Source organism: Macaca nemestrina, chromosome 6 (assembly GCF_043159975.1).
Source record: "Macaca nemestrina isolate mMacNem1 chromosome 6, mMacNem.hap1, whole genome shotgun sequence".
NCBI classification, from domain to species: domain Eukaryota; kingdom Metazoa; phylum Chordata; class Mammalia; order Primates; family Cercopithecidae; genus Macaca; species Macaca nemestrina.
Window position 1 is genome coordinate 49,174,446 of NC_092130.1, and position 576,716 is coordinate 49,751,161.

At 38.3% G+C, this 576,716-nt stretch overlaps 2 protein-coding genes, 5 long non-coding RNA genes and 3 pseudogenes across 16 annotated transcripts; 3 read left to right on the top strand and 7 right to left on the bottom strand.

Annotated features, from left to right (window-relative positions):
* Window positions 1-2,978: 2,978 nt before the first annotated feature.
* Window positions 2,979-13,092, bottom strand: LOC139363547 (uncharacterized). Its single transcript, XR_011624177.1, has 3 exons — window positions 11,496-13,092; window positions 6,240-6,389; window positions 2,979-4,525 (listed from the first exon to the last, which is right to left on the bottom strand). It is a non-coding gene; the product is annotated as an uncharacterized lncRNA (long non-coding RNA).
* Window positions 13,093-33,035: 19,943 nt separating this feature from the next.
* LOC105467205 (uncharacterized) lies at window positions 33,036-82,948 on the top strand. 3 transcript variants are annotated; one of them, XR_978699.3, is made up of 4 exons: window positions 33,036-33,153; window positions 34,693-34,917; window positions 82,425-82,552; window positions 82,760-82,948. It is a non-coding gene; the product is annotated as an uncharacterized lncRNA (long non-coding RNA). The 3 variants fall into 3 exon arrangements; XR_011624696.1 differs by having other exon boundaries at window positions 82,791-82,948; XR_011624697.1 differs by lacking the exons at window positions 82,425-82,552; window positions 82,760-82,948 and adding an exon at window positions 47,640-48,509.
* Window positions 52,384-83,247, bottom strand: LOC105467204 (LYR motif containing 7). Of its 5 annotated transcripts, none has more exons than XM_011716693.3 (6): window positions 83,110-83,247; window positions 74,008-74,080; window positions 72,001-72,071; window positions 71,715-71,837; window positions 68,397-68,478; window positions 52,384-58,234 (listed from the first exon to the last, which is right to left on the bottom strand). In XM_011716693.3, exons 1-6 carry the CDS (start codon window positions 83,125-83,127, stop codon window positions 58,164-58,166), a joined length of 438 nt encoding a protein of 145 aa, XP_011714995.2. In that variant the 5' UTR covers window positions 83,128-83,247; the 3' UTR covers window positions 52,384-58,163. The 5 variants fall into 5 exon arrangements, 4 of the variants coding, with proteins under 4 accessions (XP_011714995.2, XP_011714994.2, XP_011714998.2 ...); XM_011716692.3 differs by lacking the exon at window positions 83,110-83,247 and adding an exon at window positions 82,889-82,996; XR_011624692.1 differs by lacking the exon at window positions 83,110-83,247 and adding an exon at window positions 82,889-82,996 and having other exon boundaries at window positions 58,178-58,234; window positions 71,663-71,837.
* Window positions 83,248-89,426: 6,179 nt separating this feature from the next.
* Window positions 89,427-95,419, top strand: LOC105467203 (histidine triad nucleotide binding protein 1). Its single transcript, XM_011716691.3, has 3 exons — window positions 89,427-89,640; window positions 92,063-92,167; window positions 95,100-95,419. The coding sequence occupies exons 1-3, from the start codon at window positions 89,530-89,532 to the stop codon at window positions 95,262-95,264; spliced, it is 381 nt and encodes a 126-aa protein (XP_011714993.2). The 5' UTR covers window positions 89,427-89,529; the 3' UTR covers window positions 95,265-95,419.
* A 56,208-nt stretch (window positions 95,420-151,627) lies between these two features.
* Window positions 151,628-233,824, bottom strand: LOC105467202 (uncharacterized). Of its 2 annotated transcripts, none has more exons than XR_011624694.1 (6): window positions 233,612-233,824; window positions 231,408-231,594; window positions 227,968-228,118; window positions 226,126-226,201; window positions 156,091-156,362; window positions 151,628-152,270 (listed from the first exon to the last, which is right to left on the bottom strand). It is a non-coding gene; the product is annotated as an uncharacterized lncRNA (long non-coding RNA). The 2 variants fall into 2 exon arrangements; XR_011624693.1 differs by lacking the exon at window positions 151,628-152,270 and adding an exon at window positions 154,384-154,661 and having other exon boundaries at window positions 233,612-233,823.
* Window positions 233,825-234,242: 418 nt separating this feature from the next.
* LOC139363771 (uncharacterized) lies at window positions 234,243-237,628 on the bottom strand. The gene is made up of 3 exons (XR_011624695.1): window positions 237,152-237,628; window positions 235,490-235,608; window positions 234,243-234,392 (listed from the first exon to the last, which is right to left on the bottom strand). It is a non-coding gene; the product is annotated as an uncharacterized lncRNA (long non-coding RNA).
* Window positions 237,629-253,003: 15,375 nt separating this feature from the next.
* On the bottom strand, window positions 253,004-262,269 carry LOC105467261 (SURP and G-patch domain-containing protein 1-like; annotated as a pseudogene).
* LOC139363773 (uncharacterized) lies at window positions 261,667-423,957 on the top strand. 3 transcript variants are annotated; one of them, XR_011624698.1, is made up of 5 exons: window positions 261,667-261,906; window positions 321,592-321,685; window positions 376,426-376,560; window positions 379,092-379,241; window positions 423,504-423,957. It is a non-coding gene; the product is annotated as an uncharacterized lncRNA (long non-coding RNA). The 3 variants fall into 3 exon arrangements; XR_011624700.1 differs by lacking the exon at window positions 261,667-261,906 and adding an exon at window positions 295,800-295,814; XR_011624699.1 differs by lacking the exon at window positions 261,667-261,906 and adding an exon at window positions 319,995-320,101.
* LOC105467262 (large ribosomal subunit protein uL5 pseudogene) lies at window positions 266,137-266,671 on the bottom strand (annotated as a pseudogene).
* Window positions 381,554-385,730, bottom strand: LOC139363772 (rRNA-processing protein FCF1 homolog pseudogene; annotated as a pseudogene).
* Window positions 423,958-576,716: the final 152,759 nt, after the last annotated feature.

Genomic DNA, 576,716 nt, shown 5'->3' on the forward strand with positions numbered 1-576,716 from the left:
TGCGTGACAGAGCGAGACTCTGTCTCAAAAAAAAAAATTACCAAGTGGAACAGAAATCTTGCCACTTCCTCCTAGCGCAAAGATACACATTGCTTGCATAAAGAAAGTTCATGATGAGTCCAGGCACAGTGGCTCATACCTCTAATCCTAGCACTTTGGGAGGCCGAGGCAGGCAGATCACTTGAGGTCAGGAGTTTGAGACCAACATGGCCAACATGGTGAAAACCCATCTCTACTAAAATAATAATAATTTTTTTTAAAAAAAAGAAAGTTCATGGTGAGTAAAAATTGGAAGTAAAGTTCGAAGATGGCAAACCAGGATTCTTCACACCCATCTACACGCCTCTCCCAGAAGGTGTTACTCCCTCATAGTGATTCAGCTCTTGCTTTTGACCCCACCACTAGCTGGTCTGGGTAGTTGGGAGTGTTCTGATGGCTTTGTTCCCTGCCACTGTCACTGTGGTGGTGTACATGCCCTACCTAATCCCCAGGACTGTGATGGGCAGATTGTAAAAATGCACCACCCCTTTCCCCCAGTAGTCTGGGTCCTAATCTCCAGAACCTATGAATAGGATAAGATAGCATTCCTATGATTATATTAGGCTGTGTGTCATAGTTGACCTTAATGGAAGGAGATTATCTGAGTGGGCCTGGTCTAATTACATGAGCCTTTGAAAGTGAAGAGTTTTCTCTGGCTGGTGGCAGAAAGAGAAGTCAGAAAGATTCAAAGCATGAAAAGAACGTGATGCTTTGTTGCTGACTTGAAGATGGGGTGGGGCCATATGGCAAAGAATGCAAGTAGCCTCTAGGAGCAGAAAGTGGCCCTTGGCTGACAGCTAGTAAGGAAACAGGACCTCAGTCCTATACCCTCAAGGAACTGAATTCTACCAACAACAGAAAGAGCTTGGGAGCAGATTTCCCCCCAGGCCTCCAGATGAGAACTCAGACTTGCAAACACCTTGATTTCAGCCTGATACCTTGAGCACAGAACCTGGCCATGCCGTGCTGAACTTCTGACCTACAGAGAGTATGAACTAATAAACAGATGTTGTTTCAGCCCACTAAGTTTGTATTAATTTGTCACACAGCAATAGAAAACACAGCCACTGTCACAGACCCTACTCTTCTGTAGACTAGCTTTGAGGTGACCCTCCAGCCTCAAGAGTGTATCTGAGTTTCCACTCCATTGTCAAGCCATAAAGACAAAGGCATCAATTCTCAGGCACTAGTAAACGAGCCTGGGGTTTTTGTTTATGATTATACAGGAGAGGGGAAACCATGGGAAAAGAATGGAATTCCTGATAATTTGGCAAATGGGGACTTATTGTGTTATTTTCACTTGGGCAAAAAAGCAAATGTGACATTATTTTGGAGTAACAAGCTGGTAGTCCTCTCATTTGTGGGTGGTAATAGAATTTCTGGTAGCATATGGTGCCAGTCTCTGAAGACGAAAGACAGAGGAAAGACAAAGTCCCTTAATAAAAAGGGAATGGTCTCTAGTGTCAGGCGGATATGGGTTTGTTTTGCAGATTATCTGATCTTGGGCTTATGGGCAATTTTCTTAACATCTTTGAGTCCCAGTCTACTCATCATAAAATATAATAATGCCTACATAATTACCTAATAAGATGTGGCAATAATTAAATTTAATAATTCATATAAAATCTCAATGCCTGCAGCACAGTAGACTATCAATAAATTGCCTCTATTATTACAGTGGAATTTTTTTCACAACTTCCTTGCAATCTTTTATTTTTTTCTGAGATGGAGTCTTGTGCTGTCACCCAGGCTGGAGTGCAGTGGCATGATCTCAGCTCACTGCAGCCTCCGCCTCCTGGGTTCAAGCAATTCTCCTGCCTCAGCCTCCTGAGTAGCTGGGATTACAGGCACACGCCACCATGCCCTGCTAATTTTTGTATTCTTAGTAGAGACAGGGTCTTACCATGTTGGCTAGGCTGCTCTTGAATTCTTAACCTTGTGAACCAGCCTTGGCCTCCCAAAGTACTGGGATTACAGGCATGAGCCACTGCGCCCGGCTCTCTTGCAATCTTTTAATAGTAAAAGTAACTAAATTATGGCATACAATAGACCAATGCTATCCTACAGAAATATAACTCAAGGCACATATGTAATTTTAAATTTTCAAGTAGCTGCATGAAAAAAATGTAAAGGTAATTTTAATAATATAATTTATTTAAAATATTGTCATTTCAACACGCAATTAATCTAAAATGTATTAATGATATATTTTACATTTTTAAAAGTAAGACTTCAAATTCAGAATTTTTTATACTTATAGCACATCTCAATTCAGAATAGCCACGTTTCAGGTGCTCAGAAGGAATGTGTAGCTAGTGACTATGGTACCCGACAGCTTAGCACTAGACTTTAAATAAATATTTCACCAAATTCTCCTTTACTCTTTGTTAATTCTAAAATAAACATAAATAATTGATAAGTGATAATTATAGATATATGAGCACACACATACACGTATTTCCCACTCTGGCACATAGCAAACTTACAGGATTTTTTTTTTCAACCATCAGTTCTTAGTTATAATGAGTCACACTTCAATCAGAGGATCAGGGTATAAGTGGTACACAGATTTCTAATTTCATTTCCAAAACATACCACAAATCGAAGCTACATAGTTAAAGTAATACTTGGCAACCATGATAACTAGGTTAAAACAAAAATCTATCTTGCACTGTAGAAAACATGTTGACTTCATTGCTTTTTAAAGTAACTTCAGTAGATGATTATATATTCATGTCATTTGCTTTTCCTTTAAAAACATTGGACTAGACTTTTGGTTCTACATAAGCTTGTTTTTTCTTTCTAAGTTAACCTACCTATTATGCAAGAATGAAGACTAAAGCAAATCAGAAATGGTGGGTAATAGGAGCAACGCACAACAGCCACCTAAAGACTTATTATTTCTTTTCTTTTCTTTCTTTCTTTTTCTCTCTTTTTTTTTTTTTTTTTTTTGAGATGGAGTCTCACTCTGTTGCCTAGGCTGGAGTGCAGTGGCACCATCTCAGCTCACTGCAACCTCTGCCTCCTGGGATCATGCAATTCTCCTGCCTCAGCCTCCCAAGTGGCTGGGATTACAGGCACCGGTCACCAGGGCCAGCTATTTTTTTTATTTTTAGTAGAGACAGAGTTTCGCCATGTTGGCCAGGCTGGTCTCAAACTCCTGACCTCAAGTGATCCACCCGCCTCGGGCTCCCAAAGTGCTGGGTTACAGGAGTGAGCCACTGTGCCCAGCCAAGACTTATTATTTCTATACACATGTGAAAAAAAATCTGTAAAATCTGTGGTGTGTCCCGGGGCCTGTCGAGGTGGTGTGGGGCTGGGGAAATGACAAGTGGTTGGATGCAGCAAACCAACCTGGCACATGTATACCTATGTAACAAACCTGCACGTTGTACACATGTACCCTAGAACTTAAAGTATAATAAAACTTTTTAAAAAAGAAAAAACAAAATCTGTGGTGTGTCCACCGGATAGAAAGCCTTGTGGAATCTTCAGAGATGATTCAGACAGTGGTCTTTCTCCTAAAGTGGACTCGGAAAATGCAGAACACATCCAAACATGTATAATGCAAGATAGAACACTGAAAGTGACTATGAGAGATTTCCAAAAAAACATAATGCAAGTATTTGTCAAAAGACAATCCTTCATAGTGAGGATGAGAGGTTTCCTAGAAAAGTATCCTTTGTAAGAAGTTCTTTTTTTTTTTATTTTTAGACAGAGTTTCGCTCTTGTTGCCCAGGCTGGAGTGAAATGGTGCAATCTCAGCTCACTACAACCTCCACCTCCTGGGTTCAAGCGATTCTCCTGCCTCAGCCTCCTGAGTAGTTGGGATTACAGGCATGTGCAACTACACCCAGCTAATTTTTGTATTTTTAATAGAAATGGGGTTTCACCAAGTTGGTTAGGCTGGTCTCAAACTCCTGACCTCAGGTGATCAACCCACCTCGGCCTCCCAAAGGGCCGGGATTACAGGCATCAGCCACTGTGCCAGGCCTGTCTAAAGAATGGTCTTTAAGGGAGAGTTAATAGATCAATTCAATGCAACAGATTTTTGCTGTCTACCTATTGTGTGGCTATGGTAGTAGGGAGTTCGTGTTGGAAATCTGTATCCTTAAGCTGTTGGGATGGTGATGAAGAATGGTGGAAGACAATCCAGCAACTCAGCACTGTTACGTATTCCAACAGCTCTTTTTACCTCATACTACCTCTGACATCCCTTAGCCGCTGAGGTATTCCCAAGCTCATCTCCCATACACCCAAACAGCTTTATGCTGCTTCTCTTTTTTTAACCCTCTATTTAGGATATGGCTTTCAGTCTTGACCTTGCTTTCATACCAGCCTTACCATGAGATGAGTGCTTCATTCTCTGACAGAGGTCCTACAGCCACATGCAGACTCTGCCCATCCCCTGCTCTGGCTCTATCTCTAGGCAGGAAGCTGCTGAATCAAGAAACTGTCACCACAGCTTCCGGCTCCAGCATTACCCCTGTGCGAAGAGGAAGTTGGGCAGTTGAGAAGTATTATCATAGAGATAGATCTAGTGGAGGACATTTGACTTAACCTGTGGGGGTCCAGAAAGGATTCCTAAAAGAGCAGATGCTTGAGAGGAATTACCCAAGAAAGAAGGGAAAGGTGAAATTCTCTGTGTGTAGAAGAACAACATGTATAAAATCAGAAAGATACGGGAGTTTGATGCCTTTAGGGAACTAGAGAATGAGTTCAAGGGTAGAGGAAGGGTGCATGTGAGCCCAGATGATGCTGGACCTGCAGAAAGAGGCACTAGATCATGATAAGGAGTTTTGTTGTTGTTGTTGTTGTTGTTGTTGTTTTTGAGACGAAGTCTCACTCTGTCACCCAGGCTGGAGTGCAGATCTCAGCTCACTGCAACCTCTACCTCCCTGATTCAAGCAATTCCCCTGCCTCAGCCTCCTGAGTAGCTGGGATTATAGGCGCACGCCACTATGCCTGGCTAATTTTTTTTGTATTTTTAGTAGAGACGGGGGTTTCACCATGTTGGCCAGCCTGGTCTCGAACTCCTGACCTCAGGCAATCCACTCGCCTCGGTCTCCCAAAGTGCTGAGATTAGAGACGTGAGCCACGGCAACTGGCTGATAAGAAGTTTGACCTTATTTAGAATGTGATAATGAGTCAGGCAGGAGGACAAAATGTACTAATGATGTTGCTTTAAGAGTCAAGTTCAAATATATGAACATATGCTTAATATATCATACAAAACCTTTGAACTTTAAAATAGTCTTGCTTTAATTACTTTAATTAATTATCCTCGATAAGCTGCTTGTAAACTTCATTCATAAAAGATAGTATGTGAGAACTTGAAATGAAATTATAGTACTTCCGTGATTCTTTCCTTCCTTCCCTCCCTTCCTCCCTCCCCCTCCTTCCCTCCCTCCCTCCCTCCCTCCCTCCCTTTCTTCCTTCCTTCCTTCCTTCCTTCCTTCCTTCCTTCCTTCCTTCCTTCCTTCCTTCCTTCCTTCCTTCCTTCCTCTCATTCTCTCTCTCTTTGTTTTTTACTTCTTTCTTTTTTGAGACCCCTTCTGTTGCCCAGGCTGTAGTGTAGTGGCACAATCATGGCTTACTTCAGCCTTGACCTCCTAGGCTCAAGTGATCCTCCTTCCAACTCAGCCTCCCAAGTAGCTAGGACCAGAGGCGTGTGCCACCATGCCCAGTTAATTTTTATTTTTTTGTAGAGACAAGGTCTCACTATGCGTCTAGGCTGGTCTTGAATTCCTGGGCTCAAGTGATCCACCCTCCTCAGAATTCCAAAATGCTGGAATTACAGGCACGAGCCACCACACCCAGCCCCTGGTTTATTTTTTATTAATTGGAACAGTTTTATATTACCTGGAGTGATCTCCTTAGAAGAGTAATTGCACACATATGGGATTCAACCTGGGCAATGTTATTTCCATGTGGTAGTCTGCTATTCATGTACTGTCTCCCAGACAATTTTTTTTTCTTTTTTTAGTTTTGCTTTCTCTCACAATATAAAATTGCATATTCTATCCTACTAAAGAGCATGTTAAATGCAAAGATAAAAATATAAGAACCTGTTAGAAGAGGCTGATGGCTTAAAAGAGAAAGGAAATTAACTTCCTTGATGTTAACATTTTGGCTGTTTGACAAGCTGATGGAAATTTTCTAAATGGGGAAAAGATGAAAGTTTTCTTGAAAATGATTACCTTTAGTAAGAAGAATGATCTCCACAGTGATTTCTTGGTGTAGAAAAGAAGGAACTCCAAGAGGATTATTATGGCCTTCTACTCCAGTCAAGACCTGCCCAACATATTCTTTTGCACAGTACAAAAGAATTTCAGTTCGAGTTTCACATTCTGTTAACAGATATATTGTAATTGAATAAAACCGATGCACAAAATGTTAAAATAAGTCATTTATTTGTTAAGAATTCTGATAAGTAGCTATGTTATTGCTCATCATTTCTTAGCTTTGTTTTTATATAGTTTTATTGTATCTATATATTCTTTAAAAACGCATTTAAAAAGTTTAAAATTAATGAAATTTTTAAAAGCAGTTTTAGGTTGACAGAGTAGAAAGTACAGAGGGTTCTCATATAACCCTACTTCCCTCTCTGTCCCTCCCTCCAGTTCCCCCTTTTGTTGACATGCTGGATTCATGTGGTATCTTTATTGTAACTGCTGAGCCAATATTACCATAGGATTTCTTAAGAGACCCTGGGGTCTTGCTATGCTTACCAGGCTGGTTTCTAACTCCTGAGCTCAAGCAATCCTCCTACCTCAACCTCCCAAAGTGCTGGGATTACAGATCAATATAATCGTGTCAATATAAGTTCATATTGTTGCTGTCATTGTAAATTACTTATTTTGATTGTTGTGTAACACTTTCTGTTGAAATATACCACAGATTATTTATCCACCCTCCTGTAGATGGGCATGTGTATGAGTTGTTTCCAAGTTTTTGCTTTTGTAAAAAGTGGAGTTTTGATTGTTCTTGTACCTGGTGCCTGCTGTATATGTGCAAGAGTTTCTCTTGATGTATACCTAACAGTAGAATTGTTGGCTCATAGGGTATAGGAATATTCAATTTGGAGTGATAATGACACAATTTGCCAATTTGCATTTTCTTTTTTTGTTGTTGTTTAATACCCATTATGCCCCAGAACCAACTTTCATTAGATCCACAGCCTTCCCAACACTTAGCACAGACTCCTTAAGTTGTTGCCTTTTGAATAAATGTAAAATGATGTCTCCCTATGCTCTTTTTTTAGAGACAGCATCTCACTCTGTTGCCCAGACTGGAGTGCAGTGGTGCAATCATAGCTCACTGCAACCTTGAACTCCTGGGCTCAAGTGATCCTCCCACCTCAGCCTCCTGAGTACCTAGGGATACAGGCATGCACCACCATACCCAGCTAATCTCTGTAGTCCTTATTTGCATTTTTCTGATCAATAAAGCTGTTGAACAAAAGTTCTCAATTTTAATATTGCTTAGTAGATGTTAATTACAAAGAGTTTTTAACTTTTGTTTTTGACAGTAAAGTCATCAAATCAAATGGAGGAGATTTTTTTATATAGTGCCAGGTAGGAATCCAGTTTCTTCCTGCTATATTTATTAAACAGATTCTCCTTTCCTCACTTTTCTGACATGGCATCTTTGTCATATATCAAACATTTATGTGTGGGTCTGTTTCTAAGATATCCATTCTATTTCATTGGTTAATTTTAATGCTGCACCAATCACACACCATCTTATTAATTTTAGTTTCATAATAAATATTGATAGTTACTAGGACAAATCCTCTCTCTCTGATACTTCTTTAGAAATAACCTGGCCGGTCGTGGTGGCTCATGACTGTAATCCCAACACTTGGGAAGGCCAAGGTGGGCGGATTGCCTAAGGTCAGGAGTTCGTGACCAGCCTGGCTAACATGGTGAAACCCCATCTCTACTAAAAATACAAAAAATAGCCAGGCGTGGTGGTGTATGCCTGTAGTCCCAGCTACTCAGGAGGCTGAGGCAGGAGAATCACCTGAACCCAAGAGGTGAAGGTTGCAGTGAGCCGAGATTGCACCACTGCACTCCAGCCTGGGCGACACAGCAAGACTCTGTATCAAAAAAAAAGTAACCTGGCTATTCATGGACACTTATTATTATTCAATATATATTTTAGAGTAATCTTATCAAGTTCCATTAAAGCTCTTGTAGGAATTTTAATTGGAATTACATTGGATATTTTGATAAATTTGGGAACAATTGACACATTCATAATAATACGTCTTCCCACACATTAACACAGGTATAGCTCTCCATTTATTCAGAACTTTTTCATATTTCTTAACAATGTTTTATAATAATTTCCCCTAAAGAGGTCTTGGCTAACTTCCGTTAGCTTTATTCCTAGATAGTTGATATTCTGTGATATTACTGTAAACAGTTTATTCTCTTTATGTTTTCTAGTTGTTTGCTGCTAGTATGTAGTAATGCAATTGACTTTTGTTTTACATCAGACATCTTGTTAATTTGAAAATTATTTGGGATTTTCTATGTAAACAATCATATCAACCACAAATACAGTTTTATTTCCTCCTTGACAATCCTTATGCCTCTGCACTGGTTAGGACCACCAATGAAGATTAAATAGAAAAAATGATAGGGGAATCTTCATCTCATTTCTGTTTTAAAGGGGAATGCTTCTGCCAGGCGTGGAGGCTCATGCCTGTAATCCCAGCACTTTGGGAGGCCAGATGGGCAGATCACAAGGTCAGGAGTTTGAGATCAGCCTGACCAACACGGTGAAACCCTGTCTCTATTAAAAATACAAAAATTAGCCAAGCGTGGTGGCATGCGCCTGTAGTCCCAGCTCCTCAGGAGGCTGAGGCAGGAGAATCGCTTGAACCTGGGAGGCAGAGGTTGTAGTGAACCAGGATCGCACCACTGTATTCCAGCCTGGGCAACAGAGTGAGACTCCGTGTCAAAAAAAAAAAAAACGAATGCTTTTAATATTTTCCCATTTAGAATGATGTTTCTTTAGATTTTCTAGTATAGATACTCTAATCAAGTTAAGGAAGTTTCCATCTACTACTAATGTACTAAAATTTTTTAATTATTTTAAAAAATTGTAAGTAATTTTTAAAATTATGAATAGCTGTCAAATTTTGTAAAATACTTGTTTTATGGCTGGGCATGGTGGCTTATGGCTGTAATCCCCAGACTTTGGGAGGCCAAGGCAGGAGGATCACTTGGAGCCTAGATTTCATGACCAGGCTGGGAAACAAAGTAAGGACCTGTCTCTATAAAAAGAAAATTAAAAATTAGCTGGGCTTGGTGTGCTTATAATCCCAGCTACTTATGAGGCTGAGGTGAGAGTATTGCTTGAGCCCAGGAGTTCCAGGTTACAATGAGTTATGATCCCACCACTGCACTCCAGCCTGAGTAAGAGTGAAACTCTATCTATAAAAATAAATAAATAAATAATTGTTTTACTTTTTTTTTCCCCAGACAGAGACTCACTGTGTCTCCCAGGGTGGAGTGCAGCGGCACATTCTCAGCTCACTGCAACTTCCACCTCCCAGGTTCAAGTGATTCTCCTGCCTCAGCCTCCTGAGTAGCTGGGACCACAGGCATCTGCCACCATGCCTGGCTAAGTTTTTTGTATTTTTAGCAGAGACAGGGTTTCCCCATGTTGGCCAGACCAGTCTTGAACTTCTAACCTCGTGATCCACTCGCCTTGGCCTTCCAAAGTGCTAGGATTACAGGCATGAGTCACCTCACCTGGCTGTTTTACATTTTTAATATGATCATACAGCATTTCTATTTTAATCTGTTGATGTGACAAATTATATACATAGATTTTCTAATATTAAACCATTGGTTGTAGGATATTCCCTTTTTAAATACATTGCTGGATTTGATTTGCTAATATTTTGTTCAGTATTTTTGCAAAAATACTAAATACTATTTGTCTCAATAAAAGGTATTACTAAAAACCTAGCAAGAGACATAGAGCAAAATATTGAGGAAAATCTACAAAATAAAATGGAATTAAAGCAAGCATTTAAAAGGATTGGAGTGCTGGGCGCAGGGGCGCATGCCTGTAATCCCAGCATTTTGGTAGACTGAGGCGGGCAGCTCACCTGAGGTTGGGAGTTTGAGAACAGCCTGACCAACATGGAGAAACCCTATTTGTACTAAAAATACAAAAATTAGCACGGCATGGTGGCATATGCCTGTAGTCCCAGCTACTCAGGAGGCTGAGATAGGAGAATCTCTTGAACCCGGGAGGCGGAGGTTGCAGTGAGCTGAGGTTGCGTCATTGCACTCCAAACTCCGTCTCAAAAAAAAAAAAAAAAAAAAAGGATTTGAGTGAAAAATATAGGTAAGGAAGATAAGAAAAGAATCCAACATATGCATAATTGGTGTCCTCACAAACATGGACCCTCACCCACCCTGAAAAAGAACCATCATGTGTATTTAAAGACATAAATCAAGAAAAATTATTTCTACAGATAAAACGTAACTTAACTCTATTATGGACCAACCTACATGAAATATATCCTAGCAAAAAAGTTACTGAATGTCAAAGACCAAAAAAACGCAACAAAACATTTCATTCTTGTCACCCAAGCCAGAGTGCAATGGTGATCTCGGCTCACTGCAACCCCTGCCTTCTGGGTTCAAGCAATTCTCTTGCCTCAGCCTCCCGAGTAGCTGGGATTACAGACGCCCACCACCACTCCCAGCTAATTTTTATATTTTTAGTAGAGACGGGGTTTCACAATGTTGGCCAAGCTGGTCTTGAACTCCTGACCTCAGGTAATCTGCCTGCCACAGCCTCCCAAAGTGCTGGGATTGCAGGCATGAACCACCACACCCAGCCTGATTTTTTCATAGCCCTGACTCGAACTCAGTAGAATAATGTCCTCAAGGAACCCAAAGTCCTCAGGGAAGGGAAGCATGACTCAACAATTTTATGTCCAGTTAAATTGTCTTTCAGTTATAAAAGTAATAGAAGTACAATTCTGAATATGAAAGAATTCAGGCAATATAACCCCTGTGAGTTCTTCTTGAACAAACTGCTTGAGGATTTACTTTCAGCCAGGTAAGAGATGGAGAAACTGCAGCAAAAGGACAAAATGTGAAGTACTGAATTCATTTAGCTGACATAGACTGTAAAATAGACTATATAGACTAAAACAATAGACTAAAATAAAAGTCAAGTTTATGGTTAAAGATAAAACATAAATGTCATAAATTCTGATGTTCAAGGAATGTTACTTTTAATAAAGTTACCTTGTTATTAATGAAGTTACTTTTAATAAAGTTACTTTTAATAAAGTAGAAACAGGAAGAAAAAAGAAGGTAAAGGCTCAAGTAACCTCAAGTAATATGATTAAGAAAATCCATCTGACGTTGGGATTTTTTAAAAAGTTCGCCATTATGAGAATAACATTAATTACTCACCTGTTTAAGTCCCAATGGACCATGGTAAGCCACCAAACACTGTTAACTTCTATCAGCCTTCAGAACCCTTTAACTAGACCAGGGAACAGCAGTGTGTAACAACTGGTATGTTAAACATTATGTGAGAAGACTAAGTACGTTTTTTTTTTCTTCTTGGTATGACACATTGTTTCAATGTACAATCTTGGTAAGAACAGGTTGTTCTTGACTATGAATCTGGTCAATTGTTATAGAAATCATCAATAAGGGTCACATTGAATAAATCCAATCAGTATGTCAATACCCAGAACAGTATCAATTATGGTGATTGACGAAAGAACAGTAGGCACAGTACAGACCAAAAATAAATAAATTAGAAAGCAAACACACCAAAACCCGAAAATAACCACTTAAAAGATCTGGTATCGAGAAAATTCAATAATGTTTGCTGCCTCCTCCTTGGGAGAGGTTGGGGACCAGCTCCCAGACATTATCTTTGTCTTTTCTTTTTTCCTGTTTTCATAATTATTTTCTGATTCCATTCTGGGTTTTCCCACCAGTCTATTTGTTGGTTTGGATTTGCTCCCGTAAGGCTAGCTGCAATTCTGAGCAGCCACTGGTAACCACTATCTTAGCTTTGTCATTACATTTTCTTTGAATACTTTACGAACAGCTCCTGCTGTCCCTTATCACGGTTCCCCCCAGTAATTCTGAGTCCCCCAACTTTAGCCATAAAATTACACATTTTCATGTTTGTTTGCTTTTGCGGTGAATCCACCTCCCTTCAGAGTGATCTGCATATTTTTAATTTTTGAGGGCTGGTAGGCCTTGTTGCTGTGACATAACCCAACAGGGCTTGGAGCATATTACTCAGCAGCCCCTCTTTTTTAATTTTGAGATAGGGTCTCACTCTGTTGCCCAGGCTGCAGTACTGTGGCACGATCTCAGCTCACTGCAACCTCTGCCTCCCGGTTGAAGCGATTCTCTCGCCTCAACCTCCTGAGTTGCTGGGAGTACAGGCGTGTGCCACCACGCCCAGCTAATTTTTCTGCGTATCGTACACACAGGGTTTCACCCTGTTGGCTAGGCTGATCTCGAACTCCTGGACTCAAGTGATCCACCTGCCTTGGCTTCCCAAAGCACTGGGATTACAGGTGTGAGCCACTGAGCCCGGCCCGAAGATGTTTTTTGTGTGCTTAAAATTGAACGTGTTTTCTGCAGTTGAGGTTACAGTGTTCTCCATATGTCCATTAAGTCAAGTTTGCTAACCATATTGTTCAAATCTTCTGTATCTTTTCTGATATTTTGGGTCTTCTTATTCTATCAGTATTGAAAAAGGTAGATTCATATTACCCACTATGATTATAATTTTGTCTAATCGTATTTGTAGTCACATTAATTTTTGCTTTTTAGATGTTGGGGCCACTTTATGAAGTTCATACAAATTTAGAATTATTCTGTCTTCCTGGTGAATTGGACCTGGATATTTTATCATTGTGGAATGGTTTTCTATCTCTACTTTTTGTTTTAAAGTCTGATATTATTAAAGCTACATCAGTTTTCTTATGGTTAGTATTTGCATGGTCAAAATTTTTCCATTCTTTTGCTTTCAACTTCAGGATCTGTACCGAAAAAAGTGAGAGTTTATTGAATTCTAGTTTGACAGCTACTTTCTTTCAGCACATTGAAGCTACCATTCTTTTTTTTTTTTTTTTTATTATACTTTAAGTTCTAGGGTACATGTGCATAACGTGCAGGTTTGTTACATATGTATACTTGTGCCATGTTGCTGTGCTGCACCCATCAACTCGTCAGCACCCATCAACTCGTCATTTACATCAGGTATAACTCCCAATGCAATCCCTCCCCCCTCCCCCCTCCCCATGATAGGCCCCGGTGTGTGATGTTCCCCTTACCATTCTATTGTCTTCTGCATTCCATTGCTGTTGTTAGGATCTAACTATGGCTCCCTTAAAGGTATAAACTGCAGATATGAGCCTGGGCAGCAGGAACTTAAACTCAGACAATTCATCCTCTTTCTCATGGACTGAGATTATGAGCCTGCTGGCCTAAATTAGAAGCTAAATTTACAAGCAACTTTAAATTTGTATTGATATCAGAACTTCTCTATTTTCACCAAGAATCATTGTTTTAGGAATGACCAAATTCTGAGACCAGGATTGGCTGCATAATTTGTAGGACCCTGTGCAAAACGAAAGATGCAGGGCTGATGTTTAAAAATTATTAAGAACATTAACTTGGCAATAGCAAAACATGAAGCCTAGTGCAGGTCCTTCTGATCATGGAGCCCTGTGCAATTGCACATATTGCACACCCATGAGGCTGCCTGTGTGAGGGGGCTATGCTTGCAGAACTCATCTGCACAAATGGACTTATTTATTCCATTAGGACTGCAGTGAAATTCAAAGGGCAAGAAAGATGCTCACAAAAAAATGAGTCATAAGATCATTCAAAGATTTCATTTTAGAAGTGCACAGTCTCTAAAAGGACTAAGGCGCAATAAGTGCTTATTGCTCCAGGAAGTTCTCAACAGTTCTGGGATCCTTTACTAGTAATTTGCATGATTGTAAGAACTAGGCTTAGATAACTTTCTAACCAAAAATCAGTGCCCTGTGCCCTTTGTTCACAATGTTGACATGACCAGTATGACTGATACACCACCTCCCTCGAACCTACTGGGAGGCTTTTCTCGGTGAATAGTTCAGGCACCATTTACCCTAGAAAAATGAAGACTACTACAACTAGAAAGAATCTTGGTATGTTGGCCACCATCCAGTAAGAGGTTCTTAGACCAACATAACCACCTAACCTTTGAATCCTGGCTGCCCGAAATTTTTGGTTACATTTAAAAATGGTCAAACAAGAGCATACATATAAACTAGCTCCTGTTGTGTACGCAGTGCCTGCTAGAACTTGTGGACAGATGTGATAGAAATCAATTCTGTTAATTATATAATTTTGAACTATTTAATTCAGCTAAAATGACACCAGACCCATTTGATGAATAAAAAGATTGCATGAATAAAAGGAGTCATAAAATTTTAGAAAGAATTGGATAACCTTCTTGCGAACACAAAAACTTTTTCTAGAGAGAATAAACAAATTACTTTTTATAATTCTCAGCTATTGACTTCAGAAGGCCACTTATTCGGATTATAATAAGCAAGCAGAATGTCAAAGAGGTGAAAGGACTCGCTTTCGTTCAATTTACTACAAACATCACCACTTATAAGAAGGTAGTACTGAAGCAGAAGGAAAAAAGAATTCAGAGTTCAGTTCTGCTTTCTGAACATTTTCCCATGTTTTGGTTTTGTAAAGGACAACTACCACCCGTCCTTTAGACTTCACTGTGGAAATAATAACTTAGATGAAACAAATGCATACCAGCAAGTAAATAATAGTTGTGTGTGATGTGTGCCTGGAAGAGTATCAGGCCAAATTAAAATTCAGATATCTGATAAGATACCAGGCTTTCATTAGGTGGGGCAAATGAAAAACAATACTATTATTCATTCATTCAACAAATGCTTATTGAATGTTTACCATATGTCAAGTGGTAAGATAGTGAAAAATAAAAGATTTATATATATATAATCTTGCATATATGTAATCAATTATATATAAGATTATATAATATATATAGTACCAGAGATTAATATAAAGAGGAAAAAGGCAGGCAAAAGGACTAGGAAGTGGAGAGGAGTTAAAATTTTACATAAAGTGGTGGTCAAGGTAGACTTCACTGAGAAGATAACATATGAAGAAACACTTGAAGAAGATGCAGGAATTATGAGAGTTTGAGTGTTTGTGGATATGAAGAGATTGAAGATAAAAGAGAAGAAATCAATAATGGAAGAAAGTCTGGGAGGTGAGAAGGGGGTGAATCAAGGGGTGTAGGCAAAGAGGGTGGGCTCAGTAAAGGGGAAAGACAATTCATTTTCAGAGATCAGAGAAAATGACCTAAATATGAGTTAAGAGTAAAAGGGCAATTGTAACTTGTTGACTTTTATACAAAGTTAAGGTCATATTAGCAATCTTAAATCCTGTGGGATGTGATGACATCTAAAGAAATAGTGATGATCATTAGTAGAAAAAAGAAAGGTAAAAATATATAACTTTGAGGCCTGAGGTATAGCATAAGGAAAAACAAGCTTATCTTAGAATAATGCATGGATAGGTTCAGTGTTTAATAAATTATTAGGACAGCTTATAAAGAAAGCACCAAGCAAAATAAGGCCATGACTTTATAACCATGAAAAAAACATAAAACTGCCGGGCGCAGTGGCTTATGCCTGTAATCCCAGCACTTTGGGAGGCCAAGGTCAGGAGATCGAGATCGTCCTGGCCAACACAGTGAAACCCCATCTCTACTAAAAATACGAAAACAAAAAATTAGCCGGGCGTGGTGGCGGGCGCCTGTAGTCCTAGCTACTCGGGAGGCTGAGGCAGGAGAATGGTGAACCTGGGAGGCGGAGCTTGCAGTGAGTAGATCGCGTCACTGCACTCCAGCCTGGGTGACAGAGCAAGACTCTATCTCAAAAAAAAAAACAACAAAAAATAAAAAATATGTAAATAAAACCATCTGAAGGAAATTCAGGAAACTAAAGTTATCCAGCATACACCAGAAATGTATCATCGATAAACACTGGTTTGGATTCCATGGTCCCCAGCAAAGAAAGTAAAAATCAATTCAACTCTGGCATATATTTTTCATTTTCTGACAAAAGAGTGTTTCCAAAATCACTGATATAACCACATTTTTTTCCAGAACTAAGTTTTAGGACAAATTCACCATAAGCCCTTTTATGTTTAAAAGGAATTGGAAATATCACAGATATTTTATCATGATTTTACTAAAACTGAGGAATTGCTACTCAAAATTTTATAAAACAGAGGCTGCACCATCCAATTATGGTGAACAAAGGTGTAGGTCACTTATTCTGTGATGATCTCGCAGTACAAGGATGTTTACTCTTTCAGAAACTTGCTTAACCGACGCCTTAGTGTTTTGTTTGTTTGTTTGTTTTTTAACAAAGAAACTTGCTTAAGTTCTGAATAAAATCTGCCTGAAGTTCATAGCACAAGGCTAAGAGTTATGTTTGGTTGCATTTCAATATTATAAGTGCACTTTTCTGATATCTTTTATAAGGTTCTAAAATAAATGGACAGTAGATATTTGATGTAGTTTGACAGGTAACCAAACAAAAATAAACATACAAAGAAATGTTAGGAAAGAAACCCATTACTGTTATATTTGTGAATGAATGACTCTAGAATGGAAAAGTAGTTTAAACTCTGAGCGAAGACAAAGCATAACAAAAATTCATGAATTTTTAAATTTAGAAAACTGCTGCATAAAACATGGAGAAATATTTAAAGTCTGTAACTGAGCCTACAAGAAAAAGAGAAAATTCCCTGGTGCCAGAAATTGCAGATAACTCATTTCTAGAGTGGAAAGTGTATTAACTGATACTAAGATAGATTACTGGATACAAATGTTGACCCCAGTAACCAGGGGGTGGGTTTTAACAATCAAGGAGAACATAAAATATAGTCTGGACCCTTCTAAAGCAGGGATATAAAACTGATATTTCCTTAAGAAAGCAATGATCTAATGAAGGAGTTCCCCTGTGGGTAAGACGAATAGAAAAACTGTCAAATCAGAGTCAAGGAAGTTTGCTCTGCGCTGGACTCTGTTTGGGATAGAGATCCCCTTCCCCAAATGAGAAACCAAAACTTAAAGTTAAGCTTCTTCCAGATGAGGAATCTGAATTTATTCTACCCCTATGGTGAGGGAAGTCCAAGCTGAGACATTAATATTAAAACTGATGCAGGACCCCAGTGAAAAATACCTAGGGTGCCTGGCAGAAGCAAATACAAAACTGCTCTATAAGGTTGTTCTTTTTTTTTTTTTTTTTTTTGTTGAGACAGAGTCTCGCTTTGTCGCCCAGACTGGAGTGCAGTGGCCGGATCTCAGCTCACTGCAAGCTCCGCCTCCCGGGTTCACGCCATTCTCCTGCCTCAGCCTCCCGAGTAGCTGGAACTACAGGCGTCCGCCACCTCGCCCGGCTAGTTTTTGTATTTTTTAGTAGAGACGGGGTTTCACCGTGTTAGCCAGGATGGTCTCTATCTCCTGACCTTGTGATCCGCCCGTCTCGGCCTCCCAAAGTGCTGGGATTACAGGCTTGAACCACCGCGTAAGGTTGTTCTTTCATCAATGGTCCATGAATTTTACACTCTAGCTAGGTTCACAATAAAAAATGGCAAAGTCACTCAAAATACACAATAAAAACCCAACAAAACATATAAAATTAGATTACAGTCCCTCCCAACACAATAAACAGGAGAATAAGCAACCTCAAGGCCTTGAGTTATAGAAAAACATTTCGGCCGGGCGCGGTGGCTCAAGCCTGTAGTCCCAGCACTTTGGGAGGGCAAGACGGGCGCATCACGAGGTTAGGAGATCGAGACCATCCTGACTAACACGGTGAAACCCCGTCTCTACTAAAAAATACAAAAAACTAGCTGGGCGAGGTGGCGGGCGCCTGTAGTCCCAGCTACTCCGGAGGCTGAGGCAGGAGAATGGCGTGAACCCGGGAGGCGGAGCTTGCAGTGAGCTGAGATCCGGCCACTGCACTCCAGCCTAGGCGACAGAGCGAGACTCCATCTCCGTCTTTTTTTTTCTTTTTTGAGACAGGATCTCGTTCTGTTGCCCAGGCTGGAGTACAGTGGTGTGATCACTCCTGGGCTCAAGTGATTCTCCCATCTTAGCCTCCTGAGTAGTCGGGATTACATGCATAAGCCACCATGCCCAGTCAGAAAATGTTTCTGAAAAATAATTATCTTTCAAGTTATTAAAAAGATTTAAAAAACTAATTTTGAAAAAAAAATTATATATATATATATATATATATATATATATATATATATATTTTTTTTTTTTGAGACGGACTTTTACTCTGTCACCCAGGCTAGTGCAGTGGCGCGTTCTCGGCTCACTTCAACCTCCCGGGTGGAAGCAGTTCTCCTGCCTCAGCCTCCTGAGTAGCTGGGATTACAGGCGAGTGCCACCACGCCCAGCTAATTTTTGCATTTTTAGTAGAGACGGGGTTTCACCATATTGGTCAGGCTGGTCTCAAACTCCTGACCTCATGATCCGCCCACCTCGGCCTCCCAAAGTGCTGGGATTACAGGGGTGAGCCACCGCGCCCGGTGTAATAGTAATTTTTAAAGATAAAAAGATTAAAGAAAAGACAAGAATCAAAATTACAGGATAATGCATAGGAAAGAAAACAGGCAATTTTGATTTTGAAAAACATAAAATTCTAGAAATTAAAAAGTTATTCGAATTGAAAAATTCAATGAACTAGTTATTAGAGTACAAATTATACACACCTGAAGAAAAATAATAATAAAATGGAAGATAGAGAAGAAAAAAAATTTTTTTAAGGTTTATTTATTTATTTTTTCTTTTTTTTAAGTTCCGGGACACATGTGCAGAATGTGCAAGTTTGTTACATATGTATATATGTGCCATGGTGGTTTGCTGCACCTAACAACCCGTCATCTAGGTGTTTTGTTTGTTTGTTTGTTATTTTGAGACGGAGTCTGGCTTTGTCAGCCAGGCTGGAGTGCAGTGGCGCGATCTTGGCTCACTGCAAGCTCCGCCTCCTGGGTTCAGGCCATTCTCCTGAGTAGCTGAGACTATAGGCGTCCGCCACCACGCCCGGCTAATTTTTTGTTTTCGTATTTTTAGTAGAGACGGGGTTTCACCATGTTGGCCATGATGGTCTCGATTCCTGACCTTGCGATCCGCCCGCCTCGGTGTCCCAAAGTTCTGGGATTACAGGTGTGAGCCACCACGCTCTGCCCCCGTCATCTAGGTTTTAAGCCCCACATGGATTAGGTATTTGTCCTAATATTCTCCCTCCCCTTGCCCCCCACCCCCGAGAAAATTATTTAGAATGCATCATGCAGTGGTAAAAGGATGAAAAATACGATTGAGAGGTTCTGAGACATGAAGAATAAACTGATAGGCCTAATATATGTCTGATAGTGGGTTCAAAAAGAATAGTAAGAATGCAAGAGAGCCTATATATAAAACATAATGGCTGATAATTTTCCAAAGATTATGAAAGAGGTAAATTCCCAAATAGAGGAGCACATTGAGAATGGAAAAGAATAAATACAAATAAAATAAGGCAATGTGCAATGGCTCACACCTATAATTCCAGTGCTTTGGGATGCCAAGACAGAAGGATCATTGCTTGAGACCAGGAGTTTGGACAAAGCCTGGGCAATATAGCAAGACTCTGTGTCTACAAAAAAGAAAAATATTAGCTGGGCCATGGTGGTGTGCACCTATAGACCTATATAGTCCTAGCTATTCAGCAGGCTGAGCAGGAGGATTGCCTGAGCCCAGGAATTTGAGGCTGCAGTAAGCCATGCTCATGCCACTGCACTCCAACCTGGTGACAGAGTGAGAGACCCTGTCTCAAAAAATAAATAAATAAATAAATAAATAAATAAAAATAAAATGAAAGCAAAGTAAATGTGATGTCTGTATGTCCAAACACATTACAGTGATACTACAAAATTCCTACAAAGCCACTGCCCTCCAGCCTGGGCTACTGAGACTCCGTCTCAAAAAAAAAAAAAAAAAAAAAAAAAAAAAAATTCCTAAAAAAGAAAGGAACTCTTAAGGAAACCCTGAGAAAATGTGGACATTGCAAAATACCTCAGATATAAAGAAAAATCAGAAAGGCAACCCAGAAGAACAATTTCATTGATAACAGGTACATCAGTAGCAACTATAGAAATCAGAAAACAAAGAATAATTATTTCAAGGTGCCAAAGAGGAAAAAAAAAAAACATCAGCATAGAATTCTACATCAGGTGAATCTATCATTCAAGAATGAAAGAGAAGTAAAAACGTTTCAGACAAGCTGACTGAGGCAGTCTGCATCTTAGACTTTTTCAGAAAGAACTTTCTTAATAGAAAGATAAATGAATTAGGGAAGAGTGGGATGCAAAAAACAATGATGATCAAAGGATTTTTAAATATTGACCTAATAAAACAACAATAAAATGACTAAATTTGGTTTAAAATGAGGTGATCCCTGCTGTCTCCCACAAACAATTTTATTTTTTGAGAATTAGATGAGCTTATTTTAAAGTTTATGTGGAAAAATAAACCAGAATAGTTGGGAAAAAATATGAAATAGAGTAATGAATGGCAACTCTGTCTATAAGCTATTAAATCATTTTATAAAGATAATTAGGGTAATGTGGTATGGGCAGGTAGAAAAACAGACACGTGAAATAATAGAAAGTACAGAAATTGTTGTAACATATATTGAAATTTAGTATATAATAAAGGTCAGACTTAAGTCTTGAAAAAGATTAAGCAATTAGTACATTAGAACAACTGGTAGCTATTAGGGAAAGAAGCAAATGTAATCAGCTGGGTGTGGTGGCTCACGCCTGTAATAGCAGCACTTTGAGAGGCCGAAGTAGGTAGATCACTTGAGGTCAGGAGTTCAAGACCAGCCTGGGCAACATGGTGAAACCCCATCTCTACTAAAAATACAAACTTAGCTGGCCATGGTGGTACATGCCTGTAGTTCCAGCTACTCGGGAGGCTGAGGCATGAGAATCGCTTGAACCCAGGAGGCGGAGACTGCAGTGAGCCAAGATCATGCCACTGCACTCCAGCCTGGGCGACACAGCGAGACTCTGTTACAGAAAAAAAAAAAAAATGAAGTAAACTTAATCTCTATCTACCTCAAACCCCACACTAAAATAAAACATAAGCAGATCAAAGATTTAAATGTAAAAAATTAAACTATGAAAATACTTCAAGAAAATACGGAAGAATATTTATTAAAAATCATGAAGTGATGAAGGCCTTTCTAAATCTGACAAAAAAAAATGCAGAAACTATAAAAGAAGCTGTTGCTAAACTTATTACACATAAAATTACGCAAAAATTCCTGCAGGGAAAAAAGCCAAACAGAACCATACACAAAGTTAAAAGACAAATGACAATCTGAGAAAAAAATACTTGCAATTCATATGATAAACCTAAGAAAAAAGCTAACAATTCTATAAAGGAAAGGACATAAGATGTGAAGTGACAGTTCACAAAGAAGGAAATACCAATGGTTCTTAATATATGAACACATAAAAAAAGGTTTTTAACTTAAGTCATAATAAGTGTGAGGGTTAGTTATATGTGTTAACATGACTGACCTAAGGGATGCCAGATAGCTGGTAAAATTATTTCTGGATGGGGCCGAGTGCGGTGGCTCACACCTGTAATCCCAGCAGTTTGGGAGGCTGAGGCTGGCGGATCCACCAGGTCAGGAGTTCAAGAGCAGCCTGGCCAACATAGTGAAACCCCATCTCTATTAAACATACAAAAATTAGCCAGATGTGGTGGTGTGTGCTTGTAGTCCCAGCTACTCGGGAAGTTGAGGCGGGAGAATCGCTGGAACTCGGGAGGGGGAGGTTGCAGTGAGCCGAGACCACGCCATGGCACTCCAGCCTGGGTGACAGAGTGAGACTCTGTCTGAAAAAAACAAAAACCAAAAACAAACAAACAAACAAAAATAGGCCAGGCTTAGTGACTCATGCCTGTAATCCCAGTACTTTGGGAGGCTGAGGCAGGCAGATCACGAGGTCAAGAGATCGAGACCATCCTGGCCAACATGGTGAAACCTCGTCTCTACTAAAAATACAAAAATTAGCTGGGCGTGGTGGTGCACATCTATAGTTCCAGCTACTTGGGAGGCTGAGGCAGGAGAATCACTTGAACCCAGAAGGCAGAGGTTGCAGTGAGCCAAGATCATGCCACTGCACTCCAGCCCCGGTGACAGAGCAAGACTCTATCTCAAAAAAAAAAAAAAAAAAAAAAAAAGGAATATCCCAGAAGTGTCTGTGAGAGTATTTCTGGAAGAGATTAACATTTGAATCAGTAAACTGAGTAAAGAATAATTGCCCCCATCGGCCGGGCGCGGTGGCTCACGCCTGTAATCCCAGCACTTTGGGACGCTGAGGCGGGCGGATCACGAGGTCAGGAGTTTGAGAGCAGCGTGGCCAACAAGGTGAAACCGTGCCTCTACTAAAACTACAAAAAATTTAGCCGGACGCGGTGGGGGGTGTCTGTAATCCCAGCTACTAGGGAGGCTGAGGCAGGAGAATCACTTGAATCCAGGCAGCAGAAGTTGCAGTGAACTGAGATCGCGCCACTGCACTACAGCCTGGGTGACAGAGTGAGGCTCTGTCTCAATAATAATAATAATAATAATTTGCCCTCACCAAGTATGCAGTCTGCTGAGGACCCTATTGGAATGAAAAGGTAGAGGAAAGACAAATTATTTCTTCTGAACTAGAATATCCATCTTCTGTTGCCCTTGGACATTGGACCACCAACTTTTCTGGTTCTTTAGCTTCTAGATGGCAAGAACTTCTTGGCCTCCATAATTATTGCATGAGCCAATTCCCATAACAAATCTTCTCTTCATCTATCTAGCTATCTTTTTTTTTTTTTTTTTTTTTTTTTTTTGGTCTCTGTCACCCAGGCTGGAGTGCAGTGGCATGATCTTGGCTCACTGCAACCTCTGCCGCCTGGGTTCAAGTGATTCTCCTGCCTCAGCCTCCCGAGGAGCTGGGATTACAGACGCCTGCCACTGCACCTGGCTAATTTTTGTATTTTTAGTAGAGACAGGGTTTCACCATCTTGGCCAGGCTGATCTTGAACTCCTGACCTCGTGATCCCCCTGCCTCAGCCTCCCAAAGTGCTGGGATTACAGGCATGAGCCACGGTGCCTGGCCTATCTATCTATCTATCTATCTATCTCCTATTGATTCTGTTTATCCAGAAAACCCTAATACGATAAGAGAAATGCAACTTAAAACTTCAATAAGTTGAATTCTTTACCTATCTGATTTGCAAACAACGAATGTTTCTAATCATTGGCAAGGATATAGAGAAATCTTTTTTAAAGCAATTTCTTGCAAAAATGTATTCAGTGAGTTTGTAGAGTGACTAGATAGGGAAATGCTAGTTGTTGCGTCAAATAAATTTCATCATTTCATTTACTTAATACAACAGAATTCTTTTTTCTTGCACATACAATAATCCATGCAGGATTTCCTAGTGGTGAGAGCAGATAAGGAAAGAGGAAAAGGTAGGGATGGAGGTCTGATCCAGGAAGTCATTCAGGGACCTATAGGTTGATGGTGACTCTGTCCTCTTCAACATGTGACTTTCAAGGTTGCCCTGAGTATCAACATCCACCAATAAAAGCAGAAAAAGTATGGAGAGGGGCACATGGGAAGTTTTAATGAGGCAGACTATAAGAAGATAATGAAATAAATTTGGAGAATTGGTTGAAATTGAAACATACATGCCCTTTGATGCAGGCCCTTTAAGGAATTTATGCTACAAATATACATATAATGTGCAGAATGAGGTGTATACAAATGTATTCACTAAAATATTGGTTTTAGGCTGAATACTGTGGCTCACACTTGTAATCCCAGCGCTTTGGGAAGCCAGGGGCAGGGGGGATCCCCTGAGGTCAGGAGTTCGAGGCCAGCCTGGCCAACATGGTGAAACCCTGTCTCTACTAAAAATACAAAAATTAGCTGGATGTGGTGGCACATGCCTATAATCCCAGTTACTTGGGAGGCTGAGGTGGGAGAATCGCTTGAACCCGGGAGGTGGAGGTTGCGGTGAGCCGAGATCAGGTCACTGCCCTCCAGCTTGGGTGACAGAGTGAGACTCTGTCCCCAAAAAAAAAAATTGTTTTTAATAGCAAAGACATTAAACAACATAAATATCTGTAGTAGGTGATTGATTAAATATATTATGCTGCATGCATACAATGGCCATTTTAAGAATTTTAAAACCATTGTATTACGATAAATGTTTATATAAATTATAAAGAATTATAGCTATATATGTACTGATAGGAAATAATCTCCAAGAAATATTTTTAGATGAAAAAGCATGTAGAACAGTGTGGGTCTTATGCTGCTATACCTTATATGAGAAAGGAAAAAATACATACAGACACCTGTATGTGTTTGTATATGCATATATTGCCTTTGGTGGGATATTCAAGAAGCTGGTACTAATGGTTGCCTCTGAGAAGGTGATCTTGGAAACAAGGGACAGAGATGGGAAGAAGCCTTTCCATTGTATACCTTTTTGTAGCTTTCAAAAATTTTTTTCTTTTTTTTTACTGTGTGCAGCCTAGTCAAAACATAAAATATTTTAAAATAAATTAAAATATCAGAGAACAATAATATGGAAGATGATGGGAATTAGGCAGAAAAAGCATGATGAGAATTAGTCAAAAAGAGGGTAAACACATTTTAAACGAGCTATTTTAAAGACAGGATAACATTTTACGTTTTTATTTTATTTTATTTTATTTTATTTTGAGACCGAGTTTTGCTTTTGTTTCCCAGCCTGGAGTGCAGTGGCATGATCTCAGCTCACTGCAACCTCTGCCTCCTGTGTTCAAGCAATTCTCCTGCCTCAGCCTCCCAAGTATCTGGGATTACAGGTGCCCGCCACCACACCCGGCTAATGTTTGGTATTTTTAGTAGAGACAGAGTTTCTTCATGTTGGTCAGGCTGGTCTCAAATCCCTGACCTTAGGTGATCCACCCGCCTCGGCCTCCCACAAGTGCTGGGATTACAGGCATGAGTCACTGCTCCCAGGACAACATTTTAAGGTAATCACTAAAAGAATAGGTATAGACAGGGTGTGGTGGTTCAAGCCTGTAATCCTAGCACTTTGGGGTGGCGACACAGGCAGATCACTTGAGCTCAGGAGTTCAAGACCAACCTGGGCAACATGGCAAAACCTCGTCTCCACAAAAAATACAAAAATTAGCAGGACACGGTGGTGAATCCCTGTAGTCCCAGCTACTAGGGAGGTTGAGGTGGGAGGATCACCTGAGCTCGGGAAGTCAAGGCTGCAGTAAGCCGAGATCAAGCCACTGCACTCCAGCCTGGGCTACTGGAGTGAGACCCTGTCTCAGAAGAAAAAAAAAAAAGGTAACAAATGTATAGTAATTTTAGGGTGGGTGCGGTGGCTCATGCCTGCAATCCCAGCACTTTGGGAGGCCAAGGCGGGCAGATCACTTGAGGTCAGGAGTTTGAGACAAGCCTGGCCAACATGGTGAAACCCCGTCTCTACTAAAAATACAAAAGTTAGCCAGGGGTCATGGTGCGCACCTGTAATCCCAGCTGCTTGGGAGGCTGAGGCTGGAGAAGCACTTGAACCTGGGAGTAGGAGGTTGCAGTGAGTGGAGATTATGCCACTGCACTCCAGCCTGGGTGACAGAGCGAGACCCCATCTCCAAAAAAAAAAAGTATAAAAATTCTAAAATAGAGGAAGGGTAAAGAAAAGTTAATGATTTCAACAGAAGGCAAAAAGGAAGAAACAAAAAGCAAAGGTAAGACTGGTAGTAATAAATTCAAATACATCAGAAATCACAATGAATGTGAACTTATTAAACTCACAAGTAAAAGACAGGATAATTTCAGATAGGCCTCTTTAGATTAACCAACCAGCCAACCACCAAAGATATGAGAAAGGTCATGTTAGATTAGACCATTCGGTCCCAACCAAACTGGCCCAGAAGAAACCATTCAGCCAACTCACAGAATCATAACAAACAATACATGGTTTTTTTTGTTGTTTTTGCATGGTTTGTTATGCAACAAAAATGAACTGATAGAGTTGGGAAATTAAAAATTATTTTAAAATACTTTTAATAGTTTTATGCCACTAAATTTGAAAATCTTTAAAAAAAGATAATGTTCTAGAAAAATATTAATTCCAGAAACAGATTCAAAAAGAAAAATATGAATGAAAATACAATCATTAATCTAAAACAAATCCTCATTTAAAGTACTAGGTTTAGTGTTTTATAGGAGATTTTTAAAAAGCCAAACTTCAAATAACAATTAATCTTCCAGAGAATTAAAAAGGAGGGAGAAGACACAAACTGGTATAACTGGTATAACTTTGATACAAAATTACACAAAGACAGCCTGGAGAAAGAAAAACTAAAGGTCAATACTGCTGATAAACATTTATGTAAAATCTCTAAACAAAATGTTAGGAAATAAAATTAAGCAGGTAAATACATCTATAGAAAACATACATACGTGTGTGTGTGTATATATGTGTTTATAGATGTATCATGATCAAGTAGGCTTTATAGTAGAAATGCAAAACAGGTTTAACAATGAGAAAATCCTTAATATAACTCATTATTCTCGTTAAGAGATTTAAAAACCAAAGCTATATTAACGTCTCAATAGGTGCAGAAAACGTAAACAGACGATAAACCCCTTGGAAGACTAGAAATAGATAGAAACTCCCTAATGTGAAGGAGAATATTGTGAAATTTATTTGATTTTTAGCTTTCGGTTTCCTTCCTGCATTTGCATTTTCTCTTCTCTATCACTGGAGGGCTGGAGGGCTGACAACCACATTTCCCATGTTCTCTTGCTGTGGTTTGGTTCAATTCTGCCAGTAGGAGACAATGGTGGGGATTTAAAAGGTGGCAAAGGGAGAGAACCCATTTGTTTTCTTCTGCAGCAGCCTCCAGCAGCAGAAATAGCTGTACTGCAGCTGCTCAGAAGCACAGCCTTCCTGGGTTTGGAGTAACACCATTTTTCACTTTTTTGCCCCTCTGCCTTTTCAATAATTTTGTAATTAGTTCCCTGAGCTAACTTTCCTGTTTGAAATACTTAAGTGGTTTCCATTTTCAAAAATTGATTAATAATTGAAATAGGTATCCAGTAAACTGCAACAAACATCATCATGAGTGGTGAAACAGTAGAAAAATTTCCCTTGAAGACAAGTACAGAACAAAGATGCCTGCCCTTAATGCTTTCCAGTGAACATTGTACTGGAAGCCTTAGATTCGGCAATAGGATAAGTCCAAAGGAAATTACACGAAGTTAAAAGGAGGCGACAGAATTGTCATTAGAAAAAATAGGATGTTCAGCAACTTTCTAGTGCTTCTGGGTACTAGATCATTAAATAAAATCAATAGCATGCTTATAAATGATATTGGAAAGATTTTATTTCTTAAATGAAAAGAAAGGATATTCAAAGAAAACATGGTAAAATGATAGTGTTAAACCTTGGCTCTGTGTACATAGATAGATACCTGTTACAGTTTTCTTTCTTCTTTTTTTGAGGCAAGATCTTGCTCTGTCACCCAGGCTGGAGTGCAGTGGCGTGATCTTGACTCACTGCAACCTCTATCTCCCAGGCTCAAGTGATCTTCCTACCTCAGCTACTTGAGTAGCTAGGGCTACAGGCTCGTGCCACCATGCCTGGCTAAATTTTATATTCTTAATAGAGAAGAGGTTTCCCCATGTTGCCTAGGCTGGTCTCAAACTCCGGGGCTCAAGAGATCCACCCACCTTGGCCTCCCAAAGTGCTGGGATTATAGGCATGAACCACCATGCCCGGCCTTTCTCTCTTCTTTATTTAAAAACAAACAAACAAACAAACAAACAACTTTAGGTCAGAGCTCCAAGTTTTCTTAAATTGCTAAAAAAACAATTACAGAGTGAATTAGCCAGGTGCAGTGGCACGCGCCCATAGTCTCAACTACTTAGGAGACAGGAGAATTGCTTGAGCCCAGGAGTTCAAGACCATCTCAGGCAACACAGTGAGACTCCCCTCTCAATTAAAATAATAATAATAATAACAACAAAAATAAAATTACATAGTAAATTAAATTACAGGCTACAGGAAGAAATTGTATAGGGTTAATTAATGTTCAGTTTATATGGACTGGGTACAGCAGCCTATAATCCTAGGACTTTGGGAGGCCAGGGTGGGAGGATCGCTCAAGTCCATGAGTTTGAGACCAGTTCTGGACAACAGAACCCTGTCTCTACAAACACACACACACACACACACACACACACACACGCACACACACCCCAAAAGGTAATTATAATTCCATGTAGTTTTTTACATTTCTAGGAATGAGAGCCTGGTTCTCTCCATGAGAATGAGTTGATTTTGCTCCACATAGACAGTAGCATTCTGGGACTTCAGAAACTTCAGGACATACTTCTGAAAGAACCTCAGGATTGTATTAGTCTGCTCCAGCTGCCACAACAAAATACCACACACTGGATGGCTTAAATAGCAGAAATTAATTTTCTCAGAGCTCTAGAAGCTAGAAGTCCAAGATTAAGGTTCTAGCCAATATAGTTTCTGGTGAGAGCTGTCTTCCTGGCTTGCAGACTGCTGCCTTCCTGCTGTGTCCTCACATGGCCTTGCTTGGTGCATGTGCTCAAGCGAGCAAGTTAGCAAACTCTCTGTTGTCTCTTCTTATAAAGTCATCCTTATGGTCACATAACCTCAATCACTTCCTCAGCAGCCCCTTACCAAATACAGCCACACTGGGAATTAGAGCCTCAATGTGTGAATTTGAGGGGGACACAAACATTCTGTCCATGATGAGGATATACACCCTAAAAGAGGGTAAGGAGCTAAGGCTGCTGGTATTTGCACTATAGGAAAAATTGATGTATTCTTAACTACTTTTAGAGTCATATGTCTTATATTGCAGGGAACAGAGCCTTGAGTAACTCACATAAAGGATATAAATCTCACAGAAGTCAAAGACTGAAGCCAGTATTCCAATGGACTTCACAGGAAATGGAAAACTATCAGGACCAGAGTTCCTCTGTGTTTAATCTTCATTCTCTCTCTCACTCTGTCTCTCTTTCTTTCTTGAGACAAGGTCTCGCTCTGTTGTTCAGGCTGGAGTGCAATGGTGCAATCTCAGCTTACTGCAACCTGCACCTCCCAGGTTCAAGCAATTCTCATGTCTCAGCCTCCCAAGTAGCTGGGATTACAGGTGCGCACCACCACGCCTGGCAATTTTTTGTATTTTTAGTAGAGACAGAGTTTCACCATGGTCACTACTAACCATGGACACTGGTCTCTAACTCCTGACCTCAAGTGATCCACCTGCCTTGGCCTCCCAAAGTGCTGGAATTACAGGCATGAGCCACTACGCCCAGTCCCCGGATGATTTTTGTATTTTTTTGTAGATATAGGATTTTGCCATGTTGCCCAGGCAAGTCTCAAACTCCTGAACTCAAGTGTTCTGCCCACGTTGGCCTCCCAAAGTGCTCGGATTACAGGCGTGAGCCACTGCAGCCAGCCACATTTCCTTTTTCAAACTTCTTTGTATCACCTCCAATTCTAGAATTCTGGAAATTATTTAACTATCCCATATTTGAAAGCCACTGGATTTCAGTAACGCAAATAAACAGAACTTTTCACTTTTATACTTGGTAAGAAATGTTGCCAAAGGATACTTAAATATAAGTCAAAAATAAAATAAAATTCTATAAATTAATGTTCAATTTTAGTTTTATAAAACAAATCCACTCATTCTGACATTGAATCATGATCTACCGAATACAGAATTTATTTATTTATTAGTTTGTATTTTAGTAGAGATGGGGTTTCACCATGTTGGCCAGGGCAGTCTAGAACTCCTGACCTCAAGTGATCCACCCGCCTCAGCCTCCCAAAGTGCTGAGATTACAGGCGTGAGCCACTGCACCCGGCCAACAATATACATAATTGAGATTTAAGAGATGTAAAGTCTTTCTTCTTTATAAGACTGCATCTTGTAATTATTATTATTATTATTTTAGAGACAGGGCTTCATACTCTGTCTCCTAGGCTGCTGGCGTGCATGGGCATGATCATGGCTTACTGTAAACTTGAACTCCTGGGTTCAAGTGATCCTCCCACTTTGGCCTCCCAAAGTGCTAAGATTACAGGCGTGAGTCATCACCCAGCCTTGTAATTTCTTTTAAAATGTCATGAATATTAACAATGCGATGGTGTTCCCTCTGGACTGGCCAGCTGCTAAACTGAGCAAGTCGTCAGTCTTCTTTATTTTATATTTATGCCTAACTATATATAGCTAGAATCATGTTAGTAACTCAGATAAGCTCTAAAATAGTCTTACTTAGTAATTGCATGAGTTAGGGTTTGATCAGGGAAGCAAACCAGTAAGAGCATTTATTTGGTAAGTAGAGGCAGTTGTGGTAGCTTTCATTTGGCCTTTCTACTATAATAACCTTCACTCCAAGAGTAAGGAAACCAATGCAGGGGTACTGCTAGCTTCTGAGTAAGTATATTCCAACTACACGTGCCAGAATTGGAAAAATCACCACAGGGTGAGTTCAACAACCTACTCTACTTGCTTTGAAGCCGATCATAGCCAAAACTTCAATAACCACCTGACCTTCATTCATATGCCCCTATTCTGGCTGGTGGACCATAGCAGTGATTTGGCCTTCTAGGAATTAGTGCCAGTTTAAAGCCAGTGTTCTGTAATCTCTACAAAGTTTGGCTATTCCACCTTCCCCAGTGCATATCACCCTGGTAAATGAATGACTGCAGGCCCCTTTAGGGAAGGTGAGGAGGGAGATTTATGACATAAACTTTTGGCTGTGTATCAGGATTGTTCCTTCAGGAACTTGGCCTCCTCTTTATTCAGGGGTCTCCAAATTTGTGAATTGGTTCAAGTGTAGAAATTGGTTAAAGGGCCAAGACTGTTGTGTAATTAAAGTCAGACTTCTGCTTATCAAACCTAGAGCTTTCCTGCTTATTCAAATCATACTACATATAAATGATACTAAATTGCTATACTAAAGTGAGATTTCAGTAGACTGTCCACCTAATTCAGACTTGAGACAACCATGAGCAATTAGCTAACAACAAAAATTTCTGCAAGTCAATCCTTTCTGGCTACTACTTCACTTCGCCACCAATTGTGTCAACCATACCCATCTTATCTTTGGCAATTAAACAGGGCCAGTTGATCCTTGCTACCCCAGGACCTATTATCCTTTGGTTCCAGGTTTCAGTGAACAGTCAAGGAAATGGTTAAAGCCACTTTCAGTTTCTTGAGCTAACACATCAAATCAAGAATCTCTGCTTCATGTACCCATATCAATAAATTTGACCTGATCCTATTTTAAATTCCTTCCACCCTGATCCAACACTCTTGGGAGACCAAACATGCTCCACACATTTTTATCTATCACAGTTGGTAAGATCTTACTTTTTTTTTTTTTTTTTTTTTGGTGTGTTTAGCTCCTTCTCATAGGTGACACTTGGTAACTGACCTCCTGAGGCCCTCTGGTATTTAAATCTGGTTGTAGGTCTAGAAACAATGAGAGATGGCAGGGATAGGTCCTGAAGAGGATTTGTCTCTTACAAAGTCACTCTCTCAGGTTCTTCATCCAAGGGGAGACTGACTTTCTCAGGCAGGGAAGAAGGGCAAGCAAAGGAGCCTTGGCAGAACATAGAGGTCAATGACCAAGCTTCATTCAAATCTTTCTATAGACTCCTCATACCACTTTCCAAAGTCCCACTTCTTCCCAATCAATGTTGTACTTGAACAAAAGTGATCCTGTGGGGTTGTAAATTCAAATTGCCTTGTAATTCAATCACCCACAAGATTAGCCTCTGTGTTTGTTTTGCAGAAACCTTGACCTTGCTACTGCATGAGACAGTTTCTTTTAGGACAGTCATAAACAAATATGTAGTTCTGAATGTCCCTATAACTTGCTGGCTTGTGGGTACACATAAAGTCACCTTAATATTTAGGCCTGAAATTCTATTAGTTTGAAAGCTCTCACACAAATAACTGTAAAACTCTAGACCTCTTTCAAGGTTCTCTCCTATGCACACCTCTTCAGGGTTTTTAGAGGTTGTTACATAGTGTCATCAATCAAGAGAAGCCACAGTGTGTGATATTCTTTTGCTTTGCCCTGGGCTTCCCCTGGCTCTGTGCCACCACTTCAATTTCAACCAGGCTGCTGCTCTCCTCTGAGCTTGGCTCAGGGCTCCACCTAAGCCAGTGTTCACACAGCGGCCACTGCTTACCCTCTCTGCCTGCCATAGTTGCTTCATGTGGTCCCCCATTCCCTGTCCTCCAGTCTGCTGCTTCTGCCTCTAGGTCCCCTGCTAGGCACCCCCACATGGGCTGCTGCTGGCCCGATGCCTTCACTCTACCCAGATCTGGTTCTGCTTGTCCTGCTCCCTTGTCCTACTCCCTTGCCTGACCTTCCGCTTTGGCTCCTGCATCTGCTGTGGTCACCCTTTTCTCTGGGGTCATTCAGCACACTTAGTCTTAAAAGAGGCAATGTTGAGCCTCTTGTAAGAATTTTGGCTTTCTTTCTGAGTAAAATGAGAAGTTATTGCAGGACTTTGAACAGACGAATGATAGCAGCTGTCTTACATTTATAAAGCTCACTGGCTGCTGTTTTGAGAATGGACTATGGAGTTTAAGTTAGAGGAAGAGAGATAGGGAGGAAGTTATTGGGTTAGGCCAGGTGAGAGAGGATGGTGGTTCAAAACAGGGCAGTAACCATGGAAGTGGTGGGTGGTCAGATACTGCATATATTTGAAGGGAGAACCCAATAGGAACTCCTGGCAGACTGGATGTGAGATGTGTGTGTGTGTGTGTGTGTGAGAGAGAGAGAGAGAGGATTCATAGCTAACTCTAAGACTTTCGACCTGAGCAGATGAAAGGATGCAGTTGCCATGAAAGCTGCAGATGAGGTAGGTTAGAAAAGTAAGATCTGGAATTCTGTATGAGATCTATTCAGTTTGAGATATCCAGTAGATATTCAAGTGGAGATGTTGACTAGATAGTTAGATATGTGAGTCAGGAGTTCAAGAGAGAGGCTTGAGTTGGAGAAACACATTTATGAGTTGTCAGATTAGAGGTGGCATTTACAGCCCAGGAAACAGATGAGATTTTTAAGAAAGTGAGTGTGGAGAGAGAAGAAAAAAAGGCTCAAGACAGAGCCTGGGCATTCCAACACTGAGAGGTTAGACAGTAAAGGCCAAATCAGCCAGATACTGAGAAGAAACAGAAGAAAACCAAGAGGGTGTGCTATCCTGGCAGCCAAGTGTAGAGGGTGCAACAAGGAGGAGGGAATGATCAGTGTCATAAAATGCTGCTGGTCAGATAAGATGAGGACTAAGGATTGACCATTGGAATGATCAACATGGAGGACACTTGGTGTGGCATTGATAATAGTTTTGGTGGAGTCATCTGGGCAAAAGCCTTATTGGTGTCAGTTCAAGACAGTGTAAGGGAAAAGTTGAGGACAGAATTTACAGATGGCTATTAAGAAGTTCAGCTATCAAAAATTGGGCAGTAGATAGAGGGGGAAGTAGTAAAAAAAAGAGTTTTTTGTTCATTTTATTACAGATGCTACAAATAATGGCATTGTAGTAGGCTGATGGAAATGATTTAGTGAAGGGTGAAAAATTGGGCTAGGAAGCAGGAACTATTGGAGCAATGTCCTTTACTGGGTGAGAGGAATTAGGATCTAGTACATAAACAAAACATAAATGGGCTTTAAAACAGAACAGAAATAGTTCATATATGGTAACAAGCAATTTGGGGAGAGTTTTTATTTATGTAGAAAATTGCATTTTTTGATCTGAGTTGTGATATTGATCACAAGAATGCAACAGTGTTTGTTGAATCAGTGAAAAGACAGCTTCAAAGTTGGCAGTTGTCCCCACCTAAGACATCCTCCCAGTACTCATCCTGCAGAAACATGCCTTATCCCAAAAGCAAAGGTCAAGGACCAGATGACCGAAAACATGCTTCAGGTATTTTTAGGGGAAAGCCAGAGAAGGGGCATTCCTGATGGTCTGAAGATGCTCCATATTAGATTAAAATCTCTGGTGGGACTAGAGGAAAGAAAGAAACAATTATGTTTTATAATCACTTGAGTTCATATAGGATTGGAAAGGAAGTGAAAAAAGGGTAGAAAACAATTTTCTATTTTTAAGTAAATGGATAGGATGATGACAAGTCAAATTAGCTAAGAAACAGTGCTTGGAAGTAGGAGAGAAAGTAATCTACTATTTTAAGAAAATGGATGGGGTGCCAATGATTTAATTACATTAGCTAAGAAGCCAGTTAGCATTTATTACACTTTTCAGGGTTAGAGGGCTGGAGTCCTGAATCTAGGACAAAGCTGAAAGCTTGGCAGCAGGGACAGAGTCAGAAGCAAAGGCTGGAGTAAGTGGCAGGATGAAGGTAGAAAATGATATTGTCATTGTCTCTGTCTTTCTGAGGGAATCACTGGGAATGGTATTGAGAAGTGAAGGGTGCCATGGCCCCCGACTCGCATCCTCTTCTGTGTCCACACCAATGCATATCTCACTGTTAAAGAAGACGCCGAGATAAAACAACTGGACAAGGAGCAGCTAGTGTGCCATATGAGGCCAAAACAAGATTGCAGGGTACTCAGCTGACAACATACATGCAGTAGAAATACAAAAGCAAGTGCAGCAACATGGGTGAGTCTCCACCTCCATTCATTTTATGTTTGTTTAAAATTTCATTTACCAAAGTCTTAGTTTCTTTGGTTCAATGTCATTCTCAAATAATGCAAAGAATAACTAACATGTTCAGTGCTTATAATGTGCCAGGTACTGTTCTAACTAGTTCAAATATATTAATTAATTTCAGGTAGGACTATTATTCATTCTGCCTTTACAGATGTGGAAACTGAGGGACAGAGGAAGCTGGGGGCCAGCCCAGGCCATCTTGTAGCAAAAGCCTATGCTTTTAACCAGTATATAAAAATCTGTCTCAGGACTTAGAGACTTTTGGATGGCCAAGAACTCCTTACTGACTTCCTGTGTGCTTGCGAAAAATCCATTTCATCTTTGTATTATGAGATTCCATCCCAAATTAGTAAAATTTGATTGAGTGAAAATTTCTTGTCATCACAGACATATTAAAGTAGAAACACTCAGCTACTCTTTCTTATAAATTCAAACAATTTCTCAAACACTCATCCATGTGAGCATTATGTAATGATGAGTCAGAGCTGTCTGAAAGGTTTGGGAGTGATTTCTTATTCACACTGCTAATTGTTTAATCATGCTAAAATTATATTGACTAAATATTCTTCATATATTATCGAAATGATTTCTGACTTCAGGTATACATATGAATCAATGGTAACTTGCTATATTCTTCTCATTATCAACAATTAACAATTAATAAAATATTAAATTTATGGAATTCACCTATGGAAAAGAGCTAATGGGAAGTGGGAAAAGGGAGAGGAAAAACTGCTGTAAATGAAGGTGAAAAAATGAGAAAGAAGAATTCAATTTTGTAAGTAAGCGTTAGAAACTGTTTGTTGAGGAGAAAAAAATGAAACAAATAAGTCAGATGCTCCGTTAGGCATTAAGTTTCTCCATCCTGAAATAGAAGTAGTGTGAGAAGCTTAACTTTTTGGGAAAAAAAATGGGTATTCTAGAGCCACTTATTTTGTTTTTTGTTTTTTTTCACTAATAATGTGCTCACACAAGAGAATATTACATTGTGAATTCTGAGAGTGAGGTCACATTTCTCACTTTTTTTGGTATTTTGTATAGTAGCTAATGCTGTGCTTTGCATACAGGAAGGTGTTGATGAATATTGATTTGACTGGAAGACAGAATAGATGAGCAGAACATTTAAAGCAGGGGTGCCCAACCTTTTGGCTTCCCTGGGCCACATTGGAAGAATAAGAATTGTCTTGGGCCACATGTAAAATACACTAACACTAATGAAAGATGATGAGCTAAAAATAAAATAAAATAAAAATAAAAAAATAAAAAAACTCATAATGTTTTATGAAAGTTTACGAATTTGTGTTGGGTGGTATTCAAAGTCATCCTGTGCTCCATGTGGCTGTGGGCTGTGGGTTGCTCAAGCTTGATTTAAAGTCTCTGGTGAGGCTAGGCGTCTGTAATCTCAGCACTCTGGGAGGCCAAGACAGGTGGGTCATCTGAGGTCAGGAGTTTGAGACCAGCCTGGTCAACATGGTGAAACCCCATCTCTATTAATAATACAAAATATTAGCCGGGTGTGGTGGCGGGCGCCTGTAGTCCCAGCTACTCGAGATGCTGAGGCAGGAGAATCGCTTGAACCCAGGAGGTGGAGGCTGCAGTAAGCCGAGATTGCGCCACCACACTTCAGCCTAGGCGGCAGAGTGAAACTCCGTCTCAAAAAAAAAAAAAAGTTTCTGGGAGGTACTCCTATAGACATTTCGGTTTGGCAGACACACAGATGAGTATGTAGGACTTGGAAATGTGGTCAAATGTGCATAGAGACATGCACGTTCTACTGAACTGTGCTCTAGTAATCAGGCCATAGCATCATTGCATACGTGTCAGGAAAATAATAACTGGTGAATGGCTCATCCTGAGTACAATTCCAGTAACAGTTCTGCCTTGATTTATTTTGTGATCGCAAATAATGTATTATCTTCTGTCATTCTAGCTTGTTTTCTACATCTATAATGGAATATTGTATCAAGGTACCCTAAAGTCACTTAGCTAACTATGATGCTGCAGATGAAAATAAGTGTTATTTGCTGCTTGCTTAGAAATATTTTCTGGCCGGGTCCAGTGGCTCACGCCTGTAATCCTAGCACTTTGGGAAGCTGAGGTGGGCGGATCACGAGGTCAGGAGATCCAGACCATCCTGGCTAATACGGTGAAACACTGTCTCTACTAAAAATACAAAAAATTAGCCAGGCATGGTGGTGGATGCCTGTAGTCCCTGTTACTCAGGAGGCTGAGGCAGGAGAATTGCTTGAACCGTGAGGAGGAGGTTGCAGTGAGTGGAGATTGCACCACTGCACTCTAGCCTGCGTGACAGAGCCTCTGTCTCAAAAAAAAAAAAAAAAAAAAATTTCTGAGATAAAGGTCAAAAGTATTTTTAAAACAGGGTTATTCTTAAAACAATGGCATAATTAAATGTAAGCATATGACCACAACATTATGCGCTGACAACTTACATGTATAAAAATTCAATATTTCTCAGTAATCCCTGATCAAACATACTGGCATGAAATATAGAGGAATTAGAGTGATTACAAGCAGAAGTAATCAAAATGTTATTCCATATTACAGTTGCTGTGGCAACCCACAACTTTTTTTGTTTGTTTGAGACAGTTTCTTGCTCTGTTGCCCAGGCTGGAGTGCAGTGGTGCAATCACGGCTCACTGCAACCTCTGCCCCCCAGGCTCAAGTGATTCTCCCACCTCAGTCTCCTAAGTAGCCAGGACTACAGGCACATTCCACCACACCCAGCTAATTGTTAAATTTGTAGTAAAGATGGGGTTTTGTCATGTTTCCCAGGCTGGTCTTGAACTCCTGAGCTCAAGCGATTTGGCTGCCTCTTCCTCCCAAAGTGTTAGGATTATAGGAGTCAGCCACCATGCCTTGCCTCTTTCTGCATTGTGTATCAAAGCCACAACATGATGTTTTTAAAGTGATGTTATAGCAGCCCAAGTTCTGAGTACAAGAGTTAATGACTCATCTCATTGAATTGTGTTAATCTTACTTGTTCACTGTCATGGAGGGAAGTATTAAAGCCTTACAATACCTAGAAAAAATGGCCAGACTGGCCGGGCGCGGTGGCTCAAGCCTGTAATCCCAGCACTTTGGGAGGCCGAGACGGGCGGATCACGAGGTCAGGAGATCGAGACCATCCTGGCTAACACGGTGAAACCCCGTCTCTACTAAAAAATACAAAAAACTAGCCGGGCGAGGCGGCGGGCGCCTGTAGTCCCAACTACTCGGGAGGCTGAGGCAGGAGAATGGCATAAACCCGGGGGGCGGAGCTTGCAGTGAGCTGAGATCCGGCCACTGCACTCCAGCCCGGGCGACAGAGCCAGACTCCGTCTCAAAAAAAAAAAAAAAAAAAAAAAAAAAAAAGAAAAAATGGCCAGACTTTATTTTGAGTTTAAAGGGTCAGAATTTTATTCTTCTGAAAGGATATTGAGATACATTGAGAATAAGCAACAAATGTGGGCTTATATATGAGCTGCCATGAGGTGACTTCCCAGTGCCAGACTTAAATGGTTACTGATGATTTTTAAATCTTGAAATATTACAGGATTGTAGGCTTATCGCTTACTTGTGTAGTCTACACCATTATCAATAACAAAAATGCTTTTTCCCCAACTATGTAATATGTTGAAGTCACTATGTCAAGATCACAAGCTATAACAACCTAACATAAATTACATTTTATTTTAAAATAAAAATTTTTCTCATAGCATAACATTTTTAGTACAACATTTTCTTATAACAATTAAAAGCAGACAAATCACAAGTGTATGAGCTCAATGAATTCTCACAATTGCATAACCTCCACTTAGATCAAAATATAGAATATTGCTAGCATCCTAGTAGTTCCTTGTTCTTTTTCTTAATCATTATCCGTCTTTTTTCAAAAGTTATCCACTATCTTGACTTCTAAGACATAGATTGGCTTTAGCCTTTTACAAATATAAACATTTTAATTAAAGTATAACAAATATACAAAATCACGCAAATCATAAGCACACAACCAACAAATTTTCATAACTGAACATCTATATCTAACCAGCACCCAGATGAAAAACCAGAACATTGTCAGCATCCCAGAAGGGGATCCCCCTCCTGTCCCCATCAGGTGATTTCCTCCCCCACAACAAGGATAACCATTATCTTGATTTGACATTATATTCAATTTTACCTGTTTTCAAACTTTCATTCTCATTGCTGTATAGTATCTCATGGTATGAATATACCATTTACTCTTTCTACTGTATTAGTCATGTGAGTTGTTTCATTTGGGCTAATACAAATAGTAATGTCGTGAACATTTTTGTGCATATCTTTCAGTGGACATCGTTCCATACCTCAGAGTGCAAGTGCTGAGTCATGGGATATGTATATGTCCAGCTATAGTATATACTACCAAGCATAGTTCCAAAGTTGTACCAATTTGCATTCCTATCAGCAGCATGTGAAAATTCCAAGTGCTCCATATTCTTGCTAACCCTTGGTATTATTTGTTATTTTAGTCATTTTGGGGGGCATGTAGTGATACTGCACTGTAGTTTTATTTTCCATTCTCATGATGATTAATATCATTGAACACCTTCTCATGGGTTTATTGGCCAATTAGAGATCTGCTTCTGTGAGGTGTCTATTCAAGTCTTATGCTCATTTTTCTTTTTCTTTTCTTCTTCTTCTTCTTTTTTTTTTTTTGAGACAGGGTCTTTCTCTCGCCCAGCCTGGAGTGCAGTGGCGTGATTCATGTCTCATTGCAGCCTCCCAGACTCAAGTGATCCTCCTGCCTCAGCCTCCCAAGTAGCTGGGACTACAGGCATGCACCACCCTGCCTTGGCTAATTTTTGAAATTTTTGTAGGGACAGGGTTTCGTCATGTTGCCCAGGCTGGTCTCCAACTCCTTAGCTTAAGCAATCCACCCACCTCAGCCTCTCAAAGTGCTGGGATTACAGGCGTGAGCCACTGTGCCCAGCCTCATTTTCTAGTGTATGTTTTTGTAAGTATTTATATATTCTGGATACGAATCAGATATATGTATCACAAATATCTTTTTCCATTCTAGAGCTTGCCTATTCATTTTCTTATTGGTGTCTTTGGCAAACAGAGGTTATTAAGTTTAATGTAGCTCAACTGATCAATTTTTTCCCTTACAGTTAATGCTTTTTTGAGTCATAGATGGGAACTCTTTGCCTACCCCAAAGTCCTGAAGATATTTTCCTACATTTTCCTTTAAAAGTTGTATTGTTTTCTCCTTCATGTTTAGATCTACATACCATTCAAAATGGATTTTTGTGAGACACTGTCCAGTAGTTTTTTCCCATGTTGATGTCCTATTCACTCAGTACTGTTTGTTGAAAAGAAATCTTTTCTAAATCATGCTTTTGAGACAAGCCTATATGAGAGGCACTTTCAGAAAACATAAGCCTTTGAAAGCAGAATTATGTATAATTATGTGCCAAATTTGGAATGCTCTAAATTGCCAATACAGATAGCATAGGAAAATTAATTTCTTTGTTTCTAGACCAGGAATCATCAGACTTTTTATGTAAAGAATTAGATAGTAAATAATTTAGGCTTTGTGGGCCATATAGTCTCTGTCACAACTACTCAACTGTGTTGCTGTAGCAAGAAAGTAGCCATAGACAATATGAAAATAATGGGCATACTTATATTCAAATCAAACTTTATTTACAAAAACAGGTGGAAGACTAGATTTGGTCAAAGGACTGCTGTAGTCTGCCACCAAAATTATCAAATAATTATGCATTTGTCTATTTCCTTGCATCAGCGAAAATCTGGTACAAGAATAGATCTCAGGCAGCTCCCTGGCCTGATCCTGCCTGATGATTATTCAGTAGAGTTGATATTAATTCATCCAGTCTAAACTACCTTAGCTCTTTTTTAAGTATCTATGGTAAGACTGAGTGAATCAGTATCAACTTCTCCAGTGAACCCTTCCTCAGGTAGTCATGTGGTGAGAGTCTTCAGGATGGTCTGGAAGGATTAATGTGGTATAAACTTCTCTTTATGGATGGAAGGGAATAGACTTCTTCAAGGAGTTGACTGGACAATCCCCCACACCCACGTCATTTTATTGGCAGCTTGACATCTTTGTGGGGACCTAAAGGTTAGGGATGTTTGCACCCAGGATTGGAAACACTGCAACGTCCATTGCTCTGTGTGTAGATGAGCTGTGTCCTCTAGCTAAATTAAAGCAGACTGTGTCCCTGTAATCTCACCCTGTGTCAATGGCCTCTGTCAATTTTTTCACAAACCCTTTTGACAGCTACACTTTTGGTTATAGACTATAATGTTTTTTGTTTTGTTTTTGTTTTTTTGAGACAGGTTCTCATTCTGTTGTCCAGGCTAGAGTTCAGTGGTGTGACCACAGCTCATGGCAGCCTTGACCTCCTGGGTTCAGACAATCCTTCCATCTCAGCCTCCCAAGTAGCTGGTACTACAGGCACACACCACCATGCCTGGCTAATATATTTTGTATTTTGTTTTGTACAGACGGGGTCTCTCTATATTGCCCAGGCTGGTCTCAAACTCCTGAGCTCAAGTGATCCACTCACCTTGGCCTCCCAAAGTGCTGGGATTACAGGCGTGAGCTACTGTGCTTGGCCTAGACTATGACTTTTATTTAAAGGGAATGTCAGAAATTGGCCTAAGCCATAAACCAATCAGGAGTCAGGAAAAACTACAAAGTTGTGTAAACACTGAGCATTTTCCTCCTCTGAAAATGTTCTTTGTGTACTGCTTGATGTGTTATTACCAGTTGAACACTATCGGTTTTGTTACGGGTCTGAACAGAAAAGTGAATTTATAAATGAATTTTGCTGAGAGTTTTCTGCTTCAGCTTCCCTCATTTATTGTCACATTTCCAATAGCAATTTATATATTTTAAATAACCATCATAATTTTTAAAAGACAGTTTAAAGCATCACTTTAGGAGCAGTGAGAAAGTAATTAAATCTTATTACTTAAATAGTTAATTCTTTCATAAAATAAAGGATTGTACAGATAACACAGTGAACATCTTCGTTGCCAAACATTCCTCTAAATCTTTTCTGGAAACTTCTCCACTGAGTTCCTTTTCTAGACACAGGTTTTTGAATGAGAGGTTGTTCTCTTTCAAGGCCAATGAACTCTGTTCTCAGACAACATAGAATTCAGATAAAGAGATTTTAGCTTGAGTGTGGGTGCTCTACTGAGTAGAGGAGTTGAAAACTCAGGACCGACTGTCAGTAGCTGTTTTCATCATGTAAACTAAAAAACAGAGTAAGGTGGACTGCAGCAATAGTGAAGAATGACAAAAGAGCAGAGTTAGGGGGTGCAGGGCATCCCTAGGCTGCCTATAGCATTCCAGATGGTTCTGTAAGCCCAGCTCCAACACATAGGTCTACAAGACACAAATTTATTCTTTAAACCAATTCCTCCATTCTTTTCTCTCTCTCCTTTCTTTTTAAGGCTAGCTAAAATGAGTATCTGTTACTTTCAACTAAAATAATTCTAACTAATGCATCATCTAGTCCAGACTTCTCATTGTACAGGAAAAGAAACAGAAGCCCAGGAATGATCAGTGCTTTGCTCAGACACCCTATTTTCAGCGACACAGCTGTGACTAGAACTCAGTCTCTCCTTCTTCCTCTTTGGTGGGCTTTTCTCTGGGTGGTGCTAGACTGATATTTATTTAATGAACTCACCTTGAATCTCAGTTTGGAATTAGTTCTTTTTGAATGGATTTGTCATTTTTCTTTTGGTTTGAGTAGGCAACAGACTGTCTCTGAGGTCCTTACTGACCAGAAGAGAAACACTCAGCTTTACAGTTTTGCTTCTCTTGCTTCAGCAATTTGAGCTAATTATGGAAAAGCCTTATTTGATGTAGTGAATTCTGTGCACCATCCAGATGTCCCCTTCAGAACCAGGCATTTATTTCCCTAGCTCCTGAGAGTGTTGGCTGCAGAAGCTGACAGCTATGGCTCTTTCTAAGAGTTGCCCCACTGATGGGAATTGTCTCACCAAGGTTATGTCTCTTCCCTGGGGCAGGCCTGTCCTCAATGCCAGGGAACAAAAGCCTGGTCCCTTTGCTTCAATTCAGAACAATTCTGAAGGCTATTTCAGCTCCAGGCCCCCTCTGCAGCTGCATTGAAATTCAACCACTCCCTCCAATCTTGCTTCCCTCACTTCCTGAGAGCACTCCCTAATTTAAAGCTCCTGTGTATAAATCTCTACATCAGTCTGTTTCTCTGGGAATCCTGTCTAAAACACAGTAGACTTTTTACTGTTCCATTGCCACAGTAAAAGATAAGAGGAAAAAAGCTACATAGAGCAGTTTGTGGCAGGAAGCTTAAGATCCCTCAAAGTACTCCTCCCTCACAAACAAAATCCTGTGTTTCTCTTTCGAATTTATATATTTTTAATTTTTTTTTCTTCTGGAGACATGGTCTCACTGTGTTGCCCAGGCTGGAGTGCAGTGACTATTCTCAGATGTGATCACAGCTCACTGTGGACTTGAACTCCCTGGGCTCAAGTAATCGGCCTCCTGAGTAGCTAGGACTACAGGCACATGTCACCGCACTCACCTCCAATTTGCATTTTAAAAATGGTGTTAGGTGTGAATTATTTCATACCAGGTTATTTCTTAAATACATCACATTGTGTTTTTATTATATTTTACAAAGCTCGTTCTAATACATTATTTTTATATTTTTAAAATACTGTATTTAATTGCTAATTAGCGCTAGTTTCATGGGAATTGCCTACTTCCTTGCTGGTCTTCCACACTAGACTGTCTTGTCTTTGAATCACTAGCACCTGTCTTTGAGACTGACCCTGGGCAAGTATTCAGTTAATCTTGGTTGAATAAATGAAGAGATTGCATTCAGTTGAAATTGGGGAAAAGATTATAGCAGAAGCAAAAATCCTAAAGGCCCGAATCACGTTTCATTGAATAAGATTTCTTATCCTCAGGAGACCAGAGCTATTAACAATGAATTGCCAGAAAGACATTTTAGAAACTTGTTTTTTTCAAAAAGAATCAGTATCCAGGCTGGGTGCAGTGGTTCACGCCTGTAATCCCAGAACTTTAGGAGGCTGAAGTGGGAGAATCACTTGAGGCCAGGAGTTCAAGACCAGACTGGGCAACATAGTGAGACCCTGTCTCTATAAAACTAAAACAAAAAAAATTAGCCAGGTGTGGTGGTGTGTACCTGTAGTCCCAGCTACTTGGGAGGCTGAGGCAGGAGGATCACTTGAGCTCAGGAGGTTGAGGCTGCAGTGAGCCATGACTGTGCCACTGCACTCCACCCTGAGTGACAGGGTAATGCCCTGTCTCAAAATAATAATAATAATAATAATAATGAGAATAATAAAGAAAAGAAAAAGAAAAAAAGAATTGGTATCTGGAATTCTGAGTTTGGCAACATGTAGACTAAGTTAATAGAACCCTACCCACAACAAAATTATGTATGAGATTCAATTTTAATTTCCTCCAACATTTTATTTTGAAAAACTTCAAAGCTAGAGTAAAGTTAAAAGTTGGAGAACAAAAATGAGCTTCCCCCCCTTTTACCTTCTCTCTTTCTTTGAGTATCTTTATGAACTAATAGATTATTATTATTATTATTATTATTATTTGAGATGGAGTTTTGCTCCTGTTGCCCAGGCTGGAGTGCAGTGATGTGATCTTGGCTCACCGCAACCTCTGCCTCCTGGGTTCAAGCGATTCTCCTGCCTCAGTCTCCCGAGTAGTAGCTGGGATTACAGGCATGTACCACCATGCCCGGCTAATTTTGTATTTTTAGTAGAGACGGGGTTTCTCCATGTTGGTCAGGCTGGTCTCGAACCCCCTACCTCAGGAGATCCGCCCGCCTCGGCCTCCCAAAGTGCTGGGATTACAGGCGTGAGCCACCGCACCCAGTCGGATTATTATTATTATTTATACAGTGTGCTAGTCTATCATGGTCATTATTATTTTTGATGATAAATTGTCCCATGTTTGATCAGCAAGTCTTCCTTCAATCTGACCTCTGTGTCCTTTTAACATGACCCCACTAATTGTTTGTTATTTCTTTGCATTCTGGCACATACTACATGGCTGAACTCACAAGAAGGGAGTTCTTGTGAACTCCCATATGCCAGAAAGAAAAGAGATCTGAAAGCAAAGTAGTGCATAACTGTACACTGACACTGATGTAGTCCTGGAGGTAATTAGGGAACTTAGAAATAAACCCTAACAGCTACACATATCCATAAGTGGTGAGTGCAGCAGAGAGCAGAACTACGTTTTTGGCTTGGCATAAAGCTAGGACCCTTCAAAAGATTGTAAGTGCCATGAAAGGCGGATGAGAAACTCTCCCCATAAGCCTAAGGACAGCAAGGTTCCAGGGACTCTGGGTAGGGGGAAAAAAATCACTGGTGAGAGATAAAAATTGCCACACCATGGCGGGTACAGTGGCTCACGCCTGTAATCCCAGCACTTTGGGAGGCCGAGGCGGGTGGATCACCTGAGGTCGGGAGTTCAAGACCAGCCTGACCAATATGGTAAAAACCCATCTCTGCTAAAAATGCAAAGATTAGCTGGGCGTGGTGGCAGGCTTCTGTAGTCCCAGCTACTTGGGAGGCTGAGACAGGAGAATTGCTTGAACCCAGGAGGCAGAGGTTGCAGTGAGCCAAGATCACGCCACTGCACTCCAGCCTGGGTGACAGAGTGAGACTCCATCTCAAAAAACAAAACAAAACAACAAAACAAAAAAACTGCCACACATGTGGTGATTTAGATTACATTTAATTGCATTTAAATAAACTTATTTTACTTTATTTTATTTTTTTGAGATAGGGTCTCACTCTGTCACCTAGGATGAAGTCCAGTGGTGCCATCATGGCTCACTGCAGCCTCTACCTCCCTGGGCTCAAGTGATCCTCCCACCTCAGCCCCCCAGTAGCTGAGATTACAGGCATGTGCCACCGAGCCCGGCTCATTTTTAAAATTTTTTGTAGATATGGGGTTTTGCAATGTTGCCCAGGCTGATCTTGAAATCCTGGGCTCAAGCAATCCTCCTGCCTCGTCCTCCAAAATCCCCTTCTGGGATTACAGGCATGAACCACTGCACCAGGCAATTTAATTTTAAATGATTTGTATGGTATGGAAGTCTCCAAAATACCCTCAGGGTGCCTAGCAAAGGCATGCACAAAATCTATTTGGAGGGACGTTTCCACAATCCACAACTCAACATATCTTCATAGAATTAACAATTGCCATTCAAGATGTACCCACAATAAAAAATGACAAGACACATGAGGAAAGAATGTGTGGTGAGCAAAGAGGAGTATTGACCATGCAGTACTCGATAGGTTAGGACATTCTGAAAGAAAGTATAAATTAGAATATTTAAATGGTGAAATAAATGAGGAACCAAAATTAAACAAATCACTGTGAAAAAGGAACAATGAATTTTCCTAACAACTTATTTCTAATAATGTAGCAATTAAAAAATAAACTCAATAAAATTAAATAAGAAATACATGGTGTGGATAAACAGCTGATTAGACACAACTAAGGAGAGTAGTGAATTACAGCAGGTACCAAATTTGTGAAATTAAGCAAATTAACCAGAATGAAGCACAATGAGAGATGTCTGACAAGAATTCTTGTAGGAAAGAATAGAGATGGCGGGGTGTGGTGGCTCACACCTGTAATCCCAGCACTTTGGGAGGCCGAGGAGGGCGGATCACTTGAGATCAGGAATTCAAGACCAGCCTGGTCAACATGGCAAAACCTCATCTCTACTAAAAATACACAAATTAGCTGGGCATGATGGTGCACACCTGTAGTCCCAGCTACTCGGGAGGCTGAGGCAGGAGAACCACTTGAACTGGGAGGCAGAGGTTGCAGTGAGCTGAGATCCTGCTACTGCACTCCAGCCTGGGCAACAGAGTGAGAATCCATCTCAAAAAAAAGAAAAAAGAAAAAAGAAAGAAAGAAAGAATAGAGAGTTTTTGTGAGGTAGTATTTGAAAATGGATGAAAATTTTCTAGAATTGATGCACAACATAAATCCTCAGTAAGAGGAAATAGACCAAGTGTTGAGTGGGATAAATAAAAATAAAACCTCTACCTAGAATACCAAAGAAAAGACAAAAATCTTACAAGCAATCATAAAGAAAGGGTGGATTAGCCAAAAGGATTTGCAAAGAGATAATAGACTTTTCAGCAGTAAAATGAGAGGGTAAAAGATAATGCAATATTATCTGTGAAGTGTTAAAGGAAAATAAAGCCTATTTAGAATTCTATACCAAACTATTATTCAGGATTAAGGGTGAAGATAAATATTTTTAGGGACAGTTTCACTGAAAAAACTATTAAGAACGTACTTCAAGAAGGAGGAAATTGAATTCAAAAAGGAAGAAGGATTCAAGAAGCAGTGGTGAACAAAGAAAATGTTGAATATGTAATTATATTTTAGTAAGCATTTAGTGTAAAGTGAAAAGTTAATGACTAATGAAGGAAGTGGTTAAAAGCAAGGTGGAACTACATATAAGGAGATTCACAAATATGTTAAAATAAATTGCATCCATTACCTCTGTATCAGTCTGTTTGCGTTGCTATAAGGGAATACCTGGGGCTGGGCAATTCCTAAAGACAAGAGGTTTAATTGGCTCACCATTCTGCAGGCTGTACAAGCATGACACCAGCATCTGCTCCACTTCTGATGAGGCGTCATGAAAGAAGATGAAGAGGGAGCCGGCTTATCACAGGGCAAGAGTAGGAGCAACAGAGATAGGGAGACGTGCCAAGCTGTTTTAAACAACCAGGTCTCTCATGAGCTGCCCGAGAGAGAACACACTCATCACCAAGGTGATGGTGCTAAGCCATGCATGAGGGATCCATGCCTATGATCCAAATACCTCCTACCAGTCCCCACCTCCAACAATGGGATTACATTTCAACATGAGATTTGAGGGTAGCAAATATCCAAACTATATCATCCTCCCCAAATTACCTCATGCCCATTCTTAATCCCTCTCGCCCACCTGTCCCTCTGCCCTCATCTCTTGGAAACCACTGATCTGCTTTCTGTCACTATTGAGACAGGCAGACTGGTTGGTTCCGTTTTAATGTGGTCTGGAGGAAAAGAACAAAAGCCCCTTGCTTAAGTGCTAGCTTACCTCTCAGCCAATTAGTAACAAAATGCCTAAGAAACTATTAAAAACAACTTCGTCCTTCAGGGAGCTAGGGACCTCCCCAGGGCTCTGCATGTGCAGCTAGACTTCATCTCCAACTTACAGTTACCCCTTCCTCATTTTAATGCTAACAATCACACCCAGACCATGAAGATTTAAAATACTAATGCTACATCGGATGTATGAAGAAGCATGTGGAGCCACTGTGCAAGTGCTAGAAAAAACCCTCCCATACATGCGCTGACCCAACCCTTCCCTATAGAGAGACTCATTAAAACTAATCCACACACTACCCTCAAGGAGCAGCCCATTCCTTTTGCTTTCATGGTGCTGGCTTCTTGTGCACAAGTTGAATAAAGTTTCCTTTGCTGCTATGTTTGGTGATCTCTCTTGATTTCTATACTGGGGGATTGCAAGAATCTGGGGCACCTGCCAGTAACACTATGAATTAGTTTGTAGTTTCTAAAATTTCATATACATGGGAGTCATATAATATACACCTTTTTTTTTTTTTTTTTTTTTTTTTGGTCTGGTTTCTTTCACTCAGGATAAATATCTTGAGATTCATCCATGAGGTGACATATAGCTATTGCTGTTTCTTTTTATTCCTCAGAAGTATTCCATTGTTTGCATTTGTATGGATATACTGCAATTCAGCCCTTCATCTGTTGATGATATTTGGGTTATTTCCAGTTTCTGGCCATTTCAAATAAAGCTAATATAAATAAATCTTTGTATAGAAAATTCTTTCATTTTTCTTAGGTAAATACTAGCAGTAGAAAATTTGGATTATATGTGAGGTATGTGTTTAACTTTTTAAGAAACTGAGCAGATGGGCACGGTGACTTACGCCTGTAATCCTAGCACTTTAGGAGGCCAAGGTGGGCAGTTCACGAGGTCAGGAGTTCGAGACCAGCCTGGCCAACATAGTGAAACTCTGTCTCTACTAAAAAAAATAAAAATAAAAATAAAAATTAGCCAGGCGTGGTGGCACACGCCTGTAATCCCAGCTACTCAGGAGGCTGAGACAGGAGAATTGCTTAAACCTGGCAGGTGGAGGTTGCAGTGAGCTGAGATTGTACCACTGCACTCCAGCCTGGGTAACAAAGCAAGACTCTGTCTCAGGAAAAAAAAAAAAAAAGGAAAGAAGGTGAACAGTTTTCCAAAGTTGTTCTGCTCTTTTACATTCCCATAATCAACTTATGAAAATCCCAGGCCGGGTGTGGTGGCTCATGTCTATAATCTGAGCACTCTAGGAGGCGGAGGCAGACGGATCACTTGAGGTCAGGAGTTTAAGATGAGTCTGGACAATATGGTGAAACCCATCTCTACCAAAAATACAAAAATTAGCCAAGTGTGGTGACACATGCCTGTAATCCCAGCTACTAAAGAGGCTGAGGCATAAGACTTGCCAATATTTGGTATGGTCAACCATTCTAATATTGGCCATTCTAATAGGTATGTAGTAGTATTTCATTGTAATTTTTAATGTCCAGTGACTAATGATGTTGAACAACTTTTCATATGCTTATTTTCCACTTGAGTATCTTTTCAGAGGAAGTGTCTGTTCAAATATTTATCTATTTTTAAAATTGGGTTGTTTTCTCATTATTGAAAGTTCTTTATATATTGTGGGTAAAAGTTATCAGATATACAATTTATAAATATTTTCTCCAAGTCTGTGGCTTGTGTTTTCATTCTCTTAATAGTTACTTTTACAGAGCGAAACATTTTTATGAAGTTCAGTTCGTTTCTTAAAAATATATTATGCTTTTAGTGTTGTATCTAAAAAATCTTTTCCTAAAAAAGGTCACAAAGATTTTTCTCTTGTTTGCTTCAAGTAGTTTTGTAGTTTTAGGTGTGAAAGAAAAATATCTTGGGCCCCCAAAATCACTAAGCTAAACGGAAAGAAAATTCAAGCTGGGAACTGCTTAGGGCAAACCTGCCTCCCATCCTATTCAAAGCCATCCCTCTGCTCACTGAGATAAATGCATATCTGATGGCCTCTTTTGGAAAGGCTAATCAGAAACTCAAAAGAATGCTGCCTTTGTCTCTCATGGATTGATATTTCATGTCTCCCTAAAATGTATAAAACCAAGTTTTGTCCTGACTACCTTGGGCACATAGCATCAGGACTTCCTGAGGCTGTCATGAGCACGCATCCTCAACCTTGGCAAAATAAACTTTTCAAATTAACTGAGACCTGCCTGTCTCAAATTTTGGCGGTTCACATAGGTTCTACATTTAGTTCTAAATATTGATTTTTAATTTTTGTATATGGTATGAGGCATGGATCAAAGTTTTTTTGGATATGGAGACCTAATTTTAATTTTTGTTATGACTGATTTAGCTATTTATGGACCTTTATTAGTCCTCATACATTTTTCAGTTTTATTAGTTCCTTAAATCTTACTGGAATTTTAATTGCAATTACAGTCAATGTAGAGATCAATTTGGGGGAGAATCAACATGAGCCTACAGTGTTTCTCCCAGACAGTTTCACTGAAACTGTCTTGCCAAATTCATCAGTTACCTCCATGTTGCTAAATCCAACAGGCAAGTTTTAATCTAAATCTTACTTGGCCTCTCAGTAGCATTTGGCAAAGGGTACCATTTCCTCTTCAATGAAACTTGGTTTCCAGGACTCTATACCAGAGATTAGCAAACTTTTTCTGTAAAGTACCAGACAGCAACTCTAAACTTTGAGGCCCTTATAATCTCTTTTGCAATTACTCAACTCTGCTTGTACTGACTACAGTGTGAAAACAGCCATAGACAATACGTAAACAAATAAAGGGCAGCAAGTCAGATTTGGCCTCTGTGAGCTATAGTTTGCCAACTTTTGCTCAACATTCTCCTCATTTTAATCCTATCTTTCATTCATCCTTACCTTACCTTTTCTGTCTCTTGTGTTTGTTGCTCCCTGTTCCCTTAACCTGTCAACATCAGAGCAACCAGGACCTAATTTTTGACCTTTCTTCTTATCTATAATAGATTTGTTGATGATATCACCCAATGTCATGATTTTAAGTATTTTATCTACACTAATAAATCCCAAATTTATATCTCCAGCTCAGATCACGTACTAAACTCCAGATGTTATATCCAATGTCCTTTTAACATCTCCACTTCAATATCTAATAAGCATCTCAATCAAGACATGTCCAGAACTCCTCTGTCTTCACAAACCTACTCTGTTTCCAACATAGTATTAGTCAATGTCTCCAGACAAAGAGAATCAATAGGATATATGTGTATTTATACCTATGTATTGATTGATAGAGGAAATCCATTACAGCTACTGGCTCACACAGTTACAGAAGCTAAGAAGTTTAACAATCTTCCATGTGCAAGTTGAAGAACCAGGAAAACTGGTGGTGTAATTTAGCTTGAGTCCAAAGGCCTGAGAATTGGGAACTGACAGTAGAAGTCCTGGTCTTAGCCTGAAAGCCTGAGAACCAGGAGCAGTGATATCACTAGATAGATGTCTTAGTTCAAGCAGAGAGAGCAAATTTGCCCTTCCTCATCTGTTTGATTCTAGTCTGGACTTCAAAAAATTGGATGATGCCCACCCACATTGGTGAGAGTGACATTCTTTACTGAGACTACCAAGTGAAATGCTAACCTCTTCTAGAAACACCCTCACAGACATCCCGGAACTAATATTTACCACCTATATGGGCATCCCTTAGCCCAGTCAAGTTTATCATAAACTAAAAGACAAGCCACATATTGGAAAAAGAGAATCAACAAAGGATTAGTATCCAGAATATATAAAGGATTGGTCAGAAAAAGCCAGACAACCCAATAGAGAAAAGAGGACAAAAGATATAGACTCACATTCATAATGGAAAACCATAATGGCCAATAAACATATGACAAGACAATCTGCCTCCCCAGCAATAACAAAATGCAAATTAAAACAATATACCATTTTATATCCATTAGTTTGACAATGAGAAAAATCATATGTAACAGTGAGGATGTGGGGAAACGGGAACTTTCACACACTGTCCATTGGAATGTAAACTGGTACAACTATTTTAAAGAGCAATTTAAAAACTTCCGGAAAAGCTGAATATGCACGTACCCTAGGACTCAACAGTTCTGCTTCTTGGTGTGTAACCAGGTAAACTTTTTCATGGGCATAAAAATCTATGTGCTGGAGTTTCTTGAAAATTGGTTTGCAACATAAAAAAACTGGAGACAATACTATCACTCATCAACAGAGACATGAATAAACAAACTTGTTTACTCTTACAATAGAATAAAACATAAAATACCTAAATTCAAGCCAAATTATGGCGAAATCGCCAAAACCTAATGTATGATGAAAAGCTGCAGAATACATGGAGCATAACACCATTCATTTACATTTTAAAATCACAAAACAGTTTTTTGAATATATACACACTTGGTAAAAGTATAAACACAAGTATGGGAATGATATCCACAAACTATAAAACAGTAATTATCCCTGGAGAGAGAGGAGAAAAAGAAGGGTGGGGTTTAGCTTTACAAGATTTTATGACTTGGACCTTTAAACAAATATGGCAAAATGTAACAACTGTCAAACGTGGGAATTAGGTTCATGAGTGTGCTATATTATTTGCTAACATTTAAAATATTTTATAATAATTTTATATTAAAAATCACTAGTAGCTTATTGTCTTTTAACACTTACATGTTGATATACTCACTGTAAACAATATTTAAACGTGCAGGAGTAAATAGAATAAAAGTTCTCATTTACTGCTTCCTTCCCTAAATCTCTTTTCCTCCTCGATTAACTACTAACATTTATCATGTATCATTTCTACCCATACGTACATACATATGCAAGTACGTATACAAAAATAGTTTTCTTGTATATAAGTGAATTCCTAGCAACACCTGCTTACACACACACACACACGATGAATATCCCTTTTCTGAAATACTTGGGATCAGAAGTGTTTCGGATTTCATTTTTTTTCTTTTTTTTTTTTTTTTGTATTTTGGCTTACTTGCATTATATATTTACAGGTTGAGCATTCCAAATCTAAAAATTTGAAATCTTCTAGTGGCCATTTCCTTTGAGCATCAGTCATGTTGGTAGGTCAGAAAGTTTTGGACTTTGGAGCATTTGAATTTCTGGATTAGGGATACCCAATCTGTGTGTGTGTGTGTGTGTGTGTGTGTGTGTGTGTGTGTGTGTGCATCCTCATCCTTTTCAACTCTTGGAAAATATTCCAGAGTATAAATAAGCCATCTTTTCTTTCATCATACCCTAACTTTGGAAACTTATCTGTTTTAAATTGTTTAAAATTACAATGCTACAGCAATTTCTGTACATATATCTGAATACACATTTATTAGTATTCTTGTGAGTTTTTGAGAAATAGACTGAATATATTTAAAATTTTGATGATGTCAATTTTCCTTTCAAAAAGGCCCCATAGTCAGGTGTGGTGGCTCGAGTTTCTACTCTCAGCTATTAATGATGTTGGGAAGATTGCTTGAGTCCAGAAGTTCGAGTCCAGCCTAGACAACATGGCGAGACCTTGTCTCTTAAAAAAAAAAAAAAAAAAAAAACAAAACCCAAAGAAAGAAAAGGCCATATAATTTATATTCCTTTAAAAATGATATGGCAGTGCCTATTTTCTTACAGTCTTACAACCTTTACAAATATTGGATATGTTTCTTTAACTTGTGACAACTTGATGAACAAACATGTTTTATTTTAATTTACATTTCCCTCATCACTAGAGACTTAGTATTTCTTCTTTTGTGAATTTCTTATTTGTATCATTTGCCCATCTTTCCATCGAGTTGTTTTGCTAATTGATTCATAGGATCAATTAACTATTTTAATCCTGACATAGGTGGCAAATAACTTTCTCTAAACTTCATTTATAGTAGCTTTCACAGAATACAGAAGTTTTATATTTTTATGTGGATGTATTTGTCAATATGTTGGGATTTTGAGAATTTTTTTTTCTTTTTTTGAGACAGAGTTTCGCTCTTGTTGCCCAGGCTGGAGTGCAATGGTGCGATCTCAGCTCACTGCAACCTCCGCCTCCCAGGTTCAAGCGATTCTCGTGCCTCAGCCTCCCGAGTAGCTGGGATTACAGGCATGCACCACCACACCTGGCTAATTTTGTATTTTTAGTAGAGACGGGGTTTCTCCATGTTGGTCAGTCTGGTCTTGAACTCCCAACCTCAGCTGATCTGCCCGCTTTGGCCTCACAAAGTGCCAGGATTACAGGCGTAAGCCACCGCAGCTGGCCTCAATATATTTTTGAAAAACTGTCATCTCCAGAATTTTCAATTGTCCTATCTGGGAACATAGTATATCTCTCCTTTTTAAGTGTTATAGCTTATTTTAAAAGTCTATTCCCAGACTTTAAAAAGTCTATTTTACAGTTTTGTTTGCTATTATAAATAGGATGTTTCCATTTCTGATTGGTAACAACTGATATACAGTAAAACTATATTAATTTTGCATGTATCCACTTTGGCTTCAGAAAACTCGCCTTCAGAACTGGAATCTTCATTTCTTTATTGACCTATGGCTTTGTATTTAGAGTTAAATTATGTGCTTTGTCAATAGGTATGGAAATTCCACATATTCTTATTCTCGTGTGCTTTTTTGGTATTGTACTGATGCTATGAGATGCATCTACAGGAAAATAAGAACCAACTTAAACACAGTTTGACTAAAATCTTAATTTTAATGTTCTGAATTAGATGTTGTACAAACTACCTGCCATATTCCCTCAGCTTTGAATCTACATATGCTTCTCAAATCCGACTCTCCTGCTATATACCATTTCTAACTTCCGCTAAAAGATTGTTTTAGAAAGTCCTGCTGGGCCTCTGAGCCTGGATATTTGCAATTAGAATTCATATACCCCACTTTCACTAGATCTCAACAGTCAAAGCAAAATTATATTTGGGCAACCCCTTGTGTGAATACAGAAAACTTAAAAAAAAAAATAACCAAATAAAAAACATTTAATTAATGCTGGTTATGGTGGCATGCACCTGTAGTCCTAGCTACTTGGGAGCCTGAGGCAGATCGCTTGAGGTCAGAAATTCTAGGCTGCAGTGTGCTATGATTGTGCCTATGAATAGATACTGCACTCCAGCCTGGGCAACATGGTGAGATACCCATGTGTAAAAAAGTTTTATTTTTTTCTTTTTTTGAAACGGAGTCTTGTTCTTTCAGGCTGGAGTGCAGTGGCACGATCTTGGCTCACTGAAACCTCCGCTTCCCTGGCTCAAGCAATTCTCCTGCCTCAGCCTCCTGACTAGCTGGGATTACAGGTGTGCGCCACCACATCCTGCTAATTTTGCATTTTTAGTAGAGATGGGGTTTCTCCACGTTGGTCGAGCTGGTCTCAAACTCTCAACTTTAGGTGATCCACCCGCCTCAGCCTGCCAAAGTGCTGGGATTTACAGGCATAAGCCACCATACCCTGCCATGAATTACTTTATCTAATTAAACTATTAAATAACCAGTTAAAATCCATTTGAAATATAAATATGTAAGAATAGGCAAGGTGTGGTGGCTTATACCTGTAATCCCAGCACTTTGGGAGGCCAAGGTGGGAGGATCACCTGAGCTCAGGAATCTGACACCAGCCTGGCCAACATAGTGAGACCTTGTCCTTACAAAAAAAAAAAAAAAAAAAAATAGGTGTGGTGGTGCATACCTCTAGCCTCAGCTATTTGGGAGGCTTAGGGAGAACTGCTGAGCCCTGGGGGTCAAGGCTTTAGTGGGCCATGATCGCGCCACTGAACTCCAACCTGGGTGACACAGCAAAACTCAATCTCAAAAAATAAATAAATTAGCATATGCTATATAAAGAATAGAGTGCCACATCTTTCACAATTTTGTGACAGGCAAGCCTGTTGTTGACATGTTTATATACTTCACAGGAACTTTATTTATTTGTTTTTGAGATGGAGTTTCACTCTTGTTGCCCAGGCTGGATTGCAATGGCGTGATCTCGGCTCACCGCAACCTCCGTCTCCTGGGTCAAGCGATTCTCCTGCCTCAGTCTTCCAAGTAGCTAGGATTACAGGCACGTGCCACCACGCCTGGCTAATTTTGTATTTTTTTTAGTAGAGACAGGTTTCTCCATGTTGGTAAGGCTGGTCTAGAACTCCTGACCTCAGGTGATCCGCCTGCCTCAGCCTCCCAAAGTGCTGGGATTTACAGGCGTGAGCCACTGTGCCCGGCCAGGAACTTTATTGTGTAGTCTTATGGCATGAAAGTACAATATCATATCTACCTACCTATATCAATATACCTTTTTTTTTTTGAGACAGAGTCTCACTCTGTCCCCCAGGCTGGAGTGCAGTGGCACAATCTCGGTTCACTGCAACCTCTGCCTCCCGGGTTCAAGTGATTTTTCTGCCTCAGCCTCCTGAGTACCTGGAACTACAGGCGCCTGCCACCACACCTGGCTAATTTTTGTATTTTTATTAGAGACAAGGTTTCACCATATTGGCCAGGCTGGTCTCAAACTCCTGACCTTGTGATCCGCCTGCCTCGGCCTCCCAAAGTGCTGGGATTACAGGTGTGAGCCACCGTGCCCAGCCCTATATCAATAAGTCTTAAAATCTCTAAGCCACTATCTTTAATAACCATGTGAATTATTAATCTCATTTGCTACTAATAATGACTATAAGAAAGCAATCTGGAGTTATTTAAATTAATGTGAATGAAAAATGGAACCACGGAAGTCAGGTTAAAGAAAAAAAGCTCATAGATAAAATATTCAATAACACTAAAATATAGAATATATATTAAATTTAAATAACATCAGCCAACTTTCCTCAAAATATGTCATATAGACACTAAAATAACTGTAAGTCAGCACATTTATATAGTGATTATATAGTGTGATGACATTCAACATTCTTTTACAAGGGCAAATTTCAAATTTGAAACAACTTTCATTTTTCTCTAGGTATAACTTCTAGATACATAACAATGCTTGCATTGAGAATCTTGCAAAAATTAAAAACCCTGTATCATCATCAAATGAGAGAATTTATCAGTGAATGGGAGAAAACATGCTATTCACTGAGAAAATAGAATGGCAAAGATACACAGATAAAAGAGAAACAACAAGAATATTAAACAGGATTTTACAGTTCCTAGTGTTAGATGGTAGACTGCCAGGCCCTTTTGTGATACTGCCCATCTTCTCAAGGACAGGACATGTGGAAGAAGAGAAGCCATTTAAGTTTCATTAATGAAAACGAAGAGAATGTAGACACCTACTACATTTCACAGTAAAGTCTAACTTGGTCTAAATACAGCTAATTTTACTAAGGCCATATTACTTAGTTTGATCAAAGGCCACTATTTCCTCTTTAAATTAGGATTTCTTTATTCCATAGTGACCCTAGGTGAATTCATCTATTTTCAGAAGACTGATAAAAAAAAGTCTTTATAAGAACACAGAGATACTCTCTATCTCTAAAAAGAAACTGTACAATTATATATTAGCTACAGAAATAATCCCAGTGCTTTAGAAAACAAAGGCCACTTTCTGTAGAGAGCTGCCACACACTGTGATTTTTTTGACTAATTTAATATTTTTTAGGACTAAATATCATTTTAATCTAATAATTTAAATGTAATAATTGCATTTCACATGGCAGGAAAACTCACCAATTTGTAAAAGCACCATATTCTCAAATAGCTACGGTAAGACCAAATACTCATCAAGGTCAAAGAGTGAATATATCTCCCTAAGCGTTTATTTTGCTTTATGAAATTTGATTTTCAATGAAAATGAAATGTTTTCTTATCTAATTTCCTTTAGAAATACTTAATTATGTTCTTTAGTTCTCAGTAATGACCTTTTAACATGAAATTTAAATATGAAGCTATTCCGTAATTCATTCATTTTCAATATGTCAGTTCAGAGAAAAATGTCTGCATTTCCAGGACTTTTGCCAGAGTTGTAGATTTTAAAGTTAAAAAGTGCAAAGACTTGTTGTATTCTAGAAAACTCATTGCTTCTGAGTTGGTGCATCACAATATGGCACATTTTCTACAAGAAGGTCTTTCCTAGGGACAAGTTCTGAAAGAAAACAAAAAAAAGAGAATAATTAACATCACTAAAATTAGAATTAAATGCAAGGACACTCATTTCCCCCTAAAATTTGTACTAGTAAAATATCTAATTTTAAGATAAATCTTACAGGGATATTTTATTTCAGCTGATATCTAAGGTGGCATCCTTGACTCTAATTAGAATTAATAGCACTCTCATTTCAGATTATATAAAAACATATATGATCCACTTAACCCTTTATTATTAAATATAGCAAATTAAATAACTGAAGAGAATTCACCTAAAACTTCTATTATTTGCCATTTAATTACCAATTACTGATAATGAAAACAATTGGAAATTTTGCTTATACTATCTACTATATGAAAAGCAAGACTGGTCTCCTAATTTAAAGATTCTAAATTTTATATAACAATAGTTCTTAAAAGAGGGTGTTTTGCGTGTTCACATCAACTGGAGAATGCTACTGGAAGTTAGTGGGCAGGAGCCAGAGATGCTAAACCTTCTGTAATGTGTAGGACAGTCTGGCATAGTGAAGAACTGTCCTGTCAAAAATGCCAATAGTGCCCACATTGACAAATACCCTAAAACAACAACAAAAACCTGTTGAGTCCTAGGTAAAACATCTTGCTGGAGTCAAGATAAAGCTCTTAAGACACAAATTTTTGGCTGGGCATGGTGACTCATGGCTGTAATCCCAGAACTTTGGGAGGCTAACGCACCATGATCATTTGAGGTCTGGAGTTGGAGACTAGCCTGACTAACATGGTGAAACCTCATCTCTACTAAAAATACAAAAAAAAAAAAAAAAATCAGCTGGGTGTGGTGGTGCATGCCTGTATTCCAGCTACTTGGGAGGCTGAGGCACAAGAATCGCTCGAACATGGGAGGCAGAGGTTGCAGTGAGCTGAGATGGTGCCACTGCGTTCCAGCCTGGGCAATACAGTGAGAGTCCATCTCCCCCCCCCACCAAAAAAAAAACCAAAAAGTTCCAAATTTTTGAGGAGATACATGATTTCTTCTTCTTTTCTCTAGAAGAGTTGAATCTAGATGAGCTATCAATCAAAAAATGCTCACACGACCTTCTATAAAATAACCTGCCTATACTTTTCAAAACATCATGGACATGAAAGACGAAGAAAGACTGAAGGACTGCTCTAGAATAAGGATACTAAAGAGACATGATGACTAGATGCAATGTGTGATCCCCAATAGGATACTGGTCCACAGGGAATTTTTTTTCCTTTTGCCATAAAAGACATTATTAGGACAAATGGAAAGATTTAAATGATAGCATTACATCAATGTTAATACCCTGGTTTTGCTCATTATACTGCAGTTACGTTAGAGAATGTCCTTGTATATTTAGGAAATACACATTGAAGGATCTTGAAGAAATATACTCTAAAGTATTTCTCCAGAAGATCTAGACCCAAATGGGCTGTCATAATTTTTAAAATGTTCATTTTGGGGTAAATAGGCATTATGTCTGCAACTTACTCTCAGAAAGTTCAGGAAAAAAAAAAGAGGGAAGCTGAGGTGGGAAGATTGGGCATGGTGGTATACACCTGTATTCCCAGCTGCTCAAGAGGCTGAAGCAGGAGGATTGCTTGAGCCCAGGAGTTTGAGGTTACAGTGAGCAATAATTATGCTACTGCACTCCAGCCTAGGAGACAGAGACTCTCTCTAAAAAAAAAAGAAGACAACACTAAAACAAATTCAACCCAAAAGGCAAACTGAATATTTCACTTAATTAAACAACTGGTCTGACTAAAAATAGCCGACTTATTAGCCAGATGATAAATTTGGCTTACTAAAATGAAAAGCAGTTAAATAATTATTATTTAATAATTGTTTATATCTTGCTTGCTTTTACCAAACCCATGGAGATTTCATCAGAGAATAAATTGTAGTGTACGTTTTAACTTGTTAAAAATGGCAATAATTTGTTTCACTTATCAAACCTATATGTGGCTATTTCATGCTAGACATTACATCAAGAAATTAAGATATGAAGGTGAATATATAATAGTCTCTTCAGATTCAAGGAGCTCACAATCTAATGGAAAAGACAGCTAGAAAAACAACAAATTATAGTATAACGTCATGTGTTACAAAAGTGAAACAAGACTTTTATGGGAGAATGGAAAAATAAATGGTTAAATACACCCATATCATTTTAGAGTATGTTCAGCTCTGAATAACCAAAGTCCAACAAGCTGGTTTAAATAAGTAAGAGATTTAATTTTTCTCATATTATCAAGAAATACAGATTAAAGGCCAGGCATGGTGGCTCATGCTTGTAATCCCAGCACTTTGGGAGGCCGAGGTGGGTGGATCACGAGGTCACAGGTTCAAGACCAGCCTGGCCAACACAGTGAAACCCCATCTCTACTAAAAATACAAAAATTAGCTGGGCATGGTTGCGGGCACCAGCTACTAGGGAGGTTGAGGCAGGAGAACTGCTTGAACCCGGAAGGCAGAGGTTGCAGTAAGCCGAGATCGCGCCACTGTACTTCAGCCTGGGTGACAAAGCTAGACTCCGTCTCAGAAAAAAAAAAAAAAAGAAATCCAGATTAAGGCAGTTCTGGGCTAGTGCTTGTCCTTAGTGATACTAAGGACCCAGGCTCTTTCTCTCTTTCTGTTCTGCTACCTTCCATGAGTGGTTTTGTCTTCACTGGTGCTGTCATATCACATCTACACTCCAGATGTGAAGAAGAGAGAAGAGAAAAGAGCAAAACGAGAGTGCCAGCTCAGCCTATTCCTTTTAAACAGGAAAACAATGACTTTCTTGGAAGTAACACCCAATAGACAGGGTTTATATAGACCAGAAAGGTGTCACATGGTCTGGAAAATAACTTTTTTTTTTTTTTGCTTGGTACATTGCACCCTGAACACAATTTTTCAGTTAGTAGAAAAGAACAGGAGAGGCCAAGTGCGGTGGCTCACACCTATACTCCTAGTACTTTAGCAGGCCAACGCGGTTGGATTGCCCAAGCTGTAGTCCCAGCTATTCAGGAGGTGTGAAGCATGAGAATCGCTTGAACCCGGGAGGGAGAGGTGGCAGTGAGCCGAGATCGTGCCACTGCACTCCAGCCTGAGCAACAGGACACTCTATCTCAAAAAAAAAAAAAAAAAAAGAGAGAGAGAACAGGAGGATAGATACTGGAGAGACAACAAGCACCTCCCCGCCTTTGGCTATGCAAAATGCATATACATCCTTCTTTCCATCTGTAGAATACATCCACTCACTACCTGTCCCCTAAAGTCTCATCCAGACTGAAATCAAGGATGTTTGGTTACAGTGCTAGTTTTTCCATTAGGTTCCGCTGAGCCTCATTGTTCTAAGGTGGAGATATTGGGGAAGATGCCCTTCTTTGGGGCTTTAAAAGCTTTCATAGTCTACTTCCTGGTAATAGGAGTTTAGGGATCCAGGGGTGGCCTTAAGAGATGAAAAGAGTTAGCCAGGCCTGGGGTTTCTTGGTAATAAAATTCACTCAAAAACTTTATAAGCTTCAAATTTGGCACCCGGCCAAAAAGCAATTCCTTGAAATAAAGTCTTTATCTCAATTTTGGACCAAAATACAAATTTAGATAAAAATTTTAAAATAAATTATTATGGATAGCATAGTTTATAATAGTGTGATAATCATAGAGATATTTTGAATCCAAATAATTTAAAGGACATTAAAATATTTCACACTGAAGTTCTAGAAACACTTCTAAATATTTCAAGCACATTATGTATATTATATAAATGGTAACTTCAAATTAGGGAAACTGTAACACAAAAGTGTTTTCTTCCAAGAACCTGTCCCTAGCTCACCAAGTTTGGATCTGTAGCTCTGCTTATGTGCCTCAACAATCTCTGCCTCCTATCATGGCATTGCACGAACTGTAGCTGTATATTTAATTGTCTCTCTTTTACACAGCACTCTAAGTTCCACTGGATAGGAACCATATCTGTCTTGCCCACTGTTCTATCCCTGACATCTAGCATAACAGCGATTCAATGTTTGTTGAGTCACATTAACATGTCTTAGAACACAAACCATAAGATAGTTTTAGACAATGACAAATCTAAATAAACCAAAAGGCAGAAGTTTAAAATACATCTGAAGAACAGCTTCTTGGAGCTTTTTGTTTTTTTAACTGTATCATTCGTTTTAGAAGTACATCCCTATTTTTTCTACACATATGCCAGAGAGGAAGTTAAAAAATATGGATCCTATTAAAAAACTAAGTACCATAAAAAATAATGACCTGAAGTCCTGGGTTTCCTTGGGACCATCTTTAAAATTTGTATGAATGATATACGTTTGTCAAAGGCCAACATTGTAACCAGGTGACTAATATCCACATTAGAAAGAGGGTTTTGACAAATGTCAATAATCAAACAGAAAGCAAGTATAGAATAATGAATAACCTGAGTATTTTTCTAAGTCATAGTTAAAGGCTATGCTAGACCAATGATGAATGATATGAATGAAATATTATGATTTATACAAATTCATGCACGTAAGGTAATACAAAAAAAAGAAAGAGCAGAAAATATTTGGAAAGAAAAACAGTTTCCAAAATATTTTTTAAAGATTTTAAAAATAAGGAATTATTTCAAATGATGAAATTATGCTTGTAATAAAGAACCTTGAATTCACCTGCAAGGATAAAGGAAGTAAATGTTTTCCTTTTATTATTTTTAATTGATACATACTAAATATGCATATTTAAGGGATACAGTGATAGCTCAATGCATGTATATGTGTGATGATCAAATCAAGGTAATTAGCATATTTATGATGTTATTGATCATTTCTGTTAGGAATATTCAAAATTTGCTCTTCTAGCTATTTGAAAATATACAATAAATTGTTAATTATAGTTACCCTACAGTGCTATAGAACACTAGAACTTATTCCTCCTAGCTAATTGTAATTTTGGACCCATTAACCAACCTCTAGCTATCCCCCTCTGACCCTTCCTGGCCTTTAGTAACCACTATCTGCTCTCTGTTGCTGTAAGTTGAACTTTTTCAGGTTCCACATGAGTGAGAACATGCAATATTTGTTTTTCTGTGCCTGGCTTATTTCACTTAACACAATGTCTTCCAGGTTCATGTTTGTTGTCACAAATGACAAGATTTCCTTCTTTTTATGGCTGAATAATATTCCATTGTGTGTGTATATGTGTGTGTGCGTGTGTGTATATATGTATATACATATGTATATATACATTTTCTTTATCCATCTATCGATGGATTCTTAGGTTGATTCCATATCTTGGCTATTGTGAATAGTGCCCACGATAAACATGAGAATGCAGCTATTTCCTGCATACAGTGATTTCCTTTCCTTTGGATACATATCCAGTAGAGGAATTACTAGATCATGCAATAGTTCTATTTTTAGTTTTTGAGGACCCTCTATACTGTTTTTTATAATGGCTGTCCTAATTTACATTCCCACCAATAGTGTATAAGAGTTCTCCTTTCTCCATATCCTTGTCAGAATTAGTTATTTTTTGTCCTTTTGACAACAGTCATTCTATCTGGGGTGAGATGATATTTAATTGTGGTTTTAATTTTCATTTCCGTGATTACTGATGTTGAGTATTTTTTCATATACTTGTTGGTCATTTGTATGTCTCCTTTTAAGAGATGTCTGGAAGTGATTTTTTAAAAAAATAAAAAATGAGAAATTATTTAAGATAAGGAGTTCCTGCTGGGATTCAATGTTTACTTTTCACTGTAGATACTATTTGAATGGAAGAAAAAGAGAGATGGATTTAGAATTCACGCTACAGGGTGATTAATCTTCCAAATGAAGTTTCATTTTATTACTTTTTATTTCTATTATTTTTCATTTTGAGACATTATATGATATTTTTTAGAAACACATAATCACAACTCTCCATTTTCTAAACAAGAAGCAGAATTTTAATTCTGGTCATTTCTATGTGACAGTGTAGACACTGCTAAAATATTTGGAGGAATTTTGCTTAAAGTAACTTTTAGAAAGAGAGATTAAGGAATCAAATTTCTTACATTTTGGAGCTATACATATATATGTATATATGTCTACATATATGTATATATGTGTGTATATATGTATATATATGTATGTGTGTATATGTGTGTGTGTATATATATGTATAAATATACAAACACACACAGAAAGAATGAGGCTATTATTAAGGCACTATGTATTAATACTCATAAAAGAGTCAAAATATTTAATTCTGTGGGAAAATTAAAATATACAAAAAAACCCAAGGATAAAAAGAAATCTAAATAATATTCAATACTGTTATATCTAAAATAAGGCATTTGAAATATAGATACTAAATTTAGTTATTTAAAATAACCTAAAACTTTATTCATGTGATAAAAATAATATATATCTGTGATTACCTGTATAAAATGTTGGCTATACTACACAGAAACTCTAAAGATCATTATTAAGATAAAAACTGATGACTACACGTCTTAAATTTAGGATTAACTGTGTTTTCTGCCCTTACAAACATAACTCAGATCAGCCAGGTGCAGTGGCTCACACCTGTAAACCCAGCACTTTGGGAGGCCGAGGCAGGTGGATCACTTGAGATCAGGAGTTCCAGACCAGTCTGGCTAACGTGGTGAAACCTTGTCTCTACTGAAAATACAAAAATTAGCTGGGCGTGGTGGCAAGCTCCTGTAATCCCAGCTACTTGGCGGGCTGAGGCAGGAGAATCACTTGAACCTGGGAGGTGGAGGTTGCAGCGAGCTGAAATCATGCCACTGCACTCCAGCCTGGGTGATAAGAGCGAAACTTCGTTTCAAAAAAAAAAAAAAAAAAAGCCCGGTGCAGTGGCTCATGCCTGTAATCCCAGCTCTTTGGGAGGCCAAGGCAGGTGGATCATGAGGTCAGGAGTTTGAAAACAGACTGACCAACATGGTGAAACCCCGTCTCTACTAAAAATACAAAACTTAGCCAGGTGTGGTGGTACACGCCTGTAATCCCAGCTACTCAGGAGGCTGAGGCAGGAGAATTGCTTGAACCTGGGAGGCAGAGGTTGCAGTGAGACAGGATCACACCACTGCACTCCAGCCTAAGAGACAGAGCAAGACTCCATCTAAAGAAAACAAGACAAAAGACAAAAACAATAACTCAGATCTAATAATTTCTTTTTCTTTTCTTTTTTTTTTTTTTTTTTTTTGTGAGAGACGGTCTGGCTCTGTCACCCAGGCTGGAGTGCAGTGGTGTGATCTCGGCTTATTGCAACATCCTCTCCCAGGCTCAAGTGATCCTCCCCCCTCAGCCTCCTGAGTAGCTGGGGCCATGGGCGCACATCACCATGCCTGGTGAATTTTTTGTATTTCTGGTAGAGACAGGGTTTCACTATGTTGCCCTGGCTAGTCTCAAACTCCTGAGTTCAAGGGATTTGCCCACCTCAGCCTCCCGAAGTGCTGTGATTATAGGGGTGAACCACAGTGCTCAGCCCAAGATCTAATAATTTCTGATAAGTCCCCATTAAATAAAAGTAACTTTAAAAGCCCTTTGGACTTATACTACCAGGTAGGAAGATCTATTATAAGGCTGTAATAATCAAGACATTATAGTATATGATGCAGGGCAGAAAAACAGATTGAAGAGATTATAAAGTCCGGAAACAGATGCACACCTATATAGTTCTTTGATTTTTATGACAAAGGTGATCCTGTAGAGTAGTAGGGGGAAGAGTGGTCTTTTCAATAAGTGTTGCTGGATCAACTGGATAGTCACATGTAAAAAAATAAATCTTGACCCCCCACATCTCATACCATATACAAACCAACTCTAGTTGATATAAACAACCAAATGGAAAAGATCAAACAATACAGGTTTTTTTTTTTTTTTTTTTTTTTTTTTTTTGAGATGCACCCAGGCTGGAGTGCAGTGGTGCCATCTTGGCTCACTGCAAGCTCTGCCTCCCAGGTTCATGCCATTCTCCTGCCTCAGCCTCCTGAGTAGTTGGGACTACAGGCGCCCGCCAACACGCTTGGCTAATTTTTTGTATTTTTAACAGAGACAGGGTTTCACCGTGTTAGCAAGGATGGTCTCGATCACCTGACCTAGTGATCTGCCCGCCTTGGCCTCCCAAAGTGCTGGGATTACAGGTGTGAGCCACCACGCCCAACCTTTTTTTTTTTTGAGATGGAGTCTCACTCTGTTGCCCAGGCTGTACAGTGTATCATCTTGACTCACTGCAGCCTCTGCCTCCCACATTCAAGTGATTCTCCTTCCTCAGCTTCCCGAGTAGCTGGAATTACAGGCATGCGCCACCATGCCTGGCTAAGTTTTGTATTTTTAGTAAAACGGGGTTTCACCATGTTGCCCAGGCTCATCTTGAACTTCTGACCTCAAGTGATCTACCTGCCTCGGCCTCCCAATGTGCAGGGATTACAAGTGTGAGCCACTGTGCCCAGCCTACAGTAAAGCTTTTGGAAGAAAGCATAGGGGGATCTCCTCACGATCTTGCTTGAGCTAGGCAAAGGTTTCTTTAATAGAATTAAAAAGCACTAATTATTAAAAAATTCAAAATATGACTACATTAAGAACTTCTCATAGAAAGATAACACTACCAAAGTGAAAAGGAAAGCCACAAAGTCAAAGATTCTTGTAATACATATACCCACCAAATTTCTATATTCAGAACATATAAAGAAATCCTTTAAATCAACAATAAAAAGGCAGATAACCCTTTAGAAAAATGGACAAAAGACTCAAACAGGCACTTCATAAAAAGGAATATCCAAATGTCCACTAAATAACTGAAGAGGTCCTTGTAGTTCATTAGTTACCAGAGAAATATAAATTAAAATCACAATGTGTTACTACCACATATCCATCAGAAAGGCCAATTTTTTTTTACACGTGGCTTGTTGTGCATGTTAGTTACACGGTATTTCATTTTATGAAAATTCACTGAGCTATACAATTAAAAATTGAGTACTTTTTTGTTTGTGTGTTATACTTCCATAGTCTGCTTAAAAAACAAAGCCTTTCAATATATATATTTTTTGAGGCAGGATCTTACTCTGTCACCCAGGCTGGATTGCAGTGGCATACTCACGGCTCACTAAAGCCTCAACCTCCTGGACTCAAGTGACCCTCCCACCACAGCCTCCCTACTAGCTGGAACTACAGGTGTGCACCACCGCATCCTGATAACTTTTGTATTTTTTGTAGAGGCGAGGTTTTGTCATGTTGCCCAGGCTGGTCTTGAACTCCTGGGCTCAACTGAGACTCCTGCCTTGGCCTCCCAAAGTGCTGGGATTACAGGAATGAGCCACTGCACCTGGCCAACAATTTTGAATGTCATCTTTTTGTTGTTACTGTCCCCAAAGATACTTTAGAGAACAAAAACAAAATGTTATGTGAAATGAGATTTTGCTGAAGCACCATCTGGAGTCTTGAGGTACAATGGAGGATCCTCAACTATATTTCCATTTCCTATAATCCTAAATCTTCTGAATTAAAATAACTAATTATAGGCCAGGTGCATGATGGCTCATGCATGTAATCCCAGTGCTTTGGGAGGCCGAGGCAGGTGGATCACCTAAGGTTAGGAGTTTGAGACCAGCCTGGCCAACATAGTAAAACCCTGTTTCTACTAAAAATACAAAAATTAGCTGGGCATGGTGGTGTAGTCCTAGCTAGTTGGGAGGCTGAGGCATGAGAAATGCTTTAATCCAGGAGGTGGAGGTTGCAGCGACACAAGATCGCACCACTGCACTCCAGCCTGGGCGACAGAGTGAGACTCCATCTCAAAAAAACCAAAAAATGAAAAGCAAAAGTCATTATAGAGTAAAAGGTAAAGAAATAGTCTAGGTAAGTGATAAATGCCAGAAAAATTAAGAACTGTAAATAAATATGATAAAAATATATAGTTGTACTGTCTTTGTAATTAGTTTTGAAATATAACAAGATAAAAACAAAAAATAAAAATTAATTAAAAGGAAACAAATGTGGTAAAACAAAGTTTCATAATTCAATATGATAGACTATAACCTTGTAAAATATATATGCTATATACCACATTGCCTGGCAAAATCAAGCTGTTTTACCACTCAGCATTACATGTGCTATAATTATTCAATATTTTAAAACACAGTACGGTTAAACCATTTTTCTTTAATTCTACTTACTCAGTGTATTGTGGTCTGTGTGAATACCTTGTATAACAGATGTTCTGAGTAATAATTCAACATCAGAACCTATTTTCATTAGCTGTTAAGAAAACCAAACAAATAGAATAAGTCCTTTAGGTGTTTCATATGAATGTACTGTTTTTGAAAATGATAGTTTTACTATAATTTCTTTTCAGGTAATACAGTAGTTTCTCCTTATCTGCAGTTTCAGTTAACCATGGTCAACTGCAGTCTGAAAATATTAAATAGAAAATTCCCAAAATAAATAATGTATAAGTTTATAATCACACGCCACTCTGAGTAGCATGATGAAATCTCATGCCATCTGCTCCAGCCTGTCTGGGATGTGAATCATTTATTTGTCCAGCATATCCATGTTGTATACACTGTCCACCTGTGGTCACTTAGTAGCCATCTTGGTTATCAAGATTGACTGTTGCCACACTGCAGTGCTTATATTCAAGTAACTCTTATTTTACTTAATAATGGCTCCAAAGCACAAGAGTACTGTGTCTAATTTATAAATTAAACTTTATCATAGAAAAGTATATATAATAAAAACATAGTATATAGGATTTGGTACTATCACAGATTTGAGGCATCCCCTGAGGATCTTAAAATGTATCCCCCAAGGATAAAGGGGGACTACTGTACCGTTTTTAACTTTTTATAACCTTTCCTAGTAGTATAGAAAGCTCAGATATGCATATATTTTTAACTTTTATCTATCAATTCTATATTTTCTTCCAAAACAGATTTAGAGTATTTTTTGTTACAATGTGTATTTTTAAGTATGTTTAAAATGCACATTTTTGGGAGGGCAGTTGAATCTTTTATAGAGTTAGATGTTCAGAACACTTGAACTCCAACTTTGGCTGTATCATTAATTAAGTATATGGCCTTGGGTTAATCACCTCTTTGAGTTTCAGACCTCATCAAATAATAATGTACTTGAGAGACCCTGAGACCCTTTCAGGGATCTATGAGGTCAAAATTACTTTCAAAACACTACAGCCTTCTGCATGGTTTGAGTTGTGAGCAGTAGAGCTTTCTCCATCAAAATACCATTTTTTACTTGACAGAACCACTGACGAATTAAGATTATTCAGACTTAGCTATTTGGCAGACATTTTCTTAGAAGAGTGTGAGAGTGTGTCACTTCAAAGAAAACAACTGACAGCATTTGCTACAATGACAAAACTGACGCTTTCAAGCAAATATCAGAATTCTGGAGAACTCGTATCTGCCAGGGTAAGCTTGACAGCTTCACAATACTTCAGTATATTTTTCTTGCTTTGTTTTTGAGACAAGGTCTTGCTTTGTCACCCAGGCTGGAGCGCAGTGGTGTAATCATAACTCACTGCAGCCTTGAACTCCTGGGCTCAAGGGACCCTCCCACTTCAGCCTCTAAAAGTGTTGGGATTACAGGTGTGAGCCACTGTGCCCAGCCTTAAAGATTTTTCTGATGAGATGGATATTAGTATTGATAGATGTAACTTAAAAATATATAATGAACTATGAAAACATCTGGAAGATCTGTAGTATTTAATGAACCTGTATTTTCTAAATCATCACTGCATGATGTTACAAAATCATGCATGGGTAAAAAGTCCATTCACAGGGAAATATCAATTAAAGTTCATTGGTCTACCGAAATGAAGCTTTGAGGGCATGTGAGAGAAAATCCCAAGAAGAGGCAACAGCATAAAAACCCTAAGTGAGGAAACTTTTTGGTAAATTCAAGGACCCTCAAAGAAGGGGCTGAGATCGGGAGTGAGGGGGATGTGATTCAAGCTGAGGTGGCAAGGTAACAAAGGTCAGATCACAGACAGTCTTGTAGGTCATGTTAGGCACTTTAGATTTTTCTTGAATGAGATGAAGAGTCATGGGGTTGTGAGTAGCAGAGTGCTGAGATATGCCTTTTTTTTCTTTTTTTAAGGTTTATTCTGTCTTTAATAGTACTGAGAATAGGCTGTAGGGAGTGAGGCTGAAAGCAGGAGGCCCATTAGGAGGCTGTTGTAACAAGAGAGATGATGGTGGCTTGGACTCAGGGATAATGACAGGGAGGATGAGAAGTAGCTGAGTTCTGTATATAATAATATTTTGAGATTTAAGCCAACAGGATTTGCTGTCAGATTGGATATAAGTGTGAGAGAAGAAAAGCAGTCAAGAAAGCACCAAGGTTTTTGGTCTGAGCATCAAAAGGAGGGAGCTGTAATTAACTGCCATGGAGAGGGCTGTGGGAGAGCAAAGCCTCACCTCCTGACACCTGGGAAGGGGCTTAACAGGGCAGAGAAGGAGAAAATAATGGGTCTCCTCAGCCAAGTCCTAGATGTAAGACTGGAAACAAGGCTAGTTGAGGAACAAGGGATTAGGGGGGCCAGAGGAGATGAGGAGGAGGTGGTCTGCATGAATCTTGGAACCCCCTCTCCAAAAAATTCCATTGGTCTGACAGATAACAGAGTTGCACACTGAAACTAACCTTTAACTGGGTGACAGAGTGAGACTCCGTCTCAAAAAAAAAAAAAAAAAAAAAAAGAAATTACCACATGTCAAGGTGTAGTATTAAAAAATATTCAGAATTATGTGGCTTATGCCTGTAATCCCAGAACTTTGGGAGGCCACGGCAGGAGGATCGCTTAAGCCAGGAGTTTGAAACCAGCCTGCGCAACAAAGCGAGACCTCATCTCTACCCAAAAAAAATAAAGAAAAGAAAAAATCACAATGATCTAAAAGGCTGTTCTACTCTTTTCCAATTATAAATCTGTGTGAGGCTGAATTTTCTTCATATACTTCAACCTAAAAAACATATTGCAGGGGGCTGGGCACAGTGGCTCATGCCTGTAATCTCAGAACGTGGGGAGGCTGAGACAGGTGGATCACCTGTGGTCCGGAGTTCAAGACCAGCCTGGCCAGCATGGTGAAACCCATCTCTACTAAAACTACAAAAATTAGCTGGGTGTGGTAGCATGGGTCTGTAATCCCAGCTACTCGGGAGGCTGAGGCAGGAGAATTGCTTGAACCCGGAGGTGGAGGTTGCAGTGAGCTGGGATCATGCCACTGCACTCCAAACTGGGCAACAAGAGCGAAACTCTACCTCAAAAAAAACCCACAAAAACAAAAACAAAAAAACTAGTACCACTCTTCTCACTAAATTTTTTAAAATAGTTATTTTTCATAAATATCATGTTACTTTTTAACATATAATGAAATTATTATTTTAAAATGAATTAATCAATATATATATTTAAAAATTAGTTTACTTCTCTAGTTGAGTTACTACAACACTGATTCTCTTTAGTTTCAGTCACTTGCTTTAAGTGAAGATAGAATTTCTGTAGGTTCCTGGGTTTGTTCAGCTGCTCTGGCTTTCACCATGGCTATTTCCAGGTTCTGTTCATGGTGTACCTTGCTGTATTTTGGTGTTGGCAGACGACCCTGAGGAGGTGAGCCATACCAAGTAAGTGAAGGTTATCTACAGTTGTGATGGCCTTAACTATCAAGTAATAGTTTTTATTTTACATAATCCCTCTATCTTCATCATTTCCTCTTTGACAAGATAATTGTATAAGTTTTACTGTAATTGAAAAAATTACTGTACCTCTTCTATTTTCTTAGCAGAAGTTTCACTTTTATTATTTTTGAATTCTTCATTTATCTTTATTCTGGCTGCTACAAGGAGAAAAATACATATAGTTACTTGCTTTTGTAATCTATAATTCTTATCTCAATAATTTACACGTTATTTAATATGAATGGCTACTTCTCCAGTATAGAAATTGCCCTCATGAAACAACAAAGCATAAGAACCAGAAATTATTAATGAAGTCTCTGGGAGAGCTTTTGACAGGGTGACAAGTTTGTAGGTAAATCTACTATAAACCTTTGGCACTCTAATATTTTTTCTTTCACTGATTTTTACTCTCAAATTCATTTGTATACCTACACCTACTGAATTATAATAAATCTACTTCAATGTTTTATTTTTATAAATCTAAGGATTTCTATTAAAATGCTTTTTTAAGATGGTAAAATTCAATACAAGTATGTTAAACTACATAACACAGGTACACAAAGATTGGCAGCAAACAGGATATATGTGTACATATATGTAAAATTTTAAGTGTCTTGGCTGACATATAAAGTGAGTGACAAATAAAACTTTTGTTTACATATACCACTGAGAGTTTGATATCATTATAGCAGCATACTTCGATAGAATCTCACTGGCCTTATTGTGCTGCTGTGAGCATTTAATGGAACAATCCATACAAAGTGCTTAGCAAATATGCAACAAATTGTTAGCTGTTCTTATAACTATTCCACTTAAAAAATTTAAAGCAACAAAAATATTCCATGTTGATAAATACTATAAAAACTTCCTTCTATGTTGTGTGTGTGTATATATACATACATATATATACATATACATGTTTTTTATTTATATATATATATATTTTTTTTTTTTTTTTCTTTTTTTTTTTTCCCAGATGGAGTCTTGCTTTGTTGCGCAGGCTGGAGTGCAGTGGCGTGATCTCGGCTCACTGCAACCTCTGCCTCTGGGTTCAAGCAATTCTCCTGCCTCAAGGGATTACAAGTGTGTGCCACCATGCCTGGCTAATTTTTGTATTTTTAGTAGAGGCAGGGTTTCACCATGTTGGCCATGCTGGTCTCTAACCCCTGACCTCAATTAATCCTCAAGTAATCCGCCTGCCTCGGCCTCCCAAAGTGCTGGGATTACAGGTGTGAGCCACTGAGCCTGCCTATGTTGCATATATTTATTTCAATACGTAATGTGGTTTAGAGTTTGGACTTTTGAATCAGATTGCTTAGGCTAAATCCCAGGTCACCTCTTACTAAGTATGATGTGGGACAAATATTTTCACATTTTGTCAATTTTCTTATTTGTAAAAATAGGAATTATAATAGCGATTATCTCACAGAGATGTTACAAGAATTAAATCAGGAATTCATGTAAACTACATATAATACAATACATATATCTTATTCATTCAGAAATTATTTTTGATGAGTTACAAAAACTTAAATCCCTGGAAATAGTGGGGACACTTTACCTAGGTGCACTCTTAAGGAAGTTTAGAAATATATGAGGAGTGGAACTGAACATGAATAACACAGAACCTAAATTTCAGAGCCTGTGACTTCCAGATAAGATAGACACTACTTAAAACAGGGAGATACTGAATTTGGAATCATTTAGAATGGATTCTCTTTCACAGCTGCTCTTTTAAACTGACATGAGACATTAACAACGTGGTAATATCTGGCCCTAGAGAGTGTGAAAATTTGATTACGTAACAGAAAGTTCAATGGCGTGAATATAAGGCAAGCAATGATAAACACTGAAATTCTGGTCCCTCGCCTTTTTTTCTGACCCACTCTTTATGAAGACTTGATCTTTAAAAATTTTTCTTTAAGTAGATATTTCTCAAATAAGTGTAATATAAGCTAATCTTTTAAAAAGACATTAGGGAGAGGCAGTGAAGGTCATTCCCTAAGATGGGTCTTGACCACACAGGGTTTCTGAGGTAGATTAGTAGTAATCTAAAAAGTAGACTGGCTCCAAAAGGGTAAAGAACATACTTACCTTCTAATGCTCTGACATCATTCTTAAAAACTTGTTGTCTGGTTCTGTGCAGTGTTTTAAAGAGCTGTAAAACCTGTTAAGAAAATCAGAATTCAAGGCTTGGCACAGTGGCTCACGCCTGTAATCCCAGTACTTTGGGAAGTTGAGGTAGCAGGACCGCTTGAGCCCATAAGTTCGAGACCCTGGGTGATATAGTGAGACCCCCATCCTTACAAAAAAAAAAAAAATTTTTTTTTTGACATGGAGTCTCACTCTGTCGCCCAGGCTGGAGTGCAGTGGCATGATCTTGCATGATTTTGGTTCACCGCAACCACGGCCTCCTGGTTTCAAGCAATTCTCCTGCCTCAGCCTCCCGAGTAGCTGGGATTACAGGCACCTGCCACCAAGCCCGGCTAATTTTTGTATTTTTAGTAGACACAAGGTTTCACCATGTTGTCCAGGCTGGTCTCCAACTCCTGACCTCAATTGATCCACCTGCCTCGGCCTCCAAAGTGCTAGGATTATAGGCGTGAGCCACCACACCCGGCCAAAATATTTTTTAAAAATTAATCAGGCCATGGTGGTCTGTGGTCCTAGTTACTTGGGCGCCTGAGGTGGGAGGATTGCTTGAGTGCAGGAAGTTGAAGCTACAATGAGCTCTGACTGCACTACTATACTCCAGCCGGGGTGACAGAGCAAGACCCTGTCTCAAAAAAAAAAAAAAAAGAAAGAAAAGAAAAGAAAAAGCAAAAGAAAATCAGAATTCAGACCTCAAAAGGAAAACACTTCACATTTTACACAAATTATATTACAAGGATTAAACAGTATTCCTTTTCTGTTTGTTTCAAAGATTATTTTCAAAAATAGTTGGTGAAAACCAGGACTTGCCAAAATAACTTTCCTTTGATTATTTATCTCTACATTAAAAACATTTTTAGCCTTATTTACAAAAATAATACAAAGTTATTTGAAATAAATAAAACAATATAAGGACGGTTAAAAAGTTAGTAATCCTCATGCTAAAAACCAGTCTGCTACTTTACCAATCTGGTATGTATCTGTTCTCATTTTTCTTAACCTCTTGAAGTTTTAATCTGCTCTTAATATCATACACACACATATACAAAAGTAAGAATTTATTGCATCTTAAAAGAGGCCACAGAAGGAAGATGTTTTAGATAATTTAGACAAATTTAATTGCTATTCTTTCTTTATCTTTTTTTTTTTGCGATGGAGTTTTACCTTGTCACCAAGGCTAGAGGGCAATGGCACGATCTCGGCTCACTGCAACCTCCGCCTCCCAGGTTCAAGCGATTCTCCTGCCTCAGCCTCCCAAGTAGCTGAGATTACAGGCGCGTGCCACCACGCCCAGCTAATTTTTTGTATCTTTATTAGACATGGGGCTTCACATGTTGGCTGGGCTGGTTTCGAACTCCTGACCTGGTGGTCTGCCCACCTCGGCCTCCCAAAGTGCTGGGATTACAGCTGTGAGCCACTGTGCCTGGCCCTTCTAATTGCTGTTTCATAAAAGACAAGTGAAATGTTGAGACTTACGAATATTCTGAGTCTATATTGAAAAAAAAAAAGCAAAGAGTCTGGCATTTTGGTAAAAGACAGATTGTGAAGAGGCTTTAGTGATAGGCTGAGGTCACTTCACACTCTCAAGTCCAAAAAGGTACTCAATATTGTTCTCTCAGTATTTCTCTTCCTCTACTCTTCTCTATTTTACTTATTGGAGGCCACCAAGTTTCTGAAGCCAGAAATCTGTAGGCCATCCTTTTATTCTACCTTACTCTTGTTGTGGAAACTTTAGGAATGTCTCTGTAATCTTTCTTATATCCTCTATCAACAAAACCACTTACGTTCAGGCACTCCCCATCTCTTAGACTACTTATAAAAGTCTGTCACTTTGCCACCACACCCTCCTGTCCTCCAGTCTGTTCTACAAATAACATCTGACATTTACTAAGCATACTGTGTGCTAGACACTATTTTAAGTGTTTTACATATATTAGAAAACCTATTACATCAAAAGCAGACATGAAAACAGAAATAAGAAACAGAGCAAAAAAACTTAAAAATAAAACAAAAACGAAGCAGTCATAAAAGACTTCCTCAGAAACATGTTATTGCAGAGATGGAATAACATCAATGAAAAACTACAGTAAATTTAAAAAGGAACATTCCAAAAACTCCCAAAAACTCTTGGATATCAAACAGGTGAAAGTAAGGGTTAAGTTGTGAAAAACTGCCCAGATGTAGAATAAAAGTTCAGAAACAGAAATTGAGGAGAGGGAAGATAAGAAAATTAAGGGAGAAGGCCCAACAGCTAGATTGGCAGAAGGGCCAACAAGAGAGAAGAGAGAAAAGCAAGGGAAGAAATTTTAAAATTTTCACTTAATATTTGGGTAAAAGGGAAGAAAAAAAATTTCACCAAGTAAGGCACATTAATTACAAGATAGAAAGAGTTCCATCAAATGCTCAACATAAAACTCATAACACAGCACAGCATTATGTAAGTTCAGTGTGATGCTGATGAGAAAAATCTCAGAGAAAAAACAGTTCACATGTAAAGGATGGAAAAAATCAGAATGGTACCTGATTTCTAAATAGCACTACTGTAAGAAGACAATGGAATAACATATTCAAGTTTTGAAAAAATGTCTGCTTTAGAACACCATAGATACACTATCACTCAAAGACAAGGGCAAATACATATTTTCAGAAATGCAAAGTCTCTTATTGTCATACACACTTTATTGGAAGGCTACAGAAGAATATGCTCCACCAAAATAAAGAAATTAACCACAAAAGGAAAAGACATGGGAACCCAGGAGACAGGTGGTCTAACATGGGAGAATAAAAGACCATGGGGAAGGACAAATGCTAGTCAACATTTGTGCAGGCAGACTAGAAAGCAACTAGGCAGGACTATAGCAAAAGACTGAATTGCTCCAGAAAAGGTATTGCTAGGAAAAATGAAACTGGTAGACTGGTTTTGCCTAGAATTTGGGAATAGATATCTAGGATATCTATTAAAGGATTTTTTAAAAGTAATCATTTGAAAAAGGCAGTTATTAATTTAAAGATGAAGAATTGGGAAAAAATGTGATCATATAAGGTACTTAAAGGGCTCAGCTGTGGGTAATTTTTATAGTAATAATAGCATCAAAGATGTTAAAGTACTAGGTGCTAATAGAACTTTGAGGGCAGCTGTTTGCTTTATAGGACACAAATGAGAAAATGTGGTATATATACACCATGGAATACTAAAAAAGAATGAAATCATGTTCTTTGCAGCAGCTGCTGGAGACCATTATCTTAAATGAAATAACTCAGAAACAGAAAATCAAATACTGCATATTCTCACTTATAAGTAGGTGCTAAACAATGGGTACACATGGATAGAACATGGAAATAATAGACAGTGGAGACTCCAAAAGGGAGGAGGATAGGAAGGGGTTGAGGGTGGAAAAATTACCTACTGGGTACAATACTCATTATTTGGGTGATGGGTTCACTAGAAGCCCAAACCTCACCATTATGTAATTTACCCACGTAATAAACCTGCATATGTACTCTCTGAATCTAAAATAAAATTAAGAAAAATAAAAACAGTCAGAGGATTTGAATAGATATTTCCTCCCCCCCCCAAAAACAACCATAAATGGCCAATAAGCCATGGAAAAATGTTCAATGTCATGTGCCATCCGGAAATAAAAATCTAAACCTTAATGAGATACCGTTTCATCCCAGTAGAATGGCTACCGTAAAAAAGACAGTCAATAAAAAGAGTTGACAAGGACATGGAAAAATAGGAACTCTTATACTTTGCTGTTTGGCATTTAAAATGGTACAGCTGCTTTGGGAAACAGCTTGGCAGATGCTAAAAAAAGTTAAACCTACAGTCATGACTCAGAAATTCTACTACTAGGTATATATTCAAGACAAATGAAAACATATGTTCACATAAAAACATGTATGCTCATGTTCATGGTAGTATTATTCATAATAGTGAAAAACAGAAATAACCTAAATGTCTATTAACTCACGAACAGGGAAGTAAAATGTGAAATATCCTTATTAATAAGAGCTTAATTAGCTCTTAATAAGCTAATGCAGGCTGGATACAGTGGCTCACCCCTGTAATCTCAGCCCTTTGGGAAGTTGATGGGGGTGGATCGCTTGAGCTCAGGAGTTCAAGACCAGCCTGGCCAACATGGTGAAACCCTGTCTCTATTAAAAAATATAAAAAATTAGCTGGGCGTGGTGGTGGGTACCTGTAATCCCAGTTACTCGGGAGGTTGAGGCAGGAGACTTGCTTGAACCTGGGAGGTGGAGGTTGCAGTGAGCCGAGATCATGCCACTGCACTCCAGTCTGGGTAACAGAGCGAGATTGTCTCAAAAACAAAAAAACAAAAAAACAAAAAAAACAGCCTGGGCAACATGGCCAAACCCTGTCTCTACAAAAAATAAAAAAAATTAGCCAGGTGTTGTGGAGGGTGCTTGTAGTCCAAGCTACTCAGGAGGCTGAGGTGGGAGGATCTCTTGAGCTTGGGAGGCAGAGGTTGTGGAGAGCCAAGATGACGCCACTGCACTCCAGGATGGGTGACAGAGTGAGACCCTGTCTGAAACAAAACAAAACAAAACAAACAAACAAACAAAGAAACACCCAAAAAAGGCCGGGCACAGTGGCTCACGCCTATAATCCCAGCACTTTGGGAGGTCGAGGCAGGCAGATCACCTGAGGTCGGGAGTTTGAGACCAGCCTGACCAACATGGAGAAACCCCATCTCTTCTAAAAATACAAAATTAGCCGGGCATGGTGGCGTATGCCTGCAATTCCAGCTACTCGGGAGGCTGAGGCAGGAGAATCGCTTGAACCCGGTAGGCGGAGGTTGCGGTGAGCCGAGATTGCGCTATTGCACTCCAGCCTGGGCAACAATAGCAAAACTCCGTCACAAAAAAAAAAAAAAGAGTTAATGCAGCTGGTGACTTTGAGTTGAAGTCAATGATAATTTGTCATTCCAAAAATCCTAGGACCCTTAAGAATTATGTTAAATCTACTCTACCTATGCTCTACAAATCAACAAAGCACATCTGTTTAAAGCATGGTTCACTGATATTTTAAGCCCACTGTTGAGATCTGCTCAGAAAAAAAAAAAAAAAAGATTCCTTTCAAAATATTACTGCTCACTGACAACACACGTCATCACCCAAGAGCTCTGATGGAGATGTAAAAGGAAATTAATATTGTTTTCATGACTGCCAATACAACATCCATTTTGCAGCCCCACAGGTCAAGGTCAAGTAGTAATTTTGGCTTTCAAGTCCTTTTTTTTTGAGACAGGGCCTTGTTCTGTCACCCAGGCTGGAGTGCAGTGGTACGATCATGGCTTACTGAAGCCTCGATCTCCTGGGCTCAAGCGATCCTCCCACCTCAGCCTCCAAAGTTGCTGGGCACACAGGTGCATGCCACCATGTTGAGCTATTTTTTTTACTTTTTGTAGAGATGGGTTTGCCATGTTGCCCAGGCTTGTCTTGAACTCCTGAACTCAAGCAATTTGCCCACCTCAGCCTCCGATAGTGTTGGGATTAGAGGCGTGAGCCAGACTTCTAAGTCTTATTTAAAAGACTCATAAGGCTATAGCTGCCATAGATAGTGATTCCTCTGATGAATTTAGGCAAAGTAAATTGAAAACCTCCTGGGAAGGATTCACCATTCCAGATGCCATTCAGAGAATTCAAGAGAGGAGGTCAAAATAGCAACAATAACAGGCATTTGGAAGAAACTTATCTGAACACTCATGGATGACTTTGAGGGGTTCAAGACTTCAGTGGAGGAATTAACTGCAGATATGTGGAAAGTGCAAGTGAAACTAGGATAAGGAGTGGAGCCTTAAGATGTGACTGAATTGCTGCAATCTCGATAAAACTTAAATGCATGAGGAGCTGCTTCTTATGGATGAGCAAAGAAAGTGGATTCTTGAGTTTATGAAGATCATCACTCACATCACTTCACTCGTGGTGAAGATGCTGTAAACATTGTTGAAATACCAACAAAGGATTTAGAATATTATATAAACTCAGTTGATAAAGTAGTGGCCGGGATTGAGAGGACTGAATCCAATTTTGGAAGACGCCCTACTGTGGGTAAAATGTTATCAAACAGCATTGCATGCTACAGATAAATCTTTTGTGTGTGAGAGAGTCAACCAATGTGGTCAGTTTTACTGTAGTCTTATTTTAAGAAACTGTCACAGTCATCTTAACTTTCAGCAACCACCAATCTGATCAATTAGCAGTCATCAACATCGACACAAGATCTTTCATCAGCAAAAAGATTACTTTCTGAAAGCTCAAATAATTGTTAGCATTTTGTAGCAAAAAAAGTATTATTTATTTAAGGTATGTACTTCCTTATTTTTTTATTTTTTTATTTTTTGAGACGGAGTCTCGCTCTGTCGCCCAGGCTGGAGTGCAGTGGCCGGATCTTGGCTCACTGAAAGCTCTGCCTCCTGGGTTTACGCCATTCTCCTGCCTCAGTCTCTCGAGCAGCTGGGACTACAGGCGCCTGCCACCTCGCCTAGCTAATTTTTGTATTTTTAGTAGAGACAGGGTTTCACTGTGTTGGCCAGATTGGTCTCAAACACCTAACCTCGTGATCCACCCGCCTGGGCCTCCCAAAGGGCTGGGATACAGGCATGAGCCACCTTTCCCAGCCAACGTATGTACTTTCTAAAGACATGCTACTGCACACTTAATAGACTACATTATAGTATAAACATAACTTTTATATGCACTGGGACCAAAAAACATGGGTTATTCGCTTTACTTCAATATACACTTTGTTGCTGTGGCCTTGAACCAAATCCGCAGCATCACCTGGGTATGCCTGTATCTAAAAATCTGGAAGTGGCTTTGGATTGAGTAATGTGTAGAGGCTGGAATAATTCTGAGTGCTTGATAGTAAAAGCCTGGATTGCCTTGAAGAGATTGTTGGTAAAAATACGGACTTTGCAAGCATCATAGAATCCCAGGGACTGTAATATTGCAAGAGCAGAGAAGATATGTTGCATGGGATTTAAAAAATGAGAAGTAAGTAAACCTAATGGTTTTATATGCTATTTAAAGTACACCATTAGTACAACAAATTAGCATCCCTAATTTAAGAGGACTAGTGTAAGAAAATGTTATCATTATTGCCATAGCACTATTGGAGTTAACATTACCTTGCAGCAGATAAACTTTTATTAAAATGCAGAAAGCCAGGTCACAGACTGTATTATCTTCCTTATTTACCTATACTGATTGGACAGACTTAGGCAGTGTAGATGAAAAGTGGATTCTTTATAGTCAGATCAGTTTGAATCTGAGATTGTCACTTAATGTAAGCTTGGACAAGTAACAGCCTTTTCGCCTCAATTTTCTTGAATAATGGATTAATTTTAAGGGTTATAATTTCTGTGCTAGGTTTCACTTTCCTCTTTTTTTTTTTTTTTTGGACATAGGGTCTTGTTGTCACCCTTGTTGGATTGGTCACCTTTGTATCTTCCCACATGTAGCATAAGTGCCTTCTATACATTGTAGGCTCTACCAAAAGTGTTTTGGGAATGAATCCTACTTAATTTCATTTGTATCCAAGTTTTCCAACCAAATCCCCACTTCGAGGATTTTTCATGTGCTAGTTGCCCTTTCTGGAATGCTTTTTTCTCTACTGTAGCTAATTTCTAATCAAACGTCAGGTCTGAACTTCCTTGAGAGATTATTTACTTATTTTTTGAGGTGAAGTCTTGCTCTGTCACCCAGGCTAGAGTGTAGTGGCACAGTCTCGGCTCACTGCAACCTCCACCTCCCAGGTTCAAGAAATTCTTGTGCCTCAGCCTCCCGAGTAGCGGGATTACAGGCACCCGCCACTATGCCCAGCTAATTTTTGTATCTTTGGTAGAGATGGGGTTTCACCATGTTGCCGAGGCTGGTCTCAAATTCTTGACCTCATGTGATCCTCCCGCCTCGGCCTTCCAAAGTGCTGGGATTACAGGTGTGAGCCACTGCACCCAGCCCCTTGAGAGATCTTATGTGAAATCCTATTTATATGCTCACAAAACACTGTAGTTTCAAATCACAGCATTTATTACAACTGTAATTAAATAACTGTTTAAGGTCTCCCCACCTGCTAGATTTCTTTATGAAGGCAAGGATGTTCAGCTTATTGCTGCATCCACTATGCTTAGATAATATAGCCTGCTGGTTGTTGGCTATAATAATAGCTATTATGGATATTCAAAGAAATTTTTGAATGAATAACCCTGAGCAATTCTGTTTCTATTGGTCCTGTGACATTATGTACAAAAGTACACGAGGGCTGCTTGGTGGTTCCCTAAACTGCTTAACTTCACCATATTATAACAGGCCATTTCCCCATGTTTATGTTTCAGGCAGTGACAACTACAGATCCCAATTGGCCATGCTGATGTTAAACGTTAAAGGATGGCTGCCAATGAGAATTGTGCGCTGGGCAGGAACGTGCATCATGCTTGGGTGTGAGAAATGAATCTGAGACCCGGTAGGTACTCAGAGAGATGATCGGAGCACAGCCACCACATCCCAAGCTCATTCAGTGAGCTCAGGTCTCACCAGGCCCTGCTCTGTATTGCTATGTTACTTTTGACAAGTAATTTTGTTGGGGTTCGGTTTCCTTGGCTGCTAGACTTTTGTGCACCTTCTGTTTATCCGAATAAACTTTTCACCTCATTGAACTGCTGTTGCTCAGGTCAGCCTCTGGCGTCTCCTATACTTCCCAGGGATGTGAAATGGGTCCCTCAGACAAACACTCGGTCTGAAGATGAAAAGAGGGCGGAACTCAAGTCGCGGATTTGTATCATGGATAAACACTGCGTACCAAGTTAGTACCAAGAAGTAGGAACCACACTGGTGCCTCCCGCTCTCCTCCGCACCTGCACAAACCCTCGGAGTTGGTCATCTGGCTTCTCTGGGGTAACAGCCACATCCTCCGAAAAGGGTCCGGAGCCCCAGCCTCCAGAGACTCCAGAGAGTTTTCTCAAGGCCGCGAACACACCCTCCCCGACGGCACCGTACCCACCCCTTCCCGGGCCCTGTCACCTTGGCTGCCTGTGCCATGGCTCTCCTCACCGCGGCCGCTACCTCCGGAGCAGTAGACTAGCCCCGCCTCTCAGCAACCAATCAAAGACTGAACTGTCCAACTCCCTGTAGCCCCGTTACTAACGCGCCACAACCAATCACCAGACAGCATCTCCCTTTTAGCCCCGCCCTCCTACGGAGGACGGAGAAGGCGTTTGCTAAACGGGCGTTTCCCAAAGCCATTTGCTAAACGGATGGGCACTGGTAAAATCGCGAGGAGTCCCAGAGCCCAATTACTGGCCAGAAGAGAACGGAAATCACCTGGACGCCATTTTGGTTAGGGGCACAGTTACTTCCGGCGCAGGGATCCTCTGCTAGGCTGACTGGGTTTGTATTTAGTGGATGGCATCGGCACCCGTGTTTTGTTACCTCCTGTTTACGGTATAGGATCGTCTGTAAAATAACTTTATTTTAACGTTTCCCAGTTGCGACTATCTCTTTGGAAATGTGCAGAAATAAAAGCCAAGTCCTAACAACTGACTCCTAAAAATTTTATGCGTATATTCTCTCATTTATTTCCTCAGAAGTTTAGGTTAAAGTACTCGCTGAAGTTCGCACAGCTAGTAAATGGAGATCTGGGATGCAAATCCTTTATGCCTGACCGTAAAGCCTAATCTTACCCTTTATATTTTGCCTATTCAACTCTCTTTATTCCTTGGTTTTGCTGATAAAGAGGTAAGAAATGGGTAATCAGCAGCATCATAATCAGAAACAATCATAAGGTATTTATTTAAGTGCGTTTTAACCTATGACCTTGCAAGCATCAAGAAAAAAACTCGGCCGGGCGTGGTGGCTTAAGCCTGTAATCCCAGCACTTTGGGAGGCCGAGACGGGTGGATCACAAGGTCAGGAGATCGAGACCATCCTGGCTAACACGGTGAAACCCCGTCTCTACTAAAAAATACAAAAAACTAGCCGGGCGAGGTGGCAAGGCGCCTGTAGTCGCAGCTACTCGGGAGGCTGAGGCAGGAGAATGGCGTGAACCCAGGAGGCGGAGCTTGCAGTGAGCTGAGATCCGGCCACTGCACTTCAGCCTGGGCGACAGAGGGAGACTCCGTCTCAAAAAAATAAAAATAAAAATAAAATAAAATAAGAAAAAAACTCTATATATAGTCACATTACTAACACGCCACAACCTTTTCCTGTTGTTCCTCTTGCATAATTGTTCTTCCCTACCCCTATAGCCTTTCAGGTTAACTTTTAGGTAAAATTGACTTCTTATTAAAAATGAAAGATCTGGACCAATGGATTTCCAAAGCCTTTTTCCTTCTCTGTGATCTATGTTATTTTAAGGAATTATTGCAAGTCATTCTGAGAAAAACAAGATAATCGATTTTTTTTAAATTAAGGTGCATTCGATTTGCAGAACATTTAACATAATGAAGCGATTAAGCCAAGTATACTGGATATTGTCTTTTATCTAGGAAACAATAAACTAGATGATCTTGTACCTTTCATTGTGCTTTCTGAATGCTGACAGTGATTTAAAAGGTGCCCCATCCCCTCTCCCCCATTTTCAGTGTAGACTCATAGTGCAGCTTCCTGAAAATTCATAACTTATTGTGGTGATTTCTTGCTAGCTAGTGTCCTGCATTCAGTTAACCAAAGTCCCTCATCTGCTGATATTTTAAAACAGTTCTATAATGACAGAATCAGTTCAGTTCTGTGGCTCCTCTTTTCTTAAATCAATCTGCATGACTCCTTTAACTGTTCCACATATGAGGTGGGCTCTTCACTATTCTAGCTGTTCTGGGAACTTGGCCTGGTTTGTCTTGTCACCCTAAAATAATCAAGGATCCAGTTAAAAGGGTTTATTCAACTGTAAAGTGTGAGGGCAGTCATATGGGAATATGTAGACACCAAAGAATGGTAATGAGTGCTTTCAGTGTAAAGAAAAGTGAAGATCGTTTATATAAGACAAAATGGAGATACCGAACAGAATTACAACATTTCAAACAATGGATAACATCTAGATTTACGATCTGATTGGCTACTATTGATTACACTCGAAGGTGGTTGTTTAATATTCTATGGTAAAAAAAAAGTAACAATCACAAGGGTCTACAGCTCCAATATTATGTAGTCTAGGTTTGAAATGAAGAATAGGGAGTCTGATTAATGTATAACATCTCAACACAAAGGTCGGGAAGCAACAATAGTCATGCACCAGAGAAGAAAAACAGCCGTATTACATGACTCAGTTTTCAGGGCTTAACTTTGCCCCCTTGGCTTAATAAATTTGGTTCTGAAATTTCATTTTCTTTTTAAAGTTTGTATCTCAAAGTATAAGTTGCATAACTGAACAGGAAATTCCAGCATGTTCATCATGTAAGTTCACAGAGCTATGTAGTAGGCAGAATAATGGCCTCCAGAAGATGTCTGTGTTCAGATTTCAGGAATCTCTGACTATGTTATATATGACAAGAGGCTTTGGGTTTTTTTTTTTTGTTTGTTTGTTTTTTTTTTTTTTTTTTTTTTTTTTTTTGAGACGGAGTCTCGCTCTGTCGCCCAGGCTGGAGTGCAGTGGCCGGACTCAGCTCACTGCAAGCTCCACCTCCCGGGTTTACGCCATTCTTCTGCCTCAGCCTCCCGAGTAGCTGGGACTACAGGCTACCGCCACATCGCCTGGCTAGTTTTTTGTGTTTTTTTAGTAGAGACGGGGTTTCACCATGTTAACCAGGATGGTCTCGGCCTCCCAAAGTGCTGGGATTACAGGCTTGAGCCACCGCGCCCGGCCGACAAGAGGCGTTGAAGATGTCATTAAATTAAGTATTTTGAGATGGGAAGATTATCCTGGATTGTCTGGTGGACTCAGTGTAATCACAAGGATCCTCATAAGTGAAAGAAGGAAGCAGAGTTAGGGAGAAGTTTGAAGATGTTCTGCTGCTGGCTTGGAAGATGGAGGAAGGGGCCGCAAACCAAGCAAGCCTCCTCTAGAAATTGGAAAAGGTGAGGGAATGATTTCTTCCCTAGAGCATCCAGAAGGAATGCACACTTGCCAACACTTGATTTTAGCTCAGTGAAACTCAGTTTGTTAACTTCTGACTTACAAAATGCTACCTGTTTTTTGGCTCCTTCCATTTTCTTTTTCTTTTCTTTTTCCTTTTTTCTTGTTTTTTTTTCTTTTTGAGAAGGCGTCTCCTACTGTTGCCCAGGCTGGAGTGTAGTGGCGCGATCTCGGCTCACTGCAAGATCCGCCTCCCGGATTCACGCCATTTTCCTGCCTCAGCTTCCCCGAGTACCTGGGACCATAGGCGCACGCCACCACGCCCGGCGAATTTTTTGTATTTTTAGTAAAGGTGGGGTTTCACCGTGTTAGCCAGGATGGTCTCAATCTCCTGACCTCGTGATCCGCCCGCCTTGGCCTCCCAAAGTGCAGGGATTACAGGCGTGAGCCATCATGCCCGGCCCAACTCTTTCCATTTTCGAAGCCAATAATGGAGCTTGTTTTTTTTTTTTTTTTTTTTTGAAACAGTCTTGCCCTGTTGACCAGGCTGCAATGGCGCTATCTCGGGTCACTGCAACCTCCGCCTCCCGGGTTCAAACGATTCTCCTGCCTCAGCCTCCCTAGTAGCTGGGATTACAGGCAGCTGCCACCACGCCCAGCCATTTTTGGTACTTTTAGTAGAGACAGGGTTTCACCATGTTGGCCAGGCTGGTCTCAAACGCCTTACCTCATGATCGCCCACCTCAGCCTCCCCAAGTGCCGGGATTACAGTCGTAAGCCACCACACCCGGCCGAGCATTTTCAAATCTCAGATTCTCACCTGTGCCTGTGGTCACATCTTCTCTTACTCTCACTCTTCTGTGTCTCTCTTTCACTTACAAGGGCCGTTGTGATGACTTTGGGTTCACCTAGATAATGCAGGAACCTCCCTATTCCAAGATCCTTAACTTAATCACATCTACAAAATCCCACTTACCATGTAAAGTAACATTCACAGGCTCCAGGGATTAGGACATGGGCATCTTCTGCCTAGCACACTGAGTTTGTGTGATGCCAGTCAATAAGGTTGAAATGGAAAGAAATGAGGTAGAAGCAGCAGCAATGGGCCTGATCACACAGAGCCCTATAAGCCAAGGTAAGGATGTTGGATTTTATTCTGTGATGGTATACACTAGCATATTACCAGCAGGAGAGTGCTACTATGATTTATATTTTATAAAGATCATTTTGGGTGCTGTGTGGCAAATTAACTACGATGGAAGCAGAGAGGTTATCCAACCAGGAGCCTTTCAAAGTACTCCAGGAAAGAGATGTTAGCAGCTTGGATTAGAGTAGTGGAAGCAGAGGAGGTAAGTGATTAGATTCTAAGTGATGTGTGTTGAAAGTACAGAGAGAAGATTTAAGGATGATTTCAACGCTTTTGGCTGGAGTAATTGGATGAATTGCTCACCCAACTGCAGATATAGAATCCTGCAAAAGGAGGTTTTGGTTTGTTTGTTGTGGAGGCAGTCAAAATAAAATCGCAGTGCCTGGTAGCCATCTAAGTGGAGGTGGTCAATAAGCTGTAATGTATGTCACAGACCAGTCTGGAATTAAGGGAAGGGGTAGGTCAAGAGACAAATACTTCAGAGTCAGTACTCTACAGATGGTAAGGCCTTCAGATGGAATGAAAGCTGACCATATTTTTATTATCCAAACCAGCACACATTTTAACTTTTTATTTTGACAATTTCAGACACAAAAAAGTTGCAAGAATAATACATAGAATTTGCATATGCCTTGCAATCAGATTCTCCAAATGTTAACATTTTATTGTAACTGCTTTATCCTTTTCTATTTCTCTACTTACCTATAGACAGACACTTTTTCTCTGAACTATTTGAAAGTAAGTTGCAGACATGACACCCATAGCCTTACATACTTCGGTGGGGTTTTCCTACAAAGACATTCCCTTGTATCAGTAGTTCTTAAAGTATGGTTCCCAGGCTAGCAGCAACTGTTATCACCTGGAAAGTTAGAAACCTAACTTGTAGGGCCCCACCCCAGACCAACTGATTTTGACAATTTTTCTGTGGTTATGAAAGGAAATTAACATCACTTCAAAACTATTATCTAACTTATAGGCATTATTTAGATTTTACCAATTGTCCCAGTAATGTCTTTGATAGCAAAAGTACCAAATGAACACATTTGAGATTAAAGGGAACCACATTCAATAATTTTGCCAAGACAGAGTAGTCGTGTAATCATAAAAGGCAGTTGTGCTCACACCTGTAATCCCAGCACTTTGGGAGGCTGAGGCGGGTGGATCACCTGAGGTCAGAAGTTTGAGAACAGCCTGGCCAGCATGAGGAAACCCTGTCTCTACTAAAAATACAAAAATTAGCCGGGTGTGGTGGTGCGTGCCTGTAGTCCCAGCGACTTTGGGAGGCTGAGGCATGAGAATCACTTGAACCCGGGAGGCAGCAGTTGCAATGAAACGAGATTGTGCCACTGCAGTCGAGCCTGGGCGACACAGCAAGAATCTATCTAAAAAAAAAAAAAAAGGTACTGAGGAGGTATACTTTTTCTTAATACGTACACTTAGAGGTCTAGTATGATAACTGGAGTTGTCTATAGTATTTTATAAATGGATGTCCTTAGTGACCTTGACAAGAGGGAAATGGACACAAAAATGAAAGAAAGCAGACACGGTATGTAGAAAACTTTTTTAAAAGGAGCAAAGATATGAGGGGGATGTGGTAATTAAGGAAGGTTTTGTTTTTTTAAGGTGGGTCATTTTATTAATACATTATGTTGATTGCTGCCGGGAAAAATTCCTTGAAGAGCAGTCTAGGGAGGTTTACAAACTACTGATGCCTGGAGCTCATCTCCAAAGATTCTTATTTAATGGATCTGGGGTGCAGCCAGGCTCACGGGGATTTTCAAAAGCTCCCCAAGTGATCTTAATGTGTAGTCAAGATTGAGAACCACTGGTAGAGAGAGAAAAAAATCTGAAGAGAGGACTTAAAATCTGCTGCAGCAGCAAGACCTTAAATAATCTAAGTGCTAAATTGCAGCCAGCACCACTTGAATTGTCAAATCTTGTCAGTTACAGTATCCAACTTTCCCTACAAGCGTCCATAGGCAGACGAAGGGTTTATACCAGTAACTCCATTCCCCAGGAGACAAGAAAGGAGGCTAGAAAAACGACTTAGCAATCTCCTTGGAGCTCAAGACCAGGAACTTCCCCCTGCCCGTCCCTGCCGCAGTTCCTGCGGAGCTCCGGCACGCTGGCCGCTCTTGCAGCCCCGGTCGCCAGTGCGCACGCGCAGGATTCACCGGGGCTCAGGCACCGGCGCAGGCTTGGCTGCGCCCTCTCGCGCCGCACGCTCCGCGGGTTCCTCCCTCCTTTCGAGCCTCTACCCTGGCCGCCGCGCGGGAGAGAGGCCGAGATGGCAGATGAGATTGCCAAGGCTCAGGTCGCTCGGCCTGGTGGCGACACGATCTTCGGGAAGATCATCCGCAAGGAAATACCAGCCAAAATCATTTTTGAGGATGACCGGGTAGGTACCCTGAACCACCTCGCTCGCCTGCTGAGGTGGGGTATCGTCCCCGGATCCTCGGGTTTCTCGCGGAGGGACAGGAGGGGTCGCGAGTGCAGCGGCGATGGCAGGGGACCTGGCCGCCCTGGCCCAGTGGGCCCCCAGCCAGGGGACAGGGCCCGGGCACTCCGAGGCGGCCTGCCGGCGCGTGCCGGCGCTCCGGTTACTCGTTATCTGCCCCGGGCGCGGGCCAGGCCGCCGGGCGTCCTGGGTGCGGCACCGCGGGGCCTGGGCGCGTGTCGGAGCGCACTGAGGCCCCCGCGTGGAAGCCCGCCGGCTCCCCGGCTGCCTCGGACCTCGCCTGTATCAGGAATCTCGAAATCTCGCCAGCGCTCTGCCTGACAGAGAGAAACCCGATCGCGCCCTGACTCATGCCCAATCTCCGCGATCTCCCGCGCACAGCCGGCCTGCCAGGGCCGGCCGTTCCTGGGCGCTGCTCGGCATGGCATTGTGCTCCAGGGCCTCGGGGCGTGGGGAGGTGCGCGGACCGGCTGGGCCTGCCGGCCTCCTCCGCGGTGTGCGGTTTGCCACCTCACCGCTACCCCATCCCTGTCTCCACCCCAAGCCGTACCCTGGGCTGGCGAGGCGATCTCCTGAGAGAAGAAGTGGGCCCGCGTCTGGGATTTGCTTTCGGTTGACCTCTCCCTCTGAACGTGTCGGGCCTACAAACAGCTGAATGATTCCTTTTATATTCAACAGGAAGTAATTTTAAGCCAAGAGACTGAGACTGTAGTTTTTGTTGACTTCTTGTAGGTGAAATCCCATGTGACTTTGAGATATATTGTGTAAATTATTTAGTGGACAGTTGTATTTTTGGGATTGGATCTCAGATAAAGCTGGGCAGATTGGATGATTTAGATAGAACAATTTTGTAAACAGTTTTGTTAAATTTAGGAAATATGAAATATAAGAAAAACATTTATTCTACTAGTGTCGTTTAGTTAGATTCAAAACGTTATCAAAGATTTAATTAGGTTCCTCCAGGCGAATTTTTTAAAAAAACTTTGTCTCTACTCAGGGGTAATTCTTTGGTTTTAGAAAAAATATTTCTTTTTAAAGTTTGCAGTTGCCTTTGAGAAATGGTTGTTGAAAAATTTACATTTGAACCACCGAAGTCCAACTGTATAACAGCAGGAAGCAGTCTAAATGAATCAGCATTTTGTAGGGAGTACCCAGTAGAATTACTCCTGAGACAAATAAGTGTGGATGGGTTTTATTAAAACAGTTTTCACTTCAGCAGTGAGCAAGAGATACAAAAAAAGATATTAATGTCGTGCGTCTATTTACTGACACTGTGTTAAATAGTCTAAATGCCGAAGAGTATGTATCATATATGTACTCTTCAGTTTTACACAAAAGGATAGGTATATTTCTTAAATAGTTGAGTAAAGTGAGAATAGATATTAATCAAATAGCAGACAAATACGTAGTTAAAAAACTGATTGCTATCATAAAGAAAACACACACACACACACACACACACAGAGGAAATTGCACAACTAGGACTCTGACCTGGGAGTAATGGGACGGGGAGGGGAATCAGAGGTTTTTTTCTGTTTTTTTTCTTTTTTCTTCCAGAAATCATATATGTGCTGGGAATGGAATGGCGGGATGACTAGCAGTTTAAGTTAGAAGTTGGGGTTTGGAGGGGGAGAGGATCACTGAAAAAGCTTTGAGGGCGGAAAGCTCAGAAGGACAGTTCCACGTGAAGAGTTGCAGGAGATCTGGAGAGGCAGACAAGGATTAGCATGGCCAATTTCTATGCATTCATTGGCTCCCAGTTTAAATGTCACTGCAGAGTTGTTGTCCCTAAACAATCTAAATCAGGCTTTTCCTGTAATAATCATTCATATTATCCTTTACTTTGTAACATGTATGACCTTTGGTGATTATACCTGTATTTAAAGTTGGTCTTCCCATAAGACTTCCATGGAGTCTGGGTGCAGTTTGGGAGGCCAAGGCGGATGGATCACCTGAGGTCAGGAGTTTGAGACCAGCCTGGATAACATGGTGAAACCCTGTCTGTACAAAAACACAAAAAGTAACTGGGCATGATGGCACATGCCTGTAATCCCAGCTACTTGGGAGGCTGAGGCAAGAGAATCGCCTGAACCCAGGAGGCGGAGGTTGCAGTAAGCTGAGATCTTGCCATTGCACTCCAGCCTGGGTGACAGTGAGACTACATCTCAAAAAAAAAAAAACAAAAAAACAAAAAAACTTCCATGGAAAGGATCATGGCACCATTCGTAATGTGTACACTTCTGTTTTCTTAGCATCTAGTGCTCCCCATGTAGTTACTGTTCAGTAAATATTTGTTGAAATAAGTTTTATCCTACCAATATACTAAAAGTTTGATTTATTTATTTCTTTCCCTTTTCCCTAGTGCCTTGCTTTCCACGACATTTCCCCTCAAGCACCAACACATTTTCTGGTGATACCCAAGAAACATATATCCCAGATTTCTGCAGCAGAAGATGATGATGAAAGTGTAAGTAAATTTCTAACATGATTTATTTTCTTGCTTTTTAAATTGGGAGATTAATTTTGTCCTTAAAGTGCTGTCACATTTTCATCTTCCTAAGGTCATTATTAAGGAAAAACTAGAAAAACCATTAAGATTTCAATTGCCCAGCTGTTTTCCAAAGTTGCTGCATCATTTTGTATCCCACCAGCAATGAATGAGCATTCCATCTTCTCCATATCCTTATCAACACTTGCTATTATCTTTTTTTTTTTTTGAAATGGAGTCTTGCTCTGTCACCCAGGCTGGAGTGCAGTGGTGCCCCCGATCTTGGCTCACTGCAAACTCCGCCTCCCAGGTTCACACCATTCTCCTGCCTCAGCCTCCCGAGTAGCTGGGACTACAGGCGCCCGCCACCACACCTGGCTGATTTTTTGTATTTTTAGTAGAGATGGAGTTTCACTGTGTTAGTCAGGATGCTCTCGATCTCCTGACCTTGTGATTTGCCCTCCTCTGCCTCCCAAAGTGCTGGGATTACAGGCGTGAGCCACTGCACCTGGCCTATTGTATTCGTAAAGTAAGCTAGAGAAAAGGTTATTAAGAAAATCGTAAGGAAGAGAAAATATATTTACTATTCATTAAGTGGAGTGAACCATAAAGGTCTTCATCCTTGTCATCTTCATGTTGAGTAGGCTGAGGAAGAGGAGGGGCTGGTCTAGCTGTAGCTGTCTCAGGGGTGGCAGAGGCAGAAGAAAATTTGCCTATGGGTAGATCTGCACAGGTCAAACCCATGTTGTGCAAGGGTCAGTTGTATTTACTTGGGGATACTTTTTAAAGTGAGACGTTATTTCTGAAACTTAGAAACTTCAGGACATTAATTTTTAATTCAATATATTTGTACAAATCACAGAGTTCAAAGATTAGAGTGAGTACTTAATGGTAAAATACCATTTTATATGCAGTAACATTAAAACCTCAGAATACACTTTTTTTTTTTTTTTGAGACGGAATTTTGCTCTTGTTGCCCAGGTTGGAGTACAATGGCACAATCTCGGCTCACCACAACCTCTGCCTCCTGAGTAGCTGGGATTACAGGCATGTGCCATCACGCCTGGCTAATTTTGTATTTTTAGTAGGGACGAGGTTTCTCCATGTTGGTCAGGCTAGTCTTGAACTCCCAGCCTCAGGTGATCTGCCCACCTCGGCCTCCCAAAGTGCTGGGATTACAGGTGTGAGCCACCGCGTCTGGCCCCAGAATACAAATTTTTACCATTTAGTATAATTAGACAGTCATGGCATTTTAAGGTCAGAGCTTCTTACTCCAATGCAGCTCTTTTCTATAAGGATAATAAAATGTGAATTTTTACTCAGTTAACATTCTAAATTGGTGTTTTAAGGTCAGCTCTTTTACTTAGAAGACAGTTGTTTGCCAGGAAACATTTACTGAACCAGTTTTAAAACTGCTCATTAATAATTAAATTTTGTGACCAGTATAGGTACCTGCTGTACAAAATTTTATATAGATGCTCATCAACTTAAGATAGGGTTACATGCTGATAAACCCATCGTAAGTTGAAAATACTGTATGTCTGTCGAAAATGCACATAATACACCTAACTTACTGAACATTATAGCCTAGCCTAGTCTAACTTAAGCTTGCTCAGAACATTTGACATTAACCTGCAGTTGGGCAAAATCATCTAATACAGAGCCTATTCTGTAACAAAGTTGAATATCTCATGTAAGAGTATTTTACTGCATATCACTAGTCTGGAAAAGGATCAAAATTTGAAGTATGGGTTCTCCTAAATGCATATCGCTTCCACACCATTGTAAAGTTGAAAAATCATAATTTCCCCAACTTACAATTTTTGTCCATTGTCCACCTGTACAATGGACCTCACTGCATAAATAAGGTAAGCGGAGTCCACTGTCCTGGGGCTTACTAAGGTAATGAGACTAGAAATGTAAGATTCTCTCCCTTCGCTCTTTTCTTGCCATAGGAATTAAAGGAGTTCCCTTTCCTGAGAGCTTTTTAGAATGTTGAAGTTAACCTTCTCAACTTTTTTCTCTCACAATGGGAAAGCATAAGCAGTGAAATGGGAGTTAAAGTTCTTTGCTCTCGCCAACCTTCTCCCCTTTAACTTTTATAGGGAAGAAAACTGGCAACACACAAGTGGACTCCTTGTGTAAATAGAGACAAATTGACTGTAGATAGAACCAAAAAACAAACAGGATGACACAGTGAGACTAGGTATTTGCCACAGGATCCTACAAGTCCGCAGGCAATGCAATAGATCTGGTAGTGTTCACAGGAAAATCCATAATGGTCATAAGGAAATCATAAAGAAAGCAAGATGTCTTGCTTTATTAAGAAAACATAAACACTACTTGGAATATAATTAAAATTTTTTTTTGGTTTGGCATAGTGCCTTGTGCCTGTAATCCCAGTACTTCAGAGGTTAAGGTGGGCGGATTGCCCGAGCACAGGAGTTGAAGACCAGCCTGGGCAACATGGAGAAGCCCCGTCTCAACAAAAAAATACAAAAATTAGCCAGGTGTGGTGGCGTGTGCCTGTAGTCCCAGCCCCTTGGGTGGATGAGGCAGGAGGATCACTTCAACCTGGGAGGTCGAGGCTGCAGTGAGCTGAGATCATGCCACTGCACTCCAGCCTGAGTGACAGAACAAGACCCCGTCTCTTAAAAAAAAGAGTTTAATTGAACAGCAGATTTTACTTATAATTTGTTTCTTGAAATTAGTAATGATAAATGCCTAATCTTAATGGGTCTCCAGTTGTAGATTGTGCTCTGTTGGCATTAAGAGTTTCCAAATATTTGCTCAAAGGGGTATGTTTCAGTGAGAGTTTTAAGATTTGATATTTCAGCTTGACAGTTTGTTATTTAATGTCAAGAAGTAATAAATTGCCTGTGCCTAAGAAACTTTTTTTTTCCTTTTCCAGCTTCTTGGACACTTAATGATTGTTGGCAAGAAATGTGCTGCTGATCTGGGCCTGAATAAGGGTTATCGAATGGTGGTGAATGAAGGTTCAGATGGTGGACAGTCTGTCTATCACGTTCATCTCCATGTTCTTGGAGGTCGGCAGATGCATTGGCCTCCTGGTTAAGCACGTTTTGGGGATAATTTTCTCTTCTCTAGGCAATGATTAAGTTAGGCAAGTTCCAGTATGTTAAGTAACACACTTATTTTTGCCTGTGTATGGAGAGATTCAAGAAATAATTTTAAAACCACATACATAATAAAAGACATTGTTGCATGGCTTATAGTCTCTCTGAATGTTGCATTTGATTTGTTATTTTAAAAATATATTTGTTGGAATATTTGAAGGTGGGTTTACAACTTTGGAGGTTTCTTTTTCTTCCCAAGGAGGACTCAACATATGAACATTGCATTGTTTTAATGGTGTTACTAGTCTTTGAAGACAAATAATGAGAGTTTATAAATTTAGCTTTAACTTTGAAATATCTTTCCAGGTTAAAATAGGTCCAAATTAGATTTTTAAGCTAATTCTCACGTTTTCTAAGAACATAGCAAATTGATGATTTTGGGTTTAGAAACAATGATTTTCACACCTGTAAATCCCAGCACTTTGGGAGGCTGAGGCGGGTGGATCACGAGGTCAGGAGATCGAGACCATCCTGGCTAACATGGTGAAACCCCATCTCTACTAAAAATATAAAAAATTAGCTGGGTATGGTGGCAGGCGCCTGTAGTCCTAGCTACTTGGGAGGCTGAGGCAGGAGAATGGTGTGAACCTGGGAGGCAGAGCTTGCAGTGAGCAGAGATTGTGCCACTGCACTCCAGCCTGGGCGACAGAGCGAGAAAAAGAAACAATGCTTTATGTTCAGCACACATTTGCCCTGGACTCTGGGCATAATTTGGAAAGAATGAAAGTAGGTTTGTCACACAATTTTTGATGACCATGTGAAGCCATACATTGGTATTTCCTTGCTATTTAAACTCCATCTCAATATTTATTATAAAGACTTGAAAATATTTTACCTAGAATTCACTTTTCCAATTGAAACCTCATTGTTCTAAATGTGTATGCACACATTAATAAACATATTTAAGTTGTGCATGAATCTGGCTACGTCAGAGAGAGTAGGAAAGGGAACGTGTCCGGGTCTGGGTTTTCATGTAGACTGACAACCAACCTTTTGTTTTTAGTCTCACCACGTACCCTGGCCTTTCTAAGGTTCTATTTTTTTATATATATATATATATATATATTTTTTTTTTTTGAGACAGAGTCTGGCTGTTTCGCCCAGGCGGTGGTGCGGTTGTGTGATCTCAGCTCAATGCAACCTCCACCTCCTGGGTTCAAGCGATTCTGCCTCACTCAGCCTCCTAAGTAGCTGGGATTACTGGCGTGTGCCACCACGCCTGGCTAATTTTTGTATTTTTGGTAGAGATGGTGTTTCACCATGTTCGCCAGGCTGGTCTCAAACTCCTGAGCTCAGGTGATCTGCCTGCCCTGGCCTCCCAAAGTGCTGGGATTTACAGGTGTGAGCCACCACTCCCTGCCTCTAAGGTTCTATGTAATACAAGCTTAGTAGCTTTGCTGCTTTGCTTGCCTTTGTGTAGGCACTTTCCGGCTTCCAAAACTTAATACTTTGTTTCTTCTCCCATTCTCTTCATACTTAACAGGTTTTTTCCTTTTTTTTTTTTTTGAGAGAGTTATCCACGAGTGGAACTGGAATGCATCCAGGAGCTGGAATGCAGTGGCACAATGGCTCACTGCAATTTCCACCTCCCAGTTTCAAGCAATTCTCCTGCCTCAGCCTCCCAAGTAGCTGGGACTACAGGCGCACACCGTCATGCCTTGCTAATTTTTGTATTTTTAGTAGAGGGGGTTTCACCATGTTGGCCAGGCTGGTCTCGAACTCCTGACCTCAGGTGATGCACGTGCCTTGGTCTCCCAAAGTGCTGGGATTACAGGTATGAGCCACTGTGCCCGGCCTTCCATTTTTAATCTAAAAAGATTGTTGTAGGGTTTTGACACATTTAATTGAAAGTTGTTTTTCTTAAAATTTTATTTCCTCTTAGTGATTTTTTAAAATAGTTTTTTTTTTTTTTTTTTTGGAGGTGGGGAGAGAAGGGAAATTGACTCTTTATGTGCAACACATAATTTTTTTCCCAATTTTTCATTTGTCTCCTTACTTTGTTTATGGTGTTTAAAATGTTTATATAGTTGGCCGGGCGCGGTGGCTCATGCCTGTAGTCCCAGCACTGTGGGAGGCCGAGGCGGGCGGATCACGAGGTCAGGAGATCAAGACCATCCTGGTTAACACGGTGAAACCCTGTCTCTACTAAAAATACAAAAAAAAATTAGCCAGGCGTGGTGGGGGGCGCCTGTAGTCCCAGTTACTTGGGAGGCTGAGCCAGGAGAATGGCGTGAACCCAGGAGGCGGAGGTTGCAGTGAGCCAAAATCGCGCTACCGCACTCCAGCCTGGGCGACAGAGCAAGACACCGTCTCAAAAAAAAAAAAAAAGTTTATATAGTTAATACATCCATATTAAACTTATTTCATAAGCCTTTCCCATCCTAAGAGGATTTTAAAATATTATTTTTGTTTTCCTAGTACGTTTTTTTTTTTTTTTTTTTGAGACTGAGTCTCGCTCTTGTTGCCCAGGCTGGAGTGCAATGGTGCAATCTCAGCTCACTGCAACCTCTACCTCCCAGGTTCAAGCGATTCTCCTGCCTCAGCTTCCCGAGTAGCTGGGATTACAGGCATGCGCCACCATGCTCGGCTAATTTTGTATTTTTAGTAGAGATGGGGTTTCTCCATGTTGGTCAGGCTGGTTTCAAATTCCCAGCCTCAGGTGATCTGCCCGCCTTGGTTCCCAAAATGCTGGGATTACAGGTGTGAGCCACCGTCCCTGGCCTTTCCTAGTATTTTTATGAGTTTATAATTTTATGTTGAGGGAAGGTGTAGGGAGAAGTTTTGGAGGGATTTGTGCCACAGTAAAGAATGAAATAATGAATGCATTTGTATTATGTATAAGAGGATTGGCTCGGCTTTTATCATGTGTATTGTCTTTCCCAGTGATTTAGTTAAGCTAGTGTTAATAAGTCAGGTAGCCAACCACCAAGTTGTTTTGCTGGTTGTCTGTGACCTCTCTGCCCAAAACTGTCTTGTGGCATATATTCAGCAAATCTCATGTGGTCGCCAGTCTCCAGGATAGCCCACAAGGATCCTCACTTCTGGTATTTGCACCCTTGTGTTTCTCATTGAATCTGAGCTGATCCGTAATAAACAGTATGGTACAAATGATAGTATGATTTCTGAGGCTGCATCACAAAAGGCCTTATGACTTACACTGTGGTCTCTTGGATTGCTCACAGCTATTGACTGAATATGTTTCCCAAAATTCATATGTTGAAATTCTAACCTCCGATGTGATGGTATTAGAAGGTGGGGTCTTTGGTAGGTGATTAAATTATGAGGCCGGAGCTTTTATGAGTGGGGTGAGTGCCCTTATAAAAGAGACTTTGGAGAGCTCCTGCCCCTTTCACTGTGTGGGAACCCAATGAGAAGAATGTCCTTACAAACCAGGAAGTGGGCTCACCAGACATTGAATCTGCCAGTGCCTTGATCTTAGACTTCCCATCCTCTAGAATTGTGAGAAAGAAATTGCTGTGGTTTATGAGCCACCCAAGTCTATAGCATTTTTTTTTCCCCCCGAAACAGGGTTTTTCTTACTCTGTTGCCCAGGCTGGAATGCAGTGCCGTGATCATGGCTCCCTGCAGCCTCGACTTCCCTGGGCTCAGGTGATCCTCCCACTTCTCTTCCTGTAGGAAGTACAGGTAGTTGGAACCTGTAGCTGGAACTACAGGTTCATGCCATCACACTGGTTACTTTTTGTATTTTTTGTAGAGATGGGGTTTCACCACGTTGTCCAGGCTGCTGTGGTGTTCTTTTCTAGCAGCCAGAACAGACTAAGATACTTGGGAAAGCCAGTTGCTATGGCCAGGGACACTCAAGCAGCCCACTGGAAAGGTGTTATGTTTAAGAGGAACTGAGGCCTGCCAACAGCCAGCAATATGTCAGCTATGCGAATAAACCCTTCCCAGCCCCATTTGAGACTTCAAGATGACTGCAGTCCTGATTAGCATCTGACTGTAACCTCATGAGAAAGACCCCACAGTATACGCACCTGTCTAATCTCCCAAATTCCTGATCCACAGAAATGGAGTGATAATAGTCACCAAGTTTTGGGGTAATTTGTAACAGCAATGTTAACCAAAACACCCTATTGTCTTAATTTTTTTTTTCTTTTTTAGCATACAGCTAGACTGCATTTCCCTGCATCCTTTCAGCTGTGTGGGGCCATATACCTATTGTCTGGTTAATGAAATGTGTGAGGAACTAATGTATGTCATTTCCAAGACCCTGAAATATCTCCCATGCACTCTCCTTTGCTTTTTTTTTTCTTTAGTTGACAAGATGCAGAAAGGATTCAATAGAGGAGATTTAGATGTTTGGTGGAATGAGCCTGAGTCTCCAAATGACTGCATGGAGGAGTATTTGCCACACTCCTGACCCACATTGAATTTTATTTGTTAAGCCACTGAGATTTCAGGATTTGGGTAATAATACTTAGGAGTATTTACTGTAATTAATACAAGACCTATGATTCAGGAATGATGAAACTTTATAAGGTGGCTTGAGATTTTAACAATCATAGCGGCCTATTTGATTGTTCTGCCCTTAGAAATAGCTCAGAGGTTGAGATTGCCAGGGTAAACAGGGGTTAGAACTTGGAGATAACAATTGGGCTTTTAACTAGAGTGTAAGCCAGTTCCTGTGGGGACCATAGCACCACATTTTTTTTTTTTTTTTTTTTTTGAGCCAGAGTCACTCTGTTGCCCAGGCCGGAGTGCAGGGATGTGATTTTGGCTTACTGCAACCTCTGCCTCCCGGGTTCAGGTGATTCTTGTACCTCAGCTTCCCAAGTAGCTGAGGTTACAGGCATGCACCACCACTCCCAGCTAATTTTTTTTTTTTCATTTTTAGTAGAGAAAGTGTTTCACCATGTTGGCCAGGCTAGTCTCAAACTCCTGACCTCAGGTGATCTGCTCACCTAGGCCTCCGAAAGTGCTGGGATTACAGGTGTGGGCCATGCATCCAGCCAGTACCACATGTTGATTGAACTGATCTGAGGAGGCTATGTGAGAAATGACTCTTATCTTTAATATTAAATGTTATATTTTAGAACTGAAGTGATAAGTTCAGGTCATTTGAGGAACTTAGTTTATCATTGAAATAATTTCCTTGAGTAAGCCACTGAGAAAATCAAAGTGCTCTTTAATCTTTATTTTAAAATATGTGTATTCTTGCTGGGTGTGGTGGCTCATGCCTGTAATCTCAACACTTTGGGAGACCAAGGTGGGAGGATCACTTGAGCTCAGGAGTTCAAGACCAGCCTGGGCAACATGATGAAACCTCGTCTCTACAAAAAATAGAAAAAAAAAAGAAATTAGCTTGCGTGGTGGCGTGTGCCTGTAATTCCAGCTGCTTGGGAGGCTGAGGTGCTGGGAGACTTAGGTGGGAGGATTGCTTTAGCCTGGGAGGCAGAGGTTGCACTGAGCCAAGATCATGCCACTGCACTCCAACCTGCGTGACAGAGCAAGACCCTGTCTACCAAAAAAACAAACAAACAAAACCTATTTTTCATTTATGTAGGTTAGAATTAGCCTACATAATAAAAACAAAACAAAACAAAACAAGAAAACAGATTTAAATGGCATAATAAAGGCTTATTTTTTTTCTTTCAAGTTATAGAACCCCCTAAGGTGGCAATCCAGGGCTCTTTTATCACCTTTGTGACATCAGCAAGAATTCGGGCTCCTATCTTTCTTCTCTACCATCTTTTATGTCCTCAAGGTCACTTCATGATGCATGGATAGATGCAGCTCCAGCTATCAGATTCCCCCATCAAAAAGAGAGAGAGGGAAGGAAAATGGCAAAAAGTCATGGCAGCATTATGTTCCTTTTAAAAAGAGCTTTTACGGAGGTCCTTCAAGACCTTCTGCTTATGTATTATTGATCACCCCAAGAGATAAGACAGGCTGGGTATCTTGCCGTCCAGAATTAAACTAGAAAGGAATAAATCTAGAGTTGATACTGACAGGTAGGTCACAGTATATCCCCCATCACTGATAGCCAGTGTTCATGACTGTGGAAAATCAGCCAGGCATTCTTAGACCTTGCCATGGTGCTGAAAGGACTGATTAGGTAGTTGCAATTTGGCTATATTCACTCTTTTCTCCAACACTGAGTCAAGACCAGGAGGCATTTTGTTGACCACCCCCTATTTTCTGTGAATAGTGGGTGCAACTGTAATTCCAAGCAAAGCTCCTTCTTTGCTACACTCATTTCTGGTGCTTTATCATACTGATTACATTTTTTTTCTATTTACATTATGGCTTACAAAATAATAAGTAAATTTTCTTTTTTTTTTTTTTTTTTTTTTGAGACGGAGTCTCGCTCTGCCGCCCAGGCTGGAGTGCAGTGGCCGGATCTCAGCTCACTGCAAGCTCCGCCTCCCGGGTTTACGCCATTCTCCTGCCTCAGCCTCCCGAGTAGCTGGGACTACAGGCGCCCGCCACCTCGCCCGGCTAGTTTTTTTGTATTTTTAGTAGAGACGGGGTTTCACCATGTTAGCCAGGATGGTCTCGATCTCCCGACCTCGTGATCCGCCCGTCTCGGCCTCCCAAAGTGCTGGGATTACAGGCTTGAGCCACCGCGCCCGGCCAAGTAAATTTTCAAAAGCCTTTCTCACTCTTTCTCATTTTGTTTTTTGAGATATGGTCTCACTTTGTTACCCAGGCTGGAGTGCAATGGCACAATGACCTTTCACTGCAGCCTCGACCTCATGGGCTCAAGTAATCCTCCTCCTTCAGCCTCCTGAGTAGCTGCACGTGGCTGTTTTTCTATTTTTTATGGAGATGGGGTTTTGCTTTGTTGCTCAGGCTGGTCTCCAACTACTGGATTCAAGTGATCCTCTCCCATCAGCCTTCCAAAGTGCTGTGATTACAGGTGTGAACCACCATGCTGGGTCAAAAGCTCTTTTCTTATGGCACAGATTTTAGTTAAAGAGAACAAAAGTTGGTTAAGTCCTTCTCTTTCAAATATGTATTGCATATATGTCAACAGCTCATTCGAAGTCTGCATATCAGCCTTTTCATTCAACTGTAAAGCAAACTGAGAACACTGGCTGATGATAGTAGCTGCTCCTTGAATTGCTTCCTATAATATACAGGATCATTTAATAAAGAGATTTCTGCTTATAACAGCTTATTAAGTTTTCTCCCTATGTTTATTATAATTATGTTCTATAAGCTTCTCAGAAAGAGTGTGACTTGTACATGCATTTGCTTAGAGTAAAATTTGATGTGTCTATAGCTGGTTTTGCCCCTTTATTTCATATCAAAGTTTATTTTGCACTTGTCCTAAAAAATATGCAGTTGGTTTAAAATGGATTTGTTGTGCTTTGAAAATGACCTGAAAGCTTGAGTGGCTTCATGTTACTTTTTAAAAAGTCAGGACTTTTGAAGTATAAGTTATTAATACAATAAAATCTACCCATAAAAAGTGTACAGCTTGATGAATTTGACACAATCAAGATAGAAAATGTTTTAATCATTTCAAAAAGGCTTGTTAGGAGGCCATTTTATAACCCACGTTATAAATGATGGCTTGGTCTGGTAGGTAGTGTTACAGCTGATGAGTAGTGATCCAATTCAGCATGTATTTTGAAAATAGAGCTGGCATGATTTGCCAATGGACAAAATATGGGAGCGAGAGAGAGAAGTCACTATTTATTATTCCTCAAGATTCTATGGACTGACTGGGTGGTTTCTGTGCTGTTTTGTATTGGTTAAAATCTCTCTCTTTTGTACTCTTTCCCTTTATTTCTCAGACCAGCCAACGCTTAGAGAAATAGAAAAGAATTGAATATCAGGGTTGGGGTTTTCCCCGATATCTGGTGCCCACGTGGTCTTTCTTTTTTCCTAAGTGCATGTGGGAACCTGACTCCCTTTGGTAGGTGCGGAGAAATGTCATCGGTTTGGTCCACAGATACACGTGTTTGACTCCCTGATGACTGGTGAGTAGTCTGTGTACAGTCTGGGTTAACTATGGGTCACACGGAGTATAAAAATTATACTTATCTCTTCTATATTAAACTCCCGTTAAAACAGGGAATGGTTCCAGTGCCCATGGAAAATATGGTCTCTCTATTCAGGGCAGTGGTAAAATTCTGTCCTTGGTTTCCTGAAAAAGGAACCTTAGATGTAGACATGTTAAAACAGGGAAGAGTCCGAGTAACCATGGAAAATATGGTCACTCTATCCTGGGTGGTGGAAAAATACTGTCCTTGGTTTCCTAAAAAAGGAACTGTATATGTAAAGGTATGGGATCTTGTTGGTACAACATTCTGGGAACTGGTCTCAACAGGGAATTATATTCCCATCACTGGGGTGATTGGGCCTTAGTACTTGCCATCCTAATACCTCCTCAACCATCCTCTGCTACCAGATATCAGGGGAAATTCACCTCCAATATTCAACATGGGTTCTTTTCTATTTCCCTAAGCGTTGGCTGGTCTGAGCAATAAAGGGAAAGCGTACAAAAGAGAGATATTTTAAAGCTGGGTGTCCAAGGGAGACATCACATGTCAGCAGGTTCCGTGATGCTCCCTGAGCTGTAAAACCAGCAAGTTTTTATTAGCGATTTTCAACAAGGGGAGTGAGTGTACAGATAGGGTGTGGGTCACAGAGATCATATGCTTCACAAGGTAATAAAATATCACAAAGCAAATGGAGGCAGGGCAAGATCACAGGACCATAGGACAGGGCGAAATTAAAATTGCTAATGAAGTTTCAGGCATGCATTGTCATTGATAACATCTTATCAGGAGACAGGGTTTGAGAGCAGAAACCGGTCTGACCAAAATTTATTAAGTGGGAATTTCCTTGTCCTAATAAGCCTGGGAGCACTATGGGAGACTGGGGCTTATTTCATCCCTTTGTCTATGACTGTAAAAGACAGCCGCCCCCAAAGCGGCCATTTTAGAGGCTACCCTCAGGAGCACATTCTCTTTCTCAGGGATGTTCCTTGCTGAGAAAAATAATTCAGTGATAGTTCTCGTATTTGCTTTTGAAAGAAGAGAAATATGGCTCTGTTCTGCCCAGCTCACTGGCAGTCAGAGTTTAAGGTTAGCTCCCTTGTTCCCTGAAGATTGCTGTTATCCTGTTCTTTTTTCAAGGTGCCCAGATTTCATATTGTTCAAACACACATGCTCTACAAACAATCTGTGCAGTTAACGCAATCATCACAGGGTCCTGAGGTGACATACATCCTCCTCAGCTTACGAAGATGACAGGATTAAGTGTTAAAGACAGGCATAGGAAATCACAAGTGTATTGATTGGGGACGTGATAAGTGTCCATGAAATCTTCATAATTTATGTTCAGAGATTGCAGTAAAGACAGGTGTAAGAAATGATAAAAGTATTAATTTGGGGAACTAATAAATGTCCATGAAATCTTCACAATTTCTGTTCGTTTGCCATGACTTCAGCCGGCCCCTCTGTTTGGGTTCCCTGACTTCTCACAACAGTTTTACCTGATCTTATTCATGCTGCTGTGTTCTGTTGAGGGTTAGAAAGTCCAAGATGACCCCACTCAGATGTATCATGGTTGGTACTTGCAGTCAGCTGGGGTCTCTGGAGTCCTGTCTCTAGGGCCCCTCAGTCTCTTGTTTCCTTACATTGAGGTCACACAGTAATAATCTCAAACTTAGTTTAAATTAATTACAATTTATTATTCCTTATGATTTTCGTGGGTTGTTTGGGCAGTTCTACTTATTTCACCTGGGCTCACTCATGTAGCTACATTCACCTAGGGGGTTGCAGGGGGATGGATTTAGCTGGGACAGTTGGCATGGTTTAGTTACACACCACAGGCTCTTTGGCTCCCCATGCAATGGAAATTAACAGGGGGACAAGCAGATTTCCCAGACAAGCCTTTTATTTCTGGGTTTGTGCTTGAAAACAAGGGAAAGGCTGGGTGCTGTGACTCACACCTATAATTCCAGCACTTTGGGAGGCCGAGGCAGGTGGATCACCTGAGGTTGGGAGGTCAAGACCAGCCTGACCAAAATGGAGAAACCCCTACTAAAAATACAAAATTAGCATGGCATGGTAGCACATGCCTGTAGTCTCAGCTTTCCAGCTACTTGGGAGACTGAGGCAGGGGAATCGTTTGAACCCAGGAGGTGGAGGTTGTGGTGAGCTGAGATCATGCCATTGCACTCTAGCCTGGGGAACAAGAGCAAAACTCTGTCTCAAAAAAAAAAAAAAAGAAAGAAAGAAAACAAGGGACACAACGGAGGCACAAGGATCCAGCTCATTCTGAAAAAAGCCTGTAGGGATTTTTTTTATCAGGCAAAGTGTGGGAATTGACATAAGGGGTAGGGTATGCAGGCTGGGCTGGGCAGAACATGTAGGGGAAGGGTATGCAGGTTCCCATATCTGGCTGCAATGCTTATATTGAGTAATGGGCCACCTGGTGGTCTGGCCAGCGGCAACAAGGCTGTAGATCAATTATTGTTCAACATTCCTTTACCAGGTAAGACACTCTGCAACCTTTGTTCGATTTTAGATCTAAACCAGTTTCTGGAGTTCTTTAAGTAAAAGGCATGGTTAAACATTAGGAGTGCACAAAAGAACAATATAGACTGACTATTTTCTGTATATGACTATTAGTGGAAATGGTGTCACTGAAGTAGTGGTGCAGATTTTGTGATCAGTGGGAATCACAAAAGAATGCTCTTGGGGTGAGCTAAAGCCAAACCCTTTCCCTATTCTGTCTCAGTTTGGTTTCTTTCCAGGTTGTCTTTCACCTTGAGCTTCTACACAGATTACTGTTCTCAGAGCAGCAATCCAAGAGGTCAAACAAATGCTGGAATATCTCTTGAGGCCTAGGCTTCAGAACTTGCATAACATCACTTCCACCACATTCTGTTGGTCACAGCAAGTTAAAAGGCCAGCCTAGGTGGAAAGATTTTGAGAAACAGACCTCATGTCTGCACGTGAGAAAGAGAAACCTCACATTGCAAAGGGGCGTGCATACTAGGATGGGAGGAAGATAGAGCCATTAAAGAGTTTACCCTACCACCATTATGCTGTTGACTCAGCTACTTTCTCTCCTGCCATTAAGACTAATTGTTTCCGTGTCTTTGTGTGACTTGAATTCATACTTTCTAAGAGAGGACAGGGGCTCCTGAGGCATAAACCTCAGGGGCCAGATCACCTCATAAGCTACAGATAGCCTGCAAATGACTGATCAGTGTTCACTGAGGTGAGGCAATCTGGTATGGTGGCCAGTGTGTACAGACCTCTTAAAGGCTTATAGAAAGGGACTGGGCGAGGTGGCTCATGCCTGTAATCCCAGCACTTTGGGAGGGCCGAGGCAGGGGGATCACCTGAGGTCAGGAGTTCAAGACAAGCCTGGCCAACCTGGCCAACATTGTGAAACCCTGTCTCTAAAAAAAAAAAAAAAAAAATTGCCAGGCATGACGGTGGGTGCCTGCAATCCCAGCTACTTAGGAGGCTGAGGCGGGAGAATCACTTGAACCCAGGAGGCAGAGGTTGCAGTGAGCCGAGATTGTGCCATTGCACTCCAGCCGGGGGGACAGAGCGAGACTCTGCCTCAAAAAAAAAAAAAAAAAAAAAAGACTTACAGAAAGGGACAGGGCATGTGGCAAGTCCTCTGAAGCTTTCCTGAAAGGGTCCAATAGGCATCCTGCTTGACCAGTACAGTACAACTGAAAACTGGTATAGTGGTTACAGATATCAGCCTGCCATTCAAGTGTGTAATAAATATACCTCTTTGTTTTTCTGTAACAACTTTTCTGTTTTGAGTCTCTGATCCATTATGGTGAAAGATACTTAGTTTTAGTCAATTTGGAGTTTTCCCCCTCCCATCCCTGGGGTCGTACTTAATTTCTGGAGGGTCTTGTATAGTGCCATGGGATCTGGAGGGGCCATCTAGTCCTCTTTGTCATTGGTCTCTACAGTTTACCTGAGACTTTTGTTACCTTATTTAATCCTTGTTCATTGATCTCTGTAGGTTGATGTTTTGTAATAATGATGACCATGATCATGATAGTATTATGATAGTAATTATGAAAGTATTATGATAACATTAATAAGAGTTGCTATTTGTTTAATGCTCGCTATGAGACAGGCACTGTGTTATATGTATTAAAAATAGTATTGCTGGACTGGCACGGTGGCTCACACCTGTAATCCCAGCACTTTGGGAGGCTGAGGTGGGCAGATCACAAGGTCAGGAGATCGAGACCATCCTGGCCAACATGGTGAAACCCCGTCTCTACTAAAAATACAAAAATTAGCTGGGCATGGAGGCACGTGCCTGTAATCCCAGCTACTCTGGAGGCTGAGGCAGGAGAATCTCTTGAACCCGGAGGCAGAGGTTGCAGCGAGCCGAGTTGGTACCACTGGACTCCAGCCTGTGACAGAGCTAGACCCCGTCTCAAAAAAAAAAAAAAAAAGAAAGTATTGCTAAAAACAACTCTGTGTACATATTACATCTTGTGGAATTTGTACAGAGCATATGTGTAATGGACATTTGTAACTATCAACATCCAGCTTTTGAACTCCTTTCCTATTTAAGGGATTCCTTGCCTCCCAAAAGAGAAGCTGAAATGAACAGACACCCAGTATTCTAGCTCCTTTGCCAGCTGGGATGTAGGCCCTTGACTTAGGCTCTGCCAATCAGATGCACTCATCTGGGATTTTGAATTTGAAACTAATGACACAAAGAAACAAGGACAGTGGATATTTCTTTCTGGTGTCAGTGGCAGCAGCATCAAGTTGGCAAGCACAATAGTGTCTGTGTTGCCAACCCTTGGATCCAATGTTGAATACAAGGGATGACAACAGTACAAACTGCAGTTCCTGTGTTCAGTGGCAGTGGTAGCAGCGTACCAATAGACTGGCTCTCTGGTTCTATTTTTAAATTTTTTTTTGAGACAGAGTTTCGCTCTTGTTGCTCATGCTGTAGTGCAATGGTGTAATATGGGCTCACTGCAACCTCGGCCACCCAGGTTCAAGTGATTCTCCTGCCTCAACCTCCCGAGTAGCTGGGATTACAGGCATGTGCCACCATGCCTGGCTAATTTTGTACTTTTAGTAGAGATGGGGTTTCTCCATGTTGGTCACGCTGGTCTCGAGCTCCTGATCTCATGTGATCTGCCCGCGTCAGCCTCCCAAAATGCTGGGATTACAGGCATGAGCCACCATGCCTGGCCCCTGGTTCTATTTTTGTTTGTGGAGTTATCTGCATAGCTTCTCTTTATTCCTGCCTATTTTCCCAGTTTATCTGTGAGCCATTCATTAGTTTCAAGAAATTAGCCGATGGAGAAATTCTTAGCAAGAGTGATTGCAGGCAATAGGGAAAGGGTAGGTGGAGAGCTTGGGGTTGGTTAATTAGCCTGATTTGGGATGGAGGCAAGGAAAACCCAGTTAACAATAAGGAACTGGATTTTTACAGCCTGTGGCAAATAGTAGCAAAATAGTTTTTTTTTGTTTTTTTTTTTTAGACAAGGTCTCTCTCTGTCACCCAGGTTGGAGTGCAGTGGAGATTATAGCTCACTGCAACCTTGAACTCCTAGGCTCAAGTGGCCCTTCCAACTCAGCCTCCCAAGTAGTTGGGATGATAGGCCCATGCCATTACGCTTGGCTCAAAATAGCTAATTAAATCATTTGTAGGATCACCTGCAGTGACATGCCAGTTGAAGGCAAGGCTTTGGGTTTCCAAATCCTATTGCCATAGGATCATATAAAGGGTAGGCATGGAATTTGAGGATTGTGCAGGTGTTGTGACTGCTTCTAATATTGCTGAACATCTTAAAAAATAATAACAAGGCTGGGTGCAGTGTTTCATGCCTGTAATCCCACCACTTTGGGAGGCCGAGGTGGGTGGATCACTTGAGGTCAGGAGTTCGAGACAGCCTAGTCAATATAGTGAAACACCGTCTCTACTGAAAATACAAAAATTAGCCAGGTATGGTAGTGTGTGCCTGTAGTCCCAGCCACTTGGGAGGCTGAGGCACGAGAATCACTTGAACCTGGGCGGCAGAGGTTGCAGTCAGCTGAGTTGGGGCCATTGTACTCCAGCCTAGGGGCGAAAAAAAAGAAAAAAAAAGCCAAGATTTCTAAATTATTAGCTCAAGTTATCAGAGAAACCCAGGGAACTTCTGTGGCTCTGCTACAAAAATCTGTAAGAGATTTTGCAAGACAAACTCTTGCAGCTGAAGAACTGAAACAATTTTAGGCCAGACACAGTGTTTGATCCTCAGGGTTGCCAAACTGTATTGGTTTAATTCATGGATGTATATGTAGTCTCTTATGAGGAAGCCAGGATGTTGATCAGGAAAGAGTGGTATCTAAATATTTAGAATGAGCTAAGTTGGAGAATTTGGCTGACTCAGACTGCCTCAAACTCCCAACCTACTGAGCCTCCCTTTTCAGCTGAAGTGGCCTTTTATCTTGTGTGGAAGCTACTTTTGGTTGCTTGAAGACCCTTTCTCAATTATCTCTCTTATATACTACAGCTATGCCTGTGCCTCTCTCTTTAAATGGAAAGGGAACTCTCTCATACCTGATTAACTTCCTTCCATGTACCTCTTGCATTCATTTCTCTCCCTCTTTCTCTATAATTGTATATTAGGAGATCCCAAGAGATCCTAAATGGCACATTGGGACCATCCTTAGAACTTTGAAAACAAAAATTGCCAGGAAAAACTAGCACCTTCTTTTATTATTATTATTATTATTATTTTTGAGACAGAGTCTCACTCTGTCACCCAGGCTGGAATGCAGTGGCGTGATCTCGGCTCAATGTAGCCTCTGCCTCTCAGGTTCAAGCAATTATTGTGCCTCAGCCTCCTGAGTAGCTGGGATTACAGGCATATGCCACAATGCCTGGCTAATTTTTGTATTTTTAGTAGATACAGGGTTTTACCATGTTGGCCAGGCTGGTCTCGAACTCCTGACCTCAAGTGATCCGCTTGCCTCGGCCTCCCAAAATGCTGGGATTACAGGCATGAGCCACCATGCTCGACCCTTCTATTATGGATAGGGAAGAAGAAAGACTGTAAACACCCAGGAGTTAATAATCTAAAAGTAAATAAAAAAGAAAAGCATACCCTAAAATCAAATATGAAGAGAACCAAATGAAGTAAACAGTGTATAAATATTAAAAACATAAACACACAGAAAACATAATTCAAGTTTCTTTTGAACACAGCACACTGGCCCTATATCCTTACTAGGACAAATTCTAAGGACAAAGAACAAATGCAAAGAAATTTTGAATTTTATCTCATAACCTTGTTGTTGTTATAATGGTAAAATTATTTTTTGTCTGTATAGTAGATAGTCCAAATGAGTAAAGATATTGGTTTGAATGGGAATCAAGGTTTTCATTATGGAAGAAGGGAGATAAACACAGGGAATGGAAAAGTTGATAAAGAACCCCTGTAAAGTTGAGAAGTATGTCTATACTGATGACTTTTTTTGAAAAAAGAAAATCTAGCTCTCTTTACTGTCAAGGCCTAGTCACAGTAAACGCTACACAACACTCAGCTCTTGTTTTTTAAATACCATTCTCTACTAGAAGGCATCAGGTTTCCGTGAAAGAAATGGCTGATTCAGGTGTGGGGCAGGGAAAGTTCAAGGTGAGTATGGAGCATCTTGCTGTGGTTGTAGCCTGGGAAGTGGAAGTGCTCAAAGACTGAGAGGTTATGTCAAAAAGACACAGCAGTTAGGTTGAAAGAGTTCCCTTTGGCCAAACTTGGGACAACATGAGCATAGTAATGATTAATAATGGCCTGGGCACGGTGGCTTTTAATCCCAGCACTTTGGGAAGCTGAAGCAGGTGGATTGTTTGACCTCAGGAGTTTGACACCAGCCTGGGTAACATGGTGAAACCATCTCTACTGAAAATACAAAAATTAGCCAGGCATGCTGGCGTGCGCCTGTAATCCCAGCTACTTGCGGGACTGAGGCCAGAGGATGGCTTGAGCCCAAGAGGCGGAGGTTGCAGTCAGCCAGAATCGGACCACTGCACTCCAGCCTGGGTGACAGAGTGAGACCCTGTCTCAAAAAGAGAAATAAATTAATAATGGTCATAATACAGGAAGAATTAAATCTGTAAATCTATATTGATATGAAAGAGAGAAATGCTTTTTAATTTTTTTTTTAAATAAAGTTCCAACTAGTAAACATAGAAGAAATGATCAAAAGAAAAAAAGTAACTATTTTTCTTTTCTTTCTTTTTTTAAATTATACTTTAAGTTCTAGGGTACATGTGCACAACGTGTAGGTTTTTTCCATATGTATACATGTGCCATGTTGGTGTGCTGCACCCATCAACTCATCATTTACATTAGGTATTTCTCCTAACGCTATCCCTCCCCCAGGTCCCCACCCCCTGACAGGCCCCGGTGTGTGATGTTCCCCGCCCTCTGTCCATGTGTTCTCATTGTTCAACTCCCACTTATGAGTGAGAACATGCGGTGTTTGGTTTTCTGTCCTCGTGGTAGTTTGCTGAGAATGATGGTTTCCAACTTCATCCATGTCCCTGCAAAAGACATGAACCCATTCTTTTTTTATGGCTGCATAGTATTCCATGGTGTATATGTGCCATGTTTTCTTTATCTAGTCTATCATTGATGGACATTTGGGTGGTTCCAAGTCTTTGCTATTGTGAATAGTGCCACAGTAAACATATGTGTGCATGTGTCTTTATAGTAGCATGATTTATAATCCTTTGGGTATATACCCAGTAATGGGATCTCTGGGTCAAATGGTATTTCTAGTTCTAGATCCTTGAGGAATTGCCACACTGTCCTCCAGTGGAGGTTGAACTAATTTACACTCCCACCAACACTGTAAAAGCATTACTATTTCTCCACATCCTCTCCAGCGTCTGTTTTTTCCTGACTTTTTAATGATCGCCATTCTAACTGGTGTGAGATGATATCTCACTGCAGTTTTGATTTGCAAAAATAACTACTTTTCAACTCACAAATAAAAATTGATTCAGGCAAGGATTATCAATGCATGCTGATACCATCGGGTGAAAAATTTGGGGGACATGGTCTCAAAGTGTCACTTTCAAGTAATTTATTAATTGCAAAGGGGAAAGATATACTTCATTTATGATGAAGAGGTCTGATAGCACATTAAACATGTTAACAAAAATAGCATCAGTAATGGTGTTACAATAAAATACACAACATTATCTAGGTATTATTCTTGCCAGGAATGTTTAATCTGAATCTAGTAATGAGGAAACAATCAGCCATTAATAAACCCTCAAATCCAGAATGTGGGGCATTTTATAAGAACATTGGGCTGAACTGTTAAAACAAAAAGTCAATATCGTAAGAAATATCAGTATCACCACCAATACTAACCTCATAAACAACAAACACTACCACCAAAAGGTATGAGAACTGTTCTAGATTAAAAGAGGCAAAAGAGACTTAATGTAATGCAACGTACTAATACTGATCAAATCTTGGATTAAAAACCAGCTATACAAGCTAATAAAAGGCATTTCTGGGACAGTTAGGGAGACTTGAATATAAATTGTATATTAGATGACATTATTGATTTGTTAATTTTCCTGGGTAGATAATTGGTTGTGGTTTTATAGGAGAATGTCTTTATTCTTAGAGGATGCATGACTAAGTATTTAGGGATAAAATGAAGTTTAAAGATTTCTGCAACTTACCCATAGACAGTCACTCCCCATTACCTCTCAAACCCACCTATCCCCAGCCCTAGGCAATCACTAATCTATTTTCTATTTTTAAACAATTTTTTATTATACTTTAAGTTCTGGGATACGTGTGCAGAACGTGCAGGTTTGTTACATAGGTATAACGTGCCATGGTGATTCCACATCCATCAACCCATCATCTACATTAGGTATTTCTCCTAATGCTATCCATCCCCTTGCCCCCAACCCAGTGTGTGATGTTCCCCTCCCTGTGCCCATATGTTTTCGTTGTTCAACTCCCACTTATCAGTGAGAACATGTGGTGTTTGATTTTCTGTTTCTGTGTTAGTTTGCTGAGAATGATAGTTCTGTTTTTATGGATTTGCCTATCCTGAACATTTTATGTAAATGGAGTAATGCAGGATTTGTGGTCTTTTATGACTGGCTTCTTTCATTTAGCATCCATGATGTGGTATCAGTAACTTCATTCTTTTTTCTTGCTAAATAATTTTCTTTTGTTTAGATATGCCACATTTTGTTTATCTATTCATCAGTCGACGAAGTTTTGGGTTGTTTCCACATTCAGCTATTATGTATGATGCTATGAACATACGTGGGCAATTTTTTTGTGTGGATATATGTTTTCATTTCTCTTAGTTGTATGCCTAGGAGTGGACTTGGTTGTATGGTTACTCAATTGGTCGTGGTTACTCTGCGTTTAACATTTTGAGGAACTGCTAAACTTTTCCAAAGTGGCTGAGCCACTTTACAATCTCACCAGCTTTTGGTATCATATCTAAGAAACAATTGCTTAATCACAGAGTTTAAAATCACAGAGTTTTATACCTATATTTTCTTCAAAACCTTTTATAATCTTAAGTCTTAAATGTATATCTTTGATCCACTGTGAGTTAAGTCTTTGTATGTAGCATGAGGTTCGACTTCATTGTTTTGTATGTGGCTGTCCAGTTGTTTCAGTATCATTTGAAAAGACTATTCTTTCCCTGTTGTCTTGGCACCCTTGTCAAAAATCAGTTGACTTTATAAATGCGAGGCTTTAATTCTGGACTCTCCATTCTATCTTATTGATCTATGTGTTTATATTGATGTCCGTACCTCAATGTCTTAATTCCTGTAGTCTTGTTTTAAGTTTTGAAACTGAGAAGTGTGAGTCCTCCAACGTTGTTCTTTTTGAAGATTACTTGACTTGCATTTCTATATACATTTTAAAAAATAACCTTTAAAGATTACTTGACTTGCATTTCTCTATGAATTTTTAAAAAATACCCTTTATTTTTTAGAGCAGTTTTAGATTCACAGCAAAATTGACTGGAAAGTACAGACAGTTCCTACATACCTCTCCTGGATGCAATGTACATCCTCCACCACTATCAACATTCTGCACCTAATTGGTACTTTCTTATAATCCATGAAGCTACATTGACACATCATTACCATCCAAAGTCCATAGTTTTATGTTACAGTTTACTCTTGCTGTTGTATGGGTTTTGACAAAATATGATGACATGTTATATACAGAACATGTATCATACAGAGCAGTTTCACTGTCCTGAAAATCCTCTAGGCTCTACTTTTTTCATTCCTTCCTCCCTACTAACTCTGGGCAACCACTGATCTTTTTACTGTCTCCATACATAGTTTTGCCTTTTCCAGAATGTCAAGTAATTGGAGTCATAAATAACATACCCTTTTCAGTTGGCTTCTTTCACTTAGCAATATGCATTTAAAGTTCTTCCAGGTCTTTTTGTATTTTGATGCTCATTTCTTTTTAGCACTGAATAATATTCCTTTGTTTGGATGTATCACATTTTATTTATTCATTCACCTAATGAAGGACATCTTGGTTTGCTTCCATGTTTTGGCAATTATGAATAAAGTTACTATAAAAATCCATGTGCAGGTTTTTCTGTGGGCCTAAGTTTTCTACTCATTTAAGTAAGCACCTAGGAGCATGATTGCTGCATTGTTTTTTGTAAGAGTAGGTTTAGTTTTGTAAGAAACTGCCAAGTTGTCCTCCAAAGGGGCTGTACCATTTTGTATTCTCAGCAGCGATGAATGAGAGTTCCTGATGCTCCTCATCCTCACCAGCATTTGGTGGTGTTGGTGTTTTGATTTTTGGCCATTCTCATAGTTAGTGGCTTTTTTTTTTTTTTTTTTTTTTTTGAGACAGAGTGTCCCTCTGTTACCCAGTCTGGAATGCAGTGGTGTAATCTCGGCTCACTGCAACCTCCACCTCCCAGGTTCAAGCATTTCTCCTGCCTCAGCCTCCTGAGTAGCTGGGGTTACAGGCGCCTGCCACCACGACCAGCTAAAATTTGTATTTTTAGTAGAGACGGGGTTTCACCATGTTGGCCAGGCTAGTCTCGAACTCCTGACCTCAGGTGATCCGCCCACCTTGTCCTCCCAAAGTGCTGGGATTACAGGCATGAGCCACTGCGCCTAGCCCTTTTGCCCATTTTCTTTTTTTTTTTTTTTTTTGAGTTGGAATCTCGTTCTATTGCCTAAGCTGGGGTGCAGTGGCATGATCTCAGCTTACTGCAACCTATGACTTCTGGGTTCAAGCGATTCTCCTGCCTCAGCCTCCTGAGTAGCTGGGATTACAGGTGCGCACCACTATGCCCAGCTAATTTTTGTATTTTTAGTAGAGACGGTGTTTCACCATGTTGGCCAGTCTGGTATTGAACTTCTGAACTCAGGTGATCTGCCCGCCTCGGCCTCCCAAAGTGCTGGGATTACAGGCATGAGCCACCGCACCCAGCCTAGTTAGTGGCATCTTATTAATTTTCAATTCCCTAATGACATATGATGAGAATCTTTTCATATGCTTATTGCCATCTGTATATCTCTTTATTGAGGTGTCTGTTCAGATCTTTTGCCCTTTTTTTTTTTTTTAAAGATAGAGTCTTACTCTGTCACCCAAGCTGGGTGCAGTGGTGGATCTCAGCTCACTGCAACCTTCACCTCCCGTGTTCAAGTGAGTTTCCTGCCTCAGCCTCCTGGGTAGTTGGGACTACAGGCGTGTGCCACCATGCCTGGCTAGTTTTTGTATTTTTAGTAGAGACAGGGTTTCACCATTTTGGCCAGGCTGATCTCGAATTCCTGAATGCAAGTGATCCACCCTCCTCGGCCTCCCAAAGTGCTGGGATTACAGGTGTGAGCCACTGCACCTGGCCCTTTTGCCCATTTTCTTTCTTTTCTTTTTTATTTTTTTTTTGAGATGGAACCTTGCTCTGTCACCCAGGATGGGGTGCAGTGGCATGATCTCAGCTTACTGCAACCTATGCTTCCTGGGTTCAAGCGATTCTCCTGCCTCAGCCTCCTGAGTAGCTGGGAGTACAGGCGTGCACCACTACGCCTGGCTAATTTTTGTATTTTTAGTAGAGACAGTTTTCACCATGTTGGCCAGTCTGGTCTTGAACTCCTGACCTCAGGTGATCCGCCCGTCTTGGCCTCCCAAAGTGCTGGGATTACAGGTGGGAGCCACCGCACCTGGCCCTTTTCCCCATTTTTTAATTGGGTTGTTTGTTTTCTTGTTGAGTTTTAGGAGTTCTTTGTATATTCTGGATAACAATCCCTTGTCAGATATGTCTTTTGCAAATATTTTTTCCCAGTCTGTGGTTTGTCATTTTATTCTCTTGACAGTGCCTTTCACAGAGTAGAAATTTTTAATTTTAATGAAGTCCAACTTACCAATTATTTCTTTCAAGGATTGTGCCTTTGATGTTGTAGCTAAAATGTCATTACCAAAGCCAAGGTCATCTAGATTTTCTCTTGTGTTATATTCCAGAGGTTTTATAGTTTTGTGTTTTACATTTTCATCTGTAATCCAATTTGAGTTAATTTTTGTGAGTGATGAAAGGTCTGCGTGTAAATGCTTTTTTTTTCTTTTTTTTGCATGTGGATGTCCAGTTGTTACAGCACCATTTGTTGAAAAGAATTTCTTTTCTCTATTGTATTGCCTTTGCTTCTTTGTCAAAGGTCAGTTGAGGAGGTAGAAGAGGTGAGCAAAGAAAAAAATACTAGCTGACTATATTTATGTGAATCTTTTTTTGGGCTCTCCACTCCATTCCATGGGTCTGTCTATTCTTTCTTCAGTAGCACACTATCTTGACTAATGTAGCTTTATAATAAATCCTGAATGAAGTTAGATAATGTTAGCCTGCTGACTTTTCTTCTCCTTCAATATCATGTTGGCTATTCTGGGTCTTTCTTGTCTCCATATAAATGTAAGTATCAGTTTGTCGATAACCACAAAATAACTTGCTTGGATTTTGATTGACATCGAATCTATAGATTGTAATTCTTCAATTCTAAACTTTCTAAACAACTGCCAAAGGTCAGTTAGCCCCCACTTATTTCTCATCCCTTCACAAGCAAGAACTTCAGTGCTAACCTGATTTTAATCATGAGGGCACCTGGGCCACAAGTAAAGTCTTAACAACTGGCTGCTATGTAGCAGGAAGATCAGACTTGTAGTGTCTACTGATTTCTGCAGTGTAAATACTCCCACTATGGCTGATTTCAAGCTGCCAACTGAAAGCGAAGTTGAGAGGAGATGTACAGTAGCACACCATTACATAGTATGTCCACCACGCAAACACAATAGATAGAAGTAACGTCAAGAATGTAGATAATAGCAAAGTTGTAGGAAAATATTTAGAAAGTGATTATGTTTGAGTATTTATTACTTTAAAGAACTTTTACTTTGGAACTAATTATACATTCATAAGAAGCTACAGCACAGCACAGGGAGATTCTGTGCACTGTCAACCTAAATAACAAACAGAAAGAGGTTCTCTGAAAAAAAAATTTATCTGGGAATAGAGCATTAAAATGGTCATGCACATGCCATAGTGAACTACTTGCATATTTTTGGAGGGGGGCAGTAAAGGAAGACAAAGGTTTTTACAGGAAAAAGTGAAGAGGATTTAATAATTGTTTTGAAATAATTATCCTTGGTTAAACAGATAAATAACAAGGGTGACACTAGTTTGAGGTTGGACAGGCAGTTGCTGGGCAGGATATTATTGCAGAAAATTTTTTTTATGTAAGGTTGAGATGGCCTTTGTGCAAGGATGTGTTTTTTGTTGCAGACTTGTTATCAAGCATACAAGCGTGAGAACATCTCTTCATGGCCTTCCTTTTTTCTATTTGTCAGGGTTTTCTTAACATTAGTGATCCTATTTTGATTCTGACAACATTCATAGTACCCATTCTCCAACTTGCCACAATGGTAAGTACCCATTCTCCAGCTTCCCACAATGGTAACTTTTTTTTTTTTGAGATAGGGTCTTAATATGCTTTATCTTCCAGGCTGGGGTGCAGTGGCATCATCATGCATGGCTCATTGCAACCTTCACCTCTGGGGCTCAAGCGATCCTGCCACCTCAGCCTCCTGAGTAGCTAGAACTGCAAGTGTGCACCACCATGTCCAGCTAATTTATTGTACTTTTTGTTGAGATGGGGTTTTGCCATGTAGCCCAGGCTGGTCTCAAACTCCTGGACTCAAGTGATCTGCCCACCTCAGCTCACAGGTGTGAGTTACTGCATCCAGCCGGTAATATCTTACTTCATTATATATTACCAAAACCAGGAAATTAGATTTTATTGCCTTTTTATTTTTTAATTTTAAGAAAACTTTAAATTGTTGTAACATACACAAGTATAAAATTGATCATCTTAACCATTTATTAGTATACAATTCTATAGTTCTATAGTTTTAAGTATATTCACATTGCTGTGAAACAGAGCTCCAGAACTTTTTCATCTTGCAAAACTGAAATTCTGTACCCATTACACACTAACTGCCTATTTTTCTGCTTCCCCAACCCCCTAGCAACTACTCTCTACTTTTTTTTTTTTTTTTGAGACGGAGTCTCGTTGTGTCACCCAGGCTGGAGTGCAGTGGCCGGATCTCAGGTCACTGCAAGCTCCGCCTCCCAGGTTTATGCCATTCTCCTGCCTCAGCCTCCCAAGTAGCTGGGACTACAGGCGCCCGTGACCTCGCCCAGCTAGTTTTTTGTATTTTTTAGTAGAGACGGGGTTTCACCGTGTTAGTCAGGATGGTCTCGATCTCCTGACCTCGTGATCCGCCCGTCTCGGCCTCCCAAAGTGCTGAGCTTGAGCCACTGCTCCCGGCCCTACTCTCTACTTTCTGCCTCTATGAATTTGACTACTCTAGGTATCTCATATAAGTGGAATGATACAGTATTTGTATTTTTGTGACTGCCTTATTTCACTTTGCATAATGTCCTCAAGGTTCATCCATGTTAGAGCATATATCAGAATTTCCTTCCTTTTTCGATTAAATAGTATTCCATTGTACGTATATACCACATTTTGCTTATCCATTCACCTGTCCACGGACACTTGATTGCTTCCACCTTTTGGCTACTGTGAATAATGGTGTTATAAACACAAATACCTTTGTATTTAATATGACTTATTTAATAATAACTTTTTTTTTTTGAGATGGCTTCTCTCTCTGTTGCCCAGGCTGGAGTGCAGTGGTGTGACCTCAGCTCCCTGAAACCTCTGCCTCCCAGGTTCAAGTGATTGTCCTGCCTCTGCCTCCTGAGTAGCTGGGATTACAGGTGCGTGCCACCATACCTGGCTAATTTCTGATTTCTAGTAGAGATGGGATTTCACCATGTTGGCCAGGTTGGTCTTGAACTCTTGACCTCAAGTGATCTGCCTGCCTCAGCCTTTCAAAGTGCTGGGATTACAGGTGTGAGCCACCGTGCCTGGCCAATAATAACTATATAATTTAATTTTTAATAATGCCTTTCTTAACAACTAGCTTGCAAAATTCCTGAAAAATTAATAATCGGCTACTGAGGGTCACTATACCAGCTCCAGCACACCAGTGGATCTGAGTCACTTAAGGCATGAGAATAGGCACTATTTGTTTCAAGATAGCTGGGGAGGAGAAGCCAAACAGAGCTCCAACATTTCCCCTCCTCTTCTGTCCTTTCTTGCTGGACCGCCCTTCGTCCCAGGCCAAAGCCACCATATCCTGCACATACCATTTCAAAGCATTTCTCTCATCAGGAATTTCTCAGTCTTCCTTCTCAACATTTTTTGGGCTGATCTTGTGGGAGGGGAAAAAGAATAGAATGCCTGTCCCCTTTTATGGGAGTATAATCTTCTAATGCTCTGCTCTGTGCTTGCTGGTGCCCTTATCATGGAGGAGAGGGTGTCTGTGCCTTGAGAGAGAATCTTTCTTCTTATCTCAAGGGGATTTTTAGGAGATAGGTGTCTTTTCACTTCTTCACAGTAATTTTGCTCTTCTAAATTGTCAATCTCTGGCTGAAAGGAATTATCCTGGGAGGTTTTGTGAACTGCATTAGTTTCTCTGAATGAATAATGAGGGAAGAGATCTGCTGCTTCAAAATTGGGAATTGCAAATTGGGAGAGTTAGTGAGGAATTCATAAAGATACGGCTCAAGTAGAGCAAAGAAGGCCTTACTTTATTCATGGCCTGTACGAGCGTTAAGTTTCTAGAAAACTTTTGATGTGTATGTTTTTCTTAAGTGCGGCATACAATTAGAAGCTATAGTAGGCCACTTACATGATACAATTATACATTTGGTGACTGCTATTCATAAATATTAGTCATGCACTTTGGGGACACATTAAATTTGATTTAGGTGACACATTAAACAAACTCATGGATTTGACAGGATGTTGTAATTAATCTCTTTTCCTGCAGAGAGGAAGTCAATACATGTAGCATTTTATAAGGCATTAGTGAGAAATTAAGTAGAGGAAAACCTCAGGAAGGCAGGTGTGCAGGACTAGCTGACAAGTCTGTAGGACCCAGAAGGACGTACCAAGAGATATGCAGAACGGCCACCTAATTTTCTAAGGCTCACTTGAGACTGCACACGCAGCCAGCTGGACACGTTAACTTTTTCCTTTTCTTCTTTAGGGGATATATGACAATGTTGGAGCAAGAGAGCTTCTTTCTCTCCCTGAATATTGCTTATGACTCAGTACTTTTGCTAAGCATTTTAGTAAGCATTACAAGTGTGTTCCCATGCATCTTTTGCTGATTATACAGCATGTACCACCCAGCACATTTTAGTTTTTTCTTGCAGACAGAGTCTCTGTCATCCAGGCTGGAGTGCAGTGGCCTGATCACAGCTCACCACAGCCTCAGCCTTCTGGGCTCTGGCGAATCTTCCTACCTCAGCCTCCCAGGTAGCTGGGAATACAAGCATGCACCACCATGCCCAGCTAATTTTTTGGTATTTTCAGTAGAGATGGAGTTTCACCATGTTGCCCAGGCTTGTCTCGAACTCCTGGGCTCAAGCGATTCATCCACCTTGGCCTCCCAAAGTGCTGAGATTACAGGCGTGAGCCACCGTGCCCAGCCTAGCACGTTTTAAAAAACGTACTTTTGGGCCGGGCACGGTGGCTCACGCCTGTAATCCCAGCACTTTGGGAGGCCGAGGTGGGCGGATCACGAGGTCAGGAGATCCAGACCATCCTAGCTGACACGGTGTAACACCGTCTCTACTAAAAAAATACAAAAAATTAGCTGGGCGTGGTGGCAGGCCCAGCTACTTGGGAGGCTGAGACAGGAGAATGGTGTGAACCCAGGAGGCGGAGCTTGCAGTGAGCCAAGATTGGGCCACTGAACTCCAGCCTGAGCAACAGAGCGAGACTCTTGTCTCAAAACAAAAAAAAAAAATTACTTTTGAATAGCATTTAATATATATATATAATATTTTTTTCAATCTCTCGTTTAACTTTTAAGTTCAGGGGTGCATGTGCAGGTTTGTTACATGGGTAAACTTGTGTCAGAGGGGTTTGTTGTACAGATTATTTCATCACCCATGTATTAAGAAAAAATAATACCCATTTGTTACTTTTTCTGATTCTCTCTCTCCTCCCACCCTTCAGTAAGCCCCAGTGTGTGTTGTTCCCCTTTATGTGTCCATGTGTTCTCATCATTTAGCCCCCACTTATAAGTAAGAACATGCAGTATTTCGTTTTCTGTTCCTGTGTTTGTTTGCTCAGGATAATGCCCTTCAGCTCCATCCACATCCCTGCAAGGGACACAATCTTGTTATTTTTTTTTATGGCTGCATAGTATTCTATGGTGTATATATACCACATTTTCTTTATTCAGTCTATCATTGATGGGCATTTAGGTTGATTCTGTGTCTTTGCTATCATGAAAAGTGCTGCAATGAACTTATGCACGCATGTGTTTTTACAATAGAATGATTTATATTCCTTTAGGGATATACCCATAATGGAATTGCTGGGTCAAATGGAATTTCTGTCTTTAGATCTTAAAGAAATTGCCACAGTGTCTTCCACAATAGTTGAACTAATTGACACTCCACCAGCAGTGTATAATGTTCCTTTCTCTCCACAGCCTTGACATAATCTGTTATTTTTTGACTTTTTAGTAGTAGCCATTGTGACTGGTATGAGATGGTATCTCATTGTGGTTTTGGCTTGCCTTTCTCTAATGATCAGTGATGTTGAACTTAGTGTCATATGATTCTTGGCTGCTTGAATGTCTTCTTTTGAAAAGTGTGCTCATGTCCTTTGCCCACTTTTTAATGAGTTTTTTTTTTTTCCTTGTAAATTTAAGTTCCTTATAGATGCTGGATATTAGACCTTTGTTGAATGCATAGTTTGGAAAAATTTTCTCCCATTCTGTAGGTTGTCTGTTTACTCTGTTGATAGTTTCCCTTGCTGTGTGGAAACTCTTTATTTTATTATTATTTTTATTATACCTTAAGTTCTAGGGTGCATGTGCACAATGTGCAGGTTTGTTACATATGTATACATGTGCCACGTTGGTGTGTTGCACCCATTAACTCGTCATTTACATTAGGTATATCTCCTAATGCTATCCCTCCCCCTTACCTCCACCCCATGACAGGCCCCAGGGTGTGATGTTCCCGCCCTCTGTCCAAGTGTTCATATTGTTCAATTCCCAACTATGAATGAGAACATGCAGTGTTTGGTTTTCTGTCCTTGTGATAGTTTGCTCAGAATGATGGTTTCCACCTTCATCCATGTCCTTTACAAAGGACATGAACTTATCCTTTTTTATGGCTGCATAGTATTCCATGGTGTATATGTACCACATTTTCTTAATTCAGTCTATCATTGATGGACATTTGGGTTGGTTCCAAGTCTTTGCTATTGTGAATAGTGCCACGTAAACATATGTGTGCATATGTCTTTATAGCAGCATGATTTATAATCCTTTGGGCATATACCCAGTAATGGGATCTCTGGGTCAAATGGTATTTCCAGTTCTAGATCCTTGTGGAATCGCCACACTGTCTTCCACAATGGCTGAACTAGTTTACAGTCCCACCAACAGTGTAAAAGTGTTCCTATTTCTCCACATCCTCTCCATCACCTGTTGTTTCCTGACTTTTGAATGATCGCCATTCTAACTGGTGTGAGATGGCATCTCATTGTGGTTTTGATTTGCATTTCTCTGATGGCCAGTGATGATGAGCATTTTTTCATGTGTTTGTTGGCTGCATAAATGACTTCTTTTGAGAAGTGTCTGTTCATATCCTTTGCCCACTTTTTGATGGCATTGTTTGATTTTTTTCTTGTAAATTTGTTTAAGTTCTTTGTAGATTCTGGATATTAGACCTTTGACAGATGGGTAGATTGTAAAAACTTTCTCCCATTCCGTAGGTTGCCTGTTCGCTCTGATGGTAGTTTCTTTTGCTGTGCAGAAGCTCTTTAGTTTAATTGGATCTCATTTGCCTATTTTGGCTTTTGTTGCCATTGCTTTTGGTGTTTTAGTCATGAAGTCCTTACCCACGCCTATGGCCTGAATGGTATTGCCTAGGTTTTCTTCTAGGGTTTTTATGGTTTTAGGTCTAACATTTAAAACTTTAATTCATCTTGAATTAATTTCTGTATGAGGTATAAGGAAGGGATCCAGTTTCAGCTTTCTACATATGGCTACTCACTTTTCCCAGCACCATTTATTAAACAGGGAATCCTTTCCCCATTTTTTGTTTTTGTCAGGTTTGTCAAAAATCAAATGGTTATAGATGTGTGGTATTATCCTGAGGGCTCTGTTCTGTTCTATTGGTCTATATCTCTGTTTTGGTACCAGTACCATGCTGTTTTGGTTATGGTAGCCTTGTAGTATAGTTTGAAGTTAGGTAGCAAGATGCCTCCAGCTTTGTTCTTTTTGCTTAGGATTGTCTTGGCTATGTGGGCTCTTTTTTGGTTCCATATGAACTTTAAATTAGTTTTTTCCAGTTCTGTGAAGAAAGTCATTGGTAGCTTGATGGGGATGGCACTGAATCTATACACTACCTTGGACAGTATGGCCATTGTCATGATATTGACCTATCCATGAGCATGGAATGTTCTTACATTTGTTTGTGTCCTCTTTCATTTCTTTGAGCAGTGGTTTGTATTTCTCCTTGAAGAGGGCCTTCACATCCCTTGTAAGTTGGATTCCTAGGTATTTTATTCTCTTTGTAGTAATTGTGAATGGGAGTTCACTCATAATTTGGCTCTCTGTTTGTCTGTTCTTGGTGTATAGGAATTCTTTTTTTTTTTTTCTTTTTTGAGACGGAGTCTCGCTCTGTCACCCAGGCTGGAGTGCAGTGGCTGGATCTCAGCTCACTGCAAGCTCCGCCTCCCGGGTTTATGCCATTCTCCTGCCTTAGCCTCCTGAGTAGCTGGGACTACAGGCACCTGCCACCTCGCCCGGCTAGTTTTTTGTATTTTTTAGTAGAGACAGGGTTTCACCGGATTAGCCAGGATGGTCTCCATCTCCTGACCTCGTGACCTGCCCGTCTCAGCCTCCCAAAGTGCTGGGATTACAGGCTTGAGCCACCATGCCCGGCCAGTGTATAGGAATTCTTGTGATTTTTGCACATTGATTTTGTCTCATGAGACTTTGCTGAAGTTGCTTATCAGCTTAAGGAGATTTTGGGCTGAGACGATGGGGTTTTCTAAATATATAATCATGTCATCTGTAAACAGGGACAATTTGACTTCCTCTTTTCCTAATCGAATACCCTTTATTTCTTTCTCCTGCCTGATTGCCCTGGCCAGAACTTCCAACACTGTGTTGAATAGGAGTGGTGAGAGAGGGCATCCCTGTATTGTGCCAGTTTTCAAAGTGAATGCTTCCAGTTTTTGCCATTCAGTATGATATTGGCTGTGGGTTTGTCATAAATAGCTCTTATTATTTTGAGATACGTCCTATCAATACTTAGTTTATTTAAGCATGAAGGCCTGTTGAATTTTGTCAAAGAACCTTTCTGTATCTATTGAGATAATCAAGCAGATTTTGTCTTTGGTTCTGCTTATATGATGGATTATGTTTATTGATTTGCATATGTTGAACCAGCCTGGCATCCCAGGGATGAAACCAACTTGGTCGTGGTGGATACGCTTTTTGACGTGCTGCTGGATTTGGTTTGCCAGTATTTTATTGAGGATTTTCACATCACTGTTCATCAGGGATATTGGCCTAAAATTCTCTTTTTTTGTTGTGTCTCTGCCAGGCTTTGGTATCAGGATGATGCAAGTTTGTTATTACTGATCATCTGAAGCCTTCTTCTCTCAACTCGTCAAAGTCTTTCTGTGTCCAGCTCTGTTCCATTGCTGGTGAGGAGCTGCATCCCTTGGAGGAGAAGAGGTGCTCTGATTTTTAGAATTTTCAGCTTTTCTGCTCTGGTTTCTCCCCATCTTTGTGGTTTTATCTACCTTTGGTCTTTGATGATGTTGACATACAGATGGGGTTTTGGTGTGGATGTCCTTTCTGTTTGTTAGTTTTCCTTCTAACAGTCAGGACCCTCAGCTGCAGGTCTGTTGGAGTTTTCTGGAGGTCCACTCCAGACCCTGTTTGCCTGGGTATCACCAGCAGAGGCTGCAGAACAGCAAATATTGCAGAACAGCAAATGTTGCTGCCTGAATCTTCCTCTGGAAGCTTTGTCTCAGAGGAGTACCCAGCTGTATGAGGTGTCAATCGGCCCCCACTGGGAGGTGTCTCCCAGTTAGGCTACTCGGGGGTCAGGGACCCACTTGAGGAGGCAGTCTCTCCGTTCTCAGATCTGAAAGTCCATGCTGGGAGAACCACTACTCTCTCCAAAGCTGTCAGACAGGGACGTTTATGATTGCAGAAGTTTTTGCTGCCTTTTGTTACGCCCTGCCCCCAGAGGTGGAGTCTATAGAGGCAGGCAGGCCTCGTTGAGCTGTGGTGGGCTCCACCCAGTTTGAGCTTCCTGACTGCTTTACCTACTCAAGCCTCAGCAATGGTGGACGCCCCCCCACCAGCCTTGCTGCCACCTTGCAGATCGATCTCAGACTGCTCTGCTAGCAGTGAGTGAGGCTCCGTGGGCATGGGACCCTCTGAGCCAGGCATAGGATATAATCTCCTGGTGTGCCATTTGCTAAGACTGTTGGAAAAGAGCAGTATTAGGGTGGGAGTGTCCCGATTTTCCAGGTACCATATGTCACTGCTTCCCTAGGCTAGGAAAGGGATTTCCCCAACCCCTTGCACTTCCCAGGTGAGGCATTGCCACACCCTGCTTCATGGGCTGTACCCACTGTCCGACAAGCCCCAGTGAGATGAACCTGGTACCTCAGTTGGAAATGCAGAAATCACCCGTCTTCTGCGTCGCTCACCCTGTGAGCTGTAGACTGGAGCTGTTCCTATTCAGCCATCTTGGAACCTCTTTAGTTTAATTAGATCCCATTGGTCAATTTTTGCTTTTATTTCAATTGCTTTTGGCATTTCAGGATGAAATCTTTGCCTTTGCCTATGTCTTGAATGGTATTGCCTAGGTTGTCTTATAGAGGTTTTATAGTTTCAGGTTTTACATCTAAGTCTTTAACTCATCTTAGGTAGTTCTTGCATATGCTGTGTTTTAGTTCGTTTTCATGCTTCTGGTAAAGATGTACCCAAGACTGGGCAATTTACAAAAGAAAGAAGTTTAATGGACTTACAGTTCTGTGTGGCTGGGGAGGGCTCACAATCATGGCAGAAGGTGAAAGGCATATCTCACATGGTGGCAGAAAAGAGAAAAGACCTTGTGAAGGGAAACTCTCATTTTTTTTTTTTTTAAGACGGAGTCTCGCTCTGTTGCCCAGGCTGGAGTGCAGTGGCGTGATCTCGGCTCACTGCAAGCTCCACCTCCCGGGTTCACGCCATTCTCCTGCCTCAGCCTCCCAAGAATCTGAGACTACAGGTGCCTGCCACCACGCCCAGCTAATTTTTTTTTTTTTTTGTATTTTCAGTGGAGATGGGGTTTCACCATGTTAGCCAGAATGGTCTTGATCTCCTGACCTCGTGATCCACCCGCCTTGGCCTCCCAAAGTACTGGGATTACAGGCGTGAGCTACCACGCCTGGCCAGGAAACTCCCATTTTAAAAACCATCAGATCTGGTGAGACTTATTCACTATCACGAGAACAGCATGGGAAAGACCCGCCCTCATGATTCAATTGCCTCCTACTGGGACCCTCCCACAGCACGTGGGAATTGTGGGAGTTACAATTCAAGATGAGATTTGGGTGGGGACACAGCCAAATCATATCATTGCACCCCTGGCTCTTCCCAAATTTCATGTCCTCAGATTTCAAAACAATCATGCTTTCCCAACAGTCCCCCAAAGTCTTAACTCATTTCAGCATTAACTCAAAAGTCCATAGTCCAAAGTCTCATCTGAGACAAGGCAAGTCTCTGCCACCTATTAGCCTGTAAAATCAAAAGCAAGCTAGTTACTTCCTAGATATAATGAGAGTATAGGCACTGGGTAAATACAGCCATCCTAACTGGGAGAAATTGGCCAAAACAAAGGGGCTACAGGGCCCATGCAAGTCCACAATTCAGCAGGGCGGTCAAATCTTAAAGCTCCAAAATGATCTCCTTTTACTCCATGTCTCACATTCAGGTCATGCTGATGCAAGAGGTGGGTTCCCATGGTCTCGGGCCGCTCTGCCCCTGTGGCTTTGCAGGGTTTAGCCTCCCTCCCAGCTGTTTTCATGGACTGATGTTGAGTGTCTGTGGCTTTTCCAGGTACACAGTACAAGCTGTAGGTAGATCTACCCTTCTGAGGTCTGGAGGACAGTGGCCTCTTCTCACAGCTCCACTAGGTGGTGCCCAAGTAAGGACTCCGTGTGGGGGCTCCCACCCCATATTTCCCTTCTGCACCGCCCTAGTAAATGTTCTCCATGAGAGCCCTGCCCCTGCAGCAAACTTCAGCTTGGACTTTCAGGCATTTCTATGCATCCTCTGAAATCTAGGTAGAGGTTACCAAACCTCAATTCTTGACTTCTGTGTACCCACAGGTTCAATGCCACATGGAAGCTGCCAAGGCTTGGGGCTTGCACCTGTGAAGCCACAGCCCAAGACGTATGTTGGCCCCTTTCAGCCACTGCTGGAGTGGCTGGGACACAAAGCACCAAGTCCCTAGACTGCATATGGCAGAGGGACCCTAGGCCTGGTCCACAAAAACCATTTTTAACTCCTAGGCCTCCAGGCCTGTGATGGGAGGGGCTGCTGTGAAGACCTCTGACATGCCCTGGAAATATTTTCCCCATTGTCTCAGGGATTAACATTTGTCTCCATGTTACTTATGCAAATTTCTGCAGCCAGCTTTAATTTCTCCTTAGAAAATGGGACTTTCTTATCTATCACATTATCAGGCTACAAATTTTCTGAACTTTTATGCTCTGCTTCCCTTATAAAACTGAACACCTTTAACAGCACCCAAGTCACTTCTTGAATGCTTTGCTACTTAGAAATTTCTTCTGCCAGACACCCTAAATCATCTCCCTCAAGTTCAAAGTTCCACAAATCTCTAGGGCAGGAGAAAAATGCCACCAATCTCTTTCCTAAAACATAACAAGAGTCACCTTTGCTCCAGTTTGCAAAAAGTTCCTCATTTCCACCTGAGACCACCTCAGCCTGGACTTTATTGTCCATATCATTGTCAGCATTTTGGGCAAAGCCATTCGACCAGTCTCTAGGAAGTTCCAAACTTTCCCACATTTTCCTGTCTTCTTCTGCGCCCTCCAAGCTGTTCCAGCCTCTGCCTGTTACCCAGTACCAAAGTTGCTTCCACATTTTTAGGTATCTTTTCAGCAATGCTCCACCATAGTGGTACCAATTTACTGTATTATTTCATTTTCACACTGCTAATAAAGACATACCCAAGACTGGGCAATTGACAAAAGAAAGATGTTTAATGGACTTATAGTTCTACATGGCTGGGGAGGCCTCACAATCATGGCAGAAGGTGAAAGCCATGTCTCACATAGTGGCAGACAAGAGAAGAGACGGAAACTCCCATTTTTAAAACCATCAGCTCTCATGAGACTTATTCACTATCACGAGAACAGCATGGGAAAGACCTGCCCTCAGGATTCAATTACCTCCCACTGGGTCCCTTCCACACACATGGGAATTGTGGGAGTTACAAATTCAAGATAAGATTTAGGTGGGGACACAGTTAAACCATATCATGGTGTAAGGAAATGGTTCAGTTTCAATCTTCTGTATATGGATAGCCAGTTACCCCAGCACCATTTATTGAATAGGGAATCCTTTCCTCATTGCTTGTTTTTGTCAGCTTTGCTGAAAATCTAATAGTTGTAGGTGGGTGGCCTTGTTTCTGGGTTCTTTGTTCTGTTCCATTGGTCCATGTGTCTGTTTTTGTACCAGTACCACGCTGTTTTGGTTACTATAGTGTGCAATATAGTTTTAAGTTGGCTAGCATGATGTCTCCAGCTTTATTCTTTTTGCTTAGGATTGCCGGGGCTATTTGGACTCTTTTTTAAGTTCCATTTGAATTTTGAAATGGTTTTCCTGTGAAGAATTTCAGTGGTAGTTTAATAGGAATAGCATCAAATCTATAAGTTGCTTTAGGTAATATGGCTATTTTAACAATATTGATTCTTCCTATCCATGAGCATGACATTTTTTTCCATTTGTTTGTGTCATCACTGATTTCTTTGAGAAGTGGTTTGTAGTTCTCCTTGTAGAGATCTTTCACCTCCCTAGTTAGCTGTATTCCTAGGTATTTTATTCTTTTTGTGGCAATTGTGAATGGAAGTTCACTCCTGATTTGTCTCTTGGTTTGACTGTTGTTCGTATATAGGAATGATGGTGATTTTTGCATATTGATTTTTGCATCCTCTCTTCTTATTTGGATGCCTTTATTTCTTTCTCTTGCCTGATTGCCCTGGCCAGGAATTCCAATACTATGTTAAATAGGAATGGTGAGAGAGGGCATCCTTGCCTTGTGCCAGCTTTCAAGGCGAATGCTTCCAGCTTTTGCCCATTCAGTATGATGTTGGCTGTGGGTTTGTTGTATATGGCACTTATTGTTTTGAGGTGTGTTCCTTTAATACCTAGTTTATTGAGAATTGCTTTTAACATGAAGGGATGTTGACTTTTATTAAAAGCCTTTTCTGCATCTATTGAGAAAATTGTGGTTTTTGTCTTTACTTCTGTTTATGTGATGAATCACATTTATTGTTGGACCAGTCTTGCATCCCAGGGATACAGCCTACTTGATTGTGGTGGATAAGCTTTTTGATGAGCTTAGTACATTTGACCATTTATTCAAAATAAATTTATTTTGATATTCTCATCACTTATTCTACCAATGTGTTAGGGAATAGACATTACTTCCTGTGGCTGGATGCAGTGGCTCATGCCTGTAATCCCGGCACTTTGGGAGGCCTAGGTAGGTGGATTATTTGAGGTCAGGAGTTCAAAACCAGCCTGGCCAACAGGGTGAAACCCTGTTTCTACTAAAAATACAAAAATTAGCTGGGTGTGGTGGTGGGTGCCCGTAATCCCCGCTACTCAGGAGGCTGAGGCTGGAGAATTGCTTGAGCCTGGGAGGCGGAGGTTGCAGTAAGTAGAGATTGCACCATTGCACTCTAGCCTGGGAGACAGAGTGAGACTCTATGCCAAAAAAAAAAAAAAAAAAAAAAAAAAAAAAAAGACATTGCTTCCTGTCCACTAAGCAGGTTTTGGGCAGAAAGTCCTACATGTAAGAATATTATGATCATTCTTAAGGGGACGTCACTTCCAAGATGGCTGAATAGGAACAGCTCTGGTCTACAGCTCCCAGTGAGATTGATGCAGAAGATGGGTGATTTCTGCATTTCCAACTGAGGTACCTATCAGGGGAACCCATCCCAAGTATTTCAACGTAGGTTATTTCTATTTTCCGTAAGTGTTGGCTGGCTGAGAAATAAAGAGAAAGAGCACAAAGAGAGGAATTTTACAGCTGGGCCTCCAGGGGTGATATCACATATCGGTAGGACCATGATGCCCACCTGAGCCTTAAAGCCAGCAAGTTTTATTAAGGATTTCAAAAGGGGAGGGGGTGCAAGAACACGGAGTAGGTCACAAGATCACATGCTTCAAAGGGCAAAAAGGAGAACAAAGATCACATGCTTCTGAGGAAACAGGACAAGGGCAAATTCAGAACTACTGTTAAGGGTCTATTTTCAGCTGTGCACGTATTATCTTGATAAACATCTTAAACAACAGAAAACAGGGTTCAAGAGAGAGAACCGGTGTGACCTCAAATTTACCAGGGTGGGGTTTTTTCCCCACCCTAATAAGCCTGAGGGTACTGCAGGAGACCAGGGCATATTTCAGTCCTTATCTCAACTGCATAAGACAGACACTCCCAGAGCTGCTGTTTATAGACCTTCCCCCAGGAATGCATTCATTCCCCAGGGTATTAATTATTAATATTCCTTGCTAGGAAAAGAATTTAGTAATATCTTTCCTACTTGCACATCCATTCATAGGTTCTCTGCAAGAAGAAAAATATGCTTATATTCTGCCTGATCCCACAGGCAGTCAGACCTTCTGGTTGTCTTCTCTTGTTCCCTAAAATCGCTGTTATTCTGTTCTTTTTCAAGGTGCACTGATTTCATATTGTTCAAACACAGGTTTTACAATCAATTTGTACAGTTAACACAATAATGGTCCTGAGGTGACATACATTCTCGGCTTATGAAGATAACAGGATTAAGAGATTAAAGTAAAGACAGGTATAAGAAATTATAAAAGTATTATTTGGGAATTGATAAATGTCCATATTCAAATGAAATCTTCACAATTTATGTTCAGAGATTGAAGTAAAAACAGGTGTAAGTAATTATAAAAGTATTATTTAGGAACTGATATATGTCCATATTCAAATGAAATCTTCACAATTTATGTTCCTCTGCTGCGGCTCCAGCTGGTCCCTCCATTCAGGGTCCCTGACTTCTCGCAACAGGTACCAGGTTCATCTCATTGGGACTGGTTGGACAGTGGGTGCAGCCCATGGAGGGTGACCCAAAGCAGGGTGGGGTGTTGCCTCACCTGGGAGGTGCAAGGGGTCAGAGGATTGCCCTCTACTAGCCAAGGGAAGCCATGACTGTACCTGGAGGAACAGTACACTCCTGCCTAAATACTGCACTTTTTCTATGGCCTTTGCAACTGGCAGACCAGGAGATTCCCTTCTGTGTCTAGCTTGGTGAGTCCCACGCCCACAGAGCTTTGCTCGCTGCTAGTGCAGCAGTCTAAGATCGACCTGGAAAGCTGGAGCTTGACCGGGGGAGGGGTGTCTGCCATTACTGAGGCTTGAGTAGGCGATTCTATGCTCACAGTGTAAACAAAATGGCAGGGAAGCTTGAACTGGGTGGAGCCCACTGCAGCTCAGCGAGGCCTACAGCCTCTCCAGATTCCATCTCTGGGGGCAGGGCATATCTGAACAAAAGGCAGCAGGCAGCTTCTGTAGACTTAAACGTCCCTGCCTGACAGCTATGAAGAGGCCCAGCATGCTGTTTGAGCTCTGATAACGGAAAGACTGCCTCCTCAAGCGTGTCCCTGACCCTGGTATAGCCTGACTGGGAGACACCTCCCAGTAGGGGCTGACAGACACCTCACAGAGGCGGGTGGCCCTCTGGGACGAAGCTTCCAGAGGAAGTATCAGGCAGCAGTATTTGCTGTTCTGCAGCCTCCGCTGGTGATACCCAGGAAAACAGCATCTGGAGTGGACCTCCAGCAAACTCGAACAGACCTGCAGCTGAGGGGCCTGTCTATAAGAAGGAAAACTAACACACAGAAAGGAACAGCATCAACATCAACAAAAAGGACATCCACACCAAAATCCCACCTGTTGGTCACCAACATCAAAGACCAAAGGTAGATAAAACCACAAAGATGGGGAGAAACCAAGGCAGAAAGGCTGAAAATTCCAAAAACCAAAAATGCCTCTTCCCTTCCAAAGGAACACAACTCCCCACCAGCAAGGGAAGAAAACTGGACGGAGAATGAGTTTGACAAGTTGACAGAAGTAGGCTTGAAAGTCGGTAATAACAAACTTCTCTGAGCTAAAGGAGGATGTTTGAGCCCATTGCAAGGAAGCTAAAAACCTTGAAAAAAGGATAGATGAATGGCTAACTAGAATAAGCAGTGTAGAGAAGACCTTAAATGATCTGATGGAGCTGAAAACCACAGTATGAGAACTTTGTGAAGCATACACAAGCTTTAAAAGCCAAATCAATCAAGCAGGAGAAAGGATATCAGTGATTGAAGATCAAATTAATTAAATAAAGCGAGAAGACAAGATTAGAGAAAAAAGAGTGAAAAGAAACAAACAAAGCCGCCAAGAAATATGGGACTATGTGAAAAGACCAAATGTATGTTTGACTGGTGTACCTGAAAGTGACGGGGGAATGGAATCAAGTTAGAAAACACTCTTCAGGATATTATCTAGGAGAAATTCCCCAACCTAGCAAGGCAGGCCAACATTCAAATTCAGGAAATACAGAGAACACCACAAAGATACTCCTCAAGAAGAGCAACCACAAGACACATAATTGTCAAATTCATCAAGGTTGAAATGAAGGAAAAAATGTTAAGGGCAGCCAGAGAAAAAGGTTGGGTTACCCACAAAGGGAAGCCCATCAGACTAACAGCAGATCTCTCTGCAGAAACCCTACAAGCCAGAAGAGAGTGGGGGCCAATATTCAACGTTCTTAAAGATAAGCATTTTCTTTTCTTTTCTTTTTGACAGAGTCTCACTGTCTTGCCCAGGCTGGAGTGCAGTAGTGTGATCTCAGCTCACTGCAAGCTCCACCTCCCAGGTTCACACCATTCTCCTGCCTCAGCTTCCTGAGCAGCTGGGACTACAGGTACCCGCCACCATGCCCAGCTAATTTTTTGTATTTTTTAGTAGAGACGGGGTTTCACTGTGTTAGCCAGGATGGTCTTGATCTCCTGACCTTGTGATCCACCTGCCTTGGTCTCCCAAAATGTTGGGATTACAGGCGTGAGCCACTGTGCCTGGCTAACAAAAGAATTTTCAACCCAGAATTTCACATCCAGCCAAACTAAGCTTCATAAGTGAAGGAGAAATAAAATTCTTTACAGACAAGGAAATGCTCAGAGATTTTGTCACCACCAGGCATGCCTTACAAGAGCTCCTGAAGGAAACACTAAACATGGAAAGGAACAACCAGTACCAGCCACTGCAAAAACATGCCAAATTATAAAGACCATCGATGCTAGGAAGAAACTGCATCAACTAATGGGCAAAATAACTAGCTAACATCATAATGACAGGATCAAATTCACACATAACAATATTAACCTTAAATGTAAATGGGCTAAATGCCCCAATTAGAAGACACAGACTGGTAAATTGGATGAAGAGCCAAGACCCATCAGTGTGCTGTATTCAGGAGACCCATCTCACATGCAGAGACACACATAGGTTCAAAATAAAGGGATTGAGGAAGATCTACCAAGCAAATGGAAAACCAAAAAAAAGCAGGGGTTGCAATCCTAGTCTCTGATAAAGCAGACTTTAAACCAACAAAGATCAAAAGAGACAAAGAAGGCCATTACATAATGGTAAAGTGATCAATTCAACAAGAAGAACTAACTATCCTAAATATATATGCACCCAATACAGGAGCACCCAGATTCATAAAGCAAGTCCTCAGAAACCTACGAAGAGACTTAGACTCCCACACAATAATAATGGGAGACTTTAAGACCCCACTGTCAATATTAGACAGATCCATGAGACAGAAGGATAATAAGGATATCCAGGATTGAACTCAACTCTGCACCAAGCTGACCTAATAGACATCTACAGAACTCTGCACCCCAAATCAACAGAATATACATTCTTCTCAGCACCACACCGCACTTATTCTAAAATTGACCACATATGTGGAAGTAAAACACTCCTCAGCAAATGTAAAAGAACAGAAATCACAACAAACTGTCTCTCAGACCACAGTGCAATCAAATTAGAACTCAGAATTAAGAAATTCACTAAAAACCACACAACTACATGGAAACTGAACAACCTGCTCCCGAGTGACTACTGGGTACATAGTGAAATAAAGACAGAAATAAAGATGTTCTTTGAAACCAATGAGAACAAAGACACAACATACCAGAATCTCTGGGACACATTTAAAGCAGTGTGTAGAGGGAATTTTATAGCACTAAATGCCCACAAGAGAAAGCAGGAAAGATCTGAAATCAACACCTTAACATCATAATTAAAAGAACTACAGAAGCAAGAGCAAACATATTCAAAAGCTAGCAGAAGGCAAGAAATAACTAAGATCAGAGCAGAACTGAAGGAGATAGACATAAAAAAAACCCTTCAAAATTAGAAGGGGCATTAAGCCCATTTACATTTAAGGTTAATATTGTTATGTGTGAATTTGATCCTGTCATTTGAATCCTGGATTCAAAAAATCAATGAATCCAGGAGCTGGTTTTTTGAAAAGATCAACAAAATTGATAGACTGCTAGCAAGACTAATAAAGAAGAAAAGAGAGAAGAATCAAATAGATGCAATAAAAAATGATAAACGGTATGTCACCACCAATCCCACAGAAATATAAACTACCATCAGAGAATGCTATTATTATGCAAATAAACGAGAAAATCTAGAAGAAATGGATAAATTCCTGGACACATATACCCTCCCAACACTAAACCAGGAAGAAGTTGAATCTCTGAATAGACCAATAACAGGTTCTGAAATTGAAGCAATAATTAATAGCCTACCAACCAAAAAAAGTCCAGGACCAGATGGATTCACAGCTGAATTCTACCAGAGGTACAAAGAGGAGCTGGTACCATTCCTTCTGAAACAATTCCAATCAATACCAAAAGAAGAAATCCTCCCTAACTCATTTTATGAGGCCAGCATCATCCTGATACCAAAGCCTGGCAGAGACACAATGGAAAAAGAGAATTTTAGGCCAATATCCCTGATGAACAGTGACGTGAAAATCCTCAATAAAATACTGGCAAACCAAATCCAGCAGCACATCAAAAAGCTTATCCACCACGATCAAGTTGGCTTCATCCCTGGGATGCAAGACTGGTTCAACATACACAAATCAATAAACATAATCCATCATATACACAGAACCAAAGACAAAAAGCACTTTATTATCTCAATAGATGCAGAAAGGGCCTTCGATGAAATTCAATAGGACTTCATGCTAAAAACTCTCAATAAACTGGGTATTGATGGAATGTATCTCAAAATCATAAGAGCCATTTATGACAAACCCATAGCCAATTTCATAGTGAATGGGCAAAAACTGGAAGCATTCCCTTTGAAAATCGGCGCAAGACAAGGATGCCCTCTCTCACCACTCCTATTCAACATAGGATTGGAAGTTCTGGCCAGGACAATCAGGCAAGAGAAAGAAATAAAGGGCATTCAATTAGGAAAAGAGGAAGTCAAATTATCCCTGTTTACAGATGACATGATTGTATATGTAGAAAACCCCATCGTCTCAGCCCAAAATCTCCTTAAGCTGATAAGCAACTTCAACAAAGTCTCAGGAGACAAAATCAATGTGCAAAAATCACAAGAATTCCTATACACCAAGAACAGACAAACAGAGAGCCAAATCATGAGTGAACTTCCACTCACAATTGCTACAAAGAGAATAAAATACCTAGGAATCCAACTTACAAGGGACGTGAAGGACCTCTTCAAGGAGAACTACAAACCACTGCTCAATGAAATAAAAGAGGACACAAACAAATGGAAGAACGTTCCATGCTCATGGATAGGAGGAATCAATATTGTGAAAATGGCCATATTGCCCAAGGTAATGTATAGATTCAATGCCATCTCCATCAAACTACCATTGACTTTCTTCACAGAATTGGAAAAAACTACTTTAAAGTTCATATGGAACCAAAAAAGAGCCCGCATAGCCAAGATAATCCTAAGCAAAAAGAACAAAGCTGGAGGCATCATGCTACCTAACTTCAAACTATTCTACAAGTGTACAGTAATGAAAACAGCATGGTACTGGCAGCAAAACAGATATACAGACCAATGGAACAGAACAGAGGCCTCAGAAATAACACCACACATCTATAGCCATCTGATCTTTGACAAACCTGACAAAAACAAGAAATGGGGAAAGGATTCCCTGTTTAATAAATGGTGCTGGGAAAAGTGGGTGGCCATATGTAGAAAGCTGAAACTGGATCCTTTCCTTACACCTTACACAAAAATTAACTCAAGATGGATTAAAGACTTAAATGTAAGACCTAAAACCATAAAAACCCTAGAAGAAAACCTAGGCAATACCATTCAGGACATAGGTGTGGGCAAGGGTTTCATGACTAAAACACCAAAAGCAATGGCAACAAAAGCCAAAATAGGCAAATGGGATCCAATTAAACTAAGGAGCTTCTGCACAGCAAAAGAAACTATCATCATTGTGAACAGGCAACCTACAGAATGGGAGAAAATTTTTGCCATGTACCCATCTGACAAAGGGCTAATATCCAGAATCTATAAAGAACTTAAACAAATTTACAAGAAAAAAACAACTCCATCAAAAACTGGGCAAAGGATATGAACAGACACTCTCAAAAGAAGACATTTGTGCATCCAACAGACATATGAAAAAATGCTCATCATCACTAGTCATCAGAGAAATGCAAATCAAAACCACAGTTAAGTACCATCTCAGGCCAGTTAGAATGGTGTGGAAACAACAGATGCTGGAGAGGATGTGGAGAAATAGGAACACTTTTACACTGTTTGTGGGAGTGTAAATTGGTTCAACCTTTGTGGAAGACAGTGTGGTGATTCCACAAGGATCTAGAACTACAAATATGGTTTGACCCAGCAATCCCATTACTGGTTATATATCCCAAGGATTATAAATCATGCTGCTATAAAGACACATGCATGCGTATGTTCACTGTGGCACTATTCACAATAACAAAGACCTGGAACCAACCCAAATGTCCATCAATAATAGACTGAATTAAGAAAATGTGGCACATATACACCATGGAATACTATGCAGCCCTAAAAAAGGGTGAGTTCATGTCCTTTGTAGGGACATGGATGCAGCTGGAAACCATCATTCTCAGCAAACTATCACAAAGACAGAAAACCAAACACTGCATGTTCTTACTCATAAGTGGGAGTTGTTCAATGAGAACAAATGGACAGAGGACGAGGAACATCACACACCAGGGCGTGTTGGGGAGTGGGGTGCTGGGGGAGGGATAGCATTAGGAGAAATATCTCAAGTAAATGATGAGTTGATGGTTGCAGCAAACCAGCGTGGTGCATGTATACCTATGTAACAAACCTGCACGTTGTGCACATGTACCCTAGAACTTAAAGTGTGTATATATATATATAAAAGAATATTTCATATTACATAAAAATATATTGTGTGTGTCTCCCCCTCCCCACAACCTCTTGCATTGTTTGCAAGGAAGTCTAGCTTTCAGAAATACTCGCTCACTAAATTGAAAGAACAAACTATTTATAGCTTACAAAAATGGCAATCCACAATTCTAATCAGATGACATTTGGGTCAGTTTTGATTTAGAAAAAATAAAAGATGTGCCTTTGTTTTGTTAAAGGAAGCCAGAATGTTCTGTTATTCATGGCTGTTCTTGGAATGCAAGGCTTTTAGGAAGGTTAGTAGCTTTTCAAATTCTGTATGCAAACTTGCTTAGTTGAATGCTGTAGAGTTGGGTTAAGGGTGGGATATCAAGTTTTTCTGACATCGGGTGAATAAAATTTATTATTTTAGTTAGGAGGAGAGTGTTGATTGTAACTATAAGTGTCTTATAAAGACATGTGTGTGCATGCACACCCTTCCCCGCTTATGAGAATCTTACTGCCTGTGGTAGAACTTGGAATGTTAGGTAGTCTCTGACTCAGAAGAGAAGGGGGAGCAGCTGGGAAAACCAGAAAAAGAGAGACAGAGCTCAATCTCATCCACACATACCCTTTTACACCGTTACACTTTTCTCCAAAAAAACTGCACCATTCTTCCTTCGTTTTCCATGTCATCTTTTCTTTTTAACTGCATTAATTTCTACAGATGAATATTTATTTAGGTGAATAAGTATTATCATTAAAAATATGAAAAATCTGGCAAGTTCAAAGACAGTCATTTCCAGACAGGGTGAGTGAGTCCTTTTGCTTATTCTTCCTGAGTCGCATGGAACTCTGCTCTCAGGATAATCTATTCAGCTACATCATATTTACTTATTTAGATTATATAAAAAATTCATGAGTTAATGTACATTATAAAAAGTCAAACAATTTGGGTATATATGAGTAAAAATGTAATCCAGTTATGTATATTCTTAATTTCTTTCCTCTCCATAGATCTAAGCACACGCACATTTTTCACTTAATACTATATTTTGAAGATATTGAATAGTTAAAATTTAAATAAATTGTTGCATGAGGCCGGGCATGGTGGCTCATGCCTGTAATCCCAGCACTTTCGGAGGCCAAGGCGAGCAGATCACCTGAGGTCAGGAGTTCGAGACCAGCCTGGCCTATATGGCAAAATCCCATCTCTACTAAAAATACAAAAATTAACCAGGAGTGGTTGTGCACACCTGTAATCCCAGCTACTCGGGAGGCTGAGGGAGGAGAATTGCTTGAACCCTGGAGGTGGAGGCTGCAGTGAGCCAAGATTGTGCCACTGCACTCCAGCCTGGGCAACAGAGCAAGACTCTGTCTCAAAAAAAAAAAAATTGTTGCATGATATCACATTAGGTGGAAATAAAAAATTATAAACAAAAGTTCAGCTTTTATTAAAATGAGAGTAAAGAGAACCATAGTTTTCAAGTCTCAATGGTATATAATACAAAATCTTGAAGAAAACAAAAGGATGAAGCTGTTTATCAAGTTAATTTCCAAAAGGAAGGAAATGAAGGACGATAAAGTATGCTTATATTTGGTGATCCTAAGAACATAATGGACAAGATTTGCATCCAAAAATTCTTTAAGGTTAGTTTTAGTTTTTTCATTTTTAATTTTTTCAGATGGGTCTCACTCTGTTGCCCAAGCTGGAGTGCAGGGTATAATCACCACTCACTGTAGTTTCAACCTCCTAGACTCAAATAATTTTCCTGCCTCAGCCTTCCTGGTAGCTAGGACCAGATGTGTGCACCACCATGCCTGGCTAATTTTTTTTTTTATTTTTTATTTTTTTTATTTTTTTGAGACGGAGTCTCGCTCTGTCACCCAGGCTGGAGTGCAGTGGCCAGATCTCAGCTCACTGCAAGCTCTGCCTCCCGGGTTCACGCCATTCTCCTGCCTCAGCCTCCCAAGTAGCTGGGACTACAGGCGCCCGCCACCTCGCCCGGCTAGTTTTTTGTACTTTTTAGTAGAGACGGGGTTTCACCGTATTAACCAGGATGGTCTCGATCTCCTGACCTCGTGATCCGCCCGTCTCAGCCTCCCAAAGTGCTGGGATTACAGGCTTGAGCCACCGCGCCCGGCCCATAATTTTTAAAAATTATTATTTTAAAAAGTAGACCTTGTAGAGATGAGGTCTCGCTATGTTGCCCTAGCTGGTCTCAAACTCCCCAGCTCAAGTGATCCTCCCACTTAGTAGTCCTAAAGTGCTGCGATTATAGGCATGAGCCACCATACTTGGCCTGTTTCTTTGAAATTTCAATGTGTGATAGTAGCTATTAAAGGTTATAACCGATAAACTTAAGTAAATACAGAGTAGACTTTTTGTAGGAAATTATAATTTGCTCCATGGAATTGTATTTGTTCAGGAGATTAAAAATTTTCATTAACTTTGTGATAATTTACCCATTAATATGATCTCCCTCATCTTCTTATAATTAATACATTGATATATACATTATGTAAATTATCTTCCCAGGCAATAGAAAATATCTAGACTCAGAATTGTAGATAGGCTTTTCTTCTTGCCAGTTGAACCAAGTTAAAAAATTTTGTGTCTCTAAAATATTTGTTTTATTTTTTAATTTTAAAATTATTTTTAAAAATTAATTTCAACTTTTATTTTAGATTCAGGAGGTACACATGCAGGTTTGTTACATAGATTTATTTTTCAAGACAAGGCACAAAATTTCGTTCTTTAACAATAGCATGAAAGTACCATAATCTATTTAATCACTCTCCTACTGATGAGTCTTTGGGTTGATTTCTATATTTAACTATTACAACATCCTGCAACAAACATCTTTATACACATTTTTGTAATTATGTGCAGATATGTGCAAACAGAAGAGATATCTAGAATTGGAATTTCTATATCAAAGCATATGTATATTTTACCTTTTCAAAGAGAAACTGCCCTCTTGAAAGGCTGTGTATTTCCACGGGTATAGGAGACATCAGTTATCCAGTACCATTACCAATAACGTATTTTTAAAAATTACAGCTTCATTGAAATATCATTCACATACCATAAAATCCACCTGTTTAAAGTATGCAATTCATTGGTCTTTAGTATGTTCACAGAGATGTGCCATCATTGCCACACTTGAATTTTAGAACACTTTCTTTACTCCAAAAAGAAACGACGTACCCCTTAGCAGTCACTCTACTTTCTCCCAACTCCTAGTCTCCTAGCACTAGGCAATAACTAATCTACTTTCTGTCTGTATAGGGTTGCCTACTTTGGACATTTCACATAAGCAGAATCATACAGCATATGGCCTTTTGTTTCTGGCTTCTTTCACTTAGCATACATTTTCAAGGTTCATCCATGTTGTAGCTTATATCAGTACTTCATTCCTTTTTAGGACTGAATAATATTCTATTGAATGGATATATCACATTTTGTTTATCTGTTCATCAGTTAATGGACATCTGGGTTGTTTCCACTTTTTGGCTGTTATGAGAAATGCTGTTATGAATATTTGTGGATAAGTTTTTTTGTGGACATATGTTTCTGTTTCTCTAGGAGTGGAATTGCTGTACATAGTAACTCTGTGTAAACTTTTTGAGAAACTGTCAAATTTTCCATAGTGGCTGTACCATTTTACATTCTTATCAGCAGGATATGAGCGTTTCAATTTCTCTGTATCCTCACGAACACTTGTTATTGCCTGTCTTCTTAGTTCCAGCCATTCTAGTGGGTGTGAGGTGGTATCTCATTGTGACTTTTTCTTTTCTTTTTTTCTTTTTTGAGATGGAGTCTCGCTCTGTCACCTAGGCTGGAGTGCAATGGCAGTGATCTTGCTCACTGCAACCTCTGCCCCCCAGGTTCAGGTGATCCTCCCACCTCAGCCTCCCAAGTAGCTGAGACCACAGGTGTGCACCACCATGCCCGGCTTTTTTTTTTTGCATATTTAGTAGAGACGGGGCCTCACCATATTGCCCAGGCTGGTCTCAAATTCCTGGGCTCAAGAGATCAGCCTGCTTCAGCTTCCTAATGTGCTGGGATTACAGGCGTGAGCCACCATGCCTGGCCAACGGCTTCCTATTGACTAATTTGTATTCCATTTCCCCCAGGTTGAACAAATTTTCATACGTTAGCTATTAATAGCGCTTCTAATGTGTGTTGCCTGGTTCTGTATTTTGCCAAGTTTTGTTTGATCCTTTCTTTTAAAACATCTAGCTAACATTTGATTAAAACATTCTGTTCTGGCTTCCTGCCTTGCTCATATACCTTAGTAAGGATCTGGAAGGCTGGGTTCAGATTTTTTAGACTCACAGGGGATTTCTGTCACAATGTGGCTCTGCAGGGAGAGCTGGCTCCCAATGCAGCTCCAAGTCCACGGGCCGCCCCCTTTTTCCTTCTGTTCCAGTGGCAGCTCTGCCCAGCACTGCATAGCGAGGGGCTCCTGCGCAGCGTGCGGACACTGCAACTCTCTTGACCATGCTCCTTCCATCTCTCCACCAGACACCTCCTTGCTTACGCACCCTGCACGCTAGGCAGCGCAGGTACCTGTACAAGGGGCCGACTCTGGGTGGGCGTGTCCCACGTCCCTATGATTTCCTAGCTCCAGGCACAGGCAGAGGGGTGAGCTGAGCAGGAGCAGGTTCAGAGCAGGACCTCAAGGTGTGGGGCCCGGGGGAGGGGCCTATCTTGCAGGGGTCTAATGATTAAACATTTTGTAACAACAGCAATGACAACAACAAGCTTTACTAAAAGTAAATGCTATTACTATTAGCTTTTGAGTGGGAAAACCTAGTGGGGCGCGGTGGTCAAGCCTGTAATTTTAGTACTTTGGGAAGCCGAAGCGGGTGGATCGCTTGAGGCCAAGGGGTTTGAGACCAGCCTGGGCGACGTAATGTGAACCTGCCTCCACAAAAAATAAAAAATTAGCCAGGTGCGGTGGCTCCCGTAATCCCAGCACTCTGGGAGGCTGAGGCGTGTGGCTCACTTGAGGTCAGGAGTTCGAGACCAGCCTGGCAAACATGGCGAAACCTCGTCTCTACTAAAAATACAAAAATTAGCTGGGCATGGTGGCAGGCTCCTACAATCTCAACTACTTGGGAGGCTGAGGCAAGAGGATCGCTTGAGCACAGGTGGTTGAGGCTGCAGTGAGTTGTGATCGTGCCACTGCACTACAGAGTAAGTAATGGGTAACAGAGTAAGACCCAGTCTGGAAAAAAAAAGAAAAAAAGTTTGCAAATTTATTATTGCTGGGCGCGGTGGCTCATGCCTGTGATCCCAGCACTTTGGGATGCTGAGGCGGGAGCATCACCTGAGGTCAGGAGCTTCAAGACCTGCCTGACCAACATGGAGAAACCCTGTCTCTACTAAAAATACAAAATTAGCCAGGCATGGTGGCACATGCCTGTAATCCAGCTACTAGGGAGGCTGAGGCAGGAGAATCGCTTGAACCTGGGATGCGGAGGTTGAGGTGAGCCGAGATCGCGCCATTGCTCTCCAGCCTGGGCAACAAGAGCAAAACTCCGTCTCAAAAATAATTGTTTTAAAAAATAATTTTGTAAGCCATAATGTAAATAGAAAAAAATAAAGTAAATGAATGGGAAAACCCATCCCAATTTCCATTCAATTGACTTGCCAATTAACTTTTTGTAACTCACTTATAAGTTTGAAACTGTGTTCTAACAAGTCAGTGTTAACTTGATCCTAGTTTTTTCATTTGTTCATTCCTGGTAGTAGTTGTAAACTGCCATAAGCACAGTCAGTCTGGGGGTAGGAATTTTATTTTTGAAAATATAAAATATCTTGATTTCCAGGAGCTTACTGAAGAAATAAAAATTTAGTCTGCAGTTTTCAAAATGTGTTCACAAGATTGAAGGTTACAAATCTAAATGATGGTTGGTGTTAGCTCCATAGTGACCAAAGAAACAAAACCAAACAAAAACAAAAACAAAAACACTCAACAAAACCAAACCAAAGCAAAAAAACAACAACAACAACAACAAAAAAAAAACAAAAAAACAAACCAAAACTAAATCCAAAAACAAATAAATAAGCAAACAAATAAGAACCAGGCAGAAAGTAGATGCCTTGTGAAGACCAAGCCATAGGAACTCCTTGGGAACTCTCACATGGATGTCTAGATTTTAGAAACAGGATTTAATTATGTTAGATCATGGGGTAAATATATAAACTTCGGGAAAGTGGAATCATTTCAAGTTCATTGTGGGCTTTCAGATAAGACTTTAATGCTAATCAACTTACTTTAAAGTGAGCCTGCTTAATATATAAGGGAATAAATAATTGTCATGCTTTATTGTTTTTATAATTTTGTCAGCATCTTTTTTCTTTCAATATTGAAGAAAACATGTAATTGTCAGATGCAGTTGCAATACTTTCTGTTTATGCAGTTTTGATAGGCATTTCTTAATCAAGGTTAGTCTGGTAAATGGTTTCTCTTCAGGGCTGTGAACCAAACATCTTTGTGTAAGTGAAATAAATGCCGCACTAGGAGGTAGGATACCTGGACTTGGATTCTGACTCTCACTTGAGAAGTGGTCTCAGACTTACGTATTTGCCTTACGGTCTTTGAGGTGTCCTGTGTACCATGAGGTTCCCTGTCTCCCTCAGAGTGTTGTATATGAAGATTAAAAGAATTAATATTTGCCTGGTGCCTGACATATAGTAATCACTCAATCAATGTTAATTATTACTGTTATCCCTGTGTTTCACTTTTAAACTTGTAACCATTTTTATACACCACCAAGTGACATTTCACATGAAAGAAATGAAAATAAGTATATAGGTACATTAAATTCAACTTTAAAAGTGGATGAATTAAAAATTGACATTTGCAAATCACTTTCCAAGTCACTTATATCTTATCATTTTGCATCTAGTGACACTATACTCAGAAAATATAAATATTTGGCATGGATTTCTTATTAAAAGAGAAGCCTCTGGATTTTATTTGTACTTAACCTCTTTCTCTAATGGTATCTGTATTAGTTGATTCTGAATTCTGAGCATCTTCTCATGCACTTCTCAGTATTCCCACAGAGGGGCAGAGCAGCACTATTTATTAAATTAACACTAATCTTGCTGATTCTTAACTGGATTCTGCAGTCTAGTATGAAACCCTTTGTTTGAAGTTGTGCTTGTTTAATTTACAAGTCTTTCCTGAAAAGCTTCCATGCCCTCTGACCACTTTGTGTTTGCATGTGTGTATGTGTGTGTGTTCAGCATAATCAGGACAATTGAATGTTTACTCTGAATGTTTGTATAACTGCCTTTCATTTTGTCTGATGGATTCCTTTGAGGAAGGTGAGAGAATCCTAGCCTTGTGCTTGGGACAACCGCCGGTTTTGCTGTTGTGACTCAGAAGTATCCCTCTGGGAAACCAGGAACTTGATGCTGATGCTGGTCTTTTCACTCCTTAGATGTAAAGTGAAATTACAAAGGGATGTATACAAGGTTTACACATATTGTCCCTTACACAAGGATCTAGACATCTTGTTGAAACTACCCTTACAGCCTGACTTCTAGATTGATCTACAGGTAGGTCTCTGGGAGGACACTGGTAAACTAAAAAAAAAAAAAAAAAAAAAAAAAAAAATAGCAAAAATATGTATAATAAATGAGGATATGTGGGCAAAATGCCCAAATGACTAGTTTTAAGCCTACTCACATACTATTAGCTTTATTTGAAAGATAGCATTTACAGCCAGGCGTGATGGCTCATGCCTGTAATCCCAGCACTTTGGGAGGCAGAGGCGGGTGAATCATGAGGTTAGGAGATCGAGACCATCCTAGCCAACATGGTGAAACCCGGTCTGTACTAAAAATACCAACATTAACCAGGTGTGGTGGTGGGCGCCTGTTGTCCCAGCTTCTTGGGAGGCTTAGGCAGGAGAATTGCTTGAAACCTGGAGGCGGAGGTTGCAGTGAGCCAAGATTGCGCCACTGCACTCCAGCCTGGGTGACAGAGCGAGACTCTGTCTCATAAAAAAAAGAAAGATAGCATTTACCTTGCTACCTTATTGCGTAAAGCCTAGGACCTTCACTGACACCAGTATTTTTCTATGACTTGATTAATGTCAAAAAACGCTTTGTAGCTCTTAATTTGAGCAAGATATAGTTTTTGTTTTTTGATGAGGGAGGACATTTGTATGTTTAAAGTCTTGCTTGGCAGGCGAGGCATGGTGGCTCACACCCATAATCCCAGCAGTTTGGGAGACCGAGGCAGGCAGATCACTTTTGCCTGGCCATCATGGTGAAATGCTATCTCTATTAAAAATACAAAAGTTAGGTTGGCGTGGTCGTGCATGCCAACCTCACTTTTGTATTTTTAATAGAGGTAGCATCCCAGCTACTGGGGAGGCTGAGGCATGAGAATCGCTTGAAATTGAGAGGCGGAGGTTACAATGAGCCAAGACAGTGCCACTGCATTTCAGCCTGGGTGACAGAGTGAGACTCTATCTAAAAATAAAATAAAATTCTTGCTTGGCAGACCTGTGTACAAATCAAAAAGTGCTTGTTAAATATCATCGTATTGGGCTGGGTATGGTGGCTCATGCCTGTAATCCTGGTGCTTTTGGGGGCTGAGGAGGGAGGATTGCTTGAGAGCAGGAGTTTGAGATCAGCCTGGGCAATATGGAAAGACCCCTGTCCCTACAAAAAATAAAAAATAAAATAGTCTGGCATGGTTGCATGTACCTGTAGTCTCAGCTGTTCAGGAGGCTGAGGTGGGAGGACTGCCTGAGCCCAGGAGTTTGGGGCTTCTATAAAACCATGTACTGAACATTCACTAACCTGAAAGATTTCAAACAAGCAAGGAATATAGACTTCACAAATGTGCAGTCTGGGGACAGGAGCTAAGATATAGTGGATGTTGAACAACTATTAGCATCCTAAATTTTTATCATGCACTGAGGTTTTCCCAGTTCTAAAAGTTTGTTTCTATAATTTTGAGGATAAAGAAAATATATAAGCAGATGTTAAAATTTTATGGCACAAGTCTAAGTACTGCTTGGGAAGATTAACAATGATGATAATGATTAAAAGTTGATATTTTGGTTTCAAAATTGTTGCTAATGATTAATAAGGGTATAAAAGGAAGAAGTTTTATAATTTTCCTTCCATTTTGAGAAATACACAACCCAAACTTTTCCAACTTCTTTGGGCTTTCTACTATTTCCCAACAGTACTTACTTAGGATAAAAACTGAGCATTGTAAACTGTTCTCAGTAACTATTTTAGTTATATTAATTATCTTAATAGCTAACTTTCATTTGAATTCAATCAACAAGTATTTTGGGAACCACTTACTATGTGTAAGCCACAGGGAATGCAAAGGCAAATAAGAAGAAGTCCTTATTGTTCTACATTACACAGATCGACTTTATTATATTTATTGTGATCTTTAATGAAAAATACTAGTTGTGGAATATGCTCAGCCTACTCTTCTCTCTCTTGGGATAACAAAAACATAGGGCATGATTTTCTTATGTGTCCACATAAAGGAGCCACAATATCTGTGGCTTCTCAGAAGCCAGAAGCTGCTCTCAGACCATAGTTTCAATATTGGCAGGAACTTCCTCTATACAAATGACTTCCAAATCCACATCCCTAGCTTTGAACACTTCTAAATTCTAGTCATAAATCTCCAACCAGTTGGTGGAAATGCACTTGGATTCTCTGTTCACCTTAGCTGAACTTGACCATAAACTGTCACCATCACACCCCTACTCACAATAAGCCTTTTTTTTTTTTAAATGGTGAGTACCATCATTGCTGTGTTCACCGAGGATTGAAACTGATGTTACTATAGATTCCTCTTTCTTCCTTTTACATCGTGATCAGTCTGTCAGTTCGTACTTTATAACATCTCCCATATTAGACTCTTCCTCTTGACTTCGGAAGTCATCACTCTAAGTTTAAACCCTTATCATCTGTCACTTACCTTCTCACCTCTAGACTCTCTGTCTTCTAATCTAGCCAGCCATTATTTCCATATTAGTCTTTGAAAGGTGCTACTTAGATCTCTAAAGCCATTTTCAGTTCAAAGATATTATTATGTTTTATATTGTGTAATTCCAATTGATTTGTTTAAAAGATTTTAACTGACCAAAATTATATATATTTATTATGCACAACATGTTGTTTTGAAATATGTATAATTTGTGGAATGACTGAATTGAGCTAATTAACATATGCATTACCTCACGTACTTATCATCTTTTTTCTTTTTTTGTGGTGAGAACAGTAAAAATCTGTTTTAGCAATTTCCAAGACTATAATACATTGTTATTAACTACAGTCACCAAGTTGTACAATAGATTTCTTGAACTTATTCTTCCTAACTGAAATTTTGTATCCTTTGACTAATGTCTCCCCACTTGCCTCCTCCCTGCAGCCCCTGGTACACCATCCCACACTACTTCTATGAGTTCAACTATTTTAGATTTTTACATGTAAGTGAGCTCATGCAGTATTTGTTCCTCTGTGACTGGATTATTTCACTTAGCATATTGTACTCCAAGTTCATCTGTGTTGTTGTAAATGACATGATTTTCTTCTTTTGTAAGGCTGAATAGTATCCCATTGTGTACATGTATAGCACATTTTTTTTTATCCATTCATCTGATAATGGACACATATTGATTCCATATCTTGGCTGCTGTAAATAATGCTGCAATAAACATGGGAGTACATATATCTCTTCCACACTGATTTCCACACTGATTTCATTTCTTTGGCTATATAGCCAGAAATGGGATTGCTTAATCATGTGGTTAGTTCTAGTTCTATTTTTCATTTTTAATATTTTTGAAAACCCTAGTTCTAATAGGTTATAATTCTATTATTCTTCTATTCAAGAACATTAGAACTTCTCTGTTATTTAGAAGATTAAGCCCAAATTGGCATTCAAGGATTTCCAGAGTCTCGTTCTAGCGCACATTTCCAATGCTGTCTTCCGTTACACCATTATCAGGATCCTCTGCAGCAGGTTTAGCAGCGCATTCATGCCTTAGTACACTTCCATACTTTATTTATCTGCTTTGTTTTTTCTCTGTATCCATGCATTTATCACCTGTCCAAGCGAAGCCCTGGTATCTTTTTTTTTTCTTCAATAAAATCTTCCTTGTCTACTCCGTTTGTAGTGATCTCTCTGTTGGCTGCACCAACAGCAATATCTATGCTTCTCTATGGCTTTGCTGCATGTGTGATGTTTAAATTCTCCTATTTAAATGGAGGCTGCCCATTATTTTCTATATCCCTAACCTTGTGCAGATAAAGCAGCTCTCAGTAAGTACTTGCTAACTAGCCAACTGAATGAATGATTTAGTAAATGGAGAATGAATGAAGAGTTGGGACAAGCTGACTTTTGACCACTGAAAACTTTAAGAATGGCATTATGTTCTACCCAAATGCTTACACTGGACTCTAATCAAGTCAGGAAGAAGAGATCATCTGTCTCTCTGGAAGAAATTCGAGGCTGGGAAAGTTCGTCAGGAAATTTCTGTTGGAGTGCCCAAAGGGCATATGTAGTCCTACATACTTATGAATCTCAAGTCTCTGAATATTTTGTGAAGATTGTAGACATTTGCAGAGAGATAAAAAGATTTCAGGATTTGCTTTCGTTGTCTGGAATAAATGGAAAACCAAAGGTTTCCAATTTTCTTTCCAGACTTTTGGGAAATGCCTCTGCCTTGAAGGAACTAAGCTTTCCTCTGCACTGGGTCAAGAGGCTTTGCAAAATATTCACTGACCTGTATTGGATGGTTATCATTAGAACTGTTAGCTGCAGTGTGGGATGCCACATTCTTAGAGGTGTTCAAAGGCTTGGCATAATTAGGATTACCTTAGGGTTCGGAGCTAAGAGTTTATCTGCCCAGATTGGCACACAAACAAGTCCACAGAATACTTAAAGGGTCTGTTAAGTAACTTTCTATATGTAATGGAACTGAGAGGAAAACTGATTAATTCTGTATCCTTTTTTTTTTTTTTTTTTTTTTTAGATGGAGCTTCACTCTTTTTGCCCAGGCTGGGGTGCAGTGGTGCAATCTCAGCTCACTGCAACTTCCGCCTCCTGGGTTCAAGTGATTCTCTGCCTTAGCCTCCTGAGTAGCTGGGATTACAGGTGCATGCCACCACACCTGGCTAATTTTGTATTTTTAGTAGAGATGGGGTTTCACCATGTTGGCCAGGCTGGTCTTGAACTCCTGACCTCAGGTGATCCACCTGCCTCAGCCTCCCAAAGTGCTGGGATTACAGGTGTGAGCTACCACACCCGGCCAACTCTGTATCCTCTTTACTGACAATATTATGTACCATTTAGGCTTGTACATTTGTATGGAGTAAGCATGATGAAATATTAAAAAGTTATTCATTTTATTTTAAGATTGTTTTATTGTGATGTGGTTAAAAAGTGAAATGAAGAATTTGTCTGAAGACCTTCATTCTACTACTAATCAGTTAGTTGTGTACATTGTTAAGATATTTTCCCTTGGCCAAATTTTCATCACCATCCCCTGCTTAGGATCTATGTGATTGTTGGCCAAACAAGTTGACTTTGTAGAAGCTCTAATTACACAATTTTCTATAATTGGTATTCTATACTGCAGTATAAAGAAGACTTCCTTTTCCCCTTTGCATGCTTCTTTTTTGTGAGTTGGAGGAATGATAGAAGCCTTTTTCTGACACTGTGATGGTGGTTTAGTGTGAGGCTGGGCTTTCACAATAACCAAAGAATACATACACCATTTCTGTGTTCTCAGGTAGGTATTCTGAGCCTGAGAATATTCCTCTGTTCTTTTTTTTTAGGAGGTTCACTGAAGATCAGTGTTTCTGAGACTTGCTTCTATTTCTTCTTTAATGCTCAAGCAGAAGTCTCATGTTTATTCAGTCTTTCCCTCAAAAAACACCCCCTGTAGAACTGTATTACATTTCCTAGTCTTTGAGAATTTCTAGGGCACCATGACTTCTAATGAATCTTTGTTAGTTTTAAACAGATGACTACTTAATATCAGTACCACAGTGGTGACAGAGGCACCTCGTTAAGAAATTAGTAACATCAATAAATGATTACAGATGAAGGTGGGTTACTAAAGATGAGCCTTTTGACCAGAAATCACTCATTCATTTAACAAATGGTTTCTGAATACCTACTTTATGCCAAGTCCTATGCTAGTAACTGGGGATACACTGATGAACAAGGTAGGAAGATTCCTTAGCTTTGTGGATCTTATGTTCTTTTTTTTTTTTTTTTGAGATGGAGTTTCACTCTTGTTGCCCAGGCTGGAGTGCAATGGTGCGACCTCGGCTCACTGCAACCTCTGCCTCCTGGGTTCAAGCGATTCTCTTGCCTCAGCCTCCCCAGTAGCTGGGATTACAGGCATGCGCCACTACGCCCAGCTAATTTTTGTATTTTTAGTAGAGATGGGGTTTTGCCATGTTGGCCAGGCTGGTCTTGAACTCCTGACCTCAGGTGATCTGCCCACCTCGGCCTCCCAAAGTGCTGGGATTACAGGCGTGAGTCACTGTGCCCGGCTGGATCTTATGTTCTAATAGGCAAGACAAACAATAGACAAGTAGAAAAGTGAATAAATAACACAATTGCACATTCCACTGTGTTATTAGTGAAATAACCAAGCATTGCAATTGGGCGATCATGGAAGTCTTTTCTGAGGAGGTGACATTTATGCAGAAACTTGATGGCTGTAGGAAAGCTAGATGCATGAAAAGTTAAGGAAGAGCTTCCCAAGAAGATGGATCAGCAAGTGTAAAGGCTTGCTTAAGGGTGGAAATGTTGGTGTTTTCTAGAAACTGACAGATGAATATGACTAGAGCATAGCGATCAAGGGGAAAAGTGAAACTAGGTGAGGAGGAGTGATACGTGGGATCCAAATTATATAGAGAGAATCTTGAAGGACAAGGTATGAAAATTGTTCATTATGGAATTCTAAGTGGAAAGAGACTCTAGTAAATTTTATTTTGAAGGATCATTCTGATTGCTGTAAAGAGGTGGGGGTGGAAGAAGGTTAAAAGCAAGGAGGCCAATTAGGAGATTATATATATATGTGTGTGTATATATATATACACAGACACACACAGACACACACACACACACACACACACACACACACACACACACACACATATATATATATATATATATATATATATATATATATAAAATCTTCTGTTTTCTCCTAGAGATCTGCCTTGTGGATCAGCCTAGGAGGCTGATCTGTAGTATGATTAATTAAATGGGGTTCCTAGGCTCTCTGGCTTCCAGTAGGGTGTGACCAACACCCATCTGGGGATCAGAGAAAAAGTGTGAGGTTAGGCTAATATTATCCTGGCCTCTTCACTACAAGGGCTGTTTCCTTCAACTAAGATCCTTGCATCTCTCAAGGTGGCCTACTCTATCAAATGCTTTCTCCTTGTGGGTTCTAGTACCCTTCTCCCCTCATCTCTTCTGACCAGGTCTGATAACAGCTCTGCTGCTAGGGTTCCTGCAGGCCCTATTTCCCTATACTTGTATGTTTGAAGATAAACCTGGAAGTTCTAGATCATCCATGTTGGACATACTCTTTCAGCTGAATCATGCTCTAGGATTCCTTCTTTCACTTTGTACAGAGCAGAACACCATGCACTAGTTACTAATGCCAGGGAGGACACCAACTACATGGAGGATAGCAAAGATCATCACCGTGTCAACCACCAGGAAGAGAAGTCCAACTTGGTATTGGAGTCACCAAGGAAAACAACACAGTCAAGCACTGGATGGGACAGTGCTTTAACTGACACAGAAAAGACATAGAGCAAGATCAGCTCCAATAGTATGTGTTGCTTCCCATGGCTAACAGGTTCCCTGTGTCACAGTAGAATGACCCCTTTTTCACCCCGTAGACTCTGAAATACTGAAAGATGGGGGTATGCTTGAGAGCCATTGACACACATGCTTAAGCAGAGCAAAGAAGCATACATTGAGCTTGAAACAGAGGTGTGGGAAACAGGCAGAGATATTTCCACACAAAGCAATATGCCTGGCACAGGCTGTGTGGGCTCCTTATCTCTTGGCAAGGCAGTGTTCCAGGCCCAAAGCTCATTCTTGCGTGGATGAGTGGGGGTTGAGACTGCTTTTCCCCACACTCTGTTTTTGGTTGCCATAGATTCTTTACTTTCTTGCCATCTCAGCAACTCATTTAACATAGTGATTGTTATGTATTATGTAGTTTTCACAGTTTTTTTTTTTTTTTTTTTTTTGTTTTGTTTTTTTAAAGACAGAGTTTTGCTCCATCGCCCAGGCTGGAATGCAGTGGTGCGATCTTGGCTCACTGAAACCTCTGCCTCCCAGGTTCAAGTGATTCTCATGCCTCAGCCCCCTGAGTAGCTGGGATTACAGGGACCCGCCACCATCCCAGCTAATTTTTGTATTTTTAGTAGAGACAGGGTTTTGACATGTTGGCCAGGCTGGTCTCAAACTTGTGACCTGAAGTGATCCACCCTCCTTGGCCTCCCAAAGTGCTGGGATCACAGGTGTGAGCCACCGTGCACGGCTGCTTTCACAGTCATTTTATTGGGAGAGTCGTGACGTTACTGACAAAGCTGGTCTCTCCAAAGATGGGGTCTTTCCCTGTTTGTTGTCACAAAGCCAATAATTGACACCTTAAGTGACTGTCAAGCAAAACAGGCTTTAATCTATGGCCATGGAATTGAGAAGCAGGAGCATGGCTCACAAATCAACTTCTTGACAAGTGAGAGGTGAGGGGGTTAAAATTTAGGGTTTCTCTAAAGAAGGAGTTGGCATTAAAAGTGAGGGAAGGAATAGTCATGTCTTCTTTGGAAATAGGTGGTGAACTTCCCGTAACTGGAGTGCTGCCTTCCTTTTTGTCCTTGTATGGCTTCTCTTCCAGTAATTGTCATGGTGATTGTCAACTGTCACAGCACTGGTGGGAATGCCATTTAGTATGGAAACAAGATTATAATGAAGTCTGAGGTCTTTTTGAAGTTATTTGGTTGGCTATCTTGGTTCTAACTAGTCTCACCTGGTCTGGTTACAAAGGGAAATTTTTATAGCAGGCATCCTGTTTCTTAAAGAGAAACAGAGTTAAGATGGGGTAGAAATTCAGTTATGTCAGGTAGACATTACACCAGGTAACCCTGAGGTTATCTAATCAATGAGGTTGCCCTCCATTTATTATAGTAATGCACTCAGAACCTCTTGATCACAGGATGGGCACGTTACATAGGCTGAGACTATTTAGTGTCCAGTCCCTCTGGGCCCCGTAATTGGTCCAGGCTGAGCATGTGCCCTGCATGGGGACAATCATCCCCAGGATTCTTTAAAGTGCAGCCAAAAGAGGGAGGAGATTTTTTTCCCTCTTTTTTGGTTTTGAGCTGTGAGAATATGATAACAGAATTTGTGGCACCCACTCTTTTCCCCCCTGCCATGGGGCAAAATCCTGTTTGCTATGGGTGATGTTGAAGTCAAGCAGAGATTAGCAAAAATGAGAGATGGGTTGAGAAACAGAGAGAAAGAGAGAGCACTTTGGTGCTATCAAGTCTCCAGTTCTAATTGCTAAGATCCTTGAAGCTGTGTGAGTTATTGCAGCTCCTTGATTCTGTGACAAAGCCAAACATCCTTCCTAAACATTCTTTCTTTAAAGTTGAATTTAGCATAAGTTGAGTTTCTAGCACTTGTGATCAACTCATTCTAATATGCCACCTCTTTTTCTTTTGCTCTGGATATATATGATACTGCATATGCTCAATATTTTCATTAATACCAAGAATCCCTGTTTTTTTCCCAAAGGCCACTGTCTCTTTCAGGTGGAGTTGGCCACACTACAATAGCATTACAACATAAGAATGTGATCATCTTTTGGAGTAGCTGAAGGTGATATGGGAATTATTGTTTCACCTTTATCTAAATTGGCATCCTCTTTTTTGAGACTAAAATAATAAGATTGCGGAGTTCTTGAAAACCAAAATGGTGATACAGTTCGTATTGGTCAGGGACAAGTTAGTACACAGAGACCACACAGTCACTAGACATTAACATTTGAACATAAAGAATTATCAACTAGTAACAGGAGCTTGGGTAATAAGTGACTGACTCTACTGAGGGGTTGAAGAGAACATAAAAAGTACAGCAATAGCAGATAGATGGGACAGTCACTATCCCCTGAGCTGAGGCAGAGTGTCCTTGAATTTGGAACTCTTTGGAAAATTTCCCTTTCCCTATCCAAAGCTGACAGACTTTTTTTTGTAGGGGGCCTGGCCATAATCTACAGGATGGCAAAGCAGTTTGTTGATGTGCTGCCGGTCAAAGTTGAAAAGCAGGAAATAATCTGCTGGGGTGCTGAAGAAACTCACCTGCAAGCTTTCTTTGGCAAGGGGCAGCTGTTGAATTTCTTGGGAAGTTGACTGGGTCACAGGTGGGATTCATTAGGAGGCCTCCCATCTGCAGGAGCAGGGTACTCTTCAGGAATCTGGCTGGAATGCCTACAGAACTCATGGAATGCTGCTGAACTTGATGGGAAGTCATCTGTGGCACCCATAGAACTCTCTGGAAAGTTCCCTGCCTGGGTGTCCCTGAAACTTGCTGGAGGTTAGCTCTGCTGGTTGTTCTGCATGCTAGCTGAGTGCTGCAGGGCAAAGAAGGAAGGAAAGCATGCCAGGTGCTATAAAAGAGGCCCTTTCTTTCTGTAATGCCCCTTCAGTGCCCTCTATTTGCAAAGCTTAACACTGTGCTAACTGGCAAAGGAGGAATGCATCCAAGATTCAGCTCCAGTGTTATGAGGTTTGCACAGATCAGGATTCTGTACAGGTCAAAGAGGCTACTTTATGGTCCATAAGTAAAGGCAATATGTGGTTTTGGAGCTAGACATGGAAGCATTCTGGAATCGCTGGGCCAGTGTCATAGGACCAGTCCTGGGAGATCAGACACTATCACATGAGTTGTGATCACCCCTTGTCTTCTCCTTTATTTGCATCAAGTGAGACCTGAATAGGACCATGAATGGGAGCCATGAGGGAAAAACGAGGGGCAGAAAAGCCCCCAAAATGCCATAGCCAGAGTGCTGTGTGTAGAGGCAGGGAGGCCCAGCTTCCAGATACCTGGCGTCTAAGTGAGGCTGTGTGGACAACGTTTTTCAGAGCCTCAGCTCTCCTGTAGCACCAGCCTGATCACTTCTTTGCTTCCTTTTCCCCTTCCCTGTGGCATTTCAGCTGCTTGTCTCCCAAGTCCAGTTCAAACCCTGAACATAGGGAGTCCAGGTCCTTAATGATTTGCTGAGTCCTACAGATGATTCTGATTAGATGTGATTGTTAGAGGAAAGGGGTCGCAATTCAGACCCCAAGAGAGGGTTCTTGGGTCGCACACAAGGAAGAATCCAGGGTGAGCCCACAGTGCAAAGCAAAAGCAAGTTTAAGAAAGTAAAGGAATAAGAGAATGGCTATTCTATAGACAGAGCAGGCCCAAGGGCTGCTGGTTGCCCATTTTTATGGTTATTTCTTGATGATATGCTAAACAAGCTGTGGATTATTCATGCCTACCCTTTTTAGACCATAGAGGGTAACTTCCTGACCTTGCCATGGCATTTGTAAACTGTCATGGTGCTGATGGGAGTGCAGCAGTGAGGACGACCAGAGGTCGGTCACACTCATGGCTATCTTGGTTTTGGTGGATTTGGGACAGGTTTTTTACTGCAACTTGTTTTATCAGTAGGGTCTTCATGTCCTTATCTTGTGCCAATCTCCTCTTATCCTGTGACTGACAATGCCTTAACCATCTGGGAGTGCGGTCCACTACATCTCAGCCTTATTTTACCCAGCCCCTATTCAAGATTGAGTTACTCTGGTTCACACGCCTCTGACAATTTTAGTGAAAGGGAAAACAAAAAAATCATCATAGCAAAACTGAAATTCAGAAAAAGTACTAGTATAGATTTCAGTTATTTGTAAGAAAAAAAGAAAAGAATAGCTAAAAAGGTAAAAAAAAAAAAAAAAAAAAAGGCTTGGGAGATCCGAGACTATTTAAAAACAGCTTTTGGCAATCTCAGGATATATATTTACACACACACACACATACACACACATAATGAAAGTTGTTAGAATCAAAATGAAGCCACTTATGCCAAACCCTAACAAAATGAAGTCAGAAGGCCATAAAGGAGGGGCTCTCACACACACACTCCTGTGATGAAAACTATTAGAAAGATTCTCTGAAAATCACAACCTTGCACAAAGGCCGCTACAACTTTTTACAAAGACCACTTCTGGAAGTGCATCTGCCCAACAACTGTCTAGTCAGCCTTGAACTGATGCCACCCTTGTTATTGATCCTTGTAGCCAAAGATAATTATCTCAAAATAATGTATGTAACCTTCCTCATTTTGCCTTTGAAAACCCTTGCCTTCCTTTGCCTCCTTAGAGGCCTGTGCCCCCTCCATGGGTCACCATGGCATGTGTATTCCTGAATTGCAATTTGTCATTTATTCCTGAATAAGCTAATTTTAGAGCCACTTTCTCTGTTGTTATATTAGGTTGATAATATATATACATGTATGTCATGAATGAAAAGGATACAGATATTTTACAAAAGCCCCAAACCAACCAAAGAAAACTCTAAACTACAACATATGATGTGTCTAATAGGACCTTTACTGAAAAAGTGTCTCCTAAGAAAATTTGATTATTGATCAATTGAGGGGAACTGTACAGCTTACAAAGTAAGGCAACCAGTGTTGGCCCAAGAAACACTATGGGTTGAGATTTGCAAGAGGTGCCCAAGGTTCTGAAAGGCATCACGGAGAAAGGCTCGTTGATTGTCGTGATAGAAAAGGTGGGCTTACATGAGAAAAGGAAATAATTACTGAACAATTTGTGGTCAAAGCAATTTTTTTTTCTTTTTGAGATGGAGTCTTGCACTGTCGCTCAGGCTGGACTGCGGTGGTGCAATCTCGGCTCACTGCAACCTCCGCCTCCCAGGTTCAAGTGATTCTCCTGCCTCAGCCTCCCGAGTAGCTGGGATTACAGGCACCCACCACCACACCCGGCTAATTTTTTGTATTTTTAGTAGAGATGGGGTTTCACTGTGTTGGCCAGGCTGGTCTGGAACACCTGACCTTGTGATCCACCCGCCTCAGTTTCCCAAAGTGCTAGGATTACAGGCGGGAGCCACCGCGCCCGGCTGAGAAAAGCAATTTTACCGTCAATCTAGAGGGTGTTTGCCCTGTGAAATTGCTATCTGGTGTGGAATTGGGCTCTGTGTAGGTCTAGGAATCCATTTTGCAAAAATATACTTTAACATTTAAACTACTCTACAAGAAAATGTACTTCCAGTTATTCATGTAGGCAAAGGAAGAGGAGCAGTAGGGTTGATGATCCTAATGAAGGACCTAAGATTTGAATTACTTTAGATCACTGGTTCTGAAAAGAGGGTGATTTTGCTCTTTGGAGGATTTATAGTAATGTCTGAATGCATTTTTGGTCATCACAACTTGAGAAGGTTTTATTGGCATCTAGTGGGTGGGAGCCAAGGATGCTGCTAAACACCACCCCCCCCCCCATGCACAGGACAGCCCCCACAATGTAGCATTACCTGGCCCCAAATGTTAATAGTGCTAAGGTTGAGAAACCCTGCTTTTGGATAACCTATTTGAGAAACTGATTATTATTTTATTTTCCTGACAGTTTACAGCTTAGGCTAATTACATTAAAACCCAACTACTTGTGTTTGGGAAAGAAATGACTTATATATTTCATGTTGTCCCTCAAATCTGTGGGATAGCAAGTTATCCCATAATAGGATTTGACTGTATGAAGCTTTGTTACAATCCATAAAGACTAAACAGTTGATACCGTGTGTGAGCTTTTATTTGGGGTTGGGAGGTGGAATAGGGCAGAAATAGTGTATGCAGAAGCAATTTGGGGGTTCATAATTTGTTTTGGATAAGTCACAACTTGGGTGATAAACCTACTGATAATTTTGGTTTGATTGTCTTAACATTTCCTTGGATTTATGAGAGACTGGGATAAAATTACTATGGGAGTTTGAAATTAATAAAATGTATTCATTAAATTACAGGATCTTTGGTTTTTGTTTTTCTAAAAAGGATATAATTTTTTACTAGGATATATTTTTTTTTTCTGGAGCATATACTTAACTCTACTTCTTTGATGGGTAATTTTCACCTCAAAAACATCGAAGGGTTTTCCCACCCCATCTAAAACTAGAAAATTTGTAATTATGTTTTCAGAGACTTTAGGGGCAATGTACAATGAGCAATTGCTCTAGGTAAGGAGCAATGTGGAAATGGATTGATCACAGTTTGAAAAATCAAGCTAGACTGACACAATCTCTAACCAAGAAATATATTTGACTCAAGTATTCCATTGGTATTATGAGCTTTTGAAAAATGAGGAGCCTTCCTGGCTGCAGAGTAAATATACTAATTATCCACTTTCATTTCTGGAGGCTTCTCAGAAATGTAAATGCACAGAGAAAACATAATAAATGTGCTCCCTTGGTGAGAGTGAAGGAAAAGTTCAGCAGTAAATAACTTATTGAGTTCACTGTAAATTCTTAAAATCTCCTTTCCATCATCATATTCTTTTAAATGCAAATTCAAAGCCAAAAAAACAAAAAAAAGCTCATCTCAGGCTTGTCTTTTATGACAGCAGTGTGGGAGGATTAATAAATGTTATGAGATTTTCTGAAAAATAAAGGCACTTTTCAGAGTGAATAAAAGTAGTTTTAATAGATACAAATACCATTTTCCTCAATATCAGTTTTGAATTTTCCCTCAAGTGAGTAGACAGATAAGGGAGACAGCCAGGGTAACTGGTTGGTTGTTTTACTGTGGAACACCCCATGAATGGCAGTCCAAGGGTTCAGTTTTCAGTGTTGTCTGTCACTGCACCTTCTCTGTTATTATGCTCTCTATATATTTCTAATATCTTCTTCCTTCTAACCAAGTTGATGCCAGAGACACGAAGCTGGGAGAGCTTGCTCCAAATTACCACACATATTCTATGTATACATTTTTGAGGTGTATAGGATACTTGGGAGGCTGAGGCAGGAAAATCATTTGAGCCTGGGAGATCAAGGTTGCATGAGCTGTGATTGCACCACTACAATTTTGAGGTGTATAGCAAGAGAAGTTTTCTAAACCTCTGATCCACATAATATTTATATCTCTCTCCCCGCCACCCCCGGGGATACTTTCATCAACATTCTCATCTATGCTCAGGTTCCGTTGTCAGAATAAAGCCTACCAGTTGAGTCTATGTGATTTAAGTCTGTGGTCTCAGATAAAGAACCTCTGGGCTCCTTTTCTCCTCCTCCTCCCTCTCCCCCTCCTTCTCTTCCTCTTTGTATCTTCTTGATGATTTGGTGTCATTAAACCCACCTGAGAGTCTTCCTGGTTACATAGAACTTTCACTTGTTTATTTTCGGGTATGGCTGCAGCTGATACGTACCTGTGTCTATTTCCTCCTTCAGTATACTTACTACCATGTGCCATTCAAACTTTTCCAGATACCTTCCCAAGACATTTTCAAATATACGCTTCATTTAATTGGGGATTATTCTAAATTACGTAGAGCCCAATGAGAAGGTCTGCTAGAGCATGACTGAGTTTGATCCTGGGTCTGAAAGCATCAGTTAGCTAAAATCTCCCTGTAGTTCCAAGACACACTATATTATTGCTTATCTGCTTCTTCTTTAATCTTTCTAGAATTTGACACTTTTGGATTCAATAATCTTATCCCAACTCAAGAGAGAGTTGAATTGGATGAAGTTAGGGAAGGAGTAACTGTGAGTATTAGTTCTTGCTAATGTATAGGTAAAGCAATAGAACAGCAAGATAGATAGAACTTAGTCAACTTAAAATTTTTTGAGATATATTCTATTGAAATATAATTCACACACCATAAAATTTACCCTTTTAAAGGATACAACCCAGTGGGTTTTTTTTGTTGTTGTTGTTTTTTTTTTTTTTTAGGATTTTCACAGGGTCATGCAACTCTTACCACTATGTAATTTTAGAACAGTTTCATACTCCTAGATTTATTTTTGACCTAAAAAAGTGCTTTTGCCTTGTAATGATTTAAGAGGGAGAAAGATGACATGGTAGGAAGAATAATGGTCCCTCAAAGATGTCTACGTGCTAATTTCCGGAACCTGTGACCATGTTAAATTACACGGAAAAGGATATTACAGTTGTAGATTAAATTACAGTTGCTAATAATGGGGAGATTATTCTGGATATCTGGGTGGGCCCAATGTAATCACAAGGGTCCTTGAAAATAGAAGAGAGAGTTCAAGCAGTCTGTCAGAGTCAGAGAAGGAGATGTGATGATTAACGCAGTGGTCAAAGTGTTGTGATCATTGATTTGAAGATGCAGAAAGGGCTGCAAGGCAAAGAATCCAGATGACATCTGGAAGTGGGAAAAGGCAAGGAAACAGATTTGCCATAGAGGCTCCAGAAGGAATGTAGCCTTGATGATACATTGATAATTTATCAATATGGTAATTTGGAGCAAGCTCTCCCAGCCCAGTGAGACCCACTTTGGACTTCTGTAACATAGTGCATTTGTATTGTTTTAAGCCACTAACTTTGTGGTAACTTGTTACAGTAGCCATAGGAAACTTACGCAGATTGAGAAAGAAGGTAGGCAGGAGAGTGATGGAAACAGGAAGGGAGACAGAGGGAGGATCAACCATTAAGTACTATTTGTATGTCTAACCCCATTTGATGATGTCTCAGACTAAGAGCTGGCTTTGTCATTTCATTTGATCCTGTTGGTCTTTAAAAGAGTGGTTGACAGTAGAGGCTCTTTCCTTATATGCTAGCAGATCATTTGATACGTTTCTCTTGGTTAGAGCTCAGGAATTCCACTAATGCTGATGTGAATGGTTTAGAACTTTGACTGGTCTTAAGAATTTACTGGGTTTCTCAAAAAACTGTTGGGAAGTGGAACTTGTTAATCAGGGTGAACAAAGAGCTGTACACCTCCATTCCCACCTACTGATTCCACTTCAGGTGAAGCTAACAGAACAAGAGAAACCCCTTGATATCAAGAAGGAGTCAGGTAATTAACTTGATTATAGCGCTATGACTCAGCTTTGCTTACGAACTGTTTAAAACATCAAAGTCTGGCAAAGTTTAAAAGTAGAAAGAACATGAACGGTAAGGTAGTGTGCTTTTCATTTCTTTTTAAGAAAAATTTAAAAAGGTTCTGTAAAATCTGTTGTTAGTTTTTTCCCCTAAAAGCAAAAAGGAAGTGGATATTAAAATTCATTTTTCATTTTTGCTTTCTAAAATAAAAATATACTAAAGGCTGGGCATAGTGGCTCAAAATTATAATCCCGGCACTTTCAGAGGCTGAGGTGGGAGGATCGGCTGAGCCCAGGAGTTCAAGACCAGCCTGGGAAACATGGTGAGACTTCGTCTCTACAGAAATTTGAAAAATTAGCCAAGTGTAGTGGTGTGTGCCTGTAGTCCCAGCTACTTGGGAGGTTGAGGTGGGAGAATTACTTGAGCCCAGGAGGTTGAGGCTGCAGTGAGCTGTTTTCATACCACTGCACTCTAGCCTGGGCAACAGAGTGAGATCCTGTCTCAAAATAAAATAAAATTAAATTAAAATAAAAAGAACAGGCAACCTACAGAATGGGAGAAATTTTTTGCAACCTATCCATCTGATAAAGGGCTAAAATCCAGAATCTACAAGGAACTTACACAAATTTACAAGAGAAAACCCCATCAAAAAGTGGGCAAAGGATATGAACAGACACTTCTCAAAAGAAGACATTTATGCGGCCAACAAACATATGAAAAAAGTTCATCATCACTGGTCATTAGAGAAATACAAATCAAACCCACAATGAGATGCCATCTCATGCCAGTCAGAATGGTGATTATTAAAATGTCAGGAAACCACAGATGCTGGCGAGGCTGTGGAGAAATAGGAATGCGTTTACGCTGTAAGTTGGAATGTAAATTAGTTCAACCATTGTGGAAGACAGTGTGGCAATTCCTCAAGGATCTAGAACCAGAAATACCATTTGATCTGGCAATCCCATTACTGGGTATATACCCAAAGGAGTATAAATCATTCTACTATAAGTACACATGCACACATATAGTTTTTGCAATACTATTTACAATAGCAAAGACTTGGAACCAACTCAAATGCCCATCAATGATAGGCTGGATAAAGAAAATGTGGCACATATATACCATGGAATACTATGCAGACCTAAAAAGGTTGAGTTCATGTCCTTTGCAGGGACATGGATGAAGCTGGAAGCCACCATTCTCAGGAAACTAACACAGGAACAGAAAACCAAACACTGCATATTCTCACTCATAAGCAGGAGTTGAACAATGAGAACACATGGACACAGGGAGGGGAACATCACACACCAGGGCCTGTCAGGGGTGAGCGACAAGGGGAAGGAGAGCATTAGGACAAATACTTAATGTATGCAGGGCTTAAAACTCAGATTATGGGTTGATAGGTACAGCAAATCACCATGGTACATGTATACCTATGTAAAATACCTGCACATTCTGTACATGTATCCCAGAACATAAAAGTAAAATTAAAAAAGAATTTTGCCAACAACTGGAAATGTAACAGAAAATACAAGAAAGCTGAGGGTTCTGGGAAGATGGCTGAGTAGGATGCACCAGGAATCTGTCTCTCTACCTAACAACAATTGTACTGGCAGAATCATCTGATGTAACTATTTTGGAAGTCTGGAGTCTGTCCAAGGCTCAAGGCTCACAACTTTCTGGGGAAGGCTTTAATAGTAAATTGTAGTTACTTTGTGTCAATTTTGGCTTAGTAAGGTTGCAACTACTCATTCTCTACCCCTCAGCTACATGGCAGGCAGCCATGCACGTGTTTCTGAAGCAACCTGCACACAACTTGCAAGAACCAGAGGGGGCGAAAAGGAGGGCCGTGCTCCACATGTTGGGGATCTGTGCTCTGATTGCTGAGTGCTGCTTCTGATCACAGAGGTGCCCATAAAGAGGAGGCAGTCATTGTGGTTGTGCTCCTCTCATCTCACATTATTGCAAGCCTCTGCCTCTCTGGCTGAAGTAACTTCCAGGGAATTTAAAGGGCTGGTACCTTTCCCCCCCCTCATTTTTTTTCTTTGTTTGGGAGCTACACATTAAAGACTAGGACGTTCAAAAGCAATTGCATATACAGGGAGAATTAGAAAGTGACTGCACATGCCCAGAGAAAGATACAGGCCCAGAAAAGAATTGAAAAGACCTTAAGTTTGCATCTCAGTGAAGTTTATACCTCACAAGTTTAATCCTTGGCACAGAGATAGCCTATAACAATAATAAAAACAACAAAAGGCAGCAAGCCCTGGGGAAAGGATGCAATATAATTTCCAGAATTACCACAATATTAGACTCAAATGTCCAGTTTTCAACCAAAAATCACATGGCATACAAAGAAACAGGAAAATATGGCTCACTCAAAGGAAAACAAAAATAAACAGAAACTGACCAATAAAAAGACTTGATGGCAAATCTACTAGAGAAATACTTCAAAATATTTGTCTTAAAGATTGCTCAAAGAACTAAGGAATATGTGAAGAAAGTCAAGAAAATGATGTATGAACAAAATAGAAATATAAATAAAGAGAAAAAATCTAAAAACAAACCAAAAGAAATTCTGGTAATGAAAATTACAGTAACTAAAATGAAAAATTTACTAGAGAACCACACCAAGACACATTATATTCAAACTTAAAAGCCAAGAACATGGGCAATTATAAAAGCTACTATTATTGTAACAACAGTTTGTTACTCCACTTTCTGTTTTCTACGTGATGTAAGAGACTAATCCATTAAAAAAAGTTTAAGGCTGGGCACTGTGGCTCATGCCTGAATCCCACCATTTTGGGTGGCCAAGGTGGGAGGATTGCTTAAGCCCAGGAGTTTGAGACAAGCCTAGATAACATAGGGAGACCTCATCTCTACAAATGAAAAAAAATTAGCTAGGTATGGTGGCATGTGTCTGTGGTCCCAGTTACTTGGTAGGCTGAGGCAGGAAAATCATTTGAATCTGGGAGATCAAGGTTGCATGAGCTGTGATTGCACCACTACACTCCAGTCTAGTGACATAGTGAGATCGCATCTTTCCAAAAACAAAGAAAGTGTAAAAGCTAGTATTATTGTAACTTTGGTTTATGACTCCACATTTTGTTTTCTACATAATTTAAGAGGCCAATGCATTTAAAAGAATTATTTTTTGGCACACTAAAGATATAGCATCTACAACTGACATGATCACTGAAAAAGGTGGACATGGAGCTGTAAAGGAGCAGATGCATGTTATTGAAGTTAAGCTGGTATAAAGTCAAATTAGAGTGTTATAACTGTAGAATGTTAGATGTAATCCCTATGGTAACCACAAAGAAAATAGCTGTAGAACATACAGAAAAGAAAATGAGAAAGGAATTTAAACATTTCACTACAAAAAGTCAACTAAACACAAAAGAACCCAGTAATGCAGGAAATGAAGGACAAAAAAGAAGCTGTGAAGGCATATAAAAAACAAATAGCAAAATGACAGAAGTCTCTCCTTATCAGTAATTACTTAAATGTAAATGGATTAAACTCTTCAACCAAAAGACAGAAATTATCAGAATGATAAAAACACATAATTCAACTATATGCTTTGAGGGTCTTTCAATCCAAAGAGACAAATAAATGGAAGGTAAAAGGCTGGAGAAATATCCTATGTCAATGGTAACCAAAAGAGATCAGGGGTTGCTGTAGTAATATCAGACAAAATAGGCTTTAAATCAAGAAAAAATTTACAAGAGAAAAAGAAAGACCATCATATATTAATGAAAGGTTCAGTACAGCAAGAATATATAGCAGTTATAAAATTTAACACCTAATAACCAATCATCAAAATATATGAGGCAAAAACTGTCAGAATTGAAGGAAAAATATAGAAAATTCTACAGTAACAGTTGGAGACTTCAATATCCCACTCTCAATAATGGACAGAACAGCCAGACAGAAGTTAAAGAAGGAAATAGAGAAATTAACACAATAAGCCGACTAAATTTGAGAGACATGTGCAGAGCATTCTCCCAAGTGACAATAGCTCCCACATTATTTTCAAGTGCATGCGGGACATTTTTCAGGGTAGACCATATGTGAGGCCACAGATTAAGCACTGCTGGTTGAAATGTAAATTGATACAGCCACTGTAGAGACAGTTTGGTGGTTTCTCAAGAAATTAAAACTAAAATGACCATATGATTCAGTAATTTCACTTCTGGGTTTATACTCGAAAGAACTGAAAGTAGGGCCTCAAACAGATAATTTGGACATTCACATTCATAACAAACATTCAGCTAAAAGATGGAAGCAACTTAAGTATCCATCAGTGGATGAACCCAGATAAGCAAAATGTGATACATACATGGAATATTATTCGACCTGAAAAGGGGAGGAAATTCTGACATATGCAACAACATGAATGAACTTTGAGGACATATTAAGTGAAATAAATCAGTTACAAATGGAAAAATGCTGTATCATTCCACTTATATGATGAACTTAAGGTAGTCAAAATCATAGAGAGAGAAAGTAGAAGAATGATTTCCAGGAGCTGGGGCAGAAGAGGAATGGGAGTTATTGTTAATGAGTATGGGTTTTAGTTTTACAAGACAAGAAGAGTTATGAAGACGGATGATGGTGACGATTGCACATTATGAGTGTATTTAAATTACTGAACTATGAACTTAAAAATGGTTAAGATGGTAAATTATGTTACATTACATTTTATGATTAAAAATTTTTTGAAAATTAAAAAATGGAATTACCATATGATACAGCAATTTCATTTCTGAGTATATACCCAAAAGAATTTAAAGCAGGGCCTCAAACAGTCATTTGTATACTCATGTTCATGGTGGTGTTATTACAAAAGCCAAAAGGCAAAAGCAATCTGAGTGTCTATCAATATAAAGACTCTATAAGCAAATATGTCCAAACAAACAAACAAAACAAAAACACCTGAAGATAAATGGGCAACAAAATGTGATATTACATATAATGAAATATTATTCAGCCTTAAAAAGGACAGGAATTCTGACACATGCTACAACGTGGATGAATCTTGAAGATATTATGGGGATTGAAATAATCTAGTCACAAAGGACAAATATTATGTCATTCCACTCTCATGAGGTAATTGAATTAGAGCAGTCCAATTCATAGAGACAGAAGTAGAAGGAGGGTTTTCACACAATGATGATGGGAAGGAGACTAGTGAGTTATTTTTTAATGGATACACAGTTTCAGATTGGGAAGATAAAAAAGTTCTGGAGATGGGTAATGATGGTTGCACAAGTATGTGAATTTACTTACTGCCACTGAACTTTACACTTACAAAGGATTAAAATGGTAAAGTTTATGTTATGCATATTTTACCACAGTCAAAAATTAATCATATTCTTATGTACTAGCAGTAAAGATATGTAACATAATCATCTGGTGGGTCTTCCAACTACCTTCATTATATCCACTCCCACATGCCCACTTCCCCGAGTCACAAAGGTGCCAAGAACACACAATGGGGAAAAACACACGATGGTGAAAGGACAGTCTCTTCATTAAATGGTGTTGGGAAAACTACATGTCCACATGTAGAAGAATGATATTGTACCAGTATCTTACACTCTATAAAAAATAAACTCAAAATGAATTAAAGGGTTAAAAGCTAAGACCTGAAACAATGATACTAGAAGAAAACATAGGGGAAAATCCATGACATTGATCTGGGTAATGATTTTTGGGGTATTACTGCATAAACATATGCAACTAAAGCAAAAATAGACAAATGGGATTACATCGAACTAAAAAATTCTGCAGAGTAAAGGAAAGAATCAGCAGAGAGAATGGGAGAAAATATTTGTAAATGATAAATCTGATAAGGAGTTAATATCCAAAATATATAAGGATCTCAAACTCAATAGCAAGAAAACAGGTAAGTTGATTTAAAAATGGGCAAAAGACCTGAAAAGACATTTCTCCAAAGAAGATACACGAATGGCCAACAGGTACATGAAAAAATGCTCAACATAACTAATTGTCAGGGAGATGCAACTTGAAGCCGCAATGAGATATCACCTCATTCCTGTTAGAGTGGCTATGATAAAAAAGACAAAAGATAAAAAGTTTTGGCAAGGATGTGGAGAAAAGGGAACCCCTGTACACTGTTGGTAGGAATGTAAAATTGTGCAGCAGCTATGGAAAACAATATGGTGATTCCGCAAAATATTAAAAATAAAATTATCATAAGATCCAGAAATCTTGCTACTGGGGATCTATCCAAAGGAAATGAAATAAAGAGCTCCTGGTTCTATAATGATGGCATAGAAGCAAGCTAGATTCACTGCCCCTGAGAAAACCAAAACAAACATACATAGCTGAGTGTATCACCAGCAATAGCCCAGAATTTAATATGAGGAAACAGTTCCTGGGGCCACCGAGAAGTAAAAAAACTGAGCAGATGGTAAGAGTGTTGGAGTTCCATATCTGCAGCGCCTGTACCCCCAATCTACCTGGCACCAGCACTCGGAAAAATTTTTCCTGACTCAGGGTTTCTTCACTGGACAAAGTAAGATCAAGGTGAACAATGAGCTTCCTCACCACCTGGGTTCCTTGGCAGGAGACATGTTCCTGTCTCAATCCATGGGAATCACTGGGACTGCCTGAAGGGAGAAACATCCCTGAGGACAGCCAGAGACAAAGTAGGGAGTGCGACTATCAACCCCAGCCCTAGAAACTCTGCTCTATAACTTGGCCAAAGGAGATGACAAATCAGAGCGACTGTTAGCAGCACCATGTTGTAGCAGGTTCATTGCACAGGTTGCCTGGGCAGAGACCCTTAGCCAGCCTTTCTACACTACTGGGATAATCAATTTGGAATCTCCCCCATTTTGGATGGGCAGCATTCTGATTGTATACTAGAACTGAAGCAAACCTGGGCTTAATGTACTATCTAGTGCTAAAAAAGAAGCAGCAACCTAGCAGAAATAAATAAATAATAAAATAAATCACCAGGTAAAATATAAAGACTCTAAGCAAATATGTTAAAAAAAACCAAACCAAACCAAACAAAAAACCCCAATAAACCCCAACATGAGCCAGATAGAGAAGACTAGAATAAATAACTAATCCTTCAATGCAAAGACATAGATGTATATCCATAAGAAACAACAGCAAATAAGGAACCATGACTTCCTCAAACAGACAAAGTAAGGAACCCATGACTGAATCTAAAGAGATGGCAATATTTGAACTCTACGACTAAGAATTCAAATAGTTTTAAGGAAACTCAGTGATCTCCAGGATAACACAGAAAAACAATTCAGAACTTTATTGGATAAATTTAACAAAGAGGTTGAAATAATAAAAAAAATTAAACAGAAATGTTGGAACTGAGAAATACATTTGCTGAACTGAAAAATTTATTAGAGGCTCTCAACAGCAGAATGGATCAAATAGAGGAAAGAATAAGTGAACTATTTGAAAATGCAGTCAGAGGAGAAAATAGAATGAAAAGGAATGAAGATTGCCTATGAGATATAGAAATTCACCTCAAAAGAGCAAATCTAAGAATTATTGGTACTCAAGAAGGAGTTGAGCAAGAGCAAGGGGTATAAAGCTTATTCAAAGAAATGACTAAAACAATAAAGTCTGTATGCTGAAGAGTATCTACACTTCCACGTTTATGGCAGCACTATTCACAATAGCCAAGGTAGGGAATCAACTCGTGTTCATCAACAGATAAATGGAGAAAGAAAATGTGGTATATACATATGATGAAATACTATTCCACTATAAAAAGAAGAAAATTATGTCATTTGTGATGACATGTATGAACCCGCAGAACATTATATTAAGTGAAATAAGCCAGGCATAGAAAGACAAATACCACATGATCTCACTCATACGTAGAATCTAAAAAAATTGGACTTATAGTAGTAGAGAGCAGAACGGTGGTTACCCAAGGCTGTGGTGCTTAGGGGGAGTGGAAGATGGGGAGATGTTAAAGGATATATTAATAGAGTTAGATAGAAGGAATACGTTCAACAGATCTATTGTACAGCATAGTGACTATAGTTATTGAACATGTATTGCATTCTCGAAAAATGCAAAAATAGTGGATGTTAAGCATTCTCATCACAAAAATAACTATGTGAAGTAATGCAGTTGTTAATTAGCTAGATTTAACTATTCCACAGTGTATATCTGCTCTAAAACATTATATTGCACATGATAAATACATCTAAAAAAGTAGGAAGGGCTAAATTTCAGAAAGGTGTAGGGCTGGTAAAATGTGTCAAAGAAAGAGGAAAGAGGATTATTTCAGTTTCCTGGTACCATTAAATGCAGCTGATACTGATGCCCAGGATCCTATTTTAGTAATTTTTGCTTCCTCTAGGCATAGAACTTTAGCTTCTTCTTATCTCTCCTATGAGACCAGATAAAGTCTCTGGTAGTTTACAGAGAATGGTTATTTCCTCATAGGAAGAACAAAATCTGACTGTATTCTGCCAGGCTTACACATGCTTTGGTTGAGATATATTAGGATAATCGAATATGCATAGTTAGTTACTCCTATACTTATCAGTGCCACTATCCTTCCTTCTAGGTGGCTTTGCTTCTTCTTAGCCTGATAGCATCCCCAGAACATAACCACTAAAATATGAGTTTTGTAGAAAGAAGGTAAGAAAAAGAAACCTGGTGACTGAGAGGTACTACTGCTCATGGTTAAACCCTTGGCCTATACCTCTTGACTTTTCCTCTCCACCCTTTCTCTTTACCATGTCCTAGACAATGTCCAAATATATTTCTTTTGTAAACTTAGTAAATTCCAAAGGCTCCATGTTGCCCAGTCTCAGCATGCTGCCACATTCAAAGAAAGAGTTGATCAGGCCTGTAATTTCAGCACTTTGGGAGGCTGAGGTGGGAGGATCACTTGAACCCAGGAGTTTGAGATCAGCCTTGGCAACTTGGTGGGACTCCCATCTCCACAAAAAATAAAAAACAAAATTAGCTAGGTGTGGTGGCATATGCCTATGGTCCCAGCTACTTGGCAGGCTGAGGTGGAAGGGTCACTTGAGCCTGGGAGGTTGAGGCTACTGTGAGCCATAATCGCCCCACTGCACTCCAGCCCGGGTGATAGAGTGAGATCCTATCAAAACAAACAAACAAACAAACAAACAACAACCACCACCACCAAAAAAAAAAAAAAAAAAAAAAAAAGAAAGAAAGAGTTCATCAGTCAAAAGTATGTAATTAAAATTCAAACCTTTACTTATGTCTCTCAAAGAACATTAATGGAGATCCAATTCAAAATTCACAGGACTACTTTTAAAGCTAGTTATCTTCCCATTCTTCTTACCCTCCAGTTCTCTCACAGCCCCCATGCTTCCATGGATTATGAATCCCTGCCAGATTCCTTGGTTCCCTGTGCTCACTGATGACTTATTTCTGCACAATAGGGTTGAGCGGTGGTGGGGGAAGAGACATACCAAAGTTCCTTAGTGGGCTGGTGTAGGAGAGTCCACTGGTTTTGATTACAATGTCCTTGAACTTGTAATACTTTATTGAAATTAATTACTTACATGTTTTTCTCTAACACTTAGATCAGCAGTCTCCCACAGAAGTATCCTAGTCCACTAATGTGTGGGAATCAGGCTGGAGTTATACTATTGTTCAGGGAATTATATATAACTTTCACAGTATGCCAAAACCTGAAATGAGTGGCCATAAAAATCTAGATGTATTAAAGCAGTAAAATTTTACACAGTAAAATCTGAAAGGGTAGGGACAGCCACCACATGCATTTCTATTCCTTAGCTCTAGAAAGAATGAATATATGCACTTTTATCATATAGATTAGGATTTATTTATGCCTTAAACTACAGTAATTATAATATAGGTCTTAATCACAGATCAGTTTCTTTCAGCTTGAAGTTATTAACATAAATTTTATGACCCACATATTCCTAAAAGGAATGAATTGGGGCGAAGGAATGGAGAAGAAAGAAGGCAAAGGCCAATTCTTAACTCAGCTGATGGATACAACTTTTGGGAACTTTTCATTTTTTTTTCTCCAGGAAGGATAATGAGTCTCACATTATCAGTTCAGATCTCATGATGCAGGATTTGCTTGAAACCCAGCATGATATTTGCTGCTAGAGATTTCATATGGCTCTGTATTGATTCTGTACTAAAAGGATATAGAAAACTTGTTTTAGACAAATAGTGAATGTGTGCTGGATGATTTCTCTCTCTCTCTTTTTAACTTTGCTTTGTCACATATTATTGCCAAACTCCTTGTGCTTATGTGCTTATGTGGCTATGTTCTCCTGGGTAGCATTCCATCTGTTTGATTTACCAAATCTGTGATACTGTCCCTTTGGCTTGGGAAACGTAGATGTGGTTTGGGTGCTAGAATATGAAAATTCAGTTTCTGCTAATGTACATATAAAATCAGCAAATCACCAGATAAGTCAGTGGCAGATAATTAAAAGTCACACTCTTGGACAACAGTACAGATTTTTGGAAATAAACATTAAGTTTTTATCAATTTTCCCCTCTTATACTGTCAGTACTTTTTTGGAGTGAGGTTAATGGGGAAAAAAATTTGCCTTAATCATTCTTTCATGTGACATTTTAGTGAATATCTTTTGTTGGATTATTTAAATAGAGTATTATAAATTATTTTACATTATAAAGACTTGTAAAGGAGTTGTAATCTTTGAAAAATAGCATAGGGATATTCGAACCCACCTTGCTAATTGGTCTGAATTATTGCAACTCCACATAGCAACCATTTATGTTTTTCTTATTTTTGATTGCATTGGATTTATCATAAGTTTAATATGTTTATATTTAGTATGTTTCTTTTTTTTGGTCTAAAAACAAAAAGGATATTGTTTTTATGCTTTATTAATTTTGGACTTTTATATATTTTTAATGTTAAACATTTTTTCAGGTGAATATCAACAGATATTATTTAAACCAGGTAGGAATTCAACTGATGGAGAAGTGATTTACTTTAATTGTTTATTACAGGTCTGCCCTTGTAGACAATATGTAGTTGGGTCTTTTCCCATCCACTTTGCCAGTCTCTCTTTTAAGTAGTGTATTTAGACAACTCAAATGTAAAGTGATTTTTGATATAGTTGGATTAATCTCTGACCACATTTTAACTGTTCTCTATTTCCTTGTTCTTTCTTTTTTTTCCTTTCACTCTTTTTCTGCCTTCTCTAGTTTTAATTAAACATTTCATAAGATTTCATTTTCTCTCTTGTTTTAGCATTATCAATTATACCTCTTTAATACTTTTTTATAGCAGTTGCCATACAGTTTGCAGTATATGTTTACAACTAATCCAATTCTACTTTCAAATAACACTGTTCTGCTTCATGAATAGAGCAAGTGCTTTATGATAGAGTATACCAATTCCTCTCTACTATCCTTTATAAATTTTTTGCTGCTATTCATTTAACTTATCTGCAAGCTATAATTGAATGCATTGTTGCTACTATTATTTTGAATAAATGGTTAACTGGTAGATCAACTAAGAATAAGAAAAACAGGCTGGATGCAGTGGCTCATGCCTGTACTCCCAGTACTTTGGGAGGGTGCAGTGGGAGGATCACTTGAGGCCAGGAATTCAAGACCAGCCTAGAAAACATAATGAGACCCCATGTTTACAAAAAATTAAAAACAATTAGGCAGGCATGGTGATGCTCACATGTAGTCCCAGCTACTTGGGAGCTGAGATGGGAGGCTTGCTTGAGAGCCCAGGAGTTGGAGGCTGCAGTGAGCTACGACTGAGCCACTGAAGTCCAACCTGGGTGACACAGCAAGACAGAGTTAGGCTGTATTTGTTTGCTGTGGCTATGGTGTCAGGAGCTACCATTTCCTCTGGTGTTCCTGTTTTTGTGTTCCCTCTTGTCTTTGGGTTTTCCTAGAGACTCTTTATACAGAAGCTGAGGCATGCAGTGTTTTTTAGTGGTAATTCCGTTTTACAGAGGAGCCCTATTAATGTGGTGGCAGGGTGTCAGGGGAAGGCATTCTATAGGGCTGTGATTAAATCTCAGTCTTTTAATGAACCTGAGTTGGGTATTCTCAACTCACATGAAAGGCTGGAGAGGGCTGGATATTATTTCCCTTCTCTCATGTTGGCTAGACTCTGGTAAAACCCCAGTCAGTTAGGCTCTGTTAAGTTTCCTTTGAGGGTAGACCTTGTTAAGCAGAATAGAGAGCTCCGGGCATATTTAAAAATTGATACTTTTCCCCTTTTCCTGTGTTGGGCTCTCCCTAAGTCTGGGTTCCCTTGGAGTTTTAACTCTCAAGCTAGTCTACCATTGAGACTCTAGCAACTTGTTGGTTTTAAAGTGTTCCTGGTGTTACTGGCTCCAGCTGCAGGCTTTTGCTCCTGCTAAGTAAGCTGTGATTCTCCGTATATGCCTGTCTGTCTCTCCTCTTTTCCAAGCAGCAGTTTGACCTGTTTGCCCAATTATCTGATCAAAGAAGAGTTGTTAGTTTTCAGTTTGTTCCGTTTTTTTCTTGTTATAAGAACTGGATTGATAAGTTCAATGCTCTTTACAGGTCAGACTGGAATCTGTAAGTCAACAGGCCTGCTTTAAAGGAAAAGAAAATAAATTCCTTAACATAAAAGCAGTAGTCTATGGACAATTCAAAATAAGAATTATCATTTGACTACCAGTCTAGCATTTAATCACTTGCCTGTTAATATTAGTAACATCCAGAGTATCCACATTATAGTTTTATATGCTATTAGGATATAATATGAAGAGTAAACCAGGCTTTGAGACTATAATTGATGCCTTCAAGTCCCAGAATTGGTTAGGTGTTCATTTCCCTCAGGGTCTCTGTATTTGCTATTTCCTCTCCCAGGGATACCATTCCCCCATTAAATGAGACTCTGGCAGGGGATGGGGGCAGGCAGGAATCTGTATTCTCCAATAAGTTCCTTAAGTGAATCTGATAATAAACAGGGTTCTGGAACTATTGGATAACACATGATTTTCTTTTATTACCCTTGACCCCCAACACAGGGTTTTTGGGTCCTTAGCCCCTTCTCTACAATTCCTTTATCTTATCACTCATAATATTGCACCATGGTGACATCTAATGACCTATGCCTGTGAGTTCTGTGAGGGCAGGGCCTCTATCTTAACCCGTTATTTGTTTGAATACACAGTAAAGTGATTATGTCCTGGTTTGATGAGGATAGTCCCAGTTTATGCCAGTGTTCCCAGCATAAACTCCCTTCACTCCCACAGCCCCCTGGTTGTGATGATAAATTATGATTACCCTAGTTATGAGAATCTCTTGTCAAATCCTTCATAAGAGCTTGAAGATTTTTAGTCACTCACGTAATAATTTTACCATTTTCCTTGGAGAGCAGGTATAATTAACAGACTGTGACTGTTATTTATTGTTTTTAATTTGCCTATTATTGTAACTTATTAAACCAAAGTTTGTGCGTCCCTTTCCCAGAAGATAAAGAACACTAAAATGGAGAAATATAAATCTTGCTGAATCCCAGCATTTTTTTTTGTATGTTATAGTGGTTTGACTTTGATCTACTGGAAAATAAGAAAATAAAAGAGCCCTATCCATTAGTGCCTCAAATTAGGTAACAAATTTGTGATAGGATATAACCATTAAACTTTTACTAAATGTTGTAATAGGATTAGAACATAGACCCATCATGTCTGCTCAAGGAGACATAACATTAACCTAACCTAACCTAACAAAAATTAATATTGCCAAAATGCCTTGTGTCTCTGAAGCACTTTACCTGGTTGTGACCACATGGCTTGACAAAGATTTTAAGCAAATCTCTCTCATTGTTTTCATAACCAGTTGAGCTCTTCTAGGTTGGGGACCCAGACTACTCTGGCAGTAAGCAATCCTACCTATAGCAGAGGGCAAATAAACATTTGAGTATTTTTTTGACATTGTGTTGGAGAGGATATAAAGGGATAGTATATACCTGTTTCTGGCTCTTAGAGTCTGAAGTGTCCATCTAATTGTGACTAAAGAGGAAAAAGACTTCTAACATTGGCAGATTACAAAACAAACGATATATAGTAGATAATGTAATACAGAGTTATCAAATGAATGAATGAAGAGTCACCGCCCATGTAGGACTTTATATATTCTGTGTGAGTAAAAAAAAAAAGTGTAACACATAAAAGCAACAACAACAAAGAACCACCCCTTCCTCCCATTTTTGTCCTGAAAGCCTTAGTATATTCATGAGTATAGAATAAAAGAATGGAAAGAAATTTGGTAATTTTGATATTCAGTTAACCTAATTATGATGAACAGATGTTCTAAAACCTACTTATAGGTTTAAGCAAAATTAACATGATATTCTATGAGAGCATTTTATTTCATAGAATGATTATGCTTGATGAAAAAGGGTTGTATCTTTTTTCTTCTTAGCTTTCACATGAAATAGAAACTGAAATTGATAATAGAAGTTGAAAAAAATTAAACAAAGGATCTCATATTTAGTGTTAAGAAAATCTACTCCTCTGACAAAGGGTTAATATCCAGAACCTACAAAGAACTCAAACAAATTTACAAGAAAAAAGCAAACAACCCCATCAAAAAGTGGGCAAAGGATATGAACAGACACTTCTCAAAAGAAGAAATTTATGCAGCCAACAGACACATGAAAAAATGCTCATCATCACTGGCCATCAGAGAAATGCAAATCAAAACCACAATGAGATACCATCTCACACCAGTTAGAATGGCAATCATTAGAAAGTCAGGAAACAACAGGTGCTGGAGAGGATGTGGAGAAATGGGAACACTTTTACACTGTTGGTGGGATTGTAAACTAGTTCAACCATTGTGGAAGACAGTTTGGCGATTCCTCAAGGATCTAGAACTAGAAATACCATTTGACCCAGCCATCCCATTACTGGATATATACCCAAAGGGTTATAAATCATGCTGCTATAAAGACACATGCACACATACGTTTATTGTGGCACTATTCACAATAGCAAAGACTTGGAATCAACCCAAATGTCCATCAATGACAAACTGGATCAAGAAAATGTGGCACATATACACCATGGAATACTATGCAGCCATAAAAAAGGATGAGTTTGTGTCCTTTGTAGGGACATGGATGCAGCTGGAAACCATCATTCTCAGCAAACTATCACAAGAACAGAAAACCAAACACCACATGTTCTCACTCATAGGTGGGAACTGAACAATGAGATCACTTGGACACAGGAAGGGGAATGTCACACACCAGGGCCTGTTGTGGGGTAGGGGGAGTGGGGAGGGATAGCATTAGGAGATATACCTAATGTAAATGACGAGTTAATGGGTGCAGCACACCAACATGGCACATGCATACATATGTAACAAACCTGCACGTTGTGCACATGTACCCTAGAACATAAAGTATAATAAAAAAAAAAGAAAATCAAAATTATTGAAAAGTTGGTTACAAACCAAGCCTCATTATCTATTTTCATTTTCAAGTTGCAGTCAGTTGCCCTACAGAGATAATATGTTACTTGGCACGCTATTGATATGTATAAATTAATACAGCTTCCCAAAGTGCTCAGCTTCTTCAATATAACCTTTAAACATTTGGATAGAAACTTGGCCTTTTAATCTACATGACAATAAGTACTAAATTTGTGGGTTGAAGAAAAAAAGCAACCTAGATGTGTAGGTTTATTTGGTTTCTGTTACTAAATTTTGGTATGATTTGACAAGACAACTACATTTTTGAGCTTTAATTGCTGAGCTTATATATGTAAAGGATTGGTATAGGTGATGTTTGACATTGTAAAAAATTCAAACTAGCAGATAGGAAGACAGTTGTAGGACTAAATTGACTGGTTATACTAGCATGGACTCACTACAATCACATAGAAATGTTTGAAAAACAACAAAAAATTAAAATAAATCCAAAGCAGAGCTAAAAATAAATAAATATAATTCCCAGTGAAATGACTAGGGAAAAGATAGTTGGAATGAAAAGTGCAGGAGCTGTCTCCCTGGCTGCCCACGTGGTTGGGGGACCCAAATACAGGCTTTGGAAATGAGAGGCTACAATTTTATCACAGCCTCCTGGACAGAAGATGTGTTGTTAGAACTGCACAAAGCTGGGGCCTAACCCTTAGATCTCTGCATAAAACAAGGACTTTGAAATATCAGTCTCTCTTGGAAAGGGGAGAAGAAAGCTGCCCAGTATTTCAATAAAGCTGCAAAAAAGCTTTTATGTGGTTTGGGATCTGTATAGAAAAAAGGCTCCAGTGATAATTCTGAGCCTTATATGCCTATACTATGCCCAGGTTTAGTCAGAATTTATAGTTCTCATGTGGTGTGGGAGTCCTGAGCCAATAAATTAATATAAACACCAATCCTAGATTAGTGAACTCTCTGAAGCATCTGGAAGAAATGATTGTAAAACACTTTTGAGGAGATATTTTTATGAAAGATACATAAAGCTCTTATTTTAAAAAAGTTTATAGTTGAGTTCCCAGTAAAAAATTACAAACCACATGAGATACTTTGGATATTTGTCCCCTTCAAACCGCATTTTGAAATGTGATCCCCAATGTTGGAAGTGGGGCCTAATGGGAGGTGTTTGGGTTATGGGAGTGGATCCCTCATGAATGGCTTGGTGCCCTCCTCTTGGTAATGAGTGAGTTCTCACTCTATTAGTTTATGTGAGAGCTTGTTGTTTAAAAGAGCCTGGCACCTCCTCCTCTTTCTCTTGCTCCCTCTTCCACCATGTGACATGCCAGCTCCTTTTCCCTTCTGCCATGACTAAAAATTTCCTGAGACCTCACCAGAAGCCGAGCAGATGCAGGCGCCATGCTTACTGTATGGCCTGAAGGAGGTGAGCCAAATAACCCTCTTTCTTTATAAATTGCTCAGTCTCAGGTATTCCTTTATAGTGATGCAAATGGACTAAGAAACCATATGAAATAAATAAGCATGTTTTATATGATTATTGGTATACAAATAAATTAAAGGGTAAGAAAATAAATATCATGAAAAATAGAAAATAAATATTGTGAAAAATAACTAGATAGATCTTTTTGGGGGGAAACGGGAATAGGGCCTCATTCTGTTGCCCAGGCTGAAGTGCAGTGGCGTGATTACAGCTTATAGCATCCTCAATCTCCAAAGGCTCAGATGATCCTCATGCCTCAGTCCCTTGAGTAGCTGGGACTACAGGTGCACACCACCACACCCAGCTAATTTTTGTATTTTTAGTAGAGACAGGGTTTTGCCATGTTGGTCAGGCTGGTCTTGAACTCCTGGACTCAAGTGATCCACATGCCTTGGCCTCCCAAAATTCTGGGATTATAGGCATGAGCCACCATGCCTGGCCTTAGCTAGATCTTTTAGAAATAAAAATACATAGTCATAGGAATGAAAAATGCAATAATTTGGATTAAAGAGCAGATTAGATGTAACATCAGAGAGGACTAAGGAAACTAAATAGAATATAGCATTTAGGGTTGAAGAGGAAAAAAAAAAATGAATGAGAAATGTGAGAGTAGAGCGAGAAGATCCAGAAAGAGGTGACAGAAATAAGGAAGAAGCATTATTCAAAGTAATAATGATTGACAATTTCTCAAAATTGATGAAAGGTATGAAATCTTAGCTTGAATAAACACAACTAATTCTGTGTAAAATAAAAAATAAACTCATGCTTTGATGTATCAGAGAAACTGGAGAACACCAATGACAAGATGAAAAATCTTAAAAGCAATGAGAGAGAAACGACAGATTATTTATAAAGTAATGGCAATTTGACAGACTATCAATACTCAGAAACAGTAGAGGCTAGATAGTAATGAAATAATATCTTCAAAAGACTGAAGGGAGATAACTGTTAACCTATCTAAAATATCATGTAAGAATAAAGTGAAAATAAAGCTATTTTTAGATGAAATCTGAAAGCCTTTACTGCTCACTAACTCTAAAAAAAATAATAAATTCACTGACCCTAACAAAAAATAACTCTTAAGTGGGGCACTGAGTACACAAGGAAGAAGTGGGATGTAAAATGCAAAGTAAATATTAAGTGGAATCACTTAAAATTTTTGATATTTGACTAATTTTGAAATATAAAAATAGCAATTTAGGCCAGGCACAGTGGCTTACGCCTGTAATCCCAGCACTTTGGGAGACCGAGGAGGATGGATCACTTGAGGTCAGGAGTTCAAGACAAGTCTGGTCAGCATGGTGAGACCCTGACTCTACTAAAAATACAAAAATTAGCCAGGTGTGGTGGGGGGTTCCTGCAGTCCCAGCTGCTTGAGGGGCTGAGGCAGGAGAATCAGTTGACCCCAGTGGCGGAGGTTGCAACGAGCCAAGATTGCACCACTGCACTCCAGCCTGGGCAACAGAGCAAGACTCCATCTCAAAAAAAAATTAATATGGTCTAACCTAGTACTAATAAGTATTGACCCTAAATAACAATAATAATGATGACTTTTGGAGGATTTAAAAATAAAGTGGAACTAAAATACAAATTGTCTATAACAATTACATGCAAGAGGAGAGGTCTCTTGATTGCAGTTAAAACTTTAAGTCTTTATAGTTTTTGATAGATGGTATGCTTTGTTAAATGAAGTATGTATGTAAACTTTAGGAATATCAGCAACTAAATAGAAAGAGAATATGCAATTTTTAAAGCAGAAAAGGGTAAAAATGGCAATGAGAGAGACAAAGGAAAAAACCCTCAATTAAAGTGATAGAAGGCAAAAAGAAGAAAAAGAAGCAAAGACAACAATGCTAGATACAAACCAGAAAAGTGTTGATAGGAATATTCTAATATAATGATATTCACAGATTGGATTTATCAATTAAAGAACAGAAACTGAGACTGATTTATATGATATCTAGCTATATGCCATTTATAAGAGGCACAACTGTAATGACACAAAAGTTTGAGAGTGAAGAGATGATAAAAGGCATATTTGGAAAAATCAAACCATGACTAATGTGGTAGAGCAATATTAATTTCACACCAAACAACTTTCAGGCAATCTATATCAGAGATTGTGGAGATAGAATTAATTTACAGCTGGAAAGGAAAACCATTATGTTTATCTCTGGGGATGACTGGGTGTCTGGTTTTTGACTTTTGGTCAAGATAAGGGCAGTGGAATTTGTGATGTGTCGTTTAAGGTCCAAAACTCCTATAGCAACTCTCAAGGTCAGTTTCTTTCTTTCTTTTTTATTATTATACTTTAAGTTCTAGGGTACATGTGCATAATATGCAGGTTTGTTACATATGTATACTTGTGCCATGTTGGTGTGCTGCACCTATCAACTCGTCAGCACCCATCAACTCGTCATTTACATCAGGTATAACTCCCAATGCAATCCCTCCTCCCTCCCCCCTCCCCATAATAGGCCCCGGTGTGTGATGTTCCCCTTCCCGAGTCCAAGTAATCTCATTGTTCAGTTCCCACCTATGAGTGAGAACATGCGGTGTTTGGTTTTCTGTTCTTGCGATAGTTTGCTGAGAATGATGGTTTCCAGCTACATCCATGTCCCTACAAAGGACACAAACTCATCCTTTTTTATGGCTGCATAGTATTCCATGGTGTATATGTGCCACATTTTCTTAATCCAGTCTGTCACTGATGGACATTTGGGTTGATTCCAAGTCTTTGCTATTGTGAATAGTGCCACAATGAACATACATGTGCATGTGTCTTTATAGCAGCATGATTTATAATCCTTTGGGTATATACCCAGTAATGGGATGGCTGGATCATATGGTATTTCTAGTTCTAGATCCTTGAGGAATCGCCATACTGTTTTCCATAATGGTTGAACTAGTTTACAATCCCACCAACAGTGTAAAAGTGTTCCCATTTCTCCACATCCTCTCCAGCACCTGTTGTTTCCTGACTTTTTAATGATTGCCATTCTAACTGGTGTGAGATGGTATCTCATTGTGGTTTTGATTTGCATTTCTCTGATGGCCAGTGATGATGAGCATTTTTTCATGTGTCTGTTGGCTGTACGCATGTCTTCTTTTGAGAAATGTCTGTTTATATCCCTTGCCCACTTTTTGATGGGGTTGTTTGTTTTTTTCTTGTAAATTTGTTTGAGTTCTTTGTAGGTTCTGGATATTAGCCCTTTGTCAGATGAGTAGATTGCAAAAATTTTCTCCCATTCTGTAGGTTGCCTGTTCACTCTGATGGTAGTTTCTTTTGCTGTGCAGAAGCTCTTTAGTTTAATTAGATCCCATTTGTCAATTCTGGCTTTTCTTGCTGTTGGTTTTGGTGTTTTAGACATGAAGTCCTTGCCCATGCCTATGTCCTGAATGGTATTACCTAGGTTTTCTTCTAGGGTTTTTTATGGTATTAAGTCTAACATTTAAGTCTCTAATCCATCTTGAATTAATTTTCGTATAAGGAGTAAGGAAATGATCCAGTTTCAGCTTTCTACTTATGGCTAGCCAATTTTCCCAGCACCATTTATTAAATAGGGAATCCTTTCCCCATTTCTTGTTTCTCTCAGGTTTGTCAAAGATCAGATGGCTGTAGATGTGTGGTATTATTTCTGAGGACTCTGTTCTGTTCCATTGGTCTATCTCTCTGTTTTGGTGGCAGTACCATGCTGTTTTGATTACTGTAGCCTTGTAGTATAGTTTGAAGTCAGGTAGCGTGATGCTTCCAGATTTGTTCTTTTGACTTAGGATTGTCTTGGCAATGCGGGCTCTTTTGTGGTTCCATATGAAATTTAAAGCAGTTTTTTCCAATTCTGTGAAGAAACTCATTGGTAGCTTGATGGGGATGACATTGAATCTATAAATTACCTTGGGCAGTATGGCCATTTTCACGATATTGATTCTTCCTATCCATGAGCATGGTAGAGCTATTTATGACAAACCCACAGCCAGTATCATACTGAATGGGCAAAAACTGGAAGCATTCCCTTTGAAAACTGGCACAAGACAGGGATGCCCTCTCTCACCACTCCTATTCAACACAGTGTTGGAAGTTCTGGCTAGGGCAATCAGGCAAGAGAAAGAAATCAAGGGTATTCAGTTAGGAAAAGAAGAAGTCAAATTGTCCCTGTTTGCAGATGACATGATTGTATATTTAGAAAACCCCATAATCTCACCCCAAAATCTCCTTAAGCAGATAAGCAACTTCAGCAAAGTCTCAGGATACAAAATTAATGTGCAAAAATCACATGCATTCTTATACATCAGTAACAGACAAACAGAGAGCCAAATCATGAATGAACTTCCATTCACAATTGCTTCAAAGACAATAAAATACCTAGAAATCCAACTTACAAGGGATGTAAAGGACCTCTTCAAGGAGAACTACAAACCACTGCTCAGTGAAATAAAAGAGGACACAAACAAATCAAGGTCAGTTTCTTTACCAATGAATTCCAGCTAGCTTAACTGTTGTGACAAGCTGGTTTGATTGTGGCCAGAAGGGCATAAAGCCTCCCTACTGAAAACTTCTCTTTGAGTTCTTCTGAAACTAAAATTCCTTGCACACATCTTGGTGGTTACAGTTGGGCCCTGGGGAGCTTGCCTGCAATCACTTTCTCTTGCTACACTGTGTTCTTTGTCTTTAAAAGCCTTACAGGCATATACAGATGCTCCTCAATTTATGATAGGGTTATGTCCCAATAAACCTATTTTAAGTTGAAAATATTGTATGTTGAAAATGCATTTACTATACCTAACCTACCGAACATCATAGCTTAGTCTAGCCTACCTTAAATGTGCTCAGAACAGTTACTAATGCCTAGAGTAGGGCAAAATAATATGAAGCCTATTTTATAAGAAAGTGTTAAAAATCTCATGTAACTTACTAAATACTGTATTGAAACTAAGAAACAAAAAGTAAGAAACAGAATAGTGTATTGAAAGTAAGAAACTTACTAATGCCTACAGTTGGGCAAAATAATCTAATATGAAACCTTTTTGTAAGAAAGTGTTAAAAATCTAATGCAACTTATTAAATACTGTATTGAAAGTAAGAAATGGCATTTGTGTACTCAAATACAGTTTCTATTGAATGTGTATCACTTTCACACCATCCATAAAGTAAAAGAAAATCTTAAGTTGAACCATTGTAAGTCAGGAGCCATCTGTATTCTGGGAAGTTTGGTGAGTCCTTTCAAACATCCAAACTGGAGCAAACTTTACAGAGATAAAAAGGGTCAAAATATAATGAAAAAATAATATTTTACCTGGATGATATAGCAATTCTCAACCAATATGTGCCTAGAAACATAATCTTAAAATACACAAGGCAAAAATATAGAAGAATTACTCAGGATAAATCCATAATCACTCCCCCTAGAAACTGTTAAATCAAGTACATTAAAATTAGTTTACATAATTACACGGCGGAGTTGCATACATGTTTGCCAATAATCTGTGTTCCCTTTCTTTCTCTTTTCTTTTCTTTCTTTCTTTTTCTTTGTTTCTTTTCTTTTTCTTTTCTTTCTTTCTCTTTCATTCCTTCCTTCCTTCCTTCCTTCTTTCCTTTCCTCTCCTCTCCTCTTTTCTCTTTTTTCTTTTCTTTTTTTTTTCCTTCTTTCATATGGTGTCTCACTCTGTTGCCCAGGCTGGAGTGTAGTGGCATGATCTCGGCTCACTGCAACCTCCAGTTCCTGGATTCAAGTGATTCTCTTGCCTTAGCCTCCCTAAGTAGCTGGGATTACAGGCATATGCCACCACACCTGGCCAATTTTTATATTTTTGGTAGAGACGGGATTTCACCATGTTGGCCAGGCTGGTCTCGAACTCCTGACCTCAGGTGATCCGTCAGTCTTGGCCTCCGAAAGTCTCGGGATTACGGGCGTGAGTAGTGTAGGGTTGTGGCCGGGAAAATTATGTAGTTTTTCTGCTCCTGTGTTCACTTCTTGTGACTGTATCTGCTTCCACAGCCAAGGCATGGGAAGATGTTAAAAAAAAAAAAAAGCAACATATATTTCCCCCATGCTCTTGGGACCCAAGTTCTGTCCAGAGAGAAGAGCTCTCTTCCCTTAAAGTTTTAGGTGCTTGCACAGCTGCCACTGTCTCTATGTCTGTTGCTACAGGGGATTGCCTGGGGGCAGCAATAAGAGAGAACAGAAAAGAACACCCCAAGGGATTTTCTTCACGCTGATCCTTAAAGCCTCCCTTTTCTGCTTTTTGGACCAGAATGAGAGGACTTCTCTTGCAGCTCTTTCTATTTGCACCTAGTGTGGAGTTCTGGGTTTTGGGATGCTTTTGAATCTAAGGCCAGAAAATAGCGGGAGAGGAGGACAAAACTCACCAGTGGATTGATCTCACATTGAGTTCTGTTTTGTTTCTCAAACCAGTCTGCTATTATTTACTTTTTACAGTCCCCAGACAACTTCTCTCTGCCTTCTATGCAGGGTTTTTAGTTGCTTCATTGAATGAGGCAGGGTGCAGTGTGCTTACTTCATCTTAACTGCAACTACCCACTGGAATAATTATCGTTTAATTGAAAATCAGTGGTTTTACATTTTGTTCTTCCAGAGTACATTTAACACGACCCCAAGGCATCTCTTCTTTCCTTAGCTTTTTCCATCTTCCATCAGGAATAAACATGAGATGAATTTTAAAAATTTCCTAACTACACATATTCTTTCTCTTGTATATGGGCACAAGATACTAGAAGGAGAGGAAATCGCTATGTCAGTGAACATGCATGTACTTCAAGACCTATTTGGAGTTTCCAACAAAAGATTTCTTCACTCATTGCACCTAGGCTTTCAACTGGAAAAAGAACAGCCTGAAATGCATTAGAGCTGCATGTTTCTCATGTGAAACTTCATTTCCTGGCAGCCTCTTTCTGAAGAGACCAAGCAACATCCTGTGTTGCTCTGAAAGCATGGGGCAGCCACCCTAGGTTGTCAACCCAGCTAGGCTCCATTTCAAAGACTGAGTACAATGCTAGTTCAGCACTTAGCAATTAACATTGCACAGACCACATGGCTGACCTTTATTTTGAAAGTGTTTTTACAGTTTCAGAATGTATCTAGAGAAAGAGCTTATAATATATTCTTCAGTTAAAAGCAACAAAGAGAAAACTTGCTTCTCATTTCCAACAGGGCATGACTCTTGTGTATAAAAAATTCAAAATTCAAAGAACAACTATAAGGCATTTTTCATATGTACACAACCACAATAAAAACACTGTCTTGAATTCAGCACAGCATAATTTCTTGAGAACAAAGAGTCATAATTATCACCATCACCACTACCACCACAACAAGGCAGGGGGCCAAGGAAGGGGAAGATAGAGAGAGAGACAGAGAGAGAGAGAGAGAGAGACAGAGAGAGAAAGAGAATATAATTTAGTTGATTGGGCCCTCATGGTTTGAGAAATGATCATTAATTGCAGTTTGTTCTTAAAACAGTAGATGGCTCCTTAGACCTGAAATAGTTGAGGATGATATTTTTGTAAGGACAGTGTAGAAATATAATTCAAATAGGGAAATCTGGTGCTGGGTCATTTTACTAGAAAAGGAATCTATTGTACATTATGAGGTCAGGCAGTCAGAAATGTGTTATCCAAACTTCCCAGAATTGGTGATGAGGGTGAATCAATGATAAGGAGTCATAAAATCCAATTTTGTTATCCTTTCGCTGTGGGATCTAGCATACCATTTTTGGGATTCTTGCCATGGGTGCAATTGTTTGTAGGGTCAGGAGATGCGTCAGTAAGTGCAAAACTCACTAGCCGTAACAGATGAAACAGGAAGAATTGCCACTGAATGCGATATTTTGAAAGAGTTGGAGTTACTTTCTGTTTTGGGAATGAGAAAGAAGAGTATAGAATTTGGCAATATTAACAAGACAAAACTTCCTCATGACACCATAGATTTATTCTAAATAAAAATGGAGAGGCTGAACAGAGATCTTTGGTTTTAATGCAAATGCCAGAGAATTACTTTGTAACAGAAGCTTGGGAAGCACTAGTTTGTAACCTTTTTGATGAGGGAATCAATATACTTGGAGGTGAAAGATCCATGCACACTTAGAAATAAGCAGTTGGGTCTCTGGAAGAACAGGAATGGGAAGTTGGGTCTACAGTCAAAGCAACATGAATGTCCTGCCCTTAACTTGACTCATTTAGCCTTTGTCCATCTGCTTCTCTCTATTTTGATAACAAAATAGATCCTCTGTTCTAATTTTTAAAATCTTCCTCCTAACTTCTGCTTACTCATAGTTTTATTTCCCTTGTAATTTCTGCTTGAACAATGGTCTGTCGTGGTTTTCTTGCTCAATTTCTACATTAGATCATCTCACTTCTGCTTCCTTTTGTTGACCTCACCTTTCTTTTATTTCCTTGGTTAAAATTCCTGAGGAAGAGAAATTGATGAGCTGATCTCAATTCTTGTCCCAGGACTCCTAGGGTACATTGTATTTTGTTGGCAATTTTTGGTTTAACATTCTTTTGGGTCAGGTGTCCTCCCATATATCTGTCAAGGCTGGAAAGTACATAAGGCATGTTTGCATAAGTCCAGCTTCTTCTGCATGGTGAGGGACAGGGCAGAGGACCTAGAACCAGAAATTGGTTTATTTAGAACTAGGGTGACCACATGTCCAAGTTTTTCTGGAAGATTCACAATTTAAATATGTTGTCTTGCATCCATTGTAGTTTAGTATTTGTCTCAGGCTTTTCATTTTTTAATAAAATTTAAACAATTAATACTTGTGGTGGTGGACATGGATATACATTGCCCAAATCTACCTTTCAGGAAGGATTTGCTTTCTAGTTGGTGGAGTGCAGTCAACAGACACCTCCAGCTGTCAGCTTCTTTGGGATTTGCTTGAGCTGCAGTGAACTGCATCATCCAAGGTCATATCTTTTCCAAGGCAGCCTGTGTCTGGTGACTGACTGAGGTGGGGGAATAAACTCCTGACCATTTCACCCTAATGGGGGCTTTCCCTGTATTAGTTTGTTTTCATACTGCTATAAAGAAGTACCAGAAACCAGGTTACTCATAAGAAAAGAAGTTTAATTGACTCACAGCTCCACAGACTATAAAGGAAGCGTGGCTTGGGAAGCCCCAGGAAACTCACAATCACGGCTGGTGTTGACTGCCTGTAGCTTTTCCAGGTGCATGGAGAAAGCTTCTCATGGATCTAAAATTCTGGGGTCTGGAGGATGGTGACCCTCTTCTTGCAGCTCCATGAGGCAGTGCCCCAGTGGAGACTCTGAGTTGGGGCTCCAACCACACATTTCCCCTGCACATTGCCCTAGTAGAGGTTCTCCATGAGAGCTTTGCCCCTGCAGCAGACTTCTGCCTGGACATGCAAGCATCTCCATACATCCTCTGAAATTTAGGTGGAGGCTCCCAAACCTCAACTCTTGCCCTCTGCATACCTGGAAGCAGCTGCACACGTGGAAGCAGCGCAAGCTGATAGCTTACATGCCCTGGAACAGTGGCCTGAGACATATTTGGGAACCTTTTAGCCATAGCTGGAGCTGGAGCAACTGGGATGCAGGGAGCAGTGTTCTGAGGTTACACAGGGCAGCAGGGCCCTGGGCTTAGTCCACAAAACCATTCTTCCCTCCTAGGCCTCTGGGGGGAGGTAGGGCCTGCCATGAAGGTCTCTGAAATGCCTTTGAGGCATTTTTCCCAGTGTCTTGGCTATTAACATTCAGCTCCTCTTTATGCAAATTTTTGCAGCTGGCTTGAATTTTTCTCCAGAAGATGGGTTTTTCTTTTCTACCACATGGTCAGGCTGCAAATTTTCTAAACTTTTATGCTATGCTTTTCTTTAAAATATGAGTTCTAGTTTCAGTTCATCTCTTTGCTCATGCATATGACCAAATGCTGTCAGAAGCAGCCAGGATACTTCTTGAATGCTTTGCTGCTTAGAAATTTCTTCTGCCAGATACCCTCAATCAATCACTTTCAGGTTCAAAATTCCATGGATCCCTAGGGTGGGGTACAATGCTGCCAGTCTCTTTGCTAATGCATAACAAAAGTGACTTTTGCTCCAGTTCTCAGTAAGTTCCTCATCTTCATTTGAGACCCCCTCAGCCTGGACTTCATTGTCCATATCACTATCAGCATTTTTTGGTCACAACAATTTAGCAAGTCTCTAGGAAGTTCCAAACTTTCCCTCATCTTTCTGTCTTCTTCTGAGCTCTCCAAACTGTTCCAACCTCTGCCCATTACCCAGTTCCAAAGCTGCTTCCACGTTTTCAGTTATCTTTATAGCAATGCCTCACTCCCAGTAACAATTTTCTGTATTAGTCCACTCTCTCATTGCTATAAAGAAATGGCTGAAACTGAGTAATTTTTAAGAAAAGAGGTTTAATGGACCACAGCTCTGCAAGCTGTACAGGAAGCATGCCTGGGGAGGCCTCAGGAAACTCACAATCATGACAGAAGGTGAAGGGGAAGCAGGCATGTCTTACCTGGCTGGAGAAGGAGGAAGAGAGAGAAGCAGGGGTGCTTTGCACTTTTAAACAAGCAGATCTTGTGATAACTCACTCAATACCACAAGAACAGCAAGGGGAAAATCTGCCCCCATGATCTCCCACCAGGCCTCTCCAATACTGGGGATTACAATTCAACGTGAGATTTGGGCAGGGACACAAATCCGAACCATATCAGTGCTGCATTCTGACTGGTAATATTTGTTCCAGAGATCTTTACAATGTTGACCAAGCCTTTGTCAGGCCTGCATCACAGTTCAACTTCTGCCTGATTTGCTCTCTCAACCCTTCCTTCATAGGTATTGATCCCTCCTAAACATCTTATACCCCAAACTCTATCTCAGTATCTACTTCTAGAAAATCTAACTGGTGGTGGTTGCTAGCAAGAGTTATCTGAAAAAACCAGATGGGGTTTTGAAACTGGATGACTCACTGCCTGTCTGGTAAAGAGGACCCCATACTGGTGGTGAGTGGAGCACAGATAGCCCATGGTACTTGCTACAACTTATCAGTGGTGAATTGGGAAGGTTTGTCAGAAGGGAATGCACTTGCAGATGCAATGAATCAAGTATTTAAGAGTTATGGATAAATTCTGCAGATATAAGGAAAAATTGATTGCTTGCTTATTGCTAAGAACCACAGATGCTCTTCAGGAAGAAAAGGAATCATGGAGTGTAAGTAATACACCCGTGAAAGCCAGGTGTCAAAGCCAGGATGCCTCTTCAGGTGCATACAAAAAGCTCTCATTTCCCAGAAAGGCAAGGCAAACAAAGCTGAGGGCCAAGCTGGGACTTAGTAATAGTCTGATTGCTGAGCTTCAAAGAAGATTAAATGCCCTATCAAGGCAGGTATGTTATGCCAAGGTCAGGCCTCTGTTTTGGAAGACCTCAGAACCTGACCTGTATGATGGAGATATCTGGGTGACTGTTCTCAAAGATTTTGACTCCCCAGACCCTTTTGAACCTTTTGGATCTACAGAAGAGGTCCTCCCCTTTCTAGTAAAAGCTAACACCCCCCTGTGTTAGAAAACAATGTGAAGTCTTCTCTTTTGAAAGACAAAGAAGATCTGCCCCTGTCAGGATCTGCCCCTACCTGCCTTTCTAGCCACTGAATCTTTAATTCAAGTCTCAGTACACCTCAGCTAAGGATGTGCTGGGACTGATAAAGGAGGAAATGGACATATCTCAAAGGAGCTGCAAGACCTAGGTAATATGTACCAGGAAGAACCTGGGGAACATATATAGGCCTGGATTTGACAGGTGCTTGATCAAGGGAACAGAACATAAAATTGGATAGGAAAGAGTTTATTGATTTGGAAGTACTCTCCCCAGATCGAAGTTCGATATCCCGGCAAAGTCCCCAGAGATGGTGAAAACTTGCCATTAGGATACAAGGAAAAAGCGATGGCCCATGCTGAACAAAGATGAAATGCCATGACTTCTGTGGCTGATGACAGAGGAAGAGATCAGGAGACTCAGGAAAATGGGCATGCTGGAGTGGGGGTACTGGAAGACTCAGCAGATGATTATGTTTCATATCTTTGTTGTAGCACCCAAGAATATGACTGATTTAAAAAATTGTGATAAAATAGCATAAGTTTATCATTTTAATCATTTGTAAGTTTACAGTTCAGTGGCAATAAGGACATTCATATTGTTCTGCAACCATCACCATCATCCATCTCCAGAACTTTTTAAAAAGCTTCCTAAACTGGAACTTTGTATCCATTAAACAATAATTCACCATTCTCTTTTTCACCCCTAGCCCCTGAAAATCATCCTTCCACCCCTGTCTCTATGAATTTGACTGCTCTAATTTGATTACCTCATAAGAGTGGAATAATATAATATTTGTCCTTTTGTGACTGGATTCTTTCAGTCAGCATAGTATCATTAAGATTCATCCATGTTGTAGCACATGTCAAAATTTCCTCCCTTTTTAAGGCTGAATAATATTTCATTCCATGTACACACCACAGTTTGTTGCCCATTGATCTACCGATGGACACTTGGATTGTTCCCACCTTTTGGCTTTTGTGAATAAGGCTTCTATGAACATGGGTGTACAAATATCTGTTTGAGGCCCTGCTTTCGATTACTTTGGGCATATACTCAGAAATGGAATGGCTAGATCATATGGTAATTTTGTTTTTAAATTTTTTTCAATTGTGGTAAAATATATGTAACACCTAATTTATTATCTTAATCACTTTTAAATGTATAGTTCACTGATATTAAATACATTCATAATGTTGTGCAACCGTCACCACCATCCATCTTCATAACTCTTTTCATCTTCTAAAACTGAACTCTATACCCATTAACAATAACTTCCCATTCCTTCAGCCTAGTTCTTGGCAACCACCCTTCTGCTTTCTGTCTCTAAGATTTTGGCTACTCTAAGTACGTCATATAAGTGAAGTCATGCAGTATTTGTCTTTTTGTGACTGGTTTATTGCACTCAACATAATGTCCTCAAGGTTCATCCATGTTGTAGCATGTGTCAAAATTTCCTTCCTTTTTAAGGCTGAATAATAATCCATTATATGTACACACACCACAGTTTTCTTATCCATTCATCCACTGATAGACATTTGGGTTGCTTCTACATTTAGGTTATTGTGAATAATGTTCTGTGAATATGAGTATACAAATATCTGTTTGAGACTTGCTTTTAATTCTTTGAAAATTGATAGATCATATAGTTCTATTTTTAATTTCTTGTGGAACCACCATACTTTTTTCCTATAGTGGCTGTACCATTTTGCATTCCCAGTAACAGTGTATAAGTGTTCTAATTTCTCCATATCCTTGCCAATATGTACTATTTTCTGTTATTTTATTTTTTTTGAGACAGTCTTGTTCTGTCACCCAGGCTGGAGTGCAGTGGCATGATCTTAGCTCACTGCAGCCTCTGCCTCCCAGGTTCAAGTGATTCTCCTGCCTCAGCATTCTGGTAGCTGAGATTGCAGGCATGGGCCACCACATGCAGCTAATTTTTTAATATTTTTGGAAGAAAGACAGGGTTTCACTAGGTTGGCCAGGCTAGTCTGGAACTGCTGACCTCAAGTGATCTGCCTGCCTCGGCCTCCCAAAATGCTGGGATTACAGGTGTGAGCCCTGGTGCCTGGCCTCTTTTCTGTGTTTTGATAGTAGTTATCCTAATGGGTGTGAGGTGATATCTCATAATAGTTTTGATCTGCATTTGTCTAATGATTAGTGATGTTGAATTTCTTTTCATGTGCTTTTTGGCTATTTGTGTATGGAGAAATATCTATTCAAGCCCTTTGCTTATTTTAAGTCCTTTGCCTATTTGCAAATATTTTTGGGTGTTTGTTGTTGAGTTGAAGGAGTTCTCCATATATTATAGATATTAATTATCTTATTGGATATACGATTTGCAAATATTTTCTTCCATTATGTGGGTTGCTGTTTCTACTCTGCTGATACTGTCATTTGATGCATATAATGTAAACATTCTCATGAAATCCAATTTATCTATTTTTCATTTGTTGCCTGTGCCTTTTGTGTCATATCCAAGAAATTGTTGCCAAAGTCAATGTTGTGGAGGTTTTGTTGTATGCCTCTTTCTAAGAGTTCTATAGTTTTAGGTCTAATTAGGTTTTTCATCCACTTTGGGTTTTTGTATATCATGTTAGATGTGTCCAACAACATATTTTGCACGTAGTTATTCAGTTTCCTCAGTACCATTTGTTGAAGAGACTGCCTTTTCCCCACTGAATGATTGTGGTACCCTCGTCAAAAATTACTTGATCATTGTGATGGTTAATACTGAGTGTCAACTTGATTGGATTGAAGGATACAAAGTATTGATCCTGGGTGTGTCTGTGAGGGTGTTGCCAAAGGAGATTAACATTTGAGTCAGTGGGCCGGGAAAGGCAGATCCACCCTTAATCTCGGTGGGCACAATCTAATCAGCTGCCAGCATGGTTAGAATATAAGGAGGCAGAAAAATGTGAAAAGAAACTGGCCTAGCCTCTCAGTCTACATCTTTCTCTTGTGCTGTATGCTTCCTGCCCTCAAACATCGGACTCCAGGTTCTTCAGTTTTAGTACTCAGACTGGCTCTCCTTGCTCCTCAGCCTGCAGACAGCCTATTGTGGGACCTGGTGATCATGTGAGTTACTTCTTAACACACTTCCCTTTCTCTATATACCTATTCCATTAGTTCTGTGCCTCTAGAGAACCTTGACTAATGCAGATTTTGGCACCAGGAATGGCTTTAGAGGAACAGAATATTACGGATGGAGTTCTTTCTTGGTTTTGGGGTTTCTGAAGTTGGCTGCTTAATGATTAGATCCCAAAATGCTAAGGACTTTACTTCTAATAGTATGGAGAACACTGATAGTCCTTGTATGAACTGCTTAGAGAGTTATGGAAAATAAATGCATTTGACACTCCTGATTCATCACTTGTGAGAGGAAAGAAGTTTAGTGACTCTATATATAATACCTTTGACCATATGTGGAGAACCAAGGAGCATAATGTAGCTCATTGGTTGCTCCTTAGTTCAGTGGACAAAGTGATGAAAGAAAAAGATGAACTCAGGGATTCTGTCTTCCGGCTTCAGAAACAGATACTGAGCCTCAAATCTACTAAGATTGCCCTGAGTGACAGTCTTATTTCCTGTAGAGAAAGAGCTGAAATTGTGGCAAAACAGACACAAGCTGTCATCCTGTGAGTGGCTGACCTACAACGAAAGACACAGGCACAGCTTCGCCAGGTGTCTATTGTTAAAGTAAGGGGACTGATGGGAAAAGAATGGGACCCTGCAACTTGGAATGGGGATGTGTGGGAGGAGCCTGATGAAGCTGAGGACACTGAGTTTGTAAACTCTGATGAAACTTTTTTGCCATAAGAAACACCTTCCCCATCCCTAGTAGTGGTAACATCCCCTCCCCAACCTATGCTGCCATCAGCCTTTCCACCTTTGTCTGAGGAGATAAACCCTGCACTGCCTGAGGCAACAGTGATGGCCTCCCCTGGGGTAGTTACCAGGCAACGTAATGTTGATTCTCCTCAGGAGCCACCCCCAACACCTCTGTTTGCTTCTAGACCTATAACCAGACTAAAGTTCTGGTGGGCTCTTAGAGGTGAGATTGAGAATGTGACCCATGAGGAGGTGTGGTACACTTGAAAAGAACTGCTTGAGTTTTCTAATTTATATAAACAGAAACCTGGGGAACAGGCATGGGAATGAATATTAAGGGTGTGGGATAATGGCAGAAAGAACATAGAGTTAGATCAGGCTGAATTTATTGATTTGGGCCCAATAAGTAGGGACTTTGCTTTCAATACTGCAGCTCGGGGAGTCATATAAGGTTCTAATAGTTTATTTGCTTGGTTAGCTGAAATATGGATTAAAAGATGGCCCACTGTGAGCGAGCTGGAACTGCCTGATATCCTTTGGTTTAAATGTAGAGGGGATTCAAAGGGTTAGGGAGATTTGGATGGTGGAGTGAATTAGTCACTTGAGACCTACTCATCCTAGCTGGGAGGGTTCAGAAGATATACCCTTGACCAATGTCTTGAGAAATAGATTTGTGAGGGTAGCACCTGCATCTTTGAAGGTCCCTGTAATTGCTCTTCTCTGTATGTATAACAGTGGGTATCATAGTCACTCAACTAAAACAATTAAATATGATGAGAATAATTAGATCCTGAGGTGGCAGGGGCCAAGTAGCAGCACTCAACCGTCAAAGGCAAGGTGGGTGTAGCTACCATAATGAACAGAAGAGGCAAAGCAGCAATAAGAATAGCCTAACTACTGTAGAGCTCTGGCATTGGCTAATCACAGTGTTCCTAGAGGTGAAATTGGTAGGAAGCCTACTGCATTCCCACTTAATTTATATAAGCAGAAAACTTCTAGGTCGAATGGACAAAAGATTAATTTGAATTATAAAAACAGAGAATCATGGCCCCTTAATTTCCAGACTTGAGCCAGTTTACACACCCAGAACCCTTTGAATGAAGGGGAAGCTGGGTCCCCTTGAGGAAGGACCCTACTACACTGCTCACAATTTATGCTGTTAATCTTTCTCCCATCCTTCCCCAAAGAGACCTCCAGCCTTTTAACACTCTAACTGTGCATCGCGGAAAGGGAAATGATCAGACACTTTGGGGACTACTGGACACTGGCTCTGAGCTGACATTGATTCCAGGGGACCTAAAATAGTATTGTGGTCCTCCAGTTAAAGTAGGGGCTTATGGAGGTCAGGTAATTAATGAAATTTTGGCTCAGGTTCAACTTACAGTGGGTGTAGAGGATCCCTAGACTCTTCCTGTGGTAATTTCCCCAGTGCCAGAATGCATAATTGGCATCGACATATGGCAGAACACCCACATTGGCTCCCTGATTGGTAGGGTGAAGGCTATTGTGGTGGGGAAGGCCAAACAGAAGCCATTATAGCTGCCTCTACTTAGAAAATTAGTAAATCAAAAACAATATTGCATCCCTGGAGAGACTGGGGAGATTAGTGCCACCATCAAGGAGTTGAAAGTTGCAGGGGTGGTGATTCCCACCATATTCCTGTTCAACTTTCCCATTTGGCCTGTGAAGAAGACAGACGGATCTTGGAGAATGACAGTGGACTACTGTAAGCTTAACTAAGTGGTGATTCCAACTGCAGCTGCTGTACCAGATGTGGTTTCATTGCTTGAGCAAATTAACATATCTCCTGGTACCTGATATGCAGCCATTGACTTGGCAAATGCCTTTTTCTCCATTCCTGTCCATAAGGCCCACAAGAAGCAATTTGCCTTCAGCTGGCAAGGCCAGCAATATACCTTTATTGTCCTCTCTCAGGGATATATTAACTCTCTGGTTTTGTGTCATAATCTTATTTGGAGAGACCTTGATCGCTTTTTGCTTCCACAAGATATCACACTGGTCCATTACATTGATGACATTATGCTGACTGGATCCAGTGAGCAAGAAGTGGCAAACACACTGGACTTATTGGTGAGACATTTGTGTGCCAAAGGATGGGTAATAAATCTGACTAAACTTCAGGGACCTTCTACCTCAGTAAAATTTCCAGGGGTACAGTGGTATAGGGCCTGTTGAAATATTCCTTCTAAGGTGAAGGATAAGTTGCTGCATTTGGCCCTTACTACAATCAATAAACAGGGACAATGTCTAGTGGGCCTATTTGGATTTTGGAGGCAACACATTCCTCATTTGGGTATGTTACTCCAGCCCATTTATTGAGTGACCTGAAATGCTGTGTTTTGAATGGGGTCCAGAACAGGAGAAGGCTCTGCAACAGTTTCGGGCTGCTGTGCAAGCTACTCTGCCACTTGGGCCATATGACCCAGCAGATCCAATGGTGTTTGAGGTGTCAGCAGCAAATAGGGATGCTGTTTGGAGCCTTTGGCAGGTCCTTATAGGTGCATTACAGCGGAGGCCTCTAGAATTTTGGAGCAAGGCCCTGCCATCTTCTGTAGATAACTACTCTCCTTTTGAGAGATTGAGAGACAGCTCTTGGCCTGTTGCTGGGCTTTGGTGGAAACTGAACATTTGACAATGGGTCATCAAGTCACCATGCAACCTGAACTGCCTATCATGAACTGGGTGCTTTCTGACTCATCTAGCCATAAAGTGGGTCATGCACAGCAGCATTTCATCATCAAATGGAAGCGGTACATATGTGATCGGGCTCAAACAGGTCCTGAAGGCACAAGTAAGTTACATGAGGAAGTGGCTCAAATGCCCATGGTCTCCACTCCTGCATCCTGCCTTCTCTCCCCCAGTCTACACTGATGGCCTCATGGGGAGTTTCCTACAATCAGTTGACAGAGGAAGAGAAGACTAGGGCTTGGTTCACAGATGGTTCTGCACGATATGCACACACCACCCGAAAGTGGACAACTGCAGCACTATAGCCCCTTTCTAGGACATCCCTGAAGGACAGCAGTGAAGAGTTCTTCCCAGTGGGCAGAACTTCGAGAAGTGCACCTGGTTGTGGACTTTGCATGGAAGGATAAATGGCCAGATGTGCAATTATATGCTGATTCATGGGCTGTAGCCAATGGTTTGGCTGGATGGTCAGGGACTTGGAAGAAGCATAATTGGAAAATTGATGACAAAGAAATTTGGGGAAAAGGTAAGTGGATGGACCTCTCTGAGAGGGCAAAAACTGTGAAGATATTTGTATCCCATGTGAGTGCTCACCAACGGGTGACCTCAGCAGAGGAGGATTTTAATAATCAAGTGGATAGGATGACCCTGAGTGTGGACACCACTCAGCCTCTTTCCCCAGCCACTTCTGTCATCACTGAATGGGCCCATGAACAAAGTCACCATGGGGCAGGGATGGAGGTTACGCATGGGCTCAGTAACATGGACTTCCACTCACCAAGGCTGACCTGGCTACGGCCACAGCTGAGTGATCAATTTGCCAGCAGCAGAGACCGACACTGAGCCCTTGATATGGCACCATTCCTCAGGGTGATCAGCCAGCTACCTGGGGACATCTTCCATCATGGAAAGGGCAGAGTTTTGTCCTCAGCGGAATAGATACTTATTCTGTATATGAGTTTGCCTATCCTGCACACAATGGTTCTGCCAATACTACCATCCGTGGACTCACAGAATGCCTTATCCACTGTCATGGTAGTCCACACAGCATTGTCTCTGACCAAGGCACTCACTTTACAGATAAGAAAGTGCAGCAGTGGGCTCATGCTCATGGAATTCACTGGTCTTACCATGGTCACTATTATCCCAAAGCAGCCGGATTGACAGAATGGTGGAATGGCCTTTTGAAGTCAAAATTACAATGTCAACTAGGTGACAATACTTTGCAGGGCTGGGGCAAAGTTCTCCAGAAGGCCGTGTATGCTCCATATTAGTGTCCAATATATGGTATTGTTTCTCCCATAGCCAGGATTTACGGGTCCAGGAATCAAGGGGTGAAGGTGGAAGTGGCATCAATCACCATCGCTCCCAGTGATACACTAGCAAAATTTTTGCTTACTGTTCCTGCGACATTACTTTCTGGAGACCTAGAGGTCTTACTTCCAGAGGGGTGAACACTGCTACCAGGAGACACAACAATGATCCCATTAAACTGGAAGTTAAGATTGCCACCTGGACACTTTTGGCTCCTCCTACCTTTAAGTCAACAGGCTAAGAAGGGATTTACAGTGTTGGCTGGGGTGATTCACCCAGACTATCAAGATGAAATCAGTCTACTACTCCACAACAAGAGTAGAGTATGAATGGAATACAGGACATCCAATTAGGGTGTCTCTTAGTATTACTATGCCTTGTGATTAAGGTCAATGGGAAACCACAACAGCCCAATCCAGGCAGGACTACAAATGACCCAGACCCTTCAGGAATGAAGGTTTGTTTCACTCCACCAGAAAAAATCCATGACCTGCTGAGGTGTTTGCTGAAGGCAAAGGGAATACAAAGTGGGTAGTAGAAGAAGGTATCATCAATACCAGCTATGATCATGTGAACCAGCTGCAGAAACGTGGACTGTAACTGTCATGAGTATTTTCTACTTCCTTTGTTAAAAACATATTTGTGCATGTATACACTTGTACTCGGAAAATATCTTCATTTTATTTCCTTTCTCCTTTATCATGTGACATAAGATTGACTTCACATCAATATTTAAGTATTGTTAACTTTATGTAATAGTATTTGGGTTGGGGTTTGGCGCATTTCCGGTTGTACAAAGGATAGTTGTATTTCTTGTATTTCACTGACATTGTTGGAAGGGTTTTGATTAGTGATTCAATCTTCATATTAGTTATTGGTCTATTCAGACTTCCTATTTCTTCATGTTTCAGTCTTGGTAGGCTGTGCATTTCTAGGAATATGTTAATTTCTTTTTAAAAATAAACTTATTTTATTGTAGTAAGAGAACTTAAGATGATAACTATCTTCAAGAAAATTTTTAAGTGTACAATACAGAATTGGTTGACTATGGGTACAACATTTTGTAGCAGCTTTCTAGGGCTTATTCATCTTGCTTGACTGAAATCTTATGCCAATTGATGAGTAACTCCTCACCTCCCGCTTCCTGGAAACTATCATTCCACTTTTTGATCCTATGAATTTGACTAGTTTAGATATGTTATACAAATGGAACCATGTAGCACTTGACTCATACAAATGGAATAATGTAGTCCCTCTGTGGACTGGCTTATTTCTTATTTCACTGAATATAACATCTTCAAAGGTCAGCTGTGATATTTGTCTCATTTTGCAGAATTGCACTGGATGTGTGATTCAACTTCTTTCCTTCCCTGGGTGAGGCTAGGAGCTAGCCGATCTGTTCCTGATCATGTGACACTGCACTGGGGGCAGTGTTTCTGGTGAGTCTCCTCAATCTCCCCAGTGGGTTTGGTGAGTCTGGTTTTGCTTTCTCCTATTCCTTTCTTTTTTTTAAAAATGCTAAAATTATTTTTAAATTTATTTAAAAAAACATTTTAACTTTTATTTTAGGTTCAGGGGTACATGTGCATCTTTGTTATATAGGTAAACTCGTGACTCAGGGGTTTGGTGTACAGGTTATTTCTTCATCTTGGTACTAATCATAGCACTTGATAGTTTTCTTTTTTTTCTGAACCTCTCCCTCCTCCCACTATCCACCCTGAAGTATGTAGGCCCCAGTATCTGTTATTCCCTTCTTTCTGTCCATCTATTATCTTATTTAGCTCTCACTTATAAGTGAGAACATGTGGTGTTTGGTTTTCTGTTCCTGGGTTAGTTTGCTAAGGATAATGGCCTCTAGTTTCATCCATGTTTTGCAAAGGACATAATTTTGTTCTATTTTATGGTTGCGTAGTATTCCATAGTGTATAAGAACCATATTTTCTTTATCCAAATCCATTGGTGGTGGGCATTTACTTTGATTCCATGTCTTTGCTATTGTGAATAGTGCTGCAATGAACATATACACGCATGTATCTTTATGGTAGACAATTTATATTCTTTTGAGTATACATCCAGTAATGGGATTGCTGGGTTGAATGGTAGTTCTGTTTTTAGTTCTTTGAGGAATCACCACACTGCTTTGCACAATGGTTGAACTAATTTATACTCCTACAAGCAGTGTATAAGCATTTTCTTTTTGCAGGAGGCTTTCAACTAGTTGTTGATTTCTTACATAGAGAATTTGTCCATGAATTGTTGCTAAATTAGTGTGTTTGGGCCAGATACAGTGGTTCATACCAGTAATCCAGCGTTTTGAGAGGCTGAGGTGGGAGGACAGCTTAAGTCCAGGAGTTTGAGACCAGCCTGGGCAACATAGTGAGACCTTGTCTCTACAAAAAAATAAAAAATAAAAAATAAAAGTTAACTGGGCATGGTGATGCATGCCTGTCTCAGCTACTCAGGAAACTGAGATGGGAGGATCACTTGAGCCCAGGAGTTTGAGACCAGCCTGGGTGACATAGTGAGACCCTGTTTCTTAAAAAAAATTGGTGTGTTTTTTGGGGTAAGGAAGGTCCAAGGCTTCCTACTCCACCATGTTGTGACATAACTGCCTAGAATTCGGCCATTTCATCTAGGTTATCTAATTTGTTGGTGTATAATTGTTCATAGTGCTCTCTTATAAATCTTTTTATTTCCCTTTAAACCATTGAAACAATTTTTACCTTTAAAATTTTATTCTTACTATATATAAGGTGTAGAATATGATGTTCTGATACACGTATACATAGTTAAAAGTCATGCCAATTGACCTACTCATCATCTCACACAGTTACATTTTTGTGTGTGTATATGTGGTAAGTCACCTAAAGTCTACTCTCTTAGCAAATTTCAGCATACAATTCATTATTATTAACTATAGACCTCATGCTGTAACTTAGACCTCTAGAATTATCCTACATAATTGCAACTTTGCACCATCTGACCAATCTCTCCTCAATTTTCCTTCACTCCCCACCTGCTTCTGATAGCCACCATTATACTCTCTGCTTCTATGTGTTTGACTTCTTTTTAGATGCTGCATATAAAAGAGATCATATAATACTTTTCACTCTGTGTATGGTAGAATCTCCTTTTTAAAGACTCAATAATAGTCATATATATGAACATACAATGTGAGAATATTTACATATATAATATATATGTAATTTATATTACATATATGTATTTTTATTATTTATATAATAAATAAATATTTATATCTCACAATTTCTTTATCCAGTTATCTGTTGATGGACACTTAGGTTTTTCCCATATCTTGGCAATTGTGAACAATGCTGCAATGAATGTGGGAGTCCAGATATCTCTATGAGGTGCTGATTTCATTTCCTATGGTTATATACCTAGAAGAAGGATTGCTGGGTCATATGGTAGTTCTATTTTTAGTCTTTAAGGAACCTTTATTTGGTTGCCTAGGCTGGAGTGCAGTGGCACAATCTTGGCTCACTGCAACTCCGCCTCCCAGGTTCAAACAATTCTCCTGCCCCAGCCTCCTGAGTAACTGGGATTACAGGCACGTGCCATCACCCCTGGCTAATTTTTGTATTTTTTAGTAGAGACGGGGTTTCACTATGTTGGCTAGGCTGGTCTCAAACCCCTGACCTCAAGTGATCTGCCTGCCTTGGCCTTATTTTTTATACAGGCTTTACTAATTTACATTTCCAACAACAGTGTACAGGGGTTCACCAACACTTATTGTCTCGTCTTTTTGATAACTTCCATCCTAATAGGTGTGAGGTCATATCTGGTGGTTTTGATTTGCATTCCCCTGATGATTAGTGACATTGAGCACCTTTGTATCTTTTCATATGCTTATTGGCCATTTTTATGTCTTCTTTGGAGATATGTCTATTCAGGTCTTTTCCCTATATTTTGACTGAATTATAATTTTCTTTTTTGCTATTGAGTTGTTCGAGTTCCTTATACATTTTGGAAGTTAACTTTTACCAGGTATACGGTTTGCAAATATTTTCTTCCAATCCATAGGCTACTTTTTTTTTTTTTTTTTTTTTTGAGACAGAGTCTGGCTCTGTCGCCCAAGCTGGAGTGCAGTGGCCGGATCTCGGCTCACTGCAAGCTCCGCCTCTCTGGTTTACGCCATTCTCCTGCCTCAGCCTCCCGAGTAGCTGGGACTACAGGCGCCCGCCACCTCGCCCGGCTAGTTTTTTCGTATTTTTTAGTAGAGACAGGGTTTCACCGTGTTAGCCAGGATGGTCTCGATCTCCTGACCTCGTGATCTGCCCTTCTCGGCCTCCCAAAGTGCTGGAATTACAGGCTTGAGCCACCGCGCCCGGCCTTTTTTTTTTTTTTTTACTCATTCTTTTCCTTTACTATGGAGAGCTTTTTAGTTTGACGTGGACCCCATTTGTTCAATCTTGGTTTTGTTGCCTCTGCTTTTGGTTGTCCTATCCAGAAAACATATTGCCAAGACCAAGGCCCAGGAGATTCTTCCCTCTGTTTTCTTGTAGGAGTTTTATAGTTTCAAGTTATGCATCTGTATCTTTAACAAATTTTGAGTTGTTTTTTGTGTGTAGTCAAAGATAATGGTCCAATTTTATTATTCTACATGTGGATATCCAGTTTCCCAACAGCAATTATTGAGGAGGCTGTCCTTTCTCCATTTTATCTTCTTGGTGCCCTTGTCAAAAAATAGTTTGCTATGTAGCCTCCAACTCCTGTGACCCCACATAATTCTTTTGCCTTTTTCTGCCATTTGAGGACACAGAAAAAGGATGGTTTTCTGTTATCCAGGAAACAAGCCCTCACTAGACTCAAATGTGCCAGCTCCTTTATCTTGGATTCCTCAGTCTCCAGAACTGTGAGAAATAAATATTTGCTGTATAAATCACTCAATATGGGTGGTTTTTGTTATAGCAGCTGAATAGACTAAGACGAAGATTAATATTAAGAAGTAGGGTGCTGCTGTAATTAATACCTAACAATGTGGAAGCATCTTTGGAATTGGGTAACAGTAGAGGGTGGAAGAGTTTTTAAGGAGCATTTTAGCAATATGGATGTTAAGGGTGATTCTAGTTAGAGTGCAGAAAGAAAAGAGAAGAACTGGAAGGAAAGCCTCAATCTTCTTACAGAATACTGTCAAGAAGAGCACTGGGCACTGATTACCAAAGCCAAGGAAGGACTCCAATTATATGGAGGATGGCAAAGGTCATCAAAATGCCAGCCACCAGGAACAGAAGTCCCAACACTTCTGCCCACTGCAACTTGGTATCAGAGTCACCAAGGAAAACACAACACAATAAATTACTGGATGGAACAATACTTCACTCACACAGAGAAAAGACAGAGGAAGATCAGCTTTCATAGTATGCACTGGTCTGCCATGGCTAGTGGGTCACTCCAGTAGCTGACATAGGGCAATTGGCCTATGTACACCTTTCTTGTTCTACAGTAGAAGGACCCCTCTCCTCCCCTGTGCTGTCTGAAATACTGAAAGCTGTAGCATGCTTTAGGGCCACTGAAATACTTCAGCAGAACAAAGGAGTGTACATTGAGCTTGAAACAGGGAAAGATAATCCCACACAAGGCAATATGCCTATCACAGAAATATTAGACCATTTATCTCTTGATAAGGAAATATTCCAGGCCCAAGGTCCATTATTTTGCAGATGAATGAGGGGTCAAAAAAGACTACATGCATAAATTATCCTTCCCAACGAATACCTAAGTATGATAAACTGAATGTTGGTAGAATCATGATGGTAAAGGCCATTCAGATTAGGTCTTGAAGGAAATAAGGAACATGTCATTGGAAACTGGAGGAAAAGTAATACTTGATATAATGTGACAAAGAATTTGGCAGAATTATGTTTGTGTCTTGGTGTTTTGTGGAAGGTAGAACTTATGAGCAATAAAATTGGATATTTAACTCAAGATATTTCTAAGCAGAGGGTTAAAGGTGGGGCTTGGTTTTTCATGACTACTTTTGTAAAATTCAAGAAGAAATAAATGACTTAAAGACAGAGTTTTTAAGCAAAAAGAAAGCAGAACTTAAAGATTTGGAAAATCTTCCACCTAATCATATTGCAAAAAATTAGAACACAAACAGAGTGTCCAAGTGACTGTTTGATAAGGAAATTATTATAAATAAGCCATCTCAACACAAGTCAGATGCTATTCTTTAAGACAATGGAAAAATGACACTGCAGGTGATTCAGAGATCATCAAGGCTGCCATTTCCATCATAGGCCACAGTGCATAGGCCCAGTGGCATGGTTGCTTCAACCTAGGTTTCAAAGGATGAGGCTGCCTGGAGCCACGGGTGTGGGACTCCAGACCAGGAGAGCTGTGGGGCTCTGGCAGGTAAGTGTGTTGGGGATGGGGCTCAGGCAGAGAGCCACTGCAGGGCCCTCCTCTCAAGTAGTGAGGGTGAGGTTGCCACTCCAATAGACCTGGAAGGCAGAGCATCTATTGCAAGAGGATTATTCTTCAGTTTTTAAGTTTACTATGAGAAGCAAGGAGGTGGCCCTCTATTAAACAGGAAGTGGGCCCTTACCAGACACTAAGTATACTGATGTCTTGATCTTGAACTCCCCAGACTACAGGCATATTTGTTGTATAGGCTATGCAGCCTATGGTAATTTTGATACAGCTACATAAATGGACTAAGACAGACCTATTGGTTGTTTAACAATGTGTTAATTTCCACATATATATGATTTTTAAAGTTTTTTTTTCCTGTCATGGATTTCTAGTTTCATTTCATTATGATCAGAAGAGATATGTTGTGTGATTTCCACCTTTTAAAACATTTTAAGATTTGTTTTGTGATCTAACATGGTTTATACTGGAGAATGTCCCATGTGCTCTTGATAAAAATGACACCCTAACATCACAATTAAAAGAACTAGAGAAGCAAGAGCAAATACATTCAAAAGCTAGCAGAAGGCAAGAAATAACTAAGATCAGAGCAGAACTGAAGGAGATAGAGACACAAAAAACCCTCCAAAAAATCAATGAATCCAGGAGCTGTTTTTTTTGAAAAGATCAATAAAATTGATAGACTACTAGCAAGACTAATAAATAAGAAAAGAGAGAAGAATCAAATAGACACAATAAAAAATGATAAAGGGGATATCACCACTGACCCCACAGAAATACAAACTACCATCAGAGAATACTACAAACACCTCTACGCAAATAAACTAGAAAACTTAGAAGAAATGCATAATTTCCTGGACACTTATGCTCTCCCAAGACTAAACAAGGAAGAAGTTGAATCTCTGAATAGACCAACAGCAGGCTCTGAAATTGAGGCAATAATTAATAGCCTACCAAACAAAAAAAGTCCAGGACCAGACAGATTCACAGCCGAATTCTACCAGAGGTACAAGGAGGAGCAGGTACCATTCCTTCTGAAACTATTCCAATCAATAGAAAAAGAGGGAATCCTCTCTAACTCATTTTAGGAGGCCAACATCATCCTGATACCAAAGCCTGACAGAGACACAACAAAAAAAGAGAATTTTAGGCCAATATCCCTGATGAACATCGATGCAAAAATCCTCAATAAAATACTGGCAAACCAGATCCAGCAGCACATCAAAAAGCTTATCCACCATGATCAAGTGGGCTTCATCCCTGGAATGAAAGGCTAGTTCAACATACACAAATCAATAAACGTAATCCAGCACATAAACAGAACCAAAGACCAAACCACATGATTATCTCAATAGATGCAGAAAAGGTCTTTGACAAAATTAAACAGCCCTTCATGTTAAAAACTCTCAATAAATTCGGTATTGATGGAACGTATCTCAAAATAATAAGAGCTATTTATGACACACCCACAGCCAATATCATACTGAATGGGCAAAAACTGGAAGCATTCCCTTTGAAAACTGGCACAAGACAGGGATGCCCTCTCTCACCACTCCTATTCAACATAGTGTTGGAAGTTCTGGCTAGGGCAATCAGGCAAGAGAAAGAAATCAAAGGTATTCAGTTTGAAAAAGAGGAAGTCAAATTGTCCCTGTTTGCAGATGACATGATTGTATATGTAGAAAACCCCGTCTCAGCCCAAAATCTCCTTAAGCAGATAAGCAACTTCAGCAAAGTCTCAGGATACAAAATCAATGTGCAAAAATCACAAGCATTCTTACACACCAATACAGACAGAGAGCCAAATCATGAATGAACTCCCATTCACAATAGCTTCAAAGAGAATAAAATACCTAGAAATCCAACTTACAAAGGATGTAAAGGACCTCTTCAAGGAGAACTACAAACCACTGCTCAGTGAAATAAAAGAGGACATAAACAAATGGAAAAACATACCATGCTCGTGGATAGGAAGAATCAATATTGTGAAAATGGCCACACTGCCCAAGGTAATTTATAGATTCAATGCCATCCCCATTAAGCTACCACTGACTTTCTTCACAGAATTGGAAAAAACGGTTTTAAAGTTCATATGGAACCAACAAAGACCCCACATTGCCAAGACAATCCTAAGCCAAAAGAACAAAGCTGGAGGCATCACGCTACCTGACTTCAAACTATACTACAAGGCTACAGTAACCAAAACAGCATGGTACTGGTACCAAAACAGAGATATAGACCAATGGAACAGAAAAGAGTCCTCAGAAATAATACCACACATCTACAGCCATCTGATCTTTGACAAACCTGAGAGAAACAAGAAATGGGGAAAGGATTCCCTATTTAATAAATGGTGCTGGTAAAATTGGCTAGCCATAAGTAGAAAGCTGAAACTGGATCATTTCCTTACTCCTTATACGAAAATTAATTCAAGATGGATTAGAGACTTAAATGTCAGACTTAATACCATAAAAAACCCTAGAAGAAAACCTAGGTAATACCATTCAGGACATAGGCATGGGCAAGGACTTCATGTCTAAAACACCAAAACCAACAGCAACAAAAGCCAGAATTGACAAATGGGATCTAATTAAACTAAAGAGCTTCTGCACAGCAAAAGAAACTACCATCAGAGTGAACAGGCAACCTACAGAATGGGAGAAAATTTTTGCAATCTACTCATCTGACAAAGGGCTAATATCCAGAACCTACAAAGAACTCAAACAAATTTACAAGAAGAAAACAAACAACCCCATCAAAAAGTGGGCAAGGGATATAAACAGACATTTCTCAAAAGAAGACATTCATACAGCCAACAGACACATGAAAAAATGCTCATCATCACTGGCCATCAGAGAAATGCAAATCAAAACCACAATGAGATACCATCTCACACCAGTTAGAATGGCAATCATTAAAAAATCAGGAAACAACAGGTGCTGGAGAGGATGTGGAGAAATGGGAACACTTTTACACTGTTGGTGGGACTGTAAACTAGTTCAACCATTGTGGAAAACAGTGTGGCGATTCCTCAAGGATCTAGAACTAGAAATACCATTTGACCCAGCCATCCCATTACTGGGGATATACCCAAAGGATTATAAGTCATGCTGCTATAAAGACACATGAACACAAATGTTTACTGCAGCACTATTCACAATAGCAAAGACTTGGAATCAACCCAAATGTCCATCAGTGACAGACTGAATTAAGAAAATGTGGCACATATACACCATGGAATACTATGCAGCCATAAAAAAGGATGAGTTCATGTCCTTTGTAGGGACATGGATGCAGCTGGCAACCATCATTCTGAGCAAACTATTGTAAGAACAGAAAACGAAATACCACATGTTCTCACTCATAGGTGGGAATTGAACAATGAGATCACTTGGACGCAAGAAGGGGAGCATCACACACCGGGTCCTATTGTGGAGAGGGGGAAGGAGGGAGGGTTAGTGTTAGGAGATATACCTAATGTAAATGACGAGTTAATGGGTGCAGCACACCAACATGGCACATGTATACATATGTAACAAACCTGCACGTTGTGCACATGTACCCTAGAACTTAAAGTACTAAAAAAAAAAAAAATTACACACCAAAAATATAATAATACTGGTTTGCATATTTTTTCATGTATTTACCTTTACCAGAGAACTTCCTAGTTCCATATGGCTTTAAGTTACTGTCTAGTGTTCTTTCATTTTAACTTAAAAGACTTTCTTTAGCGTTACTTATAGGGCAGGTCTAGTGGTAATGAATTTTCTGATTTTTTGTTTAACTGAGAAAGTCTTAATTTTTCCCTCATTCGTGAAGGACTGTTTTGCCAGATACAGTATTCCAGGTTGACAGTACTTTTTTTTCTTTCAGCATGTTGACTATATCATCCCACTGCTTTCTGGCCTGCAAGATTTCTGCTGAGAAACCTGATGATAATCTCATTGTGGATCCTTTGTATGTGACAAATTGCTTTTCTCTTGCTACTTTAAAGATTTTTCTCTTTGTTTGGTTTTCAACAGTTTGATTACAAAGTATCTGAGCAGGAGTCTCTTTGGATTTATTCTACATGAACTTTGTTGAGCTACTTGGACTTGAAGATGCATGTATTTTCTCCAGTTTGTAAAGGTTTTGGCCATTATTTCTTTAAATAATCTCATTGCTCCTTTCTTTCTCTCCTCTCTCTTTAGGACTCCCATAATGCATACTTTTGTAAGATTGATTTTTTAACTCCATTGGTCCCTTAGGTGCTGTTCATTTTTTTTTAGTTTTCTTTCTATTCTTCAGACTGGATCATCTCAACTAATCTATTCCTGAGTTCACAGATTCTTTCTCCTGCCTGATAAAATCTGCTGCTGAGCCTGTCTAGTAAATTTTTCATTTATTGCACTTTTCAATTACAGAATATTTAATTGATTCTTTTTAAAACATAATTTTCATCTATTTATTGATATTCTATTTTGTTTTGGACATCATTCTGTGCTTCCTTTATTTCTAGACATGGAGTCCTTTAGCTCTTTGAATATATTTAAAATAGTCAATTATAAGGTCCTTCTCTAGCAATTTCTATGTCTCAGCTTCCTTGGGGACAATTTCTATGAATTCTTTTCATTCTGTATATGGGCTATTTTCTTGCTGAGAAGTTGACATTTTGAATCCTATAATGAAGTATCTCTGCATATCTGATTGTCTCTTTTCCTTATGATTTGTTATTGTTGAAAGATTGTCATTTTTGTTTGTTTAGTGAATTTTCCAAACTAATTTTTTAAAGTGTATATTCTTTGTTATGAGTGGTCATTGAGTCTTTGTTATGGGTGGTCATTGAGTCTTTGTTCTGTTAATGGGGAGTGAATGATTTGACAGAGATTTCCTTAAATTTCTAGAACAAAAATACCTAGTCTTTGCAGAGTTGTTTCATGTATGCTTTGGGACAAATCTACAGCACTCTGCCAGGCAACTGACACTTCTGTTTCGCAGTCAGGATAGGTAAAAGGCTTGGACCTTCTCAGGTCTTTCTTGAGCATACACACAATCCTTGACATATGGGTGACCTTCTAGATTTCCAGGAATATGTCAAAGCTTTCCAAAGCCCTTATTCCCCAAAGCATCACATTCTCAAGCCTTTTACTTCATGCTTTTTGGTTAGTCTATTGCTTGCCCTGACTGTTTATCATTGCCTCAGGCAGCAGTGACTAAAACATTTGCTTTGTACAGATGCTTCTCAATTTATGATGGGGTTATGTTCTGACAAACCTATTGTAAGTTGAAAATATCATAAACCAAAAATTTATTTAATACACCTAACCTACTGAACATTAAGCTTAGCCTAGGCTACTTTAAATATGTTTAGAACACTTATATTAGCTTGTGGTTGGGCAAAATCATCTAACACAAAGCCTACTTTGTAATACAGTATGAATATCTCATGTAATTTATTGAGTATTATACTGAAAATGAAAAACAGAACGGTTGTATAGGAGATCAAAGTAGAACTTCTACTGAATGTGTATTGATTTTGCACCATCATAAAGGAAAAAATATTCTACTGAACCACCTTAAGTTGGATACGGTCTGCAAATGTTTTCAACAAATGCCCTCTACAGTGTGTTTAGCATTGGATGAGTTCCAAATTAGTGAGGTACAGTCAAACTCATTGAACTAGTTTTCCAGGCAACCACCAGACAGACTAAAACAAAACTTTACAATTCTTTGTAAATTAATGAGCTCTTCTATGTTTTCTCTGGTGCTAGAAGTGTATGTGGTTATTTTCAAGACAGCAAGGGAGGGTATTACAGTAAGGTAAAACATCACAAAGCTTATTATTCATATTGAGATTCAGTCTTTTTTTCCTGAATGAGCACTTCCCAGGTTGCTGCAAGCTTTTGGTTAGTTTTCATAGCTCTGGTTTTTTCCCCCATTTTTTCCCGTTGTTTTTATGAAAGAGGCGATTTCAGAGTTCCTTACTTGCCATTTTTGCTGACATACAGGAGCTTTTATTTTTAATTCAGCAAATTATTATTCTGTGCAGTATTCAAATTAAATTGAGAACGCCTATAATTGTAATATCTAAATTTGATAAAATGTTCAACAAAATCATAATTAGGATCTTATTAGATGAGTTTTGGTTTATAAAAATATTTTTTGAAGAAAATTATCCTGAATGATACAAAGAGGACAAGACTTATAAAAATATTTGCCTGAAACATTTACACATTTCAAAAGGAAAAATTTAGAATTGACAATATCTTTCTTTTCAAAAAAATTTGTCTGAGTTTACTGGGTAAATCACCACCTGTAGAGAGCATATTTTCTCAGTTAAAAATTTGATATAAAGAGAGGAATAAATTAAAACCATTAAAAAATTTAAAGACAGGGTCTTGCTCTGTCGTACAGGCTGGGGTTCAGTGGTGCGATCACAGTTCTCAGCAGCTTCAAACTCCTGGGCTCAAGCAATCCTTCCACCTCAGCTTCTGGAGTAGATAGAACTCAGGTGCATGCCACCACATTTGGCTAATTATTATTATTATTTTTGTAGAAACAGGATCTTGCTATGTTGCCTAGGCTGGTCTTGAACTCTTGGCCTCAAGTGATCCTCTTGCCTCAGTCTCCCAAAGCACTGGGATTAGATGCATGAGCCACAGTGTCTGGCCAGGAGTTAATTAAAGGTGTCAGAAATTTCAAATCTCTTAACTGCATAATTCAACTTTATAAAAATTGCAGGCAATTTTTAATGGAAGTGTTGACAGTAGTATAACCTACTTGAAAAAGATACATTTCTTAGGTTACACAGTATATTAGTTTTCAAGGGCTCCTGTAGCAAACTACTACAAACTGGGTGACTTTGAAAAAAACCGAGAAATTTATTCTTTCATAGATCCGGAGGCTAGAAGTCTAAGATTAAAGTATTGGCAGGGCCATGTTTCCTCCGAAGTCTCTGGAAAAGAATCCTGATGGTTTCTTCTAGCTTATAGTGGTTGCTTGCAGTCTTTGGGTTTCCATAGCTAGTAGGTGCAACACTCTAATCTCTATCTCCATCTCCAAATGGCCATATCCCCTGTACATCTATGTCTCTATATCCAGATTTCCCTCTTCGTATAAGATAACAATGTAACACTAATCATATTGAACTGAGGGCTTACTTTGGTCCAGCATGACCTCACATTAACTGGATTACATCTACAAAGACTCTATTTCCACATAAGGTCACACATTTAGAGTACCTGGGTAGATAGGAATTTTTGGAAAACATAATTCAGCCAGTGCACATGACATTAGAAACAAACGTCAGCTGAGAAAATTGTTAAATACATAAATATATATCAAGAACATTTATTCTGTTTATGTCATCTTTAATGTTTAGGTCATCAATAAAGAGGGTTAACTTTTTATTAAAGTTTAAATTTAAATTTTATTTTACTTTAAGTTCTGGGATACATGTGCAGAACATGCAAGTTTGTTATATAGATAAACGTGTGCCATGGTGGTTTGCTGCACCTATCAACCTGCCACCTAGTTATCAAGCCCTGCATGCATTAGCTATTTGTCCTCGCCTCTCCACCCCCGACATGCCTCAGTGTGTGTTGTTTCCCTCCCTGTGTCTATGTGTTCTCATTGTTCAACTCTCACTTATGAGTGAGAACATGCAGTATTTGGTTTTCTGTTCCTGTATTAGTTTGCTGAAGATGATGGCTTCCAGCTTCATCCATGTGTCTGCAAAGGCCATGATCTCATTCCTTTTTATGACTGTATAGTATTCCATGATGTATATGCACCACAATTTCTTTATCCATTTTATCATTGATAGGCATTTGGGTTGATTCCATGTCTTTGCTATTGTAAACAGTGCTGTAGTAAACATATGTGTGTTATGTATGTTTATTTTATTTTTGGAGATGGAGTCTATCTCTGTCACCCAGGCTGGAGTGCAGTGGCACAATCTTGGCTCACTGCACCCTTCACCTCCCAAGTTCAATCAATTCTCCTGCCTCAGGCTCCCAAGAAGCTGGGTCTACAGGTGCGTGCCACCTTGCCCTGGTAACTCTTTGTACTTTTAGTGGAGATGGGGGTTTCATCATGTTGGCCAGGCTAGTCTCGAACTCCCGACCGCAGGTGATCTGCCATCCTCAGCCTCCCAAAGTGCTGGGATTACAGGCATGAGCCACCATGCCCGGCCCTTGCATGTATCTTTATAGTAGAATGATTTCTATTCCTTTGGGTATATACCCAGTAATGGGATTGCTGGGTCAAATGGTATTTCTGGTTCCAGAGATCCTTGAGGAATCACCACACTGTCTTCTACAATGGTTGAACGAATTTACATTTCAACAGTTTAAAAACATTCCTATTTCTCTACAGCCTTGCCAGCATCTGTTGTTTCTTGACTTTGTAATAATCACCATTCTCACTGGCATAAGATGGTATCCCATTGTTGTTTTGATTTGCATTTCTCTAATGATCAGTGATGTTGAGCTTTTTTCATACTTTTTTGGACACATAAATGTCTTCTTTTGAGAAGTGTCTGTTTCCTTCGCCCACCTTTTGATGGTTTTTTTTTCTTGTAAATGTGCTTAAGTTCCTTGTAAATTCTGGATAGTAAACCTTTGTCAGATGAGTTGATTGCAAAAATTTTCTCCCATTCTGTAGGTTGCCAGTTCACTATGATGATAGTTTCTTTTGTTGTGCAGAAGCTCTTTAGTTTAATTAGATCTCATTTGTCAATTTTTGCTTTTGTTGCAATTGCTTTTGGTGATTTCATCATAAAATCTTTGCCCATGTTTGTGTCCTGAATTGTATTGCCTAGATTTTCTTCTAGGGTTTTTGTGGTTTTGGGTTTTACGTTTAAGTCTTTAATCCATCTTGAGTTAATTTTTGTATAAGGTGTAAGGAAGGGGTCCAGTTTTAGTTTTCTGCATATGGTTGGCCAGTTTTCCCAACACCATTTATTAAATAGGAAATCCTTTCCCCATTGCTTGTTTCTGTCAGGTTTGTCAAAGATCAGATGGTTGTAGATGTGTGCTGTTATTTCTGAGGTCTCTATTCTGTTCTATTGGTCTATATGTCTGTTTTGGTACCAGTACCATGCTGTTTTGCTTACTGTAGCCTATAGTTTTTTTATTTTTGCTTAGGATCAACTTGGCTATATGGGCTCTTTTTTGGTTCAATATGAATTTTAAAGTAATTTTTTCTAATTCTGTGAAGAATGTCAATGGTAGTTTGATGGGAATAGCATTGAAACTATACATTACTTTGGGCAGTGATATGGATTGGCTGTGCCTCCACTCAATCTCAACTTGAATTGTATCTCCCACAATTCCCAAGTGTTGTGGGAGGGACCCTGGGGAGGCAATTGAATCATGGGGGCTGGTCTTTCCCATGCTATTCTCATGATAGTAAATAAGTCTCATAAGATCTAATAGGTTTATCAGAGGTTTCCACTTTTGCTTCTTCCCCATTTTTCTCTTGCCACCACCATGTCAGAAGTGCCTTTTGCCTCCCACCATGATTTTGAGGCCTCCCCAGCATGTGGAACTGTAAGTCCAATTAAACCTCTTTTTCTTCCCAGTCTTGGGTATGCCTGTATCAGCAGTGTGAAAACAGACTAATACAGTAAATTGGTACCAGTAGAGTGGGGTGCTGCTGAAAAGCTACCTGAAAATGTGGAAGTGACTTTGGAACTGGGTAATAGGCAGAGGCTAGAACAGTTTGGAGGGCTCAAAAGAAGACAGGAAAATGTGGGAAAGTTTGGAACTTCCTAGAGAGTTGTTGAATGGCTTTGCCCAAAATGCTGATAGCAATATGGACAATAAAGTCCAAGCTGAGGTGGTCTCACATGGAAATGAGGAACTTTTTGCTAACTGGAGCAAATGTGACTCTTGTTATGTTTTCGCAAAGAGATTGGTGGCATTTTGCTCCTGCCCTAGAGATCTGTGGAATTTTAAACTTGAAAGAGACTATTTAGGGTATCTGGCAGAAAAAAATCCTAAGCAGCAAAGCATTCAAGAGGTGATTTTGGGTGCTGTTAAAAGCATTCAGTTTTAAAAGGGAAACAGAGAATAAAAGTTTGGTAAATTTGCAGGCTGACATTGTGATAGAAAAGAAAAACCCATTTTCTTTGGAGAAATTCAAGTCAGCTGCAGAAATTTGCATAATTGACAAGGAGCCTAATGTTAATCCCCAAGACCGAGGGGAAATTGTCTCCAGGCCATGTCAAAGATGTTCACAGCAGCCCCTCCCATCACAGGCCTGGAGGCCCAGGAGGAAAAAGTGGTTTAGTGGACTGGGTCCAGGGGCCCTCCGCTGTGTGCAGCCTAGGGATTTGGTGCCTGGTGTCCCAGCTGCTACAGCTGTGGCTGAAAGGGGCAAATATACAGCTCCAGCTGTGGCTTCAGAGGGTGCAAGACCCAAGCCTTGGCAGCTTCTATGTGGTGTTGAGCCCATAGGTGCACAGAAATCAAGAACTGAGGTTTGGGAACCTCTGCCTAGATTTCAGGAGATGTATGGAAACACTGGATTCCCAGGCAAAAGTTTGCTGCAGGGGCGGGGTCCTCATGGAGAACCTCTGCTAGAGCAGTGCAGGAGGAAAATGTGGGATCAGAACCCCCACACAGAGTCCCTACTGGCACTTTGCCCTAGTGGAGCTGTGAGTGGAGGGCCACCTTCCTCCAGACCCCAGAATGGTAGATCCACTGACAGCTTGCACTGTGCACCTGGAAAAGCCACAGACACTCAATGCCAGCCAGGGAAATCAGCCAGGAGGGAGACTATAGCCTGCAGAGTCACAGAAGCGGAACTGCCCAAGACCATGGGAATCCACCTTTGTATCAATGTGACCTAGATGTGAGACCTGGAGTCAAAGGAGATTGCTTTGAAACTTTAAAATTTGATGGCCCCGCTGGATTTTGGACTTGATGGGCCCTGTAACCTCTTTGCTTTGGCCAATTTCTCCCATTTGCAATGGCTGTATTTACCCAATACCTGTACCTCCACTGTATCAAGGAAGTAACTAGCTTGCTTTTGATTTTACAGGCTTATAGGTGGAAGGGGCTTGCCTTGTCTCACATGAGACTTTGGACTGTGGACTCTTGGGTTAATGCTGAAATGGGACTGTTGGGAAGGGATGATTGTTTTTGAAGTGTGAAGACATAAGATTTGGAGGGGCCATGAGTGGAATGATATGGTTTGTCTGTGCCCCAACCCAAATCTCAACTTGAATTGTTTGATTCAAGGCCTCATATATTGTACTGTATGATTCGGAGGCCTCCCCAGCCATGTGGAAATGTAAGTTCAATTAAACTTCTTTTTCTTCCCAGTCTCGGATATGTCTTTATCAGCAGCGTGAAAATGGACTAATTCAGGCAGTACATCCATTTTCATGATATTGATTCTTCCTATCCGTGAGGATGGAACGCTCCTTCGTTTCTTATTTCCTTGAGCAGTGGTTTGTAGTCCTCCTTGAAGAGGTCCTTCATGTCCCTTGTTAGCTGTATCCTGGGTTTATTCTATTTGTAGTAATTGTGAATATGAGTTCATTCATTATTTGGCTCTATGGTTGTCTATTGTGGGTATATAGGAATGCTTGATTTTTGTACATTGATTTTGTATCCTGAGACTTTGCTGGAGTTGCTGATCAGCTTAAGGAGCTTTTGGGCTGAGATGATTGGGTGTTCTATATATAGGATCATGTTATCTGCAAACAGACAATTTGACATCCTCTTTTCCTAATCGAATACCCTTTATTTCTTTCTCCTGCCTGATTGCCCTGGCCAGAACTTCCAACACTGTGTTGAATAGGAGTGGTGAGAGAGGGCATCCTTGTCTTGTGCCCCATTTTCAAAGGGAATGCTTCCAGCTTTTGCCCATTCAGGTATGATATTGGCTGTAGGTTTGTCATAAATAGCTCTTATTATTTTGAGATATGTCCCATCAATACCTAGTTTATTCAGAATTTTTAACATGAAGAGATGTTGAATTTTATTGAAGGCCCTTTTCTGCCTCTATCGAGATAATCAAGTGGTTTTTGTCATTGGTCCTGTTTATGTGATGGATTATGTTTACTGATTTGCCTATGTTGAAACAGCCTTGCATTCCAGGGATGAAGCCAACTTGATTGTGGTGGATAAGCTTTTTGATGTGCTGCTGGATTTGGTTTGCCTGTATTTTTTTGAGGATTTTTGCGTCAATGTTCATCAGGAATATTGGCTTGAATGTTTCTCTTTTTTTGTTTTGTTTCTGCAAGGTTTGGTGTCAGGATGATGCCGGCCTCATAAAATGAGTTAGGGAGGAGTCCCTTCTTTTCAAGTGTTTGGAATAGTTTCAGAAAGGTACCAGTTCCTCTCTGTGCCTCTGGTAAATTTGGTTACGTATCCATCTGGTCCTGGGCCCGTTTTTGGTTGGTAGGCTATTAATTACTGCCTCAATTTCAGAAATTGTTATTGGTCTATTCAAGGATTCATCTTCTTCCTGGTTTAGTCTTGGGAGGGTGTACGTGTCCAGGAATTTATCCATTTCTTCTAGATTTTCTAGTTTATTTGAATAGAGGTGTTTATAGTATTCTCTGATGGTAGTTTGTATTTCTGTGATGTCAATGGTGATATCCCCTTTATCATTTTTTATTACATCTATTTGATTCTTCTCTCTCTTCTACTTTATTAGTCTAGCTTGTGGTCTATTTTATTTTTTTCAAAAAACCAGCTCCTGTATTCATTGATTTTTTTGAAGGTTTGTTTTGTCTCTCTCTCCTTCAATTCTGCTCTGATCTTATTTCTTGTCTTCTGCTAACTTTTGGATTTATTTGCTCTTGCTTCTCTAGTTCTTTTAGTAGTGATGTCAGGGTGTCTATTTGAGATCTTTCTAGCTTTCTGATATGGGCATATAGTGCTGTAAATTTCCCTCTTAACATTGCTTTAGCTGCATCCTAGGAATTCTGGTACATTGTCTCTTTGTACTCATTGGTTTCAAAGAACTTTTTGATTTCTGCCTCCATTTCGTTATTTACCCAGAAGTCATTCAGGAGGTTAATTTCCATGTAGTGTGATTTTGAGTGAGTTTCTAAATCCTGAGTTCTAATTTGGATTTTTTCTTCTTTTGGCTATTATGAATAATGTTGCTATGAATACTCATGTACAAGTTTTCATATAGACATATGTTTTCATTTCTCTTTGGGATTCATCTAGAAGTGAAGTTGCTGGATCATATGGCAACTTGATGTTTAACTTTCTGAGAAGTAGCCAAACTGTTTTCCAGTAGCTGCATCATTTCACATTCCTACCAGCAACATATGAGGGTTCCAAGTTCTCCACATCCTTGCTAACATTTGTTATTTGTTTAAAAACATTATTGCCATCCTTGTGGGTGTGGAGTAGTGTCTCATGGTTTTGATTTGCATTTTTTTTTTTTTTTTTTTTTTTTGAGACGGAGTCTCGCTCTGTCGCTCAGGCTGGAGTGCAGTGGTGCGATCTCAGCTCACTGCAAGCTCCGCCTCCCGGGTTCACGCCATTCTCCTGCCTCAGCCTCCCGAGTAGCTGGGACTACAGGCGCCCACAACCGCGCCCGGCTAATTTTTTGTATTTTTAGTAGAGACGGGGTTTCACCGTGGTCTCGATCTCCTGACCTTGTGATCCGCCCGCCTCGGCCTCCCAAAGCGCTGGGATTACAGGCGTGAGCCACCGCGCCCGGCTGATTTGCATTTCTTAATGGCAAATGATGTTGAGTATCTTTTCATGTGCTTATTGGCTATTTATGTATCTTTTTTGGAAAACTGTCTATTCAAATCATTTGATCATTTTAACATTAGGTTTTTTTTTTAGTTTTTTTATTATTGAGTTGTAATTTTTTAAATATATTCTTAATACAAGTCTCTTATCAGCTTTAGAAATATTTTCTGCCATCTTGTGGATTGACTTCCCACTTTCTTGCGAATATTTTTTAGCAAAATTATTTTATTGTTCAATATAACAATTTGTTAGTCAATAAACATTCCAAAATGTACTGTGATAAAACAGAACAGCAATGATACCTCTATGTGTAGCTTCATGTTACCCTTAGGAGTTTACAGTGGGATAGCAGAGGGGAGAGTATTGCTTCATGTGCATGCTCATTTGCAGAATGTTCAGATGTTTAACTAAAGTATGAGCCTTCTATTTGTCTTACATTTCCCTGGACTTCATAGTTGAAACAGAGAATATTTTGGAACTGGTGGTAGTTTTTCACTTATAGGAATTAAAACTCTTAAGCAAATATAGGAAGGAAAAGAGGCTACTGCGAACGATGCAGGCAATTCCCTTTGTGGATATGCAATTGAACATGAGGCACATGGACAAAAAGCAAAAAATGCTGAGCTCATTGCAAATGTTCAATAAATGACAGCTGGGTGAATAAATGAATCAATGAGAGTGTGTGAGGTGAATGTCTTGGCATCCTAGGTTTCTACTTTCTGCAACATCATGACCTTGATTGTGCCTATCTAGGTCACTGTGTACTGTCTAAGGTTTGTGTATACTTGGGGAAGAAAACATATTTCTAAGGCAACCTGGATTATCATAAATAAGTAAATTGCCCAACAATTATGCAGAATGAAAACTTTATTTTCTGAAAACTTCATTCTGGGCACTTAAAATTTTTGCCCTTTTATAAAATGAGCTGCTTAGTAGTTAATGCAAATTAAAGACTTGCTTGATGTTCAATATCTAGAAATGGCACAATTTAGGACAACCTAGGAGCAAGATGCTTAAAGCTGGTATATGGTCTACGTGAGGTCTCATAGCTATTTTGGAGACAAACTAGTGACACTGGTGCAGTTGGGGTGACAGTGACTGAGATTATGTTAATTAGAGGGATCAACCAATTATTTTCTGTGCATATTCTTAAGCATGATGCTTTCAATGAACAAAACCTTCACTGGTAATAAATAAGGAAAGTGGACCCAGTGCATTACGTTTTGTCTTAGTCCATTTGGACTGCTATTACAAAATACCATAGTCTGGGTGGCTTATAAACAACAAAAAATTATTTCTCCCTAGTTCTAGAGGCTGGGAAGTTCAAGATCAAGGTGCCATCATGACTGGGTTCTGCTGAAGGCCCTTTTCTGGGTTGCAGACTGATGACTTTTTGCTGTGTCCTCACATGGTAGAAAGGGCAAGGCAGCTCTCTGAGGTCTCTCTTTTTTTTTTTTTTTTTTTTTTTTTTTGAGACAGAGTCTCGCTTTGTTGCCCAGGCTGGAGTGCAGTGGTGCAATCTGAGCTCACTGCAAGCTCTGCCTCCCGGGTTCACACCATTCTCCTGCCTCAGCCTCCTGAGTAGTTGGGATTACAGGTGTCTGCCACCACATTCGGCTAATTTTTTGTATTTTTTAGTAGAGAAGGGATTTCACTGTCTTAGCCAGGATAGTCTCAATCTCCTGACCTCATGATTCGCCCACCTCAGCCTCCCAAAGTGCTGGGATTGCAGGTGTGAGCTATTGTGCCCAACCTCTGAAGCCTCTTTTTTTTTTTTTTTTTAAATAACTGTTTTAATAATAATTTTAAATTGAGAATTAAAAAATTATATCTATTTATGGTATACAATGCGGTGTTTTCATGTATGTATACATTGTGGAACGGTTAAACCAAGCTATTAACATATGAATCACCTCACATGCTTATCATTTTCTTGTTGCAAGAACATTTAAAATCTACACTTAGCAATTTTTACGTGTACATTATTATTAACTATAGTCACTGTGCTGTATAATAGATCTCCAGAACTTAATTCCTCCTAAGTGAAACTTCGTGCCCTTCAATCAACATTTCCCCATTCCACACCCCCCTCTCCAGCTCCTGGCAACCACTGTTTTACTCTCTGCTTTTATGAGTTTGACTTTTTTAGATTCCACACAAAGGTGAGATCATGCAGTGTTTTCCTTTCTGTGTCTTGTTTATTTCACTTAGCATAATGTCTTTCAGGTCTATCTATATTATAACAAATGACAGGTTTCCCTTCTTTTTAAAGGCTGAATAGTATTCCATTGTGTGTGTGTATATATATACATATATCACATTTTCTTTATCCATTCATCCATTCATGGACATTTAGGTTGAGTCCATATCTTGGCTATTGTGAATAATGCTGCAGTCAATGTGAGAGTGCAGATATCTCTTTGATATCCTGGTTTAATTTCCTTTGGATGAATAGCCAGAAGTGGGATTGCTGGATAATATAGGAGTTCCATATTTAATTTTTGGGGGGAACTTTCTTAATGTTTTCCATAATGGCTGTACTAATTTATGTTTCCACCAACAGTATACAAGGGTTTTCTTTTTCCATAAACTTTCTAACATTTGTTATCTTTTGTGTTTTTGATAATAGACTGAGTCCTCTTAATGGCACTAATCCCATTCATGAAGACTCTGTCTTCATGACCTAATTACCTCCCAAAGGCCCCACCTTTTAAGACCATCGCGTTGATCATTAGGCTTCAACATATGAATTTTGGAGACAGACACAACAGGGCATAGCAATTCATTTCTTGAATCTTTTATGTTCTGTAGCAAATGCCCCTTGGAACATAGGATTCACAGAATAGCACCTTATAAACGTCTCTTATAAAAATCATCTCTTCTAGCGAATCTTAGTTGACACATGCTTATGATACTGAAATACGTTGAGACATTGATGTTACAATGTAACAATAATTGTCTTTTGGGGGTTTGGTATCCTTCTGAAACTGATATGAGCAAAATGAATAACAGGGTGATACTTATTTGCCTTTAAGGTCATTTCTCACATTGGGAGGCCGAGACGGGCGGATCACGAGGTCAGGAGATCGAGATCATCCTGGCTAACATGGTGAAACCCCGTCTCTACTAAAAAATACAAAAAACTAGCCGGGCGAGGTGGCAGGTGCCTGTAGTCCCAGCTACTTGGGAGGCTGAGGCAGGAGAATGGCGTAAACCCGGGAGGGGGAGCTTGCAGCGAGCTGAGATCCGGCCACTGCACTCCAGCCTGGGCGACAGAGCGAGACTCCGTCTCAAAAAAAAAAAAAAAAAAAAAAAAAGATAATTTCTTACCACTTTTCTCAAAACATGAGATTGCATTCGATACAGGTCATGGTTCTATTGATTGCTTGATCATAGACCAAGCTAGGATAAGGGTGCAATGTGATCATTAGCCATCTAACCAGTCGATGGCATTCCTGAGCATGCCTATTGCAGAACAAAACAATTCTAGCTCTTAATTCTGTAGGAGCTTTGCTCTGAAAATACCTTGGGACAGAAAGACATGAGGCCAAGACTAAGATAAAAATTGAGGAAGTAATGGGCCTTTGGGGCAAATTAAAGTGGCCTTGCCAATGAACTGAATTCGTCTTTCCCTGATTTTAATGGGTCCTGAAGAACTGCTGCAGTGGTGTTTGTTGTTGTTGTATTAAACCAGAGCCATTAAGATATCAGGCCAATAAAATGTCACCTAATTAATTTGCCTGGATGTGGCTATGAACTTATTTGAAATCAAATAAAGAATTATTGCATTGAACTGAATTGTGTACATTAGGAGATTTAAAATGTTATTACAAAAATATCTTTTATTATGTATAGTTTGTTGCATAATGGTTTTCAATTTATCGCATTAGCCTTCTTTTTTGTGATTGCAGGAAAGAGGCATGCCAGTTAAGAAAGGCATAGCTTTTAATCTTTCAACTGAAAATTTGAATTGAAACCTACACATTTTTCAATTGAAACCTTCAGATTTTGGAACTGTTTACTGCGAAATAGTCATAGTGTTATAGTTGTATTTAGATGTGTATGAAAACACATGTGAATATTAGCTGCATTATTCAATACTATTAAGGAAATAGTCTTTTTTTCTTCTCAGGTAATGTGGGATAAAATTTAGTGCTGCATATAAACAAATCAGAATGGTAGCAGAAAAAGGCTTGGAGTTCATGGTTAATTTATTCTTGAAAATTGTTTTTTCCCCCATTTTCAATTGAGGTAAAGATAATATAAAGTGAAATGCTCGGATGTTACATGTACCATTTGATCTTCTTTGATGAATGCATATCAATAAACAGAACATTTCCATCTTGGAAAATTCCTTTCACCCTTTCCCAGTCAACCTCCTCAGGAGCAAAAACTGATTTCTATCCCCAAAGATTAGTTTTGCTTATTCTAGAATTCATGTACTCTAGCTGGAATCATACAGATATACTTTTTTGTGTGTGTTTGCTTATTTCATTTAGCATAATAGTTTCATAATGTTTCCTTTTTTTTTTTTTGAGATAGATTCTCGCTGTTACCCAGCGTTGAGTGCAGTGGCATGATCTCAGTTCACTGCAACCTCCACCTACCTCCTGGGTTCAGGCGATTCTCATGCTTCAGCCTCCCAAGTAGCTGGGATTACAGGCATGTACCACCACATCCAGATAATTTTTGTATTTTTAGGAGAGACAGGGTTTCACCATGTTGGCCAGGCTGGTCTTGAATTCCTGGCCTCAAGTAATCCACCTGCCTCAGCCTCCCAAAATGCTGGGATTACAGGTGTGAGCAACTGCACACGGCTTACCCATGTTTTAATGCATGTCAGTAATTCATGCCATTTCATTGCTGAGAAGTATCCCATTATATGAGTGTACCACAGTTGTTTGTAAAAAGTACATTTACTTGGCGATGATCATCTGTTCAAAAACTCAAAATCTCAAAAACTCTTTCCAGTTTTTGGCTATTAATAAAGCTGCTGTGAACATTCATGTACAAGTGATTTTGTGCATATATGCTTCCATTTCTCTTGGGTAAATAGGAGTGGAACGGTTAGAAGGAAAATATGAGTGCTGGATCATCGGGTAAATTTATGCTAAACATTTTAAGAAAATGGCAAATGATTTTTTTAAGTTGTTGTAGCATTTTATACTTCACTCGGAATGCATGAGAGTTCCAGTTGCTCCATGTCCTTTTCAACATTTGGCACTTTTTCTTTTTTCATTTTAGCCAATCTAGTGAGCATGTAGTGATATCTCATTATGGTTTTAACTTGAATTTCTCTGATGACAAATGATATTGAACACTTTTTCTACAAATTATTGGTCATGCAACATTTACATATCTTTTTTGTGAAGTGTTTAAGTGTTTTAATTTTTAAATTGGGTTGTTTGTCTTTTTGTTAGGTGATACAGATGTTCGGTGTATATTCTGCTTTAAATACTTTGTCAGTTTTATGTATTATGAACATTGTCTCCCACAGACATGGTTTTGTATTTATTTCTTGATGGTGTTTTGTGAAGAGCAAAAATTTTTAGGTTTTAGATATAATTTTGATAAATTATAAAATAAATTCTTTTTCTATTATGATTTGTAGTTTCTGTGTACTTGCCAAGAAACCTGTGCCTACCCCAAGCTTTTAAAGTTCTCCTCCTATATTTTCTTCTAATAGCTTTATTGTTGTAGTGTTTGTATATGAGTCTATTATCAATCTTTGATTTGGAGTATGGTGTGTAGTAGGTATCAAAATTGTTTTATTCCAAAGGGAAATTCAGTTGTTCTGTACCATTTATTAAAGCAGGGTTCCTTTACCATTGATTAGCTGTACTGCTTTTACTAAAACGAAGGCTCTATTTCTGTACTAGCTATCCAGTTCCATTTATCTCCTTTTTCCAGTGCTATTTTTCTCTTGATTACAGTTGCTTTATAAGAAGTCTTAAAGTCAGATAGCATAAGTTCTACATTTTTATTTTTTTCCCACTAAGAAGAATTTTAGCTATTTTCATCCTTTGCCTCTTCAGATAAATTTTAAAATTATCTCACCAATTAAAAAAACTTCTATAGATTTTGTTATTTCATTGAATCTGAAGATAAGTTTGGGGAGAACTAATGTTAATATTGAGTCTTCTGATTCATGAACATAGTATATATTCATTTATTTAGGTTTTCTCTAGTTTCTGTCAATGATGTTTTGTAGTTTTTAGTATAGAAATCTTTTACATTATTTGCTAAGTATGTTTCTAAATAGTTGATGCTTTTGATGCTATTGTAAAATTTAAAATTTCATTTATTTATTTATTTTGAGAGGAAGTCTCACTCTGTCCAGGCTGGAGTACAGTGGTTTGATCTTGGTTCACTGTAACCTCCGCCTCGTGGGTTAAAGCTTTCTCCTGCCTCAGCCTCCTTAGTAGCTGGGAGTACAGGCATGTGTCACCATACCCAGCTAATTTTTGTATTTTTATTAGAGATGGGGTTTCATTATGTTGGCCACGCTGGTCTCAAACTCCTGACCTCAAGACCTGCCCACTTTGGCTTCCCAAAGTGCTGGGATTACAGGCATGAGCTACTGTGCCCAGCTTAAAATTTCATTTTCAAATGGTTAATTACTAGTATATAAGTAAATAAATGTAGTTATTTTTGGATAGTGACTTTATGTTCTGCGACATTACTAAATTTGCTTATTACTTTTAGTAGTATTCTTGTAAATTCTTTAGAATTTTTGTCAAACACAATCATGTCATTGAAAATAAAGACAGTTTATATCTATCTTCTGAATCTTTCTGCCTGTTTTTTTTTTTTTTTTTCTTACCTTATTGCTCTATCTGGGACCTGTAGTTCAATATTGAATAGATGGGTTGAGAGCAGAGATCCTTGCCTTGTTTGATCTAAGGAAAAAAATTATTACTTTAGTGTTACATATAATATTACCTATAGGCTCTACTTAGATGCTGCAATGGTTTGAATGTTTATGTTTCTTCAAAATTTATGTTGAAACTTAATCCCTAATGCAATAGTATTAAGAGGTGGAGTCTTTGGGGGAAGTGATTAAGTCATGAGACTTCATGAATGGATTTTTACCCTTATTAAAGGGCTTGAGGGAACTACCTATGCCCTTTTGCTATGTGAGGAGAGAAAGTATATCCCCTGCACAGGATGCAGCAACCAGGTACCACATTGGAAGCAGATAACAGGCCCTCACCAAACACCAAACCTTCTTATTTAAATTAGAATTAGAAGAAATTGATTTTATATCTTTATTTTATTATTATTATTACTTTTTTGACACAGAGTCTCACTCTGTCACCCAGGCTGGAGTGCAGTGGCACAATCTCTGCTCCCTGCCACTTCTGCCTCCCAGGTTCAGGCAATTCTCTGCCTCCGGAGTAGCTGGGATTACAGGTACCCACCACCAAGCCCGGCTAATTTTTTGTATTTTTAGTAGAGATGGGGTTTCACCATCTTGGCCAGGCTGCTCTTAAATTCCTGACATCGTGATCTACCTGCCTCAGCCTCCCAAAGTGCTGGAATTATAGACGTGAGCCACTGTGTCCAACCTATATCTTTATTCTTTTAAAAAGCATAGACATTTAAAGCTATAAATTTCCCTCCAAGAAGTAGTTTTGCTGTATCCTAAAAATTTTAACATATTCTGTTTTCACTGAGTTCAAAATATTTTCTAATTTCTTTTGTGCTTTATTTTTGAGCCATGGGTTACTTATTAGTGTATTTTAAATTTCCAAACATTTGGGAGATTTTCTAGATTTCTCATTGATTTCTAATTTCATACCATTATAATCAGAGGACATATTCTGTATAATTTCAAACCTTTTAAATTTATTGAGGCCTGTTTTGTGGCCCATTACATGGTCTATTTTGGTGACTGTTTCATGTGCATTCTGTTCTTCTTGAATGCAGTGTTCCATAAATACTAGTTAGGGCAATTTAATTGGTAATATTGTTTGATATTCTGTATCTTTACTGATTTCTTTTTGGTTCACTAGTTCTTCCTATTAACAGGAGAGAGATACTAAGTTTTCCAACTATGAATGAGAACTTATCTATGGTTTCTTTTAGTTTTACCATTTTTTTTGCCTTGTATTTTTGGGAGCTTTAATATTAAATACAAGCACATTTAGTAGTTTTGTATTACTTTGATTAATTAGCCCTTTTGTTAGGTCTTTCTGTCTCTGATAGTATTTATCTTAAATACCCATCTGAGTCCTTACTTCTTATTTACATGGCCACATTAGCTTTAGTATGCATAGTCATGGGAGGGTAAATAGTTTTTCTCCTTTTAAAATTTCAACCTATGTATATATTTATTTTGAAATTGTGCTTACTATAAAAAACATAATTGGGTCTTGCATTTTATCCAGTCTGACCATCTCTGTCTTTTAATTGTAATAATTAGTACATTTACATTTAATACAATTGTTGACAAGTTTGGTTTCTATTTGTCCTATCTGCTTTTTTATTTCTCTCTTCCTCCTTTTCTGCCATTTTTTGGGTGAATCAAATACTTTTTAGTGTTCCATTTAGTACCTCATTTTTATTTGTATCTCTTTATATTAACTTAATAGTCTTGTAAATAGTTTTCAGAAAGAATTTATCATAGACATTATTTTAAAATTTATTCTGGATTTTTTCATACCTTTTTTTGGGTGCTGCCACTTTCCTTCTTCTTTTTCTTTTGTATGTCAAGCTTGAGACCACATAAAGCATTGTCTGCAACAAAGACTCCAACAAGTTCTCCTTGCATCCCAAGATATCATGTCTTTTCAGTTTCAAAATGTGTATTCCCACTAAGGAAAGAAAAGAAGGGCTGACTTTGTGGGATAGAAATATGGAGGTGGAAACAGAGCAACAATAAATGAGAAATGGAGACTTTGCTATTTCTTCAGACTTATTTGCTGAGAAAAGTAAACCTTATCAGCAGTTTTCTGTAGTGGAACACTATTACACTGTTTGTGGCACTGTAAACTAGTTCAACCATTGTGGAAAACAGTGTGGCGATTCCTCAAGGATCTAGAACTAGAAATACCATTTGACCCAGCCATCCCATTACTGGGTATATACCCAAAGGATTATAAGTCATGCTGCTATAAAGACACATGAATATGAATGTTTACTGCAGCACTATTCACAATAGCAAAGACTTGGAATCAACCCAAATGTCCATCAGTGACAGACTGGATTAAGAAAATGTGGCACATATACACCATGGAATACTATGTAGTCATAAAAAAGGATGAGTTCTGGCCTTTGTAGGGACATGGATGCAGCTGGAAACCATCATTCTCAGCAAACTATCACAAAAACAGAAAACCAAATACCACATGTTCTCACTCATAGGTGGGAATTGAACAAGGAGATCACTTGGACACAGGAAGGGTAACATCACACACCAGGTCCTATTGTGGGGAGGGGGGAGTGGGGAGGGATAGTATTAGGAGATATAACTAATGTAAATGACGAGTTAATGGGTACAGCACACCAACATGGCACATGTATACATATGTAACAAACCTGCGTGTTGTGCACATGTACCCTAGAACTTAAAGTATATAATAAAAAAGGAAAAAAAAACAGAAATAACTTCATATAGAGCTGTGCTCAAATGTAGAATTTTCTGCCTTTTAACTAGCTGACTTTGGGCAAGTTACTTCACTTCTTTGATCTTTACTTTTCTACCACTTAACAGACATTTATTGTTTATTGAGTTGAGACTTGAAATTTACTTTTTTTTAAAATTTATTTATTATTATTATACTTTAAGTTGTAGGGTACATGTGCCTAATGTGCAGGTTTGTTACATATGTATACTTGTGCCATATTGGTGTGCCGCACCCATCAACTCGTCATTTACATCAGGTATAACTCCCAATGCAATCCCTCCCCCCTCCCCCCTCCCCATGATAGGCCCCGGTGTGTGATGTTCCCCTCCCTGAGTCCAAGTGATCTCATTGTTCAGTTCCCACCTATGAGTGAGAACATGCGGTGTTTGGTTTTCTGTTCTTGTGATAGTTTGCTAAGAATGATGGTTTCCAGCTGCATCCATGTCCCTACAAAGGACACAAACTCATCCTTTTTGATGGCTGCATAGTATTCCATGGTGTATATGTGCCACATTTTCTTAATCCAATCTGTCACTGATGGACATTTGGGTTGATTCCAAGTCTTTGCTATTGTGAATAGTGCTGCAATAAACATACGTGTGCATGTGTCTTTATAGCAGCGAAATTTACTCTTAAAATAAGAAGAACCTAATGTTTTCAGTTATATTATTATCAAGACAAAAAAAGCAAAACAACAAAAAACACTTAGTGATATAACCTTGTAAAAAATCTATTAAGGTTTAATCAAACTATTTTAATTTTTTTCCAAAGTATCAAGCTGAAAATTCAACAAGAAGCTGGGGCCTTTCATCTCCATATATTTTTCTTAATTTTTTTTTATTTCAATAGCTTTGGGTTCATTGATTTTTAATGCTTGTCTATAACTACAGATTTCAAATTTATGACATTTGTGTATTACTTAGGCTACATGCATGTTGTTATTAAGAAAGGAAAATACAGTAATTTCTGTTATAATTTTTATCTCATTTCTAATAACAGTTCATACATTTGATACACTAAATCATGCCCTGTTTTTATTTTGTTATAGTTGAAGCTATTCAATGATGTGTAAGGTTTTCTTCCAACTTGCTAGAGCACATTTAAAAAATGCAATCCAAGAGGGCATGCTATTGAATTTCTCAGCAGAAGTCATTGCTTTGTAACAGGTTTTTTAGGAGATTATTCTTCACGGACCAGGATGTGCCCATCACATAGCAGTACTGCTGTAGATAATAATGTTCTGATAAGACTGTATGTAGATGCCTCTAAAGATCTGTTTTTAGATCTTTTTTATACCAGGAAGGATATAACTTCTCTGTCTAGGTCAACCAAAGCACCAGCTGTTTTGGGAAAATTTATGTCCCTTGTTAGGCATGGAAAGCATTACTATTTATGTTAGAGATTGGTGACATCTGTGTACTTCACGAAAGCTCTGTGAAAGAATCAAGACAAATGCAGGGAATGACTTGTTTTTCTTCTTTAAGTACTGTTATTCTGCTTCCTTTGTTTTACAGGTATAACAAAAAGTAAAAATAATTATCCATCAAGTGATATATTAATGTATTTTCCCTCAAAAGGAGAAGTTTTGTATGTGAGAGTTATGCATAAAAATAATTAAAATGGAAATTTTACTAAAACCCCCAAAGTGAGGATGCCTGGGACCATGGGATAGCTTCATAGTAATAAAGACCCTTCTTTGCAAATGCCTCTTCACAGAGAACAATTGGCATGTGATACTAATGGCTATGAGGGGACCACAGAATCATGAACTTTTTGCCAGATCCTTCATTGGAAGGCTTCGAAAGTAAATTAAGTCACTTCGGTCACTAGCTCTGGGAATTGTTATCCCAGATACGAATAAAAAGCAATACAACCTTTGAAAACTTGCTGTCTCTTGGAGCCTGCTTCCTCATCTTTCTAAATAAGAAGGAATAATAAACTACTTTCTTAAGTTATAATGATATTATAGAAATAAATATTTATAAAGTGCTTTGATGGAGAACAAAGAAAGATGCTATGAAATGCCAGCTACTGGTATTATTTAATCACATGCAGCACCTAGATCAGAAAGATTAAATAATGGTTGGCATAATAACTATTCTGCTTCATCTCAGTAAGTAATTTTTGTGAACTGTTGATTAGTATGTTCTTAATTCATATGAATTTAGCTATTACAGTCCGCTCTTGAACAATGGTGGATGGGGGGAGGGTTGGGGTGCTAACTCCCACACGGTTGAAAATCTATGTATAAATTTTGACTTCCCTAAAACTTAACTACTAATAGCCTACCGATGACTAGAAGTTTTACCAGTAACAGAAACAGTCAATTAACACATATTTTTTATGTTACATGTATTATATGCTGTATTCTTAGAATAAAATAAACTAGAGAAAAGAAAATCATAAGGAAGATAAAAATACATTTCCAGTACTGTACTGCTTTTATTGATCCCATAAGTTTATGTCATCTGCTTACAAGTTGACTCCTTTGTCTGAAATGGTGGGCAACTGCAGCTGCAGACCTCAATCTATGATACATATCAAGCGATTCAACCTTTTCTTGTAATGTCATGACTTTTCTCTGCTTCTTGGGACCACTTCCAGCATCACTAGTAGCACTTTGTATGGGTTCAATGGTGTAATTCAATGTTTACAGTATTGCACTAAACAGGATGAAAAATACATGAGAACCACAAGAGATCACTTTTTACTGTGACAGCAATTTACTGGAGAGACAAACTGCTCATTTGGAGATATCAGCATCACACTGCGCTTTAAGCGGATCCTCATGGCACATGAGCTCACCGTAATAGCAACTGAAGGTGGCTACAAAATTATTACAGTAGTATATATAGTATGTACCATAGTTAATCTTATACAGTTATGATTGAATACTGCAGCTTTACATTTGTTTATATTTCTCACTATAACAAATGGTGCCATGTATGGTCTGTAAATGTTTCTGTGCATTAGTTTTGAAAATTTTTAACTTTTTGTAATACATTTGTGTATATTTTATGGTAGCAAATGATAAAATAGGCTACTAGCTACGTATATTTTATGTATTCATGACATACCTAACTTTTTCTTATTTTTTTTGATACTTTTTACTACATGGTTCATCTGCAAGTTTTTTCAAATTGTCACAAATCTCCAAAAATTTTTCCAATATATTTATTTTAAAAATTCTTGCATAAATGGACCCATGCAGTTGAAACCCCTGTTGTTCAAGGGTCAACTGTAATGGTTTCATTTGCTTGGATAGAAAACAAAGCTCCTTACAAAGCTACATAAAGTCATGACTTGAAGGATTGCTACAAATCTTTTTGAGTTCTGTTTCCCAAAGAGATTCTTGGTTCAAATTAATGGTATGTTTGTATCTTTATGCCACTACAACTATTTTAAGCAGAAAGTAGGTTTAATGCTAAACCTATTTTTATTTCTTGTATTTCAGAATTTAGTTTATACATTAAATTTAAAGCATTTGAACTGGCTAAAATGAAGATATATCATTATTATTTCTAAGTCCATCCATTCAGTCTTCCTAGTGGGTTAATGATATAAATGTAATCTAGTAGCGTGAATAAGATTGGACAATCCCCACAAAGAATATTGAGCAAAAAGCTCATGATGCCTGATCACTAAAATTCCAGAGACTGTTAGACTATTAAATTTAAAAATTTTCAATAAGTATTAAAAATAAAGATAAAATGATTTATTAATAAAGTATTATTTATTTTAAAATTATTTACTTAATTGATTTATTTTAAAAACTATGGAAGTAATAAGTATTTATTTTATCATACACAAACATTGCAGGAGCATGCGGAATAGGAAGCATACATTCCCTATCCTACATAGTAAATATACTTGAACATGAATGTTGGTACTTGGTATGTATAATTCTGTAGGAAACAGCTTGAGGCAGAGATACTGGGCTGTTCCTAATATTTTTCCCCCTTTTCTACTGTTTTAGAACTTTTAGTGGGGCATATAGTTGCCCAGAATAAAGACTTCATTTCCCAGCCTGCTTTGTATCTTTTTATGGCCACATAACTAAGTTATGGACAGTGAAGTGCTAACGTAAGTATTTTGTACCAATTTCAAGAAACATTTTTTTTTTCAAAGACAAATAACATGTGTTCTCTGCTCCCCTTTTCTTCATTTCTTCCTCTGTCCTGCTGCCTGAAATGTGAGTAGTTCCTTGGACCATAAGCATGAGAGTTGTATCTTACGAAAGAGCTGATAATGACCTAGATCTCTCAGGACATCAAGGGCCAGAACCACCAGGGCAGTCTTGGCTTTCTTACTTCCAGACCAATAGATGAGAAAGACAAAGTTCTGTATTGTTTAAATCACACATTCTACTTTTTCCACATTTGCAACCCATGCTAATCTTCACTAAGAGAGAGTTCTGAAGATTTTGGATATATGCAAATGTAATTTAAATTTTTGACATGTGCTTCTAAATATTCCTTACAAAAATTATTTTACTTCATACTTTACTAAGAGGTCTATGCAAATGTTTTCCCCTCATAAGCTATTATGAGGATTTAAAATATTGTCTGAATAGGTTATTAATATACACTCTTTTTTGGTTTCTGCCCCTTTCATTTTATTTTCTTATCTTGCCCTACATTTTTATTGTTCTCTCTCTAGATTCTCTAATTTTGTTTCTACCTCTGTTGTGACTTTTTTGTCTCTAGCTTCTTTCTTAGTTTTCTCTTTCCTCCAAAGGGCAGATTGGAGTATTATTTTTTCTCTTCCTGAGGATATGCCACCTTGGATCTACTCCCTGGGGCTGGTTCCAGGGGTCTTAAAATCTGAAAAGGGTTTAAGCACTCTCAGTAATTGTATTCTTGATGAACTGTGAACCACCACTATTGTGACATTTATGTATATCCTCCCAATTTCCAAAATTTAGATTGCTTATGAAAAATACATACACACAAAATGATAAAAAAAAAAAGCATCTAGAGCTTGTTACTAGCAATTTGTACAAAGCAGGCCTTTGTGAAACTTAGGAAATCATTCTATTTTTAAAAGAGAGTATTATATGCAACTATTTTCTTTATTAATAATTGTGAGTCTTCCATTGTTTGTTATAGTGAAGGAGACTTTTTTTTTTTCTTTCTGTTCCTTCCAGAGCAGGGCTAACTCTTAGGCAGTGTGCCAGAGTCAGCCTAAGGAGACTTTTGACTGCTTTCTTTACCCTGGTTTTCCTAGCAGTAATTCTCCATGTGACATTGTTAGTGTCTAACTCTCTCCAACAATCCCAAGTTGTCATACCCACAGCCTTATCTTAAAGAACAGTCCATACACATTTTCTTATCCACAGGTCACCTTCATTTGTCTGCTTAAACTTGACGTGCTGGCCACAGCTGGTTTCTCCAAGGTTTACATCTGATCCTAAGGCAGCCATCTGGACTTGCCATGGTTACTGAGGCAACAGGTTCAAGGGCTTGATAAAAGGAGTCATGTAATGATTACTCAATTGCATTTTAAAAGTCTGAATGGCACACACTCATAGACACACATAAACACACACACACATTCAAGGGGCTGGGTAAAGGGAACTCCCAGAAGGAAAGGAATAAGGATGCCTCATGTGATAGCAAGAAGGAGACTGGAGAGAGAATACTAACCATGGCAGGGGAAGTAGACACAGTGTAGGGGAAACAGACACGAGATAAGCTGCCACAGGTGTGATTTAGTGGAAGTACTAAGCAGAGGATGAGAATGGATGGATAAGACATCAGAACTTCTGTGATCTTAAAAAAATTTTCAGTTTTTCAAGAGTCCAGCTATGTACCTTTTGAAAATGTTTTCTGTCTCATCTTCTTTCTCTTGTCCTTATAATAAATCCTACCTAGTCAGGTAAATTGGCATATCTTTCTCATCATAATTGGAAAGAGCCTATTTTTAATGTCCCTGTTTGTATCTGATTAAGCTTGTTACAGAATATATTTCCAGTTTTTTTTCTGTTGGACTAGTTTTTTTCTCTTGCTTCACTAGGAAACAGTTTTATATTCCTCAGATTCGAGGTAATGATTCTGTCTCCTCAGTTCTGTGGTCTTCCTAAAGGACTGTGCTAGGAGAAGAACAAGCAAAAATTGGACACCAAATTGTTTTAAGGCTTGGTAGTTACTTGTTTATTGTTTAGTGTGTCACTGGTCTTTATTTAGTTGTTCTAGACATTCTGCCTACTCTCACCTACACAATTTTTATTTTTCTCTTTATGGATTGTTCTCATTGGCTTATAAACATTATTAATCACATCTGAATAAAATTCTTTTCTTGATTTCACTTTCCCCGTTACTGCCACATCATTTCTTTGCTTTTCTTGGCAAATTGAAAGCATTGCCTATTTTTATTATTTCCAGTTCTCCTTCCATTCTCCCTTAATCTCATTACAATCCAGGTTTTCTTGTTTCCATCACTCCACTAAAACTGCTCTCAATAAAGGTATCAGTAACTTCCACATTGCTAAATCCTGTGGTTAATTTTCAGTCTGTACTTTATTTGACTTAGCAGTATCACATGATGCAGTTAATTCACCTGGCTTCTGCAAACACTTGATTTCCCTCCTTCATTTCCTGCTTACTCAAATTTTCTGCTTTCTCCCCTTCTTTGCAATCTTTTAATCATGGGAAAGTTCTGTTCTTAGTTCTTTTTTTCTGCCAAAGAGAGAATAGAGTTGTTGTGTTGTGAAAATGCCATGTCAACAATTCAGTTCCCATTAGATTATTCTTTTAATCCAAACAGTGCAGAAGAATGGAAAGTGAGCTCCCCGCCCTGGGCCCTTGGTCCCACTCTTTGTAGTCTTAAAGTGTGGATGTTCAGCAGAAATTTACCATAAATTGATGGATAGTAGCCAATACTTGCTGTGCTCTCACAGTCATTTGTGGATACGCACAGAGCAGCAACATATTTGAGTTGCTCGATGTGCTTGTTTGCAGCTGGGCTTGCTCTACCTTCTTGTTCCAGCTCTTATACTGGAAACAAGAGTCCTTTTCAGGGTCTATTTAGTGCCACGTTTTCCTCATTTTTGTGTTTTGGAGGTGACTTTACTGTTTAAAGCGGTCCCAAGCATAGTGGTAGAGTGCAGCCTAGTGATCCTAGTCATAGGAAGTCTCTGATGTGCCTCGTGGAGAAAATAAATGCGTTAAACTTAGTTTAGGCATGAGTTCCACTCCTATTGGCCATGAGTTCAGTGTTAATGACTCAACAATGTATATTCAATAAGGCGCTTTAAACAGAAACCCATGTAAAAGAAGGCTGTATATTGACCAGTCAGTTGATAAAATGGTGGTGACCTGACACTAGCAGAAATCTAGCCCTAGGGGCGATTTATTCAGTATTTCTGCTAGGAGCAATGATTTAATATTTGCCAATTCAATGTTTCTGGAGACTTTACAGATCATAAGTACTGAGAATGAGAATCAATTGTATTTGCAAATTCGATAGTAACAAATTGACTTCTAAGATGTCTGTAATAATTTATACTCTAATCAACAGTCTATGAATGGCTATTTGCTTATTCCTTCACTAACAGTGTGTATTAGAAAATGTTAAGTCTGTCAGATAGGTTAAAAAGGTGTATTACTCTTATTTTAATTTATATATCTTTATGTATATTTATACATATGCATGCGTCTGCACATGTGTGTGTGTGTGTGTGTGTGTGTGTGTGTGACAGAGAGAGAGAGAAAGGTTTGCTTGTATCTTTTCTCCATGTTAAAAATTGGGTCCTTGGTGTTTTTTCTCATAGATTTATGAAAGCACTTTATATATTGAAGAAATTTATCCTTTACTGTATTGGTTGAAGATTTTTTTCTCAATTTGTCATTTGTCTTTCAACTTTAAGTTTTTTTTGACCATTAAAAACTCTTTATAACACTATATAAAAAGTTTTGAGATACAGCTGGAGATTATAGTGGACAGGAGGCAGGACTAGATTGCAGCCACTTGAACAGACAAAACAGTGTGTGAAGGCTCACATCAGGAACTTTTGCCCCAGAACGACTGCAGGAATACATTAGGAAAGCCAAGAGAACCCGCAGAGCCTCTGAAGGAAGCAGACTGCTCCTGCAGGACCCAGGAAACACCCCAAATACTGTGAGTGCTCAAACTGTGGAAGTGGGAAAGGGAGATCATCTGCCCCCAAACACACTCCCCCACTGGGGAACCCTGAGGGTCTAGATTACAGAAGATTCTTACCTTACCTGGAGCTGAGTCAATTTAGAGAACTGAGAGAAATACAGGAGTACAGGAAGCAGTGGGAAAATCCCTGTGGGCTTGCTGGGTCCCCTAGAAGGCCCTTTCTGCCTCACCTCACAAGGGTCCTTGAGGAGGGCTGCCACAGGCACTGGGAAAAGGCCACAGGGAGAAGGAAACCTCCAGCTGAACTTTGTAACAATTTGAACCAATCAAGAAGTCTCCTGGCCAGAACTCTGGGAAGGGCGTGAATCTGGTGTGCAGACTTCACAGGCAGGGGAAGAAGGAACACCCTACTTACTTTTGCAGGTGGGAGGTGGGTAGCTTGGGGCAAGTTCCTGCTTGCCACTACCTGGAAACAGACTTGGTGCTGTTGTAGGGGGTGGGCATGGTGGGAGTGAGACTGGCCCTTTGGGTTACTTGGGAGCTGGGCTGGGTGAGGCCTGTGAGTGCCAGCTTTTCCCCACTTCCCTGACAACCTGCATGACACTGCAGAGGCAGTCATAATGCTCCTAAGAACATAGCTCTATTGACCTGGGAACCACACCTCCATCCTCCACAGCAATTGCAGCAAGACCCACCCAAGTAGAGTCGGAACTCAGACACGCCTAGTCCTGTCCCCACCTAACGGTCCTTCCTTCACCACCCTGGTAATTGAAGACAAAGGGCATATACTCTTGGGAGTTCTAGGGCCCCGCCCACTGCCTCTTCCTCCCATACTATCGCAGCTGATGCTCTCTTGAAAATGCCACCTCCTGGTAGGAGGCCAACCAGCACAGAAATAGTCCACTAATCAAAGCTAAGGACCCTCACAGAGTTCATTATATCCCCCTGCCACCTCCACTGGAGCAAGTGCCAGTATCCATGGCTGAGAGACCCATGGATGTTTCACATCACAGGACTCTGTGTGGACAACCCCCAGTACCAGCCCAGAGCCTAGTAGCCTTGCTGGGTGGCTAGATCCAGAAGAGAGATAACAATCTCTACAGCTTGGCTCTCAGGAAGCCACATCTCTAGGAAAAGGGTGAGAGTACTACATCAAGGAAACACCCTATGGGACAAAAGGAACCTTGAGCCCTAGACCTTCCCCCTGACAAAGCCTACCCAAATGAGAAGGAGCCAGAAAACCAGCTCTGGTAATATGACAAAACAAGGTTTTTTACACTCCCCAAAAATCACACTAGCTCACCAGCAATGGATCCAAACCAAGAAGAAATCCCTGATCTACCTGAAAAAAAAATTCAGAAGGTTAGTTATTAAGCAAATCAGGAAGGCACCAGAGAAAGGGGAAGCCCAATGTAAGGAAATCCAAAAAATGATACAAGAAGTGAAGGGAGAAACAGTCAATGAAGTAGATAGCATAAATAAAAAACAATCAAAACTTCAGGAAACAATGGACGCACTTACAGAAATGCAAAATGCTCTGGAAAGTCTCAGCAATAGAAATGAATAAGCAGAAGAAAAAACTTCAGAGCTCGAAGACAAGGTTTTCAAAGTAACCCAATTCAACAAAGACAAAGGAAAAAGAATAAGAAAATATGAACAAAGCCTCCAAGAAATCTGGGAATATTTTAAATGACCAAACCTAAGAATAATCAGCATTCCTGAGAAAGATGAGAAATGTAAAAGTTTGGAAAATACTTTAGGGGAATAATTGAGGAAAATTTCCCTGGTCTAGCTAGAGAACTAGACATCCAAATACAAGAAGCTCAAAGAATACCTGGGAAATTCATCACAAAAAGATAATCACCTAGGCACATTGTCATCAGGTTATCTAAAGGTAAGATGAAAAAAAGAATCTTAAGAGCTATCAGGCAAAAACACCCAATAACCTGTAAAGAAAAACCTATCAGTTTAACAGCAGACTTCTTAGCAGAAACCCTACTAGCTAGAAGGAATTGGGGCCCTATCTTCAGCCTCCTCAAAGAAAACAATTCTCAGTCAAGAATTTTGTACCAAGCGAAACTAAGCTTCATAAATGAAGGAAAGATATAGTCTTTCTCAGACAAACAAATGCTGAGAGAATTTGCCACTACCAAACCAGCGCTACAAGAACTCCTAAAAGGAACTCTAAATCTTGAAACAAATCCTGGAAACACACCAAAGCAGATCTTCTTTAAAGCATAAATCTCATAGGACCTATAAAACAAAAATACAATTAATAAAACCCAAAAAAACAGGAAACCAAGGTATACGGGCAACAAATAGCATGATGAATGGAATGGCACTTCACATCTCAATACCAATGTTGAATGTAAATGGCCTAAATGCTCCACTTAAAAGACACAGATTGCAGAATGGAAAAGAATTCACCAACCAACCATTTTGCTGCCTTCAAGAGACACATCTAACACATAAGGACTCACATAAACTTAAGATAAAGGGATGGAAAAAGACATTCCATGCAAATGGACACCAAAAATGAGCAGGAGCTATTCTTTTATCAGACAAAACAAAGTTTAAAGCAACAACTGTTAAAAAAGACAAAGAGAGGGTCATTATATAATGATAAAAGGCCTTGTCCAATAGGAAAACATCACAATCTTTAATATACACCTAACACTGGAGCTCCCAAATGTATAAAATAATTAATAATAGACCTAAAAATGAGATAGACAGCAACACAATAATAGTGGGAGACTTCAATACTCCACTGACACCACTAGACAGGTCATCAAGACACAAAGTCAACAAAGAAGCAGTGGATTTAAACTATACCCTGGAATAAATGGACTTAACAGATATTTACAGAACATTCTAACAAACAACTGCAGAATATACATTCTATTCAACAGCACATGGAACTTTCTCCAAGGTAGATCATATGATAGGCCACAAACAAGCCTCAATAAATTTGAGAAAATTAAAATTATATCAAGCACACTGTCAGACCACAGTGGAATAAAACTGAGAATCAGCTACAAATGGAACCTCCAAAACCATGCAAATACATGGAAATTAATAACCTACTTCTGATCATTGGGTCAAAAACAAAATCAGGAGGGAAATTAAAAAATTCTTTGAACTGAATGACAGTGGCGACACAACCTATCAAAACCTCTGGGATACAGCAAAGGTGGTACTATGAGGAAAGTTTATAGCCCTAAACACCTTCATCAAAATGTCTGAAGGAGTACAGACAATCTAAAGTCATACCTCAAAGAACTAAAGAAACAAGAACAAACCCAAACCCAGCAGAATAAAGGAAATAACTAAGATCACAGCAGAACTAAATGAAATTGAAACAAACAAACAAAAATACAAAAGATAAGTAAAACAAAAAGCTGGTTCTTTGAAAAGATAAATAAAATTGATAGATCATTAGCAAGATTAACCAAGAAAAGAAGAGAGAAAATTCAAATAAGCTCAATTAGAAATGAAATGAGAGATATTAGAACTGACACCACAGAAACACAAAACGTCATTCAACCTTTATGTGCATAAACTAGAAAACCTAGAGGAGATGGATAAATTCCTGGAAAGATACAACTGTCCTAACTTAAATCAGGAAGAATCAGATACTCTGAACAGACCAATAACAAGCAATGAGATTAAACGGTAATAAAAAAAAATTACCGGCCGGGCGCGGTGGCTCAAGCCTGTAATCCCAGCACTTTGGGAGGCCGAGATGGGCGGATCACGAGGTCAGGAGATCGAGACCATGCTGGCTAACACGGTGAAACCCCATCTCTACTAAAAAAAAAAAATACAAAAAATTAGCCGGGCGAGGTGGTGGGCGCCTGTGGTCCCAGCTACTCGGGAGGCTGAGGCGGGAGAATGGCGTGAACCCAGGAGGCGGAGCTTGCAGTGAGCTGAGATCGGGCCACTGCACTCCAGCCTGGGCGACAGAGCGAGACTCCGTCTCAAAAAAAAAAAAAAAAAAAAAAAATTACCAACATAAAAAGGTCCAGATCCAGATGGATTAACAGCAGAATTCTACCAGACATTCAAAGAAGAATTGGTACCAATCCTATTGACACTATGCCACAAGATAAAGAAAGAGGGAACCCTACCTAAATCATTCTATGAAGCTAGTATAACGCTAATACCAAAATCAGGAAAAAACATAACCGAAAAATAAAACTACAGACCAATTTCCCTGATGAACATAGATGCTAAAATCCTTAACAAAATACTAGCTAACCAAATCCAATAACATATCAAAAAGATAATCCACCATGATCAAGTGGGTTTCACACCAGGGATGCAGGGATGGTTTAACATACACAAATCAATAAATGTGATACACCACATAAACTGAATCAACAACAAAAATCACAGGACCATTTCAATAGAAGCAGAAAAAGCATTCGACAAAATCCATCATCCCTTTTTGAGTAAAATTCTCAGCAAAATCTGCATACAAGGGACATACCTCAAAGTAATAAAAGCCATCTATGACAAACCCACAGCCAACATAATACTGAATGGGGAAAAGTTGAAAGAATTTCCTCTGAGAACTGGAACAAGACAAGGATGTTCACTCTCACCACTCTTCTTCAACACAGTACTGGAAGTTCTAGCCAGAGCAGTCAGGAAAGAGAAACAAATAAAGGGCATCCAAATCAGTAAAGAGGAAGTCAAACTGTTGCTGTTTGCTGATAATATGATTGTTTACCTAGAAAACCCTAAAGACTCCTCCAGAAAGCTCCTAGAACCGATAAAAAAATTCATCAAAGTTTCTGGATACAGAATTAATGTACATAAATCAGTAGCTCTTCTATACACCAACAGCAACCAAACTGAGAATCAAATCAAGACCTCAACCCCTTTTATAGTTGTTGCATAAAGCAAAACAAAACAAAAACTTAGAAATATACCTAACCAACGAGGTGAAAGACCTCTATAAGGAAAGCTACAAAACACTGCTGAATGAAATCATAGACAACACAAACATATGAAAACATGTCCTATGCTCATGGATAGGTAGAATCAATACTGTGAAAATGACCATAATGCCAAAAGCAATCTACAAATTCAATGCAATTTCCATCAAAATATCACCATCATTCTTCACAGAATTAGAAAAAACAACCTTAAAATTCATATGGAACTAAAAAAGAGTCCTCATAGCTAAAGCAAATCTGGACTAGATAAAACAGAACTGGAGGCATCACATTACCTGATTTCAGACTATACTCTAAGGCCATAGTCATCAAAACAGCATGGTCCTGGCATAAAAATAGGCACATAGACCAATGGAACAGAATAGAGAACTCAGAAATAAACCCAAATACTTACAGCCAACTGATCTTTGACAAAGCAAACAAAAACACAAAGTGGGGAAAAAGACACTCTATTCAACAAATGGGGGTGGGATAATTGGCAAGCCACATGTAGGAGAATGAAATTGGATTCTCATCTCTCACCTTATACAAATATCAACTCAAGATAGATCAAGGACTTATATCTAAGACATGAAACTATAAAAATTCTAGAAGATAACATTGGAAAAACCCATGCAGACACTGGCTTAGGCAAGGATTTCATGACCAGGAACCCATAGCAAATGCAATAAAAACAAAGATAAATAGCTGGGACTTAATTAAACTAAAGAGCTTTTGCACAGCAAAAGGAACAGTCAGCTGAGTAAACAGACAACCCACAGAGTGGGAGAAAATCTTTACAATCTATACATCTGACAAATGACTAATATCCAGAATCTATGATGAACTCAAACAAATATTAGCAAGAAAAAAACAATCCCATCAAAAAATGGGCTAAGAACATGAATAAACAATTATCAAAAGAAGATATAAAAATGGCCAACAAACATACGAAAAAACGCTCAACATCACTAATGATTATGGGAATGTAAATCAAAACCACAATGAGATACCACCTTACTACTCCAAGAATGGCCATAATAAAAAAATTAAAAAAATAGATGTTTGCATGGATGTGGTGAACACGGAACACTTCTACACTGCTGGTGGGAATGTAAAATAGTACAATCACTATGGAAAACAATGTAGAGATTCCTTAAAGAAGTAAAAATATATACATTTGATCCAGCAATCCCACTACTGGATATCTACCCAGAGGAAAAGAAGTCATTATATGAAAAAGAGATTTGCACATGCATGTTTATAGCAGCACAATTTGCAATTACAAAAACATGGAACCAACCCAAATGCCCACTAATCAATGAGTGTATACAGAAACTGTGACACACACACATATATATATGTCACACATATATGGGTATATACCTATATATTTTTTGGATATATACCCATATATGTGTGACATATATATGTCACAGTTTATACATATATACACACAACGGAATACTACCTAGCCATGAAAAGAAATGAATTAATGGCATTCGCAGCGACCTGGATGAGACTGGAGACTATTATTTTAAGTGAAGTAACTAAGGAATGGAAAAACAAACATCATATGTTCTCACTCATATGTGGGAGCTAAGCTATGAGAATGCAAAGGCATAAGAAAGATACAATGGACTTTGGGGACTCAGGGGGAAAGAGAGGGAAGGAGGTGAGGAATAAAAAACCACAAATTGGGTGCAGTTTATACTGCTCAGGTGATGGTTGTACCAAAATCTCACAAATCACCACTAAAGAACTTACTCATGTAAGTAAACACAACCTGTTCCCCAATAACCAATGGAAAAAAACAATTAATAAAAAAGTTTTTATAGAGTAGAATTTATCAGTCTTTTCCTTTCTGGTTTTGAGCTTTGATTAGAAAAACCTTCTCTCTATGTGAAAATAATTTTTAAATTTATTTTACTTTTTTAGATATTTTAATTATTTATTTATTTATTTATTTTTGAGACGGAGTCTGGCTGTGTCTCCCAGGCTGGAGTGCAGTGGCGTGATCTCGGCTCACTGCAAGCTCCGCCTCCCGGGTTCACGCCATTCTCCCGCCTCAGCCTCCCAAGTAGCTGGGACTACAGGCGCCCGCCACCACGCCCTGCTAGTTTTTTGTATTTTTAGTAGAGACGGGGTTTCACCATGTTAGCCAGGATAGTCTCGATCTCCTGACCTCGTGATCCACCCGCCTTGGCCTCCCAAAGTGCTGGGATTACAGGCTTGAGCCACTGTGCCCAGCCTTTATTTCATGTATATACATAGGTGTGTATATTTCTGGGGTACATGAGATGTTTTGATACAGGAATACAATGCATAATAACATCAAGATAAATAAGATATCCATCACCTGAAACAATTATGCTTTCTTTGGTTACAAAGAATCCAGTTATAATCTTTTAGTTATTTAAAAATGTACACTAAATTATCGTTGACTGTAAGCACTCTGTTGCAGTATCAAATACTAGATCTTATTCTATCTAACTATATTTTTGTACCCATTAACCATCCCCACTCCTCCCCCACCACCATTCCCAGCCTCTGGTAACCATCATTCTATTTTCTATCTGTAAGTTCAGATGTTTGAATTTTTAGTTCCTACAAATTAGTGAGATCATATAACATTTCTCTTTCTGTGCTTGGTTTATTTCACTTAACATAATGACCTGTAGTTCCATCCATGGTGTTGTAAATGACAGGATGTCATTCTTTTTATGACTGAATAGTACTTCATGGCATATATGTACTACATTTCCCTATCCATTCATCTGTTTATGGACAAATAGGTTGTTTCTAAATCTTGACTATTGTGAATAGTGTGGCAATAAACAAGGGAGTGAAGATATCTCTTTGATACACCGATTTCCTTTCTTTTGGGTATATACCTAGCCGTGAAATACCATATGGTAGTTCCATTTTTAGTTTTTTGAGGACCCTCCAATCTGTTCTCCACAGTGGTTGTACCAATTTACATTCCTACCAACAGTGTGTATGGGGGTTCCCTTTTCTCCACATCTTCACCAGCATTTGTTATCACCTATCTTTTGGATAAAAGTCATTTTAATTTGGGTGAAATGATCTCATGGTAGTTTTGATTTACATTTTCCTGACAATCAGTGTTGTTGAGTACCTTTCCATATGCGTGTTTGCCATTTATATGTCTTCTTCTGAGAAATGGCTATTCAGATATTTGCCTATTTTAAAGTCAGATTATTAGATTTCTTCCTATAGAGTTGAGCTCTTTATATATTCTGATCATTAATCCCTTGTCAGATGGATAGTGTGCAAAGATATTCTCATATTCTGTGGCTCATCTCTTCACTTAGTTGATTTTATCCTTTGCTGTGAAAAAGCTTTTTAATTTGATGTGATTCCATTCGTCTATTTTGCTTTGGTTGCCTATGCTTGTGAGGTATTGCTCAAGTAATCTTTGTCCTGAAGAGTTTTTCCAACATTTTCTTTTTTCTCTTTTCTTGCTCTAATATAACCTGGTGGCTTTTTTTTTTTTTTTCTTTTGCCAGAGTCTCACTTTTTTGCCCAGGCTGGAGTGCAGTGGCATGATCTCAGCTCACTGCAACCTCTGTCTCCCAGGTTCAAGTGATTCTTGTGCCTCAGCCTCCTGAGTACCTGGGATTACAGGCATGTGCCACTACGCTTGGCTAACTTCTGTATTTTTAGTAGAGATAGAGTTTTGCCATGTTGGTCAGATTGGTCTTAAACTCCTGACCTCAAGTGATCCGCCTGTGTTGGCCTCCCAAAGTGCTGGGATTACAGGTGTGAGCCACTGTGCCCGGCCCCCAAGTTTTCCTTTAGCAGTTTCATAGTTTGAAGTCTTAGACTTAAGTCTTTAATCTATTTTGATTTGAGTTTTGTATATTGTGAGGGAGAGGTTTTAGTTTCAGTCTTCCGCATATGGATATGCAGTTTTCCCAGCATTATTTATTGAAGAGATTCTCTTTCTGCCAATGAACGTTCTTGGCAACTTTGTCAAAAATGAGTTCGCTGTAGATGTATGGATTTGTTTTTGGGCTCTCTGTTCTGTTCTATTGGTCTATATGTTTGTTTTTAAGTGATTAGTATGCTGTTTTGGTTACTATAGCATTGTGATATAATTTGAAGTCAGGTCATGTGATCCTTCCAGTTTTGTTCTTTTTGCTCAGGACAGCATTAGCCATGCTAGGTCTTTTTTGGTTCTATCTGCATTTTAGGACTGTTTTTTTCTGTTTCTGTGAAGACTATCTTAGGTATTTTGATAGAGACTACATTGAATCTGTAGTTTCCTTTGAGTAGGATGGACATTTTAACAATATTGATTTTTCCAATACATGAACATTGGAAAGAAAATAACATTCTTTTCTTTCCAATTTTTTATGTCCTCTTCAATTTCTTTCATCAATATTTTATAGTTTTCACTGTAGAGATATTTAACTTATTTGGTTAAATCAACTCCTAGGTGCTTAATTTTATTTGTAGCTATTTTAAAAATGGGATTACTTCCTCAATTTCTGTTTTCAGATTGTTCACTGTTAGCATATAGAAATACTATGATTTTTGTATGTTGATCTTGTATTCTGCAACTTTACTGAATTTGTTGTTAGTTCTAATAGATTTTTGGTGGAGTCTTTAGTTTTTTCCAAATACAAGATCATGTCATCTGCAAACAAGGATAATTTTACTTCTTCCTTTGCAATTTGGATGCCTTCTTTCTCGTGTCTAATTGCTTTACCTAGGACTTCCAGTACTACGTTGAATAACAGTGGTGAAAGTGGGCATCCAGATCTAGAGGAAAGGCTTTCAGTTTTTTCCCCCATTCAGTATGATATATATGGCTTTGATTGTGTTAAGGTATGTTTCTTTTCTACTCAGTTTTTGAGGGTTTTTATCATGAAGGGATGTCAAATTTTATCAAATGTTAAATGCTTTTCAGCATTAATGTAAATGATCATATGGTTGTTGTCCTTCATCCTGTTGATATGATGTATCATGTTGATTGATTTGCATATGTTGAACCATCCTTGCATCCCAGGCATAAGTCCCACCTGGTAATTACAAACAATCATTTTAATATGTTGTTGAATTTGGTGTGCTTGGATTTTTTTTGAGGATTTTTGCATCAATGTTCATTAGACATTCTGGTCTGTAGTTTTCTTTTTTTTTGATGTGTCTTTGTCTGATTTTAGTATCAGGGAAATACTGACTTCATTCAATGAGTTTTAAAGTATTTCCTCCTCCTGTATTTTTTGGATTAGTTTGAGTAGGATTGATATTAGTTCTTCTTTAAATGTTTGATAAAACTCAGTAGCAATGCCATTGGGTCCTGGGCTTTTCTTTTTTGGCAGGTTTTTAATATGGCTTTGATCTTATCACTTGTTATTGGTATGTTCTTGTTTTGGATTTCTTCATGGTTCAATTGTGATAGATTGTATGTGTCTAGAAATTCATCATTTTTGCTGAGGTTTTCCAATTTATTGGCATATAGTTATTCATAGTAGCCTCTAATGATCTTCTGAATTTCTGCAATATTGGTTATAATGTCAACTTTTTTGATCCTTGATTTTCTTTATTTGGGTCTTTTTTTTTTTCTTAGTTTGCCTTTTGTTGCCATTGCTTTTGGTGTTTGAGACATGAAATCTTGGCCCATGTTTATGTCCTGAATGGTACTTTGTTCTTTTTGCTTAGGATTGTCTTGGCAATGCGGGCTCTTTTTTGGTTCCATGTGAACTTTAAAGTAGTTTTTTCCAATTCTGTGGAGAAAGTCATTGGTAGCTTGATGGGGATGGCGTTGAATCTATAAACTACCCTGGGCAGTATGGCCATTTTCACAATATTGATTCTTCCTATCCATGAGCATAGAATGTTCTTCCATTTGTTTGTGTCCTCTTTTATATCGTTGAGCAGTGGTTTGTAGTTCTCCTTGAAGAGATCCTTCACATCCCTTGTAAGTTGGATTTCTAGGTATTTTATTCTTTTTGAAGCAATTGTGAATGGGAGTTTACTCATGATTTGGCTCTCTGTTTGTCTGTTATTGGTGTATAAGAATGCTTGTGATTCTCAGTCCAAAATCTCCTTAAGCTGATAAGCAACTTCAGCAGAGTCTCAGAATTCAAAATCAATGTGCAAAAATCACAAGCATGGGGAAAGGATTCCTTATTTAATAAATGGTGCTGGGAAAACTGGCTAGCCATAGGTAGAAAGCTGAAACTGGATCCCTTCCTTACACCTTATACAAACATTAATTCAAGATGGATTAGAGACTTAAATGTAAGACCTAAAACCATAAAAACCCTAGAAGAAAACCTAGGCAATATCATTCAGGACATAGGCATGGGCAAGGACTTCATGTCTAAAACAGCAAAAGCAATGGCAACAAAAGTCAAAATAGACAAATGGGATCTAATTAAACTAAAGAGCTTCTGCACAGCAAAAGAAACCACCATCAGAGTGAACAGGCAACCTACAGAATGGGAGAAAATTTTTGCAATCTACTCATCTGACAAAGGGCTAATATCCAGAACTTACAAAGAACTCAAACAAATTTACAGGATAAAAACAAACAGCCCCATCAAAAAATGGGCCAAGAACATGAACAGACACTTCTCAAAAGAAGACATTTATGCCACCAACAGACACATGAAAAAATGCTCGTCATCACTGGCCATCAGAGAAATGCAAATCAAGACCACAATGAGATACCATCTCACACCAGTTAGAATGGTGATCATTAAAAAGTCAGGAAACAACAGGTGCTGGAGAGGATGTGGAGAAGTAGGAACAATTTTACACTGTTGGTGGGACTGTAAACTAGTTCAACCATTGTGGAAGACAGTGTGGCGATTCCTCAAGGATCTAGAACTAGAAATACCATTTGACCCAGTCATCCCATTACTGGGTATATACCCAAAGGATTATAAATCATGCTGCTATGAAGACACATGCACACGCATGTTTATTGCAGCACTATTCACAATAGCAAAGACTTGGAACCAACCCAAATGTCCATCAGAGATAGACTGGATTAAGAAAATGTGGCATATATACAACATGGAATACTATGCAGCCATAAAAAAGGATGAGTTCATGTCCTTTGTAGGGACATGGATGCAGCTGGAAACCATCATTCTCAGCAAACTATTGCAAGAACAGAAAACCAAACACCGCATGTTCTCACTTATAGGTGGGAACTGAACAATGAAAACACTTGGAAGCAGGAAGGGGAACATCACACACCAGGGCCTGTCATAGGGTGGGGGTCGGGGGGAGGGATAGCACTAGGAGATATACCTAATGTAAATGACGAGTTAATGGGTGCAGCACACCAACATGGCACATATATACATATGTAATAAACCTGCACATGGTGCACATGTACCCTAGAACTTCAAGTATAATAAAAAATTAAAATAAATAAATAAATGGAAAAAAAGAATGCTTGTGATTTTTGCACATTGATTTTGTATCCTGAGACTTTGCTGAAGTTGCTTATCAGCTGAAGGGGATTTTGGGCTGAGATGATGGGGTTTTCTGAATATACAATCATGTCATCTGCTAACAGGGACAATTTGACTTCCTATTTTCCTAATTGAATACCCTTTATTTCTTTCTCCTGCCTGATTGCCCTGGCCAGAACTATGTATTCCAATTTCTTTGTTAAATTTATCTGGTAGGATTGTGAATTTCTTCTTTGTGTTATCTTGAATTTCACTGAGGTTTCTCAAAACAGCTCTTTTGAATTCTTTTTCTGAAAGGCACATACCTCTGTCTTTCCACAATTTATCCCTGGTACCTTATGTTTGGTGAGGTCATGTTTTCCTGGATGGCCTTCATGCTTGTGAAAATACATCAGTTTCTGGGCATTTAAAATTAGGTATTTATTGTCATCTTCACAGTCTGGACTTGTTTGTAACTGTCATTCTTTGGAAGGCTTTTCAGGTATTTGAAGGGACTTGGGTGTTACGATCTAAGTTTTTAGTCACTGCAGCCATATCTGCATTAGGGGGCACCCCAAGCCCAGTAATGCTGTGGCTCTTGCAGACTTGTAGAGGAAGAGTCTTGATGGTCTTGGATAAGATCTGGATGAATTCTCTGATTTACCAGGCAGAGACTCTTCTCTTCCCTTACTTTCTCCTAAACAACTAGAATCTCTTTCCTGTGCTGAGCTGTCTGGAGCTGGAGGAGGGGTGACACAAGCACAACTGTAGCCACCATAGTTGGGACTGAATTGGGTCAGATGTGAAACCAGCAAAGCAGTGGGTCTTGCCCAATGCCCATGGTATCCATTGCCTGGCTACTGCCTGAGTTTGCTCAAAGCCCTAAGACTCTACAGCCAGTAGGTGGCAAATCTAGCCAGGCTTGAGTGCTTCCATTCAGGACAGCGAGCTTCCTCTATCTCTGGGCAGGTTCAGTGATGACATCTGTGACAAGGGCCTGGAGGTGGAAACCTTAGGAATCTACCTGATGCTCTCTTCTACTGAGGCTGTTCTGGCACCCATGCTGCAAGACAAAGTTCTTCTCACTCTTCCCTTCTCTTTCCATAAGCAGAGGAATCTCTCTCCATGGTCATCACCACCCCAGTCCTGTGGTGAGTACTCCCTGGCTACTGCTGATGGTTCACTCAAGGCCCAAGGGTTCTACTGTCAGCTTGTGGTCAATGCTGCCAGGCCTGTGCCTCTCCCTTCAGGGGGAGTGTGCTCCCCTCTGCCCCAGGGCAGGTCCAGAAATCTTGTCCAAGTGTCACAGCTTAGAATTGGGAGCCCCAAGAGGCTGTTTGTTGTTCTACCTCACTGTGGCCAAGCTGGTACCTAAGCTCAAGACAAAGTTTCCTTCACTCTTACTTTTTCTTTCCTAAAGCAAAAGGAGTCTCTCCCCTAGCTACCACAGCTGGGAATGTGCTGGGTCACACCTGAAGCCAGCACGTCTTTGAGTCTCACTCCAGCCCACGATGATTCCTGCCTACCATTGCTGATTATTCAGTGACCAAGGGCTCTTTTTTAAAACTTTCAAGTTTTGGGCATATAGGTGGTTTTTAGTTATATAGATAAGATCTTTATTGGTGATTTTCCAAGATTTTGGTGTACCTGTCATCGCAAACAGTGTACACTGTAGCCAATATGTAGTTTTTTTTTTTTTTTTTTTTTTTTGAGATAAGAGTTTCGCTCTGTCGCCCAGGCTGGCATGCAGTGGCACAATCTGCAACCTCTCCCTCCAGGGTTCAAGCGATTCTCCTTCCTCAGCCTCCCAAGTAGCTGGGACTACAGGCATGTGCCACTACGCCCAACTAATTTTTTGTATTTTTAGTAGAGATGGGGTTTCACTGTGTTAGCCAGGATGGTCTTGACCTCGTGATCCGCCTGCCTCGGCCTCCCGAAGTGCTGGGATTACAAGTGTGAGCCACTGCACCCGGCCACCAATATGTAGTTTTTATGCCTCACCAACCCCAACCCTTCTCCCTGAGTCCCTAAAGTCCATTATATCATTCTTATGCCTTTGCATTCTCATAGCTTAGCTTGCACTTATAAGTGAGAACATATGATATTTGGTTTTCTATTCCTGAGTTACTTCAGTTAGAAAATGGCCTCCGGCTCCATCCAAGCTGCTGCAAAGTCTATTATTTTATTCAGTTTTATGGCTGAGTAGCATCCCAAGGTGTATATGTACCACATTTTCTTTATCCACTTGTTGGTTGATGGGCATTTATGTTGGTTCCATATTTTTATAAGTGTGAATTATGCTGCTATAAATATGTATGTGCAGAGTCTTTTTCATGTAATCACTTTTCCTCTGGGTATTCAGTAGTGGGATTGCTGGATGATTGGTAGCTCTATTTTTAGATCTTTATCACCATAGTTTCCATAGTGGTTGTACTAGTTTACTTTCCCACTAGCAGTGTAAAAATGTTTCCTTTTCACAACATCCACACCAACATCTATTATTTCTTGATTTTTAAATTATGACCATTCTTGCAGGAATACGGTGATATTGCATGGTGGTTTTAATTTGCATTTCCCTTATAATTAGTGATGTTGAGCAGTTTTTTCCCATATGTTTGTTGGCTGTTGGTGTATTTTCTTTTGAGAATTGTCTATTTATGTCCTTTGCCCACTTTTTGATGAGATTATTTATTTCTTGCTGATGTGTTTGAGTTCTGTGCAGATTCTGGATATTAGTCCTTTGTCAGATGCATAGTTTGTGAATATTTTCTCCCACTCTGTGGGTTGTCTGTTTACTCTGCTGATTATTTCTTTTGCTGTGCAGAAGCTTTTTAGTTTAATTAGGTTCCATTTATTTATTTTTGGTTTTGCTGCATTTACTTTGACCAAGGGTTCTTTAGTCAGCAGGTAATGAATCCTGCAAAGACTAGATACTTCCCTTCAAGAAGTGGGTTCCCTTCTGGCCCAGGATGTGTCTAGAAATGTCTGGGACCTAGGGCCTAGAATGGGGACCTTGGGGCTCTGCCTGGTGCCCTATCCTACTGAGGCTGCACAGGTACCCAAGTTGCAAGACAAAGTCCTCTTTACTCGTCCCTCTCCTGTTCTCAAGTGCAAGGAAGGATCCCCTCCTGGAGCTGTGAGGTGTGCTGGCTAGGGTTGGGGGAGGGGTGGTGCAAGCACTTCCTTGGCTACCCTGGCTGGTGGCTCACTAGGTCACATGCCCCTAAGTCTAATGGCTGCAAGCCCAGCATAACATTAGCGCTTCCCAGGAATGGAACACAGGTTTCAGCCTCTGGGATGGGTAATTCCCCTCTGGCGTGGGCTGGTCTAAATGCTCCCTCTGTGAGTGCCAACTGAGTGCTGCAAAGTGTTACTTTCCACAGTGACAGGGCAGTGCTGAGTCCTAATGCAAAGTCACACAATCACTGCACTCTCTCTCCCCCAAGCACACAGATTCTCTCTTGTACAAGGAGGCAACTCCTGAGGGATGGGAGAGGGGTGGCACTGGTGATTCAAGACTGTCTTTCCTACCCTCATCAATGCCTCTTTCAGTAATATGAAGTTAGAACCAGATATTGTGATTGCTCACCTGATTTTGCTTTTCGTGAAGATGCTTTTTTTTTTGTGTGTGTGGATAGTTGTTCAATTTGGTGTTCCTATGGGGAGGACAATTGGTGGGAGCTTCTGTTCAGCCATCTTCTTCCCCTATGAAAAATTAAATAAAAAAATAGTTTTCCATATTTTTCCTGAGTCTTTTTAAATTTCATAATTTAATTTTTAAATATTTGATTCATCTAGAATTTACTGAGTGGTAGGTCTAGCTTTGCTTTTTTTCTTAACAGCTAGGTGTTTGAAACAACCATTTAAAAAACAAATCTAATTTAATTAGCTTGATTTAACCATTCTACAATGTGTACATATATCAAAACATTATGTATATCATAAATACATACATTTTTGTCAATTAAAACCATTAAAAAGAAAAAAGAAAAGAAAACAACTGTCGATTTCCTCCATTAGTTTGAAATGCCATCCTGGTGTTACATACTAAATTTCCATATATACTTATGTCTTTTATTTTGGTACAGCACGTTCCCAATTTTGTAAAGAAAATTTATTTCCTTTTGTATAGAAAAAACAGAGGAAAAATACATCATCATGTTTATATAAAATAAATGAAGCAGACCCTTGATGGTGAGCCTAACTGTGCTGGCCTATGTTGTTTTCCTAGTGTTTTAACCTATTATTTCTGTGGCAGATTCTGAAACCAACAGAAAATTGATATCAGATGATGCTTTAGTCCTTAGGGCCCTTGGTTGAAAGTAAAACATAACCGTCTTAAACTTAATGGCATAAATTTTGTAAATTCTCTGCATACTGTCACTTCCGACAGGTCAGTATGTAGTGAAATACTTCAACATGATGAAACCAGTGCAACATTCAAGTTAGTTGGAATACACTCACTTTCCTTAGTTAAATCTCACATTATTTGAAAATGTTAGTTTATTACTAAAAAATCCATGCTAGCCTACAAGGCAAATAATAGCCTACTAAATATAACAGAGCCCAAACATCCCTATAATTCTACAAATTAATGGTTTCATGCATAGAGAACCCCTACCATGGTCAAGGAATCCAAATTAGTTATTTTTGCATGCCTTTCTAAAACTGAGTCCTTGAGGAGGCAACAGAAATTAGTGATGTTGAGCACTAGTAGTACTAATCCCACTGACAACCCTCCTATTTTAAAAATAATTGAGTACTTCTTCAGTTTTCTGTGTGGCACTGAAAGTTCACAGCTCTTTAAATACTTATGTAATGCCATTCTTGGGGGGATCTTTAAGAGTTAGCCTTCCTACTTCCCAAACACCACAAAAGAACTAAGCCACTAAATAAACAGTAACAGAAGTAACATCCTATGGCTTTACAGAGTGGCTTCTTTAGAATTGAGGCTAGGTAATATTCTAATTCATTTTTTTGCTGAGCAGCGATAGTTGTTGAGGTAACTCAATATTCTCGTCCATTTAATGAACTCTGTTTTCACCGGCAAATACAACAGGACCAAAACCAGATCATCAGCCCAGTGGTTCCCCTGTAAACTCCTTGGCTAGGAGATGAGATAATTAACTGGATCTCTTTTCACACAAAAAACAGCTTCTATTTTGGAGAGGTGAATTTGTTCAGCAGATCTTGTTTGCTTTTTGTACCAGGTTTGATGGAGTCAAACTCCAATTACCCATGAATATTTCTCAGTTGGAGATATGATGGTTCCTTATGATTTTGCCAAAGGAAGCGTCTTCAATTACCTTACTATCATAAATATTAAGAGGAATGTACATATTGACTTTTTGCCCATCTAATTCATTTGGGTGTCCTGTTGGGCCAACTGATAACTTGTCAGTAGGCTATCTTTCAAATTCTTTAAATGTTGAACGGAGAAATGTCAAGTCTTATTTAAATCTTTCCAAATACATTCCCTCAAACTATATCTTTCATGGTTGTTGGTAAAGAATAATTAGATGGGATTGAAAGTTGTATACACTCTTCTAAAGATAGGCTATATACAGCATTTCAGTTATCTACTGCTATGTAACAAACTAGCGAAAAGCGTGGTGAATCAAAACAGTTAATTACTATTTCACAGTTCTGTACATTGATCTTGTTTATCTCTGCAATTTTCACTTTCTTTCATGCAGTTGCAGGCAGAGAGTGGCACTAGAGTCATCCGAAGTTCAACTGGGCTGGACATTCAACATGGCTGCTTCCCTTGAATGTCTGGAGCCTCACTGTGGTTGGCTGGAACAGTTGGCCACTGGCCAGGTGAATCTCTGGTCAAATTTATGAAATAGGAGAAATGGTTACCTCCATCTTTAGGAAATTTATTCTTATCTGGGTGTGATTTCAAGCCTCCCTCCAAGTTTTACGCACTTGTAAGCCAACTACTTTATAAGGTCTGAGACACCTTTTAAGCAGATTGGAAGACAGGAACTCTAATAACATGCAATGTCTTTTCTTGTTGCTTAGAAGGGTATGCACAAATTTTTACTAATACTCCAAACTCAAGCCTTTGGCACAATGTTCTTCAATGTTTAGAAATTTGTATTTGTTTCATTAAAAATTAAGAAAATTTTCTTATGAGCTCCAGATGAGCTTACCCTTTAAAACATTTCTAAAAATAAGAAGCATGTCTTAATTGTTCCTTTGATATACTGTTGGAAATTAGATTGTAACTGTGTAGAACTTATTTTTTTCATATTCAGTTATTTTTCTTAATTGTCTAAACTTTTGCTTGCAAGGAACCATATGTATACAAATTACTTGTTTTTTCCAGATCTTGAAATCTAGGTTATTTTTACTATTTTAAACCCATTAAAATTTTTTTAAGTGTTACCGAAGAGTATCCTGTGGTTTTCACTGTAATTTTTTTTTCCAGGACACAAATTAATTGACACCTGGAGGAATTTAAAAAAAATAGATATAAATATGCTATGTTATAATTCAGTATAAGTTTAGTATCCAATCTCTTGCCTGACTGCTGGAGTTGAGACATAAATCTTCTTCTGCATCAGTGCTTCTCCAGATTCAGACTGGAATGTACACTATTAGCTCTCTTGCTCTTACTCCTTTGAACTATACCCCCGGCTTTCCTGGGTCTCCAGGTTGCAGTGGGACTTCACAGGATTTCTCAGACTCCATAATCAATTCAGCAACACTGAATCTAAACCAGATACGGCAATTTCAGCACTTAAGTCAGACCCCGGGGTTGGCACGCCAGGATCAAAACTGAGATGCACTTCTGAAATCGTCTTTGTTAAGAAGTTGAGGTGCCTGTGGAAGCTCAAGCCAACAGGAGATATCTAGCAAGTGTGCTGCTATTTGAACCTTAAGCCTTTATGGGAATTGTGTTGGAGGTTTACATTTGAATGAATGTAGCTGTTAGGGAGCAGAGCTGAAACACTGTTGGATGAAAACACACAGGGAAGATTGAGGAGAGCAACAGGAAGTCAGCATTTTAGAGATATTTGGAAGTTGAGAAGCCTTCAACGTTCACCGAGGAGGACTTGTCAGAAATGAAAAAATTGGGAGAGTAGGGTGTCTCTGGAGCCAGGAGAACAGAACGATGGTTTTTACACTGTGCTCCCCAAAGTCCCACTAGGGGTTACCACATTTTGTAATAGCAGAGAGGAGTAAATAGATGTGAGTCTACACCTCTCACTAAAATCAGAGCTCTGAATACACTAAAAAATCACTCCAGTGACTTTCACCTTTGATTGCAAGTATAAAAGATGAAGAAAATTTTATTCACTAGACCTTATCTTAGGAGAAAACTGCCTGATTTCGGGAAGAGAGACAAATCTCAAAATCATGCTCCAACAAAATAAGATGCTTAGTGAACTACTAAGCAGGAGAAAAAGAGATAAATTGTTTTGTTTCTGAAAAGAAAGAAGAAAAGAAAGAATGAACAAAGAATAAAGGGAGAAAAATGGGTAGCAAAAGAAAAGGCAGATCTTATGATGTGATTCTATGATTCAGATATAGTCAATAATGTTTCTACACATACAAATCTTTTTCTTTAAATAAATAACTGATGAAGGTTCTGAATTTTATGTTGTGCTAACATAGAGCAAAATAGAGATTTGTGCTAATATAGAGCACAAATTTTATGTAGTATACAGAGCAGATATTTGGAGAAAGTCCCATGATTATGTAATATTTGGGAATTCTAAGAGATCATGAAGAGGTTTTAAATTTTCACAGGCCAATGTATTTGAAATAGGACTTTTTATAGTAGCTCTGACCAGTAGAAATCTAATATGAGCCACAAAACACAAGCCACATATGTAATTTTAAATGTTATAGTTGTCACATATAGTTTACATGCCCCAACATTACAATCTTCACACTTGAATGATTTTTTTTCTAATATGCTTCACCTTAGTGGATGACCACCACTATTCTTAAAATTAAGTAAATTATATACCTGGGAGAATTTACTGTCTCCTTCACTCATCCCACACCATCTTCATAAATTAACGAATCCTCCCAAATACTTTTTAAATTTACCCCCTGTGGTAGACACAATAATGGCCCACCAAAGATGTCCACATCTTAATCCCTGAAGCCTGTGAATATATTTCCTTAGATGGCAAGAAAAGACTTTGTAGGTGTGATTACGTTGAAACTCTCGAGATAAGGAGGTTATTCTGGATTATCTGGATGAGCCGAACCCAATGTAATCACAAGGGTCTTTGTAAGAGGGAAGTGGAAGTATCACAGACAGAGAAGGTGATGTGACAACAGAGAGAGAAGGCAGAGGGACTCAAGGAAGAGGACTTGAGCCAAGGAATGCAGGAAAACTGGAAAAAACATTGAAATAGATTTACTCCCCTAAAGTAACAAGAATAAACACAGCTCTGCTGACATTTGGGGTTTAGCCTTATAGATCCATTTCAGACTTCTGACTTCCAGAACTAGGACACCTAGGTGTGATAAGGTGGGGAAGAGGTAGAGATTGCTTTTTTGCATGCCTAGTGTTTGCTTCCATGTAAGAGCTACATTAAAAAAATACTCCTGGCCTCCTTCTAGAACAGCAGTGTCTTAATCTTATTGGCACACCTGGATGATACCAAATTATTCTTTTAAGGAAATCAATATATCACTAAAAATGCATAGAGAAACATCTGGCAATAACATTTCAGGGCTGTGGAGCTACAGTATAAGTACATATGTGTTGGTATGCACACACCTGACTTTTATGTTTGGAACTGAAGCCAGCCATCTTCCCTAGGACAAATCTTTAATCTGCTAAAGAAACACAAGAACATGATTTACTTTCAGCTAGCCATTTATAATGATCCAGTTTTCTTCACTTGATCAAAGGAATATAATCTAATACTTGAAAAATGGGGTCAAAACAGCATTCCGAGGAAAATATTTACGCAAATATTTATAATTGTGTAAGAAGAATCATTCTTTTTAAAATTCAAACTGTGTTTTAACTTTAGAAGTCTTTACTAGATCTTAAAATCACAATTAAATATTTGAGACTCTATGTAACCCCCCAAATAAAAATAGTATATTAGTTGCTTTAAACAGTATTCATCACTTTCACTTTTTATGTTATAATAAACTTACGTATATAAAAATTTAAATGTACAGCACATGTAGTTGTGTGTGTGTGTAGCATTGTAAAAATATGAGGAAAAATTTTACTTAGTATAAAAACATGCATATATAAGTGTGCAGGAGAGTTTTTGAATTAAAACCTGCTTTACATAATACCATTTTGAATGAAAATTATGGATATTGATTCTCTGATTAAAGGAACGCTGTCTTCTCAAAGAAAAAAAAAAGTTTCGTGTCATGGCTGGTTTCGAATCACCTGGCAGGAAGGATTTTTTTGTAAGAATTAGGCTGCACGTTTTACATTTGGGCTGATCATGCCACCTTTGCTGCCATCTGGCTTGATGTGATATCCAGCATATCTAATTCCAGCACCTAGAAGTTTAAAGTGCTTTCTTTCTAAAGAAAAATAATGCTCCATCTACATCTATAGGTTTGTGAGATGGGGGAGCACATGTGACAAGAAACATTTCCCAAAGAAAGATTGAAAAATTCCAAGGACTTATTCCTAAATTAGGTTCTAATGATCACTCTCCTTTTCCCATTCATCTATGAGATTTTTCCCAGACTTGAGCACTTTGGTTAAAAAAAAAAAAAAAAAAAGCCCAACTAAACAACTATGTTGTTCTAAAGACTTGCTAGCTATTCTTTTCTGTGGCCAATATTTCCTTGGTCACCACATCAGTGCAAGCATGATTTAACTGACAGGTAAAATAGTAATATTTATAAAGACTCTATGTGTAGAGGATAAGACATTGATAGTACACCAATGATTTTGAACATAGACTCTGGAGAGAGCTAGATGCTAATTTTGACTCCTTAACTTAACCATCTGACCTTGAACTAGTTACTTAGTCTCTAGACCTCAATTTCCTCATCTGCAGAATGTGAATAATGAATGTTCTTGTGCAAATTAAATATGTATACAGTAGATATTGTCATTTGTTCCTTCAGATCCACTGTCCACCTGCTACTCCTTAGTCCCCCTCCCAAGGAGGCTGACCTGCATGGACCACTAGAGGCTCCCTTGTCCTTTGCTTTTTTTTGGTTTAGCCAATAGGGTGCCCAGAGAGAAGATGAGAGGGAGGGCTGAGAATGAAGTTGGGGATTTATTCTGAATGCTTGCCCTGCAGCATTGCCTTAGGCTGTCACTATTCCTTCCCAGAAGCTTTCTAGGTGACTCTCTCCTTCTGTGTTCTGGAAAACTACTCCCTACCCTCTTCCCTTCAGGCTTAAGGACAGGTATTGCCTGCTATTACTAGCTCCAGGGCACAGCATCATCTCTACAACCTGCCACATCTTTGCAAATAATCCCTTTATTAAACTTTCCTAAGAAGATCCCAATTTAACCATGTCTCCTTGTTTTTGTTTTTCTGGGATGTTGATTGGTACAATATGTGTTTACCATACTGCCTTGCACAAAATAAATGTCCAACACAGTGATATTTATCATTAAGAAGACTGAAAGCATGTAATCATTCTTACAATAGCTGTACAACTGGTATGCTGAACAAGTGTGGTGCTTGGATTGTGACAAAAACACAGCCTAAATAAAAATAATCTTACCACTATGTGTTTAAACTTCATTTGGTGATGATAATTTTCTCTCCGTGGAGGAAAACTAGAAGTCCCATGATTACTCATTCTTTTTTTTTTTTTTTGGATGAGCACTGGGACTTTATTACACAGCACGGCACTTGTGACAACGGGAGGGGTGGGCAGAAATACAGGCCGAAACATTCCACGGTCCAGGGACGGCTGGTCACTCAGAAAGTGTGTGTTTCCAGAACACTCAGTAGTACAGACCCTCTGAGGTTGTTCCGGGGGGTTGGGCCGGAAGCGGTAGGCGGGCATCATCCTCTTGCGGAAGGCCTAGTACTCGTTGTACTCCTTGGAGAGAGCGGCCGGCTGGTCAATGCGGAAGCCGGCGCCAGCCACTGCGGTGGTGCCCTTGTTGACCGGATTCTTGATGCCCTGGCTCTCCGAGCCCAGCCCCTCGCCCTCCTTCCAGCCCATATTCATCAGCATCTGGTAGCCGATATTCTCCTCCGTCAGTTTGAACTCCTCGTACTCCGAGTAGTCAGGCTCGCGGCCCTCCTTGAAGGTCTCCCTAAACTTCTCCAGCTTGTCTGGAGGCAGGAAGTCTGGGATGAAGTGCTTGCCCCGGCCCATCTTCGTCAGCTGGTCGGCCCATTACCTCATGTTGTTCATCTCCATGCGCTGCAGCTGGTGCTCCCAGGTGACCAACTCGCTGTTCACCTCTTCGTCGCTGTGGTAGCCGTGCTGGTGCTGCTGCACCGCCTTCTCCCACAGCAGCTGCATGTCCTGCAAGGCCTGCTTTTGCTGCAGGATCATGTCGTACATCTGATGCATCTCCTGCTGGTCCTTCAGCTGCTGCTTCTGGGAGCCCGATAGCTCCGTGAGACCCACTAGACCCACGGACTTCCAGTTCTCATAGCCGAGCCCCTTGAGGTCCTGAACTGACAGAGGTGAGGGAGAGTCAGCCACGTCCCTCTGCACCAGCTCAGCAGGTGAGAGCTCTACTTTGTTCTCTTCAGGCCTCCACCGGCTCTTCGGCTTCCTTTTCACGGTGGCTGCGGAGGCTGGCTTCCCGGGGGCGCCTGGAGCAGGGATGATGGGGGGCACAGGCGAGGACGAGGCGGGGCAGGTGATTGTCGGGGGCGAAGGCCCTGACAGGGCCTCAGGAGGGGACCTGCGCTTCAGGCCGGGGTCGGGTGCCGTGAGGGTGCCTGTGGAGCCGGCCTTGGCTTTCCGGAACTCCTCCAGCTTCTGTTAGTAGCAGTTGGACCCTTGGCTGTTGGGCTCGTACAGAAAGCTGAACGCCTGGGTTTTCGCGGTTGTTCTGGAGGGCGATGGTTTCCACCTCGGGATCCCCGCCCGCCCGTTATGAACCTGGCCAACTTTTCTGCAAGGTTCTTGACCTCTTCGTCCTCTGGGGGTGAAACTTTCCGAGAGGCTGCCTGCAACTTCCGCGCTTCCTTTCTTATCTCAGCCACCTCCTTTCTGTAGTAGAGGAATTGCCTGCTATTCTTACCGTGCAAAAATGGAAACGCCGGGTTATCCCTGTAGTCCTCCATAGTCGCTTTTTCTAACTCGGGGCCTGCTTCTGCCACAAATCGGCCAGTTTCTCTATCACTTTCTGAGTCTCAACTCCCTCTGGGGGTGAAACTTTGATCTCCAGCCACTGCTCCTAGTCCTCCTCCTCATCCTCGCCGTGGGACTGGAAGACACTCGGGCGGTGAGCCACGGGCAGTTGCTTGGCGTGCGAGTAGCTCTTCACTGGCCTGGCGGGTTGGCCAGCCCTAGGCCTGTCCACCTGCTGATGAGGAGGGACCTCTTCCCGGCGCGGGAGGTAGGCATGCTGGGAGGGGCACTGGGCGCGCTGGCATTGGGGGTGGGGGGCATCTGTGCTGGTCTGTGCCTTCTGCAACTTCAGAAATTGCTGCAGGAAGCTACCGTCGTTGGCCAACTTGTTTGAAACGCAGGAAGAGTTGTGTGCATTTGTGATTTCACCAGGATATGCGGGCTGTGGGCTGACCACCTGATTCTGCTTGACTTTCTGTTCCATTTTGGCTTCAATTTCCCCTTTCTTCTGAGCGATGAGCTCTTCCTGGTGAAGGATGTTCATGTTCATTTTTTCAGATTTAGGGGGAGAAACCCCAAACCACCGGTTAGCCTTTCCTGCAACATCCCGGTTGTCCATCTTGAGACTCATCCAATCCCACAATCTCTCTACTCAGTCTTATGTGACAATCCTACAGTCACTTTAAGACATGAACACACTCACAATTCAGTAATTAGAATGTCCTGACCATGGGATAACATCTGACCTTGGTCGCCTCTTCTCCTGTATCCCAGGTTGTACCCTGCTCCAGGCTGCTGCCTGCTGTAGGGACAGGGTGAGTTCCTGGCTGTCCTTCATCTCATCTTCCTATCTCACAAACTGCTGTCTTGGAACTGCCAGTGTTAAGGGTAGGAGAGAGCAGAGGTGTAGGGGAGGGCACTGCTTGGCTAGGAAGCTTCAACTTCTCTGGACATATGGATGTTAGTTAAAGCTGATGCTCCAGGGTGGGCCTGGAGATGATGAAGCTGATGCTTCTCTCCTGGGTTCTTCTTGAGCTCTTCAGAGGTTTCTTACTGGGCCCTTTCTTACGCAGTTCCCTGGACTCAGATGGATTGCTTCCTGGGCATCCACCACACACCTCAGCCTCTTTCTGCTCTTCCTTCTTGCAAATAGTCCTGTTGACTAAGAAGGAGGAAAACCTCTCCCCGACACTCTCTCCCTCCTGACACACACCTGATGTGAAACGCAAAGCATTGTTTGGCTCAGGCCCGATGCAGTAGTGGTCTCTTGGCTTCTCCATCCAAGCAGTTAATGAGCTTCCAGACTTCTTAGTCCCCAACCCACTTGAGCTTCATCAGGCCAAGTCAGGCACCAGTCTTCCATGTCTCCAATAGCAGGGAGCACATTTCTAAGCTGTTGCAGGGGTTCCCAGAGATTCCCCAACTAGGTCTGGGAACAGAAGGCAGTATACTTCAACCCATCCTCTAAAGTATTAGAGATGAGGAGAGAAGAGCCCTCTCTGAAGAGATCTTGTTACCGTATCCTCAACCTACCAGCATCTCCAATCTCTTTTATGTCCTTGACTGGACTGAGGGATCCAAGAGTCAGAAACAAGTTCTGGTAGGGCTCTTACTTGGTACAGCTGAATAAGATGAGTATTTGGTGTATGATGTCTATCACATCAGCCTCATTGCAGAAACACATCTTTTACGATATTAGCCAACATAGTTTAGTGTTTTTTTTTGTTTTTTTTTTTTTTTTTTAGAACAAAACCTTAATAATTGGGATGTGGCTAGAAGAAGAGAGTTTTTTGATTAGTAGTTTGATGATGGTATTTATATTATTTTTCTTCTGCCTACATTTGTCTTTTTTTTCTATGAATTTGAACCTAGGATAGAGAGCTAGAACAAGGGCCAAAGTGGGGAGTGATAATACTACAAGCATCTAGAATGACTGATATTGACATCTGGTGCTAGATGCTGTAGGGGAGGCATAGACAGAGGGAGGGGGCATCCTGCACTCTGGGATTTATAATGCAAAGAGAGAATCTCTTATAATGTAAAGGGAGATACTTACAAAGTAGAAGGGAATCAGTGACTTGATTGTGGTAATGGTTGCACAACTCTGTGAACATACTAAGAACCATTGGATTAGTCACTTTAAATGGGTGCATTGTATGATATATAAATTATATCTCAATAAAGCTGTTAAAAAAGAAAAGTAAGACAAAGTGGGAACTAAGAGAAAAGAAAGGGTTCATTCAATCTGGAGAGTCTGGGGCCAGAGCACACTATTGTTATGTGAGTCTTTAGGTCACAGAAGATCAAAAGAAGAGGTTGATTTAAAACACGGCTCTTTTTGTGGGATCAGTGTGTAGCTCAGCTGATAAAAGAGACTTCCCTGAAACCCCTTTAAGCCTGCAAGCACCATCTCTGCATTTTTTTTCTCTAGTGCATAAACAATGATGGAAAAGGGCCTGTCTTTTCTTACAGCTGGATGTGGCAAGCAGCTATTTCGCCTTATAGACTGGTAAAAAGTGGAACTGAGACCACAGATACGATGATTGTGGAGTCTGTTTGCCCTCCTAGGCTGTCAGTAGAAGAAGCAGGGTGCTAGAGAGAATGAGGGGATAAGACATAGAGCAGTTCAGAGCTCTTAGCATTCTTTGAAGGTGATGTTAAATGTTCCAGGAAACTGAATGCTTTTAGAGAGAGATGGAAGGGTGCATCTGTTAAGAATTAAAGTGAAGAGGTCTGACTCATCTGTGTCTCACATGAAATTTAAAAACTTTTTCCTTTATTATGTAAATTTTAAAACATACACAAAATAGGGAGAATAGAATAATAACTTCCCATATAGCCATTGCTGTGAGAGGAGGGTTCCATAACTTGTTGAAATAACTACACTTTGCCTTATCCTTTTACTCTGCAAAAATAATATTCAAAAAAATGTAATGACACTGAAACAGAAATGTACTATTTAGTATTCTGGCATAGATGTCCATTTTAATTTCAGATTATGATAAAATCACATGTGCAATTTTTTTTTGTTATTCAGTTTGAAAACATAATGTCTTTGATAAATCTGATTGAATGGGTAGCTTTATTCTTCCATTCATATATTAAAAAGTTTTGGCTGGGCGCGGTGGCTCACGCCTGTAATTCCAGCACTTTGGGAGGCCAAGTCGGGCAGATCACGAGGTCAGGAGTTCGAGACCAGCTTGGCCAACATGGTGAAACCCCATCTATACGAAAAAATACAAAAATTAGCCAGGCATGGTGGCACGTGCCTGTAATCCCAGCTATTCAGGAGGTGAGGCAGGAGAATTGCTTGAACCCGGGAGGCAGAGGTTCCAGTGAGCTGAGATTGCACCACTGCATTCCAGCCTCGGCAACAGAGCAAGACTCCATCTCAAAAAAAAAAAAAAAAAAAAAAAAGGTTTTAAGCACATGGAATTAAATATATCATTCTCAAATCTTACAACACTTGATTTGCATTAGACCACAGGTTTAATTGCATCAAAGGGCAAACAAGTGATATACTTAGACTTCCCATTTTATCAGCATATAATATCTTTTCTAAATTATTCAGCAGTTGATTCCCCAGATTTCTTCATTCGTTTTTCCTTTTGCTTCCCTGTGAACTTTTAACTTCAGTCATTCATTCATCAAAGAAGAACTTTATCAAGAAGGAGAAGTAAAGCAAAACAATCTATTTTGCCCCTCTGCCATTCTTTTTGTTGTTGTTGTTGTTTTTTGTTTTTGAGACAAGATCCTGCTGTATTGCCCAGGCTGGAGTGCAGTGGTGTGATCATGGCTCACTGCAGCCTTGACTTCCTGGGCTCAAGTGATCTTCCCACCTCAGCCTCCCAAAGTGCTGATATTGCAGGCATGAGCCACCTTGCTCAGCTATTTTGTCACTCTTTATCATCTTTAGGAAAATATCTGGAAGAACTAGTAATTAAATCTCCAAAAGGCACTAATCTATAGCAATTTTGCCTCTCACCTCAAGTGGGAGTTTGGAGTTGTCCATGAGAATTAATCCCTGTTAGGGAGGATGATCAACAGGTCAGTGTTAGGGAGCAACATCAGGAGTCTGGAGGGCAAAGACAATGGGATTCCCAGGGTTTACCCCCTTGCAACAGGACCCAGTGGACAGATGGAGAATGAGAACCTAGCGAGCACTCCTCTTTGTCCACCCTCTCATCACCCCCAGGTAAGGAACTGAAGGTTCTAGCACGGAAGTCGAGGCTGAACTGTGGTTACATAGTTTGAGTCAATACAGCAGTTGCAGGACCATGATAGTGGACTCAGGCCTCAAACCTGAAACCAGGTCTACATTGGCAGATTATTTCTAAATGTCATGAGTCAGTGGAATGAGGCTTTCTCTGATTCCTTAGAAGGGTGGCAAGGCAGAGCATGATTTTCTGTGCCCTGCAAATAAAGTCTAAGAAAGGCTGAGCTTTCTGGTTCTCTTTTTTTCACCAAAAACTTTTTATTGGCCTTTTGGGTAGAAACGGGTTTATTTGTCAGGAAGGATGATTCCATCATACTTATGCTCGAAGCAACGCATGGTCTCCTCTTTGCTGAGTCTGTGTTTGGCCCCAATGCAGCCTGTTCTGTGCTTCTTGTCTGTGATGCTGAAACCTGGCCTACCCAGCACCACACAGAAGTCCAGGCCATAGATACCAATGCTTGGGTCATATATGATACCCAAATCGATCTGTTCCTGGATCCCAAAACCAAAGTTTCTAGTATCTGAGAAGTTATTTTTTCTTAACTCATACTTCTGCACCTTTGGATCCCTCTCCAAGATTTCTTCTGCCTTGAACCCTTGAACTGTGCAGTGAATAGCAATCTTTTCATTTCTCTGCATGCCAAAGGATCTGATTGTATCTAGCTCTGCAAAACACAGGGGTCTGCCCTGTGAGCTGCTCCAACACCTTGGCTGCTCAGGTCACTCTGTCTCCACTCTCCTCAACACAGATGTTGAGGCAGAGCTTTCAGATGTGAAGTTTCCACATGGGGTTGTCCTTTTTGCCTTGATCTGCCATGATGGAGAACAGGAAGAGCTCTGGTTCTCTTAAAAGAACTTTGGCAAACATCAAATGGGATATATTTTGGGGAGCTTCAGAAGCTCTACATCAGTCTCTGATTCGGCAAGAAATATCTATATATGAAAAACCTGTAAATAAAATTTGCAGTTCATTCAACTTCAATGCAGCAAATTATATCCTTGATATTTGGAAAATCCTAAAGATGTTTGAAAAGCAGTCTATTAGTGGGATAGCCATTCAATTCTAGAGTCTTTTAGTAATAAGATTGTATTTGAATGGGGCTACCTGTAGGGTAATGACATAATCCTCATTGCAAAATATAAGCAACTGCAGAGGCAAGAGCTGCCATCAAGAATTATATGCTCCTAAGAGTGCCAAGTGCTTTAAATTTTTTCTTCCTTTTACAGTGACACAGAAAGAGAGAAATCTCTTTTAATATCTCCATGAAATATTAAAATGTTGTCAGGGTCTTCAAAAAGCCCCCAAAAATCTGTGCTTTCAGAAGTATGTTAGCCATAGTACTCAGAATCACATAGCTACCACCATGGTGTTCCCATAGACTGGCCACATACCCTTTAAGTGGAGAGAGAATGTGGCCAGAAGTGTTACTTCTTTTGGTTGCTGGAAATGAAAATGAGAACAATCTTACAATTTCAGAATTAGTCAGCAGGAGCCCACTTTTTTCCTAAGCATTTCTTTATTTGTGGATTTTCAGAATGGTACAATTTAGAGATTCAAATATGAAGCCTTGCTTTCTCTACCGGAGAAAGGAAAAGATACACCTATATCCTGCTGTATATAATCTCCTTCAGAGGAGATTTCAGCTTTTTTTTTTTTTTTTTTTTTTTTTACCTATAAGAAACATATATATATATATTTTTTAAAAATTTATTTATTATTATTATACTTTAAGTTGTAGGGTACATGTGCATAACGTGCAGGTTTGTTACATATGTATACTTGTGCCATGTTGGTGTGCTGCACCCATCAACTCATCATTTACATCAGGTATAACTCCCAATGCAATCCCTCCCCCCTCCCCCCTCCCCATGATAGGCCCCGGTGTGTGATGTTCCCCTTCCTGAGTCCAAGTGATCTCATTGTTCAGTTCCCACCTATGAGTGAGAACATGCGGTGTTTGGTTTTCTGTTCTTGTGATAGTTTGCTAAGAATGATAGTTTCCAGCTGCATCCATGTCCCTACAAAGGACACAAACTCATCCTTTTTGGTGGCTGCATAGTATTCCATGGTGTATATGTGCCACATTTTCTTAATCCAATCTGTCACTGATGGACATTTGGGTTGATTCCAAGTCTTTGCTATTGTGAATAGTGCTGCAATAAACATACGTGTGCACGTGTCTTTATAGCAGCATAATTTATAATCCTTTGGGTATATCCCCAGTAATGGGATGGCTGGGTCATATGGTACATCTAGTTCTAGATCCTTGAGGAATCGCCACACTGTTTTCCATAATGGTTGAACTAGTTTACAATCCCACCAACAGTGTAAAAGTGTTCCTATTTCTCCACATGCTCTCCAGCACCTGTTGTTTCCTGACTTTTTAATGATCGCCATTCTAACTGGTGTGAGATGGTATCTCATTGTGGTTTTGATTTGCATTTCTCTGATGGCCAGTGATGATGAGCATTTTTTCATGTGTCTGTTGGCTGTATGAATGTCTTCTTTTGAGAAATGTCTGTTCATATCCTTTGCCCACTTTTTGATGGGGTTGTTTGTTTTTTTCTTGTAAATTTGTTTGAGTTCTTTGTAGGTTCTGGATATTAGCCCTTTGTCAGATGAGTAGATTGCAAAAGTTTTCTCCCATTCTGTAGGTTGCCTGTTCACTCTGATGGTAGTTTCTTTTGCTGTGCAGAAGCTCTTTAGTTTAATGAGATCCCATTTGTCAATTTTGGCTTTTGCTGCCGTTGCTTTTGGTGTTTTAGACATGAAGTCTTTCCCCATGCCTATGTCCTGAATGGTACTACCTAGGTTTTCCTCTAGGATTTTTATGGTATTAGGTCTAACATTTAAGTCTCTAATCCATCTTGAATTAATTTTCGTATAAGGAGTAAGGAAAGGATCCAGTTTCAGCTTTCTACTTATGGCTAGCCAATTTTCCCAGCACCATTTATTAAATAGGGAATCCTTTCCCCATTTCTTGTTTCTCTCAGGTTTGTCAAAGATCAGATGGCTGTAGATGTGTGGTATTATTTCTGAGGACTCTGTTCTGTTCCATTGGTCTATATCTCTGTTTTGGTACCAGTACCATGCTGTTTTGGTTACTGTAGCCTTGTAGTATAGTTTGAAGTCAGGTAGCGTGATGCCTCCAGCTTTGTTCTTTTGACTTAGGATTGTCTTGGAGATGCGGGCTCTTTTGTGGTTCCATATGAACTTTAAAGCAGTTTTTTCCAATTCTGTGAAGAAACTCATTGGTAGCTTGATGGGGATGGCATTGAATCTATAAATTACCTTGGGCAGTATGGCCATTTTCACGATAGAGATTTCAGCTTTATAGATAAGTCAGAATCTCCTTTTCCTTTCCAGAGTTCGATTTCCACAATACACAATAATTTTAGGGCCTGAAAAAAATGACAATGTCCTCTCTTTCCTGAAGCACTTTTTGTAGTGGAAGACCTTTTTTACTATAATATTTTGTAAGTGTGGGCTTGGGAGAGAGAAAAAGAAGGCAGAGAAAAAAAAATCTAAGTAATTGTTCAGAATGTGTCACTTATCATTATTTTCAAATACAAGTCCTGTCCTTGGAGCTGTTCTCTTTTTTCACTGATTTCCTAGAAACATATGAAAAAGAAGATGAGCCTGCTTATATAGTTTAAAGTTTCTTATTTCATTTTTCATATCCTGCTGCAGATCACACCCACCGTTTCTCCAGGGTGGTGTTTGAACAGATATCCTCTGTTTAATATGTGCTCCATTGTCATTGTTGAGAAGACAATGATTCCCGTGTCTTCTGCATCCAGGTGACACAGGGCAGATTGAATGCATCACCAAACAATGCACATCTCCTTTTCTATGATCATTTATTGTTGGAGAAGGAAGATACTTATTTTTATATTTGAGGGAACTGATGTCCAGAGCTGAAAAGTGATACAGTTAGAGGTCAATGGCTAGTTTGCAGTACAGTCAGAATGACTGCAATGACTGCCCAGATATCTTGACCCTTTGTTTAGTGCTTATTTCCCCATCTTGTATCCATAAGCCTCTTTAGTGGCACACTTTTATTTGCTCTATCTACCTGAGGCTCTGGGTTCTCATATTGAGGACCTGCTTCCTGCCTTGGCAGAAAGCCTGCCCTGACCTGCTCTTCTGTCAAAGCCTCCTGGCAATCTCCTTGCCTCTGGCTACATGCAGTAGCTTCCTTAAACATCTCTGTGGCTTCCCAATCAACCTCTAGTTCTGGTGCTATTTGTGACCCCTCTTCAATCTGCCTTATTCCCAAATTACTGCTTTGCTTTAGAATTTTTTGTTTTTCTTCTGAGATGGAGTCTCACTTTGTTGCCCAGTCTGGAGCGCATTGGCCCTATCTCGGCTCACTGCAACCTCCACCTCCTGGGTTCAAGTGATTATCCTGCCTCAGTCTCCCAGGTAGCTGGGATTAGAGGCGTGTGCCACCATGCCCTGCTAATTTTTGTGTTTTTAGCAGAGACGGGGTTTCACCATGTTGACCAGGCTGGTCTCAAACTCCTGACCTCAGGTGATCTCACCTCCTTGGTCTCCCAAAGTGCTGGGATTACAGGTGTGAGCCACCACCCCCTGCCTTTGCTTTAGCTTTGACATGTGGAGGGGAAGGAGGGGACACCTATCCTCTTCCTTATGCAACTAGGAATCTTCTCCTCAAGCTTTCTCTTCCCAGGAGTGGAGAGTGTTTGAGTCTCTTCTGCTCCTCTCTACCTCAGCGCTCAATTCTCCCCAGGGAGAAGGAGGGGTGGAGCTAATTGATCAGGCAATTTTACTAGCGAGTGTGATCAATATGCCTTGTGGTGGGGAAACTGGCTCTGTCCTGCCTCTCTTTGACCTGAGGTGCTGTACCTGCCTCTCTTTGACCTGAGGTGCCGTGGGCCTGCTCACATCTCCGGCCTCTTTTTTTTTTTTTTTTGTCTCCTCTGTCACTCACCCAGGCTGGAGTGCAGTGGTACGATCTTGGCTCACTGCAAGCTCCACCTCCCGGGTTCATACTATTCTCCCACCTCAGCATCCCAAGTAGCTGGGACTACAGGCACCTGCCACCTCGCCCGGCTAATTTTTTTGTATTTTTAGTAGAGACAAGGTTTCACCGTGTTAGCCAGGATGGTCTTGATCTCCTGACCTTGTGATCTGCCCGCCTTGGCCTCCCAAAGTGCTGGGATTACGGTTGTGAGCCGCCATACCTGGCCATCTCTGGCCTCTTAATTTAACTCTCTAACTGCAGTGTTCTCCAGGTGTTCACCCATGCAGCAGGATGCTGTCTTCCTTGAAGCTGGCTGAGTAAGTAGATTTGGTGTGCTCTACAGACTGCATTCCCCATAGTTTGGACCAAGATTTAGGAAGAGTCAGGAGCATTATTTTATCCCAAGGTTTAAAATGTATTCTTCCTCACAGCTGACAGTTGGGCCCTGTGTGTTGGAAGTTATTAGGTGCTGGCCCAGCCATTAATACAGCTGACACTGTGATTCCTGTTTGGCCATCCATTCTTTGTAGGACTTCTCCATTAGTTAGAACTTTTGTGGGTAGAAAAGTAAGCTTTAGACTCCCAAGTGTCAAAGATCTGCAATGTTGGGTTGTTTCTCCTGGTTACCTGGTTGTCGGAGGATGAATTGCCTGTCTCCTGTACAATTTTTGGTCTGTCATTAGCTCCCATTTCACTACTCAATTCACATTAATCAAAAACCATTTTGAAAAAATTGATTTAACAAGGAAAATAAATGATGTTTACTTAATACTTTTATACACTCTTTATCATACTAGCTGTTGCATTCAGATTGTCTATTACCTGTAACAACATAGTGAAGGGATATTAATATACCCATTTTAGATAAAAAAAAACTTAGGCCCAGAGGGGGAAAGTCTCAAAAGGTCATTCAGAGCCACTCAAGATATCCCCATTTGTCCAGTAGCTATTATGTGCCAGGCATAGACCTAAATGTTTTACAGAGAGTATTTTGTTTATTATTTACCACCTCAAGTGTTGCCAGGGAGACATTATAATCTCTGAGAAATTAACAACTTGCCAAGGAACATATATCAAAGGAAGGATGGAGAGAGAACTGGAATTCACATCTTTCTGGCTCTAAAACTGCAAGTTCTTCCTAACATTTCAGGGTGCTTTCCCTTTACAAGTGCTCATTTTTCAACTAGATTTTTGAACTGTTAGGGAGACAAGTTTATTGTTTCAGGCCTGCACAGAATTGATAGTAGCAGTTAGAGTTCAGTTTCTCTCTCTGCCTTCCCATCAACTTCTCTCCCATTTCTGGGAATGGGGACAGAGAATTTAGAAAATTTATAGGTATACAATGTAATTTTGTTTGGAAAAACCTTTAGATGATTGAAATCTCTTTAAAAAACTGTACCTTCACCTTTCAGATTTCTGCCCAATGACAAGAACTATGGCTGGCTGTGTGCTCTTAGAGTAAGCGCTAGCTTTCATATTCCTGGCACATGGCCCTGGTTTGGTACTTCCTGGTGTCTTGTCCCAATTACGGGCTCCTCTGCCACTTACAACCCTCTGGTGAAAGACCAGGTCACTTCCCAAGAAGCAAATTATTTGATTAAGCAAGTATTTATGTAAAATTTGTAATATACACATGTAGAAAAATATCAAATTACTAGCTGCACAAGTTTTGCCTTTTCTTTTTGCATTTTGTAATTTGTTTGATTGTCAAACTTGGAGGAGATAAAATGGACAGTAGCAACATTTCCTTTGGAAGAAAGATTTCTGAAGAGCTTATAAGGAGGTAAATTTGAGTGGTAGGATGTTCCTTACATTTGTTTAACAGTAGGCAACACATTTAAAGGTGCAGCAAGTTAATATGTACTGGGAAGATCAAAGGTAAGAGATTGAAGGGTTCAGGTTGTCTTTGAAGATAAAAATGGGAAGTCTGAAGATGAAGTTGAGGTCCTAAGAAAGGGGGAGGAAAAAGTGAGGTGTGAGAAACATTATTCAAACTACACTAGGTCTACAATGAAGTGACAAATAGATTTGACTTCTAAAAGTAAAAGTGAAAATAATGCCAACATAGCTAGGTTAGGGGCAGTTTATTTGCTTCTTTGTTAAATTCTATCACAAGCTGGTTGCCAGTGGGATAGATACTAAAGAGGAGATATACTACATGACAGCTCATTGGATAATCATACTAATAATCTGTTTTTCCTAGAGTAAATAAATTTATTTTTAGACTTATAAAGCTGGTTTATTGAACAGTCTGAACTGAGTGTGTGTGGGGGAGTAGAGTAGTTTTAATTTTCTTTCCTTATTCCTGTCTTGATACATCTTCTTTCTAGTCTCATTATTTTGACCCTTTACAACCTCTTGGGAAGATTCACAGCATTCTGACTGCTTTGAGTGTTTCAAAAATCTAGTACATGCCAGTTTAATCCACATGAAAGCTTTAAGCTCATCCTATGTGACACTCTGCCATGGTTCAAGATTTCAGGATAGTATGGAGGTTCCTCAAAAAACTAAAAATAGAACTACCATATGATCCAGCAATCCTAGTTCTGGGCATTTACCCAAAGGAAAAGAAATCAGTATATCAAAGAGACATCTGCACTCCATGTTTATTACAGCACTATTTGGAATAGCCAAGATATGAAATCAACGTAGGTGTCCAACAACAGATGAACAAATGCATACACACACAATGGAACACTATTCAACCATAAAAGGAGTGAAATTTTATCATTCATGGCAACATGGATGGAAATAAATGACATTACGTTAGGTGAAATAAGCTAGTAACAGAAAGTTAAATACTGCATGTCTTCACTCAATATGGAAGCTAAAAAAATTTTGATCTCATAGAAGTAACAGGTCAAACAGAAAATACTAGAGGCTGGGAAAGGCATGGAGAAGGAGGAATAGAGAGACTTGTTAAAGGATATAAATTACAGCTAGATAGGAAGAATAAGTTCTAGTGCTGTGTAGATGTAGAATTACTATAGTTAATAATAATATATAGTTTCAAATAGCTAGGAGGATATTGAATGTTGCCAACACGAAGAAATGATAAATTTTGGAGATGATGGATATGCTAATTACCCTGATTTGATCACTATACATTACATGTGTCACTACATCACTATGTACTGCTGTACACAGTGGCTCACATCCGTAATCCCATTACTTTGGGAGGCTGAGGCGAGAGGATTGCTTTAGGCCAGGAGTTTGAGACCAGCCTGGGCAACATGGTGAGACCCACTCTCTGAAAAAATAAAAATAAAATAAATTATCCAGGCATGGTGGCACATGCCTGTAGTCCCAGTTACTTAGGAGGCTGCTGAAGCGTGAGAAGAGCTTGAGTCCAGGAGTTTGAGGCTGCAGTGAGCTATAACTGTAACACTGCACTCTAGCCTGGGCAACAGAGCAAGACCTCATCTCAAAAAAGAAAACAAAACAAAACTGTATACCCCCTAAATATATACAATTATTATGTATCAATTAAAAACATGAAAAAAGGACAATATCCAGTTTGGTACAAAGAACAAGTTATCTGGATAATAATGTCTAATAGAATATAAGGAATCTAGAGAATAGGAACAGGTCTTCATAAGTGGTTTTATTGTTTGTTTAAAAAAATTGCATTGGATTGATACCAAGTCAATTCAGTTTATTGTTTAAATGTCTGAAAAATCTGATATAATTATTTTAACTATTTCAATGACATTAATATTTTCAGTATGAAATCATAACTTTAATAAGAAAACAGTTTAAAAATGATATATATGTATAACACTATTGATTGTTTTAATATTCTAAAAGTAGTAGAAGAAGGTCTTATGGTCTTATAGAAATATGAAATACAAAAATATGGAAAAGGATAAAAAGTTAACTTAAAATAAGAAATAGTGGATGTAGACCATTTTTATTCCATCCATCTACGGATCCACTAATCAATCATTTAAAGAACCATTTATTGGGAGGCCACCACATTTTAGATTACAACTAAGTAAAGTCTGATAATCCCCTGATAATAAAATATACCCAAGAAAGCCAATTTGTTTTTTCAATTACATCCCTTTTCTGAACTTACTTCAGATTTCTCTTTACAGTCTGTCTTTTGCTTGGCCCAAGTATTGTACCTTGCTCCAGTCTGCTGTGGCCAGTACTTATGCCTTCAATGCTTTTGGCAAATGTTACCCAGAAAGCCACTCATCCTTGAGAACACTCTGAGGTGGCTAAACAAAGGCAAGCCACTTCACCAGTTCCTTAGGAGGCCACTACACAGGACAAAATGGACGATCATATTTCTTTAAGAACAAGTTCCGAGTTGCTGCACCTGGTACTAGGAGTCTGTGCCAGGAGTGTGGGCTGCTACACGAATGGCTACTGCCAACATGAGATGCGAGGGATGGCAAGTGGGCAATTTAACATGCTAGGACAGTCTCTTACCACAAAGCAGCAGATTATTTTTTCATCCAGTCTTCAGCTGGTTGTTGAAAGTTTTTGGTTGATTCCAGGATTCTGTAAAGTTCTTTCAGTTTTTGCCAGCTCATGAATTGCTTTTGTGGAGGGAAAAAGTCCTGGTGTTCCTACTCTACTGTTTTTGGTGATATTACTTTCATGGGTTTTCCTTAGGAATATGACACTGCAAAGGAAGTTAAAGGTCAGTCTTTCCTGTCTTTTGTCTTTATACTTAGAAGATAGCAATACATAAACTATTCACATTTGTAGAAAGAAAGTCTCATTTAATTAACATTTCTGACCCACACCTTCACCCATTCCTCTTTCTTTTTACAAGGAGAAACACTTTAATTGGCACCATGGGTAGAAGGCTCCTGTCTGCCTGCTCTAGGCTCCGTTTAAATTTCCCCTTTTATTTTTAGTTGACAAATGATATGCTTTGGCTGTGTCCCACCCAAATCCCATCTTGAATTGTAGTTCCCATAATCCCTACATGTGGTGAGAGGGATCCAGTGGAAAGTGATTGGATCATGGGGGCAGTTTCCTTCATGCTCTTCTCTTGATAGTGAGTGAGTTCTCATGAGATCTGATGGTTTTATGAGGGGCTCTTCCCCCTTTGCTTGGCACTCCCTACCTCCTGCCTACTTGTGAAGAAGGTTCCTGCTTCACCTTCTGCCATTATTGTAAGTTTCCTGAGGCCTCCCTAGCCATGCAGAACTATGAGTCAGTTAAACCCCTTTTCTTTATAAATTACCCAGTCTTGGGCAGTTCTTTATAGCAGCATGAGAACAGACTAATATAGTAAATTGGTACCGAGGTAGTGGACTGCTGCTATCAGGATACCCGAAAATGTAGAAGTGACTTTGGAATTGGGTAACAGGCAGAGGTTGTGATGTAGGATTTTTCTTAGTCATTTTGCCAGCCAGGGACCTCTGGCTGGTGACGCCCCTGGCTGGGACTCCTTCAGACACGCTACCTGCCGCAGGAGGCACCCTGCCCACTTGCCCCACCTGGGCTGAGTTTGGCTTGTGGACTGGCTCAGCCTGCAGCTGGGCTGGGCATGCCCCAGCGTGCATCTGTTATAGCTTGTACCTGTGTTTGGTGGTTCCTGAGCTCTTGTGCTGCATCCCAGAAGAACGAGGATACACTCAATTGAAGGGTGACGAGAACAGAGAAGAATTTTATTGAGTGATGGAAGAGCTCTCAGTGGAGAGTGGACATGGGGGTGGTCCCTCACCTCACAGTCAGGTGGTTTTTCTCCCAGTGTGGCTGAGTCCAGGGCCTTTGTGGGCTCAGACTATGGGAGTGTGTGCTGATTGGTTTGTGAGTATGCAAGGAAAAAGCAAAAGGTTAAAGCAAAGGCACCACTCAAATATGATCATGGCAGTGTAGAAAACCAATTAGGAAAGGGTAGGTATATGTAAAATAGGTGAAGGGTGGGGATCAATCAGAGGAGTGTGTCAAATGGGAAGACAGCTTCTCAATCTAGTCTGTGGATTTGACTTGTAGCTTGGATTTCAGGCTTTAAACTATCTTTGGCTTATAGATGGATTTTCACTGGGGATCTGTCCCTATCTGCCTAGGCATTTGTCTGCCTCCTGCCACTATTAGTTTGAACAGTTTGGAAGACTCAAAAGAAGACAGAAAAATATGAGAAAGTCTGGAACTTCCTGGAGACTTTGAGGGCTCAGAAGACAGGAAGATGTGGGAAAGTTTGGAACTTCCTAGAGACTTGTTGAATGTCTTTGACCAAAATTCTGATAGTGATATGGATAATGAAGTACAGGCTGAGGTGCTCTCAGATGGAAATGAGGAACTTGTTGGGAACTGGAGTAAATGCCACTCTTGCTATGCTTTAGCAAAGAGACGGGTGGCATTTTACCCCTGCCCTGGAGATCTGTGGAACTTTGAACTTGAGAGAGATGATTTAGGGTATCTGGTAGAAGAAATTTCTAAATGGCAAAGCATTCAAGAGGAAGCAGAGCATAAAGATTTCGAAAATTTGCAGCCTGATGATGTAGTAGAAAAGAAAAACCCATTTTCTGGGGAAGAATTCAAACAGGCTGCAGAAATTTGCATAAGTAATTGGGAGCTGAATGTTAATCAACAAGACAATGGGGAAAATGTCTCCAAGGCGTGTCAGAAACCTTCACAGCAGCCCCTGTCATCACATGCCCAGAGGACAAAATGGTTTTATGGACCAGACCCAGGCCCCCTCTGCTCTGTGTAGCCTTGAGCCATGGTGCTCTGCATCCCAGCTACTTTAGCTCCAGCTGTGGCTAAAAGGGGCCAAAGTACAGCTTGTGCCATTGCTTCAGAGGGTGCAAACCCAAACACGTGGTGGCTTCCGTGTGGTGTTGAGCTTGTGAATGCACAGAGTTCAAGAATTGAGGGTTGGGAACCTCCACTTAGATTTCAGAGGATGTATAGAAGTGCCTGGATGTTGAGGCAGAAACTTGCTGCAGGGGCAGAGCCCTCATGGAAAACCTCTGCTAGGGCAGTGTGGAAGGGAAATGTGGGAGTGGAACCCCCACACAGAGTCCTCACTGTGGCATTGCCTAGTGTAGCTAGGGCAGTAAGAAAAGGGCCACCATCCTCTAGACCCCAGAATGGTAGATCCACTGACAACTTGCACTGTGTGCCTGGAAAACTCACACTCAACACCAGTCCATGAAAGCAGACAGGATGGGAGCAAAACCACAGGGGCAGAGCTGTCCAAGGCTGTGGGAGCCTACCTCTTGCATCAGTGTGACATGGATGTGAGACATGGAGTCAAAAGAGATCATTTTGGAACTTTAAGATTTAATGACTGCCCTGTTGGATTTTGGATTTGCATGGGAACCTGTTGCCCCTTTGTCTTGGTCAACTTCTCCCATTTGGAACTAGTGTATTTACCCAATGCCTGTACCCCCATTGTATCTAGGAAGTAACTAACTTGTGTTTGATTTTACTGGTTCATAAGTGGAAGGGACTTGCCTTGTCTCAGATGAGTTTGGAATTGGACGTTTGAGTTAATGCTGGGTTGAGTTAAGACTTTGGGGGACTGTTGGGAAGGCATGATTGTGCTTTGAAATGTGAGGCCATGAGATTTGGGAGTGGCCAGGGACAGAATGATATGGTTTGGTGTATCCCCATCCAAATCTCATCTTGGATTATAGTTCCCAGAATCCCTATGTGTCATAGGAGGGACCTGGTGGAAAATGATTGGATTATGGGGGCAGTTCCCCCCATTCTGTTTTCATGATAGTCAGTGAGTTCTCATGAGATCTGATGGTTTTATAAGGGGCTTTTCCCGCTTTGCTCAGCACTTCTCTTTCCTGCCACCATGTGAAGAAGGATGTGTTTGTTTCCCCTTCTGCCATGACTGTAAGTATCCTGAGGCCTCCCTGTGCTTGCTGAACTGTGAGTCAATTAAACCTCTTTCCTTTATAAATTACCCAATCTCAGGTAGTTTTTTATAGCAGCGTGAGGACTAATTCAACATGTAATAATTGTACATATTCATGGGATACAGAGTAATGTTTTTATGTATGTCTGCTATGTACAGTGATCAAATCAAGGTAATTAGCATGTCCATCACAGGCATTTGTGTTGTGAACATTCAAAATTTGATGAGATTAATTCTTAAATCAGTTAAAGAATACTAATAACTGGTTGCTACTTGACCACTATTATGGCTGAAGGAAATAGGACATGAAGGAATGGCAAATTCTTAATGTTGGCTAGACAAGGTCATGTGATTATATGTGTATATACAATTGGAAGAGAATGCTTGTGGTTGGGATAGCCATTAGGACAACAGAAGTCTATTATTCTTAAGGGAGCTGCAACTAAAATGAAAGAGAGTTTGCAAAAATTAATCATACAACAAAAGATGAAAATACTGTGATACGTCTGACCTAAGATAATTTGGCTTTTAAAAAATATGTTTTAAATTAGAATTTTAAATAACTTGAATTTGTCTCCTTCATGGGAATGTCTTTTAAGTGGACACAAAAAATTTTAATCATTGCTTAATAAAACTATATACATATTTCTTTGCTAGATTGAACTTTCTGTCTCTGGAATGCCTCTGTCACCATTAGAATTAGTCAGATATTATCCCTCTACTGTCATTTTGGGCAGTGGTAGACAGGTTTTTGCATCCTGATTGTTGTGTGCTCCTCTGCATTTCAACCCCAGGCACCTATATGTGAGTCACAGGATTTATTCTCACCAGTGGGAAAGTGGGAAGAAATGATGTGCCACTTCTGATTGAAAGCAGTTAGAGTATTATAAACCTTCCCTTCGCTCCTCCAGGCAGCTGAAAAAGAAAAACTGTAAGATAGCATATCGCAAAATGGAAACATAACTTGTCCCTGAGTCATTGTTAAAGGAGGGCAGTACATATTACAGTGTCTGTGATATGAGTGAGAAGGAAACTTTTATTACATGGAGTTGCTGAGATTTCAGGATTTATTTGTTATTGTAGCATAATTTGTTATTTAAGTAATATACAGGGACACAATTACATTACTAGGAGTAACATGGTATTACCTGTTTTGAAAGTAACTTGTCATTTGATACCTGATTCTTTATATATTCCTTCTTTTCTGAACTTGAAAATTTGCTGTATTCCAAGAAGATATATGTAGCGATGAATTTACTACTTCCATGCATCAAAACTGTATTTACTATATAACTCTAATTTTGCTGAAAAATACTCCATCATAAATCTAGGCCCATATTTACATTTGCAACTATACTTTACAGAAGTTGGGAAGAAATACACCAAATTATTCATTATTCTTTTGTCACTGGGACAGAAGATGGCAATAGAAATGACAGAAATTTTTTGTATTGAAAAATGTTCTATATTTTAAACATCCCTTTTAAAATCATTAGTTTTATAATTAGGGGCTGTATTCAGTGGCTCATGCCTGTAATCCTAGCACTTTGGAAGGCCAAGGTGGAAGCATTGCTTGAGCCCAAACAGTTCAAGACCAGCCTGGGCAATATGGTGAGACCTCATCTCTATAACAGCAGCAACAATAAAAAGCTGGTGCAGTGGCATGTGCCTGTAGTACCAGCTACTTGGGAGGCTGAGGCAAGAAAATCCCTTGAACCCAGGAGGTTGAGGCTGCAGTGAGCTGTGATTGTACTACTGCACTCCAGCCTGGGTGACAGAAAGAGATCCTGTCTCAAAAAACAAACAAAACTAGTTTTATAATTAGGAAAGAAAATAATAAATGTCATAAAAGAAAAATTTAAAAAGATAAAAATGTGCTCCAAAGATGGTATCCATGTGGTGAACAAGCACATGCAAAGATGTTCAATATCACTAACCATTAGGGAAGTGCAAATTAAAACCATGACACAGTACCACTACACAGCTATTAAAATGGCTAAAATTAAATGTATACTGACAATACTAAGTGCTGACTTAACAGAACAACTGGAAATCTCATACGTTGCTGGTGGGAATGTAAAATGATACAACCAATCTGGAAAACAGTTGGCAGTTCCTTATAAAGTTAAACAGTAACTTACCATATGACCTGGCAATCCCACTCCTAGGTATTTATCCAGAGACATGAAAACAATATACAACAATACATAGTATACATAACAAAATAGTATTTTACATAATAATAAATGCTAGTTCCATTCTTCGTAAAGAAAAGAACATGCCTGCCTGAGGGAGGTAAACAACAATGTAAGCCAAGTGCCTAATTCATACAAAAGGTGCACTCAAATGTTTATGGCTACTCTACTGATAATAGCCAAAACCTGAAAATGACCTAAAGGACTTCACTGGGTGAATGGATAGCCAAACTGTGGTATGTCCATAGAATGCAGTATGTCTCAGCAGTAGAAAGGGATGATATGCTGGTACCCGCAATAAGACAGATGAATCAAAGGCATTACACTATGAAATAGAAGCCAGTCTCAAAAGGTTACATACTGTAGGATTTCATTTATATGACACGCTTGAAAAAACAAAGCTGTAGTGATAGAAAACATATCAGTGATTTCCCAGAGTTACAGAAGCAGGAATGTGGATGTTTTGGGGGTGATGGAACTATTCAGTGTCCTGATTGTGGTGATGTTTATACAGATCTATACGGAGTTTAAATTCATAGAACTGTGCACTGAAAAAAGTTAAATTTCACAGCATGTTAGTTAAAAATAAAATAAAAATAAAACAAAATCAGAAACAAAACAAATAATGCCTACCCTTCAAGTTCTGGTCTTTCCCACACCTACTTTTCAAGTCAATTCCACGCCACACTGAGTTTCTCTTTTCTTCCTCTGAAAGGATATTACTAAGTAGACCATTTATCATTTGGTTCTTATCAACAAGGGAATGTACTTCCTAGATCAATAATTGTACTTAGAATAACATATTTGCTGACTACATCATTTATCACTGGACACTTATCAGTAATTGCTTTGCACTGTTGCACACCTCTCCCAGGTGGGCATGCCTTGTTTCTCTAGAAAGCATGGAACTAGCACTCATTTTTATGTATACTACTATTTCTTCTCTACTACATATTGATATGTGTAATACTTTTGTGTATGATGTGTGCAATACTATTGCTGCTGTGTATAATACCATTTTATTTTTTATTCAAAACAAACTAGGGAGATAGTATTAATATTTCCATGTTTTTTTGAAGAGGAAACTAAGGTTTGTAAAATTATAGGAAGAGTCCAGAGTCACATAAAAAGCAAGAGGAAAAGCTGTGGAGTAAGACTAGTTCTGGCTGACTCTAAAGCCCATGATCTTTTCTCTATACCGCTGTGCTGCTGCACAACCAGTTGGCATGCTACTAAAGGAAGAGACTGTCTTCGTTTCAGAATCCCAATCAGTCCTCAAGGACTTCTTGACATTTGAATGAAAAAAAAAAAAAAAAAAAAACCATTTAGTTCTGTTCTATATGATAGGTTAAAGGTGCTTGAATACTCTACTTTGGCTGCATGCTTGTCCCTCAGAGTGACTCGGACTCTACAAGTCCAGGTGTGGGGAGGTGGAGCTGGTGTGAGTAACTGGGGAATGATGTGTGGGCTGCAGGAGCCAAGGCTAGGCTTGTTTCTTCGTGATTGTCCTGGAAATTAGGAATCATGCAGAAGAACAAATAATAGAAAAAAGACATGAGAACCTTAAGAATGTAACTCTAATGTCCAACAGCAGTCATTGTATGTAATATATTAATTTCTCTCATATGCTTTTGGAATGTTATGAGTTAGTACTCTCCTTGGGATAACTGAGAAAAGAATCATTCAAATTATTTTTGTTTTCTGTGGGTCAAAAGAGGATCTGCAGTTGAGAAAGACTGGAGGTTGGGAGTGTGGGGTAGTAGGAGAGAGGTTCCTGCTTTTCTATACAGGGAAAGGGAGTTTCGGATAGATAGAAGGGGAAAACTCTGAGTGACAGGGGAGGCCAGTAAGTACCCTGCTTAGACCCAGGTGTAGGCATGTGAAGGTGAATAGAGCTTTTGTCTTGCTCTTCCCACTGGGTTGTCTATCATTATGAGGCAAGGAAAGCCCCAGTCAGGTCAGGAAGGTACTGGGGTTCAGCAGCAAGTCTTTTTTTTTTTTTTTTGAGACGGAGTCTCGCTCTGTCCCCCAGGCTGGAGCATAGTGGCCGGATCTCAGCTCACTGCAAGCTCCGCCTCCCGGGTTCACGCCATTCTCCTGCCTCAGCCTCCCGAGTAGCTGGGACTACAGGCGCCCGCCACCTCGCCCGGCTAGTTTTTTGTATTTTTTTTTTTTTTTTTTTTTTTAGTAGAGACGGGGTTTCACCGTGTTAGCCAGGATGGTCTCGATCTGCTGACCTCGTGATCCGCCCGTCTCGGCCTCCCAAAGTGCTGGGATTACAGGCTTGAGCCACCGCGCCCGGCCTCAGCAGCAAGTCTTGATTTTTGTTTTCCCTGTGGGCAAAGTGCCTAGTCTCAAAGGTGTTTGCTTTCTTTGTTGGGTGTTCTCTAAGATAAGAATAAAACAAAACTAAACCACTCAGAAAGCTGTGCTTCTGTAAATAAACCTTCACTGAAGTGTAGAGTCAGAGCTTTCTCTGAAATTTTCCCTCTACATTATGTTGCTGCTGCTGCTGCTTAAATATTCTGAAGTCCAAAATAATGGTACTTTGTGATTTGGTGCTTTATCGACACTGCAATGCCATTGTTAGAGGCTTTCATTTTTGTTACTTCATTTCTAGTTCATTCACATCGCAAGTGGCTGCTTTAAGACCACTTTTCTCTTCCCCACCGAGTGTCTGCCTCTTGGTTCTAAGATTTTCTTTTATAAAGGGTTGTTATGTTTCGTATGATGTGGTAACTTGTTTGTACTCATCCGAAAGCTTATTTTCTTTTTCTGCCCATGTTTTTAACTTTGAATCTCTGTATTCTTTCCTCATGCCACTGGTGCTACATCTTAATTTTGTATCATTGGCACATGGTGACTAAATTGCTGCTTACATTTTTGGTTTCATTAACGAAGATGTTAAACAAATGTACCATATGTTATAACTTTTTCTGTGGCTTTCAATTTTTGTTCTTGTTAACTCTTCTTGACATTTTCTGTAATTTAAATGTGCACTCTTAAAGACTCTCAACTTTCACATTAGCTATGAGTATGTGGCTGGTCTTACATGGGAGATAGATTAAAAACTCTCTGTGTTTTTAAATGGAATATGGGGAGAAGTCACTGGCTGCAGAATAGCTGTTTCTTTAGTGTTACCTTTACTTTTAAAAAGTTGCCTGGAATTCTATCAACTAGGGGTACTGTGTATATGTAGGAAATATACTTTATATATATAAAGTACTCTTGGGAGCATTAATAACCTGGATGATTAAGCAAGTTGGGCAATAACTTGAAGTTTCAAGAAGACTCAAGGAGGAGTAGAACTTTACTGACAGAAAGTGACAGTTACTCCTGGAACTTCAGTAGGATCCTACTGTGAGGGGGAGGTAGCACGAGAGAGAAGAGAGAGCAGAAAGGAGAAGGAGTAAGAAAAGAAGATGCCAGGAGATGAAAAAAATGGAAATAAGACAGTACCAAAGATGAATATTCTGATAATTTTTTTCTACAAGCATAGCCAGAGATAGAAGAGGATAAATGTTGTACTTTTCCTTGGCTCGGAGATCAAAAGGGTTCTGCCTCAGGATACAAGATAAAAATACAGTGAGGGGAACTTCCATTTCCAGCAATGTTGTAGACTAGGTAGTTCATAAATACCCCAAAGCTTTATGAATGCACCACTCTCATACACACACATATGTATTTTTAGGTGTATAGCTGGGTTTGCAAGGATGAAAAGGAAATTCTGAGTTCAAAATGGGAAGTATAAATCCTCACATTTGGTCAGTACTGAAGCCAGCAACTGCCGTGGGCTAATCTGCAGATTTCTAGTGGCCTGGAGGCTTTAGTTTTAATAGGTCAAGGATAGGAACACAGAGAGATCAATGGATTTATCAGAGACTGGAGGAGAAATCAGGATTCCTGAAAAGTGACATTTTTAGTGAAATAGAGAACCAGAAAAAAATTTCCACAAAGGGTGATAGTAAGGAATCTTGCTTGTCTTGGCCTTGGCCCAAATAGAAGCAAAACTTCTTTCCTGAGAATTTGTAACTGTGAGCTGATCCTCACATTTATTGGGGACCAGAATTCACTTTACCTATGTGGCCCAGGAAAACCCCAAGCCAGATATTTAGTTTAACCTGGTTATATAAACACAAATCCTGTTTTAGAGGATCACACCTTCATTTCAGGCTTCAAAGACATCTAACAAGATAACTCTCAATAAGAATGGACTCTTTCTCCCTCTGTCTCTCAGACATACATGTAGACAAACACACATGTGTGCACACACACACATACACACACACACACACACCAACTACCAAACATGTGGAGGAACAAGCAGCTATAAATAAGAGTTACCCCGAAACAACCAATTTCAGAATTAGAACCTTGAAGACCTCAGATACTGGAATTACTGGAAATAGAATATAAAATAAATATGTATAATAAGTGTAAAGGAAAAAGATGTTAAGGACAATCTTACCAAGTATAATCCCTGACCAAGGAAATGTGAAAAATAATAAAATTAGTGGAAATGAAAAATACAATAAGTAAAATGCAAAACCCAGGGGTTTATAGTTAAATGGCTTTTACTTTTTGTTGAATGTGAAGAGAATGCATCATGGGTAGATAAATTAGTAATTTGTAATTTAAATATAGAAGGAAAAATAACAAACAGTGGGGGTTTTTATAGGAGAGGCTCCAAAAGCCAAATTATAACTAGAACTTTGTTTTCCAGTCTTTCTTTATCAAAAGGATCACCCTAGCCATTGTTTAAAATACAGATTCTTGGGCTTCACCACAGACTTCTCAATCAGAATTTCAGTTTTAGAAACACATGCTACAGCAGTGACTATCAAAGCGTGGTTCCTTAACTAGCAGTATTACTAGTATTACCATACTTGGCTAATTTTTGTATTTCTTGTAGAGACAGAATTTTGCCATGTTGCACAGGCTGATCTGAAACTCCTGGGCTCAAACAATCCACCCACTTCAGCCTCCCAAAGTGTTGGGATTGCAGGTGAGCCACTGTGCTCAACCAGGGAATTGTTACAAATGCAACTTATCAGACCCTACTTAAATCTACAGGATCATAAACTCCGGGAATCTGTGGTCTGAGAAGATATACAAGTGACTCTGATGCACATAAAATTTGAGAATTGTGTTAGGTCACTCCCTGGCCCCAGCATGAAGGAAAAGCTAGTTTTGATGGTCTATACGGGGCAAATAGAAGAATTAAAATTAAGAAAAAAATGGGAAGAAATTGATATAACTTTCTTGGTCTCTGCATGCACCAACTAGTCTGTTAATCCTCTGAAATCCCATGGAAGTTTTCCTATCGTTTTACACCTTCTGTCTCTGCTCTTCACCTTCTCTTTCCCTGTTAACCCCTCCATACCCTTCAAGTTGCAGTGTACATTAGTGGTTCTCAGATTTTATTGTAGGAATCACATTTTGAGAATCACTGGTTAAATGTGACCTCTTACAAGATATTTTCTCTAATCCATAGTCTAGGCTAGGTCCTCTATTGCATCTTATGCTGGCTTCATATTGTTATCTCTAATAGGATATGGCAAATGTAGACCAAATAATTATTTATAATGTTTTTTCATTATCTTTCATCTTCCTGAACTAGGAACTCCAGACCAGAGCAGAGAGCAGAGACATTCCAGACAAGGGTGGAGACCATGTCTGTTTTGTTCACACTGGTAGTCCTAAAGTCAAGCACAATGTCTGTCATAAATAAGATAGTTGTTGAATAAATATTTGTTGAATGAGTGAATGAATGTCTTTATTTGCTTATGCTTTGTTTACCACCAGAAGTTCAGGACCAGCCTTTCTCACTGCTGCATCTGTTTCCACTAAAAAAATCTCTCCAATCTGCTCAGTGGTAAAGAAAGAAATGGTTTGAGATAAATACTACTTTTGTGGTCATGTCTAGTTACTTTTGGACAATAAAGCATTTTTTCTCCCATTTATTCTCTTGTGTGTATTTAGATTTTACCCTTGGAGATTCTTTTAACTGTTTTATCTGATTTCCTTTGGGAATATTATTTATCACTTGACATAGTTGGATATTTGTTCACTCCAAATCTCATGTTGAAATGTGATCCCCAATGTTGGAAGTGGGGCCTAATGGGAGGTGTTTGGGTTATGGGAGTGGATCCCTCATGAATGGCTTGGTGCCCTCCCTGTGGTAATAAGTGAGTTCTTGCTCTATTAGTTCATGTGGGAGCTGCTTGTTTAAATAACATGGCACCTCTGCCACTCTCTCTTGTTAACTCTATCACCATGTGACACAGCTGCTCCTCGCTTGCCTTCTGCCATGACTTTAAGTTTTCTGAGGCCTCACCAGAATCAGATAGTGTCGCCATGCTTCTTGTATAGCTTGCAGAACCATGAACCAAATAAACCTCCTTCCTTCCTTCCTTCCTTCCTTCCTTCCTTCCTTCCTTCCTTCCTTCCTTCCTTCCTTCCTTCCTTCCTTCCTTCCTCCTTTCCTTTCCTTTCCTTTCCTTTCCTTTCCTTTCCTTTCCTTTCCTTTCCTTTCCTTTCCTTTCCCTTCTCTTTCCCTTCCCTTTCCCTTCCCTTTCCCTTCCCTTTCCCTCCCTCCCTCCCTCCCTCCCTTCCTCCCTCCCTTCCTTCCTTCCTTTCTTCCTTCCTTGATGGAGTTTCAATCTCATTGCCCAGGCTGGAGTGCAATGGTGTGATCTTGGCTAACTGCAACCTCCGCCTCCCGGGTTCAAGTGATTCTCTTGCCTCAGCCTAGCAAGTAGCTGGGATTACAGGTGCCTGCCACCACGCCTGGCTAACTTTTTGTATTTTTAATAGAGACAAGGTTTCACTATGTTGGCCAGGCTGGTCTCGAACTCCTGACCTCAGGTGGTCAACCCATCTTGACCTCCCAAAGTGCTGGGATTACAACTGTGAGCCACCGTGCCCAGCCTAAACCTTTCTTTATAAATTACCCAGCTTCAAGCATTCTCTGATAGCAATACAAAATAGACTAATAGATCTCTGTATTAGTTCATTGTTTCATTATTTAAATCCCATGAACAGGAGACAGTATGGTAGAAAGTATGTGTTCTAAGCAAGGAAGACTTTTAATGGTTTATCCTCCTAACGTCTCTTCAGTGACTTTTTTTTTTTTTTGAAATGGAGTTTTGCTCTTGTCACCCAGGTTGGAGTGCAATGGTGTGATCTTGGCTTACTGCAACCTCCGCCTCCCAGGTTCAAGTGATTCTCCTGCCTCAGCCTCCCAAGTAGTGGGGATTACAGGCATGTGCCATCATACACGACTAATTTTGTATTTTTAGTAGAGACGGGGTTTCTCCATGTTGGTCAGGCTGGTCTCGAACTCCTGACCTCAGGTTATCTGCCCACCTTGGCCTCCCAAAGTGCTGGGATTACAGGTGTGAGCCACTGTGCCTGGCCTTTTTTGTATTCTTGATTAGATTTTCTACTCTATAAACATTTGATTTTAAGGTCCCTAAAGCCAGCTCATCATGGGTAAATGGTAAAACCCTTTTGAAAGGCCATTTGTCTATCAATATTAAGTTCCATGAAAATATATGAAATGCCTTGTGTACATCAGGAAACATACATTTATCCCTGTTACCACCCCACAACACACTAAAATGATAGAAAAGAGATTAAAAAAGTAAGTTTCCAAGGACAAAAGAGGAGATAAGAACAAACACCAGGTCACTAACTTAGCACATCAGAAGGTTGAAACATCAGCCTGCAAGGTGTTTTGGAACAGGTAGAAGCCAAGAAACAAGTCCTGGAAAGACTGAGGAATTGGAGGCGCTAGGAAATTTCAAAGGTGGGAATGTGAGTGAGGCTGAAAAATTTTAATGGACAGACATTAAATGAGCTGTTAGCCTCTTGAGATTTTTCTCGACCTATTGTAAACCTTGGAGGGGATGTCTGCCACAATGATTTTAGGCTTTCTATACAATGTGGGGAAACTTACAGTCTCTATGCCTTCAAGTTTGGAGCTGATTACTGAAATGAGGGGAAACCAGGTGGTACTTAAGTTCCCTTGCTAGACATGTACTTGAAAGGGTCTATGTCAAAAATGTTCTTAATAGTAATCTATGGAGAGTTGGGAAGAACAAATAGTTTTAATTTCCCATTCTACCCATACTTTTCATATTTTCTAAAAGGAAAAAAAGAGCTATATTTCTGCTGCCTTAAAGCATCTACTTTCATTTTTCTGATCCTTACCAGTCTTCATCTACATTTGAGTATTTATTGGATACTACGTGTTTGGCTGCAGTTACCTGGAAACCTAACTAATGATGGATTAACCACGTTTATTATTTGCTTAAAAGTGCAGAGATTGCCCTTCTCGGTGTGGTGCAGAGGTTCAATAATATGATCAAGGACCCATACTCTTTTTTACTTCTGTTCCATCACCTTTAGCATGTTGTCTTTTGGTTCCTGTGTTTGTTGCCTCATTTTATGATGGTTCCCACAGTTCCAAACCTCACACCATAGCACTGGAATTCCAATTAGGGACCAAAAGACATGGTAACAGAAGGGATTTTTGTTTTATCAGGGAGGAAAGCACTTTCTCAGAAGGATTTCCTGTCTTTGGAAGACTTCCCTTTACATATCACTTCCCATTGACTAGAACTGGGTCACATAGATGGGGAAATACTAGTAGCAAAGGATAAATGGCTCAGTGACCGCTGCTCTGGACCAGTCATGCTTTGTCCTAAGCAGCTGGACACAGTGTTACCCTTAACCAAACTCATATCCTGTTAGATAGGAAATTGGAGGGGTGGGCTCCCATAGAATGTGTTGAAAATATTTGTTAATCTAGAATCTTAGTCTGTTTGTGGTGCTGTAACAAAACACCCAAGACTGGATAATTAATAAATAATGGAAATGTATTTCTTACAATTCTAGAAATTGGGGAGCCCCACATCAAAATATCAGCAGGTTTGGTGTCTGGTGAGGGCCCTGGTCTCTGCTTTTAAGAGGGTGCCTTAAATGCTGTGTCCTCACATGGCAGAAGCGATGGCAGGGTGAAAGGGCAGGGGGGTTAACTCCTTTGCACCTCTTTTATAGCAGTGCTAAACCCGGTCCTGAGGGCTCCACCATCATGACTTAATCGCCTCTTAAAGGTCTCACCTCTAATATTATCACATTAACAATTAAGTTTCAGTATATAAATTTTGGGGTACATATTCAGACCATAGTCTCTAGTATGTTTTGTTTTCTACAATTTAACATTAGCATTATTTTATATACATTTGGCACAAAACTTCATTCTTTATTATCTTTTTAATTAACTGTGTCAACTTGCTATAATCTGCTAAGCCAGTCACCTACTGTTGAACATTTATACATTAATTTTTTTTATCCTCTGAGTTCATGTCTTTTGCAGGGACATGGATAAAGCTGGAAACCATCAGTCTCACTAAACTAACACAAGAACAGAAAACCAAACACCGCATGTTCTTGCTCATAAGTGGGAGTTGAACAATGAGAACACATGGACACAGGGAGGAGAACATCACACACCAGGACCTGTTGGGGGTGGGGAACGTGGGGAAGGATAGCATTAGGAGAAATACCTAATGTAGATGACAGGTTGATGGGTGCAGCAAATCACCATGGCACATGTATACCTATGTAACACAGCTGCATGTTCTGCACATGTACTCCAGAACTTAAAGTATAATAAAAATTTTTTTTTATCCTTTAGGTCGAAAACATTACAATATTACACATTTTGGTATGTGTGTGTATGTATGTGTGTATATATATATAAAAATATAATATGTAATATGTAATAAATATATGTATATATATAAGTATATATATAAATATATATATACACACACACACACACATACACACACATACATACATTTTTCTTTCTTTTATTATATTGGGCTAAATTCCCATATGTGAGATTAAACCCAAGGAGATGCTTTCTGAAAAGTATCAGTTTTAATGTTCCTGAAAATGTATGTGTGTCAATAAATCTTTGCTGTTATTCATTAAAAACAGTTTTTGAACCTAGCATTTATTTAGCACCCACTTGAAGGGTATGCAATGCTAAACATTTGCTAATATAATTAGAATAATTTTCTGTACCATTTAAGCATTCAATTACTAAAAAAGAAAAATACCTTTTATAAAAGTAACAATGGAGAAGTCAACATAATGGATAGAGAGTTTTTTCCCCTCTTCCAGGTGAAACCTCATTATAGTAGGAAATAATATTGTTGCTTGACTTCTATTTAGAAAATATTATTTTGTTTGTTTTAATAGTTGAACTCACGAATTAAGAAGCAGATTTAAAGGTATGGCTTTTGGATTAGAACCCACTGGGCAAAACTAGCAGAATGACTGTTTTCTTCCTTACTTACTCTTTTATTTCCCTCTCGGTTAAAAAAACCCCACCCCACTCTGACAGCTGTTTTCCTTTCTTTCTTTAGAGAAAATTATTGCTCAATAGATTGGAGCACAGTGAGAAACTGTTCGTACCTAGCTATTTCCTGAATGGGATGTGGAAACATATTTTCTAGCATAATGCTATGTCATTGAGAATATAAATTATTTTACTTCAAAATTCTAGCTTTTTTGGCTTCATAACTACAGCTGAGACACCAATGAAGAAGTGCTGTTCTGTATTTCTCCACAGCCCCACATTAAATTAATGAGAGCTGTAGCAAAGAGGATTATGCTGTACCTTCTCATCTTGTACTTAAAAGGACAAATATGATTTGGCTGAGACTTCAGAACTGAAAAATTGCTGACCTCTATTGTTTCTAAAGGAAAGGCCAGCTGATAATTCACCACCTTCAATAACATCACAGAATCTGTAGATGCTACACACCAACATGTCAATTTGTTTGTTGGATTACATAGACATTTGGTAGAAGAGCTCAGAATTTTATACAATTTCCTATTATCAGAGTAGTCTAGCCTAGCTCAAGGAAAGGATAAAAAGTGAAAATATTTGGATGGATGAATTTGGTCTTAATTTTCCTTAAGTCATTGAGTGAGAATTACATTGTTAAATCTTTTTCAAGAAGGCCGATGAATAAGGTAGAAAAATATGTTGAAATAAAAGTGACCAACTGTGCCTGTTTTTATATAATTAGAAATGTTAAATTGGGTTCCTCTCTATCGCTTCTTAAAAAATGGGATGTAGTTTGTGTTGAGGTGAATTTGAACAAATGTGTCCCTACTTTGAGAAAATAATTATAAAAAGTTCCAGAGATGTATGAAACATTATTTTCTTCCCTTAAGAGTTTAAAATTTAGTAGAAATTTAGATAGATAGATAAAAGGTATTTAAGGCAGAAACAGATGCAGATTTTAATGAGTAAAACTTAGTGCTTTATTTAAATAAGACTTTTATGAATGATCAGAAAAAAGATAGCATTCAAATTGTCCATCTCTCCAAATTCCAGTTTTGCATGTCCACACTTGCATATCCAGCTTCCTATCTTCACTTGAATATCCAGCTTCATATCTCCACTCAAATCTCTCATGCACTTTTTAATTTTAACATGTCTACAAATGAAGTCTTTATTCCCTACCTCTCCTAAATCTCTAAATCTTCCCAGTGTCAGTAAATGCCTCAACCAATCTCCCAGCTGCATCTTTAATTTCTCTCATTCCCATATAACCTATGTTTCATCAAGTCCTGTAGGTTCCATCTGCAGAATTTATTCTCACTTCTCTCTCCCATCATTATACTTTAGCCCAAGCCACCACCATCTCATTCTTTGGCTAATTCATAGCCTCTGCATGGCTTTATGCTTTCATTTCCCCTCTACAGTTTGCTTTTCACTCTGCAGCCAGAGTGATCTCTTAAAAATGCAAACTGTTAGCTGGGTGTGTTAGTGTCCACCAGTATTCCTGGCTACTCTGGAGGCGGAGGCAGGAGTATTGCTTGAGCTTAGGAACTCGAGGCTGCAGTGAGGTATGATTGTGCTACTGTACTCAAGCCTGGGTGACAGAGTGAGACCCTGTCTCTTAAAAAAAAAATCATATTACATCAGTCACTTCTCAAAACACACTTTAATGGTTTTTTCATTGAATGAAGACTAAAATCTAAACTACTTACTGTACTCTTCAAGGCCTCACCTGCACTACCCTGCCCACCTCTCTACTTCATCTTGAGCGTTCCCTCTTTTCTTTGCTCATCATGCTCCTGCCAATTCAGCTTCTGTTGGTTCCTAGAAAATTCCAAGCCATTTACATTCCGAGCCTTTCCACTTATTCTGCATTGGCCATATTCTGGTCTGTTTTCTTCCAGCCTTAGGCATAGGTGAATCTTAACATTGAGGCTTTTGTCTGTAGTTGGAGAAGATAAAAGAGGATGTATTGTTTTTCTATTGCTGCCAGACAAATTGCCACACACTTTACTGGCTTGAAACAACTCACATTTATTATTTCACAGTACTGGAGGTCAGAATTCCAAGATGGGTTTTACAGGTGAAAATCAAACAGAGCTCTGTTGCTTTCTGGAAACTCTAAGGAAGAAACTGCCTCCTTTCCTTTTCCAGCTTCTAGAAGACCATCTGCATTCCTTGGTTTCTAGCTCATTCCTTCATCTCCAAGTGCATCACATCCACCTCTGCTTCCATTGTCACACTTGTCTCTTCACCTCTGCTCCCCTCTTGTAAGGATGCTTATGATTATCTGTGCCCACCAGATAATATAGAATAATCTCCCAATCTCAATATTTTTAAGCTTAATCATATACAAAGACCCTTTTGCCACGTAAGGTAACATTCATAGATTTTTAGGCCTTAGGATGTAAACATTTTTATGGGGCCATTATTACCATACCACAGAGAGTTTGCTGAGTTATCTTCCCTCCTACATGGTTCTGCCAACTATCAGAGAAATGGGCTTGGTTCCGAAGAGTGAAGATGCAGTTTGAATTACTCACACTCTGACACACTAAGCCTGATTAAGTCTGATTAAAATTGAGCGAGCTGGATGAGAAATCCAGTCCCCCATCATTCAACAAATATTTACTGAGTAGCTGCTCTGTATGTGTACTGTCCCTATGTAGAACTTCTCTTTAGATATATTGCACCCCTACTTCTTGACTCATGGTGAAATTCAGTTTCATTCAGATGGCTTTTTATCCTGTCTTATCTTCAAAGCAGTTATCAGGAATGCTGGCCCATTATTTTGTTTATCATTTGGCTTTGGCATATGCTTTTAAATATATTAGGGCCTATGCTATTCATTCTTTTAGCATGGGTGTTGCACTGTGAGTGATCAGCCGAACAGGCAAAAGTGAAGACACAAATAATCAAATCATAGGAACAAATCAAATCTACTGGGCCTGACATCTGTGGTGCACAAGATGGTGATAGCTTCTTTTTCAGTTTGTGTCCAGGACAAAAATACAGCTTGACCAGAAAAATGATGAGAAGACTGGGCATTTTTCTCGGAAGTAATTTCTGGATTTCAAAATCCAGGTGCTGCATTTCCTCCAGTCTTTAAAGCCCATTACTTGTGTGATGGTTTACCAGCTTGCCACAGCCAATGGGGATGAAACTCTGCAGAGACATGAAGTCTGTTATCTTTATTAGAGGAGTCTTCCTGTCAAATATTACCCCCTTTTCCCCATCTTGCCTCCATTCTTCAGTATTCAGTGAAGAACGTAAATACTGGAAAACAGAACTCATTCAGGTTATCTACCTATTCCTTCCTGACCTTTCCTGATCTTTTTGTCAGAAATATAAAGTCACAAGAGTTGAAAATGTCATTAAAGCATACCTTCACTTCTCCCTCTCATTTAATTTTTAAAAAAATATCTCCCCTTTACTATTACCTTCTTTACCTTTTCTTTGGAATAATTTATTGGTACAAAACTATTAAGCAGAAATAATGCCCACACTTCAAAAGTGATTGATATTTTAGTGCATTCCTAGAAAAAAGCACTTAAATGTTTTTCTCACTCTTCTTTCCAATCCCTGCTAATTTACACTAGATTAGTCATCTTTATGGTAGCTAGGGCAAACCTGAGACTATGGTAAGACATTTTTTCTTTTTTTGAGACGGAGTCTTGCTCTGTCGCCCAGGCTGGAGTGCAGTAGCCAGACCTCAGCTCACTGCAAGCTCCACCTCCCGGGTTTACACCATTCTCCTGCCTCAGCCTCCCGAGTAGCTGGGACTACAGGCGCCCGCCACCATGCACGGCTAGTTTTTTTGTTTTTTTTTTAAGTAGAGATGGGGTTTCACCATGTTAGCCAGGATGCTCTCGATCTCCTGACCTTGTGATCCACCCGTCTTGGCCTCCCAAAGTGCTGTGATTACAGGCTTGAGCCAATGCGCCCGGCCGGTAAGACATTTTTATGCTTAGGGGAGTAAGAGAGAGAGAAAAAGACAATGCAAGATGCACATATAAGAATATTTATTTGCCACTTTTATTTGTTGCTATTTCTTAGTATAGCCAATGCAGCTTTATACAATATGGCCTAAGCTTGCTAGCATTAATTTCTTGTCAATGATATTTTTGTTAGATATTGAGTATATGTTGGAGTATTTCTCCTTGTATTCCATCTTCTTAAAGTATCCAACCACTTGCATTTAAATAAATACACTTTTTTTTTTATGTCTTGCTGCTTATGAACTTGCTATTCCCTATGTTTGAAATGGTCTTCTCCATGACCATTCAGGAAATTCCTGTGCATTCTTCAAGACTTAGCATAAATATGATTACAAAATGAGTCTACATCTCTCTTTCTTGTCCATTCTAGCAGTTAGTAATTCTTTCATCTGCTTTTATTTTTCTGCATTTGTTCATGCTTCTTTTACTTCCTTATCATCCTGCAAAGGCAATTGCCCATCTCTCTTCCCTTTGGACTGCCAGGATATTCTTGAGGGAAAGTTTCTGTCATTTTCATAGCAGGTTCTTGATCAGAAAGAGTCGGGCTCAATAAATGGTGAAGAAGGGAGATTGGTAAGTAACTCCCTTTTCTGTATTACTTGGAGCCAGAACCTTTGGAAAAATATAAACCTCATAAAAATCAAATAAAAGCAATTAGAAAACAATTAGACATTTTTAGAAAAGACTGCCAGTCATAGGAGTTAGGCAATAGAATGATTTCCTGTGTAATTACAAACTAAACTTTCCTGTGTAATTACAAATTAAACTGTAAAATAAATCAGATGGGTTACAGTACTTGCTGTGTCATTAACTAGCTATGTGATTTTGACAAAATACATTAGAGAGCCAAATTAAGGCCTCTTATCTGATAATCCTGTGGAGGACCTTTAGACTAGTTATGTAAAATGACAAGTTCATGAAATCAATGTATTCCTTTTTTTTCCCCCAGAAGACACTCTTGTGTAATGACAATGGAAAATAAGTTAACTTATTGTGGGTAAAAGCCAAAAGCCAGCAGGAATAAATTTAATAACGATTGAGACCACAGTGGCAGCCATGAAAATACATCTTACCAAAAATTTATTGACATCTCCATGCCTTGTGGAAGCAGATGGTGCCAATGAATCTGGAAAGAGGCTTGGGATTGGATGTAAGAATTTTCTTGAAGCCTGGGAATTATGAAAGAATGAGACAAAGAAAGGATTTTTCTTGAACTGATCAGTCACCTTACAGATGGAAAGTTCTGACTTTCTAATTGTGAAAAGCTTGTGTGTAAGAAGTCAAGAGTATCAGGCTATAGAAAAGGACAGGAGATAGCAAATGCAAAAGAACCAAAATCATACCAAACACAACTCTTGACCACAGTGCAATAAAAATAGAAGTCAAGACTAAGAAAATAGCTCAAAACCAGGCAATTGTATGGAGATTAAACAACATGACTTATGTGCAAATAAGTCCCATAATGACTTATGTGCAAATAATTTTATACAAATAAAAATTGTATAAAATTCTTGCCCTGAATGGCTTATGTGCAAATAATGAAATTAAGGTACAGATCAAGAAGTTCTTTGAAACTAATGAGAACCTAGATACAACATACCAATATCTCTGGGACACAGCTAAGGCAGTGTTAAGAGGGAAATTCATAGCACTAAATGTCCCCCATCAAAAAGTTAGAAAGATTTCAAATTAATAACCTAACATCATAACTAAAAGAACTAGAGAAGCAAGAATAAGTCAGCCTCAAAACTAGCAGAAGACAAGAAATAACTAAAATCAGGGGGCGGAGCAAGATGGCCGAATAGGAACAGCTCCAGTCTCCAACTCTCAGCGCGAGCGACACAGAAGACCGGTGATTTCAGCATTTTCAACTGAGGTACTGGGTTCATCTCACTGGGGAGTGCCGGACGATCGGTGCTGGTCAGCTGCTGCAGCGCGACCAGCGAGAGCTGAAGCAGGGCGAGGCATCGCCTCACCTGGGAAGTGCAAGGGGGAAGGGAATCCCGTTTCCTAGCCAGGGGAACTGAGACACACAACACCTGGAAAATCGGGTAACTCCCACCCCAATACTGCGCTTTAAGCAAACAGGCACACCAGGAGATCATATCCCACACCTGGCCGGGAGGGTCCCACGCCCACGGAACCTCCCTCATTGCTAGCACAGCAGTCTGCCATATCGCGGCAAGGCAGCAGTGAGGTTGGGGGAGGAGCGCCCGCCATTGCTGAGGCTTAAGTAGGTAAACAAAGCTGCTGGGAAGCTCGAACTGGGTGGAGCTCACAGCAGTTCAAGGAAACCTGCCTGTCTCTGTAGACTCCACCTCTGGGGACAGGGCACAGTAAAAATAACAAAAACAGCAGAAACCTCTGCAGACGCAAACGACTCTGTCTGACAGCTTTGAAGAGAGCAGTGGATCTCCCAACACGGAGGTTGAGATCTGAGAAGGGACAGACTCCCTGCTCAAGTGGGTCCCTAACCCCTGAGTAGCCTAACTGGGAGACATCCCCCACTAGGAGCAGTCTGACACCCCACACCTCACAGGGTGGAGTACACCCCTGAGAGGAAGCTTCCAAAGCAAGAATCAGACAGGTACACTTGCTGTTCAGCAGTATTCTATCTTCTGCAGCCTCTGCTTCTGATACCCAGGCAAACAGGGTCTGGAGTGGACCTCAAGCAATCTCCAACAGACCTACAGCTGAGGGTCCTGACTGTTAGAAGGAAAACTATCGAACAGGAAGGACACCTACACCAAAACCCCATCAGTACATCACCATCATCAAAGACCAGAGGCAGATAAAACCACAAAGATGGGGAAAAAGCAGGGCAGAAAAGCTGGAAATTCAAAAAATAAGAGCGCATCTCCCCCGGCAAAGGAGAGCAGCTCATCGCCAGCAACGGATCAAAGCTGGACGGAGAATGACTTTGACGAGATGAGAGAAGAAGGCTTCAGTCCATCAAACTTCTCAGAGCTAAAGGAGGAATTACGTACCCAGCGCAAAGAAACTAAAAATCTTGAAAAAAAAGTGGAAGAATTGATGGCTAGAGTAATTAATGCAGAGAAGGTCATAAACGAAATGAAAGAGATGAAAATCATGACACGAGAAACACGTGACAAATGCACAAGCTTCAGTAACCGACTCGATCAACTGGAAGAAAGAGTATCTGCGATTGAGGATCAAATGAATGAAATGAAGCGAGAAGAGAAACCAAAAGAAAAAAGAAGAAAAAGAAATGAACAAAGCCTGCAAGAAGTATGGGATTATGTAAAAAGACCAAATCTATGTCTGATTGGGGTGCCGGAAAGTGAGGGGGAAGATGGAACCAAGTTGGAAAACACTCTTCAGGATATCATCCAGGAGAACTTCCCCAACCTAGTAGGGCAGGCCAACATTCAAATCCAGGAAATACAGAGAACGCCACAAAGATACTCCTCGAGAAGAGCAACTCCAAGACACATAATTGCCAGATTCACCAAAGTTGAAATGAAGGAAAAAATCTTAAGGGCAGCCAGAGAGAAAGGTCGGGTTACCCACAAAGGGAAGCCCATCAGACTAACAGCAGATCTCTCGGCAGAAACTCTCCAAGCCAGAAGAGAGTGGGGGCCAATATTCAACATTCTTAAAGAAAAGAATTTTAAACCCAGAATTTCATATCCAGCCAAACTAAGTTTCATAAGTGAAGGAGAAATAAAATCCTTTACAGATAAGCAAATGCTTAGAGATTATGTCACCACTAGGCCTGCCTTACAAGAGACCCTGAAGGAAGCACTCAACATGGAAAGGAACAACCGGTACCAGCCATTGCAAAAACATGCCAAAATGTAAAGACCATCGAGGCTAGGAAGAAACTGCATCAACTAACGAGCAAAATAACCAGTTAATATCATAATGGCAGGATCAAGTTCACACATAACAATCTTAACCTTAAATGTAAATGGACTAAATGCTCCAATTAAAAGACATAGACTGGCAAACTGGATAAAGAGTCAAGACCCATCAGTCTGCTGTATTCAGGAGACCCATCTCACACGCAGAGACATACATAGGCTCAAAATAAAGGGATGGAGGAAGATTTACCAAGCAAATGGAGAACAAAAAAAAGCAGGGGTTGCAATACTAGTCTCTGATAAAACAGACTTTAAACCATCAAAGATCAAAAGAGACAAAGAAGACCATTACATAATGGTAAAGGGATCAATTCAACAGGAAGAGCTAGCTATCCTAAATATATATGCACCGAATACAGGAGCACCCAGATTCATAAAGCAAGTCCTTAGAGACTTACAAAGAGACTTAGACTCCCATACAATAATAATGGGAGACTTCAACACTCCACTGTCAACATTAGACAGATCAACGAGACAGAAAGTTAACAAGGATATCCAGGAATTGAAGTCATCTCTGCAGCAAGCAGACCTAATAGACATCTATAGAACTCTCCACCCCAAATCAACAGAATATACATTCTTCTCAGCACCACATCGTACTTACTCCAAAATTGACCACATAATTGGAAGTAAAGCACTCCTCAGCAAATGTACAAGAACAGAAATTATAACAAACTGTCTCTCAGACCACAGTGCAATCAAACTAGAACTCAGGACTAAGAAACTCAATCAAAACCACTCAACTACATGGAAACTGAACAACCTGCTCCTGAATGACTACTGGGTACATAACGAAATGAAGGCAGAAATAAAGATGTTCTTTGAAACCAATGAGAACAAAGATACAACATACCAGAATCTCTGGGACACATTTAAAGCAGTGTGTAGAGGGAAATTTATAGCACTAAATGCCCACAAGAGAAAGCAGGAAAGATCTAAAATTGACACTCTAACATCGCAATTAAAAGAACTAGAGAAGCAAGAGCAAACACATTCAAAAGCTAGCAGAAGGCAAGAAATAACTAAGATCAGAGCAGAACTGAAGGAGATAGAGACACAAAAAACCCTCCAAAAAATCAACGAATCCAGGAGTTGGTTTTTTGAAAAGATCAACAAAATTGACAGACCACTAGCAAGACTAATAAAGAAGAAAAGAGAGAAGAATCAAATTGATGCAATTAAAAATGATAAAGGGGATATCACCACCGACCCCACAGAAATACAAACTACCATCAGAGAATACTATAAACACCTCTACGCAAATAAACTGGAAAATCTAGAAGAAATGGATAATTTCCTGGACACTTACACTCTTCCAAGACTAAACCAGGAAGAAGTTGAATCCCTGAATAGACCAACAGCAGGCTCTGAAATTGAGGCAATAATTAATAGCCTACCAACCAAAAAAAGTCCAGGACCAGATGGATTCACAGCTGAATTCTACCAGAGGTACAAGGAGGAGTTGGTACCATTCCTTCTGAAACTATTCCAATCAATAGAAAAAGAGGGAATCCTCCCTAACTCATTTTAGGAGGCCAACATCATCCTGATACCAAAGCCTGGCAGAGACACAACAAAAAAAGAGAATTTTAGACCAATATCCCTGATGAACATCGATGCAAAAATCCTCAATAAAATACTGGCAAACCGGATTCAGCAACACATCAAAAAGCTTATCCACCACGATCAAGTGGACTTCATCCCTGGGATGCAAGGCTGGTTCAACATTCGCAAATCAATAAACATAATCCAGCATATAAACAGAACCAAAGACAAGAACCACATGATTATCTCAATAGATGCAGAAAAGGCTTTTGACAAAATTCAACAGCCCTTCATGCTAAAAACGCTCAATAAATTCGGTATTGATGGAACGTACCTCAAAATAATAAGAGCTATTTATGACAAACCCACAGCCAATATCATACTGAATGGGCAAAAACTGGAAAAATTCCCTTTGAAAACGGGCACAAGACAGGGATGCCCTCTCTCACCACTCCTATTCAACATAGTGTTGGAAGTTCTGGCTAGGACAATTAGGCAAGAGAAAGAAATCAAGGGTATTCAGTTAGGAAAAGAAGAAGTCAAATTGTCCCTGTTTGCAGATGACATGATTGTATATTTAGAAAACCCCATTGTCTCAGCCCAAAATCTCCTTAAGCTGATAAGCAACTTCAGCAAAGTCTCAGGATACAAAATTAATGTGCAAAAATCACAAGCATTCTTGTACGCCAGTAACAGACAAACACAGAGCCAAATCATGAATGAACTTCCATTCACAATTGCTTCAAAGAGAATAAAATACCTAGGAATCCAACTTACAAGGGATGTAAAGGACCTCTTCAAGGAGAACTACAAACCACTGCTCAATGAAATAAAAGAGGACACAAACAAATGGAAGAACATACCATGCTCATGGATAGGAAGAATCAATATCGTGAAAATGGCCATACTGCCCAAGGTAATTTATAGATTCAATGCCATCCCCATCAAGCTACCAATGAGTTTCTTCACAGAATTGGAAAAAACTGCTTTAAAGTTCATATGGAACCACAAAAGAGCCCGCATCTCCAAGACAATCCTACGTCAAAAGAACAAAGCTGGAGGCATCACGCTACCTGACTTCAAACTATACTACAAGGCTACAGTAACCAAAACAGCATGGTACTGGTACCAAAACAGAGATATAGACCAATGGAACAGAACAGAGTCCTCAGAAATAATACCACACATCTACAGCCATCTGATCTTTGACAAACCTGAGAGAAACAAGAAATGGGGAAAGGATTCCCTATTTAATAAATGGTGCTGGGAAAATTGGCTAGCCATAAGTAGAAAGCTGAAACTGGATCCTTTCCTTACTCCTTATACGAAAATTAATTCAAGATGGATTAGAGACTTAAATGTTAGACCTAATACCATAAAAATCCTAGAGGAAAACCTAGGTAGTAGCATTCAGGACATAGGCATGGGCAAAGACTTCATGTCTAAAACACCAAAAGCAACGGCAGCAAAAGCCAAAATTGACAAATGGGATCTCATTAAACTAAAGAGCTTCTGCACAGCAAAAGAAACTACCATCAGAGTGAACAGGCAACCTACAGAATGGGAGAAAACTTTTGCAATCTACTCATCTGACAAAGGGCTAATATCCAGAACCTACAAAGAACTCAAACAAATTTACAAGAAAAAAACAAACAACCCCATCAAAAAGTGGGCAAAGGATATGAACAGACATTTCTCAAAAGAAGACATTCATACAGCCAACAGACACATGAAAAAATGCTCATCATCCCTGGCCATCAGAGAAATGCAAATCAAAACCACAATGAGATACCATCTCACACCAGTTAGAATGGCGATCATTAAAAAGTCAGGAAACAACAGGTGCTGGAGAGGATGTGGAGAAATAGGAACACTTTTACACTGTTGGTGGGATTGTAAACTAGTTCAACCATTATGGAAAACAGTGTGGCGATTCCTCAAGGATCTAGAACTAGATGTACCATATGACCCAGCCATCCCATTACTGGGTATATACCCAAAGGATTATAAATTATGCTGCTATAAAGACACGTGCACACGTATGTTTATTGCAGCACTATTCACAATAGCAAAGACTTGGAATCAACCCAAATGTCCATCAGTGACAGATTGGATTAAGAAAATGTGGCACATATACACCATGGAATACTATGCAGCCATCAAAAAGGATGAGTTTGTGTCCTTTGTAGGGACATGGATGCAGCTGGAAACCATCATTCTTAGCAAACTATCACAAGAACAGAAAACCAAACACCGCATGTTCTCACTCATAGGTGGGAACTGAACAATGAGATCACTTGGACTCAGGAAGGGGTCCAATCATGGGGGCCTATCATGGGGAGGGAGGAGGGGGTAGGGATTGCATTGGGAGTTATACCTGATGTAAATGACGAGTTGATGGGTGCTGACGAGTTGATGGGTGCAGCACACCAACATGGCACAAGTATACATATGTAACAAACCTGCACCTTATGCACATGTACCCTAGAACTTAAAGTATAATAATAATAAATAAATTAAAAAAAATAACTAAAATCAGAGCTCAACTGAGGGAAATTGAGACACAAAAAACTATTCAAAAGATCAATGAATTCAGGAGTTGGTTTTTTGAAAGAAATAATTAGATAGGCCACTAGGTAGACAAATAAAGAAGAAAAAAGAGAAGATCCAAATAAACACAATTAGAAATGATGTAAAGAATGTTACCACTGACCTCACAGAAATAAAAAAAAAAAACCATCAGAAACTACTACAAATACCTCAATGCATGCAAATTAGAAAACCTGTCAGAGATGTCTAAACTCCTGGACACATACACCCTCAGAAGACTGAATCAGGAACTCATTGGTTTCCTGAACAGACAAATAATGAGCTCCAAAATTGAATCAGTAATAAATAGCCTACCACCCAAAAAAAAAAAAACCAAAAAAACAAAAAAACAAAGAAAAACAAACCAAAACAACAACAAAAAGACAAAAAAACCCCACAAAATCCAGTACCTGATGTATTCACAGCTGAATTCCTCCAGCTGGTACCATTCCTACAGAAATGATTCCAAAAAATTGAGGAGGAGGTACTCCTCCCCAACTCATTCTGTGAGGCCAGCATCATCCTGATACCAAAGTCTGGCAGAGAAACAACAACAAAAAAAGAAAACCTCAGGCCAATATCTTTGATGAACATCAATGCAACAATCCTCAACAAAATACTTGCAAACTGAATCCAGCAGCACATCAAAAAACTAACCCACCATTATCAAGTAGGCTTCATCTATGAGGTGCAATGTTGATTTACCATATGTAAATCAATAAGTATGATTCATCAAATAAAACTAAAGACAAAAACCACATGATTATCTCAGTTATTATCTCAATAGATGCAGAAAAGGCTTTTGATAACATTCAACACGATTTCATATTAAAAACTCTCAATACACTAGGTATTGAATGAGAATACCTCTAATAAGAGTCATCCATGAAAACCTCACAGCCACATTATACTGAATGGGCAAAACCTGAAAGAATTCCTCTTGAAAACCAGTACAAGACAAGGATGCCCTCTGTCACCATTCCTATTCAATATAGTATTGGAAGTCCTAGCCATGGCAATCAGGCAAGAACAAGAAATAAAGGGTGTCCAAATAGGAAGAGAGAAAGTAAAACTATCTCTGTTTGCAGACATGAGTCTATAGGTAGAAAACCCAATAGTCTTGGCCCCAAAGCTCCTTAAGCTGATAAACAACTTCAGCAAAGTTTCAGGGTACACAAATCAATGTAGAAAAATCACTAACATTCGTGTACAACAACAACAGCCAAACTGAGAGCCAAATCAGAAAGGCAATCTTATTCACAATTGCTACAAAAGTATAAAATACCTAGGAATACAGCTAAACAATGAGGTGAAAAATCTCTCAAAGAAATGAGAGAAGACACAAATGAATGGAAAAACATTTCATGGTCATGGATAGGAAGAATCAATATTATTAAAATGGCCATACTGCCCAAAGCAATTTACAGATTCAGTGCTATTCCTATCAAACTAACAATGACATTCTTCACAGAACTAGAAAAGACTATTTTAAAATTCATATGGAACTAAAACAAAGCTCAAATAACCAAGGCAATCCCAAGCAAAAAGAACAAAGGTGGAGGCATCATGTTACCTGACTTTAAACTATATTATGGGGTTACAGCAACCAAAACAGTATGATAGTGGTACATAAACAGACACGTAGACTGTATTAGTCCATTGTCACACTGCTATAAAGAAACTAATTGAGACTGGGTAGTTTATAAAGAAAAGAAGTTTAATTGACTCACAGTTCTGCATGGCTGGGGAGGCCTCAGGAAACTTACAATCATGGCGGAAGGTGGAAGGTAAGCAAGGCATGTCTTACATGGCAGCAGGAGAGTGAGAGAGAGCAGGGGAAATGCCAGACACTTATCAAACAACCAGAACTTGTGAGAACTCCCTTAGTATCATGAGAACAGCATGGGGAAATTGCCCCCATGATCTAGTCCCTCCCACCAGGTTCCTCCCTCGAAATGTGGGGATTACAATTCAAGATGAGATTTGGGTGGGAACACAGAGCTAAACCATATCATTCTACCCCTGACCCCTCCCAAATCTTATGTTATTTTCACATTTCAAAACCAATCATGCCTTCCCAGTAGTCCCCCAAAGTCTTAACTAATTCCAGCATTAACCAAAAAGTCCAAGTTCAAAGCCTCATCTGAGACAAGGCAAGTCCCTTCTGCCTATAAGCCTGTAAAATAAAAAAAAACAAAACAAGTTAATTAGTTCCAAGATACAATGGGGGTACAGGCTTTGGGTAAATGTTCCCATTCCAAATAAGAGAAACTGGCCAAAAACAAAGGGACCACAGGCTCCATGCAAATTCATAACCTGGCTGGGCGGTCATTAAATCTTTTTTTTTTGAGATGGAATTTTGCTCTTGTTGCTCAGATTGGAGTGCAATGGTGCAATGTCGGCTCACTGCAACCTCTGCCTCCTGGGTTCAAGTGATTCTCCTGCCTCAGCCTCCCAAGTAGCTGAGATTACAGGCATGTACCACCATGCCTGGCTAAATTTTTGTATTTTTAGTAGAGACAGGGTTTCACCAGGTTGATCAGGCTGGTCTTGAACTTCTGACCTCAGGTGATCCACCCGCCTTGGCCTCCCAATGTGGTGGGATTGCAGGTGTGAGCCACTGCACCCAGCCCAGTCATTAAATTTTAAAGCTCCAAAATTTCCTTTGACTCTGTGTCTCACATCTAGCACACCCATGGCTTTGGATAGCTTTGCCCCTGTGTGTCTGCAGAGTATAGCCCCTGTAGCTGCTTTCATGGGCTGACATTGAGTGCCTGTGGCTTTTCCACATGCATGGTGCAAGCTGTTGGTGGATCTACATTTCTGGGGTCTGGAGGATGGTGGCCCTCTTCTCACAACTCCACTAGGCAGTTCCCTATTGGGGACTCTGTGTGGGGGCTCCAACCCCATATTTCCTTTCTGCACTGCCCTAACAGAGGTTCTCCATGAGGGCTCCATCCCTGCAGCAGATTTCTGTCTAGACATCCAGGCTTTTCCATAAATCCTCTGAAATCCAAGCAGAGATTCTCAAACCTCAACTCTTGTCTTATGCACATCTGTAGGCCCAACACCACAGGGAAGCTGCCAAGGCTTGGGGCTTGCACCTTCTGCAGCAATGGCCTGAGCTGTACCTTGGCCCCTTTTAGCCACAGCTGGAGCTGGAGCGGCTGGGACTCAGGGCATCAAGTCCCAAAGCTGCACAGAACAGCACGGCCCTGGGCCCAGCCCATGAAGCCACTTTTTCCTTCTAGACCTATGAGTCTGTGATGGGAGGGGCTGCTGTGAAGTTCTCTGACATGTCCTAGGGACATTTTCCCCATTTTCTTGGCTATTACCATTCAACTCCTTGTTACTTATGTAAATTTCTACAGCCAGCTTGAATTACTCCTGAGAAAATGGGTTTTTCTTTTCTACCACATAGTCAGGTTGCAAATTTTCCAATCCTTTATGCTCTGCTTCCCTCTTAAACATAAGTTATAATTTCAAACCATCTCTTTGTGAATACATATAACTGGATGTTTTCAAAATAAGCCAGGTCACTTCTTGAATACTTTGTTGCTTAGACATTTCTTCCCCTGGATACCCTAAATCATTTATCTCATGTTCAAAATTCCACATATCTCTAAGGCAGGGACAAAATGCTGCCAGTCTCTAAAGTATTACAAGAGTGACCTTTGCTCCAGTTCCCCATAAGTTCCTCATCTCCATCTGATCACCTCGGCCTGGACTTCATTATCCATATCACTATCAGCATTTTGGTCAAAACCATTCAAGAAGTCTCTAGGAAGTTCCAAACTTTCACACATCTTCCTGTCTCCTTCTGAGCCCTCCAAACTCTTCCAACGTCTGCCCATTACTCAGTTCCAAAGTCGCTTCCACATATTCAGGTTATCTTTAAAGCAGTACCTCACTATCTCAGTACCAATTCTCTGTATTAGTCCATTTTCACACTGCTATAAAGAAACTACTTGAGACTGGGTAATTTACAAAGACAAGAGGTTTAACTGACTCACAGTTCTGCCTGGCTGGGGAGGCCTCAGGAAACTTACAAACATGACAGGTTTGTAAAGGGTAAGCAAGGGTGTGTCTTACATGCAAAGCTTTGTAAAGGGTAAGCAAGGTGTATCTTACATGACAGCAGGAGAGAGAGAAAGAGAGCAGGGGAAATGGCAGACACTTGTCAAACAACCAGATCTCGTGAGAACCTCCTCACTATCATGAGAACAGCATGGAGGAGCCTACCCCCATGATCCAATCACCTCCCATCTCATCCCTCCCTTGACACTTGGGGATTACAATTTGATATAAGATTTGGGTGGGGACACAGAGTTAAACCATATCATAGGCCAATGGAACAGAATAGAAAGCTCAGAAATGAGACCACACATTATGACCATCTGATCTTTGACAAAGCTGAGAAAAACAAGCAATGGGGAAAAGACTCCCTATTCAACCAATGGTTCTGGGATAACTGACTAGCCATATGCAGACTGGAGCTGGACCCCTTTCTTACACCCTGTACAAAAAGCAACTAACGTGGATTAAAGACTTAAATATAAAACCCAAAATTATAAAAACCCTGGAAGACAACCTAGACAATACCATCCTGGACATTAGAATGGGCAAATATTTCATAACAAAGACACCAAAAGGAATCACAAGAAAAACAAACATTGACAAATGAGATCTAATTAAACTTAAGAGCTTCTGCACAACAAAAGAAGCTATCAACAGAGTTAACAGACAACTTACAGAATGGGAGAAAATATTTGCAAACTATGCATCTAATAAAGGTCTAATATCCAGCATATATAAGGAACTTAAATTTACAAGAGAAAAACAACTCCATAAAAAAGTGGGCAAAGGACATAAACAGACACTTTTCAAAAGAAGACATACATAGGGCCAAGAATCATATGAAAAAAAAAGCTCAATATCATTAGAGAAATGCAAATAAAAATCACAATGAGACACTGTCTCACATCAGTCAGAAAGGCTATTAAAAGTCAAAAAATAACAGATGCTAGCAAGGTTGGGGAGAAAACAGTTACACCCTGTTGGTGGGAGTGTAAATTAATTCAACCATTGTGGAAAGCAGTATGGTGATTCCTCAAAGAGCTAAAAGCAGAACTACCATTTGATCCAGCAATCTCATTACTGGGTATATACCTAAAGGAATATAAATCATTCTACCATAAAGACACATGCATGTGAATGTTCATTGCAGCATTATTCACAATAGCAAAGAAATGGAATCAACCTAAATGTCCATAGTGGCAGATTGGATAAAGAAAATATGGTACATACATACCATGGAGGACTATGCAGCTATAAAAAAGAATGAGATCATGTCTTTTGCAGGAATATAGATGGAGCTGGAGGCCATTATCTTTAGTAAACTAATGCAGGAACAGAAAACCAAATACCACATGTTCTTACTTGTAAGTGGGAACTACGTAATGAGAACTTACAAAAACAAGGAATGAAACAGCAGGCACTGGGGCCTACTTGAGGGTGGAGGGTGGGAGGAGGGAGAAAGCAAAAAAGCTAACTATTGGGTACTGGGCTTAATACCTGGGTGATGTAATAACCCGTACAATACAGCCCCATTGTCGGGATAACTCCACCTCTGATATTCAACGTGCGTTCTTTTCTATTTCCCTAAGCATTGGCTGGTCTGAGAAATAAAGGGAGAGAGTACAAAAGAGAGAGATTTTAAAGCTGGTGTCCAGGGGAGACATCACATGTCGGCAGGTTCCGTGATGCTCCCTGAGCCGTAAAACCAGCAAGTTTTTATTAGCAATTTTCAAAAGGGGAGGGAGCGTACAGATAGGGTGTGGGTCACAGAGATCACATGCTTCACAAGGTAATAAAATATCACAAAGCAAATGGAGGCAGGGCAAGATCACAGGACCACAGGATGGGGTGAAATTAAAATTGCTAATGAAGTTTTGGGCATGCATTGTCATTGATAGCATCTTATCAGGAGACAGGGTTTGAGAGCAGACAACTGGTTTGACCAAAATTTATTAGGCAGGAATTTCCTCATCCTAATAAGCCTGGGAGCTCTATGGGAGACCGGGGCTTATTTCATCCTTCTGTCTATGGCCGTAAAAGACAGCTGCCCCCAAAGCAGCCATTTTAGAGGCCTACCCTTAGGGGCACATTCTCTTTCTCAGGGATGTTCCTTGCTGAGAAAAATAATTCAGCGATATTTCTCCTATTTGCTTTTGAAAGAAGAAAAATATGGCTGTGTTCTGCTCAGTTCACTGGCAGTCAGAGTTTAAGGTTATCTCCCTTGTTCCCTGAACATTGCTGTTATCCTATTCTTTTTTCAGGGTGCCCAGATTTCGTATTGTTCAAGCACACATGCTCTACAAACAATCTGTGCAGTTAACACAATCATCACAGGGTCCTGAGGCGACATACATCCTCCTCAGCTTATAAGGATGACGGGATTAAGAGATTAAAGTAAAGACAGGCATAGGAAATCACAAGGGTATTGACTGGGGAAGTGTCAAGTGTCCATGAAATCTTCACAATTTATATTCAGAGATTGCAGTAAAGACAGGTGTAAGAAATGATAAAAGTATTAATTTGGGGAACTAATAAATGTCCATAAAATCTTCACAATTTCTGTTCTTCTGCCATGGCTTCAGCTGGTCCCTCCATTCAGGGTCCCTGACTTCCCGCAATACCCCATGACATGAGTTTACCTATGTAAGAAACCTTCATGTGTTTCTAAAATAAAAAACCTAAAATAAACTTTAAAAAAAAAAAGAAGAAAAGCAAAGGGCAGGAGAGCATGTATTGTTGGGGTTTCTTGAGGTTTCTGGTCACAAATATTACAGGGTGAGAAGCAACTTAGAGAAGAGGCTGATGCTATAAATTTTCTAACACTGTGAAAGGATGCAAATAAAGGTTTTTATAACTTTTAGTCTGTCAGCAATAAATATAGTACCATCTCTTCTGATAAATGAATATGCTCCACTGATAGGCTTTCTTGTTTGAAAATCTTTTGCCCAAGGCAGAAAAGTGGAATTCAGGTATACACATATCACTAATAATGAACTGATAATATGAATGCTTTTAGACCACAGAAAATTACACTTCTAGAGGTCTTGGGACAAATAGAGTACTTCAAAGTGTAGTTTGATAAGATAAGAAATATGTATGTAGTTTCTGCCCTGTTTCCTGTCACACAACTCTTAAAACCCTTGGAATCTCTGAAGTGACATGTCATTTTGTATGCTAATCTGACTAATGGCTGGGGTCTGCTGGATAACCTTAGGGGTGGGGGGGCTGGTTGCCAAGGGAGCCAACCTTGTAATTGGAGGATTGGAATTTTTCAGCCTTTCCCTCTATCTCCTTATGAAGGAAGAGGGGCTGGAGGCTGGGCAAATCACCAACGGCTAATAATTTAATAAATCATGCCTGTGTAATGAAGCCTTCATAAGTATCTATCCAGCATGGGGTTGGAGAGCTTCTGGGTTGGTGAACACATGGGGGTGCTGGGAGGATAGTGCACTTGGAGAGGACATGGAAGCTCTGCACCCTTTCCCCGTATTTTGCCCTATGCATCTCTTTCATCACCTGTTCTTGAGTTGTATCATTTTATAATATACCAGTGATTTAGTAAGTAAAGTGTTTCCCACGTTCTGTGAGCCATTCTAGCAAATTATCAGATCTGAGGAGGTGGGAACCTCTGATTTATAGCTAGTTGGTCAGAAGCACAAGTGACAACCTGAACTTGGAATTAGCATCTGAAATGAGAGGCCAGACAGTCTTCTGGGACTGAGCTGTCTAACGTGTGGGATCTGAGGCTAACTCCAGGTAAATAGTGTCACAGTTGAATTGAATTGTAAGATACTGAGCTGGTGTCAGATAATTGGTTGGTATGTCATTTGGTGGTCAAAAGTATTAGTGTGAATATAGAGGAAAACAGTTTGCTTTTCCTATACAGATAGAGAAGCAGTAGTCTAAGAATGATTCGTATGCAAGTAGTTTAAGAAAATCAGTAGAGATAAGAAACAGGGAAGATTACAGATAAGGGTGAAGTAAGTGACAATAAGGGCCCACATTTGCTGTAGACAAACATTGTAAAGGTTAATCTAGCAGGTTAGAATTTAGATGTTCCCTACTAGTACCCTGCACAGCCTTGTATACCTTCCATCATTCATTCAAATCAGGATCAAGTATTTGTAGTAATGAACTTCATTTTAACATTCAGTCATTTTTCCAGTTTTACTCATTTGCTGACTAAACTTCCTTTGACAAGGCACAAAGCCTTAATTGCAGCATAATTTCAGAAAAGGCTATGTACCTCACCACTTAGGAAGAACTTCTTCAACAGAATATTTTTTCCTAAGGTGGTTTGTTTATGTGTCTACAGTTAAATTTGGCATTTTTTCTTGATCATCTCCCTAATTTATCAGTCATATTACTACTGAAATTTCTTTGTTTGGTCAACATATATATTTCAAAGCTTAGGAATTTCTAGGAATCACTCTTGTCAAGGCAATCAGAGAAGTAAATTGGCCTCTGGATCCTTATTTTGTGTGATATATGGGTGTTTATTAATTCTTTCCTAATATAATTTACTATGTTGCTTTTAAATATAGTAATTCAAGCTTGTCAAGTTCTGTGACATTACGTAGAATGAAAGTCTTTAAATGTTATTATTTGCAGTAGTTAATTTAGCATGATTTGTTAAGTAGGCATTTAGATGTCTCTTCACTGAGATTCCAAATCTGCTGTTCCATGAGCTCCAGTTCCTGGTGTGATGCAAAGAGGGCCAGGTGTCACTTACATGTAAAGTGGGTTGTGTTACAAAGAGAAACCCTGATCTTAGGGAGTTCAAGTTTTAACAAATAATGGCCAGTGAGCCTGCCTGCCCTTTGCTTTGGAGGAAGATACTATCTCTATTAGTTTTATAACTAGGCTGTTCATTTTACAAACATGTTTGAAAAGGTAGTTTAGCACAAACCTCTGCTAGCAAGCTGTGCAGAAATATGAGAGATTCATGGAGAAGCCCAATATGATTATCTTAAATATTTCTATTCTTAACTCTAATTATAATTCAAGGTTATAATATGCTTATTCAGTAAGGAAACAATGTTTCATCTCAAGCAATTGAAGATATCTTCTCATCTAAGATTGGATGACAACCTGAGATTTAAATTCAGACTTGACTGAGTTCTTGTTGGCAACCAGGACTGCCACAATGGCAAAATTATTGACCCTTACATGGAGTGATCTCACAGCTCATGTCTACTTGTCAGAGGCATATGAACCAGAGCGACTTCATCTTGAGTGAGGGCTAGGAAAATGAGACTGGGACTTGCTGGCCTGCTTTCCCAGAAAGGTAGGTATTCCCGGCTTCTAGATCTTTATGTTAAGGGAACAGATTGATGATTTTACTAAGCAGACCGAAACTTGGGAGTGTCCTGATATCCTGTTATCTTTAGAACAGAAGCATTCCTAATTTTGATTTAAATATAATAATATTGATTCTTGCAAATATAGTAATTAAAAAAATTAATTCTTTATCACAAACCCTTATAACAGAGCACATCTCTCCATGATCTTTTTTTATCCTATATATAAACAAGTATTTTACCTAGGGTGGACATATTCCTTCTCTTACTTTCAGGAACTCGCTACTCTGTCTATGGACTATCTGCACTTTCACCACTTTCCTTTCTTTTTCTTTTTCTTTGAGATAGAGTCTCACTCTGTCACCCAGGCTGGAGTGCAGTGGCGCGATCTCGGCTCAGTGCAACCTCCGCCTCCTGGGTTCCAGAGATTCTCCTGCCTCAGCCTCCTGGGTAGCTGGGACTACAGGCACGCACCACTATGCCCAGCTAATTTTGTATTTTTAGTAGAGATTGGGTTTCACCATGTTGGTTAGACTGGTCTAGAACTCCTAACCTCAGGTAATCCTCCTGCCTCAGCCTTCCAAAGTGCTGGGATTACAGGCATGAGCCACTGTGCCCAGTCTACTTTCTTAATAAACTTGCTTTTGCTTGCACTGTGGACTCACCTTGAATTCTTTCTTGTGTGAGATCCGAGAACCGTCTTTTGGGATCTGGATCCGGACCCCTTTCCTGTAGCATACTGAGTTCCAATTACATGGATTTGGAGTTTAAATCACTTGAATCTAATTAAAGTACTATGCATCTCCTACCCAGGTGTCTATATCACTGAATTGGACTTTGTATTCTTTTACTTGTAAGAAATATAAATAGTTTCCTGTCTACATCTAAAATATCTTTGAACTTGATGGAATCTTACATTTTCTTTCTCATATATATTCTGTTTCATTGAGTCACATAATTCTGGATAATAAATAATATCTGAAATTTGAAGTTTCATCATAATTATGTTTCACCTACTGTCAGATCTTCTAAGGCTATTTGACTGGCACTAATAAGATAAATTTGTTTCAGATGCCCTAGAATGACAAATTTTGGGAATTAATTTCTTTTTTTAGGAAATGTACATAAAATAATATTCATTGATTTTATTTTCTTTACATGAGTGACAGCTTTTCTCTTCTATCTTCCATGAGAATATAAAGCTAAAGTGTAGTTAATAATTCATTGAATGCTGAGTTTGTATTTTCCCTTTCATCTTTTACTGCTTTTTGGCCAATAGCATGTAAGATTTGTTTAATGTGGTTTCCCAAACTCTTTGGTTTTATTGATGGGTGTCTCTAAATCACTTACTGCTATCTGTAGTTATAATAATCTAAAAGGAACATATTTAAAAAATTCAACTTTTTTTTCAGTAGCAGAGCTGCCATGTTTGCTATAAAATATAGTTTCAGGTTGATAGCATTTATTATCTTACACAGAGTGAAACATTTAAACAAAACAAAAGGGATATAGTGAAAAGCAACTCTCCCTCCTCCAAAGGGTCCTATGCTTTCTTTTTTATCAGCAACGACTTAGGCAAAAATTAATTCTAGAGAGTGATTTCAGAAAGAGTCTTTAGGAATTTACCTCAACATAGTATAAGCCATATATGATAGGCCACAGCTAGTATCATAGTGAATTGGGGAAAACTTGAAAACTTTTCCTCTAAGATCTGGAACAGACAAGAAAGCCCACAGTTACCACTGTTATTCAATATAATACTGCAAGTCCTAGCTAGAGCAATCAAGCATGAGAAAGAAATAAAAGACATGCAGTTTGCAAAGGAAGAAGTGAAATTATCCTTGTTTGCAGATGACATGATCTTTTATATGGAAAAACCTAAAGACTCTACCAAAAATGATTAGAGCTGATAAACAAATTTAGTAAAGTTGCAGGACACAAAATCAACATACAAAGATTAGTAGCATTTCTATATGCTGACAGTGAACAATCTGAAAAGAAATAAGTAATTTTTTTACAACAGCCAGAAATAAAACTATGTATCTAGGGAAAAATTTAACCAAATAAGTGAAAGATTTCTACATGAAAACTATAAAACACTGATAAAAGAAATTAAAGAGGAGACAAAAACAAGGAGAGATATTCTGTGTTCATGAATTGGGAGAATCAATACTGTTAAAATGTGCATAGTGCCCAAAGCAATCTACAGATTCACTGCAATTTCTATCAAAATACAAATGACATTCCTCACAGAAATAGAAATAAACAATACTAAAATTCATATGGAACCACAAAAGACCCACAGTAGGCAATGCTATACTGAGCAAAAAGAATAAAACTGGAGAAATCACATTACCTGACTTCAAATTATACTACACACCTGTAGTAACCAAAGCAGCAAGAAACTGGCCTAACACACACACACACACACACACACACACACACACACACACACACACCAGGAGAGTACCCAGGAACAAATCCACCCACCTGTGGTGAACTCATTTTCAACAAAGATACCAAGAACATACCCTGGAGGAAAAACAGTGTCTTCAGTAAATGTTGCTTGGAAAACTGGATATCTAAATGCAGAAGAATGAAAACTACACTCTTATTTGCATTTGCTTTTGGGGTCTTAGTCATGAATTCTTTGCTTATGCCAATGCCCAGAAGAGTTTTTCCAATGTTATATTCTAGAATTTTTATGACTTCAGGACTTAAATGTAAGTCTTTGATCCATCCTGAGTTGATTTTTGTATAAGGTAAGAGATGGGGATTCAGGTTTTTTTTTTTTTTTTTTTTTTTTTTAAGACAGAGTTTCACTCTTTTACCAGGCTGGAGTGCAGGGGCGTGATATCGGCTCACTGCAACCTCTGCATCCCTGGTTCAAGCGATTCTCCTGCCTCAGCCTCTGGAGTAGCTGGGACTACAGGCGCATGCCACCGCGCCCAACTAATTTTTGCGTTTTTAATAAAGACACGGTTTCACCATGTTGGCCAGGATGGTCTTGATCCCTTGACCCCGTGATCTACCTGCCTTGGCCTCCCAAGTGCTGGGATTACAGGCATGAGCCACCGAACCCGGCTGGGGATTCAGTTTTATTCTTCTACGTGTGACTTTCCAGTTTTCCCAGCACCATTTATTGAATAGGGTGTCCTTTGCCAAATTTGTGTTTTTGCATGCTTTGTTGAAGATCAGTTTGCTGTATTTGGCTTTATTTCTGGGTTCTCTATTCTGTTCTATTGGTCTATGTGCTTATTTTTATACCATGCTGCTTTGGTAACTTTAGCCTTATAGTATAATTTGAAGTTGGGTAATGTGATGCCTCCAGATTTGTTCTTTTTGCTTAGTATTGCTTTGGCTGTGCAGGTTCTTTTTTGGTTCCATATGAATTTTAGGATTGTTTTATCTAGTTCTGTGAAGAATGATAATGGTTTTTTGATGGGAATTGCAATGAATTTCTAGATTGCTGTTGGCAGTATGGTCATTTTTACAATGTCGATTCTTCCCATCCATGAAAATGGTATGTGTTTCCATTTGTTTGGGTCATCTACGATTTCTTTCAGCATTGTTTTGTAGTGTTCCTTGTAGAGATCTTTCATCTCCTTGGTTAAGTATATTGCTAAGTATTTAATTTTTTTTTCAGTGGTTGTAAAAGGGATTGAATTATTGATTTGATTCTCAGCTTGGTCATTGTTGGTTTATAGCAATGCTAGTGATTTGTGTATGTTGATTTTGTATCCTGAGACTTTACTGAATTTACTTATCTCCATATAAATTTTAGAATAGTTTTTTTTTCTAATTCTGTGTAAAATGGCATTGGTAGTTTGATAGGAATAGTGTTGAATCTGTAGATTACTTTAGGCAGTATAGCCATTTAAAAAATATTGATCCTTCCTATCCATGAGCGTGGAATGTTTTTCCATTTCTTTGTGTCATCTACAATTTCTTTAAGTAGTGTTTTGTAGTTTTCCTCGTAGAGACCTGTCACCTCTTTGGTTAGATGTATTCCTAGATATTATATTCTTTATGCGGCTATTGTAAATGGAATTACATTATTGATTTGCCTCTCAGCTTGAACATTATTGGTATATAGAAATGCAACTGATTTTTGTACATTGATTTTGTATCCTGAAACTTTACTGAAGTAAAGTTCCAGGATCCTGTTGATGGAGTCTTTAGGGTTCTCTAGGTATAGAATCATATCATCAGCAAAGAGCAGTAGTTTGAATTCTTTTCCTATTTGGATGCCTTTTATTTCTTTCTCTTGCCTGATTACTCTGGCTAGAACTTCCAGCACTATGTTGAATAGGAATGGTGAGAATGAGCATCCTTGTATTATGTTGTTCTAGTTCTTAAGAGGAATGCTTCCAGCTTTTGCCCATTCAGTATGATGTTGGCTGTGGATTTGTCATAGATGGTTTATATTATTTTCAGTTATATTCCTTTGATGCCTTATTTGTTGAGGGTTTTTATGATGAAAGGATGCTGTATTTCATTGAAAGCCTTTTTCATGTCTATTGAGATAATCATGTGGTTTTTGTTTTTAATTTTGTTTATGTAGTGAATCACATTTATTGATTTGCATGTATTGAACCAACCTGGCATCCCAGGAATGAAACCCACTTGATCTAATTTTTTGATGTGCTGCTGGATTTGGTTTGATATATATTTTTTTGAGGATTTTTACATCTATGTTCATCGGGGATATTGGCCTATAGTTTTCTTTTTTTTTTTGTTGTGTCTTTGCCAGGTTTTGGAATCAGGGTGATGCTGGTTTCATAGAGAGTTAGAGAGGAGTCCTTCCTGCTTAATTTTTTTGGAATAATTTCAGTAGAATTGTTACTAGTTCTTCTTTGTATGCCTGGTAGAATTCAGCTGTTAATTCAACCTGTCCAGGGCTTTTTGGTAGGTTTTTCATTATTGATTCAGTTTGTTTGTGAACTTGGTATTGGTCTGTTCAGGGATTCAGTTTCTTCCTGATTCAAACTTTGGAGGTTGGATGTTTCCAGGAATTTATCCATTTCCTTTAAATTTTATAGTTTGTGTGCTTAGAGGTGTTCATAGTAGTCTCTGAAGATCTTTTGTACTTCTGTGGGATCAGTTGTAATGTCATGATTGTCATTTTTGATTGTAATTTTGGATATTCTCTCTTTTTTTTCTTTGTTAATCTAGCTAGTAGTCTATTGATCTTGTTTATCCTTTTAGAAAAGTAACTTTTGGTTTGTTGGTTCTATGTATCAATTTTGGGGTTGGAATTTCATTCAGTTCTGCTTTGATTTTAGTTATTTATTTTCTTCTGCTAGATTTGGGGTTAATTTTTTCCTGTTTTTCTAGTTCGTCTAGGTCATCCTGCTTTTCTTTTCTTTTTTGTTTGTTTTTAAGATGAAGTCTTGCTCTGTCACACAGGCTGGAGTGCAGTGGCATGATCTCAGCTCACTGCAACCTCTGCCTCCAAAGTTCAAGTGATTCTCGTGCCTCAGCCTCCCAAGTAGGTGGGAATACAGGTATGTGCCACCATGCCCTGCTAATTTTCGTATTTTAGTAGAGATCGGATTTCACTATGTTGGTCAGGCTGGTCTTGAAATCCTGGCCTCAAGTGATCCACCTGTCTTGGCTTCCCAAAGTGCTGGGATTACAGGTGTGAGCCACCACTCCCAGTACCATACTACTTTTCTTAGTGACTATATTAATTTACATTTCCACCAACAGCACTTGCTAACACTTATGTTTTTTTTTCCACAGTAGTTATCCTAATGGATATGAAGTTATATCTTATTATTGTTATTTTCATTTTTCTAATGATTAATGATGTTAAACATTTTTTCATGTAAGTGTTGACTATATACCTTCTTCAGTGAACTGTCTATTCAAGATCTTTGCCCATTTTTTAATTTTTTTTTTTTTTTTTTTGAGACAGAGTCTTGCTCTGTCACCCAGGCTGGAGTACAGTGGCGTGATCTCGGCTCACTGCAAGCTTCGCCTCCCAGGTTCACGCTATTCTCCTGCCTCAGCCTCCTGAGTAGCTGGGACTACAGGCACCTGCCACCATGGCCAGCTAATTTTTTTGTGTTTTTAGTAGAGCCAGAGTTTCGCTGTGTTAGCCAGGATGGTCTTGATCCCCTGACCTCGTGATCCGCCCACCTCGGCCTCCCAAGGTGCTGGAATTACACGCGTGAGCCACCGCGCCCGTCTTTTAATTGGGTTTTTATTTTGTGGCTTATGTTGTTGAATTGTAGGAGCTCTTTATGTATTCTGGATATTAATCTCTTATCAGCTATATGATTTGCAAATATGTTTTCCCATTCTCTAGGTTGTCTTTTTACTCTGTTGATTGTATTCGTTGGTGCATAGAAGCTTTTAAGTTTATTGTCATCCCATTTGTCTATTTTTGCTTTTGTCATTGTCATTGTAATTTTGTCATTGTCAAATCTAATGTCATAAAGACTTTCTTTAAAAATAATTTTTAGAGGGTTTTAGACCATCTTTTTAAGTTTTTAATTCATTTTGAGTTAATTTTTATATAGTATAATGTTTTTCCAACACGATTTGTTCAAGAGACTGTCCTTCCCCATCTAGTGGTCTTGGCACTGCCACTGAAGATCATTTGACCATATTTGTGAGACTTCATTTCAGGGATATATCTTAAATTCCATTGGTATATATGTCTGTCTTTATGACAGTATCTTACTGTTTTGATTACTGTTGCTTTATAATAGGTTTTGAAACCATAAAGTGTGAGACATCCAACTTTGTTTTTGTTTTCTCTCTCTCTCTATTTTTTTGGCTATTTGGAGTATTTTGTTTTATAACTGTGGCGTTTCTATTTGTAGGGCAGAGTAGGTGGAAGCTGATTTTTAAGAAAAGTAGATGGGTTAACTGAGAGGAAGAGATGCACCTCATGGGTGCCTGTGATGCAATGCAATATGAAGGTACAGAAATACATTGGGAGGGCTGGGCATGGTGGCTCAGTCCTGTAATCCCAGCACTTTGGGAGGCCAAGGCAGGCAGATTGCTTGAGCTCAGGAGCTCAAAATCAGCTTGGGTGACATAGTGAAACCTCATCTCTTAAAAAAATCCACTGGGAGAAAAAGAGAAAAACGACCACCACCATCTCAATAAAAATCTACTTCTAGCACAGACCTTGGAACTTATGTGCAGGAACTTTTCCTCAAATTTGTAATCATGTTTGTCAGTGTGTTGTTCTTTCTTTTACAATTTGGGGATGTTGAAGACACCTTACTGGAATTGTAGGTTGAACCAAAACTGACTAAACTTTGAACTTTGAGGATTTTAATAAGTATTTTGCTCTTTCACTCATGAAATGCATCCCTGACACTATAATATGCTCTGGACTTGCAGTGGTGCCTACAGTGATGGGTAAAGCAGACCTGATCCTTGTCCTCAAAGAAATTGACTTAGCAACTTCTTGTGAATGTGGACAGAGTTGAGCATATGCATTGATGTAAGAGAACTCCAAGTTTTTCTCTTCAGCTACATAATGTAGTCTTCTGTTTTTTCTTGGGCTTGTTCTTTGATGAGTTTTTAAGATGAAGGGACATGTTGCTAGTTTCCTATATGGGAAATTCAAGTACTCCCTGGCTATGAACTGGAGATAAAACACATGCCATTCTATAACTTTAACAAGAAATTTTAATTTAATTTAATATATTTGAGATTTAAGTAAATAATTTATTTCCTCCTCTAAAGTCATGAAAGAACCTCTCATGCTGTATGCAGTAGTGAGAGCCAAGATATTTGGCAAGAGGGAATAGGAAAATAATTGATGTTACAGTCTGCTGCATGGAGGGAGGGGCCAAATTGTACCAAAACAGGTTTTAAAGAATTATTGACAGGAAAATGTGCTTTCTGGGAACTTCTCTCCCTTGAGGTGAAAACTAACACATGAAAAAATTAGATTTTATCTGGAGGATATTCATCACCTAGATACATTTTCCTTCAGAGGGGTTAAAAATATTAAGCAGCTACTTAAGTCCTTGTTTTCCAGGCATATAGCCCACATTATATAAGTATTAAACAGCAAATTTAAAATGTACAAAAGTTTTTGTAGTTTCTTTGATTTTATTTGAAAATCTTTGAGGTTTATAGCAAAGACAGAGGAAATTACTTTAATGGAATTGGGGGAATGTATATGTAACACAGAAACTTATTTTGCTAGGAACTTTTATAATATGACACAGCAACATGATAAAGTTATACAGCCCCTTTTATTGTTAATATGTAATGTTTAGCTCTTGATATTAATTTGTGTGTTTTGAAGGCTTTTTGCTAGTTTTGGGTGGTTTGGGATAATGCTATACTGAAATCACGGATCTCTGTATGTTCATGAGCTTCTGAGGAGTTAGAATTAGGTTAACAATTTTGTCATGAGGTGCTCAGTGTTCTAGAAGTCATCTTTTGTCTTTTCTTTTGGTTTGGTTCACATTCTGCAAAATCTCCAGACATTGAAGTAAACATATTTAGAAAAAGAAAGATAGCTTTCAGAACTTACTCTATGAAATGTTATTTCTTTGGATTGTTCTGTATACCAAAGGATGAAGACAATTACTTTTAAAAAATGGAATGTGCATTTGTTTGCTAAATTATTTAATTTTCTTTTCTATGTATGTAAAATTTTAGTTGTAAAACTTATAGTTTGTTAGAACTTCTTAATTAGACCTGTGAAAATATTTTTAAAATATTCGCATTCCAAAAATATGTTCAATTATCTATAAAATGCTTCAGTCTGGGTATCGTAGCTTATGGAAACACTGGCATGTTATGTTGTATTAGCATGACAATAAAGGATCTATGAAATACCCTGATAAAAGATTAGTATGCCAACGTTTTGTTAGTGTTAATATGAAAAAGATGATATTGGCAAAAAGTAAAACTTTAGACTTTGGGAAATGCTTCCAATACTGAAGCTGCTATGTCTTTGATTTTATTTTCTAGGTCATTGTTTCCCAAACTAGATGCTGAATCCCGGTGAGACTGTGAAGATATTGTGAGCATTCTTGGAGATCAGAGCAGAAAACGTCCATCGGAGGTAGGTAACAGTGAGGGACTACAGGCAGTTGTAGAAATGAACCAGATGCCCTCTTTCCTCTGGTACCTCTCATGATAGCTCCAAGTCCATGTGCTTCCTTTTAGCCTTTTCAGATTTTTGATTCTCTGAAAGAAGCTACTGGTAACCTTTGAATTTTTCTTTTCCTTAATAATAACTACTGCTTATTGATCAATTATTTTGTACCATCAAGACTTGTACTAAGTGAATTAGATAGTTTCATTTAAACCTCAGTATACTTCTATGAGACAGGTACTAGGTTTTTTTTTTTCTCCAGTTTATAAGTGGAGCAGCTGAGGCTTAGGGAGTTTTAGGTCATTCAGCTAAAAAGAGATGTTACTGATTTTGCACACAGGCAACCTGAATGTAGGACTCACAGTCTTTCCCTCCTTCTTCTGTTGTTTTTGTCATTGGATTTTATCAGATGAAATGGTCTGAGAGCTATTCCTCTGTCATTATCAACTAGGCTAAGGATGGGGAGTAAGCTATCTTAGTGGGGCATCTTGGACAGAATATTCTGAGCTTTTTCAAATGGCAAAAATGCTTTCTACAAAGATTAAGACAGGCCATTTAGCACCCTCAAGCTCTGCTTAAGAAATACTTTATCTAACAAAAGAGAAATAACTATTTAAAAAATGTAGTAGATATGAAGCTGACATAGAGAGTGACAAAAGTTTAAGAGCCTTGTTATTAGTTCTCAGACTTAGACTATTTTGACACAGTTGCATATTTTGTATGTAAAAGACATTATTATGAAAGAATACTTCAGTCTCTCTTTTAGAGAAAGTTGCTGAAGTGTCTCCCTCTCACCTGCTCTTAGCTTCCTGCTGCTGTCCTCTACCTCTCATGAAGATACTTGTGTAATACCGGGGTCATTGTTGAGAATTAAGAGACACATTTAACAGCTGAATTCTCCCAAATGAATTCTAAACTCAAATAAAAATGAGACTTCCAGTAATGGTGGCTTGAGAAACTGGGGCAACAGCTTCCACAAACAGTTTAAAAAATCTGGACAATATTATGAAAGGCAGCTTAACTGAAGGCACTGGAACATGCACCAAGACAGACAGAAATTGAGAAAAATACACCCTTGAAAGACTACTGCATTGGGTAAGAACTGCAAGTTTGTGCCTTTCTGGCCTAGGGCTGCTCCCCAAACCCAACTGTAGCACAGGAAAACCTCAGCCTTAATGGTGTTAAAAGGCAGACGTCAAAGGTCAGAGCAGCAGAGATACCAGTAAGTTATAGGAGGATTTTGGAAGTGAGAAAGCCACACTTATCTGACAAGTTGTTTCATTTATACCATCAAATAGGATGTGGATATATGTCTTCTTGCTGACAGAACATTCTCTCAATGTTCTGAGATAGTCTCCAATCTCATATATTTTGTGCTATATTATCTCTTTTTTAAAATTGGAATTTGCTTTAACAACACTGGCTCTATCAGGATATTTAGGGCAGAGCAGACATATTAGGCCTTTATACTTAACTTTGATAATGGGATTAAGCCTTCCTTTGGGAACTGAAGGCTGTAAGAGTATGGAGAGAAACAGATGCATTCTCTACAAGGAAAACTTGCCTTCAGCCATTATTACTGTGCTTTTGGTTCCCAGCAATATATCCACTGGTGTCCATTGGGTACCCAAGTGTTCTGTCCCATTAATTTGGATAACCCCAGGAATAAACTGAGGTGGCATATGTGCTTAGAGTAGGTCAATGGCTTGAAAGAAAAATGTTTGTTAGAATCACATCAGTTTGGGGCTTTCTCCAGATTTAGATAAGAGGAATAAGAAGAAAACAAAGATTTAGCCTTGTCTGTGTTCTTCAGTCACCCTCTGTACTCCATAGCCATCAAGTTGACTTGATCTATACAAATATCACTCTTCTGGAGACGAGCTCAGTCTCCCTGGGTGACTATTAGTCAGGATTCTCCAGAGAAACAGAATCATATGGAGGCTGAGAAGTCCTGAGATCTGCAGCTGGCCAACTGGAGATCCAGGAGAGCCAATGGGATAGTTTCAGTCCAAGTCCAAAGATCTGATAGCCAGAAGAGCCAGTGTTGTGAGCTGCAGTCTGAGTCTGAAGACAGGAGAAGACCAGTATCACAGCTCAAAGACAGTCTGGCAGACAAAAGAGAATTCTATCTTACTCAGCCCTTTTATTCTATTCAGGCTTTCAATGGCTTGAATTAAGCCTATCTACACTGGGAGGGCAATCTACTTTACTTAGTCTATCAATTCAAATGTTAATCTCATCCAGAAACATCCTCACAGGCACATTCAAAATAATATTTAATCAACTATCTGGGTATTCCATGGCCTGGTTAAGTTGACACATAAAATTAACTATCACGGTGATGCAAAGTGAACTAGGTGTATTTGGTCACTCTCTATGGCCAAAGAGCTGATCTTGGCTAAAAAAATACATGCTAAAACTTTATATGCTTCTGATGGGTCATATATTGGGCTGGGCCAAATTCTTGTTAACTGAACTTTCAACAACTCTCCTACAGTGAGGATATTACAAAGCCTCAGGCAAAACTAAAAAGTGAGTAAGTGGTTAATATTTGGCCAAAAGAAATACGTCTTAGTGTTAATTGTCCTTGAGCTAATTAAAACTTAGATGGAGAACTACAAAGCTAACTATAACATGGGACAACCCTGATGAGGGCCATATTAGAGAAAGTGAACACTATGAGAGTACAGGGTGAGTGACTGAGGGAGGGCATTTTAGTTGTCTTTTGTCATCATTTATCTTGGCCTTTGTTTTGGGCAGCTTTTGTTTTTATCGAGGTATAATTCACATACTATAAAGTTCACCATTTAAAAATGTACAGTTTGTTGATTTTCAGTATGTTTACAAGGTTGTACAACTACCACCACTAATTCAAGAATATTTTTATTGCCCTCAGGGCAACTTTTTGCAGCAGATAATATTTTCTCACATTCATGATTATATACAAATCTTATAAATTCTATGGCATTAATTTATTGGTGAAATATGTTGATTCACCAACTCGGACAGAGAAGCAGTTTTATTTATTTATTTAATTTATTTATTTGAGATGGAGGCTCGCTCTGTTGCCCAGGCTGGAGTGCAGTGGCACTATCTTGGCTTGCTGCAACCTCCAGCTTTCGGGTTCAAGCGATTCTTGTGCCTCAGCCTCCTGAGTAGATGAGACCACAGGCACATGCCTCCACACCTGGCTAATTTTTATATTTTTAGTAGAGATAGGGTTTTACCATGTTGGCCAGACTGGTCTCGAATTCCTGGCCTCAAGTGATCTGCTAGCCTCAGCCTCCCAATGTGCTGGGATTATAGGTATGAGCCGCTGCTCCCAACCGAGAAGCATTTTTAAAAAAATTTATTACTCAGAACCTCTTGAGCATCACATTGTATGTCATTAATATGTTGTCGACTTGTACTGTTTGAAAGTAGAACACTTTCACTTTCTCATACTCATTTTGCCCTAATACTGTGCTATAATTTTACATGCTAGTCTTAATGTGTTCTCACCAAGTGCATAACTTTTCCTTTTCTAGGAAATACGTTCTATTACTAAATAGTTTGCTTCCTGGGCCTTTTTACTCAAAGCATTACTCTGTTCTAGGATTCCAATTGCCATTTAAAATAATCAGATGGATACCCCATTTCCCATGGTGATTATTACACATTGCATGCCTGTATCAAAGTATCTCATGCACTCAATAAATATATACACCTACTATGTACCCACAAAAATTAAAAATAAAAAATCAGAATCTCTAACTGCTAAATAGCTGTCACTTATGTTCAGTGTTTATTTCAATTTTGCTGGAGCTATCACTGCTGTTTTAAGTTCTTTGCCCCAAACCACCCACAATGGAATAGCAACTTGGATTACCACCAGTCCATGTAAAACTAATTAATAAGCAGCTTTTGTTGTAAAGATGGATTTTTTTAAAAAAAAATTGGTATCTCTTATTGCACTAGAACAGCAAAATACTTGGAAAATTATAATCATTTATCACTATCTTTATCAGAATTGTCCATAGATCTAGGCCTAGTAACCTCCTTTTCCATCTCAGACCTTGTCTTCAAAATTTGTCACATTGGACTCTCAGGCATGTCTACAAAACGCAAACATTAAATAAAGCAGAAGGACATAATAAATATGCAAACAGGAAAATCTCAAAAAATACAACTTCATAGTATAATTTACTTCTAGCTGACCCAATTGACACTTTGCAGTGTTCATAATAGCAAAGTGTCAGGGAAAGAGTTGAAATACATTATGTAAAAATTCCCTTTAGTTTTCTGTTATATCAGTGGAAGCTGTTGGCATGGGGTAAAGGGAGGCTGGGGGAGGTAATAGGAGGGGAGGCTGATGTCATCAGTCTATTGTCCTCCTTTCTGTGTAATACCATTTACCATTAGCTGTCTTTTTCTTTTATCAGTGCCTGAAAATAGGCCCAAGCCAGAGTTCCATCTTACCAATTTCTATTACTGATATAATGTGTATATTTAATATTCAGTGCTGATGTTCTTGAGCCAGTATCAGTAGGAGACACATTTTGAGTTTTTTTTTGTTGTTGTTGGTGGTGCTAATAAGTCTCGTCTGAGTTGCTGAGTTGCCTTGTACCCCATGTGGTCAGTGGTGTATGACCTAGATGGAGTCTTTGGGTCTCTGTGGCAAGGGTCAGATGAATAACAGCCTCATTAGGACCTGGCACTAACCTCCTCTTAGCACTCATCAACTCTAATTGTCTCTTTCCTGTCTGCTTTCCCCACTGGACTGGATGTAAATAAGTATTTATTTACTTCACTTCCCAAGTATGTTGCACAACACCTTGCAAAAAACAAATGTTCTATAAAACTTTACGTAATGAGTAAATGCCAGGCTCCCTAAAACATCTTGTGTCCTCCTGCTTCATGCTTGTTGCGGAGACAACTACTACTCTGACAAAATGTTCAGTGTAGTCTTATTTTAAGAGCAGCAGCCCCAGCAGGCACTGAATAAGAGCCTAACTCTTAAAAACCCATTAAAGTTCCAGCCACTCTATTGATGGCAAAATGAATGCAACTTTTCCTGGTCCAACAGAAGCAATTCCATAACACTCAGCATTCCCCCCTCTCCTGCCCCATTACTCTGTCCTGTGGGCTACAAACAAATGGAAAGTAATTTTTATCTCAGCTAAACAATCACCTTTGGGGAATCCCTGAGTCTGTGATATCTTGGATTGCTGAAAACATTTTAACTCTGTTGTCTCCTTAAGACATACATCTGTAGATCATGCTCTGCCAATGCGGATTATTTAGTTATTTGCAGTGATACTCCCTATGAAGGGCACAGAAGGTAATGTCCTTCTCTTGAGGCAGACTCTGGGGATATCTGCAGGAAATTAGATACTTTCTTCTGAAAAAATTCATTGGTTCTAGTTATTTGTTTCCCAGTTCAAAGCATTCCTTTGCCCCTGCCATGGGATATTATGGAAATTCCCAGGACGTTTTTTAAAAAATCAGAGCTACCACCTGTTGTCTTTTACCCTCAAGAACAAGTCACGCTATGGGGATGACAGTGAAGAGCTAGGTGAACTCTTCCTTATCCTTACAGTACCCTCTTCAACTGAGGGTGACATGCTGTAAATTATTGTAGCTTTATTTAATGTAATTTAGCTCATTTGTTTTCCTTAGTGTCTCTGATAGCTTACAGATTAGAAAATTAATAAACTCATTATTGCTTTTTTATAAGTCTCTACTGTCATTTCTTTGCCTGCGTTTCTTGTTTGCCTGTTTTGTGCTGATATCTTTGAGGTGCACTATTTCTATTCTGATATAATATTCCCTTTTCTAGGTCCCTTGCTTTTTCTTTCATGCTTTATGGATTTCCCCTTTTCATGATTCATATATTACATAAACTCTCAGGTTAAGTTGACCCACTTCTCACCTGAGCTCGTGTTTAAGATCCACTTGTTTGAGAAACTCTTCCTGGACCACATTGCACCTAGATTATATGAATGTTTAAAGCTCGGAAAACATAAAAATATGTTCTGAGCTTTAAACATTTTTTAAAAAGTTTGTGTATTGCTGTTTCCTGAAGCTGCTCAGCGTTTGCCAATTCGTCTTCTTAACTCTGTGTGATCTTGGCCTTGCTCAGAGTGATGTGCAGGATGAGAGAGAAGGAATAATTCATCTTTTCTCTTACATAAAAAATGATTTATCTGTCAATTTAAAAAATGAAGTGAATGATCCACAAGCAACATAGCTATTATAAATAACACCATTTTACAGTGGAGGTAACCAAGTCCTAGAATGATTAAATAACTTACCCAGCCAACACAGCTAAAAACAGAAGGAGTCAGAATTCCAAACCAGGCAATAGGGTTTCCCATGCTCTTCCCATTAAATGTGGTCTAGTCTCTAAAGTAGATTTAAAATGAATACATTTTCCAAGTATGTGCTTTTAGAAATAATTGGAAAAGGAGGTGGGGAAAGAAGTCACATAATTATATATGAATTGTTAAACATGGATTGAACCCTACTAAGGACCAGCACTCTTATAGATGCTGGGGATGGGTCAGTGGACCAGCAGACCAGCTTTGTTCTATTGTAGTTTACATTCTACAGAAGCAGTCCCCAACCTTTTTGGCACAAGGGACCGGTTTTGGAGAAGAAAATTTTTCCACAGATGAAGCGGGGATGGTTTCGGGATGAAGCTGTTCCACCTGAGATCATCAGGCATCAGTTAGATTCTCATGAGGAACATGCAACCTAGATCCCTACATGCACAGTTCCCAGTAGGGTTCACACTCCCATTAGAATCTAACACCTACTGCTGATTTGACAGGAGTCAGAGCTCAGGCCGTAATGCTTACCCGCTGCTCACCTCCTGCCATGCAGCCTGGTTCCTAACAGGTCACAGACTCGTACTGGTCTGTAACCTGGGGATTGGGGACCCCTGTATTAGAGGAAAGGGGCACATGCTGACAGATAATAAAACAAGGAATAAACAAGAAAGTGTCAGACAATGGTCAGTGCTATGAGGCAAATAAAGCAAGGTGACTTGATTGTAACTGTTGAGTGATACTACCTCAGTTATCTATCTAAGGCCAGGGAAGGCCCTTTCAGAGGAGGTGACACTGGAGCTGGGAAGTGAATAGTAGATATTTTATTGATTGTTATGAAGAATTTGGATTAAATGTTTTCAACTGTGTGAAAAAGTTTGGAAACCAAATAAATTCTCTTAAAGCCAAAATAAAACAAAACAAAAATAAAACCTAAGTGAGGCATCCTCTTATTTCACCAAATGTAGAAAAACAACTTTCACATCTTTTTATCTCTCTGAAGTTTCACTCTCTTTCTCTGAATAAAGATGCAAAGGCATATATAATATTCTATTTTAATACAACGAATCCTCTTAGTAGACATGTACTTTTTCATTTTACTTTTATCAAGTTACAGATATACAAAGTTTAAAAGGTCAAATAGTTCTAAAGAGGTAAAAGGAAGGGCAACTCTCTTTTGTTGCACTCATTCCCACCTGCAGTTTCTGTTTTTTAGAGACAACCACTTTTAATCTTCTGGTTATTTTTTTAACCTCTAGTACTTCAAAAATAATAGGTTTATACACTATGTCTTGATTTTTTAGTTTTACGCATTGTGTTTTGATTTCGTCTATTGAAAATGATATTTTAGCCTTCTTATAATCTCCTCTCTCCCAGTATCTTTTTTTTTCTTTTTTTTTGAGACAGGGTCCTGCTCTGTTGCCCATGCTGGAGTGCAGTGGTATGATCACTGCTTACTGCAGCCTCATCCTCCCAGGCTCAAGCAATCCCCTTGCCTCAGCCTCCCCAGTAGCTGGGACTACAGGTGCATGCCACCATGCCCATTGAATTTTTGTATTTTTTTTTTTAAGAGACAGGGTCTCCCTATGTTGCCCAGGTTGGTCTTGAACTCCTGGGCTCTAGTGATCAGCCCATCTTGGCTTTCCAAAGTGCTGGGATTGCAGGCATGAACAATCATGCCCAGTATACTCCCACTATCTTTAAAAATAGTTACATCATTCGTTTTAATTAGATCATGGTTCAGAGTTTGTTATGATAACTATGTAAGTATTATTTACATCTGAACCATGTAGTTTGTTTTGATTGCATTTCCTTTCTTGCATATCCTTTTGTCTTCTCAGTATTAATGATTTACTTGTTTTAAAATTTCATTTGGTTTTTACCTATCATTTTTTCATACCCAAATTCTCCCTTAGAACTATAAATCTCTTTTCAAATTTTCAAACACATTAAGCAGTCTATTAATTACAACTTTTCATGAAAACATTTCTCCTTGTGGTCCCCATTCTCTTGCTCTAATAGGAATTGGTTGATTTTTCATTATAGCATCATTCTGAGATCCTACCCCCATTTTTTTTCTTTTTTAAATTGGGAGCTCTGTTTCTTGGGTTAAGTGAACTTCTTTTTTTCTTGGGTATAGTAGGCAGAATAATGGCCCTGCAAAACATGTTCATGTCCCAATCCCCAAAATCTGTATATACACACCTTACATAGCAAAAGGGACTTTGAAGATATGATTAAAGATCTCTTTTTAAACTGAATTTATTTTTTCTTAGTTGTAAAATCTATATAAAATAGAAGAAAATTCAAAATGAAATCAAAAGATAATAGCTGTAATAAGATTAACCTACAGCAGCTGCAGCACCAGTAACAACACTAAAAGAATTACTTCTACTCCAAAATGACTTAAGAGGTATATGAACCTCTTAAGCAACTCACTTTTAATAATGGCTAAATTAAATGGAATTGTAATATCTTCAAATGGATCTCAATGATTGTACGCTGATTAGTGTCCATAATGGGACAGGTTATACTAGTTACATATTACAATCTGGAGAGAAATGTGTAAGTCAGATCAGAAGACATGATTTCTAGTCTGTGCTTCACTGTTCACTTTTTCAAAAACTTATTTGAAGTTCTGGGATACATGTGCAGAACGTGCAGATTTGTTACATAGGTATATGTGTGCCACGGTGGTTTACTGCACCTATTGACCCATCCTTTAAGATCCCTCCCCTCACCCCCCCACCCCCAAACAGGGCCTGGTATGTGTTGTTCCCCTCCGTGTGTCCATGTGTTCTCATTGTTCAACTCCCATTTATGAGTGAGAATATGCAGTGTTTGGTTTTCTGTTCCTGTGTCAGTTTACTGAGGATTATGACTTCCAGCTTCATCCATGTCCCTGCAAAGTACATGATCTCATTCCTGTTTATGGCTGCTTAGTATTCCATGGTGTATATGTACTACATTTTCTTTATCCAATCTGTCATTGATGGGCATTTGGGTTGGTTCCATGACTTTGCTATTGTAAATAGTACTGCGGTAAACATATGTATGCATGTGTCTTTATAGTAGAATGATTTCTATTCCTTTGGGTATATACCCAGTAACGAGATTGCTGAGTCAAATGGTATTTCTGGTTCTAGATCCTTGAGGAATCGCCATACTCTCTTTCACAATGGTTGAACTAATTTACATTCCCACCAACAGTGTAAAAGCATTTCTATTTCTCTACAATCTTACCAGCATCTATTGTTTTTTGATTTTTTTTTAAAATTATACTTTAAGTTCTAGGGTACATGTGCACAACGTGTAGGTTTGTTACATGTGTTGGTGTGCTGCACCCATTAACTTGTCATTCACATAAGGTATATCTCCTAATGCTATCCCTCCCCACTCCCCCCTGCCACAATAGGGCCTGGTGTGTGATGTTCCCCTTCCTGTGTCCAAGTGATCTCATTGTTCAGTTCCCACCTATGAGTGAGAACATGTGGTATTTGGGTTTCTGTTCTTGCGATAGTTTGTTGAGAATGATGGTTTCCAGCTGCATCCATGTCCCTACAAAGGACACGAACTCATCCTTTTTGATGGCTGCATAGTATTCCATGGTGTATATGTGCCACATTTTCTTAATCCAATCTGTCACTGATGGACATTTGGGTTGATTCCAAGTCTTTGCTATTGTGAATAGTGCCACAATAAACATATGTGTGCATGTGTCTTTATAACAGCATGATTTATAATCCTTTGGGTATATCCCCAGTAATGGGATGGCTGGGTCAAATGCTATTTCTGGTTCTAGATCCTTGAGGAATCGCCACACTCTTTTCCACAATGGTTGAACTAGTTTACAGTCCCACCAACAGTGTAAAAGTGTTCCTATTTCTCCACATCCTCTCCAGAACCTGTTGATTCCTGATTTTTTAATGATTGCCATTCTAACTGGTGTGAGATGGTATCTCATTGTGGTTTTGATTTGCATTTCTCTGATGGTAAGTGATGATGAGCATTTTTTCATGTGTCTGTTGGGTGTATGAATGTCTTCTTTTGAGAAGTGTCTGTTCATATCCTTTGCCCACTTTTTGAAGGGGTTGTTTGTTTTTTCTTGTAAATTTGATTGAGTTCTTTATAGGCTCTGGATATTAGCCCTTTGTCAGATGAGCAGTTTGCAAAAATGTTCTCCCATTCTGTAGGTTGCCTGTTCACTCTGATGGTAGTTTCTTTTGCTTTTTAATCGTCACCATTCTGACTGGCATGAGATGATATCTCATTGTGGTTTTGATTTGCATTTTTCTAATGACCAGTGATATTGAGCTGTTTTTCATATATTTGTTGGTTGTGTAAACATCTTCTTTTGAGAAGTGTCCATATCCTTAGCCCACTTTTGGATGGGATTGTGTGTTTTTTTCTTGTAAATTTGTTTAAGTTCCTTATAAATTCTGGATATTAGACCTTTGTCAGATGGGTAGATTGCAAAAATTTTCTCCCATTCTGTAGGTTGCCTGTTCACTCTGATGACAGTTTATTTTTCTGTGCAGAAGCTCTTTCGTTTAATTAGGCTTTTGTCACAATTTGTCATAAATTTTGGCTTTTGTCACAATTACTTTTGGCATTTTTGTCATGAAGTCTTTGCCCATGCCTCTGTCCTGAATGGTATTGCCTAGGTCTTCTTCTAGGATTTTTATGGTTTTGGGTTTTACATTTAAGTCTTTAATCCACCTTGAGTTAATTTTTGCATAAGGTATAAATAAGGAGGGGGTTCAATTTTAGTTTTCTGCATATGGCTAGCCTGTTTTCCCAGTACCGTTTTTTGAACAGGAAATCCTTTCTCCATTGCCTGTTTTTGTCAGGTTTGTTGAAGATCAGATGGTTGTAAATGTAAGGTGTTATTTCTGAGGTCTCTGTTCTGTTCTATTTGTCTATATGTCTGTTTTGGTACCAGTACCATGCTGTTTTGGTTACTGTAGCTTTGTAGTATAGTTTGAAGTCAGGTAGCATGATGCCTTCTGCTTTGTTCTTTTTGCTTAGGATTGTCTTGGCTATACAAGGTCTTCTTTGATTCCATATGAAATTTAAATTAGTTTTTTTTTCCTAATTCTGTGAAGAATGTCAATGGTAGTTTGATGGGAATAGCATTGAATCTATAAATTACCTGGGGCAGTATGGCCATTTTCATGATATTGATTCTTCCTATCCATGAGAATGGAATGTTTTTCCATTTGTTTGTGTCCTCCTTTATTTCCTAGAGCAATGGTTTGTAGTTCTCCTTGAAGAGGTCTTTCACATCCCTTGTTAGCTATTTTCCTAGGTATTTTATTTTCTTTGTAGTAATTGTGAATGGGAGTTCATTCATGATTTGGCTTTCTGCTTGTCTATTGTTGGTATATAGAAATGCTTGTGATTTTTGCACATTGATTTTGTATCCTGAGACTTTGCTGAGGTTGCTTCTCAGTTTAAGGAGTTTTTGGGCTGAGATGATGGGGTTTTGAAATTAAAAATCGTGTCATCTGCAAACAGGAACAATTTGACTTCCTCTCTTCCTATTTGAATACCCTTTCTTTCTTTCTCTTGCCTGATTGCCCTGGCCAGAACTTCCAATACTATGTTGAATAGGAGTGGTGAGAGAGAGCATCCTTGTCTTGTGCAAGTTTTCAAAGGGAATGCTTCCATCTTTTCCCCATTCAATATGATATTGGCTGTGGGTTTGTCATAAATAGCTCTTATTATTTTGAGATATATTCCATCAATACCTATTTTATTGAGTTTTTAGCATGAAGGGATGTTGAGTTATACCAAAGGCCTTTACTGCATGTATTGAGATAAACATGTGGTTTTTTGTCTCTGGTTCTGTTTATGTGATGGATTACATTTATTGATTTGCATATGTTGAACCAGCCTTGCATCCCAGGGATAAAACCAACTTAATTATGGTGGATAAGCTTTTTGATGTGCTGATGGATTTGGTTTGCTAGTATTTTGTTGAGAATTTTCATATCTTTGTTCATTAGGGATACTGGCCTGAAGTTTTCTTTTTTTGTTGTGTCTCTTCCCATTTTAGGTATCAGGATGATGCTAGCTTCATAAAATCAGTTAGGGTGGAGTCACTCCTTTTTAATTACCTGGAATAGTTTCAGAAGGAATGGTACCAGCTCCTCTGTACCTCTGTTAGAATTTGGCTGTGTATCTGTCTGTCCCTGGGCTTTTATGGTTGGTAGGCTATTAATCACTGGCTCAAATTCAGAACTTGTTATTGTTCTATTCAGGGATTCGACTTCTTCCTGGTTTAGTCTTGGGAGGGTGTATGTTTCCAGGAACTTATAAATTTCTTCTAGATTTTCTAGTTTATTTGCATAGAGGTGTTTATAGTATTTTCTGATGGTAGTTTGTATGTCTGTGGGATCAGTGGTGGTATCCCCTTTATCATTTTTTGTGTCTATTTGATTCTTCTATGTTTTCTTCCTTATTAGTTTAGTTAGCAGTTTATCTATTTTGTTAATGTTTTCAAAAAATCAGCTCCTGGATTCACTGATTTGTTGAAGGGGTTTTCATGTCTCTATCTCCTTCAGTTCTGCTCTGATCTTAGTTATTTCTTGTCTTCTGGTAGCTTTTGCATTAGTTTCCTCTTGCCTCTGTAGTTCTTTCAATCGTGATGTTAGGGTGTTGATTTGCGATCTTTCTAGCTTTCTGATGTGGGTATTTAGTGCTATAAATTTTCATTTAACATTGCTTTAGCTGTATCCCAGAGTTTCTGGTGCATTGTCTCTTTGTTCTCATTGATTTCAAAGAACTCTTGATTTCTGCCTTAATTTCTTTATTTACCCAGGAGTCATTCAGGAGCAGGTTGTTCAATTTCCACGTAGTTGTGTGGTTTTGAGTGAGTTTCTTAATCTTGAGTTCTAAATTGATTGCACTATGGTCTGATAGATTGTTTGTTATGATTTCAGTTCTTTTGCATTTACTGAGGAGTGTTTTACTTCCAATTATGTGGTTGATTTTAGATTAAGTGCCATGTGTCATTGAGAGGAATGTATATTCAATTGATTTGGGGTGGAGAGTTCTGTAGTTGTCTCTTAGGTCCACTTGATCCAGAGCTGAGTTCAAGTTCTGAATATCCTTGTTAATTTGGGATTAACTGTCTGATTGTCAGTTAATCCTGTCTCGTTGACCTGTCTAATATTGACAGTGGGTTGTTAAAGTCTGCCACTATTATTGTGTGGGAGTCTAAGAACTTGTTTAATGAATCTTGGTGCTCCTGTATCGGGTTCATATACATTTAGAATAGTTAGCTCTTCTTGTTGAATTTTTCCCTTTACCATTATGTATTGCCTTTCTTTGTCTTTTTGATCTTTGTTGGTTTAAAATATGTTTTGTGAAAGAGTAGGATTGCAACCCCTGCCTTTTTTTTTGCTTTCCCTTTGCTTGGCAAATTTTTCTCCATCCCTTTCTTTGGAGCCTATGTGTGTCTTTGAACCTGAGATGGGTCTGCTGAATATAGCACACTGATGGGTCTTGACTCTATCCAATTTGCCAGTCTGTGTCTTTTAATTGGGGCATTTAGCCCATTTACATTTAAGGTTAATATTATGTTTGAATTTGATCCTGTCCTCATGATGCCATCTGGTTATTTTGAACAGTAGTTGATGCAATTTCTACAGCGTGTCACTGGTCTTTATATTTTGGTATGTTTTTGCAGTGGCTGGTACTGATTTTTCCTTTCCATATTTAATGCTTCTCTCAGGAGCTCTTGCAAGGCAGGCCTGGTGGTAACGAAATCCCTCAGAATTTGCTTGTTTGGAAAGGATTTTATTACTTCTTATGAGACATAGTTTGGCTGAATATGAAATTCTGGGTTGAAAATTCTTTTCTTTAAGAATGTTGAATATTGACCCTGCAATCTCTCTGACTTGTAGAGTTTCTGCTGAGAGGTCTGCTATTAGTCTGATGGTCTTCCCTTTGTAGGTAACCTAGCCTTTCTCTCTGGCTGCCCTTAACATTTTTTTCTTCATTTTGACCTTGGAGAATCTGAGCATTATGTATATTGGGGTTGATCTTCTCATGGAGTATCTTACTGGTGTTCTCTATATTTCCTGAATTTGCATGTTGACCTGTCTTGTTAGGTTGGGGAAGTTCTTCTGGATAGTATCCTGAAGTGCGTTTTCCAGCTTGTTTCCATTCTCCCCATCTCCTTCAGGTACTCCAATCAATTGTAAGTTTGGTCTTTTTGTGAAGTCCCATTTTTCTTGAATGCTTTGTTCATTCCTTTTCATTCTTTTTTCTCTAATCTTGTCTGGATGCCTTATTTCAGCAAGGTCGTCTTCAAACTCTGATATCCTTTCCTCTGCTTGGTCGATTTAGCTCTTGATACTTGTGTATGCTTCATGAGGTTCTCGTGCTATGTTTTGCAGCTCCATTAGGTCATTTATGTTCCTCTCTAAACTGGTTATTCTAGTTAGCAGTGCCTCTGACCTTTTATCAAGATTCTTAGCTTCTCTGCATTGGGTTAGAACATTCTCCTTTAGCTCAGCATAGTTTTTTGTTACCCATTTTCTGAATCCTACTTCTGTCAATTCATCCATCTCATTCTCCATTTGGTTCTGTGCCCTTGCTGGAGAGATGTTGCAATCATTTTGGGGAGAAAAGGCACTCTGGCCTTTTGGGTTTTCAGAGTTTTCTTCGTTGATTGTTTCTCATGAGTTGTCTAGTTTCGATCTTTGAGGCTGCTGACCCTTGGATGTTTTGTGTGGGCTTTTTTTTGTTCTTGTTGTTTCTGCTTTCTGTTTTTCTTTCAAAGGGTTGGGTCCCTCTTCTGTAGGGCTGCTGTGGTTTGCTGGAGGTTCACTTCAGGCCCTGTTAATCTGGTTCGCTACCACGCCTGAAGATGCCATTCAAGGAAGCTGGAGAACAGCAAAGATGGGTCCCTTCTTCTTCTTCGGGGATTTCTGACCTCAATGAGCACAAACCTGATACCAGTAGGATCACTCCTGTATGGGGTGTCTGACAACCCCTATTGGAGGGTCTCACCTAGTTGGGTGGCACAGGGAAGAGGACTCTTTTTCTTAATTATTATACTTTAAGTTCTAGGGTACATGCCCACAACATGCAGGTTTGTTACATAGGTATACATGTGCCATGTTGGTTTGCTGCACCCATTAACTCATCATTTACATTAGGTATTTCTCTGAATGCTATCCCTCCCCCTGCCCCCCACCCCCTGAGAGGCCCCAGTGTGTGATGTTCCCTGCCCTGTGTCCATGTGTTCTCATTGTTTAGTTCCCACCTGTGAGTGAGAACATGCAGTGTTTGGTTTTCTGTCCTTGTGATAGTTTGCTCAGAATGATGGTTTCCAGCTTCATCCATGTCCCTAGAAAGGACACGAACTCATCCTTTTTTATGGCTGCATAGTATTCCATGGTGTATATGTGCCAGATTTTCTTAATCCAGTCTATCATTGATGGACATTTGAGTTGGTTCCTAGTCTTTGCTATTGTGAATAGTACCACAATAAACATACATGTGCGTGTGTCTTTATAGTAGCATGATTTATAAATCTTTGGGTGTATACCCAGTAATGGGATCACTGGGTCAAATGGTATTTCTAGTTCTAGATCCTTGAGGAATTGCCACACTGTCTTCCACAATGATTGAACTAATTTACACTCCCGCCAACAGTGTAAAAGCATTTCTATTTCTCTACATCCTCTCCAGCGTCTGTTGCTTCCTGACTTTTTAATGATCGCCATTCTAACTGGTGTGAGATGGTATCTCATTGTGGTTTTGATTTGCATTTCTGTGATGACCAGTGATGATGAGCATTTTTTCGTATGTCTGTTGGCTGCATAAATGTCATCTTTTGAGAAGTATCTGTTAATATCCTTTGCCCACTTTTTGATGGGGTTGCTTTTTCTTGTAAATTTGTTTAAGTTATTTGTAGATTCTGGATATTAGCCCTTTGTCAGATGGGTAGATTGCAAAAATTTTCTCCCATTCAGTAGGTTGCCTGTTTACTCTGATGGTAGTTTGTTTTGCTGTGCAGAAGCTCTTTAGTTTAATTAAATCCCATTTGTCTATTTTGGATTTTGTTGCCATTGCTTTTGGTGTTTTAGTCATGAAGTCCTTGACCATGCCTATGTCCTAAGTGGTATTGTCTAGGTTTTCTTCTAGGGTTTTTATGGTTTTAGGTCTAACATTTAAGTCTTCAGTCCATCTTGAATTAATTTTTGTATAAGGCGTAAGGAAGGGATCCAGTTTCAGCTTTCTACATATGGCTAGCCAGTTTTCCCAGCAGCATTTATTAAATGGAGAATCCCTTCCCCATTTCTTGTTTTTATCAGGCTTGTCAAAGATCAGATGGTTGTAGATGTGTGGTGTTATTTCTGAGGCCTCTGTTCTGTTTCATTGGTCTATATCTCTGTTTTGGTACCAGTACCATGCTATTTTGTTTACTGTAGCCTTGTAATATAGTTTGAAGTCAGGTAGCATGATACTTCCAGCTTTATTCTTGTTGCTTAGGATTGTCTTGGCAATTTGGGCTCTTTTTTGGTTGCTTATGAACTTTAAAGTAGTTTTTTTCCAATTCTGTGAAGAAAGTCATTGGTAGCTTGATGGGGATGGCCTTGAATCTATAAATTACCTGGGGCAGTATGGCCATTTTCACAATATTGATTCTTCCTATCCATGAGCATAGAATGTTCTTCAATTTGTTTGTGTCCTGCTTTATTTTGTTGAGCAGTGGTTTGTAGTTCTCCTTAAAGAAGTCCTTCACATCCCTTATAAGGTGGAATTCTAGGTATTTTATTCTCTTTTTAGCAATTGTGAATGGGAGTTCACTCCTGATTTGGCTCTCTGTTTGTTATTGGTGTATAGGAATGCTTGTGATTTTTGCACATTGATTTTTGTCTCCTGAGACTTTGCTGAAGTTGCTTATCAGCTTAAGGAGATTTTGGGCTGAGATTATGGGGTTTTCTAAATATACAATCATGTCATTTGCAAACAGGAACAATTTGACTTCCTCTTATCCTAATTAAATACCCTTTATTTCTTTCTCTTGCCTGAATGCCCTGGCCAGAACTTCCAACACTATGTTGAATAGGAGTGGTGAGAGATGGCATCCCTGTCTTGTGCCAGTTTTCAAAGGGATTGCTTCCAGTTTTTGCCCATTCAGTATGATATTGGCTGTGGGTTTGTCATAAATAGCTCTTATTATTTTGAGATACGTTTCATCAATACCTAGTTTATTGAGAGTTTCTAGCATGAAGGGCTGTTGAATTTTGTCAAAGGCCTTTTCTGCATCTATTGAGATAATCATGTGGTTTTTGCCGTTGGTTCAGTTTATGCGATTGATTACGTTTATTGATTTGAGTATGTTGAACCAGGCTTTCATCCCAGGGATGAAGCTGACTTGATAATGGTGGATAAGCTTTTTGATGTGCTGTTGGATTAGGTTTGCTAGTATTTTATTGAGGATTTTCACATGAATGTTCATCAGGGATGTTGGTCTAAAATTCTCTGTTTTTGTTGTGTCTCTTTCAGGCTTTGGTATTAGGATGATGCTTGCCTCATAAAGTGAATTAGGGAGCATTCCCTCTTTTGCTATTGATTGTTGTAGTTTCAGATGGAATGGTACCAACTCCTCTTTGTACCTCTGATAGAATTCGGCTGTGAATCCGTCTTGTCCTGGACATTTTTTGGTTGGTAAGATATTAATTATTGCCTCAATTTCAGAGCCTGTTATTGGTCTATTCAAGGATTCAACTTCTTCCTGGTTTAGTCTTGGGAGGGTGTAGATGTCTAGGAATTTATCTATTTCTTCTAGATTTTCTAGTGTATTTGTGTAGAGGTGTTTATAGTATTCTCTGATGGTAGTTTGTATTTCTGTGGGATTGGTGATGACATCCCCTTTATCATTTTTTATTGCATCTATTTGATTCTTCTCTCTTTTCTTCTTTGTTAGTCTTGCTAGTGGTCTGTCAATTTTGTTGATCATTTCAAAAAACCAGATCTTGGATTCATTGATTTTTTGAAGGGTTTTTTTGTGTCTCTATCTCCTTCACTTTTGCTTTGATCTTGGTATTTCTTGCCTTCTGCTAGCTTTGAATTCTGCTTGCCTTCTCTAGTTCTTTTAATTGTGATGTTAGGGTGTCAATTTTAGATCTTTGTTGCTTTCTTTTGTGGGCATTTAGTGCTATACATTTCCCTCTACACACTGCTTTAAATGTATTTCAGAGATTCTGGTACGTTGTGTCTTTGTTCTCATTGTTTTCAAGGAACATCTTTATTTCTGCCTTCATTTCATTGTTTACCCAGTAGTCATTCAGGAGCAGGTTGTTCAGTTTCCATGTAGTTGTGTGATTTTGAATGATTTTCTTAATCCTGAGTTCTACTTTGATTGCACTGTGGTCTGAGAGACAGTTTATTGTGATTTCTGTTCTTGTACATTTGCTGAGGAGTGCTTTACTTCCAATTATGTGGTCAATTTTGGAATAAGTGCGATGTGGTGCTGAGAAGATTGTATATTTTGTTGATTTGGGGTGGAGAGTTCTGTAGATGTCTATTAGGTCAGCTTAGGTCAGCTTGGTGCAGAGCTGAGTTCAAGTCCTGAATATCCTTGTTACCTTCTGTCTTGTTGATCTGTCTAATATTGACAATGGGGTGTTAAAATCTCCCATTATTATTGTGTGGGAGTGTAAGTCTCTTTGTCGGTCTCTAAGGACTTGCTTTATGAATCTCGGTGCTCCTGTATTGGGTGCATATATATTTAGGATTGTTGGCTCTTCTTGTTGAATTGATCCCTTTACCATTATGCAATGGCCTTCTTTGTCTCTTTTGATCTTTATTGGTTTAAAGTCTGTTTTATCAGAGACTAGGATTGCAACCCCTGCTATTTTTTGCTTTCCATTTGCTTGGTAGATCTTCCTCAATACCTTATTTTGAGCCTATGTGTGTCTTTGCACATGAGATGGTTCTCCTGAATACAGCCCACTGATGGATCTTGACTCTTCATCCGATTTGCCAGTCTGTGTCTTTTAATTGGGGCATCTAGCCCATTTACATTTAAGGTTAATATTGTTATGTGTCAGTTTATGATGTTACTAGTTATTTTGCCCATTAGTTGATGCAGTTTCTTCCTAGCATCGATAGTCTTTACCATTTGTCATGTTTTTGTAGTGGCTATGCAAAACATGCAGTTGCAAGTTTTTGCAGTGGTACCACTTGTTCCTTTCCATCTTTAGTGCTTCCTTCAGGAGCTCTTGGAAGGCAGGCCTGGTGTTGACAAAATCTCTTAGCATTTGCTTGTCTGTAAAGCTGTTCTCTGTATTTCCTGAATTTGAATGTTGGCCTGCCTTGCTAGGTTGGGGAAGTTCTCCTGGATAATATCCTGAAGGGTGTTTTCCAACTTGGTTCCATTCTTTTCGTCACTTTTAGGTACCCCAATCAAACGTAGGTTTGGTCTTTCCACATAGTCCCATATTTCTTGGAGGCTTTGTTCATTTCTTCTTACTCGTTTTTCTCTAAACTTCTCTTCTCACTTTATTTCATTGATTTGATTTTCAATCACTGATACCCTTTCTTCCACTTGATTGAATCAGCTATTGAAACTTGTGCATGCGTCACGTAGTTCTCATGCCATGGTTTTCAGCTTTATCAGGTCATTTAAGGTCTTTTCTACACTGTTTATTCTAGTTAGCCATTCGTCTAATCTTTTTTCAAGGTTTTTAGCTTTCTTGTGATGGGTTCAAACATCTTCCGTTAGCTTGGAGAAGTTTGTTATTAGCCTTCCGAAGCCTACTTCTGTCGACTTGTCAAAGTCATTCTCTGTCCAGCTTTGTTCCGTTGTTGGTGAGGAGCTGCGATCCTTTGGAGGAGAAGAGGTGCTCTGGCTTTTAGAATTTTTAGCTTTGCTGCTCTGGTTTCTCCCCATCTTTGTGGTTTTATATAACTTTGGTCTTGGATATTGCTGACCTACAGATGGGGTTTTGATATGGATGTCCTTTTTGTTGATGTTGATGCTATTTTTTTCTGTTTGTTAGTTTTCCTTCTAACAGTCAGGTTCCTCAGTTGCAGGTCTGTTGGAGTTTGCTGGAGGTCCACGCCAGACCCTGTTTGCCTGGGTATTACTAGCGGAGGCTCAGTGGAAATGGAGAAATCACCTGTCTTCCCAGTCTGTCACACTGGGAGCTGCAGACTGAAGCTGTTCCTATTTGGCCATCTTGGAACAGGCCCTTTTATTTTTTAGACGGAGTCTCGCTGTGTCGCCCAGGCTGGAGTGCAGTGGCACCATCTCGGCTCACTGCAAGCTCCACCTCTCGTGTTCACACCATTCTCCCGCCTCAGCCTCCTGAGTAGCTGGGACTAAGGGCACCTGCCGCCACACCTGGCTAATTTTTTTGTTTTTGTATTTTTAGTAGAAATGGGGTTTCACTGTGTTAGCCAGAATGGTCTTGATCTCCTGACCTGGTGATCTGCCCGCCTTGGGCTCCCAAAGTGCTGGGATTACAGGCGTGAGCTACCGTGCCTGGCCGGGAACTGGCCTCTTTTACCAGAGTACTTTAAGTGTCCCTTGGTGGAGGGGGTGGGCGTCACTAGGGGTAACCCACTTATCTGGGCTGCCTGGATTCCTCAGAACTACCAGGAGGAAAGGCCAAGTCTGCTGGTTCACAGAGACTGTGGCCACCCCTTCCTGTAGGGACTCAGGGCCAGTGAGATCTGGGTTCTGTCCCTGAGCATCTGGCTGGAGTTATTGGAGTTCCTGCAGGGAGGCCCCACCCAGTAAGGAAGGATGAATCAGGATCAGGTCTGAAGAGGCACTCTGGGCACTTGGGCTGTGGAGGACATGTCTTGGGACCAAGCCTTCCAGACTCCCTGGCTCAAGCAGAGGAAAAGCGTGGCCTGGACCTATAGAGATGGATGCCGCCCTTCCCTCGCCCAGGGAGTTTAGTGTGTTAGGCAGTTGTGATTCCCAGTGCTGGCTGCTGCCCCTCCCCCAGTGAGCTCAAATGGCTTAGACAGCAGGCAGCCACAGCTGTAGTACTGGTTGCCCCTTTCCTCAGGAGCTCAGTGGGCTTAAGCAGATTCCAGCTGAGAGGCTGTTGAGAACTGTACAGCTCTGGGGTTGGGAACTAGGCCCTGGTGGCGTGGGTTTCAGAGTGGGATCTTTCGATCTGTGGCTTGCACAGTTCTGTGGAAAAAGCATGGTTTCCCTGGCTGGGTAGCACACTCACTCGCTGCCTCCCTTGGTTGGCGGGTGGGGGCTCCTCTGTCCTGTGTTGCTCTCAGGTGGGCTGCCACACCACGCTGCTCTTCCTTCCTCTCCATGGATTACTCCAGCCACCTAGTCAGTTCTGATGAGAGAACCTGGATACCTTGATTGCCAGTGAAGGATTCACATGTTTATTATGGTTCTTTTCTACCGGAGCCTCTGATCACTGCTGTCCACTGATTAACGATCTTGAGAAGAGGAGATTGTTCTGGATTATCTGTGTGGGGCCAACGTAATTACATGAGTCCTTATAAGTGAAAGAGTGAGGCAGGAGTGTTGGGGTCCGCGTGTTTCCTAAACAAAGGAATGAACACACAAGACAACGCAAGACAAGACAAACATGGCGGCTGCCTCGAATGGCACGCTCTGCTTTATTTTATACAGTTGTTTGTGGAATGTTACCAAATCACAAGACACATTGTTGTTTTTCTGACCTTTCCCTGACTTTCTGGATTTTCAAGATGTTTACACAATAACAAGCCGCCAAGGCCCTGCTTCATTTGCAAGAGCAGGACTTATCCAGAACGCCCTGCTTCGTTTGCAAGAGCAAGACTTATCGGGAACATCTCATTTGTGAGCATGTAGTCCTCTAGAGTCAGTATCAGAGTCAGAGATATTCAAAGATGTTATGCTGTTGGCTTTGAAGATAGAGGAAAGAGCCATGGACCTGGGAGTGAGAGCAGCCTCTAGAAGCTGGAAATGGCAAGAAAAAGGATTTTCTGTAGATCCTCTAGCAGGAATGCAAGGTTGCTGGCTGCTAACACATTGATTTTAGGACTTCTGACTTGTAGAACTGTAAAATAATAAATGTAAGTTGTTTTATACCACTAAGTTTGTGGTCACTTGTTACAGCAGCAATAGAACACTAATACAGTGGGTTAGTCTCTAATTTTGAAAGAGTATCTCCTTCAGGATCTTGAAAAAGAACACATGGAAAATAGATTTTTGATGACATATATCTAAAAGTATCTTTATTTTTATCTTAGAGTCATTTGAGGATGGAAATAATTTTCCCTCAGGATATTGAAGGTATTTCTCTATTGTATACTTTCTTCCAGTGAGAAGTTTAATGCCATTCTGATGCCTTATCCTTTCTTTGTTTCCTGTTTTATTTATCTCTCTGAAAGTTTCTAGTGTATGTATTTTTATCTCATATGTGGAGAAATTTCATGATGGTATACTTTTGTTTCAGCATGAGTCTTTTTCTGTCTATTGTGTTAAGCTCTCCTGATTTAGAAATTTAACTTTATCAATTCTGAAATATTTTGTGCATTATTTATTTGATAATTTTCTTTATTTCCTTTCCTCTGTTCTCTCTTTCTGGAACTCTTGTTACTTCGATGGTAGACATCCTGGACTTGTTAAATTTTCTTTTTTTTCTCCTTCCCATTTTCTGTTTTTTTATTTGCTCTACTTCTGGAGATTTCTTTAAACACGTCTTCTAATTCTTCTTCACATTTCTTCTATCTTATTTTTAGTTCCCAAGAGTTTTTTCTTGATCTTTGAGTGTTTCTTAAAAGTTTGCCACTCTTTTCTTCATATATATAGTACTTTTTTCTTCATCTTTAAAGAAAATAAGTAAAATATCAGGCTCCCTTTAAGACATCTGTTTCTGACACTCCAGTTCATTTTGGTCTTTGTTTCGTGTAGGAGGCTTTTCTGAAATATCTGAGGTTGCTTGTCTACCTGTTCACATTGAAGAGTGAGGCACTAGAAAGCTGTTTGGAAGTGTTGTGTGTAAATTTAAGTGTGTGTATGTTTGTGGCAGAGATGTAGGTTGCTGATTGGTGGTCCTCACCGAAGGATTATTTGACTTGGGTCTTTCAGGAATGGAATTTCAATTGTTATTGTAGTTTTATTTTTCCCTAACTTGTGCTGGTCAGTTAATTGAAAGATGATTCTTTTAACCTCTTATCTAGGATATTTAAAGTCTGCCAGTGTTCTTGGAGACAAATAGGAGAGAGGACCCATGCATCTCATTGTTCAGTATATAGACATTCACTTAATCCTTCTGTTTTTCAACTTGCCTGGGTTTTATATAGATACAGTCTCCCTGATTTAATCTCTCTAAGTTATCTGTGGGGGTGGAGGAAGGAATCTGTGTTTTCAACAGTGTCTTATGCAAATTATTTAACAGTCCTCCTGTATCAAATTCAATTGCATGCTATGATGACTCCAATTTCTGAGAATCTCTTGGATTCTAAGGTCCAAAAACAGCTAGCTTCTAGTTTTTTTTGATTTGGGAATTTTCTTGTTCTCTAATCCTCTTCCTAGCTTCCAAAATTCAGTCTCTGTTATTGCTTCTTGGACTCACTTTATTCTTATGAGCTTTAAATCTTTTCATCATCATTTTAATGAATTTCAAGAGAGATAGTAGAAACAAAGTATGTTCAATTCTTCATATTTAACTGGAAGTTCAAGGATTTGTCTATTTTAAAAAATCCTATATTGATTTTTAATAAACGTTTATGAGCTCTAGTGCTCAGCCTCTCAGTCTGAATGTTACCTTGTTTACTGAGGCACATGGCAAAGTAACTGATGAGTCTATAAAACTGTATAGTCCTCCTACCAGTTTTCTGGCTATGTTGGCAATTGCTGATTTAAGTGTTCATGGCAGGACTAAGGGAGCATTGTACTTTGTCATTGCCATGTCCATATGTCATATAACAATTGTTTGAAAATTAATATGGTTCAAAACTTTTTGAACTTTTCCTAAAGGTGTACTGTGCTCAAACACTACAAAAGGAAATTTGTTTTCATGGTGTTGAAAGCGCCATTCTACTCTTCTCTCCCTATTTTAACTGAATTTTGTTTTTTATCATTATTTCTGAGAATTCTTTCTGAAACTCCAAACCAACAGAGTATTCTTTGGTATGTTAATTTTTTATTCGTCATCCTTTTGAATTTATATTTTGTGATTAAATGAGGAGACACTTTCATATTCTTCCCCCCATGTAAAGTATTTATCGTAACAGTCCTTTTTTTTTTTTTTTTTTTTTTTGAGACAGAGTCTCACTATCACTCACGCTGCTGGAGGGCAGTGGTGCAATCACAGCTCACTACCACTTTGACCTCCTGGGCTCAAGCAATTCTCTTATCTCAGCCTCTTGAGTAGCCAGGACTACAGTCATGCCACCATACATGGCTAATTTTTTTCTGAGATAGGATCTCACTATGTTGCCCAGGCTGGTCTTGAACTCCTGAGTTCAAACCGTCTTCCTGCCTTGGCTTTCCAAAGTGTCGGGATTACAGGCATGAGCTACCAGGCCCAGGCTACTTTTTTAAGTTTTAAGAGAGTGCTTGTTCTAATACTTTAGAATACATTGAGGAGATAATACCTGATCCATGTTTTGGGGGATATTTATCTCCATTGCTCTACAGTCTTAATATTTTCATAAGAGAGAACCTTAATTATTTTAGTTTGTGTTCAAATAGATATCTTTTATCATTTTAATTTTGTGTCTTTGGACCTTCTCCAGACTCATTATGTTTGTTTTGAGGTTCATTAACCAGAAGTCACATGGTATTTCTGGTGTGAATTATCTATGAGTTTTTAATAAGGATAGAATTTTGTTCTGTGTTTGGCTCAGTGGATTTCCTGATGATACCCAGAACTTTTCTTGTGGACTGCATTACAAAATCTATACAGATTGACTTCCAGGACAAACTGTGACCTTTAGTTTTGTGGGGGTATTCTCTGTCCCATACTCTTCTTTAATTCCCTAATATTACTTCCATTATTTTAATCATCCCCAATTCCTTACCCATTGCCTGTCTCCACTCTTTTCAATTTCCTCTTACTTCCACCTACTATTCTGACACCTTTCCTTAGTCCTGACTCTTTTATCATATGTGCCTTAAAGCCTTCCCGAGAACAAGAGAACTATGAGAGCTTTGGTCTCCCTGGTTCCATTTTTGTCATGCCTGTACTCCCCACAGCAGCCTGAGTGTTCGTTAGAAATATGTGAATTAAATCATGCTGCTCCTTAGCTTAATAGCCTCCAGAAGCTTTGCATTGTGCTCAGAAGTAAATCCAAGTTTGACAGTGCCCTACATTATCTGACCTCTGCCTACCTCTTTGATCTTATCTCGTTAGATCACAGTACTGTGAGACACACTGGCCTTCTTGCTGTTCTGATAACACTTCAAGCTCATTCCTGCCTTGTCTCTATGTACTCAAGTTCCTTTTCCTTTTCCATGCTGTGCTCAGATCTTTGCATAACTGGCTCCTTCATATCATTCAGGAATAACCTTAGATGCTACCTCTGGAGAAATGTCTTCCAATTCAATCCAAAGCAGCATACCCCTGGTTTCAGTCACTTTCCATCACATAACATCATTTTATTTTATTGTCTTCATATTACTTGTTATAATCTAAAATCATCATTTACACTATTTGTATATTTTAAGATTGTCTTGCTCTCTATTTTTTTGGTCAGTTTTTGCATAGTGTATCTTTTTTCCATTCTTTTACTTAAAAAATTTACATTTTAAAAATTGAGGTAAAATACACCTATAAATTTGTGATCTTTGCCATTCTTTTTTTTGTCTTTAGTTCTGTTTATGTGATGAATTACATTTATTGATTTGCATATGTTGAACCAGCCTTGTATCCTGGGGATGAAGCTGACTTGATCATGTTGGATAAGTTTTTCGATAGGCTGCTGGATTTGGTTTGCCAGTATTTTATTGAGAATTTTTTTATTATACTTTAAGTTCTAGGGTACATGTGCAGAATGTGCAGGTTTGTTACATAGGTATATACATGCATGGTGGTTTGCTGCACCCACCAACCCATCATCCGCATTAGGTATTTCTCCTAATGCTGTCCCTTCCCCAACCCCTACCTCCCGACAGGCCTCAGTGTGTGATGCCCCTACCCCCATGTCCATGTGTTCTCATTGTTCAGCTCCCACTTATGAGTGAGAACATGTGGAGTTTCGTTTTCTGTTCTTGTGTTAGTTTGCTGAGAATGATGGTTTCATTCATGTCCCTGCAAAAGACATGAACTCATCCTTTTTTATGGCTGCATAGTATTCCATGATGTATATGTGCCACATTTTCTTTATTCAGTCTATCATTGATGGGCATTTGGGTTGGTTCCAAGTCTTTGCTATTGTGAATAGTGCCACAGTAAACATACGTGTGCATGTGTCTTTACAGTAGAATGCTTATTCTTAAATGTATGGTTTAATGGTAATAAATACATTTATATATATTTTCCCTCTTCATCCCTCCCTTTCCTCTACCATTCCCAGCCTCTGGTCATCACTAATCTATTCTATCTTCATGAGGCCCACTTTCTGAGCTCCCACATATATCAGTGAGAACATGAAACATTTGTCTCTTTTTGATTGACTTAACATAATGACCTTCAGTTCTATCCATGTTGTTGCAAATAACAGGATTTCATTGTTTTTAATGACTGAATAATACTCCATTGTGTGTATATACTGCATTTTCTTTATTCATTCATCTGTTGATAGTCACTTAGATTTATTCCGTGTCTTGGCTATTGTGAATAGTGTTGCAATAAATAAGGGAGTGCAGATATCCCTTCAATATATTGATTTCCTTTCTTTTGGAAATATACCCAGTAGTGGTTAGTTTTTTAAGGAACCTCCATACTCTTCTCCATAGTTGCTGTACTAATTTACATTCCCACCAACAGCATATGAGGGTTCCCCTTTCTGTACATCCTTGCCAGCATCTGTTATTGCCTGTCTTTTGGATAAAAGCCATTTTAACTGGGGTGAGATTTTACTTCATTATGGTTTTGATTTGCATTTCTCTGATGATTAATAATGTTGAGCATTTTTTCATACAGTTGTTGGCCATTTATGTGTCTTCTTTTGAGAAATATCTAATCTGTCCACTATTTAATCAGATTAATCACTTTTTTCCTATTGAGTTGTTTGAGCTCCTTATATATCCTGGTTATTAATTTCTTGTCAGATGAATAGTTTACAAATATTTTCTCCCATTCTACAGGTTGTCTTTTCACTTCATTGACAGTTTCCTGTGCAATCAGAAGCTTTTTAGCTTGATGTAAATCCCATTTGTCTATTTTTGCTTTGGTTTCCCGTGCTTTTGAGGTCTTACTCGAAACATGTTTGCCCAGATCAATATCCTGGAGCATTTCCCCAATGTTTTCTTCTAGTAGGCTCATAGTTTCAGGACTTAGATTTAAGTCTTTAATCCATTTTAATTTGATTTTTGTGTATGGAGGGATAGGAGTCTAGTTTCATTCTTGTGCATGTAGTTATTCTGTTTTCCCATCACTGCTTATTGAAAAGATTGCCCTTTCCCCATTGTATGTTCTTGGTGCCTTTGTCAAAGATGTGTTGGCTCTAAATGCATGGATTAATAAATGAGCTCTCTATTCTGTTCTATTAGCTTATATATCTATTTTTATGCCAGTATCATGTTGTTTTGGTTACTACACTTTTGTAGTAAATTTTGAAGTCAGGTAGTGTGATGTCTCCAGCATTTTTCTTTTTGAGCAGGATTGCTTTGGCTATTTGGGGTCTTTTGTGATTCCATATAAATTTTAGACATTTTTTCTATTTTTATGAAGAATGTCGTTGGTATTTTGATAGATATTGCATTGAATCCGTTGATTGCTTTGGGTAGTAGGAACATGTTAACAATGTTAATTCTTCCACTCCATGGGCCTGAAATATCTTTTAATTTTTTTGTGTCCTCTTCAATTTGTTTCATCAGAGTTTTATAGTTTTTTCTTGTCTAGATCTTTCTTTAGATTGATTTCTACATACTTTATATTTTTTGTAGCTATTGTAAATGGGATTACTTTCTTTCTTTTTTTAGATAGTTTACTCTTGGTGCATATATTTAATAAATGCTACTACTTTTTTATGTTGATTTTGTATCCTGCAACTTTACTGAGTTCATTGATCAGTTCTAAGATTTGTCTGGTGTAGTCTTTAGGATTTTCTAGATATAAACTAATATCATTTGTAGAGAGGGACAATTTGACTTCCTCTTTTCCAATTTGGATGCCCTTTATTTCTTTCTCTTGCCTAATTGCTCTGGCGGGAATTTTTAAGACTGTGATGAATTAGAGTGTTGATTGATGGTGGGCATCCTTATCTTGTTCCATTTCTTAGAGGAAAAGACTTTCAGCTTTTGTCCATTCGGCATGATGTTAGCTGTGGGTTTGTCATATTTGGCACTTATTATGTAAAGTATGGTCCTTCCAGGCCTAATTTGTTGAGGATTTTTATCACAAAAGAATGTTGAATTTTATAAAATTGTCATTTTTCTGCATCAGTTGAAATTATCATATAGGTTTTGTCCTTTATTCTATTTGATGGGATATATCACATTTAGTGATTTGCATATGTCAAACCATCCTTGCATCTGTGGGATAAATCTCACTTGATCATGGTGTATTATCTTTTTGATGTGTTGTTGGATTAAGTTTCATAGCATTTTGTTGAGAATTTCTGCACAGATGTTTATCAGGGATATTGACCTGTAGTTTTCTTTTTTTTGCTTTTTCCTTATCAAGTTTGTTATACGATAATGCTGGTCTTCTAGAATGAGTTTGGAAGTATTCCCTACTCTTTATTATTATTATTATTTTGGAGTTTAACTAGGACTGGTATTAGTTCTCTAAATATTTAGTAAAATTTGCCAGTGAAGCTGTCAGTTCCTGGGCTTTTCTTTGATGAGAGACTTTTTATTATGGCTTTGATCTTGTTACTCATTATTTGTTTGTTGAGGCTTTCTATTTCTTCATGGTTCAGTCTTGGTAGGTTGTATGTGTCCAGTAATTTATCTCTTTCTTCTAGGTTTCCAATTTGTTGGCATATAGTTGTTCATAATGGTCTGTAGTAATTCTGTGTATTTCTGTGATATCAGTTGTTATGTCTCCTTTTTCATTTCTGATTTTATTTATTTGCATCCTCTGTCTTTTTTCCTAGCTAGCTAAAGATTTGTCATTTAAAATTTTTTTTCAAAAATCAACATTTCATTTCATTTATCTTTTGTATTTTTAAAAATCTTAGTTCAGCTATTGTGGAAGATAGTGTAGCAATTCCTCAAAAACCTAAAGATAGAAATATCATTTGACCCAGCAAACCCATTACTGGGTATATACCGAAAGGAATATAAATTATTCTATCATAAAGACACATGCACACGCATGTTCACTGCAGCACTATTCACAATAACAAAGACTAAATGCCCATCAATGATAGACCGAATAAAGGAAACGTGGCACATATACACCATAGACTACTATGCAGCCATAAAACAGAATGAAATTACATCTTTTGCAGGGACATGGATGGAGCTGGAGGCCCTTATCCTTAGCAAACTAATGCAGGAACAGAAAACCAAATACCGCATATTCTTACTTATAAATGGGAGCTAAATGATGAGAACACATGGACACATAGAGAAGAACAACACACACCAGGGCCTTTTCTTGGGCATAAAAACATAAATAATGGGTAGTAGGTTTAATACCTGGATGATGAAATAATCTGTATAACAAACCTCCATGATACAAGTTTATCTGTGTAACAAACCTGCACTTGTACACCTGAACTTAAAATGAAAGTTTTTTAAAAATCTTGATTTCATATATTTCTGTTCTAATCTTTATCATTGCTTTCTTTCTGCTAGTTTTGGGTTTGGTTTGTTCTTGCTTTCCTTAGTTCCTTGATTTTCATCATTAGGTTATTTATTTGAAGTCTTTCTACTTTTTTGATACAGATGTTTATTGTTATAAACTTCTCTCCTAGTGTTGCTTTTGCATATCTCATACATTTTGATGTGTTATGTTTCTATTTTTGTTTGCTTCAAGACACTTTAAAACTTCCTTAATTTCTTTATTAACTCATTATTAATTTCTATGTGTTTGTGTAGTTTCCAAAGTTTTTCTTATTGATTTCTAGTTTTATCACATTTTTGTGAGAAGAGAGACGATATAATTTCAATTTTTTGAATTTGTTCAGATTTGTTTTGTGGCCTAACATATGGCCCATTCTGGATAATGTTTCATGTGCTGAGGAAAGAATGTGTATTCTTCAGCAGTTGGATGGAATGCTCTGTAAATGTCAGTTAGGCCTATTAGACCTAGTGTGTAGTTTAACTCTGCTATTTATTTGTTGATTTTGTATCTAGATGATCTGTTCCTGACAGTGGGGTGTTAAAGTCTCCAACTAGGATAGTATTACATACTGTAATATACTGCAATTATTTATATTGTAGTATATCTCTCCTTTTAGATTTATTATTGTTTGCCTTATATATTTGGAAAGTCTAGTGTTGGATGCATATATATTTATATTTTTATATCCTGTTGCTGAATTGACCCCTTTATCATTATATAATGACCTTGTCTCTTTTTACGACCTTACATTGGCAGTCTATTTTATCTGATGTAAATATTGACACTCCTGTTCTTTTTAGTTTGCAGGTACATGTGGAATATCTTTTTCCACCTCTTCACTTCCAGTCTATGTGTGTCTTTATAAGTGAAGTGGGTTTTTTGAAGGCAGCATATAGTTGTATGTTGTTTCTTTATCCTTTTAGCCACTCTGCCTTTAAATTGAAGAATTGAGACAATTTATATTCATTGTCATTATTGATAAGTAATGACTTATTACTGCCATTTATTGCTTATTTTCTGCTTGTTTTGAGACTCCTTTTTTCTTACTTTATGTTTAAGTGATTTTCTCTGGTAGTATGTTTTAATTTGTTGCTTTTTATTTTTAGTGTTTGTACTAGAGATTTTTGCCCTATGGTTGCCATGAGGCTTGCAGAAAACACTTATAGATATAACAAGTTATTTTAAAGAGATGACAACTTATCTTAGATCAAAAATATAAAAATAGACATAAACAAAGGTAAAAGACAAAATATTCTACATTTTAACCCATCCCCCCACATTTTGACTTTTAATTGTCTCAATTTTTACATTCTCTACTCTTAGCCAGTTGCTTTAGCTATTGTTGTGTTTGATAGGTTTGTCTTTTGGGCCTCATACTAGAGTTATTTGTGGATTGTATACCATCATTACAGTTGTAGAGCATTCTGGGTTTGTCTGTGTACCTAACTTTACCAGTGGGTTTTATACCTTGAAAATTTTTATTTTTTGCACATTACTGGTTGTTTTCTTTTAGATTGAAAAACTGCCTTTAGCATTTCTTTTAAGATGGGTCTGGTTGTGGTGAATTTCTCTCATCTTTTGTTTGTCTGGGAAAGACTTTATCTCTCTTTCATAGTTGAAGGAGAATTTTGCTGGACACAATATTACTGGATGGCAGCTTTCTTTCTTTAAATATTTTGAATGTGCCATTTTAGTCCTTCCTGGCTTGTATGGTTTTTGTTGAGAAGTCTGTTGCCGGATGTATTGGAGCTTCGTTACATGTTATTAGGATCCTTTCTTTGTCCTTGGCCTCTGAGAGTTTGACTATTATGTTTCCTAGGGTAGTCTTATTTGGGCTGAATCTGTTTGGTGTCCTCAGGCCTTCCTGTACCTAGATATTTACATATTTCCCAAGGTTTGGAAGGTTTTCTGTTATTATCTCTTTGAATAAGCTTTCTACCCCTTGGTCTCACTCAGTTCCCTCTTGGGCATCAATATTTCTTAGATTTGGTGTTTTGAGGTAATTTTGTATATCTTGTAGGCAGTCTTTGTTCCTTTTCATTCTTTTTTCCTCCTCTGACCATGTATTTCTAATAGCTGATCTTCAAGCTCACTGATTCTTTCATCTGCTTGTTCTATTTTGCTGTTCAGTGCCTGTAATGAGTTAAGCATCTGTGTTTTTCAGTTCCAAGATTTCTGTTTGACTTTTTCTATTATTGCAATCTCTTTTAAATTTCTGTGATAAATTTCTGAATTGCTTTTCTCTGTTATCTTGGAGATCACCGAGTTTCCTTAAAATTTCTATTTTCAATTCTTTGTTAGAGAGTTCACAAGTTGCCATCTTTTTAGAGTTAGTCACTTGATTTTTGCTTTGTCCTTTTGGTGAAGTCATAGTTCCCTGTTTTCTGTTGTTTCTTGTGTATATATGCATGTGTCTTTGCATTGAAGGATTATTATTACAGTCTTCTCTGTTTTGTTTTGGTTTTATTGGATAAATTTGCTTAGGAAATTTTTACTACTAGGTTGCTGCCTCCTTTTTGGCTCTGGGTGGCCCCTTAAGTTCAGGTTCATCTTGGTTTTTATTAAATAATTGGAACACTGCCTGTCTTGAATTGGGAAGGTCCCAAAGGCATTATCCCACTAGTGTATCAAAGCTGGCTAGATGTTTGTGCCCAGGGGACCTGTGGAATGTATCTCCTACAGTATTGGGCAGGTGAATGGCTATTCTGATTTGGCATCTCCTTAGGCCAACTGGTAGAGCAGTTTCCAGGGCCAGGGATGATAGCCCTGTATTCCCACTTTGTCTCTTCCTGTCCTTAGGGATATTTCTCCCATCAGGCAGTCACAATGCTTCCTATGTGTTAAGGCAAAAAAGGTCTTCTGCCATGGCACCCAAGATGGTAGGGAAGCTGATTGACCACCTCAGTTTCACCTTTTCCAGCATAAAAATGATGAATTGGGAGCAGATTTTCTATGTGCTTGGTGCTGGGCAGAATGGGGGATATATGTTGTGGATATAGAAGTCTGATTCTCTTACCATCTTTTCAGTTTTTTCACTTCTCTGTGGCCCTGAGAACTCTCTTATTCTCATGTTTGTGTTCTGGGATGTTGCTGGTGAAAATCTTGGTGATGTATATTTGTTTTTGGTTTTCTTTATGGAGGAGTGAAGCCAGTTTGTTTCTACACTGCCATTTTGCAACCAGAAGTCTTTTACTTCCAACTTACCTGTGTTGTTGAATTGGAAGTATGTTTCTCATAAATAGCATGTAGTTGGGCTGTGTTTTCTTATCCAGTCTGACAATCTCTGCCTTTTAATTGATGTGTTTAGAATATTCATATAGTTGAGTTTTTATAAATGACTTGGAGTGAATTTCTTTGGGTTTATCCTACTTGGGATTCACTTAGCTTTTTGAATTTGTGTTTATATCTTTCACCGCATTTGGAGAGTTTTCAGTCATTATTTCTCTGAATACTCTTTCAATTCCATTCTGTTTCTCCTCTTCTTCTGGAATTCAAATAATGTGAATATTGGATCTTTTGATAGTCTTGTAGGTTCTTGGGACTTATTTCTTTTTCAGTCTATTTTTTCTTTGTTTTTATGGGGTAAATTCTATTGATTTGTTCTTAAGTTTTTTGGCCCTATCCTCTGTCACCCCTACTCTACTATTGAGCCCATCTGGTGAATGTTAAAAAAACCTCTATTATTGTATTTTCCAGTTTCATAATTTTTATTTGGTTCTTTAATAATTTTCATTTTTTACTGTTATTTTTATTTTTCATTTATTCTAAGATAATTTGTAATTCCTTATTCAGTCATTTTTATGATGGTTGCTTTAAAATCTTTTTTAGACACTGATTCATCTCAGTGTTGGTATCAGTAGTTTGTCTTTTCTCATACAAATTGAGATTTTCTTGCTTTTTGATGTGACGCATGATTCTTAAATTGTATTCTTGACATTTTGTTTGTCATTTTAGGAGACAATGAGTTCTACTTTAATTTTTTATTTTAGCAGGCAGTGAGTCTGTTTAGATTTAGTACAAAGGTCCTCAGTTACGTTTTTGGGCTGTGATTCAGTGACATAGGTCTTGTGGTGATATTTTTGTCTCCGTGGTTTATCTCATGCTGCTGGATCTCCCACTAGTACCTAGTGGTGCTCCTTGGTGGGGTGAAAGGAGTTTCCTTCAGCCAAGTTTCCAGGTGCCTTTGTATGCAGGAAGGGAGTTTCTAGCCCATGGGGACAAGAGTACTCCTGGGTTGGATATTTGTGGTAGAATCCCCTCTGCTTATGGGGAATGAAGTGGCTTTCCACTTTTATAAGTTTCTTGAGAGCTAGCATATTTCTTTTATTTTCTAACTGAATGTTTAGAATAGTGTTTAGTGCATGCTGGGTCATCAATAAGTATCTTTCAATTAATGAATTAATACTTTATGACCTGCCCTCTCAAGTTATGAGGTGAAAAACATGATCCATGTCAGATATTTAATAATTTTCTGTAGCCGGATGTGTTGGCTCATGCCTGTAATCCCAATACTTTGGGAGGCTGAGGCGGGCAGATCACCTGAAGTCAGGAGTTTGAGACCAGCCTGGCCAACATAGTGAAACCCCGTCTCTACTAAAAATACAAAAATTAGCTGGGCATGCTGGCATGCACCTGTAATCCCAGGTACTTGGGAGGCTGAGGTAGGAGAATCACTTGAACCCAGGAGGCGGAGGTTGCAGTGAACCGAGATTACACCACTGTACTCTAGACTGGGTGATGGAGCGAGATTCCATCTCAAAAAAAATTTTTTTTTTTCACCTGAAAAGTTGGCATTAAGAGCATCAGGTCTGCATATGAAAGTGGTTGCAACTTGCAAAGTATATACTAAAGAGGTGTGAAACAGCTATAATCTGCCATGTGTAATGAGTTTCAGAAACGCCATCTGCAGAACAAGAGAAAAGAATGAAACAGCTTTACTGACATAAGTAGGACCTGGTGTTGGAGAGAAAGCCATGGTGGCTCTCCAATTCACCATGGGACTCATGTCTTGGGGTTACACAAAACATCCGTATATCCTTGTAGTAAATTTTCTTTCTATGCCTTTGAAAGCCTAAGTTTATTTATATTATGCACAACTGAAGTATCTTAGCTAATATCATGTGTTTAAATAAAATAATGAACTGTTTGAATGTTTATTTTATGTTGAAAAGAATTTTTTCCTTGCATCTGAAACACCATTTGTACTATTGTTTCTATGGGAAAATCTGTGCCCAAATAATGTAGATGATTGTTTACAACAAAATCTAAGTTCTAAACTGGGGATTGCTGCATGTTCGTTTTTACCAATTACACTTTTAAAAGCACATATTTATATCTTTATCTACCCTTCATGTACTTTTTGGAGGTGAGGTGAGGGTGGGAAGATACCATGCTGTGGTCCTAGGAAGATATTATTAGCTGTGTTGAATATTAAAAGAATTTTTCCTTGCCCGTCAGTGTATGCCAACAAACCTATTGACTTTTTCAGTCAGAGTTTTTGGAGGCAGAATTCAATATCAGTTAAAAATTTGTTATGCAAATGTGAGGAAGCATAGGACAATGTTGAAGGAGAAAAGATTTTTGCAGCATTTTTTTCTCTTAAAAGATGAAATCCATTAACCCTATGATCTTTTTACCACAAAAGTTTAAAAATGTAAAGTGAAAGAAAGAGAAGATAAAGAATATGGCCTTTAAATCAAATTGGTTTGATAAATAAATAATCTCTGAATGTTCAGCCACACTTTTAGGTAGTTGAGTTTTATGGGGTGTGTGTGTGTGTGTGTGTGTGTGCACGTGTGTGGGCGTGTGTGTCTATAGATGGCTTTGAAGTGCAAGTAAAGCATTTTAAGTCAAATAAGCAAGAAAAAAGATACATAATAATGGCCTGTTAATTGCTGAGGCAATATCCAGTGAACATCAATTAAAACAGAAGGCTTTGAAATCAGGGAAAAATAATTTTAAAAAATCATTGTTTTTCTTAATTACAGAGTAAGAATGAGGCTAATTCACTGCCCTCTTCCTCAACCCTCCTCAATCATAGATAAAGAAATCTCAGTGGCATGTTATTTAGTACAAGAACTTTACCATCAGTTTTATTCATCAGCAAAAAAGGAACAATTGCAGGATGTTCTCTATTATTTAGCATGGAATGCCTTTGTTACTTTATGTTCTTGCCTGACATTCTTCCTTGTTTGTTGCCATTAAATGGTTGGATTTTAGTGACACAGTGCAGTGCCAAATAAGTCAGTGCCCAGGAGTTTATGTTATACTACTTAGAAAGTTATGGTAATATCACCTCTTGCTTAAAACACTTGGTCAACACTGCCTACCAGGTTGAGTACAGTGGAATACATACAATATAAGGCCATGTTGATTACCATGAGAAGGAAAATAGATAATTAACTGTAAAAAATAATATTGAGAATGAATTGCTTGGCAGACTATTTGATCCCATTAATGATTTCACTTTTATAAGATTAAGTAAGATCCTATCATATTCTGTAGTGTTGATACTAAAAATTCTATCCCCTCCCACATTTTTAGCTCCCTGTCCAAAAGTGAAGGCAAGTGCTTTTTTGGCATACATTTCTTTCTTATATTAATTAGTTGACTTTTCTGTACCAAGAAAAAGGCAACTAACAGGCAACATAACCATCCTGCTGTCATTTTCTAAATTATTCTAATGTAATTTTCAGAGCATGGCTTCCATAGATCATTTATTCATTTAGTTGAAATGCTTTTGGAAGTATAGAAGCCAAATTTTCTTATGTGGTTTTATAACTTATAAGGACAATTTGGAAATAATAAGTTTGGATGCTTCACTAAGACATTTTGGCTATTTGTCCCTAACCATATAAGGAACTTCATTTCAGGCATCTTTCAAATCCCTCCTCTAAATCTTTTACTTTGGGAATGGTTTCTGGATACAGTAAGAACGGTTTGCTTTTGAAGGTGGTAATTGTGGACTGCGTGCTGTTTGGCAGCTGCTAATTCCCTTTCTTTTTCTGTGGGCTCTAAGTGGAATGTCCTTGAAATAGTAATGAGGAATTAGTCTCTTTTCTACCATGTCCAGAATATTCCTGGTGATTTTAAATTGTATTATTTTTGGTGCTCATACCAGAGACACCTATGTTAATTAGTTCTGTATATACTTCTTAAGTTCTCATCTCTAAAATTAAAAGAGCCAAATTATAGACATAGTGAAGTTTGACTCTGAATGTGGTTGGGTTTAAATAAGTTCCTCCAAATAATTCTTTGAGTTTAATATGTTTTCATTTGCAATCCTGTGTCACATTTTATGCCTCACGATTGGTTTCCATTTTTTAGAAATAATCAACTGCAGGTTTCTTTGCGGTGTTGATATTTCTGTTTATATTACTTTGTGTATTTAAATATTTACATAAGGCTATCTGGGTATTTCTTACCTTGGATGATTACTTTCGCAGTTTCTGATGTCAAAATTCCTTTTTTATTTAAGAGTTAATTACAGTTGAATAAAGTTTTGGTCCCACCTAATATTATTTTTTTGAGGTTCTCTTTTTAGAACTAAAGCTGTATCTTACTGTTAGATAGGAATTAGTTTTCAGAGGATTGTACCATTATTGAGTCACTAAATATTTCTTAAATCCATCTCTACTATATTTCCCTAGTCTCTTCACTCTCCCATACTCTTAGATAATAATTTCATATAAAACCTCCTCCCCCGGCACCACTCCCAACTTTTTATTTCCCTGAGAAAATAGAAGCAATCAGAAGAGAACTTGGACAAGCTAACCACAACATCTACTCACCTCTTTGTATCTGTCCTCATATGTTCTGCTTTCTTTCCTATTTGCTCTAATGAATCATTCACGTTCCCAGCAAATGCCAGCACCTCCGTTCTGCCAAGGTCCCTTCTTTTCTTGTGTAGTTGAAGAAATTTATCTAGCAATTCTTTGCTCTCCCTCCCTCACTAGTAAGTTTTCCCCCTCAAGTGGACTTTTCTTATTGGCCTGCAAACATGTAGATATAACTTTTTCTTTAAAAACTCTCTTTTGACTCCACATCCTCCTCTAGCTACCATCCTGTTTCTAGCCTTTTTCAAAAACACATTTATATTCATATATTGTAAAACTAATCCTGTCAATGTGTTGTCCAGAGTTATTGTATCATTTTGCATTCCCATTAGCAGTATATTAAATTTTGAGTTGCTCTACTTTCTTGCTAATACTTGGTATTGTCAGTTTCTCTTCCTCTTTTTTCTTTCTTCTTTTTCTCCTCCCCTTCTCTAACCCTTCCATCTTTTAAATTTTAAACATTCTATTAGGTTTATAGTGATATTTCATTGAGATTTTAATTTGTATTTCATTAAGGACAATAATGGTGAGCATCTTTCCATGTAGTTATTTGCTATCAATATATCTTCCTTGGTGAGGTGTTTGTTAAAATCTTTTGCCCATTTTATATTGTATTTGTTTTTCTTTGGCTAAGATTTGAGAAATTTTAATATATTTTATATAGAAGCCCCTTGTTGAATATGTTATTTGTGAATATTTTCTCCTAACTTTCAGCTTGTCTCTTCATTCTCTTTAATATATTTTTTGCACAGAGAAAAGTTTTAAAATTTGATAAAGCCCAATTTGTCCTTAAAAAAGTCATGCTTTGATGTCAAATCTAAGAACTTTTTAACCCAAGGTCAAGAAAATTTGCTTCTGTATAAAGTTTTATATTTTACATTTGGGCCTATGATCCATTTTGGGTTAACTGTTGAACAAGGTGTGAGGTATGGGTTGAGGTTTAATTCTGCTTTTCCATACAGATGTTCAGTTATCCCAGGACCATTTGCTGAAAGGACTATACTGTCTCCATTGAATTCTTTTGCATATTTGTCAAAAGTCTATTGTGTTCATATTTGTGTAGATCTATTTTTGAATTCCCTATTCTGTTCTTTTAATCTATGTGTCTATTATTTATCCAGTACCACATTGTGTTGTCTACTAATCTGAATCCTCAAAGTGTTTTTTCAAAATTGTTTGGGCTATTCTAGTTTCCTTGTCTTTACCTACAAATTTTATAGTCAGCCTTCTTTCTCCCTTTTTTTTTTTTGTTCTTAGTCTACATGGCTATATCCAGTGACTTTCTTTCTTTTTTTAAATTATACTTTAAGTTCTAGGGTACATGTGTACAATGTGCAGGTTTGTTATATAGGTATACACGTGCCATGTTGGTTTGTTGCACCCATCAGCTCGTCATTTACATTAGGTATTTCTCCTAATGCTATCCCTCCCCCTGCTCCCCACCCCTTGACAGGCCCCCGGTATGTGATGTTCCCTGCCCTGTGTCCATGTGTTCTCATTGATCAATTCCCACCTATGAGTGAAAACATGTGGTGATTGGTTTTCTGTTCTTGTGATAGTTTGCTCAGAATGATGGTTTCTAACTTCATCAATGTCCCTGCAAAGGACATGAACTCATCCTTTTTTATGGTTGCATAGTATTCTATGGTGTATATGTACCACATTGTCTTAATCCAGTCTATCATTGATGGACATTTGAGTTGGTTCCAAGTCTTTGCTATTGTGAATAGTGCTACAATAAACATACTTGTGCATGTGTCTTTATAGTAGCATGATTTATAATCCTTTGGGTATATACCCAGTAAGGGGATGGCTGGGTCAAATGGTATTTCTAGTTCTAGATCCTTGAGGAATCGCCACACTGTCTTCCACAATGGCTGAGCTAGTTTATACTACCACCAACAGTGTAAAAGTGTTCCTATTTCTCCACATCCTCTCCAGCACCTGTTGTTTCCTGACTTTTTAATGATCGCCATTCTAACTGGTGTGAGATGGTATCTCATTGTGGTTTTGATTTGCATTTCTCTGATGGCCAGTGATGATGAGCGTTTTTTCATATGTCTGTTGGCTGCATAAATATGTTCTTTTGAGAAGTGTCTGTTAATATCCTTTGCCCACTTTTTGATGGGGTTGTTTTTTTCTTGTAAATTTGTTTAAGTTATTTGTAGATTCTGGATATTAGCCCTTTGTCAGATGGGTAGATTGCAAAAATTTTCTCCCATTCTGTAGGTTGCCTGTTCACTCTGATGGTAGTTTATTTTGTTGTGCAGAAGCTCTTTAGTTTAATTAGATACCATTTGTCTATCTTGGATTTTGTTGCCATTGCTTTTGGTGTTTTAGTCATGAAGTTCTTCCCCCTGCCTATGTCCTGAATGGTATTGTCTAGGTTTTCTTCCAGGATTTTTATGGTTTTAGGTCTAACATTTAAGTCTTTAATCCATCTTGAATTAATTTTCGCATAAGGTGTAAGGAAGGGATCCAGTTTCAGCTTTTTACATGTGGCTAACCAGTTTTCCCAGCAGCATTTATTAAATAGGGAATCCTTTCCCCATTTCTTGCTTTGTCAGATTTGTCAAAGATCAGATGGTTGTAGATGTGTGGTGTTATTTCTGAGGCCTCTGCTGTGTTCCATTGGTCTATCTCTCTGTTTTGGTACCAGTACCATGCTGTTTTGGTTATTGTAGCCTTGTAGTACAGTTTGAAGTCAGGTAACATGATGCCTCCAGGTTTGTTCTTTTTGCTTAGGATTATCTTGTCAATGCGGGCTCTTTTTTTGGTTCCATATGACCTTTGAAGTAGTTTTTTCCAATTCTGTGAAGAAAGTCATTGGTAGATTGATGGGGATGGCCTTGAATCTATAAATTACCTGGGTTAGTATGGCCATTTTCATGATATTGATTCTTCCTATCCATGAGCATGGAATGTTCTTCCATTTGTTTGTGTCCTCTTTTATTTCGTTAAGCGGTGGTTTGTAGTTCTCCTTGAAGAGGTCCTTCACATCCCTTGTAAGTTGGATTCCTAGGTATTTTATTCTCTTTGTAGCAATGGTGAATGGGAGTTCACTCATGATTTGGCTCTCTGTTTGTCTGTCATTGGTGTATAGGAATGTTTGTGATTTTTGCACATTGATTTTGTCTCCTGAGACTTTGCTGAAGTTGCTTATCAGCTTGAGGAGACTTTGGGCTGAGATGATGGGGTTTTCTAAATATACAATCATGTCATTTGCAAACAGGGACAGTTTGACATCTTCTTTTCCTATTTGAATACCCTTTATTTCCTTCTCTTGCCTGATTGCCCTAGCCAGAACTTCCAACACTATGTTGAATAAGAGTGGTGAGAGAGGACATCCCTGTGTTGTGCCGGTTTTCAAAGGGAATGCTTCCAGTTTTTGCCCATTCAGTATGATATTGGCTGTGGGTTTGTCATAAACAGCTCTTATTATTTTGAGATGTGTTCCATTAATACCTAGTTTATTGAGAGTTTTCAGCATGAAGGGCTGTTGAATTTTGTTGAAGGCCTTTTTCTGCATCTATTGAGATAATCATATGGTTTTTGTCATTGGTTCTGTTTATGTGATGGATTATGTTTATTGATTTGGCTATGTTGAACCAGCCTTGCATCCCAAGGATGAAGCTGACTTGATCGTGGTGGATAAGCTTTTTGATATGCTGCTGGATTCGGTTTGCCAGTATTTTATTGCAGATTTTCACATGAATGTTCATCAGGGATATTGGTCTAAAATTCTCTTTTTTTGTTGTGTCTCTTTCAAGCTTTGGTATCAGGATGATGCTTGCCTCATGAAATAAGTTAGGGGGGATTCTCTATTTTTCTATTGATTGGAGTAGTTTCAGATGGAATGGTATCATCTCCTCTTTGTACCTCTGGTAGAATTTGGCTGTGAATTCATCTGGTCCTGGACTTTTTTTGGTTTGTAGGCTATTAATTATTGCCTCAATTTCAGAGCCTGTTTTTGGTCTATTCAGAGATGCAACTTCTTCCTTGTTTAGTCTTGGGAGGGTATATGTGTCCAGGGAATTTATCCATTTCTTCTAGATTTTCTAGTTTATTTGCACAGAGCTGCTTCTAGTATTCTCTGATGGTAGTGTGTATTTCTGTGAGATCAGTGGTGATATCCCCTTTATCATTTTTAATTGCGTCGATTTGATTCTTCTCTCTTTTCTTCTGTATTAGTCTTGCTAGCAGTCTATCAATTATGCTGATCGTTTCAAAAAACCAGCTCCTGGATTCATCGAGCTTTTGAAGGGTTTTTTTTTTTGTGTGTGTGTCTCTATCTCCTTCAGTTTTGCTCTGATCTTGGTATTTCTTGCCTTCTGATAGGTTTTGATTTTGTTTGCTCTTGCTTCTCTAGTTCTTTTAATTGTGAGGTTAGATTGTCAATTTTAGATCTTTGTTGCTTTCTCTTGTGGGCATTTAGCGCTATAAATTTCCCTCTACACACTGTTTTCAATGTGTCCGAGAGATTCTGGTATGTTGTGTCTTTGTTCTCATTGTTTTCAAAGAGCATCTTTATTTCTGCCTTCATTTTGTTATTTACACAGTAGTCATTCAGGAGCAGGTTGTTCAGTTTCCATGTAGTTGTGTGGTTTTGAATGAGTTTCTTAATCCTGAGTTCTAATTTGATTGCACTGTGGTCTGAGAGACAGACAGTATGTTGTGATTTCTGTGTTTTCACATTTGCTGAGGAGTGCTTTACTTCCAACGATGTGGTCAATTTTGGAATAAGTGTGATGTGGTGCTGAGAAGAATGTATATTTTGTTGATTTGGGGTGGAGAGTTCTGTAGATGTCTATTAGCTCAGCTTGGTGCAGAGCTGAGTTCAATCCTGGATATCATTATTATCCTCTGTCTCGTTGATCTGTCTAATATTGACAGTGGGGTCTTAAAGTCTCCCATTATTATCGTGTGGGAGTCTAAGTCTCTTTGTAGGTCTCTAAGGACTTGCTTTATGAATCTGGGTGCTCCTGTATTGGGTGCATATATATTTAGGATAGTTAGCTCTTCTTGTTGAATTGATCCCTTTACCATTATGCAATGACCTTCTTTGTCTCTTTTGATCTTTGTTGGTTTAAAGTCTGTTTTATCAGAGACTAGGATTGCAACCCCTGCTATTTTTGCTTTCCATTTGCTTGGTAGATCTTCCTCCATCCCTTTATTTTGAGCCTATGTGTGTCTCTGCACGCAAGATGGGTCTCCTGAATACAGCACACTGATGGGTCTTGACCCTTTATCCAATTTGCCAGTCTGTGTCTTTTAATTGTGGCATTTTTTGCATTTACATATATAGTTAATATTGTTATTTGTGAATTTGATCCTGTCATTATGATGTTAGCTAGTTATTTTGCCTGTTAGTTGATGCAGTTTCTTCCTAGCATCGATAGTCTTTACAATTTGGCATATTTTTGCAGTGGATGGTACAAGTTGTTCCTTTCCATGTGCAGTGCTTCCTTCAGGAGCTCTTGTAAGGCAGGCCTGGTGGTGACAAAATCTCTCAGCATTTGCTTGTCTGTAAAGGATTTTATTTCTCCTTCCCTTATGAAGCTTAGTTTGGCTGGATATGAAATTCTGTGTTGAAAAATTCTTTTCTTTAAGAATATTGAATATTGGCCCCTGCTTTCTTCTGATTTGTAGGGTTTCTGCCGAGAGATCCACTGTTAGTCTGATGGGCTTCCCTTTGTGGGTAAGCCAAGTTTTCTCTCTGGCTGCCCTTAACATTTTTTCCTTCATTTCAACCTTGGTGAATCTGACAATTATGTGTTTTGGGGTTGCCCTTCTTGAGGACTATCTTTGTGGTGTTCTCTGTATTTTCTGAATTTGAATGTTGGCCTGCCTTGCTAGGTTGGGGAAGTTCTCCTGGATAATATCCTGAAGAGTGTTTTCCATCTTGGTTTCATTCTCCCTGTCACTTTCAGGTATGTCAATCAAACATAGATTTGGTCTTTTCACATAGTCCCATGTTTCTTGGAGGCTTTGCTCCTTTATTTTTACTCTTTTTTTCTCTAAACTTCTTTTCTCACTTTATTTCATTAATATGATGTTCAATCACCAATACCCTTTCTTCCAGTTGATTGAATTGGCTATTGAAGCTTGTGCATGCGTCACGTAGTTCTCATGCCATGGTTTTCAGATCTATCAGGTCACTTAAGGTCTTCTCTACACTGTTTATTGTAGTTAACCATTTGTCTAGCCTTTTTTCAAGGCATTTAGCTTCATTGTGATGGGTTCGAACATCCTCCTTTAGCTCGGAGAAGTTTGTTATTACTGACCTTCTGAAGCCTACTTCTGTCAGCTCGCAAAAGTCATTCTTTGTCTAGCTTTGTTCCTTTGCTGGCGAGGAGCTGTGATCCTTTGGAGGAGAAGAGGTGCTATGGTTTTTAGAATTTTCAGCTTTGCTGCTCTGGTTTCTCCCCATCTTTGTGGTTTGATCTACCTTTGTTCTTTGATGTTGGTGACTTACAGATGGGGTTTTGGTGTGGATGTCCTTTTTGTTGATGTTGATGCTATTTTTTCTTTTTGTTTTCCTTCTAACAGTCAGATCCCTCAGCTGCAGGTCTGTTGGAGTTTGCTGGAGGTTCATTCCAGACTCTGTTTGCCTGGGTATCACCAGCAGGGGCTGCAAAACAGCAAATATTGCAGAACAGCAAATAATTGCTGCCTGATCCTTCCTCTAGAAGCTTTGTCCCAGAGGGGCACCCGCCTCTATGAGGTGTCAGTTGGCCCCTACTGGGAGGTGTCTCCCAATTATGCTACACAGGGATCAGGAACCCACTTGAGGAGGCAGTCTGTGCATTCTCCGAGCTCAAACACCGTGCTGGTTCTCCAAGTTTTTATCCTATTTACTTTTCTTCTCCTCTTTCCTTTGCTACTTTCTAATATCTAAATATTGGAGATACTTAGGATTGAGTCCTTGTTTCTTTTATTTTTCTTATCTAACATTCATTCCCAATGTCATCTCACTTCATATCATGGATTGAAACAAGAACTATTAATACATACACTAATAGCTCTTCAAATTATATCTCTAAAATGTTGTGCTTCCCTGAAATCTAGACTTGTAACAACTACCTACTTATCATTGCTACATGGATGTCAAACTTAACTGGTCTAATATGGAACTCTTCACCTTCCTCCCCAAACTGACTTTATTTTCGTTTTAGGAAACAGCATCTTTGTTTTGCTTGTTGTTTAGGTCAAAATTCTTAGAAGAAGTCTTAAGCTCTTCTTTTTCTCTCACCTCTTCATCTGATCCAACAACAAGTGATGTTGGCCCTAATTTCAAATTGTAACTGGACTCAAAGCATTCCTCATTTATTCCACTGTCTTGTCCCCAAGCCACTATCATTTGTCTCTTAGATTGTTGTGGCAGCTTCCCAGCTGGTCTTCTTATTTCTCCTATCCAGTTATAGTCTTGTTAACACAGTGGCCGGAAAGCTCCTGCAAAAACATGAGTCAGTCATGTCACTTCTTTCCTTACCAACATTTCCTGGCTTTTATGTCACTCAGAGTCAAAGTTCTTTTTTTTTTTTTTTTCAGACAGTCTGTTGCCTAGTCTGGAGTGCAGTGGCATGATCTTGGCTCACTGCAACCTCCGCATCCGGGGTTCAAGTGATTCTCCTGCCTCAGCCTCCTGAGTAGCTGAAATTACAGGATGCCACCACATCCGGCTAAGTTTTGTATTTTTAGTAGAGATGGGGTTTCACCATGTTGGCCAGGCTGGTCTCGAACTCCTGACTTTGAGTGATTCACCTGCCTTTGCCTCCCAAAGTGCTGGGATTACAGGTGTGGGCTACTGTGCCCGGCCAAAAGTCAAAGTTCTAGATGTCCCTCAAGGCTTCCGTGATCTTTTTCTCTTATTTCTGAGAACTTATTGACTATTCTTCCCCCATTCACCCCAATCTAGCTGCCTTGACTTTGCTGTGTCCTTTTCCCAGAATACAGTTTCCTCAGTAAGCTGCCTGATTTGCTTTTCAGACTCCTTCATGTCTTCATGTAAACGTTTCATTCTCAGTGAAGCCTTCCCTTGCTACCCTAACTAAAATTTGCACCCTTTCAACAGTCCCTTTCCCATTTCCCTATTTATTTGTTTTAAAATCACTTATCCCATTTAGCATACTACTTAATATGCTACTTATTTTCTTTTGTATTTTTTGGCTGCCATCAGTAGAATATAAGCTTCAAGAAGATTTTTGAATGCTTGATAAATATTTGCTGAATTAAAGAATGAATCTATTTTTTTTATTTTATTCTTAGGTCAAGTTCCCTAGCAATCCATTTCTCTTGTAACAATTACAATGATATTTTAGAAACATGAACTCAAACACTTCTCTAACTTGAAATGAAAATAAAATCTTTCACTGGGCCTGCAAAGCACTGCGTGATGTGACTCCTGCTTACTTCAGAGAATTTATCTTGCTTCACTCACACCCTTGCTACAAGCTCCAGACACCTGCTTTTCTTAATGCTCTTGGAGGACACCACATTCCTTTGTGCCCAGGAGCCTTTACATGCCCGGTTCTTTCTGCTTAGAATACCTCCAACCTCTGCCTGGTTCTTTGGGTGACTTTAATTTCAGTCAGAGCTTAGTTTTTAAATATAAGTACTTCATTATTAAAACTGCTTTTGCTGAGGTTAAAAGGGATAAAATATACTTAAAACATCAGAAAATCCAGTGACAGCATGATAGTTCCCAGCTTCATTAAACGAATTTTATTCAGGATGTTTAGTACTCCTTATATTTATTCAAGATTTTAGTGTATTATGTGACTACAATATAGATTTTCACTTGGGTGTACTCACAGATACAAGGGAGTATCTCTATTTTTGGGCAAGAGATTAAGAATAAAAGAGGAAGAAGGAGAGGGGAGACAGAGAAGATGAGAGAGGCAGATGCTGTAATAGCAGTCTTCTCTTGCATCTAACAATATAAAGAGGAAGATGAAACAATCCCTACAAACAAAAAAGAGCATAGTTTATGTGCCAATCTTAAAACCGCCAGGCAGTGTTACTTTATTGATCCTTGCAAAGTCAGCAAAGTAGATGTTAGGAACTGTGTTTCTTTATTGTGCTTCTCAATTCTTTGGTGAAAAGCATGTCCTCTGGGACTTACTGCAAGGAGGCAACAGCAAGGAGGTGTGTGGATGGTAGTGCATAATGAATCCACTATAACATTCCTATCTCTCTGGGCATTTAGATTTTGTTTCTTTATATTCTAAGAAATTTTTGGCATCTCAATCTCACATTAAATACATAATCTTGGCCGGGAGTGGTGGCTCACGCCTATAATCCCAGCACTTTGGGAGGCCGAGGGGGCGGATTGCCTGAGTTCAGGAGTTCAAGACCAACCTGGCCAACATTGTGAAACCCTGTCTCTACTAAAAATACAAAAATTAGCCGGGTGTGGTGTCACACGCTTGTAATCCCAGCTACTTGGGAGGCCAAGGCAGGAGAATCGCTTGAACCCGGGAGGCAGAGGTGGCAGGGAGGCAGAGGTGGCAGTGAGCCGAGATCGCGCCATTGCACTCCAGCCTGGGCAACAAGAATGAAACTCCATCTCACAACAACAACAACAGCAACAACAAAAACCCCCAAAACAAATATATAATCTCTGGTAAATATATTCATATTAATAAATTAGGTCCCACTTAAAATTATATTCCATCCTCTGATCTAGCACTCTTAACAGCCATTCCCACATTTGCAATTATCTTAGAGTAAAAGTGGTCTCCTACCTTCTCAGACATTGCAGTATCCCCTAGAATCACTGGACTTGACTTATATGAGTAGATGTAATAAGGCATCCTATTAATAAGATACCTCTAGCAAAGCATCTGCTTCAGATGGGTTATTACAACGTCTCCAAGCAAGAGATGATGAGTCTTCTCAGAAGAGACTCAGAATGACCCAGGGATCAATATTCTTACTTTCATCTAAGTCTACCCAGATGTCCTCATTTCAAGGATCTGAGTTCTACTCTTTTCACATTAGTGTCCTACCTTTCACAAAGGAGAATGTGAGTCTGTGAATCAATTTCTGTTATAATTCTTCAACTTGCATAATTAAATTTTGTGTCTGATTTTAAGCACTATCTATAATCTTTAAGAAATAAAAGATTCTCTTGGCCTGCCATAGTTGTTCTCATTTTCTTGAACTTAGATTTAAAAAAAATCCTTATTTATTGCTTTTTGTAAGCTTTCCAGGAGGCATAAATAAATAAATAAATGAATGAATAAATTTGTTTCACCCCGCAGTTTTGTAGTCACCACTACTGCCATAAAAGTCAAATACAGGAGCCCCCTTTTTTCCAGAACATTTGCTTTAAGGTACCTCATTTCACTCTATTACAGATTACAACTTAATAAAATATGATACCACTGTATGACAGATGATCAGTATCCCATTTTTAATTGACAGGGAATTCAGCACAACATTCAAGGCTAATGGAATGACAAAAGTCCTGGGATTTTATTTTTGAGGATCTGTTTTCTGATCTCACTCATAGTGGCAAATGCTGTATCAGTTGGGTTCAGTTAGGAAAAAGAATTGCACTAGGAATTTCTACACCATAAGTTTACCACTAAGAATTGAATGCATAAGTATTTGGAGGGTTGACAAATCAAAATCAAAGCATGGAAGTCAGTTAGATAAAACAATTACAGGAATCAGCTGCTACCTCTGAGTCCAAGCAACAAAAGGATACTATAACCTAGGATTTTTGAATGAGGGGTCCTGCAGAGTTTGGTCTCAGAACTTTGCATATCTGGATTCTGCCGGTATTTGTGAGGGAGTGTAATGGGTTTAATTTCATCAATGTTGGAAGTTACTGGCAGCTAGAACCAACTGTTGATGCTGAGGTGAATTGCCACTGCTCTGGCAACACAGGCAGCAATGGCAAAAATCCCAAGAAAACAAAACAAAACAAAACAAAAACAGAAGAAAGCCCTTCTCTACTCCTTCTGGCTTCCAATCCCTTCTGTTGCCTCCTATTGACAGACCTAAAGAGCTGGCTGACAAGTGAGTCTGGAAAATGTAATTTGCAGGTTCTCAGTGCAAGTGTTACGTAAGAGAATATAGAAGAGTAGAGCTGGATGACAAAAGGTACATGACATTCAACAAAAGAGTTATAGAGGCAGTGATTTTTTGAAACTGCCACCTAAAAGATGAGTAGGAGTTAGGCCAATAGGTAGAAAAAATATTCAAATCAGAGGGAACCACATATGCAAAGGCCAGGAGAAAGAGAGAAGGGCATGTTTAGGTCACTAAAAATGAAATTCATACCATTTTCTTTATATGACCCAGGAAACTAGTTAATGGACACTCCTAGTTAGAGATTGAGATCTAAGCAATGGTTCTTATGTTACTGCTGATGTGTTCTGGTATTATTACACTAACAGAAATTTATGGATTCATAGACCATTCACATTTTCCAAATTCAGCATCTAAAGAAACTGCAAAAATTTTGGCTAATGTTTGTAATTTTGTCCATCTATTCTTCTCTCTCTTTCTCTCTCTCTACATACACTCACTCACACACACACACACACACACACACACACACACACACACACACACGGCCCTTTGTATCTATGGATTCTGCATCTGTGGATTCAATCAACCTCAGATAAATAGTATTCTGAAAAAAACCTACTCCAAAACAATAAAAGTGATACAAATAAAAAATTCAGTATAACAACTATTTACATAGCATTTTCATTGTATTAGGTATTTTAAGTAATCCAGAGATGATTTAAAGTATATAGGAGAATGTGTATAGGTTAATATGTAAATACTACACCATTTTATATAAACAACTTCAGCATCCTTGGATTTTGGTATCTGTAGGAAGTCCTGGAACAATTTCTCCATGGACACTGAGGGACAGCTGTACGTACACACACACACACACACACACAGTTTAAAAACTTTTTTTGGAATAAGAAACACTAAAGGAAATCAAGAAAAACCAGATTCATGTAATGTTCATGTTTTTCTGTTTTAGAGGTTTATTTTTCATAGAAATTTTCTATGAAAGGTAATGTGCATTATATTTAAAAAGTTTTCATCTATTTCTTTTCAGTCCTGGTGAGAAAAACTATCTTATATAGCTACATAATATAAGGTGATTTCAGCTTGTGTGACTGCAGCCCAGTGATTTCAAAGACCTTTAATGGTATCAAAGACTACATGTGGGGTGAGCCTCTGAGAATAGGGGTGTTTGCTTCATGCACCTGATCTGCTGCACCTGCGGGCTTCAGGAAAGGGAAGAATGCCCAAACTGGTTGTCTAACTTAGGCTACTGTGTTTTACTACTTAGATCTGTGCTTATATAGACATCTGGAATGGATACTTGGGTACCAATATCCTATGGCTAGTAAGGCCTTGCAAAGCATTTCTGAATTTTACTTTCTTTAGAACTCATTGAAGCATCAGATTCCTCAGAACCGGCTTGCTCCATGTACTGAGTACATGATACATGGCACATTAGCTACAGGATGACATACTGATTTATGCATTTATGGTTTTGTTCAATCATCCATCATCACTAATTGTCAGAGATAGAGGTTTAATGTGTTTCTGTGACTTCCCGATGTGTCGTTCTCTTTTGCTTTTAGGATCTAAAAAACTTGAGAATACTTTCTCTTTTTTTGCTCTTTCATATAATTTTTCTTATTGTCACCTTGTACACATTAGCTGTGGTTAATTAAGAAAGGCTTTTCCAAGTCTACTATTTTCTTTCCTTATGCATTATGTAACTAAGGCATCCAGCTTACCTAATTTTATCCTTCATTATAAACAAAAATAAGAAGCTCAATTAGAAAAAGAAAAGAACCTATTATACCTCTTCCCAGGTGTCTGCATTTATTAGAAGAAATTATTTCTAACAGAACGGGGGAGAGAGATGAAAACACACATTTTTGGATGATTGGGTGGGGTCCTGGGAAAAAGTACGACCATCTCTTGTTGGAGAGTGTATTAGCAATCACAGCTGTTCATTAGTGGTCAGACTTGAGTAATTAAGAGATTAATTAGAAGAAGAGATAAAAATGTGTTCACATTCTAAGAATAAATCACACTAATGAATAAATAAATACATTCTGATGAATAAATGAACACATTTATGCTTTATATATGTGAATTTCACTGTCAAGTTCTGCAGATAATCTCCAAGCATTTATTAATAATAGATACATCACATAGATTGTATTCAAAGCAAAAAGCTTTGTGTTGTATTCAATCAAAATGAAAAATCTGCTATGTAGTTCCACATTGCAAAGAGTGCTATCAGTCACATCCCCATAGCACTGGGTAAGAAAAGACAGCTTCCGTTTCATTATCACACCTGGCATACCTCTTTACCTGCCTCTTATCCATCTAGATAAAGAAAATCAAAGGATCTTTGAGATAACTGAGTTATCAGTCTGTGAGAGAGTGCTGTAGATTCTCCTTTTATTTTTGGATGTAAAGAGAGTAGATTATTTTGATTTAAGCCAAGTGAAGGAGTGACACTCCAAGAGATCCACTCACAGAGACTGGGTGTGTCTGAAGAAGGTGTGAATGGCGCTGAATTGAAAGTTGGATATTTGCTTATACAGTGGGTTTGAAATCAGGATGTGGAATATGTGAGACTAGGGGAAAGAGAGTCAAGCATTAAGGAAGTCACACCTCCAGTGTTTAGTAGGTAAAGGACGATTCTCTCACGGACTAGATGGGCACTGTGAAAGGGAACCGGGCTTCAGCCATGTTGCTGGAAGCAAGAGGTCATGGACTATATGGCTGAGGGGTGGGAAGTCAGGGTGGATTGGGTGAGGTCTCTCTGAGTAGATTGTCTACATCAAATAACTGAGTGTTCTCTGCGGGGCTTCCTGAAGAGTCTGCACATACTCTTACATGTATGATAGTGGGCCCTTGAACGTCCGTGACACAGAAAGCATCAACCATCAAGGAGCATGAGGAAGTCAGAGATATTCTCCCCTTTCCTCCTATTTTCACCAAGGTTCTAAACCATGGAGAAGGGGCAACCCAAAAAAGGGAGAGGGGGAAGAGGGAGAGAAGCGGAAGAGCTGACACTGTCACTCTCTAAGTGCTGGCCAGTCCTAGCTAGGGAAAGATTAGTGCATTAAACTGCATTTGAGGGTTAAGTTTTAAACTGTGTTTAATGTTACTAGACATTTAATGTTACTAGACTCAGGGTTGTTTTATAACTGAAATTGACTATGAAGCTTTCCATTCTGTCTGAAATGTCTTTAAATGGAAGGCAAAGGAGACTTGGTATAATTCATTGAAGAATAAAGGTTGGAAAGAAACAAAAATTCTTCTCATGGCTATAGTCCATTGAGTCAGACCATTCAGTATAGCCGTGAAGAACTGTATGGTCTTATTCCTGATCATTTCTCTATTATCATCTTCTAACATAATCTTCTGAATTCAGGTCACTTTAGTTCTACTGGCGCCAAGATCTCTCCCATCTTAGATTGCTGTTCCCTCTGCCTGGAAGGTTCTTCCCTGGATCTTCACAGCACTGGCTCCTGTTTCCCTCAGCTCAAATATCCGTGTCTTAGAGAGGTATTTCCTGACTGCCTGTTTAACTTCGTGAGCCTCCCTGTGCAGTTACTTCATATCATTACCCTGTTTATTTCCATCATGCTATTTGTCACCATCTCTAATTGTTTTACTTACTTGTTTACTTGTTTATTGGCGTTGTATCTGTCTGTTTTACAAAACTCTGTATGTCCCAGTGTCTGGGCTATAACCACTCAATGAACATGGATTAATGAATGAGTGAAACAAGCTTCAATAATTCAAGATAACCTTAAGGTTATCTGTAAACAAGCAGAAAAAAAAGAACCCAATTGCTGTGTAACCTTCTTCCAAATGTAAACTGGTGGCTAATGATATAATTAATTGGGGCTCTACCTTAAGGCTTTTCACTGTAGGGAAACAGATGTTTTATCAGTTCTGGTTTCCTTGTGACAAAATCATTCCCTTCAGAAAAAAAAATGAAATAATAATTTGTGTTTACGATGTATTAGATGCTTTAAATATTTACTCATTTATGTCTACAAACTCTTTAAGGTCAGCATCGCAGTTTTGTAGATTCAGAATCTAACTATTTCATAGAATTGGAACCTAAGACTTCCAATGAGTATGTGACTAGTAATTTGTTGTGTCAGTACTGCATGCCAGCCTGTTTGGCTCCAAAGTCCGTGGTCTCCCTGTAACATTGTATTACTTTCCATCATAAAAATCTCAGGCCACTAGTGACATCATACATGACATCACTGGTGACTTTATGGACTTGAGATGGCCCTAACTCACTGTTTATGACTTTGGCTACAGAATCAAGGGCTCATTATAACAAAGTCTTGGATTGGTTTATCTTGTTTTGCATGTATTGTTTGGACAGAATCTTAAAGCCCTAAAGAATATAAACTGTAGAATCATCTTTCACTAGTTGTCTAAGACAAGGATTGTCTGTGCAAGTGATTTACTGGGAAGTGTTTCCAGGAGAAACTGTTAAGGGTGTGAGGGAGGTAGGACAGAGCAAGTCAGAAGCCAAGCAAGGGGCTAGTTTCAGGCAAAGTCCTGGGGAGGGTGTAGTGAATTCCTGCAGTGGCATTGCTGAGTAGAAGATGCATCTCAGCATTGTCTTGACCTGAGGGGAGGAGATGGGCTTCCATATTTCCCTGCTAGTCCTGGGCTGGAGGATGAAGGTTGGGAGGTACAGAGGTAAACCTCTAGGTGTTTCTATGGCTTCCTGCTATTGCAGCCCAAGCTGTGCCAGGACTCAAGAGCACTTAGTGGAAGACAGTCCTGCATAGAGAACTTTGGAGGTAAAAGCACACGAAAGCCTGAAGAAGGATATGTGGGGATGGCAGAAGCAGTCCTGGGGAATTGGGGAAGCATCAGTCAGTGCCCACTATATTGATCATAGCTGTCTCATTTTAAAGGAAAATTTAAAAAGTCGTCTTGTACAATACAAAAATGGAAAGTTTATATTTGGTCATGATTGGGCTATTTAATTTAAGCTCCAGTGATAATTCTTCTCAGCTGGATATTTTTAAATGAAGGTAGAGAGTGACATGGTGTTTGCCAAGTTGGCCTTCAGTGGAAATGGCATGTGGTTCCAGTTGAGGCCTGGAGCCATAGGGAACAAGGCATGAGAAAATGCATCGGTCACTGATTTACACACATTGGCTGCCCTCTGACTCTGTCTTTATTGTCTCTTCAGCCCTAAACCTCAGCACATTTATTGCTTCAGAGGCCAAATGTGCTCAAGGCAATCTATGGGATGCTTTTCTTTCTGGCTGCTTCTTTGTACTGAGAACTTTTGTAGTTCTTTCATCACTCACAGTTAGACTTCATTTCTGTTCTACAGTTTTCTGATCCTCCCTAGCAATTCCTTCCTTTGACATGCTGGCAGAATTTGGCTCTCTTATTCTTTAGCTCTCCCTGTCTTGTGTCTCTCTGTGTGTTTAAATTACCATTGTGCCCTTATTTTTATTGAAAGAACTTAAAATGACAACTCTGATAGTGCATCAACTTACTTTTATTTCTTTATGTTCCTTCCCAAATTCAATACTTTCATTTTTCCTTTTGTGTATAAATTACTCTTTAATAGCTTCAGTTTAATTTGCTTTCAATTTTTGTTACAGCTCAAATTAATTTAATGACAAGAGGAAAACCTAAAAGAAGTTTAAATACCGTGGAATTCAATTCGTGATTATTTGTCAGGGTTGAATTCAATTTACAATTATTTCCCAGAAGTGATTCCTTATCTCAGAATAAAGGTAATAATAACATTCTAAATATTTTCATATGCATTTCGCAAATTATTGACTAAGCAATAAATGCTGAATTTACTCATGATGCTTAATTTTTTGTGTCAACTTGGTTGCCCTGTGGTTCCCAGATATTTGGTCAAATGTTATTCTGGATGTTTCAGAAGGTGTTTTTGAGACTAACATTTAAAGCAATGGCTTTTGAGCACAGTAGATTACCCTGTATAATGTGGGTGGGCCTCATCCAGTCAGCTAAAGACCTTCATAAACCGGACTGACCTCCCTTGAGCAAGAGGGTATTCATCAGACTGCCTCTGAACTCAAACTGCAACTCTTTCCTGAGTCTCCAGCCTGCTGGCCTACTTTTGGACTTGTCAAGCCTCCACAGTCACATGAGCCAATTTCTTAAAATCTATCTATCTATAAATCAATCAATCAATCTATCTATCTGTCTGTCCATCCATCCATCCATCCATCCATCCATCCATCCATCCATCCATCTATCTATGTCTGTTTATCATGTTGGTTCTGTTTCTCTGGAGAACCCTGATTAATACATCTAGCTATGGTTTTTTTTTTTTTTTTTTTTTTTTTTTTTGAGACAGAGTCTCACTCGATTGCCCAGGCTGGAGTGCAGTGGTGTGATCTCAGCTCACTGCAACCTTCACGTGCTGGGTTGAAGTGATTCTTCTGCCTCAGCCTCCTGAGTAGCTGGGACTACAGGTGCATGTCACCACACCTGGCTAATTTTTGTATTTTTAGTAGAGATGGGGCTTTTCCATGTTGGCCAGGCTGGTCTTGAACTCCTGACCTCAGGTGGTCCACCGGCCTTGGTCTCCCAAAGTGCTGGGCTTACAGGTGAGCCACCATGCCCAGCCACATCTGGCTATTTTAAATTACTCTGTTAAAACCCTGTCCTTTCAAAATGGGAAAATGCTTTAGGTGAAAGGGTTTAATCATAATGAGATTATTTCAGACATCATAAATGCTGAGGGTGGTCTACTTTTGATCATTACTATGGTCCGAGTGTGTCCTCTGAAACTCATGTGTTGAAAACGTAATCCAATGCAATTGTGTTGGGAAGTGGGGCCTTTTGGCAAGTGTTTAGGAGATGAGGGATCTACCCTCAGGCATAGATTAATGTTGTTATAAAAGGGCTTGACAGAGGCAGTTTGGCCCTCTTGCCCGTTTATCCTCTGCCATGTGAGGACAAAGTATTCCTCCCCTTTAGAGGATACAGTGTTTAATGCACCATCTTGTAAGTAGAGAGCAGCCCTTGCAAGAGGCCAGACCTTGATTTTTTACTTCCCAGCCTTCAGAATCATGAGAAATAAATTTTATTTCTTTATAAATTACTTAGTCTGTGGTATTTTGTTATGGCAGCATAAATGGACTAAGACAGTGATTTGCAAATAAATGTACACGTTAAAGGAAAATGGTAGCAAAGGCCAGACTCCACCATCCTTAGCCATTAGTTTTGACTGAGTTTTATGCTTTGTCACTTTTCAGCCCTCTCTGCGGTGAACAGGCTATAGACTGTCTGCCTTCTGAAAAAGGCTTTAGTATTTTTTTTTTGGTCAAATTTGAGTAATGTACAGTCTTTTTTTGAAAAAAAATTGTAAATATCCAATGTTAAACTATAATCTGTATTAGAATAGTACTTAAATATAAACAAAATAGAAATAAACAAAACTCTTCTATTTGGTTCACTGATATAACCCAGCATCTAAATTAGTGTTTAGCATATATTAACTGTATCAGTTCATTCACTGGGGAATGAATGAGTGGAGGAATGATTTTAGTTCTTACAGAACTATGAAATTCAAAGCAAATTTCAATATTAAATGTATAAAAATCCAATAAACAGATATTTAATAATATTAATTTTGTGTATGATATTGTTTTATAAAAATTAAATTTCTGCTTTTAGTCTGAATGTGGTACTATTGTTATAGTTCGAAAATGTTTGGCTTTAGCATTTCTGTTAAAATCACATGACTCAATTCTTTTCCAGTTTTATTTTATCCTGAATTACTATAGCAAAATCTATATTCACATGTTGTCTTTTGGTTTTTAGTTTATATCAATGCATTATTTTAATATACATACATCCAGTGGTGTGATAGCAAATGTTTACTAGCTCTTTGACAAAAACCAAAGTTTGATAACATAAAGGATGTGCAGCACACATAATCTTTATTGTAAATTTCATATAGCTAATTGATTCTCACAGAATTTTTTTTTTTATTTTGGGGGAGTTCTTTTATCTTATATAGTCGATCAGTGCAATTCATGAACAAGTGTAGTTCCTATCTGAATATTGAATGGTATTTTTGTTTACATTAATGTAACATCAAAGTGAAATGATAAATATGGATGTTGGAAGTTCACTTTTAAAAAAATCAATACGGTGAGCAACTTACTTACTGAATCAGCTAATAGTGTTTGAATACTGGAGTAATATTTTTTAATTAAAAAAAATTTAAGACACACTTTGAAATTTAATCTCCATTGTTAACATTTTTCTACCACTTTCTTAGGTCTGGACAATCAAGAAACAATAAGTCAAATCCTGATTTCCAATGTTTGCTGATTTCAAGCTACCAATGTGTTATCACTGAATAAAGAATGGGAAAAAATGAGCAGTAGCACACCATTCCATGTGTTTCTACCATACAGATACATTAAATGTAAATAATCTCAAGGGTATATATAATAGTAAAATAATTAGGAAGTGATAAGCTTTGAGTGTTTATTACTTTTCCTTTTAATATAATCTAAGTTTATGCAATTTGATTTTTAATAAAGGTTCTGCTTAAAAATGAGATCTACCATAATTATGCACCTCTCTCACTATCTCATGATAATTAAAGTGATATTATCAGATGCTAAAGAGACCATAAATGCAAACAAAGGCAATACTGTGGGGCAATACTTCATAATATGGTGGTCATCCAGAGGCTTTACAATGTGCCTATGTAATTCTTTTTAGAATTTAAAAATTCGTATGGGAACTCTAGAGCCCCAGGGAATACGTGTATGAATCCCAGGGCTCTTTGGCTTCTCACTGGCCCGGTGCTGAATTTTCCTCCAGAAGGCAGAGGAGTGCTGTAAGGGGACTCACATGTGAATGTGATGCAGCAGCGTCTCCCTTTAATGCTGCTGCCAGGGCATCATCTGTGGAATTTAGAAGGGCCCAATAGTATCTTACACTTTGAAGCAGCTAGAAATCCCATTTAACACCCTAATCAATAAGGAAACTCTTGAAAAGTGAGAAGGCTGTGACAAAAGCCAGGTGAAATTTAAAAATTGCTTCCTTCATAAATTATTATCCCAGCATGTCATTTCTAGGACAGATTCAGATATATGAGCTGAGATTTTTCTTACAAATTCTTTGAACTAGGGATCTAGATCTCAAGATTAAAAAAAAGTGATGGGCATTCCTAAAAAAGAAGTGATGGGCATTCTTCTTGCAAAGAAAAGGAAGAAAGTGGAAGTAAGAGGAACTGTTTATAATATGGACAGCTTTTAGGCAACGTCCTTTCTGCCTGGAAACTACCTATTTGCAACTGAATATTTGATTCAGAATAGTGTGATGTGTGATATACTCTGGTGAAGATCTTTTCTTGGAAAGAAGAAGGACAATAGATGGTTGCCTATGATAGAGAAGTAATTGTGAATATGCCTATGCTTAAGTAACTTTATATTGGAGGACTTGGTCACCTAGATATTTAGATTATTTGCTTTAATGAGAATTTTAAAATCACTCATAGATTTTTGAGAGTATACATTTTGTATGCAGTCTTGAAGTTGGTGATTTATATTCCTGCATCAGCACTTCAGAAGATCTCTTAGCATCTTCAGGAATATTACTCAATTTTTGAAATGGTATTTTGTATTAATTTTTATTTTTAAATACATTAATATGTAAAATTTAGAGAAGAAGATTTCAAACTTACTTAATAAAATCAGTGCCCAGTTAGGGTTACAAGAAGGGTGGAACCTGGTTTCTCTGCCTTGAACACTTTTTGCTCAGATGTCTTTCATGTCTAATTTCTTTACCTCCTTTAGGCTTTTGCTCAAATGTAGCTTTCTTATTCAGACTTTTCTGCTACATTAATCTGTTTTCATGCTGCTGATAAAGACATACCCAAGACTGGGCAATTTTACAAAAGAAGGAGGTTTATTGGACTTACAGTTCCACGTGGCAGGGGAGACCTCACAATCATGGTGGAAGGCAAGGAGAAGCAAGTCACATCTTACGTGGATGGCAGCAGGTAAAAAGAGAGCTTGTGCAGGAAAACTCCGTTTATAAAGCCATCAGATCTTGTGATGCTTATTCACTAATGAGAACAGCATGGGAAAGACCTGCTCCCATGATTTAATTACCTCCCACTGGGTCCTTCCCACAACATGTGAGAATTCAAGATGAAATTTGGGTGGAGACACAGCCAAACCATATCATCTGCCTATTAAAAAAGCATATACCCCCAGAAAATCCTGTTCCCTTCCATGATTGATTTTTCATCTTAGCATTTATTACCACGCAATGTACTATGCCTTCTCTGTCACTCTTTCTCATGGTCCAGACATAGGAACATAAAAATACATATTTAAACAAAATTGTATTTAAATAATAAATATCAGTTTGTATTTTTTTTACTGAATGATGTAACTCTGGGTATTTGTCGATGTTTGCACCTCACTATTCCTAACTGCTGTTTATTAGTATTCCCAATAAAGATATACCATAGTGGTTTATTTATTCTCTTGCTGATGAACATTTCTCCCCAGTATTTTTGCCATTGCAAAAAATGTTGCAATAAAGATCGCTTTACAACCTTCCTTTTACATAGTCACAGGTTTTTTAAAGAATATTTAAAAGGGGGTAGAATTTTGGGGTCATGGGATATTGTTTGATTTGATCTATTATCCATAAAGAAAAATCACTTCAAAACATCCATTTATTATTACAGTTATATTAAAACAAATTTATTATCTCTTATAGTTCTCTTGGTTGCTTGGGCTCGGTTGAGTGATTCTCATCTGAGTCTTCTTGTGGTTATAGTCAGATGGCTATTGGGCCTGGAGTCAGTCATCTGAAGGCTCGAGTGGGCTGATAGGCAAGAAGGCTTCTTTATTTACATGTGTGGAGCCTCATTTGGGATGACTGGAACTGATGGGTGCTAGTCAGACATCTTTCTCTTTCTATGTGTCCTCTCTACATGGCTAGCTTGTCCTTCCTTATAGCATGGTGATCTGAGGATAGTCAGACTTCTTACATGAGAGCTAGCTTCACCCAGAGCAAGTGTTCCAAGGAGTAATGTGCAACGATTCTTATATCCTGGACCTGGAAGTCCCTCAACACCATTTCAGTTGCATTATATGGTTAAACAGGGAGAGAGGGGAGGGGACTACGTAAAGATGTGAACAGTGCAAGATAGGGCTCATTTAGGGGCCATATTTGGAGATTAGCTACCAAGGACATGGGTTTCTCATTATACTTTAGCAGGTTGGGATTAGAACTAATGTCAAATTAAAATGGAGATTTAGTGAAAAACAAGCCGCAAATTAATAGAATAGGTGTATTTAACCTCATAATGCTACTTATATAGTGACTTCCTATAGTCCCTGAAATGATTTTGTGTTCCCAGTTGGTCCACGCAAGGTATTTCCAGGGAATTAAGCAATCTAGATCCAAGAGTCTAGCTATGTCAGACCTGGAAATGACCCATATGTGTTTTTAGTTTCCTTTTAACACTTTATAGATGGGGGAAATAGGGTTCAGAGAAGTTAGGGTAACAGTTCAAGGTAATTAGTATAAGCAGTTTGTAGCAGGACCAAAAAATAGTACTCAGGACTCTTTCTGTGTTCTTTCCCTTATGTTTTATTTTATTATAAATCAGCTTCAGTGAGTAATAGTGAGTGCATCTACTCTAGGAAGATGTTTGTATTCATGTAAGTTTAGTAATACTGGAAGTGGTGTAGGTGGTAACTTTTATTACTTAGTAAGTAGGATGCAGGTTTAATCCTTTTTTATAAACTATTTGCAATGTTTTTAAAATGACCTATCCCTTAGAAATACTACATGCATTGCTTCATTTCACTTGGTAATATGTTCCAGGGAATAAAATAAAAGTTTTAACATATGTTTTGTGGTTGAAAACCCAGGGATCAACTTGTTTCGCAAAACTGAGTCTAGAAGCTGGCTGGGAATGATTTTTGGGTCCCAGTTCATGGTCCACCACTGGGTGGTGAGTGTTGGAACTGCCAAAGAAACAGGGATGCTTGGTACCTGGGATGAGAAATAATTGGAATATACCTGGCATGATACTTCTAAGAAATCTATTTTGGTTTTTGGAATACAAATATATTAATTTCTTCTAAAACTTTCCTAGCAGATATGATGCAGATGTTATGGAGGGTGGGTGGGCACTAAATGAGTTCCATGGTTCTCTTGGAGTTCAGATGCTGTTCATTGGCATATCCCAGATTCAGAGCTTGAAGTGGAACTGAGCTATTGAGCTCAACTACTCATCAGGAATTCTGTTGGACTGGCAGGAGATAAACCTGGATGATTACCAGAAGCAGCTGTGGGCCAGATGGGACTGGCAATGCTTGCTGCAGCCTAATTCCCAGGACCTTCTGTGCTCAAGAAGAAAGGCATATGCTTTGTCTCCCTGCTGCCCCCACCCAAGACCAAGCTAATTCCACCCTTCGTTCCCTTCTCTGTTCTCTGTCTTCTCCTCCCACTCAAACTTCATTCAGCATCAGTGCCAACTTAAGAGTTCCTTTGTAGCTTTCTCTGGCAACTCCGTCACTCTCAAATCTATTTCACCTGTTAATTTTTTTAAAACAGCATAAAAAAGTGAGTGTATTTAATCATACCAGCTCATAATAGAGCAAATTGATGAATAGATTAATAATTCATGCTCCAGCATTAACTGGCAACAGAGAAAGTTGGTCACAGGAAGGCAGAAGAACCTCATTTTCTAAGAGTTAGAAACTCTTAGAAACTTAGAAAAGGGGCTCCATAATCATTTGGCATCTACTTGATGTTATATCTATGTTTAGAAATCTTCTAGATTCCTTGTTTAAGGTCTTGGTCAACTGTGGCCACAATGTAACACAGTCGTTTGGGGTTACTCTCTGTACTAAGCTGTCATCTGCATAGGTTCCTTTGTGTGTGTGTGCAAGGTAATCTTGAATCCTTGATGATCCTTAGAGCCACCCAATACTCCTGCCCCATTTCCCAATTTTAGCCATTACACAGTCAGTTATACAACGGATACACTTGGTATAGACAATTCATCATTAACTGTGCTAAATCTAGTTTGGCATTAATGGAAAAGTTGATAAAGTTGGTATCAATTAGGATGTGTTATGGTGGGCCCAGCTGTGTATTATATTGTAAGAATAAGCAAGAAGAGGGTTGGGAACTTCTCTTTTCTTCAGTGTGCTGGTATCTTTCTTTCCTTTCTTTTTAGGTTTTAATCTATCCTTTTTTAAAGCCTCTGATCTCTGAGACTAAGCATTCACTTTATGGTTGCATAATTCCTTGCTTTTTGTTGCTTCTCTATGTTCATCCCATACTCTTCTTCCAGAATCCTTACCTGTTAGATTATTTATAAAAATGTTTGGAATAACTTTTCCCCTTGGGTTAATAGTTGCTCTACATCAATGGTTCAACTCAGTGGATGTGTGTTAGACTCATCTGGGCAGCTTGCAAAAATGCCTATTTCCAGACTATGGTCCAAATCAATCAAATCGTAGTCTCTGAAGGTAAGACTCACCCACTTGCATATTAAAAAAAAAAAAAAAATCCCTAGGCACTTTGGGAGGCTGAGGCGGGTGGATCATGAAGTCAGGAGATCAAGACCATCCTGGCTAACATGGTGAAACCCCATGTCTACTAAAAGTACAAAAACTTAGCCAGGTATGGTGGCGGGCGCCTGTAGTCCCAGCTACTCGGGAGGCTGAGGCAGGAGAATGGCATGAACCCGGGAGGCGGAGCTTGCAGTGAGCCAAGATCATGCCACTGCACTCCAGCCTGTGCGATAGAGTGAGACTCCATCTCAAAACAAAGAAACAAACCAAAACCTCCCCAGGTGATTTCAATGTTTAGCTAATTTGTATACTACTATGTATACACTGTAAGTCCGAAGGGGGAAGGGATGCGAGTTAAACTCTTTTTTGTATGCCTCATGGTCCTTAGCACAGGCTTGGTCACAGAGTGGTGATTCACAAGCCTTAGTGCTTGGTTCATTGCTGGGAGAGCTCAGTGCTCACAGGTGTGATGAATCAGGTACTTGGTTGCCACAATTCTTTAGCAGTCCAGAGAGGCAATGACCAAGGTATTAAGATGTAGGCTCTGGATTGAAATCTGGGTTAAAATCCTGGGTACCACTAAGTAGCTATATGACCTTGGGCAACTGAATTGCACTCTTTCTGCTTTAGCTTAACCATCTGCAAAGTGGGATAAATTATACTGTTTACCTCATAAAATTCTTTTGTGGATGAATTTTTTAAAATTGCAGTAAAAAACATAAAATCTCAATTGACAAATTTTCAGTTGTATATAGTACAATACGTTTAACTGTATGGATATTGTACAGCAGATCTCTAGAATGTTTTTCATTTTTGCATGCTGAAACTCATACTCATAGTATGGCAATTCCCTATTTGCTCTTCCCCTCAGCCTCTGGCAATCACCATTCTAATTTTTGCTTCTATGAGTTTCACTGTTTTAAATACCTCATGTGAGTAGAATCATTTGTATTTGTCCTTCTGTGACTGGCTTATTTCACTTAGCATAACATCCTCAAGGTTTATCCATACTGTACCATATGACAGTATTTTCTTCTTTCTAAAAGGCTAAATACTATTCCATTATATATTTATACCATCTTTTCTTTATCCACGCATCAATTGTCACTGGACAATTAGATTGTTTCCATCTCTTGCTTACTGTGAATAATGCCACAATGAACATGGGAGCTCAAGTATCTCTTGCTGCCTTCAAAATTTTCTCTTTGTCTTTGACTTTTGACAGTTTGATTATAATGTGTCTCAGTGTGACCTTTGGGTTCATCCATGACCGACACTGTTGGGCTTTGTGAATCTCTATATCCATTTTCTTTCTCACATTTGGGAAGTTTTGGGCCATTATTTCTTGTACTTCTTTCTTTCTCTGTTTTCCTTGTGAGACTCCATAATGTATATATATTGATGTGCTTGCTAGTGTGCCATAGTCCTTGGCTTTCTTCCCTCTTCATTTTTCTTTTTGTTCCTCTGTTAGGATAATTTTAAATGACTTGTCTTTGAGTTCACTGATTCTTTCTTCTGCTTCAAATCACTCTAGTGAATTTTTAAAGTCAGTTATTTTATTCTTCAGCTCCAAATTTTTATGTTTGGTACTTTGTAGTATTTTCTATCTCTTTGCTGTTTTCCTGAGCTCATGGGGCATCCTTATGAAGATCATTTTGAATTCTTTGATAATTCATACACCTGTGTTTCATTAAAGTTGGTTTCTAGAGATTTATTTTATTCCTTTGGTTAGGCCGTGTTTTCCTGTGTCTTTGGATGCCTTGTTACTTTGTGTTTGGATGCACACATTTGAAAAAACAGCTACCTCCCCTAGTATTTACTGGCTTCATATGGGGACCTTCACAAATCAGACTGGCTAGTGATTCTGGTGACCTCTCAAAGATTTTTTGGTGATGTGCCTTCTCTGGACTTGTGCGTGTAAATTCTTAATTACCAGTTTTCTTTTTTCTGAAGCTCATTATCTCTTCCTCCCTCTGGTGTTCATCTGGAGTACTGCAGGTTCTCTGGAGCTGTCGTTGGTCACCCAGGTTTTATTCTCAGTGGCACCCTGTCAGGGTCCCAATAGCATTCTGAGTCAGGTTAGGCAGAAATTCATTTCTCAGGCAGATACTGGAGAAACTGGAACATTGGACACATGTTCCACTCCCTCCTTTCCCCCTGAGGGAGAAACTACCAAGTTGCATCAGCCTCTGTCTTCTGCACCACAGGTCCTTGGAGTAGCACTAAGCTACTCAGCTGTTTTTTGTTCTTAGTGATTCCCAAACATCGAAAATATCCTGCATCCCACAGGTACCCAAAATAGATGGAACAGAAGCCAGGCCCGCAGGCAGCCCTCTGAAAAGCTGGAAATGTCGGATAGAGACGGCAACTCTTTTCCTCCCCAGCAGGAAGTCAGGATTAGGAGTTTTCTCCCACTTGTGCTGTGCTGAACTGGGGGTAGGGGAGAATGGCAAGTGAGTTTGTTATAATTCTTACCATCACCTTTGTGCTTAGTGGCTCCCAACTTGGTGCTGTTTCTTGTCCATGCTCATATTCTTGAAAGACAGAAACCAGTCCCTTGGGTAGCCCCACAAAATGTCTGAATATTAGGCCTATGTTCCAGTCTTCTCTTTCCTTCCCCAGGAAGATGCTCGGAGTTGAGAATTACCTCATGATCACTCTGGGCTATGCTGGGGATATGGGCTCTGTTGAGTGATTGCCACAGATTTTCCTGTTGGTCAGTGTGACTGGTTTCATGTTCCCCAGGGTGCAGGAGCCTCTGATCTAGTTTCTGGATTTCTCACAAAGGGATCTGGTCCATGTGTTGTTGTTGAATCATTGTCTGTAGGGGAGAAGAATGGTTTGGAGCTTCCTATTGTGCCATATTGCTGATGTCATCCCCCAAGGAAGAGTGTTAACACATAAATGACTTAGAACAGTTGCTAGGATTTAATCAGCACCCAATAAATCTTAGCCACTTTTATTCTTCTGCCTTAAGAAGGCTGAATTTTTTCTTATATGCCCTATTACTTATGTTACTTTGAAAATTGATAAAATAATGTAATGAGAATTATAGTGTTAATAAAAAAGTACTGGTATGTTGACTACAACTTCAAAAGAGAAAACAGAAGAACTAAAATGAAGCCATATTTGTTTCTTTTGAATCACTAACACACTAGTCAGTATAATTACTGGCTCTTTTAAGATTGACAGGAGAAGTATTGATGGGCAGTAAGTAAACATCAATGCTGCTTTATGACAGTTTCTGAACAGCAGAAATTTCTGTGGTCTGCAAGTACTGTGATCCAGAAGGAAGTAGACTAACAAAACTCATAAGACAAATAAATAATACCATCAAACCAGAACCTCTTGGCAAACTATAACAGTGTCAGTTCTTTTTTTTTTTTTTTTTTTTTTTTGAGATAGAGTCTCGCTCTGTCACCCAGGCTGGAGTGCAGTGGCACAGTCTCAGCTTACTGCAACCTCCACCTCATGAGTTCAAGCAATTTTCATGCCTCAGCCTCCTGAGTAGCTGGGACTACAGGTGCATGCCACCATGCCTGACTAGTTTTTTTTTTTTTTTTTTTTAGTAGAGATGGAGTTTCACCATGTTGGCCAGATTGGTCTTGAACTCCTGACCTCAGGTGATCCACCTGCCTCGACCTCCCCAAATGCTGAGATTACAGGCGTGAGTCACTGTGCCCAGCCTAGAGTCAGTTCTTATTGAAGTTACTTAAAATTCCACTGGACTTCTGTGGTAAGACAGGCACTACTTGGTTTCAAATCTTTGTTTAGAAAGGGTTTGTAGATGGCAATAGTGGGTGTATGTATTTATATTCCTCTGTAGATATAATATATGTCATTATAGAAATTTCTAAAGCATCGCTATGGTTAAGACACTATATCTGAACTGAAGTACTTTTGAGAGTAATAGGGCGCCAGGATAACAGGTCTAGAGCACCCCAGAACTTATAGTCACCCTATGATCACCAAGAAACATCAAATCCTTTCCTGGTAGAAGGAAGATGTTAAAGCCTGTGAGATTGCCCCTCTCTTGGCTCTCATCTGAAGACTTCTCCATTTTGGCCCTGTTTTCCTATGTGTCTGGACATTTATACACGTCTGGCAGTGGCTGGTTGCCATAGATAAGTACAGTTCTTGATTTTGGGCATGGGTTAAAAAATGATTGTAGCAGCTCTATGGAGTTGAAAATTAAATATACATTTAATTTTGGACATGAAGGATGTCCTTTCCTTCAACTGTAATGAAGAATATATTAGATATATTTTATGTCTATATTTCTATTTATATATGTATCTGATCATCTATTTTTTCTCTTGGCCTGATATGCTTTGGTTCTGTCTCCACCCAAATCTCAACTTGAATTGTGTCTCCCAGAATTCTCACCTTTTGTGGGAGCGACCCAGGGGGAGGTAATTGAATCATGGGGGCTGGTCTTTCCTGTGCTGTTCTCGTGATAGTGAATAAGTCTAATGAGATCTGATGGGTTTATCAGGGGTTTCCACTTGCTTCTTCCTCATTCTTCTCTTGCTGCCACCACGTAAGAGGTGCCTTTTGCCTCCCACCATGGTTCTGAGGCCTCCCCAGCCATGCGGAACCGTAAGTCCAATTAAACCTCTTTTTGTTCCCAGTTTCGGGTGTCTTTATCAGCAGTGTGAAAACGAACTAATACATGATCCAAACATGTTAGAATTTCTTCCTGAGCCCTGCACTCTCTCACTAATTAGAAAGAACTATTCTTTGGTGATAATCTAGAGAGAAATCAAAAGTGAACAACACAGTCGGGGGAAGACCACGTTAGAGGCTTTTTTCCCCCAAATTTTTCTGTGATGTGACATTAATAGCACTTAATCACTTAAAAAATTGTTCCAAAATCTCCCTGGAGCCTCTTAGGATGCTTTTATTTAAAACTAGTAGCTTCTGGAACATTTTCCACGGTTCAGCTCCCATGGGTTCCTATGTGTAGTGCAGAGCTTGAGAAATATGTCAATACTTCCCTTAAGTCAGAAATTAGTTTAGCTTCTTGAGGTCACAGACCAGATGTACTGTTGCAGTTTTATGAGATTGTACTTCTCTGCATGGTTTATGCTCCTGTTTTTAATTTTTGGAAAAAAGATTCTCTGGTTGCTGCTATTCCACACCCGACATGCTGAGTCCTGCTTTTCCTTCTTCACTGTTTAAAACAGGGTGATGTTTTTCTGCATTACACAAGTGACCTTGAAATGGAGACACTGATCTCAGGGGTTTAGGTTCTATGTATTTTCTCCTGTTAAAACCAAGAAATCTAGTCATGGAATGCATTGGCTTACTGAAAGTTCCCTGGGGCTTTTGACTATGCTGCTTTGAATTTCCTGCATTCTTTGTTTTTAAACTGTGTGTGTGTGTGTGTGTGTGTGTGTGCGCTCGCGCGCGCGCGTGCATGTGCATGTTCATGTGTGTGTTTTGTGCACCTTGAATATAGCATCAAGGCAAAATTTCTGGAGAGAACAATGCAAAGAATGTACTTCTCTAGAAAAAGGAAGTCTAGATAAAATAGTCTTTCTGGGTTTCCAAATGCATTGTGTTTTATATCTTTTGTTTCTTGAAAATTTTTGCTTCCTAATAGATTACCTCTAAAATCTTTTTATATAAAAATAGCTGCAGCAAGGGCATTAAAAAATCTCACATCTGTGTGGAGTTATTTTGGGGGAAGTCAATTGAAAAGCAGAATAATAATTAAATAACCTTTGAATAACTCTTACATTCTGGGTTAATCTGAATCTGCTTTCCCCTGTGTCCAGCAGTTTGAATGTTTTGAGTCAAGTAAAGGCAGTGTGAAAGAGTGATTAGCATGGGTGAACTTTTGGACATGCAAGGCTCTTTTAGGTCCAGATAAGCAGTATGACAAAGTGGTGAAGAGTCCTGGCCACAGCTGGACATTTCCAAGTTTGAATTCCTAGACCTGTTCTTACTGGGGCTATCTTGGACATGTTACATAGATTTCCTGGGTCACAGTTTTCTCATCTGTACAGATAATTATACCTAATTCACATGGTTGTTGTGATGGTTAAATGAAATAAAAACATAAAGCCAATTAACTGACACATTAAAGTATTCAATAAGCAAAAGACATGTTTTCTCATTTATGATGCCAATGAGTACAGGGGTGCAGTCTGACCTTGCAGAACTACTCAGCTCATTTTTATTCTGCTGCTTTTACTTTCCCAGTATTAGGAAAAGCAAACCTTCACACCATGATTCAAATGAAATCTCTTGAAAATGTGAGGATCATTTAAATCACTAACCTATGTTGCTCTTTTCCAATACTTGCTCATAATGCTTATACCTTTCAAATAGTGGGGATACAGTTATAGGGCCTTTGTTAAATAAAGTACTTTGTTCCAAAAAAACCCCCACTAAAACTGCAGACAAATAGAATTGCATAAATCAACATAATACCTATTTTTATTACCAAAGGAGCTTGCACATTTCTTTTCAGTATCTTTAAAACTCGTATTAAAAGTTTTACAACATTGATTTATTAAAAGTGATATTTAATATAATTTTGTTCAACTCTTTAATGATAATGGCTAGCATAGGATGCTATGTGTTGGGCATTGTACTACGTGCTCCATGAGGCCTGGGGTCTCACAACTATATTCCTTGTTATATCACCCAATTAATGAGTAAGAAAATGGAATCTAAAAGAGGTCTAGCAAAACTGCCAGCAAAAGGCAGAACTGGCATCTGGAAACTTGACCTTGAAATGTTCATGGTGCTAATAAGGCCTCTTTACCAGTTTGCCTAGATAATAAGATTGAAGATGACCACCTACCTGCTTTCGATCTGGTAGTCTAGAATTTTAGTAGTTGTGGCTATACAGAGAGTGCCTATGTGACAAGTCCCCTATAAAAACCTTGAGATCAGAGTCCTACAATGGCTTTATTGGCAGAAACATTATACATATGTTGCTGTATTTCACTGTTGGAGGGGCAGTGAGCTCTCTGTGGCCCTTTCTGGGAGAACACAGGAAGCCTGCATGTGAATGCAACCAGACTCTGTCTGCTGTATTCTATGCCTTGTCGATTTGGCTCTGTAGTCTTAACTGTGTTGTAAAAAATCTTTGCCATGAGTACAAATCTATACTAAGATCCATCAGTTCTTCTAGGGAGGTGCCAAATGTGTGGGTGGTTATAGAATTGCTGAAACAAGTGGTAGTCAAAGTCTGACACAGGTGTGGATGTGACTCTTGAGAGGACAAATTATCCATCAGTTAGGAACTTTATTTACATCACCTTCCTAAAAATTGCAAATGGTATTAGTTAGTAGAGCTGAAGTTACAGCCCTTTTAGGAGCCTCAGCTCCAACACCTCATGTTGGGTCATTGTATGGAGTATAATATGCACTTTGTAAACTATATGCATACAGACATACAATGGTTAAAAATTGGCCAGTATGTCCAATGTCTGTCTTCTTTTTGTGTGTATCCTGTGTTTTTATTGTTTTGCAGCTGAATGCCAAACATAGAAGATAATTACAAATATTCAGCTGTGTGAAAGTGAAGATAGGGCTTTAGTACAAATGGGAAACATGAATTTTTAAAATAAATGCTTAAATATGACTTGTGTTCTACAAACATCTGGAAGCTAGGCCTGCATAGCGGAGCTGTCTCATCTCTGGGCCCATCATGATGATCATGATCCTTCCTCCCACACAGTAATCAATGCATGGGATCAGAATGCCAATGGCTAAAGATGATCACAATGAACCCCTTTCTAGAGCTTTTCCTATTCCTCTCCAATTGTTTATCTTCTTAAATAAGATTTTAGATGGTTTTATTTTTTTCTTTGATTTCCCCCTTGCTTTTAAGCCATATACAATGTGTCTGTTATTCTTACAACAAAGAAACCTGACATTTATAATCAGTATTATAACATTTTGAATATACCAGTGACATGGTTTGGCTTTGTGTCCTCACCCAAATCTCACCTTGAATCGTAATCCCCACATGTCAAGGGAGAAACCTGGGGAGAGGTGATTGGATCATGGGGGCATATTTCCTCCTTGCTGTTCTCATGGTAAAGAGTGAGTTCTCATGAGATGGTTTTATAAGTATTTGACAGTTCCTCCTTCACATGTTTTCTCTTGTCTGCTGCCATGTAATATATTCCTCCTTCCCATTCTGCCTTGATTATAAGTTTCCTGAGGCCTCCCCAGCCATGTGGAGATGTGAGTCAATTAAACCTCCTTTGTTTATAAATTACACAGTCTCAGGTAGTATCTTTATAGCATTGTGGAAATGGACTAATACAGTAAATTGGTACCACAGAGATTGGGGTACTGCTATAAAGATAACCTGAAAATGTGGAAGCAACTTTGGAACTGGGTAACAGGCAGAGGTTGAAACAGTCTGGAGGGTTCAGAAGAAGACAGGAAGATGTGGCAAAGTTTGGAACTTCCCAGAGACTTGTTAATGGTTTTGACCAAAATGCTGATAGTGATATGGACAATGAAGTCCAGGTTGAGGTGGGTCTCAGATGAAGATAAGAAACTTCTTGGGAACTGGAGCAAAGGTCACTCTTGCTATGTTTTAGCAAAGAGACTGGTGGCATTTTGCCCCTGCTCTAGAAATCTATGAAACTTTGAACTTCAGAGAGAGATGATCTGGAATTGAAACTTATGTTTAAAAGGGAAGCAGAACATAAATGTTTGGAAAATTTGCAGTCTGACTATGCAGTAGAAAAGCAAACCTCATTTTCTCAGGAGAAATCCAAGCCAGCTATAGAAATTTGAATAAATAATGAGGAATTGAATGTTAATCACCAAAACAATGGGGAAAATGTTTCCAGGGCATGTCAGAGACCTTCATACCAGCCCCTCTCATCACAGACTTGGAGGTCTAGGAGGAAAAAATGGTTTCATGGGCCAGGGCCTTGGGTGCATGTGCTGTGTGCAGCCTCGGGACTTGGTGCCCTGTGTCCCAGCCACTCCAGCTTTAGCCATGACTAATAGTAGCCAGGGTATAGCTTGGGCTATTGCTTCAGAGGGTGCAAACCCCAAGACTTGGTGGCTTCCATGTGGTGTTTGGCCTGTGGATGCAGAGTTTAAGAATTGAGTTTTGGGAACCTCCACCTAGATTTCGGAGGATGTATGGAAATGCCTAGATGTCCAAGCAGAAGTCTGCTGCAGGGGCAGAGTCCTCACGGAGAATCTCTGCTAGTGCAGTGCAGAAGGGAAATGTGGGGTTGAAGCCCCCACACAGAATCCTTGCTGGGGCACTGCCTAGAAGAGCTGTGAGAGGAGTGCCACCATCCTCCAGACCCCAGAATAGCAGATCCACTGACAGCTTGAACTGTGTGCCTAGAAAAGCCACAGTTACTTAATGCCAGCTCATGAAAGCAGCTGCAGGGGCTGAACCCTGCCAAGTCACAGAGGCAGAGCTGCCCAAGGCCATGGGAGCCTACCCTTTGCATCAGTGTGCCCTAGATGTGAGACATGGTGTCAAAAGAGATTATTTTGGAGCTTTAAGATTTAATGACTGCCCTGCTGGATTTTGGACTTGGATGGCCCCTTTGTTTTGGCTAATTTCTCCCGTTTGGAATGGGAGCATTTATTCAATGCCTTTACCTCCATTGTATCTTGGAAGTAACTGACTTGATTTTGATTTTACAAGCTCCTAGGTGGAAGGGACTTGCCTTGTCTGAGATGAGACATTGGACTTGAACTTTTGGATTAATGCTGGAATGAGTTAAAACTTTGGGAGACTGTTGGGAAGGTATGATTGTGTTTTGAAATGTGAGGACATGAGATTTGGGAGGGGCCATGGGTGGAATGCTATGGTTTTGCTCTGTGACCACACTCAAATCTCATCTTGAATTGCAATCCGCATGTGTCAAGGGAGGGACTTGGTGGGAGGTTATTGGATCATGGGGGTAGTTTCCCCCATGCTGTTCTCATGATAGGGAGTGAGTTCTCATGAGATTTGATGGTTTTTAAAAGTGCTGTTCCCCCTTCACTTTCTCTTCTCTCCCCTGCTGCCTTGTGAAGAAGGTGTCTGCTTTGCCTTCTGCCATGATTATAAGTGTCCTGAGTCCTCCCCAGTTATGCAGAACTGTGAGTCAATTAAAACTCTTTCCTTTATAAATTACCTAGTCTTGGGTAGTATCTTTATGGCAATGTGAAAACAAACTAATACAACCAGAAATCACAACTAATTTGTACATATCCACAAGATTGTGAGGGGGTAAACAATAGCAAATAGGATCTTTGAGTTATAAAATTGTGAAAAAACCGTTCTCACTTGCTAGTTTTTTGTTTTTCTCAATTTCTCAGAGCAAACATTACTTTCATAATGAGGTAATGTATTTATGTTTATTATTTATTTTGAAATTTTGAAATATGCTGGGATCTTGGGAAGGTCAAGCCCATTCATCAGAATATTTCTTTTTGGGAAGAAGTTTACAAGACCCTATGTTCAAGAACATTTAGGTGTTAGAGTCATGAAAAAGGTTGGGGTGAACCCCTGAGTCCCACTGAGGAGGTGGCAAAGAATGTCCACACTACAACATGTGAATATCCAAGTGCTCTTTTTAGTGTAAGGTAGTAGGATTAATTTTATTGATGAGGTATCAAAATCACACTATTTGATAAACACACAAGCACTTCTAGTCATCAATAAATTACTTTTATTTTGTAGAATTTTATAGTAGAAGCAACTTTAAGAAATACTTGTTTTAGTAAATATTTCTTCCCAAGATGAGGAGGCTTAAGCCTAAATAAGTAAAGTGATTTTTTCCTGAGTAGTAATGAAGGAGTGGAAAAATCAGGGTAGAAGTCCGTTTGCCTAGGTTCTGGGTCAGTACTCCATGGCTGTGTTTAATTTTCCTTAAAGTGACATTTTTCACTAAGTAAATGTCAGGTTTTGGCTTAGCTATCTTTTCTAGGCATTACAAACTCAGCACAGTAAAGTAATTCTGTTTGCTTCTAGTTGCTCAAGGAAATTAGATTAAACATTCTGGATTAACTTTACTCTTTTTGTAAGAGACTACCCAAGAGACATTGTAAGAAACATTTCAAGTGTGAAAATGCTAAAGCTGGACATCTAGAGAAAGTAGGAGTGGAAAGTGAGTCTGAGGAATAATTAATAGATTTCAGAGAAGTAGATCAAATAATCAATTGGGCAACTGTTTTATGAGTTGTTGGAGTCGAACTTAGTGAGCATATTTCCTGTGAACCCCCAGTTATTTCCAATAGCTCTGGGACTGGCTTTACGGGTACTCCATTTCCAAGACTACTTTTTTTCTTTTCTTTTCCTTTCTGTTTTTGCACAGTGAGAGCTGCCAATGCCAAAGCAATTGACAATGTTTCATGGAAAAAATAAAAGCTCTCTGTAGTGGATATTAATGGTAAATTATTTTTAATGATTTTTCACATTACAATTGAATCAGAAAAGTTATTATTTGACTTGTCCTGTTGAGTAAATATTAAAAGAGTTACACTACATCTGTTTCCACCACACTTTTTGAACCTTGACAGTCAATTTCAAATGCATTTTCTATTTTGTCCTTATTCCGGGTGTAGGAAACTTACATGGCAGAGTCCCTGGAACTGGTCTCTCTCTTTCATTTCACCTCTCTCCACACCGATTTGTTAGCTATTTCAGTATTTAATAGGATATAGAGTTTTTCATTTCTACCTGCCAAAGAGAAACTTGAGTGGCTAAAGAAAATCCAAAAAACCAGAAATAATTAAATGTAGCTTTTGAGAGCTCATAAGTAAAATTACAATTTCAATATAAAAGGAGAAAGGAAAGGCCTTGAATGAAGTGACTATGTTTTCCTCAAATATGTAAGCTAAATCACATATACATCTTTGATACCTAGAATAAAATCATTTCCTTGTAAGTTCACAAAAAAGCAATTTATAAAATAATTTTAGGTTTATGTTAGAGGACATCTGACCAAATATAATACTAAGTGTACACTGCCGTGAGGCCTGAAAATTAACTTGGTTTTCATTGTGAATATTAAGTCTTTGTAGACACTATCTTGTGTGTTGTATGCCTGACCTTCCACAGGCTGGAGAGGTCCATTTTTTGTCCTACTTAGGAATGAGTTCAATTCCTGTGCATCAGTTCAACTCCTACTTTTGTGAAGATAGGTTTGGAAGCTAAGCAACTACCTGTTCTTCCGATGTGCAAGATTCAGCTTAATGATGGCTGGTGGGATGTCATGAGACTACTTTTGTTCATCTGTTTGGAGTTTAAAAGAAACATATTCAAATTTATACTTTCAGTTGAATCATGGAATCATGAATGTTAGTGCTAGAAAGAAATATATTGAGGTCCAATCTTCACTGCTATCCAGTCTCCCTCATTCATACCTAAAAGAATGGACAATGGTGACATCCAATGAAGACTTTTTGTTTATAATTTGGGATACCTCTTTTATTCATAGAAGCATTAGAAACTAAAAAAAATGTCAGATTTCTTAGGACTTAAACAATTTTGAAAAATAACCCAAACTTCCCCCTTCCATGTGTAACTAATATAAATTACCTCTTAGAAATGGAATGGCCATATTTTGAGGCATCATTTTCTCATATTAAATCCATCCATTTCCAGATGAAGACGGTATTGTCTTGTAGAAAATAGCCAAGATTTCTCCTAGGCTGGTGAGACAAGATTTTCCAAGTATCCTTTTAAATATATTCCATAAGTGTTGGCTTTTTTCTTTATAAATTATAAGAGTGATGCATTAATACACAGAGAGGGAGGGGAGGAAAGGAGATAGAAGGAGGGAGGGAGGGAGAGAGAGAGAGCAGGAGAGAGGGGTGGAGAGAGAGAGAGACACTAATTTTAAATTTTAATCTGCTGTTTACTGAATAGTAAACTATTCAAATGTGATTTAAAATTTCTCTTGACATTTATTGCATTTTGCCTTTCTATTATATTTGGTTTAACAGAAATACATAGTTTGGGGTCACGTCACCTAATCTCAACCTTGATCTGAACCTTTTAAGTCACTTTCACAAGTTTCATAAAAATATACCATGAGAGTTCAAATAGACAATAAGAATTTTCTAATAGAGGATATTCTTGTATTTAAAATTCTAAGTCAGGGATGGGTGCTAACATTCCTCTTTCTAAGGTTATGTACAGATTTTAGATAAAATGGCCAATACCTGTTTTGGCAGACCAGAGAAACATCCTCTTTATGTGAAGAATGTGATCCTACTTTCACAATCCAGGGATGACCATGAGAATCTGGATGATCTTGTCCAGAGACCAGGCACCATTCATAAATTTCTCTCTGTTTTCCTTGCTTATGATTTCCTTCCTCATGGTAAATGACAGAGCTCCAGGTTTTATACCATCAGTCAAGCAGTAGTAGGAGGAGAGAGGAATGAAGTGGCATGGCTTCTCCTGTAAGAACAAGTTCAGAGGGGGTAGGCATCACTCCTTATTACAGTCTGTTGTATAAAATTTAGTCACATGGTGATGTGCAACAAAATACAGGGCTGAGAAATTTAGTTCTTATTCTGGGTAGCCATGTATGCACCAGAAATCAAGGATTCTATTCCTATAAGTGCAAAGGAGAGAATGGATCTGAGGGGAGCCACTAACAGTCTCACCGATACTCTTTGGTAGTTAGAGTCATCTTGGAAACTCTAAAAATACGTAATACTGGGCTTCAACCCTGGAGATTCTGAATCAGTAGGTCTGGTTTAGGCTCACTGGCTAAAATGTTCCCAGGATGTATCTCAGTGATGAGGTAAATCACCAGAAAGTTGTATTCCAGTGGAATTGCCTTTTCAGAAAACCTATTATGCTCTCAAAGCTTTCAAAGGGAGAGATATGATAAATAGCTATATGTGAAGCGTCTCTGCACTTTTTTGCAAGTAGAACTTTTGTCAAGGATATTATGCATTATGTTGTTTTGTCCTTCTTATGTAAAGGAGGACTTATGACTAATTTCTTTCAGCACTCAGACCCAGGTAAATACATTTATTTTCCTACACACTAATTTTGTTGTATTAGACAATTAAACCTGTGTGATCCACTTATTTTTTCTCTTTGTTTCAGCTATGGAAAGCAAAGAGCTTCGATGTTCAGGTGTTGTAGCTTTTCTTAGAATTTGTGCAGATAATTTCTTCTGTCTTCTGACAAAAATAATAAAAATAGGAGTTTCTAAGTTTTGTAAATTTAGAATACATTGTGAATAATGACAATAACATTTAATTTTCCAGTGCTTATTTTGTGAGAAGCACTATGCTAATCATCTTATAACATCAACCCGGGTGTATCACCAACTTGTATAATCCAACATGGTTCAGTTTCTACATAGTGTAACTTTCAAATAAACATTATCCAGCCCCATTTATTAAATAGAGAATCCTTTCCCCATTTCTTGTTTTTCTCAGGTTTGTCAAAGATCAGATGGCTGTAGAGGTGTGGTATTATTTCTGAGGACTCTGTTCTGTTCCATTGGTCTATATCTCTGTTTTGGTACCAGTACCATGCTGTTTTGGTTACTGTAGCCTTGTAGTACAGTTTGAAGTCAGGTAGCGTGATGCCTCCATCTTTGTTCTTTTGACTTAGGACTGTCTTGGCAATGCGGGGTCTTTTTTGGTTCCATATGAATTTTAAAGCATTTTTTTCCAATTCTGTGAAGAAAGTCATTGGTAGCTTAATGGGGATGGCATTGAATCTATAGATTACCTTGGGTAGTATGGCCATTTTCACGATATTGATTCTTCCTATCCATGAGCATGGTATGTTCTTCCATTTGTTTGTGTCCTCTTTTATTTCACTGAGCAGTGGTTTGTAGTTCTCCTTGAAGAGGTCCTTTACATCCCTTGTAAGTTGGATTCCTAGGTATTTTATTCTCTTTGAAGCAATTGTGAATGGAAGTTCATTCCTGATTTGGCTCTCTGTTTGTTTGCTACTGGTGTATAAGAATGCTTGTGATTTTTGCACGTTGATTTTGTCTCCTGAGACTTTGCAGAAGTTGCTTATCAGCTTAAGGAGATTTTGGGCTGAGATGATGGGGTTTTCTAAATATACAATCATGTAAATGGTGCTGGGAAAATTGGCTAGCCATAAATAGAAAGCTGAAACTGGATCCTTTCCTTACTCCTTATATGAAAATTAATTCAATATGGATTAGAGACTTAAATGTTAGACCTAAAACCATAAAAACCCTAGAAGAAAACCTAGGTAATAACATTCAGGACATAGGCATGGGCAAGGACTTCATGTCTAAAACACCAAAAGCAATGGCAACAAAAGCCATAATTGACAAATGGCATCTAATTAAACTAAAGAGCTTCTCCACAGCAAAAGAAACTACCATCAGAGTGAACAGGCAGCCTACAGAATGGGAGAAAACTTTTGCAATCTACTCATCTGACAAAGGGCTAATATCCAGAACCTACAAAGAATTCAAACAAATTTACAAGAAAAAAACAAACAACCCCATCAAAAAGTGGGCAACGTATATGAATAGACATTTCTGAAAAGAAGACATGCATACAGCCAACAGGCACATGAAAAAATGCTCATCATCACTGGCCATCAGAGAAATGCAAATCAAAACCACAATGAGATACCATCTCACACCAGTTAGAATGGCAATCATTAAAATGTCAGGAAACAACAGGAGCTGGAGAGGATGTGGAGAAATAGGAACACTTTTACACTGTTGGTGGGATTATAAACTGGTTCAACCATTGTGGAAAACAATATGGGGATTCCTCAAGGATCTAGAGCTAGAAGTACCATATGACCCAGCCATCTCATTACTGGGTATATATCCAAAGGATTATAAATCATGCTACTATAAAGACACGTGCACACGTATGTTTATTGCGGCACTATTCACAATAGCAAAGACTTGGAATCAACCCAAATGTCCATCAGTGACAGATTGGATTAAGAAAATGTGGCACATATACACCATGGAATACTATGCAGCCATGAAAAAGGATGAGTTTGTGTCCTTTGTAGGGACATGGATGCAGCTGAAAACCATCATTCTCAGCAAACTATTGCAAGAACAGAAAACCAAACACCGCATGTTCTCACTCATAGGTGGGAATTGAACAATGAGATCACTTGGACTCTGGAAGGGGAACATCACACACCGGGGCCTATTATGGGGAGGGGAGAGGGGAGAGAGATGACATTGGGAGTTATATCTGATGTAAATGACGAGTTGATGGGTGCTGACGAGTTGATGGGTGCAGCACACCAACATGGCACAAGTATACATATGTAACAAACCTGCATGTTGTGCACATGTACCCTAGAACTTAAAGTTTAAAAAAAAAAAAAAGCTATAATTGCCAACATCAGGAATTAAGAATGGAACATCACTTTAGATCCTATTGGTATTAAATTATGTATGAGGATACTATAAAAATTTATTCCAATGAATTTTAAAAATGGCACAACTTAATTACTAGTAAAGAATGATTTGCCAAACTGACGCCTATTTCTGACATGAGTAGAAATAGAATATATGAGCCATCATTTTGTAACTCACCTATTCATATTCTCAGTCTATATTCAAATGGGATATTTCTTTTTTAAAAAATTGATTCATGGGGTGTGGGGGGGAAACAAACGTTGTCCAGCCAAGAAATGTAACTAAACACAACACCCAACTTTTACTTAGAGCTCTCAGAGATGAACATTAACAGGAATACAGCTAATTAAACACAATAGAAGGTCCTTAAGTGTCTTTCTTCTTAATCTCCTGAATCTTTTATGACTCAGCAGTTGCCAAGTTTCCCCAACTCTCTCTGACATTCAGTGAGTCTTTTTCCCTTTTCTTTTTGTCATTCCTTTGTAGTAACACTTTGCATTATCTTTCTGTGACAGAGGACAGAACTTCCACTCTCAACTTCTGTTGACTGAGCAACTACATTCTAGGATGGCTGGAGGACCAGGCAACCCCAGGCTTGCTGGTTCTTCCCCACTTCCCACAGATGAATTTTGTGGATCTTTTTGAATGCATTGATCTCCTCTCAATGCATTTTCTACGTGGCTATGCGTTTGAGGTATCCCCATGAGAAGACATGGAGGTTTTGTAAAATTAAGTGACTTCTCCAAAGTCACCCAGCTAAGAATCAGGATATTGAAGTTCAAGGAGTGCGGCTTCAATGTCTATATGACTAGACACTGTTCTCTTCTTATACTTTGTATGGCTGGGATGACAGCAAAGTTATTCTTTTCATAGTTTGAAACCATTTCCAATATTATCTTCTAGAAACAGTATTACCTCTTCAGATTACTTATCAGAATTTATTTAATTACTTATTTTTCTTCCAGTCTGCCATTGCACTCATCATAAGCTCAGTGAGATAGTTTTGTCTTTTTCACTACTAAATTCTCACCATTATATGCAATATTGTGTTCAGAGTAAGCAAAAAATAAATACCCATTGAAATAATGACTAGATCACTAGATGAAAAGAGTGAGTTACCTTTCCCTACAACTGTGGAAATTTTTTGTCACTAATAGTATACCTATCTTTATAATGTGAAGTTTTCTTGGAAATGAAAAATAGTTACTTGTCCCAAAAACTTGAGACCTTTGGTATATAGTAATGAGATAGCCTTCTTTCATGGCTCATAACTTGATTATGAAGGAAATTACAAAAGGATAGTTAAAAACAAAGTTTTTGTCTGTGGCAACACTATATGTGACATAGTGAAGAAAACAGAATTTTAGAGCCAGTAAAGAAAGGTATAAATCCCAGCTGTCTTATCCAAGACTGTGGCCAGTCTTGGGTAAGAACATTAAATAATTTAAACTTTAAATTCCTCATTTTAAATTGGAAATACTACTTATTCAATGTCATTGTTTATTTTTTAGTATCCAATATGAGATGTATGCAAAAGGTCTTTGAAAAATCTGAATATGTTTATTATGTAAATTATTAAAATTTTAACTTGTTAAATGTCGTGAGTAATGACTGCATCATCTTTGGGTTAAAAAGTACACAATAGTGTCCCAACTGTGTTCTCTGCTTTTTCCATTAAAATATCAGAAGAAAGGAGTGTGTGGGGCTTTTTTTTTAACTTTCTTCATTAATTTTGAACAATAACTATGCCTGTTATCAAATGCATTTCCATTGATGAGTTCATAAACTGAACAATATGCCTATCACATCCCACATTTCACAGACTGTTATAACATTTTTGGTTTTATAAATATGGTTTGGTAATGTTGTTCTATAGTATTATACAAGGTTTTCTGAAAAAATGAAATTTATTTCACTAAACAATTAGCAAGATAAAAGTTATTTTCTAATCATCTTGTCAAAAAATAAAATTTGAGCAATAAACAAAACATAATATCTCCATTTGGTTGAATTAAACAGTTACAAATCTAATCTTATCAAGGTTATTAAAAATCATTATGTACATTATGTATTAAAGCTTTATCATAATGAAACATTTTTAACTAAGAGTCTCCAAAATGAACAATAACTGCACTTTAGCAATGTCAATAATTCAAAATATGAGTTAAACAAAATTAGGATCCAAGACAATTAATTCTAAATATATTACAGATTATAAACCATAGGGAAGTGGCAAGCCTCTATGGTTATATTGCATATATATTAGCAATTATATTGAAAAGTTCATTTGAAAACAAATATATAAAAGCTCTTACAAAAAACCCTAGACATTTCTTAAATACAAATTTTGATGAGTCCCAGTTGCACAGTGCTGATACTATTTTTCCAATGGATTCCAGGAGTCTGTTCCCACTTTTATTCTGTGTATTGCAATGAAATAGTCAGCTTTACCATAACACTTATGGAAAGCACAATTGCAAAGAATGGCTGATATCCTTGTAACTTACCTTTAAAACTTAAGGTAAGGTTTGAAAATATATTTTGCCAGCATAATATACATTGAACTGGTGCACATGTCTAAGAAAACTGTCTCGCAAATATATATTCATTAGATCATTGCCTTCTTGGGGTCCACATATCACTTGTGTTAAAGATAAGCACCATCTGTTCAGAATGTTTTAAAATAAATGCACAATCTCATTTCATTGTGTTTTCTCCCCCATGATCTTCATCATTAGACTCACCTAATTTATTTTATATCTGTATTATCTGCATGACTATAGACACTCCAAATAGCAATGTCTCTTTTAGGCATCATTTTGATCTGGACTCTCTAAGCGTTGGAGGATAAATTTGATTAATTCTTTGAGAAGAACTAGACCCAAACTCCATTATAAAGTACATAAAATTTGTAAATAATTAACTTAAGCACAAACACAAAAAGACCACATATAAATATACCTTCTATGTGCCTTTTGGTCCATTAACAACTATCTCTTAATGAGGAGTGAACAAGACTAATGTATGTTTCCTACTTCTATTTGGGACTTTGCAGTTGGAGTGGGGCATTTCATTTAGCATCATTTGCTCAGTCGTTTCTGTGGCTCACACCCAATCATATCTCACATCATTCCATGACATTGATACTGTACAGATATATTGGGCGAGGCTTGCTTTATTGCAACCAATAGAAAAAAAGTGACTCTGGGTAATTCAAGCAGAAAATGGAGGTAGCTACACAAACCAAAAAAACAAAAAAACAAAAAAAAAACAAAACAAACAAACAAAAAAACATGCCCCAAACCAAGCAATTATGGTTTTGGGAAGCAGGGACAAAGGCTGGGTCTGGCACCATAGTAACTGAAGTGCATGGAGCCAATGTTAGGGTGCTACTCTTTTTGTGAGTCAGCCCATGTCCCCATGGGACCCTGTGTCTTTCTGTTTGAACTCCAGATTCTCAGGAGAAAGGCATGGACTCATCCGACTTTTTTTCTAGTGTTTTTAACCCCTATTTTCACCAGTCATGGGCAGCAGGGTAGTGGAACAGCACAAATATGGTGGTGTTGGCATTGCTGTGAGCCAAGATGTACCCTAATTTTGTGTTTGTCACAGTTGGTCACTCTCATCAGGGCTGATATGATCATTGGAAAAATTTTTTCTCTTTATACTAGTAATTCCCTAAAGTTCAGCATTCAAGCACAGAATCTTTATCATGTTTACATCTACAGCTCTGCTTATTTCTATTTCCATTAGTTCTTGCTCAGATTGTGCAATGCTACAGTTATGACTGCTGACGCCCAACTATGACAAAATGCTCCCTTCTGTACTTCTGGAGCAGGATGGACTCACCCACCTTTTTATAAAGAAGAATAAACTTTTGAGCTGAATGAATCTTTGAAAGATTCTCCTCCAGTACGCACAAGTAATTTACTCTGCAGTTAAGTCCTGTCTCCACTACCAAATATTTTCCTCCCCATTTCTACAGATCTGTTAATAATGGCCTATGGGCCTCCTGGAGTTTTGCTATTTAATTATTTTATGTTGGTTAATGCAGAAAATGAATCTGGACAGTACTTTATTTCAATCTGTCTTCAAGGTCCTGGAGAGATTTACTGAATATGGCAAGCTTTGTTTAATGTTCATTCAGTTCTTTCATGTCCACTTACTGTGGAAAAGAATGACTGAGATGAATGGTGACTCTGTGGCATATTTACTTGCCCAGCTGGAAAATTGTTGCTGCTGCTTTCTGAAAAACTTTCCAACCTAAATTAAGGCCATGTTCCTTGAAGTTAAAATGGGAAAAGACAAATCTATACTATAAAATATATATTGTCTTTTTTTGAAATCATACTCTTTGATATATTTTTTTCAATTTTATAGCAGTAAAGTTTCAATGAACTCAAAATGATATTTTTGTTTCTTCATTTAAGGAGTAGCGCCAGCAGACATAGTATCTATTTCTAGTTTTGACTCATTGCCTGACCTTAAGTAGGTCATTTGAGCTTTTAGGTCCTTCATTAATGAAATGGGAATATTAGTATTTATATTCTTAATGGAAACCAACAGAATTTTTATATGAAGAATAATTGGCATGGTTGAGAAGGTGTTGGTTGCTCCCACCACCCAAAGGATTCACATTTTTACCATGTTTTCAAATTACTTGAAGATTTTGACTATCTTCCAATCTTTTCTTGTGTTTAAAAGACAATTCTGATGACGACACTTCATGTTCTGATCATTGCGGTACTCAAGGATTGTACATTAAGGCTAGCGCAGTGGCTCATCCCTATAATCCTAGCATTTGGGAGGCTGAGGTGGGCAGATCACTTGAGGTCAGGAGTTCGAGACTGGCCAACATGGTGAAACCCTGTCTCTACTAAAAATACAAAAATTAGCTGAGCGTGGTGATGTGCATCTGTAATTCCAGCTGCTAAGGAGGCTGAAGCACAAAAATTGCTTGAACTGGGGAGGCAGAGGTTGCAGTGAGCCAAGATTGCCCCACTGCACTCCAGCCTAGGTGACAGAACGAGACTCCATCTCAAAAAAAAAAAAAAAAAAAAAAAAAAGGATTGTACATTAAGCATTGGCCACCTGATGCCTCAGATGCCTTCATTATGGAATCACGATTGCCTAAGTGGGCTAGAGACTATAGGCTTATTTTGATTTGTGCAAATCTAGGAAGTTATTTGGGTTACTAAAATAGTTTCTTAGTATTATGAAAACCCTTTCCTTATTCCAGAGTCCATTGAACCTGATCATATTGATTATATTTAAAATGCTTCCATAATTCTCTCTGTTATAAATGGAGGTTAAAACAAAGATTATGGGACACAATCTGATACCAGAACTATATTTTTCTGGAACTTTCTTCAGCTGCGTTCTTTCCCCCTTACGAATTTACAGTTGAAAGACATTTATATCTTTTTACTATCCAATCACACAGAATCTAATTATATATTGTTTTGCTTCTGCTCTTCTTTGCTGTAGATGTTGTAGAAACTTGAGAACACTCCAAAACTAAGTATGATTCAAGAAAGGCTAATGCTTTTCACCTTTAGTTTTCTTTTATAGTTTTTGTTTTTAAGAACGGCATATGCCATGCTTACTTTGCTTATGTTTTAAAGTGACTTTATTTATAATGATCGCAGCTACTATATCCCAATTGCCAAGAATTTGATAGGAATCATGCTAATGACTAAATACATATTATCTAACATGTAGCATCAATATCTCAGTTGTCATAAGACAAGGTTGTTATTCCATAGGTGTTAGATATGTGCTGATCATTACATAAAAATATTGCTTTGTGATTGTAACATCATTGTAAGTGGATAATCTGCTTAATATTGGAAGTGGAATCATTTTCTTCATTATTAATTTGTTCTATTATCTATGTCTCATAATAATTTGGGTAATACATAAAGTTCTATGACATTTAAAATTGTAGTCATGCAGAAATTGCTTGGTTGTTCCTATAAAGCTAAGTAGGTAAACAGACATGTTTTGAATAAAAACTTCAGGGACATCTAAAATACTAATCTAGACTCAGAAATGTTTAATTTCATTCCGTTTGGAAGTCATGTTAGTAGTGGTTAAGTACATAGGTTCTGGACTCCAACTGCTAATGTCTAAATACATGCTCTGCCACCTTCTTACTATGTGACTTTGGGCAAGTTACATAACTTCCCGTACCTTAGCTTTCTCATCTGTAGAACAGAAACAACAGCTGCTTATTAATTGGGCTCCCTTATTCTGCTGCTCTTTTTAATACGTACTCCAGTGTCATTGGCTCCTTATGTCTCTCATGATAGAGTCTAATATACATTGTACAACTGGATTATCCCAGGAAGTACACCCTAATTAAAACTATTGTGTCAGTTTGAGTTCAATGAAGTGGAACTGCTATGAATGATGCAGAATAAGAGATTATTCTAATACTAATTTAAGATTGTGTTTGAAACAAATGGGCTTTGAATTTTAGCCAATGTTTTCCTGCTTGTTTTGAGATGTTGTTTTCTTTTTAGAAATGTAATGGATTAGGGTGATAGGATAAAACAGCAGAAATGTCCCAGGCATATTTGTATGGCAAAGTTGGCATTTCATATCAGTGGAGAAAGTATAAAGTATTCAATAAGTAGTTTTGAGGAAATTGGTTATTCATTAGGAAAGAAGTCAGGTTATATGTCTAGTACATGCTGTTCACAAAAATTCTATGTGTGATAAGAATTTTTATATCAAAATCCTGAACTATAAAAGTAATGATAGAAAACATATGACTATGATTATGACTTAGATTAGCATAAACCATATTAATCAAGGCACAAAATAGTGATTAAGATTGATAAATATAAATTTGATGTCAAAATTAGAAGCTTCTTCATAATAAGCAACACAATAGGAGAAAATGTTTTCAATGTATATAAACTAAAATTGGATTCATATCAAGAGTATATAAAATTTCTGTAAGTTGAGAAGTGGTATAGCCTGAATGTTTGTGTCCTCTCAAAATCCCCAAGGTGATGGCATTAGAAGGTGGAGCCTTTGGAAGGTGATTGGGTCATGAGGGCAGAGGAGTCCTTGTGAGTGTAATTAGTGGCCTTATTAAAGGAATTGCAGATAGATAGCTTGCCTTTTTCACCATGAGAAGTTACAATGAGAAGACAGTCTAGGAAGTGGGCCCTTGGCAGACATCAAATCTGCTTTGATCTTGGACTTCCCAACTTTCAGAACTGTAAGAAATACATTTGTGTTGTTTATAAGGCACTTAGTCTATGATGTTGTGTTATAGCAGCTCAAACAGACAACCAGAAAAGAGAAAGAAAGAAAACCCATAGAAAAGTGGAAAAAAGGCTACAAATGTGGTAATAGTGGTTTGCCTCTTCAGAGAGACCTGGCATTTGGAGTGGTAATAAAAGAGGGATTTAGTTTTATATATAGGATTATGATTTTTTCAAAGATAATCTACTAATGAATTATTTTATCTTCATATATTCTAGGTATTATTTTTTTTCTTCAAATGTGGAACAAATTATTTATTTAACTATGTTTTTCAATTAATGGGAAATTTATTCATTTCCATAGTTTTGCTATCCAAAGACTACTGTAATGAGTATCCATTATGTATCTCCCTAAGAACATGAGGGAGATTTTTCTTCAAGATAGATTCCATGAATGGAACTTCTGGCTCATGCCTGACACTCAGGTTTAAGTTTAGAAAGTATAGATAAATTGCTTTCCAAAGCACATGGGACAGTTTATATTTTCACAATCAGTGTATATCTGTTCTAGTTTTTCTGTGTCCTTGCTAACAATCAATACACTCATTCAAAGTGAGAAATATGACAGCTCAATAGAAATATGGGCAAAGGCTATGGATACTCATTTACTGAAAAATAAACATAACAGCCAGGAAAAATGAAATTATGCTTGTTCTCACTCATAATCATGAAAATACAAAATATAACAACCGTGGGCAAAAGTTAAAAAAAGTTGTGTGAATTTTAGGAAATGCATGTCAATATTTTCACCATCCAGCAAAGTAAGATAAAAGACTTCTAGGTAGGTTTTTGAAATTAGAAAAAAAAAAGTTCTATTTAACGTAGTAGACAAATGACCCAGGGAACTTGTGCAGAGAAGTGAATAAGGATGGATCCAATGTTGAAAGTCAAATATAGCCAAGCTCTGTCAGCAAACTGATGGCAGCAGAGCCTTCCACAATCTTCCTGTTATTACAGTTAGATTGGGTAGAACCAGAAAAGGCCAAGGCTCCTAAAAACTGGCAAAAATCCAGAATCGAATAGAAGAGGTGGGGCCCCTTGACAAAACTCAAGGCCTAGTGGTCAATGTCGAAGATATGTGCAGTCAAGTTGAAATATGAGTATCCCGTGGAAAAAACTGGAGAGTGAGAACTCCTGAATTTTTTAAGGGGTTAGGAGAGAAATGTCCCTAAGCAAGTTCAGAGTGCTTTCTTCAGCAGTAAGGGCTTGTTTCTGTAACCATTATAAGAAGAATATACATTTAATGGAGCACTGCATGTGCCTGGAGAATCATAGTTTAATGTTGAAAAGGTTGCAGAAAAATTAGGGGCATTTGGAAAGTGAGCTTGGTCCTAAGGCCAGTATCTTCCGGGCACTGTACTGTTAGATTAAGCCTTGTAAAAACTATCTGGGACCTTTCGCTTGGAATTATGATCCAGAATTATCAGGATATTTCCCAAGAGACCTGTGGAGCCATAGGCTACACTAAGTAGGGTTGTGCTAAGCAATGTTGGAAGTGAATTCTAATATACTCTATTTTTCTAAGTCAGAGATCACTCTGTATCTTGGGAATATCGTGAACTGGAATTTCCGAAGGGAATTGAGGGAGTGAGTTAATTAGGCACACATCTGAGATAGTGTACTCAAATTTCTACAGACCAGATAGGAATAGGTGTGCTCATTGTGAACAATGTGAGCCTCTCCTAGGTAGTCAGCCAATTTTGCTACAGGCAGACTGAGGAGCAGTGTGTGTCTACTCCCCTGATATATTACCCAAGTACTAGCATGAAGCTACAAATAGAAGGAGGAAAAGGAAACAGCTTCTTATTTGCCCAACCCAGAAGTGGGGAATGAAGGTGTGGTTAGAACTCAGTTTAAACAAGAGGAGAAAGACCTCCTCTGTCCATAAATGGAACATAGGTTGTAGAAAAGATGTGAAGCACTGAATAGAATTATAATGTTATAAAAATTTCAGATCATTATTTAGAGGATGAGTTTTCATTAATCTGTGAATTAAGAAAACATATATTGGTATTTCAAAATCTTTTTGTGTATCTGATACATGTGGGTTATTCTGAACTAAATGAAAGGAATAAGATTGGGGACACTATGACTTGAGCTCAGGATACCCATTGCCAAGGAGTGAGAAGTGGTAGCTTTTAGCATTGTGTTTAATTTTAGGGAGTGGGTATCATCAGTTACATTTGGCTAAGGAAGGTAAGGCAGCTTTCCTCAGGTTCATCCCACTGGAATATATTACATAAGATTTTTCTAAAGTGAGGTTATGTTTCATTGGTTGATGAAGAGGAACATTGGGATCTAAACAGTTTTGGAAGTACTGGTGTAATTAGATAAAATATTTGTACAGTACTTGGAAGACTATGAAGAAACCCTGAGAGAAACAACTCCTAAAGATGCCAAGGTGCTTCCAGGAGAGGGTCATTCCTGCTACCTATCTGCGAGGTATGCATGGAACATAGAGTTCTCTAGTAGGAAAAAAGCCAGTTCCTGAAGATCCTTTGGCTTCATCCACAGCCTCATCCAAGTAGCATTAGATAACTAAAGCTGTTTATGAAACTCAGTACACATCATAGTACTGATCAAAGAAGATCAGTACTATGTACTGGATGAAAGAAGACCCTAGATAAACAAAAGCATATTGCTGAGTTAATTCAAGGATACCATCAGTGTAGGGGCATCTGGCAAGTCTGCATCCAAGACATTGAAGATAAGATCCATTTGATGGGTATAGAATAATTTACATACGTGAGTCACATGATAAAGATTAACAATTTTTTTATACACTAAAAAAGCTATTTGTTTTGACTCTCTTGGTTTTTCCCCCTCAGAAATTTTCTATCCCATCCCTCCTTTTCCCACAAATAATCCATATTAACTACATACAATCTCTTCCTTCAAATTAGTAGAATTATATAAAGATATAGGTATATGTGTGCAAGTATACAAACATACATATATAAATATACATATATGTAGATATGAAACCTATCTTTTGTTACTGTTTTGTAAAATACTTTTTCATATGGAAAATGCTGTGAATTTGGTACAACTTTCTGTCAGGACCAGAGAGGAGTGAGAGAGAGAATCCCCTTTTGGGGAGTGCTTGTTTCACCAGACACTAGAGAAGGTGGTCATGTGCAAGGCTTAGAGTCTAGAGCGAGGAACTTGTACCAATTAAGGGCCTGAGTTTTGAATGAATGGCAAGAATGATCCACTCCATAGCATGTATATCCATGTACATTTTTAAGAAGTTGGAAGATGGGCTGGAATCTGAATTAGATAATTGTTTTATAAATTCTTCTGGATTTAGTGTGAATCATGATCAGCCAGTAGTAAGGTTGTTTATTAATGGATAACCCTTTGTGTCTTCTAAACCAAGTGCAAGTGCAGTAGTTCATTATGCTTACTGGGGTAGACCCCTGCAACTTCAAATGGTGGCTGGAAGGGCCTTGGCATCCCAGTAGAGTGCCCAGGTGCACTAGAGTTGTGGTAGAACCCCACAACAGTATTCTCTTTGTTCGGTGGCATTGAATTTCTGAGCGTAATATTAGTGTCTCAGGAAATCCTTCCCAAGAAGTTATTTCCAGCTGGCAGCTAGTAATTTATTCCAAATGTCTGAATGAGCTGAAGAGAGTTTCCTCTGGTCTGAAGTTGCTTGTCCTGGCAGACAGATGTCTGTACTGCTTCTTACTTTTTAAAAAATTTGTCTCTGCTACACAAGGCTTAAAGATCTCTCACCTTTGTGTCGTTTGCCTGGAGACAGCAAAATAATGAATCTGAATAGGAAACAGATCCTATCACAACTGCTCTGTATAACTCTCGTATTTATTTTTCCTGACACAATGATTTTATCTTCATTTGTATCCCTCATTATGGATTTTTCTTTTATTTTACACTCAGTAAGTTTGGCCTTGGCAGCATCAACTCTACTGTTTGGAAAGCTCTTTGAATTTGAATTTGAGGCTTAAGCCACAGTTGAAGTTGCCTTTGGCAACTTCTCTTTCAGACAGACAGATTTCTTCAGTTTCCCTAAAGGATGTCTAGGGCACCGAGATGAGACCATGTCCTGGACAACACAAAGACCTCTCAACAGATGTGAGGTATGCTCAAAGGCAGTCTAAACTCCAAATTTTTTAAATGGAAGGAAGTGAGTGATCTAAAGTGATTTTCTAAAAACAATCATTGCCTTACAGCTCTAGGGATTCAGCAAGCAAAGTATTTAATGCTTGTCATTAATAGGATATACCTAGGTAATTTCTGATGCTTTTGATATATAGTAATAGAATTATTTAATTAGGAAAGTTTCTAGGGTTTTATTGAGATGTTGTAGAGTGGGAGTTTTGAACAAGTATTATTGCATAGAGATGGTCTTTGACTTATGATGGTTTGACTTGGGAATTTTCAACTTAATGATGGTGCAAAAGCAATACTCGTTCAATAGAAACTGTGTTTTGAATACCCCCACAACCATTTTGTTTTTCATTTTTTAGCACAGTATTCAATAAATTACATGAGATACTCAAAATTATATTATAAAATATCCTTTGTTTCAGATGATTTTGCCCAACCATAGGCTAATGCAAGTGTTCTGAGAATGTTTAAGGAAGGCTAGGCTAAGATATGATGTTTGGTAGGTTAGATGTGTTAAATACATTTTCAACTTTTTTGGTTTATTTTCAACTTATAATGGGTTTTTTTTTGTGATGTAACCCAATTGTAAGTCGAGGATCATCTGCATACTGATTTGTTAATTAACATTTTAAATTTCCTCTAATTAAATATTAAAAAGTGTGTATCTGATTTATTTTTGTCTTTTCAGCCCTAACAGTACAGAAAAGTCTAACCAATTCATTTAAAAAGATCTTGTCACCTGTAGGATCCTGTTGAGTCCCTGCAGAATGCTTCTGATGGATGCCACTGCTCAGGTCTTGCTCAATAATTACCATTTCCCATGCTTAATTTTTTCCTTGAAAACCTTTCCAGGGGCCCTCTGAGGCTTTTGTCCATAGTAAACAAGGCTTATCACTATGCGTCCTACTTTCTGGAATGCTTTGTCCCATTATTGCTTTAACTTAAACTTAGTTCTTGAGGACCTTTCCTCTTGCATCTTTCTCAAGTGAATCCGGCTCATTTTCCTGGTGAAGTTCACACATTTTAGCTTCCAATGTCTTTTCTGAATCCTTATTTTTCCACCTGCATGAAAAAAAAAATACCTCTTTGATGTTTGTACTCTTCCACACGATAATTGCTTATTATATGGCTACTCTCTGTTGGCTAAAACACTTTGGTCATCCTGCTTGCAAAATTCCTCTCTGCCCCAAATTATGCCATTGTGCCGAATGACTTCAGAGTTTACAGGGCCCCATTTACTATGGTTTGAATATGCACTCCAAAGTACATGTTCTGGAACCTTAATTCCCAATGCAGCAATGTTGGGAGGCGGAAACTTTAAGAGGTGATTATGATATGAGGGCCCTACCATCACAAATGAATCAATGCCATTACTGTGGGAGTGGGCTCATGATAGAAGGATGAATTTGACCTTATTTCCTCTGTCTGTCTCTCACACTTGCTGTATGATGCCTTCCTCTATGGGATGATCCTCACGAGATGCTAATGGCATGCTTTTGGATTTCTTAGCCTCAAGAGCTATGAGCCCAATAAACTTCTGTTCTTTATAAATTATTCAGTATGTGGTATCCTGTTATAGCAGCAGAAAACAGAGTAATACAGAAAATTGGAGCCACAGATGTGGTGACTCATGTCTGTAATCCCAGTACTTTGGGAGGCCAAGGCAGGTGGATCACCTGAGGTCAGGAGTTCAATACCAGCCTGGCCAACATGGTGAAACCCCATTTCTACCAAAAATACAAAAATTAGCTGGGCATGCTGGCATGCGCCTATAGTCCCAGCTAGTCGGGAGGCTGAGGTGGGGTAATTACTTGAACCTAGGAGGTGGAGATTGCAGTGAGCTGAGATTACCCCACAGTACTCTAGCCTGGATGACAGAGTGAGAGGCCCTGTCTGGAAAAACAAAAAACAAAAAACAAAAAACAAAAACTGGTACAGAAAAGTGAGGCTGTGGCTATAACAAATACCTGAAAATGTGGAAGTGGTTTTGGAGCTGGGTAATGGGTAGAGGCTGGAAGACTTTGGAGGAGCAGGTTAAAGAAAACCTGTACTGCAGTGAATAGAGCAATAAGAGTGATTCTAGTGAGGGCTCAGAAGAAGAAGAGACCTTCACTTCTGGAAGAGGAGAAGTGGAGAAAGTTGGAATCTTCTTAGAGATTCCTTAAGTAGTCACGGCCAGAATGTTGGTAGAAATATGGACAATAAAGGTCATTCTGATAAGATCTCAGATGGAAATGAAGCACAATGTATTAGAAAGGGAATAAATGTCATCTTTCCTATACCGTTGTAAAGAACTTGGTGGAATTGTGTCCATGTCCTAGGACTTTATGGAATGTAGAACTTATGTGCAATGAACTAGGGTATCTGGTGAAAGAAATAGCTAAGCAGCAAAGCATTCAGGCTGCTGCATGGCCACTTTTAACTGCATACAGTGAGATGTCACTTCTTTAATTTTAAAGGCTTAAACTGTCTTTCCACATCAGCCATACACTTCCTTATTCACATTGTAGATCCTGTGTCACCCTGAATCCCATAACAGTACTTGTTTTACCACCATAATACCTAACACAGATTAAGCACTTACTATGCACTAGGGCACTGAGCTGTAATTTTTAGATTTATTGTTTTATTTAATTTTGAAATCAACTCTGTGAAGTAGGTACTATTTTGGTCCCCATTTTACTGAGAGAGAAAATGAGGCTCTGAGTGGTTAAGTAAAGTATTCAAGACCATACAGTAAGAAAATGGTAGAGCTTGGATTAAAAACAATTATATCTTTGCAAAGTTCAAGGTTTTAACTCCCACAATATAAACATTATGCTCTTTAACGCTACCACCCACTCTCAGTACCTGTCATTCAGTGCCATTACTCCTGATCCTTAGTCTTATGGTGAATTCTAAGAGCTCCTTGGGTTGCCTGATCCTTCTATACATCTTAGCTTCTCTCCATTTTCATTTTCTTTATTACTAAGTATAGATCCTGTGGACTATCATTGAACTATGCTCTCTTGATAGGTTCTCCCACTTTCTTTCCTGTTGTCCTTCACTCACACCTGCCTAGAGAATCTCTAACCCACTCTACAAATGGGTGGCCAAGCATTTGGGAGAAAAATCACCCAAAAGTGTAAAAATGCAAATCTTACTTCCTTTATTTAGTATGTACTAAAAGTAACTCTTTATTCTGCCATAACAAATTAGTTTCTCATTTAAACAACTACTGATTGACAGAAACTATATCTTAGTCAGTTTAGGTATTTTCCCTCTTTTTCTGAAATTGTATCTAATTTTCAGGGAATTTACATATCTTAAAGTGAAAGTTGGGAGGTGAGGGTGGGAGGAGAAAGACCTTTCCTTGTAGTTGTCAAAAAACCTCACTGTAATTCATTGAGATGTCTGCATTTAGGTTGGTTTTTGGCACAGGAGGGAGGTGACTGCTTCATTCTGCCTCATTGCTTACTTTTAAAAAAATTCAGTAGCTTTAGGGGTACAAGTGGTTTTCGGTTGCAAGGTGAAGTCTAGAATTTTGGTGTCCCCATTACCTGACTAGTGGACATTGTACCCAATAGGTAGTTTTTCATCCTTCCCTCCCTTCCCACCCTCCCTTCTTCTGAGTCTCCAATGTCTCTTATAGCATTCTGTATGTCTTTGCATGCCCAAAGCTTAGCTCCCACTTATAAGTGGTATTTGGTTTTTGATTCCTGCATTACTTCACTTAGAATAATGGCCACCACAGGGCAATCAGGCAAGAGAAAGAAATAACGCATATTCAAATAGGAAGAGAGGAAGTCAAATTGTCTCTGTTTGCAGATGACATGATTTTATATTTAGAAAACCCTATTGTCTCAGCCCCACAACTCCTTAAGCTGATAAGCAACTTCAGCAAAGTCTCAGGAGACAAAATCAATGTGCAAAAATCACAAGCATTCCTATACACCAAGAACAGACAAACAGAGAGCCAAATCATGAATGACTGCCCATTCACAATTACTACAAAGAGAATAAAATACCTAGGAATCCAACTTACAAGGGATGTAAAGGACCTCTTCAAGGAGAACTACAAATCACTGCTCAATGAAATAAAAGAGGATACAAACAAATGGAAAAACATTCCATGCTCATGGATATGAAGAATCAATAACGTGAAAATGGCCATATTGCCCAAAGTAATTTATAAATTCAATGCTATCCCCGTCAAGCTACCATTGAGTTTCATCACAATTTGAAAAAACTACCTTAAATTTCATATGGAACCAAAAGAGTCCATATAGCTGAGACAATCCTAAGCAAAAAGAACAAAGCTGGAGGTATCATGCTACCTGACTTCAAACTATACTACAAGGCTACACTAACCAAAACATCATGGTACTCTTACCAAAACAGATATATAGTCCAATGGAACAAAACAGAAACCTCAGAAATAACACCACACATCTACAACCATCTGATCTTTAACAAACCTGACAAAAACAAGAAATAGGGAAAGGATTCCCTATTTAATAAATGGTGTTAGGAAAACTGGCTAGCCATACGCAGAAAACAGAAACTGGATCCCTTCCATATACTTTATACAAAAATTAACTCAAGATGGATCAAAGACTTAAATGTAAAATACCAAACCATCAAAACCCTAGAAGAAAACCTAGGCAATAACATTCAGGACATAGACATAGGCAAAGACTTCATGACTAAAACACCAAAAACAGTTGCAACAAAAGCAAAAATTGACAAATGGGATCTAATTAAACTAAAGAGCTCCTGCACAGCAAAAGAAACTATCATCAGAGGGAACAGGCAACCTACAGAATGGAAGAAAATTTTTGCAATCTACTTGTCTGACAAAGGTCTAATATCCAGAATCTACAAGGAACTTAAACAAATTTACAACAAGAGACAACCCCTGCAAAAAGTGGGCAAAGGATATGAATAGACACTTATCAAGTGAAGACATTTACACGGCCAACAAACATATGAATAAAAACTCATCATCACTGATCATTAGAAAAATGCAATTCAAAACAATGAGATACCATCTCATGCCAGTTAGAATGGCAATTATTAAAAAGTCAGGAAACAATAGATGCTGGCAACGTTGTAGAGAAATAGGAACGCTTTTACATTGTTGGTGGAAGTGTAAATTAGTTCAACCATTATGGAAGACAATGTGGCAGTTCCTCAAGGATCTAGAGCCAAGGAAATACCATTTGACCCAGCAATCCCATTACTGGGTATATACCCAAAGGATTGTAAATCATTCTACTATAAAGACATATGCACACGTATGTTTGTTGCAACACTATTTACAATAGCAAAGACTTGGAACCAACCCAAATGCCCATCAATGATAGACTGGAGGGAGAAAATGTGGCATTATGTACACCATGGAATAGTATGCAGCCATAGAAAAGAATGAGATTATGTCCTTTGCAAGGACATGGGTGAAGCTGGAAGCCATCATCCTCAGCAAACTATACAGAAACAGAAGACCAAATACCACATGTTCTCACTCATAAGTGGGAGTTGAAAAATTCAACACATGGACACAGGGAGGGGAACAACACACACTGGAGCTTGTCGGGAAGTGGGGGGCAAGGAGAGGGAGAGCATTAGAACAAATACCTAATGCATGTGGGGCTTAGAACTTAGATGATGGGTTGATAGGTGCAACAAACCACATGGCACATGTATACCTATGTAACAAACCTGCACATTCTGCACGTGTATCCCGGAACTTAAAGTAAAAGAAAAAACAAACAAACAAACAAAATAATGGCCTCCAGTTCCATTCAGGTTGCTGCAAAACACATTATTTTATTCTTTTTTTGTGGCTGAAGAGTATTCCATGGCATATTTACCACATTTTCTTTATCCACTCATTGGTTTATGGGCACTTAGGTTGATTTCATATTTTGCAATTATGAATTGTGCTGTGATAAACATATGTCATCACCTACTTAAAGGCACCTACAGTTCTGTCAGTCACTGGGCCATTTTTTTATGCTAGGCTGTGGCACTGAGGGATTTAGCAACATCCAGCATGATGTGGTTTCAGAAACAATGGATAAGTTATGTGCCTGTGCCCACGAGCCTAAGCAACCTCACAGAGTCTCTCCCACTGTGCATGCCAAACCCGCGTGCCAGTTTTCTAAAACTTTTGACCTCAGCTGCACTTGAGATATCTCCACATTCCATCTTATTTATTTCATTTATGTTAATGTCTCAGGGAATTATGGTGATGATGGTGAGGGAGGAGGGGATGACAGGCTGCCATCTTTTTGAAATCCCCTGTGGGTATTCTTGGCTTCTTATTCTTTCTTCACATTCCATCAAATTTAGACTCTATCATTAAGTTCTGTTGATTTTTATCTTGAAGTCATCCCTTAATCTTGGACCTACTCCCTAAGATCCCATTCATACTGCCACTCTGCTAATAGATACCCCTAAATGACCCTATCGTGTCTCTCCCACATTGTTGCAGCAGCCTCCGAATTTGCACCCCCACTTCTGGGTCTGTCTGCTTCCCACAGCAATGTATTCTACATATTGCAGCTAGAAAACTCTTTGTAAATTGCAAATACAATCACATAACTTCTTTTCAAGAAATCTTTTTGTAGCACCCAAAGTTCATAATAAATAAATAATAAAGTTCATATTCTTTATGTTGCTTACAGAGGCCCCAGTAACCCAGAACCCAGCCCCTGGCAAACTCTCTAGTCTCATCTTCAGATACTTCTTCCTGTCATCCACTTTGGGCTTTAGCCATGCACTTAGACCTTTTTATAAGCTGTTCCCTTTGTCCTTAATTACCGATCCTCACTTGTGCACCCATCTGGAGCTTACTTTTTCTTTATGTCTAAACTTAGACTCAATTTCCAGACCTCCTGAGACAGATCACTGCCACCCTATATGCTTCCATAAGTGCTTACCAGGCTGCCTTGTTAATGCCTGTTCATTGACTGCATCTCTTTCCTGACTGTGAGAACCTGGGGATCCAGCATCATGTGGGTGTTCATTATCATTAAGTTCTTACAGAGAATAGTAGATAAAAATCCAGTAATTTAGACTCTCCTGTTTTTCAACGACACAAAATATAAGATAAAACTGTCTTATTTTTTACATAAGCATCCATGTATTTAATAAAAAACTTTTGCCCATGAGGGTTGTTAGAAATAGAAATTTTTTTTTGGAGAACTGGTATGTTAACTTCTGTCATATGTCTTTTATATTACATATTATTAAAACAGCAATTAGATGCCACTATACCTCAGAATAGCTAAACATAAGAAGATTGATAATACTACATACTGGTGAAGTTGCGGAACTGCTGTAACTTTCATACATTGTCGATGGCATGTAAATTGGTACAACTGCTTTAGAAAACTGTTTAACTTATCCACTAAAATTGAATATTTGCATACTTATCAGTTAGTCATTCTCATGTACTGCAAAAGATATGATGATAATGTTCACAGAAACATTATTTGTAATGGCCCCCAAATGGAATCAGTCCAATTGTCCATCCACAATAACACAGACGATATGTTCATTTAAAAGTAAAATGTTGTATATTTATCCTATGAAGTACCATATAGCACCAGTAATGACTAGACTGTAGCTACACACATAAACATTGCTGAATCTTATGGCTGTTTTTATTTATATAAAGTTCACTATAGACAAAACTAACTTACAGGATTAGAAGTCAAGAGAGTAGTAGGCTTTGAGGAAGAATAGTGATTGGAAAGGTGAATGAAGGGGAATTTTGGGGTGTTAGAATGTTCTGTTTCTTAACTTGGATGGTAGTTACATGGCATATTTATTTTGTGATAATTTGTATTTTATGATTTGTGTACATAAATGTATAATTTGTGCATATTTCTGTATGTGTGTTATACTTCAACAAAAATGTAGGCACCTCCCCAAACCAAGCTGATAATTGTTTATCTGCATGAAAGCAGAAATATGATCAAATATAAATTAGAAGAGGCCACCTTTACTATGTTCTTTACCTAAGTATACAAGTTTTACCAGCATAAGGCCAATACTGTCCTTCTGGAAGCTCCATAAAGGCTCCTTTAAGCATTATAATTTCAAAGTAACCTATCAGGAGAGCATTACTCCAAAGCAGAGATTCTTAACTTTGTAGTTCCATTGGCAATTTGGCATGAGACCTATAAATTTCTTCCCAGAAGGAAGAAATGTTTCTAAGTGTATAAAATAAAAAGAATGCATGCAAAATTACAAAGGAAATTCATTATAGTGTAATTATAAAAATATAAAAAATGAATTTTAGTTAACACATTAAATAATATGACAGCACATTTATGCTGTGGTTTGAGTTTGTGTCTCCTCCAAATTCATTTAATCTTCAATGTTATAGTATTAGAAGGTGGGGCATTTGGGAGGTAATTAGGTCATTAGGGCTCCACTTTCATGAACGGGATTCATGCCTTTATAACAGAGAGGCCAGAGAGATAGCTAGCCCCTTCCACCATTTGAGAATGCAGTGAGATGTATCCTATGAATGAGAAAGTAAACCCTCATTAGACATTGATTCTGGCGGTGTTTTGATCTTGAATTTTCCAGCCTTCAGAACGATGAGTAACAAATTTCTGTTGTGTATAAGCTACCTAATTTTTGGCATTTTTATTACAGCAGCTGAATATATCAAGACAATTTAAATATAGGCAAATTACAGTTAAAAATTTTTTTTAAGAGGTAGGTCAGGGTGAAGGTTATTGACACATTGCTATGTCACTTTACAAAAGGGTGCATCTTACAGGAATTTAAACAATCTCATTGGAATTGTCCAGTTTTGGGAAACTTGAAACAGTGATGAAGATGACTTACGTCTGTCCATGTCTTGATGAATAAACAATTGTAGATAGAAAATATCAGAAAGCAGAGTAGATGCCTGGACCACCAACATAAGATTGCCACCATTTTGGTGATGAAATGACTTCTAGGTGCCAAGTAGTTGGCTAGCCATGTATCCTGAGTGGCTATAAGTAGAAAGATCACAATTGCATATCATCTGGTGGTAGTTCTAATAGCCACTGTAATTTTTAAGAATTGGTGAAAAAAATACTTGAAGTATATGTGATAGCTCTGCTGTGATATGAAAATATCTTTGGTTTCTATTGATGATAAAGTCATAAACACTGATAATGCTTCCATGGTTTGTTGCCCATTTTCATGATGAAGGAAATGTTACATTTATTGAGAGGTTAGAGGTTAGCGAAGTAAAGATGAAAGTAAAGATGCAATTTTTTTCCCATCCAAGTATGAGTTCCCTGAACGATAACCTAGGTTAAGAACTGCTGCTCAAAAGTGAAGGTAGAAGTTATAGGAAAGTGGTGAAACAAAGATTGTCAGTAATCACAAGCAACACTTTAGGCTTTTTTTTAAGACCAGGTAAAGAGCTGAGGGTAATATTAAAGGTAAACAAAATGTTTCACATATTCAGTGCTCCCAGGAGAGCAAAACCTCTGAATAAGAAGCCAGCTGTTGACCCCATTCCTTTATTGTTTATGCTAAGTCATCTCGGTGGGATTGGACACTTGGAAGCATAAACTGACAGATAGAAACATTTTAATTTTTTCTTATATAAGTTATCTCCGCATACATGTAGATTACAGAATAAAATGGTTTAATAACTCCTGCTCATTATTACAGTCTTAGATCAGCCTAAATGTCACCTTCTTTAAGAAGCCCTTCCATGGTCCCTGCTCCCTCTTCCCAAAGCACCTGAAATTATGCTATATTGTGCACTCACCACCCTGATAGTTTTGTTTTAGGATTTGTTCTTTTATTTCACTACCTTCTAAGCTCCATACATAGGGACATATCTGTCTTATTCTTGCTTTATCCCTAGCAAATAGCAGTGTCTCAAATATGGTATGCACTCAACAAATATCTATGGGACAAACAAGTGAATAAGTAAGTTACTGAATGCTTTCTCAATCCATCTCTCTCCTGTTTGTTAAAGTTAGTCATGATGGAGTGATGGGGAAGGGAAGAAAGAGTAGAACGGTAGGAGTTCTGATTTCATGGAGAACACTGACTTAATGCAGAATAATCACTGCATAATAGGGCTTTCAAAAATTTAGAGGTTGGGATATCAACATAACAAACAGATAAAACGTCCCTGACTAATAGAAGCATTGACAAAAGCAAAAGTGAAAATGCCTCTTCTTTTGTATGGGCAAGCCTCTTAAATCCTGTGTGTGTTCTCCTCAATTTTACCTAAGAGCTCATAATTTTTATTAACCTTTTAGAGTTAGGTAACTAACCTAGTAAAATACAGAAGTACAGTTCGATGAAAATAACAGTTTCCCAAGGCTTTCTGAGAATTACACTGCTGAGTAAATTAAATTCACCGTAGAGGAGATCAGCTGTGACTAATCTAGATTTTTTTTTCCATATTATTCTTGATTTATTTTTCCCAAGTCCACCAGACAAAACCAGCTTTCCTTCTGAGTGACTGCAATCTATGTTTTAATGCAAAATGATGTTTGTATTCCTAATGAGTAGCTCGTGTAACAGGAATAGGGTAGTTTTTTTTTTTTTCACCCAGTTTGGCACTGCTGAAAAGGCAAGATTTGTGGCCTTGATATATATTCTTGATTATTGTTGCACATTGTAAAATGTGTGTTTTTATAACGCCACAAGGACTAGGGCAAAGAAGAATGACCATCAGCACTACCCTTGTCCTTTAATTTTATTTTATAGCTTTATTGTTTGATAGTGTTCTTAGACGAACTGAACTTAGGTCCCCAATCCTTACAGAACGGGAGACGTATGCTCCTATATACTGGCAATATTGTTCACGATCATGAGACAGTAATAAAATCAAAAGATAATTGGCCTTGCCATTCAACTACTGCCATAAAGAATTCTACAACATAATTTTTTTAAAAATAGAAAACCAAACAAATAATATTTCCTATGGCATGTGTTCTTCAATAAATGAAAATTCAGTAATGGATAACTCTACCTTGCAAGGAAATTAGTTTTCTGATCAGAGAGTACATTTTGTAGCTAATTAATTCTGGCTTGCAGGTGCTAAAAGAGGAACAACCAGAGTTTGCCCCAGTCTATGGGTTCATAAGAGGAAGCATCCTATATCAAAACATTTCTTGGTTAAATAAACTCCCATGTGATCCATGAGGCTGGTCTTTGGGAGTTCATTCAGAAACTTTGTTGATCAAGTGCTGAATCAAGGCCAAGAATTTTTCCAAAGGAAAATCTTATTCATGTGTGGAGTTACTCCTGAGCTGCGCCTTCATATAAATGTTCCATGAGATAACATTAGCTATTTTTTTTTTTGAATTAGCAAAATGTAAACTCTACCACCTGTTCTCTTGGTTTCCAGAATATACAGATCTCTTCTCAGGCATCAGTAAGCAACTCCACTGTACTCATCAGATTATCGAAACATATAGATGACTGCACCACCTACTCTTCATCTGCTGAGATAAATTTCATTTGGGGAAGGATTTTGAAGGAGAGATACCATTCGTCTCCTCCGGGTGCTTTTGGTCCTATTCTAGGCTCTATTTAGAAATGAAATAACTGTATATGAGTACCATACTCATTTAGGCCTTTATAGAATCACCACAATTTGCTAACTTGTACATTCTTATATTGCTCAACTTATTATTCAAAATTGTTTTAAGAAACAACTGAATGGTACCTATGTCTACTTCTGTTGCTATATTAGAAAATGTATGTTAACAGTTAACTTTTGCAACAGAATTACCTATATAATGCTTCTGGAAAGAAATTTATTTTAGGATTTACTAACAAAGAAATCACCTCAAAATAAAATAAAACCCAAACTTTGTTTTCTCAGAAAAAAATGTTTTGCTTTTTTCTTTTAATGTACTTTGTAACACTATATTTGTTTTTTTTTTCCAGCTGCATTCTAGGAGACTCAGAATGAAATCTGAGGCATAATTATAGCAATTATATTAATCCTTGTTTAACACATTTGGGTACATTTTTTCTTAGTTTCCATTTTTTCATTTTCTATTTTATTACCCAGGCATAAATCTTTTATGACAATTTTTATCAAACAATTTTAGAAAGAAATTAGGTTCATTATATTCAAACAGCCAACCTCCACAACAGAAAGGAGACATATTTACTTAGTGCACAGAAGAGGGACTGACCATGTAGGCACTAACTGGATAAATACAGATCAAATGGACAAAGTCTATAATCAATACACAAGTATATATGTCCATAGAAGATTGCTTTCCCGGGTGGGAGAAATGAATTATAGTTTGCCATTATCCTCAGCAAACTAATGCAGGAACAGAAAACCACATACCACGTCTTCTCACTTATAAGTGGAAATTAAGTGATGGGAACACATGGACACATGGAAGGGGGCGACACACACTGGGGCCTAAAGGAAAATGAAGGGTGGGAGGAAGGAGAGAATCAGGAAAAATAACTAATGGGTGCTGGTCTTAATACCTGAGTGATGAAATAATCTGTACAACAACCCCCCATGACATGAGTTTACCTATGTAACAAACCTGCACATGTGCCTTTGAAGTTAAAAGTTATAAAAAGACCTTTGATTGGTAAATTTTGTCTGGTCTGATGGGAAGTCATAATTCTGGCCCTCCCTGATTGTGATGATTCCTGTAGTTGGACATGTCTCTGTGGGACCTATGGAACTATTACTAGAAATACAGGCTCCTGAGGGGCAGGAAGCATTTTAGCTGGTGTGTTTCATGCCTCCTTGCACCTGCACTGTTACCTGGGGGTGACTGCGACAGCCTTAACATTCCCCTCAGTGTGACTGAACTTTTCATGTTTCTTCCTGATTATAGGCTCCTGATTATATGATTATTTGCATTTCTCTAATGATCTCCTTCTTCTTAGAGCATTAACTTCAGAAAGCTTGCACTCTGTCCCTTTGAAATGTACATCTTCTACAACCTAAAAATGAATATCCTAAGGGTTTAGGAGCCATTCCTTTGAAATGTAGTGCTCAAGAAAGATAGGACTCCTCTCTCCCAGTGCTTGTGGAGAGGTAGGAGACTAACTCTGATAAGGGGCCATTAGTAAACAGAGATAGCCTAATAACATTGACCAACCTCCCCACTAAAGTCCTCCAGTACTTTTCCATTAGCTCATCACAACATTTAAAAATCCGCCTGCCTTTTATTCCAGAGGAGTTTAGTTCAGTCTCTGTCCATATTGCAGTAGTCTCGAATGAAGTCTTGCTCACCATTTTTAACAGGTTTCCAGTGCAATTTTTTCTTTTACAGAGGGGAGGTGAGGGAGCAATGAGAACAGCTGCTGGATGTCTGTGTAGACCATTGCATAAACTGCTGCAAGGACTTCACTTGAAGAATCCTGATGCTACACTTCCATGCTGGCAAACTGTGGTTCCTGTCCTATGTCTTTCAGAATCAGCTAAGGCCAAGTTGGGCCTGTGATAGTTTTGTGAGTCTGATTGTTTAGTTGAACATGAGAAGATCCCTCTTACTGGATGTCCTCTTATAATGACCTCATTCTGCTTTCTTGATACTAGTTTTCATTTTGCTTTCTGGTAGAATTTGTTTTCAATCAAAAGGCCAAGTAGAACCAGAAAGTGAAATAATGAGTCCTTATTAACTTGCTCCATAGTTTTCAGGAGTCCATTCTGTTTATTTCTGCCATTAATTATGCGACTCTAAATTATTATTTTATGGTTTTTGAGAAAATCCTCTTAGACTTACTCTTACAATGGGGCTACTTACTTGTGTTGGGACTGTTGAAGAACAGCTGAGGCATTTTAGTCAGTTACATGCAAGGAAAATAGCTTATTCACATTTAAAGGAGATAACTGGTATACAGTCAGCCCCCTGTAACTGTGGGTTCTGTGCCTGTGGATTTCACTGACTATAGGATCAAAAATATTTGGAAAAAGATTATTTGTTCAGAATATATACAGATATTTTCCTTGTTATTATTCCCTAAATAATATAGTATAACAACTATTTCATAGCACTTTAATCATGTTAGGTATCATAAGTAATCTAGAGATAAGATTTAAAGTATGTAGGAAGATGTGTGTAAGTTATCTGCAAATACTATACCATTTTATGTAAGGAACTTGAGCCTCTGTGAATTTTGGTATCCATGGGGGGTCCTAGAACAAATCTCCCATGGCAGGGATCACTGTACTGTCATCAAGGAACAGGAATTATAGGAACGTGGGTAAAGAAAAACAAAACAAAACAAACCATAGGAATTCTGGGATCAGTGGAGTTAGTATCTGCATTTTTTTGAGTGAAAGTGGGGTAAACTGATTACCTGGCAGTCAATAAGAAGTCACTGTGGATAACATGCCCTTGAGCAGGCTGGCTGGGGTTATCTTATAAAAAACCCCAAACCCATTTTAGCTGTATATGGATTCTTTGAAAAACTGTGAGAATTTATTGTGGAGTACATGCAATAGGCTGTCTCACTGTATTGTCTAGCAGGGTCTTTCATCAGTAACTTTCCCTTAATTATTAGTCCAGGTCTGCAGCATTTCCTCATCAGAATTTCTCAGCACATTCAGGTAGCCTCAGCTTGGGCAGGATGATGGTAGACGCTCCTTCATGAGGACTAAATGTATTTTTCAAAACAATTACATAGGTTCAATTGATCAAGCCAGAGACACTGTTCAGAGACCTATAGATAGAACAGAGAAGAACCAAATAAGGAAAGGAGGAAATTTGGGACTCATTTTAATCTTTTAAATGACCCTTTAAACGCATGTCACATATTTGAAGGAAAGTACATTTAGTACTTGGAAAAATTATTCCAAATATATTATACCTCAAATTAAAGCACATTCAGTCAGATAATGGATTGCTGCAAAATTATTATACATACTTTATCTAAAGAGCTGTCACAAATTTACAAATGAATATCACATTTTTGAAGTACTTAGAGAACACAGACTGCTTCCTTGGACTAATGCTAGCTGTCAGCTGTTAATGCATAATAATTATGTCTTCACTAATAGTTCTTCCAAGAAGTTGTTTTCTGTATCTCCTTATTGTGATTCTCACCATCTTATTCTACCTCCTCCTGTTTTTAATCTTACCTCTTTGATTGTTAATATTAGGCTATGCAAAGATGAATTTTCTAGAATACGAAAGAATTTAACAAATGATAGAATTTGCAGAGTCATGGATAGCACATGAAAACTACAAACATGGCAGAAGCTGAAACAAGAAAAGTAGGAAAAACATCTCTGAAACTGTTCCAGACATCTTTATAAACTAAACAGGACTATGAAGGATTATATGGTATTGTAGAATAAATTTGAACTTGAGTTATAGGGAAATACAACACTGGAAGAAATTCAGTTAAATTCAGCAACATTGCATTAAATATAAGCTCAGTTCAGGTGCCGTAGGAGTTACAAAGGTAAGACCTCTTGTGTCCTCATGAAATTTATGATCAGGCAGAGCTCCTTATTACTTAGAAATCCTGTCCTTGAGAAAAGGGTGACTTCTAGTTATTTAAAATCCCCAGAACCTAGTATAGGGCCAGTAAATGCCCAGGAAATAGTTATTGAACTGAAGCACACAAAGGCACCTTACGGGAATAAAAATGCGAATTACCTAATGCAATGGATGATTCATAAGAAAATGGTCATATTAATTAATCAAGAAATCTTTCTCTGCAGCACCAATAGCCCTTTAAAAGTACCTCTCAACTCTTTTCCTTTGAGTTATAAGAAAGCATCATCTCTATCTGGCAGAGAAGCACAAACTAAAATGAAATAATAACCTCTTACTGAGCTATTGAGCCCTTGCAGTGCCCTGAGTGTTCCACAGGCTGCTTTACATGTTTTATCTCACTTTATTCTCACACAATTCTATGAAGACAATAGAGTAAAACAACTGAAGCTTTGAAAGGTGATTTTTTTTTTTTTTTTTTTTTTTTTTTTGCAGTTATATGGCAAGTATGTAGAGAAAACAGGACCAAGGCTCTGTTTTGTTTAACTCCAAAGCCCATGTTATTTCCCTTGGTTTTCACTGTTTCTGAAGCACGAGAAAATTACCTGCAGCCACTAGATACATGCCTTCAAAGAGCCAGAAACTTTGACAAGTGTTCTTAGTTGAAGGTTAATGCATTCAAGGCTGACTGGGAATTGCTCACAGATAAAAGGTAAGGTAAAGTTTAATTTTCCTAAGTGAGTAATATTTAAGACATCTTTTCCTCTAATTTCCAAATCCCATTTGCAGTACATGTTATGGAAAAAATATATGTGAGTTTTTATTGTGACTTCCAAATATATGTGAATTTTTATTGATATTTTTCTAGGTTTATATATCAACAAAAAAAGGAACAGAAAGAAAATTGGAAATTAATATTTTAGATGTTGATATGGTTTGGCCCTGTCCCCACCCAAATCTCATCTTGAATTGTAGTTCTCATAATCCCCACATGTCACGGGAGGGACCCCGTGGGAGGTAATTACATCACGGGGGTGGTTACCCCCATGCTGCTGTTCTCAGATAGTGATTGAGTTCTCAAGAGAAGTCATGGTTTTATAAGAGACTTTTCCCTCTTTTGCTCAGTACTTCTCCTTGCTACCATCATGTAAAGAAGAATGTGTTTGCTTCCCCTTCCACCATGATTGTAAATTCCCTGAGGCTTCCCCAACCCTGAGTCAATTAAACTTCTTTCCTTTATAAATTACCCAGTCTCAAGTATGTCCTTATGGCAGAGTGAGAATGGACTAATTCAGTGAATGGTACCAGTAGAGTAGGTGCTGCTGTAAGGATACCCAAAAGTGTGGAAGTGACTTTGGAACTGGGTAACAGGCAGAGGTTGAAACAGTTTGGAGGGCTCAGAAGAAGAAAATGTGGGAAAAACTTGGAACTTCCTAGAGACTTGTTGAGTGGCTTTGACCAAAATGCTGATAGTGATATGGACAATGAAATCCATGCTGAAGTGGTCTCTGAGATGAAGAACTTGTTGAGCACTGCAATAAAGGTGACTCTTGCTATGCAAAGATACAGGCAGCATTTTGCCCCTGCCCTAGAGATCTATGGAGCTTTGAACTTGAGAGAGATGATTTAGGGTATCTGGCAGAAGAAATTTCTAAGCAGCAAAGCATTCAAGAGGAAGAAGAGTATAAAAGTTTGAAAAATTTGCAGCCTGACAATGTGATAGAAAAAAAAAAACACCCATTTTCTGGGGAGAAATTCAAGCCAGCTGCAGAAATTTGCATAAGTAATGAGGAGCCAAATGTTAATCACCAAGACAATGGGGAAAATGTCTACAGGGCATGTCAGAGACCTTCATGGCAGTCCCTCCTATCACAGGCCTGGAGGCCTATGAGGAAAAAATGGTTTCATAGGCCATGCCCAGAGACCCCTTGCTCTATGCAACCTCAGGATGTGGTGCTCTGCATCCCAGCTGCTCCAGCTCCAGCCATGGCTAAAAGGAGCCAATTTACAGCTCATGCCGTTGCTTTAGAGGGTGCAAGCCCCAAGCCTTGGCAGCTTCCATGTGGTGGTGGGCCTGTGTGTGCACAGAAGTCAAGAATTGAGGTTTGGGAACCTCTGCCTACATTTCAGAGGATTTATGGAAATGCCTGAATGTCCAGGCAAAAGTTTGCTGCAGGAGTGGAGTCCACATGGAGAACCTCTGCTAGGGCAGTGCAGGAGGGAATTGTGGGATCAGAGCCCTCACTCAGTCCCCACTGGGGCATTGCCTAGAGGAGGTGTGAGAAGAGGGCCACTGCCTTCAGGACCTCAGAATGGCAGACCCACTGACAGCTTGCACCATGCACCTGGAAAAACTACAGACACTCAAGGCCAGCCTATGAAAGCAGACAGGAGGGGGGCTGTACCCTTCAAAGCCACAGGGGCAGAGATGCCCAAGGCCATGAGAGCTCACCTCTTGCATCAGTGTGACCTGGATGTGAGACATGGAGTCAAGGGAAATCATTTTGAAACTTCAAAGTTTAATGACTGCTCTATTGGATTTTGGACCTGCATAAGCCTGTAGCCTCTTTGTTTTGGTCAATTTCTCCCATTTGGAATAAGTATATTTACCCAATTCCTGTACCTCTATTGTATCTAGAAAATAACTAAGTTGCTTTTAATTTTACTGGCTCATAGGTGGAAGGGACTTGCCTTTTCTCAGATGATACTTGGACTTTTGGGTAAATGGCAAAATAAGCTAAGACTTTGGAGGACTGTTGGGAAGGCATGATTGTGTTTTGAAATGTGAAGACATGAGACTTGGGAGGGGTGAGGGGTGGAATGATATGGTTTGGCTGTGTCCCCACTGAAATCTCATCTTGGATTGTAGTTCCCATAATCCCTACATGTCATGGGAGAGACCTGGTGGGAAGTTATAGAATCACAGGGTGGTTACTTCCATGCTTCTGTTCTCATGATAGTGAGTGACTCCTCATGAGACCCAGTGATTTTATGAGGGGCTTTTCCACATTATACTCAGCACTTGTCCTTGCTGCCACCATGTGAAGAAGGATGTGTTTGCTTCCCCTTCCATCATGCTTGTAAGTTTCCTGAGGCCTCCCAAGTCCAGTGGAACTGTGAGTCAATTAAACCTCTTTCCTTTATGAATTACCCAGTCTTGGGTATGTCCTTTTAGCTGTGTGTGGATGGACTTAAAGAGATGTTTGCTAAGTACTAGATATTTAGTAATATCAGCAGAATTTAATATTTACAAGCCATTTTTTTCTGACCCTGAATTCCATTTATTTTCTCTCTACTGTGCTAATTTCCCCAAAATTATCAGTAGATTTGACAATTAATAGATTGTATTAGCTTCATTATAATCTAGCAGCAAATTTTGGGCAAATTTCACCAAGCATCAGTTTGCTAATCTATGAAACAGGGATGATGATAATGATTATCTCACAGAGCTTGAGGATTAAATAATTTAATTTTCTTTTATGTCTAAGAAATATAAATTTTGTCCATCTTTTCATGACACTAATAGTGTAAGATGTCATATTTTACATTTGTCTAAATGAAACTAAATCTTAATATACTCACATGCCAAGTTTGGCTATGTCTTTAATATCAGTAAAATCTGAGGCATCACTCCTCCATTATATAGAAAGAAGTTCCAGAGTATACTCCGTTTAATAAAAAAGGCTAAGGGGCATGGTCTTCTGTTTCAGTTGGCCATGATGCCTGGCTTCTTGTGTTATTCAATGCGTGGTCCATCACCACGTGCTGTCATAGCTGTGGCTGCAGGGAGACCATGTTCTCAGCTTTAGCTATAGGAATGTCACTGGAGTGCACAAGACCATGATTTACAGTTTGCAGCCCATGCACACATTCATGCATCTGTCACCATCAGAGTTCCTGCGTTGACCCAGGGGGATGCAAGTTGCTAACTTCATCTCTCCACTTCCCCGACAAAACAGCTCCTTCTCTTAAAAAGGGACTTTGTGGCCCGGCATGGTGGCTCACGCCTGTAATCCCAGCACTTTGGGAGGCCGAGGCGGGCAGATCTTGAGGGCATGAGGTCGAGACCATCCTGGCTAACACGGTGAAACCCCGTCTCTGCTAACATAAAAAAAAAAAAATTAGCCAGGCGTGGTGTTGGGCGCCTGTAGTCCCCGCGACTGGAGAGGCTGAGGCAGGAGAATGGTGTGAACCTGGGAGGCGGAGCTTGCAGTGAGCCGAGATCGCGCCACTGCACTCCAATCTGGGCGACAGAGCAGGGCTCTGTCTCAAAAAAAAAAAAAAAAAAAAAAAAAAAAAAAAAAAAAAAAAAAAGGCGGCAGGAATACTTTGTGCGATTTTTTTCTGCAGGGTCGCTCAATGTCAATTTTCTATTTCAGGCTTGAAACCTGGAGAGGCTGTTAACAAATACTTCCTTTCCCATCTCCCACACAACAACAACAACAACAACAACAACAACAACACAGACATACAGATGCGCTCGCGCACGCACACACACACACACACACACACACACACACACAGTAAAAGTCTAGAAGTCAAGAATTCAAAGTTATAGTCTCATTTCTGGGTAGTTTGGTGTGGGAGTGAATAATAGGAAGATGGAAACAAGCGCTATTTACCAGGTTCTTATAAATATTAATAGGGATATTTTATATTTGTAAATATTAGTGTGTATCTTGTATTTTTGTAGACAATTAGGTATCAGTACTTCTCAAGCTATCTGTAGTGAATGACCAGTTAAAAAATTCCAATCAGATGGAGACCAATAATTTTGTAAAATATAGTAAATAGGTTGTGGCAATGCCAGTAAAGCCTTCTAAGTTTTATTTTTATTTATTTAAGCTTTCTGAGTGTTTACTCTCAATTCTCTGACCTCACGGTCAACTATTAGCACTGGTCTACAATTGCATTTTGAGTGTAGTACTGTTATGCAATAGCTTCTTATTATAATATACATATTTTTTCATAGTTTGTTTTTTTGTCTATTTAATATTATATCTCAAAGATCTTTCAATGAAAGGACAATTTAGAGCAATCTGTAGATAACATGAAACTGAGTAAGAAAAAAACTTGTTTTTGTAAGGTACCCAGATGTTTGGAGTGGTTTGTGGCACAACATTACCTGGCAAAAGCTGACTTATACTTCTACTTATATTTTGCTGTCTCATTTAGAATTAATCAATGTCAATTATCATTCCAGATAACTTTTCGACCTATCACTTCTTTGTCTTGGATTCAGCATTGCCAGTGAGGAATCTGATGTCAGTCTTATTCTCATGAATTTCCTATTTTTGGTAACATATGTCTATTGCTGTTATACTTGAAGGGTAACTTGGTTGGGTTAAATGATTGGGTGACTTTATTTTTTTATAATCTTACTTACATGTCTTCTTGACTCCTGGCATGGAGAGTAGCTACAGAGAAATCTAAAGTAACCTGACTTTTTCCTCTCTATGTGGCTTCCTTTTTTGGGGGGTGGCCATACTTTTTCCTTCAACAAAGCTTTTTCTTCATTTAAGTTCACCCAGTTATATCTTGGTGCCTATCATTAAAAAAATATTTTTTTTTCTGGCCAGGTGAGGTGGCTTATGCCTGTAATCCCAGCATTTTGGGAGGCTGAGGAGGGTGGATCGACTGAAGTCAGGAGTTCGAGACCAGCCTGGTCAAAATGGCAAAGCCCCATCTCTACTAAAAAAAATGCAAAAATTAGCCAGGCATAGTAGTAGGCGCCTATAATCCCAGCTACTCAGGAGGCTGAGGCAGGAGAATTGCTTGAATCAGGGAGAAGGAGGTTGCAGTGAGTGGAGATTGTGCCACTGCACGCCAGCCTGGATGACAGAATGAGACTCTGTTTCAAAAAAAAAAAAAAAATTAAAAATAAATAAATAAATAAAATTTCTGAGACACTTGGGAAATAGAGTGTTCTTTAGACATTCAGATTAAATTTTTTCTGTATTTTGAAATAAAAACTTTTTGGTGTCTTTGCATGGTATGTTCAGTTCCATTCATTATAAATTCTGCTTCATGAGTATTAATTATATGTATGCTGGATCTCTGTGTGTGGCATTTGATCTACCATCTTTCCTATAACTATTCCTGTATATTTATTTTTTCATTGATTTATATTCATAATTTTTCTAGGCTGTCAACATGTACTTAAATGTGATTTAAGTCATTCTATTTTTAGTTTGTTTTGTGGTGAGGACACTTAAGATCTGCTCTCTTACCAAATTGAAGTATACAGTCCAGTACTGTTAACTATAGTCACATTGCTATACATATTTCTAGTTATCTTTAATATATATATATTTTTCTTTGTGTATTTATTTTTCATTTTATTTCTGCACTCAACTAGCTCACCTTTCCACTTCTGCTGTCTTATCAACTCTTTCTCGAGCTATTTGTCTCTTTTGTGAGCTCTTCTTTTAAGTGCAAGTAATATTATCTGAAATTCATTTGAGACAATGAAGAATTATTTGTTTGAACTGCTAACCTATTGGTGAATTATTCTTGCAATGTATTCTCTTCATCTGCCTGATTTTAATTTTCTCTCCTGCTGTGGTCTGAGTGTTTATGTTCATATGTTGAAGACTAATGCAAGGTAGGGCCTATAGGAGGTGATTAGATCATAAGGGTAGAGTCCTCATGAATAAGATTGGTGCCCTTGTGAAAGAGGCCAGAGGAAGCTTGTTTGCCCCTTCTACCATGTGAGGACAGAGCAAGAAGGTGCCAACTATGAGAAATGAACTCTCATTAGACACTGAACCTGCTGGTGCCTTGACCTTGGACTTCCCAGACTCCAGACCTGTGAGCAATCTATTTCTGTTGTTTATAAATTACCAGTCAAAGGTATTTTGTTATAGCAGCCTAAATGAACTAAGACAACTTCCTACATTTTTGTGTGTCTATTCATATTTTAAATGTTTTTGTTCTGCTTTTAATGGGTCTAATTATTTGAAGGATATAGTTGGATAACTGGACAGAGGTATATGTGATGTGCGTTGGGACGCTGTAGGTTTGATTTATGTTTCTCATCTTAAAAACCCTATTAGAAAGCTTATTATTTCCTCTGCCTCAGGACTCTTGGGATCTCAGCTTTCAGTGTCTTAGCACTTTATGACATATTGAAGTCCTTTATGTCACAGCTCTGCTGCTGAGATCTGGTGGTCTCTCCTCCATTTTACCCATCCATGAATAGTCTAGGTTGTAGACCAGAGAAATGGCATATCATCATGAGTATCCATTCTCTTTCCTGTGGTTCTGTTTATAGTCCCTATTACTTTTCTGACCCACCCATCCTCCTAGATCTTATTGCTAATTTAGGACAGAATTATTTTCTTTTACACAAGTGTTTCTTTGTTCAAGACTTAAGCCTGTATGTGCCTTTTCTCAACGTCTCACCTTGTTTTGGTGTAGATTTTACAGTATTGCAAATATACTTCAGTTTTATAATTTAATTGATGATGATTTCCCCCCTTGCATTCTTTTGGTTGTTTTTAGTGGGTTTCACAGGATTGGGAATACAATAAAAAGAGTCATTTTTCCATCATTTTCAATTGAAAAGCCAAACAGCTTTAAGATTGAATTGACACAGTGAAAGCTCTCTCCTAATAATTTTCATTGATATGAAGTACAGAGATATTTAAGAGATAGAATCAACAGAACTTGCTGATTTGTGGGAAATAGGAGCCAAGGGAAGGGGAGCAATTAAGGGCAGTCATTACATTTTCTTGGCTTGAGATATTTGGATGATGATGGTGCCAATTATTTGATGGAGAAGGTAGGAAGACCGGGTTGCCATGGGAGGATATGTTAAGGGTTACATTTTGGATTTGTTAAAATTGAGAAATATCTGAAATATTCAACTAGGGATTTCACATATACTCTTGGATATGAGTCTGGAACTCTGAGCAGAGGTCTGGGCTTAATATGAATTTGGGATGTGTTAGCTTAATTAATGTAAGATAATTTCAGCCTTGGGGATGGGTAAAGGAATCTTGGATGTAGGTTGTATAGATAAAAAAGAGTAGAACGTAGCTCTGAGATTCCCTTACCCTTAGAGGTCAGTTATTAGAGAATGTGCAAAGGAAGCTGAGGTAGAAGAAAAACAAAAACACAGTATCTGTGAAGGGAAGAGGTGATACTATTTCAAGACAGAGGGAATAGCTGATCATATTAAATGAGTCTGAAAGGTGGAGTAGATGAGTGAAGGAAGTGCCCACTGGATTTGGCAACATGAAACTGGGCAGTGACCTTGACAATGGCAGCATCAGTATATTAGTGGAGTGAGACACCAGACTGCACTGGCTCAAATTAGTAAAGTGGAAGTGAAGAAGCAAAAGGAAAGCAGATGACATGTAAAAATATTTTATTTTAAATCGACAATTTATAATTGTATATATTTATGAAGTACAAAGTGATGTTATGATTTAAGAATAAAATGTGAAATACTGATAATTACATTAAGCTAATTAATATATCCATGGCTTCAAATACTTATTTTTTTGTGAGGAAAACATTTTAAATTTACTCTCAGTAATTTTAAAATATGCAATTCACTATTATTAACCATATTAACCATGTTGCACAAAAGAATTAAAAAAATACCTTATTACTCGTGTCTGATTTTGTACCCTTTGGCCATGATATTCCCATTTTCCCCACCCCAGCTTTCATTACCACAGCTCTCTGCTTCTGAGTTCAACTGTTTTAGATGTCACATGTAAGTAAAAATATTAGGTATTTGTCTTTCTGTTCCTGGCTTATTTCATTTAGCAGCCTGTTCTTCAGTTTCATCCATGTTGTTACAAATGACAGAATTTCCCTCTTTTTTTTTTTTTTTTAAGGCTGAATAGTATTCCATTGGAAAGCAGGTGACATTTTTGAGAGGTTTAGCTATGAATGGTGGCACAGAAATAGGGTAGTAAGCCAGCCTTAAGAACAGAGCATTGCCATCACTTTTGAAGCCCTTCATCCCCTCCAGATGCAGCAACTACACTTAATTCTTGTTAATCATTACTTGTCTTTTTAGCTTTACCATAAACTCTTAAAATGCAAAAAAAAAAAAAAAAAGAGAAAAGAATAAAGTTAAAAAGTAACATCAGTGTTTTCTGTTTATTTTAGTTTAATATAAAAGGTACTAAAGCATGTTTGTGTCCTGATTGAAATGATATATAGAAGAGATTAATCATACAGGAGAGAGATGGATGACTGACATTGTATGGGCATTAAAGAAAATATGAGGGAATTTAATTCAGAGCAGAAGTCGAGTGACTGGCCTTGGACAGATGTATGGTCATATCTTTTGTTGAACAGAATAGAAGATGGGAATATGGGTATTAATGCAGGAAGGTTTTTAAATTTGGGGGTGGAAAAATGATGAAATTTATTTCTGATGGCTTCTGTTTCCTCTGTGAGATTTGAGGGAAAGTAATCCAGTTGCTTCTTTTGTGAGGCTTGAGATAATAAAGGTATTAGAAACCTTTTCATTGTTGTTAAGGATTCAAAACATCTGCCCTGTTGTACTTGATGTACTTAAATTATTATATTATATTCCAGGATTCTTTTTCTAGAAAATAATTAATGAAACTATAAATCAAGGCTAAATGCCTACTGATACATTACTGTTTGAGTTAATGCCTACTAGTATATCTATTTTACAGATTAAAAATCCTGAACCCTACAGACATTAAATAATTTGCTCAATATGACATAGGTGGGAAGTGAGGGAATTGGATTGCAGTCTAACCTGACTGATTTTAGAATCTGTACTATTAATCACTACACCATATTGCCTCTGCTCATTATAACATTTAAATTACACACATACATACATAATGAAAGGATAATAACATGGACTTTTTTCTCATTACTGTCCTTGTTTTTGTTTCAAAAGTTCCTCTACCACACCCACCATTTTTAAAAAGATTCTTGGTAAAATAAATACCTCATTTCTACATTACTGAAGTCAAGAGGAGTGGAAATAAAACTATACATTCTCACCTTAGCATTTTCTATACTATCAAGAATTTTTATTTTAAATCTTTAACAATCAAACAGTGATGACAGAGCTTGAAACTTGACAGCATTGTCTTCCTCCCAATCTAATGTTAACATTTGCTTTTATGAGCATGTTATTTTCTACATGACATTTCCCTTTAACATTTTTAATAAGATAGAAAAAGAATTCAGAGAAATTGACAGAGTATCTATATAAAGCAGGGAAGAACAAAAATATGCTGTGTAGGCACTGAGTTAATGAAGAATTATATTTAAAATAATCGTAAAAGATGTTGTAATAATGTAGGTATGCTTTTCCTCAGTGCAGTTTAGTTCTCTTATGTTTCTTTGTGTAGGAGTACTGTCTGCAATTTGAGTGCAAAAGTTTAACACTTCATTTATTAAAGAAAACTTAATACTTCCAATGGTATCTTTGTACCCATTATTAGTGTTCAATAAATCAATAAAGTGACCATAGTTAACATTAAGCTATTGAGCATTTCAAAATAGCTAGACGAGAATAATGCAAATGTTTCCAGCATAAAGAAAAATTAAATTTTTAAGGTGATAGGTATCCCAATACCCTGATTTGATCTTTTCACATTATATGATGGTATCAAATTATTACATGTACCCCCAAAATATGTACATTTATTATATATCAATAAAAAGTAAATAAAAATAATTACAAGAGTGGAAAGCAGATCCTTAGCTAGAGAGGAGAAATGTAATAAAATGGAAGAAAAGATTGACATGGAGGGATACAAAAGAAAACATTAACGTGGGAGGGCTACAACATTTTCTGTGGTTCCTGAATTTTATAACATATTGATCATTTATTACAAAATTCTGTGAAGGAACTATTTCATTGAGAAGAAAATGAAATATCAAAAATATGTATAATTTGTTTTGGGATAAACAGTATATCAATAATGTATAGCATCTAAAATTCATGTCTCTTTTTTTCTGACATTCTTCTTGCTTACCTCAATTCAAGAAGTGTTGGCTGTGTAGAGTTACTGTTGAATAAAATTAATGCTTAAAATTCATAGCTATATTTGGAAAAAAATTAAAGATAATTAAAATGCAAATGCAACCAGAAGAATTTAACTATGAATTAAGTTCATTCTGAGACTTCAATGATACCCTGACATATTACCTGACTGTAGGATCAGCTTTTATTGAGGAGAGGAGAAAGTGAATATCCACACACAATTGGAGGAAATGACACAAGATGGAATGTTTGGCTACAGGCCAGAATGACAACTTTGCTTACTTGATTTTTCCTCTTTACAGAATGGCCCTGTGTGAGAGATATGTTACCCTGAACACCAAGACTCAATATATATGACTTAAGAACAAAAAGATCCTTAAGCCCTATCTGAAGGCAATGCTTCCTGATTTTTGCAACAAGTAATTCTTTTTCTTTCAATGGAGAGAACCAGACTTTGATCACATAATTTCACTTTATAATATGGATAGTTTTAGGACAAACTAATTAAAGCTTATATTACTTGTATTTTCAAAAAGCCCTCATGTAGTGCAGTATGTGATTAATTAGCTCTTGTAATTTGGTAAAATGAGAGTTGTATTGGCTCTCCAATAAGAATGAAAAAAGAGAGAGGGATGAATTATTGTAGCATATCTAGAACAATATACGAATCTTTATTTTATTGCTTTTGGCCTCCCTGAGGTGTCAGGTGTGGCAGACATGTGTATGCTTTCCTTTAAGTTCATGACCATGGAAATTCCTTCTTCAAAGAAATGTTGAAAAATGCTTCATTTTTGCCTTCTAGAGAATGGATGTCAGAAAAATTGGTGGACTACATTTTTAGCTACTTCACTTCTATCCCTTACCAATATTCTTGATCCTACAACTTGCTGCTTGAAGTTGGATGCCTTTTTTGAGAGTTAACATTTTATGCAAGGTCCTAGTTAACAGAAAGAAGGAATTCCTTCTCAATGGAAGTGAAGTAATTTTCCTGAATCAATAATACATATTTCAACTGATGGTCATTTAGATTGTGAAAGTTGATAACCCAGAAACTAGGAAATGCTTCAAAAATGTGACATAGCCTAAGAGAATTATAAATATTATCTAGTAACTTTTGCATGTTCTAGAAGTATGGTTTGACTCCTGCATCTTGCAGACAAATACTAGTATTAGAAAAAAAGGATTTTTTTTCTTTTTGCCTGATGCTTTTTAATATTACAAAATTATTTCAATTTAAACATTTCAGCTATTTTTTCATAGCAGTCCAGTGAGATAAACATAAATTGGCATTATCACAGATCAAATTCTTTTGAAATTCACTGCTTTGAGGTAAATCACCTGAAGGAGCTGGTAAGAATTAGATGGCAGTTCCAGAGCATCACATGTTTGATATACTCCCCATGGCCTCAGTTCATATACTTTCTCCTCTATGATTTATTGAGGAATAAGTTATGAGTAAGCTGAAGAGCAAACTAGCAGTACTGGAAATGAAAGGGCCAAGGAAAAAATGATACATTTTAGAACGTGAGCCTTGGGAGGAAATGGGTTGATTAAATTTCATCTTCTACCCCAGGACCCTGCCTCTGCTTCTTTGATAATTGAAATTGTGTGGGGAGAGAGAGAGAGAGAGAGAGAGAGAGAGAGAGAGAGAGAGAGACAGATATTGAGAGAGATTGAGAGATTGAGAGAGAGAGGGAGATTGGGAGATTGGGAGATTGAGAGAGAGAGAGAGAGAGAGAGAGAGAGAGACCCACATGGTAAAAGTTCAGACTAGCATCTGTGATTTTAAGTATTAATTTAAAACAGCTGTAAAAATATTCAGATATTCACTTTAGGTAATATATTGGCTTTTTCCAGAAAAGAATGCTTTGTCTTCCTGTGCCTGGGGAGATGATATTCAAGCTGGCACACTGACAATCAATGTAAATTCATTAAACAAAACAGGAAGTAAACAGGTATCTTTAAGTTTGTATCTCCCATTCAAAAGTACTTTCAATCATACCTGGTTATCAAATAGTTTTGATGTTGCAAATCAATAAAACAAAAAACAAATAAATGAAACCCAAGGCAAAAAAAAAAAAAAAAAAAAAGAATGGAAAAATCCTCAAAGAAATAATCAGATTTCCCACCAGAGTATTTTGTTCTCTGAAATTATTCTGACTGCCTGCCTTTCCAAGATATCTACAACTTCACTTAGCTAGTGCCATGTTTTATACATATTCATTTGCTGCTTTTATCTTGATTACCAAAATAAACATGTATCGTGTAGAAAAAAGGAAGAAATACACAAAAACACAGGGAAAAATTAAAAACAATTCATGCTCTTTTCACTCAGATATGATCAACTTTTGATATTTTACAGAGTATTCTTTTATTTTTTTTCCTGTGGTTATTTTTTTCCAAATCGCAATGCAATGCAAGTACCTTTGTGTTTTCATTTTCATGACTACATACACAGAAACTCACCTAAAATAAAAATACAGTTTGATTTTTTTTTCATTTTACATAGAATGATATTATGTGTATATTTCTGTGACAGTGGTATATCATATTATTTCAAATAACTTATCATTCTTTTTATAGTCTGTAGTGACTGTTAGAAGCCTACTTAATATCCAGTAATCTCTTCTTTCTGAGAGAATCCCAATTTTATTGAAAGCAGTAATGTGCCCAGATGAAACAAACAAAATAAACAAGTTTATGTGTCCTTTGCATAAAAGCCATTTTGTTGACAGCTGTTGGGATACCTTGGTTCTTGTCTTCTTTGGTTTAAGAGAATTTAAACAAGAGACACACAGCAAAGGAGATACAGCATAGAGTAATTTATTGCAAAATAAAAAGAATATTTGGAAGTTAGGTGCAGAATAGACACTACACCCTGAGAGAGAGAGAGGATTCAGGGCGTGCTGTTCGTAAGGATGAGACAGCAAAGACTGGCACCTGGGCGACTCCTTTTGTGGGAGTCTTACATGATTATTCATAAGGAAGTGGAAAGAAGTGTTACTAGTAAGCATGTTTTGGTTGGTCTTCTGGGTGCACATGTGCAGTAGCTGTACATGTTCGTTCATACGTTGCATGTCTCATTAGCATCTTAAATATCCACCCAGGGGTGTGTTTTTTACTATTAAAATGAGTAAAGGGTCAGTTTGAGGACAGATAAAATCAAAGTGCGCATGCTCTCTATGGGGAAAATCTCCTACTGAAGATAGCTTTGCTTGAATATGCAATTACAATGCACATGTTGAAGCTTGTTGTTGACTGTATGGTCATGATGGTTGCTGCATCCCGAGAATATGATCACTTACTTGACTACCTATCCTGTCTCAATTTGACGTAATTCTAGCCATTTGTTTAAGCCCCTGCTTACTTAAAATTGTTACAATGGAATGCAACTGTTGTTATGTATGTAATAGTTAATAAATATGGATGCACCATATTTTAATGTTATATTGTAATAGATAATAAATATGAATGCACTATAAATTATTTAAGAATTCAATAAGTAAATAAAATTTATAATATTTTCAATTTTTCACTATTAAAACAATGACACAATAGGCATATTTGTATGTATCTATGCCAGTCAACTTTTGTACATATTTTTCATTTCTTTGCTATTTTGCACTTCTTTTTTGATAATAATTTTGTTTAATCTTCCATCTCACTAATTCATATTTTATCTGGGTCTCTTCTTATTTCCAGCTTGTGATTTTGTGTGTGTTTTAAAATTTCAGCATTTATTATGAACATATATGTATGTGTGTGCATCTACATACATTAAATATTTTAGATATATAAATAAACTCTATGAATATATATTTAAAATTATGTATTATATATACATATATATTATGTTTAATCTCTAAGCCCCAAAATAATTTATTTCAGAGAAGCATATTTCTTATATAATGGATAAGAAAGTCTCTCTCTGAGGATGTTAATTATACTTATTTAAAGTGTTTTTCTGTTTTTCTCTACTATGTCTATTTAAGGGATTATGATACTATTTTTATTGTAATTTAGGTTTAGCAGTTCTCACCCCTGCAACCCCCACTAGGCTTTTGAGTTTTGTTCTGAATATCTGGAAATTCTTGGGAAATTTTAGATTGTAATTTGATAGGCAGAGAGTATTTGTTTGGTTTATATGGGGATCTCTAAAGGCTTTGCAGTGAATGTAGGTTCTGACTACTGTAGTCTCATCACGGCTACAGATATATAGTTGGGGTACCTGGGGAAAACATCCCTTATGGGTTGCATATCTTCAGGATATTGGCTCCTAGAAGCTTCTTTGCAGGGTGGACCTGAAAGAGCAGCAAAGTATGTCAGGTACAGTCAGGCATTGATCTTTTCATTTATTTTTAGATTCAATTTTTATGTTTTGCCTGGTGCAGTGGCTCATGCCTCTAATCCAAGCACTTCAGGAGGCTGAGGCAGGAGGATTACTTGAGCCCAGGAGTTTGAGACCAGCTTGAGCAACATGGTGAGACTCCATCTCTACCAAAAACAAAAAATAAAATAATAAAAAAATTAGCCAGGCATGGTGGTGTGTGCCTAGTGCCAGCTACTTGGGAGGTTGAGGTGGGAGGACTGCTTCAGCCTAGGAGGTCAAGGCTGCAATGAGCCATGTTCGTGCCACTGCACTCCAGCCTGGGTGACAGTGTGAGACTCTGTCTCAAAAAGAAAAAAGTTGTATATATTTTGCATTTACATTTAGAAATGAACTTGGCCTTAGGATTTCCTTTCTTATAATTTCCTTTATGGTGGCCTTGTAAAATAAGTTGGGATTTTTTTTTTTTGTATTTTTCTATTACCTCAAAAATTGTTTTAAAAATCGGCATTATTTGTACCTTAAACATTTTTTAAAACTGGTTGGTAGGGTCATCTGATCTTGGTTATATATTAGTTCATTCTTACGCTGCTATGAAGAAATACCCAAGACTGGGTAATTTATAGAGAAAAGGGGTTTAATTGACTCATAGTTTTGCATGACTGGGGGGCCTCAGGAAACATACAATCATGGTGGAAGGTACCTATACGCAGGGCAGCAGAAGAGAGAATGAGAGCCAACAGGGGAAATGCCAGACCCTTATAAAATCATCAGACTTCATGAGACTTACTCATTATCATGAGAACAGCATGAGGGAAACTGCCCCCAAGGTCCAATTACCTCAACCTGGTCCTGCCCTTGACACATGGAAATCATTACAATTAAAGGTGAGATTTGGTTGGGGACACAGAACCAAACCATATCATTCCATCCTTGGCCCCTCCCAAATCTCATGTCCTCACATTTCAAAACACAATCATGCCCTTCCAACAATCCCCAAAGTCTTAATTCATTTCAGCATTAACCAAAAAGTCCACGTCCGAAGTCTCATCTGAGACAAGACAAGTACCTTTCATGTATGAGCCTGTAAAATCAAAAGCAAGTTAGTTACTTCCTAGATACAATGGGTGTATAGGCATTAGGTAAATATGCCCGTTCCAAATGGGAGAAAGTAGCCCAAACAAAGGGGCTACAAGCCCCATGCAAGTCTGAAATCCAATAGGGCAGTCAGTAAAACTTAAAGTTGCAAAATGATCTCCTTTGATTCCATGTCTCACATCCAGGTCACACTGATGCAAGAGGTAGGCTCCCACGACCTTGGGCAGCTCTGTCGCTGTGGCTTTGTAGGGTACAGCCCCACTCCTGGCTGTTTTCACAGGTTGGTGTTGAGTGCCTGTGGCTTTTCCAGGTGCATGGTGCAAGCTGTTGATGGATGTACCATTCTGGGGTCTGGAGGATGGTGACCCTCTTCTCACAGCCCCTCTAGGTAGTGCCCCAGTGGGGACTCTTTGTGGGAGCTCCAACCTCACATTTCCCTTCTGCACTGCTGTAGCAGAGGTTCTCCATGAGGGTTCCACTGCTGTGGCAAACATCTGCCTGGACATCCAGGAATTTCCATACATCCTCTGAAATCTAGGCAGAGGTTCCCAAGCCTCAATTCTTGACTCCTATGCACCCATAGAAGACCACATGAAAGCTGCCAAGGCTTGGGGCTTGCGTTCTCTGAAGCAATGGCCCAAGCTGTACCTTGGCCCCTTTTAGCCATGGCTGGAGTTGAAGCACATGGAACACAGGGCACTAGGTCCTGAGGCTGCATAGAGCAGGGGGCCCTGGATCTGGCCCACAAAACCATCTTCCCTCCTGGGCCTCCTGGCTTGTGATGGGAGGGGCTGCTGTGAAGGTCTCTGACATGCCCTGGAGACATACATTTTCCTTATTGTCTTGGTGAACATTTTGCTCCTTGTTAGTTATACAAATTTCTGCAGCCAGCTTGAATTTCTCCCTAGAAAATGGGTTTTTCTTTTCGATTGCATCATCAGGCTGCAAATTTTCAAATGTTTATACCCTGCTTCCTCTTGAATGCTTTGTGCTTTGTCACTTAGAAATTTCTTCTGTCAGATTACCCTAAATCTTCTTTCTTGAGTTCAAAGTTCCACAGTTCTCTAGGGCAGGGACAAAATGCCATCAGTCTCTTTGCTAAAGCCTAGCAAGAGACACCTTTGCTCCAATTCCCAACAAGTTCCTCATCTGCATCTGAGACCACCTCAGCCTGGACTTCATTGTCCCTATCACTGAGAATGTAATGAATTAAATCAATACTGGGCAAAGTGTGTCTATGGTAGTAACAGAAGCGGGTAAGTCTACTGTGTACCTAATAGTCAGATGATATCTTTATGATAATGGTGAACTTTTGAAAGTTATTTGAAAATGTCCTTTCTAAAGAAATTTCCATGAATCTAAAAATAGTAAGGCTAAGAAATGCTTTTGTTTATATACACAAGAGCAGAATTAGATGTGATCATAATAAGTAAATGTGGTGTTAAAATGGCAGTCTTGTTCCTTTATAGGAAAAGGTATTGGAACAGCCATTTTAAATGTGTCTTTTACTGAAATGTTGCCAAAAATTCTTCTATCCAAGTACACGTCCTTTTGCAAATGATAAAGCAATTAATTACTTTTCCCTACCATATCTGCTAAGTTAAATGTCACATTGATTGAGAGATTTTGAATTGTTTTATGCAGCTTTCTCAATCAGATCATATGTGGTTTTTATAAAATGGCATATTCCTTTTGACATTATACTTACCTATTAGAAAAGTCATAAAAGTGGAAAAAACTGATGAGGTTTGAGGCTTTTGGTTCATTGTATCTTTGTGGAGTCTTGACCCATATTCTCATGGAGCTAGAGGATAATTAATGTTTCCTGTGATTTATGATATCCACCGCTAGGAAGCTACAAGAAATTATTCTTCCCTGCTACCACTCTCTGTTCTCTGTCTGCAGATATGTTGAAAGAAATGTAGCTTTTGCTCATAAATTTCATCATTTGAGATTGTTATTTCAGTTGAGTATTATCAGAAAGCATTTCTAACAATTAACTCTTGTTGCATACCTGTAATCAGAAAGGGATCTTCTTCACTGCACTGCTGTGCTGCGGGATATTAAGCTGGCAAGCATGAAAATAGCTTTGTGAACAGCTGGGCTCATCACAGTGAATCTGGAGATCAAAGCTGCCAAAAATGGAGGGCACTTATATTCACCAACCCAAAAGAGAAGGTTTTGGCCTTGAGAGAACACTGCTGAGCATAGGAACAACAGATTAATGGGAAAACTGTTGATAAAGCAGTAACTATCATCCTTGAACTATTTAATCCACTGGAACAATTTTATGATGTCTTAGTACTTAATCATTTTAAATGATTCAGACCTGTTGAATAGAGGTAAGATTATCTGCCTCTTATAAACTCATGTAAAATATTTTACACAAAGTGAACCAAATTATATGCAACATAGGACTATGTGATTAAAATGCACTTCAGTGCTCACCCTTACATACCATTCAGAGACATTCTAGGAGAGCAAAGTGTAATATTCAGGTGCCCTTGAAAGAATGAACAATGAACACGTTGTCATTAGGAAAATTTAGCCACCCATGAGATAACTTTCAAAATATTATCAGTAATGGATATTGCTGTCAGAACTATCTTCCTAAAATATATTAGACTATTTTTACTATCCTATATTCTGTGTTCAGTTGCTTAAAAAATTAAATTCAAAAGTGTTTGGCATTCAAAGCTGTTTATGCTAGCACCTCAGGTTACCTCTTCAGCATATTCTCCCACTACTCCACTGTGTGTATTCTGACCTAGTATTCTGTTATATTTTCTATTTCCTAATAATGTTAGATAATTCTAAATTTCCTTATATGGCTATGCTGATGTCTTAGCCTAAAATGCTTTCTCTATTTTTTTTACAGTAAAAAAAAAAAAAAAAAAAAAAAAAAAAATTGAAGGCATTGCTCAAATGCAACATTCTCTTTTAAACTTTCCTGGATTCTCACAATTAGAATATATATATTTTTTGTTCCAGGCTTTTATAATGCTTATATTTCCATTTTTAATGCTTGTATTTCCATTTTGACTTGCATTGTGGGTAGTTTTTACTGTTTCTCCCAAATATTTGAGTCTCTGTGGGTAGGGCCTATGAGTAATTCAACTTGTGTTCCCCAGACTTTAGCAATTATCAGAATTTATTTAATGGTCATTGATATGGTTTGGCTGTGTCCCCAACCAAATCTCATTTTGAGTTGTAACTCCCACAATTCCCATATGTCATGGGAGGAACCCAGTGGGAAGTGATTGAATTATGGGGGCAGATTTTCCTGCGCTGTTCTCATGATAGTGAATGAGTCTCATGAGATCTGATGGTTTTAAAAATGGGAGTTTCTATGCACAAGCTCTTTTTGCCTGCTGCCATCCATGTAAGATGTGGCTTGCTCCTTCTTGCCTTCTGCCATGATTGTGAGGCTTCTCCAGTGATGTGTAGCTGTGAGTTCTCCATTAAGCCTAATTCCTTTGTAAATTGCCTAGTCTCAGGTAGGTCTTTATCAGCAGCATGAGAACAGACTAATACAGTAATTCTTTGCAAGATGCTATTTGCTTTGGATACAAATATGAAAAGACATGGTCCCTTGCATGTGTTATATGCTTATGAAATACATATTGAATTGACTGATTAACAAGAGAAAGATCTCAGTTCTCCACCTCTGATAATGAGTTGCTATTGTTTTAAACAGTGTATAGTTCTAGAAAATCTAATAAACAGAATGAAGGAAGATATTTTAAAATACTGACAGTTCTTGTGAAGAAAATCAGTGAGGTTGAGATATGTCAAGATAGAAGAACATTAACTCCCTAATTTTGAACTTTACTATAGCTACTTTGTGTCATGATTTAACAAAGAGAATTATCTTATTTTGTCTGAGTCTTAAAGGACACAGCTTTGAAGCCTTTTCTATGGATGGTTGGATACTATCAGTTTCACATGTAATATGTAGGCACATTTATAGAGCTTTGAATTTGTGGAGTCTTTTAAAAAACTGATTATGATCAATATTCACATTCTTCCAAAAGCTCAAGAGCCCTTCATTGAAAAGCTTCCTAATATATAAAAGATATAAATTTGAATACTAAATATAGCTGAGAAGCTAGTTGGGGAATATGATATAGAAAGCCTTGATTCCCTAACTAAAAATTTTGAATTTTTAATTAGCAGTAACAAAACACTCAAAGTTCTAAGTAGTTGAATGACTTAATGTCCATTGTGTACGAGGCATGTTAAATGTGCTGAAGTAAGGTGGATAGGTTGTCTGCACAATAAGTGATTGAGGATTAGAGACCAGATATGAATATAGCTTCATTATTGGTGATAGATGATGAGAACAATGGCGAAAGTTACTTTGGAAATAAAAAAGACAGCACAGTGTTGTTAGAACCATTTCGGAAGATTTATCTAGAATCTAGTGATTGGTGAGAGACATGGGGAGGAGAGAAAAATGTAATAAACATGATAGGCCTGCATGCCTGGAAGTACCTTTTATGAAGGAACATAGGAGGAGAAAGATAATTGGAGAATGAGAGATTTTGCAACCGGCATGACCTAGGTTATGTTTCGATAATGTTAACTTTCAAATCTCAGTGGATTAAAATGGAATAACAAATATTCATTTCATGTTGTTACTGCGTGTTTATTTTGGCCTGGCTGGCATTTCTGCTCCACATTTTCCTCACTCTGGGGCCCAGGTTGACAGATCAACCATTATCTGGAAAGTTACCAGTTGCTTTGGCCCAGGTAGAGGGAGAATCTGAGGGTCTAGAGTCAGAAATTACTACAGCCTGGAAGTGAGAGTGGCAACTTTAAATCATTGTCAGGTGACACTTTCTTCTTCTAATGCCAGTCAAGTGGGATATTTCCTGTTCATTACTTATGGCCTCACCCCTGATTTACTTCCCCCAGCATTATTGAGGCATAATTGACAAATAATAATTGTATATTTTTAAGATGCAAAACATGGTGTTTTGATGTGTGTACACATTGGGAAATGGTTACCACAATCAAGCTAATGAACTTATTTATCATCTTATGTAATTAACTTTTTGTGGTGAGAACACTTAAGATCTACTCTCTTAGCTCATTGTAAGTATACAATGCAGTATTATTAACTATAGTAACCATGCTATACATTAGATCTCCAGACGTATTCATTTTGTATAATGGAAATTTTATCTCCTTTGACCAACATCTCCCCAGTTCCCCCAACACACCAGCCTCTGGCAACCACTATTCTACTCTCTGCTTTTAGACTCCATATATAAGGGAGATCATGCAGTATCTATCACATGTAGATATCTAGTTTTCCAACACCATTTATTGAAGACACTATCCTTTCTCCACTGTATGTTCTTGGCAGTTTTGTCAAAGATCAGTCGACCATATATATATAGAGAGATTTACTTTAGTTCTCTCTATTCTGTTTTATTGGTGTATATGTCTATTTTTATGCTAGTATCCTACTGTTTTGTTTACTATAGCTTTGTAATATATTTGAAAATCAGGAAGTGTGATACCTCTAGCTTTATTCTTTTTGCTCACTATTGCTTTTGCTCTTGGGGACTTTTGTGGTCTCATATAAATTTTAGGATTTTTTTTTCTATTGATAGGGATTACATTGAATCAGCATAGCACATTGGGTAGTAGGGTCATTTTAACAACGTTTATTCTTCCAACCTGGGAACACAGGAAACTTTCCATTTATTTGTGTCTTCTTAAATTTGTTTCATTAATGTTTTGTAGTTTTCAGTGAACTGAAAGTGGACCCCTGGTTCAGTTTACTCCTAATATTTTATTCTTTTTGAAGCTATTGTAAATGGAATAGTCATCTTAATTTCTTTTTCAGATAGTTCATTGTTAGTATATATTAATGCAAATTGTTCAAGAGTGTGATTTAAAATTTTTATATTTTTGTGAATTTTAATTTTCCCTCCCATTATTGATTTCATGCCACTGGGGTCCAAAAAAATACTTGATATGATTGCAGTCTTCTTAAGTTTGTTAAGACGTGTTTTGTGGCTTGTGATTATATAAATATGATCTATCCTGGAAAATTTTCCATGTGTGCTTGAGAAAAATGTTTATTCTGTTGCTGTTGGATGAAATGTTCTATATGTCTATTAGATCCACTTGGTTATAGGTTATTCAAATCCAATGTTTCCATATTAATTTTCTGTCTAGATGATCTATCCATTGTTGAAAGTGAGTATTGAAGTCTCCTGCTAGCAGTATATTGCTATAAATTTCTCCCTTCAGTTCCATTAATATTTGCTTTATATATTTATATTTCTAATGCTTTATATATTTATATGCTCCAATGTTAATATTTGCTTCATATATTTATATGTTCCAATTTATACCCAATGTATCTGGTCCAACATTAGAATATATATATTATATATATATATATATATATATATATATATATAAAATCATTTTTCATCTCTTTATTCTTAGCCTATGTGTGTCCTTAAAGCTAAAGTGAATCTAGTGTAGACAGTGTATATTTGGTCTTTTTTTTTTTTTTTTAATCCATTCAGCCAGTCTGTCTTTTGAGTGAAAAATTTAATCCATTTACATTTAAAGTAATTATTGGTAGGTAAGAATTTCTTACTGCAATTTTGTTTATTTTTTTTTAATCACTGGTTTCTACTTCTTCTGTTCCTCTTCTTCCATTTTTGTTGTCTTCCTTTGTCATTTGATGAGTTTTGTAGTGGTATGCTTTGATTTCATTTTCTTTATCCTTTGTGGATCTACTAGAAGTTTTGTCTTTGTGGTTACCATGAGGCTTACATAATCTTATAGAAGTCTATTTCATGCTGATAACAACTTAACTTTAACTGTGTACAAAAACACTACACTTTTAATTCTCCTCTTCCCACATTTTATGTCATTGCCGTCACAATTTACATCATTTTATACTGTGCATCCATTAACAAATTATTGTAGCTATGATTATTGTTAATACTTTGTCTTTCAACTTTTACACTAGATTTTAAAAATCTTTTGTGCATCACCATTACAGCATTAGAGTACTCTGAATTTGACTATTTATATTTATTAGTGAGTTTTATACTTTTATATGTTTTCATGTTATTAATTAGTATTCTTTCATTTCAACTTGAAGAGAACCCCTTTTTGCATTCCTTGCAAGGCAGGCCTTAGTGGTGATGAGCTCTTTCAGCCTTTGTTTGTCTGTGAAAATCTCTATCTATCCTTCATTTCTCAAGGACAGCTTTGTCAGTTATAATATGCTCAGCTGGCACTTTTTCCTTTCAGTACTTTGAATATATCATCCTACTCTTTCTTGAAATGTCAAGGTTCTGCTGAGAAATCCACTAATAACCTTATGGAGGTTCTCTTGTATTAGTCACTTTTCTTTATTTTATTTTATTATTATACTTTAAGTTCTAGGGTACATGTGCACGACGTGCAGGTTTGTTACATATGTATACATGTGCCATGTTGGTAGTCACTTTTCTCTTGTTTCAAAATGTTCTCTTTGTATTTGAGTTTTGATAATTTGATTTCAAAAAGATTCCTATTTAAATTTGGGACATCTCAACTTATTGTATTATAACCAAAATATCTTTATGATGCCTTTTTATTTTACTGGCAAACAGTGATAAGCTATGTTGGACAAGACTGAAAAATAATTTGGCCTAAGAAATAGAATAGAGAATAAATTTTTAGTATTAATTCCTAAGTCGTTTTGGGATTAATTTAGTTAATATGTGGTTTTGGCATATTTTAGTGTCTTCTGGGAGAAAACTTTATACTGCTGAAATTGTTGTCCTGGGATAATAAACAAATGGTCTTACAAAGGTGAGAGCAGATAATTTTGATAGACTGCTGATCTCTCTGGAGGGTGATGTCTCCATACCTGGTTATTCCTAAAATATTGGTTAAGCCTAAAAGGTAGAGATGAAAGAAAAACTGAGAAGTGGTGGGGTAAATACTTATTCCGTTCTTCTGATGTCTCTTGCAGGTAGAAGGACATCTTTCTCCTCTGTGCTCCTTGCTTTTCCTCATGAGAAAAGAATGGACTAACCTCATTGGTGAGTTTGGGACAAGGAACAGAGCATGTTTGGCATATTATTTCCCTTTCGTCTTTGTGATTCTTCTCTCTGTAGAGAGATCTGATATGCTCTTGGTTATATGGGGAAAGGACTTCCATTGTTCAGTGCTGATAGTGACTGAAGTGTAAGTATCTAATTCTGGATAAGGGAGTTTTAGGAACATCTTTTTTTCTCCAAAGCCATCTATTCCAATCCAGTTTAATCTATAATAAACTTGATATTTTTATCTGATCTTCCTCACATTTTTGCTTTCAATTGGCTTGTATCTGACAGGGAAGAGAGTATCATATAAGCTGTCTTCAAACCTCAGCAGTCTTTATGTTATTTTGAATAGGGATGCAATTTGTAAACATATAGGCTGGTCAATGCTTAGGTGAAATTGATTGGTCAATGTTTCATTTTTGGAACATTTTCAGATCCAGAAATATTTGCTATTTACAAATATTTCCAAAGGCATTCTAAATTATTTGGTTGAACAAATAAAAGCTGATGCATAAACAAAGTTTAAAAACCAGAATACCATTCTGACTTTGGATAATGGGTTACTAGAAGGTTTGTGGGGTAGATAAATGAATGTGATAAGTAGCCAAATATTTTGAGATGTGTTAAAGTGAGATGTATCTCAGACATGAGGATGGTCTTGGAAAAACCAGAAAACATGTTCAATCAGGAAACATGGTCAATGAAGAGTTTGGTGTGTGATTGTGCAGTGTTAGTAAGAGAAGGCATCAGTGATTGGAGAAAGAATTTGTGTACGGCTATATAAGTGTGCATTTCTGTATGTGTGTAGGGTGTGTGTATATATGTTTATGGTTGTGTGGATGAGCATATGTGTGGGTGGGTGGGTGACTGAGTGTGGGTATGTATGGGTGTGGGTATGTGTGGTGTGTTTTTGGGTGCATGTGGTTGTTTGTATGTATGATTGTGTATGGTTGGGTGGACGTGTATAGTTGTATGGGTGTGTGTTTGCCTGGTTGTGTGTGTATGTGTGTGTCTGTGTATATAGGTATGGGTGTGGCTGGTGAGGGACATGGGTGTGTCTAGGTCTGTGTGTATGCGTGTGTGTATTGGTATGATGGGTACGAAGTACACAGCAGAGGGCAGATGAAAGAAAAATGCTTATATAGTGACAGAAGACAACAATTTCCTCAGTGAATTTCAAAATACATCTTGGGGAAATATCAAACAAGTGTTGACTTTTCAGATATTTGTACTAAAATTTAACCTGAAAGATTAGAATTTTCTTTTAATTAAGACAATTTGAAGAAGCACAATCAGAGCCTGTGAACAATCTTTTGCAAACTGAGACAGTAGTCCTAGAGAACCTCACATATGGTTGGGCAGTTTCTGTGCATAGTGCACATTGCTCCTAGTAAGGATGGGGGTAGGGGTTGAAATTCAGCTGTTTCTTTTTTTGCTGAGTCGTGAGCCCTACATCCAGAATGGGTGCCTTTTTCTAATTGTACAATAATGTCCTGAGGTCCTAGATAGCATAGTGGGATGGGGTTTTTATGGTTTATTTTTCCATGTGTGTCTTAAATGTATACTTACCTCTCTCTGGAACAGTTCCTATTAATGGGTACAATTTCTCCTGGCCTAAAGGAACAAATTTATTTTCAAAAAAAAAAAAAAAAAAAAAAAAAAAAGAAAGGCTGATCTGGAACCTGAGAAATTTGGACAAATTTACTGACAAGCACTTTAGAGGCTTACGGACGACATTTGTTGTTAGTCTAGGAAAATGTGTAGGTACCTTTTTTCCTTCCTGAACTCCTACTATGGTTTTGCTCTTTTTCTTAGCTCTTCCCAGATACATTTTATTTAATAATAATTTTAGATATTTGTGTTTTGAAAAAGATCTCTTGAAGAATAAAATCTCAAAGAAATCTAGGAATGAATTTCTAGTGCCGCAAAGAAGCCTCACAGGAGCATGGTGTTGGAGAGTGGGGTGGGCTCATAAATCCCATTGTGACAGCATTGATTTGTTCCTTCTAAGAGATACACATTTCTCAAATATTTGAAGAAATCAGAAGTCCTGAGAAAGACACCTGACGAGTCCTTCTCTCAGGAGAGCAGACTTTAGATAAGAGATTAGTGGAAGGTTTGTGGGCTAGATAAATGAATGCGATAGCCAAGTATTTTGAGATGGGTCAGAGTAAGACCAAGTATTTTGAAGTTGTGTATATAGAGAATTAATAACTCTAAGAAATCTAAGGGAAAGATTGCATATGAAAAACTGAGAAGGAGTTGCAATGGATCATCCTAAGGAGGGGTTTACCTTTGCCAGCCTTTCCAATGTGCTGAGTCTAGGGCAAACAAAGTTTCTCAAGCCTCATTTATCCTTTTATAGCACATTAATAAAGTGATTCACTTGTTTGTCAGCACTTTTTACTCTATAAAGCCTCAAATTGACATCAATCACATATGCCAAGGTGTACAGAATAATAAATGCATCTTTCTCCAAATCTAACTGCAGTGGATTCATACAGCCCCTTTTAATTTACTTTACCTAAGCTATATATTTTAACTCCTTACAGGGATCAGCTTTCTGCATGCCTAGGCAGTTATTTGAAGGACACAGGATTGTTTCTTCCATCACCCTCTATATTTCAGCCTTCCTTTCACTAATATGTCACTGATGTATTAATTTCTAACATGAATTTTGTGTATGTCTTTGCTGAGGAACTATAGGGAGGTACATAATATAGTTTAAAAATGTGAAGATATTGTATGCAAACAGACCTTGAGTTCAAGTCCTCAGTCTGCTAATTGCCAGATGTTTGACCTTGAGAGACTAATTTAAATCCACTGAACCTCAGTTTCTGTATCTTTAAGACTATTATAATGATTCCTAATTTTCAGCCTTTGGGAGAATTAACTTATATATGAGAATTACATTAAGTATCTAGCTTAATATCTGACACTATGGTAGGAAAATTTATGTAATTATATTTGTAGAAATTTTACCTCTTTTTTTTGCAAATCTGAAAATTATAAAAGCATATTATAAGAAACTTTCAATGGTGATGAGTATAATAGTAGAGATGACCCATTCTTGTAATCATATATTTTTTTCCTCTAAAATCTTACTTGAAGTTTAGAGTGCTAGTTAAGGTCCTGTGTTCTGCTGGTTTAGGAATTGTCATTTTAACTGAAATACATTAGTCTCCTTTTATCTAGAGTTCTGCTTTCCATGGTTTCAGTTACCTATGGTCCACTGTGATCTAGATATATTAAATGGAAAGTCCCAGAAATAAACAATTCATAAGTTTGACGTTGCATATCATTCTGAGTAGTGTGATGAAGTTTCATGTTGTCCCACCCTGTTCTGTTCTGGGTGTGAATCATCCCTTTGTCCAGGGTGTGCATGCTGTATATGCTACCGCACTCATTCATTAGTCACTTAGTAGTTCTGTTGATAGTGAAAGAAACAGCACTTTTCCCCATGATTATGTTATTCCCAAAGATCATGACATATCCTCAGATATCAGCATGCAAAAGTGAGGGATAAAGTTTAAATTTTTTCCTAGATTGATTTAAATGTAATTGACAAGTAAAATTGAATTATGAAGTACAATGTGATGTATTGATATATGTATGAGGATGTAGTTGTTTTTGCTAGGGAGGAAAGAATATGGGAGAAATATTCAAAGTTGCATTGACTTGGGGCACAAGAGGAGATATGGTGACCCTGGTCATGTTGTAGTGTAAGTTTGTTTAGTAATCTTTTGATGTAATGTTATTGATTTGATGTTCAACTTTAGCAAATATAACATGCAATCTTGAGTTAGTATAATATTGGTTGGTAATATAACCTTTAAAATCAAAAGACTTAAGAATCCCTTAGAATCAATTTCCTCCTTCCCAATACTGTAGTTTTAAATTATCTCCTTGTGTTTTTATGTAGACTATTTATTGAAGGATAAAATAATGAAAATGTGCAAAATTCATGAATGTACATTTTAATAAATCTTCACAAGTTTTATTTTATACAGATGGAACTAGCGTCTAGATTAAAAATCAAAGCATTGCCCGAAACCCAGAAGTGCCCTTATGCCCCTTTAAGTTACTATCCAATCCTCTTTCCCTGCCATCAAGGATAATTTTATTCTGACTTTTAATACCATAGATTAGTTTCACCTCCTTTTGCCTCTTTGTAAATAGATTTATATGATATGTACTCTTTAGTGCCTTACTTATTTTATTCATGCTATGTTTTGAGATTCATTTTATTTTGGGTAGGTATAACTAATTCGTTCTCATTGTTGTATGATATATCATTATATGTAATACTATAATTAATATATCTGTTCTTTTAATGGTGGACATTTTGGTATTATGAACATTTCCAGATTGATGGTATTACAAATAGTGCCATTATGCACATTCTGGTTTGTATCTTTTGTTGACCATACATATATATGTCTAGAGTGTGTATACCACAGAATGAAGTTGCAGGGTGCAGGCTGTACATACATAGATTACCTTTGGTAGATGCATCTGAACAGTAGTTGTACCAACTTATACTCTCATCAGTCCATGTATGAGAATACCAGTTCCTCCTTACCAAAGCCAACATTTGGTATTTTCTATCATTTTAATTTTTACCCTTCTGATGCATTTAATTTGAATTTCTCTGATGACCATTTGTATATCCTCTTTTATGAATTGCCTGTGCAAGTCTTCTGGTCATTTTTTTCTATTGAATTGTCTTCCTTTTTCATGTTGATTTGAAGGTGTTCTTTATATACTTTGGAATCATACAGTATATTCTCAGTTGAGTATGTCTTATTTTTGCTCAAAATATGATTGTAAGATGCTTCAATACTTCCTGTTTCTCAGTTGTTTTATTTAGGATAATGGCCACCAGCTCCATCTGTGTTGCTGTGAAGGACATGGTTTTATTCTGTTTTATGGTTACATGGTATTCCATGGGATATTTTCTTTATCCAATCAACCATTTGTGGAGACTTAAGTTGATTCATGACTTTGCTATTGTAAATAGTGCTGCAATAAACATATGAGCACAGGTGTCTTCTTGACAAAACAATTTCTTTTCCTTTGGATAAAAACCCAGTAGTGGGATTGGTGGGCTGAATGGCAGTTCTATTTTGTTCTTTGAGAAATCTCCATACTGTTTTCTGTAGGGGTTAAACTGCTTTATACCCCCCTCCAATGGTGTGTAAGTGTTCTCTTTTCTCTGCATCCTTGCCAACATCTGTTATTTTTTGACTTTTTAGTAATAGCCATGCTGACTAGTGTGAGATGGTACCTCATTGTGGTTTCGATTTGCATGTCTCTGATGATTAGTGGTGCTGAATCCTTTTTTAAAAAATATGTTTGTTGGCTGCTTGGATGTCTTCTTTTGAGAAATGTCTATTCATGTCTTTTGCCCAGTTTTCAATGTGGTTATTTGGTTTTTGCCTGTTGAGTTGTTTAAGTTCCTTATAGATTCTGGATATTAGACCTTTGTTGGATGTATAGTTTGCTAATGTTTTCTCCCATTCTGAAGGTTGTCCATTTATGCTGTTGATAGTTTCTTTTGCTGTGAAGAAGCCCCTTAGTTTAATTAAGTCTCACTTGTAAACTTTCATTTTCGCTGCAATTACTTTTGAAGACTTAGTCATAAATTCTTTCCCAAGACTGATGTTCAGAATGGTGTTTCCTAGGTTTTCTTCAAGGATTCTTTGAAATTTTTTTAATTTTTAATTTTTGTGGGTACATAGTACATGTGTGTATTTATGGGGTACATGAGATGTTTTGATAGAGGTATGCAATGTGAAATAATCATATCATGGAGAATGGAGTATCTATCCCCTCAAGCATTTATCCTTTATGTTACAAACAATTCAGTTATAATCTTTTAGTTATTAAATATGTAAAATTTTTGTTGACTATAGTCATGGTTGTGCTATTAAATAGTAGGTCTTATTTTTGAACTATTTTTCTGTACCCGTTAACCATACCCACTCCACCCACCCAGCCCCTTAGTATCCTTTTGGGCCTCTGGTAGCCATCCTTCTACTCTCTATCTCCATGAATTCAATTGTTTTGATTTTTAGATCTCACAAACAAATGAGAACATATGATGTTTATCTTTCTGTGCCTGGCTTATTTCACTTAACGTAATGATCTCCACTACCATCCATGTTGTTGCTAATGGCTGGATCTCATTCTTTTATGACTGAATAGTACTCCATTGTGTATAAGCACCACCTTTTCTTGGTGAACACTTAGGTTGCTTCCAAATCTTGACTATTGTGAACAGTGCTGCAACAAACATGGGAGTGCAGATACCACTTTGATATACTGATTTCCTTTCTTTTCAGTATATACCCAGCAGTGGGATTACTGGATCATATATTAGCTCAATTTTTAGTTTTTCTGAGGAACCTTCAAACTGTTCTCCATAGTGATTGTACTAATTTACATTTCCAAAAACAGTGTGTGAGGATTCCCTTTTATCCACAGCCAAGATGTTGGCTTATGTCTCTTGGATATAAGCCATTTTAACCAGCATGAGACGATATCTCATTGTAGTTTTGGTTTGCATTTCTCTGATGATCAATGATGTTGAGTGCCTTTTCATATGCCTGTTTCCTATTAGTATGTCTTCTTTTGAGAAATGCCTATTCAAATCTTTTGCCCGTTTTCTGATTGGGTTATTAGATTTTTTCCTGTAGAGTTGTTTGAGTTTCTTATACAGTCTGGTTTTTAATCCCTTGTCAGATGAGTAGTTTGCAAATATTTTCTCCTATTTGTGCATTGTTTGTTCACTTTGTTGATTATTTCCCTCACTGTGCAGAAGCTTTTGCACTCGTTGTGCTCTCATTTGTCCGTTTTTGGCTTGGTTGCCTGTGCTTGTAGGGTATTACTCAAGAAATATTTGTCTACAACAATGTCCTGGTGAGTTTTCCTAATGTTTTCTTGTAGTCATTTCATAGTTTGAGGTCTTAGATTTAAGTCTTTAATCTATTTTTATTTGATTTTTATATGATGAGAGATAGGGGTCTAGTTTCATTCTCCTGCCTAAGGATATTCAGTTTCCCCATCATTTATTGAAGTTTCCCCATCATTTATTGAAGAGAATGCCTTTTCCCTACTGTATATTCTTTGCCTCTTTGTTAACAACGAGTTCACTATAGGTGTGTGGATTTATTTGTGGATCCTCTATTCTGTTCCATTGGTCTGTGTGTCTGATTTTATGCCAGTACTGTGCTGTTTTGGTTACTATGGTTCTGTAGAATAATTTGAAGTCAGGTAATGTGATTTCTCCAGTTTTGTTCTTTTTGCTTGTGATATCTCAGGCCATTCTGGGTCTTTTGCAGTTCCATATAAATTTTAGGATTGTTTTTTCTATTTCTGTGAAGAATGTAATTGGTATTTTGATAGAAGGTGAATTGAATCTGTAGATTGATTGCTTTGGGTAGTATAGACATTTAAGCAATATTTATTCCTCTAATCCATGAATATGGAATATTTTTCTTTCCCTCTTCTGTTTGTTTCAACAGTGGTTTATAGTTTTCATTATAGAGACCTTTTATTTCTTTGGTTAAATTAATTCCTAGCTATTTAATTTTATTTGTGACTATTACAAATGGGATTACTTTCTAAAATTTCTTTTTCATATTGTTCACTGTTGGCACATAAAAATGCTACTGATTTTTGTATGTTGATTTTGTATTCTGCAACTTTACTGAATTGGTTTATCAGTTCTCATTGTTTTTTGATGGAGTATTTAGGCTTCTCTATGTATAATATATCATCTGCAAACAAGAATAATTTTACTTCTTCTTTTCCAATTTGGATGCCCTTTATTCCTTTCTTTTGTCTGATGGCTTTAGCTAGGACTTCTAGTACTATGTTGAGTAACAGTGGTGATAGTGGGCATCCTTGCCATGTTCCAGATCTTAGAGAAAAGGCTTTCAGTTTTGTCCACTCAATATGATACTAGCTGTGGGTGTGTCATATATGGCTTTTGTTATGTTAAGGTATGTTCCTTCTATACCCACTTTTTTATCATAAAGGGATGTTAAATTTTATCAAATGTATTTTCACCATCATTTGAAATAATCATATGGTTTTTATCCTTCATTCTGTTGATATGATGTGTCACATTGATTGATCTGCATATGGTGAATCATTCTTGCATCCCAGGAATAAATCCCACTTGATCGTGATGAATGATCTTTCTAATGTATTGTTGAGTTCAGTCTGCTAGTATTTTGCTGAGGATTTTTGCATCAGTATTCATCAGAGATGTTGGCCTGTAGTTTATTTTTATTTTTTTTAATGTGTCTTTGTCTGCTTTTGATATTGGAGTAATGCTGGCCTCATAGAATGAGCTTGGATATATTCTCTCCTCCTGAATATTTCAGAATATTTTGAGTAGGATTGGTATTAATTCTTCTTTAAAGTTTTGGTAGAGTTCAGTAGTGAAACCATGAGGTGCAGGGGTTTTCTTGACTGGGAGACTTTTGGGAGACATTTTTTTTTTGAGTCAGGGTCTCACTCTGTCACCCAGGCTGGAGTGCAGTGGTGTGATCTCAGCTCACTGCAACCTCTGCCTCCCGGGTTCAAGCAATTCTCGTGCCTCAGCCTCCCCAATAGCTGGGATTACGGGTGCCCACCTCCCAAAGTGTTGGCATTACAGACATGACCCACTGCGCCTGGCCACTGGGAGACTTTTTTTTTTTCTTTTTTTGAGACAGAGTCTTATTCCATCACCTGGCCTGGAGTGCAGTGATGTGATCTCAGCTCACTGCAACCTCTGCCTCCTGGGTTCAAGCAATTCTCCTGCCTCAGCCTCTGGAGTAGCTGGGACAACAGGCGCATGCCACCACGGCTGGCTACTTTTGTATTTTTAGTAAAGATAGGGTTTCGCCATGTTGGCCAGGCTGGTCTCGAACTCCTGACCTTAAGTTACGCACTCACCTCAGCCTCCCAAAGTGCTGGGATTACAGGCATGAGCCACCATTACTGGCCCACTGGAAGACTTTTATTACAGCTTTGATCTTGTTACTTGTTATTATTCTGTTCAGATTTTGGATTTCTTCCTGGTTCAGTCTTGATAGATTGTATGTCTGGGAATTTGTCCATTGTTTCCTAGATTTTCCAATTTATTGGCATATAGTTGCTCATACTAGCCACTAATGATCCTTTGAATTTCTGTAGTATCAGTTGTAATGTCTCTTTTTTCATTTCTGATTTTATTTATTTATATCTTCTCTCTTTTTTTGTGTTAGTCTGGCTAATGGTTGGTCAATTTTGTTTAACTTTTCAAAAAACTAACTTTTTGTTTTACTAATATTTTGTATTGTTTTCTTCATTTCAATTTCGTTTATTTCTGCTATAATCTTTATTATTTCTTTTCTTCTACTAGTTTTTGTGTTTGGTTTGCTCTTGCTTTTCTGGTTCTTTAAAATGCATTATTGGCTGGGCGCGGTGGCTCAAGCCTGCAATCCCGGCACTTTGGGAGGCTGAGACGGGCAGATCACGAGGTCAGGCGTTCGAGACCATCCTGGCTAACACGGTGAAACCCTGTCTCTACTAAAAATACAAAAAACTAGCCAGGCAAGGTGGCGGGCGCCTGTAGTCCCAGCTACTTGGGAGGCTGAGGCAGGAGAATGGTGTAAACCCGGGAGGCGGAGCTTGCAGTGAGCTGAGATCTGGCCACTGTACTCCAGCCTGGGCGGCAGAGCGAGACTCCGTCTCAAAAAAACAAAAAACAAAAATGCATTATTAGATTGTTTATTTGAAGTTTTTTCTCCTTTTTGATGTAGGCACTTATTGCTATAAACTTCTCACTTAGTATTGCTTTTATTGTGTCCTATAGGTTTCAATATGTTGTGTTTCATTATCATTTGTTTCAAGAAATTTTTCAATTTCCTTCTTCATTTCTTCATAGAGCCACTGGTCATTTAGGATCATATGGCTTAATTTCTATGTATTTGTATAGTTTCCAAATTTCTTCCTGTTTTTAATTTCTAGTTTTATTCCATTTTGCTTAGAGAAGATCCTTGATATTATTTCAGTGTTTTTGGTCTATCTTTGAGAATGATTCATGTGCTGAGGAAAAGAATACATATTCTGCAGCTGTTGGATGAAATGTTCTGTAAATATTTATTAGATCCACTTGGTCTATGGTGCAGATTAAGTCTAATGTTTTCTTTGTTGATTTTCTGTCCGGAAGATCTGTCCAGTGCTGCAAGTGGGTGTTGGAGTCTTCAGCTATGATTGCACTGGGGCCTATCTATCTTTCTAGTGATATTTACTTTGTATATCTGTGTGCTCCAGTGTTGGGTGCATATATATTTAAAATTTTATGTCTTCTTGCTGAATTGACCTCTTAATCATTATATAGTGTCCTTCTTTGTCTTTTCTTATAGTTTTTGTCTTGAAATCTATTTTTTCTCATATAATTATTCCTGCTGTGTTTTAGTTTCCATTGGCATAGAATATCTTGTTTCATTTCTTTATTTTCGGTCCATGTGTGTCTTTATGGGTGAAGTGTATTTCTTGTAGGTCATGGGTCTTGTTTTTTCACTCATTCAGCCAGTCTATGTCTTTTGATTGAAGAGTTTAGTCCATTTACATTCAACATTGCTATTAATAAGAACTTACTTTTGCATTTTGTTATTTATTTTCAGGTTGTTTTGTGGTCTTCCTTCTTTTTTTCCTTCCTGTCTTTGTTTATTGAAGGTAATTTTCTCTAGTGACATGGTTTAGTTTCATTCTATTTTTGTGTGTCCATGATATGTTTTTTGGTTTGAGATGACCACGAGTCATGCAAAAACTATTTTATAACCCATTATTTTAACCTAATAATTACTTAGCACTGTTTGCATAAACAAACAAACAAACAGGCAAAAAGAAAAGTAATAGAAACACTGTCTTAAGTTCATCTTCCCACACTTTAACTTTTTTATTGTTTCTATTTATATTTTATTGTACTGCCTATGTCTTGAAAAATTGTAGTTATTCTTTTTGATTGGTTCATCATCTAGTCTTTCTACTTAGGAGAAGAGTAGTTTACATATGACAGTTACAGTGTTATAATATTCCATGCTTTTCTGTTTATTTATGTTATGGCTAGCCAGCTGTCCCAGCACCATTTATTAAATAGGGAATTGATATCATTTGGCTGTGTCCGTACCCATATCTCATCTTTAATTGTAATCCCCATAATCCCCATGTGTCATGGGAGGGACCTGGGGAAGGTAATTGAATCACGGGGATGGTTTCCCCCATGCTGTTCTCATGATAGTGAGAGTTCTCACAGACCTTCTGGTTTTATAAGCAACTGGCATTTCCCCTGCTAGTTTTAGTTACTGCAGACTTGTGGTACAGTTTGGAATCAGGTAGTGTGATGCCTCCAGCTCTGTTCTTTTTGCTTAGGATTCTGTTGGCTATACGGGCTCTTGTTTGGTTCCATATGAAATTGAAAGTAGTTTTTTTTCTAATTCTGTGAAGAAAGTCAATGGTAGCTTGGTGGTGATAGCATTGAGTATATAAATTACTTTGGGCAGTATGGCCATTTTCACAATATTGATTCTTCCTATCCATGAGCATGGAATGTTTTTCCATTTGTTTGTGTCCTCTCTTATTTCCTTGATCAGTGGTTTGTAGTTCTCCTTGAAGAGGTCCTTCACATCCCTTGTAAGTTGTATTCCTAGGTATTTTATTTTCTTGGTAACAATTGTGAATGGGAGTTCACTCATGATTTGGCTCTGTGTTTGTCTGTCATTGGTGTATAAGAATGCTTGTGATTTTTGCTCATTGATCTTGTATGCTGAGACTTTGCTGAAGTTGCTTATCAACTTAAGGAGATTTTGGGCTGAAATGATGGGGTTTTCTAAATATACAGTCATGACATCTGCAAACAGGGACAATTTGACTTCCTCTTTTCCTAATTGAATCCCCTTTATTTCTTTCTCCTGCCTGATTGCCCTGGCCAGAACTTCCAACACTATGTTGAATATGAGTGGTGAGAGAGGGCATCCCTGTCTTGTGCCTGTTTTCAAAAGGAATGCTTCCAGTTTTTGCCCATTCAGTATGATATTGGTTGTGGGTTTGTTGTAAATCGCTATTTTTTTTTCAGCTGAACTCACCACTTTTTTATTTTATTTTATTTTATTTTTTTATTTTTTATTTAATTTATTTATTTATTTATTTATTTTATTATTATACTTTAAGTTCTAGGGTACATGTGCATAACGTGCAGGTTTGTTACATATGTATACTTGTGCCATGTTGGCGTGCTGCACCCATCAACTCGTCAGCACCCATCAACTCGTCATTTATATCAGGTATAACTCCCAATGCAATCCCTCCCCCATTCCCCCTCTCCATGATAGGCCCCGGTGTGTGATGTTCCCTTTCCCGAGTCCAAGTGATCTCATTGTTCAGTTCCCACCTATGAGTGAGACCATGCGGTGTTTGGTTTTCTGTTCTTGTGATAGTTTGCTGAGAATGATGGTTTCCAGCTGCATCCATGTCCCTACAAAGGACACAAACTCATCCTTTTTCATGGCTGCATAGTATTCCATGGTGTATATGTGCCACATTTTCTTAATCCAATCTGTCACTGATGGACATTTGGGTTGATTCCAAGTCTTTGCTATTGTGAATAGTGCCGCAATAAACATACGTGTGCATGTGTCTTTATAGCAGCATGATTTATAATCCTTTGGGTATATACCCAGTAATGGGATGGCTGGGTCATATGGTACTTCTAGTTCTAGATCCTTGAGGAATCGCCATACTGTTTTCCATAATGGTTGAACTAGTTTACAATCCCACCAACAGTGTAAAAGTGTTCCTATTTCTCCACATCCTCTCCAGCACCTGTTGTTTCCTGATTTTTTTAATGATTGCCATTCTAACTGGTGTGACATGGCATCTCATTGTGGTTTTGATTTGCATTTCTCTGATGGCCAGTGATGATGAGCATTTTTTCATGTGTCTGTTGGCTGTATGAATGTCTTCTTTTGAGAAATGTCTGTTCATATCCTTTGCCCACTTTTTGATGGGGTTGCTTGTTTTTTTTCTTGTAAATTTGTTTGAGTTCTTTGTAGGTTGTGGATATTAGCCCTTTGTCAGATGAGTAGATTGCAAAAATTGTCTCCCATTCTGTAGGTTGCCTGTTCACTCTGATGGTAGTTTCTTTTGCTGTGCAGAAGCTCTTTAGTTTAATTAGATCCCATTTGTCAATTTTGGCTTTTGTTGCCGTTGCTTTTGGTGTTTTAGGCATGAAGTCCTTGCCCATGCCTGTGTCCTGAATGTTATTACCTAGGTTTTCTTCTAGGGTTTTTATGGTATTAGGTCTAACATTTAAGTCTCTAATCCATCTTGAATTAATTTTCGTATAAGGAGTAAGGAAAAGATCCAGTTTCAGCTTTCTACTTATGGCTAGCCAATTTTCCCAGCACCATTTATTAAATAGGGAATCCTTTCCCCATTTCTTGTTTCTCTCAGGTTTGTCAAAGATCAGATGGCTGTAGATGTGTGGTATTATTTCTGAGGACTCTGTTCGGTTCCATTGGTCTGTATCTCTGTTTTGGTACCAGTACCATGCTGTTTTGGTTACTGTAGCCTTGTAGTATAGTTTGAAGTCAGGTAGCGTGATGCCTCCAGCTTTGTTCTTTTGACTTAGGATTGTCTTGGCAATGCGGGCTCTTTTTTGGTTCCATATGAACTTTAAAGCAGTTTTTTCCAATTCTGTGAAGAAACTCATTGGTAGCTTGATGGGGGTGGCATTGAATCTATAAATTACCTTGGGCAGTATGGCCATTTTCACGATATTGATTCTTCCTATCCATGAGCATGGTATGTTCTTCCATTTGTTTGTGTCCTCTTTTATTTCACTGAGCAGTGGTTTGTAGTTCTCCTTGAAGAGGTCCTTTACATCCCTTGTAAGTTGGATTCCTAGGTATTTCATTCTCTTTGAAGCAATTGTGAATGGGAGTTCATTCCTGATTTGGCTCTCTGTTTGTCTGTTACTGGTGTATAAGAATGCTTGTGATTTTTGCACATTAATTTTGTATCCTGAGACTTTGCTGAAGTTTCTTATCAGCTTAAGGAGATTTTGGGCTGAGACAATGGGGTTTTCTTAATATACAATCATGTCATCTGCAAAGAGGGACAATTTGACTTCTTCTTTTCCTAACTGAATACCCTTGATTTCTTTCTCTTGCCTGATTGCCCTAGCCAGAACTTCCAACACTATGTTGAATAGGAGTGGTGAGAGAGGGCATCCCTGTCTTGTGCCAGTTTTCAAAGGGAATTTTTCCAGTTTTTGCCCATTCAGTATGATATTGGCTGTGGGTTTGTCATACATAGCTCTTATGATTTTGAGATACGTTCCATCAATACCGAATTTATTGAGAGTTTTTAGCATGAAGGGATGTTGAATTTTGTCAAAGGCCTTTTCTGCATCTATTGAGATAATCATGTGGTTTTTGTCTTTGGTTCTGTTTATATGCTGGATTACATTTATTGATTTGCGTATGTTGAACCAGCCTTGCATCCCAGGGATGAAGCCCACTTGATCATGGTGGATAAACTTTTTGATGTGCTGCTGGATCTGGTTTGCCAGTATTTTATTGAGGATTTTTGCATCGATGTTCATCAGGGATATTGGTCTAAAATTCTCTTTTTTTGCTGTGTCTCTGCCAGGCTTTGGTATCAGGATGATGTTGGCCTCCTAAAATGTGTTAGGGAGGATTCCCTCTTTTTCTATTGATTGGAATAGTTTCAGAAGGAATGGTACCAGCTTCCCCTTGTACCTCTGGTAGAATTCAGCTGTGAATTCATGTGGTCCTGGACTTTTTTTCGTTGGTAGGCTATTAATTATTGCCTCAATTTCAGAGCCTGCTATTGGTCTATTCAGGGGTTCAGCTTCTTCCTGGTTTAGTCTTGGGAGAGTGTAAGTGTCCAGGAAATTATCCATTTCTTCTAGATTTTCTCGTTTATTTGCGTAGAGGTGTTTATAGTATTCTCTGATGGTAGTTTGTATTTCTGTGGGGTCGGTGGTGATATCCCCTTTATCATTTTTTATTGTGTCTATTTGATTCTTCTCTCTTTTCTTCTTTGTTAGTCTTGCTAGCGGTCTATCAGTTTTGTTGATCTCTTCAAAAAACCAACTGCTGGATTCATTGATTTTTTGGAGGGTTTTTTGTGTCTCTGTCTCCTTCAGTTCTGCTCTGATCTTACTTATTTCTTGCCTTCTGCTGGCTTTTGAATGTGTTTGCTCTGGCTTCTCTAGTTCTTTTAATTGTGATGTTAGAGTGTCAATTTTAGATCTTTCCTGCTTTCTCTTGTGGGCATTTAGTGCTATAAATTTCCCTCTACACACTGCTTTAAATGTGTCCCAGAGATTCTGGTATGTTGTATCTTTGTTCTCATTGGTTTCAAAGAACATCTTTATTTCTGCCTTCATTTCGTTATGTACCTAGTAGTCATTCAGGAGGAGGTTATTCAGTTTCCATGTAGTTGAGCAGTTTTGATTGAGTTTCTTAGTCCTGAGTTCTAGTTTGATTGCACTGTGGTCTGAGAGACAGTTTGTTATAATTTCTGTTCTTGTACATTTGCTGAGGAGTGTTTTACTTCAAATTATGTGGTCAATTTTGGAATATGTGTGATGTGGTGCTGAGTAGAATGTATATTCTGTTGATTTGGGATCGAGAGGTCTGTAGATGTCTATTAGGTCTGCTTGCTGCAGAGATGAGTTCAATTCCTGGATATCCTTGTTAACTTTCTGTCTCGTTGATCTGCCTAATGTTGACAGTGGGATATTGAAGTCTCCCATTATTATTGTGTAATTGTTTTTTAAAAACAAGCTTCTGGTTTTGTTGGTTTTTCTCTACTGTAAGTTTGACTTTCTCTTTTGTTGATTTCAGCTCTCCTTTGCTATTCTTTCCTTTCCATTTTTAAGGTTTGATATACTGTTATTTTTTAAACTTAATGAAGTGGAAGCTTAGATAATCGATTTTTCATCTTTCTTCATTTCTAAAATATGCATTTAAGGCTTCCCATTTCCCCCTAAACACTGCTTTAGGTGAATCACACAAGTTTTTGTTTTTGTTTTTTTTTATTTTTTTGAGACATAGTCTCGCTCTGTTGCCCATCTAGAGTGCAGTGGCACGATCTTGGCTCACTTCAGCCTCTGCTTTGTGAGTTCAAGTCATTCTCCTGCCTCAGCCTCCTGAGTAGCTGGGACAACAGACGCATGCCACCATGCCTAGCTAATTGTTTTTGTTTGTTTGTTTAAACGGAGTCTTGCTCTTGTCACTGAGGCTGGAGTGCAGTGGTGTGATCTCATCTCACTGCAACCTCTGCATCCCAGGTTCAAGTGAGTTTCCTGCCTCAGCCTCCCAAGTAGCTGAGGTTACAGGCAACTGCCACCATGCTAGGCTAATTTTTGTATTTTTAGTAGAGACAGGGTTTCTCCATGTTGGCTAGGCTGGTCTCAAACTCTTGACCTCAGGTATTCCGCCCACCTCAGCCTCCCGAAGTGCTGGGATTATAGGCATGAGCCACCACATTCAGCCATTTTTGTATTTTTAATAGAGTTGGGCTTTTGTCATGTTGGCCAGGCTGGTCTTGAACTCCTTACCTCAAAGAATCACACAAGTTTTGATTTGTGGTCTCTTTTTAATAATTCAGTTTAAATATTTTAAAATTTTAGCTTCAAGTTATTCTTTGACCAATGCATTATTTACAGTGTATTTTAAAATTTTCGGTCAGTTAGGAATTTCCTAGTTGTCTTTTCTGATTTCTTGCTTAATTCTACTGGGTTCAGAGAACATACTCTGAACTATTTTGATCATAAAATTTGTTGCTTTATATTCAAGTTCATGACTAATTTTGGTAATGGGTCAAGAGGACAAGGTCTGGAATCAGACTGGCTGGCTTCACAGTTAGTCTCTGCTACTTTTAAGCTTTGTAATCTTTGTAAATTATTTAATAATTTAGTGTCTTGGTTTTATTATGTACATAACAAATATATTTAATACTACCTACTTCATTGGCTTGTAATGATAACTGCATGAAATAATATATGCTACATGCTTTTGTTAGTTGCCTGGCTCATGATAAGCATGAAAAAATACAGGCAATTTTTATTTCTCATGTTTACAGATAATTGAGGTTCTGTGAATAACCTTTTCTGAAAATGCTGAATTTTATAGTCAAATATATTTGTATGATATATATGTTGATTCTTAGCTTTATTATATTTTACATTGTAATTTCTGATACAAATTTTTATGTTTTACTATCTGGTTGTGTTTTGGTAGCTCTTGTGTATTTTTATTTTCATTTTTATTATTTCAAAGTGTAATAATTATTTCCTTTTATTTAAAAAAATTTGTAACAAGTATTGATAACAAGTATTGAATGCAAGTATTGATAACAGTGCTATAAAAGAACTGCTGAAAAGAACTTTCTAAGGTGATCAAAATGCTTTATACCTGTGCTATTCAATGCAATAGCCACTGACCACATGTTGCTATTGAGCACTTAGAATGTGGCTAATGTGACCGAGGAACTGAATTAACTTATTTCATTTTAATTAATTTAAATTTAAATACATGTGACTAATGGCTACTTGATTGGACAGCATACACCTATGGTATACTCAGTTCTCTGTTTCATTAAACAATATTCACCAACTCCCCTCTATAAATATACTTCACCTTCCCTTCATCTCCCTGATTTTCTTCCTCTCTTCCCCCTTCCCAATTTTACCTCATTATTTTTTTCTTGGTCATTTTGGTGTTACTTGTAATTTACTTAAATATAGTTATATCTTGATATGATAACAACTAGTGGCTGTTTGCCATATATTTCAGTTCTCTCATTCTGGACACACAATAAGACATCCTTTCCTGATAGCCTTGTGTTTCAGTGAGACCCTGTGTTGAATTCTAGCCATTGAGTTGTGAAGAGAAGTGACAATACTGATATGAGGTCCTTTTCCTCTGCCACTAAGTCTGTTGTGTTTCAGATTGTGGTTCTCTGTCAGTCCGTGTTTGAGTGAAGATAATGTGGAGAAAAGCCACAGCTCGCCCATGATGGGCATTTAACTTGAGTGTGAAACAAAACTGTTGTGTTAAGCCACTGAGATTTGGAGATTGATTTTGCAACTTAACCTAGTTAGTCTGTCTTTACTGTTACACTTAGTTACTTGATTGATCAGCATAAAATCAGTTGGCATTTCTATAAAAGGTGCCATGTGTCATGTGTCAATCTTCTCTTCCTTCTCTTTTTCAAACATTTGTTACAGTATTTGTAAATAATAATAATGGTAAAAAGTTGTTTTGTTCTATAGCAATCTCCACAATTGTTTTATTTATAGTCATACAGTTAAATAAATGTATTTTGCCACAGTTTCTATATTTATATTTTAGTTAATAGAGACATGAAAGGATTCTCAGTCAGAAAGCAGTAAGAGTGACTTCACTCTTTGCAATTGAGTGGTAATAAGATAATAAAATAATAAAAGGTGGTTAGAGCAGAACAACAAAATTGAGAAGACATAAAGACAAAACATGGCAGTCTTCATCTAGTACTCTTCACAGGGGAGGATAACCTGCTAATAGTTTCAGGAAAGTTTCATAGAATTATATTTCTTGAATTCTTGAATGTTGCACTTATACATAAAAGACAGTTTGGCTTCATATAAAATTCTTGGCCCCTGCTTTTTTTTCTTTAGGGACTTGGAGATGTTTCTCCATGTCATCTAGTTTTTTTGTTTGTTTGTTTAATTTTTTTTTTTAAATTTCCATAGGTTATTGGGGAACAGGTAGTATTTGGTTACATGATTAAGTTCTTTAGTGGTGATTTTGAGATTTTGGTGCACCCACCACCTGAGCAGTATACACTGCACATTATTTGTAGTCTTTTATCCCTCACTCCCTTCCTACCCTTTCCTCCTGAATTTCCAAAGCCCATTGTGCCATTCTTATGCCTTTGCATCCTCATAGCTTAGCTCCCACTTATGATGAGAACATATGATGTTTGGTTTTCCATTCCTGAGTTACTTCACTTAGAATAATAGTCTCCAATCTCATCCAGGTCACTGTGAATGCCATTTTATGGCTGAGTAGTATTACATCATACATACACATACACACACACACACACACACACACACACACACACACACACACCCCACAGTTTCTTTATCCACTCATTGACTGATGGGCATTTGGGTTGGTTCCATGTTTTTGCAATTGTAAATTGTGCTGCTACGAACATGCGTGTGCAAGTATCTTTTTTGTGTAATAACTTCTTTTCCTCTAGATAGATACCATGTCATCTAGTTTTGAATGTTACCATAGATCAGTCTAAAACTTCTGCTTGATTTTTTTTTTGCTCTGAATAATTTGGTTTTGTGATTTGTTTCCTGAACATCCAAAAAGTGCTTTCTTCATTTTTGAAGTCCAATAATTTTGCTCATATACATTGATTGTTTTGTGTTGATTTTTCTGGGATAAAATAAAACTTTTAACCTGTAGAGCCAATTATTATGTTATTTCTTGGAAGTTTCATTGATTTATATCTTTGATTTTTAAGTTTTTGGATTCTATTAATTCAGTTACTCTCTTGGGATATTCCAGTTATACTCTATTGACTCTTCCATATCTATCACACTCTCTCTAATAACTGTGAACTCTTAATTTGAATTTTATTTTGTTAACTTTTCTCCGTAAATTCTTCATGAATTTCACTGTATTTTCAAAGTTACTCATTCCAATGAAACCTTCAATTCATCTTACTCCTCCACTCCTTTCTTCAGCTCTGTCAGTTCCTGTTTTATTTCCTTTTGTATTTAAAATGATTTGTCAGACTTCTTGTTTCATTAATTTCTTTAAGTTCATGGTAATACAATTGGTCATGATTTTCATTTGCTTTTTTGTTAATTTTGAATTTTTTGCATTTTTTTTCTGTTCTTTCCTTCTTTGTTCTTTGAGTAGTAGCTTTCTTTTTAATGTTCAAGTTTTAGCTCAGATACAACTTTGTAATATCTATCACATCATCCCTCATAATATTGTCATATCAGGTATAATTGTGTTCTTGTTTTGTTTACTTGTTCATTATATGTCTTCATAATATAATTAAAGATTATTGCAGACAGGGACACTTCTTTTCACATTTAACACTTCATTATAAAAGCTTGATTTAGACAAATATACATCAGCAATGAATGAATATATATCTTCTCAGTACATTTCTTATGTTGAGACTGATTTTTATGGAGAACATTCATAGTATCTTCCAAATCATTGTTACAGATCTGAAGGATATCAAATAATCCACAAAACTGAGAAAGGATTATTAACTGGTCATTTTTAAAGGTGGAAATTTTGCAAATAAGTATAAATACAAAAATTTTAGTCAGAGACAAAAACATTGCACTAAGAGGAAATAATTAAGCATTTGTGTGGAGTTCTAGTTCACATAAGTTTGCTGTGGTAATTCTAGATATAATAGTTTTACCCAAGGCATCCCAGAGGTTAGAACCTTGAAGACTAGTGGATTTCCCTTACCTACTCAGAGGTTAGAACCTTGAAGACTAGTGGATTTCCCTTACCTACTCAAAGTTGAAAAAAGATAACAGCAGCTGTATTCCACAAAAAATGGAATTCAATATTGCATTTTATGTTTTTCCATATGTTACTCTTTATTATCATACAAATGTGAACAAGACTTGCTTATGTAAAGGTAACACTTTTGGATTTTTACCACTGTAAAATACTGTGCTAACCACATTCTTCCTCCCCTACTCCATTCCCTCCTCTTCTTCCTTCTCCTCTTTCTCCTTCCTCTTCTTTCTTTTTTAAAAATACATAATGGTTTAGTCTAATGGTATAGAAATTTTTTACCAAAAAACTAAAAATTAGAATAAATGGGCTGTTGTCACTTGACAATTAGTTAATTAGTAAACCGTAGCATGCAATTTAGGTGTACTTTGAATTAAAAGTTGATAAATGGCGTTTTTACTAGCTTAGAAGTTGCTAGGAGTTTTTACTCAAATTTCTTCTGAATAAATATTGATTTTCATGTATAGTTTGGCATCATTTGATTTTAATAATTAATCATGGCTAGTAAACTGTTTTCTTTTTAAGTAGGCTAAATAACTTACTAGTTCAAGCATTGATTCTTTTACTGTAAAAATAATTCCTATGAATTTTAAATGTTTTTATTTTAAATAGACAATAACATTTTGATATGTTTGTTACTTGAGGGCAGTAGCAGCAGTCATGGTTATGCTTTCTGTACCATAAAGTTCCCTTACAGGCTTCTTTCAATGAGAAAATCTTTCTGGCCTCTTTCCAATGATCTGTATACTAATTTCCTTAGGGCTTATGCATTGTTTTATATGCTGCTAAATTCCCTGTATTGAAGAGGTACAGCAATATTCAAGGCAGTTTTAGAAATGTACTTACTCGTTTATTTTATAAAATTATTTTTCTAAACAATGCAGGTTTATAAAACATACTCAAACATTTAAAAAGTATCTGTATTTAAAGATGTATGTAATGTTTTCAGATATTTATTAATCTAAGTTTTTGAACTGATTATCATAAGGGGACATTAATGCCACATATATGAGTAAGGAACTTGATGCAGACTTTTATCTAAATTTTCCTCTTCTAGTAAGTGCTATTTTTCCATGCAAGAAATCATGCATGTAATTTTAGGAGAGTGGCTAGAACTCGTCTATTTCCTAAGGGCTTAATAATGCTTAGTCTCTCTATATTGGTTGCCAGTGTCTCCTAAGTATCTGGGTCAGTCTACTGAGAAGAGCATGAGGGCATGTTCCTTGGATGTCTCTCAGATTTTGTCTGCTACTCTTTTCACTGACATCATCAAAAATATTTCCTTTTGCAAATTCTACAACTTACTTTTACTCTAAGTTTGAAATACCTTAAGCACACCTATTTTGACCCCAGATATAATGGAGATAATGTCATAACCAGAGGTAAGTGCTAAAACTAGTTTTTCTTTTGGGTAAACAAAGAAACAAACAAACAAAAAAACAAAGAATCACACACATGCTCTTTTCCCTATCAAGACTTTCCCAAGAACTTCTCATTGCAAATAGGTTGCCCGTGGAGATAAATTAAGAAGCCTATAAAATTGATGCTTAATCAAAGTTGTATATTTAATTTAAATAATTCAAAGGCAGAGGTATGTTTTTTAAATCATTAATCGCAATTTGAACTTTAGTTCTAAAGACATGCAATTCATTGTTGCCCAACTATCACAATAAATCTCAAGCACCTGTGAGTTTTAACATTTGCTGTCTTCTGATTTCTTAAATATAACTGGGCTACCTTGAACCTCATCTTTGTAGGCATATGCAGAGAAGAATTTTAGCTTTCACAGTGCACTTTGGATTCCAGCAGTCAATTTTTAAAAATTGGATCTACTTAGTTGAATGGAATGTCAAACAATAATTAATCAAGATGGTAGTGCAAATCTACAAGCTACACACATTTTCACTGATAAGGTCATATAATTACAAGATTACATTTTGTATAGACTTTACCAGAACGATAGTGACTTCAAGGGTTAATTTTCATTCAGTACCACAGATATTTTTTGCTGCTTCTAAAAATGCCTGATTCATTCTTTTCTACTTTTAAGTTTCCCAAATGCCAAATTAACATTGTTGGCTGTCTTGTCCCTGTGCCGACTGATGGCTTTCTACTGCATGTGTTTTTTGCTGTGCTTTAATGCTTTCCTTGGTATGCTTGGTACCTGCGTGGAACACACCAGAACTCCTGGGGAGTTGATGCTCACAGCAGTGGCCCTCAGCTCATGAAGCATGGTAGTTGGAGAATAAATACTGGCTTCCTCATCCTTTTGGAGATCAAGGGCTGAAGAGGGATCTTTTCACTCAGAGGTTCCCAGTGGAATTGAGACTCAGTCACCCACAGGGATCTCCTGCATATTATCTTACTCTGTATTAATTTCCTTCCATTTCCTGTCTCTCTTTACCACTCTATTGCTGGTTATTGGGATCAACTCCCTAATAAACCACTTACACTCACTCAAATCCTTATCTTATGGTCTATTTCCAGGATAACTAAATTTAAATCACTGTTTTTGATTGGTTACTTTTGAGAATGCTCATACATTATAGTCAAGATCTACTGAATTAAATCTTCATTTTCAATTAATAGCATTGATTCAAAATAGCTAGATATAAGTTATGATTTGCCAGATTCATCTCTTCAAAGGGTTCTTTTTTTGGAGCTCTTTTATTGTACGATATAAATTAATCCTAATGTAGCTTGTTACTTTGCAGCTCCAGATGTTAGGCTGATTAGGAGCTCTGCATATTCATGCCTTTACTCTCTTTTGGACAAAATAAATGATGAATTTGATTCACTCCTCTGCTATTGAAGCCCTTAAACATAAGAGCTGCAACACAAACACATACGCGCGCGTGCACACGCACACACACATGCATGTACACACACATAACGGATCTAGAGGAACACTCGATAGCCTTTTATAGAGTTAATTGAAGACTCTGTTCTATTTTTGAAAATGTGTATACATCAACTTGTAAATGAGTGGACAAATGGTGTTTCTAATGTCTAATTCACACAGTTTAAGCCATAAGCTTCAGGCAGACCAGATTCTCTTGATTGGTCCTCTAACGGTTAGCAAAGGGTATAACTCAGATGTGCATAAATTAATTTATATGACTTATCAACAACTCCCATTTCCACTCAGTAGCAAATACCAAACAGCACTCAACACAAAATAGCCCATTTAAGATTACTCAGTCTTCTTCAGTGTAAAATAGTTTAGTGAGGAGTGGGGAGGTGCCTAGTCCTTCCCTTCATTCTATTTCTTCCCTTCTCCTTGAGTGCCTTTTGATACAAGGCAAAGTTCAGGTAATATTGTGATGGCAAGAGAAGTGTCTGGACCTCATGTCGGTTCTCACTGACTTTGGATTGGAGTGTGGCAGGTTGGTGTCTGCTTGAATGGCTCACCTCTGAGACTCAGTGTTTTTCCATCTGCTTTCTAACTGCTTTCCACTCCATTTCTTCTCCCCTCAACCCTCTGAAAAAAAGTTTGCTTCTTATTTCTTAGCTACCTGGTAAATGTCCCCAACTCCCAACTTCCGATAACTCTTTAGGTCTGAATCTCTGCTGTGCCGCTTGGAGGCAAGGGTGTGGGTGCCACATGGAGGCAGGGATGTGAGTACCACCCCTGCCTTAACATGCCACATTATTGTGGCTGCTCTCCTTTGGTCAGCCCAATGGCTCTGAGACATTCTTCAGCTGTAGTTCTAAATGGGAAGAAGTATATTCTCCTACTGCGTGTCATTTCTTCCGTCTTTGCTCCACGGTAGTGAGAACACCTAACTCCATATCAGGGACCCAAGTAGTGCTACCCTAATTTGATCTTCCCCAGAGTTCTGAAAGTCCTCCCCATATAGCAGGTTTCCTTTCTATTTCTGTGTGTCTGAGCCTTCCTTGATAGCCTTCCTTCTCTGTGTACCAACGCTGAGAGTAAAAATTTAAGCTCTGACATCCACATTTTACTTCTGCAATATAAAAAGAGTTTGGAATTTTGAAAACATATTTCTCCAAGCAAAACTTGGTTCTTAAGACTGTCATCTAGCATGAAGCAGGAATAATTTAATTTTGAAGCTTAAAGTTGAATAATGACTTATTTGTTGTAGGAAATATTCAACAAACCCTGAAGTAATGAATATTACTTAATGGGTGAAGAGTCATGAGCAAGTAGATTTATGATGAATGAAAAATACATTCGTTTAATATTTTCAGAAGTATTATCTCATTAAAAATGTTATTACGAACAGTGTGTCTTAAAATAAACTCTTATTCACATATCCACTGATGAATAACACAAATAAAGCAGAATATGTGAGGCTGGTGATGCTTACCTTTATAGGGTTACATAGATTTTGTGAATAAGAGATGCAAATTTATTTTTGTTTCTGCTAATCTTAGCTTTATTACTGTTGAGTGCATAACACACAAATTCACTCAAGTTTGGCCTTGAAAAATTAAAAAATGTTATTTTTAAATGAGTCCTACCTGTACCGACAACTATAATCATCACTTTCTAGTTTTGGTCAAAACAAGAGATTGAATCAACAAACAAGGGGGTATAATTTCTAAAATTGCATCTTCCTTAATACGTGTATCTTCACTGGTACACATTCATGTTCATCTAACCTGAAGTGGGTGCTGTTTAAACCAATTTGGCTGTTGCACTCCACAATTATCTCAGCCTGACTCACCGCTCCTGGAGTGACGAATGAGGAAGTCAGAATTGGTCTGCCTCACAGACCAAAGTCTATGGATGGAATCAGGTAATAGATGAGAGGGGTTATGCCACCGTGAATGCCTGCAGTCTGGTTAGGCACATGGAGGTTTGACAAGTAGCTCACGTTTATCGAGCACCTCTTATCTGTCAAATACTTTCAGATGAGTAAGAAGAACAAAATCATATCCTTAAAGACCAAGTATCCTTTTTAACTGAAGGCTGAAAATGTAACTAGAATGGAAGGAGAAGAGAGAGCTATTATTACTTGAGGATTTACTACACAGGTGCCAGGCATACTTTACCTTATTTAATCCTCAGAGCAATCCTATACCAACCTTATTTTATAGATGAGAAAACTGAGACTCATAGAGTTAGTAGACTTTCTCAGTACCACATTGGGTGGTAAGTGGCAGATACTGGGAGTGGAACCCACATCCATTTGGGTCTAAATCTCAGGTCTTTTACACTACACCAAAATGAGTATAAAAAATACATTTACCTTTTTTCACCTGGCTAGTCTGGTGTTCTTTCGTAAGAAGTGAGCTAGTTAAGATGGTTCCTTAGTTCAAAGAAACAGACACCAAGATTATTTGTTGACAGAACATGTAGAGGCCACTGAGACTGGGACCTTAATATCCCAGAATAAAGCTGAGAAGTTGCTGCTAACAACTAATAGAGAAATCTAGAGCCTTTAGCATAAGTGTAAGAATTTGCTTTTTTTTGCATTATTGTGCCATATCTGACAGTTTTTTATATTTCACATGGTACGTTATCTATTTTGTACTCACTAATAGCCATAATCAGAGCTTATTATGCCTAAATAATTGCCCAGAGCAAACCGTCTTCCTTCCTTCCTTCCTTCCTTCCTTCCTTCCTTCCTTCCTTCCTTCCTTCCTTCCTTCCTTCCTTCCTTCCCTCATTTCTCTCTCTCTCTCTCTCTTTCTCTCTTTCTTTTCCCTGAGATGAAGTCTTGCTCTGTTGCCCAGGCTGGAGTGCAATGGTGTGATCTCAGTTTACTGCAACATCCATCTCCCTGGTTCAGGCGATTCTCCTGCCTCAGCCACCCGAGTAGCTGGGATTACAGGTGTGTGCCACCATGCCTGGCTAATTTTTTTATTTTTAGTAGAGATGGAGTTTCACCATGTTGGCCAGGTTGGTCTCAAATGGGCTGGTCTCGAACTCCTGACCTCATGATCCGCTGTCCTCGGCCTTGAAAGTGCTGGGATTACAGGCGTGAGCCACTGCGCCTGGCTGCAAACCTGTTTTTTTATATTCCTTGGCAGTGCAGTAACTACGGGTATATTTTTAAGAGTACTAACAGAGATGATTTCCATATTTCAGTATTATTTTCAATTTCTAATATAAATCACATTTCAAATCATTAATCCAATAAGCAATTAATGAATCATTAATTCATAAATGGTACATTACCTGATTAAAGCAGAGAAAAGCTGTATACCTTCAGAAATGAATAAAATTTGAATACTTAATTCTTTTGTGGATTAATTTAGACATGTAAACTTAAGAGAATTTTAAAAAGATTTTCCTTCATATTTTCTATTTAGTTTGAAAATTATATATTTAGGCAGATAGGCTTTATGTTAGAAGATTATGGAGCAAGAATAGTAGGTCAAGAAAATGAGAAGAGTAATGTAAGAGAAAATAAACTTCACAATTGATCCTACCTCAGACTAAGGAAAAACACCTTATATGCAGGCCACATTATCAGACTTACCTTTACCTCCCCTTTGCCCCCTAAAAACAAGAGAGAAAAATTCAGACAAAATTATAATGCACTCAACTTTTCTTTGACATTCAGAAAGACTATTTTATTTAATTTTTAATTTTTTAAGTTTAGTTTTTGTGGGTACATAGTAGTTGTAAACATTTATGGGGCACATGAGATGTTTTGATACAGGCATATGATGTGTAATAATTACCTCATGGAAAACGGGGTATCCATCCCCTCAAGCTGTTATCCTTTGTGTTGCAAACAATCCAATTATACTCTTAGTTATTTTAAAATGTGCAATTAAATTACTATTGACTATAGTCACCCTGTTGTGCCATCAAATCCCTCACCTCCCCCCACACTCTCCTACTACCTTTCCCATACCCTGGTCAGAAAGAGTATTTTAGAATAGTTAATTACACACGTAGTTTGGTAATTTCTCCTCAGCTGATCCCTTTGGCAGACTCTAAAAGGTATGTTTCTTTGTGTAACTTCTATGTCTAGGGTGGCATCTGGAAAAGGAGAATTAAACTTCTGGTTTATAACCTTACTTTGCTGCTTTACTGTAAAGTATCTTAGCTTTATTTACACCTACCTGCCAAAAAATAAACACTCAGTCCTGATGGCAATAAACCAGAAGGAATCACTAATTTGCATATATCCAAAGGAGTCTGTCAAGATGGCAAAGTGGAAGAAATGATTGACTATTTTATAGTGATTACCTTATTTTATCATGTATGAGACATCCATACTTTGAATTTAGCTCATTCTGTATTTGCTTTCGATTGTGTATTACTCACGACTGGCACAGTGTCTCTTAAAAAAAAAAAAAGAAAGAAAATGAAAACAGAAAGAAAACTTAATAGAGTGAAAGAAATTTGCTCATCCTGAGTCCTTTCTTTGCTAGGAAATTTTCCAATCCCTGTGACATAATTGTTTTCAACTATTCACTATAAACAGGCCAGATAAAATAACACAACTTCCCACCCCATAAGAATACAAATATGGCCCTTTAACTTCTCCATGGTGTTCTCTAAATAATAGATTTCATTCATAAGCATGCCTGCAATTGAGTTATTCCAAAAAGTAGCTATAGATGTGTTATGATCAGTGTTGGAAAACTAACCTCCGCTTTGCAGAAATACAGACCCCCGTATTTCTCCTTCAGCAGACTCATAGTACATGCTGCTTTTCTTCATTTCCTATGCTTCATCAGCTTCGCTGTCACACCCTTAAGTGATGTTTTCCCAACCACAAATCTACTCACCTCTGCAGAAACAAGAACCATGTCTCTAACCACCACTCTCTTTTTCATATTGAAATTCTGTGTTTCTACCATTGTGCCTCCAGGTATAACTCACAGGCAGTCATTCTTCAGGTTTGATTCTACTCTCAATTTAATCCCAAGATTTAGGCTATATTTTTACCACTATCAAGAAACAGAACACCGTTATCTGTATCTAGTTATTTTATTTAAAATTTATTTCCATTTCCACTCTTTTTTAACTTGAAAAAATTAACACATAGTATTTGTACATATTTATGGGGTACATGTGGTATTTTGATACATGGATACAATGTGTAATGATCATGTCAGGGTATTTAGGATATTCATCACCCCAAACAGTTATCATTTCTTTATGTTAGAAAGATTTCAAATATCTTCCATTAGTTATTAATAGTTATTTTAGAAATATTCTATAAATACACAATATATATTTTTTAACTATAGTCACCTTACTCTGCTATCAAACACTAGAACTTATTCCTTCCATATAAGTATACGTTTGTCCATTAACCAACGTTTCTTCACCTCCTGACCCTCACCTTCCCAGTCTCTGGTATCTGTCATTCAACTTCCTCTACCTCCACAAGATATACATTTTTTTAAGTTCCCACATAATAATGATACTCTGCAATATTTGTATTTCTGTGCCTGGTTTATTTCCTCCTGTTCCATCTACATTGCTGCAAATGACAGGATTTTATTCTTTTTATGGCTGAATAGTATTTCATTGTTCATATGTACCACATTTCCTTTATTCATTCATCTATGGATGGACTCTTAGGTTGATTCCATATCTTGGCTGTTGTAAATAGTGCTGCAATAAATATGGAGGTACGGGTGTCTCTTTGATAACACTGATTTCCTTTCCCTTAAGTAAACACCCAGCAGTGGGGTTGCTAGATGGTATGATAGCTCTATTTTTAGTTTTTTGAGAAAACTCCATACTGGTTTCCATAATGGCTGTATTAATTTACATTCCCAACAACAGTGTATGAGTTCCTTTGTGCATCTTCAACAGCATTTGTTATTTTTGTCTTTTTTGATAATAGCCATTATAACTGCATCTCACCCACTCTTAATGAAATTTGTCATATCAATGGAGAATATACTTGAGACATATTAAATTATTTGTTTCCTTTTCTTGCTTAAACTTTTTTTTTAAAGGGAAGGAACTTAGGGCTAGTTGTTAAATTTAAGAGAAAATATATAGGTTAATTAAAATTTATACAGAGAGTGAGAGAGGCAGAGAGAGAGAGAGAGAGAGAGAGAGAGACAGAGAGAGAGAAAGGGAGAACAAGAAATTAATGAATATAGTCAGGATGATAGAATTCTTTGTTTTCTTGCAATCATGAAATTAAGGTCTTCCAAGATCACAGTAGGGGTTTAGTCAAGAATAATTCAGACATGTCAATAAAGATGGAAACTTAGAATGTACTACTCCTGTTGGGATATATATTATAGTAATGAGATTAAAATGATAAATTATTTACAAATAATATAAATAGTAGTGAAAGGAAGAATTAGTTCCATTAGTTCCTATTGAAAAGATATAGGGAGAAGTTTGAGAGAGGTTTGTGCCAAAAACGATGTGGTGAGCCCATGAATGGAAGAACTTGTGTTTCATAAAGAAGAGTTGACAGTACCTTAAAGCCAATTAAGGTAAATTTTTAAGAGTTCTAACCTTCTCTTGACCCACTGATTTTGGCTGAAGTCTATGTAAGTAATATATCATGTAGTTGTTTCCTTTCTGCATTGTTTTCTCTGTGCCACACAGTGGCATCTTCTAAGAGCCTTGGACGGCAGAATGGCTGAAGCTCACTCTGCTGGGGCCCCTGGCTAGCTTCGCAGGGAACTGGAACAACTCTAGCTGTTCGCTGTTTCATTTGCTGTTCTTTCCTTATTATCGTGGAGGACCAGTATTGCCTAGAACAAGAATAGAACAAAAATCTCTTCTTCCTTGGCTATTAGTCGTTTTTATTTTCAGAGGATTACTGGGAAAATTCACCAATCTTCAGGATATTACAAATGGTGTATTTGTAGAAGAGTTTGATCCAATCTGTCCTAATTTAAGAAGCAGCTTTATTTTTCACATTTGAAATCTACTCAGCTCTCATGGTGAATGAATTATTGTTTGTTTTTTGACTACGTACATTTATTTTGATTGTTGGGTCTTTGTGGTTTAATATTGCTATGTGGCATTGGCTGGAAATAATTTAGTGAATACAACAGGTCGGGAATAAATCAGAATTTTTTTTCTTTCTAATGGGACATAAATGGTTTTGGTTAATAGATGAAAGGTGAAAAGAAAATATTGCAAAACACAAGGTGACATGACAATATGCAAAATCCTGTTTATATGACACATTTTAGGCATCCTTGAATCTAAATCTTCAGAGCAATTTAACTTAAATGATTTGACTTTTATCTAAGGGAATCACCGTATATTAATTCTTTTAGATAGAGAAAGCAGGCACAATACTCCCCAATCATAGAGTACTAGTATTTATATGGAACAAGGTAGATATTCAGAAATATTACTTGAATAAGTGTTGTAGCATACACTGTGGTTAACTGTAGCCAAAAATCAAAAACAATAAAAATTAAATTTGGTAAACTAATGAGTGCACTGAAAGAGAAATTAACTTATTTACAAAATAATTTTTCAATGGAAAGGCTACAATATTCCAGTGTAGACACATCTAATTAACATTACTATCTGTGTTTCTAATCATAAATCAATGACTTTATCTGATCTATGTTAAATTTGCTGAAGAGAGTTGTGACTTCTCTGTAAAACAAGGCCATCACATTGTTTTTCAGTGTTTGCATACTGTTTCATGAAATTTAAGCAGGGAGGTCACTGCAACTGTTGACAAAATGCCTGGTATCATTAGGTTTGTGATTATTCCCTACCTTCTCACTGTACCCGTAAGATAGTACAACATGGTGGTGATTGCCACTGGGATGCTCCATAGAGGGGATATTCCAGAAATTCTTACTCCTTCACTCCCAACTTGCAGCATCTTGAGAGTTCAGGGAAGGCAGAAACAAGAGAGTTGTCTACATAGGAGGAACAAGATTGCTCCCGCTTAGCAGTAAGCTGAAGGCTCCAGAGTTCTGCCATATTAACTTTCCAGATTTAATCTGGCTGGATGCACTGTGGATTTCTTGAATATTGTTTCAGGCCTTCAGAATAAAGCTACAGATCTTTTCAGTTACCTGACCAGTAAGCTTTCTAGTTCAACACATAGCATAGTAGGCTTGGTTCTTCTATTCTCTTGCCTGAAAAGCTTAACATTGTAAGTCAGAGGGGATATCATCATACATTGAAATCTTTGACTTACAGCAGTGGCAATGTGGTCTATGCAATAAAAATCTACAAAGAGTATGCATCTTGAGAGGTTTCTATGCCCCGCCCAGCTAATCAATGCCCTGGATCTGCCATGTATAATCTATGTGACTTCATACCAATTGCTTTTCCTTTCAAATGCTTAATTTTCTAGTTGTATTAGGTAAACAATAATACTACTATACTTCATTCTTCTCTTTCAATATAGAGTACCTTCAACGTTCTAAGCTCACAATAGTGTACAAAACAGCAGTCTTTCAAGGATCCTATAAACTAGTGAAAGAAAGCAGTAAAGAAAATAGATATGACACAGTGAAAAGTAGTAATTAATGAGTGTTATCAGCTCTTTTCCCTGACTGCTAAAGAGTATTCTGGCTTTGATGCTCAATTCTTAGTTGCCTCCTCTGAATCCTCCAACCCACCCTTAGAAGAAGGCTTTAATATTGCAAGAGTCATTATTTTGACTTTGAAATAAAGAATCAGGAGAATAGAGCAGAATGTGGCAATAAAGGAGTTCACAGAGCAGGGCTAGAGCAGGGGATTTGGGGGAAACTGCCAATGAGAAAGTAAGGTAAGAGGATAGGAGAAGAGAGTGTTCTTTTTTTTTTTTTTAACAGAATTAAGGTAGAAATTGTGGAATGATGATAAGCATGCCTCGGTCTTGCCTGAGGTCCCACTAAAAGAGAGTTAGAAGTGAAAGAAAGAGTAGGCTCATAGCATAGTAAGGAGAAATGGAGGGGTATGTACCAGGAACTGAGAGATTTCAACAAATTTCTTGAGGGTAGAAAATGAATGAATGAGAGATTCCTGGTGCCTGAAGAAAAATTGTGATGGAATCACAGTCCATAGTACACTGTGAAGAGTTGGAGAAAACATGTGCCAATCTACAAGGTGGAATACTGAAGAGATTCTGGGGTCAGAAGCAGTAGAAGTGAGATGTGAAGCTGACACCGTGGTGTGTGTATATGTTTGAGTAGGAGTAGACCTGAAGATCCATAGGGGAACAATTTTGTCCTTGCTCCATCTGCCTCCCCAATCTCATGTGCAGAATGATTGGAGTAGTGTTAAGCCTCAGGCAACGGAGAATGAATACTACTCTAAAGAATTAAAATTGGCCGGGTGTGGTGGCTCACACCTGTAATCCAGCACTTTGGGAGGCCGAGGTGGGTGGATCACAAGGTTAGGAGATCAATACCATCCTGGCTAACACGGTGAAACCCCGTCTCTACTGAAAATACCAAAAATTAACTGGGCATGGTGGCACGTGCCTGTAATCCCAGCTACTCGGGAGACTGAGGCAGGAGAATAGCTTGAACCTGGGAAGCAGAGGTTGCAGTGAGCTGAGATTACACCACTGTACTCCAGCCTAGGTGACAGAATGAGACTCTGTCTCAAAAAAATAAATAAATAAAATAAATAAATAGAATTACATAACTATGTGTGTAGAGCTCAGACTGCTAAGACTTAGTGCTCCAGAATAAAGCTGTATTCCTTTAGGCTTTCAAAGGGCCTGCCTGATGACAGCTAAAACTCTGAATCTAGTGTTCCAGTGGACACTCAAATTGTTAGAGCTTGTTATAATTCTACTGTGGGTAAAGAGTAAGGGTGAGTAAAAAATATCTTATTAAGCAATAGGAGAAACCCATACTAACTAGTCTCATCCTTGTAGTTCCTCTGTCTTAAATAAAAATGTCTGGCTGGGCCTGGTAGCTCATGCCTGTAATCCCAGCACTTTGAGAGGCCAAGGCAGGCAGATCACGATGTCAAGAGATCGAGACCATCCTGGCCAACATGGTGAAACCCCGTCTCTACTAAAAATACAAAAATTAGCTGGGCGTGGTGGCATGCGCCTGTAGTTGCAGCTACTCAGGCAGGAGAACTGCTTGAACCTGGGAGGCAGAGGTTGCAGTGAGCCGAGAATACACCACTGCACTCCAGCCTGGCAACAGAGTGAGACTCTATCTCAAAACAAACAAACAAACAAGCAAAAACAAACAAACAAAAAGTATACTTGGAGTCATGAGGATAAGGAAGAACTAATTCTTTAAGTTAAAAGAAAAATAACCACAAGAAAAGGGAACCCTTGTACACTGCTAGTGGGAATGTAATTTAGCACAACCACTATGGAGAACAGTTTGAAGGTTCCTCAAAAAACTAAAAATAGAGGTACCATACAATCCAGCAATCCCACTGCTGCGTATATACTGGAAAGAAAGGAAATCAGTCTATCAAAGAGATATACGCACTCCTATGTTTGCTGCAGCACTGTTCACAATAGCCAGGATTTGGAAGCAACCTAAGTGTCCAGCAGCAGGTGAATGGATAAAGGAAATGCGCTACTTATACAAAATGGAGTACTATTCAGCCATGAAAAAGAATGAGATTCTGTTATTGGCAACAACTGACATGGAGGTCATTATGGATGAAACTGGAGGTCGTTATGTTAAGTGAAATAAGCCAGGAACAGAAAGACAGACATCACATGTTTTCACTTATTTGTGTGATTTAAAAATAAAAAAAATTGAACTCACAGAGACAGAGAATAGAATAGTTACTAGAGGCTGCAAGGTAGTGGATGTGGGGCAGGAGAGAGGAGGAGATGGCTAATGGGTACCAAAAAACTAGAAAGACTGAATAAGACCTAGTACTTGATAGTATAACAGGGGAAGTTACAGTCAATAATAATTTAATTGTTCATTTAAAAATAACTCAAAGAGTATAGATTGCTTTTTAACACAAAGGATAAATGCTTGAGGGGATGAATACCCAATTTTCCATGATGTGATTATTATGCATTGCATGCCTGTACCAAAATATCTAATGTACCCCATGAATTTATACACCCACTATGTACTCATACACACACAAAAAGAGAAGCTAACCATAGGGAAACAAGAACACTTTAGGGAACAAAGAGAAGATAATTTTAAGGAAATGTTCTCTAAAAGAGATTTGGGAAGAATCAAGGAAAATAAAAATGGAAAAAATAAAGAAAAATAAATGAAGGGAAGAGTTAAAGAAAAAGAAAGATATTTTTGAGATTGTAATAAAATTGTTTAAAAAAATGTACAGCCAAAGAGCCAGAAAACAAAATTTAGATAACTTCTAAGAATATAGAGTAAAACAAACCTAACCTATACATAAAGTGATGTGGTAGTTTACCATGTTAAAAAGTTGGCAAACTCTGATTGGGCAATGGTAAAATGAAAATTAGTTTTTAACTAGTAATTAATGAATACCTACACTCTTTTAATATAGAATCATTTTTGGATGCCAGGATGAGGCTCATACTACACTTTTTCTGATTAGTGGAAAGGTGTTGCCCAGGGCATATTACCTGGGAATGTGGCTATTGCTTTTGGACTTAAATGGAAGTTGGCTTTGAAATAGTGAGAATACGTTATGCTGCCAGAGACATGTTAGACTACATATAGCTGGAAACATAACCAATGATGTCTTGACCAAATAGAGGTTTGTCGTTATTTCCACAAACAAGAAGCTTGAACGTGGGTGATTGAGGGTATCAGTTCAGTTGCTCAAAGATGCTACCAAGATTCCCAGGCTATACTCTCCTTCCATTTTTCTATCCTAAGCTATTGCCTTTTTATTCTTGCCCTTGTCATCTCATGGCGATATCCTTATACAAGTATCCCAACAAAAAAGACAGCTCTTGTTTTCCCAGAAGGAACCTCTTAAACTCTCTCTTATATCTCCTTATTCAGAATTGGTCTTGTGCCAATTCCAGACTACTAACTGGCAAAATCAAGTAAAAATTCCATGGCTACCATAGAGTTATTATTATTCATCCTCATGAATTATGGGTGGGACCTCTCTCTCCTGAGACCACTAGTTAATTGTATTCTCTTTGTAGGGAAGAAGGGTCACCTATTGAGTAGGCAACAAGTCAGGTCTGCCACAGGCATATCCTACAAAATGCTTAATTCTTGGACTAGATGTGGAGAGTTTTAGTAAAAAGATAAGTGATTTAAAAAAGGGGAAGCCAGGAAGGACAACAAAATAAGAACTTTAAGAATTTCTAAATAGGAGATGTTGTAATAAAATATGTGTTTAAGTTTAGCTTGCTTATATGTATTTGGAGAACAAAATTCTCATATAGACTAGTTTAATGTGTTCATTTCTCTCTGGCCATGAGTTCCACATGGCTGATAAATTCATGTCAAGGAAGAAGACTATAAAGAAAAGGCAATGTTTGCAATTTCAGGGTCTTCACCTCACCACAGACTTCTGAAATCCTGGGTGGAAGTGATGAGGTTCCATGGAGGCATCTTCTGTTTAGTTTATCTCTAGCATTCCCTCCACTTTTTCCTCAAAGGAATCACAGAAGAATTTGTCTTGTTTGTTTCACCAACATGACTGTGACTTGGAAATCAGCAATTGTACAGAGGTTTTATCTTGCTTCTTGCCTCTCTCCTCTAAGAGAGACAGACATTTATGCCCGACAGACACACGAAGTTGGCCTAATGACAATAGGTTCATTCATTTCCTAAATCACCCTAAAACACTTCAAAAACTAAACAGAATTCTTATTAGTTTGCACAGAGGGCCAATTTTCTTCTTTAAAGTAGTCTGAGTAACCAGAGATGCTGCTGCTGCTACTGCTACTGATTAGGATGACATCACAGAATAGTCCTTACTTTGGAGGAAAAAAAGTCTTAAATTTAGTCAACACTACTCTCTGTCTGCCTCTTCTTCACGTTGACATTTATCAAGCTGTGTTTTGCACAATGGTCATAATTTTTAGACTAAAATTAGGTTTGTAAGCAAGAATATGCATGAGATTTCTGAGGATTTTAAAGCCACTTTCTGTTCCATTTTAACTTAATATCAAGCACTTTGGCTGGAATTACAGAAGGTGAAAAAAAGAAAACAAAGGCTGCCACTGGAACTTTACCAGGACCATAAATTGGTGGAAATAAATATATATGTTTAAGTGAACAAAAATTGTTAAATTTTGGATTCCTGTTTAATATACATAATTATTTCATGACTTTATTAATTTACATAAAAGAATGAGCAGGGAAACACAATTTTAGTTACAGTTGTAGCATTGGTGCCTGAACAAGAGAGGAGAAGGAATGTACTGGAGTTGGCCTAGATTGTGGTGCTTGAACTTTAGGTTGCATTAGTATCATCTAGAGGACTCGTTAAAACCCAGATTGCTGGGGCCACTGCCTCAAGTTTATATTCCAATGAGTCTGGGCTGGGACCTAAGAATCTGCATTTTGACAAGTTTTCAGGTGTTGCTGATGCTGCTTGTCCAGGATCTGTACGTTGGGAACCACTGGCTGAAAGTAAAGAGTGGTATGATTGCATGACAGCAGAGCAAAACATGACCCCAATTTTAAGTTTGTTCTTTTCCTGCTCATTCACATGTCATTCACTCTGAGCTCCTTGAGGCCAGAACCAATGTGTCACTGTCCATTTTTCACCAGTGTTTACTAGAGTACCTGGCACATAGTAGACAGTATATATTTACTGGAATATTGACACCGTTTGTTGACACCCTCTGTTGGCTCCATGGATGCCTGATTAGTATTCTCCAAACATTTCTGTTCAAGACACTTTGTCAATACAAAAATTCTTCAAGATCCAAATCAAAAAGATGTCTCAGGGGACCATGTCTTGTTGCAAGGATCATGTTATGCTTTCTCTGGTTTTGGGACAAATGATCATTGTTGTGGTTGAAGAGAAACAAAATACAACTAATAAGAAATTGCTTGAGTTTAGATAAAAATAATATTTGTAACTCCCAAAAACAATGGCACATGAATATCCCAATTATTTTCATAAGTTATAATGAGCAGTAATCATTTAAACTTCTAAATTTCAAGCAACTTCATTCTAGTGTATTTATTCATTTGTCCAATTGGCATTTATTAAACTGTTTCCAGATGGGTTATTCCTCCCTTATTCTTCCTTGGGACCAGATAACATCTCTATCATAGCCCTTCACACACATTTTTGAAAAAGAATGCTTTTCCATGTCTATTTCTCATAGTTGTCATGTAGGCGCCTTAGGTCTACATCTAAGGAATATCTGTCTAGATTGGGCTTGGCATTGAAAATACAAAAAATACGTATCGCAGGGTCATTTCCGTAGAAAACTTTTCAGTTGAGAAGATGAGACAAGAGTGTACATCAATGTACTCATTTAGAACCACAAACACTTGTAATAGTCTATCGAGTTTATTACTACTTCATTAGAAATTTCAAACTATTTGGAAAAAATATGTTAATCATACTGCAGGCAAGGACTGAGTGTCTCATGCAATCTTGTAAAATGCCCCATTCATAGTAAATGCTCAGTGAGTCACTGCTGAATGTAATGATACAATTGAACAATCATACAGAAGGCTTCTGAGGGCAGGGACCATATTATACTCATACGTACATCCTTTGCAACTTGCACTCCGCCTTGCATCTAGTTAGGCAGTCGGTATACCTGCGAGTTCTCAGGAGTGTTAACTTACTCAACTCCAAGGTGTTTTAGCTTTATAAATAATTCATTACTTTAAGAAAAATTCCTGGATTATAATCCTAAAATCAAAAGCTCTGCTCTGAGGTCTGGAAACTGTAGTACTGAATTTAGAACAGTAACAGAAAAACTAAATAGGGAGGTTATAGTCTAAGCTGATATTAAAATAAGATGTGTTAAAATAAAATTATTGCTGAATAAGGGTACCAAGAATTCTAGCAGGTCAAATACTGTTCCCGTGAATTATAGATGCTCTTGCCTGTAAAATGATCCCACGAATCTGCTGGGCCACTGTGCTAAACCCGGTCTTTCACTGAAAAAAATGGGCCTTCTTATGCAGGAAAAAAATAGAAGGATTATATGGAAATAAGCATAAAGGCAGGGACTTATTTTTCTCTCCTAACAACCAGAGGATTTGTGGATGCTTAACATAAACTACTGAAATGTTCAGTGGGTAATGTCTCTTGAAGAATTATTCTCTACAGCCATGGTTCATTAGTTTTGGCAGCATTCTATTCTCTGTTTAAGTTCAAGACAGGCTGGTGTGCAAGGAATGGTGATATTGAGGAATGTTTAAAAAAATTCTCCCTCAAACTGCAAAATTATGGGAAAAATGTATTTCATAGATACATGCAAGTAACTGAAAATGTACTGATGTGCTAACACAAAAAACTCCTAAAATAAAATAAATGTGTTATATTCTTCATCTCACCATGGAACCAAGATCATATAAAATTTGGTATTTATAAATCATGACCTTGAAAGAAGAATCAACTGTCCTTGCTGATTTAATTTGCTTTATTTTCTGGCACTTACTGGTGGAGACACAGATGGGCTGGTAACACAGTGTTGTAGGACTTTCTCCTTTGTTCAGCTAAAAGCCGGGTTCTTGTCACACGGCCATGAGAGATTAGGCTTGCAGACACTTTGAAGGGTGAGAAAAATGGAATTTATTGGGCAAAAAGGAAAAAAGGGAAACAGGGTCCTCTCAGCAGGGAGAGTCCTGCTAGTATAGGCTTCCTGCCTCACAAATTGAATTCCAGGTTCCATCCCAGAACAGGAGAGGCCAGGCTCCTCCCCTCTGCAAATGGTGCGAACTTCCCTAGGCTCCACCCCAGTGCGCGTTCTCTCAGTGTACCGGCAGGTTGGAGGTTCTCTGGTGACCGTTTTATACTTGGCTGTCTCAACAGCCTGATTCTATAGGCTGGCATTTGGGACCTCTTTTGATTCGTGCCACTGATTTTGTATGATTTTATATAGTTTGCCCCATTAAATTTCTGAAAGTGTGGTCTCTCAGTGTTAATACTTTCAGGGTGTGAATACTCTGGGATAAATGCAAAGGAGCCATTTATGTTTGGTGAAAAGAAAGAAAGTAGGAACTTTGGATACTTGGACTACGCAATCAATTATAAGTTCCTAATGATATTAATTCTGACCTCATTCTTTCCTTCCTTCCTTTTTTCTTCCTTTCTTTTTGATAGCGCCTCACTCTGTCATCCAGGCTGGAGTGCAGCAATGTGATCATAGTTCACTGCAAGCTCCAAGTCATGGGCTCAAATGATCCTCTTGCCTCAAGCCTCTGGAGTAGCTAGGACTACAGGTGTTCACCATGTAGTTTCGCTCTGTTGCACAGGCTGGTCTCAAATTCCTGTACTGGAGTGGTTTGGCCTCCCAAAGTGCTGGGATTACCTGTATCAGCCACTGTGCCCAACTATTTTGTGCATTTTCCATCACATGATACTCTCTCCTTCATTCTGAAGCAAACCTAATGATGATATTGTTTAATGAATAAGCTTTGTATACATATATCCTATATAATAACTATTATATAGAGTAATGCCATGGACTCTTTTCTATAATCATCTCAATATACATATATATTTTATTATACTTTAAGTTCTGGGGTACATGTGCAGAACATGCAGTTTTGTTACATAGGTATACACATACCATGGTTTGCTGTACCCATCAACCTGTCACCTACATTAGGTATTTCTCCTAATGTTATCTCTCCCCTATTCCTCCACCCCCTGACAGGCCCCAGTGTGTGATGTTCCCCTCCCTATGTCCATGTGTTCTCATTGTTCAACTCCCACTTATGAGTGAGTACATACGGTGTTTGGTTTTCTGTTCTTGTGATAGTTTGCTGAGAATGATGGCTTCCAGCTTAATCCATGTCCCTGCAAAGGACATGAACTCATCCTTTTTTATGGCTGCATAGTATTCTATGGTATGTATGTGCCACATTTTCTTTATCAAGTCTATCATTGATGGGCATTTGGGTTGGTTCCAAGTCTTTGCTATTGTGAATAGTGCTGCAATAAGCATATGTGTGCATGTGTCTTTGCAGTGGAATAATTTATAATCTTTGAGTATATACCCAGTAGTGAGTAATCTTTTGGGTATAGTACCCAGTAGTAGTGGTTCTTTGAAACCAATGAGAATGAAGACACAACGTACCAGAATCTCTGGGACACATTTAAAGCAGGGTGTAGAGGGAAATTTATAGCACTAAATGCCCACAAGAGAAAGCAGGAAAAATCTAAAATTGACACCCTAACATCAAAATTAAAAGAACTAGAGAAGCAATGGCAACAATTCATCTCAATATTTTTGTCCATTTAAAAATCCACAGCTTGTCTTAATTTAAAAATATATTGCATGGAGGAATTTTTACAACATAAGGGGTATAGACACTCATAAGGTATAACCGTTATTGCAGGTGACTTTAAATCCATATGAGTAACAAAAATTGATAGCAGTTTGAATAAATAGTATACCATAAAATAGAAAATATGAAGTATTATCCAAATGCATGTGAATTTATTTTAATAAAATACAAATAATTTTAAACATAACTTCTGGTCATCATATGTTTTGTTATTTATGCACATTAAAAGTATAACTTTTCTATTATGTGGAAGCTTGAAGAACATTTTTTATGTTAAGAGGATTTAATCATACTCTGAAATGCTATATACCATGGGGTAGGGTAGGTTTGTCAGAAATAAATATGCATTCTTGCTACCATTCCCACCTCCCACACCCATAGCAGATGTTGCTTCTTTTTCTGGTAAGCTCAGACTCAGCTTCAGAATCCTTTTCTATACGTGCTCCAGGTGGCCATTATCAACTGATTGATGATGGCATTAAAATCCAAACTTTGTGCATGTTGGTTCAAGGTTTTATAACTTCTTAAGGCTCAAGCCCAGCACCTGAGATCTTAAAGATGTACCTATAAACTCAGACCCCAAAGCAAAATAGATAAATTTTTAAAGCACACAGATTTCTCTTTCCTTAAAAATTTAAAAACCACGTGGAATAATTTACAATAAAGGGAAGCAAATTTGGCATAGTTTTACTTTTTCTGTCCAACTTGGAACTATTAGTTCACTTGCCACTCAACCTGGACTCAACTCACTGATATTTTCTTGATGATTTTCAACAACTACAAAGTCAGCACATTGACCTGAAGTAGGAAGAAATGAAAGTAACATTGAGTGTTTTCTATTTGTCAGAGAGCTATGTTTTAAAATGTTTTAACTTTTTTCCTCACAACAACTTTTCTAGGGAGGAATAATACATCTCAATTTTACTGTTGAGGAAATTGAGACCCTCGAAGATTAACTTACTTCCTCAAGTCGTGTAGTCTTTAGCTGGCACAGCCAAAATCCAAACAAATTTATAACTGCCTGGAAGGACCATGGTTGTTTTATGAAACTTTAAAGGTTTTATTTGTCCATTTGCTTGTACTTTGTATGTTTCCTAAATTGAGTTAGCAGATTCTGACTAAAGTAGATCTCTAGATTAGAACATCTGAATTGGTCCTACCAGTTCCTTCAGATCTTATCAGAAAGCAAGAAGTTAAACTCTCCATTGTTGTAAAAAAAAAAAATAAATAAATAAAATAAACATAATGCCAGGTAAAATAAAAATAATGCTCAACATAGGGTACTTTGTTTTCAAAGATTGTTCGACTAGTTTTGCTTTATATAATTCTATTTAAAGCTTAGAACTATCATGTATGCAAAATTACCACCTAGGAGAATTGACACATTTACCATGTTGAGGTTTCTGATACATGGTCATTCACAGTCTTCTTTCTACTTAGGTCTTTACTGATTTCTCTTAGTAATATTTTATGGTTTTTTATGCAAAGGGTTTGTATATTTGTTGTTAAATTTATTTCTAGATACTTAAATCTTTAAATGCTATTATAGTATATCTTTTACATTTTTATTTTCTAATTGTTTTTAATTGTTCAAAAATTAATGTTTTTATATCAGCTCTGTATCCAGCATGCTTGCTGAGTTCACTTATTAATTTCAGATTGTAAATTCTATTTAGATTCTCTACATAGAGAATCCTATAATTTGTGAATTATGACATGGTTACTTCTTTTCAAACCCTTCTGTTTCTTTTTTTTTCTGGTACATGTCATAACTTAGGACCTCTAGTACTGAAAAAATTTTATTACAACTTGACAATTTATAATTATATATTTATAGGATACAAAGTGATATGATTTATGAACACAATGTGGAATAATTAAGATAACATATCAATTTCCTCAAATACTTATCTTTTTTTTTGTGATGAGAACATTTGAAATGTACTGTCCTAGCAATTTTGAAATATACAATAAAACATGCTGTGCAATAGATCTCAGAAAAACTCATTTCTTTCTCCACCAAGACCTTATACCCATTGACTAACATCTCCCCATCATCCTCAACCCTGTAACTAACATTCTACATTGCTTGTAATAGCCAATATTTTATATTCCACGTGTAAGTGAAAACATGTAGCATTTGTCTTTTTGTGCTTGGCTTATTTCATCTGGAAAAATCTTCCTTAGTTCCATCCATGTTGTCACAAGTGAAAGAGAATTTTCCATCTTTTTAAGAGTTTCAGGCTTTATCCATTTATCTGATGATGGGCACTTAGGTGGCTATTGTGAATAATGCTGTGATGAGCATGAGAGTGCAGACATCTCTTTGACATACTGATTTTAAATCTTTTCGTAGATACCCAGAAGTGGGATTGCTGGATCATATGATAATTCTATTTTTAACTTTTTGCAGAACCTCCATACAGTTTTTCACAATGGCTGTCCTAATTTACATTCTCACCAATAGTGTACAGGGTTCCCATTTCTCCACATCCTCACCAACACCTATTGTTCATATTTTTGATAACAGCCATTCTGACAGGTGTGAAGTGATATCTTATTATGGTTTTAATTTGCATTCCCCAATGATTAGTGACATTGATAATTTTTTTCATGTATCTATTGGTCATTTATATGTTTTCTTTTGAAAAATGTCTACTCAGGTCTTATACCCGTTTTTTAAATTGGGTTGTCTTATTCCTATTGAGTTGAGTTCCTTATACATTTTGGATCTTAACACATTACCAGATGTATATGTTTGGCTTGTAAATATTTTCTCCCAACCCATATGTTGTCTCTTCACACAGTTAATTGTTTCCTTTGCTGTGAAGAACCTTTTTAGTTTGATGTAATCCCATTTGTCTATTTTTGCTATTATTGTCTGAGCTTTTGGGGTCAAATTAAAAAAAAAATCATTGCCAAGACTAATGTTGTATAGTTTTCCCCCCTGTTTTATTATGTTTCAAGACTTATGTTTAAGTCTTCAATCCATTTTGAGTTGATTTATTTTTGTAAATGGTATGAAATGTGTCCAATTTCGTTCTTTTGCTTGTGGATATCCAGTTTTCCCACTACCATCTCTTGAAGAGAGTGTCTTTTTCCATTGTATATTATTGGCAGCTTTGTTGAAAATCAATTTACTGTACATGCGTGGATTTTTTCTGGGCTTTCTGTTCTGTTCCATTGGGGGATATGTCTATTTTTATGCAAGAATCATGCTGTTTTAATTATTATAGTTTTGTGGCATAGTTTGAAATCAGGTAGTGTGATGATGCCAAGCTTTGTTCTTTTTGCTCGTGATTGCCTTGGTGTTTTTGTGGTTTCATTTAAATTTTAGAATTTTGTTTTATTTCTGTGAAATATGACATTGAGATTTTGATAGATTTTGCATTAAGTCTGTAGGTCATTTTGGGTAGTATGAACATTTTAAGGATATTAATTCATCCAATCCATGAACACAAAGTATCTTTCCATTAATTTGTGTCTTCAGATTTTTTCATAAATATGTAATAGCTTTCAGTGTACAAGTCTTTCATCTCCTTGGTTAAATTTATTCCTAAGTATCTTGTGGTTTTTGTTGTTAGTATTCAGAAAAACTACATCTTGATCTTATTTCCATGTTTAGAGAGAAAACTTTCTAATATTTCACCATTATTGTTCCCTGTAGACTTTATGTTGATACCCTTTGTTAGCTTAACAAAATTCACATTTTACTGTTTGTGAAGAGGTTTAAAATCCTTTTGGTCATAAATGGGTGTTAAATTTTATAAATGCCTTTCTAATATCTGTTAAATTGATCATATGGGTTTTTTTGTTGTTACCTTAATGTGATAAATTGCATTGGCTGATTTTTTTTTCATATCAAACCAAACCATTTGTAGAATAAACCATGCTTAGTTGTGATATACTATTATTTTTATTTGTTGTTAAGTTTGATGTCCTTTTTTTTCTTTTAAATTTTCACACTTGTGTTCTCAAAATACATGAACTTTGCCTTTCCTTTATTATAGTGTTCTTGCCAGGTTTTTGTACAAGATTACCCTCATCTCATGCAATTAGTCAGGAAGTAGTTTTTTCTTTTTTGTTCCCTGAAGAGCTTCTGTAAGATTGGTGTTATTATTTTTAAACATTTGGAAAATGTTACCAGTGAATTTTAGCCACCATTAGTAGAGGTTTCATTGTAAAAAGTCTTTTTTTAAAATTGCATATTAAACTTTCTAAATATATACAAGACAGTTTGGGTTTTCTGTATCTTCTTGTGTAGGGTTTGCTAAATTGTAATAGTTAAACAATTTGCCCATTTTCGTGTGAATTTCTATACTTGGTAGATAAAGTTGTTCAGAATATTTTATAGCCTTTTTAATATTTACAGCATTTCTAGTAATGTCTTCTTTCTTATTCCTGATACTGGTAATCTGTATGTTCTCTTGCTTTCTTTTAAACAATAATACTGTACTAGTAATTTATCAATTATTAGTCTTTTTCAAAACACAACTTGTGGCTTTGCTGATTTTTTTCTGTTTACATTTATTTTCCATTTTATTAATTTCTGCCCTTATCATTATTTCCTTTCTTTTAATTTCTTTGAGTAATAGTCACATTTCATTTCAAACTCCTTGTGTTGGCTACTTAAATCAATATTTTAAAGGCTTTTTCTCCTTGTACATTTGCTGCTATTTTTTTTCTTGTAAGCAGAAGACCAACAAAGTAATATGACATGTTTTTCTCAACATTCAGTTCATAGTATTTTCTAATTTTTATTATGGTTTCTCCTTTGACTTAATGATAATTTAGGAGTGTGTTCCAGAAGTATTTTGAAGTATGTTTGCAGACGTATTTAGAAGATTTTTAGGGTTCTTTTGTTATTAATTATAGTTTAATTTCATGGTGGTCAGAAAAATACTTTAAATTATTTCAACTATTTAAAATTATTATGACCTTTTCCCTGTGGTCCAGCACATTGTCAATAATGGTAAGCTTTTAAAATGCAGTTGAAAAGAATGTGTATTCTGTTACTGTCAATGTAGTGTTTCCTATATGTTAATTAGGTCGTTTGTTAATCCCATTATTCAGACTGATTTTATCTTCACTGATTTTTTTTGTTCTATTGCTTTGTGAGAAAATTGTGTTAAAATTTTCTATTAAGTGTGTGTATTTGTCCATTTTTGCTTTTAGTTCTATGAAATTTTAATATAGTACAATTCACTTCACATATTTTGCAATTTAGAATTGTTATATCTTTCTGGTATTTTGACCCTTTTGTCATTTTGACATGTCTTTTTTGACTCTAGAAATGTCTTTTGCTTCTGTATTTTTAGAAGTGCTGCAAGAACTTTTCTTTTTTTTAAGTTAGTGTTTGTGTTGCATATATTTCTGCCTTCTTTAGTTTTCAGCTTTTTTGTTCATGTTTTAAAGTAACACACAATTGTTTTTAGTGTGGTCTGAAAATCTCTGTCTTTTGAATCAGAACATCTAGATCATTTACAATTGAGGTAATTACTGATATTTTTGGGCGTATGTCTACTGTCCAACACTTTGATTTCTATTTGTTCCACCTTTATATGTTCTTCTTTTTCACTCTTTTTAAACTTTGTTTTTATTACATATTATTTTTATTTCCATTCCCTCCACCTCATTATGCATTGTTACTACTTTCTTTTGCTTTGATTTTATTCTTTTTCTTTTTTTACATTAGAGGTTACAAGATGAATCCTTAACTTTGTTTAGAGTTTAATGTAAATGAATACTTTTACCACTTCCTAGATAATGCTAAAACCTCAGATCTTTCTATCACCATTTACCTGTACTGTCTTTTAAAATTACTTTGTTGGGGCTGGGTGTGGTGGCTCATGCCTGTAATCACAGCACTTTTGGAGGTCGAGTGGGGCGGATCACCTGAGGTCAGGAGTTTGAGACCAGCCTGGCCAACATGGTGCAACCAAGTCTCTACTAAAAATACAAAATTATCTGGGCTTGGTGGTGCACACCTACAATCCCAATCACTCAGAAGGCAGAGGTAGGAGAATTGTTTGAACCTGGAAAGCAGAGGTTGCAGTGATCTAAGATTATGCCACTGCACTCCAGCCTGGGTGACAGAGTGAGTCTCTGTCTCAAAAACAAAAAAAATATTAACTTGAATTTTAGTTGTATATGTACTTTAAATACCACCAAAATTATTACTATTTTGTATGATCAGTATTCATTAAGATTTATGTACATTTTTACCTCTTCTGTTTGTCATTCTTTTCTATAATTTAACATTTTATACTGGATCAGGACCATTTTCTATTATTATTCTGCTGAAAAAACTCCCTTCAGTATTTTTAAAGTGCATTTATACTCTTATCTTGACAAATTCTCTATTTTTTTCTGTCAAGAAATGTCTTTATTTTGCCTTCCCTTTTAAAGGATATTATTGTGGCAGTTTATTCTCTTTCAGTACTGTAGGGAAATCATGCCACTATCCTGTGGCTTCCCTCATTTCTATTGAAGAAAATATGTCTTTTATTCAGTGGCTGATTTGAATATTGACTATTTCTGGTGTTCAATAGTTTTATTTTGATGTTCCTAAGTGCATTTTGTTGTTGTTGTTGGTACATGATCTTATGTGTGAGATCATACTGATTCTTCAATCTGTAACTTGACATCTATTAGCAGTTTAGGAAAAATCACAGCCTGTGTCTCTTCATACATGCTTTTGCAGCATTCTCTCTCTTTCTCCCATCTAGATTCCAGTTCATGAGAATTAAAAGTTTGTATTATATTCCATATGTCATTTATGCTTGATTTTATATCAGTTTTAAATTTTATGCTTCAGTTTTTGTATTTTCTACTGACCTGTCTTCCAGATTGCAGAGTCTCTTCAGTTGAGTTCTGTCTTCTGTTAAACTTATTAAATTGATTTAAAAAATTTTAGTTATTATATTTTTCTGCTCTGCAATTTCCATTTGAAACTCTTTATCATGTCATTTATTTTTTTGAATACATTAATTATCACAGTTATCTTAAAGTCAATAACAAATAACTTCAATATTTGGGTCAACTGTGTATCGAGTTCTATTATCATTTTTTTTCCTCAGTCCTGCTTCTTGAATTTTAGAGGCTCTGGATGATTTTTTTTTTTTTTAATCCCACTGAGAAGATTCTTCCAACTTGTGCTGGTAGCAGAGGGACAGGTTATCTCAACTCAATGAGAACTTGAGCCAACTTAATATTTTTTTGCAATTTTTATATGAACTTCCTTTTTCTTCTTTGACTCCTAGGATGAAGCCCTTCAAGACTCCAACTAAGATCCTAAGGTATTTTCCAGGCACCTTTTCCTCAATAAGCCCTGAACTGCAATTTTTTATCTCCAATACCCTGAGAATGTCAAAACCTCCATTGTAGTTTTTAGCTGTTTATTGGTTCTGGTTGATAGCCATATTAGTATGTTTTCATGCTGCTGATAAAGACATACTGAAACTGGGAACAAAAAGAGGTTTGGTTGGACTTAAAGTTTCACATGGCTGGGGAGGCCTCAGGATCATGGCAGGAGGTAAAAGGCACTTCTTACCTGGCAGCGGGAAGAGAAAAATGAGGAAGAAGCAAAAGCAGAAATCCCTAATAAACGCATCAGATCTTTTGAGACTTATTCACTGTCATGAGAATAGCACGGGACAGACCGGCTCTCATGATTCAGTTAATTCCCTTGGGTCCCTCCCACAACATGTGGGAACTCTGGGAGATACAATTCAAGTTGAGATTTGGGTGGGGACAGAGCCAAACCATATCATTCTGCCCCTGGCCCCTCCAAATCTCATATACTCACATTTCAAAACCAATCATGCCTTCCTAACAGTCAAAAGTCTTAACTCATTTCAGCATTAACCCAAAAATCCACAGTTCAAAGTCTTATCCAAGACAAGGAAAGTCCCTTCTGCCTACAAGCCTGTAAAATCAAAAGCAAGCTAGTTACTTCCTAGATACAATAAGGGTACAGGTATTGGGTAAATACAGCCATTCTGAATGGGAGTAATTGGCCAAAAGAAAGGAGTTACAGGGCCCATGCAAGTTCCAAATCCAGTGGGGCAGTCAAATTTTAAAGCTCCAAAATGGTCTCCTTGACTCCAGATCTCACATCTGGGTCATACTGACCCAGATGGTCTTGGGCAGCTCCACCCCCGTGGCTTTGCAGGGTACAGCCTCCCTCATGGCTGCTTTCACGGGCTGGCCTTGAGTGTCGGTAGCTTTTCCAGGCACAAGGTGCAAGCTGTTGGTTGATCTACCATTCTGGGGTCTGGAGGATGGTGGCACTCTGCTCACAGCTCCATTAGGTAGTGTCCCAGTAGGGACTCTGTGTGGGGGCTCGACCCCACATTTCCTTTCTGTACTGTCCTAGCAGAAGTTCTCCATGAGGGCCCCACCCCTGTAGCAAACTTTTGCTTGGGCATCCAGGCATTTCCATACACCTTCTGAAATCTAGGCAGAGGTTCCCAAACTTCAATTCTTGACTTCTGTGCACCTACAGGCTCAATACTATGTGGAAGCTGCCAAGGCTTGGGGCTTTCACCCTCTGAAGCCACAGCCTGAGCTCTGTGTTGGCCCCGTTCAGCCATGGCTGGAGCTGCTGGGACACAGACCACCAAGTCTCTAGGCTGCACACAGCATGGAACCCTGGGCCTGGCCCATGAAACCACTTTTTCCTCCTGGGCCTCCAGCCCTGTGATGGGAGGGGCTGCTGTGAAGGTCTCTGACATGGCCTGGAGACATTTTCCCCATGGTCTTGTGGATTAATATTAGGTTCCTTGCTATTTACACAAACTTCTGCAGCTGGCTTGAATTTCTTCTCAAAAAATGAGTTTTTCTTTCCTACTGCATTGTCAGGCTGCAAATTTTCTGAACTTTTATGCTCTGTTTCCCTTTTAAAATCAAATGCTTTTAACAGCACCCAAGTCACCTTTCGAATGCTTTGCTACTTAGAAATTTCTTCCTCCAGATACCCTAAGTTATCTCTTTCAACTTCAAAGTTCCACAGATCCCTAGGGCAGGGGCAAAATGCTGCCAGTCTCTGCTAAAACATAAGAAGAGTCACCTTTGCTCCAGTTCCCAACAAGTTCCTCATCTCCATCTGAGACCACCTATGCCTGGACCTTATTATTCATATCACTATCAGCATTTTTGTCAAAGTCATTCAACACGTTTCTAGGAGGTTCCAAACTTTCCCACATTTTCCCGTCTTCTTCTGAGCCCTCCAAACGATTCGAACCTCTGCCTGTTACCCAGTTCCAAAGTCGCTTCCGCATTTTTAGGTATCTTTTCAGTACCACCCCACTCTACTGGTACCAATTTACTGTGTTAGTCCATTTTCATGCTGCTGATAAGACATACCTGAGACTGGGAAGAAAAAGACGTGTACTTGGATTTACAGTTCCACATGGCTGGGGAGGCCTCAGAATCATGGCGGGGGTGAAAAAGCACTTCTTACATAGAGGCAGCAAGAGAAAAATGAGGAAGAAGCAAAAACAGAAACCCCTAAAAACCCAACAGATCTCGTGAGACTTACTCACTATCTTGAGAATAGCACAGGAAAGTCTGTCCCCCATGCTTCAGTTACTTCCCCCGATCCCTCCCATAACATGTGGGAGGTCTGGGAGATACAATTCAAGTTGAGATTTGAGGGGAGACACAGCCAAACCTTATCAATAGCCTTTTGTACTATGTAGCCTAATCAGCATATACATTAAATGATAACTGGTGTTCAGCATTGGTTATACTTTTCTGTGTTTTCCTTCTTTCTGGTGGTGCTTGTTTCCTCACATCCTGACTGCCTTAGCAGCCCCAAATCTTAAATCCTTTGTCTGTATCCATATGAATTTACTTAAAACTCTGATAACTTCTTTGCCACTTTTTGTTTTCTAAGTCAGATGCATGTTTCTGAGAATTGGCAAATGCTCTGAGAGTAAAAGTGGCATGAAGAAAATTGTGTTTATATCAATTTGCTTCTCCTGTTTCTGCAATGTAGACCCTCAAGTCCTGGTTGATTCATTATCTCTCTGATTGCTTCAAATAGAGTTTCTTTTTGTATTTTGTCCAGTTTTTCTAATTGTTCTTAATGGAAGCATTGGTCTCCTGCAAGCCACTCTATCAAGCAAAAAGCAGATGTCTGTGTAGTTCCTTTTCATTTTCTATACATGCTTGTTAACCATTGAGGTGTGAAGATTTATTTGTTGCTTAACACTCTGGACCTTAGAACTCCTAAATGTTCTTGTGGGAGTAAGAACCAACAATCCTTTATGGAATTAACCCTATAATGGCAGATTTTCCTGTCTAAGAGTGCCCTTATGGAGGCAAGAAGGGGCAAAAGGAAGGCAAATGTTGCCTCATGATATAGGCAAAAAGGGGAAAGTTTGCTTTTGCAACGTCCTGTCTTTACCTTCTATGCTGCTGTTTCCCAAACTAAGTAACCCAGTGTCATCTCCAAATTTGCCTTCCAGGACATGGCCCTAGTTTTGCTTCTGAGAACATGTGTTAACATTATGATTTATATAGAGTGTCTTCCAAAATATACCATTTACATGAGTTACAGTGTGAAGGAGGACTCCTGCAGTTAGGCAATGGGGGCAAAGTGCCTTGCTTAGATCATCCACTAGCACAGTGCTCCATACTATGCTCCTTTAGGTAGCTCTTTCTTTTTATTCCCATGTTCCTGTCATTTACTTCTTGTTTGCAGATTACTCAGTTTAAATTATATAGCTAATATATAATGTAAACTTAATAGTTTAGTGTTTTGCTCTTCTCAATTTACTTTTCATTTTTAGAGTTCCACTGATTATTAAAAAGTTTCCAAGTAATGACTTTCACATTTTCAGAATGTTTTCTGCACACTTACGGGAAAAAATAGAGGAGTTAGTTTGAATTTTGATGGTGAATATGTAATCATATTGGCAATCAATCACATCACATGTGTCTAAGAATTAGCAAGAAGATGGGTAAATTAAGTGTTTCATAGTTCAGCAAATTTTATTTATTTCTCTTAGGTTCTTAAATGGTCCAAGTCCCATATTCAGTTGTATTTGAATTTGGGAATTTTCAAGTATGTATGATAATATTTAGATTAAATCATATTTGTATTGTATTGGGCATAATAAAATATCTTTATTTTTAATATTTTGCAGCACATTTTTCAATGTTTGTGATATATTAAATTATTCCAGTCAAATTTTGAACCACTTGTCCTTCTATATCCCAGTACTTAATTATTCAGTGTCAGAAATTCAATTTAATTACTGTACAAGGTAAAATTGAATTGCATACCTCATGAAGAGCCTATTATGAATGTCTTATTGCATTGAAAAAAAAAAAGAATAACCTTGTAATAAATTTTGATGGCTTCCATGAAGAAACGTTTAGAATGATTACAAAATAACAGTTGCATACCACGTGCATACTTTATCTGGCTCTTTATATGAATGACAAAGAAGGGCCGGGCGCGGTGGCTCAAGCCTGTAATCCCAGCACTTTGGGAGGCCGAGATGGGCGGATCACGAGGTCAGGAGATCGAGACCATCCTGGCTAACACGGTGAAAACCCGTCTCTACTAAAAAGTACAAAAAACTAGCCGGGCGAGGTGGCGGGCGCCTGTAGTCCCAGCTACTCGGGAGACTGAGGCAGGAGAATGGCGTGAACCCGGGAGGCGGAGCTTGCAGTGAGCTGAGATCTGGCCACTGCACTCCAGCCTGGGTGACAGAGCGAGACTCCGTCTCAAAAAACAAAAAACAAAAAAAAAGAAGAGAAAGCAGTGTCATCAGAAGGATATAGGCACATGTCTTCTGGTTAATTTGGAAATATTATGGGCCTTAATGTGCTAACGTGGGAAGGTGTTGAATATCAGGAGAAAGAGTGCTGAGGTGTACCCCACTTTTCAGAAGGCCAGTTTTCTGCAGAAATGGAATGGGGAGATATACCCTTTGATGCATACTCTTTTATAAAAATGTTTTAAATGATAAAATAATAGATTCAGAATATTACTTATTAGATGATGTATGTGGCACATGATTTATTACATATAACATAAAGAATTATTATAGCACAGTAAATTGTTGAAAGGTGAAGTATAATGAAGGTCAAGAAATAGAGCTTTGCCTGCCACTCCAGAAGCTTTCCACATTGCCTATCCCTTATTTCATTCATAAAGGTAACTACTATCAGATTTTTATGATAATGATTTTCTTACATTCCTTTAAATATTTTTCACTCAAGCCTATATCTCTGAACACTGTAATTTAATTTTGCCTATTTAGTAAAAGTATTTTAGAAGTCTTTCTTAATATAAATGTTTCCTCACATCTCTTTTTGTGCTCTTGCTGTTTATTTACAGAATTACCCAGGTTCTTTGACCTGTAGAGATTTGAATTTTGCTAATTACATTGATGGATCCTTTTTGTGGGAGTATTAATTACTTCCTTGGGAGCTGTTAGGCAATTTGCAAGTGCTGTGAACCTTGAGCTAATAGGAGAGGCCATTCATCATTCACTGGTATCTGCACATGTCCTTTCCACGCTGATGAATACCTTTTTGCACCATCATTAAAAACGAGCTTGTGTGTTTCAGATGGGGAGTTTGTGCAAAGCTTTTCAGTAATGCTGTTGCGAGGTAATCATAAATAAATATGCTCAATACAGTTTTCGGGTTAAAAGATGAAGATATGTGTGCTTAATGTACACAGGCTTGGTTTTCTGACTCTCTAACTGATTGTCTCACTGTATTAGCTAGGGATAAAAGAGGAGGTAGACCAACAGAGTGAATTAATATCTCTTAGCACAGCATTTTCCCAAAATGTGTGTTGGAGAACACTAATGGCCCTTGTATGTTAATGCATCGTCCTTCCAAAGAACACTTCTGCATTTAAATAAGTTGAGAAAATGCTAAGCCGGAGTGCTCAGGAGCATATTAAAAATTACTGAAAAGTCTTACATTAAATAAAATTTTAAAATTTTGTTTATTTTTCCCAAATCTCTTTGACCAGAGAAGGTTTTTGTTGTTGTTATTGTTGTTGTTTCCATTGATTATTTGACACTACCTTGTAATACCTGTTTACTGTGGATACAACTGGAAAATTCTAATCAGGATTGCATTGAATCTGTGATAAAGTGGGGAAGTATAACCATTTGAACAATATTAAGTCTTCTGGCCCATGAGTATGGGATGTCTTTCTATTTATTTAGATCTTCTTTAATTTATTGCAACAAAAGTTTGTACTTTTTAGAGTATAAATTTTGTACTTCTTTAATTAAATTTATGCCTACATATTCAATTCTTTTTGATGCTATTGTAAACAGAATTTTCCTAATTTTTCTATTATAAATAATTAATGTATAAAATTATAGTAGACATTTTTATGCTAATCTTTTGTACTGCAACCTAGTTGAACTTGTTTATTAGCTGTAATAATTCTTAGAAGATTACTTAGGATTTTTTATATATACTCGTGATCTGCTTATAGAATATTATTTCTTTCTTTCCAACCTGGATGCCATTCATTTTACTTTCTTGCCTATTTGCCCTGACTTTAGTACAATGTAGAGTAGAAGTGGTAAAAGTAGACATCCTTGTCTTATTTCTGATCATAGAGGAAGAACATTCAGTCTTCACTATTAAGTATAATATTAGTTGGGATAAGTCCAATATGGTCATGGTATAGAGCCTTTTTATATGTTTCTGCATTTCGTTGCTAGATTTTTGTGGAGGAGTTTTGCCCCTATATTCTTAAGAGATATTGGCTTGTAGTTTTGTTTTCTTGTCATGTCTTTGTCTGGTTTGGGTCATTACAGGACCAATGAATGAGTTCGGAAGTATTTGCTCCATTTTAATTTTTTTGTGAATAATTAGTGTTCTTTAACTGTTTGGCAGAATTCACCAGTGAGGTGACCTGGGCTTGGGCTTTCCTTTGTGGATAGTTTTTTGTTTACTAGTATAATTTTTTTTTATTTGTTGTAGAACCATTCAGATGATCTATTTTCTCTTGAGTCAATTTTGGTAGTTTTTGTCTTTTTAGGAATTTTTCCATTTCATCTAATTTATGAGCAAACATTGTTCATAGCATTCATTTATAGACATTTTTATATCTGAAAGATTGGTAATGATGTCATTTATTATCTTCCTGATTTTAGTAATTTAAGCCTTCTCTCTTGGTCAGTCTAGCTAATGATTTATTAGTTTGGCTGATCTTTTCAAATAAGCAATTCTTGGTTTTGCTAAAATTTTCTATTTTTTTTCAATTGCTATATAATAGGCTGGGAGTTTTAAAAAATTGCTATTTCTTTTATCTATGTATAATCTTTATTATTCTTTTATCTATGTATAATCTTTATTATTCTGCCATTTGAGGTATAGTTTGCACCCCAATGGCCAGCATCTTAAGGTGGCATGATATGCTATTGATTTGAAATCTTTATTATTTTTTAATAATAAATACATTTGCAACTGAAAATTACATTTGCAACTGAAAATTTCTCTCTAAGCACTGTTTTAGAGCTGCATCCCATAAATTTTGGTATTCTGTGTTTTCATTTTCATTCATCTCAAAGTACTATCTGATTCCCTTGTGATTTCTTCTCTAACCCATTATTTAAGAGTGTGCAGTTTAATTCTTATGCATTTCTTCTATTGTTCTCTAATTTTATTCCATTGTGGTTGGATAATATTATTGAGATTTTTTTAAGGGTTAGCATGTGATCTATTTTGGATAATGTTCCATGTGCACTCGAAAAGAATGTATATTCTGTTGTTACTCAGTGGAGTGGTCTATAGATGTCTGTTAGGTTCAGTTGTTTTATAGTGTTGTTGAAGTGTTCATTTCCTTGTTTATCTTCTGTGATTTTTTTCCTACACATTATTTAAAGTGAGATATTGAAGTCTCCAACTACAAATGTTGAATTGCTTCTTTCTCTCTACATTTCTGTAAGTTTTTGCTTCATGTAGTTTGGTGTTCAGTTATTAGGTACATATCTATTTGTAATTGTTATATCTTCCTGATGGACTTACTCTTTATCATTATGATGTATCTGTCTTTGTATCTAGTAACTTTTTTTAAAAGTCTATTTCATCTAATATTAGTATAGTCACTCTAACTTTGTTATGGCTTCTGTTTGCATGATATATCTATTTCCATCCTTTTAATCTGTTTGTATCTTTGAATTCATAGTGTGCATCTTTTGTAGGAGTTCCGTCAGGGTGGTGGGGGAAATAATAAGAGAAAATTAAAGGAAAAAGGCAAACCTTCTTGGAAGGCTGAAAAGTTTTGCAAAAGCTTTAAGAAAGGGTTATGGCTGAAGACAGCCTGATCCTCTTACCTTGAGCTAATAGTGAAAAGCAAATAACAAGGGAATGTAGATGAGTTTATCTAAATGACGTGTTTACTCATGTTGTCCTAAGACCAACCTTTGATCATTCACGTGCAGGACTGTTCTCTCCAGGGAGGGCGGCCATGTTAATTATCCACAAATGTGTTAACTCAAAGCCTTTGTCATTAAATCTGTGCTAAATAAATGCCCATAGGACCAGCTGGTCAGGGCTGTGGCTGCTGACTCTTTACAGCACCCTCCTCAGTGTTTGTGGGTGGCCCGATCCCCTAGCCCGCTTGTTCACTGGATAACTGTTCTGAGTGCATTTGTTCATCTGTCATTTGGCCAGGGTCTGCGGGTTGGACCCAGCAATCTTTGACACAGCACATAGTTGGATCTTGCTATTTTTAATATAGTTAACAATCTTTGCTTTCTGATTGGATTGTTAAACCTATGCACATGAATGTTCTTATCGATAAAGTTGGGTTTGTGTTTGTAGTTTTACTTTTTGTTTTCTATATAGCTCACATCTTTTTTGTTTCATTATTTCTCCTTTACTACTTTTCATGAATATTTTAAAATGTAACATTTTAATTTCTTTAGTAATTTTCCATAATTCTTTTTTTCTTTTACTGAGACGGAGTATCTCTCTTTTGCCTAGGCTGGAGTACAGTGGTACAATCTCAGCTCACTGCAACCTCTGCCTCCCTGGTTCAAGCAATTTTCCTGCCTCAGCCTCCTGAGTAGCTGGGACTACAGGCCTGTGCCACCATGCCTGGCTAATTTTTTATTTTTAGTAGAGATGAGGGTGTCACCATGTTGGCCAGGCTGGTTTTGAACTCCTGACCTCAAGTGATCTGCCTGCTTTGGCCTTCCAAAATGCTAGAATTACAGATGTGAGTTACCATGCCCAGCCAATTCTCTTCAAAATATTTTTAATTTTTTTTCTCATTTGTTGCTGTAGGGCTTACCATATATATCTTAACTTGCCAGAATTGACTTCAGATTTACATTAATTTAATTCCAGTGTGATATAGAAATATTAATTCTATGTGCTATATTAATTCTATGTGCTTCTATTTTTTCCCCCTTCTGTGCTATCATTGTTATAAATACTGCATCTATGTTTCAAACCCAACAATACATTGTTACAATTTTTGCTTTGTATAATTTTTTTTTTTTTTTGAGACAGAGTCTTGCTCTGTCACCCAGGCTGGAGTGCAGTGGCATGATCTTGGCTCACTGCAAGCTCCGCCTCCCGTGTTCACGCCATTCTCCTGCCTCAGCCTCCCCAGTAGCTGGGACTACAGGTGTGCTTTGAGGAAGCTGAGAGAAGATAGGAAAGCAAGTATGTATTTTTGATATTTGTTGTATTAATTATCATATTTACCTATTTTTGATTTTCTTCATTTGTTCCTGTGGTTTTAAGTTTCTATCTGGTATCATTTCCTTAGTCTAATTAAGCTTTTGTCCTATCTTCTTTTTGTTGTTATTGGCAAATATATAATATTTCTACACATTTTAGGCTCAACAATACAATTATATACATGTTGTTGAATAAAATTGCTTTTAAAATCAGGAGATGAAAGAAGAAGAAATATGCATTTATTCTGTCTTTGCAGCTATGTAGTTACATTTACTTTTTTTTTTTTTTTCTGTGTGTTTGACTTACTCTTTGGGGGTAATTTGCTTTCAGCTTGAAAACTTCCTTTAGTATTTATTGTAAGGCAGGACAACACAATGTCTTGTGTCTGCTGACAACACAAATTCTCTGTTTCTGTTGTTCTACAATGTCTTTTTATTTTGCCTTATGTTTGAAATGTACCTTTACTGGATTTATGATTCTTGGTTGATAGTTTTTTTTTCTTTGAACACTTTAAATGTTACTCTCAGAAAAATGTTCATTTTTGTGATAAGTTAGGTACTAATTTTATTGGAGTCCCATTGTAAGTGATAAATTGTTTTTTTTCTGTTGATGCTTTCAAGATTTTCTTCTTGTCTTTGGCTTTCTACATTTTACTATGAATTTTCTGTGTGTTGATCTCCTTGTGTTCATTTTACTTGAATTTCATTGAACTTTTTGAATATGTAAATTAATGCTTTTCATTATATTTGGGACATTTCTAGCCAATACTTCTTCAAGTATTTTTTTCTTTTTTCTCTCTCTTCTCTCCTATGATACTCAGTTATGTATACATTGATGAGTTCAATGGTAAGCATTTTCTTAGGCTCTGTTTATTTTTCTTCACTTTCTTTCCTCTCTGTTTTTTGGATTACATAATCTTTACTAATCTATCTTGAAGTTTCCTAATTTTTCTTCTACCAGTTCAAGTCTACTGTTGAGTCCCTCTAGTGAATTTTTCATTTTTGTTATTGTATTTTTCATCGCCAGAATTTCCATTTGGTTCTTTTTATAATTTCTGTCTCTATATTGATATTCTCTATTTGGTCAGGCATTGTCTTCATATATTTCTTTGCTTTTTAAATCCTGACTTCCTTTAGGTCTTTGAACACATTTATAATGGCTACTTTGAAGTCTTTGTCAATTAAATCTGTCATTGCCTTGCTCTCATAGACAGTTTCCATTGCTTGCTATTTTTCCCTGTGTAGTGGTCACATCTTCCTGTTTCTTTGCATGTATCATAATTTTTGTTGAAAATTGGACATTTTTGATAATATATTGTAGCAACTCTAGTTGGTTGCTACTGGTCCACCTTTCTTCTATGAAGGTTGTTACTGTCATTTACTTGTTTATTTGTTTAGTGACTGGTTGGATTATTTGAGTCTATTTCCCTTCTGCAAGATGAAGCCTCTGATCTTGCTCCTCCAAGGGTGTAGCCTTGGGCATGTCACAGTGTTATGGTAGGGCTCTCTTTGACCGCCTCTTCTGATCATACTCACCTGTTAAGCCCCACTAATTACTGGTTGATTGCTCTATTGTCTTTAACAATGTCCTGGAATATAAATTACTCCACAGACTGGTCTAGTTATATTCCGGCTCCTTTTCAGGCATAGTGTTGGAAGCCCCTTCTAACTCCAGGAAAGCTTTTCTTAGCTTTCCCTTTTCTGGGGTCCCTAAGTAAATTAGCTGGCCTATAGGTTAGTTTCTATCTATAATGAAGCCTGTACTTCATTGCTTTCTGCCAAAACCACTGTTTTTGATAGCACCCTTAGGATTGAACTTGTTCATATTCTATAATAAAGTCAGTTCCTTTGTGGAGAGCTTCAGAGCTCTCTAGTTTATGGCCTTCTTCTCCCCCTGGGCAAAATCTCTGGGCCATGACTCTGGATCTGGAGTTGGGGGCAATGGCATGCTTTTCTCTGAGCAACACTCCTGGTTTAGTCACTGGGCACTAGATGGTAATTTGTTACACAGCAATAACAAAACAAATACAAGTCCTCTTTTAAATGTTTACTTGGGACATCAAAATATATAGCCAGGCTTTTAAGGAAAAACATTACAATGACTTAGATCATTTTGGAAAATATTTGACCTATATGATTATTTCTTTTGCTTATGTTTATTCCATCTTTCCAAAGATATGAGAAGAACCATGGTTGAGCTAGTTGTCAAGACTGTGTTTCCTTATTGCTTAGTTTTGCAGTGTTTTGCCTGTGGCTGTTTACTAGAAGCTTTCAAAATCCTCTAGTAATATTTTCTATTTATTAAATAATGGCATTAGAAAGGGGTAACTGTATGCCAAATTGGTTCTTATTTTATCGAAGACTGACATCTTCATTCCCACAGTTATATTTTGTATGGTTTCACCTTTTTCCACTCACCTAATAAGCTCTGACCTATAATCACTGATATTAGAGGAAACAAAAATAAAAATATCTTTCTAAATAGCATTTAAGGCAGTTCTAAGGTGGATATTGGAAAGCTTGGATGTGGGTACAAATTCTTAGTACTGACAATGAAAAAAGAAAGATTATGTGTTTTGGAAAAAAACCATTCAAAACATTTTGGCTCCACATCCTTTTGCTTTTACATTTAATCTGTGCTCTTCTGTTGGCAGATTAGCAAGTTCTTTATAACATTGTATTTTTAATATAAAGAAATGTTCACTTTGGTTTTAATTTTGTGTATTAAAGGAAAACAATTTTTCACTGATAAAGGAGTTCAAAGGAATCAAATTTGTTTTGCTCTAACGTCCTCTTCTCTTCAAACCTGTGAACTTCTGAAGATACAAGATCAAACAAATTACTACAATTGGCAAAAATGGTGTGTTTAGATTAGTCAGGATGAATATATTTTATTTTGGAAATTTACAATAATGCTGTGAAGATGAAGAGTCTTCTCCATCTGTTATATAGTTTCTCATGAGAAAAGCTAGCAAGTGGAGTGGCCAGGCATTTATAGTTCATATGTGGATGTCTGCTCATCCTTCTTTCCTATTTAATTTTTTTGCCAAGTAGTAAAAGTGGGAAAAAAATCTTCCAAAATCTAGAGTGTCCCAATGTGTGGTGCAGTATGATGACAGCTGTTCAGAAAATTTTTTGAGAGGTAGAAAAAAATGCTTAAGAATGGTGCCAGATTGTCAGCACAAGGATTTGAGTCAACTGATTGAATGCTAAGCAATATCTTGTTTGAGAGTTTGTTCCTAAAGCTGCAATGATTGTTTGAGCTGTAGTTACATGTATGAAAACATGTGAAGACACTTAGAACGCATGTTTCACACTCTGTCATTGTTAGGATCTTGAAATAAGTTGCTGGCCTAAGTACATGTAATTCTCTCATTAGAAAAATGGCAACCCAAGTGATCCTGTGACACAGCCTTTCTCTCCAAAGAAAAAAAAAAAGATACGGCAGTTCTTAAAGCATGGCATCTGGTAATACATTATATTTTAGTCAGAAATTAAGGTGCGCTAAAGAGAGCTAATGGGGCAGAACAAAATCTTTAAATAACAAGTCCTCTTTTGTTATTATAGAGCTTTTAACATCCCACTCTGCCTTCTTCCCAGTTTGTAGTACATTAGTGGAGACAAAGAACTATACCTCTGTAGTGATCTATGAAGTAAATAGGTCAGTTAGTCTAGACTAAATTCAATACTATTTGCAACAGGTAAAGTTCTTTGCCAGTCTGTCCATGTGACCACAGATTTCCCTGTACTCCTTCAGCCAGGAGGAATTATTATTAGTGCAATAGCACAGAGCACATCAAGCCATTTGGAAATCAATAGTATTGTAATATGGACCCAAAATAAAATTAGGTAGATTAATCTCAATTTTCAACTTTATTGAGGTATAATTGACAAATAAGATTTATGTATATTTAAGGGCTACAACTTAAAGTTTTGATATATATACACGTTGAGAAATAATCACTACAATCAAGCTAACTCACATAGTTCTTTCTTTCTTTCCTTTTTGTGGTGAGAACATTTAAGATCTACCCTCTCAGCAAATTTCAAGTATACAATACATTATTGTTAACTGTAGATACCATACTGTATGTTGGATCTGCAGAACTTATCCATGGAAACTATACACTTTGACCAACATTTTCTTAGATAAAACTGAGTACTTAAATTTTAACGTTTGTTACACTCAATGATTAAATTAGAGATAGAATGATGCCAGTCAATTTAGAAAGACAAAGCTCACAAAATTCTTCATTTACATTATAATTCTTCATATTTATGGGGCACAGTCTGATGTTCTGATACATATATATATGTTATATAATGATAAAATCAGAGTATTTAGTATCCATAACCTTATGCATTTATTGTTTCTTTGTGGTGAGGGCATTCAAAAGCCTCTCTTCTAACTGTGTTTGCATTTGTCTAATTGCCATTTTGTTATTGATATGTAAGTTAATTATGTGTGACCAGAGAATCTGTTCTATATTTTACCATTTTTTTGATGTGTTTTGAGACTTGCATTATGGCCTAGAAAACAAAAAGAATTTTTATTATTGTGTTGAGAATGCTTGAAAAGGTTTATTCTCTAATTGGTCTTTACAACATTTTGTATTTGTCCATTACATTAGATTTGTTAATTCTGTAATTTAAAGATTTTTGTATCTTTAATTATTTTGTTTGCTCTAGCTGTCACTTTTTTACTTTTGACCAAGGTGGCCTCCAGGTTCCCCTCAGCTTGAGTAAACTTTACAGGCCTCTTCCTTGATTCTGGGCCCTTAATTTCCCTTTTCCTGGAGCATTTAGTTTAAAAATCTTGTAAGTTCTTTATCAGGCCCTTTTGAGGTATAATTTTTTTAAAAAAGCTTCTTGCCAATTTACAAACCAGTAATGTCTTTCTTAAGAACCTGGAAGGCATTCCTATGAAATGTAGCCATGGAAACAGAGTGTCCCTATCTCCCAGTCTCCGTAGGAGGGCAGGAACCTTACTTCTTTGGGCATCTTCCTCTAAGCTGTAAAACTACCTCCTGTTTTCAAGATATTTATTTATCCTTTGTGGTCTTAATGTTTTAGACATGTGATTTTTAAACAGCAAGCATATATTTGGATATTTTATAAGCAATCTGATTCAACAGTCTTTGCATGTTAGAAGGACAGGTATTCCCTTTTATTCATGATTATTGATATATTTTGTATTATTTCTAAATTGTATGTTTCACATTTTTATTATTTTTTGTTGTTGTTTCATCCAGTGACTAGGTTGAGACAGGAAATTTTTCTTGCTCTTCACCTCTCAGGATAAAATTTATTTTTCATTCAACATTATACAGAGGGTATAGCTCTTTTGGAGTCCCAGAGTCGTCCGATGGACACTCCTTATATACCCAAGTTCAACAGACCTTTGCCGTTATACTCTATTCCTAAGGTTCTAGCTGATAACCAAACAGAATCTGAATCTCTAAGAATTTTTCTACAGGAAAATGCTTAATTTTTAATTTTTTTCATATTTTTAAAAATAGATTTTAAACACGTTAGATTTTTCCCTTGAGCACTTTAGCTTTATTTCAGATGATTTGACTACATGGTGCATAATCATTATTTTCTAAATATTCTGAAATTTATATTTGCATTTCCTTTTTGACACAAGGGTGTGTTGGGAAAAACTCTTTCAAACTGTGTTTTTCCTTTACTGTCATACCACCACAACGATCAACACAGAAGACTTCTGTGACTAAATGTGTGTGGGTTTTTCCCCACCACCAAGTAGTGAACACCAGCTGGATGTCCTGTAATTCAATTTCAACAGTCTCTACTTGGAGACAGTGTCAGATCCCACAGGTGCAGGGCTCAGTCCCCAAGATTGCTCCCTCTTTCCCTTCAGGCACAAGTCCAGGCCTCTGCAACTTCTGACTGACTAGCTTTAAGTTGGAGTTCCCATGACCCCCTCTTTTTGGTTCAATTGATTTGTTGAAGTGGCTCACAGAACCCAGAGAAACACTTACATTTACTGGTTTACTAAGGACATTGCAAAGGATACAGATGAAGTGATGCATATGGTGAGGTATAGGGGAAGCTTCCATTTCCTCCCTGGGCACACCACCCTCCAGGAATCTCCACGTGTTCAGCTATCTGGAAGCTTCTGGAACACAGTCCCCTTGAGTTTTTATGGAAGCTTCAAGATTCCATCATTTCTTCCTTTAGTGTATAGGGTGGGACCTTCTCTGGAAAGGATCCCAAGACCCACAGTCAGAAAGGTGAGGAAAGATTAGAGTCCTGCCTTGGGGCAGGTGAAAGGAAGGCAGGAGATTCTGTTTCCTGAGGCCTAACACATTCAACATTATAATAAAAGATTGCAACTAGGACTATGGGAGTTATGAGCCAGGAACTGTGGATGAAAAGCAATCTATCTATATATCATAATACCACAAAGAGTAACTAAAGAGAAAGTTTAAAAAATTCTACATGGATGGGTTTTGGAGTTTTTATGTTTTATTTTATTTTTAGTTTCATTTTCTTAGGGTTGGCTTCTACTAGGTTTCTACTGTGTCCACCTATTAAACTCAAACTTTAATGTGTATCTGAGTTACCCAGATATCTTGTAAAAATGTAGGCCACACTTTAAAGGACGAAGTCCCATTTCATTATTTCAGTAGTTTTTGGAGTAAATACTGACTTCGTCTTTACCTGCTTCTTGCTAAGTAGTCCCACCTTACATTCAATATAACAATGTTGAACCGTTTGGTGTTTTAAAACGCACTATATCTCATTTAGTCCTCCCAGCATCATCCTTAGTAGATTTAGAAAGTTGTTTTCCTTGCTGAGAAAAGTGAGCCCCAGGGCACACCCCAGATATTTCTCCATCTTGGTTTCTCTGTCACCCATCTTGGTATCAGCTGTTTCCTAAAGGGGCTGGGGAATGTGCAGGGCTAGGTAACAGCTTCCATTTAGGTAATTTGCCCTAGAATACTTTTTCTCTGAGTCTACTCTCCTTCCTCAGGGACCTACTTTGCTTGCCTTTGGTGTTTTTTCTTTCAGATCGATGTGAAATTGTGCTTGGCCTCCCTTGAATTCCACTATGTGACAGTTTTTCTTGACATTTGGGTGTCTCTTTTCAGCTGGCTGATTGTCATCGGTGAAGCTCAATTTTTTTTTTTTTTGTTACAGCTCCTTCCAGCAGGTTCCTAATGTATATTAACATAATAAAAGCTTTAGGACATCTTTAGTAACAAAATCTGTTTTGCTGTGTTTAACAAACTTACCAAGTCGTAAAATCCTTAGTTTTGGCAAAACCATTCTTTTTCACTTTGCCAATGATTTTGAATTTTAAATACAGATACAAACATACATTTATTTAAATTTGTGCTAAACACCAAGCATTATGCTAAATACTTTAAAGCAAGGGTGTGCAATCTTTTGAATTCCCTGGGGCACACTGGAAGAAGAATTGTCTTGGGCCACACATAAAATACACTAACACTAATGATAGCTAATGAGCTAAAAAAATTGCAAAAATATCTCATGTTTTAAGAAAATTTAGCAGTTTGTACTGGGCCACATTTAAAGCTGTTCTAGGCCTCATGTGGACAAGTTTGCTTTAAAGACATTTTCTCATTTTATACTCACAAGCACCCTATGAATTCCATTTGATAGGTAGAAATTGAATGGAGGCTTAGTAGTTTCCCTAACAACATTTAGTGAATTCAAGACAGAGCTCAAATTCAAATTAGGGTGCCTGGCTCAAAAGCAGGTTATGTATCTTTTGGGGATGCCTTATTGCTTTTCAGGTATTCAACACTGCTTCTTTCCTTAGAACAGGACTATTCAGCTAATTCTAACTTTGCCTGCTTTAAATAAAAGGACATGTGTAGGATTGCAGTTGGTGAGGGTTATAGGGAGACTGCCGAACAATTGAGCAAACTTTACCAATAAATTGAATGACCAGAAGGGTGTGTTTGTCACCTAGTAAATGTGGCTCAGTCCCAGAGAAACATCATTCTCAGAAGAGATTTTAATTAATTTTACAGGTGTTTCTCTGCTTGCTGTGGCTCTTCCTCCAGGGCAGCTTTGCAAAGCTGATGAATAAGAGGTGACACGCCAGGGGATTTCTGACTGGCACACAGTATGTGAAAATATGGAGAAGAGCTCTGCTCTTAGCCGGTAAAGTCAAATCTAATTTCCAAAACTAAATGAGAATTATAATGACAATAAAAGACCCAGAATACCACTTTATAATATATCTCATTGTATTTATAATTCTTGGCAACAAGACGAAAAATCCTGAAATCAAATTAGGGCAATTTGCATGACAAAATATTAACAAGAGACCGTGGAGGCAGGAAATTGTTGATGATTTTCATTATTTGTAATGATGCTGTGAACTTTATTTGTCTTCACCTTGAAGCTTTGGAGAAAATCTGACTCTGCTTGGCAGCTTTAGCTTCTTTTACTGAAGCATCCTGCTATTTAAATAAGCATGAAGCCCTTGAAGTTATTTTGGAATGATTTCCTTTCACAGATGCTTGGGGTTTTCCGTTCTGAAAACACACTCATTTAGAAAACCTAGAGGCTCTAGGTGTTATTACTTTGCCGCATTTAAGATTACAAGTTTCCAAGGAACTTTGATATGCTTTCGCTCTGTGTCCCCACCCAAATTTCATCTCGAAGTGTAATCCCAACATGTCAAGGGAGGGACCTATGATCCCCATGTATTGAGGGAGGGAGGTGATTAAATAATGGGGGCAGTTTTCCCCATGCTGTTCTCATGATAGTGAGTTCTAACAAGATCTCATGATTTTGAAGCAGTTTCATTGTCTGGGGTGACACCAGAGGTTCTTGGTCTCATGGCCACGGAGATCAAGGACGTGGACACACACAAATGGTGAGGTTTACAGTAGAATTTTAATAGGCGAAAGAAAGAGAGTAACTCTCTGCTACAGAGAGGGGTCCTGGAAAAATGAGTTGCCAATGCACAGTGAAACACAAGAGTTTTTATAGATGAGCTAGTGGGGAAGCAGTATCTGATCTACATAGGGTGTAAAAAACTGGTTAGGATCAGGCGTACCATCTGCATAGGGTGTGAATCTTTCTGGCAGCCCCCACCCCAATCTTTTATTATCCTCTGACTGAGCTATTCCATATTGCCTATTTCTTTCTTACTGTGCATATGTTAACAAAAAAAGGGAAGGTGGAGCCCCCATCATGGACACGCCTGGCCCCAGGTAGCCCTTTTTATTGGTGTAGCTGCTGGCATCCCCCCATCCAAGCTTCCAGCTTCTTCAACTATGTATGCAGCTTGATCTTTCAGGCTTCTCTTTGTTTGAAAAGAAGTAATTTCTTGGACTGCTTTTTTGCTAGAAAGGAAGTTCTGCCAAGGACTCTTTTGCCCTCACTATCTGCCTAAATAATTTCTTTCTCTCTCCTGTATCAGTTTTATAAGCCTCTGGCATTTCCCCTGCTTGCACTTTTCTCTCTCCTGCCATCTTGTGAAGAAGGTGCCTACTTCCCCTTCTGCCATGGTTTTAAGTTTCCTGAGGCCTCCTCAGCCATGTGGAACTGTGAGTCAATTACAACTCTTTCCTTTATGAATAAACCAGTTTCAGGTATTTCTTTTCTTTTCTTTTTTTTTTTTTTTTTTTGAGACAGAGTCTTGCTCTCTGGCCCAGGCTGGAGTGCAGTGGCCGGATCTCAGCTCACTGCAAGCTCCGCCTCCCGGGTGTACGCCATTCTCCTGCCTCAGTCTCCCGAGTAGCTTGGACCACAGGCGCCTGCCACCTCACCCGGCTATTTTTTTGTGTATTTTAGTAGAGACGGGCTTTCACCGTGTTAGCCAGGATGGTCTCGATCTCCTGACCTCGTGATCCGCCCGTCTCGGCCTCCCAAAGTGCTGGGATTACAGGCTTGAGCCACCGCGCCCGGCCCGGTATTTCTTTATAGCAGTGTGAGAATGGACTAACAGGCTTGAATGAAATGAGGAGCATTTGGTTTCAAATATCAGTTCTTCCATTCTAATGTAACCTTGGACAGTTAACTTTGTTCCGGTTTCCTCACCGTGATAATGAATCATAGCACCTATCTTATCAGGTTGTGACAAGATTTGAAGGAAACTACATTAACTCTCCAGCCACAATAGGCATTTCATGATTTGTAGCTAGCCTCTTATAACAATTCTTATGAAAATCTGCTGAAGGGAAGAACTTACTTTGCTCTCCTGGAATTTTAGTTATAGGACCAAGCTAATAGGTCAGATATTAGGTGTGCATTGGAGTTAAACATGAATGGTTCTCTCCAGTTGGTATTTATGTTTTTCCAGAGGTCAGAGATATTATATGAGACAGTGCAGAGAAAAGTTGAGTGAAATACAAATAAGCAGTTGTCAAGATTGGTCAGAGAACTGGATTTTCCAAATTGAACTAGAATTGGGAAATAATCAGTTCTTGGACTCATACCTTCCCCCATTTACTGGTAAGAAGATTCTGTTCACAAATGCATTTTTATATACATAAGGCAGGTGATCAGATTGCTTTTTATATTATGTGTTGGATTATAAGTCTTTACTACTTGCACTAACAAATTAGTGCCAAAAGAGCTTTTTCTTAGCATTTCACTAACTTAGAAGTCTTTATCCTCAAAGCATCAGTTTAGATGTGTCTCTAATGAAAAGGTCCTTAGCTCCTGTGGGGTTTGGAGAACAATACCCCAAAGTGTAGTGATTTGGCATGCTGGCTTCTTTCGAATTAAGGGAAATTGGAAGACCTCAGAAGCTTCCTCAGCACTAAGGTCTTTCTAATGTTCTCTTATTTCTCCTCCTCAAGCACAGGGATGTCTCTCTGGAATTTCTTTATCTGACTGGGGAAACTTCTTGCTTAAAAAAAAAAAATACAATTGTCTTAAGCTCCCTCCCTAGGAATCTCATTAAATAACCCAGAAAGTTTAACCATGGAGAAAAGACTAAAAGTTGTTACCACACCCAGTCTGGCTTTTCTTCAACTATTCTTCTGATGGCAGCCTCAAGAGATTACCTGGGAGACTTTATCTGCCTAATTAAGACCACTTCTGTTCACAGTGAATTACCTGTTCCTTATCTTCCTGTAACCTACACACAAACTGTAGTTTGTCCTTGGTCTCATTTAGTATTCAGAGAAAATAATTTACAAACCATTGTCTGGTTTTCAGGCTCATTCATTCCCTCTAAAACAATTTACTACCCCTCTAAAATTTTCTACAGTCCCACCATCCCAGTTTCCCTCTCCCCTACATAGAGGACATTTAAGCCTCAACCATCTGGCTCTTCTGTGAGTCTCATATTTTATATGGTTCCATTTATGTCTTTTCTCCTGGTAATCTGTCTATTATCAGTTCATTCTAGTGAAACTTCAGAGAGGGATGAAGGGATGCTTTCCTACAATCCCTACACTTCTTTCTGACTATTTCTCTGCTGTCTTTGAGCATACTGTAATTAAAGTGGGATTTGATAAGTGTGATTCTCGGTAAGATACTGAGGTAGGCTAATTTATCTTCCAGTTTCTTTCAACACCTTGCTTTTTCTTCAATTCTCCTATCTTTTAGCCTTTACATAAACTCCTTTCTTTAAACATAATCCTTGATTTATTCTCATTTATCTGTAATTTGGAAAATTGTTTGATCAGTCATTTTGACTCACAATGATTTTATCTGGAGAGGAATTAATTTCGATCCTGCTCCCATCTACTGCTGCAGGCTGGTCCCACATCTAGCCAAGAAAGGCAGAAGCGCTCACACACTTCACTATTTGAAAGCATCAGATGAGCTGGACCAACACTTTAAATAAGATGTTTCCCCTTAGCAACTAAAATTATTCATATAGATGAAAAATACCAGGGTGGGGGCGGGCGTTCCTAGACAGATGCATAGAACCATAAAGGGAAAGAAAAAAAAAAAACTGAAGTCGATTCTGAGATATGCTAACTCTGCTTCTGTTTATGAGCATGAAAAGTCTTTTTCCTTGGAGAACTGAATGTGAAAAACATGTGTGTGTGTGTGTACCTCTGTGTAAAAGCATGTGAAGATGTATGTTTATGTGTGTGAGCACATGCATGTACTCATGTAATTAACTCATCTGGATAATTTACTTTATATTAGAAATATTGTAAGAAATTCGTCTGTGACTGTGTGTGATTCCTTTTCCTTTCTGATAATTTACAGTAATTACAAGTCTTTCTATGGCTGTTTAGTTTCAAAGATGATATTTGGGTAATGCTAGAAGTCAAAGTCGTATGCCTACAATAGCACACTCTAGGAGCCTCTTTTGTCCCAAGACTACCTAAATTTCTACCTGGATTATCCCCTAGAGGGAGCGAGAGGAAAAGAGTGCATAGTGATTATGTGTATGGTCTGAGCCTCAGAGAGGTCTGTATTAAGGTCTCTACTATTTAATGTCTGTATAAATTGGACAGATTATTTGGCCTCATTAAAACTCATTTTTTTCATTTGTAAATAGAGGAAATGTAACTGAGAAGCTTGTGAGTATGAAATAAAATAAAATGTAAACTAGCATAGTGTCTGGCATTTATTAGGTACTTGCTGAATGTTAATTATTATTGTTATTGCCATAATGATTATTACTAGTACTTGATTATTACTACTACCAACACTACTAGTATAACAATCAGTACATGTAGTCTTTAATGTTTCTATTGTCCCTTGGAGCTTCTGTATTAATAATTGCCAACCGCATTACAAATTTGGATATCAGAAAAGGGATATTTTATGTTGGCTATTTTAAGTAAAATATGAAATTTTATTAACTTTAAAGAGCGCCGTCCTTTACTCATGTCAACTTTCTATTAGGAAATGAAAAGTCGGTTTGTAATATTAACAATTGTTCCTGATTTATCTGTTTCAGATATGTCTATGTGACTGTCAGATTTTATTAATGTGAGACTCACCTTTAAATGTAATAATGAAATATTGACTAGGAAAGAACACTAAGTACGCATTTCAAGATGAGTTTCTATGATTGAAATTTCGTTTAAAAAATCAACTTGAAGAAAACTACCATTTATTAAGTATCTATAAATGTCAGGTATTCTTCTAGATAAGTGATATTTTATAACATTTAAAAAATATTTATATTTACTGATATTATCCTGAGTGCACACATGAAGTTTCTGAAGCAGAACATATTATTATTTATTTTATTTTTATAGATTTAGGGGGTACGAGTGCACTTTTGTTGCACAGACATATTGCATAGGGGTGGAGTCTTGGCTTTTAGTGTAAACATCATCTGAATAGTTTAAACTGTACCCAAAAAGTAATTTCTCATCCCTCTCCCCCTCACATCCTCCCATTTTTGGGGTCTCCTGTGTCTGTTGTTCCACTCTGTATGTTCATGTGTCTCACTTATAAGTGAGAACCTTCAGTGTTTGACTTTCTATTTCTAAGTTGTTTCACTTAAGATAATGGCCTCCAATTCTATCCATGTTGCTGCAGAAGACATGATTTCATTATTTTCCATGGCTGAGTAGTATTCTATGGTGTGTATTGATCATGTTTTCTTTATCCAGTTGTCTGATGATATGGACACTTAGGTTGATTCCATGATTTTGCTATTGTCAATAGTGCTGTGATAAACATGAATGCAGGTGACTTTTTTATATAATGATTTCTTTTCCTTGGGGTAGGTACCTAGTATTGGTATTGCTGGGTTGAATGGCAGTTCTACTTTTAGTTATTTGAGAAATCTCCATACTGTTTCCATAAAGGATGTACTAATTTATGTTCCTCCTAACAGCATTTAAGTGTTCCTTTTCTCCACATCCTCACCAATATCTTTTGTTTTTTTGTCTTTTTAATAATAATCATTCTGACTAGTATAAGATGGTATTTCATCATGGTTTTGATTTGCATTTCTCTGATACTAGTGATGTTGAGCATTTTTCATATGTTTGTTGGCCGCTTCTTTGTCTTCTTTTGAAAAATGTCTGTTTATGTTCTTTGTACACTTTGTAAATGGAATTATTTGTTTTTTTATTGACATTGATTTTTTTTTCCTATTGACAGTTTTGTAAATGACATTGGTTTTGTAATAGGAATTGTGTTGAATCTATAGATTGTTTTGGGCAATATGGTCATTTTCATGATATTGATTCTTCCAATCCATGAGCATGGGATGTTTTTCCATTTGTTTGTGTCATTTGTGATTTCTTTCATTAGTGTTTTGTACTTCTCTTTGTGGGCACTGAGATGGAGCAGAGACCCCTCTTAGGGGCATGCAGCCCCACCAAGCATGGAAAGAAAGGAAAATCTTGTTTCTTTGAGTGAAGTTCAAGAAAGTTAGCTAGCCCTGAGATGTAAATGAGCAACTTAATAGGCAAGAAAGTCATAGTGGATTAAAACAATAGCCAAAAAATTAGAGTCATGGGATGTTTGGTCTCCTATGGAAACTAAAAGTAACTTCTTAATATATGTTCCTAAGGTGTTTTTTTTTTTTTTTTTTTTCCAGAAATCCAGAGCCCCACTAAACAAATTTTCTGGCACATAGACCTCAGATAAGGGGGAACTGAGGACTGAACTCTGACTGTTGTACTTTGTTCCACAGTTCTTCCTGAGGGCCTGAAGGAAGTCATTCTCACAAGCTAGAGCTAACATTATTTTCTATTGACCCCAAATTTTTAAACAAAGTTTCTTTTCTATAGCCAATTGCAAATTAGAACATCTTTAAATCTACCTATGAATGACCTGTGAGCCCCTGCTTCAAGATATCCCTCCTTTGTAGGCCAAAGCAATGTATAACCTCCATGTATTCCCTGTATTAATTTATAATTTTGCCTGTAACTTCGGCTTTCCTGAAATTTCCCCCTGCCTTTAAAAACCCTTGCTCACAAGCTGTTGAGGAGTTCAGGTTTTAAGTGAGCTGCCTGATTCTCCTTGCTTGGCACTTTGCAAATAAACACCCTCCTTTCTTGTGCTGCAAATCTTAGTGTGGATGTTTGGCCTTACCGTACCAGGCGAGTGGACCCCACTGTGGTTCATTAACAAGATCTTTCACCTTCTTGTTTAAAATACCTTCTAGGTATTCTTTTTTGGTAGTTATTGTACATGGGATTGAGTTCTCAAGCGTGATCATTATTGGTGTATAAAAATACTACTGATTTTTGTATGCTGATTTTATATCCTGAAACTGTACTGAAATCATTTACCAAATCTAGGAGTCTTTTGGAGGAGTCTTTAGGGTTTTATAGGTATGAGGTCATATTATTAGTGAACAGAGGTAATTCGACTTCTTCTTTTTCAGTTTGGATGCCTTTTATTTCTCTCTCTTGCCTGATTACTCTAGCTTGGACTTCCAGCACTGTATTGAATAGGAGTGGTGACAGTGGACATCCTTGTCTTATTCCAGTTGTTAGGGTGAATGCTATTATTATTTATTCACAGCAAGCAATGATAGCCAGATAGATTAAAACCCTACACCTAGGAGTCTATATTTTAGGTGAGGAATCCTAAAAAAAGGAATGTGGGTTATCTATGCCATCCGCGTCCCCTCCTGAGAGGATCTCCTTGGCAACATAATGGGAAGGATCCTGAATTCTCACCTAGTCCCTTGGAATATAAATAAATCTCTCCAGGGGAAAGAGATAACATGAGGGTCTCCAGCTTTACAATGCAGATTGTCCCTGTGTCTCTTTCTCTCTCTAGGTATGTAAATTAGTCATAAGTTAACCTCCAGCAGTTGTTTTAATTTGCTCAGAAAGCTCTAACTTTGTAGAAACATAAAATATTATCACTATAGCCTCAGATATATATGATTACATTTAAACCCACACACAACTATTTTTCCCCCATATCTTTTTTATAGAAGGAGAATCAAGGGTCAGAAAGTTTAAGTAAATTTTCCAAGGCCACACAGCTAGTAAGGGAAAGATTTCTGATTAGGATGGAAGCCTGTCTGATGTGAAAGCTCTTTGGTGGCTACAATGCTGGCCTGAAAGACAAGCTTAAGGAGTACATATTTTACATCTCCCTTTTCAGTAAGCCTATACTAAATGATTCTGAGGATATGAGCATCTCACCTCCTGTATAAAGGCTTTTCTGCAGTCATTTGGCACAGTGAACCACTTATAGGCATCATGGAAGAAGAGAACTGTTTTGACAAAATGAGGAAAGTAGGATTAGAATTTAAGAAGGTACATTTTCCTCCCTTTCTACAGTCTCATGCTATTTTTTTTTTTTTTTTGGTCAGGGGACAGAGGCTCACTCTGTCACCCAGGAGTGCAGTGGTACAAACTTGGCTCACTGCAGTGTCTGCCTCCTGGGTTCAAGTGATTCTCCTGCTTCAGCCTCCCAAGTATCTGGGACTACAGGCACGTGCCACCCCACCCAGTTGTATTTTTTTAGTAGAGACAGGGTTTCACCATGTTGGCCAGGCTGGTCTTGAGCTCCTGACCTCAAGTGATCTGCCATCTTCGGCCTCCCAAAGTGCTGGGATTACAGGCATAAGCCACAACTCCTAGCCCAGTCTTGTGCTTTTAATTCATTGCTGAAGAGTTGCCTCAAAGATTGGGAGGGCTATTTTTCTCTCCATAGGCTTTGCTCTCTTCCTATTCCAGTAAAGAAGTATTTTTCTTCTATTTGTATTATTTTGCTGTATGCTTGTAGCCAATATGATAGCATATGCTGCTCATAGGTGTTACAAAGACATGAAGAAGCTTTAGTGCTGATTTTCTTTTTGAGTTCTAACTTCATAGGTAGTAAATTTAATAAGGGCAAAGAAGACAAATAATGTCTTTTGTCAATTTTTGCTTTGTATCGTTGTTAGGTGACAATATCTTTCATAAAGGCATTATGGTTCTGATGACCTAAATTTATCCCTCCTGTTGTGAAGAACATGAGTTACCAATGCATTAAAATAGTCTTTATTCCTGGTTTACTTAATTTTTCTGCAGTAAAAAGGACAAAGCTGGTGATAATGCAAAATTACTCCAATACACAATGATGCATTTCAAAGCAGGGTTTTCAGGACCTCAGCAAGTCCAATATATATCAGGGCTGAGCCTCGGGGATCATGCCAGGGTGCAGCTATGCTTTCCCAGCTGACTCTGTCTGCCTCAATGTCACATGAGGCCAGGAATATTCCTGTGATTTTAAGTGTCATGGTGAGGCATGAGTCATCTGTGAATGCACTTTTTAGGGTCTGAAGGTCCTATGCGGTAGAGGGTAACTTGAGAAAGATTGGAGAAAGGCTAAGGCTAGGAGTTGACCACTGTCACCCATGTCCAGGCCCTACCAGCAAAGTCATAGGCTCATCACAAGTCACTGCACATGCCTGCCTGTGCCTTCGTATGGCTAGAGTCTGGATTCAAACCTCTAGTCAATATTGGGCAAAAGAGATCTCCAGAGATTGGGCAGGCTATGCTCTGAGGAAACTTCTGATGACAGCTCTGTCTGTGGCTATACTAGTTCACTTTTTTTTCTAGATAGGATCTTGCTTTGTCACTGAGGCTAGAGTGCAGTAGTGTGATCCTAGCTCACTGCGGCCTCAGACTCCTGCCTCAGCTTCCCCAGTAGCTAGGACTAAACTGGTATGCACCACTGCACCTAGCTAATTTAATATTTTTGTAGAGATGGGATCTTTCTATGTTGCCCAGGCTAGTCTTGAACTCCTGGCCTCAAGTGACCGTCCCTGTTCAGCATCGCAAAGTGCTGAGATTATAGACATGAGCCACTATGCCTCACTTTTACTGGAAGATACTTAGGGAGGAAAAGGAAGGAACCTCTTAATTTCCTATTGCTGTCTCTTCTCTTATCTCCCCCATTTGCTGCTTCTCTAGGATTTAGAAAAGAACCAAGTAGAGATTTGCCTTAAACAATTGGCTTGTTTTTCTTTCATTTATTAAGGAATAGGAGGGAGGTTGTGATGATGGTGGGAGGAGTGAAATGCGAAGAAAATTAACCTTTGTTGCATCCCTACTGGATGTCAGACCTTTTGCATATACTCTGTTATTTTGGTCTTATATCACCTATGCAAAGTAAGCATTCATTCCATCATCCATTGATTCACTGAGTGCTTATTATGTTCCAGGCAGCATTCTAGGGACTGATCATTAATATCTCCAATTGAAGATGAAGAAAAATATCTGAGAGAGACTAAAACACTTGCTCCAAGTCGTGCAGTTATTAAGTGGAGAAACAGAATTCAAGTCCAGGACAGGTCCATTGGCCCTGATGATTTGTTCTCTGCAGGTGGGAGGCAGTTATTTTTAAGGGGTTTAATAAGGAGTTTAATAAAGTTAACTAGAACAGTTTCTCCTGAATGATTAATGCTGAAAATATATCTCCACATAATTTGTGTGGAACCAAAATGGGAGTGTGTAGAGACTGTTATTGCTCCCTTTCCTGCTTTGTTTTCAGTTTCCTTCTGTATCACCTCTATTCTCCTGACGCCTCTCCCCTCCATCATTCATTCCCTCCACTTTGATGTGGACAAGTCATGAACTCTTGATCTTATGTAGAGTACTTTGCAAGCTCAGCTTCAAAGACCTCTTCCAACCACATATTGACCACTAAATCCTTCTCAGGTAGAAATTTGGAGCTTCTATGGTCAGTTCCTCTGGCAGCTTCCTTAGGATTCAATGTAAATAAAGCTCCATATCTAAGATTCCATTTAGAAGAAAATAAAAATAATTTTCAATTTGTTGGATGTTTGAAGGGTCCTTCTATTGCCATTTTTTATCTGTGATAATGCTATGGTTTGTGACATGATGTATGGAGACTTTAGAGATGACTTTTCAGCTTATTTTGTAGAAGAAAGTATAAAATATTTTGTTCACTGAACAAAACCCTTCATGCATTCAATTGGTTTTGGTTATTACTTAGTGGCTACTCCTGGTTGAAACCCATTTTGTCACAATTTTATAATGGGTTATTTATTCAGGATTTAGAAGAATAGACCTATTGCTTAGGCATATTGATTGACATAGTAATAAAGTCAGTCCTTCAGATTGGTAACTTTAAAAAATTTCTTTTATGATTTAATGGGAGTTTCTCCACTATTCTGTTTTATTTTAATGGACAGTCATATCAAGAACAGCTCTGGTAATGTAATTCACAACCAGTTCTTCCATTATGAATTGAAGGAAATTTTTATGGCTTTCAGAAACGAATCTCCACCCATGAGACACTTATAATGGTAAAAGAATGAATGAAAATTCAGTCTTTTCAAAGTAATGAAGTAATGCAGGAGTAGAACAAAACAATATTATAATAAAGTCAAGAAGCTTCCTTAACTTTTGCTTTATAAAGGTTTAAGTTGTTTAGCTGTTACATATGAGAAAAGGATTATGAAAAAAACTCACTGATTCCTAATGCAGTAAAAGGCAGGTAAGACCATCTACCTCAGCTGGAAACTTGCTGCAAGTGACACTTTAGGTTTTTAAATAATCTTTCAGAAAAGAATACATTTTGTCACTACTTTTCACACAGAAAGAAACAGACAGGTAGTGAGGCATCTCCTGCCTGTTTTCCTTGATTTTGCAAACTGAGTGAATCTTTCTGTCATGCTTTTGTCTCCATATCCTATAAGCAATGCTTGTATTATTGCTAATTATTTTCTTCTCCAGACCTCCTTTACTTCTGTAAGAAATATAGACCTCCCACTTAACTATTCCCAAATACCCCATAAGGGCTTCTAAAATATTAGCATTGAGGTTGCATAGCATTGTTTTCTGTTATGTTAGTCTAAGAATGCTAAACCCTGTTTGAATACTATGATATAAATTGTTTAAAGATAAAAGTAAGACATTGGAAGATTTTGAAATGAACACCTTTCTATAACCAAGAGGAAAATATTTAAGCGATTGTTCCATATCTATTGCAGTATCAGAGAATTTAGATTCAAATCATTTTTCTCTTGACATGGAAGAATTTTACCTTTCATTCACAAAATAGGGTAAATGGAATCTTAAAAAAGGAATAAAAAATTTTGCTTCCTAGAAGAGTTAAACTAATCTTTCTTACCTAAATTTTCCCTATTTGCAGTATTCTCTATGGGGTTTGACTTTAATCAGTAGAAGTTCTAAGTTTACAACAAGGTAGTTTTGGGGATGTCATCAGGTGACCTATAGGAAGAAGACTACAGCTGCATTTACATTTCGGGTTGCCCATTTTTCAGGATAACTGAGGAGAGTTTGGGATGGGGAGTAGAGACAACAGTGAGTCCTTCAACCAACATCTCACCGCCTATTACTGTGACCTTTGGCTGCAGCTGAATTGTTTTTTTAAGTTCCTACAGTAAACAGAATTAATATTTAAGCTGCTTGCTGAATGAAGTAATAAAATACATCCTTGATGTGTTGTTTTATGGCATGGGCCACTAAGATGTTTATACAATGCCAAATGACTTACAAAGGGATTTTTCAAGGTGAACATCCCTTTAGGCAAGATAAATCACTAAGTTAAAACAAACAAATAAAGGTTTACTACAGACCATTTCTAAACTCCTTTCCTATATCCCACTCCTTACTGCCTACAAAGAATCCTGTAGAAGAGGGTATTGGTATGGTTGTATAAAATCAATAATAATTAGTCCTGGATACAATACACTGGAAAAGACATACAAGTGAACATGTATGTATATACATCTACACAGGTATGTATGACATATGTGTTCTCTTCATCTATATAAAATATTACATATTAAAGATATGCATATCTGTATGCATATATGGGTACATATCTATAATATTTTATAAATATAAACATTACTTTGTACCAACATGAGCTATGTTTAGTTGTTTCACTGACTTAGATGACCAGTCTCTCAGAAGTGAGGATTCACTTCTTTAATTTCTACAGTTGCTAAGATAATACCACACACAAACATTTACTGCATAGTTGATGGCAGCTACCCTAAGAAGTAGGGTTTTATCTGTGTCTCTGTGAATGCTATTCTTCCTTGAGTGGTTTTTCTCCCTTTTACCTCTACCTTCTTGTGCTGTCTTCCTGGGTCACAAAACAACATTGAAGTTCCCTTATGAATTTCAAAACCACTTGTAATTTAGACCAGTGCTGCTCAAAATGTTCTGGAACTGGTCTGCAAACTGATACCTGCCCACCACAATGAGGGAGGTACAGGAATTGAGGGTAAACAATTAGGAACTTTTGGAGCAATTTGACTTTACTGAGATATCCAAGCAGAATCTCATTTTTCTCATAACTTCTTATTTTATTTTATACTATATTGGTCTACTATAGATTAGAAATTAAAAAAAGACAGTCATGAGAAAAAAACCTTGGACTTTCACCACAGATGGTTTGAGAAGCAATGATCTATGTGACTGTTTCTTGAGCCTGACTACATATCAAAATTCCCCAGAGAAACTTCTTAAAAAGCACAAGATGGATAGTGACTGGAGCTAGGCTCTGTTAGAAAAAACCCTCCAGGTTATCTTGATGCACATCATGTTTGCAATGTCATTTGAACCATATCTGTTTAATTGCTACAGCTAATTACAAGACTCATCAATTTTTGATGATTCTAGTAGAATTTGATGCCATGTGAGTATCGATCTTGTCCTCACTGCTATGCTTTCAGCACTGGACTTCTAATTGATACACAGTAAGTGATAAAAATTCTGGTTGAATGAGTGAATGCATCATGTCTGTATTTTGTGGCCTCTAAAAATTCTTGGGATGCAAAAGAACTCATTTTATATACATATGAAAATAAAAACCTTCTATAATAAGAATGACATCACCTGTGTCCTCTCTATCTGTGTTTGTGTTATCAGCAAGTGAATTTCTCAGTACCCCTACATTACAAATCCCAATTACCAATCCATATGTTTCCCAAATTAGTAGCTAATAGAGTTTTCCCAGGCAAGTGTACCTAGAAATCCCCAGGGATTCACTGCTATCCCTGAATCAGCAGTGGTTCATCTCTCTCCTTGCCGTGGAGGAGAACTTGACCTGAGGAGTCCACTTCCCCTGGCCCAGCCGCTTCTTGCATGGGAAACTAGCTGCTCTTGCTGCTACTTGGCTGATGATTTACCCTATAGCACATTTTGTCTTTACATAAACACACAAAGTCCTTTCATGTCTTTGTTCCTGTTCCCATGCCATGACTCCTTCCTGGAATACCATTCTCTTATTCTTACTCATCAAATAAGCTCTTCTACTTCTTTTCTTAGGCCTCCTTCCTTGACTCAGCTGAGAAAAAACTACTGGCTCTCTCCATCGAAGCTAATTCTCTGCCTCCTGTTTTCCCACTATACTTTGCCATTCTAGACATCCGTTGCATATCCTTTTTTTCTGTAATGTACTAATGCATCAGTCTTCATCCTTTCTTCTCCCAAACTATACTCCTCCTGGGTTCAGAGCACATCTCATTCATTTCTGTGTTGCCTTTGCTTATCCCAGTGCTGGCTTCAGAGCAGATACTTCAGAGAAACTCTTTAAATCAGTTAGGGAAGTTAGAATAGGAGAGAATGAGGACTCTATGGCGCTCAGGCGCCATGCATCCTGCAAAGAGAACAAGAAAGGACATTTTTTTTTCCTCCGAGAATGACATGGACTCCTTCAGTGATCCCTGTGTCTGTTGGGCCTTGAGTAATTACCTGCAATGTCTGTCTTTGTGAGGCTATTAAATTCCTTTTGGTGCCCTGAAAGTGGACATTTCCTGTCTGTATCCTTTTGTCCCATCCACACAGGAATATAGGCAATCACTACCCTGCTGCTGAATTCAGTCTCTTCCAAGTTCAATAAAAGAAATACATTTTCTTTCAATATTCCTCTCTTTGCTACAATCTGGACATAGGTTCCTTTATTTTGTCAAGATAATGGATATTAAAAAATAACAGCTAATATATTATTTTGTTACTAATAGTCCCTTTAGCACTTGAGTTATAAACGTTTCGGAGGCTCAGTGATTCTGTTCTCATTATCAAGGGGGATTTCTTTTTGTTCCTTCTGTCCATCGAGACAGGCAGATTTCCTCTGTGATGTGCTTTTATATCCAGTTCACCCTTGCACTGGAGATATAGCCTTCTGGAGTACCAACTGCATATGGAGTTTCCTGTTCAATTCTGCATCTTGTCGGAGATAGGATTAATCTTTGGCTCACTGTTTCTGTCATAACATCAGAACGGATGGTCAGGGACACTAAGCTCAGCAGATGCCTCCAGGTGAAAGTCAGGTGTGTTGGTGAACACTTACCTATTCTTATGCAATGTTCTTTGACTTTACTTTTTGGCTTCTGATTATTGATTCGTTTCTTGCCAGCTGAGGGAAGAACTGATATGCATTAATATTTGTTTTCTAGAATTTTAATTATTTTCAGTGAGCATAACATCTGGGGGATCTAGGATATCACATACATAGACCCAGAAGCCTAAGCATATTTTCTTAGTGTAGTACTTAGATAATTTTTATAGATAATTTGAATGGCAGTCTGACTACCTTCTTGGGATGGAAGAGGGAAACATACATAAGAACAGAACATAAATTTGTATGTCAAAACTTATTTGGCCTTGAGAACAATTGTAAAATGAATGAGAAAATGGTACAAGAGAGCAATATAAGGCTTAGAAATTTGAGAGTAAGTGTACTTTATCCAAAAACATAAAATAAAGGCTAGGGAAAAGAATGTTTATTTTTTGTGGGTGATGAGAACCTTTCATTAACTCCTTCTTTTGTGTTTTTGAAATATCTGTATTTCTGTTTAAATGTGGGTTGAATTTGTCATATACATGAATTGCTACAAGTTTTTCTTATCGCTCCTCTTTTCACCAGACTTTCTCTTCTTGATGCTGCTGTCTTATTTTTTCAAATCTTCAACTTCCTTTTAGTTGATTCTGCTTTAAATTAGTCTCCCAATCTGTTTCCTTCTCTCTCCCCATAGATTTTTTTTCCCCAGTTTTCTTCCTCTGACTCACAAACATACGAGACAGACATCTTGCTCACAGACTTTTCATTCTTCCCCTCCCCTTATCTCTGACATTTTTCTTCTACTCTTTTTACGTGAAAGAAGTATTTTTTATAGAAACGATTCTTCTCTTTCTCAAATTTTTGAAAAACCAGGCAGCATATGAAGAATCTTGGAAACCTGAAAACAAGTGATTAAAAGCTTGCTGAATAATAGTTATTTTTAAAATGGAGAATGCCTGAAAAAGCAAAGATCTCTCTAGTTTCACCAAAATGGGCAGAGTCAATAGGATTCTCCATGTTTATTTAAATGTAAACGTGAAGGTGATGGAAATGAAGATCTAAAGCAATGGTAGGAGCAAAAGGTTATGGGACACAATTGGTAAATTATAACTAACAATCACATAAACTGAAATGGATAATTTTACAGGCTTCTGAAAAGATTTAAAAGGATGGACTGATGTGTAGGTCGAAGGTAAAAATGACTGGGCTAATGTCTTTAGTCCCCTGTAAGAGTAACAGCATTCCTAAGAGCAAAATGTAGTGATAAAAAGCAATGATTTTGTGGAATGTTCTGTATAAATATCCACATGTTCATGGTACTTCGCAGGTCATCACATGATTAACATATTTAATCTTCACAAGAATGCCAGTTATTGTCCTCTATTTTTAAGGTGGGGAAACTGAAGCTTAGACCTTTTAGACAACTTTCCTTGGATCACGCAGCTGATAGGTGGAAGTACCAGTATTCAAACACAGGTGTGCCACATTCTGAGGTCTGATTTCTTAAAGGAAAATGTTGCCTCAACTGTGTAACCTAAAACCAAGGTAGGAAAGAAAATGGCAACCTGTGTGATTGCAGTGATCTTTTGTTGTGTTTTTAAAAGGAAGATTCCTTACATACCATGTTCAAACTTAAATAAATCTTAAAGAAAATTTTGTCAGTCCCCATTTCGTAGACAAGGAACATAATTCTCAGAGAACAGAAGGAACTAGCTCAGGAATGTCATTGGTTTTTGTGGGATTATAACCCCAATCATTCCACTGGCACAACATCGACTCCTAAATTCTACTCTCTGCTCTCTGTTCCCACCCACAAATTATCTTCCCCACTGATTTCTCACAAGACTTATAATTCTTTTGTATTAAGGTACTGTGTATTCAGAAATCCTCCACTAAAAGGTGATTGTGTTGCCCGGAGAGAATATCACTATAGTTACTGTTTTTCTCTGGATGTTCATCATACAGCTTCTTTTCTATTATCCAGCAGAAAGTAGGTTCTGGACCAACTCTAACTCCCTCACTCACAGATGTTCTGCCTTGGGAGAAAAAATATACAGTTGCTTTCTCAATGGGCAGGTTATTTGTGTTCCAAATTGTTCATGAGCATTAAGAACATCGTATATTAATGAATGGTAATATCTTAAGTGCAAGCATTGTACTATTTGGTGTATATGTTTCTATTGAAGAGATTTTTGTTGTTGTTTTTACAAACTATACAGGTGAATGTTCAGCCTAGTCAATCTCTCTTGGTGACAACCTAGGGAACAGGAGCATTCACATTCAGAGAAAACTCTGAAATGAGTCCACAAAGAATTCTGCTCTCCAAGGACGCAGAACCCTGTAATTTGAAGGCGAGTATAGAAAGTTGTGAAGCAAGCGACATAAACCAATGATATCCTCTGGCATCCTTATGCTTTCCACACTTCACTAAAGTTGCCTTTTTTCCTGTTGTGGCTGAGGATTGCATCCATATACCTACTAAAAACCCATGCTTTCAGAAGGAGAGCTGCTCACTATGAGACTCTTTCATTAGGCTTTTGGGATAGACAAAGGCATTTCCTGATCAATGAAACATCTTGACAAATAATTCTGACATATATAAAAAAACTTCCATAACAGTCAAAAACCAGAGAGGGAAGATTCAACTTTTACTGAAACTGCATTGAGAAATTAGCAATTTAGCATTTTTCTTGAACCACTGAGGTGAAATAATTTACATGGTGAGCAAAGGACTAGCTTAAACAATGCTCTCCGTTAGGAACTATGAGTGCTGACAATACTACATAAAACAATATGTACTGACTCATATTTCTGCAGATTCCAGAATGGTAGATTTCTTCATAATCAAAATGCAATTGAATTGTTATACCTCACATTACTCTACAGATACCTATGTTATATTCTGCTACCAGAAAATTGTTAAATAGTCTAAAGTACTGTGATTTGGCACTCATCTTTCGTAGCTATTCTTCAGGGAGAGCAGGGCCTTGGCTTCCTTTGGAGGCGGCAAGGCTGAGACACTGAGCTCTGTGTTTGTGGTTCTCCTGGGAGCTGCCTCTGAGGAGCTGTGAAATTATCCCCACCTCTTCCTAATTTGAAGAGTAAAAGCCTCATTGTTGATTTCAGATCTTTTACATTGGCTAGGGCACGGCTTATCAGAGTGTGCTGTCTTCCTCAGTATGTTGGAATAGTGGGGTAGGAAGAGAGAGGTTCTAGGAGGAACATTGCACCAGTAATTGCAAGTATACCATATGAGTGTATGCTTTGTTTCTTCTAGTAGTTTAAAACAACTTCTTACTTTAGTTTCTCTTATTTTAGGTACAAATGCACAATTTTGCCTTCATCCTAGTATAGATGTGCTTAGGGCAATTAAAGGACCCCATCTGAAAGCAAAGGGTTTAAATATAGGCACAGACAAAAGTGTATAATTGTTTTCTGTGATTCAGGTAAAGAGGAATAATTTGCCTTTGAAAAAATCTCAATCTCACTAAAAAGTTTACTTAATAAATATTTTTTCTCTCTTTTATTATTCTTTTTTCTTTTATTTAAAAATGTTTTATTTCCCTCCTTATGATGAGTCATTGGCCATAAACTATTATTTTATTTTATTGCAAGTTATTATACATGTTATTTAAATAAATGGCAATAGATTAAAAACTCTACATATATAATTAAAATCTTGCTGCATAATCAAGATTCTGAAGACTTTTATTTCCAAAGTAAGGAAAACTGAACAATTTGAAAATTCTTGGTCTAGAATGCATGTAACTACAGCTTTGGGATCACAACCCCTGATTTTTAGAAACTTTTCCCTGCTTTCTTTTCACAGTCTTTTACCACTTCCTTCTACATCAAGGTGGCCTTTTATTTTAATGGGTTTTCCAGAGGGAACTCACTGAAATAGAGGCAATCTATTATTGGACATGATTTTAGTTGACAACTTCACAGTATTGGTATAGTTTACCAATATGTTACCTAATTGAACAAGAATAGTCAATTTAACAGGGTTTTTCTATATCATTTCATTTTAGTATGGAAAAACCTGTATGACTCATTACCAAGGTTTGGGGTAAATATTAAACCAAGGAGACAGGAGGCAGTTAAAGAGGTATGGATTCTGGTTTTGCCAAGATGGTGAAATAACACAAATTGCAGGGTCTGTGCCTCAAAATAAACTTTGGAGAAATTATAGAAGCAAAAGGGAACTATGAATTCATGAAACTAACAAGGGAGAAATCTCCTGGAAGAAGGAAGACTGTCTGTGAACTGGTTTGTACGGGATAGTTGGTTAGTAGTAGCCTGAGGCACAACAAGGCAGAGGCAGCAAATGAAAGAATGGGGGAAGAACAGTGGATCTCCAATGTGGTCCTCAGATCAGCAGCATCAGCATCACCTGGGAACTTACTAGAACTGTAAACTATTGGCTCATCCCAGACCTACTGAATAAGAAACTCAGGGTAGGGCCCAACAATCTGTGTTTAAACAAGCTTTCCCAGTGATTCTCATACATGCTAAAGTTTGAGCAGAGAAAGGGTGTTAAAGCTTCCACTTGCCTTTTTCTTGCCTTGCCTCAGACCAATTGTGGCCTGCAACCTTTACTACAAACATCTGCCTCCACCCCAGCAGACTATAGGATCAGTGCCATTGCCAGTGAAGGGAATGTTATTACAGCAGTGCAAAAAGTGCTGTGTGATGAGGAGTTATGCACAAGTGTAGACTAACCAGGTGGTCTCCAGCTTTTATTTCTTCACTAAGCCCCACAGGTGACAGCCTAGGAAGTAGAGTGCACTGCTCTCTGTCAGGTCACCCAAGGCCTCAAAGAAACACTGCTTAGAGTAGCTGCCTAACGGTCTGTCAGCCAGGAAATCACCAGGGATTCTCTGTAGTCTCAGATACTCAATGTGGGGGTTCATCTTTGCCTCTCCAACTCACCTTACATATCCAAATCAGAGTTTAATCTGTGCTATTCACCATCGACCACACAGAATAGCTGATGTTCTGAGGAGAATGTGGGCTCACGGGCCACCAGAAAGAGATCTGAGCAGAGCAGAGGTGGACCCACAATTGTGAGGCCTGAAGATTATACCATTTCAGGGCCCATTTCATGAGAAAGAAAAATAAATGACAAGTACAAAGTCAGGTGTGAAAATGAATATTTGTTTAGAGTGACACAAAAAATCACAACAAAATATACATTTTAAAAAGCTGACAGATAAAAATATCACTAAATGTATACAAATATTTTTATTAATTAGCCAGCTGAAATACCCCTATAAAACTATTTTCTTATTCTTTTGGCCTTATTCTCTTTGATCTCCTCTTCATCTGTCAGCAAATATATTATGAAAGATAATTGCAATGGAAAACAAAAGGATATTTTAGTTTTGCTTGTCATATGATTGTACAACTTTTTAAAATTATTGATAACCGAATGCATAAAACATTCACTTTACACTATGACTTTTTAAAAATATTTAAATTGATTCCCAATAAGTATACATTATTTACGGGGTACATGTGCTGTGTTGATACATGCATACAATGTGAATCAAAGCAGGGTAGCTGGATATTCATTACATTAAATATTTTTCATTATTTTGTGTTGGGAACATTCCAAAGCATTCCAAATCTTCTCTTTGGCTGTTTTGAGATATATAACAAATTATTGTTACCCTACTGTGCTATTGAACACTATAATCTTTTCCTTCTATCTAACTGTATTTTTATACTCATTAACCAGCCTCTCTGCATCCCCCCAACAACCCCTGCCACCCTTTGCAGCCTTTAGCAGCCAACATCCTCCTCTCTACCTTCATGAAATCTTTTTTAGCTTCCACTTATGAGTGAGAACATGTGATATTTGTCTTTCTGTGCCTGGCTTATTTTACTTAACATAATGACCTCTAGTTTCCTCCATTTTGCTGCAAATTACATGATTTTATTCTTCTTTATGACTGAACAATGTTCCATTTTATGTATATATGCCGTATTTTCTTTAATCATCTGCTGATGGACAGTTAATTTGATTTCATTTCTTGGATTTTGTGAATAGTGCTGCAATAAATATGAGAGTGCAGCTTTATCTTCAGTATACTGATTTCCTTTCTTTTGGATATATGCCTAGCAATGGGATTGCTAGAACATATAGTAGATACGTTTTTTAGTTTTTTGGAGGAAACTGCATACTGTTTTCCATAATGGTTGTACTAATTTACATTCCCACTGCAATCTGTCAGAGTTGCCCTTTCTCCAGTCTTTGCCAACGTCCGTTTTTTTTTTTTTTGGTCTTTTTGATAATAGCCATTTTAACTGGCATGAGATAATATCTCATTGTAATATTGATAGGCACTCTCCTTATGATTAGTGATGAGCATTTTTTTCATACACCTGTTGGCCATTTGCATGTCTTCTCTTGAGAAATGTCAATTTAGACAATTTGCCCATTTTATAATCAGATTTTTTGGGGTGTGTGTGTGTGTGTGTGTGTGTGTGTGTGTGTGTATTTTGCTATTGAGTTGCTTGAGTTCTTTATATATTTGTGCTATTAATTCCTTGTCAAATGGATAGTTTGCAAATATTTTTGCACATTCTGTAGGTTGCTGCTTCCACTCTGCTGACTTTTTTCTTCACTCTGTAGAAACTTTTTAGCTTGATGCAATCCCATTTATCTATCTTTGTATTTGTTGCCTGTGCTTTTGATGTATTTCCTCCAAAATCTTTGTCCAAACCAGTGCCATAAAGCATTTCCCAAATGTTTTCTTCTAGTAGTTTCATAGTTTCAGGTCTTATTGTTAAGTTTTTGATTGATTTTGATTTGATTTTTGTAAATGGTAAGAGAGAAGGGTCTAGTTTAATTCTTCTGCATAAAGATATCCAGTTTCCTCAGCACCATTTATTGAAGAGACTTTCCTTTCCCCAAAGTATTTTCTTGGTGTCTTTGTTGAAAATATATTTGCTGTAAATGTGTAAACTTATTTCTGGGTTATCTATTCTGTTCCATTAGTCTATGTGTCTGTTTTTATGCTAGTACCATGCTGTTTTGGTTATTTTAGCTTTGTGGTATATTTTGAAATCAGCTAGTATGGTGCCTACAGCTTTGTTATTTTTGCTTAGAATTGCTTGGCTATTCAGGGTTTTTTGTGGCTCTATATGACTTTTAGGATTTTTTTCCTCACTTCTGTGAAGAATGTTACTAGTATTGTATTAGGAACTGTATTAATATGCAGATTGCATTGGGTAGTGTGGACATTTTAAGAATATTAATTCTTCCAGTCCATGAGCATATAGTTCCTTTTTTGTGTCCTCTTCAATTTCTTTCATCCATGTTTTATAGTTTTCACTGTAGAGATCTTTCACTTCTTTCATTAAATTCATTCCTAGGTTTCTTTTGTTGTTGTTCCTATTGTAAGTGGGATTGCTTTCTTGATTTTTTTTTTTTCAGAATTTTCATTGTTGGTATATAGAAATGCCATGGAATTTTGTATATTGATATTATATCCTGGAATTTTACTGAATTTATTCATCAGTTCTTACAGTTTTTTTTTTGGTGGCCTGTTTAGGTTTTTCTAAATATAAGCTCACTCATTTGTGAACAAGAATAATTTGACTTCTTCCTTTTCAATCTGGATGCTCTTTCTTTCTTTCTCTTGCCTAATTGCTCTGACTAGTACTTCCAGTACTGTTTTGAATAAAAGTGGTGAAAGTGGGCATCCCTATCTTGTTCCAGATCTTAGAGGAAAGGCTTTTATTTTTTTTCCCATTCAATGTGATATTAGCAGTGGGTTTTGTCATACATGGACTTTATTGTTTTGAGGTGTGTTCCCTCTGTATCCAGTTTGTTGAGAGTTTTTACTAGGAAGGGATATTAAATTTTATTGAATACTTTTTAGCATCCATTGAAGTGATCAGTTGGCTTTTGTCCTTAATTTTGTTAATGGGATATATCTCATTGATTGAATTGTATATGTTGAACTATCCTTGCATCCCTGGGATGAATCCATTTGATCATGGTGAATGATCTTTTTAATGTATTATTGATTTTAGTTTGCTAGTATTTGGTTGAGAATGTTTGCATCTGTGTTCATTAGGGACATTGGCCTGTAGTTTTGTTGTTGTTGTTGTTGTTGTTGTTGTGTCATTGTCTGGTTTTGGTACCAGGGTAATGCTTGCCTGGTAGAATGAGTTTGGAAGTATTCCCTTCTTCAAGTTTTTGAAAAAGATTGAGTAGAATTGGTATTAATTATTTAAATGTTTGGTAGAATTTAGTAGTGATGCTGCCAGATCCTGGGTGTTTCTTTGATGGGAGCCTTTTATTACTGTTTCAATCTCAATACTTGTTATTTTGTTCAGGTATTTCTTCATGATTAAATCTTGGTAGGTTGTATGTGTCTAGGAATTTATCTATTTCTTCTAGGTTTTCTACTTTGGTGGCATACAGTTACTCATAATTATCCTTAATGATCATTTGTATTTTTGTGGTATCAGTTATAGAGTCTCCTTTTTTGGTCTCTAATTTTGAGACGTCTTTTTAAAAAATATTTATTTATTTATTTAGTGTGTCTACCTAAAGGTTTGTGGATTTTGTCTTGTCAAAAAACCAGCTTTTTATTTTGTTGGTCTTATGTGTGTGTGTGTGTATGTGTGGTTTTTATTTTTTTATTTTTTTTATTTTTTGGTCTCGATTTTATTTATTTCCACTCTGATCGGTATTATTTCTTTTCTTCTACAAATTTTGGTTTTTTTCTTTTCTTGCTTTTCTAGATCATTGATGTGCACCATTAGATTATTTGAAGTCTTTCTACTTTTTTGGTGTAGGTAATTACTGCTCTAAACTTTCCTTTTAGAGATGCTTTTGCTGTATTGATCATAGATTTTGGTATATTGTGTTTCCATTTTCATTTATAAAATTTATTCATTTATATATTCATTATACAGGAGCATGTTGTCTAATTTTCAGATTTGTACATTTTTCAATATGTCTTCTATTATTGATTTCTAGTTTTATTCCATGTGGTTGGAGAAGATACTTGACATAATTTTGATTTTAAAAATTCTTTAAGCCTTGCTTTGTCACCTAACATATGATCTATCCTGGGGAATATTCCATGTACCGTTGAGGAAAATGTACATTCTGCAGGAGTTAGCTAAAACATTCTGTAAATATCTGTTAAGGCTATTTGGTCTAGAGTGCAGTTTAACTCTTATGTTTGTTGCTTTTCTGTCTAGATAATCTGACCATTGCTGAAAGTGGAGTGTTGAACTCCCCTACTATTACTGTATTTCAGTCAGTATCTTCCTCTAGGTCTATTAGTTTTTTAAAAAATATATATTTGGGTGCTCTGATGTTGGGTTCCTATATAAATACATTTGTTGTATCCTCTTGCTGTATTGACTTCTTTATCATGTAATGGCCTTCTTTGCCTTTTTTTCTTTGCTTGCTTATTTCTAAAATAGAGAGTTTTTTTTTGTGTTGTTTTGTTTTTTTAAACTGTTGTTGCCTTAAAAATCTATTTTATCTGATATAAGTATAGTTACTCCTACTCTTTTCTGGTTTCCACTTGCATGGTATATCATTTTCCATCTCTTACTTTCACTCTGTCTGTGTCTTTATAGGCGAAGTGATTTTCTTAGACACAGAATATAGTTGGGTCTCTAAAAAAATCCATTTATGACTGGGCACAATGGCTTAAGCCACCCAACACTTTGGGAGGCTGAGGTGGGCGGATCACGAGGTCAGGAGATCGAGACCATCCTGGCTAACATGGTGAAACCCTGTCTCTACTAAAAACACAAAAAATTAGCCGGGCATGGTGGCGGGTGCCTGTAGTCCCAGCTACTTGGGAGGCTGAGGCAAGAGAATGGCGTGAATCCAGGAGCGGAGCTTACAATGAGCCGAGATCACACCATTGCACTCCAGCCTGGGCGACAGAGCAAGACTCTATCTCAAACAAACAAACAAAAAATCTGTTTATCCACTCTATGTCTTTTAATTGAATAATTGAATCCAGTTACATTCAAGGTTATTATTGATAGGTGAGTGTTTACTACTACCATTTTGTTACTTGTTTTTTTGATTATTTTATAGATAATTTATTTTTTCCTGTCTTACTGCCTTCCTGTGTGGTTAAGTGGTTTACACTTACACAACACATACACTAGTAGTATGTTTTGACTCTGTGCTATTTATTGTTAGTGTACTTATGATAGGTTTTTGCTTTGTGGTTTCCATAAGGCTTACAAAAAACCTTATAGTTAAAACAGGTTATTTTAAAGTGATAATGACTTAACCTCAATTGTATTGAAAAGAAACTCCACACTTTAACATTTTCCTCCCACCACCTTCTTGCTTTTTGATGTTTCAATTTACATCTTTTTATCTTGCCTATCTTTTAACCATTTGTTGTATTGTCTTTTTAATAGTTATGTCTTTTAGTCTTCACATTTAAGACGTAAATAGTTTACTTACCACAATTACCATATTAGAGTATTCTAAATTTGTTTTCTTACTGTTACTAGTGAGTTTTATACTTCATGTGTTTTCTTGTTGGACATTAGTGTCCATTTCTTTTGGACTGAAGACAGGTCTGACATTAGCATTTATTGTAAGACAGGTCTATGTTAATGAATTCCTTCAGATTTTGTTTGTCTGTGTCAGTCTTTTTCTCTTCCTCGCATTTGGAGGGTAGCTTTGCTGGATACAGTATGGTTATTTGGCAGTTATTTTTTCTTTGGCACTTTAAATATAGCATCCCACTCTCTCCTGGCCTGCTGCATTTCTGCTGATAAATCTACCAAAAGCCATACTGGGGCTTCATTTCATGTGATATGTTTATTTCCTCTTCCTGTTTTGAGTTATATTTCTTTCCTTTTGAGTTTTGCTATATTGATTGAAATTCAATTCAAATTGATTCAATTGATTGAAATTCAAAAAGAAAGGGAATTTCTTTTTGGGTTAACTTTGAGTGGTGACATCTGGGCTTTTTGTGCCTGATGCTGTCATTCTTTTTTTCCAGATTTGGGATTTTTTCCACCATTATTTTCTTAAATAGACTTTCTATGTTTTTCTTTTTTTTTTTTTAAATCTCTTTTCTCCTGTGGGAATTCCAGTTATATGAAGATTAGTTAATTGGGTGGTATGCCATAATTCTCATAGACCTTCTTCAATCTTTTAAATTATTTTTCCTTTCTGCTCCCATGAGTGGGTAATTTCATATGTTATGTCTCCAAGCTAATTTTTCCTCTATTTGATCATGTCTGCTGTGGAAGCTTCCTAATATGTCTTTCAGTTTAGTTACTGTATTTTTTAATTCTATAATTTCTTTTTTAAATTGTTTCTCTTTCTTTGTCAGGTTTTAAATTTTATTCCTGGATTGTTTTCCAAATTTCATTTAGTTTTCTATCTATATTTTCTTGTGATTTCCTGAACTTCTTTAAGAGAATTATTCTGAATTCTCTGTCAGAAATTCCATAGATCTTTAATTTTGGGGGTCCATTGCTGGAGGCTTTTTTTGTTTTTTGTTTTGGTCATATCATATTTCCCTGAGTTTGCACAGCCCTTGCATCTTTATGTTGATGCCTGCATATTTGAGGAGACAACTACATCTTGTAGTTTTTGCATGTGTTCTTTGGTAGTGTTAGACCTTTACTTCTTTTTTTCCAAAACATATGTTTCATTAATTTCATTATTTAATTCATTCTATTAACTAAAGGGTTGAGATCTTCTTTGTTGAGGGGCGCAAGTGATACTTTGATACCTGTATATAATGTGTAATGATCAAATTGGGGTAATTAGGATATCCATCACCTCATTTATCATTTCTTTGTGTTGGAAACATTATAATTCTTCTCTTCTAGCTATTTTGAAATATAAAATGTATCATTGTTAACTATAACCTTTGTACTAGGTCTTTACTTCTTAATATTGGAACTTTAAATACTGGCTGTTGTTGCTTCCCATTCTGAGGTGGACACTGGAACTAAAACACTGCACTGAAACTATTTGTCCTTTTGTTGTGTTTATTCTGTAGAAGACTTATAGTGGAATATGAATGTTGCTCTGGGACTAAATTGCTGCCCTTCCACTTTTTTTTCACAGTCTGGGGAAAACTTATAGTGAGTACTAGAGCTTAAATGCTGCTCCATAACTATTTTGGTGCCTTGTCATTGTTTCCCAGTCCAGGGGAAGACTTAAGCAAGCACTGGATTTAATTTCAACCTCTATGGGAGCATTCGGGTGGAAAATCTAGTTATGGATTCAGGACTTCCTTTAATTTTTCCTTCTATGGTGTGATGGCACTGGCCAGTCTCTTCAATATGGCGTCGTTGCTGATTGGAGCACTGAGTAGCCATCAAGCTCTTCATGCCAGCTGCTGTGAGCAGTGCCCCATTCTTTGTTCCCAGTTTACTTCAAGTAGCTCAACACTCCTGGAACTCCTAGTGGTTCCTGTGGTATGGGACTAGAGTGGGTTTAACGTCCAGTTCCAATTTCCCCCTCTTACTTCAGCACCTGACGGTTTCGGGCAATTCTCTATGAGTGGTGTTATACCATCTTGAGGGAAAAGAGGGCACTGTCTGAAATGACTATTTCTTTTGCTAGTTGTGATTTCTCTTGATTTTGTGGGCCCGCGTGGTTTCTCTGCTGCTGCTGCTCCCCCAAGTTCTGGTATATTTGGAGTGATGTTCTGGTCTTTCAATAGTTTCTAGTTGTATTTTTGTGAGGAGAGTGATGCTGGGAGTTTTTCTGTTACAGCATCTTGCTGACATTACTCCTGACATGTTTGTTAATACTGTTATAGTTGTGTGGTTTATAATCACAGGCCATCTGATAAATATGATTTTGCATGGTTTGTACCAAAAAAGAAAAAAAAATGTATATTGCATTTGAAATGATATGTTTTGAATTTTTCAGTACATTCCTAAAGGTAGAGAACTTCCATTTTGACTAGGAGTTAATGAGAAACAAATTCTCATTTTACAGTTTTACACATCTGATGATTGGAACAATGTTTTACACATTACATTTTGGCTTTATGCATTTCAAGCCACTTCCATACTCTCAGGGCTAGGCATTGTAGAACGTTTTCATATTGGAATATGACCTCCTTCATGTCATGATGCAGGATGAGTTTGTACAGTGCACTATAAGAATATTCCTGGAAGCCATTCCTTTTCTTTAATCTTGTTCCTACACTACAAAGTATTACATTCTAGATTGTTTGAAACATTAAATTGCTTACTTAAAAATCACAAAACTAATAAGTGGCATAACTAGACTTCAAATCCAAACCGATTGCATAAACCTTGTACTTATTAACTTGACTTTGAACCTTGCTGAACATAAAATAAAAGTTCTAGGAATTATTTTGTATGTGAGTTCATACTCAATATGTGTGGTTTAGAAGAGTCCATGTTGGATCTATTCCATGTATATTATAGGGCAAACCTACAAATGAAGGCCCCCACACCTACAAAGGAAGGACCCATGGAAGGGCCCATGTAACCTCTGGAATATACTTGGAGTCATTTACATAAGGAATTCCAGATATGGGGCACCTGGATTGTGGTGGCTGGGGGCATAGGTTTCAGGAGGCATGTCCCTTTGCTCCATGGACTCCTTGCCTTGTAGAGAGGTTCAGTAGGGAAGAGCTAGTAGAAGACCTGCCTCCAATTACCCGTGTCTAAGAGTAATAGTGGTATACGGTAAGTATTTAAATTATCAAATTTTCATGAAATGGAAGGAAATCAGACAATACCAGATTAAAAGGCACCAGATGAAATGGGATATAGAATATTTTAACTTGCATATGTCTTACTTAGAAATTTGACAATCAGAGATTGAACATTCTCCATACACAAATAATCATTAAAATAAACAAATTAACCTCACTAGTAATGAAATAATTGTAGATTTAAATCAGTAATAAGAAGCCATTTTTCATCTTTTAAATTAACAAGATCGCCTTTAAAATAAGACCAAGCTAAATGCTGGTGAGGTGCAAGTGAAGTTATTAGTCAAATGTAAAGCTAGGGAGAATGATCTTTTACAAGCTTTTATGGAAAGTAATTTGGGAATTTGAACAAACTGTCTAAAATTTCTTTATTATTTGGCCCAATAATTTTGTTTTTTGAATCTACCTGAATAAAATAATCTGAATTGCTTAAATCCATGACATATGTACATATGTACATAACAGTATCATGTGTAATGATTTAAAATGGATGTAGCCTAATATGCTTTATAAGTAAAGGGTAAACATAAAGGATTTAGTAAATATGTCTAATTGACAATTACGTATCATTAAAATCTGACTTAAAAAAATTTAATAACACAAGGAAATATTGGCATTATAAATTTACATTTCAGAAGCAATGATAGCTTATTGCATGTACGATATTATAACTACTCCATAAAGATATGTATAAAGACTAGAAGCAATTATATCAAAATAATAAGTAAATATATCAAAATATATATTATATGTTATATTATAATATATTTTATTATAATTATATTTAATTTATATATTTATATTTATAATATATTATATAATTAATATAATATATTTTATTATTATAATTATATTATATATTATATCAAAATAATAAAGTAAATAAGTAAACATATCAATTATATCAAAATAATAAGTAAATGATAATAACTAAAATAGATCCTGTTGTTGGGGGTTATTAAGTCTCTATTTTTCACTGTTAGATCTCTATAAAATAAAGAAAGTGATTTTGTGAATAAGCAAACAAAGAAAGCAATGATACAAAAGCAATTTAACATTTGTTTCCTATATTAATATATGTGTTACCTTATATAGCAGTTAAAAAGAGAGCACATTTGGGTTTTATTTTTAACTAAAAATTATTTTGCTCAAATTTTGAGAATATACCTGACATTTTTTTCTGGTATTACTGTATTCTAAACAAGTAGTTATAAATCAAGATCTGGTTCATTCCAGAGGAGACACACAGATTTTTTTTTCCCAGCCAAGAGTGAGTAATAAATTAAATTCAGATTTTTGACAGTTTGATAATAAATACATTTACTCAACCACAGTTCATCATGCAGCTGTGACTACAGAAGCAGGTATGCTACTTGTCAAGTGAAATCAGATATTATTTTTAAAATGACCTCTACATTATGAAACTTTCGTAGTGTCAGACATAGAACAGTTTATTTTGAAATAAAAAGCAGCTTTCAAAACTGAAGTGTTCCTGTGAACTTATCCACATAATATTGACCAGTAACAAAAATACAAAACAAAATTTGTAAAACCTCTCTGCTTTTTCCCTGTTTAATTGACTTCTTAAAACATCATGAAGGAATCATGGTTTTTTTTTTTTTTTTTGGTCTGGTATCTTATATGAATTACTTGGTAAAGTGTCATATACTTTATTAATAACTATATAGCACAACATGAAAAAATATTTGTTATATACGTACAAACGTGTGTGTGTGTATGTGTGTGTGTGTACTTAGTAATGCTGCTTAACTGACATTTTAAAACTCTTTGGTATTCAGCCAATTTCACCCATTTTATCTTTTTCTTTAAAAGGCAGTAAATATTTATCTCCTTTTTGAAATGAGATCCCTTTTAAAAACATTGTTGGCAGCCAATTTTCATCAATCACATTCTTTGTCATCTTTATCAGTTCTACCCTAAAAGACATTTGTGGTTTAAATTATACTTGGCTACTTTAGGAAATGTAATTGCTTAAAGGAATTTTAGAGTGCGCAACAATTCATTGTAAACTTCATCCATGTCAGGCATTAATTGTAAAAATAAACCTTTATAAAAATGTCTGTTTCTTCCAATACTCTATAGAAGAGTGATTATTATTCTAATTCTTCACCTGATACTCCCCCACCCCCTGTCATTATTTCCTAAGAGAAGTATACATCCACATCCTTTGCACATTACTTCATGGCGTTCCCCCCACACTGTGGGTAAAGTAGAATATATTTTTCTTTCTTTTTTTTTTAATTATTTTTTATTATTATACTTTAAGTTCTAGGGTACATGTGCATAACGTGCAGGTTTGTTACATATGTATACTTGTGCCATGTTGCTGTGCTGCACCCATCAACTCGTCAGCACCCATCAACTCGTCATTTACATCAGGTATAACTCCCAATGCAATCCCTCCCCCCTCCCCCCTCCCCATGATAGGCCCCGGTGTGTGATGTTCCCCTTCCCGAGTCCAAGTGATCTCATTGTTCAGTTCCCACCATACCATGCTCATGGATAGGAAGAATCAATATCATGAAAATGGCCATACTGCCCAAGGTTATTTATAGATTCAATGCCATCCCCATCAAGCTACCAACGAGTTTCTTCACAGAATTGGAAAAAACTGCTTTAAAGTTCATATGGAACCAAAAAAGAGCCCGCATCTCCAAGACAATCCTAAGTCAAAAGAACAAAGCTGGAAGTATCACGCTACCTGACTTCAAACTATACTACAAGGCTACAGTAACCAAAACAGCATGGTACTGGTACCAAAACAGAGATATAGACGAATGGAACAGAACAGAGTCCTCAGAAATAATACCACACATATACAGCCATCTGATCTTTGACAAACCTGAGAGAAACAAGAAATGGGGAAAGGATTCCCTATTTAATAAATGGTGCTGGGAAAATTGGCTAGCCATAAGTAGAAAGCTGAAACTGGATCCTTTCCTTACTCCTTATACGAAAATTAATTCAAGATGGATTAGAGACTAAAATGTTAGACCTAATACCATAAAAACCCTAGAGGAACACCTAGGTAGTACCATTCAGGACATAGGCATGGGCAAAGACTTCATGTCTAAAACACCAAAAGCCAAAATTGACAAATGGGATCTCATTAAACTAAAGAGCTTCTGCACAGCAAAAGAAACTACCATCAGAGTGAACAGGCAACCTACAGAATGGGAGAAAATTTTTGCCATCTACTCATCTGACAAAGAATATATTTTTCTATCCTAGTGATGTTGAGATTGAACTTGCAGCTTGTTTTAGCCAATGAAATGCATTAAAAAGGCATCATATGTTTCTACTTGCCCTGTTGTGCTTCTATCATTACTGAGAGAAAACCATTTTCCAGTTAAACCCAGAGGGCCAGACTAGCCTGGTCACCAGAGCCTGAAGCAGTCATCCAGCTGTCCTGAAGATCTGTGAGAATAAGTGACTGGTTTTTTTGTTGTTGTTGTTCTTTATGTGAAACTATATTTATTTTAATCTTAAATTACCTGTTTTATTTTTTTTTAAGCCACTGAATTTTGGGTAGTTTGTTACACATTATTGTAGCAATACCTGACACAACCATGAATACTATCACTGATAACTAAAGTTGAAGAAAATTCTGCAATGTGTTTTTTCTTTTGTTAAGAGCTTTAAGTGACACTTTTCTATGAGATATAGAAGAGTACCTTTTAGGAGGCAAGAGACTTGGGTTCTGATCTTTTCTTGGCTAACAAGGAAAGTGACCTTTGACCAGTTTCTAAATCTTTTTGTGCTTCAGTTGCTTCATTTTATAAAAATGAGGATAGTATTTTGATAAGGTTAAGTTTGAGACCTAGATTGATACTTAGATCAAATTCTTTCACTAAAATTATAAATATAAAATTTAGTTTTATGAAACAAAGCAATTTCACTTATTTAAGGACAGTGAAACTCCAAATTTATAACTTTGTATAGCTGCACACCAAATTAGAGTCTTACTAGAATTACAGGAGTCCTGAAGTGGGAATTAGGGTACTTTTAATTCCTAGTGAGGATACCTATAGAATGGAGCCAAGGGCAGACATTGATCTAAGATTTGAGGAACCAAGATTAGGGGAATCAAGATGAACAAAAGCACTTTGATGTCTGCACTTAAGATCCTAGATCAGAATTGGCAGGAGAAGATACCATTTTCTGAACCTCAATCCTTTGTAAAACCAATAAACTTTCTTAACTCCTTCTCCCTTGTATCGGAAGAGCATGGGTGTCTTTTGCTTTATGAGTTTGATGTAGCAGCAGACGACCTTCATTACAGTCATATGCCTAGTTCCTTTTCCTTTTTCTTTTTCTCGAGACAGAGTCTTGCTCTGTCGCCCAGGCGGGAGTGCAGCGCCGTGATCTCGGCTCACTGCAGCCTCCGCCTCCTGGGTTCAAGCAATTCTCCTGCCTCAGCCTCCTGAATAGCTAGGACTACAGGCATGCACCACCATGCCCGGCTAATTTTTGTATTTTTAGTAGAGACAGGGTTTCACCATGTTGGCCAGGATGGTCTTGATCTCCTGACCTTGTGATCTATCCACTTCGGCCTCCCAAAGTGCTGGGATTACAGGCATGAGCCACCGCGCCCTGCTTGTTTGCTCTTTTTCTTCTTTTTCGTTGTGGTTAATGATAAGAAATGGACCCAAACATATATGTTTAGGGTAAACAAGCAACTATTTTTCCAAATCCCCTCACCCCACACTCCAAAGGTCGTGTTAGGGAGGATATTAGCTGAAAAACAAGACTCACATCTTCCCAGATTGGTTTAACACAGAAATAAGTTTATATATAATTTTTATATGTGTTTATTCATTCCTTATTACATTTTATGGAGGATTTGAGGCAAGGAATTGCTACACAGTAAGGGGGACTGGGGAATACCTGCTTTTAGCTGGGTGGCAAACTGCCCAGGTAAAAATGACCGTAAAGGGAGATTGAGAATTGGGAAGCAATTAACCATCTTCGCTACAATGACAAATCTCTGTGTTTTGCTCCTGAATTTATAGCACTATAAAATTCTTGCTTTTTAGTGACCTAAATTTAAATAAATTTAATATGTTCATTTTTTTTCAGCAATTCATATGGGTACACATCCTAAAGTGCTATATATTTGTCCAGCATGTGTATTTCTTACTGTGTTACACATCTATTAACAGATGCCTAATCAAAATATAGTGATTTAGGTTAGGATTTTAATAATCTGTTTGTAACCCACTACAGGCATTTAATATGTGATTTTATTTGAGATCATCTACATACTACTAGGAACAAAATGTGATGACCTATAGTCATTTAAAGAATAGACATTATAAATGCTAAAGGCTATCATATACATTGGTATAATGCAGGGAGAGCATGAGCTAATGAACTGTTGATTTGCTGACTAAATTGTGGAATAATTTTATAGCTGTCCGTACCACAAGACAATTTTGAAGAATCATTCTTTATCTCTAATTGCACAGAGGTTTCTACAAGAGAATCCTAGAATGTTTCACCTATCACACATTCTCTGGCTTAGTCTTGTAAAGTTAATGGCTTGAGACAGGAAAGTCAAATTACAAGCAATGAAGTTATTACAGGAATAAACCCCAGGGGACTCTCAATATAGGACAGAGGTTAGAAAAGCTTTAGGGCATCATGAGGCACAGCCTTAGGAAATAAGACACCTCAGGAAATGCTGAAAATCAGCTGTAGACTGTTTTTTACAGTTGTTGTGTGCACATGGAGATAGGTTGAGTCCTGCTAACAGAAATATGACTCTTGTTCCAGTGCAGTGTAGTTGTCCTGAACCTTAGTAGTAAATAAAATAATCCTGTCTTACATTTGTAAGAATCTTTTTACCTATATCATTTCCAGTAATGTGTTGTTATTTATAGATCACAGCTAGGAAACCTAGGCTCCTAGAGGTAAAATGCCTTTGTCAAGATCATATAAACACCAACCAGCACCGTGGAAACATTTCGCTCAAGAACAGCAGGCCTGCCTGTGCCCAGAGAGCCTGTTGAAAACACCTTTTCCCAGACACTTAGTTTCTTTCAAGACTCAGGTTTATCATCCTGTATCATTTCTGACTCTGCATCGCAACTTTTGGTTATCTCAATTCTATCTGGTCCTCCACACTGAATTTCCATATTGACTTGGCCCATTGCTTCCTGGGACTGTCGTGCCACACCTTCCCTCATCCTGCTTCCCAGCCCAACATCAGTGAGCACCACGTTTTGGACCTTTTGTGTCTGTTGCAGTGCTGGCGGCAAGACGGGAAGTGAAAGAGCTAAGCACCAATCCAAGTCAGAAACACCAAATTGGATGTTCTTTCTGACGTACCATAATACTTTTCTGAGTCAACAATATGATTGCTATTACTATTTTAAACAAAAGTGTGATTTCAAGCAGATTTTACTTCACAGATAAAGGCAAACAATTATGCATTCATATGCCATTTAAGTTTAATGTCATGTCAATGCATTTTCAGTCTTAGAGTCTTTTTCTTCTTCAAAGTAATATTTTAATCTTCTTTGAAATCACGTTGTGATCAGAGGCAAAGATTGCATCTAATTAATCATTCCTATAGTTATTATTCACAATAAATTGTTTTGGTTTTAGTTAACTTCCAAGAAATTTATATTCTTTTTTGAGGCTGCATTGTATTCCATAGTATAGATGTGTATAATTAACCTGTTGGTGAATATTTAGATTGTCTCTTTTTTTTAAGCTATAAAATATTGTACTAGTGTATCTGTAGAATAACTTCCTAGAATTGGAATTGCTGGTTCAGAAGGTATATGCACTTTTATGTGTATGTTTTAGGAAATGCATTTTATTTTTTTCTCTTGTTGGATGTGATAGAAATGTTAACATATACAATTCAAAAGGAATCCAGAAAGCTTACTAGTGAAAATATTACTAGTTCTCTTCTTTTCCTTTTTTTAACAGACAAGGTCTTGCTCTGTCACCCAGGCTGGAGTGTAGTGGCAAGGTTATGGCTCACTGTGGCCTCGACCTCCTGGGCTCAAGTGATAGTCCCACCTCAGCCTCCCAAGTAGTAGTTCTCCTTTTGATAAGCAACCATTGTTACCAGGTTCCTATATCCTTACAGAGATATTCTATGCAATTATAAATGTGTGTATACTTAGAAAATTTCTCTTATTTGAGAATATCTATATTTTCTTCTGCATTGCACTCATAAGGGTTCAAAAACTCTTGCCAAGGTACTAATTGAGGGAGAGATACCCAGGCTATTATGCCCCCTTCATGTTAGGAGTACAGTTCTATGTTGTTTCATCACTTGATACTTGCCATACAACAAAATTACTGTAAATCCTGTTGAAAAGACTGCATTTCTATTGATTTTCATCATATCTTTCTATTCACCCTGGAAAGAAGGAAGTCCATGGATACAGGGATCTGTACTGTTCTTTTTTCACACATTTAAAAAATATAATTCAATTTGGACTGATTGCTCTCTATAGCAGAAATCATATAATATCACAAGATTTGATTTTTCCTTTCTTCCATATAATGGAATTTAGGCTGAATACATGGCTGTATAGCTGGAAACTATGTTTCATAGCCTCTTTTCTTGTAGGTGTGGCCCTGTAACTAAGTTATCACTGGTGGTGTGAGAGTGGAAGGAATGTGTGTAAACTTATATTTTAATTGCTTTGAATTTCTGATTTTCTTTCCCCACAAATTGGAGCATAGATATTTCCTTAAACTTTGAATATGTAGAAGAGTGCAACAATCTGGATGAACAACAAGACAGAAGGGACTTGCATCCCTCAGTGATCAGGTGAAGCACAGATGTCCCACCAACCTGGATTGCTCAATGTGGTGGTGTTACATGAGAGAGAAATAAATTTCTCTCTGCTTTAAGCTACTGTATTTGGGAAGCCAGTTTGTTGCAAAGCTATCCTGTACCTTAACCAATGCATCGCCATGCCTGGTTCTCAGCAAACAGACAACTTGGGATTCCTTTGTCTTCTGCTGTGTCCTATATAAATTTCTTTCTTCATCTGTTTCACTTTGGTGGAGCACAAAAGAGTGTATGGGAAAAAATATCATTGTTTTTGTTTGTTCATGTTTGAAAATATCTTGATTCGACCCTCTTACTGGGTGGATAGTTTGATTAGGCATGGAACTCTACTTGGGAAATAATTTTCCTTCTAAGTTTTGAAGTTGTTGATCAATTTTCTTTGTTATTCTAGAAAAAATTTGTTTTGATTTGTGAGGCTTTTTTTTTCTTCTTTCTCTATTGAGGGTTTTATGATCTGTTTTTCAGTAAGGTTTTGAAATTTCTTAATGTGTTTTAGTGTGGGTTTGTTTTCCTTCATTGTGTTTGGCACTTAGTGGGCCCTTTCAATTTATCCTTTAATCCTGGGAAATTATCTTGAATTATTTGGTGGATGATTTTCTTCTGTTTCCTTAACTCATTCTTTCTGAACTGCTATTTTGTTTGGATGTCGGACCTCCTTGGATTGCTCGAATGTTTCCCTTCTCCTTTTTATCTCTTTAGTTTATTTTGCTCTATCTTCTATGAAACTTCCTCAAATTAACCTTCCAACCCACCTGTTGATGTTTTTCATTTCTGTCTTAGCGTTTTCAATTTCTAAGAACTGGTTTTCTGTTCTTTGAATGTTCCTTTCTCATTGTTTCCTGACATGGATGCCATGTCGTCTTTGACTGCTGGGAGGATATCAGTAATGGTTGTTTTCCTCAAGTTTTCTTCTCTCTGCACTCAGTTCTCTGAGTGGCTTACTTTTTCTCAATATTTGTTTTGATTGCTGTGTTTCCTCAGATGAGAAGCTGTCCTCAGATGTCTGGAGATTTTCTTTTCTCTGCTGATAGAGTGAAGGTTTAAATATCTGACTGAGTGCTCTGAGTATGGGAATGGGGCTTGGAGGTTTTGAGTTCACAGTAGGGTGGTCTAGACAGACCACTAGTGTCAAGCTCCAGATGTTGGTATCTTTATGTATTTCCTTTTGCCTGATCAGATGTCCCAGAGAAGAGTCTCGTCATCCTGAGCCTAGAGGGTGGAGATTTGGCTGCCACAATTCTTGGAGGTGAGTGGAGGGAGAGGGCTGGTGGTCTCAGCATTCAGCATGCCTTATTTATACTCCACTTAGTGATGCTGTTTTTAGTAAATTACCCAGACCCACAGCTGTGCTTACTATCCCTGGTCCAGAGATCCTCCATTTTAAACTTTTCTGAAGAGTAGTCTTTCACAATTCTGTTGGGGTAAGGGAGATAAAGTCACTCCATGAAGTGGGAGGATATCTAGTTTTAAAGATTCTCAAACAACTTTTACCATACTCCCTTTATTTCTGTATCCATCAAGTGTCCCCTTCACTCTCAGTTCCAGAATTACCAGAAGTCCGTAGTGCTGCTAGCACCTGTTTTGTTGTTGTTGTTGTTGTTGTTGTTGTTTGTTATTATTATTTTTTTGGATAGAATCTCATTCTGTCGCCCAGGCTGGAGTGCAGTAGCATGATCATAGCTCACTGCAGCTTCAAACTCCTGAGCTCAAGTAAGCCTCCTGAGCAGCTGGAGCTACAGCTGTGCACCAATACACCTTGCTAATCTTTATTTTAAATTTTTTTGTAAAGACCAAGTCTCGCTGTGTTGCCCAGGCTGGTCTCAAACTCCTGACTTCAAGATATCCTTCTACCGTGGTCTCCTAAAGTGCTGGGATTGTAGATGTGAGCCACCATGCCAGACCTACTTCAGGTTTTTGAAGATTCTGCAGAATAAATAAAGTTGTTTCCCAGCTTTTCCCCATTACAGCCTTAGGGGTTTAGCTGTATTAAATCTGCTTAATCAATGGTCATTCAATTATCTGTTTCATAATTTAACAAAGTAGTAGCTATTTTTCTCCTATCTTTGAAAGATTATTTTATTATTGAGAAGATCTCCTTTGCTTCTATTCTGAGAAGGAGTGGATTTAGGTATGAGTTTTCAATCTACCATTTTAACCTGGCACCTTGATAACTGCTTTTATTAGTCTTTTATTTTCTCTTAGACTAGCAGAGAAGGTTTAAAATAACTTACATTTCTTACATTCACTTTTCTATACATGCTGATGGAGAGTATTAAGTAATAGTTACATTAAGTATTAAGAAATAGTTACATTCTCTGATTCAGGGAATTAATTTAGTTTCAGAAGAATAATGTAAATAATTTAGTACCAGAAGAATAATGTAAATGGATAGAATAACATCTTAATCAATCTGCAATAAATCTCAGAATCTATTGTTTAATATACCATTTATTTAGAAGAACAGAGCTTGTGCCAAACACATACTTGGGATTTTAAACAAAGAAAACTAAAAGGCCGACAGTAAACTGGCAAAATACAGGAGCTCGTTTATAAAAACATGATGTAAAACAAATTATTTTATTACGATTTTCTGATCAAGACTCACAAAATGGGTTTGTTTTGTTTGTAGGCATTAGTACTTCTACAGATGATAAAATCACAATAAACTTTAAATATATTAAGAATTCTTCCTCTGTTTATTACTAATTGGCCTTGTAGAAGGAGTCTGGTGGTACATACTCAAGTGAATAAGAATTAGAGCTATCTTCCCTTTTCTCTTTTTGTCTAAGTTTTGTGCCTGGATTAGTATTAGCCTCAAAGTGCTTCTCTTATTTAATTCCATGTTGAGTTCACTGGATCACTGGCTGATGGAAATATACTTTCTGTATCTCTGGTAGCTCTTGTAGCTTTCAGATGAGAGGCTTCCATAGGCATTTAGAATTTTCTGGTTTTCTGAAACCCATTAAAACATCTGAGAGATAGACAGGCTGTAATTGTCATCACTCAGGTCCAATATAATCAGCTGTTCAACTATGTGTCACTTCCAACAGCAACTTTACACCATTGACTCCTTGTTTCTGAGATGCCTGTGAGGATCAATCACATCTGCCAAGGCAGAGGGGGAGGTCAAATGAACTAGATTCAAGTTTGCAGGCTCACCATCCCACACAGAACGAGACCATTTCTAACAGAGAGCTGGTGCAGAGTGTTAGCTGTTGGCATATCTGGGCTCTGGGAGCACTTCTCTGCACAGAGAATCCCGACATGGAATCCATTTATAATTTCAGTCCAGGTTTGCGACACATCAGTGAAGCACGGCTCATGATGAAACTCTTTTTAAAAGCTGTATTAATAAATGACTTGTTTAGTCAAGAAGAGCTGCTAGAATCCATACTATGTCACATCAGTCCCCCTTTCCTGTGAGTGGTCTCTTGAAGACCTGGTACTTGGCCACTGCTCGGAAATAAAAGGTACTTTGAGGCCCAGGGGCACTGGCGCCAACACTTTGGGAGACTGAAGTGGCATGATCGCTTGAGCCTAGGAATTTGAAGCTACAGTGAGCTCAAATCTCACCACTACACTCTAGCCTGGGTGAGAGAGTGAGATCCTGTCTCTTGAAAATAAAAAAAGAAGGTACTTCAAAAAAACCTCATTGAGACCTCAGGAGCCCAGTACATTTTAGTAGACTATTTAGAGCACAGGGAGATAGATTATGCCACTTTGAGACATTTTTATTATTATTATTATTATTATTATTCTTTAAGTTCTAGGGTACATGTGCATAATGTGCAGGTTTGTTACATACGTATACTTGTGCCATGTTGGTGTGCTGCACCCATCAACTCGTCAGCACCCATCAACTCGTCATTTACGTCAGGTATAACTCCCAATGCAATCCCTCCCCTCTCCTCCCTCCCCATGATAGGCCCCGGTGTGTGATGTTCCGCTTCCCGAGTCCAAGTGATCTCATTGTTCAGTTCCCACCTATGAGTGAGAACATGCGGTGTTTGGTTTTCTGTTCTTGCGATAGTTAGCTGAGAATGACGGTTTCCAGCTGCATCCATGTCCCTACAAAGGACACAAACTCATCCTTTTTTATGGCTGAATAGTATTCCATGGTGTATATGTGCCACATTTTCTTAATCCAGTCTGTCACTGATGGACATTTGGGTTGATTCCAAGTCTTTGCTATTGTGAATAGTGCCGCAATAGACATACGTGTGCATGTGTCTTTATAGCAGCATGATTTATAATCATTTGGGTATATACCCAGTAATGGGATGGCTGGGTCATATGGTACTTCTAGTTCTAGATCCTTGAGGAATCGCCATACTGTTTTCCATAATGGTTGAACCAGTTTACAATCCCACCAACAGTGTAAAAGTGTTCCTATTTCTCCACATCCTCTCCAGCACCTGTTGTTTCCTGACTTTTTAAGGATCACCATTCTAACTGGTGTGAGATGGTATCTCATTGTGGTTTTGATTTGCATTTCTCTGATGGCCAGTGATGATGAGCATTTTTTCATGTGTCTGTTGGCTGTATGAATGTCTTCTTTTGAGAACTGTCTGTTGATATCCTTTGCCCACTTTTTGATGGGGTTGTTTGTTTTTTTCTTGTAAATTTGTTTGAGTTCTTTTTTTTTTTTTAATTTATTTATTATTATTATACTTTAAGTTGTAGGGTACATGTGCATAACGTGCAGGTTTGTTACATATGTATACTTGTGCCATGTTGCTGTGCTGCACCCATCAACTCGTCATTTACATCAGGTATAACTCCCAATGCAATCTCTCCCCCCTCCCCCCTCCCCATGATAGGCCCCGGTGTGTGATGTTCCCCTTCCTGAGTCCGAGTGATCTCATTGTTCAGTTCCCACCTATGAGTGAGAACATGCAGTGTTTGGTTTTCTGTTCTTGTGATAGTTTGCTAAGAATGATGGATTCCAGCTGCATCCAAGTCCCTACAAAGGACTCAAACTCATCCTTTTTTATGGCTGAATAGTATTCCATGGTGTATATGTGCCACATTTTCTTAATCCAATCTGTCACTGATGGACATTTGGGTTGATTCCAAGTCTTTGCTATTGTGAATAGTGCTGCAATAAACATACGTGTGCATGTGTCTTTATAGCAGCATAATTTATAATCCTTTGGGTATATACCCAGTAATGGGATGGCTGGGTCATATGGTACATCTAGTTCTAGATCCTTGAGGAATCGCCATACTGTTTTCCATAATGGTTGAACTAGTTTACAATCCCACCAACAGTGTAAAAGTGTTCCTATTTCTCCACATCCTCTCCAGCACCTCTTGTTTCCTGACTTTTTAATGATTGCCATTCTAACTGGTGTGAGATGGTATCTCATTGTGGTTTTGATTTGCATTTCTCTGATGGCCAGTGATGATGAGCATTTTTTCATGTGTCTGTTGGCTGTCTGAATGTCTTCTTTTGAGAAATGTCTGTTCATATCCTTTGCCCACTTTTTGATGGGGTTGTTTGTTTTTTTCTTGTAAATTTGTTTGAGTTCTTTGTAGGTTCTGGATATTAGCCCTTTGTCAGATGAGTAGATTGCAAAAATTGTCTCCCATTCTGTAGGTTGCCTGTTCACTCTGATGGTAGTTTCTTTTGCTGTGCAGAAGCTCTTTAGTTTAATGAGATCCCATTTGTCAATTTTGGCTTTTGCTGCCGTTGCTTTTGGTGTTTTAGACATGAAGTCTTTGCCCATGCCTATGTCCTGAATGGTACTACCTAGGTTTTCCTCTAGGGTTTTTATGGTATTAGGTCTAACATTTAAGTCTCTAATCCATCTTGAATTAATTTTCGTATAAGGAGTAAGGAAAGGATCCAGTTTCAGCTTTCTACTTATGGCTAGCCAATTTTCCCAGCACCATTTATTAAATAGGGAATCCTTTCCCCATTTCTTGTTTCTCTCAGGTTTGTCAAAGATCAGATGGCTGTATATGTGTGGTATTATTTCTGAGGACTCTGTTCTGTTCCATTCGTCTATATCTCTGTTTTGGTACCAGTACCATGCTGTTTTGGTTACTGTAGCCTTGTAGTATAGTTTGAAGTCAGGTAGCGTGATGCCTCCAGCTTTGTTCTTTTGACTTAGGATTGTCTTGGAGATGCGGGCTCTTTTTTGGTTCCATATGAACTTTAAAGCAGTTTTTTCCAATTCTGTGAAGAAACTCATTGGTAGCTTGATGGGGATGGCATTGAATCTATAAATTACCTTGGGCAGTATGGCCATTTTCACGATATTGATTCTTCCTATCCATGAGCATGGTATGTTCTTCCATTTGTTTGTGTCCTCTTTTATTTCACTGAGCAGTGGTTTGTAGTTCTCCTTGAAGAGGTCCTTTACATCCCTTGTAAGTTGGATTCCTAGGTATTTGATTCTCTTTGAAGCAATTGTGAATGGAAGTTCATTCCTGATTTGGCTCTCTGTTTGTCTGTTACTGGTGTATAAGAATGCTTGTGATTTTTGCACATTAATTTTGTATCCTGAGACTTTGCTGAAGTTTCTTATCAGCTTAAGGAGATTTTGGGCTGAGACAATGGGGTTTTCTAAATATACAATCATGTCATCTGCAAACAGGGACAATTTGACTTCTTCTTTTCCTAACTGAATACCCTTGATTTCTTTCTCTTGCCTGATTGCCCTAGCCAGAACTTCCAACACTATGTTGAATAGGAGTGGTGAGAGAGGGCATCCCTGTCTTGTGCCAGTTTTCAAAGGGAATTTTTCCAGTTTTTGCCCATTCAGTATGATATTGGCTGTGGGTTTGTCATAAATAGCTCTTATTATTTTGAGGTACGTTCCATCAATACCGAATTTATGGAGCGTTTTTAGCATGAAGGGCTGTTGAATTTTGTCAAAAGCCTTTTCTGCATGTATTGAGATAATCATGTGGTTCTTGTCTTTGGTTCTGTTTATATGCTGGATTATGTTTATTGATTTGCGAATGTTGAACCAGCCTTGCATCCCAGGGATGAAGCCCACTTGATCATGGTGGATAAGCTTTTTCATGTATTGCTGAATCCGGTTTGCCAGTATTTTATTGAGGATTTTTGCATCGATGTTCATCAGGGATATTGGTCTGAAATTCTCTTTTTTTGTTGTGTCTCTGCCAGGCTTTGGTATCAGGATGATGTTGGCCTCCTAAAATGAGTTAGGGAGGATTCCCTCTTTTTCTATTGATTGGAATAGTTTCAGAAGGAATGGTACCAACTCCTCCTTGTACCTCTGGTAGAATTCAGCTGTGAATCCATCTGGTCCTGGACTTTTTTTGGTTGGTAGGCTATTAATTGTTGCCTCAATTTCAGATCCTGCTATTGGTCTATTCAGGGATTCAACTTCTTCCTGGTTTAGTCTTGGAAGAGTGTAAGTGTCCAGGAAATTATCCATTTCTTCTAGATTTTCCAGTTTATTTGCGTAGAGGTGTTTATAGTATTCTCTGATGGTAGTTTGTATTTCTGTGGGGTCGGTGGTGATATCCCCTTTATTATTTTTAATTGCGTCAATTTGATTCTTCTCTCTTTTCTTCTTTATTAGTCTTGCTAGTGGTCTGTCAATTTTGTTGATCTTTTCAAAAAACCAACTCCTGGATTCATTGATTTTTTGGAGGATTTTTTGTGTCTCTATCTCCTTCAGTTCTGCTCTGATCTTAGTTATTTCTTGCCTTCTGCTAGCTTTCGAATGTGTTTGCTCTTGCTTCTCTAGTTCTTTTAATTGCGATGTTAGAGTGTCAATTTTAGATCTTTCCTGCTTTCTCTTGTGGGCATTTAGTGCTATAAATTTCCCTCTACACACTGCTTTAAATGTGTCCCAGAGATTCTGGTATGTTGTATCTTTGTTCTCATTGGTTTCAAAGAGCATCTGTATTTCTGCCTTCATTTCGTTATGTACCCAGTAGTCATTCAGGAGCAGGTTGTTCAGTTTCCATGTAGTTGAGCGGTTTTGATTGAGTTTCTTAGTCCTGAGTTCTAGTTTGATTGCACTGTGGTCTGAGAGACAGTTTGTTATAATTTCTGTTCTTGTACATTTGCTGAGGAGTGCTTTACTTCCAATTACGTGGTCGATTTTGGAGTAAGTACGATGTGGTGCTGAGAAGAATGTATATTCTGTTGATTTGGGGTGGAGAGTTCTATAGATGTCTATTAGGTCTGCTTGCTGCAGAGATGAGTTCAATTCCTGGATATCCTTGTTAACTTTCTGTCTCGTTGATCTGTCTAATGTTGACAGTGGAGTGTTGAAGTCTCCCATTATTATTGTATGGGAGTCTAAGTCTCTTTGTAAGAGACTTACAAAGCAATGGCTGGTTTCGGTTTTTCCTTTCCATGTTGAGTGCTTTTTTCAGGGTCTCTTGTAAGGCAGGCCTAGTGGTGACAAAATCTCTAAGCATTTGCTTATCTGTAAAGGATTTTATTTCTCCTTCACTTATGAAACTTAGTTTGGCTGGATATGAAATTCTGGGTTTAAAATTCTTTTCTTTAAGAATGTTGAATATTGGCCCCCACTCTCTTCTGGCTTGGAGAGTTTCTGCCGAGAGATCTGCTGTTAGTCTGATGGGCTTCCCTTTGTGGGTAACCCGACCTTTCTCTCTGGCTGCCCTTAAGATTTTTTCCTTCATTTCAACTTTGGTGAATCTGGCAATTATGTGTCTTGGAGTTGCTCTTCTCGAGGAGTATCTTTGTGGCGTTCTCTGTATTTCCTGGATTTGAATGTTGGCCTGCCCTACTAGGTTGGGGAAGTTCTCCTGGATGATATCCTGAAGAGTGTTTTCCAACTTGGTTCCATCTTCCCCCTCACTTTCAGGCACCCCAATCAGACGTAGATTTGGTCTTTTTACATAATCCCATACTTCTTGCAGGCTTTGTTCATTTCTTTTTCTTCTTTTTTCTTTTGGTTTCTCTTCTCGCTTCATTTCATTCATTTGATCCTCAATCGCTGATACTCTTTCTTCCAGTTGATCGAGTCGGTTACTGAAGCTTGTGCATTTGTCACGTATTTCTCGTGTCATGGTTTTCATCTCTTTCATTTTGTTTATGACCTTCTCTGCATTAATTACTCTAGCCATCAATTCTTCCACTTTTTTTTCAAGATTTTTAGTTTCTTTGCGCTGGGTACGTAATTCCTCCTTTAGCTCTGAGAAATTTGATGGACTGAAGCCTTCTTCTCTCATCTCGTCAAAGTCATTCTCCGTCCAGCTTTGATCCGTTGCTGGCGATGAGCTGCGCTCCTTTGCCGGGGGAGATGCGCTTTTATTTTTTGCATTTCCAGCTTTTCTGCCCTGCTTTTTCCCCATCTTTGTGGTTTTATCTGCCTCTGGTCTTTGATGATGGTGATGTACTGATGGGGTTTTGGTGTAGGTGTCCTTCCTGTTTGATAGTTTTCCTTCTAACAGTCAGGACCCTCAGCTGTAGGTCTGTTGGAGATTGCTTGAGGTCCACTCCAGACCCTGTTTGCCTGGGTATCAGCAGCAGAGGCTGCAGAATATAGAATATTTCTGAACAGCGAGTGTACCTGTCTGATTCTTGCTTTGGAAGCTTCCTCTCAGCGGTGTACTCCTCCCTGTGAGGTGTGGGGTTTCAGACTGCCCCTAGTGGGGGATGTCTCCCAGTTAGGCTACTCAGGGGTCAGGGACCCACTTGAGCAGGGAGTCTGTCCCTTCTCAGATCTCAACCTCCGTGTTGGGAGATCCACTGCTCTCTTCAAAGCTGTCAGACAGAGTCGTTTGCGTCTGCAGAGGTGTCTGCTGCGTTTGTTTAGTTTACTGTGCCCGGTCCCCAGAGGTGGAGTCTACAGAGACAGGCAGGTTTCCTTGAGCTGCTGTGAGCTCCACCCAGTTCAAGCTTCCCAGCAGCTTTGTTTACCTACTTAAGCCTCAGCAATGGCGGGCGCCCCTCCCCCAGCCTCGCTGCTGCCTTGCCGGTAGATCACAGACTGCTGCACTAGCAATGAGGGAGGCTCCGTGGGTGTGGGACCCTCCCAGCCAGGTGTGGGATATGATCTCCTTGTGTGCCTGTTTGCTTAAAGCGCGGTATTGGGGTGGGAGTTACCCGATTTTCCAGGTGTTGTGTGTCTCAGTTCCCCTGGCTAGGAAAAGGGACTCCCTTCCCCCTTGCGCTTCCCAGGTGAGGCAATGCCTCGCCCTGCTTCAGCTCTCGCTGGTCGGGCTGCAGCAGCTGACCAGCACCGATCGTCCGGCACTCCCCAGTGAGATGAACCCAGTACCTCAGTTGAAAATGCAGAAATCACCGGTCTTCTGTGTCGCTCGCGCTGGGAGTTGGAGACTGGAGCTGCTCCTATTTGGCCATCTTGCTCCGCCCCCTTGAGTTCTTTATAGGTTCTGGATATTAGCCTTGTGTCAAATGAGTAGATTGCAAAAATTTTCTCCCATTCTGTAGGTTGCCTGTTCACTCTGATGGTAGTTTCTTTTGCTGTGCAGAAGCTCTTTAGTTTAATTAGATCCGATTTGTCAATTTTGGCTTTTGTTGCCATTGCTTTTGGTGTTTTAGACATGAAGTCCTTGCCCATGTCTATGTCCTGAATGGTATTACCTAGGTTTTCTTCTAGGGTTTTTATGGTATTAGGTCTAACATTTAAGTCTCTAATCCATGTTGAATTAATTTTTGTATAAGGAGTAAGGAAGATTATTTTCATTTAAAACTCACCTTTGTGACTTGATTAATTTTTGGACCATGATCTTCTGTCATTCCTGTTTTCATTTTTTAATTGGATTGTATTTATTCTATGGATGAACTTGTACAGAATTAACATTTTCATTACATAAAATCTCTCAGTCCATGGATATGGATGGCCTTCCATTTAGTTAGGACTTTATTTTCCCTCAATAATGTTTTTTTAAATTATACTTTAAGTTCTGGGATACATGTGCAGAACGTGCAGGTTTGTTACATAGGTATACATGTGCTGTGGTGGTTTGATGCACCCATCAACCCATCATCTACATTAGGTATTTCTCCTAATGCTATCCCTCCCCTTGCCTCTCACCCCCTGACAGGCCCTGGTGTATGATGCTCCCCTCCATGTGTCTGTATGTTCTCATTGTTCAACTCCCACTTATGAGTGAGAACATACCGTGTTTGGTTTTCTATTCCTCTGTTAGTTTGCTGAGAATGATGGTCTCCAGCTTCATCCATGTCCCTGCAAAGGACATGAACTCATTCTTTTTTTATGGCTGTATAGTATTGCATGGTGTTTATGGGCCACATTTTCTTTATCCAGTCTATCATTGATGGGCATTTGGGTTGGTTCCAAGTCTTTGCTATTGTAAATAGTGCTGCAGTAAACATATGTGTGCATATGTCTTTGTAGTAGAATGATTGATAATCCTTTGGGTATATACCCAATAATGGGATTGCTGGTCAAATGGTATTTCTTGTTCTTGATCCTTGAGGAATAGTCACACTGTCTTCCCCAATGGTTGAACTAATTTACACTCCCACCAACAGTGTAAAGGTGTTCCTATTTCTCCACATCTTCTCCAGCATCTGTTGTTTCCTGACTTTTTAATGATTGCTATTCTAACTGGCGTGAGATGGTACTTCATTGTGGTTTTGATTTGTATTTCTCTAATGACCAGTGATGATGAGCTTTTTTTCATACATTTGCTGGCTGCATAAAAATCTTCTTTTGAGAAGTGTCTGTTCATGTCCTTTGCCCAGTTTTTGATGTGGTTGTTTTTTTTTCTTCCAAATTTCTTTAAGTTCCTTGTAGATTCTGGATAGTAGTTCTTTGTTAGATGCATAGATTGCAAAATTTTTCTCTCATTCTGTAGGTTGCCTGTTCACTCAGATAATAGTTTCTTTTGCTGAGCAGAAGGTCTTTAGTTTAATTCTTGAGAGAAGTAAGTTTATTATTCCCCAAACGTCTTCCAGCTTCCTTCTTGGGCTACCAACTATTTGATTCTATTTCATTCTTCTTCATGGAGATATATACATATATATATGAGTTTCACATTCTCTTCTAGTTTGAACCCATTCAAGGCTGGTATTTAACTAGCACATACCAGTACAGCAGTACCCATTTTTTAAAAAATAAAACATTTCTATATCAGAAGGAAAGTATTTTAACAGTATTTATAATAGGTAGTAAAATTAATTAGTAACATAAGTCGACATATAAATGCATTAATTCAAGAGTTGCCATAGGATGTCGTAATTACCATGGATAACGGACCTTTTTTCAATCATAACAACGTCTGAGAAGCTGTTTGCCAATTAGACCAGCTAGGCAGCATAGCATTCTTTACAATGCCCTATGTGATATGGGTTAATTATTTTATTTTTGTATTCTAAATAATTTATACTTTGTGCTGTTAGTATTATAATCCTTGCAGAATGTTGTTAGTGAATTATTTTGATGTTTATAAAATCAAGAATCTATAACAAAATACAAAAAGCATATCTTTTTTTGCCTTCTGGACTATTGCCACAATTTCACTTCATATTTTCATTTTTTCTCTCATTTCAGGTAGTAAACATTCCTCAAGTTTTTCTTCATAAAAAATACATGAACAACAAAATCTCTAAATCCTCGAATTTCTGAAAACAAATTTATTGACAGTCAAGCTTAATTAATTGATAGTTGGGCTGGATACAGAGTTATAAATTTTGTCGTAGGTTCTGAAGATCTTACTCCATTATTTTTTTGCATTAATTTTTGCTGGTCTCCTTAATAGGTAATGATTGTGTACTTAATATATTTTAGGTGCTGATGCTAATCAGATACTGGTTGCTTTATTGATGACATTGCTCAATGGGCACTTGAAATGTAAATGTTTTGACTCTGAAATATTTGCTTATATTACTCGCTTGATAATTTACTCCCCTATGTCTACTTCTTGCCTTTCCATTTCCTAACTGTTGAATATTGGAGTGATGCCCTGTTTCTCATGATGCTATGTTTCTCTACATTTTTACTTGCTTTAAATGTTTCCTGCACATGCTGAGAAATATCTTCCACTTAATCATTTGTTTTTTACTGAATTTTTAAATTTTGGAAATCATTACTTCTAATTGACAAGAGTATCATTTTCTCATTATTCCCTTTTTATCTTATTTCGCTCCAGTTTTACGAACCAAATATATAAATTCCCTCATTTTGCCTTAATGTTTGTTTTCTCTGACACTGGTTTTATTTATATATATATATTTTAAATGTCGCAGGCTTTCTTGAAATGTCTGATGTTCCATTAATGAGGGAGTTGAGAGGTTGTCTGGGTCATCTGGATAAACAGGCAAAGCTTGTGCTTGTCAACTGGCTTTGCTCTAAGATAGTTTGGGAACTAAAGGCCTCCACATGCCTAAACGTGTGCACAAAAATCCATGCTTAATATCTTTCTCCTCCCAATATAACTCATGCAAATTATTTAGAGGCCAACCCAAATTGTTATTGCTTTGATTCTATCTATCTATCTATCTATCTATCTATCTATCTATCTATCTATCTATCAATCAATCATTAATCTATATTATCTATTATTTATCATCACCTATTTATTGTAATTTGTTTAGTTTCTTATATTTATTGTTATCATTGTTATTTCTTTGGATAGTTGAAAACCTGGCTGTTAGCCATTTTGTGGGGAGGAGTGTAAAAAAAAAAAAGGAACAATAGGGTAAAGCATATTAACTGTTCAGTATGTAGAGCTTCAAGTTTCTGGTTAATAGTACCACTCTCACTCTTTCTATACCCCATTTATGCAGCCTCTAAGTCCACAACCTCCTCCACTACAAACCTGCTTAGGTTTATTCTGGACTGCAGATTTCTATCCTCTCTTCTGACATTAAATACTTTTTTACATGCTTTGAAGCCTTCTAGAAATGTGTTGACCCTCTTAGTAATAAGCTGTCTGCCGTTTATCTTTAAAATTGTTTTGTACTCTTTAACAGGATCTTAGGAGGGAGGAGAGAATAAAGTATGTGCTCATTTGGCCATCTTTAATGAGAAACTTCATTGCTTTTACAATAAAGTCTCAAATGCCTTCTCTTTTTATCAAAGCACTTGAGGTAAATCATGTATCAGCCTGATCTCCTGGTGCATTTTTACATCTCCTGTGTTTGATCTCCAGTGGTTTGGTCATAGTTCTCTGAATAGTTTCTTCAAGTTGTCACATCTTTGTTTATGCTGTGTCTACATGCTGGTATGTTCTTTCCACCTTCTTTGTTCATTAAAATCTTGTTCATGCTTCAATGTTAAGTCAACTACCACTTCTTTTACATAGACTTTCCTCTTCTCATTGGAATCACTATGCCTAATTTAATGCCTCACAATATTTTTCTTTATATTCCATGTTATGACATAAATATTTTTCTGTATCAGCAAGTAAACTTTTCAAAAATTACTTTTATAACTTTGTCTTAGTTCATTTTGTGCTGCTACAAAATACCTGAGACTTAGTGATTGAGAAAAGAACAGACATTTATTTCTTATGGTTCTGGACTGGGAAGTCCAATGTCAAGGAGCCCATGTCTAGCAAGGGCCTTCTTGCTGTGTCAACCCATGATGGAAGGCAGAAGGGCAAAAGAAAGTCAAGGAAAGGGAGACTAACTCATATTTTCATCAGGAATCCACTCCTGCTATAACTAATCCATTCTTATTATAATGGCTTTAATCCATTCATTAGGACAGAGCCTTTATGACCAAATCACCTGTTAAAGGTCTCACCTGTCAAGATTATTGCATTAAATTTCTAACACATGAACTTTGAGGGGCACATTCAAACCATAGGAAGCTTCATAGTATGTTATTATATGGTTTTCATTTTTTAATGTAAGAATTCTCATAATTATGCACCTAGATTGCTTTTCATATTTTCCTGTTATAAAAAATAGTGGTGCAATTAATACCTTAACATTTAATTTTTATATCCCTGATTTAAAGTGTATAAAAATTTTAAGGTTCTTGATATATATTTCTAAATTTTCTCCCAGGAAATATGTACCAATTAATATTTTTACTAGGTGTTTATTCTATTGCACTTCCACTAACCCTGGATCTTATCACTTTTAAACATTGAAAATTTGACAAATTTAGAAATGTTATCTTATTGCTTTATGCTATAACTCTCTTTAATGCCAGATATGTTGAATAGTTTTTAATATATTTATTGTTCACATAGTTAAAAATTTTTTTTATTTTGCCATTTGCTTATTCACGTCTTTTACTCAGTTTTCTTTAGGGGCTCTGAGCTAATTTTTTATGATTTTTAATAGTTCCTTCTATAATAAGGATATTAACTCTTTGTGCATTATGTATTATAAATATTTTCTCACAGTTTTTAAAATTTGCCTTTTCACCTTTGTTTATAGTTATTTTGGGCCATACAGATGTTTTGTTTATAATGAAGATGCAGTTTTTTTTCCTTTTGTTGTTTTGTATTTGATGTAATATTTAAAATGTTTTTCCTCATTTTAAGATCAGATAAATATCCATGTGGTTTCTAGCTTTTAAAAAACCATTAAATCGTTATTGTTCAATTTTTAAGCTGCACCAATATAAACTCTTGGAAATCCTACAGTCACTGGTAGTTGTTTTATTGCATGACTAATTGTTTTGTTTTAAAAACTTTTTAACAATGGATATCACTATTTCCAATTTTCCTTTTTTGCTTTAGCATCACAAAGAAACATGGAATGCTTATGTTTCCTTTGTACTTGTTCCCACAAATCAAGACTATTCACACTATTGTGTGTGTATCTGTATTTGTGCCTCTTTTCCAAGGTTAACTCTTCCCCCTATGTTGAAGTATCTTGTAGGACTGTTTCTCTTCACACTTCAATAAGCCGAGCTCGTGCTTAAGAGGAGAAATAAGAAAACCTGGGAGAGGGTATTACTTAATATAGGTGATATTCTAATAGTGAGTAAAGTAATCATAATGACAGAAATGGTACAGAGAAATTTGGAACAGGCATGAATTTCTCAATGACTTGTGAGATATAAGAAATGATCGTTATTTTTCTAAATAAAACAAAACGTAGCTCTAAGTCCCCATATACTCAGGGTTGTGAGACGTTCAGTGTCATTCATTGTTTCAGATTCCTCTCCTCCTCCATTGGACCATGTATGAGATCTGAGTCTTATCTCAGGGAGAACAGGAGAGTATTTTGTCCTTGGTCTGCAATAGCTAGTTGCCACCACATCTTTTGCACCTGTAAATTTAATGATTAAGAGCACAGGCCCTGCAGCTGAAGTGAACCATGTGAAACAAGTATGAATTGTGACTCTGCCACTTAACTACCTATGTAACTGGGGGCAAATGGTTTCGTCTCTCAGTGCCTCAGTTTCCTCATCTGGGAAATGAGTAGATCATAAAGTTGTCAATATTAAATGAGTAAAATGTGCAGAGTGACATTAGCCCATTGTAAGCACTGCATGTGGTAGCTGTTGTTATTACTATTGTCATTATTACCACTATCACGGTAGCTACTTTTATTGCTCTTGTCCTGTTCTGATTTTTTTTAACTGTTTCATGGTAAGTTTCCATGATGCCCCTCACTATAACTTCTTTCTTTTCTTTTTCTTTCAATTTTTTTTGGTATATACCCAATAGTGGAATTGCTGGATCACATGATAATTCTATTTTTAGTTTTTTGAAGAACTGCTATACTGTTTTCCATAATGACTATACTAATTTACATTCCCGCTAACAGTGTACAAAGGTTCCATTTTTTCACATCCTTACTAAAATTTGTTATCTTTCATCTTTTTGACAACAGCCAATCTAACAAGTGTAAGGTGATATTTCATTGTGATTTTAATTTGTATTTCACTGATGATTAGAAATGTTGAGCATTTTTTTCATGCACCTGTTGACCATTTGTATGTCTTATTTTGAGAAATGTTTATTCAAGTCTTTTGTCCCTTTATTTTAACAGGGTTATTTGTTTTCTTGCTAATGAGTTATTTGAGTTGCCTATATATTTTGGATATGAGCTCCTTATCTGAACTATGATTTGCAAATATTTTATCTCAGTCTTTGGGTTGTCTCTTCACTCTATTAATTGTGTCCTTTGCTGTGCAGAAACATTTTAGTTTGATGCAATCCCATATGTATATTTTTGCTTTTGTTGTGTGCTTTTGGGGTCATATCCAAGAAATCTCTACTCAGATACTGTCGTGGAGCTTCTGGGAGGACATATTTTTGAGCAGAGATTTATATTCATAGATAGTTTAGGACATATAAGTTTTAGAAAAATAATTTCCCTTGTACCCTTTCTTAAGGAGCTGTTAGAGAATGTGCACCAACAAGACATGGCTGCAAACTAGAAAGAGGAGAATATAGAGTGCAGAAAACAGTGCATCCAATCCAGAAGAAAATATAATTATAAGCTCGAAGGTGACCATTGGAGAGCAGGCACAGACAGAAACCAGTCCTGGCTGGAGCATAAGGAAGTCTGAAAATGCAGTTGCCAAAATGTAGATGATGTATGCACTCATGGGTGGTTATGGACCCATTAGATAAACTTAGTCATGGGACATAAAAGGCTCGGGCTAGTTTTGGAGAAAGTAACACCATTATGAAGGACCTGTATTATGTAGGAGGCTCAGATTGCTAACTTAGGAATTAAACCATAATTATCTGCTGACTGGCTCTGGCATCTGACAGCTAAGGGCATACAAAAAAAGTCTTAGCAGAAAGAATCATTTTACAAATGGGTGTGGTAAACTTATTTGATCATATTTTTGAATATTAGGTAGCTAATATTTAAAAGCTACATAATTATAAAAGCTACCTTATTATATAATGAAACAAAACAGAAAACAAGAGATACTATATACAGTTAACAGAAGAAGTAGAGTTTTAGTCATATGGTTTAAAGATACAATGGTAACAAATTGAAGAAATTAAAAAAATGTAACAGTGCTGGAAGGATGGTGGAGGGCAAGTAGTTGAGGTAAATATTATATTTCATAGCAGAAAGACAGTAGATATTAAATAACATTGTTGAATATAAAAGCAGCATAAGAATATTATTTACAGATATGAAGGTAGCCACACTAGAAGAACTAACAGAGATCATCAAAATGGTTGTCTGTTGGGAGCAGGTGTGGCTTCAGGAACACTGGGACAGTGGATGAGGTTTATCATTTTAAACCTTCCCATACTGTTCAATTTTTAAAATCACTGCACTCATTATTTGGTAGAAACAAAGTAAAAGATGGCCCTTTAGAATAAATTTCCCAATGAAGTAGGGAGCGTTTTCATATTTACTTGGCCACAACACATTTTTCAAAAAGTTTCTACTGACATTAGAGCAGGAGCAGATTTTCCAGGGGGAATGCCTTGTGATACGCTTATTAACAATTAAATTCAGTTGATATAGTATTTGAATGACATTTTCCTGTGTTTGAATTTAATCTGTTCAAAATTTTTCAAAGTGTAAGCCATCCTTTTTATTTTTGCTAGACCCTGAGAAACATCTCCATTCTTTGCAAATATTAAGCACATTTTTTACCTCCTCTAAAAGGATTTCAACACGTGCATTTTCATGTCAGCACTGCAGTTATTTTCTGGTCACAATTCCTATATTATCTAATCTCTAGTTGTTCGTAATTTCCTCCCTTCAATATTCAAACAAGCATAAGTCCGCTTACTTGGTACCTGAATTTTAAACCGGGCAATGTGTCAGGAAGATTGGAAGTATCACCGTAAGAATGTCTTACAACTGCTTTTTAAAAATGGAAATGTTTGCTTTTCTCTTTCTTTTCATCTGTTTCTTCATTTACTTTTCTATTGCTTTTTTAGTGTTAGTAAATTAATTTTATTGGCATATAAATATGTTGTATTTTATTTTATTTTTTTCACTTCCAAATTTTGTGCAGGATGTATGGATTTGTTACATAGGTAAACACATGCCATGGTATTTTGATGCACAGATCATCTCATCACCCAGGTATTAAGCCCAGCATCCATTAGCTATTCATTCTTCCTGATCCTCTCCCTTCTCCCTCCCCCTGTCCTTTGACAGACCCCAATGTGTGTTGTTCCCCACTATGTGTCCATGTGTTATTATTTAGCTCCTACCTACAAGTGAGAACATTCAGTATTTGGTTTTCTGTTCCTGTATTAGTTTGCTAAGGATAATGGCCTCCAGCTCCATCCTGCAAAAGACATGATCTCATTCCTTCTTTATGGCTGCATAGTATTCCATGGTGTACATGTACCACATTTTCTTTATCCAGCCTATCATTGATGGACATTTAGGTTCATAGGTTGATTCCATGTCTTAGCTGTTGTAAATAGTGCTGCAGTGAACATACATGTGCATATGTCTTTATAATAAAATGATTTATATTACTTTGGGTATATCCCCAGTAATAGGATTACTGGGTCAAATGGTATTTAAGGCTTCTAGGTCTTTAAGGAATTGCCACACTGTCTTCCACAGTGGTTGAGCTAATTTACACTCCCACCAACAGTGTAAAAGTGTTTCTTTTTGTCCACAATGCCATCAGCATCTGTTGTGTTTTGACTTTTTAGTAATAGCCATTCTAACTTGTGTTAGATGGTACCTCATTGTGGTTTTGATTTGCATTTCTCTAATGCAGTGATGCTGAGCTTTTTTCATATGATTGTTGGCTGCATGTGTATCTTCTTTTGAGAAGTGTCTGTTCATGTCCTTTGCCCACTTTTTAATGGGATTATTTTTTTTCTTGTAAATTTGTTTAAGTTCTTAATAGATGCTGGATATTAGATCTTTGTAAGATGAATAGATTGCAAAATATTTTCTCATTATGTAGGTTGTCTGTTTATGTTGTTTACAGTTTCTTTTGCTGTGCAGAAGCTCTTTAGTTTAAGTAGACCCCATTTGTCAATTTTTGCTTTCATTGCAATTGCTTTTAGTGTCTTCGTCATGAAGTTTGCCTCTGCCAGTGTCCTGAATGGTATTGCCTAGTTTTTCTTCCAGAGTTTTTATAGTTTTGGATTTTACATTTAATTCTTTAATCTATTTTGAATTGATTTTTGTATATGGCGTAAGGAAGGGGTCTGATTTCAATTTTCTGCATATTGCTCATCAGTTCTCCTTGCACCATCTATTAAATGAGGAATCCTTTCTTCATTGCTTGTTTTTGTTAGGTTTGTTGAAGATCAGATGGTTGTAGGTGTGTGGCCTTATTTCTGGGTTCTCTGTTCTGTTCCATTGGTCTGTGTGTCTGTTTTTGTGCCACACCAGTACTGTGCTATTTTGATTACTGTAGTCCAGTAGTATAGTTTGAAGTTGGGTAGCATGATTCATCGTGTTAATGTAATTCATCACATAGACAGAAATAAAGACAAACACCACATGATCATCTCAGTAGATGCAGAAAAGGCCTTCAATAAAATTCAATGTCCTTCATGGTAAAAGCTCTTAATAAACTAGGTATTGAAGGAACATACCTTAAAATAATAAGAACCGTATATGACAAACCCATAGCCAATATCATACTGAATGGAGAAAAGCTGGAAGCATTCCCCTTGCAAACTGGCACAAGGCAAGGTTGTCTTCTCTCACCACTCCTATTCTACATAGTATTGGAAGGTCTGGCCAGGGCAATCAGATAAGAGAAAGAAATAAAGGAAATTCAAATAGGAAGAGAGAAAGTCAAACTTTCTTTGTTTGCAGATGAAATGATCCTATACTTAGAACACCCCATCGTCTCAGCCTAAAATCTTCTTAAGTTAATAAGCAACTTTGGCAAAATCTCAGGATACAAAATCAATGTGCAAAAGTCTATAGCTTCCATGTACACCAACTACAGGCAAGCCAAGAGCCAAATCACAAATGAACTCCTATTCACAATTGCCACAAAATGAATAAAATGCCTAGAAATACAGCTAACAAGGGAAGTAACAGACTTCTTCAAGTATAACTACAAACCACTGCTCAAAGAAATCAGAGATGAGACAAACAAATGGAAAAACATTGCATGCTCATGGATAGGAAGAATCTATATGGCCATACTGCCAAAGCAATTTATAGAGTCAATGCTATTGCCATTAAACTATCACAACATTCTTCACAGAAGTAGAAAAATATTTTAAAAATCATATGGAACCAAAAAAGAGCCTGAATAGCCAAGGCAATCATAAGCAAAAAGAACAAAGCTCTTGTATTTTAAATTCTTAGGATCTATAAATCTTTCTTTTTTTAAACTCTATTGTTTATTTATACTTAAAATAACTAAATAAAAGTTTTATACATTTATCCTGTTCAACATCATGTTTTGAAATATGTATACATTGTGGAATGGCTAATGTCCATCAAGAGATGAATGGATGAAGAAAATGTGTTCTGTGTACACAATGGATTACTATTCAGCTTTGAAAAGATGTAAATCTTGTCATTTGCAACAACATGAATGAACCTGGAGCACATTATGTTAAATGAAATAATCCAACCAGAGGATAAATATCACATGATCTCATGAAATCTAAAAAAGTTGAACTTAGAGAGGCAGAAAGTAGCATGGTGGTTACCAGGAGCTGAGAGCTGGAGGTTGAATTAGTTTAGGGAGATGTTGGTCAAAGCACACAAAATTTCAGTTAGACAGGAGGAATAAGCTCAAGAGATCTATTGTGCAACATAACTGTAGTTAGTAACAATAGCAATGTATGTATTCTTGAAAATTGTTAAGAGTAGATTTTAAGTGTTCTTACCACAAAAAATTATGTGAGATAATTCATATGTTAATTAGCTTGATTTATCCATTCTTATTTCTTTTCAATATTCATTTTATTCTTCATCTAAGACCTACAGTTTCTTTTCTGACCTCTAACCAATTCTCATATCTGTTTTTGTTTCTTTCACATTTCCACAAGGAGAAATAATATTACAAAATATTGAATAGTGGCTATCTTAAAATGATGATATTATTTGCCTTTTATTTTCTAAAATAACTTAGCACAAACTTTTACTTTTTTCTTTCTCCTCCTCCTTTTAATTTGAGAGTGGGTAAATACTTGCATGAAATTTTAGGTTTCTAGTTTATTGAAGGGCAAGAGTTATGTTTTGTAAAATATTTAGTAAAGCTATTGTAAAGATGAATGGGTAAGGATGTTTCTACTTATAATAAATATACTATATATTTCCAAGAGGTTAAATAAGTACAGCATAAAAATATATATTTCCAAGAGGTTGCCTAAATTATTATATTATAAATATGTTATTGATATAATTATATTATATTATGTAATTATAATATATAATTGTATATTATATATTACATATACTATTTGTATAATTATGTTAATAGTATATTATAAGTATATTAATAGTATATATAATAAAAATATAAATACTATAATATATTTACA

Coding starts and splice junctions, on each gene's coding strand:
- LOC105467204 (XM_011716692.3), bottom strand. CDS start 82,996: ATGTGGCTGTTACCCCAGAGAAGCCAGATGACCAACTCCGAGGGTTTG. Junction 74,081..82,888: donor TACTTCTTGGTACTAACTTG/GTACGCAGTGTT, acceptor TTTTCTTAACAG/GTTTTACAGCTCTTTAAAAC. Junction 71,838..72,000: donor CTGCTAAGAAAATAGAAGAG/GTACAGTAATTT, acceptor TCACCTCCTCAG/GGTCGTCTGCCAACACCAAA.
- LOC105467203 (XM_011716691.3), top strand. CDS start 89,530: ATGGCAGATGAGATTGCCAAGGCTCAGGTCGCTCGGCCTGGTGGCGAC. Junction 89,641..92,062: donor TCATTTTTGAGGATGACCGG/GTAGGTACCCTG, acceptor CCTTTTCCCTAG/TGCCTTGCTTTCCACGACAT. Junction 92,168..95,099: donor CAGAAGATGATGATGAAAGT/GTAAGTAAATTT, acceptor TTCCTTTTCCAG/CTTCTTGGACACTTAATGAT.